At 42.6% G+C, this 576,716-nt stretch overlaps 2 protein-coding genes, 4 long non-coding RNA genes, 1 other non-coding gene and 1 pseudogene across 15 annotated transcripts; 6 read left to right on the top strand and 2 right to left on the bottom strand.

The window, feature by feature from the left end:
- The first annotated feature begins 39,244 nt into the window (after positions 1-39,244).
- Positions 39,245-56,231, top strand: LOC123571799 (uncharacterized). 3 transcript variants are annotated; one of them, XR_012431370.1, is made up of 5 exons: positions 39,245-39,367; positions 51,901-51,965; positions 54,349-54,470; positions 55,094-55,315; positions 55,662-56,231. It is a non-coding gene; the product is annotated as an uncharacterized lncRNA (long non-coding RNA). The 3 variants fall into 3 exon arrangements; XR_006696038.2 differs by lacking the exon at positions 55,094-55,315; XR_012431371.1 differs by lacking the exons at positions 51,901-51,965; positions 55,094-55,315.
- A 26,182-nt stretch (positions 56,232-82,413) lies between these two features.
- BHLHE40 (basic helix-loop-helix family member e40) lies at positions 82,414-86,657 on the bottom strand. Its single transcript, XM_005547661.5, has 5 exons — positions 86,300-86,657; positions 86,067-86,136; positions 85,698-85,805; positions 84,674-84,797; positions 82,414-83,351 (listed from the first exon to the last, which is right to left on the bottom strand). Exons 1-5 carry the CDS (start codon positions 86,377-86,379, stop codon positions 82,495-82,497), a joined length of 1,239 nt encoding a protein of 412 aa, XP_005547718.1. The 5' UTR covers positions 86,380-86,657; the 3' UTR covers positions 82,414-82,494.
- Positions 86,658-160,292: 73,635 nt separating this feature from the next.
- LOC135969371 (uncharacterized) lies at positions 160,293-162,719 on the top strand. Its single transcript, XR_010584573.2, has 2 exons — positions 160,293-160,516; positions 161,540-162,719. It is a non-coding gene; the product is annotated as an uncharacterized lncRNA (long non-coding RNA).
- Positions 162,720-172,762: 10,043 nt separating this feature from the next.
- On the top strand, positions 172,763-314,278 carry LOC102121980 (uncharacterized). 6 transcript variants are annotated; one of them, XR_010584571.1, is made up of 5 exons: positions 172,763-172,843; positions 174,047-174,117; positions 228,883-228,954; positions 238,422-238,576; positions 245,340-245,472. It is a non-coding gene; the product is annotated as an uncharacterized lncRNA (long non-coding RNA). The 6 variants fall into 6 exon arrangements; XR_012431366.1 differs by lacking the exons at positions 172,763-172,843; positions 174,047-174,117; positions 245,340-245,472 and adding exons at positions 190,594-190,741; positions 294,708-294,858; positions 310,161-314,278; XR_012431368.1 differs by lacking the exons at positions 172,763-172,843; positions 174,047-174,117; positions 245,340-245,472 and adding exons at positions 190,594-190,741; positions 294,708-294,858; positions 309,009-309,178.
- On the top strand, positions 181,108-181,211 carry LOC123572105 (small nucleolar RNA U13). The gene has a single exon (XR_006696441.1). It is a non-coding gene; the product is annotated as a small nucleolar RNA U13 (small nucleolar RNA).
- Positions 211,927-567,695, bottom strand: ITPR1 (inositol 1,4,5-trisphosphate receptor type 1). 2 transcript variants are annotated; one of them, XM_065538902.2, is made up of 62 exons: positions 567,432-567,695; positions 566,539-566,613; positions 544,386-544,493; positions 539,858-539,928; positions 433,704-433,819; positions 422,351-422,437; positions 419,250-419,408; positions 417,258-417,356; positions 416,032-416,115; positions 415,774-415,920; positions 409,371-409,466; positions 407,676-407,720; positions 403,257-403,411; positions 400,454-400,553; positions 399,287-399,447; positions 398,322-398,463; positions 396,207-396,365; positions 393,945-394,117; positions 391,477-391,596; positions 390,330-390,527; positions 387,875-388,126; positions 387,255-387,396; positions 386,353-386,533; positions 384,839-385,026; positions 383,326-383,464; positions 382,599-382,657; positions 380,437-380,598; positions 380,190-380,360; positions 379,641-379,706; positions 378,785-378,922; positions 375,365-375,490; positions 372,674-372,874; positions 369,957-370,208; positions 366,442-366,567; positions 363,765-363,893; positions 360,728-360,848; positions 357,370-357,554; positions 353,258-353,406; positions 351,872-351,983; positions 346,357-346,389; positions 338,246-338,281; positions 336,654-336,701; positions 330,625-330,757; positions 328,466-328,656; positions 293,288-293,468; positions 291,216-291,469; positions 284,481-284,681; positions 282,550-282,660; positions 280,286-280,381; positions 276,866-276,988; positions 275,690-275,794; positions 271,458-271,650; positions 264,523-264,645; positions 259,038-259,213; positions 253,388-253,552; positions 248,326-248,521; positions 246,531-246,623; positions 245,209-245,348; positions 244,553-244,718; positions 241,527-241,687; positions 222,966-223,127; positions 211,927-213,282 (listed from the first exon to the last, which is right to left on the bottom strand). In XM_065538902.2, the coding sequence occupies exons 3-62, from the start codon at positions 544,475-544,477 to the stop codon at positions 213,196-213,198; spliced, it is 8,277 nt and encodes a 2,758-aa protein (XP_065394974.1). In that variant the 5' UTR covers positions 544,478-544,493; positions 566,539-566,613; positions 567,432-567,695; the 3' UTR covers positions 211,927-213,195. The 2 variants fall into 2 exon arrangements, with proteins under 2 accessions (XP_065394974.1, XP_073888860.1); XM_074032759.1 differs by lacking the exons at positions 336,654-336,701; positions 338,246-338,281; positions 346,357-346,389; ... (24 more) ...; positions 566,539-566,613; positions 567,432-567,695 and having other exon boundaries at positions 380,437-380,604.
- Positions 496,007-496,052, top strand: LOC123572046 (U7 small nuclear RNA; annotated as a pseudogene).
- A 168-nt stretch (positions 567,696-567,863) lies between the features above and the next one.
- Positions 567,864-571,321, top strand: LOC135969370 (uncharacterized). Its single transcript, XR_010584572.2, has 2 exons — positions 567,864-568,258; positions 570,915-571,321. It is a non-coding gene; the product is annotated as an uncharacterized lncRNA (long non-coding RNA).
- Positions 571,322-576,716: the final 5,395 nt, after the last annotated feature.

Below are 576,716 nucleotides of genomic sequence, written 5' to 3'. Positions count from 1 at the left end.
CGATGTGCATTATTTTTATTGATATTTACCAATCAGAAATTAAAATTATGAAGTTTTAAAAAACTACATATTAAAACTAATAACAAATCCATTATACATTAATAGAAATGCCATTTTATGAAAAATAACTGTGTTTCTAAAACAGTATATTTAGGGAATGGTGTTTTGCTGTTTTACATTTCTTCAATTCTCTTGCAATGTCTGATTTATTTGAAGATAGCTGAATTCTCATATATGTTTCTGCATTAATATATTGCCATATGTTGTTTTGGTTACAGTCTGTGAAGAAAACCCAGCCTCACAGAGATATGTATATTTGGAAAAGAGAGAGGTATTTTAATAGACTTCTCAGCAAGTTGTGTATATTCTTTTTTGATACTACCACAAAACTTAACAAGTGATAGTTACTTAAAGGCTTGTTACAATGTGAAATCAGAAACTATAAACATGAGCTTTTCATGTTTTGTACACTCATGGGAGAGTAAGAAGGATAAAAGGCGAGATATCTTTATATGAATGTGAAAACAGTTTTGGTCTTCTGGATCCCCTGAAAGGGTTTCAAGCACCTCTGAGGGTCTCTGGACCACTCTTTGAGGACCACCGCTCCACCCTAATTCTCATCAACTCCGGTGCTCTCTCTGCACATTTTTCTCACGTATTTATTTATTTGTTAACTCCTCTCACTTTCATGCTCAACAATTTTCATCTATCTATCTATCTATGACAAAGTGTGGCTCTATTGCCCAGGCTGGAGTGCAGTGGCGCAATCCAAGCTCACTGCAACCTCCACCTCCCAGGCTCAAGCCATCCACCTCAGCCTCCCAAGTAGCTGAGACTACAGGTGCACATCACCATGCCTGGCTAATTTTTGTGTTTTTTGTAGATACTAGATTCCTCCCTGTTGCCGAAGCTGGTCTTGAACACCTGAGCTCAAGCGATCCACTCACCTCAGCCTCCCAAAGAACTGGTGTTACAGGCGTGAGCCATCACACCCAGCCTCATTTTTCTAATTTAAAGAAAGATCTGATTTAGCTTATTCAGCCACTCTTCAATAAGAAAATCCCTATTAGTTATTCAACAAATACTATTAGGTGCTCCCTGTGTTCCAGGCATGGTGCTAGGAGTTAGGACTGCAGCAAATCTTCACATAACATCATGTCATTCAATGTCTTTTCATTATTATGTTGGTGAGAAAAAAATGTCAGAGCCACTGTCTGTGTGGAGTTTGCATGTTCCTTCCATGTCATGGGGTTTCTCCAGGTCTTCCAGTCCTCCCACACCCCAAAGCTGTGCACATGGGGTCTACATTGTCCGAGTCTGAGTGAGTGAGTGTGTGTGAGAGTGCACTCTGCGATGGGATGGTATCCTGTCCAGGATCGTTCCTGCCTTGCACCCCAAGCTGCTGCAACAGGCTACAGCCACTCACCACCCTGAATTGGAACAAGCAGACAAATAATAATCTTAATCTTTTTTTTATTAATCTTCCTTGGATGTATGTGTAGCTTATATTTATTTCAATATTTAATCTTCGGAGCATTTGGAGTCTTTATTTAGAAGTTTGATGATTTGTTTGTTTGTTTGTTTTTGTTTGTTTTGAGAAGGGGTCTCACCCTGTTGACAGGCTGGAGTGCAGTGGTGCGATCTTGGCTCACTGCAACCTCCACTTCCCAGGTTCAAGCAATTCTCCTGCCTCAGCCTCCTGAGTAGCTGGGACTACAGGCACGCACCACCATGCCCAGCTAATTTTTGTATTTTTAGTAGAGACGGGGTTTTACCATCTTGGACAGGATGGTCTCCATCTCTTGACCTCGTGATCTGCCCACCTTGGCCTCCCAAAGTGCTGGAATTACAGGCATGAGCCACCATGACCAGCCGTTTTTTGTTTGTTTTTTTTTTTTTTTTTTTTTTTTTGAGACAGAGTCTTGCTCTGTCACCCAGGCTGGAGTGCAGTGGCACGATATCGGCTCACTGCAACATCTGCCTCCCGGGTTCAAGCGATTCTCCTGCCTCAGCCTCCCAAGTAGCTTGGATTATAGGCATGTGCCACCATGCCCAGCTAATTTTTGTAATTTTAGTAGAGATGGGGTTTTGCCACATTGGCCGCACTGATCTCGAACTCCTGACCTCAGGTGATCTGCCCACCTCGGCCTCCCAAAGTGCTGGGAGGACAGGCGTGAGCCACCATGCCCAGCCAATGCTATTTTTGTGACCAGAAATATATCATAGGAACTTAACTCTTGTTTATATCAATTAGCCTACAGTCAAATTGGTTTTACTGTATATAATTTCATTTAAAGTTACAGTTTCCAAGAACTTACTGACTACATTCTATGAGGACTTACTGTATAATGGGGAGCAAAACTGCAGCAGTCTGACTCCCAAGTTGCCTGCAATCTAGTCCAGTGTACAGACACTAATTAAACAGTCACTCATAGAGGTTTACAAATTGGGGCAAGTGCTGTGAAGGAAAGCTACAAAGAGCATCAAGTAAGAGAGTGGCAAGGGATTTGTTCCTTAATGAGCTGACTTTCAGACAGAGATCAAAAGGATACATAGCCGTTTGCTGGGCAAACGGAGAAGAGGCGTGAGGAAGCGGAGAATGTAGATTGTTCCTGGTAGAGACCATAGCCTGTGAAATGTCTTAGGGAAAGGAAAGCTGCAGGAGTCCCTGTGGCTAGAAAGCAAGGGTAGAGTCTGGAGAGGTGAACAGACATTCTCCATTGGACAGAGCGCTTGCAAAAGGCTGCCTTCTGGGCTGCTGGTTGACCTAGAGAACACTGCCTTTGAGATAGGTGCCCATCCCTAGTCTAACCAGCTGGAACCCCAGGTGCAGGGTCCTTTGGCAGCCCATGCAAAAGGCACAGCTCCAAAGGGATTGTGGGTATGGCGAGCATTCCCAGAGGAGTCATAAACTCCTCTAAAAACCCTATTTTGCCAGGCTCAGTGGCTCACGCCTGTAATCCCAGCACTTTGGGAGGCCAAGGCGGGAGGATCATGAGGTCAGGAGTTCGAGACCAGTCTGGCCAACATGGTAAAACCCCGTCTCTACTGAAAATACAAAAATTAGCTCAGTGTGGTGGCACACGCCTGTAATCCCAGCTAGTCGGGAGGCTGAGGCAAGAGAATCACTTGAACTTGGGAGGTGGAGGTTGCAGTGAGCCAGGATCATGCCGCTGCACTCCAGCCTGGATGACAGGACGAGACTTCATCTCAAGAAAAAAGAAAAAAAAATCCTATTCCATCTCTCATTGCCTCACAGTTGCCTGACACATGGCCATTCTCCCACTGGGCCACCTGGAAGATCTCTTGAGTTTGCTGGTTCATCCATGCTCAATTTTCAGTAGGAATATTGTCATAGGTGGGGTTCCTGGGAGGCAGTTTCTGTGAAGACTTGCAGCAGGATGCTTGTTGGGAAGTGATCTTGAGGACAATGCTGTGGAAGAGACAGGATAGGAGGATTAGAGACATGGAGAAGTTGGCCTGTCAGGCAGTCTCAACAGAGGTCTCAGGCAACCCCACAGGCAGCTCTGAAGCTGCGCTGGCCCTTCCAAATTGTTTCAAGTCAGGCCGGGGGCGGTGGCTCATGCCTGTAATCCCAGCACTTTGGGAGGCTGAGGCAGGTGGATCGCTTGAGGTCACAAGTTCAAGACCAGCCTGGACAACGTGGTGAAACCCCATCCCTATTAAAAATAGAAAACTTAACCAGGCATGGTGGTGGGCACCTGTAATCCCAGCTACTCCAGAGGCTGAGGCGGGAGAGTCGCTTGAACCACGGAGGCAGAGGTTGCAGTGAGCCGAGATCATGCCACTGCACTCCAGCCTGGACAATAGAGTGAGGCTCCATCTCAAAACAAAACAAAACAAAAATTGTTTTGAGTCAGAAGTCTTCACAGAAGACTGGCCCAGGGGGAGAATGGCCATGCGCCAGGCAACTGTGAGGCAATGAGAGATGGAATAGGGGGTCAGTCATTAAGCCACCATATCTGCCAGTCATTGGATGTGGGCTGCCCTGGAAAGAAACACAGCCCAGGGCAAGGCAGTTTTTCTTTAGCTAATGCAATCCCCAAAGTGGGCTGGCAGCAGAGGGTTGTCTTCCAGCATCATTCCCAACACCTGGGGAAATTGTCTGTCTTTCCCAAAGGGGGATATCAGCAATGTCTCTCAGAGCCCACAATGTCACTCGATCCACTTAACAAGAATCACAATGGCATTTCTGAGAACATTGGTGGCCAGGAAGTTAGCGGAATTGAGTTCTAGTTATGGCTTTCCAAAAATCAAACAAGCATAAAAAATAATGTGGTTGGTGACTTGGGTCTACTCTGTTGGTCTCCCCAGCCTTATCTCATATTCCCTCTCCCTTACTCAACCTACTCCATCAACACAGGTTTCCACTCTATTCCTTCAACCCTCCAAGCTCACATACACCTAGGGCTTTTGCACTGTCAATTGGAATTATCTTATTTGTGTGTTTGATGAGAACATATACTGCGTGAGCATGGAAGCCATGTATTCACTCATATATCCTCACGACCTGGAACATGACGTAAAAAATACTTGCAGAAAAATGAGTGACTGAGTACCAGGCGGAGTGGATGTGTGAGTTTTCTATGGCTGCCATAACAAAGCGCCATGGACTGGGTGGCTAAACAGAACGTACTTCTCACAGTTTCTGGGTTGGTTTTTTTCTGAGGTCTCTCTCCTTGGCTTGCAGATCACTAACGATCTTTTCCCTGTCTTCACATGGGCTTCCTTCTGTATCTGTGGCTAAATTTCCTCTTATTGTAAGGACACAGCTCATATTGAAATAATGCTGATTAATCATAAGACCTCATTTTAACTTAATTACCTCCATAAAGACCGTACCTCTAAATATATTCTGAGGTACTGGGAGTTAGGACTTTGACATATGAACTGGCAGTGGGTGGGGGGAGCACAATGCAATCTGTAACAGTTGGGTGGGACACAAAAAGTCTATGTCCTGGGCTTTTTCTTTCAAGAGCATAGCTATACTGCACTAAAGAAGGCTGACTCACAGTAGCCACTATTTCTTGTTTTATTTTGTTTTTTTGAGTCTTCATGACATACCAGGCACTGTGCTTAGTTCTTCATAGGCATTTTCTTTTTTTGCTTCATAACAATCTGTTGAGGTGGGTAGCATTATGTCCATTTTACAGAGGCTCAGAGCTGTTAAGTCACTTGCTCTAGGTCACACAGTGGATAGGTGGAGATGTTAGAACTTGAAACCAGCCAGGTGCAGTGGCTCACACCTGTAATCCTAGCACTTTGGGAGGCTGAGGCGGGTGGATCACCTGAGATCAGGAGTTCGAGACCAGCCTGACCAACATGGTGAAATCCCATCTCTGTTAAAAACACAAAAAACAGCCGGGCATGGTGGCATGCACCTGTAATCCCAGCTACTCAGGAGGCTGAGGCAGGAGAATTGCTTGAACCTGGGGGTGGAGGTTGCAGTGAGCTAAGATCATGCCACTGCACTCCAGCCTGGGCAACAGAGTGAGATTCCGTCTTAAAAACAAACAAACAAAAAAGACAGGGAATAAAAAACTTGAAACCAGATCTCCTGACTCAAAATCCACACAGTTAACCATTTCCAGAGAGTGTCTCTTGTCTGTCTTTACAGCTTCCTAATCCCATAATTTGAAATGCTAATATTCTGCATCGACAGAGCCATAATTAGTTTAACTGCATGATATTTTGTGATGTGCTCTCTAAATCACCTGTAGCCCTCTCCAAGGAGAAGGGAACCATCTGGGAAAATAACAGAAGCCCAGATGTTCTCAGCATTCAGGATAGAAAAGTATGAACAAACGTTTTTCTCTGTTCACAATATTGTCAAAGCTAACGCTGTGGTCCCCTCCCTGAAACTTAAGCCAAAATCAGAACTTACTTCATTCTCTGTTTTATTAGCTTGGAATTGGCCCAAGGTAAGTTTAACCAATCAAAGAGTCTGAGAAAACTGCAACCAATTGCCCTGAAAAATATGCTAAGCCTGAACAGATTTATTCAACTTTGCTTAGTGGGTGGCTTCACTGGATGAAGGCCAAGATTTATCATCTGGTTGGCTTTGCCTTTGATTATTCATTGACTGGGATGACTTTCTTCCCATAAGCTGATACAGTCTCCCATCTCAGAGAGAGGGGGAAAATACAAAACACCACATTGTCTGATTCATTCCAAACAGAATGTTTCTAAGACAGCCAGACCTGTGCTACTAATGCATATTCCCTGTTTTTCCTTTTGAGTTCACAGCAGTAGATTAATGAAAAATTTAGTGATGGATGGAGGGGTGCAGGTGGAATGTTCTACTGATTCCATTAGGTGTCTATTCAAACATATATTTCTTTTGCTTTTGCTTTGTTGAGACAGTTTCACCCTGTAACCCAGCCTGGATTGCAGTGGCGTGATTACAGCTCACTGCAGCCTCTTCCTCCTGGTCTCAAGTGATCCTCCCACTTCAGCCTCCCAAGTAGCTAGGACTACATACAGGAGCACACCACCACACCCAGCTATTTTTATTATTATTACTTTTTGTAGAGGAGGGGTCTCAACATGTTGCCCAGGCTGATATAGAACTACTGGGCTCAAGTGATTCCCCCTGCCTCGGCCTCCCAAAGTTCTGGGATTACAGGCATGAGTCACACAGCGCCCCGCCCAGTTCATACTTTTGACAAACTAGAAACTTCTTTCCGCCCTGAAGGGTGTGTTGGAAAATGCTAAGAAATGACCAGCAGGTGGTGTGCATGCCTCATGTCTCATAGACGTGTACTCAAGGCTCTGCTAAGAGCTGCTTGCAAACGCCAAACACTTGTTTTGTTGTAAGACGTAGCCTATGTAGAATATCAGACTTGTGCATTCTTTCTCTCCCTTTCCTCTCTTTAAGTTCTTTTTCTCATCACTCAAAAACCTTTGCAATAAAGGTACTTAAAACCTGGAAAATATAGCCACCATCCAATGTCTGCTCCCATGGCTTTAAATATACCTATATGTTGATTACTTTGAAATATATTAATACATCTCCAGACTAAATTCATTCCTAGAACTACAACTGCCTACTTGACACCCCACTTAAGTGTCAAATATGCTTTTCAGAATGAATTTAACCAAAAAGGAACTCTCAATTCCCTGACCCTTCTGCCTGCCAAACTTGTTCTTTGCCATCTTCCCTATTTCTATAAATAGGATTACTTTCCACATAGTTTCTCAGGCATGAATCCTAGGTGTCATGCTTTAGTGATCCCATTCTAACACAGACACACACACACTCATGCACACACACGCGCACGCATCACTCCATCAGCAAATCCTGTTGGTTCTACCTCCAAAAGACATCTTAAATCCACTATTTCTCCCCATCTCCACAGCACCTCCGTCATCCAAGCTGCCATCCTCTCCTGCCTGGACACTGGAAATGGCTCTGATCTGGTCTCCATGCTTCCACCTGGATTGCCAAGCAGGCTTTGATGGGATCGTCCTGTATTTTTGGTATGTAAATTCTAGCACCAAAAAAAGATATGGCTTCAAGTTCTTGTTTTTTGTTTTTTTTTTTCAGACAAAGTCTCACTCTGTCGCCCAGGCTGGAGTGCAGTGGTGACAGTAGCGCTTGGTGTTTGTGTTTATAATAAAAAAAGAGTTAGGATCTAGGTTCAAAAAATAAGTTTTTTTACCTGCACAAGTGTCTGCAAAAAAGAATAATTTCTTTTTTTTTTTTTTTTTTTTTTTTGAGGCAGAGTCTCGCTCTGTTGCCCAGGCTGGAGTGCAGTGGCTGGATCTCAGCTCACTGCAAGCTCGGTCTCCCGGGTTTATGCCATTCTCCTGCCTCAGCCTCCCGAGTAGCTGGGACTACAGGCGCCGGCCACCTCGCCTGGCTAGTTTTTTTTGTATTTTTTAGTAGAGACGGGGTTTCACCGTGTTAGCCAGGATGGTCTCGATCTCCTGACCTCATGATCCGCCTGTCTCGGCCTCCCAAAGTGCTGGGATTACAGGTTTGAGCCACCGCGCCTGGCCAAGAATAATTTCATTTCCTTAACACTGTGATTCTTAGTCTGGTCACAGCCCCTATACAGAATCTCACTCTGTTGCCCAGGCTGGAGAGCAGTGGTGCAATCTCAGCTCACTGCAACCTCTGCCTCCCGGGTTCCAGCGATTCTCCTGCCTCAGCCTCCTGAGTAGCTGGGACTATAGGTGCGCACCACCATGCCCAGCTAATTTTTATATTTTTGGTAGAGACGGAGTTTTACCATGTGGGCTAGGCTGGTCGCGAACTCCTGACCTTCAGTGATCCATCCGTCTCTGCCTCCCAAAGTGTTGGGATTACAGGCATGAGCCACTGTGCCCAGCCAATTTCTTAAAACAAATGTTTTCGTAGCATTGCCTTTACTACCCTGCATTGAACCTGATAGATACTAAAATCTACTGATACACATAATTTCTAAAAATCAATATAGTCTTGGCTGCCATATGAAGGAGAAATAAATGAAAATAACTTATAGTACAATATGTATTTCAGTACGAAAATCTTCAAGCATGACTATGACTATACAGGAAGATGGTGAAGTAGTCAGATGTTTGCCACCTACTTTAAATAAGTGCATCTGAATTTCAGAGGAGTGAGACAATATTCAACAAAATATTGTTGACCCTTTTACTTTAAATCTGCTATTTCAAAATAATCGTTAATTAGGCATACATAAAGTCTCCATGAATGAAACAGCTATAAGTGACGACTGGTACAATTGCACGGCACTATCAGCTCAGATTCCAAGGGTGGTGCTGCTGTCAATGACATCACTTTCCAAAATGGCAAACAAGTCATGGTAAAGTCCAAGGGCCTTCCTTGTATTTCCACAGTAGCAGCATTCCTGGGAAGCTTGGTATTTGTGTTTATACGGAAAAAAAAAAAAAGTTAGGATCTAGGTTCAGAAAATGAAAAAGAAGTTTTTTATCTACACAATGTCTGGTAGGACATTTCAAATCTTGGAGCATTCAAGTCCGTTTTTGCCCCATAAGCCAGTTTCTCATTGGCCCTCAAAGCAAATAGGACATCAGACTTCCCCATCTCCACCCCCACACCCCTGCAATCCTTGTGACAACCAAAATACCCTCACAAGAAACACCCCCTAAGGACGGTACCACCCTCTTTGAGAAACACTTCCTTGAAGTCATAAGTCATAAGAGAACTTCAGGTCTTTCAATAGCTCCTTGGGTTACCACAATCTCTACCCCATACGATATCGCTCAACTTGGAATCAAAGGGTTAGCAGCAGGCGAGTGGAGAGGACTGCAAAGACTGGTGGATACCTCAGGAAAGAAAAATAAATAAATAACAAAAAACAAAACAAAAAAAACTGCCCCTTTGAGCTATGGGCTGAGCCTCAGGCACTAGGTGAAACTCCAGCTCCAAAGAGCTCACAGTGCTAGGGAAACTAGGCAAAGGGATGAGTGGGACAGAGAGGCCCTGCAGGACACAACAGGGCATGTAAGAACAGGAAGGTGAGCTGTAGCCACAGGAATGCAAGGGGTATAGAGCAGGGTTCTACTCTTAACACAAGGCCCCAGTTATAGAAGAATCACAGTCTCAGGATACTTCCAGAAATTCAGAGAGAGAGAAAGAGATGGGTGGAGGAGACAGAGAGCATTGGCTAAGAACCTGGGCTTTGGGGCCAGGCATGGTGGCTCATGCCCTATAGTCTCAGCACTTTGAAAGGCCAAGGCAGGGGGATTGCTTGAGCCCAGGAGTTTGAGACTAGCTTGAGCAACATGGCGAGACCCTGTCTCTATAAAAAAGTAATAAAACATATTTTAAAATTTTATAAAGAACTTGGGCTACGGGATCAGATGGGATCAGAGAGGTTCAAATTCCAGCTCCACCACTGATGAGAAGTGTGGCCTTGGGCCCACTGTATTTTTTTCGACGTGAAGTCTTTCTCTGTCACCCAGGCTGGAGTGCAGTGGTGCGATCTCGGCTCACTGCCGCCTCCACCTTCCAGGTTCACTAGATTCTCCTGCCTCAGCCTCCTGGGTAGCTGGGATTATAGGCGCCCATCACCAAACCTGGCTAATTTTTTTTCTATTTTTTGTAGAGACAGGGTTTCACCATGTTGGCCAGGCTGGTCTCGAACTCTCGACCTCAAGTGATCTGCCCACCTTGGCCTTCCAAAGTGCTGGGATTATGGGGATGAGCCACAGGGCCCAGCCGGGCCCACTGTTTAACCTCTCTTTGACTCAGCTTCCTCATCTATACAATGGGCACAAATAACAGCCCAGACTGAATACAGTTGTTGCAAAGTTTTAGTGAGATCACAGGGAAGGTGTTCAGCATGGGTGACCGGTAAGCCACTCAGGAGCAGGATCCTCTCTAGTTTTGCTCACCTTTGTACCCCTAAGTGCTTGACACCAAGTCACACAATCAACTTTAGTTGAATGAACTGATGAAGAAGGGACCTATGGAAAGTAGCCGTTCTCATCACTATGAATGAAAAGAAGACGGGGAACCTGTTACTGGAGCTGGGGTAGGAAGTGGGGACTTGGTTTCTTTACTGGGACACAAGATCACAGGCAGTACTAGTTGCAAGAAGAGGAAGCCAGATCACCAGAGTAACTGAACCAAGGCTTCTGAAATCTCTGAGCCAGGAAGCGCTGGGATCAGCACATGGGAGTGCAGCTGAGCCCCTGGGAGAAAGCCACACAGCCCCAGCAATGGTTAGAAGAGACCAAAGGAGCCAGAGAGCTCCTGGGCACCAGAAATCCCTGGGAGGAGGGCTCAGGAGCACTCCCATGGGAGCACTCCATTGACATGAAAACCTGTGGCCCCATGACAGGTAGGGCAGGCCTGCTTCCTCCCCTCTAAGAATTGGACACATAAGAATTAAAGAGAAGCAGGCCGGGTGCCATGGCTCACACCCGTAATCCCAACGTTTTGGGAGGCTGAGGTGGGTGAATCACTTGAAGTCAGGAGTTCGAGACCAGCCTGACCAACATGATGAAACCCCATCTCTACTAAAAATACAAAAATTAGCTGGGCGTCGTGGCACACGCCTGTAATTCCAGCTACTCAGGCAGAATCACTTGAACCAAGGAGGAGGAGGCTGTAGTGAGCTGAGATTGAGCCACTGCACTCCAGCCGGGCAATAGAGTGAGACTTTGTCTCAAAGAAAAAAAAAAAAAAGAATTAAAGAGGAGACACAAAGTGAGAGGAAATTAGGCCAGCCTTGACTCCTGGCCACCTCTGCAGCCCCACAACATATCACTCTCCCCTTTGTGTTCAGAGCTTCAGCCACACTGGCCATTTCCTTATTTCTCAAAAATGCTAAGCTTCCCCAACCACATCCCCACCACCCATTCTTTGCCTGACTAATTTCTGCTCACCCTTCAGGTCCTGGCTCAAATATCACTTCCTCGGAGATGTTGTCCACGAACCCCCAGACTAGGCAGGGTGGCCTTCACTCACTCATCCTTATCTGTTGGAGGTGCCTCCTTCTTGGCATCTCTCACTGTGGTTGTTGGGGTAGTAATTTGTTCAGTGTCCATCTCTTCCCCTAGTCTGTACATGCTTGAGGGCAGGCCCTATGTCGAATCCATGATCCCGTATCCTCGGGGGTGTAGCTCTGTGCCTGGCGCAGGGTTAGCCCTCAGCGGGTGTTAACAGAAAGGAAAATGGATGGGAAGGGAGAAGGAGCCCACAACTTCACAGCAGGGATTACTGGGTTTGTCCTAAAAGATAATCAGATCTATAAACAAGCTCCACTCTTAAGAAAACCAGGCCACCGACATTCCTGACTGAATATTCATTTTGCAGCAATTTCTCACCCTATTTCAGGGCGTAGCTCACAGAAAAGGTTTATGTTGTCCTCCCCTCTAAGATGCGAAAGGCTGTGGTAGCGACTACTTTGATTTATTTTCCCCTCCTCCGTGCCATCCAGCAGGATGTCATGAGCCATGTCGGGCACAGGTCTGACTATTTTGTTCCATCTGTTTGATCTTGCTGGTGAGAAAATACATTTGGTACTAAATCCAAGGCGGAAATGGAAACCATAAAAAACAGATTTCTCCCTACCTCCTGTGTCCTAGACCACCTCACCCTCACCACCACCACCACCCCCACGCAAAACCCTGCCGAGCTAAAATCTACTAAACAAGATAGCTGAGCACCGTTTTCTGGTTCATGGGCAAGAAACCATAGTTTGTTTCTAGAGATTACTTCATTCTTTTTCCTTCCACATCATCATTCATGGGAAGTTCAGATTCTTTTAGGTGTTTACAGACAGAGCGGTTGATCCTAGAAAGCTAACTCTTCTTGAAGGCACAGAAATGGCTGTAGGGCCTATCTGAGTTTGCCAGCATTTGACTTCCAATAACTAATGATCACTTTCAGATGTTTTTTATTCTAACTAGTAGGCCACGTATCAACTTCCAATCATTGAGCCCTCACTCTGAGCCAAGAACTATATCCATGAGTCTATCTAATCCTACTCCCCACAACTCTGTGGAACAGATACTTTTATTGTCTCCATTTTACAGATGAGAAAAACCGAGGCCTAACTTAAGTAACTTCCCAGACTCACCTGATCAGCAAGAGGTAACAGTAAGAGTCAAACTTAGGTCTCTCTGCTTAGAGATCTTTGTCTGATCTCTAAGCACCACATTTTGTTGTAAGAATAATTGCTACTAATAGGGTATTTTGATGGTTGAATTAGTTAATGAATGTAGTGACAATAGCAACAACACTATTGAGAATAATTACAGCAGTGTTTAATGACTGTTAGCTGCTGTTATTATTGTTGTTGTTATTTTATTACCCCTGACTTAGAAATATCATCTAAGAAGGGAGAAAGAGCCATTCCTCTAACAATTCTTTCTCTTTGGCCTCTGCCCAGGGTCTGATCACAGAGGCAGCTGCCTCTGTGACTTGGGCACCTGTCTGCTGAAGTGGCTACAGCCCAATTGCTCAGTTCTCCCTGGGTCAAGGATGTACCATCACATGGGCCCCAAACAAACACCCAAGTGGGATTTGAAATGCAGCCGTGAAGGTGACAAACCCCAGCTTCTATTACTGGTTCTTAGAACAAGGCTGTTTCCCCACATTGAGTCCTGCTATGATTCATACAAAATGAGAGCTGAGTGACAAGTTAAAGTCTTTCTTTTTTTAAATATACCGACCTGAAGAGACCTTGGGAAAATGGATGGGGCATTTTTAATAGCAGAAGACTACTTTAGAAAACTCAAAACTATTTCAGAGAGAGGGAAAAATAATTCATATACATCTATATCTGAAAACCAGCTTATAATATCAAACATAATCTTCCCCTCTCCTGACTTTTTAAATGTGTTAATTCTCTGTTAGAAAGAAGCTGGCTCTCCACGTGGAAGGACACACAGGCACGGGGAACAGTGGGATCAGCAGCATAAACTACGGGAGGCAATTCATGGGGGAAGATATTCATGGACGGAGGCAGCTCTGGGTGTAGGGCTACTCAGATCCAGGTTCAAATCCCAGCTCCACCACTTACCACCTGTGTCACTTGGGGCAAATCTTTTTAATTTCTCTGAATTGTTATGATTGAGTCATATCATATCCACCTGGTAGATGTTTCATGGGGACCTGAAAATATAATTGAGTTCTTTAGGTGAGCAGAGGAAGTAGGGCACAGGAGTTACAAGCTTTATGCTTGCAACCAGACCTGAGATAAAATCCCAACTCTGCCATCTCCTTGTGCCTTTGGACACGTTGCTGCCATGAGTTTTGGTTTACTCATCCATAGGAAAATCACCTAACTCTGAGGGTAGGAGTAAGAATTATGTGTGATGATGTAAGTAATGTGCTTAACCCAGTGCCTGGTACTTAGGAGGGCCTTGAGAAAGGGTAAAGCCACCTAGTAGGTATGGGCGAGACCTGCGACAGGGCTTCTTTACTTTTGGTGTTTTGTCTTCTTTGCTTGTTATGAAATAGAGATGGGGTTTCATTATGCTATCCAGGCTGGTCTCAAACTTCTAGGCTCAAGCGATCCTCCCACCTCAGCCTCCCAAAGTGCTGGAATCATTGGCATGAGCTGTGGCGCCAGCCTGGGCTTCTTTATGACCTGGCCAGAGGTCTGAAATCAAGTGCCCAGCCTGGCATTGGGCAGCAAGCCGCTCCACGCAGACTGAGGGATTCAACTTGGAGGTCAGCTCAGCCGTTGGTGAGCACTTTCTCTTCCACCCCGGAGCCTCCTGAGAGCTGCTTGCCACATTTCCTCACTCCAGCCCACCAACTGCATTCTTAGATGTGGGCTCTGACAACATTTGCCAGTGCATCTATCAGCAAAGGCTGAGGGAGGGATTGAATTTTATTTATGTATTTATGTATTTATTTATTTATTTATTTTATTTGTTTTTGAGACACAGTCTCACTTTGTTGCCGAGGCTGGAGTGCAGTGGCACCATTTTGGCTCACTGCAACCTCAACCTCCCGGGTTCAAGCAATTCTCCTGCCTCAGCCTCTCCAGTAACTGGGATTACAGGTTTGTGCCACCACACCTGGCTAATTTTTTGTATTTTTAGTAGAGACAGGATTTCACATGTTGTCCAGGCTGGTCTTGAACTCCTGATCTCAAGTGATCCACCTGCCTCGGCCTCCCAAAGTGCTGGGATTATAAGCATGAGCCACCGCACTCAGCCAGGAGGGGTTGAATTTTAAATTGATGCAAATTTTTCTTATGGAGATGAGGCTAATAAGAAAATTGGTGGGGAAAGAATCACAGAGGATTTTTGCCTCGACCCTGGAATAATACAGAGTTGCTTCGAAGACAACTTGCCTGCATTCCTTTTAAAGGTACATTTAGTCCTGGATAAAGTTGCAGATTAACACACCTGCTCTTTTTTCCTCCCACAAAGTGAGCACTGTCCCTTGTTATAAAGGGATCTTTGACTGACGTCAGTAAGGGAATTCGGTGATCAGCCAATTTGATCATGGAAATTCTATTTATACCAGGGCTAATCCTTGATTAACTGAAAGTGGGGATTCCCCTCTTCCTTTGCCTTCCCCGGAGGATTTTTAAAAATTGATTCTGACATTCCATTCTGTAATTGTAGTTGCTGCACAGAGAGTCAGGCCAAGAGTAGCAAGTAGGACTTTGGAGTCAGGTAGACCTCTATGTGTCTTATGTCTCGTTTCTTATCTGTGAAACAGGACAAGGACCTACTTCATAAGTTTATGTGATGATTCAGTGAGCTCAGACATGTGTGGCAGAACGGCTTTCCCTCTTGCCTCCCCACACTCCCTGGGGATAGCAGATACTGCTAGTTTCCTACCCAACTGCAATTCCACATGCCTACTGTATTAAAAACAGAATTCCAGTTTGGTTCATTCTCTTTTAAGTGACCATGTCCTTTATTTTGTAGGGCTACCCTCCTAGGCAGTTCTAGGGAATAAATCTTTTCTCATTTAAGCCAGTCCTGCAGGTCTGAATGCTGTTAAGTGGGTAGTTTAAACAAGGGCATGTGATACAATTCTGGCCAAGGAGACAAGAAGAAAATTGGCTGGGAAGCCTCTGGAAAGGTTTTCATTGTTTAAAAAAAAAAGAAAACAAGGGCTGAGCATGGTGGCTCATGCCTGTAATCCCAGCACTTTGGGAGGTCAAGGCGGGTGGATTGCTTGAGCCCAGGAGTTTGAGACCAGCCTCAACAACATAGGGAGACCTGTCTCTACAAAAAAAAAAAAAAAATGCCTGGGTGTGGTGGTGCAAACCTGTAGTCCCAGCTACCCAGGAGACTAAGGCAGGAGGATCACTTGAGCCTGGGAGGTCAAGGCTGCAATGAGCCAAGATTGTACCACTGCACTCTAGCCTGGGCTACAGAACCAGATCCTGTCTCAAAAAAAGAAAAAAAAAGAATGAAAGAAAGAAAAGAAAACAATATAGATGTGTTTCCCTTTCTATCCCTGGATGTTGTCATCTTGTTAGCAGTAGTGAATTCATATGGGTCTGCAGCAACTCGATTCTTGCCTCCTCAGAGGAAGGAATTCAACCAAGGGGCATAAGGCAGAGGAAGAGACTGAGGCAAGTTTTAAAGCAGGAATGAACGTTTATTACAAAGTATTAGACTAGGAACAAAAGAAAGTAAAGTACACTTGGAAGAGGACCAAACAGGCAACTTGAGAGATCCAAGCACCTGCTCATCTGACCCTTGACTTGGAGTTTTATACATTGGCATGGTTCTGGGGTTTGCATTTCTTCTCCCCTGATTTTTCCTTAGGGTGAGCTCTCTGCATGCCCAGTGGCCTGCCAGTACTTGGGAGGGGCTGTATGCATAGTCTGTTTACTGAAGTTATGCACATGCTTATTTGAGGCATTTTTCCCTTACCAGTCAAGTGTTTCTAGAGGAAGGTCATATACCAGCTAAACTCCGCCATTTTGCTTCTTAGTGTGCATGCTTGAGCCGACTTGCCCAATTCCTGAGATCTTATCAGGAAGCTGGTGATCATCTTCAGGTGTTTTCTGTCTGTTGAGAGACTCCTTTTCCCTGGCACCAGCTCTGACCAGTTATTATAATTTTTTAATTTTTTTGAGACGGAGTCTGGCTCTGTCGCCCAGGCTGGAGTGCGGTGGCCGGATCTCAGCTCACTGCAAGCTCCGCCTCCCGGGTTTACGCCATTCTCCTGCCTCAGCCTCCCGAGTAGCTGGGACTACAGGCGCCGCCACCTCGCCCGGCTAGTTTTTTGTATTTTTTAGTAGAGACGGGGTTTCACCGTGTTAGCCAGGATGGCCTCGATCTCCTGACCTCGTGATCCGCCCGCCTCGGCCTCCCAAAGTGCTGGGATTACAGGCTTGAGCCACCGCGCCCGGCCTCTGACCAGTTATTATTTTAGAGATGGTTTAACAACCACCTGACCAACACCTGGTGGTTGCCTTACATTCCTGGGGCAGGGGCCTCTCCTGCCCTGCTCATGTCTGCCTAGCTATCTACTCTAACAATCTCTACATAGACACATGAAAGAAGGCAACCACTTCAGACCATGAAGATGCCATCCTATGAGGTTAGGGCAACAAATTGAGACTGGGAGGACAGAAAACAGAAGGAACCTGGGTGCTTGATGATATCATTAGGCCAGTGAATGAACCAAGCTGGCAAATGTCCAATATAAGATAATAAATATCCTCATTGTTTTAGTCACTTCCAGACAGATGTTTTGTTACTTGCCATCAAAAGCACCCTCAGAGCGGTTATCAGGAAGGTTTGCAAATATTTGCATTCTTTTTTTTTGGGCACACGGGAGGTGTATTAGTCTGTTCCATTCTCACGCTGTTAATAAAGAGACTGGGTAATTTATAAAGGAAAGAGGTTTAATTGACTCCCAGTTTAACATGGCTAGGGAGGCCTCAGGAAACTTACAATTATGGCAGAAGGGAAAGCAAACACACCATTCTTCACATGGCAGCAGCAAGGAGAAGGGCCTAGCAAAGGGGGAAAAACCCCTTATGACACCATTAGATCTTTTAAGAACCCACTATCATGAGGACAGCATGAGGGTATATGCCCCCCATGATTCAATTACCTCCCGCAGGGTCCCTCCCATGACACATAGGGATTATGGAAACTACAATTCATGATGGGATTTGGGTGGGGACACAGCTGAACCATATCAGTAGGATTACACGTCCCTGTCTTCTTTGAAGTAAAGTGCAAGTATTTGGCTTGCTTTGGCCAATAAAATGTGAGTGGAAGTGGTGTGTGTCTTTCCAGGTGAAAGCTTGTATGTGCCAGTATAATTTTCCCAGCCCTCCTTTCCTATCTAAGCCATCAAGGATGTGTAGATGAAAATGCTAGCAACTTGGAGTCCCCAGGGACTACAATAAATAGAGGTCTCTGAAGCCCGCATCACATATATAGTGTGAATAAGAAATGAATTTGGTTGTGTTAAACCAATGAAATTGGAAGTTGTTACTGTAGCAAAACCTAGCTTCTCCTGAATGATACACACCTTAGCAAATATATTTAAATAAGGGGACAGAGACTCGAAAAGAAGGAGATGGGAGGTATAGGAGATTTATCAATAGAAGGCAAATCTTTGGTGTGAAAGTCTGATTGATTCCTTTCTAGATAATTTACTCTATTTTTTAAAAAATAAAAGAGTTTCTTTTTTTTCTTCTTCTTCTTTTTTAACATAGAGATAGGGGTCTCGCTATGTTGCTCAGGTTGGTCTCAAACTCCTGGCCTTAAGTGACCCTCCCACCTTGGCATCCCAAAGTGCTGGAATTACAGGGGTGAGCCACTCCAAATGGCTGATAATTCACTCTAAAACTAGACTACAGTTCAAAATTATTATCCCCTCCCCACATTGCCTTTAAGATTCAAGCCCCAGGCTTGGGTCAGTGACTCACGCCTGTAATCCCACCACTTTAGGAGGCCAAGGCAGGTGGATTGCTCGAGCCCAGGAGTTCGAGACCAGCCTGGACAACATGGCAAAACCCTGTCCTGTCTCTACAAAAAATTCAAAAATTAGCTGGGCAAGGTGGCACACCCTTCAGTCCCAGCTACTTGGGAGGCTTAGGTGGGAGGATCACTTGAGCCTGGGCGGTGGAGGTTACAGTGATCCATAATCACGCCACTGTACTCCAGCCTGGGCGACAGAGTGAGACTCCATCTCAAAAACAGAAAAAAAAAGTAAGTTAAAATTAAAAAAAAAAAAAGATTCAGGCGCCATCTAGTACAATTAGACAGAGAAGCCACTCTAGACATTAAATGAAAGAAAAGGCTAGACCCTACATGAAAGGAGGCGGGTAAAGAAATTGAATAGACTGGCTGGGTGCAGTAGCTCACAGCTGTAATCCCAGCACTTTGGGAGGCTGAGGCAGGCAGATCACCTGAGTTCGAGAGCAGCCTGGCCAACATGGCGAAACCCTGTCTCTACTAAAAATACAAAAATTAGCCAGACACAGTGGTGTGCACCTGTAATCCCAGCTACTTGGGAGGCAGAGACATGAGAATCGCTTGAACCCCGGAAGTGGAGGTTGCAGTGAGCCGAGATCACACCACTGCACTCCAGCCTGGGCAACAGAGCAAGACTCCGTCTCAAAAAAAAGAAATTGAATAGACTGAGGGGAGCATGGGATATGAAGAGAAGAAAAGGAAAGATTCAAACAACAGAGAGAGGTCCCTTTGGGCTCCTAGAGTGCTGAGACCCAAGGCCTTGCACTCACTGAAATGGCAGGAAATGAATTGACTAGAGTAGAGAAGTCACTCCTGAATTCCTCACCCCGATTTAGAATTAGCCACTGAAACCCAAAGTAAACAACTCTTCTAGTTCTGATCTGTGTAGCTTGGCTAACAGTAAGTCCATTTACTTATGGATAGTATATTCATTTCCTAGGGCTGCCATAACTAAATACCACAGACTAGGTGGTTTAAACAACAAACATTTATTTTCTTGGAGTCCGGAGGCTAGAAATCTAAGATCAAAGTATCGGCAGGGTGGGTTTCCTCTGAGGCCTCGGTCCTCGGCTAGGGCTTCCCTCTGTGTGTGTCTGTGTCTTCATCTCCTCTTTTTATAAAGACACTAGTCATCTTGGATTAGACCCACACATATAACCTCATCTTACCTTAATTAATTCTTTAAAGGCCATGTCTCCAAACACAGACACATTCTGGAATACTGGGAGTTAGCACTTCGACATATGAATTTGGGATTGGAGGGACATGATTCAGCCCATAACAGAGGCTTCCTTTTCAAGATAAGGGTAATAGTGCTTAGATTACATATGTGAAGGGCCTGGGCCTCAGTACTTCCAATAAAAGGGAAGTAATACTGTTTCATTGTTAACCCACTACAGGATCATAAATTCCCTGAGGCTGGGGATTATGTTTGTGTGCTTCTTTGTGACCTGCAGGGCCCAATATTGTATCATACACTTGGCACTCAAAAAATACAATACTCACACTCTGGATGTTGTAGGAAAAAAATTACAGTGCTGTGGTTAAGAGCATGGGCTTTAAATTCAAGCACATTCAAGCTCACTTTTTTTTTTTTTTTTCTTTTGAGACGAAGTCACTCACTCTGTCAGCCAGGCTGGAGTGCAGTGGTACGATCTCAGCTCACCGCAACCCCTACCTTCTGGATTCAAGCGATTCTCCTTCCTCAGCCTCCCCAGTAGCTGGAATTACAGGCACCTGCCACCACACCTGGCTAATTTTTGTATTTTTTTAGAGACAGGGTTTCACCATTTTGGCCTGGCTGGTTTTAACTCCTGACCTCAAGTGATCTGCCCTCTTTGGCCTCCCAAAGTGCTGGAATTACAAGCATGAGCCACCACGCCCAGCCCCAAGCTCAAATTCTAGTGTTACCATTTAGTAGCTGTGTAACCTTGGACACATCACTTATATTTTCTATGACTGTGTTCTCCTCAGTAACTTAGTTTTTGTTTGTGTGTGTGTGTGTGTGTGTGTGTGTGTGTGTGTGTGTGTGTTTGTTTTTTGGTTTTTTTTTTTTTTTTTTTGAGACGAAGTTTCACTCTTGTTGCCCAGGCTAGTGTGCAATGGTGCAATCTCGGCTCACCACAACCTCCACCTCCCAGGTTCAAGCAATTCTCCCGCCTCAGCCTCCCAAGTAGCTGGGATTACAGGCATGCACCACCACGCCCTGCTAATTTTGCATTTTTAATAGCGAGGGAGTTTATCCATGTTGGTCAGGCTGGTCTCGAACTCCTGACTTCAGGTGATCCACCTGCCTCGGCTTCTCAAAATGCTGGGATTACAGGCGTGAGCCACCGCACCTGGCCAGTAACTTGAGTTTTTAATATCTACCTCTATTCATTTCCTATTGCCACTACAACAAATTACCATGAACGTAATGGCTTGAAACAAGGCAAATTTATTATTTTACAGTTCTGGAGGTCAGATGACATTAGTCTCACTGGTCCAAAATCTATGTGTCTGCAGGGCTGTGTTCCTTCTGGAGGAGAATCCGTGTTCTTGCTACCAGAGGCCACCAGCATTCCTTGGCCCATGGACTGCTCTCATCTTGAAATTCAGCAACAATTGCATTGCTCCAACCTCTGCTTCTGTCATCACATCTCCTTCTCTGCCTCTGACCCTCCTACCTCCCTCTTTCACTTGTAAGAACCCTTGTGATTACCTTGGGACCATCCAGAATAATCTCCCCTTCTCAAGGCCAGATGCATCACTCATTCCATCTGCAAGCTTAATTCCTCTTTGCCATATAACCTAACATATTCACAAGTGCTGGGAATAAGATGTGGACATCATTCTAGGGGAACATTATTTTACCTACTATACTACCTCTCAGAATTGTTGTGAAGGCCAAATGAAATAAACTATGTAAAGGTAGGGAGTGATTATTCAGCACAGTGCATAATCAATAATTATAGCTACTATTATTGAGTTACATAATGTTCTTTGCTTCCTAAGAATTCATTCTGTGAAATTACTCCTTGAAGGTTAATATCATTTAGAACATTATAGGCCTGTGAAAATGAGAGTTACTTTGAAATTCAGACAGAATTTGTCTTTGTGTACTGATGTCTGGAATCATAGCATCTTCAAGCAAACAGATGTTACACATCATCAAAGCCAGCTCTCTAATTTTACCAGCTCTCTAATTTAAGAGTTAACTGGGGCCTGGAGATGTCTATAAACGGCAGATCAAAGACTAAAAGTTAGATTTTCTGTATGACACAAATATTCAATGGTTAATCATGAGGCATTATTTCAATACTCATCTTCTACCATTTTTCTCCCCATAATCCAGAAAGACTGGAATCTGTATGATGCTCAATTCTGTCAATAAAATCATAATTTCTTGCATTTTATGTAGCTTTGCTTTTCTAATGAAGTCAAAGACCCTTATGAAGAACCTTCTTCTGGAAATGAGGTGCCTGGTTATTCATGCATAGTGACCATTTGTTTTGTGGTCTGATCAACAATATTTTATTTGAGCTCCATCCCTCATCCCATTTCATATTAATATATTCAGTTCATTACCCCCAACTTTCACCCAAAGGTGGCCACATGACCCATTGACCAATCAGAGGCTTCCCTGGGACCTTTACTACAGCTATTCAAAATATCTCTTTTTTCCTCAAATTGTAACACTGGGGCCACCAGCAGCCATCTCATTTATTGTATAGAATTAGAGAAGCATGATTAAATCATCTGTTCCCCTCAAAAGACCAAATATTTAGGGACTCTTATTTATAAGAACCCAAATAAATCTTTCTGTTCTTATTGCTTAAGCCAGTTTCATTTGAATGCCTGTAATTTGTATCTCAGAGTCCCCACGAATGCAACTGATATCAATTAAATTAAAAATGTAATCTTTAATAGAAAACAACTTCTAAACTTGAAGATTCCAGTTTTTTGTAAATGATTCATGAAACAATACTAAAAGAATATAGGAAATCATTTATTTTTAAAACTTTGTTTAAACTTTAAGTGTGGTAATCCTTAGCAAACTAAAGAACCGTTTTTTGTTTGTTTGTTTGTTGAGATGGAGTCTTGCTCTGTTGTACAGGCTGGAGTACAGTGGTGCAATCTCGGCTCACTGCAATCTCCACCTCTTGGGTTCAAGTGATTTTCCTGCCTCAGCCTCCTGAGTAGCTGGATTACAGGTGCCGCCACCGGGCCCAGCTAATTTTTTTCTTTTTTTTTTAGTAGAGATGAGGTTTCACTATGTTGGCCAGGTTAGTCTCAAACTCCTTCCCCTAGGTGATCTGCCTGCCTTGGCCTCCCACAGTGCTGGGATTACAGGCGTGAGCCACCGCACCCAGCCAAGAACTGTATTTTGATGTGAATGAAGCCTCTTAAATTGTATGACCTGGCCATATGAATATCCAATCAATTACTTTAAAAATATTTACTGTGCATGTACTTTAAAACATTTACTGTGCAAAGATATGTATATGGCAGGCACAGCTAGGAGCAGGACAACAATCAAGACTCATTTTCTTTCTTCTTTTTACACAAGTAATTTATGCTCACTGTGGCCATTTAGAGAATACAGCCACACAAAAAGAAAACTACAATAATTTCTAATCCAGTTACTTAGAGAGCTATTATGACTATTCTGAGGTACATTGGCCCGGACTTTTTTCTCTGTACATGTAATGATAAAAGCAATCACTTACTGTGTGCCTCATTCGTGCCAAGAATTAGGTTCAGTGCTTCATGTGGATGATTTAATTTGACATCACAACAGCTCTATGAAGTAATGACTCTTCATCATCCTAGTGTTATGGCTTGAGAAGCTGAGATAAGTCAAAGTTAAGGAACTTGTACAAGATCACACAGCTAGTAATAGTGGTTCTGGGACTGAATAAGGGTAATCCCATTTTTATTATTTTAATGCAAAAATTAGGATTATACTCTTTCACATCTGCTTTTTTTGTTCAAAAATGTATCTTGAGGACTGTTCCATGAAATAAACCTATCACTTTGCTGTTAAGCACTGCAGTGAACACCAAGTCACTCAGCCAAGTGCTCACTTTGGACGTTTAGGTCAATTCTAATTTTCCCACAACTGTGATGCCCACAGTCCAGGATAGGCCTGGTGGGGTTCTACGAGCATCATTTACCACGGAGAAATACACAGCCCTTTATAACCCACTACTCACCTGTCCCTAGACTGTGAGTTCTACCTTCTGGCCACCCTCAGCTGCTGGCCCTTCCCTGATGAGGCATGACCCTTCACAGGGCTACATCTTCTCTCAACATGCAACATTCTTCCTTTGCTAAACGCCCCCTGTTCCATTTCCTGACCCCCAGAGAAGGTGGAAGGCAGGACAAGCTTGCTGCTTGACAGACCAGCCTGTGGAGACTCGCATCGTGAACTTTTACTCCAGAACTACTGCAGGAATATATCGGGAAAGTGAAGAGAATCCACAGACCCTCTGAAGGAAGCAGATTGCTCCTGCAGGACCTGGGAGACAGCCCAGATACTATGCTGGTATCCACAGCTGAGACACTCGAGGACAGCTCACATCACAGGGCTCTATGCAGACAACCTCCAGTACCAGCCCGGAGCCTGGTAGCCCTCCTGGGTAGCCAGATCCAGAAGAGAAATAACAATCACTACAGTTCGGCTCTCGGGAAGCCACATCCCTAGGAAAAGGGGGAGAGTACTACATCAAGGGAACACTCCGTGGGACAAAAGATTCTGAACAGGTCGGGTGCGGTGGCTCATGCCTGTAATCCCAGCACTTTGGGAGGCTGAGGCAGGTGGATCACCTGAGGTCAGGAGTTTGAGACCAGCCTGGCCAACATGGTGAAACCCCACCTCTACTAAAAATAGAAAAATTAGCTGGGCATGGTGGCACGTGCCTGTAATCCCAGCTACTAGCGGGACTGAGGCAGGAGGATTGCTTGAACCTGGGAGGCAGAGGTTGCAGTGAGCCAAGATCATGCCACTACACTCCAAACACTCCAATCTGGGCAACAGAGCAAGACTCAGTCTCAAAAAAAAAAAAAAAAAAAAGAATCTGAACAGCATCCTGAGCCCCAGATCTTCCTCTGACATAGCCTACCCAAATGAAAAGGAACAAGAAAGACAATTCTTTCAAACCAGACAATTCTTTCAAACCAGAAAGACGAAACAAGGTTCTTAAACACTCCCCAAAAAATCACACTAGCTCACCAGCAATGGATCCAAATTAAGAAGACATCCATGAATTGCCAAAAAAAAAGAATTCAGAAGGTCGATTATTTAGCTAATCAAGGAGGCACCAGAGAAAAGTGAAGTCCAATTTAAGGAAATTTTTTAAAATGATACAAGATATGAGGGGAGAAATCTTCAGTGAAATAGATAGCATAAATAAAAACAACCATTTCCGGACCCCTGGCTAGGAGCTTCATCACCTGGGCTAACCACTTGGGGCGCCAGCAGTATAGACAAAGGCCACCCCACCACTCCACCCAGTACATTATACTATCTATATTTGTTCACATCTGTTGTTTTCTAAAGTTCAAGGCATTTCTTATTCATGTTGGAATCCCCAGTGCCGAGCACTACACCTGCCATATAGCTCAATAATTGCTCAATTAAAGGAAACTGAATTATTACTATTAATACCACCATTTGAGAAGTACCAGTCCAGTTGTCTGATACCAGATTAGGCATTGAGAAGCTTTTTCATAACATACTACTAGAAATATTTATATGATGCTTAGTATGAACCTGGAACCATTTTAAGAACTTTACCTAAAGTAGCTCATTTACTTCTCACTACAATACTAAGTAGGTACGATTACCATCCCAGGCCAGGCACGGTGGCTCACATCTGTAATCCTAACAATTTGGGAAGCCGAGGTGAGTGGATCACTTGAGGTCAGGAGTTCGAGACCAGCTTGGCCAACATGGCGAAACTCCATCTTTACTAAAAATACAAAAATTAACCAGGCGTTGCAGCGGGTGCCTGTAATCCCAGCTATTTGGGAGGCTGAGGCAGGAGAATCCTTGAACCTGGGAGGCGGAGGTGAGCTGAGTCTGGGCCACTAGACAGTCTGGGCAACAGAGCAAGACTATGTCTCAAATAAATAAATAAATAAATACCAAAAAAGAAATAGGTACTATAACTATCCTTATTTTACAAGTGGGGAAACTGAGGCCCAAAGAGGTTCAGTTATTTGTTCAAGATTGCATAAGTAGCAAGGGTCAGAGGCAGGATTTGAACCCAGTCTCCAGAGACTACGCTGCAGGCAAGACAAATGCCCACCTATTGTTGAGCTAGTAGGTTCTTTATTCTAGCCAAACCCTCAGAAGACCCTGTCTCTGCAGCACAGCCAGGGCCACTGTCTTCCCCTGAGCCTGCGGTGTCCAGATGTGAACCACTGACACACAGTACAAAGACTCTGGGCCTGAAGGCAATGCCGAATTCTTCCTCTGCTAATTGCTCTCAGAGAAACTGTTTGCAGTTCTCACAGCAGCTCTCCTCGCACGGAGCAAGCTCTGAATATCAACCACGTTTAGGAGCGAGGGATTGAAGCATATGTCAGAGCCAGAGAGAGAAACCAGTGACAGCCTTCTTCAGGGAAGGAGTGTGAGTTTTTTTTGCAGGCAGGGCTGCTTTTTAAGTGAACTTCTCCTCTTCATTTTTGAGTCCACCTGTTACCAGACCAGATGGCCCCAGCTAGCCTTTTCTTTCATAAGCTTCAAATAAAATGCAACACCCTCTGGGATTTAACCAAATTCCACCCACTGATACTAGCTCCCTCTTTACCCAGGTGCTTCACGTTGAAGACTCTTAGAATCATAGAATTTGACACCTACACAATCCTGACATTTACGAATGGGAAAATGGAGGCCCAGAATGGGTTCTCAGACTCTCATTGAGTCTATCAATACATACTTAATGTACAGAAGGAGCAGGATTGAAAATAATAATAATAAAATAAATAAATACTTAATGGGCTCTCACTATGTACTAAGCATTCTGCTACGTTTGTGGATACAGATGAACAAGGCAAATAAGGTACCTGGCCCTTCACAGCGCTTACAGTCTAATGGCCAGCCTAACTGTGATTATTCATTTTCACCGGGAGAAGTGCTTTGGAGAAGTTAGAGTGCATTGAGGGTGCGTACAAAAAAGCTCTGACCTACCTGCAATCAGGGAAAGCTTCACCAAAGAGGTGAAGCTGCAACCAGCAGGAAAGAGTAAGTACTGGCTCAAAAAGGGAGAAGGGAACAGGTACTCCAGAAGAGGGGACAACCTTTGCAAAGAAGCCCGAAACCTGTAAGAAACTGCCAGAGTCACAAGGTGAAGAGAGGTGCAAAGAGCAGCTACAGAGCGAGGCAGACGCATAGAAGCTTGCTGGCCTTGGTGAGAGATGTGAACATTCTCTGGGGATACTGAAATGATCCAAGGAGAGGGGTGACACAGTTGGATCTGCCTTTTGAAAAGACACTTCTGGCTTGCAGCTGATCAGTAGCACAAGCAGATTTGGGGACTCAAATTCAAATCTCTTGTCTTCCTGTTCAGTGTTCTTTTTCACCAGCCCCTAAACTGAGGAACCCTATTCCTTGTTTGTTTGTTTGTTTGTTTGTTTGTTTGTTTGTTTTGAGACAGAGTCTTGCTATATCACCCTGGCTAGAGGGCAGTGGCGCCGTCCTGGCTCACTGTAGCCTCTGCCTCCCAGGTTCAAGCGACCCTCGTGCCACAGCCTCCCGAGTAGCTGGGATTACAGGCGCGTGCCACCACACCTAGCTAATTTTTATGGTTTTTGGTAGAGACAGGGTTTCACCTTGTTAGCTAGGCTGGTCTCAAACTCCTGACCTCAATTGATCCACCCGCCTTGGCCTCCCAAAGTGCTGGGATTACAGGCGTGAGCCACCGCACCCAACCTGTTTGTTTGTTTTTTCGTTTAGAGACAGGGTCTTACTCTGTCACCCAGGCCAGAGTGCAGTGGTATGATCATATCTCACTATAACCTCAAACTCCTAGGCTCAAACAACCCTCCTGCCTCAGCCTCACAAGTGGCTAGGTCTACAGGCATGCACCACCATGCTGGGCTAATTTAAAGTATATATTTTTTTGTAGAGATACAGTCAAGGGAGAGGCATTTTCACTATGTTGCCTAGGCTGACCTCAAACTCCTGGCCTCCATCCATCCTCCGGCCTCGTCCTCCCAAGTAGCTGGGATTATAGGCACATGCCACCACTCTCAGCTCCCCTGTTCCATTTTTGTTGTTGTTGTTGTTGTTTAAACTTGACCCATTTCCCCATCTTCTAAATTGCCAGAGGTGACTGAGAGCTCAAAATGTGGGCCCAGATGGATGACCTGAGCCAAATCCCTTTTCCACAACTGGGGCTGCTGGCTGCCATGTGCCCCAGAGGCCAACACAGAGAGAAGTGAGAAGAGCAGAGCCAAGAGTCAGACAAAGAAAGAGAGTCCGGGCAGCCCTGGGTTGCTGGTTCTAGTCCCGGAGGCCATGGCTGCTGTACCCTGTTTTCCAGTTCTCTGAACTACCACAACAGCCCTGCAGGCTTCTCAAGTCACTTAAATTCACTCTTGCTTTAGCCACATTGAGAGGAGTTTTGACACTTGCAACCAAAAAGAGTTCTGACAAATACACAAGGTCACAGGTAATTCTGAATCATCGACGTGGAGCCCCAAAGTTCAAAGAGGCCTCAAAAGGTCATCCAGGCCAGCAGCTTAAAAAACAATAACAACAAAAACAAACAAACAAAAAATCCCTCTTATTTTAAATAGCTAAATGTTCAAATCTTCAGGAACCCAAATATATAAAGCAGTCAAAAGAGGAAGTGCTGTGGTAACTGTAAGAGTGTGAAGACCCCGAGCCCTGCCCACCACCTCCTCTGTATCCAGCTGAAAGCTACTCATCTCGTCCAACTTCCTACATCAGGAATCACTTTGACCACATTTTTGACACCTAGTCACCTAGCCTCAGCTTGAACACATCCACACGGGCAGCTGAGTAAGCCTTGAGGCAGTCCCCTTCCTTTTCTTGACTTCCCTGATAGCAAGACATGGGTCTTAGTCCTCTGGGGTGAAACAGTGTGAATTAAAAGCACCTTCCCTATGGCAGCCCTTCCTGATGACAATGATCATGTCCCACTTAGCTCCCAGCTTATACATCCTCACTTCCTTCTGACTGTTCCTCATGGGACATCATGTCCAGCTGGTGAGATGCCTAAAATAGGCAGGCTGCTGTTCAAGGTGTGATTTCAGGAGGACCATAAAGACAGAAGCCTTAGAGTTAGAGAACATGCTTATTTTAAACACACACACACACACAACACACGCACGCACACACACACGTTGCACGCACACATGCAACTCTCAGAGGTTGATAGTAACCCCTTTACTTCCTATGTGCAGCATTTCCCCTGTGCCAGTCACTGTGCTCAGGACTGTCCACTCCACTTGTGCTTTAGCCTTAACAACATACCCATGATACAAGGCATCATGTTCATCCCCATTGAAAATATCCGTGGAGGAGTTCAAGTAACTGGTTCAAGTACAAGTACTAACATGCGGTGGGAGTGGGATTTGAACCCAGGACGCACCTGACTCTAAAGCTGAGGTGGCTGGGTATATTTCTATGAGACTACATGGCTCTCTTTGCTACTGACCACCTAGCCCGGGAGGATGAAAAAGTGGAGCCCAGGAAGGATATGATCAATGCAGTTAATTTTTATACGACTGTGGTCAAGACACAAGGCGAGCACCTCCTTTGTATGCGAGCCTTGGAAACACTTCTTTTTAAACATAACACAGTCATTGCGTGTTAGAGATGATTTAATCTGTTAGTTGAGTGAGCAATCAAGGAAGATGTGGGTCTTTGGGGTTCAAACGAGGAGGCATGACAGGCTGGTGACCAAATTGATTGCAGCAAGCTAGCTTCCCTTTTCTCTTGTCTGTAGAGACTCTCTAAACTCTTTTTCCACCCAACCCCCACTTCTGGATGCCATTGTTCCCTAGAAGGAGAATCTGGGGACCAAAAGGGTGAAGGAACCAACCTTCGCCACCCTGGAGCCCATGATGTTATCAGAAGGGAACTTGGCCCCTGGTCTCTCCCTCCTACACTCAGGGGCACATCCATGTTCCACGACTGTGTCTGATGTTTTCTTAAAATGTTCCAGGTGTGAATTGTAATAGTAGTAATAGCAATCATATTCTTGATAACTTTCATTGAGCAATTGCTATACACAGGCATATACATCATTTCATTTGACCCATTTCATCACAACCTGCCTCCCTTGTGACTATTACTCTTAGCCCATTTTACAGACATGGTCATTGAGCTCAAGGGAAACTGGGTAACATATCGAGGTTTCCTGCCCAAAGTCACCCACTTATAAACAGCATGACTGATACTTCAGCTTTGGCAATTTGACCTAGAACCCAGCTATCTTGATATATTAAGGAAGAAAAGAGGTTTCAAAACAGTACAGGATACTACAGCAATGAAAAGGAACAAACCATTGATATGCACAGTGACACGGATGACTCTTGCCATAGTTACGTGAGGGAAAGAACGTACGTTTTAAAAGTGTACAGATTATATGATTTCATATACATGATACAGTCAATTTAAAAAATTCTAGAAAATGCAACAGAAAACAGATGGGTGGTTGCCAGGCGACTGAGAGGGCCAGGAGTGAGGTGTCACAAAAGCATGAATAAACTTTTCTTTTGAGACTGAGTCTCACTCTCACCCAGGTTGGAGTGCAGTGGAGCTATCAAGGTCACTGCAGCCTCGTCCTCTTGGGCTCAGGCAATCCTCCCACCTCAGCCTCTGGAGTAGCTGGGACTACAGGTGTGCACCATAATGCCTGGCTAATTTTTGTATTTTTGTAGAGGCAGAGTCTCGCTATGTTACCCAGGCTGGTCTCAAACTCCTGGGCTAAAGCAATTCTCCCACCTCGGCCTCTCAAAGTGCTGGGATTACAGGCATGAGCCACTGTGCCCAACCCAGCATGAGTAAATTTTGAGGTTGATGGAATTCTTTGCTCTTTGATTGTGGTGATGGTTTCCCAGGTGTATGCAAATGTCAAAACTCATCAAATTGTAGACTTGAAATGCATGTCATTTGTTGTATGCCAATTACATCTCAATAAGGCTTAAGAAACAGTATTATGCATGATTATGGTTTAGGTTTTTTAAAATTATTTTTAATTTTTTTTTAGTGGGACTCAAACTGGTTTGGTTTCTTTTTTTTTTTTTTTTTTTGAGACGGAGTCTCGCTCTGTCGCCCAGGCTGGAGTGTAGTGGCCGGATCTCAGCTCACTGCAAGCTCCGCCTCCCGGGTTTACGCCATTCTCCTGCCTCAGCCTCCCGAGTAGCTGGGACTACAGGCGCCCGCCACCTCGCCCAGCTAGTTTTTTTTGTATTTTTTAGTAGAGATGGGGTTTCACCGTGTTAGCCAGGATGGTCTCGATCTCCTGACCTTGTGATCCGCCCGTCTCGGCCTCCCAAAGTGCCAGGATTACAGGCTTGAGCCACCGCGCCCGGCCCAAACTGGTTTGGTTTCTAAGGAAAAATTATATAGATACACATATGTACATACATTTATACATATTATAGGTAATAGATTCACATGTAAAATTACATATGATAAATATTAATCTATAACTAAAATATATAAATTATATATAAAATATATGTTTTATATTTATGTATGACAACATGACTCACAAAGCCACTGTGTGGTCTAGTCCCAGACTCCCTCCCCAGTGTCATTTCTCACTACTGCCTACCCCACCCTCCAAGCTGGACCACAGGATATCACTTTCATGTCCTCCATCGCCTCATGCATGCTCTGCTTCCTGGCCTTCTCATTGCTATTGATTTCATCTGCCTGGAACACTCTCCCACCCTTCCTTGATTCTTTAGGCCTCAGCTAAGGTGTCCTTTCCTCCTTCAACCCAAAGTACTTCCCCTTTGGCACCCAGTGTTGTAATTGCTTAATACCTTTTTTCTATTGTTACCCTGTATGTTTCATGAGGGCAAGAGACCCTGTGTCTTTTGCTCATGGAGGTATTCCAAATACATAGCACAGAGTAGGTATTTACTAGAGATATGTCAAATGAAAGACCAAATTTTTTTTTTTCCAAGACCGAGTCTTGCTCTGTCACCTGGGCTAGAGTGCAGTGGTGAAATCTCAGCTCACCGAAACCTCCGCCTCCCGGGTTCAAGTGATTCTTCCCACCTCAGCCTCCAGAGTAGCTTGGATTACAGGCACCTGCCAGCATGCCCAGCTAATCTTTTTTTCTTTTGGAGATGGAGTCTCGCTCTGTTGTCCAGGCTAGAGTGCAATGGCGCAGTCTCAGCTCACGGCAACCTCCACCTCCCCGGTTCAAGCAATTCTCCTGCCTCAGTCTCCCAAGTAGCTGGGATTACAGGCGCACACCACCACACTGGCTAATTTTTGTATTTTTAGTAGAGACAGGGTTTCACCGTGTTGTCCAGGCTGGTCTCAAACTCCTGACCTCGTGATCCGCCTGCCTCAGCCTCCCAAAGTGCTGGGATTATAGGCGTGAGCCACTGCACCTGGCATTTTTTTGTATTTTTTAGTAGAGATGGGGTTTCCCCATGTTGGCCAGGCTGGTTTTGAACTCCTGACCTCAGCTGATTCACCCACCTCAGCCTCCCAAAGTATTGGGATTATAGGTGTGAGCCACTATGCCCAGCCCAAAACAATATTTTAAAATCTTAACCACTACCAGTATATACTAACGTATTATAATTTTTTTTTTGAGACGAGGTCCCACTTTGTCATCCAGGCTGATGTTCAGTGGCATGATCCACGGCTCACTGCCACCTTGACCTCCTGGGCTCAAGAAATCCTCCTACCTCAGCCTCCCGAGTGGGACTACAGGTGCATGCCACCATGCCTGGTTAACTTATTTTTATTTTTTTGTAGAGATGAGGATCTCACTATATTGCTCAGGCTGGTCTTGAACTCCTAGGCTCAAGTGATCCTCCTGCCTCAGCCTCCCAAAGTGTTGGGATTATAGTCATGAGCCACCGTACCCGTGTGTGTGTGTGTGTGTCAGGATTTTGCTCTGTCACCCAGGCTGGAGTGCGGTGGTGTGATCACGGCTCACTGCAGCCTTGACCTCGTAGACTCAATTGATCCTTCCACCTCAGCCTCTCCAGTAACTGGGACCACAGGTTCACACCACCACACCCAGCTAATTTTTGCATTTTTTGTAAAGATGGGGTTTTGCTATGTTGCCCAGGCTGGAATTGAACTCCTAGGCTCAAGATCCTCCCACCTCAGCCTCTCAAAGTGTTGGGATTACAGGTGTGAGCCACTGTATCCAGCCATATTATAATTTTTAAAAAGCATATGGGTCAATATTCTTCAAGATGCAGGCTAGCATCATGTTAAGAATGATTATTAAAATAACATGACACAAAGTGGTTAAGAATAAAAAAGAGTCATTCACGGCTGGTTTTACCAGTTGCCAACTAAGTAACCTTGGGCAAGTTACTTTATCTCTCTGAATCTCCGTTTTCTTCCCTGTGTAATCCGGACAGCAATATTCCATCATGGTTGTAAAGTTTCAGTCAGATAACACACAGGAAGTGCTTCATATGGAGTGCACGCTGTAGGTTATTATTGTACTAGTGTCGTCATTCAGATCAATTGAATATGAACTGTTAACCGATCCCTCCCATTGATCTGGAACTCTCCATTTTACAAAGCATTTCTCATTTAATACCTCAATTACGCCTCACAGGAACCCTGTGGGGAAGGTGACACAGATGTCATTATTACCCATTTTAAAAGGAAGCTGGGGCCCAGAGATGCTAAATGACTTCACCCAAATGGTAGAAAAGGTGAACAATGGCATCAGGACCTGACCCTGAGTAATGTAACTGCTCAGGGCTCTTTACCAAGGGTGGGGTCTTGTCTGTTCTTTGAAACATAGAAATGACTGAAGGCCCCTACCTACCTCCTAGGCTAAGTCCAAATGTTTCTGGAAGTTCCTGGATTTGGTGTTCTTTCAGTCACCAGGCCTGTCCTGTTCCTACCATTTTATCTCAATTGCATCTCATCTCAGGCAGCTGATAACTTTTTTCTTTAATTTTTAATTTTAATTTTTATTTATTTATTTATTCATTTATTTTGAGACAGGGTCTCACTCTGTCACGCAGGCTGGAGTGCAGTAGCGTGATCACAGCTCACTGAAGCCTCAACCTCCTGGGCTCAAGTGATCCTCTCACCTCAGCCTCCTGAGGACTTAAAACTATAGGCATGCACCACCACACCCAGATAATTGTTTTTTAATTTTTTTGTAGAGACAGGGTTTCACTATATTTGCCCAGGCTGGTGTCAAACTCCTGGGCTGAGGTGATCCTCCTGCCTCAGCCTCCCAAAGTGTCAGGATTACAGGCGTGAGCCACCTCGCTGAAGCTGATAACTTCTGTCTGCTCAGCTCCAACATGGAAATGGTGCAACACAGTTCCTTTCCTTCAGTCTCCACCCCTACACCCCCAAATCTCTTTCACCTAACAGAGGCCCAATTCCTACCCCTGCCTTCCCCATGCACACACACAATTTTTTTTTTTTTTTTTTTTGAGACAGTTTCACTTTTGTTGCCCAGGCTGGAGTGCAATGGCATGATCTTGGCTCACTGCAACCTCTGCCTCCAGCATTCAAGCGATTCTCCTGCCTCAGCCTCCCATGTGGCTGGGATTACAGGCATGCACCACCACACCCGGCTAATTTTTTGTATTTAGTAGAGACAGGGTTTCACCATGTTGATCAGGCTGTTCTCAAACTCCTGACCTCAGGTGATCTACACACCTGGGCCTCCCAAAGTGCTGGAATTACAGGCGTGAACCATTGCACCTGGCCCCCACACACTATTTTTAACTAGGAGTGATCTACTAGCACCTTTCTTCTTCAGGCCCCAGTCTCCTTCCAAGTTCCTTGACTCTCCTTTCTCTCCCTCACAATTTTTCTGCTCCTCTATTTCCCAAGATTCACCACACTTTGGGCTGCTCCTTTTGCACAAAACTACTCAAATCTCTCTTTTGATTAGACAAAGCATTTGACTTTCCTACACTCTCCTTAGGAATGGTATGCCTTGGAGAACATCAGAGCTCAGTGCTTAGCTAAAGAAAGGCTCACCTAATCTCGTTCTTACCCTTTGATCTCAAAACTTGGGAGACTGGCTTTGTTTGTCCCAGCACAAAGTTTGTGTGTGTGTGTTTCCCCTTCCTTCCTTCCTTCCTTCCTTCCTTCCTTCCTTCCTTCCTTCCTTCCTTCATTCCTTCCTCCCTCCCTCCCTTCCTCCCTCCCTCCCTCCCTCCCTTCCTCCCTCCCTCCCTTCCTTCCTTCCTTTTTTTGATGGAGTCTTGCTCTGTCGCCCAGGCTGGAGTACATTGGCAAGACTTCTGCTCACTGCAACCTCCACCTCCCTGGTTCAAGCAATTATCCTGCGTCAGCCTCCCACGTAGCTGGAACTACAGGCATGCTCCACCATGCCTGGCTACTTTTATTTTTGTATTTTCAGTAGAAACAGGGTTTCACTATGTTTGTCAGGCTGGAATTCTCAGGTGATCCGCCTGCCGCAGTGTCCCAAAGTGCTGGGATTATAGGCATGAGCCACCACACCTGGCCTCTCTTCTCTTTTCTCTTTCCCTTCACTCCCCTTCCCTTCCTTTCCCTTCCCTTCCCTTCCCTTCCTTCCCTCCCTCCCTCTCTCTCTCTTCTTTCTCTCTTTCTTCTTTCTTTCTCTCTCTCTTCTTTCTTTCTCTCTCTCTCTTTCCTTCTTTCTCTTTCTTTCTTTCTTTCTTTCTTTCTTTCTCTCTCCTTCCTTCCTTCCTTTGTCCCTCCCTCCCTCCCTTCTTTCTCTTTTTTATTGAGACCGAGTCTCACTCTGTCACCCAGGCTGGAGTGCAATGGCACAATCTCGGCTCACTGAAACCTCCACCTCCCAGGTTCAAGCATTCCTCCTGCCTCAGCCTCCTGAGTAGCTGGGATTACAGACACCTGCCATCGCACCTGGCTAATGTTTATATTTGTAGCAGAGATGGGGTTTCACCAAGTTGACCAGGCTTGTCTTGAACTCCTGACCTCAGGTGATCCACCCGCCTCAGCCTCTCAAAGTACTGGGATTACAGCCGTCAGCCACCACGCCCGGCCTTCTTTTTTTTCTGGAAAGATGGGAGTCTCCCTATATTGCTGGTTGTCTTGAACGCCTGGGTTCAAGCAATCCACCCACCCATTTTGGCCTCCCAAAGTGCTTGGATTATAGACATGAGCCACTGTGCTCAGCCTGATTTTCTTTTTGACATTTAAAAACAAAACAAAACAAAACAAAAAGGATACATTTCACATATAACCCTGGTTCCATGCTTCTCTCAAAAAATGGGAAGAGTCAACAACTCAGTGTGTTCAATCAAACATGGCGGCAACAAGTTAAAGTTGAGTAACTGAGTAATGGCTGCCCCCTTTGGCCAGGCAAGATAGCTTGGCCCTCTTCTTCCCCAGAATCCACCAGCCTCTCTTGTTTGTGTGACCACTCTAGCTGCTGGAAGCTTTTGAGTTTGTAATCCCTTGTTTGGCAATGTAACCCCAAAATCAGAGGTTTTACAATGTCAGTCTTCTTTCTTCCCTTTCATAAGTGGAAAGACCCAGTATAGAGATTCATTTTTCCACTGACGTAAATTATACTACCACCCCAATTTAGATTGCAGATGCAGTTACAAAGAGTTTGGTTTTAAATATATTTTCCACCTCACTGCAAAAATGTTATATGGCATATTTAGAAATCCTGCCCTCACCCCCAGTAAAGGTTTTTTTATGACAACTGAAATTCCCACCATTCAACTATTTACCATGCTTTGAGATTTGGGGATGATTCTAGCTGATTCCAGAATTATAGCTGAATAAGCATAACACCTGTCTTCTGAGTAACTTTCAGCAATGCAGCCCCTAGCATATCTAATTTAATGCTTATTAAAGGAATTGCTTTTTTGTTTGCTGTTTGAAACTCAATGCATATTTGCAAAGCCAGCTCCAATTTCTCTTAAGGCCTGATACCATTTTTTTCTACCTCTCCCACTTTGCAAATTAACTGACCCTCAATTTCCTTCAGTGGTCCTTAGTCCCAGCAGAGAGGAACTGGACCTAATTGCATAAATTCTCTCCCTCATTGCTGAAATTGAAGAGCCATCTGATTTGTTTTCACCTGAGAGGTCTCAGGCAAGCACCATCTCCAAGGACAGGGGAAAGTCTAGAGCAGGGGTTCTCCAGGTGTGGTTTCCAGACCAGCAGCATCAGCATCATTTGAGAATTTGTTAGAAATACAGCCTCAGCCCTGCCTCAGACCTATGGAATACGAATCTGCACTTTAAAAGGATCCCCAGTTGATTCATAAGCACATTCAAAGTAAAACAAGGTCAACCAGGTATGGTGGCTCACGCCTGTAATGCCAGCACTTTGGGGAGCCTGAGGCAGGAGGAATGCTTGAGCCCAGGAGCTCAAGACCTACCTGGGCAACACAGCAAAACCTGGTCTCAAGAAAAAGAGAAAAAAAAAAGGAAGGAAGGAAGGAAGGAAGGAAGGAAGGAAGGAAGGAAGGAAGGAAGGAAGGAGGAAGGAAGACAAAGTAATGTCTTTAGTAAAAAGAACTGTGAAGTAAATAAAAAAGGTACAGCCATGCGCAGTGGCTCACACCTGTAAACCCAGCACTTTGGGAGGCTGAGGGGGGTAGATCACCTGAGGTCAGGAGTTCGAGACCAGCCTGGCCAACATGGTGAAACCTCGTCTCCACTAAAAATACAAAAATTAGCCGTGTGTGGTGGCTCACGCCTCCCAGCTACTCGGAAGGCTCAGACAGGAGAATTGCTGGAACCTGGGAGGCAGAGGTTGCAGTAAGCCAAGATCATGTGACTGCACTCTAGCCTGGGCAACAGAGTGAGACACCGTTTAAAAAAAATAAAATAAAATTCAAGAGGGTGATATTGCAGTGATTGTGAGGAGGCACTTTACACAGAACAGATGCTCTAAAATTTTGTGGTCTCAGGACCATTTACATTCTTAAAAAAAAAAACTATTTTTAGGCCAGGCACGGTGGCTCACACCTGTAATCCCAGCACTTTGAGGGGGCCAAAGCAAGCAGATCACTTGAGGTCAGGAATTTGAGACCAGCCTGGCCAACATGGTGAAACCCCATCTCTACTAAAAATACAAAGATTAGCCGATGTGGTGCTGCGTGCCTGTAGTCCCAGCTACTTGGGAGGCTGAGGCAGAAGAATTGCTTGAACCCGGGAGGTGAAGGTTGCAGTGAGCCAAGATCATGCCACTGCACTCCAGCCTGGGTGACAGAGCAAGACTCTGTCTCAGAAAACAAACAAACAAAAATTTTAATTATTTGTAATTCAATTATTTAAAAATTATTTTGTAATTATTATTACTATTATTATTTTTTTGAGATGGAGTCTCGCTCTGTTGCCCAGGTTGGAGTGCAGTGGCACGATCTCGGCTCACAACAAGCTCCGCTTCCCGGGTTCACGCCATTCTCCTGCCTCAGCCTCCCGAGTAGCTAGGACTACAGGCGCCCACCACCATGCCTGGCTAATTTTTTTTTTTTTTTTTTTTTTTTTAGTAGAGACGGGGTTTCACCATGTTAGCCAGGATGGTCTTGATCTCCCGACCTCGTGATCTGCCCGCCTCGGTCTCCTAAAGTGCTGGGATTACAGGTGTGAGTCACTGCGTCTGGCCTGTAATTATTTTTAATAATTACTTAAAAATTATTCATAATTCCATTTTTAAATTATTTGTAGTTCATTGAAAAATAATAAACCCTTATATATTTACATATGTTTTATGAAAATAGCTGTATTTTCTAAAATGAACAACAACAAAAAATGAGTGAGAAGAATGGCATAGTTTCAATTTTTGCAAATCTCTTTAGTGTCTTCCTTAATAGAAGACAGCTGGCTTCTCATATCTGCTTCTGCAGTCTGTCTATTGCAGCGTGGCGTGTCATGAGGTCTTTGGAAAACTCCACCGTGCACACAGAAGAGAAAGAGTGAAAAAGGCAAATATCCTCTTAGTATTGTTATGAAACTAGTTTTGACTTCACATACTCCCTGGTAAAGGCTTGGGGCCAGGAACCACACTTGGAACTGCTGCTGGGATGCAGTGATGGAGAAAGGGCTCACAGGAGCACAAGGCCTCAGAGAGAAGGAGTTAACTATGTGAAGCCTCCTGGCTTTAAAAAGCATGGAGATTGTTGCTGGGCGCGGTGTTTCCCACGTGTAATCCCAGCACTTTGGGAGGCCGAGATGGGTGGATCACTTGAGGTCAGGAGTTCAAGGCCAGTCTGGCCAACATGGTGAAACACTGTCTCTAGTAAAAATATAAAAATTAACTGGGCATGGTGGCCCAGGCCTGAAGTCCCAGCTCCTTGGGAGGCTGAGGCAGGAGAATCGCTTGAACCCAGGAGGCAGAGGTTGCAGTGAGCTGAGATTGGGCCACTGCACTCCAGACTGGGCGACAAGAGTGAAACTCCATCTCAAAAACAAAACAAAAGCATGGAAATTGTACGGTGTGCTTCACTGCGAATTCTGGTCCTGACTTGGTCTTAGAATAGCTGCGGGACTATGGACAGGTACCCTGCCCTCTCTGAACCTCAGTTTCCCGGTCTGCTTTATGAACAGGGTGGCCTCTAACATTCCAGGCCGCGCCCCTCCCCCAGCCTTCCCCAAGCCTCTGGGAGGTTCCAGGAGGAATTTCAGAGCAACTCTTCCGTTTGCCAGCAGAAGGCGATGGAGACCAGCCTCGGCTGGACTACTTCCTCCCCAGAGGCCCTTCACCGCCTCCCCATCCAGACCCAAGGTTCCCTAGTGGTCCGGACGGTTTCCTTGGCATCGCTGGCACCAGGTATCTCAGGCCACCCAGGTTGTCCCAGGGAGGGGCTGGAGGCACCGAGAGCCCTTCATATTGACCCAGACACGTGGCCAGGTTGAGATGCTGGGATTCTCCCAAACCCAGTCTGGGAGGAGCTGGGGAGAAAGAAGAACGGATTTGGGCAAAGACACTTCAGCCCCTCCCCCCACACACCCCGCTGGGCCTTTCGGTGGGAAACCACCCAGGAGCTGTTGACTTCTCACAGGGAAAGCCGGGCGGGGGTGGCCGGAAGGGAGCAAGACGGAGAGAGAGCTGCGCCAGCTCCCCGGGGACCGCCTGCCTGCAGGCGCGAGGCGGCGCTTGCATCAGCGCCTGCCAGGGCAGGGGCAGGGACCGCGGCCACCGGCGACGTCAGTCGCTTTCCCAGAAGAATTCCACTTCCTGCGGCCGGGGCCCCGGCTGTGAGGGGGCGGGAGGGTGGTGGGTTGGTGTCGCAGGATGACACCACTGGTTTACTGCATCCTCTCGGTCACACACTGTTGCCTAGGAGACCAACAGCATCCTGGCCGCCTCAGTGAGGCTAACCCGCCCCCGGGAAGTGACCCGGGGCACGGCCCACTCAGGAAACCACTGGCTCTAGGGTGCAGGCCCCAGGAGACTAGGCCACCCACTACGGGACCTGGATTCTGCCCTGGAGGCATCCGGTGGCCCACCTTCCATATTGTACCTGATTGTCAAGTTTTCAAAGCACAGTTGCTGGAGGATGTTAGAAACAAGCCAGAGAAAACTAAAGCCCAGAGAAGGGCCCTAAGATAGCCTGTAACTGGGAGAGCTGACTTTTCAAGCCTCTGTGATTTGGTTTGGTTTGGTTTGGGTTGGATTGGGTTTTTTTCTTACCTTTCTTGCCATAGATCAGTGTCTCACAAACCTCTTAAGAGTCAATGGCCCGTCCGCTATCAGTGAAGCAATGTTTGTTTTATTTTGTTTGTTTGTTTGTTGTTGTTTGAGACACAGTCTTGATTTGTCACTCAGGCTGCAGTGCAGTGTCTTGATCTTGGCTCACTTCAACCTCTGCCTCCTGGTTCAATCCATTCTCTTGCCTCAGCTTCTCCAGTAGCTGGTATTACAGGTGCATACCACCACACTCGCTATTTTTTTTTTTTTTTTTTTTTTTAGAGAGACAAGGTTTCACCATGTTGGCCAGGCTGGTCTTGAACTCCTGACCTCAAGTGATCCACCCACCTTGGCCTCGCAAAGTGCTGGGATTACAGGTGTGACCCACCACACCTGGCTGCAATGTTTGTTTTAATTAATTTTGGCAAGTATTTCCTGAGCACCCCGAGTGTGCCAGGTGAAGAGACAGAGAAGGATAGTAACAGTGCTAGCCAGCATATATTAAGTCTTGCAAAGCTGCACAGGCATGAACTTGTGTCTTAAACACAACCTTATGAGGTAGGTGTTATCCCCATTTTACAGAGTAGAATACCCAGTTAATGTGAGATCAGCTGGGAAGTAAAATCAAATCTGAGTCCTAAACTAGAAGTCTTTACCATTACCAGGCAGCCTTGCAGAACGTCAATTAACATGGCAGACAGGGCCCTTCTTCTTTGGAATTGATGCATTTTTACTGCATTTTAAGACCGTGCATTTAATCTTAAATTATGTGTTAATAATGTGAGATGAGGATAAAAGTAATTCCAAATAAGAAACACGTGATAACATCAATGCAACTAGCGTTGAGGCCTACATTGAGGTATGCCAAACACTGTGCCAAACCCACTACCATTATTACCTCATTTAATACAACTCTATGAGGTCAGTTCTATCACTTTGGTCCCTCCTTCGCAGATGAAGAGACTGAGGCACAGAGGTGAAGTAACTCATCCATGTCCCAAAGCTAGTAAATTAATGCTTAGTAATTAACAGAATAGTGTCCTGGTCCATGTAAACACTTAATACACTTGTACTCTGCTTTGGAAAGAATAGAGAGACTGCAGTGTATACAAACATCCCGGGAAAACCTCATTCATTTGGACCATTTCCATCTAGATTTTACTATAATTTGAAAGGAGCCTAGGGTCGTGTGTGTGTGTGTGTGTGTGTATGTGTGTATGTGTGTGTGTTTTCCTGCTTGTGGGGAAAAGCTAAGCAAATAGTACAAACAAAGTAAAAACATTTTTGTGGGGCATTTTAGAATTTAGAAGAGCTAGGGTGTGTTCAGGGTGGTATGGCGGTAGACACATTTTAGAATGTATAAAGCACTTTGCTACCCAGGAGTTAACTTTATCTTCACAATCCCCCTGAGAAGTCATTAGAACTGGCCATCTTAGTCCCAGTCTGCAGGTGAACTCTGAGAAGCTTTCTAAAGAAGAATTTCTAACTACTAAAGAGAAAAAAATGATCTTTAGGGACTCAAAAGTAAACTACCCACAATAGCTAAGATGTGAAAACAACAAATGAATGGATAAACGAAATGTAGTATGTACGTACAATGAAATATTCAGCCTTAAAAAGGAATGAAATTCTGGTGAGTGCTACAATATGGATGAACATTGAAGGCATGATACTAAGTAAAATAAGTCAGACACAAAAGGACAGTATTGTATGATTCCACTTATATGGGATACCTAGAATAGACAAATTTATAGATACAGAAGTAGAGTAGAGGTGCCGGGGCTGGAGGGAGAGAGAAATGGGGAGTTCTCATTTGATTAGAATTCAATGAACAATTTAATTGATGATGAATTGAAGGGATGATGAACAAGCTCTAGGAATGGGTAGTGATGGTTGCACAACATTGTGAATATACTTAATGCCTCTGAATTGTGCACTTAAAAGTGGTTAAAAGGTGGCTCATCCCTGTAATCCCAGGATTTTGGGAGGCTGAGATGGGTGGATCACTTGAACCCGGGAGTTCGAGACCAGCCTGAGCAGCATAGTGAAATCCCATCTCTCCAAAAAATTAAAAAAAAAAAATAGCTGGGTGTGGTGGCAGATGCCTGTAGTCTCAGCTTCGTGGGAGGCTGAGGTGGGAGAATTGATTGAGCCCTAGAGGGTGAGGCTGCAATAAACAGTGATCATACCACTGCACTCTAGCTTAGGTAACAGAGAGGAAATTCTGTCTCCAAAAAAAAAAAAAAAGTTAAAATGGTAAACTTTGTGTTATGTATATTTTACTACAATGAAAAATTTTAAGAAAAAAAAGTAACCCACATAGCAAGCCCCATTCTCATCCAACTCTTTCTTTAAAAGGAGACTCCTGGGTACTTATTAAAGCAGAAGCAGCCTTAACTCAGGCCTGCACTTGAAAGCAAGAAAACACCATGCCTTTAAAAACTAGCTCACGAGTGTGTGTTTTCACTAAACACAGGAGGCTGGTATTCCCCTCAGGTATTCCAAGTGAACAAGATATGGCTGGTAGAGTGGAGAATTGGGAGGTGAGTCACTGGTTTGGCAGGTGACGTCACCATGAGGTGACCGTCTGCGTGGTGTGCCTCCCACCTCCCACGTCTCCCATTCTCTCCACTCAGGGGCGGCCAGGTCACCAGCTGGCTCAGCTGGAAGTCTATCTGTTCTGGTGTGATGTTTAGTGGGAAACATTCCTCTTTATGACTCAGTGACTCAGTATCCCAACAGATGGGTTCAGGAAGGCTCCAGTAGCTATAAAGCCAACTCCGAGGTGGGAACCTGGATGGCCAAGGAGGAGATGAAAGACATAAACCCTTGGGAAGGGAGAGGAGAGAGCTTGTTTTCTGTTTGTTGGAATGCTAAATATCTAAGAAGTAATGGAATGATTTAGGATAATAATTATTATCCTAAGACAACTCAGGAGACTGGCACACGGAAGGGGACAGTAAATATTTATTGAATGAAATATTCATTGATTATTATTTCAGAGGTATTCAACTGCAAGAACAATCCCAAACTATGAGTGAAAAACATAGATTCTCGACCGGGCACAGTGGCTCGCACCTGTAATCCCAGCACTTTGGGAGGCCAAGGCGGGTGGATCACTTGAGGTCAAGAGTTCGAGACCAGCCTGGCCAACGTGGTGAAACCCTGTCTCTACTAAAAATACAAAATTAGCCAGGCGTGGTGGCACACACCTGTAATCCCAGATACTCAGGAGGGTGAAGCAGGAGAATCGCTTGAACCCAGGAGACAGAGGTTGCAGTGAGCCAAGATTACACCACTATACTCCAGCCTGGGTGATAAGAGCGAAACTCCACCTCAAAAACAAAAAAAAGGAAAGAAAAAGAAAAACATATATTCTTACTTATGTCTCACCAACTCTAGTTTTCTCAAAGGGGCACCAGAAATGGAGCTTGACATACTTTTGTGGAATTGACACAGGTTTGATGTGGACAACTATGATATTGACACAAAGAATCATGATGTTTATGCAGGTAATGAGGTCATTAATAAGTAGTAATGTGACAGGATTGTCTTGGACATGTTTGTACACTCATCTAGCAGTTGTTAGCAGAGGTACCATATCTATATAAGATGAAAGGAAGTGAGAAAGAGAAAGTATTTGCTTTATTTGTTTTTCCTTTTTTCTCTTTAGGCTGTATACTGTTGAGTCAATCTGGGATGGTTTAAGGTACATGAGCCTCAGTATCAGACAAGCCTCAAATGAGTCAGTGAGGACTCTTAGTTGCAAGACAGAAATTGGATTCAAATTAGCTACAGGGGGAAAAAAAATCCAGCAGATGGCTTCAGGCATAGCTGTTTCCAGGTGCCCAAATGCTAGTGTTAGAGATTTGTTGGTTTTTTTTAAATCTTGCAGCTCTGCCTGCCTATAAGATGACAAGGAATCATCCCAGTAGCTCTAGTCTTACCTTTTGTGAGCTTAACAACCTCATTAGAAAGAGATCTTTCTTCTCAACAAAAATATCAGGATTAACTCTGGCCAGCCTCGCTTGAGTCACATATTCCTCCCTAGACCTGGAGATGGTGTTAAAGCCATAAGATGCAGTTTCCAGAATAAAAAGGAATGGTTGCTGGGCAGGCAAAAACAATAGGTGTCACTCCCTGTGTGTAAATGTATGCCTGTGGGAGAGAGGGTTTATAGTTTATGTGGCACTTTGCTGATTTGTCACTACCTAGTGAGTCAGTCTGATGTGGTGGAATGAGTGCGCTCTGGACTCAACAGGCCTGAGTCAAAATGTTGGCTCTTCATTAGCTGTGTGGCCTTGGGCAACTTACTTAAAAGTAACCGTGCTGATAACTACCATGTTTTGAGCACTCGGCATGTGCTAGGTGTTACATATATTATCTCATTACTCCACATAGTCTTCCACAGCTCTGCAAAATGGTTATTATTTTCTCCTTCTTATAGATGAGGAAGCTGAAGATCAGACAGATTAAGTGACCTGCCCAAGGTCACTAAGCTAGTTAGGGACACTCCAACCCAGGGTGCTCTGACTCAAGGCAGCCTCTCTGGCCCTCCCTCTCCATGCCTGAAAAATGGACATGACATGGAGAAGAAGAAAGTGGCAGAAGAGGAGGAAAAGGAAAAATACTGAAACAGTAAAATGCCCATAACATATTAGGTATGCAATAAATCTAGTTCCCTTCATCTGTTCTTCCACTCACTTCTTTCCTCACTTTTCTCCATCTTTTTCTTTCTTTGGGCACTTCAAAAGGTCCTAGCTTTCTCCTTCCTTCCTTCCCTCCCTTCATTCTTTCCTTCCTCTCTTCCTTCCTTTTTTTCCTTCTCTTTCTTCCCCCCACTTGCCTCCTTTTTTTTTTTTTGAGACAGAGTCTCGCTCCATCACCCAGGCTGTAGTGCAGTGGCGTGATCTCAGCTCACGGCAGCCTCCACTTCCCTTGTTCAAGCGAGTCTCCTGCCTCAGTCTCCTGAACAGCTGGGATTACAGGTGCCCGCCACCACGACTGGCTAATTTTTGTATTTTTAGTAGAGACAGAGTTTCACCATGTTGGCCAGGCTGGTCTTGAACTCCTGACCTCAAATGATATGCCCACCTCAGCCTCCCAAAGTGCTGGGATTACAGGCGTGAGCCACTGCACCCGGCCCATTTTTTTTCCCCACTTTTTGAAGTCCTTACCTGGTCCAAGGTGATATTTCTGAATCATAACAGGATAAATACTGGGGCTTTAGTCATTTTTAAAGCACTCACCCTCATAAACATGACTGCCACCCCTAGAGGAACCCCCAGCCGTGACCCCTACATCAGCACTCTGGCTTGACCAAGATCATGTTCTAGCTCACTGGGAAGGGGGAAACCAAGGCACATGGGATTCCTCCCACTCCAATTCACGCCTCTGTATCCACCAGTCTCTGCATGAAGTTTTCCTAATCTGTTTAACTCACATGCCAGCTCTGACTGAGGTGGGGTAGTGGCAGGGGCACCCTTTTCTCTCCACACTGTTTCAGCTTCAGCCCTCGCCTGACCTTTCTTTCACCCTCTCCTGCCTACTTGGGGAGCCTGCCCAAGCCGTGATGAAAGGCAAGGGAAGTGAGCACCATGCTGAGCCGTGGGGTTTGGAGATAAGCACCTTCAATTTTGGACATGTTGGAACTAGAAATCAAGAGGAATTGGCACTCCAAAGGGAGGGTTGGGCTTCTCCCAGATGCTGGGCTGGTGTGGGTGAGGGGGGTCCCCTGGGCAGATGCAAGGGTGAGACTGCACAACATAGTCTTGCCAGGTGAGGAACTTGCCGAGGGTGACCAAACAGTGAACCTCTAACTCCTTAATGATTTTTCTAGAATGTTCTGGCCTTGGGAACAGGAAGTCCTCCTAAGTGACAGAGCCACCACTTCACACACACCTTGCACAACGTGTGAGCCTGTGCAGGTCATTCTCCACATGGCCACATGCCCTGTTTGGTGTGGGAGCCGCACGCCATACCCAGGCCCCTCAGGCCGCTCCACGTGGGTTCTTCCACCCAGGTGGGCACTGCAGTTGGGCTCAGGGTCTTCCCTCTTGGGGTAGCATCCCTGGTAGCAGAAACTGCCTCCTGTTCACCCCATCCTCAACCTAGGGCACAACATTAAGAAAGTCTGATTCCAGGAAGGCTTTTGTGAAATAGAGGGCGGGGGAGCTGTGGCCAGAGAGGAAGGGGGGCATGGCGATGAGTTCACACTTATTAAATATCATCAGCCCTGAGAAAGAGTATGAATAATCCCCATTCTAGAGATAGGAAAACTGAGACTCGAGTTAGTTAACAGGAAGATGCAGTGTCTACCAACAGAACAATTTCATTTTATGGACTTGAGTCACTCCCAAGATGCCTGGCCCCTGAACACTCTGATTTCCTCACCCAGTTCTCAAACTACAATGTGCTCACAAATTCCCTGAGAGCTTGTTTAAAGGCAAATTGTGATTCAGAGGGGCCCGAGATCCCACCATCTGACAAGCTCCGCTGCTGCTAGTCTGAGACAACACTTTGAATAGCAAGCGAGGCTCCAGGTTGAGGCTGTCTTTTTACAACAGCATGAGCTTAAATTCCTCACTCGGGCAGCAGGGGTGGGTGGTCTAGAGTTGCACTATCCTAATTGAGATGTACTGTGAGTGTGAAATACACACCAGATTTTGAAGGTGTTGTAAGAACAAAAGAATATAACATATCTCATTAATAATTCTTTTTATGAATTACATATTGAAATAATATTTGAGGTAAAATCAAATAGATTTTTAACAAATCTTTTTCAACTGTGTCTTTTTACTTTTCTAATGTGGCTACTAGAAAATGTAAAATTATGCATGTGGCTTGTATTATTATTATTTTGAGACAGAGTCTCACTGTCACCCAGGCTGGAGTGCAGTAGCATGATCATAGCTCACTGCAGCCTCAACATTCTGGAGTCAAGGGATCCTGCGTCCCATCTCAGTTTCCTGAGTCGCTAGGACTACAGGCACACACCACCATGCTTGGCTAATTTTTTTATATTTTGTGGAGATGGGGTCTCCCTGTTACCCACACTGGTCTCCGACTCCTGAGCTCAAGTGGTCGTCCTGCCTCAGCTTCCCCAAGTGCTGGGATTACAGGCATGAGCCTCCATGCCTGGCCACGTTATATTTTTAGTGAATAGCTCTGGTTTAGAGCAGTGGTTCTCAACCAGGCAGGGGTAATTCTGGCACCCCAGGGATATTTGGCAACGTCTGAAACGTTTTTGGCTTGGTTGCCATAAGTAGTCGGGTTGCTACTGGCATGTAATGGATAGAGGCCAGGGATAGTGCTAAACATTCCATAGTGCCCAGGACAGCCCCTTATCACCAAGAATTTGTCCAGCCCCAAATGTCAGTAATGCCAAGGTTGAGAAAGTCTCATCTAGAAACATCGCCACCATCTCTCAGATTATTTTATTGACTTTTTAATTTGTCCAATGCCTTCATCCCTCTACTAGAACATAAGCTCCATGAAATCAGAGACTTGCCTGCCTGTGGCTGCTAGAACAGTGCCTGGCACAAGGCAGCATTCTGTAGTACACATTAAATGTCCCTCTATCCACTTGAGCCCACCAAGTGGTTTGAATTTGCCCATGCAAACTAGCACAGGCCCACCAGCCAGGGGCCTCAGAACACAGTGAGACCACTCCACTCTGAAATCAAGCTAAGACAAGACAAAGTCTAAATCCACAGGTCTTGACTAGGTGTCCTCACAACTGCACATTAATCAATCTATCCACGGGCAGGCATTCACCCCAGGGAGCAGAGATAGGAATTGCCTCTGAAGGGCTTGTCAGACCTCTGTGCACAGCTTGGCCCCGCCCAGCCCTGGCAGGCCTTTCATCCTGGGCGGGGTCACCTACCAAGCTGCCACAGACCAAGCTGCTTTCGTTTCCAGTGATTTTATTCACCACCCAGTGGTGGTTTCAAAGGGCTGGCTCCAGCCCATCTGATCTGCTGCCTTTTCTGAGTTGCTGGGCCCTGTGTGGAGCCCAAACCTGGGCTTTCTAAGGGAGAGTTGTCTCCTAGCCTTCTCCTTTCGCAAGCTGGTGGGTGGGGTTAGGGTGAGGCCAAAAGAACAACTTGGGTCCACCCAGGGCGTGCGAGGGAACGGAATCAGGGCAGATTAATTTCTCTTGTTGAGATAACTCTTTAATCTTCAATATAAAGTCGTGAAAGCCACTGTTCTGGGCCTTCTCCCTTTCCCTCTTGTCACTCCCTGGGGTGCGGCCCTATCCTGGTAGGAGTCCAGAGACCTGGACTTGGCCCCAGAACTGGGCTGTGTGACCTAGGGTAAGGGAAGAAAGCCCTTCTGAGCTTTTTAAATTATTATTATTATTATTATTATTGAAACAGTCTCGCTCTGTTGCCAGGCTGGAGTGCCGTGGTGCAATCTCAGCTGACTGCAACCTCCATCTCCTGGGTTCAAGCAATTCTCCTGCTTCAGCCTCCTGAGGAACTGGAACTACAGACGCGTGCCACCACGCCCAGCTAAGTTTTGTATTTTTAGTAGAGATGGAGTTTCACCATCTTGGCCAGGATGGTCTTGGTCTCTTGACCTCGTGATCCACCTGCCTCGGCCTCCCAAAGTGCTGGGATTACAGGCATGAGCCACCGCGCCCGGCCTCTGAGCTTTCTTCTAAATGGAGGAGGGGAGAGAGGAGTAGGAGTTATACTGATCTTTAAATCTTTTAGCCTTTCAATCTTGCCTCTAGTCTTTAAGATAAAGCCCGAGCCCCTCAGCACGACCCAGCTTCACTCCTGTCCACCTTCCTGCCTCTAAGTTGGCAGTCCAGCTCCTTGCCCCATATGGTGAATACATCCCACTTCAGCCACAGTGGCCTATCTTCAGTTTTGTTAATGTGCCTTGCTCTCTTTTACCTTCTAGTCTTTGGACATGTCATTCTGCTCTTCCACGGAGTTTTCCAGGGTAATTCTTAAATCTATGTAGGGTAGATCACATGACATCTGTTCACTGTGTGTTCTTGGGCAAGTTACTTAACCTCTCTGTGCTTCAGTCCCCTCTTGTAGAAAAATGAGAATAACACTGGTCCTTAATTCATGGGGTTATTGTGCAGTTGAATGAGATGATGCTTGCAGAGTTGTTTACAGCAATATCTAACACCCAGAAGGCAACAAGGGAAAACATTCCCTGCCATCATTATGATCATTTCTGGAATGTGTTCATACTCAACTCTCAGGAATCAGCTCAGTTGTTACCCTCTTTCAGGAAGGCTTCCCAGGTTTCCACTCTCCAACTCCGGTGTCTGCCCCTCCTCTGCCTCCTGACTCACCCTGGGTCACTGCTGTCATCACCCTTATCACTAGTGTGGTAACTGCCTGTTTACTTGTCTAGCTCCTCTCAATAGATTGTCACTTCCTCAAGTCTAGAGATTAGAAACAGACCACATGCTGGCCCAAACCACAGGTGTGCTTTAGCTGGACTAGGGGCAGGAAGTCTGGAAAACTTTTAATAAGGTGTATTTTTTTAAAATCGAAAACAAATCGGTTATTTTAAAAATGGGATGATTTCACATAAAAATCTGAGTTTCCTGCTTCTCTTGGAAAATTAGAGACTCTGCAAATACAAGCCCCTATCATCACCTGCACCTGTGGGAGCATTGGCTTCAGGGGGCAGGTGCTCCTGGCTTACTGTAGGCTCCACCCAGCATGATTACTCACATTCTGCCCCCAAAATAAGGTGATGACATAAGCCTGTCCTCTGAATCAGGACACCTTTGAGAGTGAAAGTGATATGTTATTAATAACCACAAATAAACCAGACAGATCAGGGAAAACTGGAAAACAGACTCCCCCTAAACTACAGAGTCAGGGGCTTTGTCATCTCTGGGTCCCACACGACACACTTCCTGCCACATACATGCTCAACAAATGGTCATCACAACAACTAGGGCATCTTGAGCATTTGCTTAACGCAAGCTTGTCCAATCCATGGCCCGCAGGCCTAGGACAGTTCTGAATGTGGCCCAACACAAATTCGTAAACTTTCTTAAAACATTATGAGGCCGGGCGCGGTGACTCACGCCTGTAATCCCAGCACTTTGGGAGGCGGAGGCGGAGTCGGGCAGATCATGAGGTCAAGAGATCGAGACCATCCTGGCTAATATGATGAAATCCCATCTCTACCAAAAATACAAAAATTAGCTGGGTGTGGTGGCGGGTGCCGGTAGTCCCAGCTACTTGAGAGGCTAAGGCAGGAGAATCGCTTGAACCCAGGAGGCGGAGGTTGCAGTGAGCTGAGATCTCACCACTGCACTCCAGTCTGACAACAGAGCAAGACTCCATCTTAAAAAAAAAAAAAAAAAGAAAAAAAAAAAGGAGTTTGGAGTTTTTTGCATTTTTTTTAAAGCTCATCAGCTATCGTTAGTGTTAATGTATTTTATGTGGGGGTCCAAGACAATTCTTCCAATGTGGCCCAGGGAAGCCAAAAGATTGGACTCTCCTGGCTTAATGTATTCACTCGACAGTCCTCCCAGGAGCCTTATGAGGTAGTGACTGTTGTCTGCATCTTGCAGATGAAGAAACTGAGGCACAGATATATTTAATACTGTAACCTGTGTCGACCGCACGGCTAGGCAATGGGAAACAAGACAGTTTGGGTCTAGAGGTTGTGTGTTGGCAAAATCAATCATTCGCTCTTAGAGTCCTTCCCACCTCTACAAACTTCAGGTTCTTTTGATGTTTTTCCTCTTGTTTTCTCCTTTCCCAGGTCTCTCCTTTTGTCCTTTCCTCCTTTCTCTCTCATACTCTGTCCTCTTTGTCTCTCCCTCTCGCTCGCTCTTTCTGTTCCACCCACTCTTGCTCTCTCTCTCTCTCCCATCTTTGTCTCTCTGTGTCTCTAACTGTTGTTCCTGCTCTTGGGAACTCTCTGTTTCTGTCTCTCTGTATTTCCCTTGACATCTTTTTTTTTCTTTTCTTTTTTCTTTTTTTTTTAAGACAGGGTTTCACAGTGTCACTGAGGCTGGAGTGCAATGGTGTGATCTTGGCTCACTGCAGCCTCAACCTCCCAGGCTCAAGTGATCCTCCCACCTCAGCCTTTCAAGTAGCTAGGACGATAGATGTGTACCACACCTGGCTAATTTTTGTATTTTTTTGTACAGATGGGGTTTTGCCAAGTTGCCCAGGCTGGTCTCAAACTCCTGGTCTCCAGCAGTCCTCCCGCCTTAGCCTCCCAAATTGCTGGGATTGCAGGCCTGAGCCACTGGCGCCCGTCCATGACTCCTTTCTTGAAAGACTCTCACTGTCTCTTTTCTTGTCATCTCTCTGCTCTTCCTTTTTCTGTCCTCCCTTTTTCCTCCTCCTCTTTCTCCTTCTCTCTGTGTCTCTCCCTGTCTCTCTGTGTCTCTCTCTTCCGCACATTATGCATTCTCACCAACCATGACTAAACACGTATGCGATAGAAGAATATGCTTTCAGTAACTCACTGTGGGTGCTGGCTTGTAGAAATCCCACAAGCCAGGCCCTGTGCCTTCACTACACTTTTGGTGAGAACTTCTGTGGACAGAGGCACAAAAGCCTCAAGCTGTGAGATTCAAAATCTGGTAGTTAAGCCAGCCCCTCAGCGCTCCCAGCTTGTGCCTCCATCCTTGTTCAAAACAGTGAGTTGTAAAGTGTCTTGATGACTTTCAGCAGACAGACCTGCAAAGAAGAGAAGCTGGTCTGGACTCCGGCCTTCCTTCACAACACATGGACAGGTAAATAAAATTAATGGCATGTGTCTCTTTTTTGCAAGAGAAGGATAACCACAGTATATCCTTTACAACAAATATGTATGTTCAAGGCACATGAAATGTATGTCTCTTGAAGGACAAAATAGCCTTGGAATATCATTTTGAAGCCAAGGAGAAAAGTAACTTTTTCTGGCTGGGTGCAGTGGCTCATGCCTGTAGTCCCAGCACATTGGGAGGATGACTCAGGAGGATCTCTTAAGCCCAAGAGTTTAAGACTAGCCTGGGCAACATGGCGAAGCCCCCATGTCTACAAAAACACAAAAATTAGCCAGGCGTGGTGGCGCACACCTGTAGTCCCAGCTACTCAGGAGGCCGAGGTGGGAGGATGGCTGGAACCCAGGATGTCAAGGCTGCAGTGAGCTGAGATTGTACCACTGCACTCCAGCCCAGGTGACAGAGTGAGACCCTGTCTTGGGAAAAAAAGGTAACTTTTTCTTAACATGTAAACAGGGAGAAAAGTAATAGAAAAGGAGAAAATGGTACTCCTCATCAGTGAAGTGAGTGAAAAATTAAGTGGGGATAGCAGAGAGGGAAAGAGAGGGGAAGGGAAATTAAGCAGAAGTCACAGTAGCCTGAGGAATGAGACAGAGGAGGATGAGGGGGAGGAGAGGCAGAGGCAGAGGAGGAGGAGGCAGAGGCAGAGAAGGAGGAGAAGGAGAGGAGGAGGAGCTGAGATTGGGGGAAGAAGGTGACTGATCTTAACAAATTTGAGATGAGACTTCAGCAGCCCCAGCTTAGGCAACTACCTGGTTGGCTCTGCCCAAATGAATGTCCACTTACGGAGGGAGGGAGAAGGAGGAAACCTGGAGACCAAAAGGGTCCCGGTGAAGTAGATAATCAGTCTCAAATCCCAGACTGGGCTCCACCCTTTTGTTCACCTTGGTTTCCGAATGGGTGTCCCTGTGCTCTGGAGGGGAAGTGTTCAGACAAAGGCTCACTGGTGGCGATGAGTCAGGGCCCCACCCAGCCCCTACCAGCCCCAGGAGGCCTCTCCTTGCCCATAGGCCTGACAGCGGCTGGGTGTTATCAGGAGAAACCAAGAAACAGTAGGGGCATGGGAAGCCATTCAAAGTCACTCCAAAAGACCTGCTGTGGCCATAGGGTCTAGCTGCCAGAGCCCTGCAGCTGGGGTGGTTCCATTCATCCTGGCAATTAATGGTGAGTTGGCTGCCCAGTGTTTGCCATTTCAATGTCAACAGCCCAAGGGAGACAGCCCTGTGGAGCGGGATCAGCCCAGCTATACGATCTGTCACTTGGCCTGGCTGGATGGCTCAAGCCTGTAATCCCAACACTTTGGGAGACCGAGGTGGGTGGATCACTTGAGGCCAGGAGTTTGAGATCAGCCTGACCAACACGGGGAAACCCTGTCTCTACTAAAAATACAAAAATTAGCTTGGCGTGGTGGCGCACATCTGTAATCCCAGCTACTCGGGAGGCTGAGGCAGGAGAACTGCATGAACCCAAGAGGTGGAGGTTACAGTGAGCTGAGATCACACCACTGCACTCCAGCCTGGGTGACAGAGCCAGACTCCATCTCAAAAAAAAAAAAATCTGTTATCACACAATTTCCACCATCAACACCCTTCCTTTAGCTATAAGACCTGAGAGGGCAGGAGACCTGTTGTAGATCCCACAGCATACCCAGCAATTGACCTGCAGACTGGTATGCAGCAGGTGCTCAATAACTGAACAAGTTAGCATGCATTCAACTCTCCCTGCTGCCACAGACCAGCTGTGTGACCCTGCTCAACTTCCTTAACTTGTCTGAGCTGCTACTTCCCTTATCAATACACGAGAGAGTGCCAGTGAAAGCATAGACTATTGCCTTCCCACCTTTGTGAGATAAGAAAGCCGGAGCATCCAGTCCATAGTTGTCATCAAAATATGGTGGGGGTGGAATGGAGGAGCTCCTTTCCCTTTCCAAAAGTCTGCAGCTTCTGTTGCCGCTAGTTCCGAGGGTGTCGTACAGATGTTACTTTTTAGGAAGACGGTGTGGGGATGTGGTTAAGTGCTCATGATCTGGGGGCTGAGTACCCGAGTTCAAATGCTACCTCCTCCACCTGTCACTCCATGGTGGCCACCGGCAAGCCACTTCATCTCGCTGAGCTTGTTTTCCCATGTGTAAAACAGAATTGTCAGGAGGCTTACGTGAGATAAATCCCACATCCCTGGCACATAGTAGATACTCCATACACCTTAGCCATGATCACCAGTTTCCACCTCCCAACCCTGTGATGGAGATGTGACTCTCCCCAGGGTGCAAAAGAGGAAACCAGGGCTGGCCAGGTGGAGAGGCCCTCTCCTGACAGCAGAACCAGAACCAGACACCCTTATCCCACCCACCCAGGCCCACCACAGCTGCCAAACATGAGCTGATGGGACAGCCCTCGTGGTCTCCACCCACTGCCCTGGTGGAGAAGTGAAACATGAACCCATCAGTGCAAGACAGAGGAAGAGGCGCCAGCGAAGGTAAGAAGAGTCGGGTGGCCATGAATTTTATTGAAGGGACAGTCCAGGACAAGGTCAAGTCCAGGGTGGCAAGAGGGTGGAGGCGGTGGGAGGATAGTATGACAAGAGGGGTATGGGGGCTGAGTCGGCTGGCGGCCAGGGGTGAAAAGCTGGTCCCGAGAATGAGGAAGGAAGCCTTTTTATCAGTGTTAACAAGAACAGAGAGGGAAGTTCTTTGCATCTGGCCAGATACCTCAGCTGTGACCTCCTGTCTCTCAGGAGGGGGTCCCTGCAAGTTTTGCTTTCAAAAGTCTCTTGGGAGAAATCACAAGTCCCTGATTCTTAGAAGCTGCCTTCATCTTAACTAAAAAAATCCCTCAGTGGCTTTTTGGTCAGCACAACAGGATTAGCCTTTCTGACTGGTGGGCTTCCAGCCTCTAAGGATAGCTGGATTTCCCTTGCTTTCACCTACCCATTTGCAGGTGAGAAAACTGAAGCTGGAACCTGGCCTCCAGTCCTGTCTCTGCCATTAGCAGCCCTGGGATCTTAACGCCTCCACCAGCTGAGCTTCAGTTTTTCCATCTGTAAAATGGAGGGTTGAGGCCACATCTTCCTTTTAGTCCTTCCTCTTCCCTTCCCTCCAGAGCAAGCGATGTGGAATTCTAAGGCCAAAGTCACCCTGATTGAATGGTGTGGATTAGTCAAGAACCCAGCACTGAGGTCAGCTTCTAGAAGCAATTTAAGATGACCCAAGGATTTGAGATTCCAACCTCCCGCAGGCAAGCAGAAGTGCTCCCTCCTACATAGGGCCGCCCTCCTTCCTGAGCAACTGGGCTGATTTGTGGAAGAAACAGCTGTGCTTTCTGGTGAGCTCCAATGCCAAACATGTGGGCCTTGGATCAGGCAGGATGTTCCATCAGCAGTCATTGTTCACACCTGTGCTCTATGGGCCAGGCATCAAGCCAATAGTAACACCTCCTTTCACCCCACAACAACCCTGTACCAAGCACACACCCATTTTACACCTGAGGAAGCTGAGGCTCGGAGAGGCACCGCGCCCAGGGTCATGTAACCACAGGTGACAAAATGAAGATGCAAATGCAACCTGAGTGATTCCTTTTGACGGAGCCACACCATTTAAATCAATGCTGGGTGATTGGATTAGATGTAATTTCTTTTTAATTAAAAACTTTTTTTTTTTTTTTTTGCCAGACACAGTGGCTCATGCCTGTAATCCCAGCACTTTGGGAGGCCGACGCGAAGTGGATCACTTGAGGTCGAGAGTTCGAGACCAGCCTGGCCAATACAGTGAAACCCTGTCTCTACTGAAAATACAAAAAGTTAGTAGGGTGTGGTGGTGGGCAACTGTAATCCCAGCGACTTGGGAGGCTGAGGCAGGAGAATCGCTTTAACCTAGGAGGCAGAGGTTGCAGTGAGCTGAGATCGTGCCACTGCATTCCAGCCAGGGTGACAGAGTGAGATTCTGTCTCAAAGAAAACCCAAAAAACAAAACAAAAACTTTTTTTTTCCCCATAATGAACAGGATTGCTTGTGTTTTAAAAGGGAGTAACCAATCACAGCACTTGCAAATAACATTATATGTTGCCTGGAATCTGATTTAAACTATTCCATGGGGGTGGTGGTGCAAAAATAAAGCAAAATTCTCTGTGAATTGATAGCCCTTGAGGCTGAGTATTGGGTGTGATGTTCATTATCCTGTTCTCCTGTAGTGAACGTGTTTGAGAAGTTCCATGGTATTAAAAATTTTTTTAATTTAAAATTTAATAAGTCTAAATTCAAGATAAATGAACTGGCCTGGGAATGCCCTGTCATGGGGGTAGCAGTCCTTAGCCCCACCCCACAGCTGAAAGCATTTTAAGGTCGGCTTCAAGAAGGTATTCATTAAGGCCTCCTGGTTCTGCTCTCCCTGAACCACAATGGCTCTCTCTGCGTCCGGGAGAACAATCTTCCCCCAGACTGCTGGCCAAGTCGAGACTGCGCATTAGGGATCCCACAGCCAAGCTGTGGTTTTATGACAGAGTTTGGAACCATATGTGGTTCACGCTCACTCTGTCCAGAGACTTGGGGAATCTCTCATAAATATTCTCAGCAAAGCCACATCCTGGGACACCCAGAAAACTGGCAAAGATGAGACCTCTGGCTTCCACAAGATAGCCAAGCATCTGGGAGTGGCCCCTCTGCACTGGCCCCCCTCAGGCCCAGCACATGCTGCTTCTGCCTGTCCCCAGAGTCCCTGGGGAGTTTGACTTGTCTTCCCAGACCCCTCTGAAACAAGGAGACCTCGCCATGTACAGCCTTCCCTGTCCTCGGACAAGTGGAATCACCTGTCCACTGGCCTGTATTAGATTGAGCTATAGTCATTCATTTAGTCAGTAATTATTTATTCAATTATTATTTATTGAGCACCAGCTATATGTGCAGCCTTCCCTATCCTCAAATAAGTAGAATCACCTGTCTAATGGCCTGTATTATGTCGAGCTATAGTCATTCATTTATTCAATAATAATTTATTGAGCAGCTACTATATGCACTAGGATTCTAGCATATAGCAGATAGATGGCCTATATAGCATATACAGCATATAAAAGACACAGTCCCCATATTCCAGGAGCTTCTAATTTCCTAGAGGAGAAAGGCAATAATCAATAATTAATACTATTAATCATTTCATTATAATTCTGACAAATGCTTTAGAGAAGCACAGGCACTATGAGGGCATCAGGAATGTGATCTGATTGAGTGAGAAGGAAGGGAATGGAGAGGATTCAAAGAAGGCTTCTTGAGCCTTGGCAACACAGTGAGACCCCACCTCTATCAAAAAAAAAAAAAAAAAAAAAAGTCAGGTATGGTGCCCTGTTTCTATCGTCCTAGCTACTTGAGAGGCTGAGATAGGAGGGTCTCCTGGGCAAAAGTCGAGGATGCAGTGACCTGTGACCGCGCCACTGCACTCCAGCCTGGGCAGCAATGCGACACTCTGTCTCAAAACAAAACAAAATCAAAGGCTTCTTGGAGAGAATCAAGTTTAAATTGAGATCTGAACATTTGAGGCATTAGCCAGCCAATCAGAGAAAAAGGGGTTATTCTAGAGAGAGGAAGCAGCGTATGCAAAGATCAGATGGATCATGGCTCCTTCAAGGAAGTGAAACTCTACCGTGTGGACTGTGTGGTATGAGGAGTATGACAGGGAAGGAGATGGTAGAGATGGCAGAGAAGGAGCTGGGGGCAGGTCACGAAGGAGCTTGAAGGCCAAGTTAAGGATGATGGAGTGCTCATGAGGTAATAGGTGTGTGTGGAGGGGTGAGTAAATTGTACCTAAAATGAGTGCTTTCGTAGCTGGGGAGCTGATTGGGTCAGAACAAGGTAATGTGGATGCTGCAGGGACTAGGCCAGCCCACACAGCACATTTGTAAGAATTAGGAGAAGGTGCCCCTCTGGGAAGATGCAGCCCCACAGGCCCATGCTTAGGAAAGGGACCTGACCTGAATTTCAGCCCCTCTATGCCTGAGCCAGCACCCTTGTGCAGTCAGCAACCTACACAACTGTATACAATGGCCACAGATGCCAGGGAATAGTTAGAAGGGTATAACAACATTTGTTGACAAATCTGTCTCCTCCACCTTAAGCACCTTGGGTTCTGAGTTTTTGAACTCCATATCCATATTGTAACCTCAGTACACATAGGAGATGCTCCTATTATTTGTCAAACGGATTGTTCTTTGGCTACTTGTTTTTTCTTCAGACTTTCTGTCTTCTTGTCCTTCTAAATTCATAACGGCTTCCTCTTAATGCACTCCTGCTAGGGTTAGAAAGCACTGTGTTGGCTAGTTTAAGGGTTTTTTTTGTTTTTATTTTAAAGACAGGGTCTCGCTCTGTCACCCAGGCTTGAAGTGCAGTGGCGCGATCTCTGCTCACTGCAGCCTCCGCCTCCCAGGTTCAAGTGATTCTTGTGCATCAGCCTCCTGAGTAGCTGGGACCACAGGCATATACCACCACACCCAGCTAACTTTTATATTTGTAGTAGAGATGGTGTTTTGCCATGTTGCCCAGGCTGGTCTCGAACTCCTGGCCTCAAGCAATCCACCTTGGCTTCACAAAATGCTGGGATTATAGGCGTGAGTTACCAGGTCTGGCTCACTTTGACTTTTTAATCCTGACATCTTACCCTCTGTCCATTCAACAGAAACTTGGCTATGGCCACACAGCTAGTAAGGTGGGCAAGTGGTGCTGGGTAGGAAACTGTCAAGCCCTGGGGGTGTGGTCCAGGCTGGATTCCCTACCTTCTGGTGGGGATTCTTGTGGCTTAATCTCCGTACTTTGGATCCGAGAATGTCAGAGCTGAAAGGAACCCTTTAGGGCCCCGTTTTATAAATGGGGCAACTGAGGCACAGAGAAGGGCTGGGAATTACTAGAAGCCACTGAGTAAGAGCCAGAGCAGAACTGGAAACTAGGTCCCTTGACATGTTTAGAAGAAGCAGCTAGCTAGATATCAGGAGTGGAAATTAGAAGAGAAAGACCAAGGAGGAGAAATGGCTCTCTGAGGAGGGTGTCTGACTGTGATGGCTGTCAGTGGGGCTATGAGGGATTACAGCAGGATTTGGGAGAGTCCTTGATCACTGTTCAAAGGGAAGAGAGGGCCAAGAAAATAGGACTTCACCAAGGAGTGGACAGCCCTCTAAACTGGAATCCATTAGGATCCAGCCTGGCCATAGATCTCCAGACGCTGAACAGAATTTCTTGTTCTGGGCCTGGTCAGTTTGGAAGTCCTTGGTCAGTAGCATTTGGCTGGGAGCAAGCTGCCGGCTGGCCTGCTCTGAGAGCACTTGGTGAAATCAGAGGCAAGGCTTGTTTCCCCTTCCCGGGAGCCTGCACTCCAGGTACCTCTGTGAGGCCCCACTCCAGTTCTCTGTCAGCATCTGCTCGGGGCTTTCCTCCTTCTAGGTCTTCATCACAGCTCCTCCTATGTCACATTGCCTCGGGTCCCACCAGCACTGCCCTGAGCTGGAAAATCCCTCTGAGCCCGAGCAGCCCGTGACCATAGAGGCAGGAAACTATGACACTCGAGGCACACAGGGTGTGAGGTTTATTCTTGGTATGTGGTTGGGAAAGGCGGGGTTGAATGGGGGTGGGGTGGGATGGGATCCTCAAGAGAGATAGAGAAATCCAAAAAGAAGGAACCCCTTTGAGAATATCAGAGTAGTTTTCTTTTTTCTTTTTCTTTTTTTTAAATTTTTTTTTTTTGAGGCAGGGTCTCGCTCTGTTACCCAGGCTGGAGTACAATGACGTGATCTTGGCTCACTGCAATCTCTGCTATCTGGGGTCAAGTGATTCTCCTGCCTCAGCCTCCTGAGTAGCTGGAACTACAGGTGCACACCACTGCACCCGGCTAATTTTTGTATTTTTTGTAGAGTCGGGGTTTCACCATGTCGCCCAGGCTGGTCTCGAACTCCTAGCCTCAAGTGATCTGCCCACCTCAGCTTCCCAAGGTGCTAGGATTACAGGCATGAGCCATTGCACCCTGCCTCAGAGTAGTTTTCTTTCCCAGCATGTTCCCTTTATTTCAAGCCCCTGGGATTGTCTCTCTTCCTTGGGGTAGCCTCTGGGGGTGGGGGAAGCAGGGGGGCATTTTAGGATCAAGGGTTCAGTCCCTCAATCAGGGACCCCAACCTATAGAGTTTAGTAGTAGCAATCGTAGTAACATAGGGAATATTGTAATTAACTGATCACTTTCTAGATGCCGGGTTTTAAGTATCTAGTACAGTGCCTGGAACACAGTAAGTCCTCAATAAATGGTAGCTTGATTGTATGATTGTAATCCACCTTAAGAAGTGGCATGAGGCCAGGCACGCCTGTAATCCAAGCCCTTTGGGAGGCCAAGGCAGGCGGGTCGCTTGAGGTCAGGAGTTCAAGACCAGCCTGGCCAACATGGCGAAACCCCATCTCTACTAAAAATAGAAAAATTAACTGGACATGGTGGTGGGTGCCTGTAATCCCAGCTACTTGGGAGGTTGAGGCAGGAGAATCTCTTGAACCCGGGAAGTGGAGGTTTCAGTGAGCTGAGATCATGCCATTTGCCAGCGTGGGTGACAGAGACAGGAATCCCAATCTCATTTTAGAGATGGGGAAACAGATTCAAAGACCACAAGTCATTTTTCCAACATGGTACAGCTGGCTATTCATTCGCCCACTGATTCCATAAGTATGCATGGACTCCTTGCTGTGTGGCAGCCGCTGCTCTAGATGAGAGGAATGGAGCCCTGAACATGGCCCCCGCCCTCAGGGTTCATCTGTGTGTGTTCTACTGAGGGGAGTCAGGTGGTGAACACATAGCAAGTCAATAAGGAAGGGAATGGGAATCGCAGATAGGAATGGAAAACAGGCATTGCAGGGGGATGTGGAAGAAGTGAGAACATGGCAGTGCTTTAGAAAGGAAGAGAAAGGAAGGCTTTTTAAAAATCTTTATTTTTTGTAGAGACGGGGTCTCTCTCTGTTTCCCAGGCTGGTCTCAAACTCCTGGGCTCAAGTGATCCTCCTACCTTGGCTTCCCAAAGTGCTGAGAGTGTAGTCATGAGCCACTATGCCCAGCCAAGGGAAGGCTTTTTAAGGGAGGTGACACTGGAGCTAGGATTTGGTAAGGGTGAAGGAGCCAGGGAAAGGTTGTTTACAGCAGAGGCAAACTAACAGCAAAGGCCTTGTGTGGGGAGAGAGCTTGGTTGGTTTTCAGGAGGTTCAGGGAGGCCAGTGGGACTGAGGTGAGCAGGGAGGTGCATGGGAGGGAGGGAGATGAGGAAACCGGTGGGACAGGGACACACCGGCCTTTGGGACCACGGGAAGAGCTGGGGCTGTCAGTGGCAGAGGCTGCCACTCTGGATTTTAATCCCTCACTTCGGACCTCCATGGCCAGCCCAGGTTCTGCCCCTTTGGCCCCAGTCCTGACTCTGAGCTGGGCTTCGGCGGGTGTGACTCCCCTACGTCCCCGCTGACCACAGCCCCCTCCACTCGCAGTGTGTCATAGGACAGGCAGGGCCACTCCTGTTTCCCGGCTCAGAGCCTGTCCAGGCCTGCAGATTCCCCACTGAGCAACAGAAACAACCCCCCGCTGATGGGTCAGCCAGCCCTAGAGGAGGGAGCAGCTGTCCAAACCCCAAACACCTCCCTACCAGCTACCTGCGAGGCTTCTGGGCCTTCCCCCTTCCTCCACCCACCCTTCTCTCACACGTCAGCTGACCTGGGTTCAAATCCTGCCTCTACCTCCCGTAAACACTAGGGCAGTGAGCAAGTTGGGTTTTATTTTGTTTGGTTTGATTTGGTAGAGGTGGGGTCTTGCTGTGTTGCCCAGGCTGGTCTCAAACTTCTGGGGTCAAGCAATCCTCCTACCTCTGCCTCCTAAAGTGCTGAGATTATAAGCGTGAGTCACTGGGCCCAGCCTGAGCAAGTCATTTAATCCCTCACCTGTGAGGTGGGATAACACCTATCTGCTCTCACAGGGCTGTCAGTGAACATTAAATATGATAAAAGTAATATCAGTTAGCACTGAGAGTCTACTCTGGGCCAGGTATGTGCCACTTGCCCTATACACTTTAACTCACTTTTCCTTCCTCCTCATAACAACAATATTGGGGAGTATTGTGATCAGAGCCAGCTTCATGGGCATGTGGCCTATGCAGTCACAGAGGGCCACCCCACACTTAGAAGGGCCCCACACTTGGTTTAATTCTCCACCAATGCTGTCTTGAAATTCTTCTTCTTTTTTTTTTTTTTTTTTTTACCACAACCCCCATCTCCTAGGTTCAAGCGATTCTCCTGCCTCAGCCTCCCGAGTAACTGAGATTACAGGCATGTGCCACCACACCTAGCTAATTTTGTATTTTTAGTAGAAATGGGGTTTCTCCATGTTGGTCAGTCTGGTCTCGAACTCCCAACCTCAGATGATCCACCTGCCAAAGTGCTGGGATTACAGGTGTGAGTCACTGAGCCCAGACGAAATTCTTAATAATTTTTTTGTTTTTTTGAGATGGAGTCTCACTCTGTTGCCCAGGCTGGAGTACAGTGGCATATCTTGGCTCACTGCAACCTCTGCCTCCTGGGTTCAAGCAATTCTCCTGCCCCAGCCTCCCAAGTAGCTGGGACTACAGGCGCCCGCCACCACACCCAGCTAATTTTTGTATTTTTAGTAGAAACGGGGTTTTACCATGTTGGCCAGGCTGGTCTCGAACTCCTGACCTTGTGATCCACCTGCCTCGGCCTCCCAAAGTGCTAGGATTACAGGCATGAGCCACCACACCTGACCCAAAATTCTTAATAATTTTTAAAACAAGGGCCCTGCATTTTCATTTGCACTGTGTCTCACAAATTATATAATTGGTCCTGGTTACTGCATTAGCATCTACTATTGGCCATGTGCTGTTTAAGGCACTGTAGAGATAGGAGTGCACAAAACAGAATTCCCTACCCTTGTGGAATTTACTTTGCATCACTTCCCAGATGAGGAAACTGAGGTTCAGAGAAGGTAAGTTACCTGCTCAAAGTCACACAGTAAGTGGGTGTCTAAGTTCCAACTCAGAGCTCTTAACCATGATACAATTCCCCTCTTCTGACTGAGGCTGTAAAGTATTTAATATGACTTCAAGCAAAGAAATAGCGAATAGTGTTCTACACGCTTTAACTGTGTTAACTCATTTAATCACAACTTGCCCCATTTTAGAGATGAGAACATGGAGGCTCAGAGAGGTTAGGTACCTTGCCCAGAGTCACACTGCTATGAAGAAGCAGAGCTAAGACTAGGAACCTCGGTGTCTTGCTCAGAATTACGTTTCTAGCCACGCCAGCATGTTGCCTTCTGAAGGAATCATTCAGAAAATGGTGGCTTTTGCAATTCGTTTTAATCACCGTCATTTTCATTTTTGTCATTTTTGTCTTGTGTCTGGAGCCCCCACGCACAAGGCCTGACCCAAATTAATATGTACGCAATAAAAGGATTAACAAATGAATGAGCAGATCGAGGCATAAACCTGTGTGGTAACGGGTACAGTTGCCCCCACCACCACTACCACAACCACCCAAAATCTGACATGACTTATCACCAGGGCCTGACACCCAGCTTCTCTGTCTTGCCTTAAGCCAGTGATGAAATCTGTCATCGCTCAGGATGTAAAAAACAGGGTCGCGTCTTCCAGTAAACAGGCCAGGGCTGGAAGGTAGGGGGTGGGGAGGGGTGCCGTGTGGAGGAGTCGTTCACAGTGATGGTTATCAATGAGTAACAAGCTTTCCTTTTCCTCCTGAGGTGATGACAGGGCTTGTGACAGGGCTTGTAGATGTCTCCCTCCCCTAAAGGCTGTCACTCTTTAGAGGGTCTCATCCTCCATGCTTGGGCTGCCATGCTTGGGCTGACTTGAGGAATTTATCAGTTAGGCAGGCCTTAAGTGTCAGGTGATTTCTGGGGTTTTGGGAGAGACCCCTGCACAGATTAGCACCTCCCATGATCCTCACTGACGTCTGACACCCCGATTCATTCATTCATTATCCAACGAATCGTTATTACATGCCTACTATGTGCCAGACACTCTTCTAGGAACTGAAGATACAGCAGAGAATGAAACAGATAAAAATCTCTGGCCTCAGGGAGCTCATATTCCAGTCCAAGGCGCTTCCACTGGGAATTCTTTTGATTAGATGGTAGACACTGGGAACTTTATCTTGTCGGACATTGGATATGTTTGTACTCTTCTAAAAGCCATTGAACTTTGTCTAGGACAGAGTTAAGGTACTTTTTAATTGTTTCAGATGGGAGGGTAAATCTGGCACCTGTTACTCTATTTGGCCAGAATCCAAAGTTCTCTTCCACAGGTTTTTTTTTTTTTTTTTTTTTTTTTTTTTCTTATAAGAAAGTCTTTAGGCCTGGGAGAGGCAAGACTTGAAATATCATCAGTCACTTATACCTTTTTATGAATGAGTTTATAAGAGCCGTTTTGAGGCACTGTGGTAATAGGAAATGAAGACCTGGAAGACACTGAAATAATATCTACAGTTCAGGAAATTAGATATTCACATAGCCATTATTTCATTTGAATTCATCTCATTCTTGGAAATATTCAAGCAAGAAAAGTGCTTCAATTTCCATGTTATGGGTGAGGAAAGTGAAGCTTGGAGAGCTTCACTGGCTCAAAGTCACACAGCTAATTAACACCCAGAGACACTGACCTTTTTAGAGATGGTGGTCTCACTTTGTCACCCAAGCTGCATGTGCAGTGGCATGATCATGGCTCACTGCAGCCTTGACGTCCTGGGCTCACTTGATCCTCCCACCTCAGCCTCCCAAAGTACTGGGATTGCAGGTGGGAACCACCACTCCCCACAGAGCCTACTAACATTTACATCAGAGTGCATTCTAACACAGCTTGGGGCAGGGATCACCATATGGGAAGAGCAAAGGGCACCTATGATCCCAAATACTTGTGCTGACTTGGTTGTTTTGCACGCCGCTGGACTTGCCCCTTTGGCTTTGGGCCTGTCTGAGGAACAGCATCAGCTTCCTGGGGACACAAGTCAGTACTGCTTGTTCATGTGCCCTGAGTAGCAGCTATAGGTTAGGAAGACACACAGGACCACTCTGAAGATACCGCTAATTCCACAAGGGCAGGGACCATATCTATTTGGATCCCCACTGGGACCTCAGCACCTAGAACAGCACCTGACCCCTAGTAAGTTATCAAGGAATATTTGCTGAGCAGCAATAACAACAAAACACGTGAATAAATGAATCTGAGGGGTAAGCAGACGAAAAGGAATACCTACCTCAGTTGCTTCAGCTATAAAATGGGAGACAATAATCTTTTGCCCTTTAATGTTATTTTGATTTCACTGAAAGCAGGGGTTTTTGTCTGTTTTATTTATGCCCTATATATCCCCAGCATCTAAAACAGGGCCTGTCACATAAGTAGGTACTTAATACATGTTTGTTGGATAAACAGATGCAAGCAAAACATCTAGGTTTTAGTGAACATGTGTGCCTAAAAAGGACCTAACATAGTACTGTGGTTAAGGGCGAGGAGCTTGAAGTCAGGCCTGGGTTTGACTCCTGACTGACACTTACTAGCTGTGCGACACTGAGAAGGTCTCTGAGCCTCTGTTTCCTTGGGACATAGAGTAAGGACAGTCATCATCTCTATACTAGGGTATCCTGAGGATTAAACAAGGTCATGTATATAAAGTGCTTAGCATAATTCCAGCAGCAAATAAAATGCTCCAAACTTATTAAAGTTCTAATGTGTCTAGGGGTAGGGTGCAGCAGCTCACAGCTGTAATCCCAACACTTTGGAAGGCTGAGGCAGGAGGACTGCTTGAGCCCAGGAATTTGAGACCAGCTTGGCCAATATAGTGAAACCTCATCTCTTTTTGATAAAGAAAGAAATTTTTTTTTTTAATTTTTATTTATTTATTTATTTATTTTTTTGAGACGGAGTCTCGCTCTGCCACCCAGGCTGGAGTGCAGTGGCCGGATCTCAGCTCACTGCAAGCTCCGCCTCCCGGGTTCACGCCATTCTCCTGCCTCAGCCTCCCAAGTAGCTGGGACTACAGGCGCCCGCCACCTCGCCCGGCTAGTTTTTTGTATTTTTTAGTAGAGACGGGGTTTCACCGTGTCAGCCAGGATGGTCTCGATCTCCTGACCTCGTGATCCGCCCGTCTCGGCCTCCCAAAGTGCTGGGAAGGAAAGAAATTTTTATATAAAAAATAATATGTCTAGGAGTGAGGATGCATTTTTATGGGCCATTTTTCTCCCTTAAGGACTTTTATCCCTAGGACTCCCCCAAAAGATCCCAGAATTTGTTCTCCTAAAAGATGAAGATGGATGGAAAATAAATACCAATCTAATCTCCCATTGGCAATTAAGATTCCCCTTGAGCCTGCAGGCAGCGCTCCATCCTACCCTGCACCTGCCTGAGCCTGACGCAGCTAGATTCACTTGGGGGGCATGAAGCTCTGCTCAGCTGCCCTGGTCTTCGGCAGCCCTTTGAAGTTGGGATGTGTCTTTTCTTGTCTTGTGGTTGGCCTGGCCTCAAAGCTAACATGCAGCCCGTCCCTGCCCCAGGGTGAAATGGGTGCTCTCAAGATCTTCAGTGGAGATAGTGAAATCTAGCCCTCCAGCAAAAGCAGGTAAAGAGAATTCCCCCAGCTTTGTCATCTACCCCGAGGCCTGTCCACCTGCATCCTTGGCTCTATTCCAAGCCTGGATCTTGGCCAACTCAGATCCTGGACTTTTGGTCTCTCTGGCCTCAACTCTTTGGGCCTGTGGATGCCATAAGCATGTGTCCATTTTTGCCTTGGAAACTTGGTCATTATCAAGGGAAGATTCTGTGGCTTTGCAAAGAACACCCCACGAGGCTGACCTTCCTGTGGACTGCAGGAGATGAGGGGAGAGTGGTTTAGGAGAGTGATTAGACAGGCCTTTGACACCCTAACACAGAGAGGGCAGGAAGATTCAAAGATAAGTAGGCAGGGTGTGGGGCACAGGGAAAGCTCTCAATTCATTCAGAGAAAGCTCTCAAAGCAATTATTATGTTGATTTGAGTATATGGAGATTCCAGAACTAAATGTGCATATCTCTTTTCATATTCAAAAGTCCCACACAGATTTAAGGCTCATGGCATCCCACTTCCTTGGAGAATTTTCTGGAGCTTAAATTTCTCCAGGCTTCACAACCCTGTAGCTCTCTCCAGTGAAAGCTCTCCTGAAATGTATGTGTATGTGTATTCCTGTAGCTAGCAGATGTGCTTTCATTCATTCATTCAATCATATGAAGATAGGCAATACAGTCTAAGGTCAGGAGTGCACTTGAGGCCAGAAGGCTGGAGGTCCCTCTGACATTTACTAGCTGTGTGAGCTCAGAGAGGTTACTCTGCTGTAGCCCTCTCATCTCTAAAATGGGCATAATAGTCTGGAGGCAGTGGCTCATGCCTATAATCCCAGCACTTCGGGAGGGCGAGGTGAGATGATCACTTGAGCCCAGGAGTTTGAAACCAGTCCTGGTAACATACTGAATCCTGTCTCTACAAAAAATAGAAAATAAAAAATTAGCCAGGCAGTTCCAGCCACTTAGGAGGCTGAGGTGAGAGGATTGCTTGAGCCCAGGAGTTTGAGGCTGCAGTGAGCTATGACCATGCCACTGCACTCCAGCCTGCGTGACAGAGTGAGACCCTGTCTAAATCAATCAATCAATCAATCAGGCATAATAGTACCAACATTACAAGGCTGGGTGAGGGTTACCTAAATGAATACCCATGAATCACTTAAAATAGTGCCTGGCACATAGTAATCACTCAGTAACTAAGACGTTGGTCTTATTCTTTTTCAGCAAACATCTCTTAAGCACCTAACTTATGCCTGACCTTGTGTGTATAGTGATTACTGGGCTTATAGAGATAAAAGGTTTTGCTTACCTTCCTGAATTTGCACTTCAGGCTCTGCACAAACCTTTGGTAATGTCTCTTCTTTTTTTGTAGGGAAACGTTCACTGATGAATTCATGAATGAAAGATGATTACTTTTTCCCTGATCAGGGCTTGGGCTGCTGTTTCATGTGTACCATCTTAAGGACTGTGAGGCCCAAAAAAGGCTCTGCCACTTAGATACAAAGGCATTTCTCCTCCTCTGAGCCTCAGTTTCCTCAACTGTAAGACTGGGGTGGGGGAGATTTAATTCCTGACTTGCAGGGTTTGCAAAGTGAAACAAATGTGGCCAGGCTCACAGAGGCATGGTGAAGACTCAAGCGCCTCCTGTAGTGTAAAGAGTGAAGATGGCCTTTGGCTCCATGAAGGGTTTCCTAAGAGGGCAGGGACAGCTTCTTGGTCCCTGACACAATAGCACACACTAGGGCCAAGAGCAGGGTCTCATCACCTCACTCATAAACAGTGGCTGAGGTTGACACGGGGGATCCCTGTGGGAATCAGAACTCCTAGGACTGTAGGTGACAGAAACTCCTCTCCAGCTAGCCTAGGGGAAACTGATAAATGCAGGGTGAAGAATGCGTGGGTAGGGTATCTCCAGTAAGCCCAAGGGAAAGGCAGAGATGCAGCAGGGCCAGGGAAGCCAAGGGGCTCGCTCGCACTCTCTCTCTCTTTCTCTCTTTCTTTCTCTCTCTCTCCCTCTCTTCTCCCACCTTCCTTCCCTCCCTCCCTCTCTCTCTCTCCTTCCCTCTTGTCTCTCTCTGGGTCAGCCTCTCAGCTCCATTCCCTCACGTCAGCCCTCTCTATGTAGCAGCAAACATAGCCTCCAAGAGAGAAACTGCATTTTCTTCCTTAGCTCCTGACTAAAAAATCCAGGGAAAGATCCTGATTTGGCCCAGCTTGGGTCACGTGTTAACCCCACCCATCCCCAGACCTATTAATTATGGAATGGTGGGGCGGGTGGAGATGCACACCATAGAAATTGTATCTGGGGTCCCACTAGACTTCGAGACCCCCCATGAGGGAAGCCACCACTTTAACCCTTCAGAATGTCTGACATTGTACACTTCACACACTTAGCACTTCCATTGTGCAGTGGCCCTAATGAATGTCATCTCCCCAGTTAGACTATAAGCTCCATAGGATCCACAACTCTGTAATCCCAGCACTTTGGGAGGCCGAGGCGGGCGGATCACGAGGTCAGGAGATTGAGACCATCCTGGCAAACACGGTAAAACCCCGTCTCTACTAAAGATACGAAAAAAGTAGCCGGGCGTGGCGGCGGGCGCCTGTAGTCCCAGCTTCTAGGGAGGCTGAGGCAGGAGAATGGCGTGAACCCGGGAGGCGGGGAGCTTGCAGTGAGCGGAGATCCCGCCACTGCACTCCCGCCTGGGTGACACAGCGAGACTCCGTCTCAAAAAAAAAAAAAAAAAGATCCACAACTGTGTCCAGTGCTATTTTCATTCTTTTCTCTTCCTTCGCACCGGCTCACCACACAGGAGACAGCAACACAGAGCACACTGCTAGTCACATGGTCACAGAATGTCCTAAATAAGGGGAGAGATGGAAGAACTAAGGCACAGAGACAGACAGCCATTTTCCCAAAGTCACACAGCTCAAATGAGGCTCTAGGTCGCCTGTGTACCTGCTAGCTTCTCCTCTCTCTTGAGGTTAAAGGCTCCACTTCTACCCCTACAAGGAAGCCCCTGCACAGCTCTAGGCACTTCCTGCCTCCCCAGGCTTATCTGGTACACTCTACACATCTTCAAGGTGGTTACTTTTATAGCTATTTTAATAGTCGCCTGAGGTGCCCACACTGATCTGCTTCCCTGTCAGTCTGGATAAAGGAATTTTTGACTCTGCATTCCAGCCAGGGTGGCCTCTTTTTTCAAACCCACATCCCCTCCCCTCACTTCCAGGGCTTTTGCATGTGTAGTTCCCTCTGTCTGGAACACTGAGTTTGTCTGCTAGGGCTACCTTGACAAAAGACCACAATTGGGGTGGATTAAACAACAGAAATGTATGATCTCAAGTTCTGGAAGCTAACAATTCAAAATCAAGGTGTCAGCAGATTTGGTTCCTTTGAGGCTGTGAGGGAGCATCAGTTCCAAGCTTCTCTCCTAGCTCCTGGTGTTGGCTCGCTATCTTCGGCATTCCATGGCTTGTAACAGCCAACGTCACCCTGATATCTGCCTTCATCTTCACATGACATTCTTCCTGTGCACATGTCTGTCTCCGTGTTCACATTTCCCCTTCTGATAAGAATACCAGTCAAGATTAGGGCCTACCCTAATGACCTCATGTTAACTTGATTATCTCTGTAAAAACCCTATTTCCAAATAAGGTCACTATCTAGGTACTCGGGGTTAGGACCCCAATGTGTTTTCCCCCATCTCAACGAGACAATGCCCACTTACCCATCTATCTCAAGCAAACCTTCCCTGAACACCCCAGACCACTCCAGGCACTGTTGTCTGCTCCTCTGTGCTCTTCCTGCATATTGATACTGGATTGCGGGTATCTATCTGTGTAATTACCAGGTTGCTATCTGTGTCCCTCTCAGACTATCAGCTTCAGAAAGACAGGAGCATGACTCTTCTGTGCACCATTGTAGCCCCAAAGCCCAGTACCTGGCATGTAAAGGTACCAATAAATAACTGTGTCCTGAATGAATGAATTATTGAGAGGTTAATCTTTGCTAATTGCAAAAATGAATAGGAGGTTCTAAGTAAGGGCCTCAGAAGCAGTGAGGTTAATGTTTCCTCCAGAGAAAATGAATTTACTGTGGGATCCACGAGGGCTAAACCCCTGCCCTCACACACCCTCACCACCCTTTGACTAATGGTCATTGCCTCTTCCTCCCTCCCACCTGGTCACCCTAGGGAGAATCCATATCAGCCTGGCCATGCAGGGGAGGCCTCACAAAGCCCTGGGAAGCCAGAGGTGAGTCAGACGGGATGGTAAGGTGAACAGCTCTGAAACCGGAACCCTGGCATATAGCTGGGGGCAGGAGGGTTCACCGAAGGTAATGGTGCTTGCTTTAAAATTCAAGGGGCCCAAGGGAGCATCATCTTTCAGGAAGGCACCACTAGTTGATAAGAGGCCAAGTGTGCCTCAAGCTCCAGGTACCTGAGGTTGCTGCGCTAGCACGGCCTGTGAAAGATGCCAAGGGTGGACTTGACTTTATAAGTCCTCTCCTCATCCCCCTCCCCATGATTGGGCACAACTGTAAGGGCCATAAGAACTTACCCTCTGTGGTCTTTACTTTTGCTTATATGAGCAGGGGGAGGTGGAGAGAGACCAGGTGGGCACCTTGAGGGACCCTCATTTGGCTGAATTACAGCAACTCAACCTGCCTCAAAGGAATTCCAGCCCCCTTGCTTCCTAGGGACCCTTGGGAATACCTCATAGGCAGCCGAATCCCAAAGGGAAAAATGAAGGTCTCCCCAAACCCAGCCCAGGACAAGGGCCAAGTTGGAAAAAATGACTTGGAGACCAGTCACCACGTTTTTCCCCAGTGAAAGGCTGACTCATTGCAACAGGCCTGGGCTGGCTGGGACTTGAGCCGGTGGCTTGGAACATGCTTGGACAGTGAGCGCCTTGTCTGAAAGGCAGACCGTGAGAAGCCACGGGTCAGGGGAGCCAAGGCCACTGCCCTAAGAAACACCCTTTGCACTGCCACGTGAGCCCCAGGGGAAGAAGGGGCCAGGTGGGTGTCCATGCTGCCTCCCGCTCAGACTCTGGAGACCTAGGCTCACCTTGCTGGATAAGGTCTAGAGAGGCCTTAAGCCCCAGGGCAATTAAGCGCTAAGGTCCTGAGACATGAGTATTCTGATCCTTCCTCCCCATACGAAGTGCAAACTGAAAACACAAAGCTTAAAATAAATTTAGAGAAACCCCAATAAGGCCTCGATTTTAATCATAAGATGATCTCCATGTTTTTCTTTGAAATATCAAAAAGAAATTATTTTCCAATTTTGGGGAAATGGAAGGGAGCTGGGGCTGCTTTCCCAGTGTTTTGAGCACACACCAGGTCTACCTGATGGGTAATTCAGCAGTGTGCACACAGTGGGGAGCTTATCTCTGACCCTCTTCCCTCCTCATGCCTCTGTCCATTTTGACATCCTGGGCTCTTTCAGCCAGGACTTTTGAGTCATATGTTGAGTTAAATCCTGTCTGTGCCATCTGCTTGCTGTGTGACCTTGGGTGAGTCACTTAATCTCACTAAGTCTCAATTTCTGTAAATGTAAAAATGGAGATTGCACCAGATAATGCATGCATAGTGCCTAGTACAGTACTTAGCACACAGTCTGATTGATATATATATCAGAGAGATCTCATGTATACACCACACACATATGTATATATTTACACTTTAGAGTGAGTAAGTTCCTATAAATGTCATTGTTTCCTTTCATTTACTTTTTTATTTTCTTTTATTTTTAAGTTGAATTAAATTTTTATTTTGAGATGGGGTCTCACTCTGTCACCTAGGCTAGAGTGCAGCGGCGTGGTCATGGCTCACTGCAGGCTAAGACCCTCTCACCTTAGCCTCCTGAGTAGCTGGGACTACAGGTCCATACCACCATGACTGGCTAATGTTTTAATTTTTATTTGTAGAGACAGAGTTTTTGCTATGTTGCCCAGGCTCCTTTCATTCATTCAATCAACAAATGCTTGAGCACCTACCACATACCTGATTGTAGCTAGATGCTGTATATTCTACATTAGGATTTCTTTTCATCCTCACAGCAGTCTCTACAAGATCACTAATATCCCCATTTGAAGGATGAGGAAACAGATTCAGGAAGGTGAAAGAACTTTCCCAAGGTCACACAGCAGAGTCTGGATTCACTTGTTCATTCAGGAAACATTGACTGAATTTCAGCTTTGTTTCAGGCTAGGCACTGGGAGCACTGCAGTGAATGAGTTAGGGCCCCCATCCCAGGACCCTCACAGCCTATTGAGTGTTCTTTGCACCTTTTTCGAACCCCTTTTCATCTCTCTAATTGTTAAGGTCCCTGTTAAAAGCTCCTATGTGCATGTGGGCAGGGAGAGCCTTCTCCAGATCTTCCATTCACCCTTTTAAGGGAGTTGCCTTCTTCCCAGGGTGTAGGGTTGGCCCTGCCCAAGGCTGAGCTGGCAAAACCAAAAAAGCATCCTGCCTCTCCTTTGCACATCATCCCCTCGGACTGCTGGGTGCAAATGTCCATGACAACCTTGAACTCCATTCTCGTCCCCCACTCCACTCCTCTTGTGGCACTTCATGATAGATATTACAGAAATACCACATGTTCATTATAAAATTTTTTAAAAAAGGAAAATATAGAAAAGCAAAAATCTTAAAGAAACAATAACCAATAATTCTAAATCCTGCTAAGGTGGTTAAAATTTTATTGTATTGCCTGCCAGACCGTTTTCCTCTGTAACTACAATACAATTATTAAAATAATAATAATAACACTAATTTTAGCTAACTCTGACATGGAGCTTCCTCTGTGCCAGAGACTGTTCTAAGCATCTTAGACATTGAAACTCATTTAATCCTCACAACAACTCACTAGGCTAAATACTATTGTCCTCATTTTACAGTTGTTCAAAGTGAGGCAGAGAGAACATTTAGAAGCATACATATTATTATTTTTTAAAAATGGGACCAGTCTGAACATACTATTTTGCGGCCTACTTTTTCTCCCTTTACAACAAATAAAAAATAATAAATTTACTTTCCTAACATAATTTTTCATGACTATTAGGATTCCAGTATTTGCATATATTGTAAGTTATTCAACCAGTCTCCTTCTCAGCCATTTTTCTGATTTTCTTTTTCTTTCCTTCCCTCTGTCCCTCCCTTTCTTCCTCCTTTTTTGTTTTACCTATGAATGGCAACAAAGATGTCCAATCTTGTAGCTTAGTCTTTGAAAACCTGATTAATAACTTCTTGGCTGGGCGTGGTGGCTCAGGCCTATAATCCCAGCACTTTGGGAGGCCAAGGCAAGAGGATGGCTTGAGGTCAGGAGCTTGAGACCAATCTGGTCAACATAGCAAAACCCTGTCTCTATTTTTTATTTAAAAATTAATTAATTAATTTTAAAAATCATATTTAGGATAACTCCTAGAAGTGGAATCATTTGGTCTCAAGTTATACATGTTCTAAGCTTTCTGACATCTCTTGCAAACTGCCTCCAAGACAGGCAACAACATTGGATTCTAAAGGAGGATGACCTGTGTCCCACGGAGTGATACCCATCAGAATGACAGATGCTCATGACATTGACCCAGCAATTCCATCTGGGAGTTTACCCCATAAATATTGTTAGAGACTTGCAAAATGACATGTGTATAAAATTACTTATTGCAACTCTGCTGGTGATAGCAAAAGATCAAAAATAATCCAGATGTTCATAATAGGGAACTAGTCAAGTAAATTATAGGACATCTATACAATGAGATACTGCGTAGTTGTAAAAAAGAATTAAAAGCCTTTCTATGTATTCATGTGGATAGCTCCTCAAGAAATACTAAGTGCAGAACAGTGTGAACAGCATGCTATTTTTGTGTGGAAAAAGGGGACAAATGACAGCCCACATCCATATTTATATGCACAGGCATAAATAAACTCTATTTTAAAAAACATTATTATTTTTTGAGACAGGATCTCACTCTGTCACCCAGGCTGGAGTGCAGTAGCAACGATCATGGCTCACTCCAACCTGGGCTCAAACTATCCTCCCACCTCAGCCTCCTGAGTAGCTGGGGTTACAGGCATGCACCACCACACCCTGATAAGTTTTTAATTGTTTATAGAGATGGGATCTCACCATGTTGCCCAGACTGGTCTTGAACTCCTGGGCTCAAGTGATCCTCCCACCTTGGCCTTCCAAAGTGCTGAGATTACAGGTATGAACGAACATGGCTGGCCAATAAACTCTAAAGTAGTTAAAACAGTGCCTACTTGCCTACTTGTGGGTGAGTTTGGTGAAGGCATAGAGACCAGGATGATGGATAGGGACAGGGAACAAATTCTTTTTTCTGATCACTTTTTATATTTTTAAAATTTGAAAACAATCTATATTCTTATTTAGAGAACTAGTCTAAAAGGTTGCCTTTTTATACTGTTAAATATTTTTAGGTGTGATAATATTATAGTCATTTTTATAACACTTTTCTTTTAGAGATATATCCTAAATATTTTAGAAATATTTACAAATGAAATTATAGGATATCTGGATTTGCTTCAAAATAATACATGAGCAGGGGACGTGGATGGGTATATATTACAGATGAAACTGACTTGGACATGAATTAATGACTAATGAAGCTGGGAGACTGATAAGTGGAGGGTTCATTATGCTATTCTATCTACTTAAAAAATTATTGAGGTGAAATCTACATATAAGTAACCATTTTAAAGTGAACAAGTCTATGCCATTTATTACATTCACAATGTTGTGCAACCCCCCTGCCCCATGGCTAGTTCCAAAATATTTCTATCACTGCAAAGTAAAATCCCTGTACCCATTTTATTCCCATTTTCTCCCTCCCTCATCCCTTGGCAACCATCAGTCTGTATTGTGTCTCTATGGATTTATTTATTCTGTATATTTCATATGAGTGGAACCATAGAACATGTGACTTTTTTTGCCAGGCTTCTTTCCCTTATCATAATGTTTTTGAGGTTCATCCATGTTGTAGCATATACCAGTACTTTAATAATTTTTTTGCGGCTCTATAATACCTCATTGTATGTATATACCACAATTTGTTTATCCATTTAACTGTTGATTGACATTTAGGTTGTTTCCACCTTTTGACTCTTGTGAACAGTGCTATGAACATACGTGTCCATGTATTTGTTTGCGTTCCTGTTTTCAATTCTTTTGGGTATGTAACTCTTAGAAATGGCATCGGGTAATATGGTAATTCCATATTTAACTTTTTGAGGAACTGCCAAACTTTTTTCTATAGTGGTTTCATCATTTCACATTCCCACTGGCAATATACAAAAGCTTCAGACTTCTTCACATCCTCGACAACATTTGTTATTTTCCATTGTTTTGTTGTTATTATTATTAATATCATACCCATCCTAGTGGGTGTGAAGTGGTATCTCATTGTGGTTTTGATTTGCATTTCCCTGATGACTAATGACATTGAACATATTTTTATGCACTTGTTGGCCATTTGTATATCTTCTTTGGAGAAACGTATATTGTTGTTTCTACTTTTGAATATGTTTTAAATTCTCCACAGTAAAAGAGATACAAAATATTAGATATTTTATTTAAAACTTTAAGAAACAGGTTTTTTTTTTCCATCTGAGAAGAGAGTGGTTTTTCCCTCCTTTCTCCCCCTGGCTTGAATTCCCCTGAGACCCTTGCATAATTCCCACCCCCGCATCCCCATCCGCAATTCGGTTTCAAAAAAACATATTTGCTCTTCAAACAAATAAGCACAAGTTTCTTCCCTTTTGCCTCCTCAAAAGTGGGTGCAGGCGTGGGAGAACAGGGCCGGGACTTAGGGTGAGCAGAGGCTGGCTGCCCTACTTCCTTTGGTCCTAGCCTGAGGCTGGTCCCCCTACCCAGCAGCCTTGTGACACCCTCATGTCCCACCTCCACATTTTTGCTGAGAATCCCCAGGGAAGGGAGGGCCCCATCTATAGTGGAAGAAACCTTCTGGGCCCAAATCCAGCCACATCACAAGACTGGATGGCCCAGCCGCGAGACGAGCATGTCAGTGGCTTCCATGGCCAATGGGAGAGGCTTCACCCGGCTCATGTTCTGCTGTGGTTGTCGGGCCAAACAGATGGCTGGGGATAAACAGGGGGTGGTGCTGGGTGGGGTGTGTGTTGGGGTGGCTTTGAATGGCCTCAGCCTCCCTCTGGATCCTAGGGAAAGAGGCGAGTGAGGTGAAGGCAGTGCCTGAGGAAGGGGCTGTCCTTTGTGGCCTTCAAAACTTGTTTGTGATGTCTTTTCAGCAATAAAACTCTTGTTCAAACAAACTATTACAGCAGTAAGACAGAAAAAGGAAGCTGTTCCTGCCGATGAAGGGTGAGAAACCTGGAGCCTTCCCTCCCTGCACGCCACGTGGCAGATACCTCAGGGAAAGCTGGGTCTCAGGAGAACACGCCGATCCCGTTAACACACAGTCTTCCTATGAAACCATGTGGGAACTCAACACGTGCTGTCTCCTCTCTAACCTGAGATCCTGGCCCGTTCCACAAAGCGAGGCAGTCTCTCGTATACCCCTCACCAGCCAAGTACTGGGATGGTGGCCAAAGGGGAAGAGACAGGCCAGGGTGTGGGTGGGCCAAAGAAATCTGAGAGGGACAGGAGCTGTGGTGGCCCGGTCTCTAAGCCTGCAGAGGCTCCCTTCCAGAGAGAGAGCTTGGAACTCAGTCTCTGCCTCCCTCCTTCTCTCCCTCCCTCCAGCAGAACTGCCCTGCCCCAGGTGGTTCACACCTTGCTAGTCCCCTAGGCTTATACCTTTCCTAACCTTAGGAGAGACATGAGAAAAGGAATCTCTCCCCTTCCCCACAGAATCCTTTTTTTTTTTTTTTTTTTTTTTTGAGACAGGATCTCTCTCTGTCACCCTGGCTAGAGCGCAGTGGCACAATCATGCTCACTGCAACTCTGCCTCCTGGACTCAAGTGATCCTTCCACCTCAGCCACCCAAGTAGCTGGGACTACAGGCATGCACCACCACACCTGGCTAATTTTTGTATTTTTTGTAGAGATGGGATTTTGCCATGTTGCCCAGGCCGGTCTCAAACTCCCAGTCTCAAGTGATCCTCCCACCTAGGCCTCTCAAAGTGCTGGGATTACAGCCATGAGCCACCGTGCCTGGCCCACAATACTTTGATATAGTTTCTTCAAGCCCAGATTCTGGTTCTTAGCACAGTCAACCTATGGAGTGCCTCCCCTGCCCCCCATATTCCGTGATAGTCATGCTGGGTTAGTTTCTCTAACCAGAGGATGGGCCCATTCTTCGCTGTGGGATGGTGTGTGGGGACATTGGTAAGGAACAAATAAAGACTTGGGCAAATAACTTTATTATGAGGTTGGTTATCTCATCCACAGGCTGAGCATGATGCTCAGTACCGACTCCGCAGGGCTATTTGGAGGATTAAATGAGATAATGTGTATCAAAGCCCAACATCACAGGAGCTCCGTGTAGAAGCAGTTCCATACCAGAAAGTGGGATGGCTTTGTCCCTTACATGTTGTGTCACCTCAGATAAGGCATTTCCCCTCTTTGAACTCCAGTTTTCTCATCTGTAAAATGAGCATGTTTAAAAATTTTTTACTTAAAAAAAGAGGCATATTAATATCTACCATTCACAGTTGCTGTAAGTAGAGGCAATTCACATGAAGTGGTTAATACCTGGCACAAAGAAATTACTCAAAACAGGATAGTAATAATTGTAATTATTACTACTTTTACTACTATTAACTTAATTAGAAGGGCAGTGTGGTTTTATAGTTAAGCAAACTTTGCAGCCAAATTACCTAGGTTTAAATTACAATTCATCACTGGAGCTGTGTCACTTTAAGCAAATTACTTACCCTTTCTGTGCCTACAGTTCATTAACTGTATACTAATTTACCTATTTCATGGACTTGCTGTGATAATTAAGTTATTGTATGTAGAGCACTTTGCAGAGTGCCTGGCAAATAGTAAATGCTACAAACACATTTGCTGTAATTTTTATTAGTAATAAATATCCATATTTGTATTATTATAGTCATTAACAACTCGACTCTGTGAAAGCCTTCTCCTTGGATCCAATTAGGAGATCTACAGACCAACAGATCCACCATCCTACAAAACGTTTAGCCCCCTCAGAAGCTGTGTGACCCTGGGCTAGTTACTTCTCCTCTCTGAGCCTGCTTTTATTTATCTATAAAATGTGAATTGTAATAGTACCCATAATGATACTTCTAGGTTGTTTGACGTGCATTAGTGAGCGATGACCCGTGGGAAGTTTCTAGCTTCTAGTTAATTAAGCCCTGGTCCCCGTGCTCTGCCTAAATCCAGCTCCCTACCCCACCCAGCCCTCCCTCCCACCCCTGACGGGGAGCGCTCGAGTTCCCTCCTGCTGGGCGCGAGGGAAGGGGGGGCGTCCTGCGCCCGCTGCCAGGCCCTATTTCTGGGGGCCGAGCGATCCCGAGGCCTTGCCAAGCTTCCCCGGGGATCAGGTTTCTGCTGACGCGGTGCCAGGCACGTCTGCTTCCAGGAACCGGCAGCCGCTTTTAGCCGCGGGCCGCACATGAAAGGGCTGCAGTCGGAAACGTGACGTTGTGTCAACAGGCGAGGCAGGTCAGCGCTGGGTGAGACCATCCCGGCAGGCCCGGCGGATCACGCCCTGTCTGAAGGCGGCCAGATCCCCAGCCTCCGCTCCCCTGCCTCCTGCCACCTCTTCTTGGCCCCGGAGCCAGCGCTTCGCCCCCTGAAACTCACACACCCCGCTTTTTAAACAGAAGTCCTCTTTGTCCGCAGTGGGCATTAGGCTGGGGTGCACGCCCCTCCCCCGCACCTCCCTCTGAGCGCACTTGGATGCAGCTAAAACTGGGCTAGAGGAAAGGTTAAGGGCGAACTGGAAGCAGAAAATGAAGTGGAGGGACAGCTGCAACTTTAGGGGCTATTTGACAGGGGCAGGTTCCCATAGGGGGATTCTGGGTTGACTGCGTGGAACCCTCAAATATTTTTTTTTAGTTCAGGTTGCTCCAACCACTTCCTCCTTTCCCCATAGCTACTCCTCCCGCAGTGGCCTAGGAAAAAGAGAGGGTCATGCAAAAAGAGTTTGGTCTTGATTTCAACCCCCGGCTGTATCACCAGGATAAGTTTGATTTGTTGGGCTTTTTCCAAAAAAGTCTAGCTAGAGAGGTCTGGCAACTCATGGAGCAATTGAGGTGTTTCACAGGCATGAGACCTGGAAGCCCAGGCGCTGAGCTGGGAGAAAGGGTGGCACACAGAATTTGCCATCTGCCTGCTACAGGACTTGCGGGAAGGGCTCGGAATTCTTCTTTTATGGAGTCAAAAGCAGGCGTGGAGAGGGAGGTGATAGACCACCAGCTATCGATGCCAGGTTTCCAACTCCTGGTCCCGGCTCCTTGCACAACAGCCTGTGTGGCCTGGGGACAGTTATGTGCATTCCGTATGCATCTAGCACAAGCAGAAAATGCTCACTTTCACCTGCGGGCCCGTGAGGAGACAGGGAAGGTGACATGTGAAGCAGTCTTCATGGTCAGCTGGAGCCTCTGCCTGACTGAGAAATCCCTAGGGACAGCTTCCCGGCTGTGCTCCACACAACCAGGGGGTTCTGGCAGCTTTGGGAGCTGGAGCCTGTTGAGTCAGGCGCTGGCCATCAGGAAACATCACGATACCCCTGAGAGGGAGTATCCCACAGGAATGTTGCAAATCAAGGCAAAGGAGAGAGGCAAAAATACACGACTGGGTCATTTCCCACCTTTCCCATGGAATTTTTTTTTTTTTTTTTCAATAAGAGCACTTGTCTAAGGAACACCCAATATTCATTCACGCACAAACACACCGGAGAGGAAGTCCAGGAAGGATGTAGAAAATAATTATGGAATGTTGCCTCCAGCAGGAATAAGACAGGATATGGCAAATCCATTAGACCTTCATAGATTTGAAAAAGCTAGACTGCTTTGGCAAAGAGGTGCTATCCCAGCATCAATTAGTATTGCATAATAATCCAGTAAATCTTTTCTCAATGTGCCTCTCCCTCCAGCAGGCTCCCCAGACACTGCAGCCCACGGTATCATACCTTGGTTTTCTGTCAAGTTCCAAGGACCACGATGAAAGCAGGTGGGGGAAAATATGCTTTTTACTTAACTCTGGAGAGGTAGAGGATGATCGTGTACCCCTGGCAAGGGTTAAAAAAAAAATTAAACCAATATTTACCTGCCAAGTTGACTAAGCTTATTCTGATTGAATACAAAGCACATGAAAAGCTGAATGAAATTACACTGAGATTAACTGGTTTGCTTAAGCCAAGAAGGAAGGACATGGGAGTCAGCCATATCACACCAATTGAGTTATTTAAAAAAAATTCAGGAGACCATCTTTCTCTTCCACAGGAAAAGAATTATTTTATTAAGTATTTTAAAACAACTACTTAACATTTACTCATAGATAAAAATATTTACAATTTTACACCTTCAGGAAGGCTCCAAAATATAAACACTGTACCTCTCCCTAGAGAAAAAAAAAATTATTCTTCTCTTCAAAAACAGGAATACATTCATTTTTTTCTCACTGTGTGAATCAAGTAATTATACAAATAAACATCTGAAACATTTTCCTTTTTTAATATATTTATATAATATATATTTATAACAGCTTTACAAATAAAGGCAACGACTTAATACCGAAATAAAAACAGGAAAAGAAAAAGTTAAAACACGATCAGCAATCAGGCATAGTGCATTTTGAAAAGCTGCTGCGGGGCTAGCTGGACACATCGGGAAAACAAGTACTCTGGACCAAAAATAAAACTTCTTTGAAGGAGACAGAATCCTTTTTAGCAATAAGGACACTCCATATGCCGTTGGGCAAGAGGAATTAGCCTACAGAAAGGATCTGGCGGTGCCAAGGCTTGGTTAGGCCTTTGAGAAGCTAAGCTTGGTTAAAAGGAGTTTTAGGATGGAACTGAAAACTGAGTCTAGTTCTGTTTGAAGGCAGCAGTTTGTTACTCAGCTTTGTGCCCTTTGGGGTGCTCGTTCGGGGTGTCTGTGTCTCTCAGACCTTGGTTTGGATCCCTGAACAGTAAGTACTAATGGTTAGACCTAGAAACAGGTGCCAGAAGCCCAGGGAACTCCTGTCTCCCTCCCTCCTGGGCAGCTCAGCTTGTACAAGGGGGCCACTTTCAGTTCCTTAGTAAGCTAATCACTATGAAAGCCTGAGTAGGGAACTACATTCTCTTTATTCCTCCGAGGCAGGGGTGGGGAGCAGACCTGCAGAAACCTCCCCAAACCACTACCGTGTTATGCCAGTGCCTGCTACCTCACCATGTTAGCAGAAAGCTCGGTCTGACTGCTCTCTCCCCATCGTCTGGTGAGTCACGTCGACAATAAAGGGAAAAGGGTGGGGTCCTAACAGCTGGTTGGGAGCTGAGCCCTGGAAAGCCCTCTTTTGAAAGTACCTTCTGCTGAAAGCCACAGACCCAGCTCCCAAACTGAAGAGTGACTCACAGACCAAGACTTTGAAGCTTTTGAAAATCCAGCTGATGTGTATCAAAGGGGGCTATTCTCTGGGTGGGGAAAAGCCCAGAAGTCTGCTACAATCCCCCCAAGTCTCCTGATGTCAAGCAATCCTTCGTGACTTCCCTATGCCAAAAGGAGCTTTAAAGTCCTAGACCAACAGGCAGGCACACATGTGCACGCACACGCACATACACACATACACACACACACACACACACACACACCCTGAATCTTCTCTCCATGCCTCAGATTATCTCAGTATACACAATGCAACAATCTTGCAGCATTCACAAAAACTTTTTTGTTGTTTTTTAGGAAGTAGCGAGGAAGGAAAGCAAAGCAGCAGGATCCCCTAGAGTTTAGTCTTTGGTTTCTAAGTTTAAAGGGGGGATCGGCTTCAGGGCTTGGAGCAAGACAGAAGAGTCGACGGACGGATGAGCTGGCAAGGGAGAAGGGAGTCTCTGGGGCATGAGCAAGGGAGCCGAGATCTTGTCTGGGTTCATGAAGCTAGAGAGGGCTGCGGCAGAGGCGTTGAGGCCTGGGTATAGCACTGGCACCGAGGTGGGATACCAGCACTTCTCCAGCATGGGCAGGTAGGCGGTCGCTGAAGGTGGGATCAGGTAGAAGGGCAGGCAGAAAGGAGGCTGGTGTGGGTGTGGGCCCAGGAACGGGGAACTGATCAGGTCACTGCTAGTGAAATGGCCTTCATCATCCGAAAGCTGCATCCGGTTCTTTTTTGTGGGGGGTTCTTCGGATTCTTGCTTAATTGCGCCGATCCTTTCTCCCATGGTGAACCTGCGTCCGTGGTCGCTTTTGAAGCACGGCTGGTCACTGCGCAAGTCGCCCTTCTCCGATTCTCCTCCGTAGCCACTGTCTGTGTCCGTGTCGCTGCCGCTCTGCTCCCCACTCGAGTGAGCGAAAGTCCGCTGGATGACTGGCACGCAGTTTTTCCCAGGACCTTCCGAGCCTTTGGCCGGAGAGCTGGGTTTTTCCTTGAAGTCCATCACTTTGGGAGCTGGGTCTGATGGCTTCCTGGAGGTACCACCCTGCAGCAGCTCTGAGACCACCCGGTGGAGGTGGGTGACAAGCTGCGAAGACTTCAGGTCCCGAGTGTTCTCGTGCTTTGCCAGGTACTGAAGCACCTCCCGGGCACAAGTCTGGAAACCTGAGCAGAACATCTCTTGACCTGTTTCAACATTTCTCCCTGACAGCTCACCTAGGGAAACAAAAATCCAAAGGAAAATGTTTCAGAAGGCCCTGTGGTGCACCTGGATACCTATACGCCAAAAAACCAGGTGCTTTCGTTTTTGTTAAAAAAAGAAATCGCATTTACTGATTTGTGTTCCTAACTCCAAAAGTAGTATGCTCAGAGAAGAATTACACTGAAAAGTATAAATAATTAAATTAAAATAATCCATATACTAACACTCAAATAAAATACGATTTTTAATGTTTGCATAATATCCTATCATGGAAATGGACCATAATTAATAGAGATGAGCTGCTTCCCCTCTTTTGGAATGTCTAGGTGGTTTGTGAGTTTTCCATGTAAGTGAAGCAGCAAAGAACATTCTGATGTATTCATAAACCTGAGTCAATGCATACAACATTGCACCGTGGCAAAATGGGCAGACGCCAGATAGTTATAAAATGAGGAAAAGATTGAAGCAACAATAATCACCTAAAGTAAACTTATTTTCAATGACTTGTAAAAGTTGCAGTCATGCTGTTATCTTTAATTAGGCTCTCTATTTCTATATCTTTTCCACATATTCTATCCATGATCCTCAAGACATTAGGTATGACCATCTTCCTATTTTTAATGAGGAAACTGGCAGAAGCATTTGCTGGGTTTTTGCAATTTTCATCATACGAGCCTTGGAGAGGAAGGCAGAGAATGAAATGAGGGAGTGGGTAGAATAATTCTCCCCAGTCAGTACAGTATTATTTGGAAGAAGTGAGACTAGAAGGTTAGGTGACTCCGATTATCTGGAAGTCTGTTGAAACGAATGATGAAACTTCAGTGGTTTCGCTAGATTGTGCAATTTACCATGATACCTAGTGGCTATTCAGGGAACCACATGAAATGCAGGAAAAACTCCTGCTGTATCCTGCCAGGATCACACCACACACCAAGTGACAAGGAAGCAAAGAAACAGGAAAACACTGGGGCATACCCACGATTTCTTCTCCAATGAAAGAGGGCTAAGAAGACCAACTGTAAAACACCCACAAGGCAAATTATAGGTGCCTTGGCATTTTAAAAGGGAGTAGGGAAATCTCCCAGAACCCAGAGACTCTCAAGCTAAAATGCCACAGGAATATCTTATCATTTCACTAATACGTATTCATGCCAGGTGGCACACTGCATTTCAAATGAAAAGTCTGACCTTTTAGGAAAGATAAAACTGCATCTCCCCCAATGAAGGTGCATAAGCAGTTTGTTGCAGTAATGTTTATTCCATCAGATGTTGAGCCCACAGGCTCTCTATTTGTGCTCAAACTCTTAAAAAGAGGAGAGCCAGAATCAGCACTCACCAGCTTGTAAACCGCTCTGCAGGGCAATGATTTTCTGCTGCTGCTGATCAATTAGGTTTGTTAGTGCTTTCACATGCTTCAAGGTAAGTTCAAGAACCACTGCTTTTTCCAAGTGACCCAAAGTCTAGAAGGAAAAGAGCCTTAGTCAGCGGTGAGGTCAAAGAAGTCCCACCTTTGGGATATTTCTTAGCAAAGAGAAATGTCTCTAAAAGAAAAAAAAAAAAGTGGATAGTCTTTCTTCGTTGGCTGTTCTAACACACATATATATAAAATATATATGATTAAATAATTTAAAAAAGGGTGCCATCTCTCTTTGGAGGCATTTTGGAAGCTGCAACTACCTCAGGAAAACGCTTTGACAGATAAATTTCTCCAGCAGCCTCTGCTGACCTTAACTCAGGGGAATCCAGAGATAACATTTTTCTGCAGGGGTGTCAACTCAGAGAGGGACCTCTATTATGTCTGGCAGCCAATAGGCTTTCCCTACTTCTTTCCTTACACCCTTTCAGAACTTCCAGCTCATTCAGGCTTTTTTGTTCCTCCCAAAATACTTTTTTTTTTTTTCCATTTCCCCAACCAAAGGCTGCCAAGTAGCTGAGGGCTACTGTCAAGAAAGGACAGGCCGTAAAAATCACACACCAAAGCAAGTCCACTTATTTAACAACAAAAAAAAAGGTGGGGGGAGTGGTGGAGGGAAAGGGGTAAATGTGTGTGTTGCTTGGCGTGTTCCTTTAAGTTAGAAAAACTAGGGAATCCTGAAAATCACCAGAAGTTAAACTCTTGAAAAGGAAGGCCAGTTGGTGTTGTAGCCAACTTGGAGAGGTCCAAGCGGTTCTCGCCTCATTTGCATGAGTCAGCCAGAAAACGCAAGGACTGTGGAGGAGGACCACACCACAGAGCCACCCGCCAGCTCTGATCCGCCCGTCTGGTCTGCAGTTCCCCGCGGAACCTGCAGGCGGCGAGTGACCCCCGCCCGCCCTCTGGGCAAAGGACTGGGTTGGAAAGGGGCCAGCTTCTCACTTACTGTAAGTTTGAGATGTTCTGGTAGGAGATCCTTCAGCTGGGCGATGCACTCGTTAATCCGGTCACGTCTCTTTTTCTCGATGAGCCGGTGCGGCAATTTGTAGGTCTCCTGCAAGACGCACGGGGAGGCGGTGGGCGCTTGGGAAAGGAGATGAGAAGCCTATCCTCCCAGCCCCGCAGCACGAGTCCGGCAGAGGAGCAGAATAGCACCCAGAACCATCATCTGCCCCTTCTTTTCCAAGTCACTCAGAAGAGGCACCGAGCCCACACCCTGCATACCCTCGCCAACCTCAAAGCGAGAAAACTTTTCTTGGAAACTCAGCGCGCGCGAGGGGCTGAGCGCAGGGTCCCCAGGGGTGCACTTGCTTACCTTGCTGTCCTCGCTCCGCTTTATTCCCCGTCTTGACTTGTACACTTGGTACATGTGGGCAAAATCCATCCTGCAGGAAGAGAGACCAGGAAGGGTCGTGACTGCTTGCGCACGGCTGCAGGCGTTCTGCCGGGCAAGAACCCCCCGGTGCGCCCGGAGCTGCTCCAAGTTGAGAGTGGCGCATAACATGGGGCTGGAGTTGAGGCTTGAAGGGCCAAGGAGTGCCAACTTACCCTGGTAGGTCTCCGTGCTCCAGTCCCGGTGCTTTGGGCAGGCAGGCGGGGGGTGGTTGCGCGCTGGGGATCCGCTCCATGGTGCGGCGAGCCGGGGCCACTGCGCGCTCCTGTCTGCTCTAGCGGAGCGTCTGGATGAGGACTGTCCTGGAGCGGGCTTCGGGGGTCTCTCCGCAGATGTTCCTCTGAGTCTGAGCTCTTTGAAATCCCCTGGGCTGCTGGAATCTTCGGCTTTGAGATGCAGCTTCAGTTGGGGGCGTGCATGGCCCGGTGTCCCCGCGGCCTCTGGCTCCAACTCAGCGCACAGACTGGCGGTGTGTGCTCCCTGCGCGGTCTGCGCCGTGCGAGCCAAGTGAATGAGAAGTGGGGCGGGCGGGGAGGCGGGAGGGAGCGGGTGGGGGGGGGCGGTTAGGGCGGAGTAGGGGGGGTGGGGGCACAAGCCGAGGAGTAATGGAGAGGCTGCGGGCTGGGTTAAATGGGAGCGAGTGGGTGGGTTGGAGCTACGTGTTCTACCCTGTGACTCCAGGCACGTCTGGCCACTGCCGGGGAGGGAAGGAGCGACCTGCCCGCCCTCCCCCGGCTTCATCACATGAGTCTCACGTGTTGGACAACGCTCCGGCGGCTGCTAGGGAGCCCCCACCCCCAGCCCCGGCCCCCAGGTGTCTGCGGCTGCGGCCGCCTTTCCCCGAAGAGGGGGTGGCAGCGCAACCTGGGTCCTGCCCAGTTGGGTGGGGGGCGCGGAAGCTGAAAGGGACGGGGCTGCTGGGGGAGGGGGAGAGTTGGTAACGTGGGCGAACCTGCCCCAGGGAAATGAAGTAAGTTCCCGTCTCCTGGGAGGGAACGGGGGAGGACGGATCCGCCCGCGTCTGACTCAAGCCGGGAGAGGAATATCCCCTTGCTAGCTCCAGCCCAGCCCTCTTCCTCCTCCCCCGCCCGGCCCGCTTGGAGGAACCGGCGCTCAGCGGAGGGAGTCGCCCGGCCCCCCAGCCTTCCCCAGAGGCTGGGGTTTCTTTCCGTCCTGGCTTCCCTGCCCCCACTGCTCACCCTCGCGTCCAGGAATTGCCCGCCTTGGGGAGGGACCGAGGGGCGGGGCGGATGTCACCCCATGGGAAGCGGGCAGACAGCCAAGCGCAGGGGCAGCTGAGGCTGCCGCCGAGCACGCCGCGCGCACCTGACCGAGGAGGGTGTGAGCCGAGGGCCCCTCGCTCCCCAGGAGCTCCGCTCCCGGGCACAGCCTGCGGGCGGGCGGGCACCTGGTTGCGCAGCCCCCTGGGTGCCCCAGTGTCACCCCCTTCCTCCCGGCCAGTCAAGCACAGAAAGATACCGGGCACGGTGCCCGGTGTTCCCTCCCTCCTCTGCCCCCTCCAGAGCAGAGGCGCCCGGGTCGCCTCCCCTCCGGCTGCAGCGTTACACAACCGCGGCGGCGGCGCCTGCCCTGCAGCAGCGCAGGGCGTGACGCTTCACGTGGCCGGGGCTCAGGTCGCAGCGCCGCGGACCGCGAGCCCCTCTGCGTTGACCCAGGGACTGAGACCCCGGGGACGTGGTGTGCCAACCCGGATCGGCCCTCTCCCTGCCTGTTGGGAACTTCGGCGGCGCTGTTTGCGGTCTGCACCCAGGGCAGGAGGGATGAGAGAGACAAGAAATAAAACCGCCTGTTACACAGTAAAATCTTAGCAATCATGCAGTCGACACATATTTGTTGAGCCCCCTACTCTGTGCTAGGCGCTGTGTTTGTTGATGAATCCGACACGGATCCTGTCCTTGAACTTACAGAACCTCTAGGAAGAGGATAAATTGAGCAATAAAGGAAAGGCAGCCCTGGGAAAATTGTATCGAGGCCACTGGCTGACAGAGGGGAAAAAAAAATGAGAACTTGTGTTGCTTTGTGTTTTTAATTTAATTCTAACCAAGATGCCTAGGTAGAGAAGCGGGGGAGAAGCTAACCCAAAGTCCCGAGCCAGGGGCGGAAAGACCTCCTCCAACGGCCCCAGATCTCTGCAATCTCACTTAGGCTGCCGGAGGGCCCCACCCACCTCCCCCGGAAAAGTCCGGGCTCTGTGACCTTCTCACTCAGCCTGGAGCAGGGAAAACAGCTGAAACTCCAATCCCGCGTTGTGAGCAGCGCTGATACAGTCAGAGGAGGGAGCCAGTGGAAACTCATGACTAAAATAAGGCCTGGCTGGGGATTTCACTGACCTCTGCGCTCCCCTGCCCTGCAAGTTCGGGGAGTTGAGAGATGACTGTAAGCCTTTCCCACTGCGCTTTGGGTCAGTCACCGCGCTGCTGAGTGACCTGGCAGTGGGAAGGATTGAAAAAAAAAAAAAAAATGGGGTCACTGCTGAGACTGGGTGAAGAGTAGCCTCGGGTGCAGTTAGGGAGTCAGTCTTAACTGGCAGTGTCCTTGACGCCCTAGAGAACTGGCATTCACAAGTTGACCAAACTGGGAGTGTATTTCCTTCAGGTCGCCTTGGAGAGCTCCCACTTCCTGTTTATATTTCACAAGCGTCAAACTCATTAGCAAGTGTGAGAAATGCCTCCTTTTCTAACTGCTAACTGGCATGACCTCACTTCGGGGCTCAGAGATCCCTCCCTGCCAGAATGTACTTTTGCTGGCCAAAGGCAGGAACCGGAGTCCGCCCTGGAAACGTGCTTTTAATCTTGGGCGACCTGCTTCATTGTGTGACTTTAATAAGGATGAAGAGTTGTCATGACTGCGTCAAAACCACGGTTCCACTAGGAAATAAACACTGGGAGAGGAAAGGACACACACCCCCTTCCGCTGACACTCCTCACCCGATGGCAGGAGTGAGCCCAAACCCTGCAGCTTCCATGGCTCATGGCTCATGACAATATCATTCTTAAAATTCTTTGAGTTTATCAACACATTTTGCCCCTACCTGCCCTACAACTGTAAATAACATGTATGCATTTCCTACTTTTTATTTGTTCCAAATGTATTCTCAAGCTTCAAGAACTATTCACATCCTACCAGAGTTCCACCGTATCCGGATTAAAAAAAAAAAAATCTGTTGTTCTCTCCATAGCTTATGGCTTTTAAAAAATAGCAATTTGAACAAACAATTCCTACCTGGCATGTATCTTTCCATCCTGGAGAATGTTACTATTTCAGTCTGTCATCTTTTGTAGATATTAAAAACCTTTCATATGTCAATTTCTTTGCTCTTCACCACCACCTTATAGGCAGGTACTAGTATTAGCTCAATTCATTTAACACATATTTATTGTTATTCAATGCCAGACACTGAAATAGAGCCTAGGGATGTATAACATATTCTGTTTGGAAAACTGAGGTTCAAGGAGGCTAAATAACCTGCCCCAGGTTATATAGTCTGGGATTCAGTCTGAGACAAGCCCCCGGGTTTGTTGGACTCCAAAGCTTGTGCTCTTAATCACTATACTTATGGTTGCCTGGTAGGGTTGTTTGGGTTGTGCACCGCTCAACTCCAGGGGGAGCTACTCACATTGCAGTCTGTGTGAGAGCACCCTCTGGAGTAGTGCAGTGTGGCACTGAGCAGCTGCACTGACTGGGTAATCCTGCCATTTTGTAGCCATCCCTGCTGTTTGTCTCTTCTAAGTGGGGAAAGAACATAATTTTGTACAAGAGAAAGATGGGATCTTTCTTTTCTTTCCTATTGGGACTCAGCTTCTTGGTGGCCTTACACTGTGTGCTGAATGAGTCTATACTCTTACTATCTATAGTAACTCCTGGGCCCTTCCTGTGCAAGAATTTAGAGCTCCAAGCTCCCCTATTCATCCCCACAACTTGCTTGCTCAGATACCACTTTTTACCTGCTTATGAAACCTCAAAAATTTTTATCTCAACTCACAGTAAGAAATGCATTTTACATCATGTCTCAATACACACACGTGTGTCTTTACACACATCTTAAGTATATTTAAGCATAGGGCAGCCAAGGCTTGGTTGGGCTATAGCAATAAGTGACCACTACCCTCTCTCCTATACTCCTGAGTAACCATTGCTCTCTTAAAAAAGAAAAAAAAAAAAAAAATTAAGCCACTTAGAAAGAAGTCAATCAGGCCGAGTGTGGTGGCTCATGCCTGTCATCCCAGAACTTTGGGAGGCCAAGGCGGGCGGATCATCTGAGGTCAGGAGTTCGAGACCAGCCTGGCCAACAGGGTGAAACCCGAGTTTACTAAAAATACCATAAATTAGCCAGACACAGTGGCGGGCGCCTGCAGTCCCAGCTACTCAGGAGGCTGAGACAGGAGAATTGCTTGAACCCAGGAGGCGGAGGTTGTGGTGAGTGAGCGGAGATCACACCATTGCACTCCAGCCTGGGCAACAAGAGCAAAACTCCGTCTCAAAAAAAATCCAATGCATTTCAGACAAAAATTTCACAGAACAATATTTCACTCTTATTACATGCATTCTGATATTTTCTAGTTTAGTCTCATCTGTTTTATTAAAAGAAAAATATTCACGTCTTGACTTACTAAGTTGATCTCACCACCCGCCAATGGATCATGACCTGAAATTTAAAAATTTGCCTCCGGGGCACAGTGGCTCACGCCTGTAATCCTAGCACTTTGGGAGGCCAAGTCAGGTGGATCATGAGGTCAGGAGTTCAAGACCCGCCTAGCAAATATAGTAAAGCCCCATCTCTACTAAAAGAATTAAAAAATTAGCTGGGCATGGTGGTGCACGCCTGTAGTCTCAGCTACTCGGGAGACTAAGGCAGGAGAATCACTTGAACCCAGCAGGCAAAGGTTGCAGTGAGGCGAGATCACGCCACTGTACTCCAGCCTGGGTGACAGGGTGAGACTCCATCTCAAAATAAATAAAAAATAAAAACTTGCCTTACTCTAGAGACAGTGTTGTATTTTTGGCTTGGCCCCACCAGAAACAGATCAGTGGCATCTACACACTTGAAGATCTTCCAAATCACTTATAAAAGTGTTAAATAAAATTGCTGATCCTGTTTGGACTTAATGGTATAGAGGTCTCCATTCAGGAAAATATCTGTTAATTCCTACCTTTGTTCCCTATTTATAATTACCCTTCTCATTTTCTGCTCTTTTAAAAAATAACGGCGTTTAATTCTTTAATTGAGAGGTAAACATAAAATACAGATCTTAAATGTTTGGTGCATGATTTTTGGTAAATGTACAACCTGTGTAGCCACTGCCCCACACAAGATACAGAACATTTTTTATCACCCCAGAAAGTTTCTTTATATCTTTTTCCAATCAACCCCCCAACCCCCACAATTACTTTCTGATTTCTATCACTATAGATTAACTTTGTCCACGATGGAGATTCACATAAATGAATGTACTCTTCAGAGTAAAGTTTCTGTCAATATGGTTTTGAGATCCTGCCATATTGTCACGTGTATTCGAATTTTGTCCTTTTTTTAATTGCTGAGTGGATTTCGTTGTACACAGATAGCACAGTTTATCTAGTTCCGTGTTAATGGATATTCAGGTCGCTTCCAGTATGGGGCTGTTATGAATGAAGCTGCTATCAACATTCATGTACAAGTTTTTTTGTGAACATATGTTCTCATTTATGTTGGATACATATTAGGAGTGGAATTCTTGGGTCACAGATTAAGTATATGTGAACTTTATTATAAATTGCCAAACAGATCTCCAAAGAGGTGTTACCATTTTACAATACCACCAACAGTGTATGAGAATTCCAGGGGCTCCACATCCTCACCAACATTTAGGGTAGACAGATTTTTAAGTTTTAGCCATTCTAATGGGTATGAAATAATATTTTATTGTCATTTTAATTTGCATTTCCCTGATAACTAATGAAGTTGAGCACTTTTTCATATGCTTATTGGCCATTGGTATATCTTATTTTCTGAAATATTTGTCCACATCTTTTACTTAGTTTTTAAATTGAATTACTTGCCTTTATAATTGTATATAGAAATACAATCCAATTTTCTATATTGACCTTGTATCCTGCAACCTTGCCATTATATTGTTGACTTTTAGGAGTTCCTTATATATTCGAATTACAAGAGCTTTGTCAAAACATGATTTTATTAATGATGTCCTTTATGAGTAGAATTTTTAGTTTTGATAGAGTCCAGTTTATCAGTATTTTCTTTTACAGCTTGTGTGTGGGTCTTTATCAAAAAATTTTGCATGACTCAAGTCAGAAAGATATTATATTTTTCTCTGGAAACTTTATAGATAAGATTTTTGTACTGAGGTCTGTGATCTGTCTCGAAATAATTTTTTGTTTATGGAGTGAAAGAAGAGTCAAGATTCAGTTTTATGTTCCAGCAACGCTTAACGAGACTTTCCCTTCCCAATCGGATTGACTTCACCACTATGTTGAAAATCAATCAACCATACACATGTGGTTCTATTTATATACTTTCTGTTTTGTTCCATTGGTCTGTTTGTCTAGGTTTCAACAATACCACACTTTCTTGATACTGGAGCTTTACAGAAATCTTGAAATTGGATGGTGTAAATCTTCCAACTTTGTTCTTTTTAAAGATTGTCTTGGCCGGGCACAGTGGCTCACGCCTGTAATGCCAGCTCTTTGGGAGGCTGAGGTGGGCAGATCACATGAGGTCAGGAGTTTGAGACCAGCCTGGCCAACATAGTAAAACCCAGTCTCTACTAAACATACAAAAATTAGTCAGTCATGGTGGTGGGCACCTGTAATCCCAGCTACTCAGGAGGCTAAGGCAGGAGAATCACTTGAATCCAGGAGGTGGAGGCTGCAGTGAGCCAAGATCGCGCCACTGCACTCCAGCATGAGCAAGACCATATCAAAAAAAAAAAAAAAAAAAAAGATTGTTTTGGCTATTTTAGGTTCTTTGCATTACCATATAACTTTTAGATTGAGTTTTTTCTTTCTTCAAAGAAGCCTGCTAGGATTTCTATGGGAATTGCATCATATCTAGAGATCAACTTAGGAAAAATGAACATTTAAACAATATTATGCCTTCTTATCTATGAATATGGTATAGCTTTCCATTTTTTTATGTCATCATCATTTCTTTCAGCAATATTTGTAGTTTTCTGTGGAGAGGTCTTACACATCTTTTGTTAGATCTGTTCATATTTGATTTTTTTAAATATGTCTGTAAATTTTAAAACATTTCCCAATTGTTTATGGAGTGTATATAGAAATGCAGTCAATTTTTGGATCTATAACCTTGCTAAATTCATTTATTAGTTTGAGTAGTATTTTTAATAGGGTTCTTCACACACGCAAACATGTTGCTTGTGAATAATGACAGCTTTACTTCTTTTCTGATCTTTTAATTTTTTTTTTTTTTTTTTGCCTTAATACTTTATCAGGATAATGCTGGTCTTATAAAACAAGTTGAGAAGTATTACTTCTTTTCTGACGGAGCTTGTGTAGGATTGGTACTATTTCTTCCTTAAATGGAAAAGCCACCTGAGCCTGAAGTTTTCTTTGGGGGAAAGGTTTTTTACTATGAATATAATTTTATTAACAGATATTAGGCTATTTAGTTTTTAATTTCTTCTTTCGTTTGGTCATTTGTGTTTTTTAAGACATTTGTCTATTTCACTTAAATTTGCCAATATATTCGTATAAAGTTTTATCAGTTTCAATGTTTATAGTCAGTAGTGATAAACCTCTTTTCACTCCTTTTAAAACTTTTTGTTAATTTATGTATTTTTCTTGATTATCTTGCTAAGGGGCCTATCAATTTTATTAAACTTTACAAAGATCTAAACTTTGATATTATTGATTTTCTCTATTGTTTGTTCATCTTATATTTCATTTTCTCTTTTATTTTTTTCCTTTTTTTCTACTTATTTTGGATTTAATTTGCTTTACTTTCTCTGGTTTCTTGTGATGCAAGGTAATGTGATTTTAAACCTTTTTCTTGTTACTTTTATTTCTTTATTCTTTATTAGACTTTAAGTTCTAGGGTACATATGCACAATGTGCAGGGTTCTTACATATGTATGCATGTGCCATGTTGGTGTGCTGCACCCATTAACTCGTCATTTACATTAGGTATTTCTCCTAATGCTATCCCTCCCCCCTCCCCCCACCGCACGACAGGCCCTGGTGTGTGATGTTCCCCGCCCTGTGTCCAAGTGTTCTCATTGTTCAATTCCCACCTATGAGTGAGAACATGTGGTGTTTGGTTTTCTGTCCTTGCAACAGTTTTCTCAGAATGATGGTTACCAGCTTCATCCATGTCCCTACAAAGGACATTACCCCATCCTTTTTTATGGCTGCATAGTATTCCATGGTGTATATGTGCCACATTTTCTTAATCCAGTCTATCATTGATGGACATTTGGGTTGGTTCCAAGTCTTTGCTATCGTGAATAGTGCCACAATAAACATATGTGTGCATGTGTCTTTATAGTAGCATGACTTATAAACCTTTGGGTATATACCCAGTAATGGGATGGCTGCGTCAAATGGTATTTCTAGTTCTAGATCCTTGAGTAGTCACTACCCTGTCTTCCACAATGGTTGAACTAGTTTACAGTCCCACCAACAGTGTAAAAGTGTTTCTATTTCTCCACATCCTCTCTAGCACCTGTCATTTCCTGACTTTTTAATGATCACCATTCTGACTGGTGTGAGATAGTATTTCATTGTGGTTTTGATTTGCATTTCTCTGATGGCCAGTGATGTGAGCATTTTCTCATGTGTCTGTTGGCTGAATAAATGTCTCCTTTTGAGAAGTGTCTGTTCATATCCTTTGACCACTTTTTGATAGGGTTGTTTGATTTTTTTTCTTGTAAATTTGTGTAAGTTCTTTGTATATTCTGGATATTAGCCCTTTCTCAGATGGGTAGATTGCAAAAATTTTCTCCCATTCTGTAGGTTGCCTGTTCATTCTGATGGTAGTTTCTTTTGCTGTGCAGAAGCTCTTTAGTTTAATTAGATCCCATTTGTCAATTTTAGCTTTTGTGGCCATTGCTTTTGGTGTTTTAGTCATGAAGTCATTGCCCATGCCTATGTCCTGAATGGTATTGCCTAGGTTTTCTTCTAGGGTTTTTATGGTTTTAGGTCTAACATTTATGTCTTTAATCCATCTTGAATTAATTTTTGTATAAGGTGTAAGGAAGGGATCCAGTTTCAACTTTCCACATATGGCTAACCAGTTTTCCCAGCACCATTTATTAAATAGTGAATCCTTTCCCCATTTCTTGTTTTTGTCAAGTTTGTCAAAGATCAGATGGTTGTAGATGTGTGGTATTATTTCTGAGGGCTCTGTTCTGTTCCACTGGTCTATATCACTGTTTTGGTACCAGTACCATGCTGTTCTGGTTACTGTAGCCTTCTAGTATAGTTTGAAGTCAGGTAGCGTGATGCCTTCAGCTTTGTTCTTTTTGCTTAGGATTGTCTTGGCAATGTGAGCTCTCTTTTGGTTCCATATGAACTTTAAAGTAGTTTTTTCCAATTCTGTGAAGAAAGTCATTGGTAGCTTAATGGGGATGGCATTGAATCTATAAATTACTTTGGACAGTATGGCCATTTTCAGGATATTGATTCCTCGTATCCATAGGCATGGAATGTTCTTCCATTTGTTTGTGTCCTCTTTTATTTCATTGAGCTATGGTTTGTAGTTCTCCTTGAAGAGGTCCTTCACATCCCTTGTAAGTTGGATTCCTAGGTATTTTATTCTCTTTGAAGCAATTGTGAATGGGAATTCACTCATGATTTGGCTCTCCATTTGTCTGTTATTGGTGTATAGGAATGCTTGTGATTTTTGCACATTGGTTTTGTATCTGAGACTTTGCTGAAGTTGCTTATCAGCTTAAGGAGATTTTGGGCTGAGACAATGGGGTTTTCTAAATATACAATCATGTCATCTGCAAACAGGGACAATTTGACTTCCTCTTTTCCTAATTGAATACCCTTTATTTCTTTCTCCTGCCTGTTTGCCCTGGCCAGAGCTTCCAACACTATGTTGAATAGGAGTGGTGAGAGAGGGCATTCCTGTCTTGTGCCAGTTTTCAAAGGGAATTTTTCCAGTTTTTGCCCATTCAGTATGATATAGGCTGTGGGTTTGTCATAAATAGCTCTTATTATTTTGAGATATGTCCCATCAATACCTAGTTTATTGAGAGTTTTTAACCTGAAGGGCTGCTGAATTTTGTTGAAGGCCTTTTCTGCATCTATTGAGATAATCATGTGGTTTTTGTCTTTGGTTCTGTTTATATGATGGATTACATATATTATTATATGATGGATTACATATATTATTATATGATGGATATTGTGTATGTTGAACCAGGCTTGCATCCCGGGGATGAAGCCAACTTGATCATGGTGGATAAGCTTTTTGATATGCTGCTGGATTTGGTTTGCCAGTATTTTATTGAGGATTTTTGCATCAATGTTCATCAGGGATATTGGTCTAAAATTCTCTTTTTTTGTTGTGTCTTTGCCAGGCTTTGGTATCAGGATAATGCTGGCCTCATAAAATTAGTTAGGGAGGATTCCCTCTTTTTCTATTGATTGGAATAGTTTCAGAAGGAACGGTACCAGCTCCTCTTTGTACCTCTGGTAGAATTCAGCTGTGAATCCATCTGGTCCTGGACTTTTTTTTGGTTTGTAGGCTATTAATTATTGCCTCAATTTCAGAGCCTGTTATTGGTCTATTCAGGGATTCAACTTCTTCCTGGTTTAGTCTTGGGAGGGTGTATGTGTCCAAGAATTTATCAATTTCTTCTAGATTTTCTAGTTGATTTGCATAGAGGTATTTATGGTATTCTCTGATGGTAGTTTGTATTTCCGTGGGATCAGTGATGATATCCCCTTTATCCTTTTTTATTGCATCTATTTGATTCTTCTCTCTTTTCTTTTTTATTAGTCTTGCTAGTGGTCTATCTGTTTCATTGATCTTTTCAAAAAACCAGCTCCTGGATTCATTGATTTTTTGAAGGGTTTTTTGAAGGATTTTTAGAATTTTCAGCTTTTCTGCTCTGGTTTCTCCCCATCTTTCTGGTTTTATCTACCTTTGGTCTTTGATGAAGGTGTCCTACAGATGGGGTTTTGGTGTGGATGTCCTTTTTGTTGACGTTAATGCTATTCCTTTCTGTTTGTTAGTTTTCCTTCTAACAGTCAGGTCCCTCAGCTGCAGTTCTGTTGGATTTTGCTAGAGGTCCACTCTCGACCCTGTTTGTCTGGGTATCAGCAATGAAGGCTGCAGAACAGCAAATATTGCAGAATAGAACATGTTGCTGCCTGCTCCTTCCTCTGGATGCTTTGTCTCAGAGCGGCATCCAGCTGTATGAGGTATCAGTCTGCCCCTACTAGGAGGTGTCTCCTAGTTAGGCTACTTGGGGGTCAGGGACCCACTTGAGGAAGCAGGCTGTCTGTTCTCAGATCTCAAACTCTGTGCTGGGAGAACCACTACTCTCTTCAAAGCTGTCAGACACGTATGTTTAAGTCTGCAGAAGTTTCTGCTGCCTTTTGTTCAACTATGCCCTGCCCCTAGAGGTGGAATCTACAGAGGTAGGCAGACCTCCTTGAGCTGCGGTGGGCTCCACCCGCTTTGTTTACCTAGTCAAGCCTCACCAATGGCAGACGCCCCTCCCCCAGCCTCGCTGCCACCTCACAGTTCGATCTCGGACTGCTGTGCTAGCAGTGAGCAAGGCTCTGTGGGCATGGGACCCACCAAGCCAGGTGCGGGAAATAATCGGGTGTGCCATTTGCTATGACTGTTAGAAAAGTGCAGTATTAGGGCAGGAGTGTCCCAATTTTCCAGGTACTGTCTGTCTCGGCTTCCCTTGGCTAGGAAAGGGAATTCCCTGACCCCTTGAACTTCCCGGGTGAGGTGATGACCTGCCCTGCTTCAGCTCACACTCTGTGGGCTGCATACACTGTCCAACAAGTCCCAGTGAGATGAATCCGGTACCTCAGTTGGAAATGCAGGAATCACCCGTCTTCTGCATCACTCAGGCTGGGAGCTATAAACTGGAGCTCTTCCTATTCAGCCATGTTGGAACCAGTCCCCATTACTTACTTTTAATAAGGTGTTTAAAACTAAAATTTTTCATTGAGCACTGCTTTCATAGCATACCACAATGTTTGGAATTTTTTTTTTTTTTTTTTTATCTTTTAGGTCAAAATATATTCTAATGTTTTTTGTAATTTTTCATTGATTTATAGTTTATTTAGAAGAGTGTTGCTTAATTTCCAAATATTTATGAATTTTCCAGGTAACTTTTTTCTTTTTCTTTTAAAATAATTATAGGCCGGGCGCGGTGGCTCAAGCCTGTAATCCCAGCACTTTGGGAGGCCGAGACGGGCGGATCACGAGGTCAGGAGATCGAGACCATCCTGGCTAACACGGAAACCCCGTCTCTACTAAAAAATACAAAAAACTAGCCGGGCGTGGTGGCAGGCGCCTGTAGTCCCAACTACTCGGGAGGCTGAGGCAGGAGAATGACGTGAACCCGGGAGGCGGAGCTTGCAGTGAGCTGAGATCCGGCCACTGCACTCCAGCCTGGGCGGCAGAGCGAGACTCCGTCTCAAAAAAAAAAATAAATAAAAATAAATAAATAAATAAATAAATAAATAAAATAATTATAGACTGGGTGCTGTGGCTCATGCCTGTAATCCCAGCACTTTGGAGGCCAAGGTGGACAGATCGCTTGAGGCCAGGAGTTTGAGACCAGGCAGGGCAATATGGTGAAATATTGTTACTAAAAAAATAAAAATAAATTAGCCAGGTGTGGTGGCACGCCCCTATAGTCCTTGCTACTCAGGACATTGAGATGAGAGGATCACTTGAGCCCAGGAGGCAGAGGTTGCAGTGAGCCGAGATCATGCAACTGCACTCCAGCCTGGGTGACAGAGCTAGACCCTGTCTCAAATAATAATAGTAATAATAAAATCACAAGAAATTACAAACATAATACAGAGAATTTCCACATATCTTCACTCAGTTTCACCCAATGGTAAAAATCTTACATGACTATAATACAATATCAAAATGAGGAAATTGACATTGGTGCAATGCACAGACATATATTCGTATTTCATCAGTTTTACATGCATTCACTTATATGTAGGTGTATATATGGTTCTATGCAATTTTATCACAAGTGCAGACTAGTGTAATCACCACCACAATCAAGATGCAAAACTGTTCTATCACAGTAAAATTCCCTCATACTACCCCTCCATAGTCATACCCATTCCCTTCTTCTCACCTGTCCCACAGCCCTAGCAACCAATCTATTCTCCATCTCTGTAATTTTATCATTTCAAGAGTGTTATATAGACCAGGCATGGTGGCTCATGCCTATAATCTCAGCACTTTGGGAGGTCAAGGTAGGAGGATCACCTGAAGCCAGGAGTTTGACAGCAGGCTGGGCAACATACAGACCCTATCTCTATATTAAAAAATTAAACATAAATATTAAAAAATTTAAGAAGAATGTTATATAAATAGAATCACATCATATATAACCTTTGAGATGGACTTTGTTTCACTCAGTGTAATTATCTTGAGATTTATCCAAGTAGTTTTGTGTATCAGTAGTTTCTCTTTTATCATTGAGTAGTATTCCATGATATGGATGTACCATAATTTGTTTACTTATTCACCCACTGAAGACATTTGAATTGTTCCAGTTTTGGGCTACTACAAACAAACCTGCTATGAAAATTTATGTACACATTTTTGTGTGCATATAAATTTTCCTTTCTCTGAGATGAATGCCCAGGAATGCAATTACTAGATCATTTTGTAATGGAGATTTTTTTAAGACACTGATAAAGTATTTGCCAGCATAGCTGTACCATTTTGTATTTCCAATTGCAATGCATGAGAGATCTAGTTTCTCTGCGTCCCTACTAGCATTTTGTATTGTCATTATTTTTAATTTTAGATGTTTAAATAGGTATGTAGTGCCAGGTATCTTTTAATTATTGATTTCTAATTTATTACTATTTGGTCAGAAGATACACTCTATTAGATTTTAACTTTTTGTTTTTGTTGTTCAGACAGGGTCTCACTCTGTTGCCCAGGCTGAGTGCAGTGGTACAATTATGACCTCAGACTTCCAAGTAGCTGAGACTACAGGCATGTGCCACTGTGCCCAGATAATTTTGGTATTTTTTATAGAGATGGGATCTTGTTATATTCCTCAGGCTGGTCTCGAACTCCTGGACTCAAGCAGTCCTCCTGCTTCAGCCTCCCAAAGTGCTGGGATTACAGATGTGAGCTACCATGCCCAGCCAGATTTTAATTTTTAACAGTTATTAAAACGTCTTTCATTGCCCAGTATATAGTCCATCTTAATGAATGTTTTATGTGGGTTCAAATACAAACAAATGCATATTCTACATTTGTTCGGTATAATATTTTATAAAATCAATTGAGTCAAGTTGGTTGACAGTGTTGCTCAAATATAATGTATCTCTATTGGTTTTTTGTCTATTCATCCTATCAATTACTGAGACAAGAGTGTTAAAAATCATTCCAATTATGATTGTAGATTTGTCCATTTCTTTCTTTTCTTTTCTGTTTTCTTTTTCTTTTTCTTTTTTTTTTTTTTGAGATGGGATCTCACTCTGTCACCCAGCCTGGGGTACAGTGGCGCAGTCATAGCTCACCATAACTTCAAACTCCTAGGCGTAAGCAATCTTCCCACCTCAGCCTCCCAGGTAGTTGGTACTACAGGCATGTACCACTATTCACAGCTAATTGGTTTTTTTTAATGTTTTGTAGAGACAGAGTCTCACTGTTTTGCACAGGCTGGTCTTGAACTCCTAGCCTCAAGTGGGATTCTCCCACCTCAGCCTCCGAAGGTACTGGGATTAGAGTGTGAGCCACCACACCCAGCCAATTTGTCCATTTCTGTCAAATTTTATTTTTGCATTTTGGAACTCTGTTTTTTTTTTTGTTTTTTTGTTTTTTTGAGATGGAGTTTTGCTCTTGTTGCCCAGGCTGGAGTACAATGGCACAATCTTGGTTCATGGCAACCTCCACCTCCTGGGTTCAAGCAATTCTCCTGCCTCAGCCTCTTGAGTAGCTGGAATTACAGGCATGCGCCACCACACCTGGCTAATTTTGTATTTGTAGTAGAGACAGGTTTTCTCCATGTTGGTCAGGCCAGTCTCCAACTCCCGACCTCAGGTGACCCACCCACCTCAGCATCTCAAAGTGCTGGGATTACAGGTGTGAGCCACTGACCCAGCTGGAACTCCATTCTTAACTGCATACACACTTAGTATTGACAGATCCTCTTGATGAATTTTTCTTTTATCATTAATACTTTTCCTCTTTATCTCTAGTAATATAATTATTCTGAAGCCCATCTTAATATTAATATAACTATACTTGCTTTTTTATACTTAATGTCTGTGTGGCATATTTTTTTCTACCCTTGTGCTTTCAAACTATGTCTTTTTATATTGTAGTTATTTTCTTCTGTTTTTTATAGACAGGTTCTTACTCTGTTGCCCAGGCTGGAGTGCAGTGGTGAGATCACAGCTCACAGTAACCTTGAACTCCTGTGCTCAAGTAATCCTCCTGCCTCAGCCTCACAAGTTGCTGGGACTTCAGGCATGTCTCACCACACCTTGCTAAGTTTTAAATTTTTGTAGAAATGGGGTCTTCCTGTGTTGCCCAGGATGGTCCCCAACTCCTGGCCTCAAGCAGTTCTCCTGCCTTGGCCTCAAAGTGCTGGAATTACAGGCATGAGCCACTGTACCTAGCCTTAAACTATGTCCTTATAATTTTGTATTTGTCAAGAGCATATTGTTGGATCTTGCTTTTATATCAGTCTGATAATCTCTGCCATTTAAGTGTTAATATGTTTATATTTGATATAATTATTATCTGAGTTAATTCTCCCATATTGGTATGATTTTCTACTTATCCCTTTTATTCTTTGTTTCTGCTTCTACTTTCTTGCCTCATTTTTTGTATACTGCATTCTTTTTAATTAATTTTTCTTTGAAATGGAGTCATGCTATGTTGCCCAGGCTGGTCTTGAACTTCTGGCCTCAAGTGATACTCCCATGTCAGCCTCCCAAAGTCTGGGATTGCAGGCAAGAGCCACTGTGCCCAGCCCATATTGCATTTTTATTTTTATTTATGTATTTTTTTTGAGGTGGTGTCTCATTCTGTTGCCTAGGCTGGAGTGCAGTGGCACGGTCTCTGCTCAATGCAACCTCTGCCTCCTGGTTTCAAGCAATTCACATGCCTCAGCCTCCCCAGTAGCTGGGATTACAGGTGTGTGCCACCATACCCAGCTAATTTTTCCTATCTGTTGTAGAGATGGAGTTTCACTGTGTTGGCCAGGCTGGTCTCAAACTCCTGGCCACAAGTGATCCACCCACCTCAGCCTCCCAAAGTGCCGGGATTACAGGCATGAGTCACAACACCTGGCCCCATATTGCATTTTTTAATCATTCCATTTTATCTCTTGTTTTTAGCTATATTTCTTGATAGTATATTTTTAGTGGCTGTTCTAAAGCAATGGTTCTTAAACTTTCCGTACATTAGGAACACCTAGTGCTTTTATTAAAACATAGATTTTTGGGTTATACTCCTAGAGCTCCTTATTTAGTAGGTCTGTGATATTGCTCAAAAATATGCAGTTTTCAGATGATGCTGGTGATATATGTCTGGGAACTACATTTTGAGAACCACTGTTCTAGAAATTATTCTCTGCCTTTACCGTCAAATAGTATACCAAAAAAAAATTATTATGCAACTTCACAAATAGTGCAAGAACTTTACAACAGTATAATTCTATTTCTTCCCCTACCAACCTTTTGTGCTCTTATTATCTGACATTTTACTCTTTATTCCCAAATATGTAATAAACCTCACAATATATTGTTTTTTTTGCTTTAAACAATCAGTTATCTTTTCAAATATTATATGCACACACACACATAAATAGAGAGATATATAAATATTTCTTTGTAAAAGATCTTTAACGTCGTTTTTTGTTTTGTTTGTTTGTTTGTTTGTTTGTTTTTTGAGACAGAGTTTAGCTCTTGTTGTCCAGGCTGGAGTGCAATGGCGTGATCTCAGCTCACCACAACCTCTGCCTCCCAGGTTCAAGCAGTTCTCCTGCCTCAACCTCCTGAGTAACTGGGATTACAGGCACGTGCCACCATGCCCGGCTAATTTTTATATTTTTAGTAGAGATGGGGTTTCTTCATGTTGGTCAGGCTGGTCTCGAAATCCCGACCTCAGGTGATCCATCTGCCTCAGCCTCCCAAAGTGCTGAGATTACAGGCACGAGCCACTGCACCTGGCCTTTTTTTTTTTTTTTTTTTTTTTGAGATGGAATCTGTCTGTCACCCAGGCTGGCTGGAGTGCATGATCTCCGCTCACTGCAAACTCCACCTCCTGGGTTTAAGCCATTCTCATGCCTCAGCCTCCTGGGTAGCTGGGATTACAGGTGCACACCACCATGCCCAGCTGATTTTTATATTTTTAGTAGAGATGAGGTTTCACCATGTTGGCCAGGCTGGTCTCTAAGTCCTGACCTCAAGTGATTCACCTGCCTTGGCCTCCCAAAATACTGGGATTACAGGCATGAGCCACCATACCTGGCTCTATCCATTTTTTAAAACCCTTTCTAGGAGTCTTAAATTCTTCCTACAGATCTGGGTTTCCTGCTGCTATCTTTTCTGTTCAGTCTGAAAAACTTATGTCAGCTTTTCTTGTAGCATGGGTCCACTGGAGATGAATCTTCCCAATTCTTACCTGTCTGAAAATGACTTTATTTCACTTTTTTTTTTTCTTTTTTTAAGACAGAGTCTCGCTTTGTTGCCCAGGCTGGAGTGCAGTGACATGGTCTCCCTCACTGCAACCTCCGCCTACCAGGTTCAAGCGATTCTCCTGCCTCAGCCTCCCGAGTAGCTGGGATTACAGGTGCCTGCCACCAGGCCCAGCTAATTTTTTGTACTTTTAGTAGAGATGGGGTTTCACCATATTGGCCAGGCTGGTCTCAAACCCCTGATCTTGTGATCTGCCCGCCTCAGCCTCCCAAAATGCTGGGATTACAGGTGTGAGCCACCAGGCCTGGGCTTCGCCTTCATTTTTAAAGTATGTTTTCACTGTGTATAGAATTCTAGTTTGACAGTGTTTTTCTTTTAGCGCTTTAAAGATATTCTATTGTCTTCTGGCCTCCATTGATTCTAGTGAAAAGTCATCTGTTATTGCTATCATTATTCCCTTATATTTATGTATTTTTCCTCCTTTGATTGCTTTTCAGATTTACCACTTACCACTGCTTTTCAGCAGTTTGGCTATGATTTGTTTAGGTGCTGCTTTTTCCATATTTATTCTCCTTGTGGATGTGTTAAGGTTCTTGGTTCTCCTCCCACCCCCAACCCTCCCCCGACACACAACATGGATGTAGAACTTCTTGATTCTATGAGTTGATATCTTTAATCAATTTTGGTAAGTCTTGACCAATAAAGCTTTAATGATTTCTTCTGCCATGCTGTCCCTGTTCTCTTATTTTTGGGATTCCATTTGCACATATGTTGGGTTGTTTGAAATTAACCCAAATACTGTCAGATGCTCAGTTTCCTCTGCTGTTGAGTCTGCTACTAAGCTGCTACTAATGAATTTATTTTTGATATTGTGTTTTTCATTTTTAGCATTTCCATATGGTTCTTTTTTTCTAGTTTCCACCACTTTTCTGAAATTCCCCATCTCTTCATGAATGTTGTCCTCTTTTCCATGAGGTCCTTTAACATTTTTATATTATAGATGTTTTTTATTTTAATATCTCAGTCTGATAATTTTAACTTTTAAGCTAGCTCTGGATCTGATTCTGTTGATTATTTTCTATCTTAACCATGAGACCTATTTTCTTGCTTTTTCACAGACTTTGAAATTTTTTATTGCACACTGAATACTTTGAAAGAAAAATGGAATGAATACAAAATAAATAATATTTACCTTCAAAAAAAGAAAAGAGCAAGCCCCTTCTGCAAGGAGCTGAGTCTATCTGATCTGTAATTGATCTGGGTCTGGGCATTGTTGTAGCTTTAGTTTAATTCAGTTCACAACGGTTCTCAATGTTTTGAGGGTGGGATTAGGACTTTGTCTTCAGCAGAACTGGGTATTTGAGCACTGGTGAGATTCTTGAGATCGGCCTGTATTTCAAAAGTGAGCTGACAGACTTCAGAACTGTGGGGGATCGCAGCCTGCTTTACAGCCCAGCTGATAGCTTTTTATTTCTCGTTGCCCTTTGCTTCCCTGCATTCTGTACTTCTGGAGAACTCTTTCAGCCCTTTGGCTCCTCACTGGCCCTAGCAACTTCTTAGACTCTATGAAAGCCCAAAATGCCTCAAGGAGTTTCCCCCTAGCCATTGTTTCCTGCCCCCAGCTTTGGTGAACTATTCCCAGCATGATGTGAAGACTCCCGAGAAAGAGGAGGCAGGCAGGTGCAGACTCCCTCTGTGACTGGGGCTCCTCCGCCCACAGGCAGCCATTCCAAGCTTGTTAAAATTGCAGCTGAGTTCTCATCCCTGCTGTTCACAGACTCGTCTTCCTTCTGCCATTCCCCCAGAGGTGACAATGACCATGAGTCTCTCCTCTCATATGTAGAGCTTGTCACTTTCTTGAGTTTGGTTCATTTAGGCTTCTTTGCGCTCTCAGTTCTCTGATGGGTTTTAAAAATCAATGATTGTTTTGAGCTTACCTGTCTTGTTTTGGTTATTAGGGTGGGAATAGTCTCATGTGACCCTGTACATCTGGTAGAAATCCGCTAGATAACTGCCTCTTACTAGCAATGAAAAGTATGTAGGAATCAGAAGAAAGCAATCAATCACATAGGAATTGAAAATTTTAAAGCTGAAGACAGTGCAGAGATTAAAAAAAAAATAGACGATGGTAAAGGTTTGCATCGTAGTCTATCAAACAAGTGCTGAGGTGCTAATCACACACACACACACACACACACACACACACACACACACACACTCGCCCAAAGACTAAGGCAAAGAAGAGATGATCTGTGCACCTTGCAAGTGACATTTATTTTCTGAGATTGGATAGAATATGTAGCGCACTAAAGTGTGTTGTGTTTTATTTTGGGTGATTGCCCACTCTCTATTCTGTCTCTTAGGGTAGTGAGTCTCACATTTTACTCTGCATCTGAATCACCTGGGCATCTTGTTAAAATTCACATTCTTAGTAGGCCTGGGGTTGGGCTCGAGATTCTACATACATTTCTAACAATTAGATACTGCTAATGGTATGTGACCAGCAAGGTCCTAGAGTATGTATACCTTTATTTTTAGGTGGGTCATAGCAATGGAACTTAAAATCATTTGTGCTAAGGTGAGTTTACAGTATAAAGGAAACAAAATATTTAAACTGAATAAATAAAATCAACAATCTAAAACTCCCAAGAAATAGCTAGAATGTGACTTAGAGTCATGCAAGGTGCAGAGAAAAGTGACATTTCAGTGTTGAGGAAATCTAGTGAGAGACAGACCTGTAATTCATCAAACTGGCTTCTCTGGGGGTGGTTTAAGTTTTTCTTGAAGTGGGTAGCTGCCATTCTGGGAGCTGGGGCTGGAACTGGCATTCATTGCCATTCAGAACCAGGCCTTTGACAGCTCTGCTCTCTCACATCTGCCTGAGAGCATCAAGCACCAGTTCAGCAGGGAAAGAAGGATGGGGAAAGGCTGTGGGGAGAGAGGTTGGGTAACATTAGGGAGATGCCAAGAATCTGGCTATTCAAGACAGCATTCACAGCACCAACAATTGCAGAAAACATTCACTGAGTTATAAATTAGCACTTGAATCCCACTATCCTCTTTTTCAACTGCCAGATTTGTTTGTTTTTCACCAGAAGAGACTTAGTGATTGGAATTTTGTAATTGCGATATTAGCTATTGGTCCCACATTCATCACAGGACTAATTAATGTACCCGTAGAAGAGAAAATAAATTCCCCATCATTTTCTGGGTTTAGCAAGGCAGTATGAATTTTAAACCGATGTGACTAGGGCATAGGCCACCTTGTTAGGAAGAAAGCAAGGGAAATGATTATAAATCCACTAAAGGTAAAGACTTAATTTAACAAAACTTTACCACTCAAAGAAACAGAGAGAAGTAGTCTAAAGTTTTGGTGACATTTAATGAAAGAAAATTTAAAAGATTTAATTCATTTATTTAATCAGAAACATTTACTGAGGGGTTTCTGTCTACCAAACACATGCTGTATGAAAAAAAAATTCATGATTGTGCTCTCATGGAGCTCGCAATGTTATTACTTTGAAGCATGTGAGGTACTTGGACTAGGCTAACAGATTATTGTATGCTATTCCCATAGGGCGACTGTTTAATGACTAGACAGGAATTCTTCAAAATTATCATGTTCTCTGCATACAAACAAGGACATTTTAACTGGAAAATAATGTGTTCTTTTAAGTACTTAGACCAAGTTTATTCAGTTATTATTGGCATTGTTAGTTTTCTTTTTTTCTCTCTCTCTTTCTCTTTTCTTTTCTTTTGTTTTTGAGACAGCGTCTCACTCTGTTGCCCAGGCTGGAGTGCAGTGGTGTGATCACAGCTCACTGCAACCTCTGCCTCCTGGGTTTAAGGGATTCTTGTGCCTCAGCCTCCAGGAGTAGCTCAGATTACAGGTGCGTGCCACCACGCCCAGCTAATTTTTGTATTTTTAGTAGAGACAGGGTTTCACCATGTCAGCCATGCTGGTCTCAAACTCCTGACCTCAAGTGATCAGGCCACCTCAGCCTCCCAAAGTGCTGGGGTTACAGGCGTGAACCACTGCACCCAGCCACTATTAGTTTTCTTAAGCAGTGCCCCTTTCCTACTTAAAGCCTTAGTTTGCTCAGCTGTAAAATGGGGCAACAATGGTATCTACCTCCTAGCATCATTGTGATTATCAGATTAAGTTATTTGATTAAAATACTTATCACAGTGCCTAGCATATGGTGATGACTTAATTAAGGTTTGTTGATAATATTTGTTTTTATTGGTAGAATGCCAGTAATTGCTTAGCATACCTGAGTATATAGTCACATAGATATAATTTGGCTATTAGTAGCACAACCAGAATTTTCTCTGTAGAACGTGCTGAAGGTAAACTAAGGTTCTAAGACTGAATGGTTCTTGTTGATTGTTCTTTGGCACCAGCAGCAAAGAAACGATTTAGGAGTCCTGAACTTTTTATCCAGAAAAAGGCAAAATTGACCTTCCCCAACATGAAGTTGCTCAGAATAACCTAATATCATTTTTTTTAAACAAAGAAAATTTAAATTTTAGCTTACCATAAAAAGGAATGAATGGATGGCATTCACAGCAATGTGGATGGGATTGGAGACTATTATTCTAAACGAAGTGACTCAGGGATGGAAAACCAAACATTGTCTGTTCTCACTCATAAGTGGGAGATAAGCTATGAGGATGCGAAGGCATAAGAATGACACAATGGACTTTGAGGACCCTGGGGGAAAAGGTGGGAAGAGGGTGAGGGATAAAAGACTACAGATTGGGTTCAGTGTATACTGCTTGGGAGATGGGTGCACCAAAATCTCACAGATCACCACCAAAGAACTTACTCATATAACCAAATACCATTTGTTCCCCAAAAACCTATGAAAATAAAAAAATTTAAAACAAACAAACAAAAAAGCAAGCTATGCCCTGAACACTTTGGGCACATGTCCTCTGGAGATGTTCAGAACTTTGTAGATTTGTCTACATGGTGTTAAAACTTTTGAACAATTCAAACAATTGGCCAGTATTTTTTTTTTAAAGCTATTTGATAGATAAGCCTGGTTGGTTAAGACTTATGAACTCATGGCCAGCTGTGCACATGAACTTTGCCTGGATGTATCTTTCAGTACAGTTTAGCAATAATAAGGATTTGTGATAAGAGTACCAAAGAAAAATAGATAAGTTGTATTTAATAAAGCTCCATGTCATTTAATAAAGCTCCATGTCATAATGGCTTCACAAATATAGTGTGAACTCCTGGCGAATGGATACTTAAAAAAATTATCCAGAACCACTCAGATTACAAAATGTAACTCTTGATTACTACAGGAGATTGTATATTCATTCATTCATTCATTCAACAAAGACTTAGGTGCTATATTGGTTAGCTCCGGGTGCCATAGCAAAATGCCAGACAGCATGGCTTAAACAAAAGGAATTTATTTTCTCACTGGAGGCTGGAAGTTGAGATCAGGGCACCAGCATGGTCGGGTTCTGGTGTGGGCTGTCTTCCTGGCTTGCAGTCAACTGCCTTCTCCTTGTGTCCTCACTAGCAGAGGAGCACTCTGGTGTCTCTTCTTATAAAGACACTAATGCCATTATGAGGGGCCCTCCCTCACGACTTCCCCTAAACCTAGTTACCTCCCAAACATCCCATCTCCAAACACCATCACATCAGGAGTTAGGCCTTCAACATTAGAATTTGTGGGAGGACACAATTTAATCCACAGCAAATGCCTTCCTGTGCTTGGCATTGTGTACTGGAGAAATAAATCCAGTCACTGTGCTTCTAAAGGGGAGAAACAGACAACACACCAATAAACAAATAAATACAATCAATTAATTTCTGAACATGATGGCTGTCATGAGGGAAATAAACGAGGTAGTGAGATAGAAAATAATGGGGCGGGATGTGTGGAGGCCACAAGATCCTTCTGATGATGGAACATTTAGGCTGAGACCCAAGGAATGATAAGAAGCGAGCCAGAAAAGCCAGGACAGGGGCATTCCGGGAGGAAGGACAGCAAGGACAAAGGTGCTGAGGTGGGAGGGGGCTCGGCATGTTCTCAGACCAGATACAAGACCAGTGTGATTTGAGGGTCATGACTGTAAGGCGAGTGACACAGACAAGATTTTAGTGGTAGCTAAGGGCTGGATTATCTGCAGTTTTGTTAATAGTCAGTAATACCTGGGTGTTTTTTGGTACATTGGCACTTGTTATAAGTTAAACTCAATTGCCTTCAATACTCTACAATGTGTGTTGATCATCTCACTTCCTCAATGCACGGTACCTACAGAAATATCCTCTGAAACCAAGACACCTAACCACTTTTGGTCATTCAGGAAGACTCAGGAGACGGCAGATACCATCCCCAGCATGGAAGAAGTTAAGCCAAGTTGATTCATTACCTGGAGCAGGTTTTCATTATTATATTAATAATGAATTCTTAGGCCATCTGACACCACACTGAAATCAGCTGGGGATGACCAGCCATACACAATAGTGTGACCAATTAAAAACACCCTTTTGGACTGGAGACTTGACCCTCAAGAGAGAGGATGCAGTGTGACTCACTAGAACTGAGGCAGTAAATTAGCCCACTTGGTGCTGAAAACCCATGCTGTTTAAGCCAACCCAAACCCAACAGGCATTTTCCCCCTCCTCATCCAGTACAAAAGAGCTTTTGTCCTGGCAGAAGAACTCGAGGAGGCCTTTGTATACAGACCTGATGTTATGCCAACAACATCTTGGAAAGGTACAAAATATTTGCTTCGTGGAGCTTTTGGTACATTTAATAGTTTCCCCCAATATCACTGAGTGTTTAGGAGTAGAATACAAGGTTCTCCTCACCCAGAAAAGATCTCTAAGTCCTCTCCTCTGCTTTCGTGTGTTACAGTGAAAGGGTTCCAAAAAAGCATGCAAAGATAAACACAGGAACAGCGTGGAAAATTGGCAGCCTTTGATCTTTAGTGTCTGCAGTTTGGAGGGTAAGGTTTACCCTCCAACCTATATTCATCTGTGAGGATGCATGGTTCCTTATAGATTCAACCACTTGATTATAGAAATTATTAAATGTATTACAAGCATCTTATGTGCTGGTTGAAATGTTTTGTCATCAAGGGAAAAATAAGTATTGTTACTTAAAATGGTCTGATCTAATGATATGCAAATACCGAAAAGAGATGGAATACTGAAAACGTTTAAGAGGAAAGATAAATTGATAATCTAATGGGATAGTGCAGGCATAGTCTCCATTTACACCAGCAAGTCAGATGAGGTCCTGAGAAACACACAAAGATGTTTTTTCAGCTTTCTGGATCTAGAGTATTACATTTCTGATGCCAGTTCTCAGGATACCAAATGATTGCCCAGGAAGTTTATAGATATTTGGCAAATACGGTAGCCATTTTAATTCTGGAAATATGCCCTTTACGCTTTTTAATTATTTAACTGGACTACGATATACAAAAATGGTATTTTAATATCAGTTGCTTATAATAATTTAATTAGATTAATGACCAAACAAATGAAGCTTTGTTCATTATCTAATATTTCAGCATGCCATCTGAATGGGCATGGTTGTCATGCCAACGTAGTATTTAAAAACCATATATTCTACTACATTTATTTAGATTGAGTTTACCCTGAAATATTTTCACTAAGAGGAAGTGGAGTGGTTGGGCGCAGTGGCTCACGCCTATAATCCCGCACTTTGGGAGGCTGAGGCAGGCGGATCACCTGAGGTCAGGCGTTCGAGACCATCCTGGCCAACATTAGTAGAGATCATCTACTACAAACACAAAAGTTAGCTGGGTGTGGTGGTGGGCACCTGTAATCCCAGCTACTGGGGAGATTAAGGCAGGACAATCATTTGAACCCGGGAGGCGGAGCTTGTAGTGAGCCAAGATTGTGCCACTGCTCTCCAGCCTGGGCGACAAAGCAAGACTCCATCTCAAAAGAAAAAAAGAAAGGAGTGGAGTCCCTAAGAGTTAAAAAGACACTGAACTCATGAGTATATTAAGTGCCTCTAAGTATCTATCACTAGTATAGGGGTGTCCAAGGAAGAGAATACAGTCATGGGTTCCTGGTTTCTCTTTCTGGTTGGGCCAGTAAAGCCCCTTCCTCATCCCTCTTTTCACTAGAGACAGAAACTAAAAACCAATGGCTTCAGACTGCCAAAACCGAAAACAAACAAAACAGAACAATAACAACAACAAAATAAGGCAGGCTGGGCAAGCTTGCAACCCTTCAAGATGATTGTTTTCATGGATTTAAAGAAACGGGATAGCACTTTGGGAGGCCGAAGCAGGCAGATCACGTGAGGTCAGGGGTTCGAGACCAGCCTGGCAAACACGGTGAAACCCCGTCTCCACTAAAAATACAAAAATTAGCCGGGCGTGGTGGCACACACCTGTAATCTGAGCTACTCAGGAGACTGAGGCAGGAGAATTGCTTGAGCCCAGGAGGTGGAGGTTGCAGTGAGCCGAGATTGTGCCACTGCACTCCAGCCTAGGCAACAGAGTGAGACTCCATCTCAAAAAAAACAAAAACAAAAACAAAAACAAAAAAACAGAAGAAATAAAATGGGTGAGGGAAAGAGAGAGAGTTTGCAGAGTGTACACACTTTCTTGAACAAACAGTTTTTTCTCGGGCTTCTTGCCCCACCCAGCTTTAGTCATTAGCTCTAAGATCAAACAGAACTTTACGTTGGGAGGGACATTAATGAGGAGACTGTACAAATGGAAAAACCCAAAGATCTAAGCAGAACATCCGGCTCAGAGGAGAGACTGCAAGGGAGGTCAGTTATTGCCATAGTGCAAAGGAACACAATTTAAAAAGGGAGAGATTCATATTTGTTTATTCTGTGATGCTTTTCCTGGCTCCTCTTCCATTTATTTATTCATTATTCATTCACTCATTCATTCAACTTACTGAGTGCTGGACATTGTCCTAGTCATTAGGGAATTCTTTATTGACTTTCTCTTAATCTCTATTGTTTTCAAGAATGAAGGGGGCCAGGTTCAGTGGCTCACACCTGTAATCCCAGCACTTTGGGAGGCTAAAGCAGGCAGATCACTTGAGGCCAGGAGTTGAAGACCAGCCTGACCAACATGGTGAAACCCTGTCTCTACTAAAAATACAAAAATTAGCCAAACATGGTGGTACCTGCCTATAATCTCAGCTACTGGGGAGGCTGAAGCACGAGAATTGCTTCAACCCAGGAGGCGGAGGCTGTAGTGAGCCAAGATTGCACCACTGCCCTCCAGCCTGGGTGATGGAGCAAGACTCCATCTCAAAAAAAAAAAAAAAAAGGCCGGGCGCGGTGGCTCAAGCCTGTAATCCCAGCACTTTGGGAGGCCGAGACGGGCGGATCATGAGGTCAGGAGATCGAGACCATCCTGGCTGACACGGTGAAACCCCGTCTCTACTAAAAAAAAATACAAAAAACTAGCCGGGCGAGGTGGCGGGCGCCTGTAGTCCCAGATACTCGGGAGGCTGAGGCAGGAGAATGGCGTGAACCCGGGATGTGGAGCTTGCAGTGAGCCGAGATCTGGCCACTGCACTCCAGCCTGGGCGGCAGAGCGAGACTCCGTCTCAAAAAAAAAAAAAAAAAAAAAAAAGGGAGAAGAAGGAAAGGAAATTGAGCAACTGGCAACTTCTTCTGGTATGTGGAACAGACTCATTCCGTTTGGATTTCCTTTTCCTGAACCAGTCTGAAGGGGCAGCCTGACCCTGCTCCAAGCACCAACTGGGTTCCCGTGCCCTTGGCCAGAACTCCACAGAAGGCTCTGCCTTAGGGCCAGGGCCAGGAAAGGCCTCCACAACTCACAACTCTGAAGTTGAGGCAGAATCATGACAAAATAGGGAAAAAGAAGATTCAGAAATTTTTGTTGACATCTTCAAAATGATTACCCCTTCCTTGTTTGTAGAGTACTGATAACAAGCAAACAAACAGAAACAAAATGATTACCCCTGGTCTGGGCCTGGGATGAGGCAAGGTGATCAGGGTGCAAAATGTAAGGAGACCAGTCTCAGGGTTGCGCTAGTGTTTTCGTGCAAGTAGGTACTTCCTTAAATTTTGCGCCCTAGCTGCCTCCTTTACCTTATTCTAGTCTTGATCCTGCAATTAATTATTTTCTTTACTCCCTCCACTTCTACCCTGAAGTGTCCACTGTCAGATACACTTGGAAAATATTGCTTACCATGTACAGTATATTCTTCAAACTACCTACAGCTTCTGGTTTATACACAGTGCACGCCAGTCTATTAAAGGCTCTGAGATCTCCTGCAGTAAGGAAATCCTATCTAACCCTGCATTTCCCAAATGTACTGGACTCTGGAATTCTTTCTTCTTTTTAAAGAAATACTTATTAACATCTCATGGGACATCCAGGGCTGCTAGTTAAGAAATACTTTGAATGGTTGTGTATGGAATGTACTCATTATTTTGAAAAGTTTTCCTTGCTCAATAATAGCTATTTTCTATTCTGGATGTAGATTTCTTTGCAAGTTTCATTAAGCTCTTCAGCATCTGAGAAAGGATTAGAATGTTTAGTCACACTCTCCAAATTCCAGTTTATCAGTTCATTGATTCATCAACATTGATTAAGCACTTACTATGTGCTGAGAATACAAAGGTGAGTGAAATGGAGTTCCTTACCCCTAAGGGGCTAAGGAGGAGCAGAGACTTGCACAACTTAAGTCCAAACGCAATTTGATAATTGCTGTAAAAGCACAACACAAACAGGGAAAGCAGCTAAAAAAAAAAAATCCTTTGATTTTTTCTTTCTTTTCTTTCTTTTTCTTTTTTTTTTTTTTTTTTTTTTTTTTTTTGAGTCAGTCTGCAGTCTGGCTCTGTAGCCTAGGCTGGAGTGTGGTGTTGCGATCTTGACTCACTATAACCTCTGCCCGTGGGCTCAAGCAATTCTCCCCACCTCAGCCTCCTGAGTAGCTGGGACTACAGGTATGTGCCACCACACCCAGTTATTTTTTTATTTTTTGTAGAAACAGGGTCTCATTGTGTTGCCCAGGCTGGTCTCGAACTCCTGAGCTCAAGCAATCTGCCCACCTTGGCCCCACAGAGAAATGGGATTGTAGGCATGACCCTTCACCCCTAGCCTGTCCTTTGATTGTTGTACCTCCAAACCAAATTAACTGCTTCTTAGGGAAAAGAGCTATTTGTGATATTTTTCAGTCTTTCCTATCACACCTAGTAGGGACTATGCACATAATAGATGCTCAATAACTATTCATCACATAAATATTTGAAGAAGAAAGCTGGCAACTTAACTGATGTACATTTGGTTATAATATCTATTAAGGATCATTCACAAAAACACTTTAAAAAAACATGAACAGAAGGTTGTACTAACCCCTCTAAGTTTCAGTTTCTCCATCTGTAAAACAACAACAACAAAAATAGTCCTAATTTCATGGGGTTCTGAGAGGATTAAATGAGAATGTATGTAAAGCAGCTATTATGTTCCCCGGCATGTTAATGGGTGGCCAATAAACAACAGTAATTATGACTACAATGGACTGTGCTTTTTATCCACAATGGCACACTCTGATTTGATGAAAAGGTCACTTGGAGTTTTATTTGGCTCCATGAAACACTCTCTCGCTTGACAAGAATGTAGTGAACACATGCTGGCCAAGCACCCTAGTTAAGACTACACACCACACACACACACACACACACAGAGCACATCACAGCACACACACACACACACACACACACACACACACTCTCCTCCAACCCTCCCTTTCTTTCCATAAAAGGCATCAGCAGGAGGCCAGGCTCAGTGGCTCATGCCTGTAACCCAGCACTTTGGAAGGCCAAGGCAGGAGAATCACTTGAGCCCAGGAGTTTGAGACCAGGCTGGGCAATACAGGGAGACCTCATCTCTACCAAAACAAAAAACAAAAAACAAAAAAGTAGTGGGCATGGTGGTGCACCCCTGTGGTCCCAACTATTCAGGAGGTTGAGGTGGGAGAATTGCTTGAGCCCAGGATGCGGAAGTTGCAGTGAGCCACGGTGGGCGCCACTGTACTCTAGTCTGGGTGACAGAGTGAGACCCTATCTCAAAAAAAAAGAAAAAAAAAAGGCATCAGTAGGAACTCCCCAAATGGTCTGATTTTCCCAGCTCTCCAGCGCGAACTTGCGGAAACACAAGGTGACTCTTTCCTTGGAAGGCACTGTTTTGAGATCCGAGCAGGCTTGATAATAAAGAGGGAGAACCCATGAGTGCCCATCAGCAAGACCCAGCGTCACCTTAGGACTGGTCAGCTTTCACGCCTCCACGAAGCTGGGAAGGGTTCTCTTGGTGCCCGGCACTGATTCCTGCTTCATAGTGTAATTAGCTCAGTTGCCTTATCCTTTTTCCTAATCTAAATGCTCCCTGAGAGATGGCTTTGAGCCACATTTACCTTGATACCCCTCCCTGCCCCTGCAGTGTTTTCCAAACCCAAACAAGCCTTCAAATTACCTGGGTGGCTTGTTAAACATACAGATTCTCTTGTCAAAACTTCTGGGAATTGGACCCAGAAAGCTGTGTTTAGAAGGCTTCTGGGGGATTTTAGGCAACCAGTGTGACGTTTGGGAAGCACCGGGCCACAGCACTTTGCTCAAGGTTTTGCTCACAGTTGGCCTACCATGTCTATGGAAAGAATGACCAATGAGAGGGTAGGACCTTGAGCAAACAAGGAGACATTTGGTGGAGGGGCACATACACTTGCATATGTGCCATGTGGTTTACACAATAGAATTCGGTCTGTGACATAAGATGTTGCCTGTAATTTAGAAACAGAGGCCCCAGGAGCCAGAAGATCACCTTGAGGAACCCTGAAGCAAAGCCAACTGCTTCTCATTCTGCCTGCAGCTCACCCTGTGGAAGGGCACAGCTGTTAATCATAATAATCTGGATTCTTGGTGGAGCTCCAGATTGACATCACACTATCCAAAGGATCCCAGGGGAAAGTAGCAGCATTCAGAAATAAATGAAAGTCTCCTGGCACCCATAAATAAGATACCAGGATAGGAGCCTGATTGGCCCAGCTAAGGTCCCACACCCTTCCCTGAGCTAATCACTGTGACTGGGGTACATTGTTGGCCAGGCCTGGATTACTTGCCCATCCTTTGGCCCGGGGACAGGGTCACATGATTGGCAACCACAAGAGAAGCACATGACTGAGGAGAGGCAGTTCCCTGAAGGTATGGTTGCTACTGCCAGAGGAAAGTATCTACTCCAAACTATGACCTTGACTTGCCCAAACAACTGAAGACACCAGCTAGCCCCAAAGGGAAATGTCCTATCGCCTAGGCAAAGCTTCTTAAGGCTCCACATTGAAGGAGCCTTCTTGAAGTAACTTCGAAGATAGTGAGTTTTTATTTCCTGAAGGTAAAATCTCAAAGCAGACATATTCAGACCTAACTTTTTTTTTTTTTTGAAGTCTCTTGTTTCTAATTAAAAATAATGCTCTGGCCGGACGCAGCAGCTCAAAGTTCTGTAATCCCAGAACTTTAGGAGGCCAAGGCTGGAGGTCCGCTTGAGTCCGGGAGTTCAAGACCAGCCTAGGCAACATAGGGAGAGCCTGTCTCTATAAATTTTTTTTAAAAAAATTAGCCAAGTATGGTGATGCACACTTGTGGTCCCAAGCTACTCGGGAGGCTGAAGTGGGATGACTGCCTGGGCACCACTGCACTCCAGCCTGGGAAACAAAGACCCTATCTAAAAAAAAAAAAAGAAAAAAAAAATCCCAAATTTTTATCACGAAAAATTTCAAACCTACAGAAAAGTTGAAAACACAGTACCAACACTACTAACATGATCCTTAATTTTCAACAATTGTTAACATTTTACTACATTCACTTTATTTCTTTCTCTCTTCACACACATATATAAAGAGAAAGAGACACAAACAAAAACACATGTATATTTACTTTTTTTTTTCTAAATCAGTTAAGAGTTAGTTGTAGGTATAATGACCCTTCACCCCTCAATACTCCAGCATATATTTTCTAAGAACAAGGACATTCTCCTACATGACTACAATGTAATTATTGAACTCAAGATGTTTAACATTGATGCAATGTTATTATCTAACATATAGGAACATTATGGAACATAATTTATATTCAGATTTGTCCCAAATGTCTCAATAATGCGCTTTTTTTTTTTTTTTTTCTTTTCTTGATAGGGTCTCACTCTGTCACCCAGGCTGGAGTGCAGTGATGTGATCTTGGCTCACTGCAGCCTCGACCTCCCAGGCTCAAGCAATGCTCCTGTCTCAGCCTTCCTAGTAACTGGGACCACAGGCGGGTGCCACCACGCCCAGCTAATTTTTGGTATTTTTTGTAGAGACAAGGTTTCGCAATGTTGCCCATACGCTGGTCTCAAATTCCTGACCTCAAGCGATCCACCCGCCTCAACCTCCCAACATGCTAGGATTACAGGCATGAGCCACCACGCCTAGCCTCAGCAATGTCCTTTAAAGTGTTATGTTTTATTTCCCTCCTACTCTGGTATCCAATCAAGGATGCCTCATTGCATTTAGTTGTCTTATTTCTTCAGTCTCCTTACTTTGTCTTTCCCATCATTGATATATTTGGAGCCCAAGTTCCAGTTGTTTTGCCAAACATCCCTTAATTTGGAACTCGATGCATTTTTCCTTATGGTTAGAATCAACATTTTTGTCTGGAATACTATATACTTCTCAGTGCATCCCCTCAGGGGCACACGATATGACTTACTTGGTAATGTTAACTTTGATCACTTGGTTATAATCATGCCTGCCAAATCCACCATTATAACACTATTTTCCCTGTATAATAAGTAATTCACATGAGATCATGTGAATATCCTGTTTTCCAACAACCTTCCACCCAATGGTGAGTTTTGTCTGAATCAGTTATTAGTATGGCAGTTGTGAAATGGTGGTTTCTATCCTTTCTTCTACATTTATTAGTTAGCAGTATTCTCTTAAAAATATCCCTCCACCTAACATTAGTTTTCACATTTTTAATAACAATTAGTAATAATAATTCAATGAATAAAAATCTATTACTGTCTTTATTCATTTTGATGTTTCGTATTATCTGAAATGTAGCCAAAGTACCTTCAGGCTGGCACTCCTGTCCTTTTAAGATAGCCACATCAGCTTTTGAAAGTGTCTTTACTGTCTGTGGGAACATGTTCCACACTCACACTTGTACTTTCTTCTCCCTAACTCTGGAAACAGTCATTTCTCCAAAGAGCACTGATTCTTTATCATAGAAAATGGTATTTAGAAACCAAGGTATAGGTGGAAGGTGTGCTTATTACTGTTGGAACGACACTACTCCCAAGCTCTATAAGTAAACAGAGCCAGGGAATACTTGTCTGTATATATGCATGCACATACTGAGATATATCCACACATATCTACAACTACTTCTATATGTATCTATACATATTAAAAACAGTGAGTTCATACTGGTAGCTCCAATTCCAATCCAACACTATAGAATTCATTCTATTTTTCTCACTTTCCATATTTGCAACTCAATAATGAGAAACCATTAGTAGAGAAAAAGTAATTCTGTAAACACTATATCCATAGAAGGTCGGTAATAAAAAGAAGGGAAATAATGTTCAACACACAACATGGATGAATTCTGAAAAATTATGTTGAGCAAAAACACTAGACACGTGAAATAATCAGTTACACATTACTGCATATTCCATTTATATTCCATTGATACAAGCAAAAGTAATTGATGAGAATACAAACTAGAAAGTGGTTGCTCTGGAGTGGGTGGGAGGATTGACTGGAAGGGAGTCAGGGGATTTTCTAGGGCAATGGCAGTGTTCTAGAGATTGTGCTCAGTGGTGGCTACACAGATATATTCAACTGTCAACATTCATGGAACTGAACACTTGAGAGCTGTACATCTTGTTGTACGTAAATTATGCCTTAATGAAAAAGAAAGACATGAAAATCTATAAATTGCTCTTAAATGGAACATTATTAAGCTTAATTTGTAATAAGAGAATGCAAATTAAAACACTGAGACACCACTTTCACCTATATCAACAGCAAAAAATCAAAAGGTTGACAATATGCATTGTTGGTGAGACTGGGGGGGAGTCAAGCATTCTCACCTGCTGGTGGGAATGCAAAAGAGAACAGTCCCAGTGAAGGGGAATTTGGCAATACCTAAAAATAGCCATATTGACCCTTTGCCCCATCAATCTCCCTTTTGGGAATTTATCCTAAATATGTATCTAAAGCTAATTTTCCCATATACTCAGATCTATTTCTTCACTTCACTTTTCATTCTTTTCTACTATTTATTCTCCAGTACCACATAATTTTAATTCTAGAGGTCTTATAGTATGTGTTCATGTCTATTAGGGTTACTTCTACCTCTTTGTCTTTTTTTAGTTTTTCTAGCAATTCTTGTGTGCTTTATTTTAAATAAATAAGTATATATATGTACACATGCAGATAGGTATTATATATATATTTGTATATATGTGTGTGTATGTATATACCCATACAAATAGATATAGATATTAAATAGGTACATATTTGTATAGGTGTATATACATACACACACCCCTATACAAATAGGTATATATACACACATACATATATATGCATATTTGTATACATATACACACACAAATATGTGTGTATGTATATGTGTGTGAATATGTTTATATATGTATTTGAAGTTTTAAAACAAAAACATTGGTATTTTTATTGGAAATGCATTACATTTATAATTTAAGGATAAGTAACATTTTTATGATAGTCATGTTTTCCGAAAACAAAGAATGTCTTTCCATCAAGTGTATACTTATATCTTTTAAGAATGTTTTACAGATTTCTTCATATAGCTTTTGCACATTTCTTATTAATACTTAAGTTTTTATCTTTACTCTTGTTGCTATTGTAAATGGGGTTTTTGCTTTCATTATTCCTTCTAACTAGTTGGTCATTGTTTGTGTATATGAAGCTATTGATTTCTGAAGGTTAATTTTATACCCTGTTATATTATTGAATTACTTTATTGTTTGAGTTAGTTTTATTTAACCTCTTGGGTTTTACAGGCATACTACCATATCATCTGCAAATATATATAGTTTTACCTCTGCTCTTTCAATTCTTATGCTTCAAATTGCTTCCTTCTGCCTAATTGCATTGGCTGATACCTTCTATACTGTGTTAAATAGTAGTAGATATAGTTGGCATCCTTGCCATATATCTGACTTTAGTGAGAATGTCACCAATTTTTTTCCAATTAAATAAAAGTTGGCTTTTGACTTAAGTATTTTTATTATGTTAACCATGTATCCATCTTCCTATTTTATTGAGAATTTTTTATTTGAAATGAGTGTTGAAGTTTATCAAAATCCTTTTCAACATTTATAGAAATTATTATATAACTGTTCTTACGTTAATATGATGAATTATTTTAATGAATTTGCTAATATCAAACCATTCTTGCATTCCTGACATAACCTGTAGTTGATCATGATGTATTTCTAAATGAGGTATTAGATTCTGTTTGTGAATGTTTCATTTGTTTTTTAACATCAATATTCGTAAGTCAGAGGCCAGGCACGGTGGCTCACGCCTGTAATCCCAGCACTTTGGGAGGCCAAGGCGGGCGGATCACAAAGTCAGGAGATCGAGACCATCCTGGCTAACACGGTGAAACCCCATCTCTACTAAAAATACAAAAAATTAGCTGGGCATGGTGGCGGCTGCCTGTAGTCCCAGCTACTCGGGAGGCTGAGGCAGGAGAATGGCATGAACCTGGGAGGTGGAGCATGCAGTGAGCTGAGATTGCACCACTGCACTCCAGCCTGGGCAACAGAGCAAGACTCCGTCTCAAAAAAAAAAAAATTCATGGTTAGAATGATTTATATTTGTGTGTTCATGCACTGTATTTATTAGGTTTGAGTATAAACGTTAATCTTGCTTTATAAAAAATTTAGGAGCCTTTTTCTATTTTTTATGCTCCAGAATAATTCATGTAGCATTGGTATTATTTCAGTTTTGAAGGTTTTCTGGAATTCTCTTGTGAAACCATCTGATTGTGATGGCTTTTTATGGGGTAGTTCTTTGAAATGTTCTTTAACAATTCTTTGGAAATTTGTCTGCTTAAGCAATTTCTCTCTCCTGAGGTCAATTTTGTAAAACTGTATTCCTAGGAAGTTATCCATTTCAAAAGCTTTCACATTTATTTATTGTGCAATGTAGTGTCTCACGATTTAAAAAAATTCTTCCATCATAAAAGTTATTTGTCACTTTTCTTCTTTATAGATTTATGTTTTCTTTTCTTTTTTTTTTTTTTTTTTTGAGACGGAGTCTCGCTTTGTCGCCCGGGCTGGAGTGCAGTGGCCGGATCTCAGCTCACTGAAAGCTCCGCCTCCCAGGTTGACGCCATTCTCCTGCCTCAGCCTCCCGGGTAGCTGGGACTACAGGCGCCCGCCACCTCTCCCGGCTAGTTTTTTTGTATTTTTTAGTAGAGACGGGGTTTCACCGTGTTAGCCAGGATGGTCTCGATTTCCTGACCTCGTGATCCACCCGTCTCGGCCTCCCAAAGTGCTGGGATTACAGGCTTGAGCCACCGTGCCCGGCCAGATTTATGTTTTCTTCTTTGTTTTCTTGATTTGGTTAGCTACTGTTTCCCTCTGCCCAAGGAACCACCATTTAAATTTACGTGGTTTTATCATTTTCCTGTTTTTATTTTAAGCCCTTTAATTTCTACTTCAATATGTATTATTTCTTTCCTTATGTTTTCTTTTGGTTGATTTCATTGTGATTTTTCTAGCTTATTTGAGTTGGAGTTTAATTCACTTGTTTTCCTCCTTTTATTTTTATTAATGTAAGCATTTAAGGTTATGAATTTCCCTCTGATCACTACTCTAATGTATCCTGTAAATTCTCATTTACAGTGCTTTCATTATTATTATTATTTATTAGTGTTATTATTTTTCAGACAGGGTCTCACTCTGTCACCCAGGCTGGAGTGCAGTGGACCAGTCATGGCTCACTACAGCCTCGACCTCCCAAGGCTGGTGATTCTCTTGCCTCAGCCCCCTGAGTTGCTAGGACTATAGGTACGTGCCACCACGCCCGGCTGATTTTTGTATTTTCAGTAGAGACGGGGTTTCGCAATGTTGCCCAGGCCAATCTCGAACTCCTGGCTTCAAACAGTCCACCCGCCTCAGCCTCCCAAAGTGCTGGGATTCCAGGCATAAGCCACTGTGCCTGACCTCATTATTATTATTTTTTAGAAATGCCACCACTGCAGTTTTTATTTCCACTTTCACCTAAGTGGTTTTTTTTTTTTTCCTACAGGCTCATATCTGGCCAATCCTCAGTGTTGTTTAATAGACAGGATTTTAATTTTTCACCTGTAAAAGCCTTTAAAATCTTTTGTAGTTTTATTGTATTGTGATAAGAATTATGCCTTATTTTTATTTTAATTTTTAGAGACATGAGTCTTGCTATGTTGCCCAGATTGGCCTCAAACTCCTGGGCTCGAGTAATCCTCCAGCCTCAGCTTCCCAAGAAGCTGGGACTATCAGCATGTGCCACTATGCCCAGCTAGAATTATGTTTTAAAGCACTTAACAGTTAAAATGTTTTCCTCCTAGAACGTTTAAGTGCAATTGACATAGGAAAATGTGCTGTACTCATCTGGTGGCATCTCATATCCTCTGGCCTACAACCACATATCCCTCACAGCATGTTCAGCATTTTTTGGGTCACACTTTTTAAAGAGTAAAATCAGTTCTTCTCATAATGTTCTAGTATTACCTTTTAAAAAATGGTTTTCATTTATTACATATGTATATTTTAAGAGACAGAGTCTTGTTACGTTGCCCAGGCTGGAGGGCAGTGCCTATTCACAGGTACAATCATAGCACACTGCATCTCTGAACTCCTGGACTGAAGCGACCTCCCACCTCAGGCTCCCGAGTAGCCGCGACTGTAGGTGCGCCACCACACCTGGCTAGTATTACCTTCTCTTTTTTTTGAGATGGAGTTTTGCTCTTGTTATCCAGGCTGGAGTGCAATGGCACGATCTCAGCTCACTGCAGCTCCACCTCCCAGGTTCAAGCAATTCTCCTGCCTCAGCCTGCTGAGTAGCTGGGATTACAGGCGCCCACCACCACACCCGACTAATTTTTTTGTATTTTTAGTAGAGATGGGGTTTTGCCATTTTGACCAAGATGGTCTCAAACTCCTGACCTCAGGTAATCCACATGCCTCGGCCTCCCAAAGTGCTGGGATCACAGGCATGAGCCACTGCCCCTGGCCAGCTAGTATTACCTTCTTATCAATATAATGGTAGTGTTTGATTAAAGTGATCTGGATACATCAAACCACATGGTTCACTAAAATACCAACCTAAAAATGTATATATGCCTTCAATTTTCTCGTGGTTCAATAATTTTATGAGAACCTAAATTCTTCTTTTTTTTCCCCCCACTTCACTGAGAAAATTTGATCTTATGCAGTGTTTGTTTTACTGTATACTAAAGGTCAACTAATGGGCTACAGTTCTACATTAAGAGCAAAATGATGGCTGTATTTACCAAAACCTAGCATAAGACCTAACAGTTTATGAATGTTTAATGAATATTTTTAAAATTCATAAGTGAATATTCTAATATAGATTATAATTTACTTACTTTTGTAAAATAACAGCACTTTGATTGATCTTTAAGTAGTTAAGTATGATTGCTTTAATCTTACTACTAAAAACCATTTTCTATCACATTTGTAATCTAAGTTGAATGGGTTGTAGTGCCTTTTAGCTTAAGTGCAGTGCATTGGAAATAGCATTTTTAAGGGTGGGTGTCAGAAGACCTAGAGTTTTCTCAAGCTGATGAGAGGAAGGAACTGTTGTCTTTAAGTAATAAATCACGGATTTTTTTTTTTTTTAAGACGGAGTTGGAGTTTTGCTCTTGTTGCCCAGGCTGGAGTGCAATGGCATGATCTCAGCTCACTGCAACCTCCACCTCCCGGGTTCAAGCAATTCTGCCTCAGCCTCCTGAGTAGCTGGGATTACAGGCACCCACCATCACAACTGGGTAATTTTTTGTATTTTTAGTAGAGATGGGGTTTCGCTATGTTGGCCAGGCTGGTCTCGAACTCCCGACCTCAGGTTATCTGCCCGCCTCGGCCTCCCAAAGTGCTGGGATTATAGGCATGAGCCACCATACCTGGCCAAATCGTGGATTCTTTAAAGTGATATTGAGAAGAGAATTCTTGAAAGGATCAAAGGATGGCTTCACAAGTCACTGAACATTTCCCTTAGGTGAGGGTCTCCAGACAGAATATGGAATGAAACGCAGTTTTAATAAGCAAACCTCTTAGAATTGCGTGATGGTCTGAAACATTTGGTGGCCTCCAGTGAACCATGCCTCCTGCTACTTACACCCTTTCATAACCCTCTCCCTTGAATCTGGTCTGGCCTTGGGGCTCACTTTAACCAATGGACAGTGGTGGAAGTGATGCAAGTTCCAGGCCTAAGCCTGTCAACTTCTGCTTTTCACTCTTGGAACCAGCCACCATGCTCTAAGAAGCCCAAGTCACACGAAGAGGCCACAGAGAGCAGTGCCAAGGCACTCCAAGAGTGAGCCATCTTGAATGTATCACCCCAGACTGAGCCCTTAAATCATGGGTGGTCAAATGATGCCTTTCAGCGAAATCTGGTCTGCCATCTGATTTCTGTAAATCAAGTTTTATTGGAACAAAGCTATGCCCTTTCATTTATATATTATCTATGACTACTTTCTCACAACAATGGTATAGCTGAATCATCATGCCAGTTGACCATATGGTCCACAAGGCCTAATATATCTGTGATTTGGTCCTTTATGGGAAAGTTTGCTGAGGCCTGCCCTAGATGGCTGCAGCACCAGCTGACTTCATGTGACACCGAACTGGCCACCTGAGCCCAATCTACCCACAGACTCATGAGCAGCAATACAATGGATGCTGTCTTAAACCATTAAGTTTTGGAATGCTTTGTTATATAGTCACAATAGCAACAAATTATACGATCCAATATCTGAATTGTATAAGCTTGATGATTTCATAGTTTAAATTTTTATACTCTTTTCTTTTTTCTTAACTTTTTGTAAGCTTTATTTAACATTTTCTAAATTGTGTTATCCATGTGTCATTGAAACTTCTCTCACCAAGACAACCTTATCCTTGTTACATTCAGTGGAGGTTTTTCAGTCTTCACTTCATTTGACTCTTGACTAGCATTTGACACTGTTGACCACTTCTTGGTTCCTGAGATATTTTTCCCTTTTATTCAGTTACAGCATGATCTCCAAACTTTCTCTGGTTTTACAGGAAGTTCCTTATCAATTTTCTTTTGGAAATTCTGCCCAACAATGTTAGAGTTCCTCAGAATTCTATCTTAGATTTCATTCAATATTCAAAATATATATTTTTAAATTCATAAGTGTATATTCTATATATAGATTATAATTTATATAATTTCTATGTAGAAATATAAATTTTAAAAAATTATAATTTATATTTCTACATAGAAATTATATAAACTATGACATAATGTACTTTATACCAGGCATTTTTCTAGGTACATTGGATACCTTAATAAACAAAACAGGCAAACAAAAGTCATTCCAGTCCTTGGAGAAATTTTTAAATGTACACATAATAAACTAAATTTTTGCAAAAGCTAGAAGTTGATAAGTGCTTTAGAAAAGAAAATCAACAGGTAAGGAGAAGAGAAGTAGGGAGTAGCACAAGGGAAGGGTAGGGCAATGTAAAGAAGAGTGCTCAGAATAGACTTTTTTGAGATGATGATGTCTGAGCAAAACCTTAAAAAAGGCAAAAAGACCTGACATGTGACTATCTAGAGGAAGAGCATTTCTGGCGAAGAGAGAAGTATTTCAATGAGAACTGAAAGCAAGGAGCATGTCTGAAAGGTTTGAAGACAAGAAGGTTGTCCCCTGTGGTGGAATGGAGTGAACATCAGGAGATGAGGCTGGAGAAATCTCAGGCTCCTGGGGTCCTATAGGACCTTGTAAATTATAGTCAGGCTTTTGTCTCTTCTGAGTGAGATGAAGGGTCACAGGAGAAATTTGAGAAGAATGAAGTCATCCGATCATCAAAAGAATCACTCTAGCTGCTGAACTGAGAAGAGAACAGAGGTGGCAGGAAGGGCAATAGAGAGACCAGCTAGAAGCTCTGGGAGTGAGCAAGAGGGCAGCAGTGGAAACAAAGAGGAGTGACCATCTCTGGACAGTCGTATAGACTCATGCTTCCGTGGTTCCCATTACCATTCACATGCTGATACTCCCAGGTCTACGTTCTAGCCCAGATCTCTCTCCTGAGTTTCAGACCCCCATATTCCAAATACCTGTTTGTCTTCTCTTTTTTTTCCATGTTCCATAGGCACTTCAGTTTCTACTCTTTCCTCTGAAGTCTTTTTCTCCTCCAATGCTCCCTCCATGTCACTACTAAAGCCATGCAGCCTCACCTTTCTATGAAGGCATTATCTTTAAAAGGCCACTGTTAAAACGTATGTTAGTGGAGACTCTGTGCTGGCCCATAGACATTTTGGTTTCCACTAACACATCATTATGGTTTAGTTTATCAGCTTTTCTGCCTATAATGGTGGCTTGAAGGATTGGACATAGGATCAGTAGGTTTTAATTGGCATAGGAAGATGTAATGCTGCTTTAGAAGACAGTTCAGGGCAGGGTGTACCATGTTGGTTGGATACTGAACACCCTGAGGATGGAAGATGGGAATTACAGACAGAATTCCTTTTGTTTCACAGTTTTACCCAATAGAGGCACTGCCACTGGAACACATAATTCTGCAATTGTCAGTTTTGTTACAAATCGTGCGTTTATCACGTAACCATCATGCAAATAAAATTCTTTATATGTTACAGAATTTTAATATGTGAATTCCATTTTCTTCCATCTCTCTTAGGAATTGTTTTGTCCACTTGCCATAATAATTTTAGAATTTTGCATTCATTCTATTGACTTGTAGCAAAGGCAATACTTTCACTCTGGAAAATATTTAGTCCGAAGGTTGTGCGAGTCCTTTTTCCATGATCTTTGTTTTTTCATAATTTGTGTGTAAAGGAGTTTACACACAAATATCTTAATCTTTGTTTCTAACTCTTACAAGAGTTTTCTTTAAATAATAGATACGAAGGAAATAAGTTTTCCTAGATTATGTTTTACCACATCATACTTGTATGTGGGAACGAGTCTTGTAAAAATCATTAATGTGAAACTAACTAGGCCAAGGAGAGCTATTATTTTTTATTAGAAAATTAACTTCAAAATGAATGTTTAAATGCAAGCTTCACATAGTTAAAAATGCAATTAAGGCTGATTCCTTGACACTTGAAAGCTCTTTTCATATATTTATCATTTATTCAACAAATATTTATCAAAGGATTGCTCTGTGCCAGGATGCTTGCACTGGGGATGGAGCATAAACAAAGACAAGGACCCTGCACTGTGCAGCTTAATTCTAGAGGGAAAAGAAGACAAAAAATAAGTTAAAAAATAAATTACTGCTTGCAAAAAGTGCTAGGAAGGAGATAAACCAAATGAAGAGAGAGAGAGAGAAAGAAGGAGAGGCTACTTGAAAGAAGGTCTTTCTGAGAAGATGAATGTGAGTTGAGACCTGAAACCACAAAGGTGAGGTTGAGTCAGTCACGAGAACATGAGAAATGCCTCCCAGCAGAGGCACCAGCAGGAGCAAAGGCCCAGAGGCAGGAAAGGCTTCATGTTCCAGAAACAGAAAGGAGGCCAAAGTGACTGCAGTGAAGTGACCAAAAATGAGAGGCACAAGACAGGCTAGAGGGAGGGGCAGAAACCAGATCATGCAAGACTCTGTAAGCCTTGGGAAGGAATTTGGTTTCTATTCTGAATGTGATGAGAGGACAATGAAGGGCTTATGAAAAGGAATGATTTGACCTGATGCTTTCCTTTTTGTTTTCTGTTTTGAGATGGAGTCTTTCACTGTCACCTAGGCTGGAGTGCAGTGGTGCGATCTCCGCTCACTGCAACCTCCGCCTCCCAGCTTCAAGAGATTCTCCTGCCTCAGCCTCCCAAGCAGCTGGGATTACAGGCATGCACCACCAGGCCTGGCTAATTTTTATATATTTAGGAGAGACGGAGTTTCACCATGTTGGCCAGGCTGGTCTGAAACTCCTGACCTCAAGCGATCCACCAGCCTCAGCCTCCCAAAGTGCTGAGATTACAGGCATGAGCCACAATGCCCAGCCCTCTGTTTTTTGTGTGTGTTTTTTTTAATTGTGGGAAAATACACGTAACATAAAATTTACCATTTTAACCATTTTTAAGTGTACGATTCAGTGGTATTTTGTACATTCTCATTATTGTGCAACTGTCACCACCGTCCATCTCAAGTACTTGTTTCATATTCCAACAGAAATTCTGTCCCTCTTAAACAGTAACTCCCCATTCTCTGCCTCCCCTCCCACCCCATCTAATCACAATTCTACTTTCTGTCTCTGATTTGCATATTCTGGGTATCTCCAATAAGTGGATATATAATATCTGTCATCTTATCTGGCTTATTTCACTTAGCATCATGTTTTCAATGTTCACTCATGTTGTAGCATGTGTCAGAATTTCATTCTTTTTTAAGGATAAATAATATTTCATTGTATATACACACTACACTTTGTTTATTCATCTGTTGATAGACACTGTCCTCTGCTTTTTAATGAAGGATTAATTATTTCAATGCTTTTTGTGGGAAGAAACAACAATGTGAAAAATAGTTGTTGAATGGGGTTGTGTCTCATAGGATTTATATTCAAATTGTGTAAACAAGGTATCAATTTGTTTTTCTCTCACATAGAGGTAGATGGTCCAGGACCAGTATGATGGCTCCATGGCTGTCAGGGACCCATAATCCCTTCTGGTTTTCTCCTCCATCATCTTTAGCACAAGGGATTCACATTCAAGGTCGTCTCATGGTCACATGATAACTACAACAGCTCCGACAACCATATGTGACCTCCAGGCAGCAGGAAGAAGAAAGAGGGTAATACAAAATGGTGGCCAAAGACAAAATGTGCTCCAACAAACTGAGTGGTATGCTTGTGTAATTTTTTTTTAGAGATGGGGTCTTGCTATACTGCCAGGCTGGACTCAAACTGCTGGTCTCAAGCAATCCTCCTGCCTCAGCCTCCTGAGTCATGTGCCACTGCACCTGGCTCTGAGTTATGTTCTTTAAAGAGCTCTCCTAGAAGCTCACTGGCTGCCCTCACCTGCAGTGGAAGCTGGAAATCTAGTCTTACAGCCGTGCACCTTACCACACCCAGCATTATGGGGAGGTCTCTTCGGAAGGAAGGTGAGAAGGAAGGAAGGAATTCCTGATTGTCTCAGAAATAACAGAAGTGTTCTTGGTATCTTGGCATTTTGGCTGCTTGTAATGGTTGAATTTTAAAACTATAGCAATGGCTCCATGGAAAAGACATCATTTTTTGTTTTTCTTTTTTTTGATATGGAGTCTCACTTTGTTGCCCAGGCTGGAGTGCAGTGGTGCAATCTCAGCTCACTGCAACCTCCGCCTCCTGGGTTCAAACGATTCTCCTGCCTCGGCCTTCCAAGTAGCTGGGACTACAGGCACGCACCACCACGCCCAGCTAATTTTTGTATTTTTAGTACAGACAGGGTTTCACCATGTCAGCCAGGTCAGTCTCGATCTCTTGACCTTGTGATCTGCCTGCCTCGGCCTCCCAAAGTGCTGGGATTACAGGTGTGAGCCACTGCGCCTGGCCGACATCATCTTTTTGAGAGGAGACAGTGTGTGGGAATTAAGTTGCCTTGCTGTTAACTTTTAAATTGGCCCATAGGCGATTTCCCTGTCCTATCTAATTGTATTTGAAATCCACTATTAAATGATAGAACTCAACAATAAGCACATGTTGTGCTTATTGGCTAAAGAAATCTTTTCGGCTGGGCGCGGTGGCTCAAGCCTGTAATCCCAGCACTTTGGGAGGCCGAGACGGGCGGATCACGAGGTCAGGAGATCGAGACCATCCTGGCTAACACGGTGAAACCCCGTCTCTACTAAAAATACAAAAAACTAGCCGGGCGAGGTGGCGGCGCCTGTAGTCCCAGCTACTCGGGAGGCTGAGGCAGGAGAATGGCGGGAACCCGGGAGGCGGAGCTTGCAGTGAGCTGAGATCCGGCCACTGCACTCCAGCCCGGGGCGGCAGAGCGAGACTCCGTCTCAAAAAAAAAAAAAAAAAAAAAAAAAAAAAAAAAAAAAAAAAAAGAAATCTTTTCGTTGTGCAGTTGCTGTTGGTTTTTTTTTCTTTTTTGTTAAAAATTTAAACTTAAAAAGGACTAAAGTCACTTCTGGAATTTCAGGAGTGGGTGGAGGTTTAAACAAACAACAACAGAAGAAATGAGAGTCAGTATGTCCAATCAGATGCACTGTCCTCTAATTAAAAATAAATTAAAATGCCGGGCGCGGTGGCTCAAGCCTGTAATCCCAGCACTTTGGGAGGCCGAGACGGGTGGATCACGAGGTCAGGAGATCAAGACCATCCTGGCTAACACGGTGAAACCCCGTCTCTACTAAAAAATACAAAAAACTAGCCAGGCGCGGGGGCGGGCGCCTGTAGTCCCAGCTACTTGGGAGGCTGAGGCAGGAGAATGGTGTAAACCCGGGAGGCGGAGCTTGCAGTGAGCTGAGATCCGGCCACTGAGCGACAGCGCGAGACTCCGTCTCAAAAAATAAATAAATAAATAAATAAATATACTAGTTTTTTCATGTTTTCTTCACCCACTTAAGAAGCATAAAATACATTTTCTCTTTTATTTTTTCTTTACTTTTGTGTTAACGTATGGTTTACATAAAGTCCAAAAATCTTAAGTGCAAAGTTTCTTTGAATTTTTACATTTTACATTTACGTTATTCACCTGTATAATTGCCAACTGGATCAAAATATAAGAAATTTCCTGCATCTAGAAGTTTCCCTCAAACCCCCAACCAGTTTCCCCCACAAAATGCAACTACTCTTCTGGTTCTTATTATTATAAGTTAATTTTGTCTGTTCAATAAAATACATGTATTTATTTATGTATGTATGTATTTATTTTTTAGAGACAGAGTCTTGCTCTGTCATCTAGACATTACCTCAGCTCACTACAGCCTCGATTTCCAGGCTCAAGTGATCCTCCCGCCTCAGCACCCCCACCACCCCGAGTAGCTGGGACTACAGTCGCACTTCACTATCATCCCTGGCTGATTTTTGTAGTTTTTTGTAGAGACAGGATTTTGCCATGTTGCCCAGGCTAGTCTCGAACTCCTGGGCTCAAGAGATCCCCCTACCTTGGCCTCCCAAAGTGCTGTGATTACAGGCGAGACCCACCATGGCCAGCCTAAAATATGAGTTTTCAAACTTTTTATTTGGAAGCTTGCAGAAAGGTTGCAAAAACAGTACAAAGAACATCCTTATTCCCCTTACCCAGATTTACCTGTTGTTAACATTTCTTTTCTTTCTTTTTCTTTTCTTTTTCCTCACCAAAACCAGGCTCTCAAACCTGTTGTTAACATTTTTCTCTCCTTTATAATTTGCTCCTTTTCTCTCTCTCCCTGTCTCCATCTCCCTTCCCTCTGGCCACACATACTTTTTTTTCTGAAGTATTTGAAGTATTGAGGTGTTTTTGTTTTTATTTGTGGTGGAGATAAGGTCTGACTATGTTCCCTGAGCTGATCTCAAACTCCTGGCCTCAAGAGATCCTCCGACCTCAGCCTCCCAAAGCACTGAGACTACAGGCATGAGTCACCACACCTGGCTGGGATGTTAATATTAATGTAATATTTTCATCTAGTGTACCACCCATGCTCCAGTTTTGTCAATTGACTCAACAATTTCCTTTTTTTTAGCAAGTTTTCCCCTTCAATACAGGATCTAGTCTAGGATCTGGCATTGTATTTAGTTGTTACATCTCTTTAGACTCCTTTAATCTGAAACAATTTTTCAGCTTTCCTTTGTCTTTTATAACTGTGACATTTTTGAAAAATACGGGGCCTTCTCTTTTTAAACAAGAGTATTTCTCATTTTGGTTTAGTCTGATGTTTCCTTGCTATTAGAATCAGGGTCTCCACACCTAGCCATAATAGCACACATCTGCCCCATGCTGGTGATGTTAATTTTGATCACTTCGTCGAAGCTTTGTCTGATTTTTTCCACTGAATGCTTACTATTTTTCCTTTACACCTAACAATCTGTGGGTAGACATTTAAAGATCATGCAATTGTCCAGCTCCTCATCAAACTCACCCTCCTAGATTTAGCATCCATGAACAGTTCTTGTCTGTATCAGTATTTACTTTGTCAATTGCAAAAAATGATGATTTTCCAATGGCCACACTCCATTTTTAACTTCATCTCAGGATGACTTTAGGATTTAGAACATTCCAGAAAGAACAAACCAATGGCCAATTCCTAATTTCTCTTAGCATGGTCTCTTTATTCTGCTTGCTGCTATATATTTGAAGTTACCCTTCTCCCATTTATCTCTCTTTCCTGGTTACTTCAGCTGCAGATTTCATGATGGCAGATTTTACCTATGGAAGAATTTTCCAGGAATCAGGCTTTTGAGTACATCTGGGCATTTGATATCTGCTGTCTTTAGACCTTTGGAAGATGAAGTACTTCATCTTTCATTTAGAAAAATAACCACACACATTCCTATGATTATTATTCTGAAGATAGAAATCCAAATTATTGATTGGTGGTTCTTGGGGGAGGGGGAAGATACGGTTCCAATTAAATATGATGTTTCAGATAAACACCAGCATTAGAAACCACTATAACTGATGGGGAAAATATGATGTTGATGTTTTTAAATGGAAGCTGTTCTCATTAGAGGCATGATATTCAAATTGCCAGTAAAACATCAGAGATAACAAACATTTTACTTGTTTTCTCAGTTATAGAAGGTTGCCTTATTTTTCTATTCCTTAAAAATATAAATACATTATAATTTTTCATAGAAATTCCCCTTAGACGGATATCTTTCTGCCCAGGGACAGCTAAAATGGCAACTCTAGTAGTTTAGTCCTTAAACCTTATCTTCATACCTGTAATCTAGACTGGAGGCCACTGAAGTGCAAGCTAATGTTTCTGGTTGGGGACCAGTAGGAGGTAGTGGTTGGATTTTAAACCAGTTACCAGGAAACGATCTTCCTCATCTCAAAAATCAACCATGCCACTCTGGAAAAGAGTTCTGCAATTTTTCAAAAAGTTAAACATAAAACATATGACCAGCAATGCTATTCCTAGATATCTACCCATGACAAATGAAAACGTGTCCACAAAAAGACTTGCACATGAATGTCCACAGAAGCTTTATTCATAATAGGCCCAAACTGAAAACAACCTAATGTCCATCAACTGAAGAATAGATAGACATAATGTGGCTTATCCATGAATGGAATTATTGTGGCTTATCCATGAATGGAATTCTTTTCAGCACCAAAAAAGAACAAATTACTCACACATGCTACATCGTGGATGAACCTCAAGAATATTATGCTGGCTAGGCAAGGTGGCTTATGCCTGCAATCCTAGTACTTTGGGAAGTTGAGGCAGAAGGATCACTTGAGCCCAGGAATTTGAGACAAGCCTGGGCAACGTGGCAAGATCCCATCTCTTCAAAAAATAAGAAATTAGCCAGGTGTTGTGGCACATGCCTGTAGTCCTAGGAGGCTGAGGCAGCAGGATAGCTTGAGCCTAGGAGGTCAAGGCTGCAGTGAGCTGTGATTGCACAACTGCACTCTAGCCTGAGTGACAGAATGAGATCCTGTCAAAAAAAAAAAAAAAAGAATATTATGACAAGTAAAGAAGTCAGACACAGGCAAGCATGTATTGTATGATCCCATTTATATGAGATATCCAGAAAAAGCAGATTTATAAAGACAGAAAGTAGATTAGTAGTTGTCTGGGATTAGGGCTGGGAACAGAGATCACCTATAAATGGGCATGAGGGATCTTACTGCAGGGACGAAACAGTTTTTAAACTGATTTATGATGATAGTTGTACTGCTCAGTGACATTACTAAAAATAATTGAATTGTGCACTAAAAATGGGTGAATGCTATCCTATGTAAAATATATCTTAATAAAACTGTAGTATGTCACATAGTCAATATCCAGATCATCACCTGGATAAAGTGTAATATTTCCTGTTCTCTGGAAGATAAGACGTGTTTGGCTGGACCAATGTTGAAACATTTTAGCTGGGCAGAATGGGAGGGGAAATTTATTCAAAAATTACTGATAGGCCTGGATTTATCTGTGACAATTGTATTTTGAAAGGCTCTCAATATCTCTATTTTAAGAGGAATTAAACTTTCTAAAACCATTTTGAAAGCATAATTCTTTACGTTTTTTCCATTAATTGTACATTCTTATTTCCGTTGTTTTCGCAACTAAGATATAGGATCTAAAATAATTTCTGTTTCCTGAACTGTAATATCCCTAAGTAAATTGGTTGTCCCAGAGGTTACTACTCAAGATTTCACTTTCTGTGGTAAAAAGGATTTGATGAATTTGTTTTTAGACTTTCAGAGAAGCATTTGTTCCTCAAATGGCTAAAAGGTTCTGATAAATATGACAGGAGAGGGAATTAGCCTTCCGGAGATCCCTTGGTGAGCATGTACTAAAGGCCTATGCTTGACTGTTTCTAAAGCTATCTTCAAATTAATTTTAGTTTACAGGTTATGATTAGGAAAAGAATAACTTATTTTACAAAAGTCCTTTTGCAAAGTGGAGCTTTAGGAAGAACTCAAGAATGAAGGTTAGAAAGACCCGGATCCTGGCCGGGCGTGGTGACTCACGCCTGTAATCCCAGCACTTTGGGAGGCTGAGGTGGGCGAATCATGAGGCCAGGAGATCGAGACCATCCTGGCCAACACAGTGAAACCCCGTCTCTACTAAAACTACAAAAAATTAGCCGGGCGTGGGGGCCTGCACCTGTAGTCTCAGCTACTCGGGAGGCTAAGGCAGGAGAATTGCTTGAACCGGGAAGGCGGACGTTGCGGTGAACCGAGATCGCATCACTGCACTCCAGCCTTGGCGACAGAGTGAGACTCTGTCTCAAAAAAAAAAAAAAAAGACAGACAGACCTGGATCCCAGGCCTGTGCTGCTTTTTACCAGTGGTACATCCTTCAGTCAAATTACCTCCCTGTCTCTGCTTTCTCATCTGTACGCTGGGGGCACTATCTACCACTCAGCAAACTTGTGAGGATTCAAGAAAGAAATACATAAAAGCACCTAGGATAGTGACAGCCAGCTAGAAGTCACTCCGTAATTTTTATTTTTTTAGATACAGGATCGTGCTATGTTGCCCAGGGTGTTCTCACACTCCTGGGTTCAAGCCATCCTCCCGCCTCCACCTTCTGAATAGCTGGGACTACAGATGTGAGCCACTGTGCCCAGCTTATAAGGAAGGGCCAAGAATGGGCTTTTAAAATAAGCCCTGAAGTCTCTGGACCACTCTAGTTCTTCATCCTAGAGCTTTTCTTAGCATGGTGGTCTTGAGACAGTGTTGCAAGAGGCAAATGCAGAAGTGGAAAGGCCTCTCGAGGCTCCTAAATGTGCATACGATCACTTAAGGAACATTCTTTTGACCCATGAGTATCGCCAGACCAGCCCAGACTCAAGGTATGGACAAACAGACTCTACCTATTAACAAGAGTAGATGCAAAATATTTTGCCATATTTTTCAGTCTCCCAGAGAAGGCAACATGAAGACCCTAGACATCTCTCCAGAGTTGGGATGGGGAAGAGAAAGAAGATTGCTAAGAGAAGGTCCAAAGACATGAGGGTCCAAAGACATCCCGTATCTAAAAAAATAAAAATTATGGAGTGACTTCTAGCTGACTGTCACTGTCCTAGTGGAGTGGAAAGAGGCCCAGACATTCCAGTTATCTCAGCAGAGCCCAGGGGAGTCCAGCCCAGCTAACCCACCAGCTGACTGCAGCTGCATGAGTGAGCTTAGATGAGACCAGCACAACCCACAGAATTGTGAGAAACAACAAATCATTGTTTTAAGCCACTAAGTTTTAGGGTGGTTTGTTACACAGAGACTATGTAAGTGAGACTCCTCCAAACTTCCCACGACCTCACCACTACCACCACCCCACAACACACACACCCTTGAGCATCTCTCTGGCTTGCCAGTCGCAATCAGTGACCACTTTGTGTCTTACCCCACATTAAAACTCACCCTCTACTTTGGCCTGGCCTGCGAGAACCTTGCAGTCCATTAATGGGTTTGAAAGCAGACTCATACTTTGGTTCATACTGAGGTGTTAGTAACTGATGTTAGCTTAATGTTTTACATAACTTTCACCCAAAAGTCTAGTTCCCTTAAATGAGGAAATTTAGGCCCCAAGGCAGACAAAGTCCTGGGCAGAATCCTCCTTGTAAATGGCAGTATCTTTGACTTAGAGGTAGACCTTTATGTGTATGGAAATGAAAGAAGGTGCCTCCTAGCTTCAGACTCCTTTTACCTGCTGCTAATACTGCACTTTGTTTAAGAGAACAGTGGTTTCCAATGAGGGTGGAGACTTCAGGGCTTAGTTTAAAAGCCCATTCTTGGCTCTACCCACAGGGATGCTGAGATTCTGATTCAGTAGGCTTGAGTGTGGCCTGGTTCTCTGTATTTTCACCAGGTTTCTTAGTGATTCTGAAAATCTCTCTCTCTTTCTCTTCCTTTCTCTCTTTCTCTCTCTCTCTCTCTCTCTCTCTCTCTCTCTCACACACACACACACACACACACACACACACACACACACACACACACACAGAATCCAGCTCAGCTGAACATAGAGTAGGCAGCAGTAGAAACAGCCCAAAGTTCACCTCCTGTGGTAACATGGTGGGGGTGAATGGGTCTGATTTTATAACATGTGACTATCTTTTGTCACTGATTGAAAGAAGGGAATAATTATACCTTCCCACAAGAGGCAGAATGTGGTGTCTATACCAGAATTGCATCCTAGAAGTACTAATTTTCTAAAATCTAGGATGGAAAGAGAGATTTGAGAGATGATCTGATTATACACAGGGATATTCATATGGACCCACGGGAAAAAATAAGATATACTATTTTTAAAGGTCCTCAAAGTGGGCAGTTTTAAAATTTGGTTTCAATTTCCACATCTGGAATTTGTCACCTTTTGTCATTAAAAATGAAAGTCCAGTAATTTATTTTTTTTAATCTTCCTGGATTTTTGGTTATTTGTTTTGTTTTGTTTTTACAAATTCACACGGTACAAAATTCAAAAGGGACAAGAGTGTATACAGTGGATTATTTCCCTCCTATCCTTGTCCCCTAGCCATCTAGTCCCCTTCTCTGGGGCCCGAGGTTTACCAAAAAAAATGTTTTTTAATTGAGGTAAAATTCACATAACAGAATTCACCATTTTAACTATTTTAAGGTATTATAATTCAGTTGTTTTAGTATAACCACAGTGTTTGGCAACCATGATGCTTATCCATTTCTGAAATATTCCCATTACCCCAAAGTGAAACCCCTTACACCCCAATTCCCCATCCCTTTTTCCTTAGCAACCACTAACCTACTTTCTAGCAGTATGGGTTTGCCCATTTTGCCATTTCATCAAAGTGGAATCATACAACACGTGACCTTTTGTGACTGACTTCTTTCAGTTACCATAATGTTTTCAAGGTTCATCTATGTTGTAGCAAGTATCATTTCCTTTTTATGATTTGATAATATTCCATTGTATGGGTATACCACACTGTGTTTATCCGTTCAACCATTGATGGACATTTGGATTCTTTCCTCTTTTTCGCTATTATGAATAACATTGCTGTGAGCATTTGTGTACAAGTGTTTGTGTAGACATACATTTTCAATACTTTTGAGTGTATTTTCAGTAGAATTTCTGGATCCTTTGATAACTCTAATTTTTTTAGAAACTGCCAAAGTGTTTTCCAAATTGGCTGAACAATTTTATATTCCCATCAGCAATGTTGGAGGGTTGCAATTTCTCCACATCCTCACCAACACTTGTTATTTTGTTTTTGTGTTTTTATAGCCTTCCTAGTGAGCTGAAATGGTATCTTACTGTAATTTTTATTTGCATTTACCTAATGACTAATAATGCTGAGCATATTTTCATGTGCTTATTGGTCATTTGTATATATCTTCTTTGGAGAAAAATCTATTCTTTTCTCATTTTTTGAATTGGATTGTTTATTGTTGAATTATAAGAATTACTTATATATCCTGGACCCTTATCCTAGACCCTTATCAAACATGATTTGTAAATATTTTCTCCCATTCCTTAGGTTGCCTTTTCACTTTTATGATAGTGTCCTTTGATCCACAAAAGCTTTTTAATTTTGGTCAAGTCCAGTTGTAAGTACTTTTTCTTTTGTTGTGTTTTGGGTGCCATATTTAAGAAATCATTACCTAAAGTCACAAAGATTTATGTCTAGCTCTCTTCTAACCATAAACATAGTTTATAACTATAGTAATTTTATAATAGTTATAGCTCTTACATTTGGGTCTTTGATCCACTTTGAGTTGATTTTGATATATGGAGTGAGGTAGGGGTCAATATTCATTCTTTTGTGTGTGCATATCCAGTTATCCCAACACCATTTGTTGAAAAGGCTATTATTTCTCTTATTGAATTTGCTTGGTGCTCTTCCCAAAAATCAATTGACCATCAATGTATGGACTATGTTTCTCCTTATGCCAGTATAATACTGTCTTGACTATCATTGTTTTAAATTAAGTTTTGAAGTCAGTAAGTGTGACTACTCCAACTTTACTTTTCTTTGTTTTTGTTTTTTTGTTTTTGTTTTTTTGGCTATTTGGGATCCCTCTTATTTTTGTATGAATTTTAATATCTGTTTGTCCATTCAGCAAGTTAGAAAAAAGGTAAAAGGTAATTGGAATTTTGATATGGACTGCATTGAATCTGTAGACCAACCTGGAGAATATTGCTGTCTTAACAATACTAGGTCAGGTGCAGTGACTCACACCTGTAATCCCACTTTGGGAGGCCAAGGCAGGAGGTTTGCTTTAGGGCAGGAGTTTGAGAACAGCCTGGGCAACATAGAGAGATCCCATCTCTACAAAAAAAATACAAAATACAAAATACAAAAATAAAACTAAGTCTTTCAGTCTATGAACATGAGATGTCTTTCTATTTATTTAGGTCTTTTAATTTCTTTCAACAATGTGTTTCAGTTTTTGGTGTACAAGTCTTACACATCCTTGGTTAAGTGTATTCCTAAATATTTTATTTCTAAAGGCATTACAAATAAAATTGTTTTCTTAATTTCATTTATTCACTGTTAGTGTACAGAAATATAACTGGTTTTTGTATATGTATCTTTTATTCTGCAACTTTGCTGAACTTATTAGCTCTAATAGTTTTCTGTGTGGATTATTTAGGAATTCTATGTATTATATCGAGTTATTGGCAGATAGAGATAGTTTTACTTCTTCCTTTTCAATCTGATTGTCTCATTTCTTTTTCTTGCCTAATTTCCCTGGCTAGAACTTTCAATACAATGTTGAATAGAAGTAGTGAGGATAGACATCCTCATTTTATTTCTGATCTTAAGAGGAGAGCTATCTGTCTTTCACCGTCAAGTACGATGTTAACTGTGGGTTTTTTCATAGATGCAGCCTGAAGGTTTTCGTGTGTTCTTCCAGATGTAGTTTATTCATATATAAGAAAATATATTTTAACATAAATATCAGCCTATATATACTGGTCTGCACCTTGCATTTTTTACCTAACAATATATCTTGGGATCTTTCTAAGTCAGTAAAGAACTTTTTTATTTTTAGAAAATGTTGCTTAGTTTTTCATTTTATGGCTATACCATTATTTATTGAATGAATTCTCTATTGAAGGATAGTCTAACTATCAGCAGTATTGGTCACATAAATTAAAAGTCAGGGAATATTTATTTAATCTCCACTACTTATTTAACCCCTACTGTTGTATAGAGCACAATAAAACTTGTTAAAGAAAATAAGTTGGCCGGGTGCAGTGGCTCACACCTGTAATCCCAGCACTTTCGGAGGCCGAGGCAGGTGGATCACAAGGTTAGGAGCTTGAGACCATTCTGGTCAACATGGTGAAACCCCATCTCGACTAAAAATACAAAAATTAGCTGGGCAAGGTGGTGCGTGCCTGTAACCCCAGCTACTGGGGAGGCTTAGGCAGCAGAATCGCTTGAACCCAGGAGACAAAGGTTGCAGTGAGCCGAGATTGCGCCACTGCACTCCAGCCTGGGCAACAGAGTGAGAATTCATCTAAAAAAAAAAAAAAAAAAAAAAGAAAAAAAGAAAAAAGAAAGAAAGAAAATAAGGCCTAACTTTTATTCACTCCATTTTTCTACTTTCATTTATGGGAATACTGCAGCCAAAAAAGTTGTTAACACCATTTCTTCTAACTTTGAAAATTTCAACAGAAGAGTTGAAAGAATTGTACAAGAAAAATCAAGTAACAATTACTTAGATTCAAAAGTTTTTAAAATTTTGCCATCTTTATCTATAATGATGCATTATTTGCTTTGTTTGCTGAGCCATGTGAAAGGTTTTCTTCAATTAAAAAAATTTTTTTTCTTAAGATAGGGTTTTGCTATGTTGCCCAGGCTGGTAGAAAACTCCTGAGCTCAAGCTATCTGCCCACCTTGGCCTCCTAAGGTGCTAGGATTACAGGTGTGAGCCACCATGCCTGGCCTAAAAATTTGCATATAATTAGGAGATATAAGTGCAGGTTTCTTACATGCATATATTGTATAGTAGTAAAGTCTGGGCTTTTAGTGATATGAAAGTTTTAAATTTCAGATTTCTTGACATTTCACCCCAAAGAATAAGGATATTCTCTTACTTAACCACAATATCATTATCACACATATATTAAATAATTTCCTAATAAAATATTATCAAACATCTGGTCCATATTCAAATTTTTCTATTTGTCCCCCAAAATGTCTTTTTTAGTTATCTTTTTTTAAAAACTAAAATTCAGTCAAGATCCACACACTGCATTTCTGTTGTTATCTCTCTTATTTCTTTACCTACAACAGTTGCCATATCTTTTTTTAAAAAATAATATTGACATTTTGAAGAGACTAAACTAATTGGCTTTAAGAATGTCCCACATTCTAGATTTGTCTGATTGTTTACTCATGGTGTTGTTAATCCTGCTTTTTTGTTCCCAGGATCTGCAAATTTGGAGTTGAACTCTAATGGTTTGATTAAATCCAGGTTAAATATTTTTAGAAGAATATTTAGTAAGTGAAGCTATATAATTATAGCATCGTATTAGGAGGAGTATGACATCAACTTATTCCCCTACTAAGTTCATCTCTCAGTTTAAGTGGTCTCCACTAGAACTCTTCATTGAAAAGGAATTTTTTTTGTCTTTTAAGCTCTGAAATAGCCACTGCTTTAATGATGAGAGAATGTCAAAGACCTGGAATTGGAGGGGTGGGGTGGAATCCATTTGCTTCTTTTCTTCCTTATATATATATCAACTCCAATTAGTGGTTTAGATAACTTTTAAATACAAATAGAAATTTAGATGCAAGAGTGTTGAGGAGCAGACCTCTATTTTAAAAAATAGATGCAAAAGTGTGATAGATCACATGGCCTTCTAGAACTCAGAGCAGTAGGGCATGATCAGCTTATTACTCAGGGGTCCATGGAAAGGTCATTGCATTAGAAAGCCAAATCTGAGACCAACGTTTCAGTCTCTAATCTGCCACTAACTAGCCATGTGATCTTAACTCATTTAACTTCTCTGGTCTCCAGTTTTTCTCCATGACTCGAGATGGTCATTATCATTCCTACAGCTTTGACAGTTCATAATCTTATGATTTCACTTAGTGAAAGATATTAGAACACATTTCTTAGATGCACAATGTGAGAGCTTTTTTTTTTAATTTAAAAATCACAACACTTGAGAATTTCAATTAATCCCGTAATTAAGAAATGCCTGCTCCATGTAGGTGCTCAATAGATATTCTTGTAAACCAGGACACTGGTTTTCATGATTGCATTTTGCTATGTTCATAATCAATCCCTTTATTCCACAGGACCCTGGGAAATTGTTTGATAGCAAGGTCACTTTTTCTTTTTGTAAAGGGTTGAATTGTGTCCCCCTGCCAGACTGATATGTTCAAGTCCTAACCCCTATTCCTCAGTAATTCAGAACATGGCCTTGTGGCCTTATTTGCAGATTGACAAACTGGTTGTTGCAGATGTAATTAATCAAGTTAAAATGAGGTCATTATGGTGGGCCCTAAACCAATATAAATGGTGTCCTTATGAAAAGGGGAAATTTGGCTGGGTGTGGTGCCTCACACCTGTAATCCTAGTTCCTCAGGAGGCTGAGGTGGGAGAAGTGCTTGAGGCCCGGAGTCAGAAACCAGCCTGGGCAACACAGTGAGACCCTGTCTCTAAAAAAGGTTTTTGAAAACCCAACTGGACACAGTAGTGTGCACCTGTAGTTCCAGCTATTTAGGAAGCTGGGTCGGGAGGATCTGTTGAGCCGAGGAGTTCAAGGCTGCAGTGAGCTATGATTTTGCTACTGCACTCCAGCCTAGGAGCCTGGGTGACAGCGCGAGAGACTTCATCCCTTTAAAAAATAAAATAAAAAGATAAATTTAGACACAGAGACACATAGGAGGAATACCATGTGAAGATGAAGGCAGAAATTGGGATGTTATATTGTCTACAAGCCAAGGAACAGTAAAGATTGCCAGCTAAAGCCCCAGAAGTTTCCAGAGAGGGCTGGAACAGATTCTACCTCACAGCTTTCAGAAGCAACCAACCTTGCCAACATCTTGACCTTGGACTTAGCCTCCAGAACTTTGAGGCAATATGTTTAAGCCACCCAGTCTGCAGTACTTTGTTATAGCAGCTCTAGCAAACTAATACACTTGGTGTTCCTGACCTGGTAATCAATGCCTTGGGCAATTATAATATCCTGTAAAAAAGAGAAAAAAATTATAATATTCTATAGAAAGAAAAGAAAGCACAGGGTTATGCTTGTGTATATGTCAGAACCACAACTGCTATGGTTTGAATGTTTGTGTCCCTCCAAAATTCATGTTAAAACTTAATCCCTAATGGCCAGGCGTGGTGTCTCACACCTGTAATCCCAGGACTTTGGGAGGCCGAGTCCAGCAGATCACTTGAGGTCAAGAGTTCTAGACCAGCCTGGTCAAAATGGTGAACCCTTGTCTGTACTAAAAATACAAAAATTAGCTGGGCATGATGGCACTCGCCTGTAATCCTAGCTACTCGGAAGGCTGAGGCAGGAGAATCCCTTGAATCCAGGAGGTGGAGGTTGCAGTGAGCAGAGATCATGCCACTGCACTCCAGCCTGGATGACAGAGCAAGACTACATCTCAAAAAAAAAAGTGGGGGTGCTTAAGGAAGCCTATTTAGCCCTTTTTTGCCGTTCCATCAAGTGAGGACACAGCAGCAAGTTGCCACCTATGAAGCAGAGAGTGAGCCTTCACTAGACATTGAACCTTCTGGTGATTTGATCTTAGAATTCCTGTCTTCAGACAGTGAGAAACAAATTTCTGTTTCTTTATAAATTATCCAGTTTAAAATATTGGACAAAGGAAGGAATGGACAGCAGGAATGCACAAAGACAATGACCAAGTTGAAAAGGTCTATTTTTTAATTCCTTGCAAATTCTATATCAAGCCAGACACATTTTCTGAACTATTCATGGGATACTTTGCTGCTATTGTGTGTCTGGTAGGTTTTTTGTGCATATGTACATTGGCATGTGTGTGCACTCACAGGCACGTATAAGTGAATTCTAACTCATTCTTTCAATAGATTACAACTCTTGATACCAAAAAGACAGACTAGAACTCATTATTCTCTAACTGAATTTAAATCTCTTAGCTGTTTCAGCATACATATGGTCACATCTACAATACACAAAAATTATATTCAGACTTTTGAGTAAAAATCTCAATAATTGTCACACTTCCTATGTGGATATCAGGAAGATATCAATCATAGAAATCTATAAAGGGACCCAGTTAAGTAGAAAAGGCTTCTGAGGAATATAGACACCTAAGATGAAGACTGATCTGCCAAAAATTTCCATTCATTTCTAGCTTTTGCTATAATCTTAGAATGTGGAACTCTTAATACACGATGCACTTCTATCATTTTTTTAAAAAAACACAGATGCAAAAATACTTTTGTTCGGTTCAGATGCGTGCTTCAGAAAACTATATGAATCTAGTGGTTTTAGAAGAGCTGCTTCATCTATTCTAATAGTACACTCTTGTTCTTTGAAAGAATTTCCTTACCTGTGCCCTGATAATTTCTGTGGTTCCTTCCATTTATAAAATGCTATCAGTCTAGTTTAAGTCATAGCACAACTACTCATTTCTTTAGGGATGCTTCTGGAATCATCGATAGTTATCTCACAATTATCATAGTGCTAGCATGAATTTTTCAAATATGACCCTTTTCAAGGGTGACATTCTGACATAAGCCTTTGGAATGGTTTGGCTCTGTGTCCCCACCCAAATCTCATGTCGAATTTTAATTCCCAATGTTGGAGATAGGGCCTGGTGGGATGTGATTGGTTCATGGGGGTGGTTTCTAATGGTTTAGCACCATTCCCCTAGTGCTGTCTCATGATAGAGTTCTCACAGGATCTGGTTGTTTAAAAGCATGTGGCACTGTCCTCCATTTCTCTCCCTCTCCTCTTGGCCATGTAAAGATATGCCTGCTTCCCCTTTGCCTTCTGCCATCATTGTAAGTTTCCTGGGGCCTCCCCAGAAGCAGAAGCCTGTACAGCCTGCAGAATGGTGAGCCAGTTATACCTCTTTTCTATATATATATATATATATATATATATATATACACACACACACACACACACACACACACACACACACATATATACTTTTTTTTTTTTTTTTTTTTTGAGACTGAGTCTCACTACATAGCCCAGGCTGGAGTGCAGTGGCACAGTCTCAGCTCACTGCAACCTCCACCTCCCAGGTTCAAGTGATTCTCCTGCCGTGGCTTTCCAAGTAGCTGGGACTACAGGCACATGCCACCACACCTGGCTAGTTTTTTGTATTTTTAGTAGACACAGGATTTCACTATGTTGGCCAGGCTGGTCTTGAACTCCTGACCTCAGGTGATCCACCTGCCTCGGCCTCCCAGAGTGCTGGGATTACAGATGTGAGCCACCATGTCCAGCCTTTTCTTTATAAATTACCCAGTCTCAGATCTGTCTTTTTTTTTTTTTTTCCTTTGAGACAGAGTCTCACTCTTTCACCCAGGCTGGAGTGCAGTGGTGCGATCTATGCTCACTACAACTTCTGCCTCCTGAGTCCAAGCTATTCTCCTGCCTCAGCCTCCCAAGTAACTGGGATTACAGGCATGTGCCACCACACCAACTAATTTTTTGTATTTTTAGTAGAGATTGGGTTTCACCATGTTGGCCAGGCTGGTCTCAAACTCTTGACCTCAAGTAATCCACCCACCTCGGCCTTCCAAAGTGCTGGGATTACAGGCATGAGCCACCGCACCTGGCCAGGTATATCTTTATAACAGTGGGAGAATGAACTAACACAGCCTTCATCAATGATTTCTAATAACAAAATCATCTTGCAAACCTATCGAACAAGTCTGGCTTTCATTATCAAAAATTTAACTTTCCATACCTCTGATTATATACGGTGATTAAAAACACAGAAATTAAGATTAGATGAATAGATCTGAATAAAATGGAGACACTAATTAGTTTTTATGCTTATTAACGAGTAGAAATTTATGTATATGTGGATGTCTGCTATGAAAGTATATCTGGATGTCTGCTAAGCATAATGCATGTTTCTGCTTGAAAAGAAGGTCATCTTGATTAAGGGTTTTTGCTTGCTTTGTTTTGTTTTTTTGTTTTTATTTTTGTTTTTGTTTTGAGATGGAGTCATGCTGGAGTGCAGTAGTACGATCTTGGTTCACTGCAACCTCTGGCTCCTAGGTTCAAGCGATTCTCCTGCCTCAGCCTCCTGAGTAGCTGGGATTGCAATGGGCACCATGATGCCCGGCTAATTTTTTTTTTTTTTTTTTAAATAGAGGCGTGGTTTCACCATGTTGTCCAGGCTCGTCTCAAACTCCTGACTTCAAGTGATCCACCCAACTTGGCCTCCCAAAGTGCTGGGATTACAGACATGAGCCACCGTGCCCAGCCCAAGATTAAGGTTTTAAAACAGTTCTTTTTTGCAAAAGGTGAAGTGACTGGCGATAAATGAGGGGCTTGTGTTCATTCTAAAGACAACTGTGGTTCATAATTAGATGCCATAGGGCCAGTGACGAAACTCTTACACTTGTGGTTGCAATTACAGTGGCTTCCTTAGGCACATCATTTAGAGTGAAAAGTCATTATACGTAACATTCAACTTCTATAGTGGTAGAGGAAGAATGGAGACTTCAGATTTTCTTCAGATTCACAGTGTTATAAAGACAAACAAATGAAAATCAAAATGAACTGCTAGGAGTTCAAAGGACATAGCTCTGACAGTATCATCCTGAAATACTGACTTCACCCAGCCCAATGGAAGTTCTAATAAACTCCAGAGGAGGCATTCATCCAGGAGTAAAATTTATCCCATAAAAATAGTGGTTTCTTTAGGGATGCTTCTGGAACTATCAACAGTTATCTCACAAACAGTTCAGAAAATGATTCCATAGTTTATAATTTGTCTTTTCAAGTGTACGTCCTAAGAGCCCAACTCTGGTAATTACATTTTCAAAACCCAGAGAGATGTAAGTAGAATTGTGACTTATGTCACAAAAGTGATAATAACAAGTGATCAAGTTTAATCTGATTCCAGATTTTCTAATAATGTTAATGGCATTACAGTGTTTGGCTTCAAGAAATGATGTAAATAATGCATTTTTAAAAAGCCAACGTTTTTATGATCTCATTTCATATCTGTCAACTCAGGTTACTCAAGACATCCATCACTGTATACTGAACATTGGTCCATTTATTTGATTTTGCTTAGATCCACGTGCTTCTATTAAAACCTGTGCTGAGTTAGATTCTTGAATTATGACAGTGAATTTCTTAACATTCACACGTGTGGCAAACAGAATTATTTTGATATTTACGAATTCATTTCTTTTATAATCTTACAGGTAATTCAGGCTGCTAAACGCAAGCTCAGTGAGACTTTATAAAGGCAGGGAAAGATGAACTATTTAATATCATATTCCTGTTTTGTTCACAGTGATAATCTGTCTTAAGACACCTCAAGACATGCCCTGAGTTTGGACTCTGCTATCTCCTTAAACGCTCCAATATTAGCAGATATGCAAGAACTCAGGAAGACAACTGTTGATAAAGTATCAGCTAGTATTCAAAAAGATCTAAGGCCCGTATGTATCTGAACATAATCACATCCTTCATCTCACCCTGCAGTAAAAGAAGGAGTGCTCCTTTTGCATGCACTCACCTGAGGATGTGCTGTCTATATTCCTCTTTAAGGGTTGTGCCATGCTTATACCGTATATGTGTACTTCCCCTCCCAAGCCTGGTATAGAGTGCCAGATGCTCTCCCCTTCCTTCTTTCAAACCTCAGCTTGGATATCACTTCTTCTGGGAAACCTTCTTTGACCATGCTAAGATGGGGCAGGGGTCAGGGCTGCCACATTGCACAGCTGCAGGGGACATCATTGGCATTGTGTTTTGAGTGAATCCTGACCACTCCTGGAGTTAGGCCATGGAGCAGCCCTCCCACAGGCCCTTTTTCTCTATCTTGGTAGCCCTCTGGGTTTACTTCTTCAAGGGACTTCACTGCTAGATTGTAATTGCCTGTTTCCTTGTCTACCTCTCCTCAAGGGCAGGGTCTATATCATAGAACACTGAACTTGATGCAGATGGTATGCTCAATAAAAGCTCCTAAAGGACTGAACATGTTGTTGAGTTGGGTGGCCCTGGGTCCAGTATTTCCTGAGGGGCAGCCCTGATCAGCCAGTTGCTGTGGTCTTGTTTTGGAAGAGGGGCACTACTAAACCCATATAGATGGCTTCCTGTTTCTTGTTGCTTATGAATATCACCTACTGCCAGGCCCCAGGGCCTCGTGTACTTTCTCAGGGAAGGGGACCACACTGGGAGCTAGAATGGGAGAGAGAGGGGCTGAATAAATCCAGGAGTCCCAGCCCTCCTACAGCCCCTTCTCTTTAATGAGAGAGACCTATAAGTCCTAAGTTCAATTTTTAGTGGCAGACAATTCTCTAATCAGGAAGGTCTGACTTAATATTTATTTATTTAATGAGCATATAAACATATATGGAAGTATCAAAAAATCATTGAAATCAAAAAAGTTGGTTCTGCTTTGTGGAAAACAAATCCTTCTGCTGTAGTACATTTTTCCATTAAAAAAAAAGTTGATTTTCAGAGTCCTGCCAACAACATTCTAAATGTAAGTGCTAGATTTGCAAATAGGCTTATATTCATATTTAGAGAATATGCATATTCAGAGACTTATTATTCAGGAAATATTTGGTTATCTTCAGACTAAGTAAAACTTATGGCTAAAAATAAGAGGGGTAACATATAAATAGTGGGGAAAGTTAGGGAGCATGAACAGCAGCCATGGCAAGAATAGAATTGAGAGGAAGAGGTAGAGAGAACTGCGTGTTATTTTCTGTTTTGGTTTTATGTCTTCACCACTACCTAAAATTCCATTCCATTCCATTCAATGTAACACGCATTAGCTGGGTGCCTGGCATGCAGAAGATCTGAAAATGCAATTTTTGCCCCCATTCTTAGAGCTGGATGGGCAAGATATAATGGAATAAGGTTGCCTCTCCAACATCCTCTCCTCCACCATGATGAAGCCACTGTGTAGTTGTGGGGTTGGACATCAGTTCCATGGGTAGCACTGACTGGTGTAAACTTGTCAAGGTAGCCCTACTCCCTGCTGGTGATTGGTTCAGATACCCAGGCTCAAGCCTGGCATGGCATTCCTTAGGCCACAGTGGCTGGTTCAGGAATGGTGTGGGACTCCGTTTAGGCCAAGGAGATAAAAGGGAGTTTTCTGAGGATTCCAGGGAAAGTTTCTTGGCTACAAAAATAGAGAATAGACAGTAGAGTATTCTTCTTATAGTACCTATTGGGCAGGGATAGGAGGCCCTGAACCATTGCATCCTCTTGCTGTTTGTCTCGGCATAAACATCGTAAACACAAATCAGTAGAGTCAACAAAATCACAGAGAAATAGATCAAGAACTCTGATCCAACTTTGCTTGAACCTGCACTATTCCTTACCTCTTAGTTCTATGAGTCAGGAGATCTTTTTTCTCATTTAGGCGGTTTGAATTGGCTTTTCTCGTTCTAACTGATGCAAGTGGTAAGCACACTGGTACCTGCAATGCTTGTCAGAAGATTATACTTAATAGAAAGATTACCCAGGAAAACAAAGCAAGGTCTAACGGGGATGAGATCCTGAACCTAGGAGTAATAGAATGCAAATAATAAAAATATTATAAATTGAAAGTTAAACTAGGCCCACAAATATGAATTAATATCTAACAAAACAAATAGCAAACATTAAATAAGAGAAACCTAAGTTGGAAATGAATCATAGAATTTGAGAGTGAGACAAGATCTCAGAGCTTAGATAGGAAAACCCCTAGATTTCCTGTACAGAAATAGGTTCTGAGAGGTTAAGTAACTTGCTGAAAATCACACAGCTAAGTCAAGCAAGGCTGAGGACCCGGCTTTCTTGAATTCCAAATGGGGTTCTTTCTGCTGCATAACATAGTTTCCTCTCTGAAGATATAAAATGAAATAGGAAAATGGTATTTCTAAATGTCAGCATAGGAAGAAGAGTGAGGAAAAGACTGCATTTTTATTTAACGGGGATTTGGGAGGCTCATAATAGAAATTTTGGATGTTTTTGTTTTTAAATAAGACCGTGGCCTTTACTAAAAGGTTGAGCATATGCTACAGTGTGGAACCACCTGGGGTAGCACTGTTGCTAAGCGCCCCACCAAAAGCAAGGCAGGGCTGGTTCAACCCATGCTTACCTCAAACTTGTGACCTGTCTCCAGCTGTTAATTAGCTGGCTGTTGCTAAAGTTAGACTCTGTACATTCTTTACAAGATCAAAAGTCAGTCCATAAGGAGTCAAACCAATAGCGTATTCCACCTGGTGTCCACCCCAACACTGGCACTGTTTTTCTCTCTTTCTTCTTCTACATATTAAGTGAGGTAGGAAATTCCAATTGAATCACAATGCTAAAACAGCAATAAAACAGATCTCCAAGAACTGGATTCTGTCTCAGGTGTTCTATTTTAATTGCTCTAAGATCTCAAACACCTTGTTTTATCTCAGAGCCTTCATTTCTTTGTGTATTAAATAACAAATGCCCTGCCTCCCTTCAGGGTTGCTGTGAAGATCAAAAGAGCTAATGATTGTGAAAGTAGTAGGCGAATTCTACAGCCCTACGATCTAACTTCAGGCCCCTCAGTTTAAAGACAAAGGAGCCCCAAGCTACTGATGGATGTCCTTAGGTCGCCCAGTCTCTTCGTGACAGGTAGAACTACCCCTTCCTAAGAATGAGGAGTGACAACCTCCAGAACAGAGATTCATAATTACATTCAAAACAGCCACAAGATTTGCTAGATCTATTCAATAGCTGCCTTACAAAGCTATATGTGAATGTTGGATTCTATTCCCTTTTTTTCAGTGATGCCCCAAATGTAATAACACATTATATACAATGTCAAGAGAGATTGCTGTGAACAATCTAGCCCAATGACGTCCATTTCAAAAACAGTTTCCAGTGCTATTTTGCTTTCTGGCTAATGAAAAAAAAAATTCTCAAAGAACAAACAGGAATTTTAACAAAGGAAATGAAACTATTCCTTGTGAACTTGCATTAATATTATAGCCATTCAATAAATTATCCTGTTCTTTAGAGCTTTTATAAATTCTCTTTTACTCTGAATTTGAGAGCCCTGCAACTTGAACACTTGAGGGATTTGTTTACACTTAGAGTCTCCAGGGTTAACAATTTAAACAAGTGACATCTCTGCTTCACTAAAAAGGACTCTGAGATCTCACGGTCTATCATATTAACATTCTTTCTATACTTTATGTATTTGTCTGTTTGCGGCTTTCCACAGAGGGATTTGAAGCAGCTTATACAAATATAGGCTCTGCTTAAGAATAAAATAAACTGAAATGAGTTTGAGGAAAGAAAAAAAATATGGCTAAGAAAATATAGGCTGGGTACAGTGGATCACGCCTGTAATCCCAGCACTTTGGGAGGCTGAGGCGGGAGAATTATTTGAGGCCAGGAGTTTGAGACCAGCCTGGACAACATAGTGAGACCTTGTCTCTAGAACAAACAACAAATTAAAATTAGTTGGGCATGGTAGCATGTGCATGTAGTCCCAGCTACTCAAGAGACTGAAATGGGAGGATGGCTTGAGCCCATGAGGCCACGGTTGCAGTGAACTATAGTCACACCACTGCATGGCAGCCTGGAAGACAGAGGGAGACCCTGTCTCAGAAAATAAATAAAAAAGAAAATATGATGATTTGCTAGATAGATATATGTATATGCATATTTGAATATGTGTGTGTGTATACATATACATATATACCCAGTAGCCCAATTCACTTGCAAGCAGTGAAGGATTAAAAAAGACTAAGCCTCCTCACAGCCAGTGCAAAGACCAGTCATTGCTACCTGGTGATTGGCGTTTGGCTTATAGTCAGCGGCCTATGCTGGGCTAGAGGGAAGGGGTGGAAAGCAAGCTTGACTTATAGCCAGAGCAGGGTATGCAGCCATATAGTGAATGCCTTCATTTGCACCCTTAACTCTGAATATTCACTTTTAAAACATCCATCCGTCATCCATCCAGTGAGCTCAGGAGAGTGGCTGCTTAACTTCTGGGGTGAGTAATTCATCTACAGATTCACCTACCCCAAGCAAAGTGGTTAATATCTAAATTCAAAGGCTGCATTTGCTCTACAGAAACCACTTGCAGAGTCGGCTTCCTTGGTAATGTATTGCCCTAGACAACTGCTTGTTCTGACTCTGTTCTTTTCCCAGCTGGAGTCATTGTTCTGACTTATTTGTATGAATTAATGCTTCTTGGGTACCCAGAAACCTATTCCCAGAGCTCACTCATTAGTCAAGTTGTTTTTTTCACTAATCGATTATGTTCTCTTTAAACTAGCTAATCTAAAGAAAAGCAAGTTAACTAATTTGGAGAAGGGTGTTTAAATCATTGTAACATAATGTTTTCGTGAAAAGTACTTCTGTGAATGAGAGTAAGGTTGTGTGTGTAGATGATCCAAGAGGTCCTGGAATTTGAAGACTGGGTCCTTAGCTTGTGTTCCCACATAGACATTTTCTTCCTTCCTTTACTTCTTCCTTTCCTTCTTCCTTTCCTTCCTTTCCTTCCTTTTCTCTCTCTCTCTCTCTTTCTTTCTCTCTCTCTTTCTTTCTTTGAAACAAAGTCTTGCTCTGTCACCCAGCCTGGAGTGCTGTGGCGAGATCTCGACTTACTGCAGCATCCACCTCCCACACTCAAGCTATCCTACTACCTCAGTCCCAAGTAGTGGGACCACCAGGCCAGGATAATTTTTTTTTAAATTTTTTATAGAGATGAGGTCCCACTATGTTGCTCAGGCTGGTCTTGAATTCCTGGGCACAAGCAATTCTCCTGCCTCGACCTTCCAAAGTGCCGGGATTACAGGTGTGAGCCACCATACCCAGGCCTCACCTGGACTTTCTTTCCTCTTCACATGTTCTTCTTTGACAGCCGTGTCACATAAACAACTTCTGTCCTTGTTGAAAGAAGAAACTGTGAAATGCCAGGACAGGTGTGCAGGGGATAGTGAGCTTGACATACATGAAATAGTCAAAGAATGGGCAGGACCAGCGGGCAGCTTGATTCGGCAGTGTGTATAATCATTGCTTTGTGATAATTTTTATAGTCACCATCTGCTTACTAATAATGTTTTTAAAACAGGACCTTAATTCAACCTCTACAGATTGCTTGTGTTAAATTATTTGGTCTATCTCACAACTGGTGAGAGCTTTTCAAAGAAATTTTTTTAATTCATTTATACAGAGTTGAATGTTTAAATTAGATGAACATATCATCACTTTTATTTTAGTCACAGTTTTCTTCTCTTGTTTTGATGTGCTGTTTGACTTTTTGCCTTGCCAACCCGGATTCAGCTGTCTTCAAAGTATCTTCAGCTATCATTTAAAAAATCAGCTTTCTTTTCTTTAGATAATTCTGCAACGTGAAGAATTAAAACAATATTGTCTAGTTGTGCTGTTGACTCTTGTGCAATCTTCAGGAAGCTAAATCATTTTCATGTGGCTGCTTAGGTTTCAGAGCAAGGTTCCCATAAGCATATGCTCTTTTTGGGGAATGATGATAATTCTGTCTGTTTTTCTTTCCTATTCCTCGTGATATGGAAAATATAAGCTGTACGGAGGATATAAATTACTAGGAGTCTATATGCCTTTAAAAATGCATCTCCTAGTCAAAAGATTTGTATTATTTTTGTTGAACAGTACAGCTTAGGAAAATAAACTATAAATCTATAAAACTGATATCTATCAAAATATTTTCTATGGGTTCTAATTTTTTCTTGTCCATCTGTTGCCACAAACTTACTAATGAGAAATAGCAATTATTATGAAAACACAAAAACCAAAGAGTGCTTCCTTCCAGTTTTGGAATAGGTTATATTATTTTGTATGTCTTCATCTGAGGATGTAAAATATCAGTGGAAACCTCAGTGACTCTGTGAAGTAGATAATTTTATATTGTTTTGCAGATAAAGATAATGACATATTAAGAGGTTAATTAAGTCCTGGAATCATATTGTCACACCCAAAGGTGGATTTTAAAGTTCAAATTCAAGGATCAGAAGTACAATTTGCCACCAAACCACTTCAATAGGAATTTCCAGATTCTGACACCAAGGCTACATTTGACGTGAGGATCTGAAGGTTGACTGGCCAAAATTTTTCTCCATCTCTCCTGTCTTCCCTCCATTTAATCAAATACATTGTAGAATGAAAAATAGGTTTTGTAGCTGTCTTGCTCTCCCAAAAGTTTCATCTGTAAAACAGAGATTATAATACTAATACTTATCTCAGAGAGTCATTTTGAGGAGGAAATAATAACAGGTAAAGAATTTATTATACACCCAGGAACTTAGTAAGTACTGGAGAGTCAGCTCTCCATATCCCCAAGTCTTCATCCAAGGACTCATCCAACCTCTAGTAGAAAATATTCAAAAAAATACAAATAAAAAACAATGCAATATAACCCTATTTACATTGTAATAGGTATTATAAGATTACTTATAATTTAGAGATGATTTAAAGTATATGGGAAGATGTGCATAGGTTATATGCAAACACTATGCCATTTTATAAAAGGAACTTTAACATCTTGGATTTTGATATCCATGAGGGGGTCCTGGAACCAATCCCCATGGATACTAAGAGATCACTAGAAATGTTAACTATTATTATCATGATGATCAGCAAATGAAAGAATGAAATGAAGGGCGTGTAAACCTCTTACCTGCTGCAGGTTAAAAGAATGCTTGCTGGCTGGTGGGTGTGGGGATGCACCCTTATAGTACCAGCTACTCAGGAGGCTAAGGTAGGAGAATTGCTTGAGCCCAGAAATGTGAGGCCGGACTGGACAACATAGTGAGAAAGTGTCTACTGTTGTTTTCAAAAGACTGGAAGGAAGAGAATACTCTTCCGTGGACATACAAACCTTGGAGCAGAAATTCTATCAATACTATTATTATTATCTGCCTACCTATTACCTAGCTAATATCTGTATATCAATTATCTATTATTATCTATTTTCTATCTGTTATTTATTATTATTGCCTATTACCCTATTATCCAAGAATAAAGTTTTTATCCTGTAATTGTCCCATTTACCCATGGCCAATTGACGAGGACCAAAGACTTTATCACAGGGACACCAGAAAAAACATTGAAGTGGTAGCCAGCAACCACTTAAGAAATTGCCAATATTTGATGTCATTTTAACTAAATAAGCAGCAATTTCATATGATTCAGCCTAGTAGACCTTGAATCCAGATACACCCAGGCAAAGGATTCAAAACCAAAGCAGACAGTCTATTTCTACCGTTTCTTCTCACTTACTTCGAAAACGTGAAACAACCATAGAGTAAAAAACAACAGAATAGGAAATATTAACCAGAGCTGTTGGAAGTTTAGAAAGTATTGATATAATTAATCCAATACAATTTCAGTTTGTTGCTTTTCCATTTTCAAAAACCATTTTAGATGTAGGAAATGACATTTTCTAAATATAAGTAAATATCACATTATTTTTAAAAAAAAAATTATAGCTAGCTATTTCTAGCATGAAAGCCCATTCTCTCTCTCTCTGTTTTTAAGACAGGGTCTCACTCTGTCACCCAGGCTGGAGTGCAGTGGCCCGATCATAGCCTGGGCTCAAGAGATCCTCCCACCTCAGAGTTCCAAGTAGCTGGAACCACAAGCCCGGGCCACCACATCTGGCTATTTTTTCTTTTTAATTTGTTGTAGAGACAGGATCTCACTAGGTTGCTCAGCCTGGTCCATTGTCTCTAAATGGGATACAGATATTTTAACAGTTTATCGTAGATCAGCTTTACTTTTACGGGACAAGGTTATTTTTAAATAAAATTCTCTACTGCTTTAGACTATATATTCTTGTTATGTGTTAAATATCTCTATTTTTGAAGAGAATTTTAACAAGATATTTTTATACCTTCCTTCTTGCTGTTTTCTGCTTCCTTAATTGGTCACCTAGCTAATGGAGCTTTCTATTTGAAACATTGCAGCTTCCCTGTCAAGGGGACGGAGTCAACATGCTGTAATTATAGCTGTCTTCGAGGGTTGGATTATTATTCCGTCGATCTGACGTTCATATAAACGGAGCAGCTACCCATTGTAGTGTATGTGCACTGTTCACCCAAACAGAGTAAACTCAGCCTGCTAACAACATGACATGCCCTCCAACACACAATTATATTTCACAGCAGTTCAGAGGTTTTCCAATGTAACATCTGTAATACAATTTTCCCTGCCAAAGTTTTACAAATCGCACATTCTGGCAAATGATCAACGATACCGAGTCAACACTATTATTCATAGCTGGATCTCCTCAGGAAAATGGTTGGAATATTAACCTGAAGTTTTCTGAAAAGCTCCCATGGTACCTTTGCTGAAGAGATGTTAAACCTAACAGCTCCTGATATGGAACCAGCGGTTTGAACTGTAACTCAGTTAGATAAGTTAATAGGGGAAGGCTATGATGTCATGATGCAGGAAATGACTAAATTTTTTTTTTTTTTTGAGATGGAGTCTCGCTCTGTCACCACGCTGGAGTGCAGTGGCACCATCTTGGCTCACTTCAACCTCCAACTCACTGGTTCAAGCGATTCTCCTGCCTCAACCTCCCAAGTAGCTGGGATTACAGGCATAGTGCCACCATGCCCAGCTAGTTTTCGTATTTACAGTAGAGATGGGGTTTCACCATGTTGGCCAGGATGGTCTTGATCTCCTGACCTTGTGATCTGCCCGCCTCCCAAAGTGCTGGGATTATAGGCGTGAGCCACCGCAAAATGACTGAACATTACTTTGCAGTATTCCTGGAGTTAGGGAGGCAATATGGATGGCATTGTGAGGGCACCGATGGTAACCCAGGTCAGTGAGACTTTAAAGGGACCATTACTTTCTCCTTCTTTCTAGAGCTTCAGGCATTAAAAATGTTAACTTGTGGCTGGGCATGGTGGCTCATGCCTGTAATACCAGAACTTTGGGAGGCCAAGGCAGGAGGATCACTTGAGCCTACAAGTTCAAGACAAAGCCTGGGCATCTTGATGAAACCCTGTCTCTACAAAAAATACAAAAATGATCCAGGAGTGGTGGCATGCACCCCTGTAGTCCCAGCTGAGAGGCGGGAAGATCCCTTGAGCCCAGAAAGTTGAGCTATGGTGAGCCATGGTGCTGCCACTGCACTCCAGCCTGGGTGACAGAGCCAGACCCTGTCTCAAATAATAAAATAAAATAAAATAAAGTATTAACTTGTTCAAGATCCTGTTTCACAGCAGTCATTGATGAGACAAATGAAACATTTTGGGACACCTTAAAAAAAATCCCATCAGTGTGGCAGAACTAGTTTTATTATCCCACTTCCTGAAAAGCCATGAGACCTCATCAGCCATGGAAGAATCTATGTAAAGCTGAAAGAATTTGGCCCTTTAATGATGCACAAAGACGTGTGCATGGATTTTGCAAGTTCCTACTTTCACCTTTATAAATGCTGGGTTCCATCCATGTTTTAATTGATTGGAGTTTTAAACAAAATAAATACAGATATCACAGTATGTAATTTCAGAGACTTTTTTAAGTACAAAAATGTACTTGGGCCCCAAAATGTGTTAGGGCTATGTGCTGCAATTGATCTTTCACAGTATGAGAAATCCAGGCCCCAGCTGACCTGGGAGTTAAGAATGATTTTTTTTACATTTTTAAAGGGTTGTAGAAAAGGAAGAAGAATCGGCAGAGACCATTTGTGGCTAGCAAAGCCTAAAATATTTCCTAATCGATCCTTTGCAAAAAAAGTTTGCCCACTCATGTAGTCAGCAGCTCCCCTACTGTGCACAGTCTGTGTGCCATCTCATCTAGTAAAGGTGAGTAAAACCATCCCTGCCCCTAAGCAATTTACAATCTGCATCTAAGGGGCAAGAGCCTAGTAAGCAAAAGGCGAAAGAAGATGGCGCCAGATAAGGGCTTCAAAGGAAGAGAGACCAGGCTTGGTGGGGAAATAGGGAGTGGCTTCTTAGCAGGTTTTCTTTAGATGAACTTTGAAGATAAAAAGAGATTTTGATGAATAAGAGTGGGTGAGATGGAGAGGGGTCAGCACTATGTCCTGGAACCAGTGAGGGATTCCATTTCAGAAGCACCTGGGGAGGCTAGAGAGTAGATTCCAAGACTGGAAAGCGAGGAGAGGGTCCTAGGCTGGAGGCCATCATGAGGAGTGTATACAGAGGGAGAGGAGAGATTCCCGCACTTAGAGGCCAAAAGGACAACAGTTTGCATTTTACTTTGGTGTTGGAAAGAACCGTAGTCTCATATGGTTACCTGGAAGTGTTTTATGATAATCAGTGAAAAATGAGGAAAACAGTCTCTCTCAGGCTGAGCACCTAGGAAATGAGTGGCTCTTGGCTGTAAGCCAATGAACAACATTAATATATGCAGTTACCAAGTCACCATTAACACATAAAGCACTGCAGGGTTTCCATCTATTCATCAGAATTCTTGAAAGTCCTATTTTAAGGCAGTTCAAACAGAGGCGAGGCAGCTGAACTTGGTGAGGCTGCCAGGAACACTGAGTTCTGCCTCTGAATTTGCCCCTGACTCAGTGCCTGACCTTCGGCAAGAACTCAACGTCTCACTATCTCAGTTTCCTCAGCCATAAAATGGGGATAACAGACCTTAGCCACCTCATAGGAGTGTCATAAATGTCTACAAAAACCTTTCAAGGTAAGTGCTCCTGGAAACGGACAAGATGGGGAGGGTTCTTTTTCAATCATCTAGGGGGGAAAATGAGGTTATCAAAATTAAAATAGGAGACTACTTTGTACAACAGAAATGATTGTGGACGAATGATGCAAAGCCTACAGGTGAGTAAAGGTACCCATAGTCTACTAGTCAAAATCTGTCTGCTCAACCTTCTGGGCTCAAGGGATCTTCCCACCTCTCAGCTGGGACTACAGGGGTGCATGCCACCACTCCTGGATAATTTTTGTACTTTTTGTAGAGACAGGGTTTCACCATGGTGCCCAGGCTTTGCCTTGAACTCCTAAGCTCAAGTGATCCTCCTGCCTTGGCCTCCCAAAAAATCTCTGTCAAAATTCTAAATTAACGTCAGGACATCTTCTTTGTTATTTAAGGATGGAAGAGAATATTCAAAATCAGACAGGACCACCTTAGAGAATGTGGTCTCACATATCTGTTCTATCTGCATTTTCAAAGCTTGGAATATTCTGCTCAATTCTCCTGGGTATTATTCAGTTATAAAGGTGCAGAGGGAAGCATCTCTCCTTCTGTGCTTTCTTTACTCTGTAGATTTTCCTAATCTGTCCTAGAGAGGGACTGTGGCAGGGTCTGCAGACACAAGGGCTGCCTTGTAGCCAGCCATCTTTGTGTCACCTGTGCCATTGGCCATTGGTGGCCGAGGAAGACACTAAAGTCTCTCAAGAAAGCTGAAGACCCAACCCCGAGATGTGGCCACACTGCACCTGGAGAAGACAATTGGGCTAGAAGACAAGTTCTGCTCTGCTCTGGAAAGTGTGAGTGGTAAAATATTTCTTAGGATCCTACTGAGAACACTTGCCATTGTAACCTTCTCTTTCTCTCTCTCCTTTTCTTTCTTAAATAAATTTTTACCTTACAGTTGTCCAGAGAGGAAAGATAGGCCAAAATAGTTCAATATGTTGTCTTACTGGGAGGACAACAACTTAAGCCACAAAGCCCTGAGTTTGACCCCAGAACTCTGTGGCTACTGATGACTCATCTTGAAAATTATCAGATTGAATCTTCTCTACTGGTTTGATAACAACTGATGAGTGGAAAAAGAACATCAATCAGATGCGCATGCTTAATAAGCAGCCTCCTTATCCCCCTCTGCAAATTTGTTCTTTGGATCATCTACACTTCCCTGTATGTTGAAGAAGATATGCTATCCATGCAATCCTTGTGGAGTGCTTGATTAAAAAGTGGATAAACGGTCTTCAGGCCCTTGAAGTCTGGTGACTGTGTGAAGAGGGGAATGAGGCAGAAGTAGCAGTCAGTGGTGGCTGAAGTAGGAGAAAGTACTTGCTAAAGAAATCTTGATTTTTCTGTGGCTTTTCTGTGCAATTGGGTGGCTAAGTAGGAAAGCCATTGGAACTTCACTATATCAATTCTGCTTTTCTTGTTTTTTGGAACTCTAAGTCACCAAGGCTCCCTGCCACCCTATCCATCTATAACTTTTCATCACTTTTTCCTCAAAGTAAGAAGTGTGTCCCAGAAAATGTGCCTTTGTGACTCAGCAACATTTCAAATCCATCTGAGCCTTCCCAGCGTTCCAAAAGAAATACTGATTTGAATTCAGCTGCTTAAAAAACCATTCTCTAAGCAGACAGCTTGAAACTTCCTTACAGCAATAGTTTAGGCTCTGGAGGGGAAATCGGTTTGTTTTCAATTGTTTTAATTTTTCAGTTAATTCATTCACTACCTGATTATATATGATCTTTTGAGCCCAATACTCTGCTAAATTAACCTTGACTTTCTCTCTCTCTCTCTCTTTCTCTCTTTCTCTCTTTCTTTTTAAGAGAACCTTGCTCTGCCGCCCAGGCTGGAATGCAGTGGCACAATCTCGGCTCACTGCAAACTCTGCCTCCAAAGTTCAAGCAATTCTCCTGCCTCAGCCTTCCGAGTAGCTGGAATTACAGGCACCCGCCACCATGCCCGGTTAATTTTTGTATTTTTAGTTAAGATGAAGTTTCACCCTCTTGGTCAAGCTGGTCTCGAACTCCTGACCTCAACCTTGGCCTCTCAAAGTGCTGAGATTACAAGCATGAGCCACCATGCCTGGCCTTACCTCAATTTTTTTTTTTGAGACAGAGTCTCACTCTGTTGCTCAGGCTGGAGTGTAGTGGCTCAATCTTGGCTCACTGCAACCTCCATCTCCCGAGTTCAAGAGATTCTCCTGCCTCAGCCTCCCAAGTGGCTGGGACTACAGGTGTGGGCCACCACGCCTAGCTAATTTTTTGTATTTTTACTAGAGAGGGGTTTCACCATGTTGGGCAGGCTGGTCTTGAACTCCTGACCTCAGGTGATCCACCCACCTCGGCATCCCAAAATGCTGGGATTACAGGCGTGAGCCACCACGCCCGGCCCTACCTTTGATTTTTAAGTCAAGAGGGAACAAGTCCACATTTCTATTCAGTTAAACTATATACCTTTGGACATCGAATCACTTTTAGAACCACAGTAAAAAACATGTATGAATGACCCACAATTTCACTCCAACAGGAAGGTGTGTATATGTGCACAAAAACATTAAATTGTTCACATCAGCGCTATTCATAATAGTCAAAAACTGGAAACAACTCAAACATCCATCAACCGTAGAATAGATAAATAAATCATGATATAGTCATACCATGGAACATGACAGTGAGAATAAATGCTACACACAACAGATATGAATTTCACAAACAGAATGCTGAGCAACAGAAGCCAGACACAGAAGGATATACATTTATGAATCCATTTGTATGAAGTTCATAAACAGACAAAATTAGTCAGTGGAGATCATTCTCATAGAAGTCTGAAGAGTGGTTGTCTTTAGGGAGGGGAATGTAGTGACTGAAGTGGGTATAAGGGGTTTCTGGGGTTTGGTGATATCACACAAGCATATTCACGCCGAAAATTCATTGAGCTGTGCAGTAATGATTTTTCAAACTTTTATATATGTATGATATGCTTCAATAAAGCTTTGCTTAAAAACATGCATAGTCATTGCTATGGTGTGAATGTTTGTGTCCCCCCATTCACCAAATTCATATGTTGAAATCCTAACCCCCAAGGTGATGACATTAGGAGTTGAGGCATTTGGCGATGATTAGGTAATGAAAGTGGAGCGCTCATGAATGGGATTCATGCCCTTATGAAAGAGGCCAGGGGAGCTGGTTCACCCCTTCCGTCATGTGAGGACACAGTGAAAAGATGGCCATTTATGAACCGGTAAATGGGTTCTCACCAGAGACAGAATCTGCCAGCACCTCGATCTTGGACAGCTCAGCCTCCAGCAGAGTAAGAAAATTAAATTCTATGTATAAGCCACACAGTTTATGGCATTTTACTATAGCAGCCCAAATGGACTAAGAGAGTCATTATCATCAGGTATAGTTTAGTGTTACCACTCATCATCAGAATGAAAGTGATCAAATATTGTGTGAATGTTTATAAGGTGCAAATGACAGGAGACCCAACTCAAAATGATCGAAGGGATTGGAAAACTTTTCCTTTAAAGGAATAAATAGTAAACATTGTAGTTTCTGCAGGCCATGTGGCCCCTTGTCTTTACTACTCTGTGTTGTTGCATGAAAGCACCCATAAACAATGTGTAAACAAATGAACATGCCAGGGTTCCAATAAAACTTTACCTTTAAAAACAAGCGGTGAGCAGGATTTGTAGTTTGCTGACCTCTAGTTTAAACAATCACTGAATTTATTACACAAGTAACAAGAAGTTCCAGGCAATGTAAGCTTCAGGGTTAGTTGATTCAGCAGCTTCACATCTCAATCCAGGAGCTCAATTCATTCCATCTGCTTGCTCAACTTTGTGCAGGCTGTGTCCCCAGTCTTGGTCCCTCCCGGTCATAAGATGACCATAGTCCTCCACACATGTCTTCATACAACAGTGTCCAAAGGCCACAAATGTCTCTTTCCTGTGTCCCCTTTCTAGGACCATGGAAAGCTTTCTCTCTCTCTTTCTTTCTTTCTTTCTCTTTCTTTCTTTCTTTCTTTCTTTCTTTCTTTCTTTCTTTCTTTCTTTCTTTCTTTCTTTCTTTCTCTCTTTCTTTCTTTCTTTCTTTCTCTTTCTTTCTCTTTCTTTCTTTCTTTCTTTCTTTCTTTCTCCTTCCTTCCTTCTTTCTCTCTCTCTCTCTTTCTTTCTTCTTTCTTTCTTTCTCCTTCCTTCTTTCTCTCTCTCTTTCTTTCTTCTTTCTTCTTTCTTTCTTTTTCTTTCTTTCTTTCCTTCTTTCTTTCTCTCTCTCTTTCCCTTTCTCTCTCTCTCTCTCTCTCTCCCTCTCTCTCTTTCTTTCTTTCACAGTCTCATTCTGTCACCCAGGCTGGAGTGCAGTGGCGTGATCTTGGCTCACTACAACCTCCACCTTCTGGGTTCAAGCAATTCTCCCACCTCAGCCTCCAAGTAAGTAGCTGGGATTACAGGCACCCGCCACCACACTCAGTTAATTTTTGTATTTTTAGTAGAGACGGGGTTTCACCATGTTGGTCAGGCTGGTCTCAAACTCCTGTCCTCAGGCGATTGGCCCACCTGCAGCCTTCCAAAGTGTTGGGATTACAGGCGTGAGCCACCGCGCCCAGCAGGGAAAGCTTTTTTAGATGCCTCCTAAAAGACTTGATTCACTTTCTAAGACTGAGAAAGCAGGTGAGGTGTGTGTAAGTGGTTGTTTTTAGGCAGGCAACCCACATCATGATCTGCATTAGTTTCCTATTGCTATGTAACAAATTGCCACATAGTTCGCAGCTTAAAACAACATACAAACTACCTCCCGGTTTCTGTGGCTCGTCCAAGCAGGGCTTGAGGTTCTCCACGCAGGGTCTCACAAGGCTACAATCAACATGTCACGAGGCTTTTCTTCTGGGGCGTGGAATCCTCTTTCAAGCCTATGTAGTTGTTGGCAGAATCCAGTTCCTTGCAGCTGTGGGAAGGAGGTCCCTGTTTTCTTGCTGGATGTCAGCTGGAGGTCACTCTTGGCTCCTAGAAGCCACTGACAGTTCCGTGCCCACCACACGCCCCTCACCACGAGACACCTCAGTTATTTAAGCCCAGCTGGAGAATGGCTCTATCCAATTTGCTAAGAGCATCTCACATAATGTAATCTAATTGAAAGAGTGAAATGGATTATATTCACAGGTCCTGACTCCAGTCAAGGGAGGGGGGATTAAACAGCGCACATGAGCACCCCAGGAGACCCAACTCAAAATGGTTTAAGCCAGAGGCTGCAAACTTCCTACAAAGGGATGGATAGTACAGATTGTAAGTCTTTCAGGTCATCCAGCTTTTCCTCTCAACTACTCTGTGTTGTAGCACAAAAGCAGACATAGCTAATACATAAAAGCAAATGAACACGGCTGTGTTCTTTTTTTAAATCATTTTTATTTTTTGAGACAGAGTCTTGCCTAGGCTGGAGCACAGTGGCACAATCTCAGCTCACTGCAACCTCCATCTTCTGAGTTCAAGCTATTTGCCTGCCTCAGCCTCCTGAGTAGCTGGGACTACAGGTGTGGGCCACCACACCTGGCTAATTTTTGTATTTTTACTGGAGACAGGGTTTTGCCATGTTGGCCAGGCTGGTCTTGAACTCCTGACCTCAAGGGATCTTCCCACCTCAGCCTCCCAAAGTGGTGGATTACAGGCGTGAGCCACCGCGCACAGCAACATGACTGTGTTCTAATAAAACTCAAGTGAACTTGGAGGCCATCTCAGAATTCTGCCTACTGATAGCTCTCATCTGAAAAATTAAATCGGATAATCTAACAGTAGAACATTCCACACTTAGAAGATGAAATATGCTGTATTTGGCATGCTTCTTGCTTAGAGGATAGACATTTAAAACACAGTTCCTTAAAACACGAAGTTTTTTTTGTTTTGTTTTGCTTTAACATTTATTTTAGGTTCAGGGGTACATGTGATGGTTTGTTACATAGGTAAACTCATGTCCCTGGGGTTTGTTGTACAGATTATTTCATCACCCAGGAATTAAGCCCAGTACCCAATAGCTATCTTTTCTAATCCTGTCCCTCCTCCCACCCTCCACCATTGAGTAGACCCCAGTGTCTGTTGTTTCCTTCTTTGTGTTCATAGGTTCTCATCATTTAGCTCCCACTTTTAAATGAGTACATGTGGTATTTAGTTTTTTGTTTCTGCATTAGTTTGCTGAGGATAATAGCCTCCACCTCCATCCACATTCCCGCAAAAGACATGGTCTCGTTCTTTTTTATGGCTGTGCAGTATTCCATAGTGTGTATGTACCACATTTCTTTATCCAGTCTGTCATTGATGGGCATTTAGGTTGACTTTGCTATTGGGAACGTAAAAAATGTTTTTGTTAGTGTGAAGAGTGCTGCAATGAACATTCACGTGCATGTGTCTTTATGGTAGAATGATTTATATTTCTCTGAATATATACTCAGCAATGGGATTGCTGGGTTGAATGGCAGTTCTGCTTTTAGCTTTTTGAGGAATTGCCATACTGCTTTCCACAATGGTTGAACTAATTTATACTCCCATGAACAGTGTATAAGCATTCCCTTTTCTCTGCAACTTCACCAGCCTGTTATTTTTTTACTTTTTAATAATTGCCATTCTGACTGGGTGTGAGATGGTATCTCATTGTAGTTTTGATTTGCATTTCTCTAGTGATCAGTGATATTGAGCTTTTTTCATGTGCTGTTTGGCCACATGGATATCTTCTTTTGAAAAATGTCTGTTAATGTTCTTTGCCCACTTTTAATGGGGCTCATAAACACAAAGTTAATGTGAAAGTCCTGAAGAATCCATTTTTTAGTTTCGTTCTTGTTGCCCAGGCTGGAGTGCAATGGCGCAGCCTCAGCTCACTGCCTCCCGGGTTCAAAGGATTCTCCTGCCTCAGTCTCCCAAGTGGCTGGTATTACAGGCATGCGCCCCCATGCCCCGATAATTTTGTATTTTTAGTAGAGACGGGGTTTCACCATGTTGGTTAGGCTGGTCTCGAACCCCTGACCTCAGGCGATACACCCTCCTCGGTCTTCCAAAGTGCTGGGATTACAGGCATGAGCCACTGCGCCCAGCCTGGATTCTGGCTTTTACGCTATGCTTCAAAGCATACTCCAAGATTATATTTAAAGATTATCTGATGGCTTATTCTAGTGCTCTCATGATTTTATTTCCCCTTTGCCCTTCTAAAAATGTTAATTCATCTGGAATTTATCATGGTGAAACATGTAAGGCTTGGATACAACTTTCATTTTTTTCCCCAGAGGGCTACTCAGTTGCTCTGACATCATTTATTGAACAGACCATCTTTTTCCATTGGTAAGTGGTGGCATTTTATCATATACTAAATTTCTTTTTGTATTTGAGTCAATTTCTGGACTTTGCATTTATAATTCATTGAGTTGCCTTGTCTATTCATATACCATACCGTTTTACTTGTTAGAGTTTTATACTATATTTTAATATCTGATACAACTAAGAAACACTTGTTTTTTATTTTCAGGATTTCTGAATATTCTTGCTCCTTTATTTTTCCATATTATAACGAGCTTGTATAGTTTTTACAAGTTCTTTTTTAAAATTGAGTGTTTTGCATTATAGATTGGGAATAATTGACATCTTTATATAGTTAAGTCTTTTTATCTAAAAATACATACATCCTTCCATTTGTTCAAGTTTTCTTCTGTGATCCTCAGTGGCATTTTAAAGTCTTTTCATACAGCTCTTGTTCACTTCTTAAGCCTAGGAATTTAATCTTTTTGTTCTAATATAAATAGGGCCCTTCTATTTTTAACCCAATGTTGTTTCAGCAATTCTTAAAAGCCAAAAAAACACATTTATTCTACCTTCATAAATGAACTCTCATAAATATATAAGTAGCAACAGGACTTGCAAGTTAATTCTGTCCTAAATATTTCATTGGTAGGAAGAAGACAAAAACCTTTCCCAAATTCATACAAGTAAAATGATATTAGGAATACATTAAAATGTCTCTTCTTAAGATTGTTTTTTTGTTTGTTTGTTTGTTTGTAGAGACAGGGAGTCTGGTCATGTTGCTCAGGCTGCTCTCAAACACCTGTCCTCAAGCAATTTCCCCACCTTGTCCTCCCAACGTGCTGGGATTACAGGTGTGAGCCACTGCACCTAGCCTTACGATTGGTTCATGACTGACTTTTGAATCTTAAAATAGGATCCATATAATTTTCTCATTCTTACAAGTCACTCACTGTTCATATTTTGCCTATTTTGCGTACACATATTGTTTCTCAGGGTGCTCTATTAACTGTTTACCTTTCCCTAGGGGAAGGCTGGTAGCTTAGCTGTTCTGATTCTGTTTCACCTATATCTTAGGACACAAATGTTTCTAGGAAGTAGAGCTCCCAAATCAAGCAGAAGAGGCAGCTGATGCCTCCCCTTCTTCCCCACCTGCAGTTCCCATCGTCATAACCTGGCAAAGCAGTCATAGCCTGGGAAAGCAGTACTTACAGAGGAAATTAAAGCTCTACTCAGAACTGAGAACATTTCCAAGGTCAGCTACAAAGAAGAAAAGTGGAAGCCCTTTTAGAAGACTCCCAGATTTGTAACCCGGGAGGATGCAGGATACAGGAGTGAGTTGTTCTGGGAGGGGAGCCTGGAGCTGGGAGAATACTGGTCTGTGTAGCCCTACGATGGAACAGCCTCATGAAATGAGTTTTCCTTCAGTGAGTGGCCATGTTGGAGGCTTGCATCTCATTCTTGGACCCGAGTTACTTGGATCTGACTTTGGAAGAACAATTGATAGGGCGGGGAGGGATTAGAGGCTATAATCTCCTTTTCCTAACACCCCAAAGCCCCCTTGCAGGCAAAAATTCTACTTGTAACACTTTCTTGGCTTAATTGGTAGCATCTATATTTATTGAAAGGCAATCAAGAGGCCTTCTGCATAACAATACAGTATTATTAATAATAATAAGTAGAAAGGCCAATGTATGTGTAGAACCAAGCCCTGTACTCATCCTTTACCTGGATTCCCTTTTTTTTTTTTTTTTAATTTTTAATTTTTTTTTTTTCTTGAGACAAAGTCTCAGGCTGCCCAAGCGAGAGTGCAGTGGTGTGAGCTTGGCCCACTGCAGCCTCCACCTCCCGGGTTCAAGTGATTCTCCTGCCTCAGCTTCCTGACAAGCTGGGATTACAGGCACCCACCACCACACCCAGCTAATTTTTGTATTTTTAGTAGAGACAGAGTTTCACCACCAGGCTGGTCTCAAACTCCTGACCTCAAGTGATCTGCTCGCCTTGGCCTCCCAAAGTGCTGGAATTAACAGGCGTTGGCCACCACACCTGGCCGGATTCCTTTATTTTAATCCTCACAGCAGCCCTATAAATTTAGTAGTACAATCATTTCAAATGGATAGATGAGGACACTCAGGTTTAGGGAAATTTAATAACCCGTTCATGGTCACATAGCAAAAGGCAGAGTCAGGATTTGAAAACAAGCGCCTGACTCTGATGGTCGTGCTTTTTACCACCACTCTTGTGAACATTCATGGTAAACCTAGATATTTTGAAATAAGGGTGAGCAAAGGGCTTAAAGTTGTTTTTATCTATTACATACTCTGTCCTATCATTTTACATATTAATATATTTGGTTTAAAATGTATGTTTTACTTATATTGACAGAGCTCATGTCTATGAGAGATATTGTAAACTCCATTCACAGGTATTTAATGCTTTTGCCTTTAAGTGAGTGATGTACTCATGTAGACACTGAAATATAAACAACCAATCAACTAGAATGTTTACTCTTCAGTGCTCCGAAGATTATTCTACTTGTGACTATAATTCTGTACTCAGTTTATAACATTCTTGCAGAGATGTCAGGATGTGTGTGTGCGTGTGTGTTTATTATGAATAATATTATTTCCTTGTGGGTGTGAATTTCATCCTCTCTGTGATTCCTGTGCCCTAACCATATTGCTAGGCAACACCAAGCAACACGCATCCCACATTTTCCTAATTCCTTTTGATGTTTCACAAATGGACCTTTGCTTTTATCTGCAAGCAGAATAACACCAGTGGGTTTAGGATTTTGGCTTTTTAAGTAATCAGGTGTCCGGTGAGATCAAAGCTAAGTGACCATAACTATCAGAAACTGGCAGAAAAAAGGAAGAGCTGGCATGAAGCAAATGCACATATTTGTTTTAAGACTTTGGCTGATGATTCGTTAGTGAAGTCTAATGTGATTTCTGCCATTCTGACTTTGTAGATGACATCAAGGACAGTGAGTAGGTGGGCTTCCTTCCAAGGACTTAAAGTCCTCCTAGGGCTTGGAGGGTAATTGCATATGAAATACTCTTTCTGACACTAGAAATGTCGCACACATAACATTTTCCAGATGAAAATCAGATGCCCATCTCCTCTGTCAAAACAGAAACCAATATTTTCAGGTCAAGATCCAGAATCTGGAAGGTGTAATGCACAGACATCACATCACAAGCTAAAGTGCATTTATAGTTGTCCTGCCTTCTATGTGTAGGGAAAGGTCAGAGAGAGGCCTCAGTGGGCATGGAGAATGCCAGAACTGGGCCTACAGTGGACAAGGGCTCAGCACTTCATCACCACAAAAAAGATCATTTGGTTTTCCCCCATCCACTCAAGCCAAGCCACAGAGAACCACAGGAAGCAAGACTGACGAGTTTCCACACTGCTGACTGACAGTATTTGAGAAGTTGTGCTGCCCAAGTCAGAAAGCCCCATGATGGCACTCTAACACTCAACCTGTGAAAGTAAATATATTATAATACCTTACTCGCAGGCTTGGGGAAGAGAACATTTTGCCAGATGGGAGATGAAACAGAAATGGGGCCACTGATAAGAAATGCACTTGTGGGAAAATATGATTGTATTAGTTATCGATGGCTGTGTGACAAGTCTCCTGCACCCCACCCCACCCCACAAAAAAAACCCTGTTGTCAGTTTAAAATAATATTAAGCATTTACTACTTCACTCAGTTTCAACAGACCAGAAATGGAGGAGTGATGCAGCTTGGTGGTTCTGTCTCAGGATCTCTTATGAGGTTGCAGTCCAGATGTCAGCCATGGCTGCAGACATCTGAAGACTTGCCTGGGATTGGAGGAGCCATTTTCAACAGGGTTTACTCATGTAACTGGCAAGTCAGTGCTGGTGATTGGCAGGAGGACTCAGCTGCTCACCATGTGGCCCCCAAGCATCCTGGTAACATGGCAGCTGGTTTCCCCAGAGCAGACAAGCCAAGAGAGAGCAAGGGAGAAGCCACAATATCTTTGACAGCCTAGTGTTGGAAGCCACGCTCCATCATTCCCACAATATCCTATGGGTTCTACAGGTGAGCCCTACTCAGTGTGGGAGGAAACTACCTAAAGGCATGAATACCAGGAGGGGAGAATCACCAAGGGCTCTCTTGAAGGCCGGTTACAATAATGATGGAAACATTTCTGTGCATTCATCACTGAGAAGAAATTCATGTATTGGTTGGGTGATGGATGGCACTCTGTCACGGGTCTCAATGCAAGCTGCAAGCCAGTGCCTGCATTGGAATCATCTGGGGCCACTTTTTAAAGCACTGGTTTCCCTGCGCCCTACCCGGGATATTCTGATTAAGTCAAAGATGATGCCCTGGTTTGGGAATGACTGGATTAGATGATCTCTAAGGTCAAGTCCAACCTTAACAGTCTTCCTCAGACTTACATGATCATAGGTATCACCCAGAGAATTTATTAAAAATACAGATTTTTTAGGCCCCACCTCCAGCTTCATGAATCAGAACATCCAGGGATGGGCCTCAAAATCTGTGTATTTATTTATTTGTTTATTTAAGAGACAGAGTCTTGCCAGACTGGAGTGCAGTTACTGCAGCCTTGAATTCCTGGGCCCAGGTGATCCTGCCATCCTACCTTCCTAAATAACTGGGATTACAGGCATGTGTCACCACACCTGGCTCATTTTCAAAATTTTGTGGTTGTTGAGACGGAGTCTTGCTATGTTGCTCAAGCTGGTCTTGAACACTTGGACTCAAGTGATCCTCTCACCTTGGCCTCCCAAAGCACTGGGATTACGGGCATGAGCCACTGTGCCCAGCCTGTGATTTTGTTTAATTTTTAAATTTTTTGACCAGGTCATACATTTAAAATGATGGGAAATTCCAAAAGATATAAAAGAGTGTCATTATAAAGTCTCTTTCCCAACTTTGTTCTCTCAGTATCCCAATTCACGTACCTGGAGGTGCTCAATGTTGTTGGTTTCTTGTGTATTCTTATGAATAAATAAGACATATAAAGAATCACCTAGGGCTCTCTTGAAGGCCGGCTGCAATACTGATGGAAACATTTCTGTGCACACAACACTGAGAAGAAATTCACCTATCGGTTGGGTGATGGATGGCACTCTGTCACGGGTCTCAATTTCTTGTGTATTTTTTTTTTAACTCAAGGCAAATCAAAAGGGTATGCAGTGAAAAACAAGTTTATTCCTGGTTCTGATCACCAGTTTTTTCCTTCAGATTCACTTTTACCAGTTTCCTGTGTGTCTCTTTAAGAGACAGGACGCTGTTAGTCTGTCAAGCAACTCAGGTGATTCTTATAATCTGGGGTTTGGGACACCCCAGTTCTGTAACGTAAGTTATAATAGAAGCTGAAACAGCTGGAAAACCTCACCTGGTTACACATGAGCTGCACGAAATGCATTAGATTCTATCTGGATGTCTTAGTTACATTTGTTCATGTAATCATTATTTACCAAATAATGATTATTTACCAGGCCAAGTCATTATTTGCCAGGCCAAGGCAACCATGAGCAATGAACCCAGCTCACGGGAGCTTGCTGTCTAACACAGAAAACAGCTATCTCCATCTGTAGAGGTGCGTACAGGGCGCTGCGGAAGCTCCTTGGCACCAGAAGTGAGTGGACGCTTCTGGAAGGAAGGGATTTCCACAGAGGTAAAAATGGTGAGGAGGTGGGGCTCATTGGGCAAATGGAGATGACGACATTCCCGGCAGAGAGAAAAGGACAAATACAAAGTTCCCAGGTTTTGATCCGGTACGCTGCTCTCAGGCAACCAAAAAGTAGAGCGTTTTGGTGTTTGTGCACAGAAGAGGCTCAAGATAAAACGAGGTAAACTGAGGTCAAAGTAAGATAAGGAAAAAACACGATGGCTCTGAATATCAGATATTAAGTTTGGGAATGCTATGATCAGCGTGGGGCGGGGGGGGGGGGGGAACTGATGTGGGTGTAAAAAAAAAAGGACTAGAAGGGGGCTGGGCATGGTGGCTCATGCCTGTAGTCCCAGAACTTTGGAAGGCCAAGGTGGGAGGTTCACTTGAGCTCAGGAGTTCAAAACCAGCCTGGACAACATGGCAAGACCTCGTCTCTACTAAAAATACAAAAATTAGCGAGGCATTGTGGCGCACGCATGTAGTTCCAGCTACTCGGGAGGCGGGAGGATCCCTGGAGCCCTGGAGGCTGAGGCTGAAGTGACCAGTGTTTGCTGCACTGCACTCCAGGTTGGGTGACAGAGTGGGACCCTGTCTCAAAAAAAAAAAAAAAAAAAAAAAAAAAAAAGACTAGAAGGAAGTGGTAACAACTTGGAGGTGGGAAGATAATTTAGGAAGTTGTTATCAAAATCCAAGAAAGAGACCAGAATAGCCTGGATTAGGTGGCCATTGTAGGGATGCACAGAACTGGAAACACTTTGAAGTTATTAAAGAGGTAAATTCACCTGGACTTGGTGATTGATTGAAAAGGGCTGCAACTGGGACATTCCCAAATTTCCAGCATGGGCAACCAGCTGCGTTTCAATAGGGAATACCTGCGAGAAAGTGCTCGGGGAGGAGGCACGTGGGAGGGTGAAGGGTAAGTCTAACATTCTGAGTTTGAGGAAGAGAAAATACGTGGGTAAATTAAAGTTTAGAGTCCAATAGAAAAATAAGAGCCTGTTTGTGACGGCCCACGGCAGGACAGGCATCTTCTAATTTCTCTTTAAACCTTAATTAGTTTTCATCTCTGCCCCCCATCCCCACACTCTCTTGCCCACCATAAAGCAGATTGGCACTGACAGTCTCTTTAACCTTCTCCACGGGTTGCAGTGGAAGGGATGAACGAAGGTCCTGCCCTCCAAGCAGCTGCATTCACAAAATTCCGAATCTGGCCAATAGTGTATTTGGTTCTGTAAAAAGATTTTTTTTTTTTCCCCTGAGGCAGGGTCTCACGATAGTGCCCAGGTTGCTCAAAGATAGTATTCCCAAGATGGTTATAAACAGTTTCATGTTTCCCAGAATCAAAAACCGGACTCTAAATTCACTTTCTTTATTGCTTTAGTCTAGGTACTGATGAGACCTCTTTATTATTACACTGGCAACTGACTGCACTGCGGATATGTTTGGAATAAGGTAAGCCTGCAGCCACGGTTTTTATGGCTTTTGGAGTTTTGGCCAGAATGAACAGAGCTTAAGCAAATTAGATATTTGAAAATACCTTTGTTTTGTTCCATGAGCACCCGCCAGAGGCCTTTTAAATTGTGATGGTGACTCACAAAATAAGATCTTTGCTATTGTGCAGAGAAATCTGAAGAATTTTATCCATTCTTTCGTTCTTGCTAAATGGTGCATTGTATGCTATCTGTGTGGTTTGGGTCTAGGACAGATTTCTCTCTGAACTTCACAGCATGGGTGGAAGAGAGTAATTTGGCCTTTCGTTTTCTCTGGCAGCCGGTGCCAGTCCATTTATATGGTATGTTCACAGGAGAGCTGACAAGTGTTGAGAGGTTTTATTTGATATGCATTTTTTTTTAAAGTAGAAAAAAATCCGTAAAAATAGGTACTTGTTAGCTAGTTTTCCTAGTTAGTCTTCAGATCATAACCAAATGTTTCATTAAGGAGTTCCACCTCAAATAGACGAGCTACATTGACTTATCTGGGCTGTGTTTAATATTCACAGTGTAACCATTCATGGCATGGGCAGTTTTTAATGATAGAAATGCAAACCCACATTATTTTTCTGTGTAACTTGTAAAAGCCGTGCCTTCTAAAATGGTGCTGCTTATGCTAATTTGTTATAGTTAGTGAATTGCAGGCAGCTCTGTGAATTTACTTTTCTTGGCAGTTCTAGAATATCCTGCCATAACACATACTGAAAAACTGTTTGACGGGTTATGAAAATCTGGATGTACTAAAGGTACATCTTGTGCAAACCATAAAATAAATACATGATTACATTTTTAAAAATCTGTTATCAGGTTAAGGAAGTTGTCATTATAACAACCCAAGGAGAATTAAACAGTTTTGAATGGATGATATACTTTTTCCATTTGTACATACTGTAAATGCTTTTAGTATCCAACCCTCGCTCTATTTTGCTGGTCTTTATGAAAAGACTGCCTACTGGAGGTAAACTGTATTTCATATAGGTCATATAGAACCTATCTTGGAAGTGGATAACACCTCATTGCAAAGGTTAATTAATATTCTCAGTAAAGCATAAAAATTGTCAGAATTATTTGATACAAAATATATTTTGAAATTTTTATTATTTTTAGTGAAGCCAGCAATGTTCTATTACTTCAAGGATGTTGATTATGGGGTCTGTCAATATTAGTGTTGCCAGTGATGTGTGATTGCTTAATTCATGATAAATGAATTAAGTATGTAATTTGGTTCTATACTGTGTTAGCTATATACCAAACCAACTCCTTTGAAACGGTCTCTAATCTCAAGGAGCTTGTAATTTTAATAGATGTTAAGAAGACAAAGACAATTCATTTGTTCAACAAATATACTGCATAGTGAGAATTTACTATGTACAGGACAATTCATTACATTTCTTGGGGCATGGGGACTATAACTACGGTGAATAGGAGAGATTTGGTTCCTGTCCTTGAATTCTACCAGAAGACAAACATGAAACAACAAATAACACAATTACTTAATAATTATGTGAAGTGTTCCAAAAGACATCTACAGGGTGGACTGAGGATGTATAATGAAGTGAAAGAACAAACTTTTTAAAAGGGAACTCCTGAAGGTTAAATTGTGTTTGCGATGAACTGGAATAAAACGTTAATCATGTCAAAGAAAAAAAGATTTCTTGTTAAATACAAAGTAAATGAAGAGTCGAAAGATCGCTAAAAGAAATGTGGTGTTGTTTGGTGAGAATCTTATTGTTTGGTCAGGAAAATATCCTTGCATGCACTGAAGACAACATCTTACCACTTGAAGGAATGATTTTTCATCCTAGGATAAAAGTAGGATTTTATATTCCACTTTAAGAGGAAAAATAGATAAGAAATGCAGATGGCCAATTAACTTCTTTAGTAGAACTTCATGCACGTGATAAAGAACAAAACTTTAACAAAAAAACTTTAACACGTTTATATGCTCATAAAAACTTCAAATTGATTAAAATTCTTCAGTGACAAGGTTAGGGTCCTTGATCAGTGAATGTTCTCACATATTTCTAAGCAACATAGAAGGGTTATATTTGAGTAGAAGTATAAAGACAGAATTATACAAAGAAAGCCTAAATTGAGTAAGAAGTGTCAAGAATATGATTAATTTTTGTAACCTACTCTTTCAGTAATGAATTTCAACCAAACCTAATTAATCTTACATTTCTAGCACAACATATGATTTTAGAGAATATGTCATTAAAGAGATACATAATCAGAAGTAAAGTAAATATCATCTAGGCTTAGATTAGGGAATAATATTGGTTTTGATTTAATTTTGAACAGGTAATATGCATATTATTGAAAATTTAAAAATTGTTTCACAACCCTGTTCCCCATCTACCTAGTTCCCAACCACCCTAGACACACACAGCTGCACACCTGACGTTCTTTTCTTTTTTCTTTTTCTTTTCTTGAGGTAGGGTCTCACTCTGCTGCCCAGGCTGGAGTGCAGTAGCAGTATCACGGCTCACTGCAGCCTCAACCTCCCAGGCTCAAGTGATCCTTCCACCTCAGCCTACTGAGTAGCTGGAACTACAGGTGTGCACCACCACGTGCAGCTAATTTTTATTTATTTATTTTTAAGGGACGAGGTCTTATTGTGTTGCCTAGGCTGATCTCAAACTCCTGGGCTCAAACCATCCTCCCCCAGGGTTGGCCTCTCTAAGTGCTGGGGTTATAGGTGTGAGCCACCAGGCCCTGATGTTGTTATGTGTACATGTAAGCATAGTTTTTTAGCACATACCAACAAATCTTTTTTTCTCAGGTAGTATTGGGTTGATACAAATCTTAATACAGTGTTTCTTGTCTCTTTTTATGCAAAAGGTAGCATACTGCAGACACTGTTGTGCCGTTGCTTCCTCCCCACCCACTTAATATTATTTATTTCTTGGAGATCTTTCTAAATCAGTACGTGGACCCTTTCCCTTTCTCCTTATTTACAACTATACAGTATTCCACTATATGGAGCTACTATAATTTATTTAACTAGTCTCCAACTGATGAATATTTGTGTTGTTTCCAATAAACATTTCTGTAGTGAATAATCTTATGTAGGGTCATTTCACAAATATATCCGTGGAAGTAGAATTGCTAGCCAAAGGAATAATTAGTAATTTTTGTAGATATTGCCAAAATGCCCTACATAAAGTTGATAGTAATTTAATGCATTTAACAGTAATACATAACAATATTTTCCATTTGATGTCATCAAACTTCTTTTGTGTGTGTGTGAACAAATGAAGAAAAATGGTATCTCATTTTTCCCATTGTTTTTCTCTCATGCGATTTTCTATTGGGTTCTTTGTGTTTTTCTTCTCAACTTAAGCTCTTTTGTATTAGGAAGATAAGACCTTTATTAGTAGTATGAATTACAAATATTTTTATCTCATCTTATTTGTCTTTGACTTGCTTAAGGTGACTTTTGCCACAGAAATTTTGTTTTTATACACCTGAATTTACCAATATTTTCTTTTATGGCTTTTGGATTTGACTCATAATTTAAAAGGTCTACCATATTCAAGGTCATTAAGAAAGTATCCTGTTTTTCCCCTAGATCTTGGGTAGGTTTTGGTGTTTACCTTTACATTTTTTATTCATTTGAAATTTGGCCTGGTATAAGATAGGCTTAACCCTAGAATGCTGCCTAGGTAGCTCAGTATCAAATATTGAACTATCCCTGTTTTCATTCCACACTGATTTATAATGCAATTTTTATCCCACATGTATTTGGATCTATTTCTGAACTTTCTTTTTTTTTTTTAACATACATATTTTTACATGTTCCAACTCTTAGAAATGTTCCATTCTGTTTCTGTTTTTAGGCTCCTTTTAGGTACCTGCCGTGCTTAATTTTTTATTTTAAACATGGTTTTTCCTGTTAACAAAGTTTGCATTAGTTGCTTCCTTGAGCAACACCTTTAGAAATTTAAATGTGTTTGAAATGATGTGAAAATATTATTCATATCAGAGCTAATTCTGCAAAAGCTGAAATCTTGTGGGGAAAAAAAAATCTATTTCAAGCGAAATCCCCTAAATCCCAGGGAACCTCCGTATACTCAGACCAGAAATATTTTTTGATTCTACATAATGTATTTTAAAGGGATAAATGGATCAACTGGGCAGAGAGTTGGAAGAAGGTGTTTTAGCTCTGCTTCTCAATCTCCCAGTGTGATCGCCGGGACACTTCACCGTAGGTTGCATTTATTATAGGGCAGTTTTGTCACTTAAAAAAATATTTTTAATTGGAAACAGCAAGCTGGTTATATAATTGTAATTGCAGGATTATAATGAAAATATCAGGCCTGCAGGTTTTACATAATCACATGCAAAGTCATGTGCGAGAGTGGAAAAAGGGAAGAACAGAGATATGTCTGATTATTTACTCTCTGTGGGGTGTACACAGATTATTTCTGGTGCAATTTAATCTGGAAGATTATATAGCTGAGAATAAGAGATCAAATAGATATCCTTGAGACACCAGAATCTCATGAGTCAGTTGCAAACATCAGGCATGTAGCCTGCACTTGATACTGGATAACTTGCTCATGTTTTATTCCTGAGTTTCCTTAAGCAATGTCTGTTCGAAAAGCTTGAAGTTAGTATTCGTTTAAACAGGGAAGCACTGGAACTAGCTGGCATTCTGTAAATGAAATCAATGTAACGGGAACTTTGAATCGTTTTTTCCTTGATTATTTTGCTAGGTTGTCACTATAAATGGCCAAATCCTAAATCAACTCTTTCACCCTTCCCAAGGAGGTCATCAACACTAGCATTTTACAGTGTTTAATGAATTATTTTCCAAACATACATTAAGTTTGCTGTAAACAAGGGTATTTATAAGAATATCATGACTATTTGACATTTAGGTAAGAGTTATGTAGTACTCTAGAAAAAAGAGAAAGCAATTTTAGTACTATCAGAATCTGGAGCAGAACTTAGTCTTGGGTGGAGCTTACATATGAAATTGAAATTAAAAAAGAAATCCAAGTTACTCTCCAAGTTTTGGACAGGGTATTTTTATTCTTCAGAATATCGATCCTGAAATTAGAGTGAATACATCAAAAGTGCGTGTTTAATTTCTTCAGTGGAAACATAAACTCATCCCTTGGGGAAAAATATTACTAACTGTACATTGAATAGTTTTTGCCCATAAATAGCAACATGTATAAATGCAAATGCATGAAGTCAAAATTAATTTTAAATACTTCCTCAGTAAATGTATAGGTCTTTATTAATAATCTAAAAGAAGGAAAAAAGGCATTACTGAGAAAATCTCCAATTTTTTTTAAAGTTTATTAATTGTGAGCATTGAGTTACTTTCTTGTATGACGTGATTGACCCATATGTGAATTTTTTCTAAGAATAAGGAAATGGGTGAATCAAAATTGGGACTAGAAGGTTGGATGATTTAAATGCTATGCTTATTTAAATGTTCTATTCTCTCAAAATAGTACATCTTTGGGCTTGCTTGCACAATAGTGAAACAACCTACTTGAGGTAACTCACAATAATCCCAATACTTTGGGAGGCCGAGGTGAGAAGATGACTGGATCCCAGGAGTTTGAGACCAGCCTGGGCAATATAGCAAGACCCCATTTCTCCCCCCACCTCCCCCCCCCCCAAAAATCATTGGACTAAGGTGGAAGGAGACAGAGCAGCTGTAAAGTTGCTAGTATGAGGGACAAGAATTAATGTAATGGTGGGCAGCAGGTGATAATTCTGTGGCAAAGCAACAAAAGCAGGGATTACAATTTATTTCCATCAACGCCTAGTTTGGCTTTCATTGTTTGCTGATTTTGTTGCCTGGGCAGCATGAATCTCTCTGATTCCCTTTTAGTGGTTCTTCATGAAGCCTACATGTGAGAAATGAAAACTGAAAATACATTTTTTAAAAGGGAAAATAAAACTGGTATAAAATCAAATTACTCTGGCTCATGTATAATAAAATACAATTACATTAATCCTTTTCTAAGTATTTCATTCTAGGGTTTGTGGATTTTTTTTTGTAATTAATGAATTTACTAAGCACTTTCTATACTTAAGGGAATGACTTTGTCTCTATTTTTTAGGCAAATTATTTTGTGTGGGTGACAAAATGTATGTTCCCTTGCATGTAATATTTAAGTGTGTATTAAATGTCTAATATGACTCAGGTCACAAAATTTCAGACACAACGACAACATGAACTGTCAGCTCAGGAAAGTTTGTTTGTTTGTGTTTGAGATGGAGTCTTACTCTGTCGCCCAGGGTGGAGTGTGATGGCATGATCTCAGTTCACTGCAACCTCCGCCTCCCGGGTTCAAGCAATTCTCCTGCCTCAGCCTCCCAGGTAGCTGGGATTATAGGTGCCCACCACCACTCCTGGCTAATTTTTATATTTTTAGTAGAGACGAGGTTTCACCATGTTGGCCAGGCTGGTCTCGAACTCCTGACCTCAGGTGATGTGCCTGCCTTGACCTCCCAAAGTGCTGGGATTACAGGTGTGAGCCACCGTGCCTGGCCAAGAAAGTTTTTCTGAAAGAGACTAGTCAGTTTTTTTCTCTCCTTCTACATATTGCCTATATTTTTCCAGGAATCAGAGAATTGGATTGTTGATGCTTAGATAGGGATAAAGGACAGGACTTACAGGATTCAGGAATTTTTTACTTAATCTCGGATGACTACTTAACATGTCACTGGGGGCACTTTGAAGGTGTGGGGTGTTTGTGTGTGTGTTTCACACCAATCTTTTTTTTTTTCCCCTAGAACTTTTCTTTCCTGAGTTACTGGCTGAAGATGCCATAGAGGGAAGCCCGGTGGTACAGAGAAAGGCTGGGATTAGGTCTGAACGACAAAGCAGTGGTTTCAGAGGATTCATTGCAGCCTCTGGATCTGGGGATGGGCCTTATAGGTGACAGCCTGTCTAGGGAAGCAATTGGAAAGTGCCATTCCTCTGATTCTTCTGTAGTTCACGAGCATGACGATTGGGTTTTCATGACATGTGTGAGATGTGCCACCCCCTGAACCTTGTGCCCACATTGGCACATTACCCATCTAACCTAAAAAAAAAAAAAAAAAGTTGCTCCTCTCAGGTGTGAATGCAGTTGAAATCAGAAGGGAAATCAATATAGCAGAGAAATGACAAAACACCTTGGTTTTCCGGAGTAATGGGGTGAGGGGCACGTGCTTTGAAGTCATGGTGAGATTCTTTCATCTCTGAATATCTTACCTAACAGGCTCCCTGGATTCTTTTTCTGCTCTTTGGAATCTCATGGTTTATGTCTGAGATTGCTTCTTTCCAACCATTACTAAAAGCACAGAAACAGACATTCTTGACTGCTCATTTCTAGTAATAATCTTTTAAACGAGAGCCTCTCATGTTCAGAGTCCAGTCTCCTGCATACTACTCACATTTCTGCCTCAAATGTCCCTCTAAAGTCCAAGGTGCAACTCTGAATTCTAGGAATTCTCCGACCCTTTGCTGTATTTCCAAAATGAACATTTGCCAGAATAAATTCTCAGGTCAGTCTCAATAAATAAATATATTCTAAAGCACCCTATGAAAACTGTTACACTATGGGAATCTTTCTTCTAGATCTGGATTTTCTAGAAATGAATCTTTAGTAATGTGAGCAAATTTAGAGTCTCGAGGTGTCTGCCAAATCTTACCTATGTCGAGCATTTTGTGGCTAATCTATTCATTTAATTTTTCTTACAATTCTTTTTTTTTTCTAATTATAGCTGACAAGCTATGACAACGTGCTATGGTCAACATGTCACTTGACCCTCCTTTAATAAATATCGCAGTGCGAACAATGTGTGCATGGTGCTAATATATTTTATTCTTCCTCTGAGAAAAGTGTTATAATGACCTTACTTTTTGGGGGAGAAATGTGGGTTACTGCTTATTCAACATGCTTTTGGGTTTGACTTGCTATCACATGTTTTCTTCTTTTAATCTAGACTTTTATGTATTTTCTGCATTTTCTTCACTGACCATATATTTTTGGCATATATTACTATCATAAAAATCATCTGCATAAAAACATCTTGCCCTCACCAAAATCAAAAAAAATGGAAACTTTAAAAGTGATAGATGAACACACACACATATAATTTTTTGTTTGTTTTGTTTTGAGACAGAGTCTTCCTCTGTCACCAGGCTGGAGTGCTGTGGTGCGATCTCGGCTCACTGCAACCTCCGCCTCCTGGGTTCAAGCGATTCTCCCATCTCAGCCTCCTGAGTAGCTGGGACTACAGGTGTGCGCCACCACACCCAGCTAATTTTTGTATTTTTAGTAGAGACCGGGTTTCATCATGTTGGCCAGGATGGTCTCGATTTCTTGACCTCGTGATCTGCCCTCCTCGGCCTCCCAAAGTGCTGGGATTACAGGCATGAGCCACGGTGCCCAGTCACATAATGTAATTTTTAAGTAAAGATTCAGAGAAAAGAAGTTTTAATAATAGTGAGAGCTGATGTTTGCCTAGGACTTTACCATTTGATAGTTGTTTTTATATATGTTATATTAGAGGTATAATAGTTTAGTATCTGAAGTCAGACAGCTCAAATCTTGGCTCTGCCACTTACCAGATATGGTTTGGGCAAGGTATTGACCTTCTCTAAGCCTCAGTTTTATCTCTGTACCTGTTTCCTAAGGTTATTATGAAGATTTGGTGGGACAATGCATAGAATGTGCTTATAGGGGCTAGATTATGCCAAATGTTCACTTCACATTACTTACTGTCTTTTTCTTTTAAACCACAACACTCTTATGAAAAAGTAGGGCATGTGGGATTATTTTTACTTTACCAAAGAAGAAAATAGTGTTCAGAGAGATTAGGTGAATGACAAGTAATTCTTTCATTTTAAATTGAGTTTCCATTGCAGTCTTAATGGCAAGACTGGAAAAGGGAATCCAGTGAGTTCCCTGGGCCCTTTCCTTAGGGTGGAGCTAACACACAGGGAATGTGAAACACCCGCTGAGCCACTCTTGTGGGGTTAGAACCCCCAAAGATCTGGTACCGTCAGATATTCTATATAGTCACATAGCTAATGGCTTCAAGTTCAACTTGAGCTGAATGTTAATAGGGTAGATTCAAATCATTTTTCACTGTTTTGAGGGGCTTGGAGTGGGGAGGTGATGAAGAACAATTGTAATAACTCCAGTAACTTTCTCATTTCTAAATGCAAATTACTTCTCTGAGAATTTCTGTGTGTAGGTAGCCTGTGAAAGCTACTTTCAAGGCTCAGCTTCCTTGGTTAATGTAGCTTTGCTAAAGGGGCATACAGGCCTTCACACCATACAGTGCTGGCTGGCCCTAGTCTTACTTGGCTGGGAGATATGTTGATCCAGTGGCTTTATAGGAGGCTTATCTTTTAGAGCTACTTGAAAAGTAATGCCTCCCATCAGCCTGTAACAAAGATGCACTCTGCCATTTCTTCCTAGCAATTACATTTTCTGTTCTAAATTAATGTCACCTCACAGCATTCTTTTACCATTCTTTGGCATTTAATCCAATTTTCTTCTTCCTAACAAACAATTTTAAAAACAAACTCATTCCTTTTAAAATGAACTGAAATGTTCAAATGTTTCCTAGGAACGCGTTCAGTCCTCATTCTATTGTTGTTTCTTGCAAAAATATTCCTGGATTGCTCAGCTTTGAGAGAACCTATGAAAATGAAAAATTCCCAATAAACAAAGGGAGATAATTCACTTTATAAAAGAATTCTTTTCTTTGCACCGGCATGTGTAATAAAAAGAAAGACATACAAATTCTTTACTCACTGATAGGTTCTGTTAGCAATACATTTAATTTTCAGACACAAAATGTTAGGAGTCAGTTGACTACCAAAATCTCTGACATCACATGGTTGAGGAGATAATTTAAAATGCAAACATTTGATACATACCAAAGTTTTCAGTGATATAGCTATTTGGCAACCTCCAAGTGGAATCTACAGAGATAGTCTGGAAAGTCAATGTTAAAAGACTCGTAAAATCATGTCTTCAGATTTTGATGAAAACATAGTTTAGCGAACTTAATTCTAGAAGACAGTAAGCTGGAAAAGCAAGGTTTAAAAGCCAGACCACAGACAGAGAAATACTTCACATAGGCACAATAATCTTCAAGAAATAGATAAATGTATTGGATATTTATTTTTATTTGTAATAATTCTAAGAAGTTATCCCATAACTACAAAATGCCACACAAGCATAGCAGCTTTTATCCAATTGCTATATGTCTTGGGCATGTTTTTACAATAATAGAAATGTTAGTTTTGCTGTTCACATACAAACCCCAATGTAGCTAATTAAATTTCAGCCTTAATAGGATTCTACTGGAATTAAAGAAAGATACTGCACACATTACTTCCTGCCCTGACCATTTAAGTGTTGCTGACAGCAGTTAAAAAGGCATCACATCCCTTTGGTATGGCATTGCCAGCTTTAAGGAAAACAATGCCAGGCAAACTGGGCAGAGAAGCTGGAAATCCTTCAGGAATGAGATACAACATGAGTGGGTATGTGCGCATACACATGCAGGTAGAAATATATGTTATTAATATTTACCCAAAACTTGTTACAGAGCACATACAACAAATTTTCTTGAAAATAGGTGGCTGTCAGATTAAATTCATAATGTCTCAACCTTGATGAAAATTCTATGTGTGTCAACTGCAGGCTATAAAATCTACTTTTTAAAAAAAAGGTTTACACAAACAAAAATGATAGATTATCCATATTCTACCCTCCCCAGTTCAAATCCAGATCCCTGGGGAGGGTGAGATGAACTGCACCCCCAAATCAAGACATGTATAAGGAAACTGAATTAATGTTAAGTGTTGCAATTGGCATTTTTTTAAAGCAATCAAAGCTGCTGGAATTAGTTTTTATATCAAGTTTTATCCCTAGCATGAAATTCAGATGCAGAGTTTGGAACCTGGGCAAGGCAGGATTGTATTTTCCAAATATGGCAACAGCCACCTGCCCTTTTAACACTGTGATATGGGCGCTCCTACTTCAAGAAGTCGGGCCGATAATCCATTTTATTAAGTATGGGTGGATAAATGGCAAGGCACAAGGGTTGCTATATGACTTCCAGAGCGCAATACATCTTCTTCTGGGATCACTTTCTTGGGAGTGTGTGTCTTGGGAGCTCTGGCCAACATGTAAAATGACTAGCCAGCCTGAAGCCACCATGCTGAAGATACTGTGTGGAAAAACTCCATAGAGATGATAGAGATAGAGATACCTGAGGAACCCCACTGTTCTAGACTCCAGTTATTGAAATCTTTCACCACCAAAAGAGAGAGACAAGAGAGAGCCAGTCTTCAAATCATTTCACTCCCAGCCTTCAAGCCAGCCCTAGCTGATGCTGAGGGCAGCAGACACCAGCCATCCTCATGAAGCCCTGCTCAAATTGCAAAGTGGTGAGCAAAATAAGTAGTGTTGGCTGGGCACCGTCACTCACCTGTAATCCCGGCACTTTGGGAGGCTGGGATTGCTTGAGCCTAGGAGTTCGAGACCAGCCTGGGCAATATAGCACAAACCTGTCTCTACAAAATAAATAAATAAGTAGTGTCATTCTAAGTCACCAAGTTCTCTGCTGGTCTGCTGTATAGCAGTAGATAAGCAGAACATTAGGATTTGGAAAAAAAAAACTTTGTTACAGCCAAATGCTAAGTATAAGTGAATATACCCATAGAGTCATTTGATCCGCAAATTAATAAACTGTAATTTAAATAACAGCTTTATTGTTGGAGTTGAAGCAGAAAATTATGTTGATAAGAGCTGCTGACATACATGGAAGTAAGTGTTGGCTGACTGGGTCTCCTAACAAGACTTCTGAAACTTAACCATAGTCTTATGTCCTGATTTCTTAACTATGACCATCAAGTTAATAAAAAGGCAGAGGGTGTAGCAGCCTTTCCATTGCCTACTTCTCATGATTCGCTGGGTCAGGAATTGGGGTAGAGCTCCACTGGGTAGTTCAAGATGGCTTCGCCAGGCGTGGTGGTTCATGCCTGCAATCCCAGCACTTTGGGAGGTCAAGGTGGGTGGATCACCTGAGGTCAGGAGTTTGAGACCAGCCTGGCCAACATGGTGAAACCCATCTCTACTAAAAATACAAAAATTAGCTGGGAGTGGTGGTGCATGCCTGTAATCCCAGCTACTCAGGAGGCTGAGGCAGAAGAACATCTTGAACCTGGGAGGCAGAGGTTGCAATGAGCCGAGATTGCACCACTGCACTCCAGCCTGAGTGACAGAGAAAGACTCCATCTCAAAAGCAAACAAAAACAACATAAAAAGAAGACTTGAACTCACTTGACTGCTCCTCTACATGGCCTCTCTGAGTCCGCGTGCTAGTCGCTGGTCTTATCACTCACAAGTCTAGCCCAAGCTTGCTTATTTATTTATTTGAGACGGAGTTTCGTTCTTGTTGCCCAGGCTGAAGTGAAATGGTGCGATCTTGGCTCACCGCAACCTCTGTCTCTCGGGTTCAAGCGATTCTCCTGCCTCAGCCTCCCAAGTACCTGGTATTACAGGCATGCACCACCATGCCCGCTAATTTTGTATTTTTAGTAGAGATGGGGTTCTCCATGTTGGTCAGGCTGGTCTCGAACTCCCGACCTCAGGTGATCTGTCCGCCTCGGCCTCCCAAAGTGTTGGGATTACAGGCGTGAACCACTGTGCTAATCCTCCCCAAGCTGCTTTAAACTTTAAAGCATGGAGGCTGGTCCCCCTAGAGGGAGGAAGCGGAAGCTGCCAGACCTCTATGACCTGAGCTTGGAAGTCTCAGAACCTCACTTTCATTGTATCCTTCCACTGCCAAATGAAATCATAAACCAAGTCAAGGGGAGGGAAAAGAGACTCCACCTCTTGACTTGTGTGACATTATGTGTACACAAGATGGGAAGAAATTGATGGTGGCCATTTTGGAGAGAAAAGGAAAGAGCAATTGCATCTGAGCAGGGAGGGAGTGGTTCTAATTCTGGTTCTGCCAATAACTAGCTTTGCGGTGTTGGCCAAGTCACCTGAAAATGCTTAACCGGTTTGCTCAAAGGACAGGTGAGCAAAATGAGCCATAAGCTCCAAGATTCTGTCTAGTTCTAAAAATTTGCTTCTAATCAAGGCAGAACCTACATTAGCCTAAAAGGTGGGAGAGGAAGGGAAGTCAACAGAAACACAATGTATGAATTATTCACTTGTGCTCTTCTGGGCTGCTGTTTAACCTTTCACTGTGGACTGCTGTGACATCTCCCTCATCAACCATTACACAACCTCAGCTTTTGAGGCCTATTCTTCTATCTTTAGGACTCTGTTCCTGTTACAACTTATTCTACTTCAGCCTCACAAGGTGGGAAATCAAAATACTGTTTTTTTTTTCAGCTAAGGTATTATCTTTTATAGGGAGTAGGAAGCTTTAGGTTACAAAACAAGTTGGGAGAAAGATCCTGGAAACGAGGCTTTGAGAAAATAATGTAGAACATCTCTTATAAATGTTGTGTCAAACAACCTGAATCCAATATTGCAAAATGAGACCTCTGAAGTAAACTGAAACAGATTTTGGTGGGGAGACATTTTAAAAACTCTTCAACCATGGGCTTTATTACTTTGAAATATACAATTCTTTCAGCAAGTATTCTCAAAAACTTCATTGTAGGAGGACCACAAGTTGCCATAGGGGCCCCCTGAGCTAAGTCTTTGATCAGTAATTGATGAGATTCAATTTGTAGTATCTATGCTAGGTGCATGGGGTCTCTATCTTGAGCTCATAATTCAGTAAATTAATCTGGTGTTTTTTAATTTGGGCGACTAAGTTAGACATAGCATTTGAGCCCTTATTGGCTGCATCCACTTGAGGAATTTCAGCAACAACCCCCAGGCTCAGGCCTCTGTATACCTGGTGCTAGCTAGTTACTTGCGTGCTACAGAGACACTAAAAGAACTGGAACTGAGATCTACCCCAATCCTAGATTATCTTTCTGTCATTAAGCTCTCAACCCCTCCCTATGCCCTTCCTACTCTATTGTCAAGAATTCTCAGGCCTTGTTTAACTAAAAAGATTCCCCAAATGAGGACATGGTAATGTTTTTGGTAACCATAAATAATATAGAAATCCTTATGCTCAAGAATGTAGCTTACCATTACTATGAAAACACAGAGGCCAGGCATGGTCACTCATGCCTGTAATCCAAGCACTTTGGGAGGCCAAAGTGGGCAGATCACTTGAGGTCAGGAGTTCGAGACCAGCCTGGCCAACATGACGAACCCTCATCTCTAATAAACATACAAAAATTAGGCAGGCGTGGTGGAGTACTCTTGTAATTCCAGTTACTCGGGAGGCTGAGGTAGGAGAATCGCTTGAGCTTGGGAGGCAGAGGTTGCAGTGAGCCGAGGTCATACCACTGCACTCCAGCCTGGGTGACAGAATGAGACTCTGCTTCTAAATAAATAAATAAATAAATCATAGAACATTGTTAGATCCACCACTCACTCATTTAAAAAAATTCTTTCTCTAAACTCTTGTTCTCTCTCCTAGCCAAGATCATCCCCTCCTTTCCCTAATACCTTGAGACTGCCTCCTCCCCAATTTCCAATGCATCCATTCTGCCAAAATTTCAATTTAGGCAATTCAAATCCAAATACAGGAAGAATATTCTTTCAGATGTTATGAGCAAAGATTTGAGTCAATCTGTGAACGGTCACTGAGTTTTGGGTGAGAGGGCGGCAAGGAGGGAGCAGCACTTGAAGATCTCCAATCAGTAAAGTTTTTGTTATCTGTTCAATTCTCATTGTTCCTTAATCCTCCCATTCTCTTTACCTTCTGATGATAATCTTCAGTAAAACTACCCACCATAAGAGGATGGGAAAAACAGGAGTAGCAGTAATTCCATATTAACGAGAAAGTGAAATTTGGGGGTTGAACAGCAGATCTGGAGCTACTTCCTTATGGTATTTGCACCCAGGAATCAACCTAAAAAAATCCACAGGAACTCATAATCAAGCAAAACTAAATGCCGCCAAATGTGATAAATGTGGGACATATGTTCACTTTAGTCCTGTCCCAGGAATGCCCCATCTTACCACACTCCATCAGGACAGCTTCAAAGTAATGTAATGTTAAGAACAACAATCACAAAAAACTTTGTGTTCTCAAGGAACCCATGGTTGTGCATGCTTGTCGAACACACACAACTCACCTAAGGCAGGGATTTTTTATTTTGAATATGGTGACACGGTCTGGATATAGACTTCTCTTAATAAAACTACCCACCAGAAAGCTGCATAAGAATATCAGTAAGTGTCTGGGTGCGGTGGCTCTCAGAGCCTGTAATCCCAGTGCTTTGAGAGGTCGAGGTGGGAGGGCAGCTTGAAGCCAGGAGTTTGAGGCCTATCTGGGCAACGCAACGAGACCTCCTCTCTATAAAAAGATTTTTAAAAATGAGCCGGGCATGGTGCACGCGCCTGTAGTCCCAGTTACTCAGGAGGCTGATTCAGGAGGATCGTTTGAGACCAGGAGTCCCAGACTGCAGTGAGCTATGATCATGCCACTGCACTCCAGCCTGGGCAGCAGAGCAATACCTTGTCTCTAAAAACAAAAAAACAAAAAAACCCACAAGGCCGGGTGCGGTGGCTCACGCCTGTAATCCCAGCAGTTTGGGAGGCCGAGGCAGGTGTATCACCTGAGGCCAGGAGTTCGAGACCAGCCTGGACAACATGGTGAAACCCTGTCTCTACTAAAAATACCAAAATTAGCTGGGTGTGGTGGCACACATCTGTAATCCCAGCTACTCTGGAGGCTAAGGTGAGAGAATTGCTTGAACCCGGGAGGCGGAAGCTGCAGTGAGCAGAGGTTGTGCCACTGCACTCCAGCCTGGGTGACACAGCGAGCCTCGGTCTCAAAAAAAAAAAAAATGCCCCCACAAACCTGTTAACTGGGTTAAGTTGATGTAAGAAATCTAAATATCAAAGTTCTAAGCATTCCTTAGCTTAGCCTCTAGAGCAGGTCACTGACCAGCAGGGTGGCCTTGGACACCGTCTCTCAAAGCCTGCTACTCAGCAGGACGACTGGGGCCCTGGCCACAGCAGTAGCTTCATAGATGATGCCCATGATTACCACAGCGGGTGCAGCACTAGTTGAGCTTTGGTGGAAGGAACTGCTGAAGTTCCTGACATGATGGGGCAGGGGTCCGAGTCATTTGCATTTAACCATAAAATGGGAAAATCTGGAGCAGTATCTTGTGATTTCCCACTCAAGACGCCAAAGGGGCCGTATTGCGGCCCGTGACACCCACTTCCTTCCTTTTCCGGGGGAAACGCCCCCTCCTCCACCTAAGCCGGCCGCGGCACGCCGCCTTCCCACTAGAGCTTGCGGCCTCGGCGGCCATGACCGCATCCCACCCCCAGCCAAAGCCCCACCACGCGCACGCGCACGCGGCGAAGCCAGAGACCCGGGCTGGGCCGGCAAGCGCCCGCGCCTGCCGAGGGTCCCCTGCTCCCTCCAGGGGGCAGGGCACGAGGGGGGCGGGGCGATCGCGAGGCCCCGCCTTGCCCTTGGCAGCGCTGGGCCATGCGGAGGCCCACGTGAGTAGACTGCCCGCTGGCCCACGGGCCGGGGCGCCAGGCGCCCGGTGGAGGGCGGAGGTGGCAAAAGGGTGAACGCGCAGGAGGGAGTGCCTGGGAACAGGCAGCATACGCTTGGCGCGGTGCCTCGCAGCTGTCTGCGGGTGGGGCCGCCGCTTTCCCTTGCAGACGAAAGCTGCTGACGGGAAAACCACGCGGGAGGGGGAGCTTCTAGGCCTTGGCCCTTTCCCCTCAAAGGCCGCGGGAACCTAGGGCTGGGGAATCCTGGCGGAGGCTCTGGGCATTATTACAGATGGTCGTTGAGGGTCGCAAAGACCAAGCCTCGAGGCCCTCCTCGCCCCGCTACTAGCTGTGACCTTTGGAAAGTCACTTGGCTTGCGTCTCAGTTTCCCCTTTTCTTGAGGGCTTGCGGCCTGAGAGTGGCGAAGAAGAAAAGAGTTAATGTCGCAGTCACTACCTGCCTAGTGGGTATTTAGATGCCCAGTCATGCCTTTGCTCTGGGAGCACTGCCGTGGATTTGTACCCTGGCTTGGGGGCCCCAGGGCAATCTCGGCCGCATTGCCTATGCGAGCTTGGCCCCAGTTTCCTTATCGGGGCACAGAATTTCCTTCAAAGGTAATGAAAAGAGGTGAAATCTGTCACCTTTAGTGCCTGGCACATAGTGGGCTCGTAAACCCAGTTACAGGCTTCAGGCCGCGCACAAGGCATGTAACTAAAGCTGATCCTTTCATAGGAGGGGAACGCAGACATCGTGCCAGCCGGTTGTGCATGCCCGCCGAACAGAGGTCGAGTTCCACTCTGTCGGCTGGCCAGGGAGAAGGAATGCAATTATTCATTTATTAAGTACACTCCCATTGATCCCTGCCTTAGAAAAAGCTGCTCAGTCTTACTTTCCAAATCTTTCTAGTTTATTGTTTTAGAAAAGCTAAAGGAAGCATTTCATTGATTTTTCCCCCTATATTTATGCTTACAATTAGTCCTTTCCTAATGATCAAGAAGGAAACGTGATTGATCTGTATTTGTGGAGGTTATTAGTGTATTGGAATAACATGGGATAAAACAGTAATAGGAGAGCTGGCAAAACCAGATACTCTTCAACTGTTAACTGTGTTGAAAGCTTGAAAAGTATTCATGTTCTATGCTGTGTTACACTCTGGGTTTTGGTCTCAAAAATACCCCTACCTCCATTGTCTCTAGGTGGTCCTTAAAAGCTGTTATTTTTTGTAGACGTTTGTTTTGATCTTAATTTCACCTTTTCCTACCAGTAACCACTGTCAGATCCTGTTGCTACAGGAGTTCAGAGAAAATCTATTTGTAATATTATTTAGAGGATAACCACACCCTGACTTCTACAGTGTTGAGTAAATCAAACTACTGTTCTTTCTGGGAAAAACCTGCAGCTGAAACTGGGATTAGGGATAAAGAAACCCAGCTGGAGTTTGCCCCTAAGTGCCAGTGATGGTTTCTGTTTATGGTCTGTTTATCGCACAACATGTTTTACCAGGATGTGACTAGCTTTTTGTGAGCCTTTCATGACCGCATGCAGTGTGCGATGCCATACATCTAAAATATGTACAAATATCTGATTGATCCTGACCCCCTTGATTAACTGTCGGATGTTTGCTAAAGTCAGTGATTTGCCCACACATAGCTCCTTGTTGGGAGAAGCAGCCATTTGATTGATGTTATGTATGAAAATTTAAAAATAAATTACTGAAAGCATATGAGGTCTAGTCAGATGAGATCCACGGGGGGAAAAATACACATATGAGGGAATCCAGGGTTTGACTTTTCCGTTTAACCAGTTTTTCATTTTAATATTTTAAACAGTTGCAGAGTTTAGCTACTAATGGTCCAGATTTTTGAAATTGGCATAAACGAGTTAGTTGTCCTTGGTCTTACTATTTCAGCTCAACATACGTTATTTAACACAGTATAAATAACTACAGCAATCATAATAAACATTTATCGAGATTGTACCATTTATATTTACTATTTAAATTACCATTTTAATGGTATATGTATATAAATATACCATTTATATTCATGATTTTATTTTACAGTTGACCCTTGAACAACATGGATTTGAACTATGTTGGTCCACTTACAGGTGGATTTTTTTCAATAATTTGAAAAAAAATTCAAAAAATAATTTCTAATAATTGAAATAATTTTTTTGATGTGTTAGAAAAATTTTTGGACATTTGTGACAATTTGAAAAAACAAACCAAGTAGCCTAGAAATACTGAAAAAATTAAGAAAAACTTAGGTCTATCATGAATGCAGAACATATATGTAGATACTAGTCTATTTTATCATTTACTACTATAAAATATACACAAATCTATTATAAAAATGTAAAATTTATTAAAACATGTATACAAACATAAACCTCTTGGCACCATTTGTAGTTGATAGAAATATAAACAATAAAGATGCAGTATTAAATTGTAACTGCATAAAACTAACTGTAGTACATACTGTACCGTAATAATTTTGTAGCCACCTCCTGCCGCTATTGCCATGAGCTCAAGTGTTGTGCATATCCACTTAAAATGTCATGTGATGCTAATCATCTCTGCAGGAGCAGTCCGTCTCTCCAGAAAATTGTGTATCACAGTAAAAAGTGATCTTTGAGGTTCTCATGTATTTTTCATTGTGTTTAGTGCAATACCTTGCATAACACCATGGGCCCCATGCAATTCTGGAAGTGCTCCCAAGAAGCAGAGAAAAGTCATGACATTAGAAGAAAAAGTTGAATTGCTTGATATGTGCCATAGATGGAGGTCTGCAGCTGTAGCTGCCCGCCATTTCAGACACAATTCATCTTGTAAACTTATGGGGTTGATATTTACCGATAAATGTATTTTCCTTAATCACATTTTTTTCTCTCGCATACTTTATTGTAAGAATACTGTGTGTAATACATGTAACATACAAACTATATGTTAATCACCTGTTAATGTTCTTGGTAAAGCTTGCAGTCAACAGTAGGCTATTAGTAGTTAAGTTTTGGCAGAGTCAAACGTTAAACTTGGATTTTTGACTGCACAGTGGGCTAGCACCCCTAATCCCTAGATCGTTCAAAGACCAACTGTACTATTTTGGATAATGGGGAATAAAACAATGTTTATTATATGCTCTTCCACCTCTGGAAAATCATAGCATTGTTTTTACCTTTTTTTTTTTTTTTTTTTTTTTTAAGAAAAAAGAATCTTCCTGAAAAGTTATGCCTTTTAATTGTGGTATACATCCTGGCTATTTATAATATTTCATTGAGAAATTTTTGTTTCCTCTAATATTTTTGTTGTTTTTTGTTTGTTTCAAGTGAAATAACTAAATCTGAAAATGCTAATGTGGACTTAAAATAGATCTTTTGTTTAATAAAGGAATCAATAATTTTATTTTGATGCACAGCAACTATTTGAGAATCTTTTAATAAAATTGATATTGGATGATGAGGATTTTAAAACAAGGGTTTTAGACTTAAGAAAAAGAAAGGTAATTTGTATTTATCCTGTCCTTTATTAAAATAAATTTGAAAATGTAGGAAATTAGTAGTAGTGGAAAACACTGATGGATAAAAATAAGCCAATATACTTTGGCCACCATGGATTAGTTAAGGATATATATATGTGTATGTTGAGTATCATTGTTTGATTTACAAAATGCTTTCATTTTATCTTCTATAATCTATTTCTCCTATATCACTTTGGTATAGGTATTGCTTAATCCCTTTAAGAAATGAAGAAAAAACTTCAGAGAGGCTGAAAAGAATTGCCCAAGGTTGTCTGAGTCTAAGTCCTATAATGCCTTACACAATAATAGGAATTTTGACATGGTGGATGATGAATATTTTTGACTGAGACCATGGTCAGTGTGGTGCACTGAGAGTCAATACACCCAAATTACACTATGCCATTGACTGCTTTGTTCTGGTTTGTGCCTGTTTCTAAGTAATAAGGATTACTGAATTTAGCAATAGTGGAAACAGAGTGATGAATGAAATGAACAAGTAAAGCGGCCCCAGCTCTCATGGAGGTTGCAATCTAGATAGAGATACAGAGAGAAAAATAATTTCAGTGTGTTAAGTGCTAAAAGATAAAGAGCACATGACCTAGATTAGGGTGTTATATAAAGCTTCCCAGGAGAAAGGATACCTTAACTAAAACCTGGAGGATAAGTAAAAGTTAGTCAAGTGAACACAGGAGGAGGTGGATGTTCTAAATAAAGGAATAGCAAGTGAAAAGACATGATGCAAAAGACAGCATCTGTTGTTCCAGGACTTGGGAAGCACAGCGTTAATTATTATAGATTTATGTGTGTATGTTGGGGCAGTGGCTTCAGTGAAGGAGGGAGTGGTGAGAGGAGGATAGATAAGAAGGAGCCAGAGGACTTTGTGAGTAGAAGTTTTGGGGAGTAGGGTACAAGAATGCTGGGAGCTTCAAAACTACAAGTAGGAGGAGCAACCATTAAGAGACTTTTACAGAAGTCCAGGTAAGCAATGATGGTTGCTGGAAAAGGCTAGTAACATTGCAGATAAGATGGGGAATGAAAAGGTAAGATATTCAAAAAAATATATAGGAGTAGAATTACTGGGGGTTTAATGATCAGTTGGATGGAGGGAGAAGAGAAGGTGGTTCCTGAATTTCTGACTTGGCAATTGGCAGGATAGTACTACTATACTAAGAGGAGAGACATAAAACGGGTACAAATTTGAAAGGAAGAATGTACAGGGGATGATAAAAAATTGAGTTTTAGACATGTTGAGTAAGAGGTACCTGTGAAACATCAAAGATATTAAGTAGACTTGGCTTAATGGGTCTGACAATGACTTGGGAGATTTTAGTTGCAGACAGATATTTGGGAATCATTGGGTGTGTAATACTTTCTTCTGTCTCATTAGGATTGGGAGAATAGAAATATCAAGTATGTTTTTAAGTTATTTTTGAATAAGGGTATTATGTTTAATTTGCATGACAAATCTATAAGAAACCTCTAGGACAGGGAAACATTGCACATAGAAGTGGCGAGTGGCTTGAAGCATTGCCTAATATATAAAGACATCTGAATTTTTAAAAGGTGGAGTAGGTAGAGGGAAATTTTAACTTATTTTTAAAAATATGACAAGAATTGCCAGATTGGGTTAAAAAATCAAGACCTAACTCTATATGCTACCTGCAAGAAACCCACCTCAAATATAAAGACATAGATATATTAAAAGTAAAAGGACGGAGGAAGATATGCCATGCAAAGCACTAATCAAAAGAAAGATGAAGTGGCTATATTAGACAAAGTAGACTTTAGAATAAAGAATGTTACTAGGAAAAAAGAAGGACATTACATAATGAATAAGGGAGAAATTCATGAAGAATGCACAACAAGCACAGATATTAATGGACCTAACACAAAAAATGGAAAGAACCAAAGGTGAAATAGAAAAACTAACAATTTTAGTTGGAGATGTTGGTGTTCCTGCTTCAGTAATCCATAGAACTAGTAAACAGAAAATCAGTAGGGATATAGAAAACCTGAACAGCCCTATCAACCAATTTGATTCAATTAAGTTTTAGAGAACACACCACCAACAGCAGAATACATATCCTTTCAAATGTATGTGGGAAATTCACCAAGTTAGATGATATTCTGAGGCATAAAACCTTAACAAATGTAAAGAATTGAAGTAATATAAAATATGTTATCTAATCACAATAGAATTAAACTATAAATTGATAATATCTGCATAATTCTCAAGTATTTGCAAATTAGACAACACACTTTTAAATAATTTGTAAGTCAAAGGGAAGGCATAACGAAATTAAAAACTATTTTGAATGGATGGGCAATAAAAATATAACACATCAAAATGTATGAAACTAAGCTAAAGCAGTGCTTAAAAGGTAATATGTAGCATTACATGCTTATATTATAAAACAAAAAAGGCCTCCAATCAATGATGTAAGTCTCCACCTTAAAAAGTTTAGAATAGAAGAGCAAATTAAATCCCAAACAAGTAGAAACTAGGAAATATTAAAGAGCAGAAGCGAAATTTTAAAAAAGATTCTAAAACCAAAAGCTGGTATTTGAAAGACAAAAATTAATAAACCTCTACTCAGACTTATCAGATGGAAAAGGGGAGAAGATATAAGTTTTAATATCAAGAATGAAAAAGGTGCTATCACTGTAGATCCTACAGACATTAAAATTAGAGAATATCATAAACAATTTTATGTCAATAAATTTGATAAATCAAATGGACACATTTCTTGATAGACTATCAAAGCTTACCTAAGAGTTACTAGGCAATGTAAAAACTTTCCCACAGTAAAAATCTGATGGCTTCATTGCAAATCCTACAACATTTAAGGAAGAAGTAATACCATTTTTATACAGAATCTTTCCAGACATAGAAAAAGGGAGGAAAGCTGGGCATGGTGGCTCACACCTGTAATTCCAGCCTTTTGAGAGCCCAAGGCAGGAGAATCACTTGAGCTCTGGAGTTTGAGACCGGCCTGGGCAATATATAGTGAGACTTCATCTCTACTAAAAATAAAAGAAAAAGTAGCTGGGTGTGGTGGTGCATGCTTGTAGTCCCAGCTACTCAGCAGGCTGAGGCAGGAAGATCACTTGAGCCCAGGAGATAGAGGCTGCAGCAAGCTATGATTGTACCACTGCACTCTGCCCTGGGTGGCAGAGTGAGACCCTGTCTTGGAAAAACGAAAGGAAAAGGAGAGAAAACTTTTCAGTTTTATGTGACCCGCATTACCTGATATCAAAACCAGGCAAAGAATTTATAGGAAAACTACAAGCCAGTATCCCTCATGAATATAGACATAAAAATGTTAAACAAAATATTAACAAATAAAATCTAGTATATAAAAAGATTAGAAAATACATCATGACCAAATGAGCCTTACTGCAAGAATGCAAAGTTGGTTCAATATTCATAAATCGATCAATGCAATTTACCATATCAACAGACTAAAGAAGGAAAAAGTCATATGATTATCTCAATAGATACAGAAAAAACATTTTACAAAAATCTGTCATTTGTTCCTGATAAAACTTTCAGAAAACAAGGAATAGAAGGAAATTTCCTCTACCTGATAAAGTGGATTTATGAAAACACCTAACATCATACTTCATAAATATAAAATCCTTTCCCCCTAAGATCAGAACAAAGCAAGAATGTTGGCATTCTTCACTCCTATTCAATATTGTCCAGGAGGTCCTAGATAGTGTAATAAGGCAAGAAAAAGAAGTAGGCATACAGATTGGAAAGGAAAAAACAAAAATGCCTTCATTTGTAGATACCGTGATTGTCTATGAAGAACATCCAAAAAATTTACAAAAAGCTACTGGATCTAGCTGGGCATGGTGGCTCATGCCTGTGATCCCAGCACTTTGGGAGTCTGAGGCAGGCAGATCACGAGGTCAGGAGATGGAGAACATCCTGGCTAACATGGTGAAACCCTGTCTCTAATAAAAATACAAAAAATTAGCTGGGTTTGGTCGCAGGCGCCTGTAGTCCCAGCTACTCGGAAGACTGAGGCAGGAGAATGGCATGAACCCAGGAGGTGGAGCTTGCAGTGAGCTGAGATTGTGCCACTGCACTCCAGCCTGGGAAACAGAGCGAAACTCTGTCTCAAAAAAAAAAAAAAAAAAAAAAAAAAAAAGCTACTGGATCTAGTAGGTGAGTTTAGCAAGCCCACAGGATACAAGGTCGATATATGAAAATGAACCATACTTTTTTATACTAACAGCAAACATTTTGAACTTGAAAACTTTTTAAAGTATATTTACAATAGCATCCAATTTACAAATACCTAGGAATAAATCTAACAGAACATGTATAAGATTTGCATGCCAAAAACTGACATACATTAATGAGAGAAATCAAGACCTAAACTAGTGGTAAGATATATTGAATTTATGGATTAGGATTCTCAATATTGTCAAAATGTCAGTCTTCCTAAATCGATAGATATAATGCAAATACAGTCACAATCTCAGCAGTCATCTTTGTGGAAATTGACAGGCTATTTCTAAAATTTATATAGAGAAGTAAAGAACCTAGAATAGCCAAAACAATTTTGAAAAAGAAAACATTGGATCATCCACACTACCTGATTTCAAGACTAGCTATAAAGTTACAGAAATCAAGACAAAATGATTTTAAAAATTTTATGGTTAAAAAAAGTGAGCTCTACCCTCTTAACAAATTTTTAAGTGTACAGTATTGTTAACTATGAGCACAAAGTTGTACAGCAGATCTCTACAAGTTTTTCATCTTGTGTGACTGAAACTTTATACCCACTGAATAGCAACTCCCGTTTTTCCCCTACCTGCAGCCCTTGGCAACCTCTATTCTACTTTCTGCTTCCATGAGTTTGACTATTTTATGTAATTCATGTAAGAAGAATCATGCAATATTTGTCCTTCTGTGACTAGCTTATTTCACTTAGCATAATGTCCTCAAGGTTCATCCATGTTGTAGCATGTGACAGGACTTTCTTCCTTTTTATGGCTGAATGATATTCCATTATGTACGCACACCACCTTTTCTTTATTCATCCACCAGTGGACATTAAGGTTGTTTCTACCTCTTGGCTGTTGTGAACAGTGCTACAGTTAACATGGGAATGCAGATATCTTGTTTTAATTCTTTTAGATAAATACCCAGAAATGAGATTGCTAGATCATATGGTAGCTCTATTTTTAATTTTTTAGGAACTTCCATGCTATGCTCCATAGCAGCTATATCATTTTACATTTCCACCAACAGTGCACAAGCGCTCTCATTTCTCTGCATCCTCACCAACACTTGTTATTTCCTGGGTTTTGTTGTTATTGTTGGTGTTGCTTTTAAATAATAGCCATCCTAACAGGTGTGAGGTGATATCTCATGTGGTTTTGATTTGTATTTCTATGATGATTAGCAACGTTGAGCATCTTTTCATACACCTGTTGCCTATTTGTATGAATTCTTTGGAAAAATGTATATTCAAGTCTTTTGCCCATTAAATTTTTTTTTAAGTTTTTATTTTTTGAGACAGGGTCTTGTTCTGTCACCCAGCCTGTTGTGCAGTGGCACAGTCACAGCTTACTGCAGCCTTGACCTCCTGGGCTCAAGTGACCCTCCCGTGTCAGCCTCCCAAGTAGCTAGGACTACAGGTGTGTGCTCCTGCGCCTAATTTTTGTATTTTTTTTTGTAGAGACTGAGTTTTGCTGTGTTGCCCAGGCTCGTCTGGAACTCCTGGGCTCAAATAATCTTCCTGCTTTGGCCTCCCAGAGTGCTGGGATTATCAGCATGAACCACTGCACCTGCTTTTGCTCATTTTAAAATTATGTTATTTTCGTTTGGTTGGTTCTTTTGCTGTTGAATTGTAGGAGCTCCTTATATATTTTGAATATTAACCTCTTATCAGATTTTTTGGTTTACAAATATTTTCCCCCATTCTGTAGGTTGCCTTTTCACTGTGTGATTGTTTTCTTTGGTGTACAGAAGCGTTTTGGTTTGATGCAGTACTACTTGTCTATTTTTGCATTTGTTGCCTGTGTTTTTGGCGCCATATTCAAGAAATCATTGCCATGACCAATGCCATGAAGGTTTCCTGTATTCTAGAAGTTTTATAGTTTCAGGTATTACATTTAAGTCTTTAATCCATTTTGAATTTTTTTTTCTTTTCTTTTTTTCTTTATTTTTTTCTTTATTTTTTCTTTTTTTTGAGACAGTGTCTCACTCTGTCATCCAGGCTAGAGTACAGTGGTGCAGTTATAGCCTACGGCAGCCTCAAGCTCCTGTGCTCAATAGTTATTATTATTTTTTTTTGTAGAGATGGAGTCTTGCTATATTGCCCAGGTTGGTGAGTTGATTTTTGTGTGTGGTACAAGAGAGGTGTCCAGTTAATTCTTTTGCATGTGACTATCCAGTTTTCCCAATACCATTTGTTGAAGAGACTACCCTTTCCCCATTGTTTATTCTTGTCACTCTTTTTAAATATCAGTTGACTATATGTTCAGTTGATGAAGGGATAGACATATAGGTCCATAGAACAGCATAGAGTCCAGAAATAGATCCACACCAACATGGTCAATTGATATTTTTGACTAAGGTGCCAAGTAACTCATTGGAGAAAGGATAGTCTTCACACAGAATGGTGCTGGAGGAATTAGGAGTCCATATTTTAAAAAAATAACCTTGACAGATACCTCGTACATCTATAAAAGTTAAGTAAAAATGTATCATAGACCAAAATGTAAAACCTAAAACTATAACACTGCTAGAACTTCCTGGCCCATGATGGTGACCACATGTGGCTATTTACATTTAAACTAATTAAAACAAAATAAAATTTAAAAATTCAACTCCTCAATTGTTGCAGCAACATATCAAGTTCTCAGAAGTCACATCTGGCTAGCTATACCCAGTGTATTGGTTAGCACAGATTATAGAACATTTCTACCATAACAGAAAGTTATATTATACAATGCTGTTCTAGGAAAAAATCTGGAATCTTAGGCAAAGATTTCATAGGAGGAAGTATGAACCATAGAAACAGAATAATTAATAAATTGGGTTTCATCAAAATTAAAACTTTTCGTTCTTCAAAAAGCTCTGCTGACCAGGTGTGGTGGCTCATACGTGTACTCCCAGCACTTTGGGAGGCCAAGGTGGGAGGATTGTTCGAGCCCAAGAGTTTGAGACCAGCCTGGGCAACACAGGGAGACTCATCTCAAAAAAAAAAAAAGACAGCCTTTGCTAAGAAAATGACAAGTCACAGACGAGGGAAAAAAATATTGCAAAACATATATTTAGTACAGAACTGGCAACCAGAATATAAAAAGCACAAGTTTCAAAATTTTAACTTTAATAACATATTCATAGTCTGAGAAGTCCTAAACATTTTAATAACAAAAGAAAGTAAAAAGTGGGCAAAAAATTTGTACAGACACTTCACCAAAGAAATATAGATGGCATATTATTTAATTTTTCTAATCTTTTTTTCTTTTTTCGACTCTATTACGTTAGTAACTTACAACTTTTCTAACCTTATACAGGTATGCATCCATTTTTTAAAAATCAGTAAAGGTTATCTGGTTGAGAAGTTTATGATCTACTTTTATTTTCTTTGTACCTCACTGGATCTTACTTTTAAAGTGCAAATCCTGGCAAATAAAACCTGAGGAAGAAAGTCTCTAATCGGGGGTGCATGTGTGTGTGTGTATGTGTGTGTGTGTCTAAAAAAGCAAACATCTTTTTATAGTTGTTTCTGGTTATCCAAGAATAGCAATAGTGAACGTAAAAGGAAGCAGCAGCTCTTGGGCAATCATTTATAGCTTTATCAGTCTCTACGATCATGTTAATGAACTAACTTGTTTAGCCTGTTTGGACCATGAGAAAATGTGACCTTCCTAATTGTATTCAAATCCGTCAGTTGAAAAGAAATATGCGATTTGTTTTTCTTGTCTTTAACCTGTCTAGATTTTGCCTAAGCAAATGTGGTAGGCAGAATAGCGGCCCCCTTAAAGATGTTCATGTCCTCATCCCCAAACCCTGTGAATATGTTGCCTTACATGGCAAAAAGGAGATTGTGGATGTGATTAAGGATTTTGAGATGGGGAGATTTCCTGGATTATGCAGGTTGGACCAATGGAATCACAAGCATCCTAATAAATGAAAGAGGAAGGCAGAAGAGTCAGAGTCAGAATGATGCAATGTGTGAAAGACTCAACTGGCCATTCCTCTCTTTGAAGATGGGGTCAGGCCACAAGCCAAGGAATGGAGGCAGCCTCTTGAACCTGAAAAAGGCAAGAAAATGGATTATTCCCTAGTACCTTCAGAAGGAACATGGACAAGCAGAACTGTATGTAAAATAATAAATTTGTGTTGTTGTTTTAAGCCTTTAAGTTTTTGGTAATTTGTTACAGCAACCGTGGGAAACTAGTGCAGCATACCTACAGGACTGTTGCATTTGTAAGTTCTAAAACACAGGCAACTGATTATTTTTATTTCAATCAGGAGCACAAATCATTTCAAGTTTCACTGCCAGCATTACCTGGCTCTCTAGTGAGCAGGTTTTTGACTCTTGCCCTCCTGCCTAACTCTGTGAAATACTTAGTTCAAAAAGTGTGCACACTGAATGTGCTAAAAAGGGTAAAGGTACCGTGAGTCAACCCAAACATTAGCAGTCCTGGGTGTGTGGGCTGTGGGCCACCTGCACACACTCGCCATTGTATGTTTGTACCACCATTTGTTTACTCATTTATTAGTTGATGGACATTTGGTGTGTTACCAGTTTGAGGTGGTATTAATAAAGCTGTTTATGAAAATATAGACATATATTTTCATTTCTTTTGGATTAATACTTGGTAGTAGGATTTCTGGATTTTTTAGTAAGTGTGTTTATTTATTTATTTTTTTAACTTCAGTTGTTTTTCAAAGTGATTGTACGGTACTCTACCCATAATTATGAGAGTTTATATTAGTCCATTCTCACATTGCTATAAAGAAATATCTGAGACTGGGTAATTTATAGAAAAAAAGGTTAACTTGGCTCTTGGTTCTGTAGTCTGTACAGGAAGCATGGTTCCATCTGCTCTGCTTCTGGGGAAGCCTCAGGAAACTTACAATCATGGCGGAAGGAAAACAGTGGGGCAGCACTTCACATGGCTGGAGCAGAAGGAAGACAGGGTACGGGAGGTGCTACACACTTATAAACAACCAGATCTCATGGGAACTCACTCACTATACAGTATCAAGGGGGGATGGTGCTAAACCATTCATGAGAACTCCGCCCCCATGATCCAGTCACCTCCCACAAGGCCCCACCTTCAACACTGGGGATTACAGTTCTACTTGAAATTTGGGTGGGGACACAGATCCAAAGTATGTCAGAGTTCCAGTTTAAAATACTATGGAATGGTACAAAAAGAGCTATGAAAGACTTCCACCCATCCCCAAGTCCTTTAGCCTATTATGAAATTTCTAGGATTAGCAGAAATACTAAAATTTGTTAAATCTGGTTGGGAGAATCTAACTCAAGTGATTTACATATGGTTTATGTATAAATGAACTATAATTATTCGTTATCCAAAATGGCCATAATTTCTTTAGGCTACTTAAATATGCTGTCTCTTCAGGTATAATCTGAGAACTGCCATAATACTACCTGGATCGTTGAGGGATTATCTTTTAGCATTGTTACATAAGGGAGTTGGGTGGAGAGAGGAGTATGAAAGTATATGTGAGTCTGAATTTACACATTCATAGAGACCATGCTAAATCACAGCTTTGTTATAAGAATTGAAAGAAGGAGGAAGAGAAAGATTGGGATCCCCTGGTTAGAGGGACCAAAATGGAGAATGTTGTGAAGCAGGGTTACTGGAGCCAGAGGCATTATGATTAATGGTTAGTTTATAGGATTGAATGGTCAGCAGCAAAAAGAGTCGTGACTGCCTGATGTTCAGTTGTCATCAGTGACATGGGTAGAGTACAGTACAACCACTTTGAAAAACAACTGAAGTTAAAAAAAAAAATAAACATACTTACTAAAAAATCCAGAAATCCTGCTACCAAGTATTAATCCAAAAAGAAGGCACCTTCTTTTTGGGCCACTGCCAGATATTCCTTCCTTAATGAAAGACTCCTCTTTGCCCTTGGCTCCAAAACTATCAAGCAGATTAAGTGAGGGTTCAAAAATAATCTTTTTTTTACCTCTCAAAGGCATTGACCCTCTTTGTTTGGGGGGAATTGTGCTAGGTACTAACAATACAGAAATGAACTACTTGCAGCTTTTGCCTTTAAGAACTCTGACTTTTCTTTGCATCTCTTAGAACTCTGATATTTTACATATCTCCCCCAGGCAAGGTGGGGAGGTAGAGGTGCAGACACAGGAACATAGCTGGATGACACCTCCCACTGGGATACTGAAGAATCTACATGAGGTCAGATGATCTGGCATTGAATCCCAAGGTCTAATGTTCTGGTTTGGTCAAATCACTTCAACTTCTTTTTTTTTTTTTTTCTTTTGTTTTCTTTTTTTTTTTTTTCTTTTGTTTTCTTTTTTTTTTTTTCTTTTGTTTTCTTTTTTTTTTTTTGACATGGAATTTCGCTCTTGTTGCCTAGGCTGGAGTGCAATGGCGTGATCTCGGCTTACCGCAACCTCCGCCCCCTGGGTTCAAGCAATTCTCCTGCCTCAGCCTCCCGAGTAGCTGGGATTACAGGCGTGTAATCCTGTAATCCTGGCTGATTTTGTATTTTTAGTAGAGACAGGTTTTCTCCATGTTGGTCAGGCTGGTCTCGAACTCCTAACCTCAGGTGATCCACCCGCCTCGGCCTCCCAGAGTGCTGGGATTATAGGCACAAACCACTGCGCCCGGCCCAAATCACTTCAACTTTCTAAAGAAATTTCTTGTTCTGTAAAATAGGGATGTATCAGGAAAAAAAAAAAAATGCTATTTTAGAAGCCAGTTTGCCCTGCAAGTGGAAGCTAAGGACGACAGAATTATAGCCCTTTTTTGTTTTTAGGCCAAGGTAAAGGCCTAATCTAGAGAGGAACGACTGGGAACTGAGGGCTAAAATTGCTCTGCATAGTAAAGAAACAAGAATTTTTGGTTTTCAGATGAGGCTGGAAGGAAGATTTGTTTTTGCTGTTATTGTTTTGTTTCGCTTTTGTTTGTTTAGGCAAGTGAGAAAGAAAAAGTAGATGCCTGCCTGCCGACAGGCTGACAAGAGAAGTTGCTCCTCCCATAAGTGAGAAGGAAGGGGGAGGGAGCTTTAATGGCTGATTCTCAATTTTAAGTTGTTTCCTATTCCTTATTGTAATCTTCTTCCACTAAAGATCTGTTCTTCACAAAGCCCAGATGATAATGGTGCTTTGGGGACAGGAAGGAGAGAGAGCTGTGTCCACACTAGTGAAATAAAGAGAGGGGAGATGATGAGAAGGAACCGATACTTGGGTTGGAATCAGGATTTAGGATGAAACGTGACAAGGGATCATGAAGAAGGTGTAAGCACCCTCCTTAGAATGGTTACTTACTGAACTTGGGTCTGCTCACACAGAGCAGCAAAGCCAAACACTGACATCGGGATTGCAGGGAGAGAAAGTGAGGCATTTATTGCAGGGCACCAAGCAAGGAGGGTCAGGGAGCTCATGCTTAAGACCTCAACTCCCAGATGGCTTACACAGGTAAGAGTTTTTAAAGGCAGTGTGGCAGAGGTTACAGGCAGTCATAAATCAATACATGAGGCTACATATTGGTTTAACCTAAAAAGGTGGGATATCTCAAAGTGGAGCTGGAGTGGAAGGGTGGAGCCCATAGATCATAGGTGGATTCAGAGATTTTCTAATGTGCAATAGTTTAAGGAGGTGAACCTTTGTCGAAAAATTTGAGGTCAGCAGAAAAGAATGTTAGCTCTGGCCTGTGGGCAATAACTTCCTCCAGGCCCTTCAAGAAGAAAGTTAGAACAAAGAACAGAGGTCAGAGTTCTGTCTTCAGTTCCCCATTACCTGAGGTTTACCTGACAGCTGACAGCATTTTTCCTTTGGTAGTGGTCTGAGCTTTTGAAAAACAACTTCAGGACATATGTTAAGATACTATCTATAGTTTCTTTAGGGGACCAAACATCTCATGACTCTAATTTCCTTGGCGATTGTTTTAAGCTACTATTACTTTATTTTATTTTTGAGACAGTGTCTCACTCTGTTGCCCAGGCTGGAGTGCAGTGGTGTGATCTTGGCTCACTGCAGCCTCGACCTCCCTGGGCTCGGGAGATCCTCCTACTTCAGCCTCCTGACTAGCTGGGACTACAGGTGTGTGCCACCATGCCTGGCTAATTTTTGTATTTTTTGTAGAGATGGCGTTTTGCCATGTTGCCCAGGTTGGTCTTGAACTCCTGGGCTCAAGCAGTCTACCTGTCTCAGCTTCCCAAATCATGAGCCACTGTGCCGAGCCTGCTGTTATATTACTTCATTGGTTAACAAGTTGCTTATTTACTTCTCAGGGCTAGCTAGGTGCCTGGAATTGCCCTTGGAGGAATTCAAGATTTTCCTTTATTTTCATGCTTGGGTTGCGGAGGGGCTCATGGGCCCCCAAGGTGGGGTCTCTGCTCCTTCTCAGGATCCCTCTCAGAAAGAAATTATTAAGGAGGCTCTGGGTCTTCTATAGGTATGTGAGACGTGGTATAGAATTTGTATTTGAACGTTAAATTAAGATAGTACAACTTATGACCATTCAGATGTCAGGGATAATATCTACTTGATAAGGTTGGGAGGTTTAAATAAGAATATAAGTGAAGACACTTCAGAAACTAAGGAAATACATTGTCATTCCTAAGATAAAACATTTTTGCTGTAGAGATTTATTTTATTTATTTAGACATGGAATCTCACTCTGTCACCTAGGCAGGAGTGTAGGGGCACAATCTTGGCTCACTGCAACCTCTGCCTCCTGAGTTCAAGGGATTCTCCTTTCTCAGCCTCCTGAGTAGCTGGGACTAAAGGTGTGCGCCACCACACCTAGCTAATTTTTGTATTTTAGTAGAGACGGAGTTTCGTCATTGTTAGCCAGGCTGGTCTCGAACTCCTGATCTCAGGTGATCCACCCACTTCGGCCTCCCAAAGAGTTGGGATTACAGGCATGAGCCATTGTGCCTGGCCCAAGATTTATTTTTAAAAAAGAAGTCAGATTTGAATCCGGCACTGCTAAAAAATGTAATAGTTATCTGGAAGTCATAAGCTGTATGAGAGGTTTCTTTATGAATTTATTTGGTTCAAACTGAATATTTTGAAAAGAGAAGTCAGATTTGAATCCGGCACTGCTAAAAAATGTAATAGTTATCTGGAAGTCATAAGCTGTATGAGAGGTTTCTTTATGAATTTATTCGGTTCAAACTGATAGTTAAAACATAATTTGGACATAAAGATAAACATTTTTTAAATGACTGGATGTGGCCCAAATATGTCATGTTAAGACATGTAGATTTAGGATCCCACAGTAATAACATCAGACCCATTTAGTGGGAACAGAAAGAAGCTTTTGGTCATGCAATAGTTAGCTGAGATTGTGGATAGGGATGAGAAAAAGGAAATGGTTATGTTGCAAAGGAATGGGAAGTAACGTATGAGGTGTATGCCAAACTTGGTACAGATTATCTTTCTTGATGCCCATTACTGCCCAAAGAAGTATGTGGTAGCATCTCTACTCTTGAGAACGGAGAACTGTACATTAAAATCATTAGTAACTTGCTCAAAGTTATAACATTTCAGTGACAGAAATGGTATTAGAATTCTTATCCACCTCAAGGCCCATGTTCTTTCCATTCCACCATGTTGCCATGTGGACTCTGCCATAGACCTGGTACCTAAGCCTTGTGTGGTTCAGGTCTCCTTGTCCCAGTTTTATACCAAACCTTAGTTGTTTTTCTGCAGAGAACTTTTACAAAAAGCTTCTCATAGGACTTTATGAGATACCATAGGTGGTAAGTATGTGACTTATGCTCGGGAGTAAATAGTTTAAATTCCTGGATTGTCTAAAGTTCCATTTACCTGGGCCTAACCATCTGTGGTGAGGTCATTATAAATGTGCTGGCAAACTCTTTCCATTAGTGGTTCTTGCATACAGTATGCACTTCTTATGTTGTTGGATTCTTTGTGTTGTTGTTCAGAATTTACCTTAGGGGTTTTCTCAAACTCTGCATTCTTACTCTATAGTGGTTTTTGGCTTTCTTTTTTCTCTCCAAGCTGGGTGGATGATGCAGTTTCGCCTCTAGGTGTTAGGATTCTCTTTCACACTGGTTTGTCATGACCTTAAAGTATTTTAAGATGTTCCTTTTGTAATTTTTTTTTTTAATGTCGCGCCCTACTAAGCTAGAGATTTGTTTTACCAAATGTGTTTAAAATACAAGCAGCTGGAGACTCCACAGCATTGTCTGAGTTGACCAAATATAAAAACCCACCAGGTAGACAGCTTTTTATTTTCTTGATTTTGGTAGAGTTTTTTGGTTCCAGACCTGAAGGCTTGTTATGCTTCTGAATTGGCTTCTAGGTTGTAAGAGTTGCTTAATGTGGCATATGATACCAGAGATGGAAAAATGTTTATGATAACTATAATCATCTTATTATAAATTGCCATCATACTCTCTCCTGTCAGATAATTGATGAGGCCTAAACGTTGTTCTGAGCTGCAACCACCCACAAAAACCACACACATGGCGTTTTACTCAAAACTTTACTTCAACCACTACTTTGTGATGCAAAACTAGTGGAATTTTGGGTACTTTCTGTAAAATTGAAATCTTTATGGGGGTTTTCCAACATTCTAGTTGATTGTTAAATTATTAGTGTAAGGAACAAGACCAAGGACATTGACTTCTGTGGTAGGAGAGGACACCAGTGTGCACCTGCATATTCTCCCTAGGAAGAAGCCACCTTGATTGGGCCGAGGATGGATTCTCCCTTTGAAAAATGCAGTTATATAAGAGCTATATACACGAGATTTGTAGTTGTGAAAGATAAAGACTTTAGGAGCTCACTCGCTGCTTATCTTTGCCACAAAGTTTTCGGTCTTGACAAAATATTCAGAGTCAATACTTTCTAATGTGTAGATCCATCATCTCATGAAAGAGATTTGAAAAGAAAAAACAAATCAATCTGTACTGTTCCACACGTAGGACCAAATAAAGTTCTGCATGAGCGCTTTGTGTAAACGCAGAACTGTTATGGGAAACTCGTTACTGATATCCCCATTCTGGAAGGGAGATAGCAAGTGGGAAGAGCTCTCTGTATTTTGCTTAGTCAGGAGATCTTTGTTTATTCTGGAGCTGAGTCCTTGGGCAAGTTACTTTACTTCTTTAGGGCTCAATTTCTTATCTTATTTAAAATAAGTTTCACTTCTGCTATATAGTGTCTCAAGAGCCTTCAATAAGGGTCCTTTGTTACTATATTCTGTCTTATGTAAAGGTGACTTTTACTGTCATATAATTTGTCTTCTAACAAACACGTATGTTACCAAAATCTGTTAAAAAAAAAATTATTTTGGCAAAAACCCAACTCTACTTCTCTAAGTATGTAGTAATGCTCCTAATAGTTTTGAAGGAGCACATTTCCCTCCATGCTGCTCAAAAGTCAGTCTAAGGTTCTCATTGTCAGCCTTAAAATAAGTTTCAGAAACTTTCAGGCCGCTGCCCATTAACGCTTTATCCAAGCCGTCTATAGTAGAAGTATACAGAGATCTACAATTGAGTTTTTAACAGGTTATTTCCTTAATTTACTCTGGATATCTTAATAATTTCCCACTAGTACATGGCATGTCAGTGCAGAACTTTCCAGTGAACTGGCTGGGACTTGGGAGCCAAACAGCTTTGTGTAGTTTGCTGCTGCAAAGATTGAGTTGTTGATTAGCATCCATAGATGAAGTATGCTTGCTTTATAATTTATATTAGGAAGTACTCAGTGAAACACAGTGAAAGAGCACGTTTTGCAGGAGCAAAGTCAAGCAATCCATTTCCAGAAAGTACAACCAAATAAAAAAAAAATTGGCTGAATGAAGAACAATGGATTAGGAATATGAACTTGAAAGCAAACTAAGTGAATAGTTTCAAATTTTTAAAGAATGAGATTAAAGTCATATTTTGTATGTTGGGGGCAGGGTAAATACAGATAAATACAGCTCTAGGAGAAAACTGAACAGGATGGAATATCATTTAGACTTTTAGGACGACAACAGTGGAAGCTTTATTTGTAGAGAGAAACAGGGTAATCACTACACAATTTTAGGGGCATGGAAAGGGTAAGATCCCATAAATGTTAGAAAAGTGGAATGGAATTTCCCAGACCTTTTAACAAATGGATTAGTTAGGGAAATTTGCAAATGCTTGAAACTTGAATTGGTGCTACAGCAAACTTTTAATATTAAATAAAATGGTTTAATTAAATAACATTGGCTTTCTCGCATATTAGTGTACTTTCACCCTGATAACACTAATTCTTCATCTGGGTAGGTAACTTTGAAGGTGACTTGGACCTTGATCTTAAAATAGAGGTGTCGGAAAGTCACAATGTGAAGGAAGCAGGCAGAATTACAATTACACATCAAAGGCCACCGGAGTTTTAACTTCAAATTGCATGTTTCAATTGTACTAGCTTTAGTGTTCACACCCAAACTGCAAGGGTAGGATCTACTACATGGAGGGTGGAGTGGCATTCCAATTTCATTTATTTTCTGCTGAAGCTGGCACACTGAATGAAGATTTATATCTTAAGTGACAGGATTCAAACGGAACATGACAAACCTGTAAAAGCTGCAACTTGGCATGTCAATGCAGAACTTTCCAATGAACTGGATGGGACTTGGGAGACAAACCACACACACTGCCACATTGCGCTGGGCAGTGTGAGAGATCAAAGAGAAAGCCCAGGGGAAAAGCAAGTCCTTGCTAGCTAACGCGTGCGTTGTGGGGGTTAGCATAGATTGCCATTTTGCTTACAGATAAAAGTAGGTATCTCTCTTAGGCTTGCCTTACGATGGAAAAATTTTGTGGAGACAGGTTGCACTGACTGGAAAAAATTAGTTTGTTTTTAAGTTATCAAATTTATAAAGTAGAAGCATTAATTACAAAACTAGCCATTTAACTGGAATTTAATCCTGACCCAGTTCCCAACATTGGGTGGTATTATTTACCAAAGCAGAGAGAAAATGAGTGTCAAAAAAAGCAGCCAGAACAAGCACTGATTTGAGGAGGGAACAGGTTTTACTACGTTTGGACAGGCGAGGTGGCTCTGTAAAAACATTTTACACACTGCTGAAGGACCCTGACCACTGGGCATGAACTAAAACAAATTTCAGCTGTTCCCGATACTTCCACATTGCATACAGCAAATAAAAGATCCCCCAGTGAAAGCAGAAGAGACAAAAGATTTAGTAGGATGCTCCCAACAGCCTGGCTGGCAGTCACTGATCCCGAAGAATGAATGAATGTTGTACTAAATACTCCCCAATGTTTGTTCTAATAATTCTCCTCAGAGTTGTTATAACAACAAGTTTTTTTTTTAATAATCAGGTAAACATTTTCTGAATTAACCTGGTAATCAAACCGATTGTACTTCAAACTGATCCTAAAGGAAGTATATAATTGGAATAGCAGTTAAGTCACAAATTCCAAATGAAAGCCACCAGCCAGTCACTGTATATTCTGCATCATTTATTAAATATTTTTATATATGCATTTACAAACTTTACTCATTTCAGAACTCTGCTTTCAATGCATTTTTAAACTTTTTTTTTTTGCAGAGAGATTCTCTTGTAAAATGAGATCCATGTACAAAACTAGGCAACAGATATAAAAGTTTCCTTTCATACTTTTCATCCATCAAGAAAAGAAATCATGTGACAAATAAAATGTGGCTCTTTCAGAAGAATAATATGTCTGTGTTCAACTATGACTTCTAATGAGATAGTTCGTATTTCATCTTTATATGGATGTATATAGTTTTAATACTTCTTAGCTACTGTAGCATGTTGGTTCAAATGAAGAAAAAAATAAACTATTGTTTGGACTAGATAATCTAGAAACCATCAATTATGCATATCTTTATAACGTGACATCAAAATTTACCCAGGAGATGACACTGATTGGCCAGCAGTATGCATTTATCCTGAACATTGCATAAAAAGTTCCCTTTAAAAAATTCATTATCTTCTTCACAAGCTAAAGTATGAGCCTCTAATTTGGCTCTCTTATTTAAAGAAATAGTTTAAATGATCAATTTAGAAGCTTAAAAGTATCTTTGAAACTAAAGTTGCTTTTCTTAAAATGAATGCTGATTTAACAGTTCATAGACTTGGAGCATTATCACTAGGAGACGGAGGCACTACTGCCACTAACAACGAGAAACAGCATCACCATAGGATAATTACATGGTACAAAATGCCCAGGGGCCTGAAACTCACTATTAATATAATTTTGGCAGCAGCATCATTTGATAATTAACCATTTATTACATAGTATTAACACACCAGCTTCAAAGATGTGCACTCCCTTTAGGACACTCGGGAGCTACAAATTTATTGTGATTGCATAATTCGTATTGCACAGTTTTATAAAAAACATAAATACTGGCTATTCTAGTTTTAAATACAAAATACATGTCATATACTTTTAAATCTATAATCTGGTTCAAGTGCAAATCAGGTGCTTTCTATTAGTCCTTCCAAAAAAGGCATTTTTAATATTTTTGGCACAAATGAAATGTCATCATGCCAACAATTCTAATTACAATACATATATCCAAACCTTTAGAGTAGCAATCATATACATACGGTATAAAACTGAGTATTTACAAATGTATTCAGCATAAATGTAACCTTCGTGGGTGAATCAGAACTCATTAGCCATACCCACACTAATAATAATTATAAAAGGTAGGTAAATACAATTCCTTTTTTTCATTTGCTTAGGCTGGTTGTTGTGGGTTGACATTCATGTGAGGAGGATGTCCTAGAAGACCAATTCTTTGTTTCTGCTTCCTTTGTTCTGTCATCTGGAAAGTTAAAAAGTTTCATCATTAGACCCAGATACTTCCTGTACGTCAAATCGCATACTGAACCATAGATTTACCTCTGTGGTTATGGTTTATACTGAAACCCACTTTCTACAAATAGTGTACCATCGCTATATCAAACACACAGCACTTCAAAAAGAGCATCTTCTTAGGCAGAATGGGAAATTCTGTGACCTAGTCATGCAGTGTAACGTTCAGAAGTATTGCTTGCTACTTGTTTCATAAAGAAACAAAAAACAATAAAAGCACAGGATTCTTTCTTGTTTCCCAAATCCATTTCCAAATGATTTGAAGACTCATCGGAAAATGGTGGCTTTGTACGACAGTAACAACACGCCATACTATCAAGAAAAGCAGTGTTTACAATCCTAGGTTTGAGAGGGAGGGCTTATGTCCACACTCTTTCAGTGGGTCCTGATTTTTCTCTTCAATGATTCTTGAGTAGTTGGTTAGAGAAAAAAAAAATTACCTACCACAACTAGGAAAATGAGAAATGTTCTCAAATCTCTTTGAGGTCCAGAATGATTAAATGCTGTAAATAATGCTGTGGCCATTCATGTTATCTATTTCCTGCCACCCAGTAGACACTGAGGCTTGCTTAAGGTCAGGTGAGATCATTGCCTAAGACTAGTTCAAATGAAAAAGTGCTTTCAAAACCCCAAACAAGAAGCTGATTCTGTTCATTTGGTTGCTGAACTAAATATATTCTCATGTTGATGGGTCTCTAGACCTGTTTTAGGTATTTGATGGCATACATACTTCTGCCTCTGTATTAAGATTTTCCTTAACCCAGTAGTTAGTCTTAGTTTTGGATTTAAGGCTGAGCATTCAAGTCAACTGAGATAAAAAGGCTGTATGAAATATATATTAGAAAAAATTGTTGTCTACAAGTGGGTTAAGGTCCTACTCCTATGTTTTCAGCTTCCTAAAATTGTAGAAGAATTAGGGTAAAAAGAATAAAGACTTTGGAATCAGACCTACTTTCTTATGGTTTTGTCATTTAACTTATCAAAGTCTGTTTTTTCATCCATACAATCAGGATGATAATTCCTAGCTCATTGGTGGAGAATTGCGAGGTTATATGTAAATTTCTCAGCACAGCATCTGTCACATAGTAGATGCCTTAATCTCACTTTTCACTTGAACTAATTTTTGGTACAAAATATCTGGAGAGAACATAAAATAAGACTAATTTACCTAGGTTCAGCTTTTTTTTTTTTTTTTTTTTTTTGAGACAGAGTCTCGCTCTGTCACCCAGGCTGGAGTGCAGTGGCCGGATCTCAGCTCTCAAGCTCTGCCTCCCAGGTTTACGCCATTCTCCTGCCTCAGCCTCCCAAATAGCTGGGACTACAGGCGCCCGCCACCTCGCCCGGCTAGTTTTTTGTATTTTTAGTAGAGACGGGGTTTCACCGTGTTAGCCAGGCTGGTCTCGATCTCCTGACCTCGTGATCCGCCCGTCTCGGCCTCCCAAAGTGCTGGGATTACAGGCTTGAGCCACCGTGCCCGGCCTAGGTTCAGTTTTAACATGGTTATTTTTTCTTCTTCAAAACTAGCATTATCCTCTCAAATCAAAATACTGTTTTTAGGCTCCTGTGGAAATGCTTTCTCTGTTATAATTTAGATGGGAAGATTTACAAGGACTTAGTATTTCCAAAAGGTAGCTTTCAATAAAGCTTTTAATGAAGAAATGGATTAGGAAATTCCAGCTAGCCCCTGAAGTTTCCTTAGGTGAGTGACATCTTTAAAGGAAGTGTTACACACTACACTGTATCCACAGATTCAGCTCAGGAAGGAGAACTAATATGACACATGAAATAAATTCACAATTAGGTTAAAATGCCAGTAATTCATTCATCTTACTGCCTGATAGGTCAGATGTTTAGCTCAGATTTTTCTCCCACAACCCTTCCCTTGGCAGGTAACCTTGAGAGGGAATCCAATACAACTTAGCTAAATTTGGATAATCTCAAGTGTTCAAAGTCATTTAGAAATCTTGGTGTGCTCAGCCGAGTGCAGTGGGCTCACGCCTGTAATGCCACCACTTGAGGAGGCTGAGATGGGCAGACTGCTTGAGCCCAGGAGTTCGAGACCAGCCTGGGCAACATAGCAAACCCTGTCTCTATCAAAGGAAAAAAAAATTAGCTAGGCATGGTGGCATGTGCCTGTAGTCCCAGCTACTTGGGAAGCTAAGTGGGAGGATTGCTTGATCCTGGGAGGCAGAGGTTGCAGTGAGCAGCGATGATGCCACTGCACTCCAGCCTGGGCATCTGAGATCTTGTCTTGGGGAAAGAAAAAAAAAAAAAAGAAATCTTGGTGTGCTCAACCCTTATTGAAGGATACTTTACTCAAAGCTTATATTTAAAGCTGCTGAGATCTTTTAACTCAAAGTTGAATGTCAAAGTTGGCCATTAAGACTCTTTCCCCCTGTAATTTTGCTTTAAATAACTACTTGTATTTGAGATGACCTTTTAGTATGCATATTTTCATCCCTGTTTGTTAAATCAGCTCTCCTTGACTTTTCAATTTGTCGGTTAGTCTTTCTCTTAAACTTTAAAGCAAAGGAGTCTTTATTTGGTGGCCTGGCTTCCTTTTCACTTCCACAGCCGCGGCCTGATATCTCAGGTAGCAGCCCTATTCATTTGTCTTTTTAAGTGATCCCATCACCCACCCTCCCTCCCTAACCTTAAGGCTCCAGGCTCCCCACTGACGTGGGTTAGCAGCCAATTCTTTGCTCAGGTAGTCATATTCCTGATAATTTTAAGTACCAACTATACATCTAATGTTCTTTTCTGTTTCCCTAGAAGAATGGTTCTCAAACTTCAGCATGCACCAGAATCACCCAGAAGGTTTGTTAAAACACAGATCAGAAACAGAGTTTCTGACTCAGTAGGTCTGGGGTAGGTCCCATGAATCTGCATTTCTAACGATTTCCCAGATGATGTAGATGTTGCCGGTCTGGGGACTACACTTTGAGAACCACTGCTCTAGAAGAAGTTTTTCACTGATAATCTCCAAAACTGGATAAAATTGGACAAGATAACTTTGAGTATATACTTGAACACTTTTTTTTTTAAAACAGTAATTTGTGTACATATATTATTTTTCTCAAATGAGGGAAGCTCTTGGAGAAGATTCTCTGCAACCGAGCATATAGTAGGCACACACATTTGACTGATCCTGTTTTGATTAACCATGGCCTTTTAGACAGAATGGCTGTCATTTAAGTCAACATCACTGCCATTTAAATGACTGCTAAATGAGAAGGAACTGGGCAACTGCTAAGATGTTTGGTCTTTTAGTAGCAGTCACCATCCAATTACAATTATAAAGGAACCAAAACAGAAAAAAAAAAAAATCCCTCAAAACCCCGAAGGACTAAATCTGTAAGAAACTGAGGCCAACAATTCTGGCCGCTTAGGTTTCCCTAGCCTCTTAGTGCATATTCTCACATAATTTCTGGTTTTATTAGTTCAATTCTACCTACTTACCTACCCCACCTACACACATTCACACGTACTATCTATATGTCTTGTTATAAGGCATCATTATTGTCTGTAACTGTTACCTATATCAAAACAAATATCATGACCAAACTCTATCCTTAGCATTTTTGTCAGATAATAGTCTCTCTGGACATCTGAAACAAAATTGACTCTTTGATTAAAAAAATCTATGGTAACTATATTCAAAATTCTAATATTGAAACATCTATTTTGAGTAGTGTGAGATGTCTCATTTATAGTACATTTAAAAATCCTCAAAATGGCTGGGCACGGTGGCTCACTCCTGTAATCCCAGCACTTTGGGAGGCAGATCACTTGAGGCCAGGAGTTCGAGACCGGACTGGCCAACATGGTGAAACCCTGTCTCTACTAAAAATACAAAAATTAGCCAGGCATGGTGGTACATGCCTGTAATCCTAGCTACTCGGTGGCCTGAAGCAGGAGAATCACTTAAACCTGGGAGGTGGAGGCTGCAGTGAGCCGAGATCGTGCCACTGCACTCCAGCCTGGGCAACACAGGGAGACTCTGTCTCAAAAAAAAAAAACAAAAAACCCAAACCAAACCTCAAAATTCCCATGTAGCTGAGGATAAACAGTTACAGTAATGCTGTTCTTCACATCTATACAAATGTAGAAACTAGCTTGAATTTCAGCATTCCTCCTTTTGACTCATCTAAATAAGAAGCAAAGAATAATGTACCTTTACAAGTCAGATACAGCCAAACATCTGAAAGATTGTTCATGAAAACATGAGGCATACAGTAGAAATGGGCAAATTTTAATCTACCAGTATGGCCTCTAAATGATTAAAGGCTGGCACAGGAAGGAAAGTTCATTGACAGCACACAAATGCCACATTTCTGGTTTATAACACATATTAATAGTCTTTGAAAAGCTGCTTTCATGTTACAGTAAGGTCTTGGTTACTCAGATTCTAAACAGCTAGCAAACTCTAGTAATCACAATTACTTTCTACAGCCCTATAAAATCAGTCATGTTCAGAATGTTGAGCCTTAAATACTAAGAAATGAAACCAAAGCATCCCTTGAATACAATTATGTTGATTTAATATCAATGTATAGATATCATTCAGATTCTTAGAGTTGATCCCTAATGCTCTGTTCCTCTCTATTTCACCGGGCCTCTTACTCAAGCTTTGAAACCAAGCTCCTGCATTACCACCTCTGAGAGGACTTCTGTGGTAATTAATCTTCTCCCAAAAATCAGATTGAACAAATCGCTCCCTTTTCTTCATTCCCAGAGCAATGTGTTCATAGCTCGGTTACATACTCACCATGTTTAATTATAATTTATCTGTTTACTTGTTTCCCACTCTAGACTTTTAGTTCTTGAAGGCAGAGAATGGGATCTATTCATCTTTGTAGCCCCAGTACCTAATGCTGCACCTGGCAAACAGGTGTTTCATACATGTTGGCTGAAAGAAGGAACGGAATTAACCAGAACATACTGCCATTCCTTGAGCATGCCATGCATTTTCATGCCGTTGCTCATGCTGATTCCTTCCTGGGAAGCCCCCTACTGCATTTCTCTGCCAGCTCAGAAGTCACCTGCTTGTAAGATTATAGAAGCTAAACTCCTTCCTCACTGCAAACCTCACACAGGACCACTTCTTTGTGCTCCATGAAACTATTCATGCCTCAAGTCATTCATACTGTATCAGATTGCTAGAGGTCTACTTCATTGTCTTTCTTGCTAGATCCTGGATCTAGAGGGCAGATGTTGACTTAGTCTTCTTTTGTGGTCCCAGCACAGTATAAGGAACACAGATGCAGTACGGGTCATTTAATATTCCATTTTCCAACTTTGGGCAGTTATTCTAATATTGTGTTACGCCTTCTGTCCTTAAGCAGTAAATTTCAGCAAGGTAACCCTCTTGCATGAAAAATGCCAAATGCTGTAACATGCTAATGTGATCTGAATTTTCAAGCACTTCTTGTATTCCTAGCAACAACAAATGGTCGCTGTCCTATAGGAAGCCAGTCACATTTTCAAGAAAGTTAGCCCTTCTCAGTATTTGCTCTTTCGCATTATGAAGCAAAAATTTGTTTAAGTTCTTACATTAGTTCTCCTTGGAATAAGAATGTAAGAGAATCACATTTAGTATTCAGATCTCTTGGGAGGGGAAACTTCAAGAGGAGAGGCATCGTTAAATAATACTTAGAATAGCAATCCTAACCAACCATTCTTGGCAATAATAGAAAAAGTGACACCACTAACCATAATTTTACTAAAAACCTAACAAGAACTTTTTTCCCTCAGATTGAACTCACTCCTTTGACGAGGCTCAATGGTTTGTAAAGTGTGCACTGAAGCAGATTCAGAGTCACTCTTTGTGAACAATTCAAAATAACACATTCTTAGCTCTGAAAGGACAGGTAGTGTAGGGAGGCGCTGCCTGGCTTACCACCACAGAATGCCCATTAACAGTTTGTTTCAGATACATTTTAAGAAACTCTCTCGTAAATTGGTAACACCCAGTTTCTCAGATCAACTCATAACAAACAACCAAAGAGGTAAATAACAGTGAAGATTAAGACCAAAGTCATCCACATTTAAGCTATCATTGCTCGATTCTGCTGGTTTGAATCAGAAAATCTAAAACAAACAACAACAACAACAACAACAAAAAACCCTCTAAGTAATGGAGCGGTTTTTGTGTTTTCTGGCACTTTGACTCGGAGTGGTATTCTTTCATAGCTGTTTTAAACAATATCACCAGGTTTCTTGTCCATTAATCATTCATGCAGCTTTTATTTTTTAATTCAAAAATTTTTTCCACAGAGAGCAAGAATTCTCACAATTACTATTTAAGAAAGAGAAGCTCTCTAACGTATCTGCATTTTGTGATACGTTTTGCACATAAAGGGTTTTTAAACCTTTATGATTGCTGTAACCAAACTTAGTAAAATTCAAATCTATTCAACAAGTTGATTCTCAAATGCATTAAAGGTTTGTAGGAAGTTACGTAATCAAAAGAAAACACTGACTAGTTTAAAAGATGCAAATCCCCCTGCCCCCTCAAAAAAAAAAAAAAAAAAAAAAAGCAGCTATGCTGAATTTTTCCTGTAATTCTGAGTACATTAAAACTTAAGTAGATCCATCCTGGTAAAAGCACTTGAGAATGTACTACTGGCTTCTCATGCTTCTTTTTAACTTATTATATCTTCCAAGAAAAAAAAAAAAACAGTTCAATTTCAAATTCATTCACAGGGGAAGGGCTTTCTGAAGAGTGGTTCCAACTGCCAACTTCAAAATAAAAAATGCGTAAAAGGCTGGAATCAAGCAGTTTAAACCATACTGGTTTCGATGTCACTTAATGAACCTTAGTCCATATGTAATCAAATTTTACATACTTTGTTTAAACTAAAACTTTGGCTTAACCAAAATAATCTTATCTTGGATTTTAGAAATGCCAAGTCTCTACTATGCTCAGTTGTATAAAATGACAATGAATGTATCCTCCATACCATTTAAGTATATGATGTGACTTGACTTCTGAAACTTTAAGCTTTTTTTTAAAAAAGAGCAAGAATGTAAACAGTCAATCAACCATGAAAGGCAAACAGTACAGAGGCATAACAACACACACACACACACACACACACACACACACACACACACACACACACACCCACACCCCTCTCTGACTGGATGATCAGGAGCTCCCGCCCTGGCAATGCCTAAGAACCTTCTGGGCTCCTTTGGTATCCTCATCAAGAAAATAAGGGAATGAGGTGAGATGACATCTGAAGTCTTGGGTACTCTCTTATACCTGTATTCTTTATTTTTATTATTATTTTTTTTGAGATGGAATTTCACTCTTGTTGCCCAGGCTGGAGTGCAATGGCGTGATTTCGGCTCACCGCAACGTCCGCCTCCTGGGTTCAAGTGATTCTCCTGCCTCAGCCTCCCGAGTAGCTGTGATCACAGGCATAGGCCACCACGTCCAGCTAATTTTGTATTTTTAGTAAAGACAGGGTTTCTCCATGTTGGTCAGGCTGGTCTCAAACTCCTGACCTCAGGTGATCCGCCCTCCTTGTCCACCCAAAATGTTGGGATTACAGGCATGAGCCACTATGCCCGGCACTGTACCTGTATTCTTTAATTCCTCAGCTCAACTCACTCCTTTGACGAGGCTCACTGGTTTGTAAAATGCGCACTGAAGCAGATTCAGAGTCACTCTTTGTGAACAATTCAAAATAACACATTCTTAGCTCTGAAAGGACAGGTAATGTAGGGAGGCGGTGCCTGGTTTACCACCACAGAATGCCCATTAATAGTTTGTTTCAGATACATTTTAAGAAACTCTCTAGTAAATTGGTAACACCTAGTTTCTCAGATCAACTGAAACATACCCCCAGAGAGCCTCCAAGTGTGACAATGAGAAGCAGAAATGAGTGAGCAAGAATGAACGCCACTTGCATTGGCACGTGAGAGCTAGAATGCCTCACTGTTGCAATTCCAGTACCACGGGTGTGAAACAAAGATCCTGTTTCTTTGGAAAATGGCACCAGATTTTATGGAGAAATGAAGTGTTCCTTTATTTAAATATTAGCTCAGTGTCTGTAAGATTTTTTGGCACCTAATTTAAACATCTGATTTAACTGAGATTCTGGTAGCCACAGTTATCTCAAATGGGAGAAGAAGATAACTAAAGCTTGCTGGATAGGGGGTTGGGGGGGGTGCCAGAAGCAGCTGTAGCCACCAGTGTCCTCAAGAGTCAGTTTAGTCCTGCAGAACATTTGCCAAATGTTTCATAGAGGGGTTAAAACGCTAATATTAAGTGAAGTAATCTAGTTAGATCTTCATTAGTTTTACTTATTTAGGTTATTACTCATTTTATGTTGCTACCAAGCTCAGAGCTATAGACAACCTTCATAAATAAGGCCTTCTTTTCCTACTAGTCTTTTTTATTTGCATATTAATACAGACAAAAGAAAAGAACTTGAGGCCAATGGCATCTCAGGGTACAGTTTGGAAAAATGCTCTGTAAACTGTCTCCAGTAAGAGCATTCTAGATGCGGTCTTCATTAGTTATGATATTTGTAAGAGTGATAAATCACCCATGGGTGTACCTTGCAACTTACCTCCAGTGCAGACATGGCCCATGCCTATTGCTGTGCAACACTATAATCTTGTCTATGGAGTTGATTAAAGAGCTTTCAGAAACTCATATAAAATGCTGACCTGGACATGATTATCCCAGTCACTTACAGAAAAGCACTAATAAAACAAATCAGGGTCTGCTTACCACCCAGGGTACAAGTCCTTAACACACAGCTGCATCCTATCACTAGATAACCACCTGGTGACTGTGGCAGGTTCATTTCAATGGAGTCAAAAGGGTGGAAGAAGAGTACGCAGGGTTTGGTATAAACACGTCTCCTACAACTTACTTTAAATTGGAAACACCATGTTTCCAATTTAAATTCTGCCCGCAGTACTGCCCGCGTCCTGCTTCCTATCCGTAGGATAAGAGCAAAGCACTTACCTTATGGATAGGAAGCGGGGTGTGGGCAGTATTTCTGTAGATGGTTAAGCCCTGTGAGATCAGGGAGTATGTCTATATTATTCACTGTTTTATCCCCAGCACCTGGCACAATTCCTGTACTATGATAGCCACTCAGTAAGCTGCTGAGAAAGGAATGAAACCAAAAGGGCTTTTCCATGACTATGGTTTAGCCTAGGATGCTGAATTTAAATATCTGGGGGTGAGGATTTGACAAGTCTGAGGGCTAGGAAGCAAAACAAGAAACAGCTTTTAATCTTCCATCAGTACATAAAGTAAAAAGGGTATAGCTTTATGCATAGTGGTTTTTGGACAGTACTTCACTGAAGTAGTCTGCATTTCCCCGCCTTGTTTTTTTGGTTTTATTTTTCATATTAAAACCATGTCCTGAGCAGCATTGAAAGTAGCACCATGGCTTTATCCTGGAAAAGGGGAGTGAAGGGGGTTAGGGTGAGGAGACTGGAGGAGTGAGTGGGTTTGTCCTCTTGCCCGGCTCCCTTTTCCATCTAGGTGAAGCGCCTCAACATTGTAACATAAGCACTACTGATTTTTCCTCATCAGATTTGGTGTGGTGATAGTGGGGGTGAGGATGGCGATAGGGGGTAGGCACTGGGATTGTCTTTCTTTACCTGATCCTTTAATTCTGACAGCTGGCCAGAAAGGTTCGTGACAAGTTTCATGGTGGACTCCAGCTTCTCCTGCAGGTTCCTCAGCTCATTCTGTTCTCCTTCAGAATCACTGCTGACCAATGACATGGCTCTCATCCTGGGGAACCAGTCAAGGTTTCTTTCCTAAAATCCACATTAAAAAAAAAAAAAAAAAAAGACTGAGTCACTTCTAGAGGTAAAAACAAGAAGGGCCAGCTTACCATGCCATGTTTCCTAGCTCTCATTAGGTTATCTCCTTCTATTGCAGAACTAATGTGCTGTGTATTTTTTTAATTGCTCAGTAGCTATCTTTTTAATTGCATACAATGGAACTCTTAATTCTTAGAGGAAGTCACTTTAAATTTAAATTTAGAGGAAATGTAGGTTCCAAACAAGAGTCCTAATCTCCAAATCTGAATACTGCCACTGCAGCTCTGATCTTTGCAAATTACATGGCTGATGAGTTTGTTTTTTTAAAAAATTGTGGTAAAATATGCATAACATAAAATTTACCATTGTAACCATTTTAAGCATACAGTTTAGTGGCATTAAGTACATTCACACTGCTGGGCAACCATCCCCATCATCTGTTTCCAGAACTATTTTTTTATCTTCCCCAACTGAAATTCCATCCCCATTAAACATTAACCCCATTCCCCCCAGCCCCTGGCAACCACCATTCTATTTTCTGTCTCCTTGAATTTGACGGCTCGAGGGGCCTCATATTATGCTGTGTATTTTAAAATGCATTATACTGGGAAAACCTTTTGCAAACACTCGAAGTGAAGTGAATTTTAAGGTCCCAAGTGTTCTGTCACTTCACAGATACATGTGCATGTATGCGTTTGCGTGGCTGAGGAGATTATTAAGAGGCTGAAAATGGGGAATAGGCTCCTCCGTCAATGTCCCCGTTTGTGAGCTTATAAAAACCACTCCCCGTGTTTCCTTTTCCTTCCAGCCTGAAATGGTTGATGGGTGCTGGCAACTAGCCTAAGACAGGCCCATTCAGTTTCCTCCCCCGTCCATCTCCATCCTTTTGATGTCTATAGCTTATGCCTGTAAACAGTATTTCTCACTACTGGTTAACAGAATGGGACAACTCCTCCTCCCACCTCACTTCCTTCTGCCCACATATGCCTTTCTCCCAAAGAGCATGCCGCATACATAAGTTCCGTATAGAGAGGCAGGAATGAACAGTAAGAAAAGCTTAGCATGAGACAGGGGGAAGAAAACTGACTCATTCCACATGTCTGGTGTCATTCTCACCTGGACCAGTTTCATCTTCTAAGGATACATTTAATGGTCTTTCTAAAACAAGCCCCCTCCCACAAACACACACACACACACTCGGAATGGTGGATAATTGTTGCCGTGTGTACACCATGGGGGTCGGCAACATTTTCTGTGTAAATATTTTCAGCTTTGTGGGCCATCTGGTCTCTGTAACAACTACTCAGTTTCTCTCTTATAACCCCCAAACAACCAGTAAATAAATAAATGGGTATGTCCATGTTCCAGTAAAACTTTATTTACAAATGCGGGCAGCAGGCTGGGTTTGCTCACCTCTGCTGTATACAATAGAAGACATCAATATATTTAAAATAACAGAACTCCATGAGACATGTCTAAATATTACAAATCAAGTGAGATTATTAAACTGTACCTTGACCTAGGGTCATCTAGCAATACAGAAGCCATATAAGAACTAGATGAAAAATATCACAAGAAGTCATACCACATTGACAGCAAGGTGTCATAGAGCGTTTGCTTAAGATATTGGTGGGTGGGTGGGCAGGGTTTGTGAGCTTTATGAAGGCAGGAACCACCTTAGTATACTGACTAGAGCATAGTAGACATTCAGTATTAATACCAGCTTGTGGAAGGACAGAATGATATGCAACTCTCTTTCTGCATGGAACCTGATAACAAATGCTTAGGTAGTAAGCCTGAGCTGCTTATCGTGACTGCTGGAGGAGAACAGTGGCAATCTCTACCTTCGTATACCCTGAATAAACACTTCATTCATGTGTCTTAACGTTAGCTTATATTCATCAATTTCCCATCACAGAGCAATGGGCAAAAGATCATTAAAAAATATTCCATTTCAGAGATGACTAGCTTAGAAACCCAAAGTGCTTTCCCATCTGTAACCAGTTTTCTCCCGTGCAGCTGCAGTGACCTATCACTGACCATACTCATCTCTCTTGTGTCAATCCTTCAGACATAGCCACGTCTTCCCACCAAGGACGTAGCCCATGTTCAAGGACTATGCAACTCTGAGGAGGAAACCTCATTTTTCAGAAGAGGGCACACATAGGCGACGGGTCACTGGTGATCACTCACTCCCCCTAGGGCGAGGGGAGGAGGGATGATGTGGGCTGGGCTGCTGAAGCCACAAACCAAAGCACAGCTGCAGAGAGATCACTTAGCACAAGGCCCTAGATACTCACGGGTGGCTGCTACATGTTTTTGCAGACTGACCTCAATTGAAGAAAACAAATTCAAGAAAAAAGATCCAAAGTCCCACTTTGGATACAACAATATTGAGGATACTACAGTGAGCAACACAGACATGGTCACTGCATCCTAGACCCCCTCAAAGGACAAGCAGTTTTGATGCCTAAGTATGTGATAGAATTCCTGCCATTGAAGTGCTTACAATTTAGTTAAGGAGAATGACCATCTAGATTTTTTTTTTTTAATAGGCCAGGCCAGTTCTGGTGGCTGGTGCCTATAATCCCAGTGCTTTGGGAGGCTGAGGTGGGTGGATAGCTTGAGGCCAGAAGTTTGAGACTGGCCTGGGCAACAGAGTGAGATCCCATCTCTATAAAAAATAAAAATAATTAGCTGGGTGTGGTAGTGGGCACCTGTAATCCTAGCTACTCGGGAAGCTGGGGCAGGAGGATCATTTGAGCCCAGGAGGTCAAAGCTGCAGTGAGTCATAATTGTGCCGCTGCACTTCAGCCTGGGTGACAGCAAGACTCTCTCAAAACAAATAAAAAAACAAGGAATAATATAGGCTATGTTGTATCTAGGAGCGGTAGAGAGAGTAGCGTCCAAGTAAGACCCAACAGCCAGTGACTGATTGGCTAGAATCCTCTTCAAGCAAGGCTTGGCCCTAAAGAAGGTTAGCCCTTGAGCAAGCGTGTGGGCATTTCACAGAGGGCACTGGCACAGTGAGGCTCCAGTGTGGCTGGAGCTGGGGATGAGGGCAGACAGGCAGGAGCAGCTCAGACTGTTGAAGACTAGAGGGAAACAGAAGGAAGCAGGAGCTCTGTGAAAGGTCGCCCTGCCTGACCAGACCAGTGGAAAGGACAGAGGATGGACATTCACAGTCCTCACTGCTAGTAGTCAGAACTCACCTGTAGCTCACTTATTACTGACATGCAAATGAAGGCTGAACTGCCTAAAATGTTAGTGAATCCATCTAAAATCTGGCTTTCAAATCCTTCATATGTTCATTTGCTTAGCAAACCTTCTATAAAAATAGAAAACACAGATTTCCAAACAGAGTCCACATTAATGAGGCCTTCAAAAGACTCCAGAAAACCGATGCAAGAGTCTGCACATAGCTGAAAGTTTAAGGAACAGCTTATCTCCCTTATTCTAATAGCAAGTGACCAAATGACTACAGATTAAAATGAGAATTTTCTTCACCTTCTTTCATGCCGTATGTGACTCCTGGCCCTCTAAGCAATGATTTCAGAAGGGTCTTTGAACAAATAAATGCAAAATACACAGACATTCTCCATTCAACCAGCCTTTTACTGAACTTTTACAATATCTATGCCCTGCATGGTGTTGAGCACTAAGGATCTAAAGACGAGAAAGACAAGGTCTCTGTTCTCAAGCTGTTTTAGTCCAAGAACTGTGGTCACTGGTCAGGTCTCAATGCATAGTTCTTCGGCTCTGTGGAGCTGCACGGAGGCCCTACCTCCACGTGTGAGTGTCTCAAAAAGTGTGTGCTGAAGACACGAATGGGGCCCATCAGCATGCCGAGGGCTGCTCCTGGCATCTGTGCCCCTCACCTCAGTGGTGGTGGAGAGGCACTGATGCCCTGCGTCTTGTGCTGCTACATGGCATACCTGTAATCCTGGGACTTGATGGCCCTACCCAAGGGGTACATAAAGCCATAAAAAGAAATAATGCATCTTTTTAGAATGTAGACTATCCATTTTAACCAATGGTAAATGATTGAACTATTTTTATATTAAACTCAAAAAATTACCTAGACCAGATAGAAAGGTCAATTTATTTTTTTGAGATGGAGTCTTGGTGTGTCACCCAGGCTGGAGTGCAGTGGCACCATCTCAGCTCATTGCAACCTCTGCCTACTGGGTTCAAGCTGTTCTCCTGCCTCAGCCTCCCAAGCAGCTGGGACTGCAGGCATGCACCACAATGCCTGGCTAATTTTTGTATTTTTAGTAGAGATGGGGTTGGCCAGGCTGGTCTTGAACTCCTGACCTCAGGTGATCCAATCACCACCTCCCAAAGTGCTCAAATGTTAAAGATAAAACCCAGCGCTTCAAAGAAGGTCATACATTCTGCAGGCCACATGGCCCATGTGCTCCCATCCTAGGGATAAAGCCTCATTCTCCATTTCATAGGGGGCCTTCAATGCAAAGATAGCAAAAGGATTTTCTGGTCTAGAAAATTATCAATCACCACCACACAGATTCTCCCCCATTGACTCCCTTAATATCTTATAATGAAAAAATGGGCTAGGAGGGATCTTACTGGCAAGCATTCGTATCTTTTCTGCACTGAAGTGGGGAGAGCACCAAATTTGAGATCCTAGGTGTTCCCAGTGTTTTAATTAAATCATCATCCTAGGCTATGAAATTAAATCTCAAATTACCAAGGAGTACCTGGTAGTTAAAATTAATTAGCAATTTTAGCCAAACTGTTCTCTCAATTTCCCATTGGTTTTGCATCCTGTGCAGTAGGACAGGCTCTAGTGTGGTAGAAAGTTCCCCACCAACAGGGTTCCCCTCTGCACAGAGAATCTAAATCTCAAAAGTGCAAATGTTTACACTATACCCCAATTACTGGAATAGGTACAGAGAGAGAACACCTGAATCCAATTTCTCTCTAGCTAAGACTTTCATACAAAACTCTGAGCTTGTTTGAGTGCTGAATTACTCCAGTGAAGCCTGTCACCCACGCCTCTCCAGCCAGCCAGATTCTGAAGGCCTAGAAATGTTTGCAGACTCTTGCCAGTATTATCTATTCAAGATCAAAAACATGTCTCAGTGTCTTGGCTTCTAATGGATTTTTGGAAAAGTCATCTTCAGCTAAGACACTTTGTTGTGAATTATCTCAGGGTGTGTGTGTATATGCAGTCAGGAGGGGAAGGTGGGGAGAGGATTACGGGGTCACTAAGCGTCTGTCGGCCGCATCTGCCACTGGGTCTGACTCTGGCTTCACTCTGCTTTGCTCCACTCACTCCTTGCTGCTGGCATCTCACATACCAATGTCATTAGGCACTGTCTGCCCTGGTCCTCCTACAATCCAGCCAGTGCAGTTCCCGTCACAGCAAGTGCTTCCTCTCTCAGAGCAGACAAACTAACTGAAGCCACAGCCGGAAGCAGGCTGACCACAAGTGCTAAGGTTCTGGTTAGTTCTTTTCTAGGTAAAGTTGGAAAAGTCCCTGCAAAGGCAAACACGAAGTTTTAGACGTGGGGGTGGTACTGACCAACCTCTTGAAATGTCCTTGACTGGAAAGAGGGAGAGAGACAGAGAGAGAGAGAGAGAGAGAGAGAGTGTGTGTGTGTGTGTGTGTGTGTGAGAGAGAGAGAGAGAGAGAGAGACAGAGACAGACAGACGGAGGAGGAAGTTGGATTGTATGATGCAAATGCTAATCATTCTGAGAAGTGGGGTATTTTTTTTTTCTTCCCAGGTTCAAAAGAAGAGGCTGTTCTAAGAAAGACTACCGAGTAATCAATCACCTCCTCAGAGAAAGTCTGCTCAGGTAGAGTATTATGTTTACCACCTAAACAATGGAACATTATTGCTGAATCTTTTATAGCTAAATCAGAAAATGAGGTGTTGAGGGAGAGGGGGGCTTGAGGGCAAAAGAAAGGGTCATGGGACAGAAGACGGGTCCTAGAAAAATGGTCCTGTTGCTTTCTCGGCCCTTGAGAATCCCCTCTGGGAAGATGCGAGGAGGCAAAGATGGTCTTTCCAACTCAAATGGCAGCTTCATTTCTACTGCTCTTACCAGGCAGGAAGACAAACTGGATGTTCCCAGAATGCCTAGGGATGCTCAGGTGATGGAAATGACTAGAAGTGGGTATGGGGTAGGCCTGGAAACCTGAGAGATTTGGCCTCTCCATGTATTTAAACCCTCAGAAAATGTCAGGAGGAGGCGGCTTGAAGATAATATTTATGTCTTCAAAAGCAGGAATATGGGACACTTAACTGACTTTAAATCATTTGTCCCTTTTATGAGCTAGGGTGATTATTTTCATTGAAAAGGAAGAAAAAAATTAATCTTTAGAGCTATTTTTTCTAAGATCACAGCAAAACAAAATGAAACCTAACCCTCCAAAAACAAAAACACAGAATCTGTTGGTTTTGGTGAAAAAATAGTCATCTTTAACTATGTTCAGTGGCTCTGAAACACCACTTAATAATATCTATTATAGGCTGGGCATGGTGGCTCACACCTGTAATCCCAGCTACCCAGGAGGGTGAGGCAGGAGAATCGCTTGAACCCAGGAGGCAGAGCTTGTAGTGAGCCGAGATGGTGCCACTGCACTCCAGTGGGGGCAACAGAGCAAGACTCTGTCTCAAAAAAAAAAAAAAATCTGTTATACATGTTTTACAAAAACCCTAAAAAATGGCTCCTATCTTTGGACACAGTAAGATCAGAGACAGCCTGAGGCTCAGGGGGAGGGAAGGAGGGAGTGATAAATAGGAGGTGTGCAGAGGAATTTTACAGCAGAAACTATTCTGTATGATACTGTAATGGTGGATAGGTGTCATTTGCATTGGTGAAAACCCACAGAATGCACAATATGAAAAGCTGGCCGCAAAGTAAGCAGCAAATGATGGAGGGACATTAATAACAATGTATCCAATATTGGCATATCAAATCTTAACAAACAGGCCACAATAATACAAAACGTTACTGACAGAGGAAACTGGCAGGGAGTCAGGAGGAGAAGGGCATGTATGAGAACTCTGTACTTTCTGCCCCATTTTTCTGTAAACCCCAAACTGCTCTAAAAAATAAAGTCTAGTAATTTATCTTATTAAAAAATTGTCCTTTTTTCCTTTTTTTTTCTTCTTCTATCTTGTGAGTCTATTAATTTTTTTAAACTGGGATTCCACACCCAGAATTTGCTGGCTAGCACCAGATTCAAGGAATTCAGTTCTCTTTGTCCCAAAAGTACAGTGACTTCAGACAACATGCATATTAATATTCCTGTATTTCACAGGTTCTGTACATTTCTGCCACAGTCTTGTGACATTAGTGTGTCAGTAGAAAAAACAATGGCCTGTAATAAGAAGAGTTTCAGTTGTGTGTATACAGGATGGTTAATGAGTGTATGAGTCAGCTAGCTCACCAACCTGGTCTATTTTCTTTCTTTTTTGAAAGAGATCACCTCACCAGCTACCTCACTGGGTTACTGTAAGGATCAGATGGCTGTAAAAATGTCCCATAAACTGGAAAGCATTATGCGAAAGTATTATAAATCACTATGCCATCTGCCTAGAGCGGGGATGGAGTCAGCACTGCCATCCAGGTATTGACTCTCGTTTCAGTACTCAGCTCCCGTGTAAAGTTAGTTCCTTTCTTTCTTTGGGATAAAAATGTTAGGGATACTGATTTCTCTTTTTACCAACTAAGCCACATGAAGGGTATCCAAACTGCACAAATCAAGGTGTCAGTCTGGTTCTGTTTTTGAGCTCTGAATGACATTACCAAAACAGGCCACATTATATAATCTTCAGCTGGCCTGGAATGACCAATCACCCTTCCCAGACTCCATAGTTGTTCTTGGATGATACAGCACAACAAAGATGGGCTCATCCCAGCAGAGAGAACCACACCCGTTTCTGATGAAATCCCTAGGAAGAGCCAGCCGCAGAATAATCCTTCCAAGTCATTCTGGGGCCACAGGTGGAGGACTCCCTGGGCACCCACAGGAACCATGATAAACAGGGTGGACACTTGCTGGGTCCTGGGCACCTAGGCTGCCAGGTTGAGGAAACCAGAGGTCACAGGAGGAGAAAAAGGTGGGGCCAGCCACCCATGCTGGACAAGGGCAGGGCGAGCCCATTTGAGACTCTGAATAAAGAACAATCAGGCTCACTTACCCTTCTCCCCACATCAGCGTCCAAGCTGGCTTATGACATCTTGCTTAGGCAACTTCCCCTGCACTTTCAATTAGCTAAGAAATATGCCAGAACATTCCCAGTGGCCATGTATGAGGATTTTTAGCAATTTTCGTGGTTTTCTTCTATTCTTTTCTGGATTCCATTAGTATTCAACTTTGATCTGTTACTGCTTTTATACAACAATACATTGTGTTTAAGCCTACTGAAACATCTTTCCAAAGTTCTGTGCTGTTGTTTCAGGGAAAGATACATTTATCTTTGAAAACACACACACACACACACACACACACACACACACACACACACACACACACACACACACACACACACACACCCTCACCAATAAGCTGCTTCAACACAACCACATTCCATCTCAGCTTTATCATCTGATGGGCTTTTTATATTGGTAAGCTCTGAGCTGAAATGGTTTTACTCGAGGTCAGTCCTGTCTAGACACACTGAGAAAGAAGTGATGGAAGATATTATCCGTCTCACCATCTACAGGACTTCATGAAGAAGTGAGAAGGGTACCAGCACTGTTACTGACTTAAGAGTGGTTTGGAAGAAAGGTGCCACACTGCTAGATCTCTTCAGGGGGAAAGAGATCATCTGCCATGTGGATGTTCTCCAAATTCCTTAATCCTTTCCAAACCCTCCCCTTTTCTAACCAGCCCCTTGTACTCTGATCCCTGACCCAGACCCTAAGGCTCACACCTTCCTGTTTCATATTTCACGAACTCCTATCCCCACTCTGAATGTTGCTTATGGGAATCTTAGAGCTACAAAGGGCACAAGAGACCCTTTGATTCAACTTCCTCATTTTATAGGTGGTAAAACTGAGGCCCTGAAGAGAGAGGATTTGTAAAAGGTGGAAACTCAGTCTAGTTCACCTTGTAGATCTTTTACATACAAATGACTATCCCTAAATACTGACATCTCTTCCTCATTCTCACATTTCCTAGAGACATGACAGTAGGCTTCATTGTAAAGACGTAGGTTTTAAAGAACTCTGAATATATATACCTGATCTAGATAGTCATATTCAGAACATTTTCCAGGTGAGAGCAGTTTTATAAGTGCATTTTTATGGTGACACACTTCTCAGTATCATATGATACTCTAGTCCAGCGCTACCAGACACAGTCAATATTTAGAATACACAGGAAATAAAGGAGTTGAAGCAGGGGAGTTACAAATGTAGTTAGGATGTCTGGAAGTAAAGGGCAAGTGGGGCAGCACAGTGGCAGTGCAGTCGGGGAAGGAGCAGGAGGGTGGGTCAGGGTATGGGTGGGGGGAGAAAATGCACTTTTGGAGATGATCAGATCTGCCAAGTTTGGGAAAATGTGCATGTATGCAGGTATTTCACGTGTGTAATAAGCACGTACAAACTCATACATCCCCGGACCAACTAGCCAATGGGGATAAGTGGTTTCATGCGCGGTGAAGCCAGTCTTCAGTGGCTGATGGAACAATGTCTATGCATAACCCTCAGGTCCTGCACAGTCTCACGGACTAGACTCTTGGGTATACCTGACTCATGCCCCATGCTCTCCCTTAGCACACAAGCTCCTTCAGGGAGGATCATGGCTCTGCTCAACTCACTGTTACAAACAGCACCTGACACACCCTCCACAAAGGTCAGAACGTAGGAAATACGGAGGAGAGCACTGGGAGGTCAGTGCAGAACCGGGGCCCAAATGCCAACTGCTTCACAATGAAAGGAAAGTGCCTGTGAAGTGCTCCGTGGAACAAGGGGTGATTTCATCCCCTCTAGACTAAAGGGCAGAATGTGTTCTAAGGCTGGGTGGGGAAACTTAAGCTCAGCAACTGCTTTGTGCAGCTGCCACTGACACGAACCCAAATTCGAGTGCACAGGGTGGGGTGAGAGAGGCCTGGCTGGCTGGGCGGCGAGTCCAATGACGCTGACACACTGTTTCCAGCCACCGGGAAGCCAGTGCCAAATCCCTCTTCACTCCTCCCTGCTCTGATATTCTTGACTCTGCCGTGGTGCCAGCTAACTTCAGGGGGCATTCTCGAAATCGTATTTGGCAGGCAGCACAGGCTGGATCTTCACCCATGGTTAACGGCTTTCAGAGTCCAGGTGACAGTTTAACCAGCGCTCGTGGCCTCCCAGGTTAGGCCACAAGGAAAGCTGCTGCTCAGCACTACCAATGCTGAAATATCAATATTCTAGGAACATACCCAGGCACTCCCTTCCTCCCAGCATACTCACTGGAATTCAGAATAAAGGCCCAAACCCATCGGCGTGCATCTGCGCGAAGCAGAGGGCGTCCACTGCGCTTTATCAACAGCCAGGACCTGCCTGCTTCGTGCACAGAGGAGGTGCACACGCAGCTGGAAAGGTCAGGGCAGGGTTAAGTGCACGCCCTGCTGGACTCGCCCTTCCTCTCTCCTGCACCTAAGTGTTGTCTGGCAGGGACTCCAGCTTCTGATTTCCTTCAACTGAGATGACCCATGATGGCTCTGTGAATTTTTATGCTCATTTCTTGGCTCTGGTCACTGCTGCCACCATCTTTTCCCCCCTACTTAGGTCCTTACTCTTATCTAATTATGATCTACAGGTAACTCTACTCCCACCAGCCCCTGCACTTGGTTCTTTGCATTGCCTCTGGCTGGAAGCTGTTGTCCCCAACTTCAGAAAGTGTCTGCAGATTTCACAGGCTCTCTCTTGGGTCAAGAAAGGTGTAAGACTTCAGCCAGTTCCCCTTTTAAACAGAAGGTAGTGACACGCAGGTATTCAGTTTCCATTTTGATCTTTTGCCCTTGTTAACGAGTTACTCTCTGTGTTTGCTTCCTGTGTCATCTTATCAAATATAGATAAACACAAGGGCCAGATGTCCTACTGCTTTTGAATCTTCTCAAAACGTTTCCTCATAATGTTTAGTAGCACTGAATTAGCTAATAGAACTTATTTGCTTGGAAGTGTTACCCAGGAGGTGCTGTCAGGCAAAAAGGCTCTTTTGCCTGTTGCTTTTTTGAAGCAAATTAGCCGCAGCTTTCAGGAAAGCATTTTCCAGGAATGCGGGCTCCTGGACTCTCCCCTCCTATGCAAAAGCACCTCACCACCTTCTGAGAACATCCCACTTGCTGCCACATTGAGACTACTTTTGATCTGGAAAATTGCTCCTTTGCTTCTGGATCCTGTATAGCTAGTTTCTGAAGAGGTCAAGTGAACTAACCCATAATGGAACAAACTGAAAAATCTCCAATGGAATGTTGAGGGTGAGGAAGAGGGAGCAGGAGAGGCAGAGAGAGAAAGTAGAGAGGTGTCTACCCCCACTGTGAGAAAAAGTCAGCACCAGGCTTAAAGGATGATGGACCAGACATTCTCATGTGTAATTATTAGGGAGTTAAACTCATTCAGATGAGTCACCTGGGTGTGGAAGCTCCAGTCTGGCTGTGGTTCTAGTGAATCGTCCTCCTCCTTTTATTTAGACATCTCCTGAATCTGGCCACCAAAGGACATATCATTCCCTGTTTCAAGCTAAGGTGAGGGTAGTGAAGTTTCTCATATTTCAGCAGGTCAAAATTAACATATATTTCAGATACATCCTTTGCAAGGGCGCACTTGATACCCTTTCCTGAACTCCTGCCTTCTCAGCAAGCCCTAGAGTGTTGAGCAGTGGTTGCTGGTGAGAGTCACAGCAGCTCTGAGAGTCACACCCCATCTAACTCCTGTCTTACTGATTTATGCATTAGCCAGTCAGCATCCCCGGGAGATCCTCTTTCCCACTCTTCTCTCCACCCGCAAAGGGGCCTTTACTGCATCTTGCCTCTTTTAAAGGAGGCTAATTCAGTATCACTTGGGGTTGGGGCTGGGGGATAAGCCAGTCCAAGTCTAAGATGCACCAGTCCAAACCAGAGGCCGCCAGCCAACCAGTGGCTGCAGGTTGACAGGAGGGCTGTGTGCACGCACACAGAGGTAACCACATCTGTAACCACATGTGGATATGTGAGTCAGGACAACCTGAGGGTGGGTTCTGGTTCAGCAGCTCTGGATTTCAGTCTTGGCTCTAGCACTTCCCAGCGCCGAGACCCTGCAAAAGTTGCTCAACCTTCCTGAGCTTTAGGTTCCCATCTGTAAAATGTTCATAGTGCCACCTACTATGCTGTGATGAGGATTAAGTGAGATCATGCATGGATAGTGTTTATGTCATGCATACTGATTATACATGACCTATTCGTTACTATCCAATCTGCCCTTCCCAGGGTAAAGCAGAGCCCAGCACAGACTGCTCCTCCAGAAACGGCAGCCCTGCTGCATTCCAGAACTCTCTGGCTATCATGGGGAGGCAGGTTCTCCCCCATTATTTCACTGTCCATATTAGTCAATGAATATGCTATCCTAGAGGAGTAGCCAGAGCAGTCCAAGGTATCAGGACATTCTGAAATGTGGACGAACAATATTCTATCGTATCAGTCTGTCTTTATACGCAATTCACTCAAAAACACACCTCTGAAAATGTAAGAGTTATGTTAACGGGGCAGAATTCCAAGATATAGAAATGAAATCTATAATTAGCAGAAGACATGTCTTATATTTTTTTCATTTGTACAAACGTATGGGGTATATGTGAAATTGTGTTACATGTATATAGTGCCTAGTGATCGAGTCAAGGTATCTAGGGCGTCCATCACCCAAGCACCACACATTCTTGTTAATTATAGTCATTCTACTGTGCTATCAAACATATTCCTTCTACCTAACTAGATGTTCGTACCCTTTAACCCATTTCTCTTCATCCTCTCCCTTTTCCCCCGTCTCACTCTTCCCAGTTTCTGTTATCTAGCTTTCCACTCACCACGTGATCAATTTTGTTTTTTTTTAGCCTCTACATGTAAATGAGAACACTCAGTATTTGTCTTATTGTGCTTGGCTTATTTCACTTCAGATAATGGCCTCCAGATCCATCCATGTTGCTGCAAATGACAGGATTTCATTCCTTTTTTATGGCCAAATAGTATTCCATTGTATCTATACACCACATTTTCTTCATTCATTTGTTGATGGGCACGCATGTTAATTCCGTATTGTTACTATTGTGTCCTTAAGTTACTGTTTGGTCTTCTTTACCAACCTTCCTTCTTAATGCTGCTCAAATTTCTAATTTTCAAGAATAATTTAGTCTTCTGCATTTGACTGTACTAGAAAAATGGGCTGCTGTTTCTTTGCTGGGAATCAAATATTTGGTCTTTTACCTGAAACATGCCCAGGGTGCAGTATCTAAATTCTGTCAGGCAAAGTGCTCATGATGAATTCACCACTTACTTCGATTAAATAGCTCCAATAGCATGGCCTTTCAAATCATCATCTGTAGACTAACACAAATTCTCAGTTTAGTTGGCACTAGAGCAAAGCCAAACAGTGCTAAAATTATTCAAAAAAGGGTGTGCAGCATATAAATTACTGTGAAAACTTAAATGTAGATCAAGGTTAATAAAAATTTGCTTATTAAAAAAGGCTATCACCAAAACGATGATGGCACCAAATTCAAGTTCCTGCAGGGAAAGGAAATTTTTTTCTCTCTTCCCTTGATTTTGCCAAGGGCTATGTCAGGTCACCTCAGTCACATTTTTCTGAAAGCACAGGCTTGTCTGGGGCCCAAGTCAATGAATATGAAATTGCATCTCGGGAACTGAGTGGCACTGTGAGATACAGTGGAGGAGGGTTCACTTCCCCTGGTCATTTGAGTACTCGACAGCATCGCCTTCCATCAGGTGCTTGAGTTGAAGGACAAATCTACCAGCGAACCATGAATGATTTCATGATTAATCTAAGGTTTGCCTTGAATACACAGAACTCGGGGTCCACTCCCCAAATCACTGAAAGCCCTACTTCTGGGCAGTAAAAGCAAGTAGAGGAAACCACTGAAGACATGGATGGAATTCACAAGTATCTGTGCCCTATTCAACAAAGAACGCTAATGTCAACCATGCCCTGCCTCAACTTTTAAGCACGCTTACAGATTTAAAGTTCAAGAGCGAGGAAGACATGGGGATTTTCCAGGGGAGGAGGCTCTTAAGAGTCAAGATGCCCACTCTCACTTTTCTTAGTGACAGCATGCCCACAGCCAAGGAGTCTTGCAGAGTCTTGGAACCATAGGAAACGATGCTTCTGTCAGCTCTGCTGTCAGCCCCGCAGCCCCTGCTTCCTGGCTGGCTGTGCTCTGGGCCTGTTGCTCAGTTGTTCTTTCACCTGCTCCCTCCCTCCATGTGTGCCTCCCATCTGCCAGGTCTCATTTATCTCATGTCTACCACCCAACGGATGTGTGAGGTGGTATGAACCGCGATGTAAGACAGGAAACCCAGGTCAGCAAAGTCCCATGACTTGCCCAAGGTCATGTGGTGCGGGAAGGCACAGAGCAGAAACTCTCACCTTGGATCTGCTGCCTCCACTTCTTGGGTAGTGAGGACTTCATGGTAGGCATCAGCCTGGCCCCAGCTTTGAGGGGGATACTCCCATCTCCAGTGAAAGGAGAGAGGGTAAGACCAAAAGGGGAGAGGGAAATATTCTATCTATTATGTTTAAACAAGATTAACCTGTGGATGAACAGCTGGTTGCAGAGTTCTCAACTTAAGACAGAGCTTCTTTGCATGTTCCCTCTTTCCCTCCCTCCAGAGATGACGAGAAACACACTGTTTCTATCTACAGCGAGAAGAGGTCCTGTCACCTTGTCTGCAGGCCAGTTCCAGCAGGAATTAGGAAAGGTGAAATATCTGATCTAGACAGGCTGTTGTGTTTTCACATGGCTGAGCAGCCACCAATGGAGGGAATGTGCCCTTGGGATACGGGTCTAGGCAGGGAGGGCCAGGGCTCTGCACACAGACACCTCTTTCATTCATGACTCCGCAAATGTCATTCTTTCCAAGTCAGCCTGGGTTTCCAAGAACCCTTCTCAATACAGTGCCCCAGGTGAATTCTATGACCCAGTGTGGGTTGAGATGAAAACCCATTTGCTATCTCTGATGCTGCTGTCTGCAAGGAGCTGCTCTCAGGGCAGCTGGGCTCCTCCCTGCCTGAGTGGCATCTGAGGCCTTTTCCATTGGTTCTCTTGGGTTGCCTTTTGGCAGATGTCACTCCACAAGTCTCCAGGAGTCTCTGGGATCTTCATCCATGGGCTAAAGGAGAGCTGCAGAAGAATCCAACATCCCAGCCTTCTGCAATTAGGCAAGAGGTATTTTTCCTGAGGACCACATACCCTAAAAGAGCCTGTCTCAAAGACAAGGTAAGCAAGAGGGCAGTGAGCCCTCCAACCTGCTTTTCCTTCCCTCTCTGCCACTGCCCATCAGCTGTCCCTTCTCTGTCCTCCATGCTAGAGTAGCTACAGCCTCCTGGGGTTGGCTCATTCAAGAGATCACCTAATTTTCCCTCTCAGCAGCAGTGGGTAGGATGCCCCTGCTCAAGGGGGAGGCTTGTGGGGGCCTCGTCTCAGCTGTGGCTGCCTCCACAGGGTGTGACTAATCGGGGCCCGCAGGTGGTCTTGTAGCCTCTGCACCGCAGCTCTGAGGTCCCACGGGGCCCCGGCCCCCACCCACACCAAATGACTCATCTGAGCACCCCAGCTGCTACCCTGATGGGGCTAATGCTCCCTTAGGAGTCCCCAGCAGGGATTCCTGTGGTTTCAAGACCAAACACCACAGCAGATAGCGCAGGCAAGAAGGCACCACCGTTTAGCTGGTAGATCTGATGCTTCTCTGAGCCACCACTTAGCACACAGAACATCTGGTTCTGCAACAACTTTAACATTCAGAGAATAATTCTTTGATACTGTAGATTTTTAGCTTTTCTGACAAGATGTCTCATATAATCAAAGAATGATGTGGATGGGGAAAGCACACCAAACGCCCGGGTTCTCAGAGTGTTGCCATGCAGCGGGCTCTGACCGGGCTGGGTGGGTGGCGGGCTACAGGTCACTCTGGCTCTTAATCCTCATCAAGTGACTGCTCACAAGACGCCTTTAAGTCTCCACGATTGAGACAGAAACCCAAAAGTGTGCCAGAGTTTTCTGTGACCGGAAAGTAAGGTGATTAACAGAAAACTTCAAAACTGGCCTCTGGAAGATTTAAAGATAGGACCCGCTCAAACACTTTAGAGACAAGAGAACAAAGTGAAGGGTGAGAAGGAACATAAGTCAAGGGTGAACAGTACAGGCCTCCTCTAGACATTAAGACTTCGAATGCAAATGAAGGTCATTATCTGTGCATGTGGACAGATCTGTGTCAGTATATATGCTGATTGAGTAGGGTTTAATTTGCTGGTGTCAACAATTGGAGGAAAAGAAAGGAATTGAGGACTTTTCAGTTAATGTGTCCTGACCCTGGAAACCTCACCTGTGGAAATCCACACTGGCACCCATCAGAAATCCCTAATCTGCTTAAAAATAGGAGTCTGCCCAGAATCACCAGCATCCTCCCAGTTTCCTACCAACAACATGATTATGGAATGCGATTTCTACAGTCAGCCAAGCCTGGTTTGAATTCTGGCTTAGTTCCTTCTGAGCTGTTCCTAGGAAGTCGCTTAACCCCCAGCCTGGCTTTTATCTGTAAAAAGGATAAGCCATCATCCGCATTCTGCAACTTGTGTCTTTTTCTCTCCACTCTGTGCTGATTGTTTTTTCTCCTTTCTTTCTGCTAATCTATGACCCTAGTGTCTTCATCCTCTCTTTCAAAACCTTTTTCAAAAGTTACACCATGAACCTCCATCCATCTCTCCCCACCCCAGAAGTCCCTTCCTCCAGGTTCCCCACGGAGGGTAACTTTAACGACCAAATACAATACTAGAGGTGAGAGGACTTTACAAACCAAAGAGGGCCAACTGTATGTAAAGGATTAGCAATATTTTTCCTCATCATTCACACAACCCCTCTGAGAGTAATCTTAAGTAAGCATCTGTTTTGTCTCCGCTGTGAGGCTCTTACTACTTAAAGGGTGATTCCCGGACCAGCAGCTTCGGCATCTCCTGGAAGGTTGTTGGAAATGCAGAATATCTCAAGTCCTGGAAGTGACTGCTGAGTCAGAATTTGAATTTTAACAAGCTCCACAGATGAGTCACATGTACATTAAAATTTGGGAAGCACAGAATTCAACTCTAAGGACCTCAAAGGTGCAGACGGCACAGTATCTCCAGAAAGCCCTCCAAAGCCTAGGAGAGGCCTCTGTGCCTCTGTAATTGGGGTATTCAGCAAATACAACCACGTAACCGCTGCCCTGCTGGCAATAAAACTGAAAGTCTGGCTGCCTCTAGGCCTGTCAATGATGATACTTATCTGAACAGACCTGACTTCCAGTATCTTTACATAAAAAGCTTGAAAATTACATCTACATAAAAAGCAGGCTCCTTTAGCGTAAGTCATTATCAGGCCGAGCGCTCAAGTCCTTGGTAACTGGAAGGAGAGTTGGCCCCTTCTCCTCAGAGGGAGCCAGCGTGAATCACAAAGACTCCCTCGATTTCACAGTTCATGCTTCTCACTCCACTCTCCACCCCTGAACATTTTAATGATGCTTGAAAAGCACAGGTCTGAAAGGACAGCTGGCCTGGGACACCCACAGTGCACGTTTGGTATCTCGGCAAAACCTGCCTGAGAAGTGCTCTCTAACAGCCTGAAGCAGCTTCTCCCCTTCCTGGGACATAGTATCCACACTTCGCATCAGCGAGAAGATTAATTTGGAACTCAAATTCCTCCATCATATGATCACGTCTTAATGATCAGTAGAGTGTCTCCCAGAAAGGCAAGGCTGAGGGCAAACACAAACCAGGCTAATCACTTTCCGTCTAAGACACCTCTTAGAGAGTAGATGTTATTTAAAAAGCAGGGAGAAAAAAGCATTATCAAGAAAAGAGGCAGATTAACATAGCGACAGGAAATCGGGCTATGGAGTTTGATCCAGGTTAAAATCCCAGCCCCAGCTCCATGGTCACATGCTAATCACACTGAGGCTCAACATTTCCCCCATGAACACAGGCTGATACCACCTGTCTGGTGGTTCTGAGGATCACTTGAGAGAACACACGAAGTTCACGGAGCACAGTGCCCCATCCGTGAGAAGGGCTCAGGCAACATCGGATGTTATTTTTCTGTTGTGCAGCTCCCCCATGGGCTGCCAGGGCCTTGCTCAGAGCTGAGAAGCCAGGCCAGTAGGCCCACCACCTTGCTCCCGGGAGGCCTTTCCACTCACCTTGATCATTTCTGCCACATAACTCTCGGGCCCAGTATATTCGGTGGAGTCCTTTACTTTCACCAGGACGATGAAGCACAGATAGTGCCACATGTTGTGTTCTTCCTTGATGTGTTCTTCAAAGGTAACAGTCTTGTTGTCAAACTTGTCTCTTTCCAAGCCTAAAAATGAGACAAAAAGCCCCCGGCCCCAAATGAGCAGTCTTGGTAAAGGAGAAAATCAGTAACAGAACTGTCAGTAGAAAGCGGGCTGTGGTTTCACTCCTGTCTTTATAAAGAGTCGGATTCTGTTGGCCTTGTAAGTGCATTCATGTTTACATTATGGCAGGAAAACACAGGCTGTGAGTCAGACAGACTTGGGTTTGAATCCCACCTCTGCCACTTAGCAGTTGCTGCTTCATCTCCACATGCCTTAGTGGCCTTGTCAGTGAATGGGATGACCAACGTCTAGGTTCCAGGAGTGTTTAGGGGTAAAATGAGAATGTGTGTGACACACTCACACATTGCAGACAACCAGGGAGTGTGAAGTCCCTTCGCCCAGGTAAATGCCAAAATGCAGGTATGTTAAGGGCTTTTGAGGAAGCAGAATAAGGACAACAAGAACTTTAAACAAATTTTGAACTCTAGCTGGTAGGTTTATAATTTGAAGAGGCCTGGGTGGGCAATTCTAGTCTCTATGTATTCTAGGATTGATCAAATAAATATATTGAGGATAATGGGAGCTGGATTCCTCACTGCCTGAGAAAAGAACGCAAATAGAGAAAGGGAGAAAGGATAAACCCTGTAATGCTGAAATGGAATTAAAGGTATCAGTATGAATTCATCGTTTTTCATACATATAGACACAGATGTGTGCAGATACATGTGCTGTGTACACATACACACATATGCAGATGCATACACCTCTCCTCTAGATCTGTACCCTAATAAGCCCTGAGAGCAGCAGCACACCAACAGGAATGAGCACACTCAGTCCCCAGATCTTGGCTTCTAAATACCTTTCTCCATTAAAAAGAACCAGGGCTCTTTGGAGAAATGGCTGATTCCGGGGATGGGTCAGGAAATGTATGAGGTGAGCCTAAGCCTGGAATATGTAATGATGCCAAAAAAGTCAGAAAGTACATAGAAAATGAAGATAATATGACTAAACCCAGAAGCCAGCTGGAAAGGGCTCTCACTGGCCACATCTGAAGCAATTTGAACATCTAAATAAATAATGACAGTGAAAGATTATAGCCCATTGAATAAAATAAAAATCCATAAGTCCATGTTGTTACAAATATAAACACAGAAATATACATACATGTCAGGAGAAGAAAAAAATCTTTCTTACAATAAAAAGCCAATAAAGAAATGTAGAAGTAATAATAAAAATTATCATTGGGCAACCATCATCATAATAGAGCCAGTCAAACATCATCAATGAATGCTGAAGCTAAGGGGTGAAAGTTTAAGGAATAGCAGGATATTTACAAAGTGTCTCTCCAAAAAAGTAACTTTATGGAGTTACTGGAGAAACCTGGCAATTAGCACATTAACCAAATGATCAAAGTTAGTATCATGGCTGGACGCAGTGGCTCATGCCTGTAATCCTAGCACTTTGGGAGGCCAAAACGGGTGGATTGTCTGAGCTCAGGAGTTCGAGACCAGCCTGAGCAACACAGTGAAATCCCATTGCTACTGAAATACAAAAAATCAGCCAGTTGTGGTGACAGGCACCTGTAATCCTAGCTACTCAGGTGGCTGAGGCATGAGAACTGCTTGAACCCCAGGAGGCAGAGGTTACAATGAGCCAAGATACCAGTTAGGAGATGAACTGGCATTACATGCCTCCTGATATGATGCAATGAGAAGAACACCACAGCATGTCTTTGATATTCCTGTGGAAAACGTATACCCTCAATCTTACCATGAGCAAACATCAGACAAACTCAGATCAAGGGACATTATACAAAATAATTGACCTATATGCTTCAACAGTGTCAGTGGAGGCTAATGAGGCATGGTTACTGCAGCCCCACGGGAGGTGGGATTTGCAAAGGACATTCTTGGAATGAAGGATGAAATGTGAATAAGGTCTGTAGATGAGATAACAGTATTGGATCGGTTTTAATTTCCCAATTTTGATAATTATACTGTAGATACACAAGAGAATGTTCTTGTTTTTAGGAAATGTGTACTAAAATATTTAGGGATAAGAAAGCATCACTGTCAGCCACTCACATTAGACTGTGTGTGTGTGTGTGTGTGTGTGTGTGTGTGTGTGTGTGAATAAAGCAAATGAGATAAAATATTAATATTTAGGGATTCTGGGTCAAGAGCATATAGAAATTCTTTGGATAGTCATGTCTCTTCTGTAACTCTGAAATTATGCCAAGGCAAAAAGCTGAAAAAGGTTTTAAGGGGGCAAAAAGCAAAGAATTTAAGTCTTTAATTGGAAAATGATTTTTTTAAGCATACATACCACTAGGAAATTTATGTATTTAGTAGCCACATGATGAATAATCTTGAAATGATTACTCAGCAACCCAGATTCCTCCATGATTAGTTTACATTTACAAATATTTTCCTGTAGTTATACTGAAAATGATTTCTTTGGTGCCCATGTACCTCTTTTATGTAGCAGTTCACTACTTCTCCCATGCCTACAGTGTGCCAGGTTCTAGCTAGGAATTTTACATATGCTGTCTCTCCTAATTCTCACAATAATGCAGAGAAGGACATGTTATTGTACCCATTTTACAGATGAAGAAAGAAGGATTAAAGATGTTAAATGACTAAATGATGGTTACACAATTAGTAAGTGGTAGCAGCTCAATCAGACCCAGGTCTGTAAATACTTCCCAGCAGAATAAAGGCCAAGTAGAGCCTCACTCACTGCAGAGGGTAGAAGAGTCAAGAGGACGCAGCCGGTGCCCCCTCCTGCATAACCGGGCACGCACCCACCCATCACACCCTCGCAGTCTCCACATGCCTCTGCCACGCTGGGCCTTCACACCCTTGCTGCAGCTGGCCAGCAACACTCACCACAGATAAAGCACGTGGTCTTCAAGATCTCTTCCTTCTTCTGTTTCTCACTCCTCAGGTCAGCAAAAGTGTCAATGATAACCCCAAAAATCAGGTTAAGAACAATGATGATAACCATGAAGAAGAACAAGAGATCATAAATCACTCTAGCAGCAAACAGGGGTTCCTGGAAAAGAGAGGTGTCTGAATCAGTCTGGGTCCCTTGTGACCCTTTGGTCTGCAGAGCCTGGGACACAGCTCAAGCGAGACCTCATCTACTTGGGTAGAAATTAAACTGGGCATTAAACTTTTAAATTCAAAATTGCATCTCTTTTCATATCCCCTGTCTCAATTGTGATTTCTCCAAGTGTGGTGTGACACAGCCAGGAGGGATATTCGACGTGCGTTCAGGTGGATCAGGCCTAACCCTGATGGAAACAGTCCCTAAATCTACTGAACAGAGAGCCAGAGCTAACCCTTTCCACGCAGCTGATTTTGCGGCACCACCTCACATGATAGAGAGGAAAGAAGCCTGATGAGCTAGTTCCGCAGCTACTCAGCCCTACTCCCAGCTTTTCCTCTGTGTCTGCAGTTTACACTCAACACCACTGCATGGTGCTCCCACCAACCACCCCACCCGCCGCCTTTGCCCTTCCTTCCCCTTGGGATTAATTTACCTCTTTGGACGGCTTCCTGAGCACATCTCCTACTCCACCCCCGCTCCGCAGCCCGTGACTCAGTACAGTGACAATGCACATCAGCAGCGTCTCACATGTGTGCTCTTTATCCTGTTCCGTTTCTTCTGCAGGGACCAGCTCTGTGAACATGGCAAGTAATAACAGACAGAAAACGTGAGGGGAAGGGAGAGACCGGGATTTTGAAATTCTGTTTCCTGAATGCCATCTTACCAGGCACACGAAAGAATAAAATTAAGGAATCAAGAGCCAAGTACTTTCTTCCAAAAGCTAAAGTCGTCTGGGGCAACTCTGTTTTCATCGCTAACCCCTGCTAGTTTCTCCAGCTATGGTAGTATTGCTCTCCCTCTATGGGATCTAAAACATGCCCTGTCCTTTTCAGGTTTTAAACCCCAGACCCAGCTGCAAACAGTCTTTTCATGTTAGATGAGTTGCTTCACAACTCTGAGTCACAGGCATCTTGTCTCTCAGATGAGGGTTATGCCACAGGACCCAAGTTCCTCACTGGGGATGATGTGAGGACTAAATCCAGGGATATTTCATGGCAGGGCCTCTGGATAAACTGCTTTGCATTGGAGGCTGTTCATTTTCACTGGTTTATGCAGTAAGAGCCATGCCTTGCTGTCTGCCTCATTCCTTTCTCCAGCTGCAGAAGGGTCTTGCTAAAACACAGATTTCATTACTCATCTTCCAACAACCCCTGACCATCCTCTGGATGAAGTTTAGCCTCCTAAGCCTGACACAGAAGACCCTTCATGATCTAGCCCTTTGTTTATATCTGTGGCTTTATTTCTTGCTACTCTCCTTCCTTATAATCATTATCTCCCCAAACTTGCTGTTTTTTCCTTTTGACCTTTAAAGCCTGTAGATGTACTATTCCCTCTCCTTGGAATATCAAGACTCTTCTGTTATAGTTTGGGTATCACTTCCTTGATGATACGCTGACCGCAGTAGCAGGCTGGGTGCCTAACTTCTGTATTCCACCCTTATTCCCAGCATTGGGCAACTGTCTAGCAATCACCATTTGGCCTGCCTGCACCCTCCACTACATTGCTGTCTCTTAGAGTACACCATGGTCCCTGGCAAATGGCGGGCACTCAGTATCAATCGGCTGAATCACATCAGATCTTTTCTTCATGTGTAACCTTCTTTTCCCTTTATCTCCCTCCTCTCTCTCGGTCTTTCCCTTTGCTATAGCCTTACTCCTCAGCAGTAAATTTAATCTTTTTCCAACATCACCTGCATCAGTTAAGCATCTGAAGGAATCCGATATTAACATGGGGCTTACAGTTAGGAGGTCCTACCTTCTTTGGGTGCAGGAGAGGAGCAGTTCTCCCCACTCTCCACCCTACACACATCGGAGAACAGGAACTCGCTTGCCAAACTCTCGCCGGTTTCTGGGAGAGAGAAGGAAATTTTATGATGAACAATCTGGCAGCATATGGTTAAAATGTTTGAAGTCCCCAATTCACGGCTGATTAAACAATTCTTTACATAAATAACACCCTAGAATCTTGCATATAAATTCAAAGCAGAAATGCAATTTACACTTTCATTTGGTGATCTGGATGGGAAAAAAGCCAAAAATGTCAATTCCTGTAGGCTTACTAGAAATATCGCACTTAAATAGCACCTCTCCAACTTTAAAGACAAACAGCTGAAACTCTTAGACAGATACTACTGAACGTACAGACTCCAGGAAGATTTATACCAAGTCTGCACGAGAAGCATCAGCAGGCATTCATTGAAATCCAAGGTCCAGGCCAGTTTAGTCCACAACTCTAAGATGGCTGGCAGTTTAAGTGTAACTTAGTGTCAACTTGGGAGGCTGGAGATACATGCCAAGAACACAGCCTTTGGGAGGGAGAGCACAAAGGCTGGCTGGCTCAGTCAGCCACAATGATTCTAGTCTGTTCCTTAGACTGAGGGGATGAAAAACCAGTAGTATTTCACTAAGTAGGGCCAACTATTGTAACTGAGAGAAAAGGGCACTTGGGTATCAATAAAGTATTATGGTCAGTTTTTTTCACTCTCAAAATTGGAAATCTCTTCTGTTCTTGCTATGTGTAAAAATAACGAGCTCACTGTAAAACCTGCATATAGTAAAAAAGCCCCAGAGAGCGAGCTACTGCTAGCAGTCTGGAGGTATAGTCATCCATGTTTTCATATATGGATATGAGCTTTTTAATTTTTAAGAAGACCGGGCATGGTGACCCACACCTATAATCCTAGCACTTTGGGAAGCTAAAGCTGGGTGATCGCTTGCGCCCAGAAGTTTGAGACCAGCCTGGGCAACATGGCGAGAACCCATCTCTACAAAAAATACAATTAGCCACATGCAGTGGCAGGCGCCTGCAGTCCCAGCTACTGGAGAGGCTGAGGCGGGAGGATTGCTTGAGCTCGGGAGGTTGGAAGTTGCAGTGAGCTGAAATCATATACCACCACACACCAGCCTGGGAGACAGAGTGAGATCCTGGGTCTCAAAAAAAAAAAAAAAAAAAAAAAGAAAGAAAAAAGACATACATGCGATCCTACTATAGTTATCCTTCTGCCATTTCCAGCTATATCTTGTGGGTATTTTTCCATGGAGGTTTATAAAGATGTACCTATGTGTAAGGCACCCCACCTCATGGATGTACCATGATCTGATGACACACCCCTGAACGTTTAGACTGCTTCCAACTGTACATTGCAGCGAATGTTCTCCCAAATATGTCTGTTTCTACATGCACAGTCAGCAGGCTTGTTTCTCTTTATGTATAGATGCCTAGAAGTAGATTTACTAAGTTAAAGGGATGCATACTCCAATGCTCTCAATATATATGGTCACTGCTTTACAAAAACGTTGCATTAGTTTAAAAGATGATGTTAGTGAATAAATAAATGTCAGATCTGGTCACTCACTCTTAGCATTTGATATGCCACACTGCCTTTTGAGTAAAGTGAGAATGAAGATCTGTATTTGAAATTCACACTCTACGTGTTAGGGAGATACAACGGGGAGATAGCTGCATTACTAAAGTCATTATTTTCTTTAGTTCAGTTATAATCAGGAAGTAATCTTTTAATATTAAAAAGATCAGAAGATCCCAAACCCACCTGGAACAGCTGTTTCATTGGGCAGCCTATCTACTTCCAAGATAAAGTCATCCTTGAAGAAAAGATAGCCCACTATTGAGAACAGGTAAACAAGGATCAGAGCCAGAACTGCTGTCAGGATGATGGACCGTCCATTGCGAGTGACACTTTTAATGACATTAAGCAAAGTCTCTTCTCTGTACACTAAATCAAAAAGCTTTGAAAACAAACAAAAAGAATTTTAAGAAGCCATGATGTTACATGTACATCACTATCCCATAATGAAAACTTGGTTTATAGAGCATTTACCCTCTTAGAAACTCAAAAGCATTACACATGATCTTAACAGTGAACATCTTCCCTGGCTTCACCGTGAAACAGAGATGGTAAAAATGAGGAAAAATAAACACAGAAGAGGGAAGCAGGAAACAATAGCAATTTCAAGTAGTATCCAGAGCCATTTAGAGGGCCTGGAAATAGAGAAAATACATGCTTGTGCCAATAAATTTCAGAGAGAAAGGAAGAGGAAAGTGATGAGGGTCTTGGCATCCATTCATTTAGAAGGTACTGAATTGAGTTTCTATGAAGAGCCAGCCACCCTGGTCCCTGCCTTCCTGCAGCCAAGTGTCTGCTGGGAAGGCAGACATACTACAAGCCAGCATCAGTGGCGAGAACTCTGGACTTAGATATAAGTTCAAATCTTAGCTCAGCTACTGTCCACCATAGGATCTCAGGCTAGGCACTTTCATCTTCCCCTCTGAGTCTCCATTTCCTCATTTGCAAACTGGAGGATGTAGAGTTATTATGAAGAATAAGTAAACCACGTACGCACAGTGCTTAGCACGCTGGCATACATATGTTGAGTAAGTATAATAAATAGTAATTATTAATTTCCTAATCAAGAGACTGGGGCAGGGTCACATAGCTAGTATATCGCAGGGACATTAGTGGTGGTAACACTGTGAGGGTAAGACCCCTGCAGGTCACAGTGCATTCACAATCCAGGCTTGCCCTCTGCTAAGGAACCTGCTGTTTGCAAGAAGTTGGCTTCCTGAGGAATGGAGGATCCCTGTAGGTACATATAGGTATGGGAGGATGATGGCTAGTTTTCCAAGAGCTACAGTCACAGATACTTGGCTAGGAGAATGGTGGGGAGTGTGGGGAGAGAGCTCTCTGAAGTTACTCTTAGACCTGAGGCTAGTTTTTAGCATGGCCTCTGGCTGCTGTCTAATCTTGTACAGAAGGTTTGGTCTCCACTGTGGCTTTGGGGTGTGACTGCACCATGAAGTGAGTCAGGGGACAGGGTCAAATCCTGACTCTGCTTTTAATTTGTTGCAAGATGTCGGTCACGCCATCTAAGCTCTCTGGTTCTGTTTCCTCATCTGTAAAATAAGTGGACTGAGACAGCTGATCTCTGAGTCCCTTCCAATTTAGAATTTTACATCCGAGGTCATTTTCTGGTTGATTGGCTTTTCTGCCTCCTTAACACCAATCTGTGTTCTGAGACTAGTTCTGTGAAAGGCATTGGGTAGAGTAGGATACTTCAAGGGAAGCAAGGAAGAGGCGTTTAGTCAATACAATACAACACGACAGAAGGCAAAGTGTTGCTGTTAATGTTGGTTAAATATTTTCCAGTAGCTCAATATAAAGCGGCAAGTAAGGGCAACTTCAGACAACAAGCAAATGATACTTGTTTTCTGTTGTTAAGGACTGCAGAGATTATACAGGCTCCAAATCATTGAAATGACAAGCAATTTTTTTCTTTTCACCCATCTGTAATTTGTGATTTTAAAACATTCAATAAGTATTATTTGTATAAAAGAAAAGCTTTCTTCTAATTAGAAAATTATACATGTTCAATGGAGAAAACTTGGAAAACAAAGAAAAGCACAAAGAAAAAAGAAGTCACAAAAAATTCACCATCTGGAGACATTTGTTCAATAGCTTAATTCCTTCTGGCCTTAAAAAAATGCAATTTATAGATACATATTGTTTACAAAAATATTAGACCATAATAATGGCACATAACCAGACTTTCACCAAGCCATCAGGAACATTTTCCTGTCAAAAATGATTACCTGGTATTTCACTACATGGGAAAAACATGATTAACATAACCAATATGTTTTTTAAAAACAGTCAAGATGTTTCCAATTATATGTCGTAATAAATAATGCTGTGAGGAACACTTCTATACATGTCTCTATACATGCTCATCTAGTTATTTCTTTTCGACAAATTTTTGGAAATGGAGTATTTGGGTCAAATGGTATAAGATAAACATTTTGCCTACTGCCTTCAGAAAGGCAGGATCACTTTACATTCACCACTAGTAAAGAATCATGCCCGTTTTACCCCACTCTCACTAGCACTGGGCACCATCAGGCTTTTCAACCTTTACTAATGTCACAGGTAAAACACGGGATTGCGCTGTTTTCGTTAGCATGTCTTTGTTTAGCACCGAGGATGAACCTTTTTGCATGTTTACTGACCATCCGGATTTCTGCTTTTGTTAACTGCCTGCTTATGAACTTTGCACACTTTCATCTCCAGGTGTTAATATTTTTCTAAGGACACAGCTTTAATGCAGGCTCAAGACCAGGTCCAGCCAGTCTTCGGGGGGTGAAGGGGGGGCGGCAGTTTAATTAGGCCACCAGATTACCCTCCCTGCCTTCTGGCCTGCTAGCATGGAGGCAGCTCTCCCAACCCTAGAACACATGGGTGTTCCCTGCTGAGGTCTCTCTCCTTTTATAGGCAGCCCAATTTCTTTTGGTTGCAGGCTTTCCTTATTAGTAGAATAATTTGAAGTGTCCGTGTTTTCTGGTTCTTACCAGACACATTCAGGACTGCTTTGATACCAAAAGGAGCATATTACTTGAAGCTACAAACAAGTCAAGGTCCACACGGCTTAGAAAATCCCCCCTGAAGCACAGGAGAGGCATCCAACCACAATCTAGTCTGATCCTATTGCATTTCCTAAAACTGAACTGAGGTAGCATCATCAGAAGCTGAGAGTTACTCTTATCTTTCTGTGATAAGTTAGAGACTTGAAAGCACAGATGCAAACTAGAATGTGAAATACCAGTTTCACTGATGCAAGGACTTTTTCACATGCTTGAATAAAAGGCAGTGTCAACTTGGGCATCAACAGAGTTGTGTGACTCTGAGCAAGTTACCTAACTTCACCAAGCCTCAGTTTCCTCAGGTGTAATTGGAAGATACCATCTACCTCAAAGGTGGTAGTGAGAGCGCGTAGAGAAGAGTACAGGGTGAGCACTCACGCAACAGCTGTCCCTGTGCTGTGCTCCAGACTGTGAGACCTATGAGGGTAGGGACTGTGTTCCTCTCACCATTATGTGCCCTGCATCAGGCACTGGCACTGGCCTACATTGCAAGTCATGAAAAGAAGAGGACTCGAATGAACAGAAAAGAAGCAAAGTCAACTGGAGGCAGATTGGAGGAAAGGGCGAAGCGTCTACTGGGGCGAGGTGGCGTTGGCCAAAGGGGAATCTCCTGTCTCTTGGGAGAGACCCCTTGGCAGAGATGAGAGAGACCACCAACTGAACTCTGCCACCCTGCCAAGGGAGGACAGGAATTTGTTATCCAGGGACATGATGGCATGAGACAGAAAGTTCCAGAAACAGACATAAGTCTCTAAAGATTTCTGATACAAAGTGACCAAAATAGGCCACATAATGGGAATCACAAGTATATCCTGAGACCTCTCTGCCTAAAACCTCAAAATATAGCCAGATCTATTTTAAGATGAGGGAAAAGAATCCATTCCCTTTAGCCTGCCAAAATCCACCCCTAATGGAATGAGCTAATCCTAGTGATCTGAACGGTGAATTCCTTATGGTGTTTTGGACGGGGGAAGGAATATAGAATGACAAAGACAATAATAATAGCTGGCAATCGTTCGGCAGTGCTATTCTAAGACGCTGACCTGAACAGCTGCATGTAATCCCTGTGACGGCCCTGTGAGGGAGATACACTGTTCTCATTTTGCAGATGAGGAAACTGAGGCACAAGGCAGTCAAGTACGTTAAGCGAAGGGAGCATCTCACACAGTTGCATTATGTGCTTTCAAATCTCTAACCTATTGCAGAAAGATAAGGGTAACTCCCAGCTTCTGATGATGCTGCTACCTCAGTTCACTTTTAGAAAACGCAATAGGATCAAACTAGATTGTGGCTGGATGCCTCTCATACATGCTTCGGAGGGATTTTCTAAGCACCTCCCTGAAGAGCTTTCCTTGCTCTGCCTTTTGCAAGTCCCTCCCTCTTTGTAAGTCAACCCTGAGGCCTTGATCATTTTTGTCCTCACAAATATTTTAATATTTCTAGGCTCTTTACGGTGTTGCTTGCAGATAGGTCAATTTTATGCTTCCGGTCATTTTATGTAGGCACAAGAAAATGGTTTCTTATCTACAACGCCACAGGTCTAGATTCCCTCTAACTACAGGAAAGTAAGCAGTTATTTGATTTGTAATTTAAAAACCTGCTCAGGAGGAAGGTGATGGAACCAGCTTGTTTAATAGACTGTCAAGACATTAAGCACTTGGCTCACATCGGAACAAAGTAACTGCTACTGAAAGGGTCTCCTGGACCAATAAATCTACTGAGCTCATGATCATGAATCCTGGGGCTTCAAAACTGGCTCCTACTCTTATGGTCGCTACATGTGTTCACAAGAAATGGATTCCATGAGAACTGTTGGATGACAGCCTCAAAAACACTCCTCTTGTTTTAAGTGCTGGCTGAGTCTAAGAAGTAAAGAAAAACGAAGGTGCATGGAGAGGAAACATCTGAACCTACTGCAGGCATTTTCCATTACTGAGAATTAACAGATTTGGACTGCACAGTACACAGTGCAGTTGTGCGACTCTTGAATTCCTGGGCTGACCCAATTCCTGTGGAGCTTTCCTCTCAGATCCCCCAAAGGTTGCAAACTGTGGAGCTTCAATATTGATGGACAAGGCACACCAATCACCATTAAAAGGAAGGGTCTGTGATGAGAGGGAAGACCTAGGACCCTTTCCTAGTTTCCCCACACATAAAATATTTCCACACCAGGTACTCACCAGCAGACTGTAGAAGAATTCATGGACAAAGAGCCCCATGGCACAGATCACCAGATACAACAAATGATAGAGGAACTCAACATCCAGAACCATGGCTCGGTAGCCTCTTGTGAACGTCCCACAGTTGCCCACAAAGCTCATTAGAAAGATGATTTTATTGCATACCTGAGAACAATGACAGGACCAGTCAGATGGCACGGACTGTGCCCAACTCTTCATGAGAGCAAAGAGAGTGTCTCACACAGACGTATTTCAGTCACCATGCCCAAACAAACGCTTCCTTTTCCACCCAGTGCCCACCAAACCCACCAAGAACCATTTGCAGATCTAAGTCATTTCATTACTTTGCTTTTCAGGCATATTACAAATTACATGGTAGTGAAATAACTTCATGTGCAACAGTAATCAAGTAGCATTTCTCTATGGCAAAAACAAAATTAACACATACTGAGATTATGATTTTCAAAATGAGATATGAATCATTTCTAACATTCTTATATGAGTTAGTCAAACACAGAAGTCACCTCAATCCACGAACCCTGTGATCAGCATGATCAAAAGCATTTTCTGAACTTGCTACATTCTAGGCACTGGAAGGTGGCAATTGAATGAGCAGTGATCAGTTCTTGCCTTTCATTGCTCCTAAGTCCACAGGGAAAACAAGAATTTTCTTGGGGGAAGAAACATAAGGGACTCCAGGATGAGTTCTATTCCCCTGCCCTCTCTTCTGGGAATAACTTCTAATTTCCCCTCTGAGTAGCAGTCTTTGAGGTCTGGGTGGGACTCCAACCTGGCCATCACAATACTGTATTCCCCTGGGTACAATGACTGGTTTAGAGAGAGACACAGGACCAAATGGAGCCAATGATGTCCACTGAGCTCTTTCTTGGGATTGCAGCAAAAGGTAATTTTGTTCTTTCCTACCGACCTTGGACCTGAGCAGCTGTAAACTCTGGAGATACCACATTACCAACACTGAAGGCACCACCAGCACTGGGGACACAGAGCCAAAAGATAGCAAGGAGGAACTGGGCCCTGAGGACACCATCTGAGCCCCGGTATCAGCTGTGCCTGAAGCAAGGCTCTTGGTTTCTTGGTCAAAATGAACCAATACGTGTTCTCCTTTGCTGAGGCTAGCATGGATTAGGTTTTCTGGTATCTGCACCTGAAGGAGTCCTCACTGAACTACTGTGCGATATAGTCCCACCTTTGACAGAAACCCCAATGCCTGGAAGTCCATCTCTAGCAATATGTTGACAGAAAAACTTGGCTCAGGAGGAGGCCAGTGAGGAGCCTCTCTGGATGCACTTGGTAAAACCATCTTCTGCTACTCGAGCTCCCTCGGCCACAGGTGCGGGGGAAATACTGCCAGTTAATCTGGTAGGTCGGTGTAAGTGAGCTTCTCGGCAATCAGATAAGCGAGGAAGCCGACACCCACAGATCGCTGCTGGCTTTCTCAGACAGGCTAAGCATTCAATCTGCCAGTTTTTTCCAAAATTCTAACCTTTGCTAGTGGAGGGGCTTTCATAGGGTGGGAAAGTAGCACTGACTCTGGATGATCCATGATGATGTGGTTTCAGGGAGGGGCAGATGGTGCCCTGGGTGACATCACACATTACAGGACCTCAAACACACCCCAGCTCCTGCCATCTTAACAGGGTGGTGATCCACTTCACCCGAATCCATTCTCCCCTCTAACTTCTGCCCTAGTTTTCTCCATTGCTTCCCCAGGAAATAGCTGCTATTTGTGGTCTCAGCCTGCGGCTGGACTCTGCTTGTTAGTCTGAGATCTGGCTCCCATCCCCACCTCTCAACAGAGGCAGCTCATGTGAAGTCTCCAAGGATTCTGCGCACCCAGCAGTCTTCCTGTCTGCTCTTAGCATCTTTCCCAGCTCCCTGCAGCGTGACCAGGCTCCCACCGCACCCTGCTTACCACTCTCCCAGCTGGGCTTCAGGACCCTGCCTTCTCCTCCAGCTCTCAGAACTCCAATGTTCTTTCTCTGTCTCTGTCCACAGCTACTTTCCCTCTCCCATACATTCCATGTGGGTGCTTCTCTCTTTTAAAATTCACTCTAAGCCCCGTGTGGTAGCTCACGCCTATAATCCCAGCACTTTGGAAGGCCGAGGAGGGTGGATTGCCTGAGCTCAGAAGTTCGCGACCAGCCTAGGCAACACGGTGAAACCTCATCTCTACTAAAATACAAAACATTAGCCGGGCATGGGGGCACGCGCCTGTAGTCCCAGCTACTTAGGAGGCTGAGGGAGGAGAACTGCTTGAACCCAAGAGGTGGAGGTTGCAGTGAGCCCAGATCACGCCACTGTACTCCAGCCTGGGTGAGAGACCGAGACTCCGTCTCAAAAAAATATGTAAAATAAAATTCACTCTAAATAATTATTTATTATAGCTGTTTGCCCCCTACCCCAGCTCATGTTGTTGTAAATGGTAATTAATTCTCAGCTGAGTCTTTCCCCAACCTGATTTGTGTTAAAGAAGTGATAACTGTGGAATGATTATCACAGAAGGCCAAAGAAAAAAAGAACTAGGCAGTCCATAGAAGACAGCCTCTGAAGTACTGAACATTTTTTCTACCTAGTTGTTTATGTAATTCTTTTGTATTTCCTTCTTAAATGGTTTCCTCTCGCTGTAGGCAATCCTTACATTCCCCTCCCCACACCGATATGTAGTTCTGGTCATGTATTTCCAAATGCCCCAGCTAATGTTTAACAGCCTGTCTTTCCACCTGAAGCCCAGTAGTTCAACAATTTAAATGTATTTTCACCCTGAAAACTAGATCTTGGCATGACTTCATTTTAGATGGCTACAGTATTCTTCTTGCAATCATTTGTGACTGACAATTTGGAGCCATATTCGCCTCCTTCGTTACCCAATCAAGACAGTGATACCCTCTTTGTCTGAAAAAGGGACCCAGAGTGGCAATATGGTTTGGTTCTGTGTCCCCACCAAATCTGTTAAATTGTAATCTCCAGTGTTAGAGGTGGGGCCTGGTGGGAGGTGACTGGATCATACATAGTTTAGCGCCACTTGTCCTGGATACACTATAGTGATAGAGAGCTGGTGGTTTAAAAGTGTGTAGCGCCTCCCCATCCGCTTCCCTCCTGTTCCGGCTCCAACTTTGCTGCTTTTACTCTGCCAAGAGTGAAAGTTCCCTGAGGCCTCCCCAGAAGCAGATGCTGCCATGCTTCCTGTACAGCTGCAAAACCTCAAGCCAATTAAACTTCTTTTCTTATAAATTACCCAGTCTCAGGCATTTTATAGCAATGTGAGAATGAACTAATACAAGCACATTGCTTTCTGGGTGGGGTAAGGCTCTGACACTGTGTCCACCATGTATTACTATTTCCTTCCTCTCTCTTTCTTTTTCTTTCTTTTTTTCTTCTTTTCTTTTTTTTTTTTTTTTGTCAGTCTCATTCTATCACCCAGGCTGGAGTGCAGTGGCACCATCTCAGCTCACTGCAACCTCCGCCTCCCAGGATCAAGAGATTCCCATGCCTCAGCCTCCCGAGTAGCTGGGATTACGAGCATGTATTACCATGCCAGGCTAAATTTTTGTATTTTGTTTAGTAGAGAGGGGTTTCACATGCATACTGGCCAGGCTGGTCTTGAACTCCTGGCCTCAGGCAATTTGCCCACCTTGGCCTCCCAAAGTGCTGGGATTTCAAAGGTTTGAGCCACGGTGCCCAGCCTATTTCCTTCCCATTTCTGACGTCCATACCTTCCTTCTTTCTTGTACACTATGTTCAAGACTCAGGCTTGTCAAACCCAATCAAAGCGCCGCTACAGCCCCTAAAAAGCCTCTTTGCCTCTAGTCCCTCCCGATGAATCCACATCACATGCCATACCGAATGCATTTTCTCCAGAACACTTCTTTGTATGGACCATTTCTTGGCTCAAAAACACCACAGGCACTTTCCACTACCCGGAACAGAGTTTCCAACATATATTCTATACAACACTAATCTCAAGGGATACTTACAAAAAACTGCAGGAAAACGAGTTTGGGAAACAGAAATACACTGTTTTCCTTGGAGGTTCCTAATCCGTATTAGTACAGTAAAGTCTGTGAGGAAGCCTGCAGTAACGAAACCCTTCATGATGTGTTTACCCCAGCATTTTTCATGTGGATTCAATCACGGGACCCTTTCTTCACCTCATATTTATCAACGTGGAATATGCTCTGGGAATGCTGACCTGGGGGATGAAGTCCAGTTGCTTTATCCTAAAATTCAGTGCTGCAAGTGACTCATACAGGATCATTTCCTACTGATCACTACCGACCACGAATGAGGTGAAACTCTTTATTGTCTCTTGATAACATCCAGGGCTTTCCCATTGTTCTGCCCTGGCCTATGGTGCCCACAAAACCAAAACACTCTTCTCAATCCCTGCTTCATGGCCAGATCCTCTCCATTCCTTTTTTTTTTTTTTAATTATTATTTATTTATTTGTTCATTTATTTATTTTTGAGATGGAGTCTCCGTTTGTCATCCAGGCTGGAGTACAGTGGCACGATCTCGGCTCACTGCAACCTCCACCTCTTAGGTTCAAGTGATTCTCCTGCCTCAGTCTCCTGAGTAGCTAGGATTATAGGTGCATGCTACCAAACCCAGCTAATTTTTGCATTTTTAGTAGAGATAGGGTTCTGCCATGTCGGCCAGGCTGGTCTCAAATTCCTGACCTCAAGTGATCCGCTCACCTGGCCTCCCAAAGTACGGGGATTACAGATGTGAGCCACTGAGCCTGGCCCTCCATTCCTTAAGCCCTAACTTCCATCCTGCTTCCTCCCTCTTATAAGCTCTTCAGCTTGACATGGCCTCTTCTCCTCTAAAGTCCTTGCTGCCTGTGCCATATGAATACTCCCTTTGGGACATTTGCTGTTGCACTGAATTACTCTATTATTTTGCAATATCACTTCCAGTTTTGCATGGGACCTCAGCTTCCTTATATGCTCAGGGCAGAAACCCCTGGAAGGCATTTTTAGATCCTCCAGTGCCTCACATGTCCAAATTTTCTCCTTCCCTTCACCAGGAAATCTCTCCAATGTATGGTTTTATATCAGTTTGTCCTAAGAATTCTCCCAGAGATGAAATTGGCTTCTATCTTTCAATGGTAGTGAAACAGCATTTCTAAATGTCACCACTGACTTTTAAACAACTGTCTCTGCTTCTCCTCTTCCCTCTCTACCTGCCCCGTATTTGTATTTGGCCAGGCCCTCTTACCTCTCCCCTCTTTTCTATGTGGCCCTTTCCAGAAGTGGGTGCTGTGTTAATATTTGATCATTTTACTTACTGTCTAAAATCTCCTGTCCCAACCAACCTTTAAACAGATTGGCAAAACTAACTTAAATCTCAAAGCGCTACCACTTTTTCTGCCTATCTCCTGACAGGGATAGTCCCTAACAGTGAGAATGCTGATGTCCAAGGGATACGTTACAAGGCTCACTGCACCATGAGGAGCCCAAGGGGGAGACGTCCACCTGCAGCGATCCCTTGCTTCTGCTATTTTAACAGTTGCCCCAAATAATATTTTTCTGGACTGAAAGCACAGGCCAGGATTCTAGGAACCAGAATGCAAGGCATTCCTATTAATCTGCAAACAAAAAACAGTGGCAAGGAAGGTATTCACACTTACATTGAAAGCGCCCAGAAGAAACAAGGTGGGTTGTAACCCGACTGAAAATATCAATCGTAGAATTGTGGAGGCAATTAAGGCCCGGATGCCATGGGGCTTTGGGAGGGCAATGACGATGGCCAGAGAGATGAGCATGGCTGTCCACAGGAGGCCCGACCAGTGGGGCTCCAAGGTTCCTGCAAGGACAAAACAGGGTTCTCTCACAAATCTGTGCATTCACTGAGTACAGGGGACACACCTAAAACATGCACCATTACAGATTCTTCAATAACTTTTTTGGCTTACGAGTCCCAACTCTCACCTCAAATTCTCTGCCCCATCCATCACCAGCCCCATCAGCGTTTTCTGACCTCCAAGCCTTCACACACACTCCTTCTGCTGGGAAGTTCTTCCCTTCTCGTTCATCTCAGGTCTTAGCTTTGACATCACTTCTTCCAGGAAGCCTGCCCAATCCCCTTCCTCCCCACAAAAACATGTCAGGAGTTCCCTCCTCCTCCAGATTCCCTGCTTCCAGTCATCCCTACAGGACACTATTTCCTAATGGTCAGTTTACTTGTCTCTCTCTCACCCGATTGCACATTCCCCAAGGGAAGTACCTGGTGCCTGGCAGGCACTCACGAAAAGCTTGTTCAAGAAATAAAACTCATGCATGTGTCACACTTCACTCAGAGAAGGCGACGTGGAAGCCTAAACTTAATTTCTATTAAAAGTATGCAAAGGAAAAATGCAGGTCCCCTGCCTGAATCAGATTTCTCCAAGGGAAGGAGAAAGGCAACTTCCGTGTCATGAGCATCATCCTACAATTAGATTATCCCTGCAGTCAAAGAGCTTATACCAATTTTTGTCATCTCTTGCTACTGCAAGTTCTATTTAGAGTGTCCCACGAGACGGCTTGGTTATATAACATGAGCCAACACGGCTAAAAATATAGTTCTGTAAAACACTCATTAAAAAAAAAACACCCCTATTTCAAATGCTGTCACATTTTGAGTCTCCTTCAGATGTAAACAAGCAGCACTACATGATTAAGGCCACTTATATAAAGGAGCTTCACTTCTTCAGAGATGCTGGGATTGTGGCACCATTGGGGAGGAGACACCTCTGCAGGGTACAGCTCTTCCAGCAGCTGCTGGCTGCCCTAGTTCATTGAGTCCACGCCTGCCGGGATTCAGCCTCACTTTAACAACTGTTTCCCCCGCCCAGCCACTTACCTCTTCCCTTTTGAAATCCTTCAAAAGGCAAAGCTGATGGGGAATGGGGACAAAGAGGCAGAGGTTTCTCGGAAATTCAAGAAGTGCACATTGAGGCACATGTGCTGCTTTCCAAGCATTTAACAATTGTTAGACAATCTTGTCAAGCCCTTGACGTTGATGACCATTTATTTAGCCTATTGTCCCCAGTCTACTCTAAAGGAAACTGAGTCTCAGGTGACATTTCTTGCCCAAAGTGATGCAGCAAATGGCTGCAGACCATTTGCCTCTGAAGTCGACGGTCCTTAAACAATATTTTAAAAAATCCATGCATTTTAAGGGTAAAATTTGGTGAATCTTGGCAGTTCATATAGTCATGAAACCACTACATGTAACTGTCACCACAATCAAGATACAGAACATGTTTATCACTTTAAAAGTCTCCTTGTGCCTCTTTGCAGGTGATGCCTTGCCCCATCCCTACCCCCAGTTACCACTGATGTGATATCAGTCCCTATAGCTTTGCACTTTCTAGAATTTCATAAAAATGGGAAAATAATCCTATCAGGTAGTCTTTTGTGCTTGACTTCTTTCACCTAGCAAGTTTTTAAGATGCATCCAGGTTACCATGTTTGTATTGATACTTTGTACTTTCTATTGCTGAGTATATTATAGTATGGATATATTACAATTTATTTGTCCAGTTAACAGTCAATGAGTTTCTAGTTTGGAGTGATTACAAATAATGCTACTAGAAACATTCACATACAATTCTTGGAGTGGACATAGTTTCATTTCTCTTGAACAAACATAAAGAAGTAGAATGTTGGATCCTACATATATGTTTAACTTTAAAAGACAATACCAAACTGTTTTCCAAGGTGAATGTATCACATTGCCTTCCCACCAGCAGTATATGACAGTTCCATCTGATCCACAGCATCACCAACACTTGGTAGTGCCCATCTTTTTCATTTGGTCATTCTAGTAGGTTTGCAGTGGAATGGTGTTGTGATTTTAATTTACATTCCCCTGATAACTAGTGATGCTGAGCATCATTTCATGTGCTTACTGGCCATTCATATATCTTCTGTGAAGTGTCTGATCAAATGTTTTGCCCACTGTTTTAACTGAATAGCCTTTTTATTATTGAGTTGTAAGAATTCTTTACATATTCTGGATATAAGCTTTTTATCAGATATATATTTTGCAACTATTTTCTTCCAGTCTGTGGCTTACCTATCATTTTCTGAAGTGCTTAATGCCATTTTAAATGGACTCTTAAGATGATCTCAGTATCATCAATGTGACCAGTACAAGGTATGTCCCAAATCCTGAAGAGGCCAATGTAAAAATGCTGTCTCCTCACTATAACAGCAGTGTTAAAAAACACAGTGCTAGATTCCAAAAAACCAACTCTAGAAAGACATCTTTGAGACAGTTGGAGAAATCTGAATTTGGACAGGCTATTACAGGATTTGCTGTTAGTTTTGTTAGATATGATAATGGCATGGTGATTATACATATTTTAAAATGTCCTTATAAGTTAGAGATATACACTGAAATATTTATGGACAAAAAATCCAAGATGTCTAGACTTCTTTAAAATGTTTCAGAAAATATAGTACAGGGATAGATGAAACAAGACAGGCCAAATTGTTAAAGCTGGCTGATAGGTACATGGTAGCTCATTATACTGTTCTTTCTACTTGTGTGTATATTTGACAATTTCAATAATAAAAACATTTAAAAAGTAGTACTACATTTGCTTTAGCCATCATGGCATGCTCACAAATTCAGTAAGCAATCTGAAGCTGCCTGAGTTGCATGCTTTTGAAAGACTGTAACTTGTCAGTTCTAAAACAAAGGTGTGGGGGCGGTGATAGTTTTGAAAAGGAGCTTTTAAGGCCACTGGTTCTTGGCAGTCACAAACCTTGTAAGCCACAGAACCACACAAAATCAGCATACATGATATGGCTGTTATACACATTCAAGAGGGACATTATGAAATCTTGTCTTTAGGATGCAACAAATTCTAACACATATTAGCTCAAAGAAATACTTTCAGGTCAACAAACCAGATCTTGTTTCTAGGCAGGGTTAATACAACCCTTCTCCTGAGGATGGTTAGCAGTGAGTATAGAAAATGCCCTCAATGCATCTCACAAAAGGAAAAAAGAATCCCTCTGAGAGTGAACTGATGCACTTAAGGCAATATCAGCCACTAGACAATGGCAAAGGCTTCCTTAGGTCAGATCAGCCTCAGGTCAAATCTCCTAGGAACTCTGATTTTTGCTTTTGCTTTTTGTTTAGTCCATCAGCATGAAGTTCTAAAGCCCATGATTCCAAACCAGGCATCCTTGCCTCCTGCAGACCAGCCTGAGTTGATGGCTCATTCAGAATGCCCCATTTTAGAGCTGGAAGGACCCTCAATAGTCATGCCATCCAGGGGATCTCAAGCTTGGATGGGCAAGAAACACATGCTCTGGAGATCTTAACTAGTTTGGCAACTGTTTTTCCCTGGGTTCTGCAGGACTTTCTGAAGCCATATGAAAATTTTCCAACCATGGGCTTAATGTAAGCATCTCTTCACACAGAGGATGACAAGGACTTGCTGAAGTGGCTTGCCCAGAGTGGCTTGGCAAGTGGGCGGCAGGAGTCAGGCAGGGAACTTAAGTCTCTGGACTTCCTAAGTCTAAGAATGCCATGGCAGGAGGCTTGTCACTGAAGGGGGGGAGGAGGGCTGTCAACTCTGTGTCCCCAAAACAGGTCTGAATGCCGCCACAAATGACCGGTGAAGAAAATGGATGTGGTGAATAATAAAATCTGTTTGAAACACTTTTAAGGCAATGGAGAGTAAACGAAAACACAGACAAGGTAAGGGTTGAATAATCTGCTGTGAGGAGCATGACAACTTCCCTGAGGTGAAAGGAGACCTGGGCCTCCTCTGCCACAGCTGGCTGAGCTCCTCACTAGCCCTCTGCCACACATACCTCTGCTGACTGGCAGCTGGGTTAAGGTGGACATCCCCAAGGAGAAAACCTTGCAGCCCTGGGTTCTAGTCAAATGTTTTAGACACAGACATGGGCATTCATGCTTCCTGACATGACATTAAAAAAAAAAATCCCCCCGGACTTGTGTTTAGATTGTACTTTTGGGTGGTGGGGAGGATTCAAATGGTGCCTTCCATGTAACTTAAGGTCAAACAGAAAAGCTAACTCCTCAAAAGGGTAACTTAGGCATATAAGCATTACATAACATGTCATTGCTTTCAGATTGGTCTTTAAACTGACTTATTACCCATACATGTCTGGTCAGTTGATGTCTGTATGATTAAGCTAAAGAGTGGAGCCTAAAACTTACTCCTGTGTGGTTTGTGTGTCTTATGTTTGGGCTCTTTATCCCATTATCTTTCACACAAGGTGGTTCCTGGCAGGTTGTTATATGCGTATGTGAGGTGATCTATCAAAAAGCTCTGATGAAAAATTTAGCTGGGAGGTGAACCTCCCAGGTGGCTGTTGTGGATGTCAGAAAAGGGGCCGTGAATGTATCACAGAAGGGGAGCTTTGAATGCCTGCCACTGGAACCCCACAAGTGAGGATGCTTCTAGGATGCCATTAATGTGTTGAGGGGCCCCAAATAGCAAAATGCCTCCCTCCAAATTGTCTGCCTTTTCTCAGCAAAATGTGTAGCCTGGGAGGAGGTGGGCTGGGGGGAATCCAGAAAGACCATAATCATCATGTTTTGTTATGTGAATAATGGCAGGTAGCTCTTAATAGACTAAACATTGTACAGTCTGCAGTCATTCAAGTCCTGCCTCCCCTGGCAAAAAGAAAAAAAAAAAATTCCAGAGATTTCTTACAAATTCTTTAGTCTGAAATCAATTCCAGAAGTGCGGTGTGGGAATACATATACTGGACTGAGCATCAAGACATCTATGTTTTAGAGTTAGCTCTGCCATTCGTTAGCTACGTGACTTTGGCCTGATCTCTTAACTGCTCTGAGACACAGTTTCCTCATATATAAAACAAGGGGCCTATTAAGAGACTTTCTCACAGGTTTAATGCTTCTCTTCTCTTCTTTCCTGGTTAAAAATAAATGGATAAAAAAGTTAAATTATTTTAATTTAGATTTAAAACTAAATCTGTGGTAATAGCTACAATCTCCTCTTGTCTGAATGTGGATAACTGGGATCCCCCATATTGCACCAATACATCCAGGAACCACAATCGAGATGCAAGTCATAGCCTTCCTGCTGCTTCTAATAGATTTTTTGAAATTAAAGATATGGGTACCTCCTCGGACTCCCTTAAATGGGTAGAAAAACGCCACGAGCAGGTTCATCAGGACGGCCAGGTTAAACGAAATGCTGCTCCAGAAAGACATGTTGCGGGCACACCAGTACAACACGGGCTGGGCTGCAGAGACAAAGGCAAAGCCATGTGAGGTTGGAGACCCCGAGCGGGAACGCCAGGAATGCAATGTGGCCCTTCCACCCGCTCTGCCCCACAAGTCCACTTTTGTTCCCGGTTTTTACCACAACAGTAAAAATGATCGTTTGTTTTGAACTTGGTACATAATGACATCAGATTGGTTTATTTTTGTGTGGAGTACTTACTGGAACAGAAGATGTATTGGGGGTGGAGTAAGGAGAGAGGGAAAAGAGAAAAGTTGGAGCATCTATAAACCCTGTATACCCCAGTCACAGCCATCAGTTATGGAATCTGGGGGTTATCCAGAGTTCACACATTGAGTTCTTGGTTCCCCCTAGGGCTCCGGGACCAGACGAGATGCCTGGAGAGACCCAAGAATTCAATTAGCTTTTTAGAAGTGCAGGGCACTGGGGAAGGGCGAGGGAGATACAGCATTCAGAGTCCGCCCAGCTGGGCCCCAGACTAGGGCTGGTACCATTTCCACATTCCTCTCTGGCTCAACACGCTCCACTAACACGCCAGTGCCTAAGAGCAAGGCAATGATTCCTTTCCTGGCATTGAGTCATCTGCCATTTCCCTGAAGTTGGATGATCATTCTTGAGGACAGGGAAGCGAGGGGTACAAGTTGCTGACCTGGTGGTCAGCAGCAGAGTTCCCATCTCCAGGGCTATGGCAGAGAAAGAACGTGGCAGCAAAGCCATCACAAAAGGGCAAGAGACAGAGCCACTTCGGACATTGCTGCCACCTTAATCCACCGTTGCCCACAGGTTATCCCATGCTGGCCGGGCATTCTCAGTCTTAGAACAACAAAACACTTGGTTACAGGGGTGCCTTTTTCCCTGAACTCTTTTTCAATGGTGCTTTACACTTAGGGTGATGCTCCAAAATAGACATGGTAGGCATAATTTCAGTGTCCATGTCAGAGGCGAAGTTTCCAAAACACAGTCTCATTCCATATCACCCCCCTCCAGAGAAAAGCATGGAGTACGTGAGAATGGATCTCTATCGTATATTTCTTTTTCCCAATGAAGTCATCATGTAACTTTGGGACAGCAGCCAATGACAAATCCAATGGCCCTATAATAATGCTTGTAGCAGCAGCTAAGCCTTTGGGAGCTTCCAACCAAAATAAAATTATGGTGCAATTAAATAGAGCCCTGGGTAATTTATTAATCGCCCATATCATGTTTGCACTTGGTAACAGGCAGTGTTTCCAAACTGTAGAGTTTTAGAGCCATGAGCAATCATCTAGTTTAAAATCCCTCATTGTTTAAACGAGAGAAACTGAGGCTCAGCACAGGGCAGAAGCAGTGGAGATCTTGTTACCCAGGTTAGTGATCCTCTGGGGTCAGCGACAGGGATAAAAATAAATGACCGATGTGACAATTCAATGGGGTACCCAGCCAGGACCCAGTCAACCACTAGGTAGCAATGTAGTTGTTTTGGGAAGTTGATTGCTGAAGTAAATTTAAGCTGAGACATTTCTCTGCTCTAGAAACAACAGCTATTGTGTTTCTTCTGGGACTGAAGCCCATTTCTGATCTGGATATGTAAACTCCAGAAGAGGACAGAAGAGATGAATGGCAAAGAGTTGATAATTGCTGAAGCTGAGTGATGGATACATGGGAATCTGAAATATCCTCTCCACACTAGTGTGTGTATGAAAAGCTCATAAAACGAAGTTGGGGGGAAAAATGGAGCTGGTAAAGCTCAATGATGGTCTGTGTAAGCCAGCATTCGCTTCAGAGGGAGTGCTCAGTATCAAATGTGAGTGCGTGCACTGCAGGATATGCTAATATGATTGTAATAAATGGTCTTCAACTATGGCATATAGCTCATAAAACAAACCTTATTTTTACAAAGCTAACATTCTACTTAAGTTGTAGTGTTGTTTTCAACCTGGACAAACATTCAGTACTTCAAATCAATTAGGTATTTATCCAGGTGCAAGAAGATGCTTAGAGACCAATCTTGACATGCAATGTCTTTTATTTCCTGTGGCACACGGAATTATGTCCCTGTCTACCTTTCCAGACACTTCTCCCACTCCCCTTCCCCATATACTCTGCCTTTGTATCCCAATCTAGTGATGGTTCCCGAACACAGCCCGTCCTCTCCAGCCTCTGCACACTCCCTTTGTGTCAATTAAAAAATATGTTCATGAATTATTTGATCCTCCTCCCTCCAAGTGGTACACCTTAATGTCCTTTCCACTTGAGTATGGGCTGGACTTAACAACTTGCTACTAATAAATAAGAGTAGGCTGAAACTGTTGGTTCACGCCTTCTGAGACTAGGTGATAATAAAAACACTGCGGCTTCCTCCTCCTCTTCCTTTCTCTCTCCCTCTCTCTCATCAATAATTTGCTCTGAGGAAATCATCTGCCACGTCACGAGGATGCTGAAACAGACCTATGGAGAAGTCCATGTGGAGGGGAACTGAGGCCTCCTGCTGACAGCCATGTAAGAGCACCAAGGAGCGGACCCTGTAGGTCCACTTACGCCTTCTAATGGCAGCCTTGGCTGATATCCTGGCAACAACCTAATGAAAGACCTGAGCCAGAACCATCCAGAGGAGCCACTCCCAAGTTCCTGACCCCAAGAAACTGTAAGAAAATAAACATTTATTGTTTTAAGTCACAACATGTTGGGGCAATTTGTTATACAACAATAAAAAGCAACTAATCTACTTTCTGTGGCAGGCAAAATAATATGCCCCCCTCAAACATGTTGACATGTGAATCATTAGAACTTGTGAATGTGCTACCTTACCTGGCAAAATGGGCTTTGCAGGTATGATTAGGTTAAGGATGTGAGGTGGGGAGGTTGTCCTGGATTATCTGGGTAGGTCCAGTGTGGTCACAAGCATCCATATAGGTGAGAAAGTGAGGGAACAGGAGGGTCAGAGCCACAGTGGCACAGCGTGAGAAATGCTCTACTGGACAATGCTGCTTTGAAGGTGGAGGGAGGGGCCGGGAGCCACAGGTAGCCTCTAGCAGCTGGAAAAGGATATGGCCTTCAGAAGGAACACTGCCCTATCAACACCTTGGTGTTGGGCCAGCGAGAATCTTTTCAGACCTCTGACCTCCAGAACTGTAAGATAATCAATGTATGTTGTTGTAAGCTTCAAGCTTTGTGGTAATTTGTTATAGCAGCAAGGGGAAACAAATACATCTCCCCGTCCCCCAGTCTCTCAGGCTGCATCTATCCAAGTCCTACAGACCTTTCTAGATGCTACTTGATCCCACCTTTTCTCTGAAGCCTTCCTTTCTTGTACTTCCATGTATCAATGCTTGATTACAGCTCTGGTCACAAACAGCTTGGTATTGCAGCCACTTAAAAATATACCGTTATTGTCTGTCCACTTCAGACAGTAAGTGCCCACAGGAGGAGTCATAGCTTACACACTGTTGAATTCCTCACTGTACCTTATAGCAGGGGTCCCCAACCCTGGGGCAGCGGACTAGTTCTGGCCCATAGCCTGTTACAAACTGGGCTGCACAGAAGAAGGTGAGCAGCAAGCAAGCACTACCGCCTAAGCTCTGCCTCTGTCACATCAGCAAGGGCATTAGATGCTCACAGGAGTGTGAACCCTATTGTGAACTGCACATGTGAGTGATCTAGTAGGCTGTACACTCCTTAAGAAAATCTAATGCTTGATGATCTGAGGTGGAACAGTTTCATCCCAAAACCATCCCTCATTTCCCATACCACCCCCACAATCTGTGGAAAAATTGTCTTCCACAAAACCAGTCTCTGCTGCCATAAAAGTTGGGGACTGCTGCCTTATAGCATGTTTTCTACTTAGCAGGGGCTAAAAGTTGGTTGGATCAATATACCTGCTACATTATAGCAAAAGGTGGAGTGCTGTGATCCTGGATTGGCAGGGCAATTTAAATAACCACAGCCTAGGGCATCTCCTGGTAACATTCTTTCCTAGTTTTTTGTTTGTTTGTGTTTGTTTTAGAGGAACAGGCCTTTACTGGAAGGCTTGGACTCCACATATACTTATGAGTGGGATAATCACACGGGAAAACCCCATGCAAGAAAGTGTCAGCATATTCAACTCTGCCTCGATTTCCTCTTTCTCTCTCTTCTCATTTTCCTAGCCCAGAGTTTTCACTTCACTGGGGATAGGATTTTCAGGAGAGGATGTCAGAGGGGGATGGTGAGAGAGAGGATGTGAGTGCACAGAAGAGTATGTGTGTGTTCTAGTATAAATAAAGCAGGGAAGAGAGTTTATGAAGCGCAGAGCAATTGCATATTTTAATCTTGCAGAAGAAAATACTAAGCCCCATCAGTCTCAGACAGACCTCACTACATGTCTGAGTCCTAGCTGCAGATTTACTGAAGAAGAGATGATCCTCTGCAATGCATTCAGGAAAAGGTAAAACAGCTAAATGAATGAGCCTGAAAAATGGATTCTGCAGACTTATTAGAAGAGATATAAGCTACTTAGAGGGGAAAATGCATTTCATTTTAATTATATTTCTGATGAGTACATTTCTCCCTCCCCAAGTGTGCAAATCATGGTTAATTCAGTTATTATTTTCAATTTCTCTCTTACCAGCAGATAGTTTTGAAGCCAATTAAAATCTTTCAGCTGACAACTGCAGTTGTGCTTAAGTTTCACTGAAATGAAAACTGTTTTTCAAAAAAAAGAATGACTGAAATAAGGAAGGTATTAGCTACAATGTAATATAAGTCTTGGAATAATGACCATGCTACAATCCATCAATTAGGTCATCTTAATCCCTCACTTCACAGGTGAGGGTCTGGGAGCAGTTAAGCCATTTGTCTCAGGGCCACAGAGCCTGTGGGGTGCAGAAATGGACTAGAACTCAGATTCATCACTCTTTGGGGCTGAGGGTCCTCCTACTATTCCAGGCTGGAGACAATATCTCATAAAAAGGGATAAGGAGATATCTCATCTCACCAGAAAAGGTGAAAACCTTTTTGTCATCTCCAAAATAAGCCTTTTGGAGAACCTATAAAATACATACATTATACATAAACATTTCATAAAATAATTTGTAGAGAATGAATGTATCAGTGTATGTGTCTGACCAATTTCATAGACCAATTTCATAGACACATATGCGGATAAGGCTAAAATTACAGCTTATTAACTATCATGGAGGTTTGGATACAAAAACTCAGGACTGGCCAGGCACAGTGGCTCACGCCTGTTATCCCAGCACTGTGGGAAGCCTAGGGGGGTGGCTCACAAGGTCAGGAGTTTGAGATCCTCCCTGGCCAACATGGTGAAACCCCATCTCTACTAAAAATACAAAAATTAGCCAAGTGTGGTGGCATGCTCCTGTAATCTCAGCTACTCAGGAGGCTGAGGCAGGGGAATTGCTTGAACCTGGGAGGCGGAGGTTGCAGTGAGCTGAGATCGCAACAGATACATTTCCTTCTATGTAACATAATAGCTAGAAAAATGAGGATGAAATGGGTGGGGTCTATGTCTCCCTTTCTGGGGGCAGGGTATCTTTTTCCCTCTTATTGCCCAAGCATGGTGCTCTGTAAAAGTTTCCATGTTCATGAGGATCCTGCAGCTGCAAGACTCTTTGAGGAATCTACAGTAGGCCATGAGGACACTCTGATACCAGACAGAATTGCACCTGTGTCTCCTGAGGTCCACACCATGGAGGGCACAGAGGCTGGTCTGCTAATGGTCCCCTGGCCCCTCGGTCAGACACTAGACATGGAGCTGGCTGAGGGATGGATTTGGCCTGGCCAGACTTTTTGTAATGTTTGAAAGTGCTGCATAGGGAGGTGCCCCTTAGAGATGAGCAAGAGTACAGCGGGGCTGGAAGTGAGGTGGGAATGGGACCTTTGGGCGAACCTTCTTGCACCGCCTTCTTTGCCATTAGCCTAATCTAGGGATGCAGGCAGGTAGGGAGAAAAGGGAAGAAAAACACAGCGCTGGTCCGTGCCTGCTCAGATTGACAGCATCACGGAGAAGACGAAAGCTCTGAGAAACTGACCTCCATTCCACCACGGCTGTTCTCCACCCCAGCTCTACCCCTCAGAAAGAGCTCAACACATCACAACTATAGCTGGAATCCAGCGTTTCAAATAAAAAAATCTGGCTCCTGATGTACAGATAGAAATGAAGCACGATCCTTTTTAAGTTGGTCTCAACAGCAAGCGCCAAGCACAAGGCTGGTACTGAAGGATCACATTAAAACCCCAATGAAAACCAAGAACAAAGAAGCCCCCTGGGGAAGCCCTACTAATGTGTTTCAGACGAGTAATTTCCACCTGACTGGCTGGGATACTCAATGGGACTCGCTGCTGAGCAATGATGCATCTTATGTGGCAAATGATTCCACTGCCTGTAAAACAATTTAGTCTAAAATCCAAGCTACCCCGTAAAAGGGAAAATACCAGAGTCTCTGGAGCAGGTGTGCTAGTAAATGGGCCAGCAAGCAGTGTGAATTTCCTGCTCAAGTGAACCGTCCTGTGAGCTCAAGGGCCTGGGCTTTTCCCTTTTCATTTTCTAGATAGAGATACCAAAAGAGGCATTCAAAAAGTCTTTCATGGAGCTTTCCAATCAAATCAACTCAAATTCTGATGCAGGAAGCCTTTTCAGGGGAGTTATCATACTTTGGCTCGAGCCCACTGATCAGCTGCAAAAGTGGTTATGAGTTCCTGGTGGAACAGAGGTGCAAAGTATCATAAATGATACTAGCTTTGCTCCTGCTTGGAAATAAACGCACCATCAAGCCCAAGTTTGTGAAATCCCAGAACTGTGTCTCTCTGTGTTGTTGCTGATGCGTTGGAACCCACCTCTCAGTTTCTTCTGCCAATTCATTTCATTGAAGAGGTCTTCAGACCGCAGAAAGAAATCGTTGATTTTGCTGCCTTGTTCGTCTCTCTCTGTAGTATAGTAAATTCGCAGTTTCGACTCCTTGGTTAGGAATTCACATATGCTGGGCACAGGAAAGACTATCTGTTCCATTGTCCGGTCTAATCTGACAATCTAGGATGAAAAAGTGGATGAGATTAAATATTCATCTTTGAAATCTTTTACTAACACTATTTGCTCCTGGTGGTAGACTCGGTGGTTAAGATTGAGTATAATATGATCTCTGATTTTATAACCCCAGACTGGGCTGTCTGTCTCAGATTTATATAAAAAATAGCTTGGGTAATCCTGGAAGAATATTTTCCTAACTTCGGACCCATTAATTTTATTTATTTAATTTTAATTTTTTTTTTTTTTTTTTTGAGACAGAGTACAGAGTCGTGCTGTGTCGCCCAGGATGGAGTGCAGTGGCATGATCTTGGCTCACTGCAACCTCCACTTCCTGGGTTTAAGTGATTCTCCTGCCTCAGCCTCCAGAGTAGCTGGGACTACAGGCGTGCACCATCACACCCATCTCTCTCTTTTTTTTTTCCCTCAGTATTGACAGGGTTTTGCTACATTGGCCAGGCTAGTCTCAAACTCCTGAGCCCAGGTGATCTGCCCACCTCGGCCTCCCAAAATGCTGGGATTACAGGCGTGAGCCACTGTGCCCAGCCTAATGTTTATTTTTTTATCTAATCCAAGACAATGATAAACCCATTACTTTTTTTTTTTTGAGATGGAGTCTCATTTTGTTGTCCAGGCTGGAGTGTAGTGGTGCAATCTCAGCTCACTGCAACCTCCACCTCCCGGTGAACCCATTAAATTCTAATGTGACCAACTTTTATCTGGATCAATTTACTCTGTGTTTTGTATGCATATTCACATGAGGCTAGTGCTGTCCCTAGAACTTTCTGTAATGATGGAATGGTTCTGTGTCTGTCCTATCCACAAAGACAGCCACTAGTCACATGTGGCCCCAATCACTAACATGTGTGGCTAGTGCTACTGAGAGGCAGAATATTTAATTTTATTTAATTGCATTTAATAGCCATACATAGCTAGTGACGATCATGTTGGAGAGTACACTGCTAGGCAGTGTTGTAAATCTCACCAAAGGCACTTTCTCAAATAGTAACATTGGTTATTTTTCCTAGATGGGAACTTTAAAAAGAGACCTTTGGTTATATCCAGTTGCAGTGACCTCCTACCTCTTGTCAAAGGATCTAAACCATACAATACATGAATCAACATGCCTATTTACCTCTGGGGCAGCACTCGCTGTTCTTTATGCTGGCTATGTTTGGGCCCCAGGGGTGGACACCGTGCAAGTTTCCTCCATGCCCTTCCTATACTGGCTCAGCCCCCAGAGAGGAGGAACTCTGGTTGGATTGTTCACATTCTAGCACACTTGATTGTGTCATAGTCCTGGGAGGCAGTGATTTCAAAAGGGCTATGGGTTACAGTACAGTAGAGGCACAAGCCTCTCTTCTTCCTCCTCAGAGGTTGGAGAAGTCAGGTGAGGCCCAGGATGCAACGTGCTCTACAAGAAGAGCTGGTTCGAGCTCTCCCAAAACCTTTGTTCCCTGATACAGCAAGAGAGGTGACTCAGGTCAAGTTGTAGTGGGAAACTCTCTTAGAGGTGAGACAGGTTCCCACAGTCCTGCCTCCATAAGTTCTGGGGGGTGTGTTCTTTAGACCAGTGGTTCCCAAATCTATGTGGAGATCAGGCTGGTTACCGTACTGATTCTTGTCCATAACCCAACCCCATTTAATTGGAATTGTGGTGTGGGGTCAGTGACCAGAACCTGCACACAAGCAGCTCCCCTGACGATTTTGGTGATTGCAAGGATCAGGGATCACCTCTGTCATCTCCTGCTATCAAGAGCCTGCCTGCTTCATATAGTCAAGTGGACTATGGACAAGTGCTTCTTTTCACTGAAGGAAGATGATCTGAGGTGTACATCTGGGTCCAGGAGGGAAAGGAGGAGTAGACAAGGAGGCCTCCTGACAAGAACTGAGTTCTAGGCTCCAGGGCTACCCAGCCTAGTTCACCAGAGTGAAGACACTGGGTCTGCATGGAAACCCCCGGTAGTAACAAAATGTTCCTGGCTTTGCGTCGATCACTCCCTAAGGAAACCTGAAGAGCTGGGTGGCTGGCCAAGGGCAGGATTTGAGAGCTAGGGCATGGCTGGTCACTTCTCTTTATCATTTAAGATCTACTCATAACTCGTTTTCAGTAGATTTAGAATCTGGAGTCAGAAGAACATATTCCAGTCCTTCTACAATCCCTCAAAAGCTAGGTGACCTTGTTCACACCTCTTAAACCTGTTCGAGTTTCAGGCTTCTCCCCAGTGAGTCAAGGAGCTCAATGAGATAATCTCCAAGGTCCTTTTCTCCTCTGAAATTCTGTATCACAGACATCTAAAGCTTGCCTTTTAAGGGCTCTAGAGGACAGAGCTGGCCTTTCAGTCAAGCTCCTAGGCATTAATGAAAAATCAAAGATATTTGCTCACATACACTGGCATGGTTGGCTAATCAGTGAAATGATGTGTTTTATTAGGATAGCCCAGAGACCTGAGACATCAGGTCAGAACACATTCTTGAAAAGTCTCCATCATGAACATTTCATATTGCCCAAAGGAGTCTGTCCAGTCTTTAAAATCTTTGTGCCAACACTGATATTGAACTTGTGCATTTCCTCATTAGCAAAACAAAGCACATCATTCCTTACTGCTCAAAGCCTGTAGAGAGAAGTCTGTGTTCTCTTGGACTCTAAAAGACAGTACATGTACAAATGGACCCACAGGCTCAGGGACTAGACAGATTAGGATGAAAATTCCAGCTCTGCCACTGGTGGCTGGAAAAGTGACACAGCCTCTATGAGCCTTATTTCACAGCTCCCCATTTGCAAAATGGAGATATACCAATGACTTTGCAGAGGCTTTGTTTTTTTGTTTCTTTCTTTCTTTCCCCCAGAGAAAATTATAAAGCTTTATTGAAAGAATTTAAGTCACATTTTCAATATAACAGCAACATGTGTGGCTTCAGTTTGTCTTCTTTTTAACTTGCGGCTGCCCAGCACCTGCTTCTGTAATTTTAGCATTCTCTAGATTAGGTGGAGTCTCCCCTTTCACATGATGGCCATCTCCACACTCACAATGCATCATGACACCTTTTTTTTTTTTTTTTTTTTTTTTTTTTTTTTTTTGAGATAGCTTGCTCTGTCGCCCTGGCTGAAGTGCAGTGGCATGATCTCGGCCCACTGCAACCTCTGCCTCCTAGGCTCAAGCCATTCTTGTGCCTCAGCCTCCCAAGTAGCTGGAATTACAGGCATGTGCCACCATGCCTGGCTAATTTTTTTTTTTTTTGTATTTTTAGTAGAGAAGCGGTTTCACCATGTTGGCCAGGCTGGTCTCAAACTCCTGACCTCAAGTCATCTACCTGCCTCGGCCTCCCAAAGTGCTGGGATTATAGGCGTGAGCCACTGTGCCCAGCCACATGACACTTTTTTTTTTTTTTTTTAAACACAGATCTGATTGTAGCGCCCTCCTGGGGAAAACTCTCAAATGGTTCCCCATTGCTCTGGGGATGCAGCCCAGACTTCTCTTAAGGTTGGTTGATAGGACCCTGTGAGACCAGGGCTGCCTGCCTTTCCCTTCGGATCTCCGTCTGCACTGAACTCTAGGCCCTGAGCCTTGAAGCCTTGCTTAGCCCCTCCGGATCACCTAGAATCTTCCCACCTCTGGGCTTTCGCTTGCTGTTATTCCCTACGTCTGAAAAGTTCCTCTTGCTAGTCTCTACCTATTTCATCCCTCTGCTCTTTAGGGTCTGGGTTTAGATGGCATTTCTTCAGACAGGCCTCTGTGAGCACCATGATCTACAGCAGGTCTCTCTGCTGAACTTGCTTATGATGCCTCCCACCTGTCCTCGTTAATTCGTGATGAATGAGAGTTGCTCAGTGTCCTCTTCCCCACCGGACCACAAGCAGCAATAATGACTGTCTTGGCCATGGGATGTCCAGCACCCAGCCCAGGACCTACCCTTGTATCTCACACAGTACACACTCATATGTCTATTGCTCAGATGAATGAATGCACGCCAGCCCCAGAGCAGGGCATTGCACACTAATGCCTCAACACAACCCCGTGCCCAGAGTTTACTCAGCTTTTACCTCTATCTGCGCCGTGTGCTTGGCATAAAACTCCAGAGCTTCATCTCCATCCACCTGGCCACCAGGTTTCAGCATGCTCTGAAGTTCTTTGTTATGCCGAGCCAACTAGAATACAGGGACAGAGATACAGGAGGTTGGTGTCTCTTCACAACAGGAACACAGAAACTCCTTTCTAATGTTGGGTATTAAAAAATGCATAATAACCAGCAGCAAGCCAAAGGGCAAAGGTGCCACGAGGCTTACTCCATCTGGCGTGCTGTGCACAGGCGCTATTTTGGGAGCTTGGTAGAAAAGCATGGAAAGCTTGTGACCACACATGGTTCCACTTTCCCCCGATGTCATTAGCCAGGCAGGAGGGAGATGGGGCTTTCTATGTAGCCTAGGGAGGAGCCTCCATTCGGAATGTTCAGACACCTTCTCGGTGGCAGATGTGGTCATGGAAGGGAAAGGGGGCAGGAGACTGTTTGAAATTCTTTAACCAGTGGGTGGTAACAGGGACCCACCAACCTCGGGCCCAATATCATCACTGTTGTGTATCTGGTTCCCATACCTGAGTTTAAAAGAGGTGGACGGGACAGGAAACACAAGGCCCCAGCAGGGTTACAGCCTGCTCCTACCCACCAAAAGCTCAAGGCACATCAGCATGCAAAAAGAGAAAGGCTCTTCAAAAACCTAGCCACTTGGAAAAAGAATTATGAAATATGGCATTCTGGTGCCAGGGCGTAAAGTATTGCTGTATCCCCAAAAAAGGAAATAAAAGGAAGTCATAAGGACAAGTTCCCACAGATTTCCAAATGCAATATGCAAGGAAGCTGAAGTTTATTTCTTTAGATTGTTAAGACAGGCTCATCAATATTTATAAAAGCCTAAGACTCCTTTCAACTGTCTCCAGACAGAGTCATAAACCATCCAAGTGTCACTGCTTGGGGGTGAATGCTTTTAAGAAACATGGGAATTTCCAACTACATGACCCTATCACTGTGGAAAAATGGAAACGTCCTGGAACTCTGCACACTGGGTCAGGTTGCCACAAGCACCTGTGAGCCGCAGTCTCAGGAGTACAGACAGTCCTAGGTTAAAGTCATAAAGGAAAAGCAAGACCAGGGGCACCCTCCAACTTGGAATTTTGGACCTATAGGGAAGCAGCACCCGGAGGAGGCACAGGAGAGGTGATACCTGATGAGCTAATATGTAGATGTTGTGCCCCACGTTCCTGGGGGACGCCGCTCCATCCTCACCGTTTTCTCCATCCTCAAATTCCACTTCACCTTGCATGTAGGCTTTCTTGATCACTTCCACCTGCAACAAGAGCCAAGAGAACAAAACTCCTGTTTCAAGGAAGACCCACACAGGACTGGATGGACAGCACGCACGCTGGCTGTCTCCCCTCCCAGGGAAAAGGCTGCTCTGCACTCTCTCCTATCAGGCTTGGATACAGCCTCAGAATCCTTCATGACACTGGCACAGGCAGTCAACACCAATCCACCTCTCCTGTCGTGAGAAATGAAACTCATTCACTCTACTTAGACCAAGAGACATGCTGTGGCTGGTTACTGACCTTCTTCTTTACAAGGGAGCAATGGCTTTCAAGTGCCTTGAAACAATAAATATGATATGAATGCAGGCTACAAGCCATACTTTTCCTATCTCAACATTTCCTCCCACCAACTCTCCCTACTCCCAGCCCTTTGCCATTTCAGGAAAACCTAATAAGAAGTCTATTCGCATTGAAGAATAGCTGGTGAAACTAGTTTTTCATTTTCCAAATTTTCCAGGTCCCCCACAGCCTACTCCAAATGAAAATAACAGCATGAACTAGTATTACCTACTGAGTACCTACTATGTGCCAAGGACTGTGTCTCAGTGTTTAACATTCTTTCAAAAAAAATGTAATGATCACAAACATTTATAAGGTATCAGAGATTCCCCTTCTTTCTTTGAGACAGGGTCTTGCTCTGTCACCACTGTCAGGAATGCAGTGGTATAATCATGGCTCACTATAGCCTTGACCTCCCAGGCTCAAGTGATCCTCCTGCCTCATCCTCTCAAGTAGCTGGAAGTACAGGTGTCCATTACCATGCCTGGCTAATGCTTTATTTTTTTGTAAACACAAGGTCTCACTATGTTGCTCAGGCTGGTCTTGAACTCCTGGACTCCAGTGTTCCTCCCACCTCAGCCTCCCAAAGTGCTGCAATTACAGGTGTGAGCCACTGCACCTGTCTCCTTATTTATTTTTTTAGTGGGTGAGGAAAGAGTTAAGGAGATAAAATAACATTCCTAAAGTCACAGGTAGTGAGCTGGGATGTGAACTTGGCTCTATTACCCTTCACAGCTGCATGACTTGGCTCCCAGACGACCACACACTTGGCTCGTCTCATGGTTTGAGCACATTTCTCAGAGCATTTCTGTGCCTGTCTGTTCCCTCAAGTTTCTGTCTCCAGTTTCTTGAGAGCAAGGACTGGGTCTGCTCATATCTGAATCCTTCCCCTAAGACCCTCCGCAATGCCCAGGACAATGTAGGGTGTGGCCGACATTTATCAAATGAACACATCATTCATGATTGAATCATTTTTTTTTTTTTTTTTTTGAGACGGAGTCTCGCTCTGTCGCCCAGGCTGGAGTGCAGTGGCCGGATCTCAGCTCACTGCAAGCTCCGCCTCCCGGGTTCACGCCATTCTCCGGCCTCAGCCTCCCGAGTAGCTGGGACTACAGGCGCCCGCCACCTCGCCCGGCTAGTTTTTTGTATTTCTTAATAGAGACGGGGTTTCACCGTGTTAGCCAGGATGGTTTCGATCTCCTGACCTCGTGATCCACCCGTCTCGGCCTCCCAAAGTGCTGGGATTATAGGCTTGAGCCACCGCGCCCGGCCATGATTGAATCATTTAAAGAAGAAGAAGAAAGAACCTTCAACCTCTAATTTGCACTAAAAATTATAATTTTCTTTGATGATTCAGTGGGCATTTCTGCCTCCCCCATTGCCACAAGGCCATGCCCATGAATTATTTGTCATTATCTAATACCAAAGGCCACATATTTCAGTACTGACACCAAGTCAGGCCCTGGAAGTAACGATGGAGACAAGAGAGCCTCACTCTCTGAGCTCGTTTCCCTGCCAATTCTCTCCAATACCAAATCGAGCAGACAACATGTTGCATGCGATCTGAGGCCAGGAGTATACACACGTATGTATGCACACATGCATGTACACAAACGTTCTATTTGGATTCCTAGAATAGTGTTTGTTCCAGGAAGCCTGACTCTTCCTATGAGCCAGAATGATGTTCTCCAACCACCAGGGGGCTGCCCCAGAGCCGGTGCCAGCCACCGCACTGGGTATTGACATTTTCCCCACCTGAGATAGGTCAGAGAGCTGGGGCATGTTCTTGATTCCTGGGAAGCCGAATGGGGTCCCTGCGTAGTCATTCCATCCCTGCTCAAGAATGACAAGCCTTGCCTCCCCAGTGACCCCAAGTTACGTAAGCTTGTTATGTAAACTCAGAGAGGCCTTCCATCTCGGGCTCAGAACTTACTCCCTGACCTCAGAGATCAAAGAACTGGGCTGCTCTTAACTTTATTTAAAAGTGTACATAAAGGGACTTTTGCCTGGCCCCCAAGTGCACATTCAGGTCACCAGGAGGCAGAAATGTTTTGGTGCCCTCATTTAAGTCTGTCAGTTACAGTTTATTTGCGTGGAAAAAAGTCCAAATAGAGAGCTCTGCCCTCAACTCATGTCACTGTCGCTGAAAGCTGCTCGTCTCACAGCCTGCAACACTCTCTCAACCTGCAAGTCACAGCCAACTGTGACTATCACCCCTCAAAAATAAACCAGATCATGTTTTCTTTAAAAGAAACAAACAAAAAACCCAAACGTCAGCAACCAAAAAACACTTCTGTAGCTCAGACTCTTGGCACCAAGAAGAGACATGAATTCTTCAGCACTGGACAAAGATATGGCTCAAATACCAGCAGCAAACGAGGAAAGAGAGGAAAAGGAGCTTCCGTTCACTAAGGGTGTATCAGGTGCTAGGCACTGTGCTAGGGCTTGACATGAATCTTCTCATCTAGTCTTCAAAGCAACCCTCTGGACTAGGTATTCTTATTATTATCGTCCTTTTATGGATCAGGAAAGTGCAGCTGAGAGAGGTCCAAGCAGGCGCCTAAGGTAACACAGCAAAACAGGCAGAGCTATGAACTTGAACTCAGGTCTGCTGGGTTCCGTAACTACACTGTCCTCCATGAGGGAAAAACAGGGAGGGAGGCTTCTCCATGTGGTTTGCGCCAAAGGGAGAAGGTAAAATAGCACGTATTCAACGTCATATAGGTTGGTACAAAAGTAATCGCGGTTTTTGCCATTACTTTCAATGGCAAAACCATGATTTCTTTTGCCATTGAAAGTAATGGCAAAAACCGCGATTACTTTTGCACCAACCAAAATATTTCACTTCTCTCTTAGTTAGAGGCCTGAATTAAATGTTCCCTTTATACTTCTGACTTTGGGAACCTTCAAGAAAGCGCCAGGAAGCAGATCCTCTGCTCTGTCCCACATATCACTGCAATGCTCCTTGGTGCTACCATCAGATCCATCACCCAACTCACCAGTTCCTTGGGCCTCATGTTATAAAGTATCCTCTCTGCGTTTTCACTGTCGTGCCTGCTTTCCATGATGGCCAGGAGTAACTTCGAGGCATTGTTCTAATTGGAGAAACAAAGGGAGAGGAAATGTAGAGGGGCTGCTTGGGGGCCCGGCCTGAATGCAGGTGCCAACTGACACATGTGAGGCATCCTGGCTAAACAGACGAACATTTCACCCCATGAGGAAGCTCGGGGTCAAGTACATCAAAAGCTCTCTGCGCCAGGCAGAGAATGTCCCCCTTCAGACCCCAGATACATGTGTAGAATCTGACTTGGGACAAAGAGGCACATATTTGTTAGGGCACGTGTGTTATGCCCTAATGTCAGCTGGTACAAGTCCCAGAAGAAATTGGGAATTTACACATGGGTGCTTATGGATACACTGTCACCCTCATGGTGACAGCGGTCAGGAAGAAGCTGCTGCTACATAGATCCATGCTGCCTTCAGGGCAGGGCCTTGCAGGCCAGAGAAGACAGGTAATAAAGGTAATTCGTCCCTGTCCTAAAATATTTCTATTAGCTCTCATAACCCCTAATATAATGAGTACATCTGACACTAGTTAACAAATGTGACCCAAAGGAACAATATATGCAGGCCAAGCCACAATTTCCCATTACACTGAAAAACACCCATGTTCGCACCCCACATTCTGTACTTCCTGGCTTGACTTCGTTTTAGGCCCTGGGTCTATGATAATTTGTATGCTTCTTTATGTACAGGACTTGAAAGTTGTCTTTTTGTTTTGTTTTGGTTTTGGACAGTGTGAGCGGTCTTATTTCTTCCCCTAGCTTAGGTCACAGCAGTTGAGTCAGGATATCATGCTATCACAGGGCACCAATTTCTATAATCATCCACAGATCACTGAATTAGTTGAAAAAGTCACTAAAATGCTGACCAGGAACATATGGACTTCTGTTTATTTTGGACTTTCTGAGGAATGGTAGCCAGGTATGAGCTTGAATGTGTTAAAATTCATTCTAAAACACGATTTGTCAAAAGGATTTAAAAATAACAGAAAAAAGTCCATTTAAACCACACACCCAAATCGACTGTTAGTGTGGACTCTCAGTTCTAAATAGTAAAGAAAAAATAAATGCCATTCCCACAGGTTTCTGTGTTCCCATCTTTCCTAATGACCTTTCCTATGACATCCTTCATGCAATGAATACAGCTCAGCCTTTCAGCCAAAACCCTGTAGTTCTAGGCTCTTTCATGATAATGATGAAGTGCTCGCTGCTGCGGATGGCACACAGAGGACAAATCTCAACATGCCCTGACATGGGAACAGTTAAAAAGGAAATGTGTCCAGAAAGGCTAACATGTTTTGAAATATACTTTAGAAACCTGATGCCTGCAAGTTCAATTGTTAAAACTGAATCATGGGATTCTCTGAGAATCTTTGGAATCCCTACATAGAAGCGAGGATTTTTTCTGGGTATACTTTAGAAGTCAACATCAGGAATGGTATATCAATTTCTCAAATATCCAAAAGGCCAGCTTGGAAATGCTGCAGGTTTAGCACCAAGAAGTCACGATTTTCACTCCGTTAAGCCGTTTGAATAACAGGGAGTCCAAACGTCAGTGGGGCTTCCACATCAGTCACCTGCAGTCCCGCATTTGTACACAATTCAGAGAAACTCAGCAGAGGCCTGCAGGCACATTTTTGGTTTGTGTAATTTTCCTTATTTTAAACCAACATTAATAACCACCCTTCTGCTAAATCAGTGACAGAGAAGAAAAAGGTATTTCCTTGATTAAATAAAAATACATGTTTTGTGTGTGTGTGTGTGTGTGTGTGTGTGTGTGTTTGGTCCTAGATAGGCTTAGTTGTACTATTCTTCAACTGGCCCTTTTCCCTCAAATGGGGAAAAATCAGAAACCATAGAAGGAATGGCGTTTCCATTGTTTCTCTGTTTGTGACTTTCAGAACCGAGGCGTTTAGTACTCGATGCTGTTGGAATTGATTTCTCAGCTTTGAGCAAGGAATCTTCATTCCATGTGACCTAACATTTCAGAAGCTCCTATCCCCTCATGAGACCCTTATGTGGAAGAGAAAGGGTGAAGTTCTGCATCATAGTCAGCACTAGCAACTTGGGTCATTCATTCAGTTTAAAGAACTATCTTTAATATTTAGTCTCATGACTAACTGACCATGTACATGTGCCAAGGCAAAACACAAAAGCGACTATTTACAAATGACTGTCTTTTGCTTTTAGTTCCTACTTGCCTTCAGTTCTAACACAAGGTCCATCCTCTTCTTTCCCAAAGGATTGATATCATTGAGGATCAGGGCTGTGATGATGTCAATGCCATTGGATTCATGAGTGGCTATGCAGTTCTGGGCAAAGACACACACAGACATTTACACAAATGCTGGTCATAAATCAGACGTCAAAGGCCAACAGGCTGAACTGCTATTTCAACACAATGCTTACCACTCCCAGTAATGTCTCTAGGGGAGAGCTGCAAATTTTCCGTGAGAAAGTGGTAAGAATAAAAGACAGATGAAAATCTCTAGTTTCAGAATTAACAGTAAACAGTAGGAAAGTCCCCATGCACTGTAACTGATAAATTGGTCGTGTCTAATCCAAATCATGCAGCACAGTTGGCTTTTGTTCTTAAAGGAAAATATGGTGTATGACTGATTCTGGGTTCTGAACCCTTTTTCCCCTTTCAAGGTGTGTTCCATTCTCTCTAAATCACTCTTTTCGTATTTTGTACTTTAGCTTAAGGCTTAAGCTTGGAAAGCAAGTTTCCTGTTTAAGGCACACAATATCAAAATTAATCATCTGCCCCCAGGTAACATCTCTGTTTGCAGCACAATCCACTCTGATCTGTTCCTTTCAACAGGCCTCTATTTGGCAGAGAAGCAAACTTGAGGTAATAAGGAAATTCACTTAGATGTCAAATAAAGCCTTTCCCCATGCCTGTTGTATTTTTTTGTTCCTTTTCATTTTAACTAGGACTACACCATCTGCTTCATGAGGGAACCGGGAGAGGAAAGTGCATCTCACAAAATGCTATTCTCACATTCACAGACAACTGAGACCAGGTTTTTAATAGACAATGAGTTGTCTCTCATAAACCATTCTCCTCTGAATGAAGGGCCTGGCTCCCCAAGTCACACAAGTAACCTTCCCTGGCTGCTGGGTTTAGCACTGACCATTTGAAAGCTCAGTCATCCCTTTCCAATCAGGATGAAGCTATAATTTGGGATTAAAAATCATACTTGGCCGGGCACGGTGACTCAAGCCTGTAATCCCAGCACTATGGGAAGCCGAGGTGGGTGGATCACAAGGTCAGAAGTTCGAGACCAGCCTGGCCAATATGGTGAAACCCCATCTCTACTGAAAAAATACAAAGATTAGCCAGGCTTGGTGGCATGCACCTGTAGTCCCCGCTACTAGGGAGGCTGAGGCAGAATAATCCCTTGAACCCGGGAGGCAGTAAGCTGAGATCATGCCACTGCACTCCAGCCTGAGCAACAGAGTGAGACTCCGTCTCCAAAAAAAAAAAAAAAAAAAAAAATCATACTCAACCTGGCACAATGCAAAAACTCACAAAATCCTTAAGATGCCATGTATAAGCAATGACTCTACTCAAGACAAGAAGTTACTGGATTGTACTCCCAAAATATACCTCTTTGAGAGACCAAAGTCAAGACTATCTCGTCTTTCTTTTCCCTGAATGTCCATGATGTTTAAATCTCAACTATAAATGTCCTTGTATTACTTTCAAGCTGTCTCACGTGTAGTAATTTTCTTCTCTCTAGCTAGGCTTAAACGTCCTTCGAGTAGTCACTCTTTGAAATCCCCTAGTATTTAAAATAGATCACTGTCTTTTGGTTCTCATTTAACTCTTGCTTTATTGCCTACTCCTAGAAGTCAAGTTGAAAAGTTGGACATTCAAACCAAATCAAAGGAAGCCAAACCTAGGCAAAGAAAGAGACCACAGACTGCCCCTCCAATGCCCTTCATTAGGAAGGTTCTGAAGTATCATGAAACACCATGGCTATTTCTCAACTGCTGGAAGACAGCCTCCTGTCCTACTGACTCCCTAGGCCAACAGGCACAGGCTTCATGATGTCTGAACTAGTTTCTGTCAACATTTCTAAAATAGGACACTTTTTTCCCCATCCCAAAACAGAAATTTAATTACCTGGTTCTCATGGCAAGGTCCTTGACAGTATTCGGTCAGACTTTCCAGGGTCTGGTTGATAAGTGCTACGTTCTTTTCATTTATATACAAGCCCAGAAGACCAAGGCCTCCAGTTGTGCTTCCACAAATACAGTCTAGAAACTGCAGCGTCTCACATACCAAATTGTAGTTGGTCTTGTTATTTTGGCAACGGAGGAAGTTCTGCAATTGAGTAGTCCCCAGGTTAGGGGAGCAAAGGCAGAGAAAAGAGGGAAACGTTACTCATCCTGCCATTTTGATAGCCTCTCATAGGTTGGTAATTATACAGAGAGATGCCACGTGGGAGAGCATGGAAGAGTCACTGTACCCCCCCCACCACGACGATAAGCCCATAGACTTGGTGTACGGCAATGGCCCTCAACAATGCAACCTGCTCTCCAAGGTGTCAGTATGTGGAATGCAGTGCAGTTGACTCCTGTCATCTTTCTGAGTCCTCATTTCTCCATTCACTTCTTACCCCTTCCTCACTCCTGCCCACCCCAGCTTCCATCAGGTGTTAAGTTCAGAGGCATCTGACATTTCCAAGGGCAGTGGTTGTGTTTAAAGATGATGGTGTGGTCTGAGTGTTGAATGCCCGGAGCCCAGCGCTGGGGAGGGTTCACCATAAAATGGGGGTGTGATCAGCTGGCTTACTCCGAGTGCCATGTGGAGGGAGCCTAGATTACTTGTTTGACCATTTCTATGATTAAGGGAAGGAGTGAGTGTGAGTAAACGTGTGTGTGCTTATGTGCACGTGCCTGAGCAGGTATTCTCCAGGTGAGTTCCAAATGTAAACAAGAGGCACAGATAGGAGCAAGACACTTCCTCAACAAAATTTAAAAAGCCACATTCACCCAACTTGAGAAATAGAGTATTTTAACGAGGAGATTTTTTTCAGAGGCTCCAGTAATCTGTTCTTAAAAAGAAGCAAAAATTAATTATGTATGTTCTCTTTCTCAGTTACCAAAGCGACATGGTTACTGTAAAAACTGGGCAATACGAAAAGATAAAATGGACATGATCTTTGACCCAGTAATTTCCACTTCTATGAAGTATTCACTTCTACTCACAAAGTCTGTATTGGATGTTCACTATAGTACTGTTTGTGACAGTGAAGAACTGGAAACAACCTAATTGCACACCAATTGAGGAGTAAATAAATTACAGTATATCTATATCATTTAATATTATAAATTAGGAACACTGAGTAGATCCATATGTGCCAATATGGAAAGATGTCTAGGATACACTGTCAAGCTTTTTCAAAAAGGCATATAGATTAATATCTAACAAATGTTCCCATTTCAATACATAGAAAAGGACTACAGGATACAGTCTAAACCAATAACCAATTCTCTATGGATGAAAGAGAGGCAACTCTTGTAACTAAATACTTATATTCATTTCATCTTTATAAAAAGAATATATCCACATATTCCTTGTGTAATTAAAACATTTGTAAATGTACAGGTTAAGAGCTGGTAACCAAGTTCCATGCTTGACTCATCACCAAACTAACCGCCTCCTTTTTCCCCACTACAACTTAACCCAAATCCCTTTTGCTTCATAACAAGTTCAGGTCCAGGTGGGAGGTGGAGGGAGAATAGATGATTTGGGACTGTGCGGGCTCAACTGTTTTTCTAAGGGAAACCAGAGGAGGATTTCATAGCCATTTCTGCCTTGCTCCAGCTCCTCAGGGAAGACGCTACCTGTGTGAGGGCTTGGCTCAGCCCCGCTCTGTGCAGGGGCGCAGGAGGAGTGTTTGGGACAACTCTGGAGAGGGCCTGGCTGTCCATAGCTGAAATTCACAGCAAGGCTCTCCTAGCCCATCTGCCTCTCAAATTTCTGTTACTGCTCCCAATGAATTTAAAAAGGCATATAGATTAATACGTAACAAATGTTCCCATTAGAATATATAGAAAAAGGACTTAAGGATATAGTCTAAACCAACAACCAAGTCTCTATGGATGAAAGAGAGGCCACTCTTATAACATCTGAGAGGCAAGTCTTATACCTTATAACATCTGTCTCTCAAACTTCTGTTACCACTCCCAGTGAATTCATTTCATTTAATTCAGATTATTTCAACCAGTATTTACAACACACTTCAAGCACTCCTCATTCTCTGCCTGGCCTCTGGGCTCCTACCAGGCAATGCCCTCTGCCTGTTGCCCTCAGGGCCTCCACCCCGAATGACTCCTCTTCCTTCAGGATGTGGTCTAAAGTCACTTCTAGGAAGCTCCTCCAACCCCTGGCCTCTGCTCCAGTGAGATGGGAGCACTGCGCGTTGCCTCTTTCGGCCCTCCTCACTCCGTGATGTGCATACAGAGGGGCCGATCAACTCACCAAGGACCACGCTGACAGCGCTGGGTGCCCAGCAGCTGGCACAGGGACTGGCACCTACCAGGTGCTTTGCAAACACTGGTTGAAATAATCTGAACTAAATGAAATGAATGGAGGGAAGAGGACCAGGAAGTCCTCGAGGCTAGCTGGGCCCACGTGTTTCAAACTCCCCATGAAGACAATGGCTGCCCATTCCTGAAAGCCTCTCTCATCTTTCATGGCTTTCAGAGTGTCTGGACGGAATCTGTCCCAGACTCAGATCCATTTCCTCTGGCCCTCTCCATAAACAGAGGCACGCCACTCACTACGAGGCACAGGGAACTCCTTCTCAGAGAAGAGAACTCCCCGTCAGCATGTACCACCCTGGCTTGTCCAGGCTAGAGAAATCCTGCCCTTTTTGCAGTCTTCCTTGGAGGGCCTGGGACCAAGTTGAGATGGGTGGGTTAAGGAAATGGAAGACTTTAAGTCTGTGCTTAGACAGACTTTGGCGGAAAGAGAGCAGGACCTTCATTGCCCCACAGGGAAGAGCAAAGCCAGCTTCTCAGGGGAGGGCCCCCAAACACATGCCAACTGGCTGAAGAGCGGTTTTTCCCATCACATTTCTGACCACTGTAAACAAGGCTTGCTTAAGGCAGCAACTGCCTGTTTGGCAAAGTGAGACTTGGTGACTTTATCTCTTCTGAACATTTACCAACAGGAAAGTTAAGGTTATAAATATGACAAGTGACTCCGGGCAGGAGCCCAGAGGTTGCTGCTGCAAAAGGCCAGACTCCTTCTCCCTCTGCGCAGACTCTGAGCTGCTGTACACCAGGAAGCCGAACACTCTCTCCTTATGAGAATGCCTTCTCCTTCCGTCCGATCCAAGGGGAATCCCGGACACAGTGACCCACCCCCTGTTCTGGGATATTGCCACAGAATGGCACTCAGAGTGGCTGAGTCCAGCTGAAAACTATTTTTTGGAGAAGTGGATTTCTACACACAATAATTGTATTGCAGCAAGTCACTACCTGAGAGAGTCTGATTTTGCAAGAGTTTTTAAGGATGATTCCAACCTCCATCCTTGTGAACCACTGGTCCAGATCACGGGCTTCTAACTGGGCCCTGCAGAACCCTGGGGGCTCCGTGCAATTCCTCCCTGCCATCCCAGGGGTCTTGTAGGTGAGGGAGCACTCTAGTTTCCACTCTGAACAGAGCAGCTTTGCTCTCCTCTGCAGTATTTAGTGTATTTCTGCATAAGATATTCAAACAAAGGATCCTGTATGCCCCCCGCCCACCAAAAAGTTTAAAAGCACTGAACTGGATAATCTTTATGATACCTTCAAACATTATGTTGCTAGGTCTTTTTTTAAAGTTAAAATATGTTAAAATATACTATACACCCCAACACCCCACAGCACTGTTTCCCACAGAGCTATGCACTGAGAAACGAGTTTTGGAAGGACTTCATTAAAAGGTGCTTCTGTCCATGGGGTTCCCAGGACATTGATTCAAATTCTGCAAAAAGCTAAGCTAAAACTAAAATTCTGAAGACTTCCAAACAAGAAATGATGAACCTGTGCAATTAAAGCCTTACTCTGCTTCCACAGTGGAAGGAAGTGGGTGTATGGGCAAGGGAGGGAAGGTCAGGGAGAGAGGGAAGGCGGAACAAGCCCGTGCCACCAGAGCTAAGCTTGGGAACAAGCACATTAGCACTGCCCCTCTGACACTCATGGAGGGATTCTACTCCAGGCAGTCTTGGGTTTCATCAACTCAGAACTCAGCAGATGCCAGCTCCTCTAAGAGGCCTTAAACAAGGACCTGCATTGGACCTGCATTGGGTTGGTTCCTCTCCTCTAAGGAGTGGCTGGTTCCATTCAGTTCGAGTGGCTGCTACCCTAGACTCAGCTCTGTGAAGGCAGGGGTGAGGTCCTGTCACCATGGATGCTGCGCATAGAGCAGGGATTCACTGATATTGATTACATGACACACACATGCCTGGGCATCATCTCAACCTACTTCCCCTGTGGACCCCAAGGCTGGCAGCGACCAATGACACCTGCACAGGGGAATAGTACAGGGGCACTGATCACCATGCTCTACCCAGAAACAGGCCCCAGCATCAGGGTGCCCCCACTCCCATCCACAGAGGTGCCAAGCTGAGCTGCTCAGGCTTAGTCCTCTGTGGGTCACTCACTCCCCCTTTGCCTGAACCCTGTGACTAGTGGTAGGATTATGGAAGGTGGAGGGTGGACAATGTCGGGGAAACAGTGGCCTACAGATAGAAGTTATCAGCCAGTGAGATGGTTACCAGGCCCTGAGCCTTTGGGGCACATAAGTGCTTTGTTCCACCCAACTGGACTGCACAGTCCTGGCAAGAAAATCTAGGGCTGAGGTGTTCTTAAGCCCAAAAGAGGAAAGTCTGAGCAACTGACAAGAAAACTAAGGAAACTGATGGCTGAGATCCCACACTCAGATGGCAACAGGGATCAAGCAGGGAGCACCACAGGCTGAAATGGGCTAGGCACCAAAGAAAAGAAAGAACCAACCTCATCTGGAGGGGCCCCCACTAGCATGCAAGCCACATGGTACTGTGGGTCCAGCCTGGCTGACAGTGGGGTGTGTGTGAAATTCCTTCACTTTCCAACATGAGTCAGATCTGGCCAGGTGATGACCTCAGATCTCAGATGCTTTTTCAAAGTTGAGGCTCTTCAATCCGATTGAAAATTCAAACAACTATAGAAGGTATTAACGTTGCAGGTTTCTCTCAATTCCATTTCACAGTTCGCCTTACTGATTAACAATATCATTTCTTAGCTAATCCAGGCATAGAATCTGTGGCAAGTTTTAAGTGAGAGCAATTCACTGTGGCAATACCAACTGTGTAGCCACAATCAAGGTGTGACAGGCATCAAGTCACCTGGGGGATAAGGTCAGCCAGGTAAATATTTAAAGGCTGCGCCTTCCCCTGGCCAGATCTGGACTAGCATTATTTCCTTTCCATACCCTCATAACCCAACTACACAGAACTACCATAGCTGACTGAAGTGTCTTAGGAGGAAACATTCCATCATAAAGGAGATGTTCAGATGCCTGGGTTCAAGTCCTAGTTCTGCACTCCCTGTGTCCTCTGCACCTCAGTTTCCTTCTCTATAAAATATAATCATATAAGCAACACTAAGGATCCAGGATATCATAAGTGCCTAACGAACCTTGGCCATGGTTATACAAAAACAACAACAAAATGAACAAACGATTTCTGGAATAATCAGTTCAGCAAAGATTTCTGAGCACCTCTTTCTGTAAAACACTGAAAGGCAGCCATTTCCTTTATTCAGTCAACAAATATTTAATCAGAACTTTCTATGTATCCAATTTTAGAAATCTAATATATTTAATTATCTAACCATCCATCCATCTTTTTTTTTTTTTTTTTTTTTTTTGAGACGGAGTCTCGCTCTGTCGCCCAGGCTGGAGTGCAGTGGCGCTATCTCGGCTCACTGCAAGCTCCGCCTCCCGGGTTTACGCCATTCTCCTGCCTCAGCCTCCCAAGTAGCTGGGACTACAGGCGCCCGCCACCTTGCCCGGCTAATTTTTTTGTATTTTTAGTAGAGACGGGGTTTCATTGTGTTAGTCAGGATGGTCTCGATCTCCTGACCTCGTGATCCGCCCGTCTCGGCCTCCCAAAGTGCTGGGATTACAGGCTTGAGCCACCGCGCCCGGCCCATCCATCCCATTTTTACCTGAGCACCTAGATGTCTAATAGTGACAGGCTACAAGACACACACATAAACAGGCACATACAGACACTTAACAAATACATATGGGGCAGGCACCTATGTTGGTGCACAAGATGTGGTCTCTGGCTCTGTGGAGACAGCAGGAAGACAGACAAGGAGACGCATCACTGACCCAGGCTTTTGCATCAGATAACTTTGCTGATCTGGCCAGACTTGGTGGCTCACGCCTGTAATCCCAGCACTTTGAGAGGCCAAGGTGGGGGGATCACTTGAGATCAGGAGTCCGAGACCAGCCTGGCCAACAGGATGAAACTCCGACTCTACTTAAAATACAAAAATTAGCCAGGCATGGTGGTGCACTCCTGTAATTCCAGCTACTCGGGAAGCTGAGGCAGGAGAATTGCTTGAACCCAAGAGGTGGAGGTTGGAGTAAGCCAAGATCATGCCGCTGTACTCCAGCCCGGGCGACAGAGCGAGACTCCATCTCAAAAAAAAAAAAAAAAAAGAAAAGATAAAAAGAAAAAAGATAAAAAAGAACCTTGCTGAATCCTTGGCTCAAGCAATCTGGCCCAAGTGAGAGGTGCTGAATTACCAGAGGAAGGCAGGCCTTGGCAGCCTTGCCCGAGCTCCCTCCATGCCCCCGCCCCCAGGCCCTCACCTGCAGGTCTCGGTTGTGGTTTTCGCACAGGAGTTGCAGGAAGCGGAGGATGGGCTGCATGATGGTGATGACCGCGCTCATCTCCAGGTCGTCCTTGGTCTTGTCGGCAGTGGCCTGGGTGCCCTCTCCAGGCTGGTAGTGGTCGTCGGGATCAGCCTCCCTCCTGAAAGTGGTGAAGGCTTTCCTGGTGGCAGCAGAGGCCTCCAGGAGCTGATCCCGGACCTCTTCTGTTATCTGTGTTGTGGGCTCTTTAGCTAGAAAGCAAGCATAAGGCATGAAAGGCTGCAGAGTCCTCATGGTCCCTGTTCACCACTCCAAAGGTGACACTCAGAAACCTACATTCCTGTATCTCCTACAGATCTTCAAAGTTGGCAAAACACTCCAAGAAGTCACAATCTGCTTTCAGTCCTCAGACAGGATTAAAACTGAGCCACGCCCTGCCACCTTACTTGTGGTGCTACCATTTCACCTATGCATGCGATGTTTTAGAGGAAAAGCCTTAGTACAGGTTCTGTCAACCTCAAAAATATAAGGGTCTGGGCCTCAGCTTCCTCATCTTTAAAATGGGAGAGCATTCATGAATAATATCTCAAGAAAGTTCTTAAGAAGCTCAACATAATGCTAATCACAATTATTGTCATTACGACAACAATAATTGTGATTAGCATTATGTTGAGCTTGTAACTGTCAAAGCACCATGATTAAGAACTTTGTGTTATTTTATCTCATCCTCAGAATAACCCTGTGAAGTAACCATGGCATTACAGTTAGCAGCATTGACTCCGCAGCCAGACAAGCTCGGTTCAAATGCTGGCTCCACTGCCTTCTAGCTGCATGTCCATAATGACTTAATTACCCTCTCTGTGCCTCAGTCCCCTCACCTGTAAAATGGGGATAACTCAATTTTATCTATCTTGCTGAGGTGACATGAGTTTGAAATGAGTGGAATTGTAAAGAACTTTGAACAGTCAGCACAGTGGCTGGACTATAATCCCAGCTACTCAAGAGGATCACTTGAGGCCAGAAGTTCAAGACCAACTTGGGCAACATAGTGAGACTCGATCTCTACCAAAAAAAAAAAAAAAATTGTTTTAAACATTAGCCAGATGTGGTGGTGCATACTTGCAGTCCCAGCTACTCAGGAGGCTGAGGTGGGAGGATCATTTGAGCCCAGGAGTTTGAGGCTGCAGTGAGCAATGATCGTGCCACTGCACTCTAGCCTGGGCAACAGAGTGAGACAGAGCCAAGATTTTGTTTTTAAAAAAGAACGTTGAACAGTGCCTGATTCCTAGTAAGCATTTAGCAAATGGTAGCCATTCTTCTTTTTCTTCTCTTTAGCTCCATTCTAGACCAGCTGTTCTCAGCCAGGGGTGATTTTGCCCCCAACCCCACCCAGGGGACAACTGGCAATGTCTGGAGACATTCTGGGAGTAGGGGTATGCTGCTGGCATCTAATGGGTAGAGAATGTATATGCTGCTAAATATCTTACAGTGCACAGGACAGCCGGACAGCCCTGTAACAAAGAATTCTCCAAATGTCACTTGTGCTGTGGTTGAGAAACCCAGTTCTAAACTTGAAACATGAGGCTCAGGGTTCTTAACTTTCTCAAGACCACCTGACTCCAACACCTGTGGGTCTACCCACTCCCCAGTATGACTTCTGTTCTGGTGAGATACTGGATAAAAAGCTTTATAAGCTTTCCAATACCTCAGAAAACAAAAGAACATTATCTGACAAAGGACTGACACCCAGTTTTAAAATACGTATTTCCCTCAACTTTCTCTAACATTAAATATAAATCACAGGAAAAGAATATTCATGGATCCCTTGCCAATAAAACCCTAAGCTTGACCAAGAGGAATGTTCTTTATTAAACAGGAAGATCCTTCTGAGCAGCAGGGCTTCAGCTCAGGTCACTGAGGAAGAATTACATCATAACCAGGCTGGCTTTTCTTCTGAAAGCTCCCATCATAATGCATTTTAGAGCACAGAAGTAAGGAAAACAATGAAGGAAAACAAGGACTCCTCTGTTGTTCAAGGTCCAGCTGACTGAAGACTGAAGAACATTTACCTTTTTTCCGTGATGGGGCATCTCTGTCTACCTCGTCGTCTTTCTTTTTATTTCCCAAGTCACTGGTGTTCACTGTCACTGTTGCTTTGATTTCTTGCTGGGCCACCTTCATCCGGTCATAAAACACCTTAAAGAATTTCTCTGACTTCTTATCTTCTGTCAAACGGCAGAAAAAGGAGTGCTGCAAAGGAAAATCCATGGATTGTGAACACTGTAACTGACCAGAAACTGCACCCCACTCATTACACCAAAACCTAATGAAGATTAGAGCCAGTTGCAAAAGCTCACGCATGATCTAAGTTTAGGTCAACGTTAAGGACCACTCCACACACTGTAGTTCTCTGGGTTCTAAGGCCTGAGGTTTTCAACACACAGCCTTTGAAACAAATTGCTGTGACTGGAACAGACACATAGGCTTTGGGAGCATGCTCGAGTGTCGTAGGCAGACTGTTGCCAACTAAGAACAACTCCCTTTCACTGTTGCACACACGCAAAACAACACTGTTAATAATGAAAACTGACTTTTTGTGGGGGGATTACTGCAGGGCCAATCATTTGTTTAAGGGCTTCTATGCACTCTTCCCTTGGGCAGAGCCCTATCAAAATATACACATGAATAAGATATGCTGCCTGTGCTCATTAACATGTTAGGATGACATGTCCATAAATCAGACTAAATTATGTTAAGTAAAAAGTGCTCAGGAAGCTACACAACTATATTATAGATGCTCAGAGCTGGTGAGGATGACACTATGCTATAGTGATTCCAAAATCTTCAAGAAAAAGGTCATCTTCAAATCGGGTCTCAAAGGACAGGTAAGAGTGGTTAAATGAAGAAGCTCAAAATGAACAGGTAGCTCTCCTCTTGGATACACATTTGTTTTTGGACCCACTGCAAGCAGTAGTATACACTGTTGATGGAAAAACACAACATGGTATCTCAACTTCATTTATGAGTATTCGCTTTTCACCCCTTTGCAAACACCACACTGTTGTAAATTATTTACATAAAAATACAATACGGTCATTTAAAAAACAAAGCTCCAAACAATATATTTGCTTCTTCCAGGGGATCTTCTGCCAATTTCAAATCCTTCCATTTGGAAAGATGGCACTTCCCTATAGAAGGCAGTCCTAGGCTTCCAATCCCAGAAAGATCTTAAATCTTATCACCTTCTCGAAGCCCCCTAACTCTTGAAACTCACCCATACACACACCCCAATGCCTGATTCAGCAGAGCCCTAGGGAACCACCACATTTCCATCATCAACATGCAACTTCAGCTGCTTTGACTCTTCCAGCCATCGACTCACCCACTTTGTGGACAAACATCTGTCCCGTCTGCCCACAATGCACTTCTTGGTCGTGCCCTTTCTCTTCCTTCTAACTGTTCTTCTTTACCTCTGGTTGTTTTTTACAGCACAGGATCCATCCTTCCTGCCTGTGCTCCCTGGTTTGTTTTCTCTCCAGCCACTGCCAAATGCCAGGACACAAGTTACCACCTCCCCTGTGCTTGGCCTTGTCACCCTGCGTGTCGCTGAGGCCTTCACGATTCCCACTCTGGAACGAAGGTAAGTCTGTAGTGTCCTCCATTGCCCTTTATTGCCTATTTTCTTTTCTTTTAGGTTTCCTGCTATTTCATCCATCCATCCACTCATCCATCTACCTACTCATCCATCCATCCATCCATCCATCCATCCATCCATCCATCCATCCACCCACCCACCCACTACTTATTTTTGCATTTGTCACGAGGTGGGCACTATGTCAGTTATAAGAGAAGTGAGCAAAAACGAGCCTAGACCTTCCCCCCATGAAATTGACAGTCTCAGGAGGAAAACACACAGTAATTCAATAAACACCATAATAACTATTTACTAAATAGCCTTTTATCCCTACAAAAGTGACCCAGGAGGCTGCTGGTAAACAGTGCTGTGGCAGACACTCAATGCCACTGCCCTATTCTTATATTCCTGCTTCTTCCCCTGGCTAGGGCTCCTCATCTTTTGGGCCCGCCACCAATGCCACCTGCTCAGTGAGGCTGCCCCTACAGCAGCTCCCAAGCCTACTGCTTATTCTCCATGCCCCGTTTTATCTTCTTCACAGCAATCGAGCCCTCTGAATTGCACTGTCGCACTGGCTGTTCACCTGCTTACTGTCTGTCTTATGCAGAGTGCAAGCCCTATGAAGGCAGATGCCTCACCTCAGTGGTTTTCAGCTGCCCCCAGAGCTCCTAGAAGAGACCCAGCACACAGAAGGCACTCCATGATTATTTGACAAAAGAATGAATATAACCCAACACTTTATGGCTCCCCATAACCGGATGCCTCCCTCCCCACAGTTGGATCCTTTTTATATTTGGTGGACATGACAGAAATAAATCTCCAAAATAAATGAATTCTAGAAAATTGCTCAAATAAGAGAAAGCAACTTTCAATTGTTCACTTCTTTGAGAGCTCTTGAACCCTCAGATCAACAAAAGAGACAAAAAAATGGTGGGTACAAAGAATGCAACCTGAAGCCACCTAATTATGGTGACTGAATTTCCCACCAAGACAGGCCATCCAACATCTCACCCATGTGGGCTCACAGGGGACTGCCTGCTAAAGCGGGGGTGCACCAGAAGGTGGCCGTGCAGGACCATTAGCTTCAGTTGTATCCCAACCCTGTTCTTGTGGCATAGAAGCAGCTTTAAAAGCATTTTGGACAATCTGGTCATTCAAGGAAACAAAAGCCCTTCAACTAAGTAAGCAAATGAATAAATAAAGCCCGCCATCTGTCATCTGATAGCAGCGCCACGCGACACACACAGATAGCCTGCCACAGACCGCACTGTCTGACGGCCAGCCGGGTGACCCAACGGCTGTCAACCGCTAGGGTCAGGGTAAGGGAAGCTCTTATGAGATGAGGCAGGGCCAGGCACTGAGAACGCCACACTGCTGTGTGTGTTTGTTTCGCATTACTGATTCCAGTACTCACTTGCTCGAAGCAGCTTTATCGATAGAATGTGCTCAATAAAATAATAAAAGGGATAATAAAGTCTAGAAGACACGAGTAAGCACAGAAGATCAAAAAGAGAATAGGTTGGGAACTGGAGAATGGGGAATGAGGATTCAGAGGAGTCCCAGGCCGGGCTCTGAGGTCAAGCTGAAATGAGAGGTGTGCTCAGTTACACTACTCTTGGTATCAAAAGGAGAAATATAACCAGTGCCTTAACAGAAGGAAGACATTTCTTTTTTAAAATTCTGTTTGAATAAATTTTTAAAATTTAAACAACTTTTTAAGTTCTGGGGTATCTGTGCAGGATGTGCAGGTTTGTTACAAAGGTAAATATATGGTGCTTTGCTGCACCTATCAACCCACCCGTCACCTACATATTAAGCCCAGCATGCATTAGCTCTTTTTCCTAATGCTCCCCCTCAACCCCCGCCTCCCCCAACAGGACCCAGTGTGTGTTGTTCCCCTCCTTGTATCCATGTGTTCTCACTGTTCAGCTCATACTTATAAGTGAGAACATGCGGTGTTTGGTTTTCTATTCCTGCATTAGTTTGCTGAGGATAATGGCTTCTGGCTTCATCCATGTCCCTGCAAAGGACACGATCTCATTCCTTCTTATGGCTGCACAGTATTCCACACTTTATGGCTGCATAGTTTATGTACTACAATTTCTTTATCCAATCTATCAGTGATGGGCATTTGGGTTGATTCCATGTCTTTGCTATTATGAAGAGTACTGCAATAAACATATGCATACATGTAACTTTATAACAGAATGATTTATATTCCTTTGGGTATGTACCCAGCAATGGGATTGCTGGGTCAAATGGTATTTCTGGTTCTAAATCTTTGAGGAATTGCCACACTGGGAAGGCGTTTCTTAACAGAGGAATTAGCAGGGCAGACTTTGCAATCAGATTTCCTGGGTGTGAGTCCCAGGTCCTTGACCCACTGGCTTTGTGGCCTTGGGCACACTGCCCAGCCTCTCTCAATCCACATGGAAGGGCTGCCACGATGCATGCCAAGTGCTCAGTACAGTGCAAACTGATGGTGTTAATTTTGTTTTTCTACTACCATTACATTAGTAGAATGTGAAAACCCCAAGGTGAAGGTAACCCTGCGAGCAGCTAGGACACGATATCAAGGTGACAGCTGTGTTTCCAGAGTCGGAAAGGCCTGGATTTCAGCTCCACCACTTACTAGCGAGGGTCACCTTAGGAAGTGACAATGTCTCCGAAACCCAAATCTTCTCATCTGCAAAATGGGTAACAATTGTACTTCATGGATGGTTATGAAGGCTCAGTGAGATCACCACAGTAACACGATAGCTAACACTCACTGACTGCTTTCGAGCTACCAGGAGCTCAGGCAAACCTTCACATGTTATCTCGCCCAAAAACCCACAGAGCTGGTTACAATGATTATTCCTTTGGAGAGCTCAGGGGGCCCTGAAAGATAGTACACATCAAATATTTTAGCACAGCCCCAAGATACCCAACTACGAAGAACGCAGTCTCCCCAGGATACTCAGGTGAAGACAGCTCTAACAGGGAGGACAAGCAAGGGCTTAAGGTGTAAGTCCCCTGACTGAGAAGCCAAATAAAGACACTCCAAGCCGGGTGCTGGGGCGCACGCCTGCAGTCCCAGCTACTCCGGAGGCTGAGGCAGGAAGATCTTTTGAGCCCAGGAGTTTAAGGCCTACCTGGGCAACATAGTGAGGCTTCTGTCCCAATGAAATAAAAAACTTAAAAAGGTACCCCCGAAGGAAGAAGTGGGGTTTCTAGAAGAGAAGCAGTGGTATCTGTTGCGAGAGTAGAAGTGAAACATGATGGTAGTGTGGGTAAAGAACTAACATACTTCTCCTTAGAAGGGGCATACCCTAGGAGTGACGGGAGGCAGAGGGGTGGCTGTCCCCAGGGAGGGCCTTCTGGAATTGCTGGCTGTGGCTGCTGGAGGCGTTCACCTGCCCCCTCTGGTACCTGGTGTGACCTAGACTTAGAGAGACAAGAGCCCTCCACACAGTCCCAGACCTGTTCATTAAGCCTCTTTCTGTAATGATGCAGGGTGTGGGTGGGGAGTGGAGTGTCCTCCTCGGGACTGCCTCCCTACGGCTGGTGGGAGCTGAGAGCAGAGGAGGTGGGTGCACAGCCTCCCCGCCCCAGGCTCCTGAAGCAGGGCCCCTCTATACACGACAACGCCTCCCTCTCTCCCCCTCCTCCGAACCTCTTTCAATTCATCCCTCTTCACCCTGACCAAGAGCAAATCATCAGAGATTTTACTTTTTCAAACTCTTCACTCCACCCTACCTGGCAGATGTGAGGTAGCCCTTCAACATAAACCTGGCCCAGAACAGAAAACATCAGGTGATGGTGAGAGAAATCAGAATGATGGTTGCTAGGCACCCACAAACAGTGAGCTGGATACATGTGGTACATATAAAACATGGAATACTACACAGCCATAAAAGCGATTGAGATCAGGTCCTCTGCAGCAAAATGGATGCAGCTGGGGGTCATTTTCCTAAGCAAATTGATGAAGGAACAAAAAACCAAATACTACATTTTCTCACTTGTCAGTGAGAGATAAACATTGGGTACTCACGGACATAAAGAGGGGAAAAAGAGACACTGGGGAGTACTTGGGCGGGGGCAAGGGTTGAAAAACTCTTGGGTACGATGTTCATCACCTGGGTGATGGGATCATTTGTACCCCAAACCTCAGCACCACACAATATACCCAGATAACAAACCTGCACATTTACCTCCTGAATCTAAAATAAACGTTCAAAAAAAACACCAAAATGGTGGTTGCCTCTGGGAGGTAGGGGGTTGTGAGTAGAAAAGGACTATAAATGGGAATAAGACAACTTTCTGGAAGGAAAGAAACATCTTGATTAAATCGGCACTTTCACAGGTGTGGTAGACAGAATGGCCCCCTCAAACATGTCCATGTTCTAGTCCCTGGAACCTGTGAAAATGCTGCCTTATGTGGCGAAGGGGAATTAAAGGTGCAGATGGAACAACAGCTGCTAATCTCTGACCTTAAAGTAGAGAGATGAGCTTGGATTACCCAGGTGGGCCCAACATAATTACAAGGAGCCTTCACAGTGGAGGCAGGAGGCAGGAGAGGTGGGTAGCGAGAGGCAATGTGAGAAGGCCTCCACTCACCATTGCTAAACCTGAAGATGGAGGAAGGGACCACAAGCCAAGGGATGTGGGTGGCCTCTGGAAACTGGAAAAGGCAAGGAAGCCTTCTCCCCTAGAGCCTCCAGAAAGGAGCGCTGGCCTGCCAGCACTTGCTTTCGTCTAGCTAGTAAGACTCATGTTGAACTTATAAAACAATACATTTGGTTACTCTAAGCCACTAAGTTTGTAGGAATTTGTTACAGCAGCCACAGAAAACTAGTATAATGGGTATAAAAACATTTGTCAAATCTAATCAAAGTCTACATTTAAAATCTGTGCTGATGATTATATGTCAATTATATCACAATAATAATAATTTAAAAAAGATAACAGAAAGTCTGCTTTGTTCCCAGAAAGCTGGGGAACTCTGTAGAGGGGCCACATTCTGAGGCTGCCTCTCCACCACAGGGAACAGCATCTGCCCGCCCCCAGGCTGACCCCTCCTTACCCTCCAGTCATCTCCAAATCACATTTGATTCCAGAGCCCTTTCCATATAAGCTGTCTCACCAGAGTCTTAGGAGATTGCCAAGGCAGATATCATCATTCATAAATCTGTCACATTATAGATGAGAGAGCTGGGGTTAGGAGAGGTCAGTGACTTGTGGCAGAGCCACAACCAACTCTCCTCCTGTCTGCATGTTGAACCAACACAGACAACCAGCCCCAGCAGTGAGGCCGGAGTCAAAGGCAGGGGAAGCAGAAGACACGAAGCTGGTCTGTGGGCAGATCCGCAGCGCCAGTCCCAGACATCCCTGATGACAGGTCTGACCCAATATGCTTTAAGCAAAAGGCCAGGGCAGGGGCAGGGTAGGCAGTGACCCCGGCAGTGGCCGTTTCCATCCTGAATCCACTGGGAAGGGGGAACAGGAAGTGGGCATGGCTGCTGTCAGCCAACCTTCAACCACAAGCAAAGAGAACACAGATCACAGAACCCTGCAGCTGGAAGCACTGGATTCCAGCAGTTTCCAAATGCCTTTTTTAGCAGGGGAACGTGCTCCCTCTCCAGTCCCCAAACACCATCTTAGATAAAGACCCCCCTAGATAAAAGAGAAAAAGCAAAACAGATCCACATGAAGCAGAGCAAAGAGGGTCTCCTCCCTCTCGCCATTGAAACTCCTTGGAACTCCAGGAGAGCAGCACTTGAAAACCACCCACATCGGCCATCCTTCCACATTCCACAGATGAGGAAACTGAAGCCCAGAAAGGGAAAGGGACTTGCCAGGGTCACACAGAACCTCCCTCTCCTGACTGCCCAAGACAGTTACTTTTGACCACACTGGGGTGTGGCTGGTTGAAACCACAACCCGAGTTTACATTCTCACCTTCTGCTAATTATCAAGTACACAATGTTCCCTCCTTGGGTTGACTGAGCTGCAGAGGGGCCAATGAATCAGGGTCTTAGATTAAAAGAATAACAAAACTACCTTTTCGGATCAGGCTTGAAAATAATAAAAGATTGCTTAATTAGCCTGGCTCCCCATCCTCCCCTGGCCCCGCAAGTCCTTGCAAAGCCATGGATCATGGTTATGATGAGCCTGCCTCGCTTCAAGAACAAGAGCCACCCTGAGGTTAGGGGCTAGCAGACAGTGGTGGCCACCCTGGTGACAGCAGGGAGACAGAGGGCCTGGAATTATCATTGGATGCAATTTGGGCACTAGTCTTTGGCCATTTACATAACACCCAGCTCCTTTCTGGATCCACCTATCTTACCCTTCCCTGGAAAGGGGTATTATTGTTAGACATATAGCACTTTGCATCTGAGTAGTTCTTGGTAGTAATCAAAGTGTTTTTCACAACTGATGTTTCATAACAACCTTGCTGGGCCCCAGCTTCCATGTGATGCTGACATGGCAGGTGGTAGGACCCTCATTTTTCAGCTAAAAACCCCAGGGCACAAATGAGGTTCAGTAAATTGCCCATGATCACATGGCTGGATAGCAAGGAGCCAAGGCCATAATTTAGGTTCCCTGACTTCCACTCCAGGCACTCTCTGCCTAGCCAGGTGTGTTTTATTACCTAGTTCAAAGGGGGACACTCCTTTCTTTAGGTGCAAGAGGTCACAGTCCTAATCAAACTGTGTAAACAAGTGGTCCTGGAGAGAAGAATAGGAGAGACAAGTCTTCTCCACGACCTGGACATATACCCATGAAGCCATCTTTCCGAGAATTCGGGAAGTTCAGAGGAGAAGCCAGGCTTTGCAGTCCAAGGATCATGGCGTTTCCTGGAATGTGAGCCAGCCTACCTGTCCCTTCCTGGGCCACCAGGCCATTCTGGGGGAGGAGCCCCTTTGCAGCGTCTCAGCTGCAGGACAGGGCAGTGGTGGGGAGCATAGATGTATGTGTCCCAGGCTGGAGCCTGGCGGGAGTGGGGATGGCTTGCAGGGGAGCAGTCCAGCACAGAGTGACGACTGTGGGACTCGGATCCTTCCCCAAAGAAAAGCATTTCCATCCGCTCTGAAAGTTGGTCCACTTTTCAGAAGCCCTCGCTCTGGGCCTTGAGAGAATCCAGAGAATGGGATTTTCCATCTCACTGCCTCATAAGACACGGCCCTGACCCATCCAGCCCACGACACCATGGCTGCTCACTTATCTGCTGCAAAATGATTTAAGTTCTCACACTAAGGCCAAGAATTTGAAAAATGTGGCTGCTGAACAGTGAGCCAAAGCTGGAGTTTCCACGGGCTGAGGTAACTTCTCTGTGGGCATCTTTGATTTTTCCCTTTCCACATCAACTCTGGGAGTCTCAGGGATTTCAGGGGACATCTCCAACCAGACTAACCCACTCCTGCCCAGCTTGAACAGATACTCTGTGGGTGACAGAGCAATGCCAGTGGCTACCAAGAGGTGGGGCTTACCTTGGCTGTCTTCCTACACCTGTGATTAACTGAGAACTCGCCACTCCCTAGGGACCCTCTCTCTGCAAGTTTTATTATAGTGAACGGCAACTGAACGTTTCCAGTTTGCTGGGTGCTAAGTGCTTTATGTGCATTATCTCATTTAATCCTCAGAACTACCCCATGGGGTAGGTGCCATTATCATTCCCAGTTTACAGATGAGGAAACTGAGGCCCCAAGAAGTAGCCTGCTGAGTCATCCACCTAATGAGTGCCCTGGCACCCAAGCCCCACCTGTCTGACGCCTCAGCCCTGTTCCCAACCACTAGCTCTGTTAAACGCCTCTCTCCTGAGCAGGAGTCTGTCCTGTTCTGAACACCTTTTGGCATTTTATAATCCACCCCACCCCTACCCCTACCCACCAGGTCTTTCAGAGGCATAAACAGGCTCCTCTCACAGTAAAGAATAGTGGCGGAAGGCACACATGCATTTGAATGCCTCAACTTTCCCATGACGTTTAATACATTTGTTAATATGGGCTCCCAAACAATCCCCTTCTGCAAGCTGAAGGGCTGCCAGGGCTGGGGTAATCAGTTATTAACAAAACCATTGTCACACAATGACTGCTGTGGGTCTGGAGTCCTTCTTTTAGAAACCAGTGATTACAATCAAAACTCAAAGACCAGGAACCGTGAACTAGGTAATAAAACACACCTGAGTAGGCAGAGCGTGCCTAGAGAACTGGAAGTCGGGAAACCTAAAAATTTTGGCCTTGGCTCCTTGCTATCCAGCCATGTGATCATGGGCAATTTACTTAACCTCATTTCTGCCCTGGGTTCTTTAGCTAAAAAATGAGGGTCCTACCACCTGCCATGTCAGCATCACATGGAAGCTGGGGCCCAGTAAGGCTGTTATGAAACATTAGGTGTGAAAAACACTTTGATTACTACCAAGAACTACTCAGACGGAAGGTGCTACAGTTGTCTAACAACAATACCCCTTTCCAGGGAAGGTATAAGATAAGTGGATCCAGAAAGGAGCTGGGTGTTATGTAAATGGACAAAGACTAGTATCCAAATTGCATCCAGTGATAATTCCAGTTGGTTCTGGTAGGTTGAATGGCTTCTAAGTTGACAGCAAAAACACAATGAATAGCAATTCCCATTAACCATCACAATGTAGATTTTTTTTTTTTAAGTTTGGATGGCATAAAAAAAGAACAAGACCGTATCTTTTGTGGGAACATGGATGGAGCTGGAGGCTATTATCGTCAGCAAACTAATGCAGGAACAGAAAACCAAATCCGCACATTCTGCCGTATAAGTGGGAGCCAAATGATGAGAACTCATAAACACAAAGAAGGAAACAATAGACACTGGGATCTACCTGAGGGTGGAGGGTGGGAGGAGGAAGAAGAGGAGAAAAAATAACTATTGGCTACTAGGCATAGTACCTGGGTGATGAAATAATCTGTACAAGCCCCTGTGACATGCGTTTACCTATATAACAAACCTTCACAGGTACCCCCCAAACCTAAAGTTAAAAAAAATTTGGCTGAAATTTCACTAGCTATAGAAGCCAAATTTCTGCATGTGCAGAGATAAACATCGTTGCTTCCACTTGTCAAAGTTTAACACACCCAAAGGCAGAATACAAGCTTGTGTCAGACCCTCCTCTCAAACAATCCCAAGCCTTTCCACATAAAGCATTTTCCAACACTTTAGACCAGTCTGGACTTCAGTAAAATTCTGACCTATGAAAAGGGTCTAATCATTAATACAATGGGCATTCAGAATTGGACACTCTCTTGGCATAAATTATCACTCACCCCAACAAAAACTTTTTTGCAAGGTCTGATGGCTTTCAACCAGCCAACATCTGCAGCTCTCAGTTTACCAACCTCTCTCAGGTTGTTTCCAGCTTTAATGAGTTCAGAAATAACTTCCAAGTAGAAAGGAAGTGATGAAGTGAAGCAAGTCTGTATTGGAGAGGTGTCAACATTTCAATTTCATTTTTCTGAAACAAGGTCCTCCCTCATCCACACTGTACAGTCACCTCTTAACAAGTGAGAGACAAACCAGTTTCAACTACCCTGCCAGGTAAGGGTGGGGCAGACGCCCGTCGCTATGCCGGACACCTGAGAGAAAAGGTGGCAGACAAGGAACCGTTCCTTCACTCTTATTAATCTGGTCACTGGGCTCTAGGGAAGGGCCTAAGCTCCAGGGTCAAGGCTAAGGCAGGGGATCTTCATGATGATTTTCAAGGTGAATTCAGTTTTCTTCAGGCAACAAAGTCTAACCTGTTCTATTAAAAACACGTTTCAGGGTCCAGTGTGGTGACTCACAGCTGTAATCCCAGCAGTTTGGGAGGCCCAGGTGGGAGCACTGCTTGAGCCCAGGATTTCGAGACGAGCCTGGGCAACATAGCAAGATCCCATGTCTAAAAAAAAATGTTTTAAACTGAGGAAAAAAAACACCTTTCTTCTGAGACAGAAAGCTTCACAGCTCTCCTTTCCTGTCTCCCAGTGCCCACGGGAACTGGGACTTACTGGGAAAGCTCTGCCCTGTCTGGTAAGCAACGCGGTCCCCTACACCCTGTGTGGATCAGAACACTAACTGTGTCACACATATTCATCAACAACTCAACCAACAAACAGTAATTCCTAAAAAATAAATTTAAACGTATTATCTTAGGAAGCCTCTGATGGTGTAGGCAGGCTGCTGGCAACCACTGTTTCCAGCAATATTTAACAGGAAAACTGGATTTCAGAGAAATAGGTCAGCCACCACTCTGGAGAACCCTGTGGTTCCGACCCAGGAACAAGAAGTTAAGGACACTCCAAATTTTCTCTGGGTTCAGTGGTCAAACAGATGCCAAAGGCCAGTATCTTCTGTGGGGATACATGGCACCGCCGTCTGTCTCGTCCAGCCAAGTCATGAAGATTGGAAAGCCTCCAGACAAAACAAAGATGACCAGTGGAGTGGCAAATCGACGACACCTTTGAAAACAGACATAAAATAGACGCAACCTCAAAATTTGCCTGAAGTGGAAGGGGACTGTGGTAGGAAGCTCCTTAGTAATCCTCCAGGAGGGCAAGAAGGTATTCTGGTGGCTGTTCAAGCCAACATGAGGCTTATTAAAAAGGTACTCTAAAGCAAAGGAGAGTTTGGTTAGATCTCAGGAAAGACTTTTGCCCAAGGAATCAGAGGGGCTTTAAAATTTCAGTCCATAAAGAAGGAATGAACAATGTGAATTGCATGTCTGGGCTGCAGGAGACACATGCCAGCCTCCGAGGGTGGCTTCCAGGGTTGGTTCTACGATTCAATGACAAGTATCCTCTCGTGGCTCTTGTGAAACTCTCAGGTCCTGTCTTGGCTCACCCACATGATCACTGTGGGAACTGTGACCAGAAGGCACGAAGACCTCCTCATCAGACCTCTACCTTGTCTCATGAACCCTGAAAAGAGAGATACAAGAGGTGCTTGGAAAATTCTATCACTAAGTCATCCTCCCGGGAGGAGGGTCTAGTGCTGAGGACCTGGCAGTGACTTGGGTGCTATTCCTCCACGGGGGTGGCAATCTGCATCGTGAAGAGCGAGGGCTGAAGTAGGAGATGCAGGGTTAGGGGAGCTGATCTCTGGGACCAACTCCCCAGGTCTTATTTCCATTCTGTGTACCCGAGGGGCAATGAATCAACACCAATCAATGTTTCCTGTCCTCAATGCTCCAGAGTTCCCAGGGAATTCAACTTGAAATGTATACTGATGCCAAGAATATTCCTTGCCCAACCCATTTTCTGTGTTTGTGCAGTCACATGGCTCAGTGACAGAGCTCTCTATCCTGCATCTTTAGCAAGGTAGAAACGTATGCAAAGGGGTGACTTAGGAACTAGGTGGGTTTGGACAGCTCATTTATTAACTTCTATCCTCAGTTTCCTCATCTGCAATGGAGAAAGAGGAGGAGAACCACTTGAGGCTCTATTGCAAGGAGTACAGGAGAGAAAACAGGTGAGAGCCCACACAGTACCAGCAGGATGTCTACACCAGCCACGTTCCCTTCTCTGCTCTCCACACACCTGTGACAAGGACACTTGGCCGTAGAAGCCGAAAAAAGCAAATCCACCCTGGCCTGCTGGAGGCAAGGACACTGGCTCACAGATGGCAAAGCATCAAGCAAAGCAAGTGCCTCCTTGATGAAGACTCTGCAGTCACCCTAGTCAACTCCAGTTCTTCCCAACTCAAATGACTCTCGGGTACAGCCAAGTCTGGTCCTGAGCAGAATGTGCTGGGGCTTTTCGTGTCTCCCCACCCACAGACCCATTTTGCTGTGTGCTGGCCCAGCAGGTAACTTCCACATGGTCACAGAGAGCATCCCTGGCAGCTGACAGTAAGATGTACAGATGGCCAAGAGGCTAGAGCAGGGCAGGGTGAAATCACACAGCACTCATCTGGGTAAAGCTGCTTTGTATATTAGGGCTTTGGCAGCAGCAGTGCATATCCAAGCAGGGGACAGGCCCAAGCCAACTTGGTGCCCTTTAGAAGCACTGACTAGGGATTGGCAGGAACCACAGAGATCACCTCATCCAGCCCCCACTTGATGACAAGCCCGTCACCTTGGTGGAGCAAATACTTTCCACAGCTCTGCCCCCGACTGACCGCCATGGGGTAGACCACGTCGGCCTCCTTCACTCAGCTCCTCCAACATCCCAAGCACAAGCCAACCCACTTCTGGAATACTCTTGCCCTCTGCTACTCTTCACACAGCTCCTTCTCTTCCCATCTGCTGGGCCTCAGCTTGAATGGCATCTCCCTAGAGAAGCCCTCCCTGACCACCCTTCGTGGCCCCTGTTTGCTTCCCCTTCACACTTCTCTGAAGCTGTGATTTAGCTGATTATGAGCAGATTTCCTATCTCTGTCTCCCACAAGACTGTAAGCTCCAGGAGGACAGGGGCTATGTTGGTCTCATCCCTGACTGTATTAATGCCAACGTGTACAGCACCTGACACCCAGGGAGTGCTCAGTACATAAACATCTGCTATATTAAGCCGGCTGTGGTGGCACAAGCCAGTAGTTCCAGCTGCTCCGGAGGCTGAGACAGAAAGATCTCTTGAGCCCAGGAGTTCAAGGCCAGCTTGGTCAACATAGCAAGGCCTCTTCTCTCTCTTTTAAAAAATTTTACTATATTAATGAATGAACAATAATCCTGAAGGAGGTGCAATTCCACAACACTCAAGCCAAGCTTTGCATCCATGGCAGCTGAAGTATAACTTTATGGCCAGAAGATCCCTGCATGTGAAAGCTTCAAATTCCTGCTAAGTGGGAAAATGCAGCACACACTGCTGACCAGCCAAAGGCGGCTGATGTGGTGGTGTCACCTCTACAGGCTTATCCGGTTTTTGCACATAACTCTGTGATGGGCTCAGCCTGGCTGGGGATCCTTAATCCATCGAGTTAACTGTTAACTACCCCGGCCCCAGTGACATAGCGGCTTGCATTATTAACTACAGCCCACGAGGGATGATCATTTGTGCACCTTCCGTCTCCAAACCTGGCTTCCTCCCCAGACTTGATAGCTACAAGCTCTGGGCTGAACAGTTTGTGGGTTTGTGTTGCAAGGAGGCTAATAAAAACATATTTCTCAAATACCGTATGGTAAGGGCAACTGAAACACATCCTCCTCGAACAGCAATCAAATACATATATTTTTAAAGTCCTGAATTCCAGGGGAAAAAAGAGGCTTGAAGACTTCAGAGGGTTTACAGGACTATCCCCTTCAGTGTCAGGGCCATCTTGATGAAAAGTCTAAAACCCAGGCATAGGAAATTGGTAGAAACTTTGAGAGAGCCTCTGACAGTTTCAAAGAGGAACTCAGAGGAACTCAGGAAATGTGAGCAATGTGAGCGGGCATAGATTTCTCAGTGAAAAGGAGGGTCAAGGCAGAAGAACCAGAGGTAACTGTGAATATCAAATCAGTTCTCAGGGAAGCGGGGGGTCCAAGTGTGTATGTGAGGTGCCTTCGTCGTCCCTGCATCGGGAATCTAGCTGTTGGCAACTTATAATGAGAAAACAGTCTCAACCACGAAGTTAACTCTGCTGGAAGATTTCCAAAGGGAAAGTCCCTCCAGTTACTCAGAGGGGAAAAAAAAATTACCTACTTGGTCTGGAATCCGGGGATATTTTATGCAGATGTCTCTAACAGAAGTTAATAAAGGGAAGTCAGCTTGCCTCTGATTATTCAAACAGGCTACTGCTGTTAAGGATTGCACAACTTCTGGGCAAGGCAGGGGTGGGTTTGGCTTTTAAAAAATTTTTTCAGCCTGTCCTCATGGAACTATGTATTCTTTTCTAAGAACTTTTTATCCTAACCTCCCTACTCACATCTTCTAAGTGCCTCTGCTCTGGTGGGAATGTAATGGACAACACAGAGCCATCTCAAAACCCTCTGTGGCCACCACCAGGCCGGCCAGAGTGCAGGGGGCCACTCCCTGGGCAGCCATAGGGTTCTCAGCAAGGTGCATTCATCGTCCCTGCTGAGAATCTGATGGGGCAGCATTTTTTTTTTTTTTTTTTTTTTTAAATTAAATGCAAGCTGAGTAATTTCAACCTGCAACCTTCAGGTAACAGGAGTTACCCAAGCTCCAGGAATTATGACTGTGGGGTAAACCCATTCTCTTGTTTTCTTGCGGTTCTATTTTCTAACACACTAGAGGAGATGGAGACGTCATCACTCCACCCAGGGCAAGAGGACAAAGGAGGATGCATGGAAATACAAACGGCCCTTCTCCTCCAGGCCATACCGACTGTCCAACTAGCAATACACTTCATCTGGTTTTGGAGCAATCTGAATTTGGAATCTGCCAGAGAAAACTTCTATCAGGCAAGATGGAAGACTCCTAGGATAGGTCCCTCTGATGGAGGGGTTGGTAATAAAAAAAAAATCACGGGAAAAGAAACAGGGGAGGGTGGAAAAAATATACCTTAGAAAACAACTTCTGATGTCCTGGGGCTACACAATGGGGGAGCTGAGCAGTTAGGAAGAAGAGGGAAAATATTCTGTTTCCGGAGACAGCTCCAAGAATCATGAGTAGGTGTGAGAAACAAGGAAGCTTATAGATTTAAAAAAAAAGAAAGAAAGAAAGAAAGGAAGGGGGCAAAAGGAAGGAGTCAGGGAAGGGGGGAGTGAGATCTTTGAGAGACAGGGGAATTAAAAAACACCATAGCAACAACTCAGTCCACCTACCCTGGCCGCCCACCCACAGCCAGATTCTTTACTGACGCATTTGAGAACAAGCTGGTTCCTACCAGCTCAGGAAGGTGAGCAAACCCAGAGAGCTCATTAAATCCCTTCTCAGCGACTCTTGTCTGCCTGCAGATAGTGAGCAAGGAGGATATAAATAGAAGTTATATAACATCTCTTTGTTGATTCCTGTGCTTACCAAAAAAAATGCAGCATGACCTTGTTTTTCTTTAGAGTTTGCCTCGGCCTGCTGGTTGAGGACTTTAATCCAGATAGGAATCATCTTAAAGTTTAAACAGCAGATATAGATTTCCAAGTTAAGGGTGCTCTGCATGGTCGTCCAAGTTAGGAACCCTCAGGGTCAAGTCCTCCTCGGAGGATTAAAAAAAAAAATCCACTAGCTCTAAAACAACAACAGCAGGTATGGAATCTTGTGGCTTCCTCTTAGAACATTTCCTGAGGTAAATTAAGGAGTAAATTTGATACCCAAGAGCAAAGCATCATTAAAATGGCATCTTGGGTTTTCTAAAGGAGGTTGGAGCACCACAGGTATATTCAAAGGTAACTGATGGTTTCTAAATACCCTCCAGGCATAATCAGTTGTCTTTTTGTTCCTTAACAGGCATGACGGTAAGAGTCCAGTGGATGGAAAAGGCCTTCTCCTTAAAGATGCTTATGGAAATGAGCACTGCACAGGGCAACACAAATCAGGTCCCCTGAAATCCAGCCCAACCTGGCTAGACTCTCCAGTGCCTGTCAGGGCTTACGAACAGGTCGCTTCAGTGTCTTTGTTAGGGGGTGGTTAAAAAGGAGTACATGCTTATAGGGTATGCTGCTGAGCTCCATGGTTTTGACTTCACGTCTAACCTGTTGATGCTACAAAACTCTTTTAAAAACAGTTACCATGGGAACTTTTCCCTAGCAAGCATTCTTCCAGAAACGTTAAAGGTGCTGGTGAATTCAATGCCCTTGGTGTCAATAAGCTTTTGCTGAGTCTTAGAATGTATGGCTTGAAACGAGAGGACTTTCAAACACATAATGCAAAGTTTCCAATGCAAATGTCTTCAGGGTTAAGTGTCAGTGAAACAGGTGGAAAGTAGGGGGGAATAAAATGACCTCAGTGTGTATGGAGGCCCCAGTTAAGCATTTGAAAAATTCTATATACAGTGTTTTCAATGTATCATATATCAGCAAACCAAAATACCCCATAGGGCTATAATCAGCTCAAGGGGTTACTTCAACAAGAGATGCTCTGGCTGTCACTCCTACTATGGGATTTCCTCTCTCATCAGAACTAGTAAGTGGTCAAAACCACAATAATGCATAAATTAAGGCAGGGAATTGGGTATCCAATGTGAGCAATTGAAAAGGTACCCATCTATTAGCTATTTGCCATTACGGTACTGGAAGTGCTCAGATGACTCATAAAATGACCAGAATAAAAGTTTGTTGTTTTGTTTTTACTTCAAGAAGATAAAGAATCATGAATTAGTATTCAAGGTTACCTAATACTAACCCTTGTCTAACATGTGAGGAACCAGATCTAGCGTTAAAGGGAGCTGTTGTTGGGACAGGACAAGAGTCCACATCCCCTGCCCAGCGCCTGGTTCTGGGTCATGTCACTGAAGCGCATCAGCCCATCTGTCAGCCAAACCCCACTAGCCTTGTGCCTTCTTCTAAATCCCTGTGGAGGAAAACAACTTCTGCCTTCTACAGTATGAACAGTGAGGGTCTGCTAGGAACCAATACAACTTCACGTCCCGATGCAGCAATGTTGCCAGGTAACAAATGTAGAAATATACTCCAAAAACTGTATGTGACAATATACAACCTCCGCTCTGCAGCTGATAACCGAGGGAGTGTTAAAACACCGTGTTCTCTTAACACTTGGGCTTTTGGTGTGAAAATAAAATTAAATGGGATACTTCCTCTTGTAAATATAAGACAGGCATACAACTCACACATGTATCCACTAATTGGAAATAGTAGAGGGGTTTGCAATAGCTCTGCAGTGCATCCCAGCCTTCACTCTTAACCTCAAGATGAATTCCAGAAAACCTACAGAAACAATAACTGAGGAACCTTTCTTATATCGGGGACAAGCTCTCCTCTAACTATTGTGAGGAAGGAACCCACCAGAAGGACACCAGCAGAAATTAAGGAAAAGCTCATACATGGTTATAAAACAAAATGTGCTTCTGTTCCACTCCATTTGATAGGTCTACCTTGAGAACTCATTGGCTAACCAAGCAGTGACTACTTGCTTCTCAGATCAAATAATCAGTGCGGCCTGTTGCCACCCTGAACGAAAACAAGATAGACACTGCTCTCTAGTAGGCAGAGCTCCAAAGTGGGTACAGGGCACTGAAGAGCTCCCTCACATTGGACTCATGTAACTTAAAGGCTGGCTGGCATGGTAGAAAGCTGAGAGACTTCTGAGGGCCTTGTGTTCACATCCCAGCTCTGCCGACTGCGTGACTTTGGGTAAGACACATGGCTTTTTTCAGACTCAGTTTCCTCATCTGCAATTGGGACTATTCCATGTAGTCCAGATAGAGTACCTACTGGCTCCATGCACAGTGCTGGGCACTTCACAAAAATGAGAAGACCCTCCTTCCTTTCCCTTCCCCCAAACATGAATATTCTTCAACCAGTACAGACTCAGATGTGGGGAATATCTGGTGCATTTAGCTTCTCTGAGCAAAACGGGCAAAAGTTGAGATCTAATAATCCTCACACGATGCCAAAGAACATATGCTTCTTTAGATGCAAGCGAAAAACAAAAATTGCTATTAATCTAACTTTTCATAAGGGCCCTGATTAGATGAGCTGCTATCAATTTCTTCCACAGTGAGGAAGTTCCGTAGGACAGTCTTATTGTCATTAACTTTCCTAAGACCTGGGAACCTGGAACTTGCTGGAAGTACATGTATGTAGCACATATAATTGTCATTTGGCAAATGAGATGCCCAGTCTGAAAGGAAAAGTCTTTCATGATTTCCTCCTCCAGAATTCATGGGCAGACCTTATAAACAAAGCAAATACACCGACCACTTGAACTGCCTTCTGATTATCAGGAGGGCACAGTGTCTCCCACAAAGACTCCATTATCAAAGACAACAAAATGTGGAGCCACAAATTCCACCCTGCCTGGCAAACAGATGCAAGGTCCTTGAAGCGGCCATGTCTGTGCCTGGAAAATCGGTGGAGTAAGGAGGTGGCACGGCATGGTAGAGAGGCTACAAACTCATGTTCTGGCAGAAAACAAACCCTGGCACAACTACCAGCTGGCTCTGTGACTCTGAGCACATAACCTTACCTCTCGGATCTTCTATTTCCTCATTAGCAGAAAGGGATCAAAGCAGTACCTACTACATAGGAGCCCCAGGAAGAGTGGATGAGACCATGCAGTGAAGACTCCTGGCTAGCCCCGGCACATGAGCACTTGTTACCACTACTGTCCATCATTATTACAAACAAGAAGAAAAGAGGACTGCTGCCATCATAAGGATATTTCTCCAAGCTGACATTATGTATTTCCTGTGGGATCAGATCAACTTAACTCCCTCCCACACCTAAAGAAGGTCTCCTTTAAAATGGTAATAACCATCAACAATACACGTTCACATTTCACATCCTCATGTTTCTATTCAGAAATGGTAAGAAGGCTAAAGTAACATGGTGGCCACATTGGGTCAGAACTTCAATTTCTACATTTACAGTCTGAGTGCTGGGGAGTCAGATGGAGACTTGACCTCAGAAGAAAGTGCACTATTGGGTGAGTTAGTGGGTGAGGGAAGATAAACAACCAAAAAGTATGCAAAGTTGCTTTGGATGGGCTGTTACCATGTGTTAAAAGCTTCATGCTGAGCTGAGTGCCTTCCACATATTATCTCAGTGAATTCCCAGAATAATTTACACAGTAGGAGTATCCACACTGATTCATCACGTACACACTGAAGACCTTTCATCCAGCACATGTGGAGGCTCCTCGAGGGGACTTGGGGTGAAGACAGACTTGGTCTCTGCCCCCTTGGGTCTTACAGTCAAGCTCTAGTTGAAGTGTGGTCATTACTGCAGGAAATGAAGCACAGTCCATTATCTCTGCCTCAGGGGATAAGAGGAAGTTTCTAGAGTAGGAGACATTTCTATCAGGGCCCAGGGAGCCTTCCAGGCAAAGGGAATGAAGGCATGTCCACACGGAGCAAAGGCATCTGAGTTCATGGCCCCGCTGGGGATTGGCAGGCGTGAGTTGCAGCTGCAGGACAATGAGTGTGGGGGAGTGAGTGGAGAAACCCAGGTGGGGCCAGATCACGCAAGGCACTGATGCGTTCCGTCAGGGAGGCCATGGACTCCATACTCCACAGAAGGCTGTTCAGATGGGGAAGCAAGTGGTGAGGGTTCCATTTGGGGGGCATCACTGACAACCGCGTGGAAGAGAGAAATGCCCAGAGGCAGGGAGGCCACTAAAAGGCTAACTCAGTTATCCAGGCGAAAAGGCTGGCAAGTGCAGAGCTCAGCAGCCCCATGCTGGCAGGCGGTCAAGCCTGGTGGTCAAGCATATGAGTCCTGAAGCCACAGTGCCTAGTTTCAAACCGCAGCTCCTGCATTCCCAGCTGGGCCACTCTGACTTCACAGTGCCAACTATCTGGTTCATTGTAAGTCCTAACAATGGTTAAACTCCCAGGAGGTAAAGTGGGCACAGATTAGTTCCTGGAGCAAAAGCAAGAGAAAAAGAAATCTGATGACTGCAAAGCTTCTAGCTTGGGTATCCTTGGCTGTTGGTGAGTCCACTGACAAAGCTATGGAACACAAGAGAGCAAATGGAATGGGGGAAGGGAGATGACGGCATCATGGGGTCCTGCTAACTTACAGCTAACACAAGTGGAGATGCCCATCAGGGATTTGAGCAGAAATCTAGAAATCAGCAGAGAGGTGGGACCGGGAGCTATATCTTTGGGAGGTGTTGGCATAAATGGCTGCGGGAGGCCTTGGGAGTAGATGAGATTACCCAAGGGGATCGGTAGAAAAAGAAGGCAAACAGGCTGGAGACGGGGCTCTAACATTTCAGATGTTTTAAGGTCAATTGTACATGCCCTGAGAAGTCCCTGTGTTCACCACTAGGAAAACGTTTGTAGGAGGCACAGAAATAGCACAGCATTAAGCCATAAGGGAGTGACTAACCTGGAAACGTGATGCTTTGGGGTAGGATGGTCAGAGGGGGCTCACAGATCAAAAGTCTGTAATCGCAGGTGTCCGGATTCTCAGGCTACACAGACAATTCCCTAAGGAATGTCCTGCTTTATCTGCCTCCCAAATCTGTGTTGAAAGGTATTAAACTGGAGTGATGGAGTACATCCTGGCAGAGGCTATGTGGGGAAAGCAGAGATCACTCTAGGAAAGGAAACGTCTTTTAAAAAACAACCCTGTCTGCCCCCACCAAAAGGAAGAAAGAAAAGAAAGAAAGAAAAGAAAGGAAAGGGAAGAAGAGAGGGAAGGAGGGAAGGAAGGAAAGAAAAAAAAGACAGTGAGAAAGAAAGAAAGCAAAAGAAAGAGAAAGAAAAAGAGAAAAAGAAAAACAAGAAAAAAAAGAAAAGGGGAAGGAAGGAAAGAAAAGGAGAGGAGGGAAAGAGGAAGGAAGGAAGGAAAGAAGGAAGGACGGAAGGAAGGGAGGGAGGGAGGAAGGAAGGAAGGAAGGAAGGAAGGAAGGAAGGAAGGAAGGACGGAAGGAAGGGAGGGAGGGAGGGAGGGAGGGAGGGAGGGAGACAGGCAGGGAGACAGGCAGGGAGGCAGACAGGCAGGGAGGGAGGCAGGCAGGAAGGCAGGCAGGGAGGCAGGCAGGGAGGCAGGGAGGGAGGCAGGGATGCAGGCAGGGAGGCAGGGAGGCAGGGAGGGAGGCAGGCAGGGAGGCAGGCAGGAAGGCAGGCAGGGAGGCAGGGAGGGAGGCAGGGAGGCAGGCAGGGAGGCAGGGAGGGAGGCAGGGAGGGAGGCAGGGAGGGAGGCAGGGAGGGAGGCAGGGAGGCAGGGAGGGAGGCAGGGAGGCAGGGAGGGAGGCAGGGAGGGAGGCAGGCAGGGAGGCAGGGAGGGAGGCAGGGAGGGAGGCAGGCAGGGAGGCAGGCAGGAAGGCAGGCAGGGAGGCAGGGAGGGAGGCAGGGAGGGAGGCAGGGAGGCAGGCAGGGAGGGAGGCAGGCAGGGAGGCAGGGAGGCAGGGAGGGAGGCAGGGAGGGAGGCGGGCAGGGAGGCGGGCAGGGAGGCGGGGAGGGAGGCGGGGAGGCAGGCGGGGAGGCAGGCGGGGAGGCAGGCAGGGAGGCAGGCCCGCCCTAGCCTGTTTCCTTGAATTCCCATTTATTAGCTGAGTAAGTGGCCAACATACCTTGGGACTTAGGATATTGCTCATCTGGTGAATATTTACTTAAAAATTGCCATACTAGGGGGTGAGGAGCACAGAACAAAGGGAAAATACTGTGTTTCTTTCCCTTAGGCAGTTTAACATCTACGTAGTAAAGATTAAACAAACTCTGGGGTCAGCAAACATTTTTCCAAAGGGCCAAATGGTAAACATTTCACACGCTGAGGGTCATCACAGTCTGTCACAACTACTCAACTCTGCCCTTGAGGCAGGAAAGCAGTTAGGACAATCCCAAAGGAAAAACTGCAGCTATGCACCAATAAAACTTTATCTACAAACACAGGCGGCTGTCTGGATTTTTCCCGTGGGCTACCATTTACTAATCCCTGAACCTCCAGAGGAGGACTGACCAATCCTCTGCCTGGCAGTTCCCAAGAGGCATTTCATACTCAGAAGTCACTAAAGAAAGTTAGGAAGAACACAGACCTCTTGCTAGACCGGAAGGAAGAGAAAGAAATAATAATATCTGGACCTGTTGAGGATTCAGTGGGATAAAATGAATTGATGGCTTTACAAAAATTTCCAGGTCTTCTCTGTCATTTTTCTCTGCACTTTTAGTAACATTTTAGAGACCGTGGAAAACCTGAGGTTCTCTCTGAAGACATCTCCTCTTAGAAACAAATTCTTAGCCGTGCACGGTGGCTCATGCCTGTAATCCCAGCACTTTGGGAGGCTGAGGCGGGTGGATCACTTCAGGTCTGGAGCTCAAGACCAGCCTGGCCAACATGTAGAAACCCCATCTCTACTAAAAATACAAAAAATTAGCTGGGCATGGGGGCAGGCAACTGTAGTCCTAGCCACTCAGGAGGCTGAGACAGGAGAATTGCTTGAACCCAGGAGGCAGAGGTTGCAGTGAGCTGCGATCGCACCCCTGCACTCCAGCCTGGGCAACACAGTGAGACTTTGTCTCAAACAAACAAACAAGATACAAATTCCTGCTTCTAGCTTTCGCAGGAAGGAAGGAGATTAACATTCTGCTTCCAAAGATCTTCCCCTCCCCCTTCCCCCTCAACAGTTGCAGTCCTGTCATGGAAGGCCAGACAAGCAGATGTATGTCACTGTCCACTTCTGTCCATATTGTTGGTTCTACTACTCAGGAAAGAAGAAAAATCATGCTGGGTCTCCAGCTCCTCTGGAAGCATGAACCAGGATGCACATTCTCCCCTGGGACCACCTCAAAGGGATTGTGCCTCTTACAACCAACCTGGAAGGACTCACGGATGAATGATGCTGACAATTCTTGCCGTAATTTCTTGCCCCGAACTGGGAAACTGAATGCCAGTAGGTGCATGCATTACCTAATATCTGCCATCACTAGGAGAGCTGCGCTAAGGATGACCAGGGCAGAGCTGTGGGAACTGCTATCTTCTTCTGCAGGAGAGCTCACTCAAGTCTGATATGCCTAAGAATGCAATGACTTGTGAATTTTGAGTTTCTTCCTGAAGACCTGGATTTAAACCAAAAATCCCCAAGGATTCTTGTTCAGTAACAGTCCAGTTTCCTGGGAATGGTGAAGAAGGGTGTGAGGTGTTCAGGTTGAAGGCAAAGAAAGCAGGAGGGAAGGAAGGGAAGGAGGGAAAGAAAGGAAAGGAAAAAAGGACAGACAAGACAATGGCCTGGGCCTGGGAGCACTTCAAACCACAAAGAAGTGAGTAGATTGCTGTTTTTCTTTCTGCTTCATCCCAGAATGTCTCTCATTACTTTTAATGGCAAAAACTGCAATTACTTTTGCACCAACCTAAATAACCTGTACCCAAGGCAATGACATTTCCCAATGTCCTGGAGTTCTAAAATCATTTTCAATATACAGTCAGAGGGACTTGGGTCAATTGAGTGTGTAAATAACATAAAACAGAGCGTCCCCCAGGCCCGCTGGATGATAAACCACTACGCAAAAATGGAAAATATCAGAAGTAGGATTTTAGACAGAAAACAACTTTCATAAAATACAGCATGTATTTAAAATAAATAAAAATATTATTAATTAGAGCCAAGCATGGTGGCCAGCACCTATAGTCCGAGCTACTCAGGAGGCTGAGGCAGGAGGATTGCTTGAGCTCAGGAGTTCAAGTCTAGCCTCAGCAACATAGCAAGACCCCATCTCTTAAAAACATATACGAACAAATAAAAATAAGAACATCATCTTGAGATCTTTGTATTGGCCAGACGCTGCGTGAGGTGCTTTCTATAAATAGTCTATGAAACCATCTCAGGAGTTCTCTGAGGTGGGAACTGTCACCATCCTGTTCTCCAAGTCAGGAACCAGTGGGATGAGTGAGGTGGACTTCGCCAGGAGTCCTGATGTGGGCATGTAGGAGGCAGGGCTTGAGCCCAGGCTGTACCCACACCACAAAATCAGCAGCTCCGGCAGCACCTCTACATGTCTACCGGACCACACACTTTACCCCCATGTTGTTTGCAACTCCATAAGGAAGGGACTAGGCTTTTCCAACCCTCATTTTGCAGATGAGGAAACTGAGTTTCAAAGTTGCTCTAACAAACCCCAAGGTCACTCAAGGCTGGCAGGGGCAGAGCTAGAATTCCAGCACAAATATTGTGGTCTGAAGGCCATGCTCCTGTATGTGATAGGCTCTCTCCTTCCAGGGGTCCTCCCCGAGTCCCCAACTTTACTCCACCATTTCTCAAAGGAGCCCAGCTGGTCCTTGAGCCAACCTGGGACAGCTTTGCTGACCCCTCACAGCTTCAGTGGAAGGGCAGGGTCTCTGGGGACGCCTGCTGGCGACAAGTCACTGCCTCCCTCTTTCTTTAATGCCAACAGCTCTCGAACCCCTCACATGCAGGAGGAGAGCTGCCCTGACTCCAATGCTGGCTCCACTCCTTTCCCACATGGATAAAACTGAGGTTAGAAAACACCGCTCAGAAGTGACTCATTCCTGACTTCCCTGCCAAAAACAACACCCATTTACGTAACTTGCTCACACACCAATCTTTTCCTCCTCCTCAGGGTGACTGCCCTGTCAAACCAAGGCTGATCTTCCTCACAAACTGGCCTTCCGTTTCCAGCAGAGGCAAATCAAATTACCCTTTCCACCCTCATCTCTCTGCTAACTGGGGTCAGAGGTAGCCCAACCAACGTGTCCCTCCCACACTGTGTTGCAGTGACTTCTGGAAGGGATGTGAGATTTCCTATCTAACACTGGTTCTTGGGCTGATTTCTTAAGCCAACCTCAAAAAAAAAAAAAAAAGAGTGTGGTGTAGGAAAGGCCTCATGAACCAGGGATCACTCTCTCTGCTGAATTCGCAGGCCAGTTTCCTGACGGAGCACTTCTCACATTTTCCATCTCTAGCTGCTTACGTGCAGAAAAGAAAACCCTTTTCGGGTGTGTCTGTAGACTAGACTTTGGCATAGGAATAGACGTGGGCAGCCATTTGATACATGAAATTCCCGGTGCTTCTGAAACCAGAAGCAATTAGTCCAAAAAAATGTTTAACCATCTATCCCCATACTGTGCTAGGAGGTTCTCTATGGGCACGTCAACATACATATCCCAAAACATCTGTATTGGCTTAAAAAAATAAAAATAAAAAACGAGGTATGTCCAAAGATAGCCTCTCCTACTCTTCATTCCAGGTAAGGACAGCCCCTGTCCTTCTGTAAGGAAGAGGAAGCGAAGGGAACTTCCCCCAGACACTGGTGGGAACATCTTAGGAGGAAGGAACACAGAAATTGGCAAGGACTCGAAGGACGGATATGAAAGTGCCGTGAGCCCTGCTGAGCCCCGTGTGTGCCAAAAATTAATTCATAAGCAAATGCTTATTTTATAGTTTTCCACTTGCTACAAAACATCAAGCCACAAGGAAATATTGCTTCTGGGGGCTGGCAGGAAGCGGGTGGCACCAGAGTGGGGAGAAAGAAAGCAGGAAGTTCTCTTCAAGACAAGCGTGATCCCATCACCTGACAACGTGTCACTCGTTTCTGGAAAATCCATGGGCTGTGGTACTGTCTCCTTGTTCCCACAAGCAGAGGATTCAATGTGAACCCTGCTCTGATGGCAGCCAGGTAGAAGTCTGGGAGTCACGATCTATCCTCAGATGTTATCACCATTGCAGGAGCCGGGACAGGGAGAGTTGATGCTGGGAGACCTGGGGACACCACCCCTGGGAGCCCATTATGCCAGACTGGGAAGTAACTTGTATTTGGCTTCCAGGCATTTCAGGGCTTTAGGTGATGATGTGATGGATGACAGGGTTTCATAATAAGGGAGCAAACTCCATGAGAGTGCCTAGCAAGCACTGTATGTCATTATTTGTGGATTCCCATAAATTGAATCTTCTAGGGTCTGGACAATGAAATCTAGAATTTCTGGAGTGCTGTGATTCCCAGTGAGCTTATCCTAAGGCAGGACTGAATTTTCATACAACATCCAAAAGGAGAAAGACAGAGTCGACACTTTCGCAAAGAAGGGATTTAGTATGCAGGGAGATCCAAACTCCTCAACTGCAGAGACAATGGTGTCTCCCTTTCCTGTAGCTGTGGCATCCAGCTTGGGGGCCTGGCTGACCCATGGTAGGTGCTCAATCGATTATAATGGGGGTGGTGATGAGGGACCCAGTCCCCAAATGTGGTCTCCAACAATTCTCTCTTTTTATACACATACCCTCCTCACAATAAGAGATGGAGCTTTTCTCCCCACCTTTGAAGTGGGGCCGGCCTCATGTCTGGCTTTGACCAATAGAATGTGGTAGAAGTGACATTCTAGGAATTCTAAACTCAGGCTTTGAAAGGGCTAGTAGCTTCCACTTCCTGCTTCTTGAAACACTGCTTCTCAGAACCCAGTCACCACGTTCTAAGAAGCCCAAACCACACAGAGAACCAAGGCACTCCAGTCAGTCAGTATCCCCAGCTGAGCTCCCAGCAAAGGACCAGCACCAACGGCCACAGTCATACAAGTGACCACATAAGCTGTTCTAAGACCAGTCAACCCCCTGATGGTTGCAGACCCAGCCAAGATCACACAGAGCAAAAGAACCACCCAGCTGAGCCCAAGCTCACAGAATCATGCTAGTCACCAAAATGGCCATTGCTTTAGGCTATGCAATTTTTAGATCGTTACTCAGTGACAGATAACTACAGGTGGAGGTGGGAGGGACAAGAGGTACAGGATATTTTATCATGGGTTTTGTCCAGCTCTGGAGCTCTGAGTAAGTCATAACCTCCTTGAGTTTCTGTTTCCTTATCTCTATAATGGGGATAATGCAGGTTCGGCATACCCACAGAGCAACTGGGAGACTCAAATGAGACATTTTGAATGAAAGGACTACATAGGCAGTAAATCGCTAAGCAAGATGAAACTGTATACTAGTCATATTTGTCTTTGCTACTGAGCTCTGAGCTCTGCAGCCACGAACCCATCCCCAAACCTCTTATGCCTCTGCCTTTGGAGATGACAATTATTTACTTTGTAAGAAGAAGCCAAGTCAGCCTCCTTCCTAAAGCACCTGACCTCCTACCTCAGATCATCGTGAAGAATGAAGCCATTAAGAGCAGTGAGGAATTTGGGGTGCCAGGTTGCCCCAGTTCAAATGTTGGCTCTGCTAGTTTGTTTGTTTGTTTATTTATTTATTTATTTATTTATTTATTTTTTGAGATGGAGTCTCGCTTTGTCACCCAGGCTGGAGTGCAGTGATGCTATCTTGGCTCACTGCAAGCTCCACCTCCCGGGTTCACACCATTCTCCTGTCTCAGCCTCCTGAGTAGCTGGGACTACAGGCGCCTGCCACCACGCCCAGTTAATTTTTTGTTTTCAGTAGAGATGGGGTTTCACCGTGTTAGCCAGGATGGTCTCGATCTCCTGACCTCGTGATCCACCTGCCTCGGCCTCCCAAAGCGCTGGGATTACAGGCATGAGCCACCACGCCCGGCCAGCTCTGCTACTTAATGCTTGTATGATTTGGGGTAAGTTCCTTAACTCTTTTGAGTTTTGGTTTCCTCATCTATAAAAAGGGATAATCTTCATAGGGAGGCTGTGAAGATTAAATGAGATGATACATAGAAAGTCCTTATGCGTAATTCTTGGCACATAATAAGCACTTAATAAATGTTGGTTCTCATCATCATCATCATTATATGTTTTTTACTTTTTTAATTTATAAAATTATCATATAGCTAAATTGACTTTCTTCGGTGTACTGCTATATGAATGTTCACACACATGTGGATTCGTGTGACTACTACTAAAAACAGAACACACAATGGTTCCATCACCCAAAATATGCCTCTGTGCTCTTCCTTTATAGTAAAATTCTCCCCTCCTGCCTAGCCCTGGCAAATGCTAATGTGTTCTCCATCTTAAGAGTTCTGCCCGTAAAAAGTCAGGAAACAACAGGTGCTGGAGAGGATGTGGAGAAATAGGAACACTTTTACACTGTTGGTGGGATTGTAAACTAGTTCAACCATTATGGAAAACAGTATGGCGATTCCTCAAGGATCTAGAACTAGATGTACCATATGACCCAGCCATCCCCTTACTGGGTATATACCCAAAGGATTATAAATTATGCTGCTATAAAGACACATGCACACATATGTTTATTGCAGCACTATTCACAATAGCAAAGACTTGGAATCAACCCAAATGTCCATCAGTGACAGATTGGATTAAGAAAATGTGGCACATATACACCATGGAATACTATGCAGCCATCAAAAAGGATGAGTTTGCGTCCTTTGTAGGGACATGGATGCAGCTGGAAACCATCATTCTTAGCAAACTATCACAAGAACAGAAAACCAAACACCGCATGTTCTCACTCATAGGTGGGAACTGAACAATGAGATCACTTGGACTCAGGAAGGGGAACATCACACACAGGGGCCTATCATGGGGAGGGGGGAGGGAGGAGGGATTGCATTGGGAGTTATACCTGATGTAAATGATGAGTTGATGGGTGCAGCACACCAACATGGCACAAGTATACATATGTAACAAACCTGCACGTTATGCACATGTACACTACAACTTAAAGTATAATAATAATAAATAAATTAAAAAAAAAAAAGAGTTCTGCCCCTTCAAAATGTCATAGAAATGGAACCACATAGTATGTCACCTTTCGAGACTGATGTTTTTCACTCAGCATAATGCTTCTGAGAGACATCCAATGTCTTGCACTCATCAATATATTCCTTTTCATTGCTGACTACTATTCCATTGTATAGATGTATGGCGGTTTGTTTAATCACTATCGTTTTTAATAATTATTTTCACAAGCCAGGAAAGACTTAAGAAATAAGACCAGCTGACCATTGCCACTGGGTTCTAAGACTCCTTGGGGAAAATATCTAATGATTGTTGAAATGTCCTGACTCAAAGCTGCAGGGAAGCCGGGAGTCTGTTTATGCCTCACACATGCTAGACATGGAAACAGAAGCCCAGGGATAACTTCCCTCATCTCACACAAAACTGGACTTGAAAGCAGGTCTCACTCTTCTTCTCCATGTGAAACATGTTCGGAATCCTGAGAGGAGGTGCTGCTAAACATAAGAGCTCTTTTGCAGGCCTGTCCTCAGACAGGCAATACAGTTGTCCCTCGATATCCGTGAAAGACTGGTTCCAGGACCTCTGCAGATGCCAAAATCCAGGGATGCTCTCTTATGTAAAATGGTGTAGTATTTACATATAACCTAGGCACATCCTCGTGTATACTTTGAATCACCTCTAGATTACTTACAATGCCCAACACAATGTAATGCACCATCGTTTGTCTAATCACCATTATTTTTAATAGTTATTTTCACAAGCCAGGGAAGACTTCAGAAATGGAATCAGCTGACCATCACCACTGGGGTTCTAAGACTCCCTGGGGGAAAATATCTAATGATCACTGAAATGTCCTGCTTCACAGCTGCAGGGAATCTGGGAGTCCATTTATGCCTTATACTTGACAGACATGAGAACGGAAAGCCCAGGGATGGGAAATACTTGTTAATGCTTCATTTTAAAATATATGTATTATCTTTTTACAGCTGAATTATTATTTTTAATGTTTTTTTCCCTAAATATTTTATTTTATTATTTATTTTTTTTGAGACAGAATCTTGCTCTGTCGCCCAGGCTCGAGTGCAGTGGCACAATCTTGGCTCACTGCAACCTTCCCCACCTCCTGAGTTCAAGCAATTCTGGTGCCTCAGCCTCCTGAGTAGCTGCAATTACAGTCTTGCACCATCACACCCAGCTAATTTTTGTATTTTTAGTAGAATCGGGGTTTTGCCATGTTGGCCAGGCTGGTCTTGAACTCCTGGCCTCAAGTGATCCACCTGCCTCGGCTTCCCCAAGCTCTGGAATTACAGGTGTGAGCCACTGTGCCCAGTCTCCCCTGAATATTTTAAATCTGCAGATGGTTGAATCCAGATGCAGAACTGACAAATACAGAGGGCAGACTGTATACATTTCTGGAACCATGTAGGCCTGCCTGCTTCCCTGCAATTCCCCTTTCTACCACCTGTCATCAGGAAACATGGATCTCAAGAAGACCAGCTGACCACAGACCCATTTCCCTTCCTGAGACCCTCCACGGTACACTGAACAGGAAGTGACCATGCTCCGCCAGCTCTGGCCAGAACCCACCGTGTCTTCAGTGGAGCACAGCATCTCAGCAATCATTAATTAATTGACCGCATTGCGGTCTTAGCCCAAGTCAGGCTCACTTCCCAGCTGGCCACTTACTACTCTGAACCAACTCTCAACAGCAAGATGAAACTCTGAATCACTCCTCCTGGGGCTTCAAGGTTCCTGTCCTTAACTGGCCCCAGACACAACCCTAGTTCCACATCATTTTCTCCAGAGAAAGAGAAGCTTGAGGCCAAGGGGTTCTGACAAGTCAAGTCTAGGCTAGAAGACATTTTCCTGGAACCATCGGCCTCCTATGAGACACGGGGTTAGACTGGGCCCCCCAGGGGTCACAGAAGCAGGGAGGAGAAAACAGCATGTGCGTGCGGCCCCTCGGGGCCACACCCTTCCATCCTGGCATGCGCCCACAGGCCCCCCGCACCACCACTGAGTACCCCCAAGAGAAAACAGCCCCACTCCATACATGGCTAAACTGCTGTAACTCCATCATGGCATTTCATCTGCAGTCTGGGTGTATGAGTAATAAGTGTATGAAAACATGAAACTAATATTCATAATTACCTTACAAGATAAAGAACTTGAAGGAAAAACAGCTTGTGTGTGCCTGGCCGTCACCATCAGGATGCTCCATGAGAAACATGGCATCTCACCAGAGCCACAGACATCGTCTGCCCAGGAGTCTCAGTGCGGCAGCCCTCAGCCCCCACCAGCCACTGTACTTCATTGTTAGTACTTAATTAATGGTGCCTTTGTGCTCCTGGTCATCCCGATGCCAAGCCCAGAGCCGACTGGGACCTCTGACTTCTCTCCCATGTCTAATCAGGTGCCATTTCAGCCAACATTTGCCAAGTATCAGCAGGTCCAGGCCTGGGCCTGGTGCAGGGAGTGACAGGGTTTCTATTCATGATATCCTGTCCCTCACCCACACCCCTTTAGTCCCAGCAAGGTTCAGACTCCCATTCCCTGCCCTCCTTTATTTGTTGATTGACAAATAACATATCTACAGTAAAGCACACCAATTTTAAGCATCTGGCTCAACTGAATTGTTGTTTTTTCTTTTTTAAACTTTTATTTTAAATTCAGGGATGCAATTGCAGGTTACATAGGTAAGCTTGTGTCACTGGGGTTTATCATATAGATTGCTTCACCACTCTGGTATTAAACCTAGTGCCCATTAGTTATTTTTTCCATCCTCTCCCTCCTCACCACCTCCACCTTCCGAAAGGCCCCAGTGGGTGTTGTTCCCCCTCTAAGTGTCCATGTGTTCCCATCCTTTAGCTCCCACTTATAACTGAGAACGTGCGGTATTTGATTTTGTTTCTGTGTGATTTTACTAAGGATAATGGCCTCCAGCTCCATCCGTGTCCCATCAAAGGACATGATCACTGAGTTTTAAACATGTGCATACTCATGTAACCACCACCTAAACAAATGGTCGAATATGTTTCCAGCACCCAGAGAGCTCTCTTGTGCCATTATGAGAAAATATCCTGTCCCAAGTTATGACCTCTTTTATCAGAGATTTAAGTTCAGGTTCTCATCAGCTCTTCCATAAATTACTGCCCATTAACTTTTTAATTCTTAGACTGCCTCCTTGGGACCCTGCTTTCCTCAGTTAACCTGTCCTATACTGCCAGGTGTATAGTCCTCCATTACAGCTCCAAAGCCCCTTGGAGGGCTGCACTGCTGCTGCATACAAACCCCAACTCCAAATACAAAATCCAAGGCCCTTCACTTCTACATAGCACTCCTCGGTCTGAAAGACCTAACCCCTGTTCTGGAAACCCAACTGCTGCTCTCACACCTCTGGGCCTTCTCTTTCACGGAATATGACAAAGATTCCTCACGCCCCAGGTCCATGCCCAATTTCCCCCTTTCAGTCCTATGCCCATCCTTGAAAGCCTATTTCATCCACAGACCTTCTGCAAACTCCCCAGAGAAATGCTGGTCCTTCTTCCTTGATGGTTCCCCAGCATCACTTCTACTTCTTGGAGGGCACTAAATGTCATCCTTGAGACATAGCTTCCTATGTGCACATCTATGTATCCTTGTTAGAGGTTCAATTTCTTGAAGACTGGGATTCTGGGATTTCTCAAACTAGTAAAGCTTTAAAATTTGGGGAAGGGAAGGGATAACAACCTAGAGTTTCCAACTTCTAATCTGGCCAACAGAAAAAAAAAAATCTATGATCCATAATCAACACCATTTCATTAAAGAAGACACTGTGGCTAAGAATAAAGGTTGGAGAGATATAATCTCAGAATAAAATGGCCAGGTCTTCAAACTGAATACATTGGTTTATGAAAAATTCACCACATTGTCCTCATTTTCCACACTTGACTATGCCTGGAGAAAATTCTCATAGACGAATTGGCTCCCATGTCTGGAAACCATTGCCCCATCACCCCTGGTATAGCTGCACATACACAGAAAGGGCTCAGTGAGTATGCAGTTCAACTGCTCTAATCACAGGAAATCATGTGGTTCAAAGACAAGGAGCATTTCAGCTCTGCTTCCATCCCAACACAGGAGCCCAGAAAACAGCAGTGGCTGGGCAACATTCCAATGATGAGAAGGACTGCAGGACCCACCCACACACACATGACAAAATGAAAAGCAATCCCAATATGTATGACTTGTGCCCATGTAACAACTTAGACAAGCAGTGGGCCTTGCCATTGGCCCAGGTGCCTAACTCATTGTCACAAACCCCAACCTGGTGCAATGCATGATAATGAACTTTCAAAAGTGTACACTGGGGCAAGCGGGGATTGGAAGGCGAAATAAAAGGGCCACCACAGTTGGCTGCATAGGTTGTGCCAAGGCACAAGGGTGCTGGCTGGGGGAGCAAGCAGGGACTGAAATCTCACTGTGCTGCACCTGCCAAGCCAGGCACCCTGGCCCAGGGCACAGTGACTCACAGGAAGAAACGCCCTTTTCAAAGTTGCACAAAGAACCAAGACTTCATTAACCGAGACTCTGAATTTCAATTCAAGGCCAAGAATATGTCAGGTCAAATATATATGTCAGGATGAATTTTATGGTATGTGGACTGTATCTCTATAAAGCTTTTATCAAAATACATATGTGTGTGTATGTGTACACAAGTCTGCACACAGATACACATCCAAAAAAAACCTCTTATTCAGAGAGCTAACAAAGAAGGAAGAGTACATAAAGGAGGTATTAAAAATATTTAAAGGAATCATATATAGAAGTTATATTATTTATGTATTATTAAAATTCATGTTCTAAGATGACTGTTGTGGGAAAAAAATCATGAAAATTTTTTTTTTAGGACATCTATAAAAAGTGAACTAGAAATAGATTTGAGTTTTTATTATTAGTTTTAAATATAAATCATATCTACCTTTCAAAAAGTCATCTATTCATTTCTGACTAACATAGCCTGGTGTCTCTATTATTTCAAATTGGTTTGGCTTTATTAAACTTTCAGTCAAAAGGTAGAGAAACTTCTAGTAAGCAACAGCTGCAGTATCTACAGATACATAAAAATTAAATCTTCTAAATAGCACACACAGTTCAAACTCTTTTGGTTATCCTGTGATGAGATCCCCTGCAATCTTGGATAAAAACTATAAATAAACTTCATGCAATCATTTACTCATTCAACAAACATTTATGGAGTGTCCACTATGTCCTAGAACTTACGCCAATTTCCTTTGCATATTCTCAGTGTTTTATCAATTTTCAAATGTAACTCACGTTTTGGAACCAAGTCTGATTTATGACCAAATGATCACAACAGGATACCAGTAGAATTCATTTTTCAAAACAGAATTTTGTGCCCTCAGAATGAGCTATCTCCCAAACAAGCCTTGGTACCACCCAGGCATCTGGCTCCCAGAACAGACTCTCCTCCTGCTCAGCAGGGATGCCACACCCGCAGCCAAGCTGCCTTCCTACCTGGATGGTGGTGTTGCCTCCTTCCAGAAGGGCAATGGCCAGGAGAATGCTTTCATGGAACACTCGGTCACTGGATGCGTTCATGATGAGGTCGATAACTAGATTGGAAGCCCCCTCCTTGTCAAGGTGACACTGAACCTCGGCCAGACTCATCTCACCCCTGCTCATAGAGCTGGATCCGGAACCTCCCCCTAGGAAGATGGAATATTGTTTTTACTAAGCATAATCAGAACAGCTAATGTTTGCTGCATACTTACTACGCACCAACACTTTACGCACTAAATGTTTTACCCATGTTCATCTCTTTAACCCTTTTAACCCCACAAGGAAAGAACTGAGTATTAACACAGAGATGAAGATGCTTGTCCAAGGACACCAGCTTGTCAGCAGCAGAGATGGTGTCTGAATTCAGACAGGTAAGATGCAAAAAGAATGATATATTTCCAGCAAGGGACCTAAAGCCAGCCAGCAAAGACTCTCCCTTACATTAAACACAATGACTGGTGGCAGAGTTCAGAACTGGTTTCAGAAACAAACCAAAGTCAAACACTTCTTAGAACACTCTCAAGGAAGCTTAGCCTATAATGATCACTTTAGCCCTCTTTTTAACAAGCCCACTCTAACCCCCAACTTACTCTTTTCCATAATTCATCGGTTCATTCATTCAACAAATGTTTGCTCACTGCTTGGCATGGAGCCAAGAGCTGGGGATGGGGGAGTGAACAAAACAAGGTTCCTGTTCTCACTGCACTTCAGAGGAGATGAGTATACTTAAGAAGAGAGGGCCATTCATTTAGAATGGATTTTGACTGTGTTTGGAAGGTATGTATTTAAGGACTTGCCTTGTATTACTGTTGGCAATAACTAAAACATGAACGCACATGGAGAAATGGGCTGATCAGCTTCAAAAAGCAGAAAATTGTCTATCTGTCCTTTCTGGCAGAACTCAATTCCAGTGTCACCTCCTTTATACTGCTTGTCCTTGACTTGTCCTTATATCTATAGCACAAGGTAGAAATTGGGTTGCACATTCTCTCTGCTACAGCTTCTCAGAGCGGAGTCTGTCTTGCATTTCCAAATCCCTGTCATGATGCCTCCCCAAGGGCTTCACATAATTGTTAAATGACCTCACTACAGAAAGTAAAGAGAATGGTTTTGAGAGATTATGTGAAGAACCTCTGCATCGATTTTTGGACTTGAAAGGCCAAGTTCCCACCTCTCGGATGCCTTGAGAACTGCATCTTCATTGAGGCTGGCATAACTCCATGAACTGGGCAGCTATGCTTCCAGTTTTCATTTAGGGAGCAATCCAAGCTTCCTCCTTAGCATGTGCTAGGACAAATTAAGTGTACACTGAGTATTTCTGTGCTATGCATGGAACCCACCAAGGATCTGAAGCTACCCCACAGTCATCACCATAAGACAGGAAATCAGGCAACTCACATCTGTGCTGAGCACTGCCTAAAAACACAAACTCGGTAAGACCCACCTTTGAGTTCCATGTTTTTGTATCTTTTACTTGTAAGGGTGCTTAAACCGATTTAAAGTAAGCACTTCTGTACAGGGATGTTTTTTGTATACTTCCATAGGAGTTTGTGGATGTACACGGCATTAGAATTAGATGCACCAGGCTGAAATTACAGACCAGCCACTGACAAGCTTCCATTTCCTCTGTGGAACTGGGATAGACTGTACCTATCACATGATGAGCAGCTGGGAGGAGAAATGGAGGTAAAGAATGCAATGCACTTAGGAAAGCCCCTGGCACTCAGTCAATGTATAATAAACGGCAGCTTTCACTATCCTGGGTGCCAATATCCTCATCATTTTACAGAAAGACAAGAGTCCTAACAACCACAGGACAAAGTGCAATAAAATCAAATCCCTCAAATCATTCAAATATCACCAAGATGGTCACTGCATGGGAAGGAGGAGCAAAAGGCTTAGCCACTATCTAGCTGCAGGGAAATGCTAGTTTGCAGGAAAATATGTTTAGACATCAATTTGGTGGTAGACCAAAGACAAAACAAGTTGCTAAAAAATACACTTGCAACACAAATTCATCTGTTGTTAGCGTTTCAACCTGTTAGGAGGAAACATGCAGCTATCATAGAACACACTGGATTCACACATGAAGCTAATTACACCACAAAGCCTACCTCCTCCCCCAGGCTTGCTGGGGCCTCCTGGTGACAGTGGGCCATTGCCAAAGCTGGTAAGGCTCTCTCTTCTTCCCGAAGGTCTGATGTTTCCATAGTAACGGTTGACCAGAATTTGCCTGAGCGCCTCACCCTTAATTCAAACAGGATAATAAAATCAGGTTCTGCATTTAATGCATAACTGAGTGACGAATATTCAAAACACACAGGGGTACTCAGTTATAATTGGCCCAGTTTCACTTGGTGAAAAAATAAATTATTAATAGAAGCATTTAGAAACTCTGAAGTTAACTTCAATATTTTCTCAGAAAACCAGATGTTTTTTTAAAAAATGGTAGCAATCTAAAATATTGACTGAAGTACCCTCTCACACAATGATAAGACAGAACAGTAATTTTGAAGGACAACTAACAATAACAAACAAAAATCCCTTTGGGGTAAGTTGATAAAATTAAGACAAATTGAAAATGCTTACAGGTCAGCTTCCACACAGCAATATAAAAATGTTATTTCAAGCACAAGGTTTATTCCCAAGGTCCAAAAAAATATTAAGATTTCAGAGTAATAGGGTAAGATGATACAATAAGCCAAAAATAAGCCTTTCTTACAAAAATAGTCAATGGGTCAAATGTTTTAAAAAACAAAAGACAAAAACAACAAAAACCTCATAATGCTATAGGAAATAAATTAGTGGCATGAGTGGCAGATATCAAATATATAAAAAAACCCATCATAGGTAAAATGGCATTTTGTCTGGAATCTTCTTTAAAACAATACAGGAGAGAAGGGGAAGCAGCAAGGGATATAAGTGAGACAAGAGTAGGCATGAGTTGACAGTTGCTGTTGAAGCGGAGTTATGAATGAGGGGTTTTGAAACCTTTCTGACTCCTTTTATACAGATTTCAACTTTTCTATAATAAAATTTGTTAAAAATATAAGTATCAAAGAGTCCTGAACAGGGATACAGTAACTCTTTGTAATTACTCTAACCTAAAAAACCTCCATTGTTCAGTAATAATGGGGGATGCTGGCAAGCACGTAACCAGAGGCAGCTGCATTCTGCATTCTCAGCTCTACACCTTCAGCCGCGCTTCTAAGGGGCCCTAAGATCACCTCCCAATCTGAAGGCTCTAAAAGTCAAAGGCTGTAAAAATCTTCCCTGGACTCTTTTCCAGAATGAAAGTAGCAAGGCATGGAGTTCCTCTGGTGCATCATCAAGAGAGGTGAGGGAAAAGAAGTCTGGCCGAGACGAAAGGTGTTGAAATGGAGCAGGTCCCTAAAACAGAGACTCAAGAGTTCTTTTGAAAAGACCTGCAACTGAACCATGAGTCAGTAGAATTTAAAATGATTTGTTAATAAGCTCTGAGAATAGGTCTGGAGATTTCAAGTGAGGCGTTTGCAAAACAAGACGGGAGGGAGCAGACTGAAGCGGGGACCCTGGGAAATGGGAGGTACCCTGGGAGAAGTGGGGGACCAAGGAAGAAAGGAGATAGGCAGGAAACTCCTGGCTCCTGTCAATCATCAAAACCGCTGAAAGTCCCAGAAAAGGTTTATCTACTCTTTAATTCATGCTGCTAATTAAAGATTCCAGGGACAGATTGGGATGGGATAAACAGGGGAGACGGGAGGGGACTGATTTTTAAATGAATGTGCAGAAAACAAAAAAATCCCAAATTTCCTCTTTCCATTCCACCCACAAATATGTCTCTCTTCATAGTTCGGCAAAGGAGGGTAACTTCTATCAGCTCATGAAACTCATTTCTCACTGGACCGACGGTAAATTCAGAATTCCAAGAGTGCTTCAAATGGGCAAGTTACTTGTGATATTTTAAGTACTTTTTAAATAAACTGCTCACAGGTGGGGAAGAAAGTTTCAGTGCAAGATTCTTTAATGACTTAGAAGACCCCATTCCGGAACAAAGATACAACTTTACTGGTATTCCAGTCTCAGGCACCAGTGTAAACACATGAGCACTCTCTGGAGAAGTCACTGGGAAGACAGTGATTTAAAAGGCTGACTTCATAAGAGAAGCACAAGTTTTAAAGCCACATTCAAGAATGCCTATGAAGAAAGAATTGAGGGCAAGAAAAGGTTGTCTCCATGTTGAATATGATAGATTAAATATGTTGAATATGATAGATTAAATATGATTTCCCTTTTTAAATATCATAATGAATCTATTTGATTCTCTTTCAATACGACACAGACTTTGAGTTCCAGCAACAGGAGTGATTGGCAGTTGACCATCCCAAGTCTCTAACTGAATCCCCTCTGGCACTGTGAGAACATTGTTTGAGTGCTAGACGGCTGGGCTGAGACCCATAAGCTGCAGTCAGGGAAGACAGCCAACGTAGCCATCGCAACAGGAATCTGAAAGTGCATAGGGTTGAGTGGTCAAGTCAAAGGCAGTATGGCTGTGACCAGTCAACAAACACACATCTCTTAAGGAGGTCTCATCTGGAGCCTGCACACCACAATTCCACTTGGAGCTAGAATGACTTGCTTAGATTTTCAATTTCCGGTGGCGGCTTTTTTTTTCTCCCCCTCCTCATGGTTTTGAGGGTGAACAGCAAGACCCTGGTCAGTCTGCAATCAAGCAAGCAGGAGGTAATGAAAGGAGCACGTGGACGCCAGGAACAGGAACTCCACATTTATGCAGTCTGGATGCCAAACTCAAGTTACAAAGGGATCTCACATTACCATTTTGTCTCTCCTTCAACAGAAAAACCCTAGCAGTTACCATAGCAACTGATGCATCAAATGGTACATTTTCCCCCATAAGAGAATATCATGAAATGTGCTCATTCTGGGGAAAAGAAAAAAAAAAAAAAAACCACATTCCACCCCACAAACTTTTTTTTTTGCTTTTAATTATAAGGTTTTTGGCACATATTCATCTCACCTTCTCTACACACACACACACAAAATTAAACTGCAAGGAAGAAAAAACAGAGAGCAAGGGTTTAAAAAGACGAGATGCATTCCTTTTTTGAAAGAATAAAGACTGAGAATTATAGGTAAGAGGAGATAGAAAGGAAAAATGGATAAGAATCATTAAAAGTTATGCAAATCCCTAGTGTGAAAACTCGGGTTCAAGGAAAATTCTGTTTTTCTGAGACAGTGGTTTAATTTAAGAAAAATTAAAATCTGCAGAGAAAAGCCTTCCTAATCATCTTGATATAAATTACTCAACAGCACTAAGCTGTTCACAGTGTACCAGGCTGAGAAATCTGATTGCAGAGAAGGAAAAAAAAAAATGACTTCTCAAATAACGTCACTTCTTCAGCTTTAACATTTGGCTGTGCAACCCTTTTTAAAAATAATACCAGTTTTTTTCCAGCAGTTTACACCTACAGTATGCAAACAAATATCAGATGTTTGTCTCAGTCAGAAATTCCCACACATTGTTACCTAAGATTGAGAAAAGAAAAAGTCATTTGTAATAAGTGTCACATTAAAACAATGAAAATTGGTAGATTAGTGATGTGGAGTAATGAAACCAAGCTCCTACTGGTCACTCTACCAACATGTGTTCCACTGATACCAACTGAACTAAATAAGTGAAGGAACTGCATGGGAAGAGAGCCAGTGTTGAACAAGGCACTAAGGAGTTAACATTGCCACACACAAAGGAGAGAGAGAACTGACCTTTTCGGTTTCCCAGGTTCCAGCCACTTAAAGATCATGTGCTTCAGGCAAGATCGCCCTCTCATGTGAGCTGTGAGCCTCTCACACCTTAGTCAGCATGAGGGTAGCGCCTGGATTTTAAAATACCTTCTTTCTCCTCTTGTTGTCTACAAAATCACCTCAATGTTTCAATCCACAAGGTATCTACAAGTTAATATCCCTTATCATATTCCAGTCACTGTGCTAAGAGCTTCATGTGCACAGCTCAGTGTCCTAAGGTATGGGGACTGTTGTCACTCCCATTTTACAGCAGAAGAAACTGAGGCATAGGGAGGTTAACTTGCTCAAAATCACACAGCTAGTACCTGGCAAAAGAAAACCCCAAAACTTGAACCTGTTTCTAATTATAAAGTTCACGGGCATAGGCAGGATTCAATACCAAGTCCTCTGAGAGCTTAGGACATGAGGGACAGCTGTGTGCGTTTACCAGCTACTCCTAGGACCTGGGACAATTCTAAAGGGTAGGCAAGGATGGAAAATAGAAGAATGCAAGGTGCCTTGGGCCATGAAATGCAGGAGATACAGGAAGCTGGAGAAGAAGGACTATAGCATCACGTCCTGAATTCTGCTGAAATGCCAACTTCCTGGAGCTATTCTCCGGTCCTAGTCTGAGAAATCACAAAGTTGATGTCTCTATCAGAGCAAGAAAACAAAAGGGATTTAGGATGCAGTGGGACTGGGCAGGGGCCTGGGTGTGTGAGCAGAGTAAAGGTGCATCTGGCTCCCCATTTATCTCAGGCATCAATTCTCCAAGACAGGCGGCAGGTGGGGAAGGTTAATGGGTACCAAAAAAAAAATGTTAAAAAAATGAGTAAGACCTGCTATTTCATAGCATAACAGGGTGACTACAGTGAACGATAACTTAATTGTACATTTTAAAGTAACTTAAAGAGTGTAATTGAATTGTTTGCAACTCAAAGGATAAATGCTGGAGGGAATAGATACCCCATTCTCCATGGTGAGTATTTCACATTGTGTGCCTCTGTCAAAATATCTCATGTACCCCATAAATACATACACCTACTATGTACCCACAAACATAATAGAAAAATTCTCCTAGACACCAATGATCATAGTTCCAAGACAGTCTTCAGAGTGACAGGTCATTTTTGAACTCCATGACCTTAGACAAGATGTTGAACATCCCAGAATCTCAACGTCCTACTTGTGAAATGAGGATGAAGCCTGTGTCACCAGGACATCTGGTTATCTTCCCAAAAATGGGCAACATGAAAATCAGTGCTGTTGGCATGCTCATGGATATATACAATCTTCTAGAAATGGTTTGGCAAGGCACAATCAGCACCTTAAGAACACATCTACCCCTTGGCCAAGGAATTCCTCTTCTAGGAATTTATTCAAAGATGCACACATTCATTCATTTCTTCATCAAAGGAAAAAATGATGAACCACCTGTCAATTTGGGGAATTTCAGGCAGCTGTTAACTTTCAAAGATTTTCAAAACAAATGCTCAGATACGGTATTTAATAACAAAACAGGGTACAAAAGTTGTATACTTAGAATAATCCCAATGACAATGCAAATGTGCCTGTGTCTGTTAGCACATGTGCTCATGTGTATAAAAAAATGGGTAGAAGGAAATATTAAAACATTAGTGGGGCTGGGCATGGTGGCACACACCTGTAATCCCAGCACTTTGGGAGGCCGAGGCAAGGGGATTGCTTGAGCCCAGGAGTTTGAGACCTGCCTGAGAAACATAGCAAGACTCTGTCTCTACAAAAATAAAAAATAAAAGAAAACTAGCTGGGCATGGTGCCTACGGTCCCAGCTACTCGGGAGTCTGAAGCAGGAGGATCTCGAGCCCAGGAGGTTGAGGCTGCAGTGAGCTGAGATCGCACCACTACATTCCAGCCTGAGCAACAGAGTGATATCTGTCTCTAAAAAACCACCCAAATAACAAAAACATTAGTGGCTCTTGTGGCTAGGTAATATAATTATGAACTTTTTTCCATTATTGTTATTATAAATTATCTATAATGGTCGTCAGCCATTACAGTTTTTCTTTCTTTTTTTTTTTTTTTTTTTTTTTTTTAACATTTCACCTAAATAGAAAGCCACCACAGAAAAGAAAAAAGGACATGAAAAGCTTAGTTGGTCATTATTTGGAGGCCAGCTGGTTACAGTGCTCTGATCAGGTAGACAACAGGCAGAACCACTATTTAGTTTCATTTATATACATGGCTGTGATTGCTCTTGAGTCAATTAGTGCTTTAACAATATCAACAACAAAAGCTGCCTCTCAATCACAGTGTGTGGTTGATGGATGTGTGATGGTCATTGATCATTAGCTCCCAATACCCAAGACTCAAGACTACGTACCCTTTTATGGTCTTCCAGCTGCCGCAGGGGTGGACTTGGTTCAAGCTCCTGCTAGGCATGCAGAAATTCCATTTTAAGTACAACACTAAGGAGACACTACCATCTGCAGCATCAGTCACACATAAAATACGTTGAGAGTTCATATATAGACAAGAGTTACACAAAAGGAGAATAGGTCTAGATTTTTGTTTTTCCCCCGAATATCCATGCTCGATTACTTTAGATGCTGCTTAATGACTGTCCCATACCCCCGACCCTAATGCACTGTTTAAAATGGGCAGACATAGGACTTTTTGGCCAACATAATTTATTGCAAAGACCATGAAGAAGAAGTTCTATATTATATGCTGTGACATTAACCCAAAAAGGGTTGTAATTCAAGGTTCAATCGGGCAGGTTCTTATGATTCATACATGCATCATTGCACAGCACATGCATAAGGACATCAAGACACACGCCTCTGAGCAGACACAGACATGGGACCACGGCTCTCCCCGCCCCACGAGTACACAAGTCTTGTAACAAAACTGTTAACAGAATGAGGAGCTCCGATTAGGATATTAAACACTGATCATTAGAAAACACAGACATACAACTTCGCTATTCAATCATTTGTTCATGTTTCATTTTTAAGGCTTCTTTCAAATGAAGTACACTTCATTCTAGCTTGAACTACGGTGATTTTGGAACAGTTTCTGAAATTAAATTTTGATACTTGGAAATATGTCTCCCCAAAAAGCTTCTCTATGATCTTACACACCTTAGGAAATGTTAGTCCCTCATTTAGTGAGTTTAGTTAGTAGCAAGAAGGATTTTTTTTTTTTAACTGCATTGTAGGCTGGGCGCAGAGGCTCATGCCTGTAATTCCAGCACTTTCAGAGGCTGAGGCGGGCGGATCACCTGAGGTCAGGAGTTTTGAGACCAGGCTGGCCAACATGGGGAAACCCCATCTCTACTAAGAATATGAAAATTAGCCGAGCGTTGTTGCACATGCCTGTAATCCCAGCTACTCAGGAGGCTGAGGCAGGAGATTCGCTTGAACCCAGGAGGCAGAGGTTGCAGTGAGCCAAGGTTGTGCCACTGCACTCCAGCCTGGGCGACAGCAGGACTTTGTCTCAAAAAATAAAAAGATTTTAAAAAGTGCATTCTAAAATTACAAGTTTATTAGCAGCTTTTTCTACAATTATAAATATTCTTTATTATTAATTTAGAATAACTTCAAAACTGCATCATCTCTGCACAGGACCCAAAGTCAATTTTGTATAACAGCAGAAATTGTTATACAAACATCCTCACATGTCTCAACTAAACGTCTCATGATTAAGATGGTTCTGAGTGAGAACTTTCAAAGAACCACGTCCTGGCACCTGGAGGATGCTCAGTTTGGATCCAGCTCCTCAGGACTTTCTTTCTACACTGAGAGCCACATCCACGACAGCAATGATCTGTTTGCAGCCAGCCTAGAGACCTCCCTCCTACATCTACCACTGGGACAGACTCTTTGTCACAACAATTCAGACACCCAACCAGGACAACCGAGAGGCACCCATATTTGCTGGCACTGGCACTACAAATATAGGCAGGCAACACACCTCGGTGGCGTTCTCAGAATCCGGAGCGGGAGGAAGCTAGTTGGGAGTAAAACGAAGTACGTTAGTCATGGCACTTGCATCTTGTGGGCCACAGAGAAGTCCAGAGACCAACACGCAAGGACAAAACATGGAAGGAAGGATCAGAGATGAGGCAACCCTGCTGGATCACCGGCTGAAGTGGGCTTCAGCAATCAAGGTGACCAGATACCTTCAAATCAAACTGAATGTGGTTGTGCTGGAGGAGACAATTGACCTGCAATGGGGGAACACATCAAAAATAAGAACGAAACAAAAACGTCTACCACTAACCAAGAAGGAATGATGCTTTAAAACAAAGCAAGTAAAAGGAAGAACCACAGCACATCCGTGTCTCGGTCCACAGAGACAGGGAAAGCAATAGTATGCGTGTCCATGGAGGCTCTCAGGGGAGCAGGGGTAGTGATGAAAGCAGGGGCCCAAGGCTAGGGAAAGTTCCACATGCCACATGTCTCCTGTGGGTTTAGGCTTTCTCCCATGTCTCTCCGTTCTCCACATCCTGTCCTACAGCAGGAAAGAAGACCTAGGCTCCAGCTTGGGCTTCGGGGGTGCAGCCTCCCTGCTCCAGTGTCTCTGGGAGAAACAACGTCTCCTGCACTCACAGTGACTATGGAGATGAGTTTCCCACCCCATGCATTTCCCTTGGGGGCTTCATGGTCTGGGTTTCCTGGCCCCATCCCAGCCATGCCACACAGATACCACCCTCCCCCTTGATTTCACAATTTCCAACCCATGGATGAGCAACAAAAGGATGCCTCGAAAGGACATGCAGGTGAGGGGGAAGGGATGAGAGGGCAAAGAGGGGCTACACAAAGATACGCCTGGAGAAAAGTCTACCACTCCGTCTGCAGACAGTGCCGTGAATCTGCCCTCCAAAAGGACATGTGCCTGGAGCAGACAAGAGATGTCAGATGGAACTGCCAGACCCCACCTGGACATCTCGGGACCAAAGTCACACACCAGCGGTGTGACTGGTGTGAGGTGTAGTCTGAGGCCACGGGACAAACCCAAGGCTCATGCTGCAACTGTGTGACCTTGGCCTCTAACAGAGCTCCAGCACATTCATCTCAGGGCCAGAAGGTGGCTGTCGGGTGGCGGGCCAGGGCTGGTGTTGAAAGCATGAGAGCAGTGACACTGTGAAATCTGGTGGTGTCTTCATTCAGCTCCACGCTACCCCTTTGGTAGTTTGGTCACCAAGAGAGAAGAAAGCCTCTTAATATAGGGCTGCTATATTATGTAATCTAATGATTTCTGTCTTCTATTTCCCAATAGAGAAAACGAAAGAAAGATCCAGGGGATTAAACTACTTCGGCAAAGACAACAAGGGTTGCTCACTCAATTCCGGACAGATGACCTTTCATGCGTGAGCCCAACTCCACTAATCATAGGGAGAAAACTTGCCTCTGAAGCATGCAGTCTCCTGTTCGGGGTGGGGAGGGACAGTGCTGGTGGTAGGAAGGACTTGAGTGGGGGAGAAAAGTAAAAGCAGAGCACAGGTAAAGGTATTTTCAAAATGATAGAAAGATCACAATCCAAGAATGCATTTTTAACTCTACCCTTACATTCTGTACGCTAAAGAATTAAAACTGTGTAAACATTTTTGCTATCTTCCCTTAGTGCAAAACGAACATACGAGAAAAAGCAGAATTAAAGCAATTTCCCATGCATTTTAGAGCAGACAGAGATATAGACAGAAGTATTATATTCTACTATTTGCATGGACAACCCTCCCACTACAGCATCCTTTATACTGATCCAATATGATCCGAACAAAAGGATTATAGGCATGGATTCACCATAGGAATGCACACAGCTACCCTCTTACCCCTTTGCCAATCAAAACAAAAGCTAAAGAAAATAAAGATGGAACTCATGTGTCGTTTGTTTGAACTCTCTTGCCTGTGCTCTCTTTGTCCAGAGAAGCATCTCGAATTCTTTCAGAATAGAAATAGGTAGTATATATCTATTTCTTAATCACTCGGCAGGGATTATGTTTTATGATTGTACGTACTGACACTCTATTTCCTCTGTTAAACTGCTGTCATGCTTGTTCTAAAATTAGTTTAATTAATTCTTAAAACAAAAATTAAATGTAAATTAATAACTGTCTTTTTTCCCTTGAAAATTTTATGAAGCCGTTTGAGAAACAGAGGATACTGTGCAGCTTCAAGAATTACGTCTAACCAGAAAAACACTTTTAAATGTGATCTCTTTATGGAATAGGTTGGAAAACCCCAGAGCGCTGCATGAGCATCTTGTGACTATGGCTCATCCAGGGTTTAGCTCTGGCGCTCTGTGTGGCCCTGAGCCAGTCACTGAACGTCTCTGGGCATTCAGCTCCTGACCTATTCAAGGAGGACAAAGCAAATATTCTTTTTCTGTGTGTTTGTTTCTGAGACGGAGTCTTGCTCTGTCGCCCAGGCTGAAGTGCTGTGGCATGATCTTGGCGCACTGCAACCTCCACCTCCAGGGTTCAAGCAATTCTCCTGCCTCAGCCTCCTGAGTAGCGGGGATTACAGGCATGCGCCACCACACCCAGCTAATTTTGTATTTTTAGTAGAGACGCAGTTTCACCGTGTTGGCCAGGCTGATCTGGAACTCCTGACCTCAAGTGATCCGCCCACCTCAGGCTCCCAAAGTGCTGGGATTACAGGTGTGAGTCACCGCGCATGGCTGCAAATATTCTTTAGGATTCCTTCTAGCTAAAATACTAATTAATCCTTGGTTTATTTTCAGTAAACTTCATTTCACAATATCTAGCCGGCAAGTTCCCTGAATAATCCAACCCGCTGGGACATAAAATGTTTCCAGGCATGGAAGGGGCCAGGCCACACGTGGTATCTAAGTTGGTAAAACCACCAATAGCCTATACTAGCACTTCCTCCTATAAGAATGTTGGCTATGTTTCCTTGAGGATAAGGTTATTTTACAGCAATAAGCTGTAATTTCAATAAATATAAGCACATTAATAGGATATGTATGTTCAAATAAGATCTTTATAAATACAATGTATAATACCCCAAGCAAAAGATAATGTTTAATAAGTGAATAAATGGAATTATATTTTTATTGTCACTATTTTTTTTTTTTTTTTTTACATGAAAGGTGAAGCCCTCATTGAACATGTATTCACGAGGAATGTTTTGAGGGCATGGGCTGTCTGAAATTCCCATGTTCTGTATTCCTGCTTAGTCCCAGGACCAGTCACTACATTCAGGTGCTGGCACCTCCAGTCAAAGCCAGTCAACAGGTGATTCATAGCGATCTGATGTGGTCTGGTTTTGAGCTTAGAAACCAACTAGTGCCCCCTACTGCCTCTTCATATTTACTCTGCAATCTTAAGTCTTCCCAGTGTTTTTAGGCAAGGTGAGCAAAACCTAACAATAGAAAAATAACTCCCAATGACTGGCTTTGAAATAGAAATTCAAACTGCGTCTCAAGTCTCTGAATCTTAAGTGTCCTTCCCGCATGAGGCCGTGAATCAGGCCCTCATTATGGTACCTTGGGTAGTAACTGAATATATGCATATACGACACGGATCTACTCACTTGCAACACATAATGTACCTAGCATTTTATCAAGGAACGAGTTTCTACTATAAATGAAGAAAATTATACTTTATCATTCTTAAATGAAAAGGAGCACACAGACTTCCTAAGGTGACTATTTCTGGTGTTTGCACAATTGCAAGCACCCACATCCATCCATCCGCTTCATGTGTGCCTATCACAGACCAGCACAGATCGCGGCCTGCAAACACCCTTTGTTTTCTACTGCCCTCAGCAGGAATCCCCCTCCTACCCTGGGGTTTCTAGAATTTTCCTTTGAAATGGGATGTCTCTTTCTATGACTACCCTGATAGAAACTGAATGCAATTCAAAAAATGTAACTGTATCACAGATCTAGTTATCAGCAAATCAAAGACAATTTGTATCTCCAGCTCCTTGAATCAGTCTTCAGAGTTCCTTTCCACTCACTCACAACCTCAGAGGAGACCAACAAACAAATAGCGAACAGGCTTGCAAATATGTTTGCTGGGTCCGGTCCTGCATGAGCCTCTGAAAACCCACACCAAGAAAACAGAAAGCTTTAAAGAAAATTGAGCTAAAATAGAAGTTATCTAGCATTTCAGTAGAGCAACTTTAAGTCTTCCTATCTGCTGAGACAACTATCTTTACTAACTGTATTTGTTTTTAGAAACAGAACTAAGCAAAAATTATTTAGCTCCAACAATGTGGTTTCACCTACATTTTATAGAACGAGCTCATCGGAAGTCAATAGCAAAGTTCATTTTTTAAAAACACATTCTGACATGACCAAATTATACAACTTCAGTCATTATGGAATAATCTCAGTGATATACATATATATATATATATCTCCACTGATTCTGCAATAGCTTCTGTATGTTCTGAGTTGAGTTTGCTCTGTGGTTGCCAGTGTCTAACAGTAAACAGCCCTACTGCATTTATTGGCAATTACTGCTGAAGGTCACACATCAGCAGTGAGCCTAAATTCCAGGAAAAAAAGCAGCTCTTATGTAACTGCTGCCTGAACACTGGCAGGTACCCAACCCAGCAGTTCACAGCAATGTAAAAAAGTAGGACACCTCCACCCTGGGTTGGGCGTCATGAGAACGCCCCCTGAAGGTGAAATTTAATCATTCTGTGTTTCTCCCTTTCCCCCCTCTCTGAATTTTACAATGGCATCTTTTGCCTGCAGAAGCAGCTCAAGGTAGAAGTTGAGGAGTTAACATATGCAGGCTGCAGCTGCCCTGAGTAGCTGGAATGTGAATTTAGCTTTTTTGTTGCAATGCAGGAGGGCAAAGTTGCTAGCTAGCACCAATGGCTCCAGAGATTCCACAGTTCCAAGGAGGCAGTGATTCAATGGGAATCACATCTCAAAAATGTAGAAACAGACACATCCATTGAACTACAGTACACGCTTTCTAAACACACCAATCCTTTCTACAGACACGTCTATGAAAACTAGGCGGATTACTGTTCTGCTCACCACCTCGGGAGTACTTCGCCAGAACTCTCTGTTTGATTAGCGCAGCGCTTTAAAGCTTAGGAAAGTAATTCACATGATTACCTGTTGGGGCCACTCACCTGTCATCACCTGATCTCCTAAGCTGCTACCTGGCCTCCCTGCTTAGGTAGAAGTCCCCGGATTCCATGAGCTTCTCCTTTCTAATGTGTCTCATGGTTGAGAGCTGTCATCTTGCACGAACCTATATTATTATCCGTTTGCCCCCACAAAACTGTAATCTCCAGAATGGCAGACACTGTGCCCATTTGGGGCACCACTGAATCCAAATCCCCTGGACGTAACAGGCACTCAAATATTAGTCATATAAACCAATGTCTTTAGCACCAGCTGGTAACTGTTTCAAGCCAAGAATGGCTAGAGGAGAGAACTTTCTGGGGTGATGGAAACATTCTGTATCTTGATTTAGGTGGTGGCCACACTGGTGTACACATGCATAACAATTCGTCCAGCTCTGAGCGGAAGGTACACCAACACAAGGAGTTTCCCTCTCTCCTCCACCCCATCTGTCCCCCGACCCCAGCCCCAAGGGATTAAGAAAAATCAGGCGGTAAGGATGGAGACTCTGCTTCTTTGTTTGCCAAAAAGCAAACAACCCTTCCTTTTCCTGGTTTCAAACAAAATTTTATTCTAGAAGGCAGCGGGGAAGACCCCATACCATGCACTTTTCTTGCAGGAAATCTACACCTCTGTCCTCATTTCACCCTGTTTTCTCAGAGCACGGACAGGGCCTCAGTAGGCATTGTGCTTTTTTTCAAGTCATTAATTGCACATCAAGTGGCCTTTATGATCAAAGCGTGGTGGCCCTTCCTCAATGGGCCGCTGGGCAGGCCCTACACAGCCTTGGGGCTATTCCCCACCACATTTAGACTTTGGAGCATGGGTGTGCAGTTCAGATGTGAGGCCCTGCCCTCATCCTGGGCCAGCATGAACTCTCATTAAGCTTCTGCAGACCTCCAGCTGTGGGCTGCAGGTTTCCAGGAGTACACACCGGCAAACGGCTTGGTGGGGGAGAAACCACGGGAGCTGCGGTAGCTTCCAGAACAGCATCAACGACAAAGGCCAAGGAGGCATCTCTGCTGAGAGGGCCAGATCCACCAGCCTGAGGGGCTGGGGACAGGGCATCAGTGTCCCGGCACTGACGGTTGCCAGGGGAACAACGCAGAGGGGGATCCACAGTTGCTTCTTCAGGGAATTTTCAAAGAATCTGAGTGGCTGCCAGAACATTCCTCTTTTATAAACAGACAGTATTCTATTTCCTAGAGTATAATTATAAACACACCTGCTCCAACTGTGGAATCTTTCCATAAGCGAGCAATAAACTCCCAGCCAGGAGACCCAAGTTCTATCTTGAGCAAGCAAACACATCAACTGATTACTATGGTGCAAAACAGTGTATTAATAACACCACAGACTCTGATTGGGGAAGGTTTTCCTTTCCCGACTTAATTTGTACTTAAGCAAATAGAAACTCTACCTCAATATTTCAGGGGGAAAATTTACATCAGTGAGGCCTTTACAACACTATGTAGAAACAAGAGTCTTAAAGGGTGCCAACACCAAATTCAGCATAGAAGAGATTTTTCTGGCATACAAATAACCCGGAAGAAGGAATGCTAAACAGGAAATGGCAAAATTCCCTGCAGTTATAGCAGTTAATTAAGTTGGTGCATTCCCTTTTGTTTTTCTCACCTTCCAGTCTTCCCAGAAGGCATGGCCCTCTCAACTGCTCCTGTCTAATTAAGGAAAAGTCTGTGTTTATGGAATTTACTGTGGCAGAACAGTAAGCACATCGGGAAAGCCAGTCATGTGTTTGTCCTGATTTAGTCACTGTCTAGCTGTGTGAGCTAGGACCAGCCACTGAGCCTCTCTGAGCCCCGTTCCTGAAGTAACTCTGCAAATTCAATATAACTACTCATGCTGCTTTCTGTTTCAAACCTGTAATTCAAACTCTCCTTAGGGATATCTGAACCATTTCTTAGTATTCCTGAAATTACAGTGTATTAATTACAGTAGATACTACAGTAGACAGCATGTTCTATTTGGTAGCTCCATCTCATCTAAAGGCATTTGTTGCTCTGGCAAAAGAAGAAACAGAGATCTGAAGTAGGTCAGAGAAGTGACTTTTAAAAGACAAATTAAGTTTTAGTCCAGTTTGTTTGATTTGCCAACCAATTAAACCCTCTCAATTATGTACATGAATTCCTCAAATTAAATTTTTCCGGTAGCATTTACCTAGCATGTATCACAACCTAAAAATATAGCAAAGAATATTGAAAAAATGGACAAAACAGAAAACATTCAAGAGGCCCCCAAATCCCAAACAAAATGACCACTAATCAGTCTCCAGGGTAATTCTGGGTAAGGGAAACTAGCTTGATACATAAGTGCAGAAGCCACTGGATGATATTCAATTTCTGGATCTATACATAGTTTTCCTAGAAGAGAAGCCATGGATACAGTACATTTCTAACCTCGCCGGTGAGCCTGCGGATGGAAAGTCTCAACTAGCACGTAGGAATTCACATTGCACTTAAAAAAAGTTGTATATGAACTCTCACACTCAATACTGTTCAATACATAGACCAAGAGAGTAATGAGTTTTCCTTTTTCACTACTTTCAGATTATACCAATGCTGTTGTATCTTTTGGCATCAGATGCTTTACTTACAGATAGAGAAAAGTTCTTTAGGTCAATTTCAAAACTGACTTTCAGAGATAGGTTAATGGCCAGCGTCAACCACCAATTCAGTTGAGATTTTAGACAGCGAACAATTAAAATCTTATCACAGTTTAGAAAGTCTTTATCTAGACTTAGATGAGATCTCCAAGGACTAATGGCAAACAAACTCATGGGAAATGCTAACACAGACACAACAGACTCCACTCACTCCCAGAGGGCACACCACACAAAGCCAGATACTCTGACGCTATGAGACTAGAGGAAGGATCACAGGGCTAACTGGGAGGGTGTCACAGAAACACCACCATGAGACATGAAAAACAAAAAACAACAAAATTAGGACCTCAGCATTATCCAATTCATCAATGGAAATTAGCTGGAAAAGAAAAAAGGGGAGAGAGAAAGAAGAAAATGTTAGGAAAGGAAATACAAGCCAGCCAAGTTTACAGACTTTACTCTTATTGCTGCTTTCTCCTTAAAGCCTTGCCAGACGGGTAACCATCCTAAGAGGCTTGGGCACTGAGGACATGGCCAGAGCTCACAGTGACATCTGCTCGGGACCAAAACGGACACGATGCTGCCATACTTTATTCACATGTCAGGCATCAGACCTCACAGGTCACTTAACCACGTGTGCAGACAGCCCTGCGCTTGCTTGTGGACATGAAAACTTGAACCGAGCTGGGAGCAAGGGCAAATTCCCCAATGTTTTTTCCACAGAGGGTGGGAAAGAGTAGAGTGAAAGACTAGAGTAGAATTAGCCCAGTTTAAAAGAAAATTCTTTCCTTAGCCTCATTTTATGACTCAGTGGGGGGACAGAAGCTCAAACAGTACCAGCTGTAACTTCAGCAGCTAATAAGACCAGCATATCCCCAGCCTGGTCCTGTGGATGATTAAAGGAAACTACATTCCCTCTAGGATGATTAGTGCCAACTCAAGTGGTAATAGTGACATGGGATTTAACAGCATCGTGTCCAAGAAAAACAAAAGCACAAGAGAAGTATCACAGTTATGCTTGTTTAAGGATAGATGGATGATACTCAACTGATTTTTTATTAGGCTTTGTTAACATTGAGTATATTTTGCAAATTTAAGTTGCTGTCAAAAACACTAGTAGCTGGAAATGTTAATACTTTACTCACCTGCAGCAAAGACGCTTTGGTAATTAATAGGAGACTGACAATGTAGGAAATGAAAGCCCAGGCATTACCTGAGGTCATATACTTTCTAGTACTAAAACATCTCCTACTATTCAGAAGGGAAACAGATTTTAAATACATTCTGAGATATCCTTTTACATTAATTCCTGGCCTCCGAATTTCTTTCCAAAGCTCTTTGAGTAATAACTTAAGTCAACAGCAGTTTAATAATGAAAACCTACAGTAAACAAAATCAGTTATTAATAATACATAAAATAACTATGTTTCCTTCTCAAGCCAGGTCTAGGGGCTTGAAGATTTTCTGAGTTAGAGAGTGATTCAGATTAAATTTTAGAGATATTTAGCTGTAGGAGATTATTTTCTTTTCAACACAGACATGGTTTAAATTGTAGATTAAAAGCAGAGATTAGTAGGCATTGCACACAGAGTATTTGTAAAGTCCTGATATAATTTTAAAGTTTATTAACTTTGAATACCCAGGATAGAAAGACACTATAAGCATCATGCAAAAATATATTGCATCATTATCTTGGTGATAGTTTTAATATTTATTTTATATTTAACACTCTCTGAGAAGTATATGCATTGGTGGTCCTCTGAATTGTAGGGACATAAGAATTAAAGATGATTTTTTTTATTCCTAAGTGGTCATGATTAAAATCTCTGGCCATCTTCTTCAGTCAGCCCCTACCTTTCATCATACGTGATAATTTGTTGTTGTTGTTGTTGTTTTGAGATGGAGTCTTGCTCTGTCACCCAGGCTGGAGCACAATGGCGCAGTCTTGGCTCACTACAACCTCCACCTCCTGGGTTCAAGTGATTCTCCTGCCTCAGCCTCCCAAGAAGCTGGGATTATAGGAGTGTGGCACCACGTCAGACTAATTTTTGTATTTTTAGTAGAGATGGGGTTTCTCCATGTTGGCCAGGCTGGTCTCAAACTCCTCAGGTGATCCACCCGCCTCGGCCTCCCAAAGTGCTGGGATTACAGGCATGAGGCACTGTGCCCGGCCATGAAAGTTCTTGAACAGGTACTTCTTGGGGGCACTGGACCCAGACAAGTGAACCAACCACTTGCTACTCACTAGCCTGATTCCTTTGTGTGGGAACTGATCAAAACTACAGATTTTGGAAGATCTTGGGACAATCACACTTTGTAAACTCACTTGTCATCTACTGGAGAGTGTTTTCAACAGTGTGAAAAATCAGCAAGAGCTGAAGACTAGATGTTTAAGTTTTGACACATTTAATGCTCTCAGGGCTAATGCCCACTATTGTTTACCTAATCGTGTAACATAATGGAAACTTAGAGGTTCAAACTGTAGGTAGACCTCAAAACACTCAAATGGTGTCCATCTGTTCACTGATAATGCAATGGTGAAGAGCTAGGACTCTAGGATCAGACTGTTTGGGTTTGAACGCCAGGTTTCCTTGTTATTAACTATGTAACCCCGGGCAAATTCTGGAGCTCTCTGAGCCTACGTTTTCTCTTCCTTGCGTATAAAATAGTTAATGACAATAGTGGTATCTATCTCTGAGGCTGAACTGAGATAAGGTAGATGTGTTTAGTATAGTGGCTAGCACATGACAAGGGGTCGATCCATGTTATCATTGTTACTTATGATATAATCTAGGAAACGAGTGAATATCCATGACTTTTAAAAAGTGTAGGTCAGTCTTACAGTGATTCTATCATGTTTTAGTCTATTTGGTAATATGGGTGACAGTTCTTCATGGCTTTTTTCCCCAAGGCAGGGAGATCCATACAGGCACGCCAATGTTTTTGAACAGGATAATAAAGAATGATGTCAACTGTCTTTGTCATCTGTGACCTTGACTAAGTACTCAAGTTGAATGAAATAGTAAAGATGGGAAAAGGTACCTACGTCTCATCATCTTTAAGGATTATTGCTTAGAAAAAAGGCAAGAAAACCCGGCCCACACATGGTGCACACCACCTCAGGGGAGGCTGGAGAGGACACTGCACAGGGATTCGGGAAACCCAGACTCTAGTCTTGCTCTCATATAGACTTCACACGTGACCTCAGGCAGTCTCTCAGCTCTGAGCCCCAGCCTCCTCGTATGCACAGGGAGAGTTGGAAGAGGCCATGCCAGGGCCCCTCCAGATCCGATTCTCTGGCTGTGAAGGCTCAGGAGGGGGCAGAGAAGCAGAACAATTCTGGACATCACCAAGGAGGTGTCAGTCATGGGACAAGCTCCATAAGAGGCCACTCATCAGCAAACGGGGATGGGAGGAGGGATACGGCCTCTACACTCACCGTGGTGTCGTCCTCAGCACTCAGGCCAAAGAACACCTCATTTATTATACTGACTCAAGCGAACTGGTTTGCTTGAGAAAGGTTAGTTCTTTGGCTCCGGGTTATTTCTGCCCTTGAAAAAGTTGGCCTGCCCTGTGCGTCATGCTTCTTTAGTCAAACGGGGCAGCCAGTAAACCATCAAAAAGCATCTTCAAAAAGCCTTAGTGAGACAGACAAAGTGAATACCAGCTACCAGGTCAGAAGACAGAAATACTTTAGTGTCCCTTGTTCTCCTTCTCTCTCTTTTGAAGTTCAATTAATAGGAATGTTTAAGTAGCATTTCCCGGTAGTCAAGCATTGGGCCAGCAGCACTGCAAGTCTTGCAGGTTTAGAGTGGCTAACGTGGGTTTCTAGAGCATCTTCCTTGGTTTCATGGCATTTTCCATGCTGGCCTATAGTTTGCTCATGTTCATGGAGGGGAATGACAGCCCTAACCAGACTGGAAAGAAATGCCATCTCTCTCCAAGCCTCTCTGCTTAGGTGTGACTAATTTCTTCAGCAGCTGAAAAGGATTTAACTAGACCCCAGGAATCTCTATGAAACTGTGATATAATTTACTCTTTCCAAGTGATCTCCTTTGAGCGTCCTCTCAACCCTATGCCCTTTCTTTCTCCATGAGCTTTATAACGTGCATTACGATATTTCTCATGTGGCATCCCCTGGGGCCTGGGATGCTCTCCCCGTTGGCACTAATGGGTAGGGGCAGGGAGCAGGGCAGCACACTTTCCATATGGCCTCAAAGACCCGGACATACTTGTCCGCCATGCAATCGAGACTCAGGAAACTCCAGGACAATGCTTCTACTTTCCAGGTTATAAAAAGACAACTGCAGGGAACTGCATGTATAATCACAACTTGTAACAGTCACTAGAATAGAGGCACCAAAGTTTACTTTAAATACCTCGGTTATAGAAAGAAATAGATATTCCAAATAAGAGAAATTTGTGGTCTCCAGATTTGAAAAATCAGGTTTTAGGCCCATGGATGCAAAAATACTCACTCAGCTTTGGTGGATTTAACCTTTTTTATGGAGAGCAAGTTTCTGTAACTAGATTCATATTTTATGTTTCTGAAAACTAACTTTAAGAGAAATGATGATCTTGTGAAATAAACAGTTATTATTTATCTGTCCGGTAAGTGTATTCTCTGCCATCAGCCTTCCCCCGACCCCCCGCCTTTTTTTTCTTTTCTTGTTTTTAAGAGCAAGACCTACTAGGTGCCTATACAGGTATGAACAGGCCATCCCAGCACTTCTCACCTTACCAGGGGTCTTCACTTCTATCATTTATATTTATAAACTCTTGTCTGGCAGGTTTTCTCTGCAAAATTCCTACTGAGTTACAGAAACCTATGTTCTAATTAGGTTCTAAAAATGTAATGGAGATTTCTAGTCACGCAATTGCTTGTTGCTTATAGATTATGCCCCATGGTATAAACTAAGAAACCACAAAATCTGTTTTCTGTTTTCTTATCCAAGGAGTCTCACTAGTAACATTGCTCTAATATTAATGAGAGAGAGGTTAGAAAGCAACATTCCTGCAGACATTTATACTTGCGACAATCTGGTTGTTACCATCCATTTTGACAAGGCAGGCTGATTTAACTATCAAGGCTTCTTCCTAGAGCTGAAAAAATGACTTACTGGGTATTTTGATAAGTCGGTGATATCAGCATATTCACCTACTCAGAAATTGTTGCTAAGCATAGCTGGCTGACCATTAGTGAACGTTATTACCTTCAAATGAAAATGGGTGAGACTTAAATTCATGCCCATGATTTGTTGCTGGGGGCTGAAAGGAAAGGGAATGGGATTGTTTCTGTCCTGCTCTGCCCAACATTAGAGGTGTAAGGAATGGAGCTGGTATATCCTTGCTCACTGAATATACTAAGAACAATCAGGTCACGGGACTGTCCATTTCCCAATCTCCCTCAGCAGTGGTGACGTGTATGCCTGCCTTAATTGCAGTTAGAAGTGGAGGGCGTTTCTTGGTGCACTGAAAGGATTGTGCAACATCTCATCTGAACGAGGCAAGTAAACCTACAGGTATGCTTAGCTGAAACCTAAAAATCAGAAACGCATACTTTGATACACAAGAGGCATTTGCTTCTCACTGGGAATTTAAATAGATGGAAAATCTTGTTATTATCACTTCTCTGACATTAGATTATGTGGCAAGCAGCCTATGAGAGACGACTAAGTATTTTTGACTTTTAAAAGAGAGAGTCATATGATTTAGCTCCCTTTAAGGGCTGGATAACCAGCTTTTTTTTTTTTTTTTTTTTTTTTAAGTCAGTAATGCCCGAGCTAAGGTGGGCTTTTAAAGGTCCCTCCCTTCAATTTCATAGCAAAACCTGGTTTGACCATGAAAACAAAATGCAATACCTTTTCTCCATAGCCTCTATCTTTGGTCATCATTTCCCTCAGGGTCTGGAGGACCTTAATGCAGAGCTTCTCCTCATTTTCTTCTAGCAGCTGTTTTGTATGCTTTATTAACCTGAATGGGGGGAAAGCCATGGATTACGTCCTTGAAGCTAACTTTAAATTAAAAACACTTCACAAGCAATTTATTTTAACTAGTCCGTTAATGAACAAATATTTATTAAGAGCTCTCAGGTTAAACATACTTCAGGGCATTCCCTGAACTGAGAACAGCCAGTTAGCGACTGTGTCTCAATAGCGACACCTGCTGGTAAGTCACAGCAAACAGGCTCACTGAGCAGGAGTCAGCCACATACAATGGAGAGATTATATGGACAGAAGAACCGAGACAGAGGTCCACTCAGACCTGCTCGTATATAAAGCGTGGCTATTTATCCACTGAGAATTGCCGGTAAAATGGGTCAAATATGCCAACACTGTAAAAAAAGAAACAACTCATGAGGACGATGGTTGAGGCCAATACACACAGTTCCCTTATGCACAAGCTTGTCCTTAGAGGGGTCCAGAAAAGTAAGAAACTCATAGGCAGAGTCCAGCCCCAAGCTAAACAAACAACTAATCTCAGGGTAAAAAAATTTTTTTTTTTTTTTTTGAGACAGGTTCTTATTCTGTTGCCTAGGCTGGAGTGCAGCAGCATGATCTTGGCTCATTGTAGCCTCTGCCTCCTGGGTTCAAGTGATTCCCCTGCCTCAGCCACAGAGTAGCTGGGATTACAGGAGCCCACCACCATGCTTGGCTAATTTTTGTATTTTTAGTCAAGATGGGGTTTCACCATGTTGACCAGGCTGGTCTTGAACTCCTGACCTCAGGTGATCCACCAGCCTCCGCCTCCTAAAGTGCTGGGATTACAGGCACGAGCCACTGTGCCTGGCCTTAAGGCAAAAATCTAATGGAGATTTCTAACCATGGGTCTGCTTGTTGCTTACAGATTACGCATAAGGCATAAACTAAGAAATTAAAAAACTGTTAGGAAAAGATGGTGAGGTCACGATAGGTCTGAGATTTCTGAGGGCTGAGGGGTCATGGCTTTTTTATGTCTGTACCACAGCACACAGTGGGTGCACCGTAATGAACGAATGAATGGGCATGCAGTTAAAATAAGAACTTCTCACCAAAAAACAAAGCAAAACAAAACAAAACAAAAAAGTGTCAGTAAGCAGGATTTAATAGACAAACTTACTTTGGGGAGGTCAGAACAGGACTTTAGCACATGACCTTGCATTCATCAAAGTTAAAAAACAGGACAACGTCTCCTTCTTCGGGAACAAAAGCTTTGTGAGGTCATCAAGGTTCTGGCAAATGAACACCCCAGAGAGAGAGGCCGCTTACTTGCAAATGAAACCGCCACTTTCACATTTCCTTCTGGCATCTGTGTTCTCTGGGAAAAGCAGCTCGGGTCTGTGGAGAACATCCACGAGCACAGATAACTCTGCCTGCACCAGGGGCCTGAGACGGTCCTCCAGCGCGGAGACGATGTCCTAAAACGGAAACACAGCCTCAGTCAATGGCTCAGGCAGACACTGACCACAGGAGGGTGAGGACACTGATTTCTCTAAAACACTGATGCACGGGTAGGCTAGGTTAGAGTAACTTTAGTATCGTCTGGCATCTCAAATTATTAGATAGTGCCCAATGGTTACCTGAAACATTAGCCCCTGATGCGGAAAACAAAGTAAAAACAAGTCAACTTTCCCACCACCCCTTCTTTCAAGATGGCCTTATGCTACTCAACGTACCATTGCATATAGCTTAAAATATGATGCAAAAAATCAATTTAACAACATGGAAAGATGTCTATGACATGGGCGTAACAAAGGTCAAACAATAATCTATTTTTATAAACATCATCAATAGCTAAAGGATAAACATCAAATATTATTAAAACATTACTACTGGTTTTCTCTGGGTGGTGGGATTACAGGTGATTCTAATTTTCTTCTATACAGAAATACTTGTCAGTGTTGTCTATTTTCAATGAGCATGAATTATTCACATAATAAAAAGTCATACAAACATAAGGACACCAATGAATGAACATGCTGTATCAACATGCTAAATACATGTACCCTGATAGCATGATGGTCTTCAAATGCAAAACACATAGCTGTAGAAAAGGAAAACAGAGAGAAGTTGAAAGAGCAGCAAAACCAACACAACAAACACCATTTGAAGGCAAATGATAGAAAACAGATGAGAAATTATCTTCAAAAGATGCTAAAGTCTGCTCTATGGTTTGGTGACTCGGAACCTGCCTAGAGGTATGTTGGCTAAGACAGGGGCCAAACACAGCACGTCGGATAATACAGGAAGGCCTGGTTAACCAAGGACATTTGCATGGGAAAAGCTGCTTAAATTGGGACCCAGTTGGGATTGAGAAAGAATTAACAAATCTTTTATCCAGAAACTAAAACTAACGATATGGAGATAATTTAATCTTAGATTTAACACAATTTGGGTGATGAATGTAATCACTCAATAAGGTTTAAGATGCATAAAGATACATGAATCAATCAAATAATTTTGAGTGGGGCAATTTTCCCAACAAGACTGTAAGACAGTACTTTGCAACATCCCTTAGTTCATATTGACTTTCACAGCACAGTCAAAAAAGGGTCATTTTTGGAAAATTCTGAGGATCTTATCAGTTCCCCACCATAGCATCCCTTTTGGAAGCACCCAGTCAATATTCTCTTCAATAGTTAACTGATCTTGACTCTGGCAAATCTTTGTCTACAGTATTTCCATGGGATTAAAGTTGTTCTTATCATGTTCATGTATTTCATAAAATCCTGCATCTTTTGCACAGTTTGAACTTTACATTGCAATTGATTTGCATTGTATTGTCAAATGTATAGCATTCAGCAATCAAGGAGACACCAACAAAGATGGCAAAGCAATGGGAGGGGAAAGATGCTAGCTTTAAGTGAGAGGGATGTCTAGATGGGGATTAATTATAGAAGTGGTCAGTTTGCAAGTGAATTTCTTCTATTACAACTTTTGCTGTACTAGGCAATCTCATAAACCACAAGAACTCAGACAGTAAATAATTGGATAACGCAATCCTTTAAGCCACTGGCCAAGTCCTTAGAACAGTATTGCCCACCTATGTGTTTCATTTAATTTCCCAAGAATATGCATAATAAATCTAAGAAGAGCACAAGAAACCAGCATGTTTGATTGCAGATAGTTTATTTCATTTGAGCAGGTGAGAAAATACTGTGTGCCTTTGGAGTTAGGAGTCTACAACATCCCTCCCCCTTTCTAAAAGCATAGTGGGATCAGGAAGCACTCAATCAGGAATCAAGAACTGGTTCTCTTTGTTATTTAAGAACTGGCTGTGTTATGATAAAGGCTGAAATTCTTAACTTGACCCGAGAAGTCCCGCCAGCCTCCCCAGCTTCCTGGCTCCAGCCACACTAACCTTCCTTTGCTCATAAGAGCAGGGCTTCATAGGTCAAGTTAAGATGCATGTTTAAGTGTTTAACACCCATCTAATACTCACTACTCTCCCTTTTAACAAAGGGAGAGCAGATCTCTTGGTAGATGCTAAGAAAAAAAGGGATAATCTAGCTGGAATTGAGTAATATTTTTATTTTCATCTTCTTTTCTGTATAATGGTCTTTATACATGCTGTTTCCCTCCCTTTTATTCTTTAGGTCCTACTGTTCCTTCTCATCTTGGTTCAAACGTTACTTTCCTCAGCAAGGTCTTCCTTGACCCTCATTCCTAACCTCAAACAAAATTAGTTTCCTCATCAGAATCTTTCAAGCGCTCCTCACTTCTCTGCACTTCCCACTTGTCCCTCTCACCATTTTATATTTAAAATTAATGTCTCTTTTTCCTTTCCAATACTTGAAATACTATGAGACAAATAACATCATTTCTGGTTTTGGTGACCATTGTATTCCCAGAGCCTAGCATGGAGCTGATGAATGATTTAATGAATTCATCTGTCTTCAAGTAGGTTGTGTAACCATACAGAGACTCAGTAACTGTTACAGTCAGTAGTAAACAACAGTAATAAGAGTAATAATAATAACAGCAGCCCTCAACTGAGTGCTCACTACATGCCAGGCACTGCTCTATGTATTTTATGTGCACTGTATTTTCCTAAGATGGCTATACCACAATATATCCTGTCTTGCACATTCTTCTTACAATATGACACTGACATCCCTCTCACTGAATGATGGCCTAGATTCCCTCCCCCTGAACTTGAGTGAACCTCTGAGACCACCTTGACCAACAGGGTACAGTAAAACTGACGCTATGTGACTTCTGAAGCTAGGTCATAACAACAATAAAGTTTTCACTTGTCTCTCTCCATACACACTCATCTTGGGACCTAGCTGCCATGGTGTGAGGAAGCCCAAGCTACATGGAGATGTTTCAGTCAACAACTCCAGCTGATGTCCCACCTGACAACCAGCAACTGCCAAACATGCGAGTGAGCAAGGTGTCAAGATGAGTCCAACCACAGTCACCATCTGACTACAACCCCATGAAAAACTCTAAGCAAGAAATAGCTCACTGAGCCCTTCTGAGTCAACCTCCAGAAGAGCAAAAGAGAATAAAGTAAGTGTTGTGATTTGCTGCACAAAATACAGGTAACTGGGACATACTATCAACTCTCTTTAATTCTCACACCAACCCCATGAGGCAGGTGTCACTGTTTTACAGACTAGGAATCTGAAGGACCGAGAAGTCAAGTAACTTGCCCAAGAATACACCATTTCTAGGGGGCAGAGCCAGGATTTAAATTTAACCCAGGCACTAGCCTGAGACTACACTTTTAAACACTGCTTGCGGGCTCATTCAAAGGATCTGTGATTCTCAAACTGTGGTCTATGTACTACCTGTGAGAGCATCATCTGAGGTGCTTGTATAAAAAAGATGTTAACGTTAAGTGTTTAACATCTAATACTCTCTACTCTCCCCTTTAATAAAAGAAGAGCAGATGTCTTGGTAGATACTAAGAAAAAAGGTCTATAATCTAGCTGCAAGTAATACTTTTGTTTTCATCTGCCTCATTCTGATGTAAAATTCTTCTCTCAGGCATCACCACCCTTGTTCACCTGCTGATTCAAGAGGCTAAATAATCCCAGAGTGATGGAAAAAATGGAGCATTTATGCTCTTATTCTAAACATCCTCTGTAATACTTCAATATTTCCTTCTAATAAGAGCAGAGTCCCAATTTTTCACCAAGAAATCTGCAAATCTAGGAGTAACCTTTAAAAACCATCACTTTTTCAGGAACTTTTCTATTTCTAAGTGACTTCCCACTCCTGGCCCTACATACACAACATTTGACTATTGGTTCACCACGCTGACATCTTCCTACGGCCCAGTTTAGATGCTCTCTGGCTCAAGAACACACTGCTGTGTGTGGCAGTCACCTGAGGCCAGGCTAAGCATCATTTCTCTCAACACCAGGCATTACCTGCAATCTCTCAATGATATTCCGGTAGTCTCTGGAAGCTGCCAGAACAGAGTCCCTGCGTGCGGCATTGCGGGCCGAGAGCCGCCAGTTCATGGCTGTTTTCTGCACAATGTTGTGGGACTTGAGAAAGAGGTTGTTGACTTGGCTGTCCAGGTCCACGGGAATGGCAATAGCCCGGCTCTTGGCTGTACAGGAGAAAGATGAGTCGTGAGCCTACAATTTTTATGGGGGACACCCTACAGATGGACGTAATGCCCTATTCACCATTGGGCAGGTTTTTCACACCCAGAATGGGCCGGCTTGCCTAGTATTGAGCTTAAAGACTGAGGAGCTCAAGTCAACTTTACCATCTTTTAGGTCAGGGTTTCCCAGTGTGAATTCTGGGGGTCAGCAGTTCTGAGGAATGTTAAAACACCCTCAGGTCATAAGGCTAGGGCAGGTCAGCGTTAAAGCTCAATGGGTTTCCTCAATGAATGGCTTCTTAGGGTCACTGAGGTGTTTGTGTATTTTAAGAATAATCAAGGCAGGGAACTCGTTTGGCCAATGAATCATTTGCTATTTTTCAGGTTTGTTCAACAATCTACAAAAATGCTGGGTTATCCCAAACATAATCCTAAAGGTAGCATTCACAATGGCATAAACTCCTTTTTCTGGATAGGTGCTTCTCTCTTCCTCTTAAAAAAGGAGAACTCCAGTCTAAGCATGAGACAAACATCAGTCAAACCCATGATGGGAGATACTCTATAGGACTCCTGACCAGTACTTGTCAAGACTGTCAAAGTCATAAGAAATAAGGAAAGGCTGAGAAATGGTCACAGACCCGAAGAGACTGGGGAAACATGACAACCAAATGCAAGGTAGTGCCTGGACCAAATCCTGGAACAGAAAAAGGGTGTGACAAGGGACAGCAGTGGGAAAAGTGGTGAAATTTGAATCGAGTGTGGAGTTGAGGTAATAGCACCGTATCAGAGTCAGTTTCCTAGCCTTGACAAAGGTGCCCTGCTAACATAAGATGCTGACAATGGGTGACAAAGAGTGAGGGGTCTGTGGGAATTCTCTGTATTACCCTTGCTACAGTCCCATAAACCTAAAATTATTTCAAAATAAAAGATTTTGAAAAGGAAGATAATTAAGAGTAATAATCATTTTTTTTCCATACGGGAAAATGTCCAAAAAAGAACTATTTCCTGTCTTCAATGCTTCAAAACACTAGAAGCAAAGAAAGTACTCTAGTATCTAATTGTAAAAACAACGCCAACATCCTGAAAGAGGAATCTGAGAAGCAATTACTTAAATCCCATTTAAAACACACACACACACATAATTTAGGGGAAAAAAAAACTATAAGCCAGCCAACAACTTTCTAACAGTCTAATACAGAAAGTGGGAAATTTGGAAAAATACAAATAATAAAAAATTAAAAAGCAGGATGTACAGGGTACACTCATCACAGCTAGAAACTCTGCGCCTTGGATACTCATAAGCTAAACAACTAACACAGTGGACTCTGGGTGTGGTATCAGTCATGAGGAAGCAATCCCCAAAAGACAGAGTGGGGACTCTGGGTAGTGCTGTTTTCATGTCTTACCATTTCATAGACATCAACCCTCCTTGTCTTTTTTCTTATCACTGCCAAGACAAATGGAAAGATTTCCCCTCTCTAATGAGCACTGAGCTGCTAGTCAAGTCAGCCACTTGCTAAAATATTAAACAAAAACTAACCTCTGACAAGGACTGTCTCTCACATTTCCTTTGGCCTCAACAAGCAGATCTTTTTTTTTTTTTTCCCCAACTTTTATCTTAGAATCAGGGGGTACACATGCAGGTTTGTTGCAAAGGTGTATTGCTTAATGCTGATCGAACCCATCACCCAGATAGAACACAGAGTACCCAACAGGTAGGTTTGTTTTTTTGAGACAGAGCCGTGCTCTTGTTGCCCAGGCTGGAGTGCCACCGGTGGTGTGATCTCAGCTCACCACAACCTCTGCCTCCCAGGTTCAAGCAATTCTCCTGCCTCAGCCTCCTGAGTAACTGGGATTACAGGCATGCGCCACCATGCCAGGCTAATTTTGTATTTTTAGTAGAGACGGGGTTTCTCCATGTTGGTCAGGCTGGTCTTGAACTCCCAACCTCAGGTGATCCGCCCGTCTCAGTCTCCCAAAGTGCTGGGATTACAGGTGTAAGCCACCGCGCCCAGCACCCAACAGGTAGTTTTTCAGCCCTTTTCCCCTTTCCCCCTCTAGTATTCCCCCATCTTTACATCCATGTGGACCCAATATTTAGCTCCCACTTTTAAGTGAGAATGTGTGGTATCTGGCTTTCTACTTCCACATTAGTTCACCAAGTACATTCTTTATGATAGATAATCGTGTATGGAAAAAGTATAGGATTATCTGGGAATTCCCTTGCAGGGCCCTGTTTCTAAGATATAACCCAATGAACCTGTCATGTATATATTTTCCAAAACCTAATTTATGACTGCAAAATACTGCCACACCAATAATAAAAAGACATCAACACCCACCATATGAGAGTAAAAGAACTGGGCCAGAGACTACTGAAATTAGGCAACAGGTCCTAATACAGATTATACATATCTCCTAAGGTATATCCAAACTGACTTGATATCTTACCTACACAATTGACACTTGCTGGACAGCCACTAAATAGTACTAAGAACTACACCTGTTTTGCTCTTCTTGTTACCTGCCTGGAGGACTCTCTTCTTAACTTCAGGCAAGAAGCTTACCTCTTTGCACAGCATTAATAGGGGGTGGGGAATGGGTCAAGTCATGGAATCCGATAAAGTCAGGATGAAGGAAAAAGAAATTTTCCCAACTTCCTTTCAAAGGCTGCCTATGAGAGGTGGTACAGGAGGGGAGTCACAGAGGAAATGGAGAATCATTTCTCCTCAAGGGGAAGAAGGGAGCAGTGCACCATTTCTGAGAAAGGGTGTTCCTTAGGATGTGACAGGTGCTTTCCAGGAAAAAGTTTCCATATGGTCAAGTACATTTGCTGGATTAAACAAATTAGTTTCTTGAATGAGGGACTTCCCAGGGCCTTGAATAAGCTGTGTGTATTGTGACTTGCCAAGAATTGCCTAACAACCACGGAAGCTTGTTCTTCGAGGCCTATCTGACTTAGGACTCACTGGCTCTTCCTTTGGGAAAAGCTGGCTTGGTAGATAAAAAAAAAAGAAGCCCAGCAATCAAGAAGACCTTGGTTCCAGGTCTGACTCTGAAACTTCCTGTCTGTGTAACTTTAGAAGAGTTGTAATGAGTGCTCAATAAATGGCAGCCTTACCACTGTCAGACAATTCATTTTCATCACATATATCCAAACTGACTTGGTATCTTACCTACATCAGACAGCACCCGAATACAGCTCTCCACGGAGGCTTTTTGGCTTGGCATTAACCAGTTGCAGTGGTAAACTCTGAACACTCCTTGCAGCAGTTGCACAAAGACAGGCTGGCGAGTCTGCAAGAAGCCGAAAGAGGCAATGTGAATAACAGACTTTTATTTATAGACTACTGATGATCCGATCAGAGATAGACATTGTCTTGAACCACGAGACCCCAGACCCGAGATAGACATTGTTGTTAATGGACCCTGAGGCAAGTGTGAGAGGAGATGCCTGGATAAGAGCTAAATTCCAGAAGTTACCTAGCCAAGGGAGAGCAATTCAGAAGCATTTTAGGGCAATGCATTAACTTGATGCTATTTTAACTAAGTTTGAGCACAAGAAGGAGCAATGGATCCACAATTCAAAGACTGGTATTCTTATCCAGTTACCAAGCAGCTGCATGACTTTAAGCAAAATTACTTCACCTCTCTGAGCTCCAGTTTCATCCAATGTATAAAATAAGTGGATTGAGGCAGATGGACCCCAAAGTTCCTTCCAGACATTATATCTATTGAGTAGAACCCATATTTTAAATCGGCAAAAACAAACTGATAAGTGAATCTCACCTAGAATGCTACTTCTTTATTTCTGGCAAGGTCTTCAACGACATAAAGAGAATTCAGATGGTTACTCTTTATAAATATTCATTTATTATGATGAGTATTCAGAAGTTACATGAGAAGATTTATTCCTTTCCACAAAGGTATAAATTTGTACTCATTTTAAAGTAAGAGTACTCAAACATCCACTGAATCAATTTGACACTGACTTTCTGAGTACATGAAAAAATTATAGTTTTGGTCTCCATTCAAAGGGTAGCTTTGGACCAGCAAGGCAAAGATAGATAGCCGCGTATGCTGCACTATTCAACTGGTCTTTCATTTGAGAGGAGACAACTTGCATAGCCCCTCTAAAAACAGTGGAAGTTAATATAGTAAAGAAAAAAGTATTGAAAACCCCAAAAGAGATCTCTGAGATGAAAGAAAACAAAGTGTCAGGGGAAAAAGGAAGTCTATTATAAGAAAATAAAACAGATTAATTAAAAATTCAGAACCTCCCTGATAAACATGGTTCAGATAACTTTCATTTATTAAGGGCAAACTATGTGTCAGACATTTCACGTATGATCTTGTTCAGGCCTCAGTGAACAATTCGGTGACTTGGAATTACCTTCCCGTCACACATGAAAAACAAAGACCCAGCAAAAATAAAAGAAATTATCCAAAAGAAAAGAGAAGTGATGGCAAAGCAGGAAGTGAACTGCAAGGGTCTCTCTGATGGCAAACCTCCATGTTCTTTCCATGAAGTTTACCTGGGAGCCAGAATCTCATGGCCTTCTTTCTGTCCTACTCCCTGCAGCCACCTGAGATAGTAAGCTGTGTTCCTAATAGAGGACAGGAGCAGAGGGAGCCTGGCAAACTGGCCGGGGGAACCTGGGAACCTAGAATTTAGTCCGAGTTTTGTGGCTGCTCGTTAGCTCTGAAGCTAACTCAAAGGGCCCAATGAGAATGGTCGTTTACCCCAAGCACTTCCTACATGCCAAGCTCTGTGCTAAGCACTTTATACATATCTCATTTAGCCTTCACCATCACCCTGTGAAGTAAGCAGTGGCATTATTACCTGCCCTATTAGCCAGTAAGTGCTGGATTTGGGATGGGAACCCAGTAACCCAGCTCAAAGAAAGAAGTATCCCTAGACTAAAATAACTCCACTGAACCCTATTCCTGGAACACCTGCTCTGCTCCTATTTGACACCTCGGTGTACAAAAGATGATTAAATGGGTAAGAGTAGCTGCCTACTAACTATCCAAATGCAACGGGCAATCAGGTGGGATATGGTTTGACTGTGTCCCTACCCAAATTTCATCTTGAATTGTAGCTCCTACAATTTCCACATGTTGTGGGAGGGACCTGGTGGGAGGTAACTGAATCATGGGGTGGGTCTTTCCCATGCTGTTCTCGTGATAGTGAATGAGTCTTGCAAGATCTGATGGTTTTATAAAGCGGAGTTTCCCTGCACAAGTTCTCTTCTCTAGTCTGCTGCCATGTGGGACATACCCTTCACCGTCTACCACGACTGTGAGGCCTCCCCAGCCACATGGAACTGTGAGTCCACTAAACCTCTTTCTTTTGTAAATTGCCTAGTCTTGGGTATGTCTTTATCAGCAGTGTGAAAATAGACTAATACAGGTGACATCAGCTCACTCAACCTCTTGGAAGAACAAAAGGACATGATGGCTCATCATCTGCTTTTTTCCTAAAATCCTCCCCTTTCTTCATTCCTGAGGTTCCACAGACTCCCAAATCGCACCCTGCCTGCATGAAAACTCCTGACCTTCCTCTGCCTCTTTCACATCCCATCATCCATTATTTGTGTCCTCTCCAGGTCCTTTTTCGTTTACCACTTCATTTTCCTGGCTAAGGCTTCAACCAGTACATGTTTATCTCTGATCTCTACCACTCTCCTGAGTCTCATTTATTCATTTGTTCAATAAATTAGCAACTTGTTGCCAGTCACAATGCCAGGTACAAGGGATAGACTAGTATATGAGATGATCATGCACATAAGGCATAACTTTGTCCTCATGTAGCTTATAGTCTAACAGAAATAGCACAGGCTACCATTTATTAAGCACCTACTCTGTGTCAGGCACTGTGCTAGATGTTTTATAAACGTTATCTCTAGAATTGGAGGGCAGGGAAGGAGAAGACTGAAGGACCAAAATAAAAAAAAAAAGCGCAGAAAAGATTTTAAGGAGATTGTTGATTTTAAAATCAACAATTAACAGAACCATCCAGTATACGAAAATATCCCCAGGTACTTCTTTAGCCAAGAAATCCCATCAAAGCTACCTTCCACCAAGAGAAATGTATCTTTTATTAATGCTTTGCAGACCAGTTCATTTACAGTTGCTCACCCCCAAATTCACATCTTGCCCAACTGCCAAAGGTGTATCATGAGCATTCTGCTTGACGTTGGTATTTATTACCTGCAAAGTAGTACTCTGGTCTGAGAAGGGAGAGCTGAAGAAAGTAGTAACAATACTCATGACGATTTCGGTGACGTACTTCTCCAAAATGGAGTCTGCATGTTTCCTGTCACTAGTGTTGTTACAGGCCTGGAAGACAAGTGGGTATGTTAAGCATGACACCAAAACCTACATCAAACATTAAGAAATCTGCGACTCCCTCCTGTGGGTTACTTTTAACAAATGAAAGGTAAAGGCCTGCTGGCCAATATTTCTCCCCTTAAGGAATCACAATAATAAAATATAAATCATGAAAAAAAGAAAAGCAGATCAGCTCAGACAACATGAAGCAAAATCACAAACATTAAAATGGGTATGAGACCAACAAGGCCACCACTTGCAACTTCCTACGTGTGTCTGGAAAATCCAAAACCCTGAAGGGCAGTAAGAAGCACAGTCACTACAGGTGTCTTAAATTTCCCGTAAAAGAAAACTGCTCTCCCGAGTAATCCATTCCTCTGGTCTAGACCATGGTTTCCTTATCCAAATAATCAAGACAGTCAAACACGTTACTGAGGTCCTATGGACCTGACCGTCTCCAATCCTTTTTTTTTTTATTTTATTTTTTTTGAGACAGAGTCTCACTCTGTCACCCAGGATGGAGTACAGTGGCATGATCTTGGCTCACTGCAGCCTTCATTTCCCAGGTTCAAGCGATTCTTGTGCCTCAGCCTCCCAAGTAGCTGGGATTAGAGGTGCCCGCCACCATGCCCAGCTAATTTTTGTGGTTTTTTTTAGTAGACATAGGGTTTCACCACGTTGGCCAGGCTAGTCTCGAACTCCTGGACTCAAGGGATCTGCCCACCTAGGCCTCCCATAGTACTGGGATTACAGGTGTGAGCCACCACGCCTGGCCTAACCATGCTCCAATCCTACAACAATCTTCCATTCAATTAAAATCTTACCAATACACATTGTTCAAAATAGCAAGCCATATTTCAGAATAGCTGACTATACATGTTTTGGGGTGAGGAGACACCTTCAGTTTCACCCATACTCTACTTAAGTCTGCCGCCTAGAATAAGATTTGCCATGGAGACGGTTAGCACATTTTTTAAAAAATCAAGTTTTATAATTTAAGATATAAAATTGCTTATACTGAAAAGAATGAAGGACATAAAAATCAAGTGTTCTTAAGAGACTCTCACGTTCTGACCTTAAAACTAGACAGTCTGAGAACATATTCAAAGAATGAAATTAAGAACTGATTTTACAGCATTTCTAAGTAATTTAATGAAAGGATCAGCAAAATAAGGGCCAGTAATTATCTTTATAAAGTTTTATTGGAACACAGCCAAACCTGCTTGCCATGACTACTTTCACGCTAGAAGGGCAGAACTGAGTAGTCATGAAAGAGATGAATGGCCCACAAAGCTGAACATATTTACTATCTGGTCCTTTACAGAAAATTTCAGAGCACTGGTTTAAAGAAATAAAGCAGGCCTGCCATTCCAAGCCAAAATCCCTAGGCTAATGGGATTAAAAAACTAGGAGGAGTTTGAGATTTTTTAAAAAACATGTCTGTGAAACCAACACCTGACCAAATATTACTAAATAGGGTTCTCATCCAGAAGGAAAATAAGTTCTTACAGGCTCCTTGTCTCATACTAGCAATCATACAGTCAAGCAGAAAATACCACATTCTAGGATTCTATAATGCACCTTAACATCACAATGTTTCTGAAATTGGGATGTATCTGACAATTATCTTCTAAATAATCTTTTAATCTACCCCACTCCCCCAAATTCACCATTACAAAACTCATATTCAATCTGTGGTATGCTTTGCTATGTGGCAGTCTTGTGGCTTTAGCATGAATATTAAGCTCAATGCAAAACCAAATCAAGTATCTTGAAGGCCACTCTTGAGGCTGAGCCAGGAAAGCAATAAATGGAAGGTGAAGAGTTTTGCAGAATCCTCAAGACCAGATTGCAGGAGACAAATGCTGAAGCTCAGGGAAGTGCCCTTCAAGCACAGACATATTACCAAGGAAGATAAATCCTTAGAAATTGAATTTTAATATGCCCAGGTTATCATTCACCAACCAATCCACAGGGGTGACATGAAAACCAGAAATAACCTCTCTTTCCTGAAGCTTGATAAATAATATCCATTCGTGGCTAAGAGCAAAAGGTAGGAAGAATGGCCAGGTGTGGTGGCTCACGCTTGTAATCCCAGCACTTTGGGAGGCTGAGGTGGGCAGATCATTTGAGGTCACGAGTTTGAAACCAGCCTGGCCAACATGGTAAAACCCTGTTTCTACTAAAAACACAAAAATTAGCCAGGCATGGTGGCAGGTGCTTGTAATCCCAGCTACTTGGGAGGCTGAGGCAGGAGAATTGCTTGAGCCCAGGAGGCAGATGTTGCAGTGAACTGAGATTGTGCCACTGCACTCCATCCTAGGTGACCGAGCAAGACTCCATCTCAAAGAGGAAAAAAAAAGGAAGAAATGAGACACGAGAAAAGAGTCACAAGTGCCTCTTCATGCCATGAATTAGAGTAGAAATGATGCAGCTGTTTTCTTCATGTGGGCATGAAGATGTTACACACACATACACATACACACACACACACACACACACACACACACACACCTCTCACTCTCCAACTCTGCCTCCTTAGTTCCAAAAGCCTTACCCTGCAGATGTCTACAAGGAAATTCTCAAACAATTTCCACATGTGATTGCTGGTGTAAATCTCCTTCATTTCCACCTCTGTGTCCACATAGCAGTGATTCAGGAAGTTAATGTATGCAATTTTAACCTGCAAGATAGAAAGAAGCTTTTCTGAAAAACCATCTTGGTGTGTATGGAACGTGATTAGCTGCTTCAACTTCACAGCAAGAAGGACAGATCAAAATGGGCATCCCATTCCCCACTGCCAAGTCTTACTTCTATGATTTTCTGACATTTGAAATTCACAATTATAAAATCCAAAACCATAAAGCTTTTGGAAGAGAATATGTTCATGACCTCAAGGGAAAGAATGAGGTAAAACCTCTGACCATAGAAGAGGGACAAGTTTGATTACCTGAAATTAAGAATTTCCATTTATAAAAAGGCACCACTGGAGAGTTAAATGGGCACAAGTTGGGAGAAGATACATGCAAGGCATGTTCCAATGAAGAATGCCCCTAGATCTGTGCTCATAAGACAGACATCCCCAGAGAAAAGGGAAGCAAAACAACTGGATCAGATATTTCTTAAAGGAATATCAAACATCAAACACACACACACATACACACACACACGGCAAGAGGCTCAACTTCAATTAGGAATCAAGGACATAGACATTAAAATCACTATGGTTAATGAAAACATGTGTCTATACAAAATCCTGTACACAAGTGTGCATAGCAGCATTATTCATAATAGTCAAAAAGTGGAAACAATCCAAATCCCCATCAACTGACTGATGGAGACACAAAATGTGATGTACGTACAGAATAGAAAATTACTCTGCAACATAAAGGAATGAAGTGCTGATACATGCTATGACTTGCGTGAGCCTTGAGAAAAATCATGTAGGTGAAAAAATCCAGTCCTAAAAGACCACATGTTGCAGGATTCCATGAAATGTCTCAAATAGGCAAATCCATATATTCAAAAAGATGAGCAGTTGCCTAGGATTGGGGGGTTGGCAGGAAATGGGAAGTGACTGCTAATGGGCATGGGGTTTCTTTTTGGGATGATGAAAATATTCTGTAACTATATTGTGACGGTGATTGCACAACTCTGTGAATATATTAAAAACCACTCAGTTGCACACTTTAAACAAGTGAATCATATCTGCAAATATCTCCATGAAGCTTCTAAAAATTAAGCTAGTATGCAATACTATTATACAACCACCAAATTGAAAAAAAAATAATAAAGGATCTGATGATAGCAAATGTTAGCAGGGTTGGGAGGAGGAATGGTAACTGGAGCAACTATGCTGAAAATAACTGGACTGTGTTACATCAAATTGAAGAAATGCACCGCCTATGATCCAGCACTTCCACTTCTGACTATCCACACACCCTGGACAGAAGAGTACACGTGTGGGCCAGGATGTATGCATGATCCTAACAGCCAAAAGCTGGAAACAACTAAAACGAGCATCGGTAGAAGAATGGAAAATCCTATCATGGTGCCATGATAGAAAGGAATGCTTCAAAGCAAAGGAAATGGACACAGCTACACGTCAGGGTGGATCAACCTTAACAACGCAGAGTTGAACTTAAAAAGGCATGGAATGATACACAGAAGAAGTCCAAAACCTCACAAAACTAAACTATATTGTTGAGGGATGTATACAGAAAAGCAACTGCAGGATTACATAAAAGTCAGCTTGTGGTTATCCTCAGGAGACAGCCCTTGGGGGAGGTGAGGACAGGAAAGGGGAATGGGGGAGGTTTTTGCATATTTCTTGACCTGGCTGGCAATTACAAAGCTGTTCTCTTTATAATCGTTCTATTGTTCTTTAGTATACAATTGAGATTTATGTACTTTTTTTGCATTTCTGTTGTATTTCAAACAAAAAAGGGTAAAAAACAAACTAATGCTTGTTATAACACTATGCTTCTCTCATCCCTAATGCTAGTTATAACTCTACCTTCTTTATCCGTAACAAGAGAAATGTAAATTAAAACTATGTTGAAATGACCATTTTCACCTGCCAGATATATGAGAATCCAAAAGTTTGATAATATACTGTGGCCAAGACTGTGAAAAAAATGCAATCTCATTGCTTTCTTATTACAGCGATTATTCATTACTATCTCATTATATCATAAATTAAACACTTACAAAGGGCCATGACGGTACATCCATACAATGGAATTTTATGCAACTGTAAAAACAATCTGGCATCTCTTTATGAACTGATATGAAAAGAAGTTACGGTGTTAAGGTACAGAATAGTGTACCTAAAGTATCATCTTTTGAATTTAAAAAAACGGCGGGGGGGAGTAAAGTATATATAATGTATGTGTTTATGTGCAAAATTCTAGAAAAATACACAAGAACATAATAAATTATTTTCTGTACGGTGGGTGGGAAAACAGATTATAAGACTTCATGGTTTACCCCTTTACAGTCTTTGATTTTTGAACTTTTCAAAGAGTATGGTCAGGTACTGAATAATGACATTTTGGTCAATGATGGGTCTCATACACAACAGGGACCCATAAGATTATAATACCCAATTTTTACTGGAACTTTTCAATGTTTAGATACACAAATACAATTGTGTTATAATTGCCTTCAGTACTGAGACAGTCACATGTTGTGCATGTTTGTAGCCTGGCAGCAAGAGGCCAGACCATAGAGCCGGGGTGTGTAGCAGGCTGTGCCATCTAGGTTTGCGTAAGTGCGCTGTTCGATGTTTGCACAATGAGGAAATCAACTAAGAATGCATTTCTCAAAACATATCCCCACCACTAAGCAACACATGACTGTTACTAGCTTTTCAAAAAAACCTAAAAGCAATATATATATGTCATATATATTTAATGTAATATAAATGTGTACTACAAACTAACATTACACATTGCAAAACATACAATATATACTTTACAATATACTTTATATATCATAAAATATACACTTCATAAATCATAAAATATATACAATCCATTTCATTATTAATCAATATAATCTATGAGTAGGAAAAAAGGAAGCCTGGAAGGATTAACTTCAAAACTTAGGGATTCATTATTATTATTTTTTAATTGATTGTCTGTAGTTCCTAAATTTTTTATAACGGCCATTATTTCTGTAGTAAGGGTTTTTGTTTTAAAGAATTAACTTACTACGTCTTACAATCATACGATCTGGATCTCAACCTACTTTTCGTCACATTTTTGAGAAGTTCATTCAGGTCACATCCCCTTTGCTCAACAGGCTAAATTAGATCCACAGAGCTGAAGCTTTTTTCTTCACTCTTCTTAAAGATACAGAAGGAATGACTAACTTCTCCCGTGTTCCTTTCATGTAAAATCAATGCTCGAGAACATGTTTTAGGGAACCGAAATCCCACTACAAAATGAGCTGCAGCTTTCAGAACCGTCAGGGCTCCCCCAGGCCAGCCACCACTATGTCTCCCAGTGAGCCACGACAGCAGGCACCACATAGGGACGAGAAGGGCACAGCCAGGCTGGGCTCGCTCACCTCAGGGATGCAGTCCTCATGGGTCACCACGCGAACGATGTCATCCAGCGGGAGCAGGGAGTTGCACTTGATCTCTGTGTAGACGTTCTTACCCTCCGTGCACACAGCCAGAAGCTCGACCAAGTGGATGTGGTACATGAGAGGGCTGTTCTCATCCATCCGATCCCGCTCTGACCGCATCATCTGGATCAGAGTCTGGAAAGAGGCTCTGTCGTTGTAGAACACGAGGACATCCTCTCCTGAATTGACCAGCTACATAAAGAACAGGGTGGGTTTAGATTACAAACTTGCAGGGGTGGGGCAGCATGAAAAAATTCTATCCACAGAGAAAGAGAGAGGTTCTGTTAGCATTTATCTTCCCAAATCAGTCTTACCTATTTTGACTTCATTCATTTATATAAATGAACAACTAGAAATCTTCGGCATCATAATTTTAGTCCACAGATACAGAAATACCACACAGGCCCTAAAAAGCTATTAGGGGGAGAGAAAGTCTGCATACCAGCATTAATGTATCAAGTGGAAATAGAGATTGCAAGCTTGCACTTGTATTTCCAAAACTACCAATTAGGCTATGATATTTGTTTTTAAATGTTTCCATCTTATTATTATTTTTTTTTTCGAGATGGAGTTTCACTCTTGTTGCCCAGGCTAGAGTGCAATGGCGTGATCTCAGCTCACTGCAACCTCTGCCTCTTGGGTTGGTTCAAGCAATTCTCCTGCTTCAGCCTCCTGAGTAGCTGGGATTACAGGGATGCACCACCACGTCTGGCTAATTTTGTATTTTCAGTAGAGACGGGGTTTCTCCATGTTGGCTAGGCTGGTCTCGAACTCTCAACCTCACGTGATTCACCCGCCTCGGCCTCCCAAAGTGCTGGGATTATAGGTATGAGCCAGTGTGCCCTGCCTCCATCTTATTTTTATGCTTTACAATGTATCCCCTTTAAAATTCTTTAATCTGCCATCTTATCTCTTCAATCACAAATTACTTTTAATTAAGATATGCCTTCTTCTCCACACTTACTCTTCAAAAAGTTGAGGCATTCCTGTTTATAACTTGTCCCCTAAGATGTGGCTTCTTGCAAATCTATTTAAGAATAAATCAGGCCGGGGCGGTGGCTCAAGCCTGTAATCCCAGCACTTTGGGAGGCCGAGGCGGGCGGATCACAAGGTCAGGAGATCGAGACCATCCTGGCTAACACGGTGAAACCCCATCTCTACTAAAAACACAAAAAACTAGCTGGGCGAGGTGGCGGGCGCCTGTAGTCCCAGCTACTCGGAGGCTGAGGCAGGAGAATGGCGTAAACCCAGGAGGCGGAGCTTGCAGTGAGCCGAGATCGCGCCACTGCACTCCAGCCTGGGCGACAGAGCAAGACTCCGTCTCAAAAAAAAAAAAAAAAAAAAAAAGAATAAATCAATTTCATCAGCAGTACATGAAGTACAAAAAAACTGAGAGGGCTGGCACAGAAGTCAAAATAAACACGGTCAATACTTACTAATGACTAACCTTTATGAGCTCTAATTATTAGATGCCAGATACCAAGATAAACTCTTTAGATGAACTTCCTAACCTCACTGTATCTCAGTTTCTTCATCTGTGAAACCGGGACAAATACAATAGCTAACTCACAGTACTATGTATATTAAATAAATTATTATAGACAAATTGCTTAGGATGGTGCCTAGACTATGGCAGGCTTCCAAAAAGTGTTAGGCATTAATATCATCGTTATCTCATTTACTCCGCATATCAACTCTTTAAAGTGAAATCTGCTGTATCTTCATTTTATAGAAAAGTTCACTGAGGAGTTGAGAGGTCAAGTAACATATCTCATGGCACCCTTCGGTGAAAGGGTTCAGGTGACATTTGTATCCCAGGTTGAGCCGACTCTCTCTTTTTTTTTTTTTTTCTAAGAGACAATGTCTCATTCTTTTGCCCAGGCTGGAGTATAGTGGGTGCCATCATAGCTCACTGCAACCTCAAACTCCTGGGCTCAAGGGATCTTCCTCTGTAACTGGGACTATAGGCACATGCCACTACACTCAGCTAATTTTTAAAATGTTTTGTAGAAACAAAGGTCTTACTATGTTGCCCAGGCTGGTCTCGTACTCCTGGTCTCAAGTGATCCTCCTGCCTCAGCCTCCCAAAGAGCTGGGATTACAGGCATGAGCCACCATGCTGGCCCCAACCCTTAATCACACTACCCTCCCTGCCAATGGAACCATATACATAGACAAGATTGTAAATTAAAGTGAATCCATAATAAACCAAGTAAGACTTTTCCTTGATTGCATAGACCAACTGCTCCTCAAGAGGCATCAGGCAAAATTTTTTCAATCTAATTAATTATGTGAAAAATTTTAAAAAATTCATAATCCACAAGAATGGAAGTTGTTCTGGCTCATTGGGTCCTCACTACATTTTATCTCCATTCTCTATAATTCAGTTCCTTATTCCTCTTTCTGTCCCCTGTCAGAAAAATCCAAGCCATCCTTCCTTAGAGCAAACTGGTTGCTATGAAATATCAGATCAGATTCTTGCCTATATCTACAACTTAAGCTCACACAAGGGATGACACACACATATGCACACACAATTACTTTCTGTCCTTCTGTATGGCTCCTGAAGAGGGTGCAAGTTCATACAGATAAGATTAAATAATTGTAAAATTTCTACAGAACACCAGATGGAGGTATATAGAATATATAACAATCACCTCAGCCATAACCATGTCTTGGCATTTTTTAATAAATTTCCCTTCTGCCTTGACAATTGTCTGTAAGAACTTTATATACTGGACGTTCCGACCGTGAGTCTCTATGCAGTGAACGAAGTGCTGAACGACTCTCTCGTTGATCTCACTGCAAAGCTGGAAATTGTTCATGAAGATGTGCTGCATGGTTACTGCCTCCAGGATCTGACACAAGAGTGAGGAAAAGAGCACAGGGACAGGTCAAAAAGCTGATAGAACAGATTAAAAAGTGAGAAAAAGAAGAGTCCACTGAAAACACACACAAGGGAAGCATTTAAACCCATGAAGATAGATTTCTTTCATTCTTGCTTCTGCACTACCTTTTTAGTAAGCTTTTTTCACTGACATACAAATAAACATACAGAAAAATACACAACTCATTAGCATTCAGTTGAACAGATTACAAAGGGACCTTGAGCACCCAGATCAAGAAACAAAACAGGTCTCCTTTATGCCTTATCTCACAATTTAACTATTTTGACTTGTATAACTAGATTAGTTTTGCCTGTTCTTAAACCTCTTGCACTCTTTTTCACTGATATATAAGTTCCATTGCATGAATATATGACAATATCTTTATTCTATGGTTGAAGGATATTTGGAGTAGGATCCAGTTTTAATAGAAACATTACTAGTATTATAAATACTAGAGTTGCTGTGGACATTCTTACAGATGCCTTCTGGTGTACTTAAATTCATACTTCTGTTGGGTCCAAGAACAGAATTGCTGGGTCACAAAGTATGAGTATGTTTGGCTTTAGAAGATACTGACAGCTTTCAAAAGATGTTAACAACTTGCATTCTACATTCCAGCTGTTCCTATCCTTGTCAACACTTAGTATTGTCAGTCTTTTAAATTTTAGTCACAGCTTACTGTGGCTAAACATAATTTGCATTTCTCTAATGTCTAATCATGTTGAACACTTTGTCACATTTATTGGCCATTTGGATATCCTCTCCAACAGGGTGTCTGTTCCAGTTTTTTGCCTTTACATTCTTATTTATTTATTTATTTGAGATAGAGTCTTGCTCTGTCACCCAGGCTGGAGTGCAGTGGTGCAATCTTGGCTCACTGCAACCTCCACCTCCTGAGTTCAAGCTATTTTCCTGCCTCAGCCTCCAAGTAGCTGGAATTACAGGTGCTCACCATCATACCCAGCTAATTTTTGTATTTTTAATAGAGACAAGGTTTCACCATGTTGGCCAGGCTGGTCTCAAACTCCTGACCTCAAGTGATCTGCCTGCCTTGGCCTCCCAAAGTGCTAGGATTATAGGCATGAGCCACTACACCTGGCCTATTTTTAAAAGGTCAACCTTTTCCTTAGTGACTTTTTTGAGTGTGTTATGTATATTCTGGATATGAATTCTTTGTTGAGAATGTGCATTGCAAATGTCTCTTACTCTCTGCCTTGCCTTTGGACGCTCTTAATGGTGTCAGTGGACAAACAGAAGTTCTTAAAAGAAGTCCAATTTATCAATTTTCAAAAATAATTAGTGTTCTTTGCATACCTTGTAAGAAAATTTTGCTTACCACACAGCCATGCATATTACCTTCTAGAAGGTTTATTTTTCACTTTTTACCCACAGTTATTGAGTTTTACGTTTGGGGTGAGGTGGAGGATTTAATCCTTTTATCTTTTGACTTTTCTTTCTTTTAACATGACACCAAGGGAACACAGGTTGAGTATCTCTTATCCAAAATGCTTGGGAGCACAAGGGTTTCACATTTTGGATTTGGGAATATTTGCATTATAGTCTCCTGGTTGAGCATCCCAAATCCAAACATCTAAAATCTGAAATGCTCCAATGAGTATTTCCTTTGCGCATCACACTGGCACTCAAAAGCTTTGAATTTTGGAGCATTTCAGATTTCAGATTTTCAGATCTGGGATACTCAACCTATATTATCCTACAATTCAGCACTCCTTTTCCTGGAAAGTGTTAGCAGTACTACTGAGTGAGTGTGCGCATGCACAAAGATGTCCTTTGCAGTACTGTTTACAAAGCTAAAAATCAGACATTGCCTAGCTGTCCATTAATATAAGAATGGTTTTTTAAAAGTTACAGCCATTCTATGGAATGTCATTTAGCCATCAAAAGAATGAGAAAAATTTCTCTCTCTCTGATTTGCAAAGGCAGCCATAATGTGTTAAGTGAGAAAAGCAGAACACAAGACAATGTGTAGAGCGCATCATTTTTCTTTACAAAGCCTATAATACATTTAATATACTTTCAGAAATATATTTAACAAACTAAGATGTATTATAGATACGTTTGTATGGAGATACTATATACGTATATATAGCCACAGAAAACTTTATGCATGACCTCAGGAAGATGTGGCAGGAGAGAGATTCAGCCCCTCTGTATTGCTGAAGTTTGATACGATGAAGGACTTGACTAGGAAAATAAAGATATGTATCTTACTTTATCCATCTCACCTTCCTCCTTTTCCCCTCCCCAACTCCTGCCATTCCATCCCCAAAAGATGAGTATTTATGTCCTCCTGATAAATTATGAAAATGTTCCCCTTTGGAATGAATGTTGCATTATAACAAGCCCCAGAAGCCACAATAGCCAAAGAACAAGCTGTTCCTCCTCCCTCTTCCCTGCCCTCCTCCCTCTACAGATTTGCAGACTGGCCTCAAGTCTTACCCCTGGGTTGAGAAACAGGTTTATGTGTTTATGTAGCAAAGCTTGATTCTGCTGGTTGCCTGCACAGAAATTCTGCAAAAATTCATGAGCCAGCCTCATTATCTCTTGCATCTTGGTATCTTCGGCCTGTGTGGGAGGAGAGAGATGAAAGCACTGATTGCTGGGCCAGGAGACCAGCTTCTCCTATACCCAACACCTCCTGCTAACGTGGGAGTCAGAAGGTGTTTGCTGGGGGCCTGTTGTGGGTAAATATTGAGGGGCTGCACTGCTGACCCTGAAAAGAAGCCAAAAACTTGTCTATGCTCAATGATGAAAGTGAAGATCTTATTTGGGTGGGAGGGAGCACTGCAGAGTGAAGGCTAATAGAAGGCATCCACAAGTCCATCATCCAGCAAGGACTGAAACTTCTGAACCCCCTACTTCTAAAGACAGGGAGTGGCTGGGCACAGTGGCTCATACCTGTAATCCTACCCCTTTGGATGGATCACTAGAGGGCAGGAGTTTGAGAACAGCCTGGCCAACATAGTGAGACCCCCATCTCTAATAAAAAATAAAAATAATAAAAATTTTAAAAATAAACAAAAACAGGGACTGACAACAGAACAGGGGCTGACTTCCTCACTGATGCTGAGTAGTCATTTTCCCTCTTGGGTTCACCTTTTGAAGTTGTCCAACCTATTAGACATTAACTTTTGCTATCAGCTTACATGGCGAACTGGAAATCTCCTTAGATTATACATTAGAACAACTGTGCCTGCCATAACTCCTTTATCATCTCAAGTACAATTTTTAACCTCAGACTTAGTTTCCCCATCTGCAAAATGGGGATAATACCCTCCCTGGCATTTCACAGGTTGGATTATCTGATTCATACATTAATAGCATAAACTCAGTATTTGTAGAGTTAAATAATCTATAAAAAGCCAATTCTATAAAACCCATGACCATTGTGTCCAATTCTAAACAAGCAAACATTTAAGAAAGTAAAAACAGAACAAGAATTTCTAAAATGGAAATCATCCTTCATATTTTTACAGCCCACAATAGTCTTCCTAAGTCTTCAGAGCCATCACCTCATTTCAGAGGCAAGAGAGGATAGCAGGTAGGAATGCAGGTCCCCAAACCTGACTACGTTCCTCTTATCCCAGATCTCCAACTTCCTGGCTGTATGACCTGGAGCACATTTCTTAGCCTCTCAGTGTCGCTGTTTACTCATCCATGAAAAGGAGATAACAAAAGTGCACACTTCATAGGATTGCTATGAAGATTAAATGAGAAAAGTCACATGAAGTGCTTAGACAGTGATTACTCTGTAAATGTTAGCTACTGGTTCCGGGCTAGACTGAGGTCAGCAAACTTCTTCTTAAAGGGCAAGGCAGCACATACTTTGGGCTTTGTGGGTACAGAGGGAATATCAAGGACATTATATAGGTACCTATGTGACTATTTTAAAATGTAATAACCATTCTTAGCTGACATGCTGTTCAAAACAGGTGGTGGATTAGATTTGGCCCATGCCTATAGTTTGCTAACCCCTGGTCTAGAAAAATAATTCTGTGATAAAACAGAGCTAAGGGAGAAAGGTGAGCTCCCAGCTTTGATAATCAAACCAAAACAGAGGAAAATTTAAAAGGACATTAATAGCAAGTCCCAGGACAACATAATGGGGATTACATTTTTCCCTTATTAACAGGAGGAGTGGTGAACCTTCTAGCTCTAAGAAATCAGAGGGCTTGGGATAGACAGCCACTGCTGGTTGACAGCAGTAACCTTAAACAGTTCCACATGCCTCCAGTCCTCCTGTATAAAAGGAATCTGCTGTGCACAAGCTAAGTGAAGAACCTTTGTGGTGTGAAGTGGATTTTTCCAAGGTAAGCAAGCCCCAAAGACATCAAGTCACAAGAGGTTACCTGTGGAGGATTCCTCCACCATTCTTTGGAAGTCCGTGCCCATCCAAAAGTAAATAAAAGCGTGCATGTGCACACACACATATACACACACACACACACACACGATATTCTGCCTTTGAGTCACCAATTCCAACCACATCTGGTTACCTGTAGATTAATCCCGCTCTATGAAGGCATGACTCTCATTAGGGAAACTGATGATATTATGAGACAACACTACGGTCAGTAAATGATCCCCTCGCATTCCTTACACAAGAGGAGGTAGATCAGCTTGTTGGTTCTGGTCTAAATGATAGGCAAAGTTTGGATGATATGCACACCTGTATCAACTGCAAATTAGCTATGTTATTATACCTATGACAGGGATTACGCTTGGACTGTATTCGTAGCTATTGAAAGGCCTGACCTGCCCCATTCATATGGTCCCCATGACTGAGGAGGAAGTTCCTTTTGCAAGAAATTTCCTAGGGTGGAAAGCGACAGGCACAGGGAAGGCAGCAGGTCCCAGCTCCACAGTGAAGTGGAGTCAGCTTCACTGTACATAGCTGTGCCATCCATGCAAGTTACTGAACCTCTCCAGCTGCAGCTTTCTCATCGAAAATGGGGCTGAAGATAGCACCACTCATCTCATCCATGTGTCTTGAGGATGGCAAGAGCTAATAACGTGTATAAAGGCCTCCGCATAGCGCCTGGCACCCTGCAAGCACCTAGAAATGAGCCTTCATCAGGTGACTCTTCTCTAGCAAATCAGTCTCTCTAGCAGTTAATAGTCAACTCAAGAGACCTGAGTCTGAGCCCTTTACCTCTAAACACCCCCCAAAGCCTCAGTCTCTTCATCTGTCAAGTGGGCACCACACAAATACCCCAGTGGGTCTTGTAGGCTTCAACAAATGACTTCATAAGCGTCTTGTCAGCCTACATTCACTCAAAGCACTGTCAGCCTGCTCCTGCCTCTGTAAATCAAATACATATCAATGACAAATACTTATGTGAAAAATTAGAGGCAAAGTACAACTTCCAACAACAGAAAAGACCTACATCAAAGCATCACCTGATAAATCCAAATACTTAAGCAGATGTCAGCATCTTAGTGAGGACCTCAAAAGTGGGCACATCCCCTGTTCCCACATGCACTTAATAGCTGGTGTTACTTAAATTGCTTGAGTCACATTGCAAATGAAATTGAAACACACCAACCCGTGGGTAGACAGAGGTCTAAGCTCTGACACAGACCAAGATGTCTGTATCCAATGCGGCTTGGGAGTATGGAGAATAAATGGACTCTCTTTCTTTACAGAATCTTAAAACTGGGGATGAGGATTATTCACGGGTGACTGTACTTTATTTTTCAGATGCTCTGTTTCATATCAATATCTGAAATTGCTTTGTAGTCACAATAGTCACACTGGATGCATTTCTTCACCAACAATATCCAGATGTGAAGGGTTTGGGGACACCCAGGAATCCGCCCCATCCTGGGAGCAGCTGCTGAGCGTGAGGCCCCACTCACCTTCTCATAGGGAATCTGCAGCAGCTCCAGCACCACGGCGTGTGCACCCATGTTCCGGAGCAGACGCTGCTGCTGCTTCCTGCTCTTTCTCACCGAGGCACTCTCCTGAACACAGAGTTTGCTGAGCCGAATCAAAATCTAGTAGAAAGAAAGAAATCAGTTTCAGAAAACTAGGAACTACAGCTGGAAAACAGATTGCAGGGGGTGGTGGTGGGCAGGTAGGCAAAGGGAATAATGCATTAAAAACCTACAACGAAATTCCTTCAGTATGTGGCATTTCTGTTAATTCCATCAAGCCAAATCCATAAGGCTAAGGGCACGTCTTCCAGAATAAGCAGGGGATAATGGCTTCAACAACAAGTGGGACAGTTTCAGAGATATCACTTAAAATGGAATGACCTGGCATCATTGCTGAGACCCTGGGAAGAGTTTGCTCTGGGGTAAAACACACAAAGCTCCCAGCCTCCCAACTTTGAACCAGCTTAAGCAAAGGTTTCTAAAGAACTACAGCTCTCAGTGGGGATGCTGTGTGCCAGGCACTTAGATGACCCCTGACAGTTTTCTCAATTAGTCCTTCCTTCAATTGTAAAGCTTCAGAAATATGTGGTGCCTATAAAAGGTAGCACCTATAAACAGTGAGGAAGCTGAGGACACAAATAAGAAGAACACAGCTGGGTGTGGAGCCCAGATCTGATGCCGAAATCCATGAGCTTAACCTCTGAGCTCTACTTTCTCCCTGTTAAACCACACGAAGAAAAAAGCTCAAATGTGTGTACCTTCAACTTGACTATCACAAATGAAAGCCCCTTAGAGAATTCATAAAGAAGGGAAATACGGTGGTGGGGGAGGAGCTTACCTCTTTGACCACTCTGTAGTTGTAGCTGCTGGTGCTTTCATGCTTTTGTGACTTGTTATTTCCCTCCTAGGAACCAAAGTGAACACAAGTGTGATCTGTACGACTCATGGGCTACTGTCAGTTTGTTACAGCTAGCATCAATCTTTATGAAAGAAAGGGAGTTCTGCACTGTTTTCCAATAGTCATGCTGGGTTTATGCCCCACTCATCTACCTACTTGCTATGGGTTTCCTTGGGAGGGGATAGTGGGCTGGGCCACGGCTAGAGAACAGGTCAATTCCCAAGTGGGTCTGTAAGGGAAACCTGGTGCTAATTCACTCAACGTCAAAGTCTCTTCTACACAGTCTGAGGCTGCACAGGAGACATAGCTAAACTCTGATTCATAGCTTATTTCCTAGGCCAACAGCTGTGATCTTAGCGACTTAACAAGCAGATCTCTTGAAAATAAATCCCATTCTATCACATTTATACCTAAAACCAGAGGAGGATGCTTGCTAGTTTTGAGAAGCCCATCCACCTACTTTGGCAGCCTAACCTGTGTTTCACTCACCTCCGTTTTCTTATGTCCATTTTCGCCAGATGCACCATCCATGGTTTCATCGGGGCCCTGCCCTTTGTACACCCAAAGCTCTGACTTTTCCACGATGGACCTCAGTTGATCCAAGTCTTGTTTGATCTGTTTGTAGTTGTCCACATCTTGGCTGGTAACCAGCAGTTGAACCTTAATGAATGCAATCCATTAGGTGCACACAACAGCTTCTTGGACAGACAACACACACGTGGGTGACCTGAGCTACCTGTTTGAAGGCCTGGAGCACCTCCTGCCTCTGGCTGAAGTGTCGGAAGAGGAGCTGCAGGGCCCCTGACACCAGGGGTGGATAGTCATGCATCGTCAGGTGGAGCAAGACACGGAGAAAGGTTCTGCCGCCGTGATCGTCCAAGTCCAGTGGGGTGTTCTCCTCGCTAAAGGAGCACAGGGAGGGGGAAAGACCAGATGAATCACAAATGCCTCCTCTCACGTACCTTGGACCCAGATGCACCTAACCTGGTTAGATTTCTAGCACTATGATCTCCAGACAAGCAATTTCACTTTTCATTAGCTCCTTTAACAATACCGCCTTGCTTCATCTTCAACTATATTGTGAGGTGAGGAGACAAGTAAGATGTCATCATAAAAGATAAGTCAAATTTTAAGCCAAAGTCCCTCCCCTCCCAAAGTGACAAGACTAGCATCAGAACCAGATTCTCAACATCTACATAGGGTGTTCTGCTGGGCTTCATCTGTGGTGTGAGAACTGCAAGAGGATGTGTTTCTCTTATTAGTTTATGTAATTTTATTTTTAGAGATGAGGTCTCGCTATGTTGCCCAGGCGAAATTCAAACTCCTATGCTCAAACCATCCTCCTGCCTTAGCATGCTGAGCAGTTGGGTCTGTAGGTATGCACCACCATGCTTGACTATATTAAATATTAATAAGCATATCCTAGATCCAATGGCAGAGTACTCCATAACTGAGCACTGCCAGTCAATTACTGGGTCTGCATCTACATTGGGTTTAGAGGCAAATGAATGACAAATGGTGGAACCTTCATGGTTGCTGGCTAATAAGAAAAGCACAGAGAGGACTTTATAAATACTGTATTCATGCTGTGTATTCCAAAAAGGTGTGAAGGTTTCAGTGCTGTTTAATACGAGGAAAATGGCGGGAGAGCTGAGTGATCACATAGCACATGGAACCTGTATTAAGATAAACTCACAACACCTTGTTTAAATTTCAGATAAACATCTTCCATCACAGTATACAACGTTGCTAATTCAAATTTCACAGGTTTTACATTAAGCTTGAAGGTAGACTATTAACACTGGTGGGCCCCAACAAAGTATTCAAACCCTTATGTAGTCCCCTCCCACACTGACACTGAACTTGGCCACGGGATTTGCTTGAACAATAAGATACTAGGAAATGCAATGCAAGCAGAGGCCCAATTAGCACTTGCATACTGTTGGCTTATCCTCTTAGAACATTTGCTCTTTGAGTCAGCCACCATGCTGTAAAGAAGCCCAAGTTATCCACATGGACAGAGAGAGAAAGAAGTCCTGGCCTTGCAGGCATTTCTGCTATAGTGTCAGAAATGTGAGTGCAACTTGGATGTGCCAGCCCCAGTTACCACCTCACTACAGTGTGACAGACCCAACAGTGACTACCAGCAGAACCATCCAGTTTAATCAAGCCACAGGGCCGTGAGAGGTATTAATAAAATGGTGGTTGTTTGAATCCTTAAGTTTTTTGGAGTAATATGTTATAAAGCAATAATCAAACCAAGTGTGCTAATTATAAGAACTACATGCACAGGGTGTTTATACCAAATTTTATACCTGTAGGTATAAGGGTTCCATAATTATAATAATGTCTTAAGTCAAAATTGACCAGTGTGGTATTTTTTAAAGGGATTCATAGATTAATATTAGAAATCATGAAAGAACAACAGATTTTGCTTTTTTTGTTGCATAGCCTGTAAGGAGCTCAGGGATAAAATTACAGCCCAACAGCAGGACATGATCTTACTAACTTCACTCTGTTTTGAGCCCCTCTCTCTTTCTATTCTTTCTTTTGATTGCATTTCCTCACTATGTAAAAATAATCTTGTAATGTAGGTATTCTGGGAAATCTCCTTAAATCCTTTCTGTCCTAGGTGGGACACACACACACACACACACACACACACACACACACACACACACACTCTCACACACTCTCTATCTCTCTCTCCCTCCTCTCAATCAAGCCAACTGAGATAACTCTGACTTCAGTACTAACAGTTCCAAAGATAGCACCAAAACAACCTAAGCCCAGAGACTAAACATTTACTAACATAATAAAGGGAAGGCCTCTGAGAGCTCTGGAAGAGCAGACTTCCCAACTGTAGAACCACCTACAAAACAGTAACTGAAAATATACTTTCCTTCCTCCAAAGATGCCTTCTGCTTGTTCTTCAATGTGTTCAAAGTCAAGAGCACCTGAAAAGTTAGAACATATCACTTCAGATGCAGAAGGCCTGCAAACATGCTGCCGGTGAACTCATACATAAGTTTTGCAGGGTAAATCTGTTGCGTTAACCCCAAATCTTCCAGGACATTATATTGCAAAGCTATGTAGAGTGACTAACCCAGATGATGTTACCCCCATATTCCACATTCCTGCCCCTTCCTCCCTCACTGCATGGTGGCCTGGTAAAGGAGAGTGATGATCTCACTCATGGAAGCTTGGGTTTGATAGATGGGATTATTTCTACTACTACCCTCTCCCTTCACCACTAGTTCCTGGACAGGGAACAACTTCCAACATGAGTAAAAGCTGCTAGCGAACAAGAGGTCTCCTGGAGAGTTTTTTGTTATTGTTTTTATTTTGGTATTTTTTTGGGGGGGTGGGTAACCACAACGCTGGAAACCTCAACTGTCGCATGATTAAGACACTCCAAGATGGAAGGAAACAAGATCCAACTCAGAAGGAATCTGGGCTCTATCAATTATTCCCCTGCTCAAAAAGAGTAAGTGCCAGGAGGATGCCCTGGCACAATAATCAAAACCATTTTTACCCTTTTTCTAGAAGATACTGTTTGCTCTCCCCCATTTTCCTTAAAGCCAGGTCCCATTCTATGGCTGAAATTCCATTCTGAATCACTAACCTGGTACATTACTTGGCCCTTCTTGGCTGATGTTTCCGGAGGATGTTTCTGAAGTCTGGGAATTGCTTTCATCAAACTCTCGCTTAAATATACACAGGAGGCAGGAGATCCTATAATCCAACCTCACATTCAAAATAAACTAAAGATTCAAGTGGAAATGGAAACAGATTGGTTACATTAACATACCACCTTGATTCTGCCAAGCCACCACACACTGGCAGGGCCTGGTATCAGCTCCATCAATTACCTTAAGCACTAAGTGAGCCAAATATTTGGCTTAGATTTCAACACTCATTTTAACAACAGCAGACTTCCATGGGGCATATGAAGTCTGCCCATAGCACCTTAGCCTCTAGTGTAAACTTCAGCATCCTGGCAATTAATTTAACAATTAGAACACTAAATCACTCACTCCTGGCTCCATAAATGGAGTCTATAATAAACAAGACTCCATTTCGGTAAGTGCTGAATGCCAACTCTGGGCCTAACACTGAGAAGAGTAAAGTTGCCTGCTTTGGATTTAATATAATTAACAAAAAAAAATTTGCTTTTACTATGGAAAATTAGCTTGGTTCCTATTTCCTATTTCTGGTTGTTTCCCCTGGTTTGGGTACAAACCCTTGGACACCCTCTTCTTTTGCCTCCTGTATTCCCTTACCCTCTATTCCAACACAGGGTCACTTTTCCCAGGATTGCTGCTAGAACTGAAAAGAAAGATCGAGCAGCTGACATCATGTAGGGATCTCACTCACATTCTTCCTTCTATTCTCCCCTTGTCTCTGCTTAGCCCTCCCAGCAACTTTTCCCAGTCCAACGGCCGTCACCTCTTCCAGAGGGAGACAGATCTGTTGCCTGCCTCCATGCTCTCAGTGAATGTGTCCTACTGTCTGGTGGACATCCTATTTTCTATCTTCCCAGGGCCTCAAACTCAGTGTTGTACAAAAGTAACCATGATGGTTAATTTTAGATGCCAACTTGACCGGGTCCTAGATAGCTGGTACAACCTTATTTCTGGGTACATCGATGAAGGGGTTTCCAGAACAGAGTGACATTTCAATCAGTGAACTGAGTAAAGAAGTCTGCTCTCACCCAGTGTGAGTGGACACCATCCAATCCACGGAGGGCCTGGATAGAGCAAACAGGTGGAGGAAGACCGAATCCACCTGTTTTGGAGCTGGGACACTCATCTTTTCCTGCCTATCAGAGCTCCAGGTTCTCGGGCCTTTGGCCTCAGACTGAGACTTACACCTTCAGCTCCTCTGGTTCTCAGCCTTGGGACTCAGGCTGAATCACACCACTGGCTTTCCTGGGACACAGCTTGCTGTGGCAGACCGCGGGACTTCTCGGCCTCCGAAGAGGAGGAGCCAGCTCATAAACAACATGGAGGGATGAGCTAAGAATTTGCTCCCATTTTCTCCCCAGAAAGCCTTGGGCTCCATCAGAACAGAGGGACTGGATCTGAACAGTGCCCCTGTGACACACCCTCCCTGCCCCAGCTCCAGCTGGTGGATACCTGGAGTATCTCAATGATCTTCAGCTTGGTGTCCATGACCATGATGTCCTCCTTCTCAGGCTCTGCCTGCTTCACATTGCCTTCAGGGGCAGCAGCCATGGGAGTCATAGGCAAAAAGCCTCCTCCCCGGAGCACCACCTGGGTCATCAGCTCTCCCACGCCATGAATAGACCTCATCACGTTACTGCCTAGGAAAGGCCAGGACAGACCACGGTCACCATGTCTCCAGAGAATGCTCGGAGGCATCTGTCAAGGGGCAGGGGCTCTTTGAGATAAATTATTTAACATATCCCTATTCCAGCATAATCTCAGGACCCTGGAAACCTGGAAAGGTAAATGCACATCAAAAATCTGGGCTTCTGAGAGCAACAGAAAGATCATGGACTTCGAAATCCCCAGAGGGGCATTTATGTATATTAACTCGCCCATCAAATTTCATTTTTGCAAATTTTCTTTAGAGACAGGATCTTGTTCTATCGCCCAGGCAGGAGTGCAGTGACACAATGATGGTTCCCTGCAGCCTCAAACTTCTGGGCTCAAGCAATCTTCCTGCCTCAACGTCTCAAGTAGCTAGGACTACAGGCACACATCACCACACTCAGCTAATTTGTTTGTTTGTTTTGGTAGAGATAGGTTCTCTCTATATTGCCCAAGCTGGTCTAGAACTCCTGGCCTCAAGCAATCCTCCTGCTTCAGCCTCCCAAAGTGCTAGTATTACAGGTATGAATCACTGTGCCCTGCCCAAATTTTATTGATCATCAACTATGTGCTTGTTATGAGCACAGAACTAGGTATATAAAGTTAACAAGGCACAGATCCTGATGCTGCTTGACCTTAGGTGCATCATATTTCCTCTGAGGCTCAGTCTCCTCATCTATAAAATGGAAATAAAGGAGCTCAACAAAAGAACTAAATGGTATAATGCAACATGACTTAGCATGAGACCTAGCAAATAGAGATAAGTGAATGTACTTTTTTCTGTTCTAGCTGCAGAAGACCAGTTAACAATAATTGATACATGATACCAATATCTGCCGACTCTGACCCTAAAACAGAGGAAGAAATAAACATGCAAAGGCAGATTGTCCTACTCACAAAGTGGAAATAGCTACCAAGATACAAGCCTGAATTTTCTTACATCCTAAACAAGTATTATTACCAAGGGCCTCACGAATGTCAAGGACAACAACAGGACATGTATTTGTTATATAAACATTCAAAGTGTTAGGTAACTTTCAAATTGTTCAACAAAATATACACATGACTCACACATAAATACAAAGGAAAGACAGTAAAATGTGAATAACTGTTGACTCAAAGTCATGGGTGCATGGGACTCCATCATACTGTTCTTCCAGCTTTTCTTTACACAGTATTTGAAAATGTTCATGATGAAAAGTTGGGAAGGAATGAGCAAAGAAAGGATGTGGCATCACACATAGGGTATGACATGAGCGTAACAGGAAAGGCTGGGAGGGCATCTCTCAGATGTATGGGCACCCTCAGATACTCACTCTTCAGCTTCTCCACATCATTGTTACCTTTATTCTCTTCTCCTTTCGCCATCTTGCTAATGGGGAAGATTGTCGTCACATGCACACAGTCCAATATGGCCAGAAGGATCTTAGTTAATCGTAGAAGGTCAGAGAAGTTGTAGAAACCAAAGTATATGAGATTCCTAGCTAAATTTACAACCTATTGTATAAAATAAAAGAAGAAGATGGTATTACATAAACTGCACCCCCTTCAAATCCATTTGATGTTGACCAGTTTAGAAATGACAGATTTGGACCTTCCTTATGGTAAGAGAAGGCATGTATTTTCCTTGCACTTTCTGATAAAATTTCATTTTGTTTCATAAGGAGGAAAAATAAGAAATGGAGAGCTACTGATCTGCTCTGATGACTAATTAAAAAAAAAAGACCTCATCATTTGCTCTGCACAGCTTCCCAAGGATAATATTAACACAAGGCAAGCAGAGTTATTCCCAACAAGGACACAGGTAATAACATTCTGCAATCCTCAGAAATACAGCTCTTAAAAGGCAAAAGTAGTCTCAGAAACATTGTTAACTCAGAAGTAACGAGGATTTACATTCTGCAAATGATTAATCTATAGCAGATCGCAAACACAGTGTTTCTCCCTTGTCAGTTTTAATACAAAGTGATGTTCTATCATTTTATGTGGTTCAAGTCACCTTGTATATTTCTTTTAAGAACATAACTACTATTAAGCCATGTGACTGGTATCTGTTTTATCTTATTCTGGAACAAAACCAAGCTGAATTCCTTTCCATTACAAAACCAGAGCATCATGACCAAAATCACTACCTACTCAAATATTTTCTATTTGCCCCATAGAAAAATGACCACTGAGAGGCAGATAATACACACAGATCATTTCATTTGTGAGTTACCTCAAACGTAAGCTTATTTTTCTCCTTATCAGAGAAAGGGAACCTCTGACAAACCACATCTCTTAAATATTCCTCCACAAACTCCATGGTCTGAGCAAATCTCTCCTTAATTTCATCTTTGGAAGCTCCACTACTATCATAGCTGAAAAGAAAGGAGAAAGAAAGGAAACAAAATTTCAAGTTATTCCCAGAGAGGTCTTCCTGGGTCACTCAGCTTCAAAAGTCAACATCCGCTAACCCTTGGTGTCCCTTGACCCTACTTTATTTTTTCCCTCCTTAGCACATATCACCAACTATATGTTTGAGTCGTTTATCTTGCCTATTGTGTCTTCCACCAACTAGCATAGAGACTGCTTTCTAGCTTGTTCACTGATATATTTCTTGAGTGTGGCACAGAGTACACACTTAAATATTTGTAGAAGAGGAGATAAATGATGTAAAAAACATGATCATGCCATCTTTTACATTCTTGAGGAAAAAAATATTTGCCATCCATTTAATTTTATTTTAAGCTAAAAAAACAACACTTCATCTTTCTTCTAAGATTTAATGAGACTATATGGGGCTATCTACTGCCGCACAGAACAACGTAAAGTGAGGTTTTCAGGGGCCAGGCTCACTCGTCAATGGCAATCTCCGAGGGAATCTCTGACCAGAGGCGGGCATATTTCACGGGGGTGACTTGTTCCTGGGGATCTCGGTCCACATGCATGTGAAGCATGAGGCGGCAGAAGGATGCCCTGAGGTCATAGGGCAGGTTCTCGTCAGACATGCAGCGGAGAATGAGATCGACATCCAGCTGGCCTGAGATTTCATTGATGGCCAGGTATTGGCGGTCCAGACACATCCTGGCAAAGAGGTTCAGCTGATATCTAGAGGAAAGAACAAGGGCACACAGCTCACGCTCCAGAAATCATTCAGGATGAATGCAGGGTTGCCTGGGCAGCCCTGACTTTCATGGGAGTGACATTTGGCCAACTAAACTCATACATCAACACCCCTAAATTGCTCTTGTACACCAGGATTTTGGCTTTGGTACCAAGCAGATCAAAGAACTGTTCAAGCTGTGCAATAGAGTGTGGGTTGACAGCCAACAGGAACACGTGTCTATCCAGCTGTGTTGGAGCAATTCTGTGATGACCTTATTCCATTAGGTCCTTGTTTACTTTGTAAAATAAATGGGGAATGCTAAGGCCTAAGATGGTTGTCTATTTCTATCCCTTCAGCTGTGTTTCATACAGTAAAGACCATGTAGGAAATGTTAAAGATATCACACATATTAAGCCTACTTAGAAATTTTATAACATTTTAAAGATCTTACATCATGTAAGTCACTCTAATTCCTACACATGTAAAAAAACCTTTCATGTACAAAAGCAGGAGACTCCTCACTTTTCATCTTCATCCAATTGCAAGTGAATGTTGTTAACTGGAACTTGATCAATTAAGGACTCTTTCTCATTCACTTGGGAGAAGATTCATCAAACATTGAAAGAGTAAACATGCTTGAAATGTGAAATAACAAGAAAGCCATAGGCTTTCAAACTAACAAATACTGCCTTCTAACTTAAAAACCTATGTATTTCTAATAATCATGATTTGAAGACATCCTCAGCCTCATTAGATATCAGGGAAATGCAAGTATAGACATGACTCTATTTCACACTTATAAAATTACCAAAAATTAAAAAGCATCATGATATTCAAGGTTAACAAAGATATGAAGAAACAAAGGTTGTCATCTACAACTGGTGGGCGTGTACATTGAAACATCCAATTTAGAATTGCTTAGTAAAGCTTAAAATATGAATATCCTCCAAGCCCACCTCCCAGTGTGGAAAGGAAACTCATACATATGCTCAGAAAAATTTGAATGAAGATGTTTTCTGACATGAAGAACTGTGGCATGTGACCAAATATCAAACAGCGATGAAAATGTGATAAATCAATAAAACAGAATATCATCCAGCAGTCCAAATTAAAGAAATAGATCAACCTCTATTAACACAGATATGCTTCAGTACCCATACTGAATAAAAAAGGCAAGTTGTAGAATGATATTTGGAGTACAGTACCATTTATATAAAATTTTAAGTAGAGATAAAATACTACATATGATTTATAGATGCATACAAATGTAGCACACAGAGAATGTGGATAGGATGCACACATCACACATGAATGAAAGAGAACAGAATACAGGAGGCAAGAATAGCCATTTTATCTGCAAAGTTTTATTTATTTTATTAAAAACTAATAAAAGCCTTGCTTTATCTTCCCTTTCCCTTTCTTTTAAAAGTATTTATTGGTTCACTTCCCTTCTTTCTTCCCCTTCCCTTCCCTTCAGGTGGCAGGGCTGGCAGGTCTTCGAGCTGGAGCCAAGCAGACACTGGGGACTGAGGAGGTGGCCAGCAGAGGTGAGACAGGTACACACAGGGGAACGGGCAGACAGGGAAACATACAGGGAATCACGGCAGCTGGAACGAGTCATGAAATGGAAAAAATGAAGGCTAGAATAAACCCCATGGTGTTGGAATGGAATTGGAAGTATTAGTGTAAGCACATGATTTTTATTATATATTTGTGTAGTTATAGAAATAGATATGTGGATGAGTATGTAGATATATGTATATACATACATACATCTTCTGGCTCTGTCTATAAACATTTGGTGAGATTGGCACTATCACCTTTATTTTGCAGATAAAGAAATTAGAGCATAAAATCAAACTTGGCCAGTGTCAAAAAGCTGGTAAGTGGAGAGGTCAGGATTTCACCCCACAGCCTACCCCTTACGTACCTACCACCATATCTACAGGCCATGCTGCTTAAGGATAAATTGTCACCAGGGACTGATGTGAGCACTCATCCTTCTTGGGACCCAGCCACATCCAGATGTCAATTGACTGAAATCTTATACTCTAAACTCCTAAAATACACATCTGGCTTTTTTCAAGACAATCTCACAAGATGACACCTTGCGATTCCTTGAAGTAATCAACAAACGAGCAACAAATTCCTAAGTGCCACTGTTTTGGGGCAACCCAATCTGAGCCCCACATGTGTCCCACGCACCTGTAGTAGCTGAGAACGTCTCGGTCCTCCTTCTGCCCTTCTTTAGCGTCCTGCGCCAACTCCCTCACACTCTTGCTACGAATCTCTTTGTTGCTGTCCCTCCAAAACAGCCACACCTCTTCCTCGTCTTCTCCTGCCTCCAGAGCATTCTCTCCAGTGGAAGAAACGCCTTCAAACTCAAAACGAGAAAGAACCAACCTGGAAAACAAGAAGAAGGAAAAACTCTATTTTTTAAAATACTTTGATATCTAGCTTCACTTTCAGCATAAAGACACACGGAAAGCCACTTTTTGTTTTGTATTTCACCCAAGGGCAGAGCCGCAGAGAGCCTGACATTAACATCTTCTTATACCGTAACCCAGTGGTTCTTGACTGTGGTGCTGCTGCTCCCAGTGGACATTAGGCAATGTCTCTGGACAGGTTTTTGGTTGTCACAACTGAAATGGAGAGGTGCTACTGGCATCTAAGTGGGTAGGGGCCAGGGATGCTGCTAAACATTTTACAGTGCCTAGAACAGAGCCACAACAAAGGATTACCCAGCCCGAAATATGAAAATACCTAAACTGAAAAACCCTGCAGTAGCCCAAGCCCAAAACTGAGTTATACATGAGAATCAATGCAGTATCACTAGCTCAGGACATAATTTAGTAATTTTTTTTAAATGTTGCCCATATTACTGGCACTATAGTTCTCAGGAAAACTGTTCCTTTGCCAAAAATGAATTACTACTGTTAAGAAAAATTCTTCAGACCAATAAACACATTCTGAAGAGTAATAACTTAAAACTCCTCCCAACATTGACTTAATCTTAACACTGAATATTAATTATGTCATTTGAAATTTTAGATTGACGGTCACACAGAGAGTTTTAAACTCTTAAAATGTAACTGTGTAAATTGCTCCCCAGTGAGTTTACATGACTTTTAAACTTGTATGCAAAGTAAGTGACACCACTATGCAGAGGAGGCCACACCAAAATCAAATTCAGTAATTCTCCTAATCAAGACTTTTCCAATAGGAAGATCAAATGCCAGCCATGCTGACTTTAGATCAACTCAAAAAACGATAGGGCTAGGTTTTATTCCTCATGAGCGCCAACACGGAATGAACCACATGTTTTCCATCTAAACCCCAGCTCCCCACTCACTTGGTCTCAATCAGGATGTCAGCATTGGTGGGATTCAGTACAGCTTTACATATTAGCTCCTGGGTCACTGGAATCGATTTGTTCATGGAGACACAGAGGTCGGAGAGGTAATCTAAGAATCTAAACGGAAACAGAAACAAAACATTTTCCATAGTTAGAGCAGAGGTTAGGCTCCTGGAGCCCAACCCTTCCTTAAGTGCACAGGTCCAATGTATCTTTACCAAGACATGTCAGCAGCATTCTAGGTCTCGATGCCAGTGTTTATGGCACCACCAGAAACCCACATGCTAGAAAGAAGGAAGAGGAAGCAAGAAGGAGAGACAGTAGTGGCTGTGGTCAAGGAAGAGGTGATGAGGCAAAGGTGAGAAGAAGGAACAAGACAAGAAAGAAGCTCACATAAGGAAGGTGTGGTGGAGATACAGGGGAACCACAGTGGTGAGAGGCAATGCCCCGATGTTTGGCTACCCGTGTTGGAAGCCCGGTTAGGATCTTATTAGTGGAGTTCTGCTATGGAGCGTTAATTTGGGGAAATTACTAATTTCACTGTGCTTTAGTTGAGGCTCATCTATAGAAAAGGATAATGTGTCACTTCTGAGGGCTGTCCTGAGGACTAAATGAGATGATTAACGGGAGTGCTTCCATTGCTCACTAGCTGGCCCGTGAGCAGGCTCCAGAAAACGCGGGTTATTTTCATGGGTGTAGTAGGTGTTTTTACAGCAACTGTGTCTGCGCTCCATTGTAATCATTTGTGACACCCACACTGTAAATTGCTTCCTGCTTCAACTGAAAATGTGGGTCTTAATTAGAAGGACAAGAGAAGGGGAAAGAAATGGGGACAGGGTGTACGAAAGAGGAGTAGATCTGTGTGAATGAGATACAATCAATAGAATTCACTAATCTATAATAAAAATGCTCAACCAACAACTGAACTTGCAAGACTTACTGATTATATTGAGGGAGGGGAGTGTTTAACTGATAAGCAAGGGGTGCTAAAAAGTGAATGAGGCCAAGTGCGGTGGCTCCCGCCTGTAATCCCAGCACTTTGGGAGGCCAAGGTGGGCGGATCACAAGGTCAGGAGTTTGAGACCAGCCTGGCCAATATGGTAAAACCCCGTCTCTACTAAAAACACAAAAATTTAGGCGGGGCGCAGTGGCTCAAGCCTGTAATCCCAGCACTTTGGGAGGCCAAGATGGACGGATCACAAGGTCAGGAGATGGAGACCATCCTGGCTAACACGCACAGTGAAACTCCGTCTCTACTAAAAAATACAAAATAACTAGCCGGGCGAGGTGGCAGGCGCCTGTAGTCCCAGCTACTCGGGAGGCTGAGGCACGAGAACGGCGTAAACTCGGGAGGCGGAGCTTGCAGTGAGCCGAGATCCGGCCACTGCACTCCAGCCTGGGAGACAGAGCGAGACTCCGTCTCAAAAAAAAAAAAAAACACAAAAATTTGCTGGGCGTGGTGGCAAGTGCCTATAGTCCCAGCTACTCGGGAGCGTGAGGCAGAAGAATTGCCTGGACCCAGGAGGTGGAGGTTGCAGTGAGCTGAGATCTCGCCACTGCACTCCAGCCTGGGCGACAGAGTGAGACTCCATTTCAAAAAAAAAAAAAGTGAATGAAAAGAGTGAGATCCAGTCATTTGCAACAACGTGGATGGAACTGGAGGTCATTATGTTAAGTGAAATAAGCCAAGCACAGAAAGACAAACATTGCATCTTCTCCCTGATTTGTGGGATCTAAAAATCAAAACAATTGAACTCATGGACAGAGAGAGTAGAAGGATGGTTACCAAAGGCTGGGAAGGATAGTGGGAGGGCAGCGGGGAGGTGGGGATGGTTAGAGGGTACAAAAAAAAATAGAAAGAACGAATAAGACCTACTGTTTGACAGTAAATGGGGTAATTACGGTCAATAATTTAATTGTACATTTTAAAATAACTAAAAGAATAGAATTGGATTCTTTGTAACACAAAAAATAAGTGTTGGAGTGGATGGATCCCCCATTCTCTAGGATGTGATTATTTCACATTGCACGCCTCCATGAAAACATCTCATGTACCCCATGAATATATACACCCACTAGGCACCCATTAAAATTAACAATTAAGAACATTTTTTAAAAAGTGAATGAGTGGCCAATAACTGTCATTTACTCTGCATCTACTAAGTGCCATGCATGTCACATGCATTTAGTCTAATTTTCATAACTACCCATTTAGCAGATGAGGAAATTAAAGCTCAGGAAAAACCCAAGCTCATCCAGGTGGTACATATTGGAGCTAGGAATGCACCCCCCGGGTCTCATTTTAACACCATGTTCTTGCCACTACTCATGAAAGAGCCTCACCGGACTTAACTAATCAAAACTTGTCACTAGCAGCACAAGAAAACGTAGTAAAAAGCACCAGCTAAGTCCCTGCATCTCAAAGGCGCAGACACCATCCTGCATTGGCCCCACTCCCGCCTCACCTGGGCTCCCTGTTCTTTCGCACCAGGCTGACAAATGTGTCAATCTCTGCCGCGGTAATGTGTTTTTCCAGGAGTTTCCGATTATTGTGGAGCAGGGCAGTGATAGTGTCTTCGGCCAACACATCATAGCCAATCTGCTTCTGCATGAAGCCAAACTGCTTGGCTATATACTCCTTTATAGGGAGAGAAAAGAGACGTCAGCAGGAAGGATAAATGACAATATGGTTAAGTGTAGAATAAAGAAAGCAGCAACGTTTCCTGATGAGAACTACTGCTCCTAAGAGAAATTACAGAAGTGAGGGTCTTTCTACAACTTTCTGTCCTAGGGCAACAGCTGCAAACTCCTTCACATCCTTTATTTTACTAAGCCTGCCACACGAATGTAATTAAGCAAAATAGCCTGTATTTACATGGGGATATTTTATTAAGTGCACAGTATAAAGTTTAATCTAGTGATTTATGTTTCAAAAAGGTCCAAAGCTGGTTTTCACCTCTAAATGTATTCCTAATTCAAGAGGACTTAACTGTGCCCCCATTGACCTGCACTGCTAAATAAACACAGATAAAGCCTACCTGGATATCTGAAACAATGTTACCCTGTTTCATTTCGTTTATTTGTGGTAAAAATACTTTTTTAAAGTCAATGAGTGCATAAGAAGTTCAGGAATACCTAAGAAAATCCATCGTATGCATGGAACTCATGAATACATCTCTGGTTTCTCTCTTTTGGGATCAGATATCACGTTCCATAGAAATATTTGTGAACTGAAGGAAATCTCTTACAAATACGTGTTTGTTTCTATTCAAAGATGCTTCCCTGGCCAAGAGAGACTGCTTGCTCAAAAATTCAAGTGGCCCTTGAAACTTGCTTTAATTTTTTTCCCATTAATTCCTAAATCCCGGAAACTATTTAGGATTAACATAATGAAAACAGGCCATGTTTTTCAGCCTGTACTCTATAAGGAGGCATTGTTTAGGAACTCATCATCTGCCAGCCAGCAAAGGATCCATAAACAACTAAGCAAAGATGTCTAATCCAGCAGTTCCAAGAGGGACTAGTTTGTTTCCTCATGTACAAGCAAAGTATCTTGACACACCCCACAGACCCAGATGTATCCTCATCTGAAGATGGGAGAGAGGAACAGAATAAAATCTCTCTGGCTATTGGATTATAGTATCAACGCACTGAAGGTGAATTTAAAGCAATCACAGCTTGCCACACTTCAAAAAAAGCACTATTCAAGATCAACACTATCTTTATGATGACACGACAAAAACCCTTAACTACAAAGAAAAAAGTCTAAAAGTCCAGGTAGAGTGGCAGTCAAAACCTTAAAAACAAAAGCCTTTTGCACCAAAAGGCAGGGATAGTTCACATAAAGTGGTAAGAGTCAAGGTTATAATAAGCATCATTTTGTATGCCTATGGTACTGCATGTGGCACAAATTTTCTAAACCTCAGCACTACTGACATTTTAGGCAGGATAATTCTTTGTTGTGGGGGGATGTCCTTGGCACTGCTGGGTATTTGAGAGCATCCCTGGCCTCCCCTCACCAGATGCCAGTAGCACCAAGAAGTTGTAAAACTCAAAAGGGTCTCCAGACGTTGCCAAATATTCTTTGGGGGACAAAACTGCTACCCCCAATTAAGAACCAATGATGTAGCAATACAGTTCTCAGCTTTCCTTAGAATCTGAAGGTTGTTTGGAGCCCACAAAGAGGTTAGAACATTTATTTCATAGGAGACTATACATTGTGTGTGTGTATATAAATACACACATATTATGTATAATATGTAAAATATAACTATGTATAAGATATATCTATAAACAATGAATTATAATGTCATAAAACATGAACCAGAAACAAAATAAAGATCATGTTTCTAGAAAGAGATGGAGGATTTTAAAGGTGGCAGGAAGAAAAGACTCCACTATATCTTTAATATAAACATAATGGCATCATCTCACCCCTAAGCCCTAAGGGAATATGCCATTAAAAATTCTATAAATGTAAAACCAACTCCAAAACCAGAAATCTCATAGAAAGCTGTCTGCAGAAGAGAATTCTCCAGTATGTTTCTTAACGATTCGGTAATAATATTATTCCTGGGCTTGTGTTTCCTTCCCAAGAGCAAGCTTAACACTGAACTATTCTCTATCCATTCTATAAATAGATATGTGACACTAAAAACTCATGAGGAAAGTACATAAACTTCAGGGAGGAAACTGACGACCACATCCCATCAATGTTTAATCCAAACCTGGTTCTTCCTGTAGTCTTGCTGCGAGTGTCTCAGCACCCTGTAGCAGAGCCGGCAGATGTGTCTGAAAGGAGCGTGCCGCTGGTCCCCGAGCTCTTCCAGCCGAAGCATTGGGCCATCACCGCAGTCTGTGAATGGGGCTTGTAACAACTTGAAGATCTGTTTGTGAAAATGAAGAGCAAAAATGGCAATCACTTAGGGCTTCAAAGCTAACTCTCTGTTTGGAAGTAACGCAAGCTCAAGGGTGGCTGGATTGCATCGGAAAGTTTCTCTATCCAAAGACATCGTAACCTGAACACTGCATTCGGCCCATCAGCTGAGATGGGGAACTCAATGAATTAAGTCTACCTGGACTTCACTGGTCCTCATATACCTAACAGCACAGTGTTTAGAGCGAAGTGTTTAAGAACACAGACAATGGAATCAGCAGATTCTAGGTGGAAACACATACCTTTATTACTTCCTAGCAGTACACATCACAAAGTAAACCCCCATTTCCTTACCAGCAAAATGGAAATAATAATGCCTGCATCACAAAGGTGTGGTAAGGATGAAAGTGGATGATAATTTTAAGTTGCACTAGTGCCCAGAACAAGTAATCAATGAAGGCTCCTGCCATGAGTCAGTTATTTTTTGCCTCTCAGGAATTACTACTATACAAATGAGCATGGGCATCAAGCCAGAGGTCTAATTTGAGAATCATCACATGAAACAACAGCTGGACATTTACTCTTGAACTGGAAATTCTTGTTGAAACATGATGGATTGTTAATAAATTCTGTCTATCGTAGACCAACATGAAAAAAATAATCTCAAATCCCATGTTCCATGGGGAACAGTGGGACTTGTAATGGTTTCTCTTTTAGCTTTGGTGGCCAGGAATTCCCATGGCAAGCTTGTGGGCTAACCTCTAGTTGGGTTATAGAACGACATGGTATGCATCTCTGTGCATTTAATCTACTCTGGATTTGTCACTTTACTGCCTGTAATTTGTCTTTATACCAGTTTATTTACATTTACATCCAACAATATCATCTATGTATTTCCTGTTAACCACTACTCATTCTTTATGGAAAGATTTTGTGGTGACTTATAGGGCCCTCTGTAAGAGCCTATATAGGCCTTCTGAGTGTATAGAATATGCCATATCTCCGAAATGTATGAAATAACCTTAAGGTCACATTGCACTTTATATTATTTTTGAGGAAAATAAAGTTGTCAACTGAATGTTTCTTGAGGTTCCTAACAGGTAAACTCTCACATGATTGACATCCCACAAGTATGGTAAAAATCAATTGAACTGAACTGTCAAGCCATGAACAGACACTGAAGAACCTTAGATGCATATCACCAAGTGAAATTTGCCCATCTGAAAAGGGTACATACTGTATGATTCCAACCATGTCACATTCTGTAAAGGGAAAACAAAGGAGGCAGTAAAAACACTCATGGCTGTGAAGGGTTAGCAGGAAGGACAGATGAATAGGAGGAGCACAGATGATTTCGGGGCAGTGAAGCTATTCTGTATGATATTATAATGGTGCCTAAATGGCATCATACATTTATCAAAACCCATAGAAAATAAAATGCCAAGAGTGAACCCTAATATAAACTATGGACTTCAGGTGATAATGATGCATCAATGTTGATTCATCAAATTGTCACAAATGTCTCACTGTGATGTAGGATGTCGATAGTGGGGGACGCCAAGTATGTTGGGGAAAAGGAGATATGGGAATTCTCTGGACTTTGTGCACAATCTTGCTGAGAACCTAAAAGTGCTCTAGAAAATAGTCTATTGAAAAATCAATTCATCAAGCCTTTGAGGTATCACCAATATCCCTTTGAGGGAATCACCAATATCCCTCAATGATCCCATTGATTTCTCTTTTTCTTTTCTTTTTTTTTTTTTTTGAGACAGATTCTCTCTCTGTCACCCAGGCTGGAGTGCAGTGGTGTGATCTCGGCTCACTGTAACCTCCATCTCCTGGGCTCAAGTGGATCCTCCTGCCTCAGCTTCCCAAAGTGCTGGGATTACAGGCATGAGCTACCGCTCCTGGCCATCCCATTGATTTCTCATAAAGCCAAATCCCCAGTATGCCACATCTCACCAACCTGCTTGAGAATATTCTGTTCTCTCATCAGTTTCTGCCGTTCTCTGTTGGGCTTGGAGAAGACAACTTCAAGAACATCTTGACCAGAATTAGTTCCACCAGTGACAAAGTAAACCAAGTCTTCCAGCAGCTTGGTTACAGACCTTAGGAGGAAAGAAGCTATTAGAGACAGATGTGCTCAGTGTTCAGCAGGCTGGAAGCTTTGCCTTGGAAGCCTTCTGGGCTAATGAGCCAGTTAAACAGGGGCAGACCCACTCTTACCAATTTCTTTGAAACTGATAACCAAGGCCAAGTACCACAGAGAGTGAAAGACACAAAAAGAATCATTATCCACAAAAGGATGATCATCTTTATGAAATACCAGACACAAAATTTTATCTCAGAGTAAACTCATTCCCTGACATTTAGTAATGTGGTTCTAGAGACCAACTTAGAGACAGAAAGACAGAGACAGGTCTTCATCACTTTATTATTATTATTATTATTTTTGAGATAGAGTCTCACTTTGTCACCCAGGCTGAAGTGTAGTGGTATGATCTTGGCTCGCTATAACCTCCACTTCCTGGGTTCAAGCAATTCTTCTGCCTCAGCTTCCGAGGAGCTGGGATTACAGGCACCCACCACCATGCCTGGCTAACTTTTGTATTTTTAGTAGAGACAGGGTTTCACCATGTTAGCCAGGCTGGTCTTGAACTCCTGACCTCAAGTAATCCACCCACCTCAGCCTCCCAAAGTGCTGGGATTACAGGTGTGAGCCACTGCGCCTGATCTTCATAACTTTAGAGAGTCAAAAAATGAATGTAAAAGTACTATTTCTTAAAAGTTACAAATTGAAGCCACCCATAAATGCCAAGGCCTGCTACCCCGTGTTCAGCTGACCAGAGTCACCATTCTCTCCCTCCACCGTGGATGTCAGAAATTCTCAGTGGGGGAGGACGGCTGTGCTGAGCACATGGGAGTGCTCACCTCCTTTCATTCTGGGTGATGGTGCCCTTCTCCAGCTTCCCAGCAATGGAGCCCAGCACCTTGCTGGCATCATTGGCAAAGTCCAGGTCCCGAACTTCAGCAGGAGAAACGGGAACTATGGCAAATGCTTCCTTATCCTCCTTCACAGGAGAGGTGCCAATCTGAAATTCAAGGTGGTCCTTGTGAGATAATCTCTTAGATGGGAAGGGTAAGACTTTAATCAAACACTACATTTACAAGACATTGGCTGATCCCAAGATACTGGAGCTATCTTGCAGTTAAAATGACACAGGAAAAAAATCTGGAAGGATGTACTCCAAATGGTTAACAGATGTTATCTCCAGAAATTGGTATTATGGGGACCAGTGAGGCAGAAAAGGGGCACTACTATCATTTTTAACTTCATTTGTTACAGGGAGCATGTCAGATTCTCATATTTAAAGAAGATGTTTGTAAATACATAGAGAAAAAGCAAATATGGAAAATGGTAATTAATGACTCTAAGTGAGGAGCATTATAAGGATAGACACTGCACCATTATTTCAACTTTTCTATAAATCTAAAAATGTTCAGTAAAGAAGTAAAAAATTCCAATAACCTTCCCCAATGCCACAACAAAATAAAAGTTATATGAGAGCGTCCTTCCATTTTTTAAAAGAAAAGCCCCATGTATATGTATTTATACTCTATGAGCCGGGAGACAGGGGAAAGGAGAAGTAGGAAGAGAAAGTAAAGGGGCTGAGAGAACATTCATGAAATAAAAGTGTATACTGAAATACAGAGAGGAATAAATAATAGAGATTGGGGAATCAGAATCAACTAGAGAATCAACTAGATACTTGATGTACCTCATGATACAAGAAAACATTCCCCAGCCCAAATTATCCTTTAGTCATGAAATGTGGTTGAAATCCAGATAATTGCTCAACCATTAGGGCAGAAGCCACGGAATAAAATTAAAAAGTTCTAGTTATTTCAAAAGCCCTAGGTTTGCTCCACTCAGGTCTCTTGGAGAGTATTCTTTCGTCACATTCAAGTTCGGCCATGACCACACTCTCGCCAAAGCAACAAAACTCCACAGCTCCATACTCCCTAATGTGTCCTCAAAGAAGCCCTTTCATTCGGAAACACAAGACCAAAAAGAGACAGGCAAGTCCCAGGACTTACTTTTAGCATCACGGGCTTTTCTTCTTCCTTGTCAATAGGAATATTTGTGCTGTGAACCCAGGTATTAGTACATAGGTGTCTGAGCCGAACATAAGAGTTCCTAACAGCAAAAAAAGGAGGGTTTTAGGAAAATAAATATTGAGGTTTACTCTATAGCCCCTAGTCTAGAATATAATCTATCAAAATATAAATAGGAAAGTGGTTTCCCACTGCATACACTGGGCAATACACACAAAGGGACAAATGGTTCCGGTCCAAGCCACATTCTGATGCATTTACAATAGAAAAGCATTCATAATGACTCCAAAATTACTGTTATGTGCTATACTTCTAAATATAAGATCATACTCCACAAATGAGTGTCTCAGCATAAACAGAGCGTGAGACAGCAACAGGAAGTACTTACGGGGTATATATTAGTGCTTATAACAAGAAATAATAATACAGCAATGATTGAAATTTTCATATGGATCAGTGAAACAATAAACTATATCATAAAATTTCTGGAAAAAAATGAGTATTTACTAATCTTGCGGTAGGGAAAGCCCTTTGAATCATGTGACAAAATGTAAGATTCCTAAATTTTAAAAGTAAAAGATGAATAACTCTCATGACATAGTTTAAATTTTATATCATCTATATAGAAAAAAAAAAAGAACCATCATAAATCAAGTTGAAAAAATATCACCAGAGCCTGGGAAAATAAAAGAGTAGCGCATTGCATTAAAAGGTTATTACTCTACACACAAAGGGCTGTTACAAATCGATAAGAAAAATATGAATATTGGAAGTGACAATGGGAGAAGGACACAAAGTGGTAATTTAATAATGAAATACAAACGACCAAGAAGCATGGAAGCATAGATTCAACCTCCTTAGTATATGAGTTACACAGGGTAAAACAGTATCATTTTATTGTATCATATTCCAAAGATCTTAAAGACTGATAAAACCCAGCATCAATAAGACCTTAGGGAAGTAAGTCCTATGTATTGTTGGTGAGAGTGTAATCAAGTAAAACTCTGAAAAGAAGTCTAGAACCTTGTAGAACACATAAAATATATCTATCCTTTCATCTACCAGTCCTATTTTCAGGTATTTTTCCTTCAGTGGTGATAGTACAGGTACAAATGAGGCAAACAGATGTTCAACAAAGCATCATGTATAATAATAAAAACTGTAAACAATCTGATATTTCAATAAGGGACTTGTTAATAGAATACAATTCTATTATATTCTATTGTTACAATGTAATATTAACATATTACATATTAATAATTATATTAATATATTGTATTAATACAGTATAACAGAACAGTCCAAATATGAACCAGTTAATACAATATTAACTAGTTGATACTATAGTTATTTAAAGATGATTACAATTGACTACATCAGTTCTGTTTTTTTTTTTTTTCTTTGGAGACAGGGTCTTACTCTGTTGCCCAAGCTGGAGTGCAGTGGCACAATTTGGGCTCACTGCAACCTCTGCCTCCAGGTTTAGGTGATACTCCCACCTCAGCCTTCCAAGTAGCTGGGACTACAGGTGTGTGCCATCATGCCTGGCTAATGTTTTGCATTTTTTGTAGAGTCGGGGTTTCATCATATTATCTAGCTGGTCTCAAACACCTGGACTCAATCAAGTGATCTACCTGCTTCGGTCTCCCAAAGTGCTGGGATTACAGGTGTGAGCCACTGTGCCAGGCCTGATTACAACAATTATTTTAAATGACAATTGATATTCATTTGTTTGGAGATATGTATAAAACATAGTATTCAGTTAAAAAATGTTTAAAATAGCTTATGATCCCATCTATAATAAATGATACAGTCATCTCTGTCTGACCAGAGACTTGTCTAAAACTACATAAACCAAAATGTTACCAGTAGCTACCTCTGAATGGTTGAAACACAACTAATACTTCACAAGGGGCCATACGTGTAATCCATAAACAACACTGACATTTCCATTAACCAACATCGTATTGAAGAGTCAGAATTGCCCAGACAACCCTATCTGTCTTAAACATTTAAGATTTTGGGTTCTGCTATGGGACCACTGACTTATGATATGTTGCTTAAACTCTCTGAGCCTCAGTTTCTTCATCTACAAGAAAGAGTGACAGCATTACCTATCTCTCACTGGATTTTTTGAGAAAGATTAAATTATTTAACACAAGTGGAGTACTTAGTTTGTGCCTAGCATGCAGTCAGCGCTCAATAAGTATCATCCATTATTATTAATATTGTTGATTCTGTTAAGAGTAAGCTTTTCCCCCCATTTATAGTCTAGTTATTTCCCCTCAAAAAATGCATTCTTAAGCAACAAAACTAAAAGTTAAATTTTAAAAAATAACAAGATTTCTGATCTAACGTCTCAATACTTGTTAATAAAATTACTATGCACACAGTGAACTTTAGGTATTTTATCTTCTAGAATCTTTCTTTTCAATGGTTTATTCTATTTCCATTCAATTTCCTAGTTTCCTCTACTCCTTTCCTTTTTCCCCAAACCAAAGGCTCTCCCAAGGTTTGGGGAAGGAGGAAGGGAGTAGAGGGAACTAGGAAAATTGAGCTACTTGGGCTTAAGGTTTGGCTTGTTTACCTAAATATAGCACTTCTCATTCAACTACTGAGAACTTACCAGTGGTGAGTCATTAAAAAAATTAGTTGCCATACCTTTCATCAAATCCTTTATAAAAATCTAAAAGAAAAGGCAGTAACGATTTGGATCCCAAGAAACCTGGTCAGGCCACCCATACAAGACCTGATTCTTTGGGGATAAGCAATTTTAAAATCATACCTTGGGACAAGGCTGTCGCCTCCACGGAGAGTGGTGGGGTCTAACTCAAAAATGGAGGAGATGTCATTGCCTTCGGGCACAGAGACCAGGGAGTACACCATCTTTTCTTGGGCATTCCGCAACCTACTTCGAGAGGCATCCTGATCAGGGTCTACCTGAGGAGGTAAAGTCATCAAATCAAGAACTGTGCATGCCAAACCCTTCACTCTCTACAATTATTCCACAATCCACAGGAACGGAGAAGAAAGGATCGTGAACGTCAGCAGTTGGCAGCAAAAGGACCACAGTTACAGAGCAGTCCTAAAAGATGACAACTGGCCATGCAGCCAAGGATATTTACACTCTACCTCTTTGTGTTGCAATAAAAATGTTCTGGCTGGGCGTAGTGGCTCACGCCTGTAATGTCAGCACTTGGGGAGGCCAAGGCAGGTGGATCATGAGGTCAGGAGTTCAAGACCAGCCTGGCCAAGATAATGAAACCCCATCTCTACTAAAGATACAAAAAATTAGCCCAGGCTGGGTGCAGTGGCTCAAGCCTATAATCCCAGCACTTTGGGAGGCCAAGGCAGAAGGATCACCTCAGTTCAGGAGTTCAAGACCAGCCTGACCAACATGGTGAAACCCCATCTATACTAAAAATGCAAAAATTAGTTGGGCGTGGTGGCAGGCACCTATAATCCCAGCTACTTGGGAAGTTGAAACAGAAGAACCGCTTGAACTCGGGCAGCAGAGGTTGCAGTGAGCTGAGATCGCACCACTGCACTCCAGCCTAGACGACAGACTGAGACTGTCTTTTAAAAAAAAAAAAAAAAAAGTTTCAACAATGTGGAGTTACACTAATAGATGACCATGGAAGGAGTGCTCTAGCTGATTTAAAAAAAGAAAAAAACTCGACACAGGTACACCCATCCGCAGGAGCTCAGGGAGAGGGCATTTTCAGGAAACTCATCCTGCAGATTTGATTATCGGTAGCTGTATTTATCTACAGTGACAATTGTCTACTGACAATATGATACAGTGACTTCCCAGGAGAAAAACTAAAACAAAATAAACCTGAATCCAAGTGTTCGTAAGCAGCAACCCCAATGCAGCCAAAAGAAATATTTGAGAAGTCAGCGTAGCCCTGAAAAAGATGTCCATCATTAATTGAGAGGGCTGCTGATGACAGGTCTGGGAAGACGGGCCTCTGCTGCGACATCAGGGATTTGCCTGGGAGCGAAGAAAATCTCTGACAGCGAAGGCTGAGGAACGATGATGAAAACTTTCCCGAGAAACTAGAAAGGCACATTCTAGGCTCGAAAGCCCATCTGCCTACAGAGATTCAAGGAGGGGGCTTAGACATGGAGCCTGCTCAGAAGGGCTTGGCCAGCTCGCTCTCAGCCTGGCAACTGTACATTGGGTGATTTTCCATGTCTAACATCCTTGCAGGATGACATCATCCACCTGCATCTACTGAGGAAGCACATTTTCTTTGTCACTACAGCCTGCTTTTCTTAGGCTGAAGCTCTGCCTCCTTTCCAGACAGGGAGGAAGAAGACTTCACCAGAAAGACAAAGGAATCAAAAAACGGAAATCAAATCAAAGGCAAAGGAGAGAGAATCTAACTTCACGGGGCCTGAAATGCAGGAGCGCAGGGCGATAGCCTGTCAGTTCAGCCGCGACTCCCAACCTCTATGTGTGTTTTTTTAAAAAAGGTTCTTTTAATACCCAAAACCTGTATCTCTTCTGTCTCACGCTTTCTCCTCTAATCACTCGTCCCTTTACTTGAACAAATCCCAGACCCTTTATTCTATCTACGCTAAAGGAAGAATCACCTGGAGAGCGACAGAACACTTCTAAAACCTCAGTTTAGGAGCAAGAACTTTGAGTAACATTTGTTCTCTCCTAACCACCTGGCAAAGCACTCCACATGCCACTTTCAAAATAAACTCTGACCCGGTTATGGTTTGAGACACAGAGCTCAGCTACAGGCTGGCAGTTAAGTTTCAGAGACCTGTGGGAGTCAAGAGGAAAATCACAATTGCATTACGTCCACTGTGTCTGGAAACACGACTGAGAGGCAGCGTCCTGACATCCTTTCAGTGTGCAGTCGGCGCCTGCCACCTAGTGGGAAGAAAGGCACATGTGCAAAAGCCTGGCAGAGGAGCAGGAGCCTCTGGTGGTCCTTTTTCTCCCTCTGGCGCCAGGCAGCAAATGTCTTCAGGGTCCTGAATTTAGAAGGACGAGCACCACAAAGCCAAGTGAGGTCCCAGGCAAAAACCACAGGCACTGAAGCTGTTCTTAGGGAAACCAACCAACGACCAGCATATAGAATGAGGCGCCTCCTCTCCCAAACTCAAACAACTCAAGGTTCTCCACCAAAGTTTCCAAACCAAGAAGAGTATGAGGGGGGTGGGGCCCTCCTAGTACTAACACCTTGCCACAGAGGCAGATCTGTGCTGTTGGCCGTGTGGGTGTAGGGTAAGATCCCCTCTCCACACACCCCTCCTCCACACGCAGCCCATCCCCAATCAACATCGAAGTAGCCAGAGTGATGCAGTCTAGATCTGCACCCAAGGCTGCTGGCACATCCGCCTCTCTGATACCAAGAAGCACAAAAACGTCAAAAGACCACTGAACTCTGAGGGAGCCTCAGATGCAGGATGAGTCAGGACCACTCTCAATGGCTGCTTCCTCCTCCGTACCAGCAAGATCCTGAAACCCGCCCTAACTCCTTTTATACGCTGCTGTGCAGCCCAGACAACCTGGTGGATGCAAAGGCACTAAAAATGCTAACGATCTTGGAGAAGTTGAAAAATGCCACTTGTACAGATGAAGGAATTGAGGCTCAGAGAGGGAAAGTAACTTGTCCAAGGTCACACAGCTCATAAATGGTACATCTGGTATTTAAACTGTGCTCTTCCTCCTGCACAGTAAATGCCAGTCTTCCCTCCCATACCAGGAGGCCAGGAGAGCAGCCCTCTACCCGTCAGAGCACAAAGTTCACTTGGACATCAGCGCTCACTGAAAGGAGCTGCAGCTTGCCTAATCTCAGAGGTAAGACTTCCTCTGTGTCACCACAGACGGCAGCATGGAGACCACCGGATGTCGGCCACACAGAGGCAGCTCCTTCTCTGGAAATAAAGAAGGTGCAAGGACAAGAACCGTCCTCTGAAACACGATGTCCCTGCCAGTCTAAGTGTTCAAACAGTAACTACATGAACATGGTGCAGAGAAGTTTTGCCACAGAGTTCCTCATGCACTGACAGAGAGTTAAACTAGGTCAGGGTTTTCCAAGCCGTATTAACTGTGGAAGCAAAGCTTTCAAAATGGACTCTAGAAATAGGGGTGACCAGGATGAAAAGAAGGAAGGTGAGCCTCGGGTACCCCAGTAGGGAGCAAAAAGGGGAGGAGAGGCTCCCCAGCAAGGCCACAAACCCACAGCAGGAAGGTCTCAGCTAGAGTGTCTTTCAAAGCCAACATTTCACCGACACATAACTAGAAGGATAACCATGACAGCAGAATTCACAACTCTTTCCAAGGACAATTACAATTTGAATTCCCTTCACCCAGTTCCCTTCATTAATGTGCCTTAAGAAAATCCCTCTATTTTTTTTTTCAAAATCTTGCCAAAGAAAGAAAGAAATACCCTCAATATCACCTTCCAGACCCACTGAGATCATCATGAGACACACGTCAAATCCAGGAGCAACTGTTTTTCCTTAATCCTAGACCAGAATCAAGCACTCCACAAGAAAACTGTCTTACTTACACCCATCATTTCCATGTAACACAACCACTGCCTTCTTCAACCCATAAATGTGGACACCTGAAGTCCAAAGTGTCTACATATCAGCATTACTTGGCAATAAGGTCTCCAGAGAAAGATACATTTTGCACTTAAAATTCTAAACCATATTATACATTAAAGCCTATTTCTGACCTTGCAGAAATCAAGGACTGATTAGCTGAGTATCTAATCACACGCCAGGTGCACCACGCCTCATGTGTTACCGCCATAGCCTCAGTAACACTATCCACCTCACATACTTATTCCCTGAAAAAGCTGTGTGAGTCATAGATTAAGGTCAATACCAGTAAGACAGTTGGTTTTAAAAGTCCATCTTCTATATGGGGCATCACTGTCTCCAACCCTAGGAGTCTTCCAAGTGATACCATGAACTTCTCCAACTTAGAAATGGAGACTCTGTTACTACACACAGAAATACCATCATGAACAACAGTTCCTGGACTAATCAAGACACAAAGGACTACGGTCCCTCTCAAGGGAAGCACAGAACATGATCGTGTTTTAAGGGCGCCTAAGGTTTCTCCTTCCCCAGCACTCAGTGACCGCAGTGACAGTTTCTTAAATGGAGCTCCAGATCATTTGGCCGCACCCTACCAGATGAAGACAAGAAAGCTCTTGTCCATACTTACTGAGGGCTGAAACTCCAGGCATTCTTCCTCAAAGTCAGGGTCTACCTGATGAAAAAGAATCATTAGGAAATTAAAACATCCATTGCTTTCTTAAGGACTGGGCCCCACTTGCAGGAGACTTCAAAGCCTGCAAACATCCTTGAGCAGCTAAGAACTTGTCCATTCCCTCTGTTCACAAAACCAGCATGCCACAACAATGACACAGGTCACACGGGTACAGCACACATGGAACATCTACCAGTCACCAAGAGATGGCTCTCAAGTATAGACAGAGGAAGACAATGAATTCACTGGCAAAGCAATAGTTAAAAGCCTGAGATGGATAAAAGATCAATACACAGTCACTGATAATCCTGCTTATTTTTAGTTAAAAATAAAAAATTTAGGCCTCCAGCAAGAGCTACATTAGCCTCAAAACATAGCAGATAATGCCACCACCACTAGTCTTCAGGAAACCACATAGATCATCTCTCACAGCTGATTAGCTGGGCCTGTAATTCCCTATGGCTTTATCTTAAGTTTGAACTTAGACTTTTTGATCTTCAGTTCTTACATATATCAAAATCACCACTTCATGTATTAGGCACCGTAGGGGGCTGAGCACACTTAGAGCCAGCCTTCCTCGGGTTAGGCACAGGAGCAGTGCTGACACCCACCATCACCTTGGAAATCTCTCAGCGGTCCCATGGGTGGTCCCAGATAACAGTAGGGGTCTTTTGATGCATGACTAGAATCTGATAGAAATATGCATCGTACATCTCCCAGCAGATTGGAGTAAAACTCAACATCTGTCACACAGTAGGATGGCTCCTTCATGTGATACAAAAATTAAAAGGTAAATTCCTCCTGTCCTTCAGCACTGAGTCTTTCGTCTCCTCAAAAACTCTTCACAGACTTTTTTTTTTTTTTTTTTTTGAGACACAGTCTTGTTCTGTTACCCAAGCTGGAGTGCAGTGGTGCGATCTCAGGTCACTGCAACCTCCACCTCCGAAGTTCAAGCGATTCTCCCACTTCAGCCTCCCAAGTAGCTGGGACTACAGGTGTGCACCACCACACCTGGCTAATTTTTGTAGAGACGGGGTTTCACCATTTTGGCCACGCTGATATTGAACTCCTCAGCCTCCCAAAGTGTTGGGATTATAGGTGTGAGCCACTGTGCCTGGCCCCTTCACAGACACTTAAGGTAAAGTTAATTTCTGTGATGTTTTGACATTCCTACAAGTAAAAGACAAGCCACTGTCTATTCCACTAATGCTGTTTTTCTTTATAAGATTATTGTAAGTAATTATAAGATTATCCACTTCTTTATATGTCTTAGTGCTTCTGGTTCTACATACCATGTTTCCGCTGCAGCCTCAGTCGCTCATGCTAGGTGTGGGGCTGGTAGACAAGACGTGGGAAGGGTAGCATATAAGAGCAAAACGGAAGATAATACTGAAAACCTAGATTGGCATTATCTTCTAACTTACTTTCTCCCCACATCTTGATCAGCACCCCTGTCACCTACTAAAATGTGGTAATCATTTTTGACTCTTCTAGGGAAATGAGGCAGAAAGAAACAGAAAAACAGAAGGAAAAGCAAAGTGACTGAGTGCATTTCCTTAAGCCTTTTACTACACGATGGCTACAGCGGAATGAGAAAAGGTGATGAGATGCGTCAGCCTTGAAAGAGAAAACCACAGGGCTGCTGCTTACCTCTGCTGCCAAGTAATGCCCCGTGGCCAGGTGCTTGAAGCGGAAAAGGCTGTTCCAATACCCTGCTCCGCCCCGACACGGGTCATGCTGGACCACCTGCAAGAATGATCAACAGGAGTCAATGAAAAGTCTACCTACACTAGGAAGACATTAAATTGCAGGCATCACAAGTCATAGTTCAGGAGTGGTATTTATAAGCTAGAAAAAAAAAAATCAGCATTTTCAACAAACCCATTGCCAGCGTCACACGTAACATCCAAACTCGAAAGTAAGCAATGTCTCTCCAAAGAAGGCATCGAGTCTCCTAGTTAACATACAATGGTTGGAATAAAAACTTCAATGGTTTTCGGGTTATTTGCCTTAGCCATAATGAAGTAGCAGATTCTGAAATGTTTCTACAAAAAGCACAGCCAATAAAAAGGGCTTTCATGGAGAACTGTTAAAGCCATCCGCACATGTACTTATGCACGCAGGCCTCTGCTCTGAAATGTGAAACTCAGTGCCTGGGCCAATGCATCAGAAAAATAAATGTCACATCAGCTTCTGGCCATGACAGAGTTAACCAGCACTGGTAGTTGGTGCCATAAACAATCAGACACTGCAGAGAATAGATGAAATTGCCATAGACAACTAGAAAACTGGATAAAATATCCCAAACAACTGTGTTCACACATTGGACAACTGGTGGTGCACAATGGTGATCTCTGAGAATAGGGAAACAAACGAGGCCAGCTCGGCTATTGCTCTGATTTTCTACCCAGGGGTCCTCTCTGGATGGCAGCATGAGGAGGAAGAATCCAAGCTGAGGGCACTAAGCTCATGGAGTTAAGGAGACAGATCAAAGTTGAGGGAGACTGAGGCAGCTAGAATTTGTGGGGATGGAGTACTAATGCATACAGAACTACACACAGAAAAAGCTCTGGAACTCTGCATAGGAGCCTCCCTTGAGTTTCTGGCTGAACATCAGACTGCATATGCATAAGGCAAGGCCCTACGAAGCCAAATGAAGAAAAACAAGGAGTCTGAACGCTGAACTTTCCCAGAGCTCACCCAGGGCTGGGAGGAGTCCTGATTCTGAAAAGCCAAAGCAGAGAGATCACGTGGAACACCCTGCGCATTAGTACACACATCAAAGGGGTCTCATCTTGGAAGGGGAGCTAAACTAGCCCCAAAATTAACTCTACACAACACCTGGCTGAATAAAGCTTGAAAATAAGCCTTCAAAGGAGCAAAGGGATCCTACAGGTCACTTTAGTGTATAACAGAAGAAAATTCAGTACTCTTTAAAGGAACAACAGACTCCACATACTCAACAAACTTGTATTACAATGCTCAGTAAATAAAGGACTAGACAAAGAATCAGAAAAATGTGAACCATGAACTCAGGACCTGTCAGACAGTATCAAATGACCCAGCACGTCTGTGGGGGTTGGTCAGGCAGCAGGGTAAACACACAGACACAGACAGACACAAACATACACACACACACACACACACACACACACACACACACACACAAAGGCATATCATAATCAGATTAACATAAACCAGAAATAAAAAAGAAAAATCTTTGCAGCAGCCGAGGTAGGGGGAGGATGCAAGGCAGAGACATTATATACAAGGAACACATTTTTTTACCCATCAAATAATCACAAACAATGCAAGCCAAAAGACAATGGATCAAAATCTTTAAAGAAAGTAAAAAACTGTCTACCTAGAATTCTATACACAAAAAAAGTCCTCCAAAATGAAGACCACATGGAGAAAATGGGACTCTGACACACTGCTGGTGAGAATATAAAATGGTGCAGCCATTCACTGTGGAAGGCAGTCTGGCAGTTCCTCAAAAGGTCAAAAATAGAATTACTACGTGACCCAGAATTCCACTCCCAAGAGCCTTGAGAACATACATCCACATAAAAAGTTGTATATCAATGTTCATAGCAGCGTTATGGAGGAGCCAAAATGTGAAAACAATCCAAATGCTATTAAATGATAAATGGGTAAATAAAATATGGCACATCTATACAATGGAATATTATTTGGCAATAAAAAGAAATGAAGTACTGATACATGTGGCACTATGAATACACTTTGAACATGTTATCTGGTGTGGTCTCAATGTGTGTGTCCTCTCATCATTCATAGGTTGAAACCTACCCCCTAAGGTTATAGTATTAGAAGATCGTTTACATTATACTTCACCTTTGGGAGGTGATCAGGTCATGAGGCTGAGCCTTTATGAATAAAAACAGTGCCCTTATACAACAGACCCCAGAAAGTCCCCTCTCTTTCTGCCGTGTGAGGACACAGCAGATGAACCAGGAAGAGTGCCCTCACCGGACACTGAATCTGCCAGTGCCTTGATCTTAGATTCCCAGCCTCCAGAACTATAAGAAATACATTTCTGATATTTATAAGCAACCCAGTTTATGATATTTTATAATAGCAGCCCGAATTGGACTAAGACATCATCCTAGGTGAAAGAAGTCAGATATGAAGGACCACATATGGTAGGATTCTGTTTATATGAAACATTCAGCACTGGCAAATCTATAGAGATAGGAAGTAGATTAGCTACCAAGGGCAGGAGAATGGGGGATATTTAAGGGGAAATAGGGAGTGACTGCTAATGAGCATAATATTTATTTGGGGATGATGAATAAGCTACAGACATATAATGTAAACCCTGGCTCATTACTACAAATATACAATACACGATGTTGTCTTCTCTCTTTTATTTTGAGGGGCACTTGACTTGCCAGAAGTCATTTTAAAAAATGAGAGAAAAAAATATTCAATGTCTCCCTAAGCAATTCAGGAGAACAAGGTGAAAAATTGCTTATAAAATGGTATCAACCATGCAAAAATATCCTGTTCATAGAAAAACAGCTCAATAGAAGTAGGCACATTAAATTAGTGAAACAACACTTCACTTCTGCCCTTGTTTTCTTGATTTTCTATATTTCCTTAGTTTGCATTATTACTTTAAATTAACTCTGAAAGATGAGAAAGTCTCCATTTTTTTTTTGTACCAATATCCAAATCACACATGAGAAGTGGTTTTGAGAGACTGTTCTGAATGTAAAAAACTCTGTGGTTGGGACCATGGGGGCATCAATCTTCAATGATAAAGTTCAAGACCAAATTCTGGCTCTCAAGCAGTTTTGTTTTTTGCAGGTTTTTCTTTGGCAAACAAAAAGTTTTATTTCAGAAACTGAGTTCACCATTTATAAATACACCAAAACATAGTCAATGCAAATTTAGATTAAGCATATGTACAATATTTTAACAAAACAACTTTTCTTTTCTGAGACAGGGTCTCGCTCTGTCACCCAGGCTGGAGAGCAGTGGTGCAATCTTGGCTCACTGCAACCTCCGCCTCCCAGGTTCAAGTGATTCTTGTGCTTCTGCCTCCCAAGTAGCTGCGATTATAGACGTGTCTCATCACGCCTGGCTAATTTTCATATTTTTAGTAGAGACAGGGTTTCGTCATGTTGACCAGGCTGGCCTTGAATTCCTGACCGTCAGTGAACCTCCCACTTTGGCCTCCCAAAGTGCTGGTATTACAGGCATGCGCCACCACACCTGGCCAAAACAACTTTTCTAAAAGGTCATAGGCAAATGAGTGATCTATCTCACCTAGAGTATTTAAATAGTTTAAAATGAGAAAATGAGCCTTTTTTTAGATGTTAAAGCAAAAACTCTGAAGACATAATTGTTAAAAGAATCTGACAACTGATATTTCATTCTGATGTCTCTTAAGGAGTTTATAATCTAGTAGGATTGACAGGTCCCTGTGTAGACACATACAGTAACTAAAGGGCAAATGCAGGTAGAGAAGAGGAAGAAAGGGGAAAATGGATAGAGGGTGGGAATTAACAAAAACTTTATATAGATTCCTTTTTATCATAACTGTGGAAACTTTTCTATACAATGCCCAAGATGAAGCTGATTTTTTTTTCTTTTTTTTTGAGATGGAGTTTCGCTCTTGTTGACCAGGCTGGAGTGCAATGATGCAATCTTAGCTCACTGCAACCTCTGCCTCCCAGATTCAAGTGATTCTCCTGCCTCAGCCTCATAAGTAGCTGGGATTACAGGCATGCACCATCATGCTCGTCTAATTTGGTATTTTTTAGTAGAGACAGGGTTTCTCTATGTTGGTCAGGCTAGTCTCAAACTCCCGACCTCAGGTGATCAACCTGCCTCAGCCTCCCAAAGTGCTGGGATTACAGGCCTGAGCCACCATGTCCGGCTGAACTTGATTCTTACAATATCCATGTTAAAAGAGTGGTAAGACAATTTTTTAAATGGGCAAAATATCTGAACAAACATTTCACCAGAGAAGCTACACAGAGGGCAAATAAGCACATGAGAAAAATGCTCAACATCGTTAACCAAACCCACAATGAAATTTCACTACACACCTACTAAATCAAACGGGGGATGCAAATTCAACCCACATTGCAATTTCACTATGTACCTCCTAGAATGACTAACACTGAAAAGACTGACCATATCAGGCGTTGGTAAGGATGTGGAAGAACTAGAACTCGCACACATGACTTGTGGGAATGTAAAATGGTCCAACCACTTTGGAGAACAGTTTAGCAATTTCTTATGAAGTTGAATATATACCATACCATACCATACCATACCATACCATACCATACCATACCACGGCTATCATATGATCCAGCCAATCCACTGCTAGGTATTTAATCAAGAGAAATGAAGGAAAGTTACATCCATACAGAAACTTGTACACAAATATCCCTAGAAGCTTTATTTGAAATAGCCAGAAATTGGGAACAACTCAAATGTTCATCAACAGGTGAACAGATTAACAAATTGTGGTGTATCCATATGATGGACTATTATGCAGCAATATAAAGGAACAAATTAATCTGATACATACAACAATATATATGAATCTCAAAATAATTATACTGAGTAAAAAAAAAAAAACAGAACATAAAGACTGTATACCATATGACTTCATTTATACGAAGTTCAAGAAGAGGCAATACTAATTTATGGAGATAGAAGTCTCCAGGAGGAAAAAGGAAACACTGCCGGGAAAGAGAGGCTCAAGGGACCTTTTGGGTGCGGCTATCGTTCTATTTCTTGTTCTAGGTGCTGGTTACGTGGCTGAATGTATACGTAAAAATTCACTGAGTTGTATACTCTTGACTTGCGCACTTTACTGTACATAGGCTAGTCCTCAATAGCAACATGAAACAATTGAAGCTAGGGAGGAGGAAAAGAGAAGGCAAGCAGAGACAGAAAAATGTATCTATTCAAATTCAAAATTTAAACTAGAATTCTAATTCATGCTGCAGTTACACAGAAAGGAAGGCTTGAGGTGACGAAAGAGCTCCATGTTAGTTGAAGCTCTCATTGCCTCTTTCACCAAGCATTCAGATAATTTCCTTCTTTATCCTGCAATTCTAGACTCTCCTCACAATAAACTACATGCTGTGGGCAGAATCTTCTAGCTTCTTTAAGTTGCACACTGATTACGTTACTCCCTTCCTCAAACAACTTTCCACATTTCTCTCCTGTCCATAAATGAAATCCCAACTCCCTATAGCCTGGATATATGGCCCTTCAGGCTCTGGTCTCCAAAAACAGTTTCTGTTTAATTTTCCACGCCCATCCCATGACCTTCACCAAACCAGTTACTGAGTTTTATCCTACGCTGCTTCGTGTTTCCACATTCTGCATCATTCTTTTACATGAAGTAACCTACTCCATTCATCTCTTCCTTCTGAAATATAAATCATCCTGCAGGTACCAGATCAGATGCTATCTCCTTCAGGAAGTCTTCCTTAATTCTTCACCCAACCAGACATTCACCCTCTCTCACTGAAACCTCCAAAGCATGTGGAATATGCCTCTTATCACCTTCACCATCCCCCTGTGTGTTCTAGTTATCTGGGTGCATATCTTCTCATTTCTGCCCCATCGCCAATGTGGGCATCACCTATGTATCATGTCAGGTAGACACTTGGTTAAATATTGTTGTGATAGATAAATGAGCAAAGGAAAGAAAACAATAGAAGAGATTAGATGGCTCAGAGAAAGATATTTCTAATTTCATTTTTGAATTTGTTTCCAAAGTACTTATTCTTTCCCTCTGCACAAACATCCAGCACCATGATATGTCATGATGCGCTTACTTCACTAAGCCATCCACAACCCATTTTTGGAACAGGGTAGGTATAAGTACCTGTTTGTGACATATATATATAAAAATACACACACACACACACACACACGTATTCTGTGTGTATGTGTGTAGGTGTTGGATATATAGGTGTATAGACATATACAGGTGTATATATGTATATATATTTGTAGAATATATATAGAAAGAGCCCTTTCTCCACCCTATCCTTACCTCTACCTCCCACAGGGCTTTTGAACTAGTGGCAGATGTGGCCGACTGCCGGCCCGTGGTTCTCAGAAAGACATGCTGCTTCTTCCTGTGTTCGTCACAGGTGAGAAACTTCTCCTGCTCAGCATGGAACAGCCTCACCACGTCACCCTAAAAGTCAACACGAGAAAGAATTAAGGAAAAAAGAATTTAAACAGAGAATTAGACTGCTGCCCTCAAGAAGAGTCAAGTAACGCTCAGCCCATAAAGCATCAAACTCACCCCCTTTAATATGTCATCTTTGTTATCACTCCATTTCATGAAAAGGACTATTTTCCAGCTTGTATTGCAGTTGACAGAGTTGACCTGAAAAACAGATTAGAGTTATTTTTTCATGTACCCCTCACAACAACTGTGTCATCCAGCCCCCAAATTTCTCACTGCAGCCTAGGAAGCAGGGCTGTACTTCAGACTAAAAACTCTAAAGATTGATGCCACTAAAATCACAGCACCTGCAAATGCAATTGGCAGAGTTTGGCAATAAATGGTTCATTTGCACCAATCACTATGCACAGTCCAACCATGACTAATGGAACCAACCCTCCTGCCTTTCTGGAATGATATTTTCCGTTTCCTCCAAGTCTCTTGCTCTGTAGCCAGAAAGTAAAGGCCTGATGAAAATAAGTACTTACAAAATGGAATGAGCTATAAAGGGAAAAAAATGAGTCCAGTGTATACACTCGAAAATGTTAATGAGCATTGTTAACAACAGCAGCCATTGTTTGTGCACTAAATCTATGCCAGGCACTAGGTTTAGGCGCTAACATGCACCATCTCCTTTAATTCTTTGCAACACCCTAAAAAATAGGTCTGACCACCACCCCCATTTCAGAGATAAGGAAACTGATATGCAGGGAGACCGGGTAACCAACCTACCATCACAGAGCTAGGAATGGCAGGCAGGATGTGAATCCACATCTATCCCACTGAAGAGTTTGTGTCCTTACCCATCAGACAAATATTATGTCACAAGGAAGTAACCTCCTTGTATCCTACAATTGCCAATTTAGAGGATAAGGAGATGTATTGCCAAAAGCAAGCTATCACCCTTGCAGAGCTGCTGATAATCTGCAGTGTTCCTTTTTGAACAAATTAGAAAGAGGCATCCTGTATAGGGAGACAAATTAGAAAAAGGTGCTCCTATGGCCAGAAAGTAATGAGTAAAAGGGGTCATCTCTGGCTTCACAAATTAAAAAACAATCCCTCAGTGATGTGAGGCTTAGCAAACTGAGCACTAGAGTGAATATCAGCCCGCATCTACTACTCAATACACAGAGTTGCACAACCTTACATGGCAGCCTTGACCCTGGGCCTGTTTCTTCACCTGCAGAATGGGCACCTGCCCCAAGTCACTGCGGAAGTCACTCTCAGCACACGCATGCACTGGCGCCAGCCAGACCTGCTCCTGCAGGATACCCATGCCCACAGGCATAACTCAACGTCCTTACCTCATTGCAGCCTGGGTTATCTACCAGTTGATGGCTGCTAGCATGTAGGGGCTGACCAGCATTGACGGGGTTCAGAACAACCTTGTCACCTATGACCACCTGGAAAGGAAAGGAGCAATACAGCTTTGCACAAAACTGATAAGGACTGCAGATTGACCACTGGGCAGTTCTAGGAGACGTATGTGTCTGTGTTGAAGGAGACAAGGCCTATCCCCAGCAAGTATAAAGATACAGCACACACCATACCTCCCTCAACAGCTGACCCTGTGTAGAAGGGGTCATGTTTACAAGGTTAAACCTGAATTTTGTTCCCCGAGTGTCACTGATTATACAGAGATATTTCAAAGCCAGTCCAGAGCAGGAAAAAACAAACAAAAAAACACTTCAGTTTAGGGTACCTATATAAATAAGTTTTAAGTAAATTTAAGAAAAAAAAAAAAAAGAGTCTGAGTAAGTCTTTATCTTTGACAGACAAAGCCACAACTTTATGTTTCTAAAGCAATTACTTTCATATTTTTACTATAACATTTGGAAATATATTTTCTATGATCAGGTCATATATATAGCCATTTAGACTTATATGCATGTTTGTATATTTATTATATATACAATATACTATACATATAACTAAAACAAAAGTTGCCCCCCCCCCAAAAAAAACAATACTTATCATTACGTGGTATAACACAGTCTGATCTTCCTGTTCTATTCCATTTTCAAACAGGATAGTCACAAGCCACTAAATTGATGTCATGGCCCACAAATGGATCTACACTTATTTTTTGTAAAATACTATTTTAAATTCAAGTCCATCTCATCTTCTCAACTAAGTCATGGCCACACACAGATTCATTTAAAGGATAGGAAAGCAAAGGATGTGCTGAAAATGAAATTCAGAATAAGGCACACTTGTTTTTTATTTTTGGTTAGAGAAGATGGTTTCCTAACTTGAAAAACCATCTATTTTCAAGCTTATCACATTTGAGAAGCATATAGAATTGAATTTTCTCTAACTCCAAATGAATATAAGTTCATTTGATAAATCCAACACTTTTGGTGAAACCTAAGTTTTACTGGGCTTTTCTTCCTGTTCACAGTTAAGGATCAATTATTTACCAACTATGAGGGAATGGTCTGGTACCACATGTTTCTGGTACATTCCTTATCATATACACACAAATATATAAACATATTTGAACTTCGCAAAGCTTGTAAATTTAAACGGCACTATTAAAAAGTGTCAAAACCAGTTTTAAAGTTAAGGCTGGTTGAGCATTTTGAGACTATTTCATGCTGTTTGAGGCATATTTTTCAATAAAAAGCAGCTATTTTAGAATCATTAACAAGGTCAAAAACATAGCTGATAGCATTTAACCACAATCACTGTTAAGTATATGCCCACATAATGGCTGACTAATTCAGCCAACAAATATCAGAACTGCTCTAAGGTTTCCTGTGGCTTTATATACTAGAGAACCCTCGGGAGTGGGCCCTGCTCCAGACCCACTGCATTGCTGAACACGATGGGGAGACTGAATGCTTCTCAACATAGGAACAAATGAAGCTGATCCCAATTTCTACTCTCCTCCCCTACTATGGGTAGGTTATTTCTCTTCCATCCTCCATCCTTTATTAACTTTATTTCCAAAATAGAAAAGACATTTCTATTCCACTAATGGGTCTGGAATGACAGGGACCCTCTCCAGGACATTAATACGGGAGAGCTGTTTTTGTGGTAAAGTTCCTAAGGCAATGGGTTGTTCATACAATGTTTTCAGATGTCCAGGAGGAAAAACACAGTGACAGTATTTAGGCCACACTTCTCTCCACAGCTCCCTGTTTCCCAAACACTAGTTTCCATAGCAATTCCCTTCTCTTTATGCAGGACGAGGGTCTGGTTCCAACTTCCAAAGTCTCCTCCTTGACTCTAATATACAGTCACACTTGGAAGCACGGCACGGAACACTTTCTAGGCGGAGAATCCGCACTTACGCTGTCTCCAATGGATCGCAGCTTGTAGAATGGCTGAATGTAAAACCAGGACCCTTCATTTCCAGCCTCATCCAATGTGACTCTCATGGCGTTCTTCTCTAACAGAGCGGGAAGCCTCTTATTCACTGTTAGGTATTTATTACTTTTCAAATGCAGGAGCTAAAAACCCACCAAGAGAAAAAAGTGAGTGTCAGCAAATCTGAATTTTCTACCATTCCTTCTTTCAATCATATCAACTACGTAGCAAACATTCCTCCCACCACTGAGCTGCTGGTGAAGCTAAAGAATCACAAAGTGCCTAAGGCTGCAGATGATTAGAAAAGGAAGAAGACAAAAGGGAGCAGAAAGAGAGGGCAGAATACAAGAAAAACTGTCATGTTTTATTTTTCAGCATAGCCTTGGACAAGATGGATGTTGCTCAGGTCAACTGTTCCATCATCAGCTGCCATCTGTCAGTGGGATAGACCTAACCCTGTGTGAACGGGCTAAGGAACTGCAGCGTGGCATGCCCTGACACATAGGTGGAGCTGAGGAAGGCCACTCTGAGCACAGGCAAGAGTTTAAAAAACAAAGCAGGGCCAGGTGAAGTGGCTCACGTTTGTAATCCCAGCACTTTCAGAGGCAGAGGCAGAAGATTGCTTGAGCCCAGGAGTTTGAGACAAGCCAGAGCAACACCGGGAGACCTTGTCTCTACAAAATATTTAAAATCAACCAAGTGTGGGAGTACACACCTGGAGTCCCTGCTACTCAGGAGGCTAAGGTGGGAGGATCACCTGAGCCCAGGAGTTGCAGGCTACAGCGAGCCGAAATCACACCACTGTACTCCAGCTTGGGTGACAGAGCAAGACGTTGTCTCTAAAAAAATTAAATAAAATAAAATGCAACCCCTCTGGAGGATTGTCATTTAATTTGGAAGAAAATGGTTTGAATTTCCAAGTACTTTATTCTTGGTTTTCGGGTAACAATTACATGAGCAGTATGGAACGACTGAAGACCTAGACGGGATATAACGTGTCTGATAGTCAGTCTAGACCAGAAACAGTTGGCCAAGGCTTCCCAACTCAACAGGTTATAAGAGAAAGTGGAAAGGAATATGAAAGACTGCCCAATCCCTTGAGAAATGGTACAACTGGCCGGGCGTGGTGGCTCACGCTTGTAATCCCAGCACTTTGGGAGGCTGAGGTGGGCAGATCACGAGGTCAGGAGATCGAGACCATCCTGGCTAACACGGTGAAACCCTGTCTCTACTAAAAAAACACAAAAAATTAGCCAGGTGTGGTGGCGAGTGCCTGTAGTCCCAGCTACTCGGGAGGCTGAGGCAGGAGAATGGCGTGAACCTGGGAGGTGGAGCTTGCAGTGAGCCAAGATGCCACCACTGCACTTCAGCCTGGGTGACAGAGCAAGACTCCATCTCAAAAAAAAAAAAAAAAAGGAAAAAGAAATGGTATAACCAGAATGAGATTCCATTGCTAATTGCGAATATCCTCCTTTTCACATGGTAACAGATACAGCTGCTAGAAGTGTTCAGAGGTCCTCCAAATCCCCAAACAGTGCTGTTGGAGGTAGAAGAATAACCTATCTGATCCATAAGCCCCGATGACCCCTATCTAAAATAAACAAGGAGAAGGCAACGTCTTCCCAACCTCTCAACTGATCCCTTGGTGAGTGGCCTCTGGTCCTGCACACATCTGTCTAGGTGCCAGACTCAGTTTGTTTATAAACTAAAGTTACCTACAGGTAGGCCCCAAGATCCAGGGTTGGGGGAAGTAATAATAACTAAGATTAATTACAGTGTATCCACAGCTTATTCTGGGACAGGCACCTCTCAACCATGCTAAAGAGCAGATGCCATTACCATTTCCATTTTGCTGGTAAGTAAAGTAACACATGGCAAGATTTCTTGCCCCAAATCTCACAGTGAATTACAAAACCTGAATCGGAATGCATTTAGAAGTTTATGTCCTTAGCCTCTGCACCTTTCATCTTCAGGTCAAGCCATATTCTCCAATCTAACCAAATTAGGAAGTCTTGTACTCTGAATTTCAGGGCACTGGCCTGGCTTAGTAATAAAGCTGACACTGAACTTGGAACCCACCTGGACACTTGTGTCCATCCTGAAGAGGATGGAACTTAAGGAGGAGGAAGTGGATGAGTGGGACTGGCAGGATCTAATCTTCAACCAGATTCTCAAGTTACTTTCACTATTTCAAAAGGCCTAATGTAAAGAGCCCATTTAACCCCAAAACGTTGCTTTTACCAATCTTTTACTAGTGTTCCCATCTTCCTGATTAGCCCTGCTCTATACCTAATAGCGAGAGAAAGGGGAAGGATTCCTATGTAATTAGTAATGTTTACACAGTGGGCAAAATCTTTCAAAAAGGAAAATAATGAAGGAAGATCATCAAACGGGTCTAGGTGCTCAACAGTTGGTAACCACTACTCTTTGTGCCTGGACAAATCAAGAAAGCCACATGTTGCACTGGGCTTCCACGAAGACTGGCATGGACCCAGAGAGATCTTCTGAGTAAAACCTGTATTAGCTGTTTCCTGGTTTGTGTTTTATCTCCATGACAAATGTAAAGGCACAAAAGATAAGCAACCCATGAGACCAGACATGAAAACAATAAATATTTTTGATAAGTATAAAATGTATCAAAACGAGAAGTATTTTTTATTTGAAAAGTCCCAAAGGTACAGAATTGCTCTTATTACCTCTGGGGAGCAGCTCTTCTTGGCCAGTAGATAAAAGTTACAGGGAAGCTAATCTTCACCAAATAGGAAGAATTTTCAAGCATTATAAGTTAAACAGAACTGCAACAGCCAGGTTCCTTTTAAAGTAGGAAGCTTCCCATTTGAAGTGTCTGGAGTGAAACGATCAGCCACAGACAGAGAGAAGTAGATGCTCACACTGAGAGAAGACCAACCAAACAGCCCAAGAGTCCATCACATCTAACAAGAAACACTAGACTTTTTGCAATAAACTGGCTGCCTCCATGGAGTCCTACCATAAAGGTGTCCAAACCCTGTCTTATGTGTTTGTTTTCCCAGCTGTGTTCTTTGTAACGCTTCAGTTTCAGAAGGGAAGAGACGCCTTGACCTACCTGGATCACATTGCCATACTGGATTACGGTCCCCAGCAATTTCCTGTTTTCTGTCTCATTCTGCTTCTTTTCCAAGTCTGCAGCGTGCTGTGCATTGAGAAGAAAGATTGGTCACAAAGAGGGAACAATGTGTTCTAGCCCACTGCAGTTATGCAGAACAAATGTCGCCAGTTAATACAAGAATCACAGAAATAAGCAAATCCCTGCGTACACACACTGAGGCTTCATGAAATGAGCCAAAGGGTTCAAACAGCCCATCCACTCTGCCTTTGCTTTGTTGACCTTTTTGGCCTCTTTAAAATGTTTTTGTTTTTGTTTTTGTTTTCTTTCTTTAAGGAATTCATGGGTATTTTCTTAGGGTGAGAATAAGTCAAGAGCTGAAATATCTTCAAAGAAAATAGGGTCAGGGAGGGAGGCTGGAGGGAATTTGCGTAGCCCCTTTACAATTTGTGAAAGTCCTCTTTAAGGCTTTGGACTAAAAGAAGATTGAATTTAAATGCTGGATTTGGGTGGTTTGTGGTTTTGTGAACTTGAATGTGTTATTTAGTATCAGTGAACCTCCATCTCCTCCTTTGTAAAATAAGGATAAAATGGTACCTGCACCTCACAGGAACTTCACTGCACAGTACCCGATACACTGTAGCACACGTGGAGTTATTAGTTATTCTTGTTAGACATTAATTATAATGTAATCAATTTTTATAATCATTCCCTGAAGGGAACATTATGACCCCAATTTTAAAGAAGAAATTGACTCAAAGTGATTAAAAAAGTTGGTCATCCTTGCATAGCTAGTTGGATGATGGGTAGGAAAGGGATTTGTTATACCATTTCTCTTCTTCTGGGTACATTTGAAACTTTGCTTAATGTTTTTTAAACCACACATTTATTAAGTGGCAGAGATAGTGTTCAAGTCCACATATGGATAAACTGTATAGCTGCAAATGAGGCTGGGAGAGGTTATCATTCCAAATGTGACATGCTAGAGGGGACATGGTAAAGCTGAATAGAAGGTTCTAGAATAGTCTGGCAGGGCCACCTTCCCGAATTCATTCACCTGTGCAACTCTGAAAGCACTGTTACCACACTACAATAATGGTGAAGGGCAATGGGCTTTATCCTAGGCAGTCAGCAAACTGTTATCCCAACCCATCTCCCAAACAGAGACTGGTGGAGGGGAAGTAAAATAACTGAGAAGAAATTCAGTATTGAATCTGATGAATGGTAAAACCCTGATGATAAGAGTGTACTTCAGAAGGGTTTCGAAAGCACTCTTCCTCGAGTGTCTCCTTTCCTTAGGTCAAGATGCTACCAGGTGCCAGTGGGTCCTATTTCCCAGGTAATGTCTTCATTTTCACAGAGTCTTCTGGACACGGTCTTGGGTCCCCTACCTACCTGCCTCATCATCTTGTCCTCTCTACTGAATCCCACCAAGCCTCACTCAGTATTCTCATCACAAAATGGGGACAACGGAAGCCTTTTAGGGCCATTGTAGAGATCAGAGAAAATGTATGCCAGACACATAATTGCCATTTGATCATAAATTTTAATCATTATTATTATACATTAGTTTCTAAAACTAAGAAATGTTCTGACGATTAACATTTCAAAAGGTGACCTAAGTTGGCTGGGTCAAGAACCTTTCTGTTTCCCTCAAATTCAGCATCTGTTCCATTTCTACCTAGAACATAGGTATTTTTAGGAAAGCACATCTTTTGAGAAAAATGAACTGCAGGAAGCAATTCTAAGCCAAAATGAAACCATATTACAGGAGGGGAATGATCCGCACACATTAGCGTGGATCACTGCAAGTTAACCACATCTGGCATCAGCTCTTTAAAACAATGGCCCATTCAAAACTTCCCTCTCTCTCTTTCAGAATTAGTTACCAGTCTGCTATTCTCAGTGACATAAGGATAAAATCCATGGGTGCAAGACACATTCAGAAATAATACCAGTGCTTGCAACATGGCAATCTCTGGCATGCAAGTTGCCCTCAGCACAGTTCTCCTGAATCTTTTCTTTCCTCTGCATAAATACTCTCCTTAGCAGCCTCCCACCTCTTGTTCTCCCTAATTTCATGCCTGAGCTTACACTCCCTTTGGAGATTTCTACAGTACCCACAGGTTCTGCAGGTAGTTTTCCAAACAAAACATTGGACTGCATCCATTTGGAATGAAGGCTTACTCTTTGTGGAGAGCCGTTTGTTCTTTCTGCTTAAGACTTCTCAGCTAACACTGACTGCAAACTCAAGAGGGGGAAAATATCAAAGGGAGAAAACCCAATGGATTCAGTAAAATAAAATACAACATTTTCCAACATGCAAATATGGTTTTTCCTTGTTCAAAGCCCACGCAGAAAGGACTCACCCTTAGAGAGTTCTTAAGTAGCATTTCTTGGACTCAAATGATCAAAGAACTCATCTTTAAGTGGAAAAATGCTCATGAACATTCCCCTTACTCTCAAGAACGTCCAATGGCTTCAGTTTAAGAAATACTAATATTATGTTTCTACCTATGCTTAGAATAAGTACAGTACAAAAACAGCAATCCAATGGTTACTGGTTTATCTAGAAAGAAATGTCAAATTAGCCATCAAGAAGGCATATATTCCACATTAAAGACTAATTAAACACCAGCAGCTCTAAAGAGCATGGGCATTTGTCAAGAGACATATAAAAGGCAGGGGAAGAACAGAAAATTAAAACAAAATTGGAGAATAAATATCTAAAGACTTCTTTTAAAATAAAGATATTCTTGGCCAGGAGTGGTGGCTCACGCCTGTAATCCCAGCACTCTGGAGGCCGAGGCAGGCAGATCACCTGAGGTCAGGAGTTTGAGACCAGTCTGGCAAACATGGTGAAACACTGTCTCTACTAAAAATACAAAAAATTAGCCAGGCTTGGTGGCAAGCGCATGTAGTCCCAGCTACTCGGGAGGCTGAGGCAGGAGAATCACTGGAACCCAGGAGGCAGAGGTTGCAGTGAGCTGAGATCGCGTCACTGCACTCTAGCCTGGGTGACAGAGAGAGACTCCATCTCAAAAACAGATAAATAAATAAGACATTCTTAAATATCACATCTAAAACTGTCACAACTCTGTTAAACTAAGAGTTAATACTATTTTAATTGTTATAAAGTTTAATGATAACTGAGCCTTCACATCACCACTGAATAAGTATTACATGTATTAAGCTTATGGACCATTTTGAGAATTCACTTTTCCTATAAGTTCTCTTTAAGAAGAAAACTCCCCATTTCATTTTTTACTAAATGTACAAATATCAAATTTAATTCATTTCAGTTCACATTAGTCGTTACATAAATCCCCTCACAAAACCAAGTCTGGGCTGGGCGCGGGGGCTCATGCCTGTAATCCCAGCACTTTGGGAGGCTGAGGTGGGTGGATCACGTGAGGTTGGGAGTTCAAGACCAGCCTGACCAACATGGAGAAACCCCATCTCTACTAAAAATACAAAATTAGCCGGGCATGGTGGCGCATGCCTGTAATCCCAGCTACTCGGGAGGCTGAAGCAGGAGAATCACTTGAACCCCAGAGGCAGAGGTTGCAGTGAGCCAAGATCATGCCATTGCACTCCAGCCTGGGCAACAAGAGTGAAACTCCGTCTCAAAAAAGACAAAAAAAACCCAAGTCTGGTATTTAGACAAAACCATTCATGATTCTTTTAGGTTCAACAAGAGGCAAGGCAATAAGGTAGATGAAAAGGTAACAAGGTACAAACACTACAGGCCACTGATCAAGGCTGTTTCTACCCTTGAAAAGAATGAGATCTGGTTGGTTAAATCCCTCAAGTACATTCCAAGAATGGGCCCTCACTGTAACATACTAAGTGCCTTTCTAAAGGATATTCACACAATATTGACCAAAAAACTTTTCACTCGATATAACATTAATAATTTCACTTCTAGGAGTTTCTCCTAAGAGGACAACCTGGCATATGCACAAGGCCATAAAACTTTTTTCAGAATGGCAAAGGTTGTCAGGATCCTGAATATCACTCCCTACCTAACCTCTGCCCATAGAGGCTGGTTATCTAAAATTACAGTACTGCCATACAAGGAAGTGACCATATAGCCATTAAAAATGAGGATAGAGGCCAGGTATGGTGGCTTACGCCTATAATCCTAGCACTTTGGAAGGCTGAGGCGGGCAGATCACCTGAGGTCAGGGGTTCAAGACCAGCCTGGCCAACATGGCGAAACCCCATCTCTACTAAAAATATTCCCAAAAATTAGCCAGACGTGGTGGTGCATGCCTGTAATCCCAGCTACTCAGGAGGCTGAGGCAGGTGAATCACTCGAACTCAGGAGGTGGAGGTTACAGTGAGCCAAGATCGTACCACTATACTCCAGCCTGGGCAACAAGAGTGAGACTCCGTCTCAAAAAAAAAAAAGAATGACAGAGATTCCAATTTATTCACAACATATTAACTAGGAAAAAAGCAAGTTAAAGAAAGGGAAGTGAATAGCATACTCCTGTTGATAGTTTAAAATGTGGAGACACAGGAACAGAATAGCGGGTAGGAGAGTAGGGAAAACATCAAAATAAAACCCAAGGTTAGCTTTGAGGAACACAATTTAGGAATCCCATCAATTAATATTTTTTTGCTTTTCCTACTCATATATTTTGGAATTCTCCTCCTAAAACACATGTGTGTAATTTCTTCAAAAACATCTTCATCATGTCTCTGTGTCAAGTACTCTGAATTTTTTAAAGTCACGCCGTGGCTCATGTCTGTAATCCTGGTATTTTGGGAGGCCAAGGCGGGTGGACTGCTTCAGCTCAGCTCAGGAGTTCAAGACCAGCCTGAGCAATGTGGCAAAACCCTGACTCTTCAAAAAATACAAAACTTAGCCATGCACGGTGGTCTGTGCCTGTAGTCCCAGCTACCAGGCAGACAGGTAGGAGGATCACTTAAGCCCAGGAGGTTGAGGCTGCAGTGAGCCATGAACATGTCACTGCACACCAGCCTGGGTGACTGGGTGATAGAGTGGTGAGACTGTCTCAAAAAAAAAAAAAAAAAAAGGAAAGGCATCTTAAACATGTTACCTTTTCATTATTTCAAAATCCTGATAATTTAAATATCTGTTACTCTTTTCCTTTGAATAATGGGCTGCGGACTGTTTTAATTTCTAAGGGGAAAAAAAAAACCACTCTATGATATGGTTTCTACCACTATTATTCACCATGTTCCCTAAGCAACATCAAGGTCTGCCCCTTCATAGCCACCTGTTATTTTATTTCAGAGATAGAGAAACTATTATCAAATGACAATAGAAAAGTTACTGAAACAGTGAGGAAAGGTTATTTTGTTAAAGTCAACAAGCTCTGAATCATGTAATGTGATATTGAAGCAAGGCTTCTAAAAACAAGCATTGTAGCACCCAGACAGTAAGGACCTGGCACTCCTCTGGCTCTTCCTAGCTCGTCAAAGCTGTGACTTAAGTAATCATTTCTCAGAACAAAACAATGTAGGTGCTTGTTTCAAGGTAATAGCTACGCTGCTGTCAGAAAACAGTAGTAATGGCCTTTAGAAGAAATTATGTGATTTGCAGATGGGAAGAAGCTCATTTTGTCAAGAGACCCTTAGGACATCATGACCAAGAGAGTCAAAATCCAGTTATTCCCAGAGAAGGAAAAAGCATAGGCAGTAAACAGCCACTAGATGTCACTCTCCTTCAAAGTGCTGTTTATGTTGCTTATCCTAGTCAAAAGGAAGTCAAGTGGTCTAGACAACTAATTCCTTAAATGGCATTAATTTAAAATAATCTGACCTCTGATTGGGGTGCTGCATAGTAGTTGACAAAAATAAAAATGAAAACCCACTGGAGACTGGCCATCAGTCCCAACGGCAAAGTGGCTGCCCAAAATACAACATCTTATTGGCTGGTGGGAACGTAAATTGAATGAAACATGTAGATGACTTTAAGACACCAGGGGGAAAAGTTCCAGCTAAGCAGGAAAGTAGGAACTGCAGAAAGTGAAGCACAAAGTCAACATTCAAGACCTGAGGCCGGGTGCAGTGGCTCACGCCTGTAGTCCCAGAACTTTGGGACACCAAGGCAGGCGGATCGAGTTCAGGAGATCGAGACCATCCTGGCCAAAATGGTGAAACCTCATCTCTACTAAAATACAAAAAATTAGCCAGGCGAGGTGGCGCGCTACTCAGGAGGATGAGGTAGGAGAATCACTTGAACCCAGGAGGTGAAGGTTGCAGTGAGCTAAGATCGTGCCACTACACTCCAGCCTGACAACAGAGCAAGACTCCATCTCAAAAAAAAAAAAAAAAAAAAAAAAAAAAGACCTGAAAGTTACATCAGTAATCTTAAATCAGGGAAAATAACTGGCTTCCTTTTTTATTTTTTTAAAGCATAAACAGCATGAGAGAGATCACTGTTTTTCTCTTTTTAATAAGGAGTTGACCATTTTTAATCACCTTATGATTGAACTTTTTTCAACCATGCTGTTTTCTTCACAGTTCATTCATAGGAAGGAATGTCAAAAGGACTTGCTGATGAAACATAACATATAGAGCATAGGTTGCAAACAGGGCTGAAGAACCACATCCGGCCTGAGCCATTTCTCTTGGTGTTGAGTGTATATTTCAAGCCTTAATTGAGTTAGTTTCCAACATCTTTTCCAAAATTGAGATATTACACATAAAAGCATGGATTTTTATCTTCTCTTAAAAAGCAGAAGACGTGGCAGCAGCTCTCAGCCCACGTTCCCAAGCAGTGACAGTAGGGAAGTAGAGCTGCCCCTCCAGACTCACCCACAGGACCCTCCACTTGGCAACACTACCCACCAAGCCCACTTTATTCCTGTTGGTTTCCTGCATGGCCAAGAGGAATCTGAATTTACAACCCCTGTGGTAAAAAGTGTAGGAGAGGAAAGAGTTGGAGATGTATTAATAAGATCTCACTGAACAGAATGATCTTTATACCAGAAAAGCAAAGTCAGGACAACTAAAGACACACAGACCTTCCACAAAGATAGCCCACTATGGGCATATGCACTAAATATACATACATGCAGGATTGACCAACCTTCCCCACCTATTCAACTAGATTCCCATGTTCCCAGCACAGACTCTGGGTAGATTATGGATTGGTGCAATGACTGGAAGAGAGTGCTACTGATGTTCAGTGGACAGGAGCTAGGGGTGCTGGGTATAGTGAATGCATATTACAGTCCTATGCAAGGATGAACCATCCTTTATCCCATACAATTCTATGTCTAGCTGGACATTCACGTAAGTTAAAAAGCTATCTGTCGGCTGGGCGCAGTAGTCCACGCCTATAATTCTAGCACTCTGGGAGGCCGAGGCAGGAGGATCACTTGAGCTCAGGTGGTCAAGGCTGCACTGAGCCATGATGGCATCACTGCACTCCAGCCTGGGAGTATCTGTAATTACCTGAACCTAGCACCTCACTCCATTTTACATACCAACAGAAATCACAGCTTCCCATGGTTTTATTAATACTATTAATAAATTTTCCAAAAGTACAAGTACTACTTAAGAAAGAAAAGAGTGTAGTTTGCATTATTTATAACATGATCGAGAGCTGCTGATTATTTTGGAAAAAGATATAATCATAATCCCAAAAGGCACAACAATCCAGAATACCATAATCCCAAATGTTAAAATCCCCAATGGTCAAAAAAGACCAAAATCCCCAAAATACAAAAATGTTAAAATTAAAAATTTTTAAATTAAAATAATTTTAAAATTCTTTAAAAGAGACTGATATTTTTAAAAGGGGATTTGAGAAACATGTGAAAATACAACAGAACACTTCACAGGCCATTTTATATAATAAAATGGGGAATAGTAACATACATATTTTTGCAAGCATAAACACTCAAGTACACTAACAATGGTCACAGGGAGTATAAGCAGATTAACCATAAATAAATAGATAAAAAGGGAAATGTAAAATCGCATATCACTATGGTTGGTGATTGTATGCACCAAGCTCATACTGCAGTCATCTGAAATACCATGACCAGCAACCTGAGTCTTTTGACGAGATCGATCAAAATCATGGAGGGTCACCACTGGATATGCAGTTGCCCAAATCACTGAGAGCTCAAGTAGTTTTATCTTTCACAAACACAAACATCTCTTCATTCATCGAGGAAGTACATCCCTTCATTTACAGGGGAAGTTCCCATGTTTTTACATACTCACAATGTCAACGTTGTGACAATGCGCTTTCATTAAGTTAAACTTGCAGAAGAATGCATAAAATCAATCAGAACTCTCTAATATTAGTCTCCACATGATTTAAATCTCCAATATTGAAAATGATGCGAAGATGAAATACATAGCATAGTGAATTGTAAAAAAATAATTGCTGACAGGGCTGAGTGCAGCTGCTCACACCTATAATCCCACCACTTTGGGAGGCTGAGGCAGTGGATCACTTGAAGTCGGGAGTTCGAGACCAGCCTGGCCAATATGGTGAAACGCTGTCTCTACTAAAACTACAAAAAAATTAGCCAGGCGTGGTGGTGCATGCCTGTAATTCTATCTACTCGGGAGGGTAAGGCAGGAAAATCGCTGGAGCCTGGGAGGTGGAGGTTGCAGTGAGCCGAGATTGCACCACTGCACTCCACCCTGGGCAACAGAGTGAGACTCTGCCTTAAAAATAATAATAATAATAATAAATAATAATAATGCTGACAATTTAAAATACTGAAAAAAAACTTTTAAAATCTGACATAAGAAAAAGTGTACTGCAGTAATAGATTATGGGCATTTAAACAGAGATAGTCCATAAGAGCTGGCCTAACATGCAGCTATCCTATGACTGAGATTTTTAGGATTTTACACTTTAGGGATTTAGGCTTTTAGAATTCAATTTTTAGGGATTTCAACATTTGGGATGACGGCACTTGAGATTATGTCTTCTGTGATTATGATTGAAGCCCTTTTGGAAAACCACATCCTAGATAACATGCTTTTCACATTGCCAATACCATATACCTGCACCGGTCACAGTCTACAGCTTCCCCACTCATGAGATTTATACAAAGAGGTGCAAGCACTTACTTCCTTATGTCTTCTAGAGTAGTCATTCCTTAGCAATGACTTAAGAAGAGTATTCAATTTATTATATAATTTATTACTTTCCTTTTATTTCTCCTTTATAATTTTTTAATTGGTATCTATTATTTATGAATTTTATTCCATGTTCATAAAGCCATATAATATTTGCTCTAAAGAAAGTACAGTGGTTTTGTTGGAATTGAGGATGTCTGATATAATCATCATTATTAAAATAATGATGCATTTCCACAAGTCTTCAAAGCAATCACTAGTCTCCAAGTCTATGAGTTCATTGTTTCTTCTTCTACTCTCTAAATCCCATGGGTGCCTCCAACTGAGGCTCACTCAGCACTTCCTTCTTCCATTAGGAAGCCCTCCCTGACCACTGTATCACACCCTCTTATCCAGCAAAGACAGATTTGGCACCCTTCCTATGTGCTCCCGCAGCTTTGTGTGGTTTGTCCTGTAATATACTGCTTATCACTGCCTCTTTATTCTTTGATATCCAGCTCCCACAGGGTGAAGACTGTCATAGTTCTATCTCTAGGGCCTAGCACACTGCTCATTTATTATTTGATAAATATTTCTGAGCACCTACTATGTGCCAGACACTATTACAGAAGCTGGGATACAGCAGTGAGCAAGAGAGAGAATGCCATGGTAGAGCTGTCATTCTAATAAGCAACAGGTGATAATTAATGAAGCTACGAAATGTAATTGCAGACCCTGATCAGTACTGAGAAAGATATAAACAGGGTGCTATGATGGAGAAAAACAAGCAAGACATCTCTTAGATAAGAGGGGAAGACTTTGCTAAGATGACACTTCAGCTGAGACACAAAGGCTCAAAGGTCCTAGCTCAAGAAGAGCCAGGAAAAGAATGTTCTCAACAGGATAAACTGAGGGTGCAAAGCTCGTGTGACAGTGGAGAGTCTGAGGTGCTCAAAAAACAAAATAAAATAAAGCTCATATGGCCAGAATGTAGTTAAGAAGCCCCTGTGGGGACAGCAGGGTCCAGGCATGTACCATCTTGTAGATGACGACAGCCTGGATTTTACTTTAGGTTCAATGAGAATGACCTCACGTGTCTCATGCTTACGTGTCCTCATGCTGGACTGTAAGCTCCCTGAGGTGAGGAGCCTGGGTTTTTCATCACATCCCGTCTGAAACAACACACACTGAACGTAGGAATCCCTTCACGTGACCCTCACCTTACCAAATGCAGCTAGCTGTGACTTTGCCATATGCTAGTCAAAAAATGGAGTAAGGTGAGAGGCAGAACCTCTTGAGCTGCTCAGGGCTCACAGATGCTCTAGGTCTTCAACTGTCATCACTGTGCCCCAGGAAAGATCACTGTGTATTCTGTGAAATATTTGATTGAGTGCCTGGTAAGTGCCCAACCTTGTTGTAGACACAAAGGCTATTGCAACAAGTAACAGTGACACAGACCTGGGCCCTCACGAAGCTTACATGCCAGGGGAGGGAAATAGCCAGTAACCAAAATACATTAGAAAGATGATGTTACATGATGGGGAGAAAATGAAGTAGGTCAGGGAACAGGAAATGGGGTACAATTTCGATATTAGTACACTGGCTTATATGTCATGTCTCCTTCTAAACATCTCAGAGAACTTCCTGATTAGCCTCAGAATGCAGGGCACTAAAAGAACCAAGTCATTATTTTACTTAAGATGAAACAGGATCAGAGAGGCTCAAAAACTTCCTATGGTCACACAGCACATCAGCAATGGAATGAGCACATCTTTAAAATGCCTAATAACAGGATAGATGCAATGCTAACGGCCAAAACTTATTAAGTATTTATTATGTGCCAGGCACTGTTCATGTGCCTTTTATGTCTCATTTTCTGTAATCCTCACAATGACCTCCTGAGGTGGGTACTACCATCTTCATTTTACAGATAACATAACAGAATTGGAAAATAGCACATAACGTGCCCTAGAGCACCGGTTACTGAGTGGTGGAGCCAGGATTCCATTCCAGGCAGTTTGCTTCCAGTGCCTGTGCTCAAAACCACTTCTCCATCCAAAGCTACCCGTGCAAAGAGAGTGGCTGAGAAAAGACCTCTCCAGATATCTCAAGATGACTAGGATCTATCCCTCCCTAGGGTCAGCTCCCTTCTACCCCTTCATGAAAAAACATAAGAAAGCCGGCAGCTAGAGTTGGAGGGTTGCATAAGCAGTCTCCCACCATTACACCCAGACACCACCAAGGCAGCCACTCACTACTGCCCCATTGACAGCCCCATTGCAATACGTACGTGTAGTTTGTTGAGCAGCACTGCATCTGTTGTGCTGTTGGCCCCAGGCTTAGCAGCTTTCCAGAACTGCTTCTGGGCAGAGTAGCGGTTCATGGGACATAGCTTAAAGAGGCAGTCTAGAAGTAAAGCAAACAAACAGAAATTGCTATTGAGGGTGTATAGACACTCAGCCTAAGAAAAAAAGGCTTTCCACTTTAAAAAATTACATAAAATTACATCATACATAGATATAAAATGAGGGTACAAAGCTCTCTGACAAATCTCTTTTTAAATTTAATTGCCACCACCACTGTGTGAGGGTACAGATGAGGAAACCGAGGCTTACAGAAAGTGAGTCACTTGTCTGTTCTACAGAACTAGTTGGTGGCAGAGCTGTCCAAATTCAGTGTTTTGGTTTGTTTGTTTTGCTTTTTTGTTTTTGTTTTTAAGACAGAGTCTCCCTTTGTCACCCAGACTGGGTGCAGTGGCACGACCTCGGCTCACTTCAACCTCCGCCTCCTAGGTTCCAGTGATTCTCCTGCTTCATTCAGCCTACTGAGTAGCTGGGACTACAGGCACGTGCCACCAAGCCTGGCTAAGTTTTTATATTTTAGTAGAGATGGGGTTTTGCCATGTTGTTAATGCTACCCCACAGTTATCTCCTTTCCTTTACAATGAACAAATAAATACAAGGACAAATAGTCCTTGCTGTATACAACAATGCATACAAGCATTTTTTTATACAAATCCAACTCTCTTCAGTACTATTCAGTTTAGAAAAAAATATTACAGGCCCGGCGTGGTGGCTCATGCCTGTAATCCTAGCACTTTGGGAGGCTGAGGCAGATGGATCACTTGAGGACAGGAGTTCAAGACCAGCCTGGTCAACATGGTGAAACCCCGTCTCTACTAAAAAATACAAAAAAATTAGCCAGGTGTGGTGGTACATGCCTGTAATCCAGCTACTCTGGTGGCTGAGGCACAAGAATCGCTTGAAACTGGGAAGCAGAGGTTGCAGTGAGCCAAGATCACACCACTGCACTCCAGCCTGGGCGGCAGAACAAGATTCTGTCTCAAAAATAAATAAATAAATAAGATGCTTATTTGGAGGGCTCTCCTAGGGCAGTGGTCTCTTGAGTATTGTGTGCAAGATGACCCTCTATGGTACAGAAAGAAAATCTATAAACTGGCATTTAGATAGTCTGTGCCCTTGTCCCCTCACTCTCAGTGCACTGTCATGTGCTTCCATTTAGCATGTCTCGGCTTATACAACTTTATACATTGTCTTATGTGGTATAACCAACATTCACAGAATGGACAAGTGGCTTCAAAAGATTTCTGCAGAAAAATCAAAACGTCAAAGGCAATAGTAATGCAACCCAGCAAACCAAAAAAGGCGGAACCAAGCCTTCCCTTAGAGCTCTTGTAAAGTAAAAAGAATGATGATCTAATCAGATCTGGAAAAAGCCAGACATTAAAAATCATAAATAGAAACACTTAAAATATTGTTTTTAATGATGAAAATTACCCTAAAGCATCTGTGTTTTAAGGCGTTAATGATAATATGAAACCATCATAAATAACAGAATATATTATTGTTTAATCTTAATCTGAGTTATTTCCTTCTACTTTCCACTTGTTTTATAATGCCTACAATATATTACTACAATAATACGTGTTTGTAACTTTTAAAAACACACACATACACACACACACACACACACACACACACAAAGTGTAGGGTATAGCCACCAATTTTTTTTAAGAGATGGGGACTTGCTATGTTGCCCAGGCTGGAGTGCAATGGCTATTCACAGACAATCATAGCACACTGTAGCCTGGAACTCCTGGGCTCAAGCCATCCTCCTGCCTCAGCTTCTCAAGTAGCTAGGATTTGGGCTTCACCAGATTTTTCTGACAGGGATATGTCATCAACAAACTGTAACTACGCTAGGAAACCAATATTTAAAATTGACACTCCCCATGAAAAGTTTACATTTTGACACACTGAGTTTTCAAACAGTAAGTATCTGTAGAGTAAAATTAACGAACTTGGAGTGGATACTGATATTCAGAAAAATGACACCCTGAGACTAGGTCTGGACAAGCATTTAAGGAAATTATTAACCGTACACTTATTCTTACCTATTCATTAAAACCAATTCCCTTAAAGTACCTTGAACAGGTAAATATCTAGTTATTGTCCTAGTCTAGTAAGTATCTCAAAGTAAGAACAATGGATTTGCTGTCAAGCATATAAACACTAGGTCTTTCCTCTACTTCAGATCACTCTTTCTTCTAGTCAGGATCAATAATTAACTATTACTATGTACTGCACACACAAATACCTGAGATTGTTCAGAAAAAAAAATAAGAATACTTAATTGTAGAAGTAATAGGTACTTATCCTGTTTCTGTAATCTCCTTCATCACTAAATATTTCTACCTAGTCACAGGCAGTTATAAGGCAAATATGGGACCATGATAGCTATCTTTATCAAGAATCTAATCCATCTACTGAAAGTAATTTTTACTGCATATGAAAGATACTCTCTAGGACTTTGCAGAACAAAAGATACAGCAGGAGACCAGTTTAAAAGACCAGCCTGCTCTCCCCACCTCTTAGGAAAGGTACAGGTCATGGTCATTCGCTATATTAGTGGCAATTTAATGACATTATTTCCAGAGATGCAGTTTTCCTACCAGCTTAATATTAGTATATATGAATTATCTGTTCATTCCATGGATAACCATATGCAACCAGGAGACAATAGTTTACATTAAATATCCCATCTTTGACACAGGACTGAACATTACTCCAAAGCATCTATGTGTTTCAAGGTGTTAATGATAATATAAAACTATAATAAATAACAGAATACTGCATTATAGCTTAATCTTTTTTTTTTTTTTCTTGAGATGGAGTCTCGCTCTGTCACCCAGACTGGAGTGCAGTGGTACGATCTCTGCTCACTGTAACCTCCGCCTCCCAGGTTCAAGTAATTCTTCTGCCTTAGCCTCCCAAGGTGGCCAGAATTACAGGTGCCTGCCATCATGCCCAGCTAATTTCTGTATTTTTAGTAGAGACAGGGTTTCACCATGTTGGCCAGGGTGGTCTCGAACTCCTGACCTCAAGTGATCCACTGACCTTGACCTCCCAAAGTGCTGGGATTACATTTTGAGCCACTTCACCCAGTCTTATTGTTTAATCTTAATCTTATTCATTAACTTCTACTTTCCTCTAATTCAGGAATCTGGGTTGGGCAAGAATGGTGTCCTTAATGACCACATGACTTTTTTAAATATTCAAAATATTTAAGTCACTGGCATTAACATTTGACACATGACTTACTTTATGGACCAAACGGGGTTAACAATGTCAGTTTTCACCAATAGTAAGTTACAGAGAGTAAAATGACCTATCCTTTTCTCTCCAACATGCTTCATATGATGACACTAAATGGTATGCATTCCCAAAAAAACTGATTTAGGAAGATGTGGGGGACAATCAGGGTGGATTCATGATGCCAAAGGATAACAGACAGTGGAAAGTATTTTACAACTCTTCACGGTACCACCAAGTCAAGCACCTCGCCTAACAAAGGAGCTACATCACAAGCTCTAAACTTCGGATAACTTTACATTCCCCTAAGGTGAGAGTGTGTATTTAAATAACATCCATCCAACCAAAGCCTTGCTCTAACTTCCACACCAACTATTTTCCTTGGGTAAAACAGAGCATTGCATTGCATTAAGTGTATTTACAACCAACTGTCTGTGTAAATATAAGAGATGCTAACATACTAGTAACAGAATCAAATTAGCCTTGCTGATTTTGCCCTGCCTTCCCAGTTGCTTAGCAACTGATTCAAAGTGAAAATTAAATTAAGCAATTCAAATGTAATGTTAGAATAACCTTCCAAAATTTTGCAATTTGTAGGTTCCATATTGCCCTTTGCTATTTGGATGGCAAAGCAGAGCAAAATTAAACTTCCACTGGGTCCTAATACTCTGCTAAGTATTGAAATGTACAAATACAGGAAAACCAGAAGAATATATGTAACATTTATTTGGGGGAAAGAGAGCACATGTGTGTACATATGTGTGTGTATGCATGCATGCGCGCACACACACACACTATGGTTTGAACTCACCCCAAAGAAATGCCACAAAGAATGTCTTATGTGACAAGTGTTATTTTAGGCCGTTGAGGAATAAACTAAACTAGCTTTCAAAAAATTACGGTGGAATATTCTGAAGTTTGAGCATATGCCACATTGAGTTAGCAAAGGAGAATGCAGTTGAATAAAGGGGCTGGAGTAGGCGTTAAGGGGCTGGGAGGGCTAGAAGCCAGACAGAACAGGCAACAGGTGAGCATCCATTGTATCAAAGGCATGCTGGAGCCTGGATGGAGGGAGAATGCTCAACTGCTTTATAGATGAGTTTGACTATCAAATCAGGACTTGTGGTGCACACTTAAGAGAAGATGGGAGCAAGGGGAGCCACATGTGTGCTTCTAGCACTCCGGGATGGGACAGAAGCAAAGCGAGAAAGCAAAAAAGTCAGCCAACCTTCAGAGGTATCCACGCCAGTGACCAAATAAAAGAATAAAGGTTGCCAGAACAGCAGAAACCCCACTGTGTCCACGCCCTCCTCCCCACTGCTAGAACTTTCAACTCAAGAGTGTAAGGTCTCTGAAGGCAGAGACTTCTGTTTTGTATGCTATGGTAGCCCAGGGTCTAAAGACTGAGTAGGAGCACAACAATGGTGTTGAATTAATGATTTAAATGTGCTACAATCCCTAGTGCTCCAGAAACAACTGTAGATATGTCCACTGAAGTCACTTTCAGCTCTAAGCTTCCCAGTGTTCATTCTTGGATTCAATTACTACTTATTAAAATGTTAGGCCGGGCGTGGTGGCTCATGCCTGTAATCCCAGCACTTTGGGAGGCCGAGGCGGGCAGATCACAAGGTCAAGAGATTGAGACCTTCCTGGCCAACACGGTGAAACCCCATCTCTACTAAAAATACAAAAATTAGCTGGGCATGGTGGCATGCGCCTGTAGTCCCAGCTACTCGGGAGGCTGAGGCAGGAGAATTGCTTGAACCCAGGAGACGGAGGTTGCAGTGAGCCGAGATCGCACCACTGCACTCCAGCCTGGGTGACAGAGCGAGACTCCATCTCAAAATTTAAAAAAATAAAAAAGTCTACTGTGTGCTGGTGCAAGACTGGATGCTGAAAATGCAGCAGGGATCCAGTTGCACAAGCCTGTTAATACAATACCAGTGACAGGGACAAACTGGTCAAATATTCATGTTGAATTATAGCAAGCTAGAAGTATTATGGAGGCAAGATTTATCTATGGATGCACTAGGGCTGAGGTAAGGAGGCAACACTTCCTACAGGATCATCAGGAAAGGCATTTCTAGGACTATGGCATCTGAACTTGGAGTTGCAGGATGAGAAGGGAGGAGCCAGCCTTCATAAAACTCAGGCAAAGCCTCTCAGGCAGAAGGAATAGCAAGCGCAAAAGCCCTGAGCTGGAAGAAAACTGACAGACTAAGTGGAAAAGCAGGGCTGGTAGCAAGCAGTAGGCAAAGGCTGGAGCTGTGGAAGATGAGGCTGGAGAGGCAAGCAGACGCTGCACCGTGCAGGGCAGTGCAGGCCATGGGAAGGCATCGAGTCATCCTAAACACAGTGTGAAACCACACAAAGGCTTTAGGAAAGCAAGAACCTGGTGTGGCTGATGCTTCTAAGGGAGCTTTCATCCTGGTGATTGATATGGTTTGGATCTGTGTCCCCACCAAATCTCATGTTGAATTGTAATCCCCAGTTTGGAGGTGGGGCCTGGTGGGAAGTGACTGGATCATGGGGGTGGATTTCTCATGAATGGTTTAGCACCACCTCTTTGGTGCTGTGCTCATGATACTGAGTGAGCACTCCACGATCTGGTTATTTAAAAGTGTGTGGCACCTCCCACCTCGATCTCTTGCTCTTGCTTTTGCCATGTGATGTGCCTGCTCCCCCTTCGCCTTCTGCCATAATTGTAAGTTTCCTGAGGTCTGCCTAGCAGCCAAGCAAATGCCAGCATCATGCTTCCTGTACAGCTTGTGAAACTGTAAGCCAATTAAACCTCTTGTATATCTTGTATTTCTCTGTAGCAGTGCGACAACATTACACTAATATAGTGATGCCTACCAAGAAAGGGAAGAATGAGGGGTGGGGTAGCGGGGAGAGGAATGGACACCGAGAATTGTAATTTTGGCTCTGCTTAGTTTGAGATGCCTACAAAACATCCAAGCTGAAATGCTGAGGAGTGAGTAGGCTGCCCATCAACTAGTAAGTTGAAAATAAAGAACAGTCAGTTATTTAAAGGTGTCAGAGGGTAGGAGGTGGCAGAAAAAGAGAAGGATGGGGAGCTGGAGAGGAGGAAAGTTGAGGAAGTCAGTTGCACAAATCCACTGTAGCTATACATCTGGAGTGAGGGAGATCCCAATCTCCCTATTCAAATCCAAAAAATAATTTAATTCTGGCTGACAAAAGCTTGAACTTGATTCAAAGTTTTGTAGAGCACAATAAGGCCCTTTCTACTCTCTTTACTGTTTACCACCACCAAAAAAAAAAAAAAAAAGAAAAAGAAAAACAAAACCCACAAAGAAAATTAAAAGCAAAAAACCCAACTCCATCTTCTATAAAACCCAAATCAATCTTCTCAAGTTGCAATAAATGAAGATGGAAAGAGGATGGAGGGATGGAGCTTGACAGATGAAGTAAAGTGAGGCCCCTGTTCCCGCACAGAGGTACCATGAAAAAGCAAGCAATTAGCACTGCAGAACCCTGGAAAGGCTTAGGAACTGGGGGCTCCAGGCATCAAGGGTGACAGGAGTGAGATGAGAACCAGTAGTGGAGGATTGGATGAAAACACAGAGGAAGAGCAGTCAGACCCCTGTGTCCACCCACCCCATACAGTCCAGAAATCTGTTCCTTCTCAAACCCCGCAGGAGACTAAATCTTGGGAGAAAATGGACCATTGAGGCTCTGCAGCTGCATGTGCCATGTACAATGAAGGCATATAAAACTGAGGAACAGAAATAGAAATAAAGTGACTAAGTAAAAATCCACACCTGGCATGGCGAGATGCACAGGCTCCACTCCAGCCAGGCTCCTCTCCGGCAGGTGTCTGGACCATCGTCTTCTAACTATAGCTCAAGGCCCAAATCTGGTCCACTGCAGACCATTTTTGTATGACTCACAAACTCAGAATGGTTTTTACCTTTTCAAATAGTTAGGAAAAAAGTCAACCATAATATCCTCAAAGACTGGAGATAATAACCATAAAGTGAAAAAGCACATAATTTTAAAATGCAACCAAATAAAAACTCTGAGAAACTTAAAATGCAATGATAAAAAATGTTTTAATGTACTGCAGAAAGTAGGAACAAAAAACAAAGAGAAATGGAAGGGGCAGAGGAAAAAGAGAGAAGAGAGAAGGAGAGGGGAGAGGGGAGAGGAGGAGAGGGGAGAGGAGGGGAGGGGAGGGGAGGGCAGAGAAGGGGAGGGGAGGGCAGAGAAGAGCAGGGGAGGGCAGAGGAGAGGAGGGGAGGGCAGAGGAGAGCATGGGAGGGCAGAGGACAGCAGGGGAGGGCAGAGGAGAACAGCGGAGGGCAGGGGAGGGGGAAGGGGAGAGAAAGGGTGGAAGAGAGAAAGGGCAGAGGAAGGGGATGGAAGTGGGGAAGGGGCAGAAGGGGAGGGAAGGAGAGAGGGAGGAGTGAGGAGAGAGTTGGGTAAGGAAAGAAGAAAGGAGGAAAGGAAGGAAGGGGGGAAAAAGAGGTGAGGAGGAATGGGGAAAAGGGGAAGGGGTAGGAAAGGGAGGGAAAGTTGGGGAAGGGGAAGGAAGGGGAAAGGGAGGAGTGAGGAGAGAGGTAGGTAAGGAAAGAAGAAAGGAGGAAAGGAAAGGAAGGAAAGCGGGGGAAAAGAAAGAATAAGAAGGGAAAGTGATTAACAGAGCAATCCATAGGTCCAATACAAGAGAAAATTCAGAAAAAGAAACTGAAGGTATGGAAACAATCAAAGAAAAATACAAGATAATATACCAGAACTAGAGATGACTCCCCAGGTTGAAAGAATCCAGTAATTCCCCAGCATAAGAAAACACACACTCATACATGTCATCGCAAAATTTCAGACTAACGAGACAAGGAGAAGATCCTTAAGGCTTCTAGCAAGAAACAAAAGGCTCAAACAAAAGAAGAGTAAGAATAACATCAGACATCTCACAGCAACCCTGGAAGCTCAAATATAACAGAACAGTATCTTCAAAATACTGACTGAAAAGAATTCTCAATCTAGAATTCTGAACTGTATTGAAATAACAACGTATGAAAGTACAATAAAGTCTAAAATCAAGAAGCTGCTGGAGGTTGTACTCCACCAAAAAATGGAGAGAACAGTTTTTAAAGAGTCCTTTGGTTATTTATCAAAGAGGTTGCCCTGGCCCAGCTCAAATGCCTACCCTTGTTCTATAGTCAAGATAGTATGCTTAATATGCTTAATACTAGTCATCCATCCCACAGACAGAGGTGAGAAAGAAAGTCCCACAATGACACCATGTAGGTCATGTCACTGCCACAACCTGGAGCAGAGGCAAAATGCTCCAGGGACAGAGGACGGTGGTGAGGAACAGGAGGGTCAGATCATCTGATGGATCTAGCACATGGAAAACATGCTGAGCAATTGGAGAGAGGGAAGACTCAGTAAATGCTACAAAAGAGCTATGCAAATAAAGAAAAATAAGACAATCACTAACTCCAGGGGAAGGTTGCATATGAAAATTCCAATGTATCTTTGGCTCACTAGCGAACAATATTTACATAGTCATAAAAATATTAAGACTGAATATTAGTCTAGCCAGAAAACTGGGACATAACTCTAGTGGGAGGACGGAGGAGGAACAGAGAAGTGTCACAAAGCTAATCTCATCTGTAACAACAGTAAGTTGAAAAATGTTATTTAAAATACATTACACATATCAAGAGACACACAGCATCTAGAAACACAGTGGTAAATATCAGAAACAAATGTTAAAATATTTGGAATTGTTGCCTCTGGAAAGTGAGAAGGCGTGAGGTGTCAGACTGTTATGTTTATCAGTATTTGACTTTTTTGTGGTGAAATTCACATAATATAAAATTAACCACTTTAAAGTGACCAATTCAGTGGCATTTAGTACAGTTGCAATGCTGTAAAACCATCATCTTTATCTAGTTCCAAAACATTTCATCATCCCCAAAAGGAAACTCTGTACCTATTAAGCAGTTAATTACCCCCCAACCTCCTCAACACCCTACATTTGACTTTTTAAAGGATATGCATATATCAAAGAAATTTTTTTTTTTTTTTGAGACAAGGTCTCACTTTGTTGCCCAGGCTGTGGCTCAGTGGCACCATCCTTGCTCACTCAGCCTCAACCTCCAGGGCTCAGGTGATCCTCACACCTCAGCCTCCCAGGTAGTTGGGACTACAGGTGTAAGCCTTTTTTTTTTTCTTTTTCTTTTTTTTTTTTTTTTGTATTGTTTAATAGAAATAGGGTTTTGCCATGTTGCCCAGGCTGATCTTGAATGCCTGTGCTCAAGCAATTCATCCACCTCGGCCTCCCAAAGTGCTGGGATTATAGGCGTGCACCACCAAACCCAGCCAATATTTTAATTTTTTCAACTACCTTTTGGTACTCAATTGGCATTCAGTTTTTCACAACTACAGACTGACAAAAAGCAACAAAATCTGAATCTTATGGTTTGAATGTTTGTCTCCTCCAAAACTCATGCTGACATTTAATGGTCAATGTAATGGTATTGGGACGTGGGGCCTTGAAGAGGTGATTAGAGGGCTTCACTATCATGAGTGGGCTTAATGCCTCAACACGAGAGCTTCTGGGGTTCGGCGGGTCTCTCTCTTGGCTCTTTTGCCCTTCTGCCCTATGAAGAACAGCCATCCTCCCCCTCCACAGGATGCAATGTTTGAAATGCCATCTTGAGAGCAGAGACCAGGCCCTCACCAGACACCAAAACCTGCTGGCACCTTGACATTGGACTTTCCAGCCTCCAAAACTGTGAGCCAACAAATTTCTGCTCATTATAAATTACCCAGTCTGTGGTATTCTGTTATAGCAGCACAAATAGACTAAGACACTGGAAAATGCCAAGTATCAATGGAGATAGAGAAATCTTCCTGCACTGTTGATGAATGCACACACTGGGGCCACTACTGTGAGTGGCAATTGGTATAAGTCAAAGCAAGTACGTATGTATAACCTATAACATGTAATCCAGCCATTCTGCTATGGGGCACACATTCCAAAGAAATTCTCACATAGGTTCTCCAATCTCACTACGTCCACAAGCAGAAGGACGTTCTAGGGAAGAGAGTGATGAGAAGGCGCACCAACTCTTCACTGCTTTGGCCTAGAGGCAACGCAACACTTGCATTCACATGTCTTCAGTGACAATGAAATCACAAGACACCGCCAGGATACAGACAAGCTAAGAAGTGAAGTTTAGCTGTGTGCCCAGGAAGAAGATAGGAGTTTCCTGTGCACCTAGCCCATCTCTGCTACAGCCTGTCCTTGAGGTCAACAAATAATCTACTTCATTCCTTCTTATTACCCCACACCTCAGGCAACACTCTGGTTTGAGTTGCAGCAATTAAACACAGTCCCTTCTCTTTCAGAATGTGAACTCTTCAAAACCATCTCATTGACCAAAAAGACAATCAACAAGCTACCACTATTTTAAAAATTCTTCATTCAGCCAGCATATATAAATGCAATTTTATATAGGATGAAATCAATGGGTGATATACAAAAGCAGTGAACATGAAAAATGGAAGTGTTCATCATTCATATCTTGTCCTGTTTTTGAAAAGGCTAAGAGGAAACAGAATAAAAATTTCAGAAGGAAAAGACAATATGATTAACATAGGGAAGAGGGAATATTAATTCCCTACCAAGGGGGTTAAGATTTAAAAGTAGTAATGAGAGGGAAATATAAAATCATCCATATTTTAAGAACTAACCCAATTCAAACTTGTTAGACTCTAAGTCTCATGAGGGCAGGGCTTATTTGCTTTATTTATCATTCTATTCCTGATATATTCAGCAAACACAGGATTAATTAATAAATGAATGGATACTCAAGGTAGAAGAATAATCTAAAATTGCAGTTAATACAAGGAAAATCTCCAACAAGCCTTCCATGAACAAGCAATTAACTCCAGTTCAGTATAAGAGGAAACCAGTAAAACACTGTTGTGTCTGCTGCATGCTAATCACATTTCTCAAGCCATGACAGTAGCCTTTTGAAGTTAAGTGACATTTTCCAATTGGAAATGCCAAAAACCTTCCCATTACCCATCTGCAAAAAACATAGACAATGTTATTAGAAGACAAAAGATGAGCTAATTTTTTCCCCACTTCAGACAACCAGATGCTTTCTCTAAATAGAAAACTCAGGCTGACAACACCCCAGGCTGCTGCCCTCTGCCTTTAACCACCTCTCCTACTTGCAGGACCACCACTCACCAACACATTAATCAACTGGAAACACAAGGAGAAACTTCCTTTTTGACCTGATCCAGTTCAAGCAATTTACTTTTTATTTAGCTATTTACAATGATTACTGTATGTGGATCAGCTTAAACACAGAGAAAGGTATAAGAAGTCAGCTGGGGTCAAGCTCAGTGGCCCACGCCTGTAATCCCAGCACTTTGGGGAGGCCAAGGCAAGTGGATCACCTGAAGTCAGGAGTTCGAGACCAGCCTAACCAACATGGTGAAACCCTGTCTCTACTAAAAATACAAAATTAGCCAGGTGTGGTGGTGCATGCCTGTAATCCCAGTTACTCAGGAGGTTGAGGCAGGAGAATCGCTTGAACCCGGGAGGCAGGGGTTGCAGTGAGACAGGATCGCGCCATTGCACTCCAGCCTGGGCAACAAGAGCAAAACTCCGTCTCAAAAAAAAAAAAAGAAAGAAAGAAAAATCAGTTGGAAAGGCAAGGTCTCTCCCCATTGTGGAGACAAAAAGACAAAAGGAGCCAGAGGTTCCTTCCAACCAGTAGCCCGAACACAGGTACCTGCCCACACGTGGTCGTTCAGATGCTCTGCCCTGACCTCTGCACCTGGAGAGAAGGCTGCCAAAGACTCAGGGCCTATTAAAGACTGTGGTAGCTGGGTCAGAGGTCCAGGGGCAATGTGGAGAAGTGTCAGTAAGGGATGGGGGTCACTGCGACAGAGGCAGCACCCTTCCAAAAGGTTCCCACACACGGACCTGGCTCTACAGCCATGCCTCCCACAGTGCCTGACCCCAGTTCCCAGTCTCCCTATTGATTCTGTGAGCTATACAATATTCTTGAATAGTTTCCTTTTGGGCTTATGTTAGTCAGTTTCTGTTGTTTGCAAACAAGAGTCCTAGCTGAACCATAGAGTGATAAGACAATGTGCTCTGCTGCGAATGAAAATACACAAAGGCTTTCACCATCACCCAAGAAAACGCTGAAAAACATAAGAGAAAGGGAATCCAGAAACCCGGGTTTCCAGGTTTCCAGCAGCCCTGTCTCCTCCACTTATTGGCTGAGCAGCCTTGTCTATGTGATGAAAGCTCTCTGTGTCTGCATGTCCTCCTCTAGAAGAGATCATCACCCAGAAACTGCACGCCTGTTATAAAACCTCAAGTCGCATGTCATGCGTCTAACAGAAAATCTAGACCTGGAAGCGCTAAAGTGTTCACCAATCTAGAATCTGACTGACTGAGTTGAAACTCCAGCTCTATCACATGTCAGCTGTATGATTTGGGGGAAAATTATCTAGTCTCCGTAAGTCTTAGTTTCCTGCCTATAAAGAGGTAATAACCATATGGCTAACTCAGAAATTAACTTTAAAAACTAAACTACTTTGTTTAAAGTCCTTCAAACAGATCCTGGCACAGAGTAAACATTCAATAAATACTAGCTGCTATGATATGATAGAAGGGATAAACAGGTGACAAAGCCACGTTATGCTGAAATGCTGGAAGACCACACTGCACCGAAAAACAAACTACTGTTACAACATGGATGAATTTCACAATCGTTATTTGTTTTTGATTTTTAGGATAAGGTCTTGCTCTGTCACCCAGGCTGGAGCACAGAGGTGTGATATCAAGGCTCACTTCAGCCTCCATCTCCCAGGCTCAAGAGATCCTTCCACCTCAGCTTCCCAGGTATGCACCACCACGCCTGGCTAATTTTTTTTGTATTGCTGTCATTATTTGGAGTGAAAGATGCCAAATCAAACAGTCCATTTATACTGAATGAATCCACTTATATGAAGTTCAAAAATAGGCAAAACTAGAGTCACAGCATTAAAATAGTGGTTATCTCTGTCGAGGGTGGAGGTGGAGGTGGTATTTTCCAGAAAGAAGCACCTTCTGGGGCACTGGAAATGTTTTCTATCTCAATCTGAGTGTAGGCCATGTGGAAATGTACATATGCAAAATTCCATCCAGCGATACATTTAAGGCATGTGCATATATGCCTATATATCTGTCTACACACGCATATATGAAATACCTCAATAAAAGATAAAAATAAAATGCTTTTCATGTTCTCATGAAAAGGAGGATGATCCTGCTGATAATGGAAAAACAAATTTTCCCTTCATATAAAAAGATAACAATGTCCGATTTGCACCGCTGGAAAAACATGCTTTGTTTTGTCAGGATTTGGAGGTTGGAGGTTGCTGGTCTATAAGGAAGAGGAGGAAAGGCAGAAGGGAGAGAGATGACATCACCGACTCCCCTTATGGCCTTGGTATTTGCGTCACCCACAGGAAACTCAGGCAATGAGCACTCCCTGGCCCAAGGACAAGTGCCCAGAGGAGCTGCAACACAGGGTAGTTCCCCCTAAGTTCCCTCTTCTGTGAAAGAAAAATAAATATTGGGACCCCCAAATCACTAAGCTAAAGGGAAAAGTCAGGCTTGGAACTGCTTAGGGCAATCCAGCCTCCCATTCTATTCAAAGTCATCCCTCTGAGGGTCGCCTGAGACAAATGTCTATCTGATTGCTTCCTCTCCCCTATTGTTTATGTAAAAATACAGATTCACTGAGCCAGACTAAACTGTATATTTAGTGGAAGACTGACAAAGGACTCAAAAGAATGCAACCTTTTGTCTCTTATCTACTCCTAACCTGGAAGTCCCCACTTTGAATAGTCCCGACTTACTGGACCCAACCAATGTACATCTTACACATATTGATTGACGTCTCATGTCTCTCTAAAATGTATAAAAGCTAACTGTACCCCCAACCACCTTGGGCACATGTCTCAGGACTTCCAGAGGCTGTGTCACAGGCACGTCCTTAACCTTGGCAAAACAAACTTTCTAGTTTGGCTGAGACCTCTCTCTGATATTTGGGATCCACATATCCAGACAGCTTTAAAACATTAATAAGCAGTAGTTTTGTTGTTTTTTGTTTGTTTGTTTGTTTGCTTTGAGACGCAGTCTTACTCTCTTCACCCAGGCTGGAGTGCAGGAGCAAGATCTTGGTTCACTGTAACCTCCGCCTCCTGAGTTCAAGCGATTCTCCTGTCTCAGCCTCCCCAGTAGCTGGGATTACAGGCCCCCATCACCACACTTGGCTAATTTTTGTATTTTTAGTAGCGATGGGGGTTCACCATGTTGGCCAGGCTAGTCTCAAACTCCTGACCTCAGGTAATCTGCCTGCCTCGGCCTCCAAAAGAGCTGGGATTATAGGCATGAGCCACTGTGCCCGGCCAATAAGCAGCAGTTTTAAAAGTGTAATCTCTAATGATATGATGTCTGATATGTACCTCAAAATGATCAGGGGGACAGAAGTGGGGGGATACAGAAAAAAAACAAGATTAGCCATGAGTTGGTCATTGTTAAAGGTGGGTGTTGAGGTACTGTCATTGTCCTTTGGTATCCATGGGGGATTGGGCCCAGGACAACCCCTTGGATTCCACAATCCACAGATGCTCAAAAGTGCCTGGATATAATGGCACTCTGTCACTCAGCATGGGTGACAGAGTGAGACTCCGACTCAAAAAAAAAAAAAAGTGTCTGATATACTTGTTATGCTATAATTTTATTTTTATTATTTTTAATTGTTGTATTGCTATTTAGGGGAGGTGGTTTCTGAATATTTTTGACGTGAGGTTGGTTGAATCTGTGGATGTGGAACCTTCAGACATGGAAAGCCACTGTGCATGCAAAGTCGCTGTATTTTTATTCTCTCAATTTATAAATAGGCTTAAATTTTTTTTTACAATAGGAAGTTTTAAAAAATCATCTATGAAATTTATTTTCAAGTATAAAATTTTCATAAAAACCAAACAAGTATTCATTGAATTCAAAGCAAGGATTTTTTAATTTTATTTATTTATTTTTTGAGAGAGGGTCTCACTGTCCACCTAAGTTGGAGTGCACTGGCATGATCTCAGCTTACTGAAGCCTTGGCCTCCCTGTGAACAGGTGACCCTCTCACCTCAGCCTCCCTACAGGCACATGCCACCACACCTGGCTTATTTATTTATTTATTTATTTATTTATTTATTTATTTATTTTTGAGATGGCGTCTCACTCTGTCACCCAGGATGGCATACAGTGGCATGATCTCGGCTCACTGCAACCTCAGCCTCCTGGGTTCAAGCCATTCTCCTGCCTCAGCCTCCTAAGTAGCTGGGATTACAGGTGCATGCCACCATGCCCAGCTAAATTTTGTAATTTTAGTAAAGATGCCACTTCACCAGGTTGGCCAGGCTGGTCTCAAACTCCTGACCTCAAGTAATCTACCCACCTTGGCCTCCCAAAGTGCTGGGATTACAGGTGTGAGCCACCACACTCAGGCTAATTTTTGTACATATATAAAGTGGGTTTTTTTGGGGTTTTTTTGTTTTTTTGTCTTTGTAGAGACGAGGTTTTGCCATGTTGCTCAGACTGTTCTCAAACTCCTGTGCTTGAGCAATTCACTCTCCTCAGCCTCCCAAAGTGCTGAGATAACAGGCATGAGCCACTATGCCTGGCAGTTATTTTTCTTTAAGTCAAGACAGACAGACAGACAGAAAGGGAAGGAAGGAAGGAAGGAAGGAAGGAAGGAAGGAAGGAAGGAAGGAAGGAAGGAAGGAAGGAAGGAAGGAAGGAAGGAAGGAAGAAAGGGAGGGAGGGAGGGAGGGAGGGGGGAGGAGGGAGGGAGGGAGGGGGGAGGAGGGAGGAGGGAGGAGAGAGGAGGGAGGAGGAGAGAGGGAGGAGAGAGGAGAGAGGAGAGAGAGGAGAAAGACAATTTGCCATTCCATCTGAAAACCAGTATGTTCTGGAAAGGAGGCCATAGCTGGATGGACCTGTGGAATAAGTAGTGCACAAAAAAAAAAAATGAGAATGCCCTGCTCTAACTTAGATTTGTGAACAACAAACAATAACTATGGACTTTGGGTTGAAAACCTTTGCTGACGAGCACTCTACATCTTCAGTACCTCTCAGTACCTCATTAAAGGCAAATGAAATTTCCCTGTGCATTCCCCTGGGTATTAAAAAAAAAATGACAGTACTTAAGAACCTATGAGGATATGCCACATCTACAAAAGGGCATTCAGAAAGCCTGGGAGCAGCTGGCATGAAAGTAGTTACATAAGCTATTGGCCTGGTCATCGAGATCCTCCAGGAAAAATCCTTTTCCTATCAGAAACTCCCACTACACAAAGGAAGAGCAGACTTGAAGCAATTTTATTTCTCTCTCATTCAAACGGTTATTAAGTGCTTGTGTGCTGGAGATACAAAGTCAATAAAACCTGATCCCCAGGTGTCATCAGGGAGAGGGAGGAACCAACAGGAAACTCCAGGGTGTCTGGCACACAGAGGAGCACTAACCCAGCCCAGGTAGAGATGGGAGAGGCAGTAAGAAGAAGATTCCTCATTTGAGCTTTGTAGGATCCACTGGATAAGTCAATGGCTGGGCCAGGAAGAGGGATAGATGATAAGCAAAGAAAGAGATGCTACAGAATCTGTTGCATTCCAGCCAGCACAGTGGCCCCAGAATGAATTTTCTGTGTGGTGGGCCAGACTTCTTGATACAGCCCACCATGTAGAGCGGAAACACCAAGTACAGCTGACCTGGCCCCCCTTCCTCGCTCATCTGGGTTGGGTATCCCTTAGACCGCAACAGTGCCTTTTCCTCATGTGTCCTGCTCTTGGAGTTCAAGGCAACATGGCAGGCTAGGCAGGGCTGTCACTGCTGGTCTGGCCCTGTTTCTCCATAGAGAGACAAGAAGGACCAAAGGAAGCTCTGTCCTGTTCTATTCCTCCATGTTGTCCACTGAATACATGGTGACCCAGCCCTGAGGACCCCAGGGTCCTTCCCCCTCTATCCCAGCATTTCTAACCAGCTGCAACCACATGTGAGGTGGCCAAGCTACCACCCCATCTGTCCCATTCTATTCCTCCATGCTTTCCATTGAATACGTCGTGACTCAGCCCTGAGCACCAGAGTGCTTCCCCGTCCATCCCAGCATTCCCCGACCACACGTGAGGTGCGCCATGCCCTCACATAGTTTTTACACCTGTACAATTCAACATACCCCTAATGAACACATTCCTTCCAAAGAGACCCTTTCACCCACCCTAAGCCCAACAAGAAAGAACTAATTAGACAAATCAGGACTTACTCAAAAACATTGTGTATATACCCTAAAGAGAAAAGTTGCTCTCTTATTTCATGACCTATGTTTCCTTTGCTTACCTTTTATTTTTATCCTAGCAAACACAGCTACCACTAAACAGGTTTTTTCAGTCCAAATATCTGCCAAGAACAATGACTGCCAAGCATTTTCTTTTCCCCAGAACACCCACCTGAAAGATATGACACCTTCCCACCCCCAGTAGAGGCTTATAGTAGAGATTCTCAAGGATGGCACCTCAAGAATGACCCCACCCCTCCAAAATGGTGATTAGATTAAAAGAGGATTTCTCAACACCACTGCTAACATTTTTTTCTTTTCTTTTCTTTTCTTTTCTTTTCTTTTTTAAAGACAAAGTCTCACTCTATTATCCAGGCTGGAGTGCAGTGCATGATCTCGGCTCACGGCAACCTCTGCCTCCAGGGTTCAAGCAATTCTCCTGCCTCAGACTCCCAAGTAGCTGGATTACCAGCATGTGCCACCACACCTGGCTAATTTTTGTATCTTTAGTAGAGATGAAGTTTCACCATTCTGGCCAGACTGGTCTCAAACTTCTGACTTCAAGAGATCCACCTGCCTTGGCCTCCCAAAGTGCTGGGATTACAGGCGTGAGCCACCGTGCCCAGCCACCATTGATATTTTGGGTGTTACCTGTAATTCCTCATTGTGGAGGTGTCCTGTACCTTGTAGGATGCTGAGCAGCATCCCTGGCCTCTACACATTAGCTATCAGTAGCATCCCACTCCCTAGTTCTAACAATCAAAACTGTCTCCAGATTACCAAATGTCTTCTGGGAGCTAAAATCACCCCCAAATGAGATCCATAGGAGGAAACCTTCCTCCCCATCCTTCTTGAGAACCAATGCCCTGAAGTTAACAAAAGTGGGAAGATGGACTGATGAATACAACAGAGTGCAGCAAAAAGCATTCTAGACCCTTCTGAATCGTGTCTCAAAAGAAGCTTCTTTGCTGTACTTTTTGGAATACTACTTGATGGTTGGAATTCTACACTTGACTCCTCTGCCTCAAGTCCTATTGGGCTGTGATTCTCAACCCCAGCTGCTCCTGACAGTCACATAGAGAAGGTTTTAAAATGATACAATGCTCCAGAGGACTCTCTATGGCAGCAGGGATTCCTGCGGCTTTTAAAATGATACAATGCTCTGGAGGATTCTGTATGTGCTCAAACTTAGGAGTAAATCATAATTGCCAGGGTAAAACTGCTTTTGCAAAAATTATAACATTGAGAAAATTATGGCAGTGGGGAAGATCTGATCCGGCTAACCCCCATCTTCCCGTTAACCTTCAAGCTGCCCTTTATTGTTTCTGGGCTTAGGCAAAGCTAACTTTGGGAGACATTTAGTTTATAGTTTAAATGATAACAGCCCTTCCCCAAAACTCAACCCTTTGTAAAGCTAACGAGAGGCCACCAGGCTAGGCAGATAGAGGAGCCTGAATTCTGCTAAGGTGTAGACATAATCGATTGCCAGCCATTATTCTGGAAGTCACAAGATATGCAACTTACTCATTACTACTGCAGGTAACATCACTGTTGTAGATCCTAAGACTGGCCTTTTGAGATATATTTTCAGGTTTTGTTGCAAATCTGACTCCTGATGACCTCCACCTGGACCTGCCAACTGCTCCTGAGTGGCCCAACCCAGAAGCAACTCAGTGCACCAGAGGACCTTTACCCACCCCCATATGACTGCACCCCCCAACAAATCAGCAGCAAGCACCCATTGCCCGCCACCCCCACCCTTCCCCAACCAACCTTTGGAAAAAACCTAGCCCCCAAATTCTCTGGGAGGCTGATTTGAGCAATAATAAACCTCCAGGCTTCCATTTAGTAAGCACTATGTGTATAAAACCCTTTCTCTCTCGCAATTCCCCTGCCTTGATCAATTGGCCCCATTTCGGCAGCGGGCAAGAAGAACCCATTGGGTGGTTTATAAGGGGACTTTATTAAAACACACGGGCCTGGGTGGAAGTGTGGCCTAGGAATCCTCGTTTTAAGCTAGTACTCCAGGTGATTCTAAGGCAAGTGGCCCCCCAACCACACTCTGAGAAACACTGACCTGCAGGATAACTGAATTCTAAAAACAGCACATCTCAAACTTCAGTGTGCAATCAAATCATCTGGAGATCCTGTTAAAATGCAGACTCTGATGCAGCAAGTCTGGGTGGGGTCTGAGACTGCATTTCTTAACAAGCTGCTGGTCTGAGACCACGCTGAGCGACAAGGTCCTAGGACTTACGTCACTGCCAGCAATCAGGGTGATTCCCAAGTGCTGACGGGACACATCTGTAACAGCTCACTCGTGAAAATATCCAGAGGACTTCAATATTACTGTTGTTTGGTGTGGTAGAAAGATTATTAGCCAGGAATGTCAGACCTTTCATGTGGCCCCTCCACTTCTCCAGTTTCATTTCTTTAAAACATCTCCCCCACGAATACTTCACTCCAGCCATTCCAAACTCATGACAAGTCTCATAAATGTAAACCATGTATCACTCTTCTCTGTCTTTCCCAAGTTTTTCCTTCCCTCTGCCAGAAACTTGTGAAAGGCAAATAAAAACTCAGGACCCCAATTTATTATGCCAAAAATGAAAAAAAATCCAGCTGAAAGCTGAGTCATGCAAGTGCCTTTCCTTCTGTTCCTAAGAAGATAGCTACAGATAAAAGGTTAAATATCTCTACAGGTAGCTACTCTATGTTCACTTTATCTTATATAAAGTGCATGAGGCTGAGCATGAGACGAATACATAATTAACATGCCCCTACCTGCTCCTTTTCCCTTGCAACATGTGTTTTACCATACCCTCTCTGTCTCCCCTCCAGCCCACTCTTCCCCTTTATGTACCAAAGTCCTCAAAATCATCTCTGGAGAAAGGCAAGGATCACAGACTGTTTCTGTGATTCTGTGTTTGTTTCATTTTTCCTTCCGGGCATCACCTTAACCTTGGTAAAATAAACTTTCACACTGATTGAGACCTGCCTCAGATACCTTTTCGTTTACAAACTGTATTCCCATGTTACCAGCAGCATCAGTGCCATTTTCTATCTGGGACACCCTTCATCTATCCTGCTGTAAGCTCACCCTCAAAGTTCCACTCCTAAAGGAAGACTTTCGTGTCCTCCATCCTACTCCACCCTACCACACAGGGTTCATCACGGCCTCCTCCAGAATCCCAAACACTACCTTCATTCTAGTACTGCCCTAGAATTTGTCTGTGCAACAGGTACGGTGACCATTAAGAACCTGTATTACATAATCAGAAAACATCTTTATCTTCCACTGTTGTTTTAAAATTTATTCAGTGGGGAAGGCTCTTTCCCCTGCTCCTGGATTTTGGAAAAGAAAAAGTTGATCAAGCCTCTGGAAATGGTTGCAAACAATAATGATCCAATTAAAATAATCTAGACCCACCTGACAAGCAAAGCTAAGATTTTTCCTCCCCACGATCCCTTGTCTCTTTCCTGTCTGACATCAGCCCCACTCCCTGTTGCCTACTTTACTTTCTGATCTCACCTTGGAGGAGGCAGAGGATGTGGAGAGAGGAGAGCAACCAGAAGACCACGAAAGGCCAGTGGAATCACACCAGCTTCACACTCTAGGCCTCAGCGATAGATGCTGAAAGCTAGGCATTCATGGTCATTTTTTCTTAGATATTTATTTGGAGACAACTGCAAATTTACAGAAGTTGCAAGAGTAATGGTACATGGACCACTCTATACCGAGTCACCTATTGCTAACCTTTTACACAATTGCTTGATCATTCATATTCTTTCTGTATGTATAATACGTACATACAAAATAACTTCCTGAACCATTTTCTCGTCAGTCACATATACCATGCCCTTATTTCAGTGTCCATTTGCTAAGAACAGGGCAATTCTCTGATATGACCCCAGCACTACTATCGGCTTCTGCAAACCTAATACCGATCCCATGCTTTTATCTTACCTATGGTTCACATTCCCATTTTGTCATTTGACCAGACAGTGTCCTTTCTGGCACTTTCTACCCTCCAATCAGAATCTGACTTAGGATCAGGTACTGCATTCAGTTGCCATGTTTTTTATAGCTGTTCTCTGTCTTTTATGTCCAGGACATTTAAAAATAATATGTGGTCCCCCATTTAAAAAACTATAGGGCTGGGCAGGGTGGCTCAGGCCTGTAATCCCAGAACTTTAGGAGGCCGAGTCGGAGTTCTAGACAGTATGATCAACATGGTGAAATCCCATCTTTACTAAAAATACAAAAAATTAGCCAGGCGTGGTGGCATGTGCCTCTAATCCTAGCTACTGGGGAGGCTGAGACAGGAGAATTGCTTGAGCCCAGGAGGCGGAGGTTGCAGTGAGACAAGATCGTGCCACCGCACTTCAGCCTGGGCGACAGAGCAAAACTCCATCTCAAAAAAAAAAAAAAAAAAAAAAAAAAAATAGCATGCTCCTCATTTGGGGCTTGTCTGATGTTTTCTCATGGTTAGATTCCAGCTGGAACACTCCATGCAGGGCTTGTGTCCTACCCCGGGCATCAAATCTGAGGACTCATGATGTCCATCTGTTCTTGCTGGCATTTCCACAGACATCTTGGAGATAAGCCTGCCATCGCTAGAGGCCCCTCTCTACATTCCGTTTTCAGGGGGAAAGATCTCTATTCTAGTAGTCACAGGTCCTCCCCGGCTACTGCAGATCCTAAGCTCCACCCCTAAGTTCTGTTGTGTGCAGGGCCCCTTCCCAGCTAAGATGACCCCACACCAGTTCATTCACACATGGCCCATGCCTGGCCATGAAAGAATCATGAATTCCTTGCTCAGGCAAACTGATGCCAAATTAGCTGAAATGCTTCTTTACACTGCTTGTCAATGCAGCTAGATAGCTCATCTCCTTGCTGATCCCACGTCAGAATTGGACACCCCATCCCTCCCTAAGCAGAGGAGACACACAGACAGCTCTCCAAGTAATACAGTTGTAACTTTTTCAGCTAACACCTTTATAAATACCTTGACTCATCCTCGGGAATGGAACATCCTTTATGTCTTGGTGCCTCAGCAGGGACTCCTGACTTCCATCCTGCCTATCTGACCTCCCTCCCACCTCCATGAAAGCCCACAAGCATAGGTCCAGTGTCTTACTCATCACTGTGTTCCAAAGAGTCTTGCCAACACATACGTCTTCCATAACCTCTGTTAATGAATGTGCCTCTCACCTAAAACATATCCTTAAACACATCTGAAAACTCACCCAATGTACAGACACTTCTCAAAGGAAGACATACAATCAACAAACATAGGAAAAAATGCTCAACATCACTAATCGCTGAAGAAATGCAAATCAAAACTACAACGAGACACCATCTCACACCAGTCAGAATAGCTATTAAAAAATAAAAGTTTTTTTAAAAAAAGATGTTAGAGAGGTTGCAGAGAGAAGGAGACACACACTATTGGTGGAAATGTAAATTAGTTCAGCAGTTTGGAGAGTTCTCAAAGAACTTAAAAGAACTGTCACTCAAGCCAGCAATGCCATTAATGCGTATTAGCCAAAGGAAAACAAATCATTCTACCAAAAAGACACATGCACTCGTATGTTTATCACGGTGTTATTCACAATAGCAAAGACATGGAATTGACCCAGGTGCCCCATCAAAGTGGACTGGTTAAAGAAAATGTGGTACATCACACTTGTAATTCCAGCACTTTGGGAAGCCGAGGTAGGTGGATCATGAGGTCAGGAGATCAAGACCATCCTGGCCAACATGGTAAAACCCTGTCTCTACTGAAAATACAAAAAATTAGCTGGGTGTGGTGGCATACACCTGTAGTCCCAGCTACTCAGGAGGCTGAGGCAGGAGAATTGCTTGACCCAGGAAGTGGAGGTTGCAGTGAGCCGAGATTCTGCCACTGCACTCCAGCCCGGGTGACAGAAGGAGACTCTGTCTCAAAAAAAACAAAAAAAGAAAATGTGGTACATATGCACCAGGGAGGGAGGGTTGAAAAACTACCTATTGGGTGCTATGCTCACAACCTGGGTGATCATTCACACCCCAAACCTCAGCATCATGCAATATACTCATGTAGCAAACCTGCACGTGTGCCTCATGAATCTAAAATAAAAGTTGAAATTTTAAAAATAAATAATTTTTAAAATTATAGTTGACTATAAAGAAAAAATAAAAAAGTCTGTCATCCAAAAAGCAAGTCTTGCCTTATTTCCTTCCCCTTTATCTCTTTTTTCACTTGTTTTGTAGTCAAAAGTTGATGCTTTATTATTTTATTTGATGTCTGTTGTTTCATTTGCATCTATTTTGTTACCAGTAAGCTTGAACATTTTTTACATGTAGTCATTTTTATTGAGATATTGTTCACATCCAACAAAATTCAGAGTACAACACAGCAGTTGTTAGAAAATTCACAGATTGGTACTACCACCCCTATCTAATTCCAGAACATTTACATTATCCCCCACAAAAACATCCTATATCCATTAATAGTCACTCCCCATTCTCCCCTTCTCTCAAGAGTCTAGTTATCTAGTGTCTGTTTCTATGAATTCTAGGCATTTTACATAAATAGAATCACAAAATAGGTAGCCTTTTTGTGACAGGCTTCTTTCACTTAGCATGAGGTTTGTAAGGTTCATGCATATTGTAGCACGTACCGGCACTTCATTCCTCTTTATGACTGAATAATATTCCATTCTGTGTCTACAACCCTTCTTAAGATCCATTTATTAGCTGATGGACATTTGAGTTGTTTCTACTTTCTAGCTATAATGAATAATGTTGCTATAATTGTTTATGTACAGCTTTTTTGGTTGTTGTTGTTTTTGTTTTTTGAGACAGGGTCTCACTCCCATTACCCAGGCTAGAGAGCAATGGTGCAACGTTGGCTCACTGCAGTCTTGACTTCCTGGGCCCAGGTGATTCTCCCACCTCAGCCTCCTGAATAGCTGGGACTACCCGTGCACACCACCACGCCTAATTTTTTTTTTTTTTTTTTAAAGCAGAGACAGGGTTTTGCCACGTTGCCCAGGCTAGTCTCAAACTCTGGGCCTAAGCAATCCACCCACCTTGGTGTCTCAAAGTGCTGAAACTGTAGGCGTAAATAGTTGCACCTGGCCCATGTACAAGTTTTTATGTAGACGTATGTTTTCAATTCATTTGGGTATATCCCTAAGAAGTGAAACTGCTGAATCATATAGTAACTCTATGTCTAACCTTTTGAGGAATTGCCTAACTTTTACAAAGTGGTTGTGTCATTTTCAATCCTGCCAGCAATGTGTAAGAGTTGCCATTTCTCCACAGTCTCACCATTGCTTATAATTGCACATCTTTTTTACTCTAGCCATCCTAGGGATTTCTCACTGCGATTTTGATTTGCATTTCCCTAATGACGAATGCTACTGAACATTTCTGCATGTGCTTATTAGCCATTTATATGTTTTCTTTGGAGAAATGTCTATTCAAATCTTTTTCCTATTTTTCAATTAGGCTATTTATCTTTTACTATTGAGCTCTGAGAAGTCTTTATATACTCTATATACTAGTCCCATATCATAAAAAAATTTGCAAGTATTGTCTCCTTTTCTATACATTGTCTCTTCACTAGATAGTATCCTTTGAAGCATGAAAGTTTTTAATTTTGACGAAGTGCGATTTATCTAATTTTCTTTTATTGCTTATGCTGTTGGTGTCATATTAAGAACCTGTCACCTAATTCAGGACCATGAAGAGTTACACCTATGTTTTCTTCTAGGAGGTGTATAGTTTTAGCTCTTATATTTAGAGCTTTGAATCATTTTGAGTTAACTTTTGCATACAGTATGAGAGAGGTGTTCAACTTTTTTTGTTTTTTTTTTTGATACAGGGTCTCACTCCATTACCCAGGCTACAGTGCAGTGCAGCCTCAACCTCCCTGGCTCAGGTGATCCTCCCACCTCAGCCTCCTGAGTGGCTGGGACTACAGGTGTATGCAACCATGCCTGGCTAATTTTTGTATTTTTTGTACACATAGGTTTTCACCATGTTGCCCAGACTGGGTTTGAACTCCTGGGCTCAAGTGATTCTCCCACCTTGGCCTCCCAAAGTACTGGGATTACAGGCAGGAGCCAATGTGCCTGGCTCAACTTTATTTTTTTGCATGTGGAAATCCAGTTGCCCCAGTGCCACTTGTTGAAAGGAATATTTTTCCCCATTTAACTGTTCTGATATCTATGTTGAAAAATTAATTGACCACAAATTATGGGTTTCCTTCCCCTTTACATTTAAAAGGTGATTCATGTCTACCAAACCCTCTCCACAGCCCACCACCACTAACAAAAGAAGAACAGAATTCCTCAATTATTTACTCAGAAAATATTCTAGAAACTAAGAATTTATTTACTCCAGGAATAAATGCAACTTCACAATGAATGAATTTCACTGAAGAACAAAAAAATCATGGTGTACTTTCATGAGCTGTCCCCACACAATCAACAAATTAAGTAGGGCTCATATTTTTATTTCTCCATTCCTGCATTGTCTGATGGCTCCTGACATTCTGCGGCAGTCACCCTTGTTGGGGGTGGGAGTGAATCAATCTTAGAGGTACAGGAAATGAGCTCATGTGACACAATCCTGACCTCCCAAGGAATATGTCTACCATCAACTTCACTTTCCCAAAATGCCACCTTCACACCATCATCTCCACATCACAGTTCCTAAACAGTCCACAGACTATCATTTTACGTAGAAGACACATAAACATTCACATATATTTGACAAATGCCAGGAAAATGTTCTCATTTAGAAGATAAAAATTAAAGCTAAATTCTTCTCAAAACAGACACAGACACACACACACACACACACAAAACAGGAAGGTCCACAGAGATGGTGCCCTTTCTGAGCGCCAGCCTGTGGGTCCTCAAAGAGCCCATCCACAGTTTCCCCAGCAAGACCACCCACAACAAAACCCGGGGCTCAGAATCTCCTTAGAATCACAGAATCAATACACAACCACAGAAATCCTCAATGCCAGTTCTAACTCACAAGGGAACTTGAGGGATATGTAGAATGAATGGCTGTGGGTACCAGAAACTGGGGGCCAGCATGTCCAAAAATCTGCGTTGAGTGGAAACTATGGTATGCAATGAAACAATGCCACAGAAGTAAAATTTTTTAAAAAGACAAAAAGACTAAACTATTGATGCATACAACACAAATGAATTGTAACATACTTATGCTATATGAAAGAGCTCAGGCAAAAGAGAAGACTTGCTGTATGATTCCATTTATACACAAAATTCTAGGAAATGCAAATAATAGTGATAAAGCAGATCAGGTTTCCTGGGGGCAGGTACCAGGGTGGGAAGGAGCGAGTAGGGACCATCAAGGGGCAGGAGGAGACTTCTGGGACAGACTAAGATCTTCATTACCCTGTGGTGCGTTTCACGGTTTCATACATATGTCAAAACTGACAACTATATCCAACACCCTACATATTGACACTCCAACCTGACACTGTCCACTCCAAGACTGATCTAGTGAAGAGTATATCATACATATGCCTCCTGCTGGTGTCAGGAAAGTCAAGTCCAACACCCTGCGGGACCTAGCTGCAAAAACAGCAGCCACTGTCGGAGTAGGGGAAGGCTTGCTGCAGCCCAGGTCCTTCATTCAACCATTTTCACATTTAGAGTTCGTTGCTTCTCTTGTCCCCAGTTTTCATCACTCAAGTACAGCATCACAAACCCAACTTCCTACAGCCATCACTCAAGAACTATAAGGTCAGGGCCACAGGAAGTAGAAGGATGCTGGCAAGACTGCAGAGTCCTTCTCCCCTCAAAAAAAGAAAGCTCTACTCAGTTTCTGACATTTGTTGTCACCTGGCAATGCTAATCCACTGTGGCTAGATTTTCTGCATTTTCTCCCAGAAGTCAGAAATGTGTTTTTTATGTAAAATCCCCAAACTGTAAAGGTAAACCAATTAACTCAGATTTTAAAACACTGTGCAAGTTAAACAAAAAACAAGTGTGAGCAGGAGTCAACCTATGAGCTGCTGATTTGCAGCTACAGAGAGTGAAGGCCACGAACACAGGCTCTGTGGTTACTAGCTCTGTGACCGCAGGCAACATATGCAACCCTCTGAGATCCCATATCCATATCAGCAAACCAGGACTAACAATAAAGGATCCCCATCTGAGGATTGTAGTAAAAATGAAATATTTTACCCATAGGAAATCCTCAATAAGTATTCTCAATAATAGTCTCCAAGTGAGAGCATTTCAATAGGTTTTTTCCAAAATTAGGTGATGCCCAGAAAAGATGAAAAAAAAAAAAAAAAAAAAAAAGCTCATTAGTAACGATCCTGTGCACTACAGACCACACCTAGAATATGACCTTTAGTTCTGGAAGCCACACTGTACAAAAGAGGAAAAATAGTGGATATGGCCACTGTGAGAGGTACCCACCCAGTGGGTTTGACAATGTTCTCAGAGTAAAGTGAGATTCAGGGAAGTTCAGGAAGTGACATAAAATTGCACCTGAATTGAAACATTCTGATTTAGAGCCCAGAGTTTTAGGTATCATTTTGGAAAACTACACTGGGACGTTGGGAAAATTTCTTTATTGAAAGACTTCACAAAGCCTTTAATATAACTCAGCTGCTTTATGAACATCTTAAATGCAGAAGTGATAACCATATTTCCTAAAACTTTTCTGCATTGTTTTAAGACAGGGTCTAGCTCCATCTCCCAGGCTGGAGTGCAGTGATGTGATCATGGCTCACTGCAACCTCAACCTGCTGAGCTCAAGCAATTCTCCTGTCTCAGCCCCACCGAGTAGCTGGGATCACAGCCATGCACCACCACACCCAGCTAATTGTTGTATTTTTTGTAGAGATGGGGTCTCACTGCATTGCCCAGGCTGGTCTCAAACTTCTGGGCTCAAGTGATTCACCCACTTAGTTCTCCCAAAGTGCTGGAATTACAGGCGTGAGCCCCTGCCCCCAGTCTGCCTTTATTTTTTAATTCTCTGTTCCAACAAGGGTTTCCTCCAAGTGAGGAGAGGACCTCCTTGCTACACTCAAGAATCACACATCCTGGTTAAAAAGATTACTGCCATATGACATGCACAGAAGCTACTGACAGGCCACGGAGGAGGGTCTGCTTCCTTTCAACCAGGATAGAGGGGAAGGATGGTACAAATTTTAACTGAGAGGAAGCACTAAAGCTCTAGCCATGCAAGGCCCTGTAGACCCTGCATAGGTGCTAACAGCCCATGCCATGTGCCAACCAATAAGACACAGGAAATAGAAGACTCAGCAGGCGCTCAGTCACAGAATCACACCGCAGGAAAGCTGAAGGACGGTTTATCAACCTAGCTCTCTGAATCTGAGTCTTCTAATACTATCTGCCTCCTAGTGCTTGGGATGGGTCTCCACAGATGTTTGCAAAACCAAGTTCAGGCATGAACACTAGTGAGAAGACCACTGTGACTCTGTATACTTTAAACTCTGGCCAGACAGCCAGGAATGGTCTGCCAAGCTAGGAGGCTACCTGCAATGAACAATGGCTAAATAGGATCACACATCGCACCAGGTTGGAGTTTCCGGATCAAAGTTAACCTGGACTTTACCTCCAGCCAAACCAGGTCACTGACGCTTCCAAAACACAGCTTGCTTTCTCTCTCATTTCTGCAATTTGATGCACACTCCCTGGTGCCTTGCCTCATCTCTTTCACAGTGGAACCCAAACGCCCCTTTTCCTTGGTGATGCCAGCCAGAAGTCACCTCTCCAACTTGGGAAATTCCACCACCCTTTCGTCTTCCCTCTCTTTGGACACTTCTATACAGCCTTGGATTACTGTCTCATTTCTTTACCACACCGCAGGCTCCGTGGGGGCTCAAATGACGTCTTCATCATCTACACACACCCAAATCCCCATAAAACCTTGCTCGCTGTTCTGCACATCTGGATACATTTACTGGACTAATAGTAGCTTCATTTAAAAAACATTACCTTAAGCAAAATTTGCCAGCTGGTTGACTTCAAGCCAAATCCAGCTCACAGACAACATTCTATCTGCCCTACACAATGTTTTAAACAGACTGGTATTAATTGTCACTATTTTTAAAAGAGGGCAATTTCACATTCAAATCCACCTCCACATCTTTTCCTTAAAAAACAAACAAAACAAATGAAACAGGATTTGGCACCACTGGGTTCACACTTCTGCATGGCAGCAAGAAGCTGGAGGCGAGTAAGAAGATCCCTTCAGACAGGCCACATCGTTCCTTTTCTCACCCAGTCCTCTCTGAGGAAATGTACTCACTCAGTGCTCTACAATACTAATTCATTCTTGCTGAATATACAGCAAGCCGCAAACCCCTGGTAACATATCAACACACTAAAAATATCAGCCTTTAAAAGGTGACGTACTTTTACTGACCCAGAGAAATAATATAAAGTCAACTTGTTTCCACGTGAATTACAACCACATTCCTTTTCCCCCAGAGAGTGACATCTGGCTTGTCGTGTATAATGAGCATGGAGGAGTCGCTGGGTTCAAACACTGCCAGGGTATACAAATGAAAGGTGGCTGTGGGAAGACCAGCAGCTAATGAGCAGCTCTGATCACAAGAGGCTAAGATTTCAGGGAGGAAAGATAGTTCCATCTACCAGAGTTAAAAGGATTCTAGCAGAGGCAGTCATATAACCCATATGACCCCAAACCAAAAAGGTGACACTTTATACCTTTATTACAATAACAACCTGGCTCAGATAACTAAAAACCCATCTGTGACCACCAGTTGCTAAGCCTTTTGAAACACAAATAAACTCCACGTTCCAACCGTGCTACCTATAAATAAGGGATTAGTAAAGCAACAAACACTATATAGTGAACAGACTATTACTTCGTTCAGCTAGTAAGACTGAGATTTGGAACCAAAGATGATAAATACAGAATAGACATAAACATTTTTTAAAACTAATACTTTAAAAGCAGGAAAGAAAAACTCATGGAAAGAGCCAAGGCTTTTAACCATAAAGTCAGACCCTTTACAACAAACTCTAAGGAACTTTTGCTTAATTCTTGGCTCATCAGGAAATTTTGCTGTAGAAACTTACCTGAAATATAGATATATAGATAGCAACTTAAGCTCGGTGAAATGCAGAGCTTTCCGAAATGCAGAGAACTTTTGAGAACAGCATTTGTCTGTAATTTGGACGTATCACAATTCTGTAACTGCTGCTGGTATTCACAGTAACCAACCACCTCCCCCAACCCCGCCATAAATCAGGGGATCTGCTTTCATTTCTGGTGTCACTTTCATCAGTTTGGTAGTGGTGGGAGTGGCAGGGCAGGGTGCCCTTAGGCCAGTTTCAAAGAAAAACATACAGTTACCATAGTTCTTCATCTAAGAAATGATTTCTTGAGAACATTCTGCCACTGCCATGCTACCACAATGCTCTCAAAGGTCATCAGTGACCTAAATGCTAAAGTCAACTGACTTCTCACACCTCATCCTCCCCAGTCTTGGTGCCATGTGACCTTCTTCATCACCTCCCCTCAAAGCATCCACCTCCCTGCAACCCCCAAGCCCCTACTCTTGGTCTTGCTGTCCTTGTAGGCCTGTTTACTCTCTGCTCTTAAAAACATCTCTAAGCCGACACCCCAGCTCCTCATATATATAAAAAAATGGCCAAAATTAACTATAATATATACCAGAGCTTATGCTAAGACTAAGAGTTTTGATATAGTTTGGATCTGCGTCTCTACCCAAATCTCATGTGGAATTGTAATTCCCAGTTTTGGAGGTGAGACCTGGTGCAAGGTGATTGGATCACAGGGGTGGATCCTTCATGCACAGCTAAGCACCATCACCTTAGTGCTGTTATCCTGATAGTAGTTCTCAAGAGATCTGGTTGTTTAAAAGTGTGTGGCACCTCCCCACTCTCTCTCTTGCTTCCACTCTGGCCACGTAAGATGAGCTTGCTCTCCCTTCACCTTCCACCATGACTGAAACTTTCCTGAGGCCTCCCCAGAAGCCAAGCAGACGCCAGCATCATGCTTCCTGTATGTCTGCAGAACATGAGCCAATTACACCTCTCTTCTTATAAACTACCCAGTCTCAGGTATTTCTTTATAGCAATGCAAAAATAGACTAATACTCGTTTCATTACATTTGCCTCAGCAAATTCCCATGCCAACCTTTTGAGTTATTTTCACCAACCTTATTTTTCAGATGGGAAAAGTGCGGCTTAGTAATTGGCCCACATCATACATCAGGCAAATGTGAGCACAAAGGAAGGGTTTGAAAACCACGGCTAAGTCCAGAACCTATATCTTTAACCACTTTGCTATATTTCTCCCTCCTCATCCAGGGTGATACCGTCTACACTCTCAATTTCAGTTTTAACTTTTGTGGCAGAGACTGCTTCTTTTCAGTACTCATCCCACCTTTCTTCCTTACTAATCGACCACTTTATCATAGGAGATGACAACAGGCCCAGATTAAACACACTCCGGCCACACATTTCCCAGTCTCACTTGCAGATATCTGTGAGTGAGATGGCCATGGTTGGGGTGGGAGGTGGAGGGTGGGTTGGCCAACGGTTTGAAAGGAGGCTCCCTCAATGGGTAGGTGCATCCTTTTGCCCTTTACCTCTTTCCTGCTTCCTGGAACGCGAACATGATGGCTGAAGCTAGTGTAGCCATCTTATGATAAAGAGCCAACCTAAGAATAGGCACACACTAAGAATGGGAGAGTAGAGACAAGGGACTTGGCTCTCATGGATCATGCAGCTGCCACACCAGACCTGGATTTGATTTATCTAAGATAAAAACGAATCTTTATCTTGGGTTGGTTCCCCAGAAGGGGACCCTGGAACAAGTGATTCACATACAAGTGATTTATTAAAGAAGTGCTCCCAGGATAAACCTGTAAGGAGGTAGAGGAAGCAAGACAGGGAAGGGGGGAAAGCCCATCAGGATGGAATTTCGGGCAAAGTTCTAAGGAGGATGACTTCAGCCCGATCTCAAGAGGAACTCTGGAATACAAATCATGCCTCCTGTTCTCCTGACCTAAAACTGGGTTACTGAAGCTTTTGTTCTTCTGTACCAGCGAGTCCCTGGTGAAGGTGGGAAAGGATGGAGACGTCCTGGCACTTTGGGCTGAGTCTTAGGGCAAATTGGCTGTACAGCCTGAGGGCAGTCCTCTCGTGATGAGTGAGAGGCCTGAGCTATAGGAGACAGGAGCCCACAAAACCAGAGAGAAACACAAAGTAACCCCAGGGCATCCAGGCAGAGCAGATCATATCCATTAAAACATCCATCTTCTTTAAGTCCCTGTGATTTGTATTTCTGTTATAGATAGCCAGACCTAAATCTTAGTAATACAACTTCTTGGCAGAAGATGTCCACATTAGCATCTCCAGCTCTGACCTCTCTTCTGAACTGCAGACCAGAACTTAAGTGCCTGCTATATATTTCCACATTTGTTCACACCTCAGCTGGTTCCTTCCAGGATCTGGGCAGCTGATATCTGCCTCATGACTGTGGCAACATGAACCAAATCATTCTCCGTACCTGTCTTCATCCCAAATCTATGCCTCCTAACCATCTGTCTTGATTAATGGCCCCTCTAGTCTCCCATAAATCAGGAAAGAATGCTTAAATTACTTTCAACTTCTCTCTCGCACTTGTATCTCCGCAAGTCAATGAACAAGCCCGAAAGAGTCGACCTTCTACCTATGGCCACCTCCACCATTCTTGCTGCCTCTGCCACAGGTTCAAGTCCCGCATTTCCCATATCGTATCTCCCACACAGATTCTCCTGGTAGTCTCCCTGGCTCCAATGATCTCGGCTCTCCAGTAGGAATGGCTTTCAGAAACACTGTTGATCATACCCTTTCCCAACCGGAAATCATCAAAGGCTCTCATTGCCAAGAATAAAGGCCTGACTTCCTTAAACCAGCAGTCAGAGGCCTCAATTCACATTTCCAGCTTCTTCTCCCACCTTATCCTGTGTGTCTTTGATAACATGTCTCATGTTTCTTTTGTACTGGTCTCTCCTGGTATATTATATAAGTCTGTTTAGTATTTATCTGATCACGTCTTATAAGTGAACTATAACAAACACAGTTGCCTTTTACCTTTTATAGCATTCTATATGCCCAAAGAACAGCATGGCCCCTCTTATTTTTGTATTCTCCCAAGGCATTAGCATCTGAACTTCACACATAATTATCAATTTATGCTTCTGAATCAAATTCAAGGCTTCAAAAAAATCTGTCACCAGCTTTCTTGTTGCGTTCACTCCTTTGTAATTTTAGCCCTTAGACAAACTATAAAACGCAACCCAGATTCTGCTCTTAGAGAAACTATAAAATGCAACCAACTTTCATCTCTCGCCTTCTTGGAGTCTCATATTTCCTCTTGAAAATGGAAGGAGTAGCCTAAATGACAGCATAAAGTTTTAGAGCTAAATGTGACCTTGTCTAAGCCTCCATTTTACAAATATAACAGTTACTAAGCAAAGGGAAATGGCACGTCTAAGTTCATGAAACTTCAGAATAAATAGCACACATGAAACCAACAGGTAAAGTACCAACAATAGGTATTGTTAGACAGCTCCAAGTGCCATAGCAATGATCAAAAGACCTAAAATCTCCTTCAACCCCACATCGCATCGTGTTGTTCAATGAGTTAGTGAAAATGTATTTAGATTTCTAAATCACACACGCAAAAAGAAGAGCTGAAATCTCCTGACTTCGAGCAAGTTCTCCTCTAGCATACAGCTGGTCCTCAGTTATCAGACAATGGGCCACTTTCAGTTATTACACCAGAGAAGCCAGTTGGTCTTGGTGTGCCCAGCTAAGACCAGTTCCCCACAGTTCCAATAACACTTCTCATATTTCCTAAGGGAACCAGTCTCCCACCAGTCAGAGTCCCCATATTTGGATAGAATTCACTCAATCTCCTTGCTCCAAACATGGGCCTGTGACCTAGCCCTGGTCAAAGAGGCATCTAAGTGCTAAGAGCTCATTGCCTCAGAGTCAGTGGGATTTAACCAACTGAGAAACAGGGCAAAGACATTCACCTTCCCCTAACACAGCTGAAAAGAGCTTGCAAATCGAGAGTTGCAGACGATGGTGTGGACATCAAGAGGGAGGACCTGCCTGACAATGGAGCCCACCTAGAGGGAAGCAAAGATGAAACATGGAGAGGGTGGCAGAGTCCAGCCCCTGGAGACATGACAGCATCACTTCAACCACTGAGCTCCAGTCAGTTATGGGAGCCAACTAATTCCTGTATGAGCTAAGCTTTCAGGTGTCTGTGCCCTAGAGGACCGTAAAAGGCCACAAAGGGAAAACAAGAGGAATCGTTCTGCTTAAAGAGAATAAATGGTATCACAAGAGATGAAAGACCGTATATTTTATACATAACGAGCAAAATTTGATGCAAACGTTTTACGTACAATGAATATCATCAATGTGTTAGAACTAAAAGACAAGGTGCATAACAGAGACCAAAAGCTATTAAACACAAAACTTAAAACAGGACAGTCAGTTTGTATGCAGGACTGAATCTCACACCTGAATCACTACTGCTCAAGCAACTTACTAGCATTTCCAGGTATGGCAGGTAGGCATTAGTGATACTTCTCAAATGGGACTGATGTAGTTCCCTGCCCTCACCCAATTTTGTTATTACAAAGACATTATCATGTGTTCTCTTTTAAGTTGAAGAATTCCTCAGAATGCCAGCTCAGAATTAACCTACTGAAGAAACATGGATCAAGGGCAAAAGATCAAAAGCAGGAAGACTGATCTCAAAGCATACAAAATAAAAGAAGTTCTAAGACCTAACCGAAAAGCCCTTTCAATTTGTATCCTTGAAAAGTCTGATTATGTAATACAGTTATGTCATATATGACTGTTAAACTGACACTGCTCCAAATGAAGACTTAAAAAAAAAAAAATCAACCAAGTTGAAGTGAGCCATTATGTTCAATACATCATCTCCAAATCCAAGCCAGAATAACCTCTGATATTTAACATTCCGATATCAATCTTAGCTACTACAAATGATCATAAACTTCTCTTTAAAAATGTTTTTGATCAGGGTAAATGAAAAGTCTTCCAAACCCTATCAAAAAAGTCAAACCAATTCAAGGCAAAGATCTGATCATTTGAAGACAGTCATGTTGCTTCAGGAAAATAGTCAGGCTTTCCTGTCATTTTTTATTTTTCCTCTTTACACTCTTCCCTTGGGAGAAACAAGGAAATGCTTTCCTGAATCAAAGTTGAACTGGGCAACAAGCATATGAAGAAAAGCTCAATATCATTGATCATTAGAGAAATGCAAATCAAAACCTCAATGAGATACCATCTCATACCAGTCAGAACAGCTATTATTAAAAAGTCAAAAAACAACAGATGCTGGCAACGTTGTGGAGAAAAGGGAACCCTTACACACTGTTGGTGGGAAAGTAAACCATTGTGGAAAGCAGTAGGGCGATTCCTCAAAGAGCTAAAAGCAGAACTACCATTCCACCCAGCAATCCCATGACTGAGTACATACCCAGAGGAATATAAAGTATTCTACCATAAATACACATACACAATTATGTTCACTGAAGTACTATTCACAATAGCAAAGACATGGAATTAACCTAATGCCCATCAATGACAGATTGGATAAAGAAAATATGGTAAATATACACCACGGAATACTATGCAGCCATAAAAAAATAATGAGATCATGTCTTTTGCAGGAACACGAATGGAGCTGGAGGCTATCATCCTTAGCAAACTAATGCGGAACAGAAAACCAAATACTGCATGTTCTCACTTATACGTGGGAGCTAAATGATGAGAACTTATGAACACAAGGAAACAACAAACACCAGGGTCTACTTGTGGAGGGGGAAGGTAGAAGGAGAGAGAGGGGTGGAAAAGATAACTATTGGGTACTGAGTTTAATACCTGGGTAATGTAATAACATGTACAACACACCCCTGTGACACATGTTTATCTATGTAACAAATCTTCACACACTTCACATGTACCCCCAAACCTAAAATTTAAAAAAAAGACACAAAAAACAAAGTTGAGCTTGTCATGCTGGCGCTTGCCTGCAGTCCCAGCTACTCAACAGGATCGCTCGAGCTCAGGAGTTCAAGGTCAGCCTGGGCAACACAGTGAGTCCCAGTGTGTAATAATAATAATTAGTAATTATTACTATAATTAATAAAAATAGTAATTATAATAAAAAATAATTATTATTAATAAGAACAAAATACATGGAGAAGACCAGACTGATAGTTTACCAGGGATGAAGCATTCTTGCTTCTTTCCAACCAGGGCCCACTCAGCTATAAAAAGCCAGAAACACCATAATACAGTGAATCACTGACTACTGTCATTCATCATAAATACTATTCATCATCTGCTTATGGTTAGACACAGTTCCAGGTACTAGGAATACAGTATTCAACAAGACCGACAAGGTCTCTGTCCTCATGCAAATTAAATTCTACAGAGAAAGATAAAGAGTAAGGAAGGAAGGAAGTAACATGACATACTGTGTTGAGAGTAGTACCTGCTATGAAGACAAAAAAAAAAAAGCAAGGTGAAGATACACAAAGGGAGGAAGCAGCTAGAGGGATAAGTTGGTAAGACAGGAAGATCGCAGAGGTCTCTCAGGAGTGCTGGCATCTGTGCAGAAGCATGAAACAAGTGAGGGCATGAGTCCTGCAAGAGAGAACTCTAGGCAGGAGGAACATTAAGGACAAAGGCCCTGGGGCAGAAACAAGTTTGCTGTGTGCAGGGAAGAGGAAAGCAGCCAGTATGGTTAGAGCTGAATGAGCCAGGAGAGCCCTAGATAGGCCCATTTCCAGAGGCAGGCAGGGGCCTGGTCTTCTCATACAGCTGTTCTCAATCCTGGCTGCATACCCAGAGATTCTGATCCAATTTGTCTGTGATGTATCCCAGGCATGAGGTTTTGTTTTGTTCGTTTTCATTTGTTTTTTAATTCTTCTGGGTAATCTTAATGAGCAGTTATCCAGGGTTGAGAACCTGGCATGATTCTGTTCCACATGAGGTGGGAGGCTGGTTAAAGCAGGCGCAGGATGACCCAAATGGCTTTATAAGGACCACTCCAGCTCCACCCATGGTAGAAAGACTGTGAGCCATCAGGGCTGGAAACAAGGAGATCCACTACTAGAAGGCCACAGCAGTCATTCCAGACTAGTGACACTCACACTGCAATTGCCTGCAAACTACCTGGGCATCTCCTTCAACGCACATTATGATTCAGCGGGCCAGAAGAGGGGCTGAGATTTGCATTTCTAAAAAGCTCCCAGTTAATGCCAATGCTGCTGGCTCTACAGATCACCTTAAATAGCAAGGATCCAAACCAGCATTTTTCAAGCTGCAGATCATGACTGAAACTGGGTCATGAAATGAATAAAGTGGGCCTCAACCACTATCTGTTTTCTCACAAAATAAGAGAATGAAGTATCACAGTATACTGCAAACAGTAAAGGTAAGTACTGCTTTGTGAACCTTTGGCTTACATATATGAATATGTCTCCTAGGTTGCAGTTTTATATACGCACGAATGTGTGTATGTTTTTTTGAGACACAATGAAACTGCATTTCACTATGTCGCCCAGGCTGATCTCAAACTCCTGAGCTCAAGCAACCCTCCTGCCTCAGCCTCCCAAGTAGCTGGGACCACAGGCACGTGCCACCATGCCCAGCTGAAATAAATTTCTTGCCATGAGGTCCAGTCAAAGAAGTCTGGGAAACAATGGCCTGGGTGACATAATGACGGTTGAGAGCAGAATGAGGGCTGTAGACTAGGTAGTGAGAAGTAGGTAAATTGGGAATATAACTGAAGGACTAGGAAACTGGCCTCAGATGGCTAAGATGTGACGTGTGAGGGAGGGAGAGGAATCAAGACACTACAAGCCAAAACAGTCACCATACATCAAGATGGGGAAGACCAGGGATGGAACAGGTTTGAGGCAGGGAGACACTGCCAGTTGGAGACAGATTATGTCTAGTATGCCTTTGAAGTCCATTCAAGTGGAAGTGTCACTTAGAAAGTTGGAGATGCACATTTAGCTCTTGGGAGACAGATGGGCACTGGAGAAACAAATCTGTTAGTCATCAGCACATTTAACCTCAAGGAGTGGATGAGATCATCTAGACAGTGAACACAGATAAAGATAAGAGCCAAGGCTGAAGCCCAGGACCAGCCCAGCATTTAGAGGTGAGAAAGAGGAAAAGAGAGTCAGGGAGATCCAGAAGGAACAACAGAGGAAGTTCTAGAGAACCAGCAGAGAACTGTGTCTGCAAAGCCAAGTGAGATAATGACTTCACAGCTACTTTGAGTACAGGTTTAAAAATCCACTATAATATTAAAATACACCGCACTAACAGACTTTAAAAAAAAAAGAAATAGGTATACACATATGTAAGTACACGCAAAGGGAAAAGTCTGCAAAGTTACAGAGCATTCTGGTAATAGCTAGCTCTAGGGTCAGGAAGAGAACAAGGAGACTTAAGCCTTTGCAGCAAGCCCTATGAGAAGACTGTATGCATCTATTTCTTATATAATAGAAAATCATTTTTTAAACCTCTTAATGATTCTGATATGCAGCAAGGTCTAGGGATCCCTCGGTGGGGGTGCTTAAGGGGACAGCCAAGCATTAAGTGCCAGATTGAACCAAATGTCTTTGTGATTTTATATGACTAATTTCATACCAAGAGAGGGGAGAAATCAATACAGCCTTAACAGAGCAGGCTTGGCAGCTAAAATATGCTTAGGGAGAATCTCCCTACACAGCTTCTATTTTGGATTCCAGCAGGCTATTTAACAAAAGTCAGATGAGAGGTGTTAAAACCTCTGCAGAAGCTGTCTTTAAGAAGACTCCAGGAAGCATGATTTGCAGCCTTCAGTGACAAAGATTAGATACTAAGCTACTAATTAACAATGCCTGTCTTTTTAACAAGTCCTTCCCAAATTGAGACAGTTTGTCTTTCAATATCTTCCCATTGTGCTCCTTTTTCTCACTTTATCCTGTGGGCAGTTACCTCCAGTAGGCTGTTGGAAGCCACAAATTCCAGCCAGTGTGACACACAATCCAAAGACTGAAAGGGTAAGAGAGAGTACAGTCAAGATGCACAGTCCAGGCCTCAGCTACTCAAAATGAGAAGTGTGGGCCGGGCAGGGTGGCTCATGCCTGTAATTCCAGTACTTTGGGAGGCCAAGGCAGGCAGATCACCTGCGGTCAGGAGTTTGAAACCATCCTGGCCAACATGGTGAAACCCTATCTCTACTAAAAATATAAAAATTAATGGGGCATGGTGGCATGCACCTGTTGTTCCAGCTACTCGGGAGGCTGAGGCAGGAGAATCACTTGAACTCGGGAGGTGGAGGTTGCAGTGAGCCAAGACTGCCCCACTGCACTCCAGCCTGGGCAACAGACTGAGATTCTGTCTCAAAAACCAGCAGCATCAGCAGCACTGGGTGCTTGTTAGAAATGCAGGCCCCTTGGGCCTCAGTGCAGATCAGATAGCAGACTGTTTCCGAATCTGCATTTTAACAAGATCATGCAGTACACCCGCAAGGTTTGAGAAACTCTGCCTTAATGCAAAGCAAGCTGGTCATCGAAATCTCCAGGGAAATGTAAAAAATATTTATTCCTGAGTCTTATACCAACTGCAAGGATGGAGCCAGGGAATATAGGTTTTTGTAATCTCCCCAGTGATTCTAAAGTACAATCAAGCTTGAGAATCAATGCCTTAGAGGACCCACAGATCTGAGACCTACCTAAGAGGTATGTGAACAAGGGTCAGAGAAAACCACAATAAGAAAACAAGTGAAAGTAAGTTTAAAAGAGAGCATAGCAACAAAGCAGGGCAAAGATTTGGCCTCATGTAAGAAACAGCGATTACCAAACAAACCAATATGCATTTAATCTAGTTAATCCTTGTACCATGAGCTCCAGAGACTAGTTGTATTAAAAAAAAAAAAAAAAATCCAGCCTGGGCAACACAGGGAGACCTCCTCTCTCCAGAAAATTAAAAAATTAGCTGGGCATGGGGACAGTGCCTGCTGTCCCAGCTGAGGTGGGAGGATGACTTGAGCCAGGGAGGTCAAGGCTGCAGGGAGCCATGATTGTGCCAATACACTCCAGCCTGGGTGACAGAGCAAGACCTTGTCTAAAAAAAAAACATAACACTCAAGGCTACTTGCCACCAGATAGTGACTTAAATAGCAGTTAAGAGGCAACATAGCAAAGCAGTTAGTCCGTTTCTAGAGTCAGACTGCCAGGGTTAACATTGCTAGCTAACTGTGTCGCTTTGGGCATGTTAATCCTCTAAGCCTCAGTTTCCTCAATAGTAAACCAAGGATATGACTAGCACCAACCTCGTGGTGTTGCTGGATGGTAGAAATGGGTAAACCTTTCAGAACAGACCAGGTGCAACATAAGTATTAAAAGTGCATGTTAGCACGTATGTTTACTGCGGCGCTATTCACAATAGCAAAGACTTGGAATCAGCTCAAATGTCCATCAATGATAGACTGGATTAAGAAAATGTGGCACATTACACCATGGAATACTATGCAGCCAGAAAAAAGATGAGTTCATGTCCTTTGCAGGGACATGGATGAAGCTGGAAACCATCATTCTCAGCAAACTATCATGAGAACAGAAAACCAAAAACTACATGTTCTCACTCATAAGTGGGAATTGAACAATGATAACATATGGACACAAGGAGGGGATCATCACACATTGGGGTCTGTGGTGGGTGAGGGGCTAGGGGAGGGATAACATTAGGAGAAATACCTAATGTAGGTGACGGGTTGATGGGTACAGCAAACCATCATTGCACATGTATACCTCTGTAACAAAACTGCATGTTCTGCACATGTAACCCAGAACTTAAAGTATAATATATTTAAAAAACAGAAAAAAATATTACACTTTAAAAAAAAAAAAAAAGGGTGCAGGTTAGGCTGGGTGCAGTGGCTCATGCCTGTAATCCCAGCACTTTGGGAGGCTGAGGCAGTAGATCACTTGAGGTCAGGAGTTTGAGACCAGCCTGGCCAACATGCTGAAATGCCGTCTCTACTAAAAATACAAAAATTAGCTGGGCGTGGTGGTGCACACCTGTAATCTCAGCTACTTGGGAGGCTGAGGCAGGAGAATTGCTTGAACCTGGGAGGTGGAGGTTGCAGTGAGCTGGGATCGTGCCACTGCACTCCAGCCTGGGCGATAGAGTGAGACTGTCTCAAAATAAATAAATAAACAAAATAAAAAATAAAAGCGCATGTTAGTAGTAGTAGTAATCATTATTAGTATGACAAAGAATTATGTGTACCAAGACTGATAACGACAGGTAACTAAATCCAGCTGAGAGACAGAACTCTCTAGTGCAGAATGACTTAAGGCAGTTAAATCAAAACATTCCTGTATATCCTATAGAGAGAGATAATTGGTTGGGTTTCTATGCTTGGCCCAGCGTTAGGTAAATTGGTTCATAATATGCCTAGCATATTGCTTTGAATCGTCACAAATTTGCTAGTTATTTTCTAAAAGGAAACAGAAATATCCGAAAGAGTATAGGACTGAACTGAGTATCCAGATGACAACACAACTGCCCAGGCAGAGAACAGCAGCACACAGTTAGGACCCTCGGAGGGTGGGTCTCACCAGCTCTCACTGATGTGGGTTGACCAGTAATATACTCTGACAGTGGGCAAGTCAGTTTTCATTCTGGTGTTTCACATTCAAAGGCTCCCCTTCTGTTTTTCTCCTTTTCTCCTTCCACCCAGTCAATTTCTAGATGTCTTTTATTTGCCTCTTCATTTGCTTCATTTTGCCTCTTCATTTGCTTCATCTCCTATGATGGGGATAGTCCCTTAACTTCACATGCACACTCCAGAAATGAACTACAGGGCAAGGGAGATGAACGGGGGTCCTTCTGTGACAGGCAGGGTTGGAAGGGAGAAGAAAGCCAAAGACAAAAAAAGCCTCCACCAACAGGTTCTTGAAAATGAAAGTGAGTTCCGGAGCTTCACTAATTCTCCCACTGAGTGGCAGCCTCCGCATTCTGGGAGGGAAAAACATTTCCTTTGGCCCCCTCCCTCCAAACTCTTAATAAATTCAACTTCCTTTTACAAAAAAAAAAAAAAAAAAACACCTCTCTGGGCAAAGAGCGAAGGATTCGCTTACATCAGCCTTACTTCTTCTCTTCTCCTCTCCACTTCCCTGTTCCCATCTTTTATCAGAAAGAATATAACTATCTTTCTGAGGATTGGGGGACCTATAAACTTCCTTTTTAGGCTAAGACACAAAACAAATATAAGCCCCAAGGAATAAGCCACATCTTCTCATCTCTTTAAAACTGAGGCTAATTATTTTTAAAACAATGCTACTTAGGAACCACAGAAGGGTAAGTTGTCAGGATTCTGGATTCCAGTTGGTTTGGGGGACAAGAAGGGGGTGAGGTGGGTGCTAAGAAAATGACTTCATATATAAAGAATATGAGAAGAGTAAGTTTCCCTATAAACAAGATCAGAAGAGGTACTTCAGATAATAATAAACTGTGAGCTCAATTAAAACTTAGCGACTTCAACGTGAGCAAAACTATCTGTTCCTTACAAGGGATAGGAAAAAGCCCCCAAAAAAGGTACAAAGAGTGCAGAAATGAAAAGGATAATTGGGGAAAAGGCAATCTAAATACCAAGATCCCAGGAAAAGCGAGAAAGGCATGCCCATTCCAGGTCCTTGGACAAAGCAAAAAAGCCAGCATATTTTATGAGTAGTTTCAAAGGGAAGTTTACATTGAACTATGTATCTGATGTGTAAACATCTCATTAGTGAGGGGTACATCACCACCAGCCATGGATGGTGAGAATTCTTCAGGGTACCCCAATCCTGCAACAGCCCCAGTTCAAATCAGATACCCCAGAGCTGCAAGCAAGCTCAAGTTCCCAGCGCAGAACTGGATGGAAGTGGGAAATAGTCCTTGAAACTGGTGAAACAGCCCTTTCCAGGAATAACGAACCCCGCAGCTTTACCAAATAAGGCAAGTGAAAGCTAAAAGCCAAGGAGGAACAGGCTCAAGCTGTATCTTTCCTAAAACTAGCCAGCTGGATGATAGAAATGTGAGTATCTCAATTCCACTAGCCTGGATTGTGCAGGGGAAGAGAAAATGCTGAGAAACTACAAATGGAAAAACATTTTGCCAAGGAGAGGCCTGTAATGCACTCATCCGAGCCCCTGCAACAACCTTCAGGAAGTTTCAAACCCACTAAACTGCTAAACATTCCCTTGTGAAACACGTAACACAAACTGGAACGGGTGTCCATGCTATGATTCGTGAGAATAAAAAAAGTGAATAAACGTTAACTTTTTTTTTTCCAAGTCTACATTTGTAGAGTTTTAGAGCATGAAGTTCAGATATAACATGGATATTATCATAAAGTGACACAATGAATTTCCATTTTTGAAAGTGAAAATATTTACAAGACTACTTCCATTTAAACGTTTATTTAGCAGTATTTTTCTGCTTCCAAAGAGGGTCCAAATCCAATTTCCTGTTGTAGCAAATCTCCCTTCTAGGAGAAATGGCTTGATTTTTTAGAAATCTTCTTCTCCCCCTATATGCCAAGAGTTTATATATGCTGAGAAATTTTTAAATAAATATTGGAGAGGAAGATTGCTAAAGTAAAGGCTGGTGAGTGAAAAGAAAGAAAGAAGGAAAATCTGCCTAGGGTTCTGATTTAGATTTCACCAGTGTCTTCTTCAGGTCTCAGACAACATGCCACCAGCCCAAAAAGCACAGACATATTACAGCAGAGGCAGCAGATTCCCTGAAGCACGCACAGAGCTGGAAGAAGGAGAACACATACCATAAATTTTTCTAGAAAGTCTAGTATTGCTTTCACTTCCCTTGAGTCATTTAGGTTTCTGAAAACTAATCATCTCCCAGAAAAAATCTAACAGATGGTAAGACACTTTCACAGCCATAAAGAGATGTAAACAAAGGGTTAAGAGGCTTAGAAAAAGTACGTTGTCCAGTAAATTGCTAGTCCGTTCCAGAATGAGTCCTCTCTATCCACTTCCTTTTCATACGACATGGTCAACCACTCATCATCTTGGATCTTTTCTTGTCCTTGAAGTGTGGAGATGATGACACAAATCTCAGCAGAATAGAGAAGCACACAAGACTATGCCCATCTTCACACCCACACCGGAGAACAAGCTGAATGCATACACACGGATGCGCGGGAAGAAGAGGAGGTGACCATCCGTCCCTTCACAGCACGCTAACAATTTTGTCAACTGGCTCCTAAACATACTCAGACTGAGGTGGTGGGGGTGGGGGAGGACATTTTCCTATAGACACAGCAGGAACATGGCCTCTAGGCATTAAATTAACCAGCGGTTTCTTTGGCATGTTCTGAGTCAAGAACCCAAAGCTCATATGCTAAGGGGAGAGGAAAATTGCCTACTTGATAAAAATAAGAGGTATCTAACCTCTGAACTCAGAGCTTGATTTTTGATGCCAGTTTGATAAGACTGGCCAATGCACTTCTTGGTAACAACATTGAGGCCAGTACGGGAGCACTGAGCACATAGCATGACTTAAGAAATGACAGCAGCATTAGGAAATGTGCTGCAATTTTAAAAGGCGTTAACAACCCTGTCTTCTGGTTACCCTAACCTGTGATCTGTGTATTTCCATTTCCCTTTAAAAAAAAAAAAAAAAAAAGCAAATCCTAAAAAAAATAAAATAAAACTCACAAAATCTTCAAGACCCAAACAGACTATTTCTTTTAAGCAATAAAAAAGAAAAAAGCCTGTCTAAATTATTCTAAGTTTACCAGTTTGTGTGGGCAAGATGACATTCTGAGTCCACAGGGACAACTTTAGGTCCCTCCAACACCAGAGAAGCCTCAGAATGACCTTGCAAAACTGGTTCTTGGGCACAATTCCTGCCGTATACTATTTAGTTATAACCAGGGCAGAAAACAACACGGTTCCCCCTACAGTCATTTTTGCATCACAAATGGTTTCTGAGCCTTTGGTTATTTTTAGCACTTTATACAGTGGAGTCTGCACAAAGCAAAAATAGATGTTTGCTTCATATAAAACTTGTAATGGGGTGGGTGTTGCTTGTTGTCCCAGACTCATTTAATACTGAGTTGAGATGGCTCCCAATATAGATTACCACTACCATCCCAAATATTCCTAAAAGAGGCTCATGGAGAATATGGCAAGCCACCTAAAACTGATGTAGAAGCAAGCACCATACACCATAGTGGTCTGGGAAGATCAAAGAAGCCTTTCCTGGGAGTTTTTAACCCTACACCAGGGAGTGAAGCTCAGGACAGAGACTAGCACAGCACCACAGCATCACCGTAGACGTGTTTCATCACGCGGGCTGCCTTCTGAAGAGGACAAGACTCGCATGGGCCTCTCTGTAGCACACAAGGTGCTGACCTTGCCCAGTCCTCCTCCACCCTGCTGACGCTGCCTCGGCAAAAGCACTCTCCAAGGTGGCTGGGCTGTCAGGGTAGATTTGGGTCCCTTCTAAGTGATCCTTGGAGGAATTACTTGGAGTTTTTTATCAGTATGTGAAACAAGTGGTATTTTAAGTTTCTGAAATGTTTGAGTTTGGTATGTGGAGGAGTCAGGATAGGTTTATATCCCAGGTCAACACAATTAAGTCTTATGAGTTATGGAGTTCAGAAGTAGAGAGGCTAGTTAACTGCTCTGGCACCTAACGTGATTGGTATTTATAGAAGAAATATTGGCTGCTCCGAGATGGAAACGTTCACTCCTCCTGCCTGATATTACTCTTACTGGAGAAATCTGCTCAAGGGCACCACTCACCCTGTGCCCTGACTGTATCCCTCTTCCCCAAGAGGCGGCCCCATTCAGCGACTGGCAGGTTTGGGAGAAGGACTAGGCATGCTCAGTACAGTCCCCGCGGTTTGCCCACTGAGGATCTGTTGTATTGGGCTTAGCAGCAGAAACTCTGGCCCTGCAAGAGGTTGGGGACAAAGACCGTAGTGGAGGACTATGAACAACACATGGGACAGCAAGGCAAAGGCCACATCCTTGACACGCTTTACCAGTGAGCTGCAGAACACAGGCACAGCAAGCTCTCTGCTGTTCATCTGTCACCTCCCCGTAACACTTGTTCTCCTGTCAGGGACATTAGGAGATTAGATGACTAGGCTAATTTGAACAATTGGCTTGGCAGTTCTTACAAAACAAAATGTGGGGGATTTGTGGAGTTCTCCTGCCCGCCCTCACTTTGAGAGGGTGATGTGGGTCATAAGGAATGGCTGGACGAGTTAAAAACCACTTGTCTGAACCAAAAGCCAGATAATTCCTTATTGAACCTAAAACTTAACCTTCCTCCTCACTCCTGAATACTTAATGTTTATATCCTCCATCAAGAGCACTTGAACCATACATGCTTTAAAAAATAATAATAAAGGTTTTCTTAAGGCTGAATTTAACATTCAAAATACAGTTAGATCTAATTGTGCAATACAGATATAATATGCCTGGAATCTTTGAGGGATGGGACTATAAAGAAAATGTAATGAAGGAGAACAGTCCCACAAAGTCTCTGCCTAACCCTGATTCAAACAGCAGCAGAAAGAAGCCATCATGCCATCTGATAATGCCAATTTTCAATTCTCTATCATTAAAACAAACAAAAACCCTGGCTCAATACACTGTCTAAAATGAGCTTTCCTACCGAAAGGAACCAAGATCAGTAACAGGCTTTCTATTTAAAGGGAAGCCACCAAAGATGGATCCACTCAACTGGTGATTGATTGACCAATATTTTCTTTCTCTAAGCAAAGCCAGAAACCAACGATTTCAGAGTCATTTAACCTGCAGGTAGAAAATTAATTTCCATGAAGATAGCTCTTGATCAGGTTACAGAATCTATATCATATTTCCTCTAATCTATTATTTTCAATGTTTAAGCTGTATAATACATGTTATACATATATACATATTCAGTGTTTAATACTTAACAAGTATTTAGGAATATTTATTGATATGAATAAGAAATTATGATCACAATTACATAACTAATATTTACAGGGGCCAGCAAATGCTCAATCCTATTGCTACAATGTAGTAGTAACAATGTTCTATGTACTATTATATACTTTATAATATTGTTTCATTTCATCATCAGAACACATCTTTTACAAGAAGAACTTGCAGCTGGAAGAGGTTAAGTAATCTTCTCAATATCACACAGCTGATGAGCTATGGGGCTGGAACTCAGACCCAGGCAAAGTGACCCTGAGCCTACTACCTTAAGTCAACACCCAAGTGTTCAGGTCAGGACAGCCTCGCCTCAGAGCAAAATCAGCAATATCACATGGGTCAATGGAATTTTTGTTCTACTCAGTATTTTGGAAGCCTCAGAATGACAAGATAAAAAAACAAAAGATGCCTTGACCCCGTGGGTCCCCCTCTCTCAATGACAATGTGAAGTTCACTGTTTACTTCGTTTGCTATATGTCTACATGAACCAGCGTAAGGGCTGCGTGTTCACACAAGATAAAACCTAAAATAACTTAAAAATCAACAATAAGAACAACTTTCAGAGGTGCAGTCATCTACCACTCCTTCATTGTTCCTTGGAAACTCAGTATGGCAACCACGAGCGCACCTACCATGTTTACATCTTATACACAAACGCTGGTTAGAGGAGCACTTAGCACGTGGCTCTATGAACGATGATAACTCAAACACTGAAGAAGCCCATCACAGAACACAGGACCACTTGGTCAGGCTAAGCACCAAAGCCCCTTCTGGCTGTGGAATATTATGAGTTCCACAATTCTCACTGGCAAAAAAAAAAAAAAAAAATTATACATATATAAAAAACAATAAAAATTCTCACTGGCAAAGCAACTTGGAATAGCAACTTTGTTGTCAGACACACAACTCCACATTTGAATGTAGCGGCCAATACACAATGGAAGGAAATTAATCCATCAGGTCAAACTGAACCGCTCCCTCCTAAGATTTTTGCATTCTCTGATGCTGTCACTCACAAGAAAAGACAGGAAAAAAGATACTCTAGAAACCAAAAAATAAAAAAGTGGCAGAAAAAAAACTATTTTCTGTAGAATCTTACATAATTTAGTTTTTAACCTCATATCAAACCATTTTTAAAAAGAAACATGCCTACACAAGAGCTCAATTTATTCACTCACAACCTTTAAAAAGCCCAATGGTGTCAAGCGTTACAGCAATCTGAAAGTAATCCTTTTTCTCTTTTTGCTTGCTATAAACAAACTATGAGCTGGAAGGGCTAATATTTCAAGATGAGTATAGAATGTACAGTTTCACTGGCATTGGTTGCTGGATGAGCTTCAGGTAAAAATGCAACTATCCTTCAAGATTTTCTGTGCCAGCCTATGCTACCTTATGCAGTAATGTAAGATTGAGGTAGGGAAGAGCAGAACAAGAAACCAATATGGCCTCTATCCAAATAACTACGGTTAGAGGACCCCAATCTAGACACCCCTACCCTCATTTCCTTTATCACGTTTGTCACACTTGTAATTACAGTCTGTTCTGCTATTTTGTGATAGTTGGCAAAGTCAAGAAATTTTGTTTTATCCAAAATGTTACCCTTTTTTCAGTGACGTAAAAAAGAATCAGAGGTTACAGAGGACAGGACTTTCCATCATAAAGTTGTTTTTCTGGACAAATTTCAACAGCAAAGGTATTTTTGTAGTCATAATGCACCTTGCTATTATAAGCTACTATATATAGTAGGCCTTGTGACTATAAGCTGAAAAAATACAAATCAGTTGATCAACACTAACAAAAACCAACCTGATCTCAATTTAGGAGGTCTTCAGTGACCCAAAAGACGTCAGTATGGTTCACCTGCTAGCAACATCAGCTTCCCTGGAAGTTTGGTGAAAATGCAGGGCACCTCAGTTTTTATTCTAGACCCACAGAATCTCCATTTTTAACAAAAGCCCTGGGTGATGGCCTTGCAAATTAAAGTTTAAAAAGCACTGCTGTACAAGATCCAAATAAATCACAGCAGATAGCATTCAATGAAAGAACTCAGGGCCAACTAGCAAGCTGCCACTCAAACACTGCAGCTGTACAGAGAGCCGTGTGGCTTGTCATGTGCCGTCGTGTGTCATCATGTGCCCAGGGCCCTCATTTCAATAAAAGTATATTCAGCGGGGGGGCTGTGGAATGCAACTCTACCACATATAACTGGCAGTGTGGGGAACACAATTCATTGTAGGAAAAATTCCCATACTTATTCTACAACTGATACCTTCATTAGATTGTCAACTCCCAAAGGCAAGGCAGTATTGATTTTTTTCTTCTTTTCAGCAGGATCCCGGGGTCTAGCCCAGGACTAGGTGTGTAGAGGAGGTGCTTAATAAGTTTTGATGAATAAACAAATAAGTGTTTATGACTCATCAGGAAATCTCTGAATTTCAGCCAAATCTCCGCTTATCCCTCATGAGTTACTTCCTCCCATTCCTCTCTCTTAAATGACAGGGTTGAATAGGAAGATAACCTTTAAGGTATGTTCCAGTCTCCACATGTTAAGGTGCAAATTATTCAAGAGTGATATTTTCATTTAAATATTGACTTCATTCTGAAGGCACCTGCAAATAAAAACATTAGCTATGGATTGCAGCATTCCATGGATAACGGGCTCCATTGCCATGACTCGTTTTGCCATCAGTCCCTCCAAGGCTAGGAGCTGCCTGGCACATTTATTGCTTCTAGATAAATTTTCTTCTTCTGTCTTGGGAATGAGTCTGCCTCTTCACTGAGTGCTATCATTTTTTACTTCTGAGCATTTGCTTCCCACCAATCCTGCCCTCTCTCCCTACCAAGACTCCTAGTCATCACTTCTCATGGTATTGTCTGAACCATCTACACCTAAATCTCTTTGTGAAGATCCATAACCCCAGGCCTCACCTCAGACCTACAGAATCTGGGGGTGGGACCCAGAAATCTACATTTTTAACTTGTTACCAAGATATTCTTATGCACGTTCAGGTCTGGTTCCAACCTATTTGTCCAAAGACCAATTTGGGTACTATCTACTCTAACAACTCCAATCGCCCATCAGTTCCATTCCCTACCCATCAGTTTCTTCTATGAGCTCAATCTACTTAACAGTAGGGAAATTCATTTTATACCACCTTGCAATGCTTGCTATATTAATTACTGCCTATTATGATTTTGTTCATTCATTATAAAGAAAAGAAATAATAAAATGACTTTATGTTTCATTAGACTATAAATTTCATCACCAGCCACGATTTTTTTTTTCTTTGAGACAGCATTTCAGTCTGCCACCCAGGCTGGAGCGTGGTGGTATGACCATGGCTCACTGCAGCCTCAACCTCCCAGGCCCAAGCGATCCTCCTGCCTCAACTACCAAAGTTGCTGGGACTACAGGCATTCATCACCATGCCTAGATAATTTTTTATTTTTTGTAGAGATGAGGTCTCACTATATTGCCCAGACTAGTCTTGAACTCCTGGCCTCAAGGGATCCTTCTGCCTCGGCCTCCCAAAGTGCTGGGATTACAGGCATGAGACACTGCATCCAGCTACTGGCAACATTTTTTCTTTTTTTAATGAAGACATCAACTTTTTTTGGCCATTACTTTCTCACTGCTCTTACACAAACACACCCTCCTCCAACACAGGGTCACTGCCAGATCTTAATAATATTAAATATTTCACAATAACAAAACACATTGATGAGAAATGCACAGTCTTGTGTTTCAGCTCTTACTCATTCATCAATCTAGTTATCCATGCCAACAGTGAGACAGGTCTGGAGAGACAACCATCAACAAACTCCCTGAGGGTGATGATATTTAATATATGTTCTGCTTTTTAAGGCAACAATTTATCTTTCAAGCATATTTTAGCTTCCAAGCATGCTACCACAGAATCAGGATTGAACCCATTTACTCTGGTTTCCTCATATAAATCCTTATTCTATATGGAGGAAGCCAGGAAAAGATGATAGATAAATTCCATTTAAACCTTCTCTCTGGTTTTCCTCTATCCTCCCCAAAAGAGGAGTGTGATCTCTTTAATTTGTGCTCCCATAATACGCTTTGCTTAATCTTGGCACTAAGTTGACTGTGTGATCTTCTATGTGACTATCTCCACCAGGTGATCTTCTTGCAGGTAGAAACTATGGTTGGTTTGTTTTCCTAAGAAAGTCTTTTTCACTAAAATATAACATATATGCAAGAGACCTACAGAAGTCGTAAGTAGAGAACCTGAATTTTCATAAAGGTACATGCATGTGTAAGCACCATCCAGTACAAAAAGCCATCACTTGTACTCTAGGAGTGCCTCAGGGAGTGTCCCTCACACTGCATTTGCAATCATCTTTGAATCTCTTGCAATTGATAGACCTCTGGCTACCTACCCAAAGACGCCAGAAGCCTGCAGATCCATTTTAATTATTGTTGCTTCTAACAGACTACTAAGACTGAAATAGACTTCTCCAGGCCATGAGGCGGTATGAACAGGCAAAGTTGATGTTCCAATCCTATGACATTATCACTGTGACTGACGCATCAGAAGCTCTCTCCCACAGCATGGAAGACCATTTAAGGTAGAAGTACTCTGCTCAGCAAGCGTGTGCAGATCCTGTAGAATTAACTGACTGTTTCCATCAGAATAACTTCATCACAAACCCAGCTGGGGGAAAACAAAGCTGTTATACATGATTTTAATCCCAGAGCCCCAAAGTACAGGAGGATGCCAGTATGATCCCAAACAAACTGGGAAGAAAAGTCCATTGTTTTTTGATATTTTGGTATATTTTACAAGGAGAGTAAGAGGAGATTCTATTATATAATTCACAGATTTGTCAACCGACCATCTCCCCTGCAGGAGGAATTTCTGGCTTTGCTTTAGAATGCTTTAAAATCAATTTCCAGCATTCATTGTGCAAATGAAGCACTGTCCTCACATTACAACAGGAAATGTGACTGCAGGTAATAAGGAGCAGCCAAGACTCAGGAAGGATGATCTGGAGCCAAAAGGGCAGAGGCAAATAATTCCCATCAATCCCTGAATTGTTTTCTTCAATAAGAGGCTGAAACAAAAAAAAAAAAAAAAGAAGAAGAAGAAGATGATGAGGCATCTATACTTTCGCACTTAGACCTCATGAACAATAATAGCCCATAAATTATTTCTAGCTGGAGAAATTGGCTAGAAATGGTGGACAGATTACAGCATTTTCCTGGGCAACCACCCCAGCTTGAGGCACCATGTGTACATGGGGTACCTCTGTCACCATGGCCAAAGCTGCTTAGACACAAGGCCACAAAATATTATTTTACACACTCATTCCACAAATATTTATTGAGCATCTTTTAAGTATCAGACATTCTTCCAGATGCTGAGATAGAATCCCTGTATTCATGGTGTTTACATTCTCTTGGGGGAAACAGCCATAAGAAAGTCACAAATAAATACAATATGATGTCAGACAGTGTCAAGTGCGCAGAGAAAAAAGAAAACACTGTAAGAGAATAGAAAAAGTTGACAGTGAGTGCCTTTTTAGAGAAGGCTGTTTGCAGAGGCCCCTGTGAAGGGCAAATGTCTGTGAATACAGCTACCAAGTTGAGGAAACAGTGAGTGCAAAGGCCCTGAGGCAGGGACGATACAGCCACTCAGGCTGAGGAAACATCAAGTGCAAAGGCCCTGAGGCAGGGACAATCTTAGTGTGTTGACAGCAACTACAAACAGCAGTGTCTGAAGCCAAGCAAGCAAAGGAATGAGAATTTTTAAGACACTGTAAACCAAGGAAACAACTTTGAATTTTATCCTCAGTGTGTGATGGGAGTCATGAGAAAGTTTTAAGCTGAGAAATGACAATATGTAGCTTATATTCTTAAATTACTACTCTGCTTGTTCTATGGAGATCAGACTGTAGCGCGGGCAAGGATTGAGACCAGGAGACCAGTTAGAAGACTAGTATCATGGTCCAGACAAGAACCAATGGTGACTCAGAAAAAGGTGACAGTGATAGATGAGAAGCAGTCAGATGTAGGATGTATTTCAAATGTAAATCAAGAAGATTTACTGAGGGACTAGATTAGGGCATGAAAGAGAGAAGCCAAAAAAAGACTCCAAGGTTTGGATAGATGTGGAGAAATTAGAACCCTTGTACACTGTCGGTGAGATTATAAAATGAAACAACTGTAACGGAAAACAGTATGGAGTTTCCTCAAAAAATTAAAAGTAGAGCTACTATATAATCCAGTAATTCCAGTTCTGGTATATAGCCAAAGAAATTAAAAGCAGGGTCTCAAAGAGATTTGCACACCCACGGTCACAGCAGCAGTAATCACAATCGTCAAAAAGGTAGAGGCAACCCAGATGCCCACTGATAAAAGAATGGATAAACCAAACATGGTGTACACATACAGTGGAGTATTATTTCACCTTAAAAAGGAAGGAAATCATATTACATGCTACGACACTGATGAACTATTAAGACATTCTGCTATGTGAAATAAGCCAGTCACAAAAACACAAATACAATATGACTCCACTTATATGAGGTATCTAAAGTAGTCAAATTCATAGAAACAAGAATGTAGAGTGGTAGTTACTAGGGGCTGGGAAGAGCAGGAAAAGGGGACTTATTGTTTAATGCGAACAGAACTTCAGATTTGCAAGATGAAAAAGTTCTGGGGATCTGTCTCACAACAATGTGAATATGCCTAACACTACTGAACTTTACACTTAAAAATGGTTAAGATGGTAAATTTTGTATTATGTGTTTTTACCACAATTTTTTAAAAAATGAAACTCACATTATCTATTATGCTCGTGATATCAGTAAATAAAAATATGAAGCATCCTGATTAGCAAGACATTAAAGATCTATTTTACTTCATCAATGTCACATGAAGCTTTCAAATTTGCTTTCATTAATAATATATATACCATATTAGAACTATAATATATGCATATAATTTTAAAGTATTAATATTTAACCAAGAATTTGACTCCAAGGTTTAAATAACTGGATAACTGAAATTGCCATTTACTGAGAAAAGACTGGGAGAGGCAGGTTTATGAGGAGGAAATCAAGTGGTCTACATTGGGTATAAGTTTGAGATGCCTATGAGACATATCCCAATGGAGATGTGGAATAGGATGTAGTGTATGTGAGTCTGGAGTTCAAGGGAGAAGTCTAGGCTGAAGACAGAAACTTACGAGTCTTCAGCATCAAGACAGCATTTAAAGTCATAGGACTGGACCAGCTCAATAAGAAAAGTAAAGAAAGAGATGAAGACTGAGCACTCAGCCCTAGGAGACTCACAAGTAGACTTAGGAATAACCAACTCACGAGCTAGGATTTAGGGATATGAATTAGACTCAGTGAAGTCTAATTCATATCCCTAAATTCACAGTAGGTGCTTGAGCCACAAAACTGCATAAAATTAAAGTTGATGTGGCCACAAAGGGTCATAAGAGCGGGGAGGGGGGCAGAGGGGAAGAAAGAGAGAGGAGCAGAGATGAGAGAAGGGACTTAAAGTCTAACATCTAGCAGTCCCAGTTCTGGTGAGACCTGCCCATTCTAGGTTTCCTATTTTTACAGGCCTGTGAGCTTGCCTGTTCTGTTTATGGTAATTCTCAAGCAACTTGAGTGGGTTTCTGTTCTTGACCCCCAAATATTCCCTGATGAAGGCCTAAAGAAGGGAGACAACACATGTGGTAGTAAGAAGTGAAATCAGGTCGGGTATGGTGGCTCACACCTATAATCCCAGCACTTTAGGAGGCCCAGGCAGGAGGATTGCTTGAGCGCAGGAGTTCAAGACCAGTCTGGGCAACACAGCAACTCTACATAAAATTTTAAAAACTTAACCAGGTGTGGTAATATGTGCCCGTAGTCCCAGCTACTCGGGAGACTGAGGTGGGAGGATCGCTTGAGCCCCAGAGGTCAAGGCTACAGTTAGCTGTGATCATGTCACTGCACTCCAGCCTGGGTGATGGAGCAAGACTCTTTCCAAAGAAAGAAAAGAAAAAGAAGAGGAGAGGAGAGGGAAGGGGAGGGGAGGGGAGGGGAGGGGAGAGGAGAGGAGAGGAAAAAAAGAAAAAGAAGTGAAATTACTTGTTATCAATAAAAATTCTAAATCTTATGTGGTGAACTGCATCATTTAGCCCCAGCTCTTCACTCTTCCTTGTATCCATGCCCTCTGACATGAAACTCTGTAATGCCAATTGACCATAGGTGAGCTAGCCGGCTCTGCCCCTTGACTTCGGACTCAGCCCAAAGAGACATGCTTTGGTCAGCAGACATATCACAAACAAAGCCTTTATGGACTTGTGCACTGGGCTTGCTCTCTAGAGCCACTGTCATTGCCACAACGCTGGAGAATGAGAGACAGACGGAGCAGAGCCAAGTCATTCAGTCACCTCACTCTGTCCAACAGCAAGCCAACCCTCAGGCACATGGGCAAGCTCACCCAAGATCAGCAGAGCCTCTGTGACCCAGACGCACACGCAGAAAAAACACTTCTTGTTGTGTCTGCCTGAGGTTTTGGAACTGCTATGTGGCAGAGATAACTGATGCATCATATATAAAAACACACTTGGATTTGATCAACTTTTTTCTTATCCAGTTATCACCACTGATACGTGGGGACAACTTGGCTTCCCAAAATGGCCAAATATGGACAGAAAGTAATTGATAGACCAAGAAAACGGAGCTTTAAAAAAATCTAGATTATACAGAATGTGGCTGATCTATCCACAGCTACTGTAGAATTAAATATCATTTTAAGGTTTATTGTAAAATAAATATAAATAAGCAAAATAATACAGAAGGCTATCAGGCATTCGGATTCTCCTATTCATGATTTGCTGTACAGGTGGTTAAAAAGTAAAAAAGCAGTCTCTTGTTTCCTTTTAAGAAACAGTCTTTAATTCTTGTAGCATAAAAACATTATTCATCTTCAATGAGTGGTTACATGGTCTACTTGTACATGTTAGGACAGATTGTACGCTGGCTTCCAAAAGCATTACTTAGAGGATGATTTTTAAATACACTCACATTAGCATTGCTTTCTTAAATGCTATTTACAGATTATAAGAAATTTTTAACATAGAAATAGCTATTTCATGAGAAGTGCAAATGTTCATGATGAAATGAAATTAACATTTCAGTAGTGTACCCTTTTAATTTGATAATATCATGAGGCTCAGGAACTTAAGAAGTTTGAAAGAAGTCTAATGACCTCACGTTTGCCTCAGATAAAGTTTGAAATCTAGTCACATTTTCTTTCAGCAACTATATTTGTTTTCCATAGTGAAATAGTAAGCCTCAAAGTATGAGTGTAAAAATACACAATTCTCCAAAGTGAAGGGTAGCACAATTGTGGCTATTATACTTGTATACTTGGGACTCATTAACTCAAGAATATCAGTAAATACCAGCCCTCCACCAACCACCAGTTTAAAAATGTTAAACTCCCACAAGAAGTTCTTTCCTTGAACCTGAATATAATTGTCTTAGGTCTTTAATAGCCATTCAAAAAAATTAAATATGCATAAATGCATTCAACAGTTGGTCTTCAAAAACCACAGCTATTCTAGAGTTCAATGTGAACAAAGTTTAAGGTTAAGAACTGACTTCTAAAACTATGCAACTCCCATGACAAGCTAGAAGATCTGTTCTCAAATACCAGAACACTCATGCACCCTTTTAAAGACGTCTCTAAAATAGCTGTGTTACCTATGCTTGCAAACACATGGCATCATTGCTTCCCAGTTTTTAGATCATAGGTTCCAGGATCCCTCTTACTACACAAGAAGAAAGTAAAAGGCATTTCTAAAAGGCATCAGAGATTTGAGTTTAAGAGCCTTTAGTTTATAGATGAGGCCAACACAGAGGATCAGCAATGCACAAGCTTGTCACACACCGTTTCGTATGTTGATGCTCAATGTTCATTTTTCCACAGAAAAGGAAGTCATAAAAAGGATTTGACTTATAAAAACATAAAACGTCATTTGTTTATAAATCTATAAACATACTGTTATACTGTTAGAATACTAGAAACTGTTTTAAAATGTTTTAAAAATCAAATTTTATATGGCTAAATATAAGGAAACACATCTTCCACACTGTCACCAAAATTAACTTTCTTTAAAATAAAAACAAGGCAAATTTAATGATGCCACTTTCCAGCTTAAAAACTTTCATGGGATCCCCCTGGATTCTATGAGATAAAAGTCCATGTACCTTGAAGAGAGCAAAAAAGAACCTGCCCCATTCGGAGAGTTTAGATACTTGTCTCCACCCAAATCTCATGCTGAAATGTGATCCTCAGTGTGAGGGGTGGGGCCTGGTGGGAGGTGATGAATGGAGTGAGTTCTCCAGAGATGTGGTCATTTAAGAGCGTGTGACCCCCTCCCCATCCTTCTCTTGCTCCTGCTTTTGCCATGTGACATACCTTCCACCATGGCTAAAAGTTCCCTGAGGTCTCCCCAAAAGCTGAGCACATGCCAGCACCATGCTTATACAGACTGCAGAACTGTGAGCCAATTAAACCTCTTTTCTTTATAAATTGCCCAGTCTCAGAGGTATTTCTTTATAGCAACGCAAGAAAAGCCTAATACGCTCATAGAGCCCTCATCAACATTTTCAGCCTCATCTGGAACCATACCTGCCTGACACCTGGCTCCCTCTATTCCAGCCACACAACATGGCTCATTCCTTACTCAAACTATGGCCTTCCATATCTCCTTGATTTTGCAGGCTGCGTTACCTTTGCTGGAGTGCCTCTGTCCACCTAGTCACTATCTATCCATGTGGCAAGATCTTCAAGATCTTGAAGGCATCCCTGCCTTCTTAACCCAGACACACCTCCTCTTCCCACACAGCTCCCTATATTACCAGCTACACTTCACATTGTCAATTAGTTCTTCACACAACTATCTGCCCCTTTTGGGTGAGGTTAGCTCCAGGGCACAAATAATGCCTTAATCCAACTTGGGATCCCCTGGCACCTGGCACATAATAGGTGTTCAGCAAAGCTCTGTGGAGTAACCAGAAGCAAAGGGGAGAAGAATAAAAGAGAAGTTAAAATAGAAAAAGATGAAAGCATGCAGTCCTAAAAGACAGTAAGGATCTCAGCAGTAGAGTATGCCTAGTTTTTACTTTGTCTCAGTTCACCCCAAAGTTTTTGATTTTGTCTTCTGAGGTTCTCCGAAACAACATCACTAGCTACCACAAAGTTTTAACACAAACTCTATGTAATGACCCTGGCCTCCAGGGCCCAACTATGTAAAAATCACAGACTCTTAATCTCCTTTTTTTCTCAGGTCTGTGCCTTCAGGCTCCCCCACCTTCACCCTACTGCACGAACTTTGGCATAGATTTCCAATGACCACATACCTGATAAATCTAATGAGCAGCAGTCTCACCTCTATTGTTTGACTTATTGGGAGTGATGATAGTGTCTATCATTGAACCTCTCATACCTTTAAGAACTAGCTCAAGGAGGGGCTCACACCTGTAACCCCAACACTGTGGGAGGCCAGGGCAGGTGGATCATTTGAGCTCAGGAATTCAAGACTAGCCTGGACAACATGGTGAAACCCCATCTCTACTAAAAGTACAAAAAAATTAGCTGGGTATGGTGGCGCATGCCTGTAGTCCCAGCTACTTGTGAGGCTGAGGTGGGAGGATCATTTGAGCCCAGGAGGAGGAGGTTGCAGTGAGCTGAGATGGCACCACTGCACTCCAGCCTGGGTGGCAGAGTAAGACCCTGTCTCAAATAACAAAAAAAAACTAGCTCAAGTGTCACCTCCTCTGTAAAGCCCTCCATGACCCACCCTAGCCCCCAAGTCCACTGCACATGGTTGACTATTGTCTTCATTTGCCTATCTCTAACCTCAGTTTGGACTTGGAGTCTAGCATGTTCTATGTTATACTGCAAACCATTATCAACATGTCTCCTTTCCCACAACAATTTAAGTTGCAAGAAATAAGGAGTTGATCTTCTTAGGCTTTATCTTCCCCCCTCCAACCTGGAGCATTACACAAATTCAACAAGGAATTACTCCATTAGCAATCACATCTTTTCTCCTGATCACTAGTGCTTCAGGAACGGATAACAGTAAGAGCGAAAGAAAAATAGTGACAACAAAGTATGAAATTGTCCAGTGTTACCCAGGTAAGGATTGAAGGGGAGACTCCACTTCTCTTCAATTAATGCTCATTGAACACATTACAGACCACACCCTACGAGCTTTCCACATATCAACTTAATCCTCACAACATTCCAATGAAATAGACATTATTATCCCCATTTTACAGATGGGAAACTGAGGCAAAGAGATTAAATGTCTTTCTTGAGGTCATACAAGTCATAAGTGGCACTGCCAGGATTCAACTCAGGCAGTCTTAACCTACATTGCATTTCCTCTCAAGATATACACCTAGGAGAAAGACTGTGGAACAGAAGATTGCCTAAGCTGAACAGAGAAAGAGAGAGGAAAAGAAGAGAACATGATAAACACTCAACTCTCCTGAGGAGGAAATTAAGAGAAGGAAAACTGGTCCTGTCTGCTCTTGGTGCCAACAGTATATCTAGTAGTGACCAAGGCCCAGGCCCAGGTTGGCTGATTATAGGTCAGAGTTGCACGGGAACAATGAAGGGAAGGTGGAGGAAAGAATCTGCATTGCATTCAGGAGGTTATGAACCTGGGAAACACCTCTATTTTTGCAGTGTGTTTAAGCGTGTGTGCGTGTGTGTGTGTGTGTGTATGTATGTATGTATGTTTCCCTGTTCACATATCCTGGGCCAAAGAGTCCTGGCTATTTCTTCCCACTCTCAACTCTGACCTGGCTCTGAACTCTAATTCTATCTGGCCTCACTTGGCTGAACTGACCCACCTATTCCTTACCTTTAAGCTCTTTATTTATTCAGAGCTGAGGTTCTAGGAGCTGATTCAACAGATAGAGGTTTGCTCATAGTAGAGACTGGAATAAAGGTCAATAAATTCTGGGAAAACAACTCCTGTGCAATAAACTACCACTCGTACATAAAGTCAGAGTTCATTAAGGTAACTGTCCATCTGAAAAGCAATTATTAGACTCACGAGTTGAGGGTGGCTCTTAGAAGATCTATCCAACAGGAGAAGGAATGAAGACAGCCTTGGAAAAATCTGAGGTTCAGTTTTCCAATTTGGCTCTGAATTTGGCTTATGAATTCTTACAAGTCACTGACATTTTATTTGTCCTCTGAATTTATAGATCTCCTCTCCATCTCCAACATACTTTTATGCAGTTCATTTGAGGATATGTTACAGCTCATTGTACAGGGATTTGGCTACCAGGAAAAGCAATGGGCAAGACGGGGCCAGCATTACACCACTCAGATTCATTAGGAGTGAAGCTGAACTTCCTGGCACAAACCTTAGGTCAAAATGGCAATAAATGAAATGGACAAGGAAACAACTGCAGCCTAATGTTCTCAAACATCAATATCGCTTTTGATGTTAATATACTTAGTGGAACATGAAAATCACTTTTCAAACCACTTGGACATTCATCTCCAAATTTCTGAAGTTGCGCTCACTTTAATTCCCTAGAAGTTGACATTTTAATTCTGTTTCAATATCAATCACATTTCTGCTTAGCAGAGAGTCAGTGGTTCAATTGTTTGTAGAAACCAATCTAGTTCAAAAGAGAATTGGTAGCCATTCCGATCTTCGTCTTGGGGAGATAATCAATACAGCCCGCTCTCTGTGGGAACACGCTCTCCTGCAGGCCAAGGGGAGATGCTGACCCCAAGCAGGAAGGAGAAAGACTGTTTATTTCTTGGCACCAGGAGGCAAAATTTAATTTAACTTTAAGTGTCCATGAGCTTTTCATCCTCAAAGTGCTTCACAAATATTAACTAATTAATCTTCTCAGTACTGCTGCATATTACATAAGCTCTTTCAGGGATAAAGAACAAGGGAGGCACTGAATGGACCAGGTGGTAGAATTACGAAGATAAGAAACTAACCTCACAATGAAAAACCTTTTACCTGGAGGTGCTATTAGTGGTTAGGGCAGACTGCAGTGCTAGTGGTTGTGACTATTCTATCAATTCTAGCAGTTTAAAATCAGTAAGAAAAATAATGCTGAAACTAGGGCTGCAGCGATAATGAGCTGAAAGTTCTTTCTGGAACTAAGCCTCAGTTCCCTCAACTGTCAAGTGAAGCTGCTTACAGAACAAACTCCAGAGGGTGCTTATGAGGAATCAACAAGGTGACACATTCAAGATCTTATCACAGAGGAGCCTACCAGTGCTCAGTACACACCAGCTGTTATTAAATAAAAGGTGCCGTGGCTTCCAGGTGTCTCAGCAAAAAATGGGTTAAACAGCTTCAAAATGTTTGCAGGTATTGTCCGTATTTTCATTTGTGAGAGACAATGAATTTAGCCAAATTGTATGCACCTCTTTCATGAGTTGAACTGTGTCCCCCCTATAAAATTCCTATGCTGAGTGTTACAGCTCTTTTAGAATTTGTCTAGTGCTGGAAAACCCCTTTTTTAAACTCCTATGTTGAAGTCCTAACCTTCAGTAGTTCAGAAAGTGTCTCAGTCAGTTCAGGCAGCTGTAACAAAATATCACAAACTAGGTGGCCCATAAACAACAGAAATGCGTGTCTCAGAGTTCTGAAGGCCTGGAATTCCAATATCAAGATGCCAGCAGATTTGGAGTCAGGTGAGGGCCCACTTCCTGGTTCGCAGATGGCACCTTCTTGCTGTGTCCTCCCATGGTGGGAGGAACAAGGGGGCACTAATCCCCACCACCTCTCAAAGTCCCCAGCTCCTAACACTACCTTGGTTATCAGGTTTCAACATAGGAATTTCAGGACAAAAACATGCAGAATGTGATTCATTTGGTAATTCATTCGTTACAGATGTCAATAAGATGAGTTCATACTGGAGTGGGGTGGGACCTATTCCAACATGACTTAGATTCTTATAAAAAGGGTACATTTGGAGAAGGCCACACCTGCACAAAGAACACATGCAAACATGAAGGCAGAAGAAATAGAGCAGAAGCCAAGGAATGCGAAAGCCCTCCTATCAACCACCAGGAGCTAGGCAAGAGGCATGACGGATTTCTTCCCATGTCTTCAGAAGGAACCAATCCTGGCCGAGCACGGTGGCTCATGCCTGTAATCCCAGCACTTTAGGAGGCCGAGGAGGGTGGATCAGCCGATGTCAGGAGTTCAAGACCAGCCTGACAAACATGGTAAAACCCCGTCTCTACAAAAATACGAAAATTAGCTGGGCGTGGTGGTGCGAGCCTGTAATCCCAGCTACTCAGGAGGCTGAGGCAGGAGAATCGCTTGAACCCAGGAGGTGGAGGTTGCAGTGAGCCAAGATTGCGCCATTACACTCCAGTGTGGGTGACACAGTGAGACTCCATCTCAAAAAAAAAAAAAAAGAAAAAAGAAACCAATCCAGCTGACACTTTAATTTAGGTGACACAATAAATTTCTGTCATTCAAGCCATTCAGCTTGTGGTACTTTGTTGCAGCAACCCTAGCAAATGAATAAAACCTCTATATACGATCAGTTTTGTTTAATAAACAACCATGAACCCACCAAATCCTACACACAAGCATACTGGTCTGTGAAGTCACAGGTACTCAAAAGTATCCTGAATGAAAAAATCTAGCACCATTCAATCTTGATGCCAAAGACAGTAAAGGGAGCACTGGACATCAACACAACTCAGGGTACCAGAATCAAGCACCCTGCAATTTGGTAGGAAATCAAATTTTTATCACCCAAACTTTACGTGGCTTATAAAAACCCAACTTATGTAATAATTCTCAATATGCATAAAGAGAGGACAAATTTTTTTTTTTTTTTTTTGAGACAGGGTCTCGTTCTGTCACCTAGGCTGGAGTGCAGTGGTGTGATCACAGTTCACTGCAGCCTCGACCTCACAGGCTCAAGAAATTCTCCTACCTCAGCCTCCCAAGTAGCTGGGACCACAGGTATGCATCACCGTGCCCAGCTAATTTTTTTCATTCTTTGTAGACGTAGGGTCTCCCTATGTTGCCCAGGTTGGTCTTGAACTCCTGGGATCAAGCAATCCTCCTGCCTTGGTTTTTCGAAGTGCTGGGATTACAGGTGTGATACCCAGCCAACAAATTAATTTTTACATGGTCTTCACTACTCCTGAGGTATGCATGGGCCAAGACACACCAATTGGCTCCCTGCTGTTCAGCTTTCTTACTGTTTCTCCAACACTGCATGTACCTACACCATGGCTTTTACCCTTGGTGTTCCTGATGCTAGCATACCATGTCCCCATGGATACATGTGGCCAGCTCTTCCTAAACTTGTAAGTGTCAACCTCTATGTTACCTCCTCCAGAAGATCTCCCCAACTGCCCTATCTAGTGCTGGCCCACCCATCCCACCCCCAGTCATGCTGCATCACATCATCTTTATTTTATATTCTTTCCAGTGTTTATCACTCTGATGTAATCTTGTTCATTATGTATTGTTTGCTTCTCGGTGTCTCACTCCACTAGAATGTAAGTTCTATGAGGGCAGAGACTACATCTGTCTCACTCAGCACTATCTCCAGTGCTTAGCGTGGTGCACAATGCACTGCATGAACTTGATATTTTTTGAATGAATGCATACCACCTTCAAAGGTGAGTCATTTTTAGCTAAGTGCAAAGTCTTGCAGTTTATTCAAGGGAGAACCACTAGCCAGTGCAATTATAAGATCCTGGAAAATCTCAACATACAGGGTTGGCAAATCTAAAACCTGAGATATTGGTAATGCATATTTAAATGATCCCTACTATAAACAATTTGTTCAATGTAATATAAACAGGCCAGATAGTCCCTTCCTAAGTAATCTTAGTGTAAACAATTAGTCCAACTGCTTCACTCACTATCTTTTTGCACATACTATCGGTAAAATAGTATGTGCAAACAAAACAAATAAAATAAAAATTAAGAAATCACAAGTCAACCTTTTAATAAAACTGGGACTATTACAATCCAAAATGCAAACCTACTTGTTGCAACTTAACATTATTGTCTAATAATTTTTCTTATAAAAAATAGAAATTGAGAATTATTTTTAGAATAGCAGGTATTTTGATGAGCTGTATCTAAATTCCAATCTTTTACAGTAGGCTTGTCCAACCCACGGCCCAGGACGGCTTAGAATGCAGCCCAATGCAAATCTGTAAACTTTCTGAAAACATTATGAGTTTTTTTTGCATTTATTTATTTAAGCTCATAAGCTGTTGTTAGTGTATTTTCCGTGTGACAATTCTTCTTCTAACATGGCCCAGGGAAGCCAAAAGATTGGACACCCCTGTTTTACAGGTTCAAAATGTAAACAAATGTTAAAGACAAAATTGAATAAATGTCAATGGCCTAGGAGCTCAATTCAACTTGTCTAAATCATTCCTCTAAGAAAAATAGCCATCCTGAGTCATGAGCTCTGAATCCTCAATGTGACCTTTAGAGCAAAACAAACAGTTATCTGTTTATATTTTAAAATAGTTATTGGCAGGTCTATTGCTCATGTTCTTTTAACCCACGTTAAATTAAAAAATAAATCCTTTAAGTCATTCAGGTTAAACCATGAATATTACAAACCAATGCTATGATTAAAAATAATAATAATAAAGAAGTCCCCAGACCAATTTAACACCACCCCAAATCCACTCAGATCCAAAAATCAGAGTTAAATTAACTAATATCCATTCTTTCTTATTTTCTCCTTTCCTCTTCTTTTTGGCCTATATTGAGCATTGGACCCAAAAAAGTAAGTTTGAACCTAGAAATGTAGTGAGTTTCAGTTCTTAGGACACATATTACATAAAATTATGTATTTGCAAAAGTCAAAAGGTTTAAAACCCCACCCACTACCTGCCAAAAAAAAAAAAAAAGCTGGAAAGCTGGTCAAATCAAGCTGGGATTTCTTGAGCCATTATTAACCACTCGGTCACATTATCATTATCAGTCGCTGGAATTGGTCGTATATTTTTAGGACAGTACAGGTAGACAATGGGAAATTCCATGTCGTCCTTCTCCATTAGGGCAGCTGCTGCATTTGTTAAGATGGAATTTCACTCTCATCATTATCAATTACAGGAAGAATCAGCTACTAGGCCAAGCAGATCATCTCATTTCATATGAGACTACTTATTCAAAACGACTCAGCACTTACAAACATATATTACATACATACAATCAGCAAATCACAGCTAACCAGGTCAGCTGCTGAAAATAAATCAGGAGACATTAAACCCAAGATTCTCCTCCTCGTTCTATGGACATCTCCAGCAGAATCAATGAACACAGGACCTAAGGCATCAGCCTGCATCCTCAAAGCAGCAAGGGGCCATCTTGAAATCAATTCATTGGCCTCCAAGTTGTCTAGGATCCTGGATTCAAAGCACCTATGTTTCAGCAAAATTCTAAAGGTTAAAAGAACACCAACAAAAAGCCAATCAAATGAAGATAGAGTTCTAAAGCATTCACTAACCACTCAGTCACGTTATAATAAGCCACTGTCGCCTCTATTTCTTCCCTCCATGAGACCTTGGGGATAGATTAAGTGGCAGAGGCTAAATTACTGTATCTACTACCCACATGCTAAAGTTAATCTGTTCCTCCAGAACTATTCAAGAAGATTCTTTCAAGGCTGTAATGTGACTAACATTTTTTTCTTTCTCCTTAAAAGAAAAAAATCCAAATCCAGTTCTCTCTTCTTCCAGAGAAAGCTTAATATGAAAGTCGCCTCTTATGCTTCTGGATTATTCCATAAACACATGATTTAAAGAAAGAAGGAAAAAACAAATACTATTCAATTTGGTTTTTCCTTCTTTCTTTAAAAATAGTAGTCAGGGGCCGGGCACGGTGCACGCCTGTAATCCCAGCACTTTGGGAGGCCGAGGCGGGCGGATCACAAGGTCAGGAGATCGAGACCATCCTAGCTAACATGGTGAAACCCCGTCGCTACTAAAAATACAAAAAATTAGCCGGGCGTGGTGACGGGCGCCTGTTGTCCCAGCTACTCGGGAGGCTGAGGCAGGAGAATGGCGTGAACCCAGGAGGTGGAGCTTGCAGTGAGCCAAGATTACACCACTGCATTCCAGCCTGGGCGACAGAGCGAGACTCCATCTCAAAAAAAAAAAAAAAAAAAAATAGTAGTCAGGAAGTTGATATAAACATTCAGCATTAAGAACTCTACAAAATAATAAATAATGTATGTGTATACCATCAATAAAATTTTATTACCTTTTTTTAAAAAAATCTACATAATATTCTGAGACCTGAGAAAGAACCTTATTACATTAACTGGGGGAGGTGCCTTTACCTTTTATTGGTGAAATATAAGAAAAAGTAGCCTACAATTTGCTCCCCACGTTTTGTTTGTCCATCTGTGCATCCACCAATCCATATATATGCCAAATGCAGTATTTCTGTGCTGCAGTTACTTAAGCATTTCTTAATTTATGCATAAGCCAAGTACTATTCTAAGGTTGTTTCAAATAGTATACTATTTAATCTGATGAGCCAGGACTATTTTCTCCATTTTACAGATGAGGAAATTGAGACAGAGAGAGGTTAAGTAAGTCACCCAAAATCACAGAGCTATTTAGTAAGACAGCCAGAGTCAAAACCAAGCAGTATGGCTCTAGAATTCATGCTCTGAACCGGTACATAACACTGCCTCTTAGGAGCGGAGACTAGCATGTCAAATTGGGAGGCCCTATATAGTTTAGTGATTAAGGGTATTAGAAAGACCTTGTTCCTATACAGGCTGTCATTTACTAGCTGGGTGACCCTACACAAAGTTACCTAATCTCCCTGGGCTTCAGGTTCCTTTTGTGGATTATACGGATTCTCCCACAGTGTGTGGTATGGATAAAAATAATTTAAAACACTTAGTAAAACAGATAGCTCCTAGTAAGGAATCCATTAACTATTAGCTTTAAAAATAATTACTTCCATGTGGCAAAATGCTTCGGCAGGCATGTCCACAAACTGCCCTCTCTGATTAGACTCAAAAATACCAGAGAACAATTATTTTTACTCATCTTGGCATGCAAAGAATTGTGCCCAAAATAACTGATATGTAAAGGTTCCTGCATTTGAGATGCTTAAATTTAGTCATTAAAAGCAAGTTTTTATAAAAATATACTTACAGAGAACATAAGACTTTTAAAATATATAAAGTTGTCTATACTTTTTAACCTTTAAAGTTTTTAAAGCAAATTAAAACTTTTTGAAAATTTTTAATCAAATTAATGCATGCACACATTTTTAACATCAAATATTACTCAGTAACTCAACGGAATGATAAAAAGGAAAAGGGGACTATTCAAGGTTAAAAGACTCAGAAGAGACTAGAGAGACATAACACCCATACACAAGAGGGGGCTTTGTTTGGAACCTGATTTGAATGTATTAACTATTTTAAAAAACAGCTTTTTCAGGTGGGCACAGTGGCACAAGCTGTAGTTAACTACTCAGGAGGCTAAGGCAGGAGGATCATTTGCACCTAGGAGTTTGAGACCAGCCTAGGCAACATAGCAAGACCCCATCTCTAAATAATACTACTAATAATAAAATTAAAGAGTATTTTTTTCAATCAAACAAAATTCAATATGGTAATAAGGAACTGTTAGTTTTATTAGGTATGATAATAGTATTGTGATAATGGTATTGTGATTATGATAATGGTATTATCTAAGTAGATGTCCTTTTTCTTGAGATGCATTTGGAAGTATCTGGGGTCAAATGGCATGATATTTGAATTTTTTAAGATACCAGCAAAAAAAAGAAATAAGACAGATGAAACAAAAATGGCAAAAGTGTGGAAAACTGTTAAGTCTGGTGGGTTCTTGGGGGCTAACTGTATCACTCTATTTTTCTGGATTTGAACCTGCACCAGGAGCTCCTTTTCCCAAATGCCTCTCCAGAGAAGGCATATTCATAGTTCTTGTACTTCCTAGTCATTATTTTCCTTTTAAAAAGATTGCTATTTACTTGCCTATGTATGTTTTCATTTTTTAAAAAAGTAGTCCCTTTAATTCCTGTTGCATCACCTACAATAGCTCTTAATGGCCCAACTTTGATATTATTAGAGCCCTCTTCACTTTTCCACGTCTTTCCATTCCTTACCATCTACTGTTTATATTTTTACTTTTATATCATCGAGGTTGATTAGCATTACTGTTTTATAACCACAAGCTTTGTACTTTGTCTATAAATTGATTCTGTGTTTATATTATAACCATGTAAACATTTTCTATGCATCTCAAATAATATCATATGAATACATTTCAATTTTAGCTCAGTTTCACTTTTTCCTGGAGTTTCTAATTGCTTTTATTTTTCCTTGCACCATTTGCCATTAGTATGTCCTTAACTTTCTTCAAACTCTTCATCATATCAGGCCTTCTATTGGGTAGCTGTATGTCCAATTAAGATTTTCCCCCTACATCTTAGATATGTTAAACCTGCCAAATGATGGAAGAAATTCTAACTCAGAATATCTATTCTTAAGCATATGTTCCAATTTTTTAAACTGAATTGAGAAGCTGGCCAGTTTGAGAATGGTCCAAACACTTTTATAAGCTTATTCTGAGGGGACAAATGATGTTCTTGTAGGAAAGAGAAAATAAAGTGAAGGAGGTGGTTTTAAAAAGAAGCTTATGTGGATGTAATAAAATTCACTTTATAACTAGAGGGTTTCACCATAAATTTATGAGTACCAGTGAATTTATAGTGAGTGCTAAAATAACCATATTTTTTTAGAAGGGAGGTATGCATCCTCATGAAACTCTAATTACATTTACATTTAGAATAATTGGGAACACCCCTACCCCCATCGGGCTTCTGAGTCATATCCCTACACTATAACTTTGATAGAGGAAAAAAAGTATAAAATCTTCAAAAATAATGCAAAGGAAAAAGAAACCTCAAACAATTAGTTTACAAACAATGCCAAGTGCTGAAGAAATATATAATCCTTGAAGCTTGAAAGCCACAGATCACTATTCAGAGGTCTGTCAAAAGCTTTAGCCAAAATATTTCATCAAAAGCAGGCCCAACTGAACACAGGCAAAAAGGAATTATCATGGCCAGCCTGGGCAACATAGCAAAAACAAAAAAGAGTGGGGGGTGGCGAATGACACAGTGGTATGGTTTGGCTGTGTCCCCACCCAAATCTCATCTTGAATTTGTAGCTACCATAATTCCCACTTGTCATGGGAGGGACCTGGCAGGAGGTAATTGAATCATGGGGGCAGGTCTTTCCCATGCTGTTCTTGTGATAGTTAATAAGTCTCACAAGATCTGATGGTTTTATAGAGGAGAGTTCCTCTGCACATGCTGTCTCTTGCCTGCCACCATGTAAGATGTGTCTTGCTTCCTCTTCACCTTCAGCCATGATTATGAGGCCTCCCCAGTCATGTGGAACTGTGATTCAATTAAACCTCTTTCCTTTATAAATAACCCAGTCTCGGGTATGTCTTTATTAGCAGTGTGAGAACAGACTAATACACACGGTGATTAAGAGTTGAGACTCTGGGCTCAAGTCATCAAGTGTCAATCACTAAATTGGTGATATCCGGCTGTAAAAATCTTAGTACATTGTCCTTTCTGTAAATACTTGCTATCTGATTAGGTGTTGTGAGGACTAAATGAGAGACTGCATACAAAACATTCAGCACAATGTTAAGTAAAGTCTAGTCACTGATAATAGTATCCACACTCAAAAGCTATCTTGTGCCTGAAAGCTTGACCATTTCTCCTCAAAAGAGCTTCTCTGATGATCCTTGGTATTTACTCAAAGAAGCCGAAAAAGTATGTCCACACAAAAACCTGCACAGGGATGTTTATAGCAGCATTATTCATAACTGCCAAAACTTGGAAGCAATCAACATATCTTACAGTAAGTGAATGAATACGTAAACCATGGTATATCCAGGCAATGGAATATTACTCAGTGCTAAAAAGAAATGGGCTATAAAGCCATGAAAAGACATGGAGGAAATTTAAATGCACATTACTAAGTGAAAGAAGCCAATCTGAAAAGGTTACCTAGTGGAAGATTCTAACATTATCACATTCCGGAAAAGATAAAACTAGGGAGACCAAAAAAAAAAAACAAAATCAGTAGTTGCCAGGGGTTGGAGGGAGGGAAGAATAAATAGGAGGAGCACAGAGATTCTTAGGGCAGTGAAACTATTCTGTATGATACTTCAGTGATCTACAGATACATCCCATTATACATTTGTCCAAATCTGTAGAATGTATGACTTCGAGAATGAACCCTAATGTAAACAATGGACTCTGGGTGATAATGATGGGTATAGGTAGGGTCATCAATTGTAACAAATGTACCACCCTGATAGGGGTGTTACTAGAGAGAGAGGCTGTGCACCCTGATGGGGGGGTGTTACTAGAGAGAGGGGCTGTGCACCCTGATGGGGGATGTTACTAGTGAGAGAGGCTGTGGAGTAGGGGAAGGGACATATGAGAAATCTCTGTACCTTCCTATTAATGTTGTTGCAAACCTAATAAATAATAATGTTTTAACTAAATTAGAAAAAAAAGTTCCTTTGATAATTCTATTTCTATGCTACCCATCACATAGTTAATATTTGCACATGTGAACGAAGAGCTAGGTGAAGGATCTCACAGGTAAATGCAGCATGACGCAGTGTCTAGGAGCACAGACCCTGGAGCTGAACTGCCTGCATGCAAATCCTGACTTCAAGCCATGTGATGTTAAGCAGATGGTTTAATTTCTCCCTGCCTCAGTTTCCTCATCTGTAAGACAGACAAGCCTCATTATGCAGTTGCAAGGATTAAATTGGCTAATATTTGTACAGCATTTAGAATAGCATGGGGCACAAAAGTAAGAGCTGTATAAATTTTTTGTTAAGTAAATTGCAGTGTTGCTCATGATGGTAAAACATAAACAGCTTGAAAGTTTATCATTCAGAGAATGGCTAATTACACTCTGGCACATCCTTACTATGGAATAATCCTCAAACGCTGAAAAAAATTAGATGGTAGATTAGTAAGTTTCCTCCATGTCTTTTCACAGCTTGATAACCCATTTATTTTTAACACTAATATTCCATTGCCTGGATATGGTTTATTTATTATTTTGCTATTGACGTTAACAAAAAATGGGTTAAGAAAGGAGTCAGGTGAAAAAACCAAATTGCAGAAGAATAATTACATGTTTAGAAAATTCATAAAAATGTATGTTTTAATATACACCTATATGCCTCAAATGAATAGGAAACATCCTGGAAAGATACACACCAAACTGCCAAAAGTAATTGCTTGCCTCTGAAGACCGAGTTTCTAGTCCTGTCTCTATAATAACTACCTGTACAATCTTGGCTAAATCACCTAACTCAGGAAACACCTAAGGTAGTTTCCTCACTTAAAGCAGGAGAGGCAGGGATGACTGGATTCAGTAATGCCTCTCATTGATTCCAATCCCCCAAATACCCTGACTTTGATTATGGGATTCTGGTGCTTTCTATAAATAAAAGCAATGAATTCTCCAACACTTCATCCTTTATTAGAAGCCCTGTGGAACATGGTGTGTTGTTTCAAAAGCACAGCCTATGACAGATGGAAACACATTCCGTGGGTACAGTTCCATCCCCAGATCATGCTCTCAGTAACGAAATCATTCTTCACCCCCGGCCCCCACACATGAATGCCGTGTGCTCCTAGAGAAGATAATTGCCTTATCCATTGATATAAGAGCAACAGTTCCTTTATTGCCATTTTGCTTTTTGCCCTGGATTATCATCAGAAATGTATTTACACTATCATTCATAAACATATGTAACCCAATTAATCCACCCACAAGCAGGAAGACAAGAAACTGCCGTTTTAAAATCAGGGTCAGGTTGTCATCCTCCATCCAATCACCAGTGAGACAGATACTTTGAGTCACTGGCCCCCATCATGATTCTAGGTCACCACTGGGTGAACCGAAACCTCAGTCCTCAGTCTCTGCCCATCTGCTCTCTCTCATTGATGTAACCTGTAGCCACACTCTCACTCCTTCCCATCCAGCCTTCCTGCCACCCTACGACCCCTTTCTCTCCAGCCCAACCCACCAGTGAGCTCACCACCATAGGTCCCCAGCACCTACACCATTGCCTGGCACATAGCCAGCATCAAAGACCACAATTCAATTGATTTGCGCCCACAAAAAACATTTACTAACTAGGCCAATACATGTAATTACCAGACTAATCTTCCTAAAGCAAAGTACTGATTCCTTCTGCAACCCGGCAAAAATGTATTCTCTAAAACCTGGAGCACCTATGATGTGCCAAACACTGTACTCATTTCTGACAAAATAAAAAATGATACACTGCTAACCTCACAGGTATCAGTGGGCCTCTGTTCCTACCAAAGCGAACAGAATTCATCACTAACTATGCCACTCAGTGACTATGATCTTGGGCAAGATACTTAAACTCTCTGAACCTGTTTCCTCATCAATAAGATGGGATTGCCCTCACTGCTAAATGAAGTAATGCACACAACACATTTAGCGTGGTAAGATACCAATAAAAGTTCTTTTTAAAATTAATAGTAGTAGTAAGGCTGGGTGCTGTGGTTCACACCTATAATCCAAGCACTTTGGGACACCAAGGAGGGTGGACTGCTTGAGCCCAGGAGTTCAAGACCAGCCTGGGCAACATGGCAAAATCCCATCTCTATAAAAAATTAAAAAAATGTTAGCCAGGCTGGGCATGGTGGCTCACGCCCATAATCCCAGCACTTTGGGAGGCCAAGGTGGGTGGATCATCTGAGGTCAGGAGTTCCAGACCAGCCTGGCCAACATGGTGAAACCCCATCTCTACTAAAAATACAAAAATTAGCCAGGCGTGGTGGCAGGCACCTGTAATCTCAGCTACTCCGGAGACTGAAGCAGGAGAATCACTTGAACCTAGGTTGCAGTGAGCCAAGATCATGCCATTGCAATCCAGCCTGGGCAACAAGGAGACTCTGTCTCAAAAAAAAAAAAAAAAAAAATTAGCCAGGCGTGGCGTGGTGGTATGCACCTGTAGTCCCAGCTACTCGGGAGGCTGAGGTGGGAAGACTGCTTAAGCCCAGGAGGTAAAGGTTACATTAAGCTGAAATCACACCACTGCAATCCAGCCTGGGCGACAAGGCAAGACCCTCCATCAAAACAAAATAATAATAATAATAATAGCAAGAACAAACTTCAAATGTCTTAGTCAATCAAAGACTTCAAAATCTGGTACCAATAAACCACTTAAGCCTCAACATCACACACCCTGTCTACCTGTCAAAAAAATAATAGCTGGAGTCTGCCCATCTGTGTCTTTGGTCCTGTAATTCACTGTAGAAAAATGTCCCACTCCTCTATCCCAACCCTCACTCCATTCATCTTTAACTCCCACACATCCTTTGTTGCCTGGCTTAATATGCCTTCTCTACTCATGATAGCACCTCCCACCACAATAAACTTCATCTATGGTCCCACAGTGCCATGGCACTTTAAAACAGCACCTCATCTATTCTTTATAGTGCACTCATACAACATGCTTTTGTGATGAAAGACACATCTGTTTTGTGACAGATGTTGCATTTTGTGTCGGGGATGCTGGGGTCAACGAGAAAGTCCCTGCCCACAGTCCAGCTGTGGAGTTAGGCGTAAAATAAATCATTACCATCACATTGTGAAATACACATTTGGCCTTTGACCCCATTTCCTGGCATACAACTCCTAAAATCCTTAGAAATGCCAAAGTGATGTCTTATGCATGCTAATGAGTTGACTGGTAGCTGGCAGCTTCTAGGTAGCTTCCAGATGGAGCCGGTCACCAGAAAAAACAAGGCAGGATCAGAGGGTCCAGCTTTCAGCCCAGAAAGAGGGGAGGGAAGAGAGGCTGAAGGTTAAGTTACTCACCAATGGCCAATGATTTAATCAATCATGCTTACATAATGAAGCTTCCATAAAAACCCAAAAGGACCACCTTCAGATAAGTGAACATGTGGAGGCAGACAGGATGGTGAACAAGAACTCATCTATCCACTGGGGAGGATAGTGAGCCCCAACTCCATAGAAACAGAAGCTCCTACACTCAAGACCCTTCCAGACCTCGCCCTATATATCTCCTCCTCTGGTTACCTGTATCCTTTGTAATATCCTTTATAATAAGTGGGTAAACATGTTTCCCTGAGTTGTGTGAGCCACTCTAGCAAATTAATCCAACCCAAAGAAGGGGTAATAGGTATCCAAACTTAAAGCCAGTCAGTCAGACATTCCAGAGGCCCAGACTGGTGTGTCAGGTGGGAGGTGGGGCACTCTGGGTGGCTGAGCCTCCAACCTGTGGGATCTAATACTATCTCTAGTTAAACAGTAAATTATAAGATACCCAGCTGTTGTCCACTGCAGAATTGATTGCTTGCTTGGTGATGCGGAGAACTTGCCCCCACCCCATTTGGTCACAGAAGTCTTCTGTGTTGATTGTTGTTGAGTGAGAGACTAGAAAAAGCACTTTGAGTTTGTTTTTTCCACGATCAGAATTATCCAAATAATTTCTGCATTAGAATTGTGATAGGCATCCTAAACAAAACAGATAAAAATACAAATGGGATTACTTCTGCAGTCTTGAGACCTAGATTAAAGGCAAGCCCGTTTCAACATGAACCTCCAGAGCATATTTAATAAATGTCCGTTACAATCAAATTATCTTTTCTATTAAAAGTTAACTCATTTGAGAGTAGGGACCTTGTCTCAGACAGCAGAGATGTAGTCAAAAGAATAAGATATGACTGGTTGCAGCTATTGCTTGTTGACTTACCAGCTATATAACTTAAGCTGACTTCTCTGATTTTAGATTCTTCATGTGAGTAAGAGAATAAGCCTTTAGAGACTGTTAAAAGTACTATATACATGGAGTATTATCTGTATCTAGCCCATTACAATTAACACATGCTGTAAATATAGCGAGGGTTTGGCAGATGTTTGTTGAATGAACATTAAGTCCCTGGCCAAGGCCAGGGGTGAGCTCTGTTGTGACCTTGATTCATGAGCAAGAACCAACGTCAGCCCTGAAACAGCTACTCAACCCTTTATAATTAAAACATGGAATAATCTCTCTAGATAAGAAGCATGGACACTTCTTGGCAACGCTGAGAGATTAGAAAGATCTGTTCTCATAAAAAACCCTGTATGCTAAAGCTATCAGAAGACAGTGTTTTCATAAGGACACATTTCTGAATTGCTTCATGATTTCACATCTCAATCTCAGCACCAAAAGTGAAGGCCAGTACAAGAGCTCATCCTACAAATTCAGTGACGCTAGTGTGATTCTAACACCATCTCTCCATTCCCATTATTTTTCCCTTCTAGACTCCAGATGGTCTTTTTTGTTGTTGTTACGAGCAGACCAAGACAATAATAAGAGCAACAAAACACATGTTGTAAAAAAGGTACTTCCCTGAAGCCCTGCCTTGGCCTCCAAACCTCCACTATGAGATGCCGCAGCTGGTATCTTCTCTTCCAAGTTGCTGTCCCCTCACATATGTACACATGAGCACTTCAGCTACATCTACTCTGTGCAGAGGGGAAGATAGCTCTATGTAAGATGTAAACACAAAGCCAGGCAGCACTATTCTATTCTCAGTCCTCTTCCTGTTCTCCAACCATTTTTGTTCCTAGTGGAGTCATCTCAATCTTTAACAAGTCAGTTTTTTTTTTTTTTTTTTTTTTTTTGAGACAGGGTCTGCCTGTGTCACCCAGGCTGGAGTACAGTAGCATGATCATAACTTACTGCAGCCTCTACTTCCTGGGCTTGAATGAACCTCCTGCCTCAGCCTCCCTAGTAGCTGGGACTACATGTATGTGCCACTATGCCTCGCTAACTTTTAAAGTTTTTGTAGAGACAAGGTCTCACTGTGTTGCCCAGGCTGGTTTCAAACTCCTAGTTTCAAGCAATCCTCCCACCTCTCAGTGTTTCTTCTTTTTTTTTTTTTTTTTTACTTCTTTTAGCCTATGCTGGAAAAGCCTGCCATTTGTATCATGAATGAAATCTAACTTGAAGATAACTGGTCTAATTACACTCTCAGGCAATTTCTATTTTTCATGTAACAGTTTAGGGACATTTATTATGTTCCAGGCATGAGGATAACAATAGTCTGCAATCATTTATTATGGACCAAGCACTACCTGATTTTCATGAAGCACCCAATAAAATCACTGTCACAACCCTGTTAGGTAGACAGCAGAGCGTCTGTGGGTTGGATGGTCACCAAGCATTCTGGCAGCAGACTTGTCAATGTCCATTTGCTGTCACCTGTGCCTACAGTGTTTCTGCTGTGAGGATGGGGAAGCTTGCTGTGGCCCTTGAATCTAAATAGCACATGTGCTGGAAATCCCCAATATGGCCCTTCTCTGAGAGATCTGGGGTCTCAGAGAACTTTTAATAGCCAGAAATTAACCCCACCAAGAACAGCTTTCTGGCATGTGACAAGCTGTTAGCAGACAACTTGCTAATAATGACAGGTGAATGTTAAAACTATAGAGAAAGAGATTGAAAGCACAGGAAATCCTGCAGACACTGATTTCATCAGCCAAAACAGTCCTCTAAAGAAAACAGGGGCATTGAAGGGTTCTCTCAAGAAGAAAATCTTCTCTTGTTTTTGGGGGCAGGGAAGAACCAACCACCCTTGGCTTTTCACTTGGTAGATGTATCCACGTCCTTTTCTTTTCTCCCATTTCTGCCCTCGAAAGGCTCAGGCAATGTGGGGGCATTTCCTGAGTCAGAATCACCTCCATGGGAGAATATACAGACAAATGGCCAAGAGAAAGAAAGTGACAGTTAATTCTGACAATTTCTTACTTCTCAGCATTCCAAGTTATAGGTCTAGGAGGAAAATAAGAGCTGGAGGCTACTGAAGAGAACCCAAGATGAAGACTCCAAGACTTCGGTTCCATTCCCCAGAAGAGGACAGCACCCCCACTTTTCAGATGGAAGACAGCACCTAAGCCACTTGGGAAAAATTCATCTGGTTAGAGACACCAAAACGTTCCAGGTTTCAAAAAAAAGAAAAGAAAGAAAAGGGGAAGGGAGGAAGGGAAGAAGGGAAGAAGGGAAGAAGGAAGGAAGGGAAGAAGGGAAGAAGGAAGGAAGGGAAGAAGGGAAGAAGGGAGGAAGGGAAGAAGGGACAGAGGGACGGAGAGAGGGAGGCTGGGGCCCTCCAAATTCAAGGGCTGACGTTTGTGAGAAATGAACATAGCACTTTAATGCTTCATTTACAATGAAGCTGTCAGGATTTTAGAAGCTTAGAAGTTCTTTCCTATTTTTTACTTTTTGCCACAGAAAAATAACTTCAGGCCCCTCTGCTTACACAGCCCTGGTAATAATCCCAGCACTTTGGGAGGCCGAGACGGGTGGATCACGAGGTCAGGAGATCGAGAGCATCCTAGCTAACACGGTGAAACCCCGTCTCTACTAAAAAATACAAAAAACTAGCCAGGCGAGGTGGTGGGCACCTGTAGTCCCAGCTACTCGGGAGGCTGAGGCAGGAGAATGGCGTGAACCCGGGAGGCGGAGCTTGCAGTGAGCTGAGATCCAGCCACTGCACTCCAGCCTGGGAGACTGAGCGAGACTCCGTCTCAAAAAAAAAAACAAAAAACAAAAAGAAAAGCATCATATTTATTTAAACTATGTTCTATAGGGCAAATTAATATTTAGAAGTTTCTTTGTAAACATTTACATACTACAATTTTCATGTTAACTAGTAATTCCTAAAAATTAACAAATTGAGAGGGCTTAAGTTCTTTTCTGCTAACTTGACAACCAAGAGTGCCCTGGTGTTGTTTCCACTCTGTGACCAAGAAGAAAAGCAAGTCCTCCCCTCCCGAAAAGTGACTCCTTGGTAACATGGGAACACACATCGGCCTTGCATTTCAAGAAGTCAGTTTTTACTGAGAAGGGAGAATTAACAACCCAGATTTTCTTAATAGAGTTAACAGTCTAGGTGAGAATTGGAACAAGTGTCTAATGCAAACACTTACTGGAAACTTGTTTCTCTGACTTACAGAGAATGTGGGGTTCTAAGAAGTTACTTTAGATTAAAAGGTCATTAGTTATTTCAGATTAAATTTGAGGGCTAGTGGCTTTTTGATTTAGCTACTAGCCCTCAAATTTAGCCCCCAAATGGAACTCCTGACTTGACTGAGGCATCCCTCCAAATAAAATGCCTTTCATGTCACCTTGAACGAGCTGAGGTGACCAATGGAAAGGGTCACTGGCACAACTCCAATAAACAGGACAAAGAGTTCATTCATCACTACCTGTACATTTCATAAGGAGGCATACGGGCTTCGGGAAAAGGTGCTGAAATTTGTTTTCTGCATGAGAGAAATTAAACAGTTGCTAAATAGACCAAATTAAAGTTATATGCCATTAGAGAAATGAGAAATAAAGGAATGAGTATTTACTAAAAAGACAAGAATATCCTAGTTTCACACATATGCACACCCCTTTTCACTTTACAAGTTCTTGGATGATGTTGCTAGAAAATATTGTGGAAAAGGAAATCCAAATGTGTAACCAACCCAAACTTGGCATTTTACTGCAGCCCAAAGGTGAAAAACTGAAGACGAATGCTGACTGAGACATAGTACACAATCAATTAACCAAATCCAATTCCACCGGTTTTAACTCAATTGCAATTTAATCTTGGCCATGTCTTTCCACTTACAGTCAGATAAAGTCTTATTAACTTTATCCAGTACTAAAAACAAACCTGGGCTGAGCTGGGGAAAGACTCCCTCATCCTACATAGCTCTGACAAAGTGCTGACAAATAAGAGAGGGTCTGATTATTAAATTCAACGTGAGAAATAAGTAGAATGGTTTACTCACAGGCCAGTACTTATGCTGAGCCAATCCTGTAGCTACGCTTCATAAGTGGATACAGAAATAACTTGAATTTAACAGAGTGAAATAAAATAATCTGAATGATACTCTAAGGCCTCCTTGCAAAGAAACAGGCTGGTGTCCTGTTTGAGATTCCACCTATCACCTACTAAGTCCTAAGGAGGGAAGGGCAAGGGTGTTTTGGTGTTTTTGGTGTTTTAGGTTGAACTCCTTGGACTGGGTAAATACTGAAACTCCCAGTGTAACTGGATAGGAAAGGGGTTGGCAATTAACCATTTATGTGCCTACAAGACTTCTAATAGATCATCTTTCTTGATGTGGATATTATTTTACAGGTTAAGTAACTGAGTTCCAAAGGCATTAACGTGTAATAAATGGTAAAGCTAGTATTTGAACCAGAGTTACATTACAAAGTCTTTGATATCGTCACCATGCCACTCTAGCGCCCTATATGCTAAAGTCCTTTGAAGCCATAGAGGCCTGGAAAACAATTAAGAGAGACAAATCCATGTCATCTAGAGGGAAATGGAAGTAGGAGGCCCAGGAGCAGTAATACAAGACACACGTGAAGAACGGTCTTTTCGTTGCTTATATTACAGCTTTCCATTAATGGTGAGTTTAGAAAAAAGTCATAATTTCTTTGCTAAGTGGCTTTCATAAATGCATATGTTATTTACTCATATGAGTAAATGTGAGTGAGAAATCTATGTGCTTCTTAAAACTAAGATGCGGCCAGGCGCGGTGGCTCAGGCTTGTAATCCCAGCACTTTGGGAGGCCAAGGCGGGTGAATCACGAGGTCAAGAGATCAAGACCATCCTGGCCAACACGATGAAACCCCGTCTCTACTAAAAAAAATAAAAAAATTAGCCGGGCATGGTGGCGGGTACCTGTAGTCCCAGGTACTCGGGGGGCTAAGGCAGGAGAATGGCGTGAACCCAGGAAGCAGAGCTTGCAGTGAGCTAATGTCATGCCACTGCACTCCAGCCTGGGTGACAGAGAGAGACTCTGTCTCAAAAAAAAAAAAAAAAAAACTAAGATGCAAGAATAAAAATAAAATGTCAGGTCTAATCTTTTCTAAAAGAGAAATTAAAATTTATCAGGGACACGAGGGGATCTGAGTGAGTAAAGAGACTGTAACTACAACTGTACTATAAATCATGCCTAGCCTTGAATGGAGTAGATACTCAATAAAAGTTTTGCTGTGTTTCACTTTCTAGTCCAACAGTTCATACCACAGATGAAGAAGCAAAGGCCCAGACAGGTCAAGAGCGTTGCTGGAGGTCACACTGCTAGTCAGGGACAAACCAAAGACTGGGACTGAAGTCCTCTAGCTCCTACACCAGGGTTGTTTTCCGAACACTCAAAGTCAGCCTTCAGTGGCCCCTCTCTTCCCTGGTCCTATCTTATGAGCCCACACTTCTTCACACAGCACTTTCTCCAGGGTGGTCTGTCAAGATTTCATCAGAATGCAGCACAAGATCATTCAAAAGGATTAAAAAAAAAAAAAAAAAAAAGGCCAGAGTTGGCCCAGTGCTTGGTTTATATCACTGAATTTGAATCACCACCCTACACCTCTGCTATTAAATTATTTGTCTACCCTTAAGACAGATTCACAACCTTTTTAAGTAGATGACGTTTTAAGAAGAAACAACACAAAGGACACTACTGCTTGCAGACTTCTGTGGCTGAAGGCGGAGCACGCATTTGCTACTGACTGGTCAGAGGAACGCCAGATAGAGCGAACGGTGCAGGAGCTCTGTCTGAGGCAAGAGCTCCTGGAGAGGAGGAAAGATTCAGGAACTCTTAGCTCCAAGTCTTGGCTCTACCTCTGGCTAGAATTTTTAGTTTGGGCAAGTTTCATAACCTAGGAGGTCATCCTCTTTTGGCTGGAAAATGGGTATAATTCACCAACTTCACAAAATTGTATGGTTCCTCAGCTGGAACCAAAGGCATGCGCCACCAAGCCCAGCTAATTATTTTATTTTCTGTAGAGATACGGTCTCACCATGTTGCCCAGACTAGTCTCAAACTCCTGGGCTCAAGTGATCCTCACATCTTGGCCTCCCAAAGTGCTGGAATTACAGGCATGAGTCACCGTACCCAGTCCAAATTCTTTAATATACCATAAGCAGCCTCCATATACAAGTATAGAAATAAGAACAGGAAGGTTTGCACACTGTTTTCTGGGAAAAACTACTTCCTCCTTTAGGATGAAAAGGAAACAAAATATTAAAGTGGAAATAGATCAACTAACTCATTTTGGACTTTTCTCTCATCTATTCGAGGGTAAAAATTATTAACCAAACTGTTCTTGATTTTACCAGGGAGCTTTTGATTCATAAGAAGTTCCAGGCTGAGTATAGTGGCTCACACCTGTAATCCCAGCACTTTGGGAGGCTGAGGTGGAAGGATTGCTAGAGACCAGGAGTTCGAGACCAGCTTGGGCAACACAGGGAGACTCCATCTATATCAAAAATAAACAAAATTAGCCAGGCATGGTGTCACACGCCTATAGTCCCAGCTACTTGGGGGCTGAAGTGGTCAAGGCTTGAGCCTGAGAGGTCAAGGCTGCAGGCTGTGATTGCACCACCACATGCACTCCAGTCTGGGCAAAAGAGTGAGACCCTGTCTAAAAAACAAAAAGTTGTTGTTGCAATGAAAGCAAACCTATGGGCAAGCTAAGAGAATGACTCTTTGCCAACGCCATCACTTAAAAGGGATGACAGATAAAGAGAAAATCTCAGACTACGTATTTCCCTCTGTGAAGTTGGCAATGCCAGTCCAAAATGATTGAGAGGATCCCTCCCAAACTTGGTCTTGTGTATAAAATGCTTTTTTCTTTACCTAGCCCCACTTATCTAGCCAAACTAAGGCATCACTAACAAAAAGCAGAAACTATTAGCTTGGGTACTTCTCAGATGCAAGCCAATAAAACAAATGAAGTGGCTATTACTCCTTAAAGCCTCTGCTGTCACTAATACTCGTACTATTAATGGTGAATACTGGCATCAGGTGAATACATATGGTTGCTTGCATCCATTTGAGATGGTTTTTTCATGGGTAACTTCAACTATAATAAGAGCTACTTGCTCCTATGGATAGTTACATTACCTGTACTGTCGACAAAAGCTTATATTCTTCAATCGCCAAGACACTAAAAACTAGATAGAAGGAGAATCGCTTGGATCCCTCAATGTGCAATCAATAAACCACCGTATAGAAACCTTGTTGTCACCCAAACAATTTCCAACATACAGTGCCCTGGCTGCTTCCTAATATAAAACCTGAAAAGACAAAACCTCACTTCCCCTCAACTCTCTGCAGCTAGGAATAAGCATTAAACCCAATTTTGACTAATGAAATAAAAGTAGACTGCTAGAAGCATGAAGATAAGTTTTGTTGCATTAAAAAAAGGGACAGGAAAGAAAGGAGAGCTCACTGTGTTGTCCCCACCCCTTACTCCTTACCATGAAAGGAAACAGGATGCCTGGAGCCACTGCAGCTATTTTGTAACCATAAGGTGACAAGAACACGGTGGGGGCGGCGGGGCAGTGGGGCGGGGTGGGTGGGAAGCCCATACACTAAGGATGTGGAGCAAAAAGACAGGATTGTGAGACTTTCACTACACAAGATATTGCCTATCTCTAGATTTCTAAGGAAACAACAAATGCCTTTATGTTTTAAGCCACTATTAGGTGGATTTTCTCTCTTACTTGCAGTCAAAAATCATTCCTAACAGACTTACATATGGCCATGTGTGGTGGCTTAAGCCTGTAATCCCAGCACTCTGGGAGGCCGAGGTGGGCAGATCACTTGCAGTCAGGAGCTCAAGAGCAACCTGGCCAACATGGTGAAACCCCATCTCTACTAAAAATACAAAAATTAGCCAGGCATGGTGGCACGTGCCTATAGCCTCATCTACCCAGGAGGCTGAGACAAGAGAATCACTTGAACAAGTATCATTCTTTATCCTTTGATTACCATCACAGTGGATACCTGGACTGTACATTTATTACCTGTTTTGTTTTGTTTTTGTTGTTGCTGTTGTTGTTTTTGGAAACTGAGTCTAGCCCAAACGGTTTTCTTGGAGCTTCCACGTTAACACAGGTAATCCAAGTCCCCAGCCTAAGCAGATTGACCCAGAGGAGCAAATCTGACCCAAACTCAACCACAAAGTTCCTTACCTAGAATTGCTGTTTTCTTTTTTTCTTTTTCTTTTTCTTTTCTTTTTTTTCTTTTTTTTTTTTTGAGACAGGCTCTTGCTCTGTCGCCCAGGCTGCAGTGCAGTGATGTAATCACACCTCACTGCAGCCTTGACCTCCTGGGGTCAAGCAATCCTCCCACCTAAACCTCCCAAGTAGGTGAAACTATAGGTGTGAGCCACCACACCCAGCCACTTGTTTAAATGTTCAAACAGAGATCAGTCTCTCTCCAATGATTATAACTGCAAAATTACACATTTTAAGAGCTATGGGTAGCCATGTTTTCAATCACACAGAAAATGACAGTGAGACAAACAAGAAGCAGGAAGCAAGGATGCATTTCTTACAGTACGACAGCCAAAATACCCAGAACAAACTTCTCAATTAAAACACAGAAAAAGCTGGACGAAATATTAAAAAACATTTGAAATCACGTACTGAAGTAGTTAGCTAGAAGGGAATCCAGAGAAGCTAGTAATGAAGTGGAAACAAGACCCCTGGAAGGTATGTCATTTCTAAAGCCAGAACTCTGAGAATATCTGTAGAACCTAGTAACCTTAACCTTCCATTATGATACTAGTGCCACGTAGAGGGGATAAAGCTCTGCACCTACTCAAGATCAAAAGTTTTCTAAGAGACCACTGCATAAAGCTCAGACCACCACTACCCCCCTAAGAGACCACTGCATAAAGCTCAGACCACCACCACCCCCTGCCCTCCGGCAACACACAAGAAGCTACAGCTTCAATGCAATGGTGAACAACAAACCAACCAACTCTTAAAATAGGAAGGTAAGGTAACTTGTTTGTGAACTACTGGGAGAGTTATACCTAGAGCCAAAGTCAAGATAAACAAATTACCCTCATACCCGTTTGTCACCCTAATTGACAGGTATAGGAAATCCACAAAATTTAAGCAGAAAATACCTAAAACAAAATTTTAAAATTTTCAGGCAAAGAATTTGATTTAAATAGTCTTGAGTTGGCAGCATCTCTGGCAACTGGCAAAAGGAAACAATTTTCTGGGGAGAAACATAACTTTAACCCAGGCCTCAAACAATTCCCACAGATGAAATGCCAAAAAAACACAAGCTGATAGTCAAAATCACAAAACACACAGGGAAATAAGATACCATTTTTAGAAACAGCCAATGTAGAAAATAGAATAAGATCTGTAGAGATAGCACCTACTGTAATTTTTAGAGATAGAATATATTTAAAGTATGCTTTTTTGGTAACAGGAAGTAAAATAGAAGCTTGAAAATATAGAGCAATGAGAATGACCAAACGTTTTCAGAAGTCCCAAATAGAACGTTTAGAAATGGAAAAATATAATTAAAATTAAACTCTCAAAGAATAAAGAGCAGATTATAATAGAACAGAAATAGTAAACAAAGATAGATGAGAAGAAATTACCTAGAGTCCCGCCTATGGAGCAAAGATGAAAAAGATGACAAGATAAAAAGTAGCCTAAAGCGCCAGGCGCAGTGGCTCACGCCTGTAATCCCAGCACTTTGGGAGGTCCAGGCACGGGTATCATGAGGTCAAGAGATTGAGACCATCCTGGCCAACATGGTGAAACCCCATCTCTACTAAAAATACAAAACTTAGCTGGGCGTGGTGGCGCGTGCAGGCAGTCCCAGCTACTTGGGAGGCTGAGGCAGGAGAACCGCTTGAACCTGGGAGGCGGAGGCTGCAGTGAGCCAAGATCACCCCACTGCACTCCAGCCTGGCAACAGAGGGAGACTCCATCCCCCCCAAAAAAAGAGGGGTATTTGAATGGATAACAGCTCAGAATTCTCTGTAACTGCTCAAAAACAACCTCAAATCTAGGAACCTAATAAATATCATGCAGGATAAACAAAAAGAAACTGACACCTATATTCATACTAGTAAAACTACAGAAAATCAAAGGCAGAGATTACCCTAAAGTAACCAGAGGGGAAAAAAAGTACTGAGCAAAGGCTCTGCCACTTGCTTTCAACAACAATGAAAGGCAAAAAAACAATGATGCTGACAGAAAGTACCCATCAGTCTACAATTTTAAACCAAGCAAAACTGTCACCTGAAAATAAAAGTAAAACTTTCAGAGAATTAAAACTGAATATTTTCTTTTCTTTTTTTTTTTTTTTGAGACGGAGTCTCGCTCTGTCCCCCATGCTGGAGCATAGTGGCCGGATCTCAGCTCACTGCAAGCTCCGCCTCCCGGGTTTACGCCATTCTCCTGCCTCAGCCTCCCGAGTAGCTGGGACTACAGGCGCCCGCCACCTCGCCCGGCTAGTTTTTTGTATTTTTTTTTTTTTAGTAGAGACGGGGTTTCACCGTGTTAGCCAGGATGGTCTCGATCTCCTGACCTCGTGATCCACCCGTCTCGGCCTCCCAAAGTGCTGGGATTACAGGCTTGAGCCACCGCGCCCGGCCAAAACTGAATATTTTCAAACAAAATAGAATTTACCACTAACAGACTCTCCAAATTCTAAGAATGTGCTTGAGGCAGAAAAAAAATTATCCAAGATAGGTGTAGTAAATACTAATACATAAGTCAATTTTTCTTATGACAGTATAAAACAAAATCATATCTAATATGCAAGTTTTAACATAAAACAAAGCACTAACATCATGAACAAGAGCATAGACTGAGAGAGTATGACAGGAGTTTAAATATTCTATAATGTCCTAGTATTGTAGGAGAGACTAATGATAGTTATTAACTTTAGGGTTAAATATGCACGTTAAAATATCTGAAGTAACTTCTATTAAAAAAAATACATATAAAGTATAACCTCCAAATCAGTAAAGGGGAAATAATAGAATGGAGAACAACAATGAAAAAAACCTTCAATGAAACACAGCCAGGTGTGGTGGCTCACGTCTGTAATCCCAGTAATTTGGGAGCCTGAGGCAGGTGGATAGCTTGAGCCCAGGAGTTCAAGACCAGAGTGGGCAATATGTTGAAACCCTGTCTCTACTAAAAATATAAAAATTAGCTAGGTGTGGTGGCATGCCTGTAATCCCAGCTTCTCAGGGGGAGAACCACTTGAACTAAGGAGGTGGAGGTTACAGTGAGCCAAGATCACGCCACTGTACTCCAGCCTGTGTGATACAGTGAGACCCTGTCTCAGACACACACACACACACACACACACACACACACACACACACACACACACACGCCTTCAATGAAACTTAAAGAAGGGGGAAAAAAGATTTTAAAAACCCCACAAATTAAAATCATAAATATACATTACAACAAATGTAAATGGACTAAACATTCCAATTAATAGGTAACAGACAAAGATGGTCAGAGAGAGTAGTTCTCTAGTTATGTACAGTTTATGAGATACATCTCTAAAATAAAATGACAGAATTTAAAAGTAAATAAAACGTATACTAAACAAACACTAACTAAAACAATTCTGGTGTGGGTATATTAATATCAGACAAAACAGACTACAAGACGTAAAACACTATTAGAGAGAAAAATGTTTCCTACATAATGATAAACATTTACTTCACCAGAAAGTGATAATAACTGTATAAGTCTAAGCATTTACTAATATAACCTCATTATACATAAAGAAAAAACTGAGGGTGAGGTAAACGAAAAAATGTTTTTTAAAAACTTAAAAACGACAAGGCAAAATTGCACACCTGTCATAGTGAGAAATTTTGTAACCCTTTTAACTGATTTACTTACAGTAAAATTCACTGTAAGTAATTTTCCTTACCCCCCCCCTTTTTTTTTTTTTTTTGGCATCTTAGTCACTTTCCATTGCTTATAATGGAATACCTAAAACTGGGTAATTTGTAAGGAAAAGAAATTTATTTCTTAAGTTATAGAAGGTAAGAAGATCCAAGTCCAGAGGCCACATCTGGTGACAGCCTTCTTGCTGGCAAGAACTCTCTAAAGAGTCCCTAGGCAGCACAGGGTATCCCATGACTATGGAGCTGAGCATGCTAATGTCCCTCTTCCTCTTCTTATAAAGCCATCAGTCCTCTTTCCATGGTAACTCATTAATCCATTAACCCATTAAATCCATTAGTCCATGAATGAATCACCTCTTAAAGGCCCCACCTCTCAGCACTGTCACATTGGAGACCAAGTTCCAACCTCAGTTTTGGGAGAGGACATTCAAACCATAGCACCGTATACAGTTCTATGAGTTTTAACATATACATAAATTCATGCAACCACCACCATAATCAGGAATAGTTCCATAAGCCCCCCACAAAAAAAAGAAAGAAAATTTTAACAAATGTCTTTCAACACTGGATAGATCAAGGAGATAAAAAACCTAACAAACTCATATATAGCACACTGTACCTAAGATTACAAATATACATATATTCTTTCAAGCACAGTAGAAGATGCATAAAATTTGATTACATGCTAGGCCACAAAGCAAGCCTCTCAAGTTGTAAAGGACTGATAAAACAAAGATATTATCTGACCAACACACAACTAAGTTGTAAAACATTTTTTTCAAAAAAGAGAACTAGAAACATCTCTTAAAATCAGAACTATAAAAATACTTCTAAATAACTCATAGGTATAAAAAATAACAGACGTAAGAAAATAATTACAACTCAATAAGAAAAATACTGCATGTCAAAATGTGTAGGATGAAACTAAGGCAATTTTTTTTAAAGTCGATGTTTATAATTATTTCATATGCATACATACACATTTTTTAAAATTTGAAGTTCTGGGATACATGTGCAGGATGTACAGGTTTGTTACATAGGTAAATATGTGCCATGGTGGTTTGCTGCTCCTATCAACCTATTAGCTAGGTATTAAGCCCCACATGTATTAGCTATTTATTCTCATGCTCTTCCTTCCCCTACCAAAAGGCCCCAGTGTGTGTTGTTCCCCTCCCTGTGTCCATGTGTTCTCATTGTTCAGCTCCCACTTATAAGTGAGAACATGCAATATTTGGTTTTCTGTTCCTGCATTAGTTTGCTCCATCCATGTCTCTGCAAAGGACATGATCTTTTTCCTTTTTATAGCTGCATAGGATTCCATGGTATATATGTACCAAATTTTCTTTATCCAGTCTATCACTGATAGGCATCTGGGTTGATTCTATGTCTTTGCTATTGTGAATAGTGCTGCAATGAACATACATGTGCATGCATCTTTAGAACAGAATGATTTATATTCCCTTGGGTTTAAACCCAGGAATGGGATTGCTGGGTCGAATGGTATTTCTGATTCTAGGTCTTTGAGGAATCATCACACTGTCTTCCATGATGATTGAACTAATTTACATTCCCATCAACAGTGTAAAAACATTCCTATTTCTCTACAACCTCACCAGCATCTGTTGTTCCTGACTTTTTAATAATTACCATTCTGACTGGTGTGAGATGGTATCTCATTGTGGTTTTGATTTGCATGTCTCTAATGATCAATGATGTTGAGCTTTTTTTCATGCTTCTTGGCCACATAAAGGTCTTCTTTTGAGAAGTGTCTGTTCATGTCCTTTGCCCACTTTTTAATGGGGTTGTTTTTTTCCTTGTAAATTTGTTTAACTTTAAGGCAATACTTTAAGGGAATTTGTAGGTTAAGATGCTTAACATTACAATGTGAGAAGTCATATTTGTAAATTGATTATCTAATTTAAAAGAATAAAAGAAGAACAAAATAACTCTAAAGAAAGAGAAAGAAGAAAATAATAAAAACAAAGGCAAACATTAATGAACTTCAAAACTAACCTACCGTAGAAAGAATAAAGCCAAAATTTGTTTCTTTGAAGAGTAATAAGACAGAAAAAACATGGATCAGTGCTCATTCAAGAAAAAAAAGAATGCACAAATAAACAATATTAGGACAATTATTACTGTATTATTACCGATGCTATAACAAATAACCAAAAACGTAGTGGCTCAAAGCAACACAAATCTACTCTCTCAAAGTCATGGAGGTAAGAAGTCTAAAATCAAGGTATCGGCAGGGCCGCATTCCTCTGGAGACTTCAGGAGATAATCCATTTTCTTGACTTTTCCAGTTTCCTGCATTCCTTGGCTCATGGCTGCATCACTCCAATCTATTGTTTCTATCCTCGCATCTCCTATTAACTCAAATCCTCCTGCTTCTCTCCTATAAGGACCCTTGTGATCAGGCACACCTGGAAATCCAGGACACTCTCCCCATCTCAAAAGCCTTAATCACATCTGTGAAGTCCCCATACCATATGAGGTAACATATTCACAGGTAACATATACTAGAATGAAGACATTCAGGGGCCATTCTTCAGCCTACCACAAGGACAAAACCAGTCGATCCAGGAACAAAATAATAAAAGGAGACTCCAGATTTGAAAACTTAGATGACATGGGTAAATTTCTAGAAGAACAGACCTTACACTATTTACCCAGGAAGAAATAGCCCTTAAAAGACATAAGGAATGTGAATCAGTAGTTAATTTTGACATAAAGAAAACAGATGGCTGGGATGACTTTACTCACGTGTTCTACCAAACTGTCAAGGAACAGATAATTCCAATATTACACAAACTCCCCTAGAGAATAAAAAAAGGAAACACTCTACAACTCGTTTTCAGTGTGGTATAACCTTGATACCAAAACCAGAAGAGGAAGGACAAGAAACCAAAGTAAAAGACGCACAGAAAGAAGACACGAGATATGGATGTAGGCTGCTGACAGCACTCAAATGCCTGAATCTGTGTTTTCCTGAGCTCCTGCTGCACTCCTGTCCTTCATGCAGTTCAGCTGTTCAACTGGGATTGTTTGACCTCCCAAAAAATCCCCTTTCTGTTTAGGTTTAAGCTATCATCCAAAATCAAGAGTCCTGACTAGTTCACCATTCCAACAACCAACCTGACACATCTAACCTCTTTAATGGTATTTGCTAAATATCAACTCAATTATCCATATTCATGGAAGGGCCCGTGGATATTTGGGTAATGAAAGCCAGGTCAACTAGAAGTAATTTAAAATGCATGCTGTCCCTTTTCCAGCAAGCTCTCGTACTGCATTTTTCGTAAGCTATTATTAACATGAATTCAAATTATTTGGCCACAGTGATCTGATGGCATAGATAAAAACAATGAACACCAGGGGACTAGAAGCTTGTCTGGGATTCAACATTCTCCAAGAATAATCCACAAAGTAGTTCTCACTCATCTCTCCTCATAAAATTGCAAATTCCTTAAGGGCAGGGAGCATTTCTATTCGTTCAGGTAGGTGACCTTGTAAATAGTCAAGAAGCTTGCACAATCCAATGACCTTTGGGGCTGTGTTTCTAAAAGTCTTGCCAAGGACATATTTTCCATTGCAACAGTTGAGATGCCACTACAGAAACATGCAAAATTGTAAAAACGTCAAACAAAAACATTTATACTCCCTTAAATATACCTCACCCTTCCAATTCTATTAGTTATCTTAAAGTCCAATTAAAAAGCTGAAATCATAAAACTGAAATTAAGAAACTGTATCAATATGTAATTGACAAGGAGATACAACAATAGAAGTTCAAGAAAACCCAGAGCAATGTTTCCAACTGGTGATAAGCCTGGCAAACAATTCAACTCAATTGCACCTCTACACCCTCCAGGGCAGGTGATAATAAAATCAGAGAAGAGTGTCATCGAAGGACCAGAAACCTCTTGGTCCTGAAATTACAAAATCTGGAAGCCACTTCATTCCACAAGTGGTACCACAGCTTTCTAAGTTCACACAATATTGATGACATTTCCGGCCACTGTCAGAAAGAGGAGTTGCTGCTGGGGCTCTTAATAAGCAGATGAAAAGAGATGTCAGATTTTACATAATCTTCACATAGATTATTGCTTACAGCCTGTGGAGTTGGGGGAGGCAGATATAGCTGTACTCAGAACAAGGAGATGCTGGCCCTGCTTAATCACACATTAGGCATTCAAAGGAACAAGAGTCTAGAAATTAGTTGCTTTAAAATGCCCAAATTTTGGAGAGAAAATAACTTTCCTGGCTGGGCGCGGTGGCTCACACCTGTAATCCCAGCACTTTGGGAGGCTGAGGTGGGCGGATCACAAGGTCAGGAGATCGAGACCATCCTGGCTAACACAGTGAAACCCCATCTCTACTAAAAATCCAAAAAAATAATTAGCCGGGCTTGGTGGTGGGCGCCTGTAGTCCCAGCTACTTGGGAGGCTGAGGCAGGAGAATGGCATGAACCTGGGAGGCGGAGTTTGCAGTGAGCCGAGATAGCGCCACTGCACTCCAGTCTGGGCAACAGAGCGAGACTCCATCTCAAAATAAATAAATGAATGAATGAACGAATAAATAAATAAATAAATAAAATAACTTTCCTTCACATCAAGCCATCTAGAAGATCACCAACAAGTGTCCTTATCAGAATCCTGGCCCAACATCATTTTCGCATCTTGCCTTGTTAGTTTGTACCCTGCAGGGGACAACTAGAAATAATGCTGAATGTTTTATTTTGCTCTCTCAGCAAGCTGTATAAATTCATTCCTGACAGATCTGAAAATAAAATGAATACTAACATTTTTAAAAGAAGTAAAGTTCTTGTAGCTTGCAAGAGATCAGTAAAGGAGCACTGTGGGTTTCCTCCCTCCCCCCGGCCCAGATCAAGGGACCGCATTCCCTTGGGCTTTTATATCCTTGTATAATATTTAATTAAATACTCTGTTCCTACTGGTTTATGTACTAGAGAACACTAATTTTAGAAAACCGATTAGCTGGTTCTTTCTAACTGTATGTTATTGTAGCTAAGGTCAAATTTTTCACTGAAACTATGGCAACAAAACCCCAGTATTCTTTGTCGACAAGAGCGAAGCAAAGTTCTCAAGTGATAGTCCTCCACTTGATTGCTAAACCTAAGTTGGGTTATTCTATTTCCTACCTTTACCTCAAATGCCACGTTTCTGGGAATGGTTATGGGGGGAGGAGAGGACCTTAGTCACAGAAATTTGCTAGCATAAGTCCAAGCGAGCTTATATATAAGTGTCATCACTGATAACATTTTTAGACACATATAATTTTAGCAGCACAAAACATCCAGACATTTCAGAAGCACCCAAATTGGAACTCAAATGTACCCGGAAAAATACCAGACGAAGAAAGGAACTTTTAAATCTTAGTTAGAGGAATAATTGCCCAACTTATTTTCTCAATTACTGCAACTGCTCAAGTTGGAGTTTTTCTACACCGACCTCCAGTTATTGTTTTGGAAAGGAAAACAGGTGGGTTCTTTGAAGAGATGTATTCTTTCCTTCACATCTACTGCCCCTCTCCACTTATCTCTCCCAAGCCAGTGCCAATGAGAATAAGCACAATTTTTGCCTTCTATAAGAGCCAGGCTGACCTCTCACCTTGGGGAGAGAGGCCTCCACCTTGGTCAATAATATAGAAGTAGCTGCTGCTGGGGGAGCTAAACAATGGGTACACATGGACATATAGAGGGGAATAATAGACACTGGCGATTCCAAAAGGTGTAGGGGTGGTACGGGTTGAAAAATTACCCACTGGGTACAATGTTCACTACCAGGGCCATGGGTACACTAAAAGACCAAAGTTCACCACTACACAATACATCCAAGTAACAAAACTGCACTTGTATCCCCTAAATCTGTTAAAAGAGAAAAAGAAGTAGCCTCTGGACATCCCTTCTGCAAATGCAACTGCCCTCAAAGCCCAGGAGAGAATGCCACTTGGCAGGCTGGCTGGCAGAAACCTCTCTAAACATGCAAGGAGCATGTGGGGGGCAGGGAAGGGCAGCTTTTGGGAAAGAGCAGATTGGCAATATCTTCCTCCTGTCCGTCAAGAGTCACTGGAATGCCTGCTGTTTGGGGTAAGATAAACACAACTTCCTCTCTGGCTAGGCTTGTAATTCTATACAGAAGGCAGGATTACCATCTCGAGCAAATGACCCGTCAGTAACTGAGGCTCTGATCAAGCCTTGTGTCAGGAGAGAAAAGACCTGATGGCTTCTTTTCTAATAGCCCCAAGCTCTGTCATAGCTGGTTACCAGGTCCACTCAATAAAATATAAAAAATTCAGGAAGGCTAAAGTCTGCCTGGCTATGGATTCCTTTGTATATACTCCACGGACTGAGTTTTTAAAACAGACTTAACGATGTTTTACAAGATGGCAAAGGCCGTGTCTGATCTTCCTAAGAGATGTCCCGAAAGCTGCTTCCTAAGAGATGTCCCGAAAGCTGCTAATTGCAAATTCAGTCACAACAGCCACCCTTCACTGAGTGCTGAGGCTGTATTGCAGGTATTTGCTGTGTTACACACGCACCGACTCATCCTCACACAAGCCTATCAGCTCCACAGTGTTATTCATCATGGCAGCCAGGTGGGGAAACTCAGGCATAGACAGGTTCAATGGCTTGCCCATGGTCACATAACTAGGGGAAGAGCAGGGCAGGGACTTGAACCCATGTCTGACTCCAGAGCCTGTGCTCCTAACCACCATGCTCTAGTGTCTTCCCAGGACATCCTACCCACTCATTACCAGATTCGGCAGGACCTTGACTTAGAAAGCTATTGTTTTTTTCTGTTTGTTCATGTTTTCAAATATTCAATAATGCCATCTTTCCACTAATGTTCTCTACCAATTAGATTCAACCCATTCAGTTTCCAGAGAGCTTCTTGTCTCCAGTGTATCTGTGCTCTCCCCAGCTGTTTACTGACCCAATGCTCCCAACCATAGGGCTTCCACAGGAAGCAAAAACAGAAAGAACAGCTGGGTCCTTCGGTGGGAAAACACACACAGTCAAATGGAATCATTCATCTAACCTCTGTCCCAGAGCAGAAATTCCCTCTGCAAAATCCCTGACAGATGGTCAGCCCCGTCTGACTCGGGGGAAACTCAGTAATTTGAAGCAGGCCTCTTCTTGGAGTAACTGCTCAGCACTAACAGTCAGAATTAAGTTCCTTAAGCCTCAAATTCTACCTCTGGGCACTTTGATCCACTAGCCCTCATTCTCTATTGCTCTGGGCTCGGAACATCTGTCTTCTATACGACAGCCCTAAAATAAAAGAAGACAACAGTCAGTGGCTCGTGAGAGCCTTGCAGGAGCATGACAACTTGTTAGAAATGTAGAATCTCGGCAGGGTGCCGTGGCTCACGCCTGTAATCCTGACACTTTTGGAGGACAAAGCAGGAGGATCAGTTGAGCCCAGGAGTTTGAGACAAGCCTTGGTAACATGGCGAAACCCCGTCTCTACAAAAAAATACAAAAATTAGCTGGACGTGGCGACACACGCCTGTAATCCCAGCTACTCAGGATTAGGAGGCTGAGGGGAGAAGATCACTTAAGCCTGGGAAGTCAAGTCTGCAGTGGGCCTTGATTACACCACTGCTCTCTAGCCTGAGCTACAGAGCAAGACCCTATCTCAAAAAATAAAAATAAACATAAATAAAAAAGAAATGCAGAATCTCAGGTCTCACTCCAGACCTACCTAATTAGAATCTACATTTTAACAAGATTCCAGGTGGTTCCTGTACGCAGTCAGGCCTCAGAAGCAATGCCTTAGAGGTCTCTTTTCATTCATTCCACAAACATTTTAGTGTCTAATATAGTCCAGAACCTGTGCAAAGCCTTGAGGAGACAGGCATGGTTTCTGTCCTCACAGTTAATGCAGTAGGGGGGAAGAGCTAAGTCAAAACCAGCAAGTTAAAAGTCAAAACCAAAAATTAGCAGTGTTATGGTATTTAATATGGGCCAGGTAGTCCATTAAGTCCATTAAGTGCTTTACACAGATTAACTCATTTAATCCTCATAAAAACCCCATGAGGCACATATAATAATTTCTCCATTTTTCCAGATGAGGAAATGGAGGCACTGCGAGGTTAAGTAATACATCTGAGATGACATGACCAGTAAAAAGCAGGGCTGAGAGTCAAACCCACAGGGTCTGGCGTCAGAGTCTGTGCAAAAGGAGCAGCTGCTTGTCTGCACACGAAGGTTCAGTAAAAGTGCCCCAGAGGAGATGCCTGAGATATGAAGGGTGAGTGGGCATTAGAAAGATTGGGGGGTCCAGGAAGGAACAACAGAGATAGGGAGATATTTCAGACGGAAGAAAAAGGACAGAGTATAGAGCAAGTATGCTGACTGCCAGAAGGAAGTCAATCCGTCTGGCTGGAGCACAGAACCTGGAGGGGTTACTGCAGATGAGGCTGAGAGGTAAGCAGTGGTGACTCATGCAGACTGCTGGGAACCCTGAAAATGTGTCTTTATCCTGAGCACAACTGGGGAACCCCTAAGAGGTTCCAAGCAGCTGAGTGACATCTTCAGATCTGTGCTGATTCCCCTACCCGCAGTCAATGGTGGACTGGTGGACTGGAGGAGGTGCCCACACTCAGACACAAAGGAAGCAAAGGTGGAATTACAGAAACAGGTGAGGAGTCTGTGCAGCAACTTTGGTGAGAAATATTGTTGCTGAAGCTAATCTAAAATGTCATCATTCAATATCGAATGGAGCCCTGGCCGCCAAGTTACCCCTGCATTAGCTTTATTCCCACCAAGCAATATGCCTTTTAAAAGTGGAACCTAGGACATCAGAAGCCTCAAGTGTTTTCTGAGCAGCACGACTCTATGATTTCATTTAAGTGGCAGACACTCTGCGATCCTCCAGACATGGGTTCAAATCCCAGGTCTACCTTGATTCCAAACCCTCTGTGGGTTCAGGGTGCCCAACCGTAAAATGGGGACAATAACAGTACCCATGTCACAGTGTGCTCCAATGGTCAAGAACAAAAGCATGCATGACCCTGTCAGAAAGCCAAGCACAAAGGAGGAAGGTACTTAACAATTATTTGTTTTTCATGCTCATGTACTGAATGCAGCCAAGGAATCTCAAAACTATAGGCATGAAAGAGAGAAAAAGATCAAACATTAAGAGTCAAGGAGTCTCAGAGAATGAGACCAATAAGATCCACTTTCCAGGGAGAAGACAAGTCAACTACGAGAAAGTTTTAGGGGTTGTTGTTGTTGTTGTTGTTGTTGTTTGAAACAGGGTCTTACTCTGTTGCCCAGGCTGGAGTACAGTGGTGCAAACATGGCTCACTGCAGCCTCAACCTACTGGGCTCAAGCAACCCTCCTGCCTCAGCCTCCTGTGTAGCAGGGACCACACATGACCACCACCACGCTTGGCTAATTTCATTTTTTGTAGAGACAGAATCTCACTTTGTTGCCCAGGCAGGTCTCGAACTCCTAGGTTCAAGCCATCCTTCCGCCTTGGCCTCTCAAAGTGTTGGCATTGCAGGCATGAGCCACCATGCCCAGCCTACAGGAAAGCTTTTCAAGAGTAACAGGCTCAGGTAGTTTGGAGCAAGATGACAGGGCAGCGTTAAGGAATCAGTGTAAAAAGATCAGCGGCCATTCAACTTAAAATGTCAGCGAAAACACTGTTAGAACTGGGAGCAGTCAAAATCATATCAGAAAAAAACACCAATTCCTTGTCAATCAGTATTTAAAGAAGGACCAACATTATGCCAGATGCTGGGCCAGGAGTGCAGGGCAAGATTTGGTCCCTTTGAGTGCTCCAAAATCTGGCAAGGAGAAAACAGTAGCTGTGTATTTATCAGACTGTGATAAACATTATACTCAAGATTGTTAAGTAGGCAGTTAGCATGCCCCTCTTGTCTATAGACATTTGCTCCTGTGCTAATGCAGCTCACAATGACATATTTTGGGGTTGCAGAGGAGGAAGTTAAGAAATCGGGTAATTTTTGTCAAAGAATATTTCAAGGCCAGTCCACTTCTAAAGGCAGTTTAGGGTAGATGTTAAGAGGAGAATTTCTGGTTATTAGATTGACTGGGTTCAAATCGCAGCTCTGCTACTTCTAGCTACGTGATCTTGGACCTGACACTAAACATCTTATATGTCAGTTTCCTCATCTGTAGAAAAGTACCTGCCTTACTTATGGGGTTGTTATGAGGATTAAATAAATGAGTATATGTAAAGTATATTAAATAGATTATATTCACTAATATCTGTTAGCACTAGACAAAGGTATTCACTATTATTTGCATTTATAAAAATTAGGTTATCATTAATTACACAGGGTGATGGAGTCAAAAAATTTTTTTAATTCATGGCTCAAACACAGTAGCCTAAAAGACAGTGTGAGGAGAAACTGGGGTTGTATCCCAATCTCAGTTTTGGCACAGGATTGCTCTTTGACCCCAGGAGACTTTCTAAATCTCTCTAATGTTCTCACTTGTCAAACAAGAAAGGAAAAGAGTTATCATAAGCTCAAGTGATTCACCACACATCTTCATCAATGCTCTGAAGACAGGATTATAAAACCCTTTGCCAAAAGAAAAAGTCCTTAATCAACCACAGTATACTGCTTTCAGGAGAACCATATAACAATATGACAATATGACCCCATTACGCTTGCTGAGATTTCCAAATCAATTTCACCCTCAATGGAGGAAGTCCCAAAAGCAATACTCTGATTCAATTAGAGGACAAGGTAAACTTATTTATTGCACTAGAAGCATTTTATGCACATAGAGCTGAAAATGGTTCTCCATTAGCAACTAAACTATAAGGGTAAATGACTATAAAAGAGGGGTCTGAGGTCTACTTTCCAGGGTGACTCAGGTATGCAAAAAAGAACAGATCCAGGGCATCAAAGTAAACATAAATTCCCTTATGCTCATTTTCAGGGTACCAAGAGCCTTCAGACATGCATCTCACAGCCTGAAGCAAGTAGGCAGAAATCCAGTGAGGGATACGCTGCAGTGTGTGGGACTCCAGCATAATCAGGCAGCAGGCACCATCCCCAGTGATTGTGTAACACACAGTGAGCATTCTATGTTGCCCAGGGAATTGACTTAAATTACAGTTTTGTTCCCTTTAAATGGAGTCTGTTGGTCCAAGACTGAGATAAACTAGTAAATCTGAAATGAAGATTATAAAAAACTATTAATCTTTTTATTAAATTTGAATTGATTTTGTGAATAGAGAACAAGTTGCAGGAGACTCTTCTACAAGGCAGCTGCACATACTCTTGAAACCTTCAATATGCCTTGAGGCATATACTTGACAAGCACCTTAAATAGACTGATTTTTCTGACTTATTTAACAAGACAGGCAGAAAGTAAGTCCTGAACCCCTACTGCGAAAGGCCTGTCATGGATTAGAATCAAAAGCACAAACAAAATTTAAGTTAGGCCCTCCCCTTTGCAGGAGGGTATTTAAAACTAAGATATGGATTCATTCCTTCGATGCCTTGCCAAAAGAAAAAAATGAAAGAATACCGTTGCTTAGCAACAACTAAAACAATGTGCAGCAAAGGAGAGTGGTCTGAAAGAAAGCTAAGCCGGTGAGTTTGTTACAGCCACCCCAGATGAACTTTGTGACCCAAGACCCTGCCTGTGTCCTCATCTGGCCTAAGGGTAAGGTTAAGGCCTGGCTATTACTGGCACTCAACTATCTTGACAAAGAGACCTGTAATCCCAAAGAAATAAGAACCTACTACTGGACAGCACAAGGCTTCTAACATTAACCTGCCTGTTTCCGCCACTAATAGCAAAGTTTCAAGCTGCATGAAATCTTGGAAAAACCCCATTTAACAGGTAGGGAAACTGAAGTTGAGAGAGATGAAATGACTTCTCTAAGATATTGTTCATGGCAGATTCTGGGCTGTATGCTAGCTCTGGCATCCAGAGGTTGCTCTTTCCCCTACATTTAACCTAAATTGCAGGCAAGACCAAGATCAGAGAAGCAGACTACTGACACTCAAGTGTTTCTTATCGCTCAACCATGAAAAATGCCATTCTTATTTGAGGACCCTTCCTAAGCCGCTGGGAGGTTTCAAAGTCAATTACAAAGAGCTTGAATCATATGTGAAACCCTTCTCTCTCTCAATAAAATAATCCTACTAAATCCACCAGCCCCCTACTAGAAGGGGCTAACATAGTGCCAGCACTCTGGGACTGGGGAAAGAAGGCTCCAATAAAAATAAAAAGGCCACGAGTCTGATCCTCAAGTTCATGGCCATGCTTTAAGTCCAAGAGTGGCTCATTATAGCCAAGCAACATACTCTTCTCCATGCCAGTATCATGGTGACCACACAATACTCACCTGTCATTATTTCTAGCCGGGCATATGTTGAGGAACCTGGGGTCTTCCACCAACATTTTACTCTGGAAATGCCCAGAAACTGGATTATACTGCCCCAGGCCAGACCCTCATTTGTACTACAAACAGGACTCATTCTACTGTAAGTAACATACTGCGCATCCCACAGCTGGTCGGGGCAATGGCTAAAAGTGTATTAAGTGTGGCAGGATACAGTGGCTCACACCAGTACACAACTACTTAGTACACAACTACTGTGTGCTAAGCACTCTATTCGGCTCTTTATGCATATTATTTTTATAAGGATGGAATTGTTTGACCCTATTTCACAGGTGAGGAAACAAGCTGAGAAATATTATGTAATCCCAGCAATTTGAGAGGCCAAGGTGGTGGATGGCTTGGGGCCATGAGTTCAAGACCAGCCTGAGCATCATAGCAAGACCCCCATCTCTACAAAAATTTGAAAAGAACTCAGGCATGAAGGGTGTATCTGTAATCCCAGCTACTCGGGAGACTGAGGAAGGAGGATTGTTTGAACCCAGGAGGTCAAAGTCAGTGAGCCATGACCACACAATTGCACTCCAGCCTGGACAACAGAGTGAGACCTTGTCTCTATAAAACTACAAAGGAAGAAAAGCACTGGGCCCAGCCTTTGAAAGAGGGCTCTGGCTACGACACTCATAAGTCACATGGCACTGGGCCAGCTCGTAACTCTTGTCATCTCAAATGGCATCAGGTACCAAATAGATGTGCTCTGGTCTCAGGGGGTGCTGCACAGCAAAAGATTAGGACATGAGAAGCATCCTCATCTACTTTTCCCCAGTAGGCCAGGTTTTATACTAGGTAGGAAGAAATTTCACCTGCTTTGCTTCTACTTATATATAAACAGTTGCAGTGAAGACAACAAATTATACTAAACAAGTTCCTTAAAGATTTTCACTACATATTGATGTAATTTGTTGTCTTCACTGCAACTGTTTATATATATTATATATCATTTTTTCCTGCCCCAACTTCTCCTCATTTTGAACTGTAAGTTCCCCTTCCAACAGCTTTTATTCTGAAACTAAGGGGCTCCCTGTAAGGTTAAAAGCCGCACACTTTGATATTATTGATATGGTAACATCTGTCCAACGTCAAGAATGTGGAGCCATGACTGGCCTCTTGATATGAACAGAGAAGATCAGGTTTTGAAAGCAAGAGCCTGACTACTGCCCCAATCTTATGCAATAATGGCATGAGCAACACTAAAGCCTATCTAATTGCCCAAAGGTCCAGTTGCCAACAACCCTGGAGGTGATTTACATTTAAAAAGAGCAGAGATTCTGGGAGCAAAATGAAGACTGGTTGTTAGTTTCCACCTTTTCTTTGTAGAAGATGCCTTTACATTTAGCATGAGGGAGCAGGGGGAGGGACTGGTAAAAGTGGGAAGAGGAAAAGATAATACAGAGAAAGGAATTCACTAACCACCAAGTTCCTATTCCCTGTTTCAATCTGATGTTTGCCTTCTCTGTTCTTTCAAGATTATGGGCAAAGACAACACAAATCAGGGAGTAGAAGAGGTTCTGCCTTACCTTCCATGGACAATGGGGCTTTAAAATGGTACCACATTAATCAAAGAACTAAAATTGCTGCATTATTCTAAGTCTCAGCTCTTCTCATCACTTACGAGGACAATGATATTGTCCAAAATTCATTCAGATGAAAAAGATGTGGCTTATGTGAAACACATGTGCAGCCAACCTTTTCTTTCTACAGAGAAAGTGAGAGGCAAGAGATATATTCAAGAAAATCACACACAAACAAAAAAGCAATACACTTTGGAAATGTACTTTCAGCCATCAGAGAAAAAAAAGCAAGTGTGTTCAATGTTGAACTCTTTTACATCTACTGCAAAAATTAACAGCAACCACTCACTGAACAACTACTGTGTACTAAGCACTCTATTCGGCTCTTTATGCATATTATTTTTATAAGGATGGAATTATTTGACCCTATTTCACAGGTGAGGAAACAAGCTGAGAAATATTATGTAATCTATCAAGGTTACTTAGCTTGTACACAGGGGCAATGGGGTTCAAATCCAAGCCCAGGGGTTCATGTGCATGTCCCCACCCACAAACAATTTGAAGACAAAAAGAATAGCAATATATAATTATTCTCATATAATTAAATATGAGATTTACAAGTACTAGGCTCTGTACTAAGTACTGGGAACACAAAGAAAAGAGTAAGTCTTACCAAACTCTTAACTAAGGGTCAGGCTCCCCCAGTACTAAATTCTTAACACACAATTAATCTTCCCAATGACCTTATGAGATAGAGCCTATTATCCTCTCCCATTTTACAGGTAAGAAAATCAAGGTTTGCAAAGGTGAAGTAATCTGTTCAGGGTCACACAGCAAAGAATTCATGGAACTTGGATACGAACCAGGAAGCCTGATCCAACAGCCTCTTTTATTAACCATCAGGGCTGCAGATCTCAGGTGCTCACAAAATTAAAGACGCAAAGTCAGAAGCCATGGGGAATACTGCATAAACAGGCCTTGGATTTCCATTTACTTAAGAACAGGTTATGATGGTTCTCAATATAGGAAATAACTTGGCAAGGAAACAATGGAAGCAAGAACAAACCCAAATGACTACATGCAGCTCTGCTGATTGCTCAGATAAAGACTCCATCATCCCATTCGGCTGCTTGCCAGCATCTCGCTTTTCCATATGTGTTTGTTAAACTCTAGAGTGCAACGGGTCCGTGAGGAAATGGACTAGAAATGCCTCCAAATTGCCCAACTGCCCTATGCACAATTTCTAAACATCAAAATGACTTCAGCTCCAAAATACACTTATATTTGGAAAGGCAGCAATTGCTTCCAAAAGAGAGATCTTTTTCTTCATTTTAGAAAAAAAAAAGTCAAAGAATGCTGCACCGCAGTTGAAGGAATGCATTGGAAAATTTTTTTAAACCTCACTGCCCAACTTCCATGGTGAAGGAGCAGATCGTTCCAGCACTGAGGCAGCCTGCAAAGGCAGAGCTGCCTGGGCCCCTCACCTGGGTGCAGGGGGCCTCTGGTTTAGCACGTGGAATTAAGGAAGTCCTGACCTACATTCCCAAAGCCTGCAGCAGAGCTTGTTTTGAACCAGATTTTCCCACAAGGACAAAGCAGCTCACAACCCAGAAACCTTTATTTTTAATTTAGGGAGAAAGGCAGTCAACAAATCAAGTCACTGTCATGTGACCACCTGTAGAACCAGGCCAGGCTGTAAAAGGAATTTGCTTCCTTCCAAATAGCTTCTGTCAGACTATTACTGTTATCTCAAAACAGTCGCTTCAAATCAGCCACCACATACACACCCAAGCACCAGGCACCTTTACAGTCATGCCAGAAAAACATATCTCCTCCGACTTCCACTGCTATAGTCCTATTTATTTTTAACATTCTAACCCTGTATTCAAACAGCCCCTGGTTCATTTGTGACAACATGGATGAACCTGGAGGACATTACGCTAAGTGAAATAAGCCAGGCACAGAAAGACAAGTACCACATGATCTTGCTTATATGTGGAATCTACAAAGATTGAACTCCTAGAAACAAAGAGTAGAATGCTGGTCACCAGGGACTGGGGTGGAGGATTGAGATGTTGGCCAAGGGATACAAATTTCAGTTAGGAGGAATAAGTTCCAGAGATCTATTGTACAACATAGCGACTACAGCAAATAACAATATACAGTATACTTGAAACTCACTAAGAGTAGTTTTTAAATGTTCTCACCAAAAATAATAATAAGCATGTGAGGTAACGTATATGTGAATTAACTCAATTTCACCATTCCACTATATATACATATTTTAAAACATCATGTGTTTTAAATATATGTTGATTTAAAAAATTAAATTTCAAATTACGTGCATATATTTGTAAAAGACAAATAGCCATTAGTTAACTTCATACAGTACATTAGAATCTCTCCCAGGTTCATCTCCCAGCTCCCCAGGCCTGTTTATAGAACAAGATAAGAGGTCACACTGGACCAAGCAATGCCTTCCTGATGCATATCCCTCCCCTTGGTTCCAGCTGCAAAAGCCAAATCTAGACCAGCTCTTCCTTGAATAACAAAGTCCAGGTTTTATTAGCCTACATTTCATTAGCCATGGTTCTTCATCTTGGTGGCACAAGAGAAATACCTGAGAAGCTTTCAAAAATCCCAATGTCCAGTTAACTCAAAATCCCTGATCTGGATTCAGATATCAGTGTTTCTGAGAGTTCTCCAGGTGATTTCCCTGTGCAGCTAAAGTTGAGAACCATGGCTCCCACTCCATCTGTCACCAGCCATGTGACCTCAGACAAGGTTCTTAAGTTCCGAGTGTATCAATCTCTTCCTAGGGAGGAGGGATGGCTCCCTGAGCTAATGCAGGCAGAGTGCTTAGCACAGGGCCTGGCACAGTCAATTGATCTTGTCCCTTTCAATATTCATGGTGGGGAAGTAATTCTATGAGTGACTGAATTATGATCATTGGACGAAATCTTTCATTTCTGCAGCACTCAAGATTTTGTCGTCTTGCAAGAAAACATGAAAGAAGCATTGAGAAGAAAAAGGCGGTGGAGGCAATAGCCGCCTTGGGTTCCTCTTACAGCTTATATCAACAACTCTTTTTCTTTCTGTTTTTTTAACAGTCTCCCCCAACCCCCACCCATCCTCAGGTGAAAACATTCTCCTGATAGCCTCACGCCAACTGGATGCAACTCAACACCAAATGTCTTCCAAATGGCTTTTCTCCATCTGAACGTCTGCGTTCTATTTTATTCTAACGTATTTAGCTTTTATCCAAAAAAGTCAAACAGTTTCTAAACCACTAAACAATAAGAACTTAGAACTCGAATTATATAATCTGCAAATGGCAAGATTTGAGCCCTTTGGGACTGAGGCCATCAGTCAAATACCTAACCCAGTGGTTTTCCACCCTGGCTGTAAAGAATCAGCCCTAATTCCAGAGTTGAGCTTAACTGATAAATAATTTAATTATTAAATAGATGCTTAGGGCTCTCCAGTGGATCCCTTAGTCCTAAGCTCTACAGTGGAGCCCCAAGCATCTATTTAATTTAAAAGCTCCCTCAGATAATCCTAATACGTGGCTAGAGCTGAGGACCACCAACCACAAGAACAGAAAAGAAAAACCACTGTTTATCATATAAGACACCAAGTGTACTTCAAAGACCTCCTACAGTAAACTCAGTTACCTTTGGAGAAAGATAACAAATTCAGGAGGCCTAAAGAAAAAACTAATTTGGGTAGAAAAGCTGCCCTGCCTATGCCTTTTCTTTGTTTTTGTGTTTGAGACAGGGTATCACTCTGTCGTCCAGGCTGGAGTACAGTGGTGAGATCTCGGTTCACCGCAGCCTGGAACTCCCAGGCTCAGGTGATCCTCCCAACCTCAGCCTCCTGAGTAGCTGGAACTACGGGTGCATGCTACCACACCCAGCTAATTTCTGTATTTTTAGTAGAGACAGGGTTTCACCATGTTGCCCAGGCTGGTCTCGAATTCCCAGTCTCAAGCAATCTGCCCACCCCAGCCTCCTAAAGTGCTGGGATTACAGGCATGAGCCACTGCGCCCAGCCTGCCTACGTCTTTTAACTCAAAAAACAAGCGCAATAATTAAGAACATTTCATTCCAGTGAGACGTTCAGTGAGGTATCATTACACACCTCCTTAAAGAAGGTATCTAAGAATATCAGCATCCCCAAAGGGACAGTGAGATCCGCTAAAATAATGAATATTCCCTGTGACTGGATCCATAAATCCTATTTGTTTGAAAAAATATCCATACAAATGTAAGACTTTAAACCGAATTAGCACTTGTCAATACATATTCAATAGACAAATTAAGGACCCAGTGAAAGACATCACAATCTTGATACTAAATTTATGTATGTATTTTTCAAGAAGTTGTAAAGCTGAGAACTGAAATCATACTCCGAAAAAAACATAATAAGCCTATCTTGCTTATAAACACACACGACACACACACACACACACACGCACACACCAACAACACACTTCATGAATTTTCAAGTGAGTCAAGGTGACCACTCCAGGAAAGCTTACCTCTGAATTTCTTAGGTGGATTGTTAAGGTCCCCGGTTTCTGGCTGTACAACACAACGATCATCAACCAGGCTGTAAAGAAGACAGATAAATGCTCTGTCAAGTTAAGTGTATGAAAATGAAACTCTTAGCACCATGCAAAAATCAGATATCCCAGGGCTTTTCCTGTGCAACATTTAGACTACCATATTCTCCTGCCAGGAACTCTTTACACTAGAGACTTCCTATGCATGGATCTAAACCTAATCCAAAAGCCCAGGGTTCTGTTCTGTGAAGGACACATTAAGCTACTGTTTTCTGTGGCTCCTCTCCCATAACCACGTCCATGGGAGATTTGAGTATAGCATGCAAGGTGGCTGAAGTCGTGAGACACAGCAAGGGGCAGTTGCATTCAACTAAGGGTAGCTGAGGAGCTGACTTTGTGCCCAGTGAAGATGAGTCAGGTCCTTGCCCTTTGGGAGCTCAAGACTAGTGCAGGAGCCTTAAGAACAAACTGATAAGGAGAATATAATCTAAGGGCTGTAAGAGAAGGAATAAAAAAAATAACAGCCAGAAGCGAACTGTGCCTGAGGTCATCTGAGAAGCTGCAGACAGAGGAAGTTCTAATGGAACTACTGGAAGAGTGGAAATAGATGTGAGAGGCTAGAGGGGAGCATTTCCAGGTGGAGAGAACCATGAGTGCACACTCATGAAGATATGAAAGGACTCTGGAGCATCAAAAGCAACTAGTGGGGAAAGCACAAAAAAATTACAAATAAATAAGCCGACATTACATAAAGACTCAGTATTTGAAATCCTGACTGCTAAGTCTAACTTGCACAATTCTTTTAGAAGAACCACTTAAAAATATATTTTTGAACAGATGAGGGAACTGAGACTCAGAAGTTACACAACTTGTCCAAGCTCCTAAAACTGGTACTGATAGAACTGGCTAATCTTCCAAGTGACCACAGAACTTGCACTTGTTCCCAGCTAACATGCTATGGTTTTCCAGGGTTCCTCCATTCATCTGTGCTGCCTCCTCTTATCCCAAATGCAAGGTACCATTAAATATTCAGCCTTTACCCTTACTGTTCTATTCTCCAAGATTCCCTTTTGCCTCCTAAAGTCCTGCCTGTCTTTCAGGACTCAGATTAAGAGCCCCACCTTCTCCACAAAGCCCCCCAGGCCTTTCCTGCTTCAGACACTCTCTGCCTCTCCTTCTCCGTCCTCCCAACCTCACTGACTGAGACTCCAAAGGTGCATCAGGCTACCAGCTCCATGAAGGCCAGAAGATGCCCAAGGCTGGCAGCTCAGTATCTACTTGGTAGGTAAATCGAAGTATCCATGGTACCCCACCAGCAGTTTGCCTCCTTCAGCTTCACAACACAAGACCTCACTGTATCAACAAGAGGGACAGTGTAGCCAATGGCCTGAGTTCTCATGTAAAAATCAAGAGCAGAATATACATATATAAAACCCCCACCCTGAGCTCCTGTGAGTGTAAGTACAGTAATGCCCCCAGAGCTAACATAATGCTTGACAGGGTGAGCTCAGGATCCAAGGTAGGGCTAGGTTAATAAATAATCAAGTTCTCATGGCCAGGCGTGGTGGCTCACACCTGTAATCCCAGCACTTTGGGAGGCTGAAACGGGCAGATCACGAGGTCAACAGATCGAGACCATTCTGGCCAACGTGGCAAAACCCTGTCTCTACTAGAAATTCAAAAATTAGCTGGGCGTGGTGGTGAGCGCTTATAGTCCCAGCTACACGGGAGGCTGAGGCAGGAGAATCGCTTGAACCCAGGAGGCAGGAGGCGGAGGGTGCAGCGAGCCGAGATCACGCCACTGCACTCCAGCCTGGCGACACAGCGAGACTCCGTCTCAAGAAAAAAAATAAATAAATAAATCATCAAGTTCTCAAATGGGGAGGAAGTGGTAAGAGGAGCCCCAGTCAAGCTCAGAAGACAAATGAATTGTAGATGGCACTCTGCCACCTACTAGTGGCATGATCATGACTATGGCATTTTACCCCTACTGGTCTCAGTTTTTTCATCTGTAAAATGAAAGTTGGTCTCAGGGATTCTTAACGAGGGGGATGTTCATCAGACTCATTGTTTCCAAACATACTGACACCAGGACTCTGTCAACCCAGCTTACTAAAGCTGTGCTACAGGATGAGGCCCAAGAATCCCCCCGCCTTGTTTTTTTAAAGAGGCAGGGTTCTTGCTATGATGCCCAGGCTGGTCTTAAAAGCTGGTCTTGAACTCCTGGCCTCAAAGGATCCTCCCATCTCAGCCTCCCAAGTAGCTGGGATTATAGGTGTTAGCTACTGCACCAAACTGAACCTTTATTTTTAACAAGCTAAAAAGGCAATTCAGAAGCATGCCACTGAGTAACGTGCACACATACACACTTGCCCTCCAAGATCCTATTGGAGTTCTAAAGTTTAATCAGTAGATGAAGCCATTTGGAGGTAATCACCATCTATATAAAAGGGATGGGGCTGGAGTGCTACACAGTGAGTCCCATTAACAACTGGCAGTCACTCATTGTAGTCCACAACAGGTCCTCCATAAATGCTAAAAATATTAAAGACAGAAAGGTTGTCAAACTTTCTTTCTAACCCCATTTTTACACTGCTATCCTCAAACATGTGCAAGCAACTGAGAAAATAAAGTATTCATCTCAATAAAGTATTAGCAGCCCAAAGTTCAAAAAGCAGCCCTCCTCACTTTAAAAGGGCAGGAGGGACTCACCATTAATTTGTTTGCAATGTTTGAGGAAAACACTTAAAAAGCAATTCATATGATTTTCAAGAAGGGATGCCCTGGAAGAGAAAGAAGGTACTAAGATCTCAGGGGCTCAGGAGGTACCTGGGTGACTGGGAAATCAAGACCCCCAGGGGAAACATGGGCATAGAGTGGGTTGAGGTTTAACCCGGCATCCAGATAGAGGCTGTGCACAGCCAAGGAGGAGGGAGAGCTGTGGGCAGACAAGGAAGCCGGAAAGAGAGAAGCTGGCCTGCAGAGAGCAACTGTTGGCAGCCCTAGCCTTGCAGTCTGGAATTTTCTGAGCTGTGAAATCTTGGGCAAGTGACTTTGCCTCTCTGAAGCTCAAAACTTTTGCCTCCACAAATGGTAATGATGAGAGTGTTCACCATAGACAGTTGTGTAAGAATTAAGGAAGATGTAGGCACAGTATTTAGCATAATGCCTAGCACACAGCAAATACCCACTGGGCTCATGTAGTGCTTTCCATTTATTACTGTTGCTGTCATTGCTGAAAATAAGAAGAGGGTAAAAGAGTCAACCACAGACGATGAAAAGAGGAAGGAGCCAACCATGAAGAAAGGAGGGACAGTCAGAGGCAGGGCAGAAGGAGGCCTCTTTGCCAAAAGCCACAGAAGATAAATTGTTAAGGGTAGGTCCATAACGGAGAGAGGTCAAATGTAGAAAGTCACTGGATCCGGTGATCAGGCAGTCATGGATGACTTCTTTTCACTAGATGGCATTTGAAACAAAATCTCTCTACAGTGGGAGCACAAGTCTAATTGAGCTATAATTCTGTATCTATAATAATTTGCTCCCTGAGTGTGGAGTAACCTGCATGACAGCCTAGAAATACTCGTTCTGCACAAATACCAGAAAACAAGCATGCTTTAAATAATAGCTGTAATTAAAAGGAAGGTCTGGCTGCTGTAAAAATGAGGTTCTTGGAGAAGCTGCTGGTCTTCCTTCCCCCAATTTATTTGAGACCAGCTCTTGCCAGATTCAACAGTGCCACCCGGGGGGCCTCACTACTCCTTTCTACACAAAGACAATGTAGACCATTCGTAACTATTTTGGAGTTAACCATCTTGATTCTCCATTCTGCTTCTGTCTGCCTTTGGGACTATTTCACCTTTCATTTCCTCTTCTAGACAATAGGCGTAGGAGGAGAAGGGAGAAGATAATCAAATGAGTACATTATGAAATATATTTATACCCTTAAAAGTTGTATAAAGATTGGGAAAAAAGCACAAGAGCAAAAATCTGATTTACAGAACTTTATGCAATTTATAATTTTCAAACGTATACAGCAATGTAAAGTAGGAAATGTCTGCTTCAAAGAAAAAAGATAGGCAGCCCAGGAGGTTTGGTCTTTGTTTATATTATAAAGGAGTCACTATTTGAAAAGAAGAGCCGTTACAAAACTAAAAAGCACTTCTTTGGGCTCTGTAAATATTCATCCTTACACTTTATTCCATTTAAACTGTACTCCATAGTGGAATAAAGGCACTCCCTTTTATATAGAAAGGAAGAGCAAATTTTAATAAACTCAGAATAGTGTCCTAAATAATGAGGTTTTACTCTTTCAGAAATATACAGAAAATTGTGTTTTTGTATGAGAGGTTAAACTTGGCTAATATGGGATTTGGCGTTTGTGATTTCAACCGCACTTAGAAAGCCAAGTAAAATGGTAATGTTCGTATGTTAGAAAAATCAGTTTTAAGCTGATGTTATGATGTCTTAAACAAATCCTGCCACACAAGAAACTGCATGCTCTTACCCCAAGGTGCTAATAAATCCATTTGTCGATCCCTCCGCGTACAGAGAACAAATGTCTCCAATATGCAGGAAGCTAGACATTTTGTCAGACATGTCTTTCTTGAAAATCCTAGACAAAGTAAAATATGCAACATTGTTAGAAGAAAAGAAATGCTCAGAGGGGGAAAAAGTCACTAAGAGTTGGCTTAGCTCAATTTTCCAAAGCGCCTTACTTAAAAGCCAAATTTAAATAAGAGTTTGACAGGCAGGCAATTCAATGAGCCAAGTAAAGACATATGCAACAACATTTTTTCCCCGTATATTATTTAATTTCAGGATATTCCAACCACAGTAACATTTGTTTCTAACAAAACCATGCCTGAATCAGATTCTACAAGTTGAGGACCCTTGATAATAAAAACTGCAGTGAGTAGAAAGCCTGCAGGGAACTCAGCCAAGAACGCTGCAGTGATTAGGGAGTTACTTGGAAAGTCTGACTTATGAAACATTAACATATTCAATTTGCCTCAGGGAATGTTAAGTCAGAAGGAAACACCTGGTATAAAAACTTGCTTCTGGCAAGGCCACAGTGCCTGGGCTAAGGTACCAAACCAACAAAATGACATTAATAAAAGGAAACCTGGTAATAAATACCACAAATTTCCAGCAGCCTTTTAGGACTTTTAAGAATTCCACAACTGTATGCACTTCACCCAAATGCTACTTAAATGTCTTTCCTTCTCATCCTTCACCAAGAAACACTTCCAGAGGATGAAAACCCTTTAGACAGAACCTGGCCCAGATCCTTCAGTATTTGGGTAAAAATAATAAGGTTCCCTGCCCAGGAACACATAGCTATTGAGAGGCAGTCTTACAAAAAGCTCTTAAGTCTCAGGAAATCTGTACATAGCCCAGAAACCATTAAACACACAAACACATATAAATATCAACAAAAATATTGATGTGACTCCTGGAAACAGCTTTCAACAGGGCCATAAATATTGAGGAGTGGGAACCAATTGTAAAAAGCTAAATTGACATTTAAAAAATAAATGTCAGTTATGTGGGAAGATTGGGTGCTGGTGTGGACTGCAGCTAATCACCCCGTGTTTCCTCAGGCACCTGGTGTGGAGATGCCCAGGGCAACCCAGGTTTTCCCAAAACCCCTCCTCCAACCCCAGACACCTTTATCCATCAATTTACTCAACTTCCCCTTCCAGAAGCCATTTACCCCACACAGTCACAAGAGTTGTAATGGTGTGGAACAGTATTGTGTCTCCTTCAATTGCTTTCTGGGTGCCAAGTTTTCTTTCGGGAAGAATTATGCAGCAATGATCAGCATGACACTTCAGGAAGCAACCTCCTACCTTAGCAGCAATGTCAGCTATTGAAAGCAAACTCATGTTAAAGAACCTCAGTTCACTGCTTGTGAGAAGCTGCAGGGAAAAGCTAATTTGTCATCCCCTTCCCTCCCCTCCAACAACCCAGATATTGCAGTGGAGATAAAGAGCATTTCATTAAACATGAACTTATTTACAGAGGGAGACAGCAACTGAGAACACAGAATAAACTCTCAAACGAAAGAGCCAGTAGACCTTGAGGGAAGACACACAAATAATGTGCAGAAGGACAGTTTGCCAAGTACCACTCTCTGGAATCATGTCCGTCATTGTTTAATTCTTCATAACTACATATTTTATACCTAAAGGCAAACCAATGTTTTAAATAGCATCCAGAAAAGTGGCACAAATGGAACACATCAAGGGAGATTAATATTTCCCTCTGTGCTTATATTGTAAAACTTTATCTTAAAGGGTCAGGAAGTCAGCATACTTATAAGATCAATTATTAGAAGACCATTTGTTTGAATTTTGAGCCAGACCAAATTTGTGTCTGTACACCCTGGCCTCCCGAAAGGACACCAGGGAATTTCCAAATGCAGGAGAACAGGTATGTGCTCCGGCAAGAGGACTAGGGCCTTGTCTAGTGCGACTAAGGCTCTCCTTTCAGGATCACCCTTCAGATAAGCATTCAGCCCCAGTAGAGACTAGGCCAGAAAATGCCTGCTGTCTTGTGAACTATCACCACCACCTGGATACCTTGCTGAAAGATTCCAGGCTCTTAATGGGAAGAAGCAGACGATTCAGTGTCCTCAAGTGACAAAGCATGATGTACCCCATGTTGCTTGCAGCTGATCATTGCAATAGATGTCTGGACATTGCATTCCTACAGCACAGTTCTGCATTATTTTCTTTTCTGATAATAATAGCTGGCATTTATCAAGGATTTCTCATCCCCACCATTGTGCTGAGTGCTTTACAAACGTTCTCTTAGTGAATCCTCATGACCACAGCAGGAAGTAGGCACCTACCATTATTGCCATTTTGTTGTTGAAGACACTGAGGTGTAATACAGAGAGGTAAGATGCCCACGTCACATATAATTAGCAAGCAGGAGGACCAGGGTTGTTATAACCCAGGTCTATCTGACGTTTTTTTTTGAGATGGAGTCTTGCTGTGTTGCCCAGGCTGGAGTGCAGTGATGCGATCTCAGCTCACTGCAACCTCTACCTCCCAGGTTCAAGCGATTCTCCTGCCTCAGCCTCCTGAGTAGCTGGGATTACAGGCACCCACCCCAAAGCCTGGCTAAATTTTTGTTTTTTTTGTAGTGATGGGGTTTTGCCATGTTGGCCAGGTTGGTCTTGAACTCCTGGCTTCAAGTGATCTGCCCACCTCAGCCTCCCAAAGTGCTGGGATGACAGCCATGAGCCACCGCACGGGACCTAGGTCTATCTGACTCTTCAGTGGAGGTGTTTATCAACAGCGATCCTGGGAACATAGGTTAAAAAGTTAAATGTTCTTATACTCCAGATGATTACAGAGAACTGATGCACAATTCTTATGCACAATTCTGTTTTCTAATTTTTCTACCATGGCTCTGTAATACTTTCAGAAGTCAGAAAAAAAATAAGCATCTTCTAACCAAGATACTTATTAAGTGGCCGAGATAACTGAACAAGTAACCTTTAGCTACATTTTACATCTCCCCCTGAAATCACAGGCCAGTCCACCCACCACAGCTAATGATCCTCTGGGCAATCTGCCAGGGGTACTAATTAAAAACAACCAAAAAGTGGAGGAGGACAGATCCTTCCCCAGGGGTCTCATGTGATAATTCCCCTCACAAAAGACCGGGCAGAAAGCTTGCTGGTCTAGTTAGAAACCTCTGGAGATCTCCTCTGGCCTCCCCTTAGTGAAGTGGAGGAAGAAGATGGGGGTAGGAGGATAGGTTTTAGTGCAATTATCAGTGATGTCCTGGAAGGAAAAACAAAGGTCGGGAAAGTCAACAGAACAGGCCTCTGTGGCCTGGAGGGGTGGAGGTGGAAAGTCAGCCCAGAAGTGATGGGCCTAGGAGCAATCTTCTGGAAGACTTCCTGTTGTTCAGAGCTGGGTGGGAGAGCCCGCCTTTTTATCTGATCATGGACCATTTGTGCTTGTGAACTTCTAGCAGCTGCACTCAGGGCTCCTGTGTCACTCACACCATGACAAGGACCACCTCAGAGAAAACAGAGCTGGCGCCAACCTGCCATGGAGCTGCAGAACTTCAAACGCTTATGGACACCCGGGGCTCTGCTGACAAGCCATGCCTGACATACACAAGGGCAGGCTTAGGCACTCAGCTCCCGCGCTCCACCCTGGCTCTCTGTCCCTAAGTTCTTCTTCTTATTATTATTATTATTTAGCTTATTATTAGGAGCCCATAGCCACCTCTCTGCTTTCATTTCCTCTTCTGTTAAATGGGGATAATACTCACTTCAAGAGGCTGTGGTGAGGAATGGATGAAATAATGCTTGAAAAGCACCTGGTACAGTGACTGACATACTTGAAATTGCTCTATGCTCGTTATTTTTATTTTTCTTCCATGAAAGACAAAGTGGAATTCTGAAAGATTCCAGGGCGTCAAAATTTAAACTCAGTAAAGGATCCCCTGTTTAAAAAGCCATATGTGTATCATAACAAATGAACTCCTATATGAACCACGATGACAGATTTTACTTCAGGGAAGATAATTTATCCTTCCTAATTCCCCTGATGAAAAAAGGTGAACAATAGTGAATTACACTCAACTCCCAGCCACAGAGCATTCTAGCCTTTCAAAAAACACAGAATCACGGAATAAAAGTTGGAAGGAACCCTGTAAAGCATGTAATTCCACCTCCTGCCCAATAATGGAATCTCCCCATCATGCTGCCTATGGATGGTCTCGCTGGGCAATAGAGACTACTCTATGTTCAAACAGCCTTGTTCAAACAATTACTCCTAAACCAGGCACAGTGGCTCATGCCTGTCATCACATTTTAAACAGCCAAGACAGGAGGATGGCTTGCAGCAAGGAGTTTGAGACCAGCCAGACCCATATCTACAAAAAATAAAAATAAAAACAAAAACACATTAGCAGGGCATGGTGGCACACATCTGTAATCCCAACTACTTGGGAGGATCACTTGGGCCCAGGAGCTCCAGGCTGCAGTGAGCTGTGATCGTACCACTGCAGCCCAGCCTGGGCAACAGAACAAGACCCTGCCTATGAAAACAATAAAACAATTACTCCTGTCCCCTCCCTTAGCCCCACAAAGGACAGCTGCCTGCCAGAACTTTTGCTATTTATCTGTCCTCTGACGCATCTAAGACCTCTGCATATGTGAATGCTATCTAGATTATTTCTCCTTAAGGCTTTGCTTCTTTTCACAAAGCATCACCATCCTCCCCACAATTCCTGATGCAGCATGACGTGAAGAGCACCTCTCAGCCCACAGCAGGCAGGAACTGAGGCTCCAGAGTCAAAGTGCCCAGGTTCAAACCTCAGCTCTGCCACTTACTCACTGAAGAACTTCAGGCAAGTTCCAGAACTTCCCTAAGCCTCGCTTTTCCCAGCTGTAAAATGGGGAAAATAAGAGCACCTACCTCAGCAAGCTGGCATGAGGTTCAGCAAGATGGTGTTTACAAAACACTCAGCAAAGCATCAGGCATGAAGTAGGCGTGCCATCAATATATGTTATTACTATTAAACCGCCACTGCCACCCGCCACCATTCTGATGGGTGGAATCACCTGTTAAAACAGGGTTCTTCCAGGGTGGCTTTGGCCAAGGCAAAGAAAAGTAGGTCACTGCCTCTGGGTGATACTCTTGCAGAGGGGCTGTGGCAGCTTTGTTGAGCCTCACACCACCCTCTGGCTGAGTTTCCCTTTGCCCTGTATTGAAACTGCTCCCAGAGCTGTGCATTAAAAAAGGGGGGGCAGGGAGGATTTGATTCTATTCCCAAGAAAGGTGCAAATAAAGAAAAAAACAAATGCAGAGAGATCTCTTTGGGGAAGAGAAGCCAGAGCTGCCCTTCAGAATCTGTATTGCTCTCTACCTTCTCTATACCTTTCCTGGTCTTCTCGTCCACTCTGCTGGCTCCAGTCACTGTTACATGACGAGGATTCCCAAATCTGTCTCTCATGACCCACAGCGACTAGAGTTTTGCTCCTGGCGGCTCACGGCATCTCAATGTACCAAAAACAATTTACCTGCCTGCCCAATCTGTTCCTCCTTCATAGCCATTTCTCAGTGACCACCAGCAAAGCCTGGTGGCTCCTCCAGTCTTCCCTCTCTCATGTTCCCTGCCACAGGGCCTTTGCCTGTGTTGTTTTCTCAAGCCCACAACCTCTCATCCCTACCCCACCCCTTGCTCTAATTATAGCCAAGTCACCCTCCAGCTCTAAATTCAACTACCATTTCCACCAGAAAATCTTCCCCATCCCCTCAGATGAAGTTAAATTCTACTCTTACAAACTCTGCACCATGGATCTCTCCTTCCCAGCCTTCATCTCAGTTACAAGTTCACATTTATTTGTGCAATTCCTGTCTGACACCCTACAAGGCACAAGCTGTATTCTAGAGATCTGTGTGTGATGTGTTTTATATACAACTGTATTCCAAACACCAATGCCTAGCACATAGTAGATATTCAGTAAATATCTGTTGAATAAATGAATGAAAAAGTCTAATCCAGCATCAATTTTTGCTGACTTTAAGCTTTACTATCTCTCTTGAATCTTCTAGCTCCCCCTGCCCCTGCTAACCAGTCTCAGCCAGTATCATTTCCCAACTGGACTCCCTAAGGCCTTCCTACTCATTTCTCTGAATCTGTCTTTCCTCCTCAATCTATTCTGCATACAACATCCCACATGATATTTTAGAAACATAAATCAGACCATATCATTTCCCCGCCTAAAAGCTTCCAACATCTCTTTGGAGCTCTTCATGATCTAGCCCTGCCTACCTTTCCCCCTGCTCTCCATACTCCAGACATAAAGATTTTTTTCCAGGCCCCTCACCATGCTCTGTTCCCCGGGCCTTTGCACATGCTGTCTCTGCAGCCTGAGGTATTTCCCTCCCTCCCCCACCACCACTTGTGGCTAACTGCCACTCACCTTCACAGTCCCAGTTTGATGTCTCCACCTCTGGGAAGCCCTCTCTGACCTCCCAAATCTGGGTTATATGTTTCCAACATACTCTTCTATATAGCAACCTGGGTCTACTACCACTGTCCTAACATTGCTTATTCACTTGTTTGTCTTCTCCACTAGGCTGCAAACTCATGAGGGCAAGAACTTTAGTTGTCTTCTTCCCTGTTGCATCCTAGTACCTGGTAGTACCTGGGATACAGCAAGCAGTCAAATATGGGTTCAACGTCACTTTAGTGCCATCTTTGCTGCTGCCTAGAAGAGTTTATACTGGTTTTGTTTTAGAGTCATGGTCTCACCCTGTCACCCAGGCTGGAATGTAGTGGTGCAATCATAGCTCACTGTAGCCTTGACCTGCCAGGCTCAGGTGATCCTCCCACCTCAGCCTCCTGAGTAGCTAGGGCTACCGGTGCATACCACCACGTCTGGCTAAATTTTTCATTCTTATTTTTGTAGAGACAAGGTCTCACCGTGGTGGTGCCCAGGTTGGTCTTGAACTCTGGCCTCAAGTAATCCTCCTGCTTCAGTGTCTCAAAGTGCTGAAATTACAGGCATGAGCCACCACACCCGGTTTGTTTTTTAGGTGACTGTTTTCCAAAACAAATTAAAGCCAAATTTACAGTGTTGGATCAAGAAGAACAGAAGCCTACCTGGCCCTTTTCAATAGATTTCTATGAGAAATTTGGAAGCAAGAAACAAAATATCTAACTTTTATCCCTGGAAAGATACTGTAACTTTTATCCCCATTGACCATCCCCTCCACATGTCCAAAATGGCTTGGAGTACTGACAAGAGTGTATACTTGGAAACAGACTCAGAACATGTGAGTCTGAATTCTAACCTCATAAATTACCAACTGTGTGTCCTTAAGCAACTTCCATAACTTCTCTGAACCTCAGCTCTCTTATCTGTAAAAAAGGGGGCAACCTTTCATATTTCTCAGGGTCATTGTAAGGAGTAAACCAAATAATTCACATAAAATGGTCAACACAATACTTGGCCCTTTATGCTCATTTTCTGTATGTCTGAATGAGTCTGAAATGAAAACATTCGTTTTTGTTCCTTCATAGTCTTCATTCACCTCTGTCGTATGATTCCTCTACTTGATGAATGTTGCTTACCTGGTCAATACTGTAGGAAATGCATCTGGAGAAACAAGGATCCCAGAAATGTTTTAATCCTCTGTAAGCCCACGAGGTGGCTGATACTTGGACAGCATCTCCAAAGTACTGTTGTTTTTCAGTACCCAAACTCACAATACCCAAGCTGGCCAGACCTCAACTCAACTCCCCCGCCTTCTAACATCAATCTAGGTCCCCTGCTGGCAGTGGGGGTGGTAGAAACCTCTTCAAAGGGATAGTAATTCAATATTTAGAACCTCTTCCACTTTGGTGTTAAAACAGGCCAAAGCACAGCCTCACTAAAAAAGAAATATGTTCATTTAATTTTAAGCAGCAGCTCAAGATAGGTTTGGAATTTTTTTTTTTTTCTAAAAGCTTTTAGTATGATAGAAAACTCACTCATTTGACTGTGGCAGAAAACTCATTTATTGAAATTTTTCCATCTATTATTTCTCCTGCACACACTTAACTAATTGCATTACATTCATTAAAAAAAAAAAAAACAAAACTCGATTTTCACCTACACAGAATTCCGAATTTAAAAGTTAACAACTCCCGAAACTGAGGCTAAAGTAGAATACTTCATTAACCAAGAAGTTACCTAAGGGATCACTTAATCCTCAAGGGTGGACAGGCTTGGGAGGAAATGAGAAACTGACTCTATTCTAGTTAAGGGACGCCAAAACCACAGACCTGCCGGTTTTCACCAAGACACAAAGGCAAGCCTCCTATATTTAATTAAGATGAAGTCGCCTGGCTACTGGGGCGGAACAGTCTGACTTTCAGTAATAGGGAGGCAGGGCAGTCCCACTGACAGTCTGACCTTAAATGAGACCCTTCTAAGCATGAGAATCAGGTACTTTGGATCCCCTGCCATGCCTGCACCCCCTCACCTCCTCCCCACAGTGCACCTTTAATTTCCTGATGACCAAGCTCCTCTGTATTTTACCACACAATTACCTTAACAGTGAAAATCTTATATATCACTGACCCAAGACACATGCAAAATACTCCCCAGAGACCTGAATTTGTAATCATTTAACCTCCTTAAACAGCGAAGCTGGCTAGCACAGAATATAGCTCATCTATTATTAAAAGCTTCTACCCTGGTTCCTTAAACACCAGTTATGACAGAACCTAAGAGCAATAGGCATCAATCTAATTTCTATTGTAGGACACAACTGCATCTGAGGCCAAAAGCTACAAAAAGAATCAAGTAAGGGTTGGAGACTAACAGTTACAAAGGAAGTTACACTTGAAGCTGCTATTCTCAGACACAGAGAGGAACCTATGCTTTATAATTTTTTAATGACCCATCCCACTGCAGAGCTTCTGGACTGCTTGGTATAATCTTGCTCCTAAGAAAAAGATGAACGTAAGACAAGTACCACTAGCTTCCACATTCGCAGCTTTCCTTTGCATTTCAGAAGGAGCTTTAACTAGGAAGCAAAACAACTATTTTGCTTTGTTACAAAAACAACTGAAAAGTATCCCCGTGTATTTATTTCTGAACAGGAAGATCTGATACAATACCCAGACTTAGAGATGGTCAGTTGCACTCTGTCTCTTAAGCCTTCAATTTCTCCCTCTCTCTAATGTTCCATGCCACAACCCCACATTTCAAATTACCTATGTACTCTAGGAGCTGGTGGCCCTCAATGGTGGCCCAAGAGTCAGGGAAACTTCAAGGTCAAAACTATTTTCACAATAACATCGAGGCATTATTTTCATTTTCACTCAGTCTCTCACACATGTACAGTGAAGTTTTCCAGAGGCTGCAAGGCACATGATGTAACAACAGACTGAAGACAGAAACAGATATAAGATCTGTGAATCCAACTATGTTCTATGAAGCCAGATCTCAAAGTGATTCGCAAAAAAAAAAAAAAAAAAAAAAAAAAAAGCTACTCTTCTCACAAAATTTTTGTTTGGGAAAATATTCTTATTGTTCATTAAAAATATGTCAATAGGTTAATGTGTAATGGGTTTTTAAAAATATTTTTTCAGTGTTCATTTTCTCAGTGTTAATTTCTAACATGGTAAATATAGACAGATGTAACTCACATCAATAGAAGTTCTTTAGGGTCCTGAATTGTTTTTAGGCATGTAAAGAGCTCCTGAGAGCCAGAAGTTTGAAAACTGTTGCCATAAACTTTTCTTTAAGAGTGGCCCTGGCATCAACTGTATGCTTAGGACTCTCACTGTATAAGTTTGGAAACTTTATATATTAACAGGAAGAAAATGTAAAATATACAACTGAACAGCCAGGGCTCTAGAAAGTGAACTGCTTGATTTGAAACTTAAATCTTTCTTCTTATAGAACATATGTATTGATACCTACCATACGCCACCACTACACTAGGTACTGGGGATACAGATCAAAGCAAGACGTATAAGGTCCCTGCTCCCATGATACCTATATTCTAGTGAGGGCAGACAGACAGGAAACAGATGAAATAAGCAAGACAAATCAGATAGTGATGAGTACATGCAAACAATTAAAACTGGGTGATATGATTAAGTGACAATGCAATTTTGGCTGGTCAGAAGAAACGAGATGAGACGTTTAAGCGAAGACCTGAAAGTCAAGATAGAGGCAGTCATGCAAAAAAAAAAAAAAAAAAAAAAATCAGGCGGAAGAGCATTTTAGGTAGAGCAAACAGCTAGTACAAAGGCTGTAAAGCAGAAAAGAGCTTAGCAAATTCCAGAAACAGAAAGCCAGCCCAATGTCTGCAGCATTAATGGGGAAAGGAAGAAAGTAGAGGTTAAAGGCAGGGTAGAGAAGACAGAGCCAGTAGGACTTCACAAGCCAGGGTAAAAAGTTAGCCTTCTATTCTAAATGTAATGGGAAGTTTGTAACCTCAATCAAGTTACTTCCCTTATCTGGCCCTCAATTTATTCATCTGCAGAATGGGGATAATGAGCGCTTATCTCATAGTTATGTTGACAATTAATTGTGAAAAAGAAAATAGAAAGGGGGACACAGGAAGCATTCCTATTCGCTGTCGTAATTCTACTTTCAAATCTGTTCTATTTTCTATTCTCATAAACTACTCTTTCTAAACTTCTTAGGCTTATAATCAGCAGAGGATCAGCTCTGCCAAAACAGCAAAGTTCAAATGACAAGTGAATATACAAAAGGGACACATGAGATGCACTGACCTGGACATGTCAATGCCAACTCCAACAGAATGTTTTCCCCACTACTCCTAATAAAACCAGAACCAGCAAAGCACAGCCAGGTGAGGAGTGAATGCCAGCATCTCACTCACACAGCACCCTTTGCGTCTATCTCCAGTCACCAAGCTTTGCCACCTGGCCCCAAAGCACCTGCATTTGGACATTCTTCTGCTAAAAAATGTAGCCAACAACAAATCCATCAGCCTTCCCCGTTCTTTCTTGGCATATCCACACTACCTCCACCTCCTAAAAGACAAAAGCCCCTTGCCAAAGTCCTTTGGTGCTGGTTTTCTTGCTGCTTGCTTTAAAAAATAATAAAAATCAAAGAGCTTCCTCAAGGCCAGGCACAGTGACTCACACCTGTCACCCCAACACTTTGGGAGGCTGAGGTGGGTGGATCACTTGAGGTCAGGAGTTCGAAACCAGCCTGGCCAACATAGCGAAACCCCATCTTTACTAAATATACAAAAATTAGCCAGGCATGGTGGCTTGTGCCTGTAGTCCCAGCTACTTAGGAGGCCAAGGTAGGAGAATTGCTTGAACCTGGGAGGTGGAGGTTGCAGTGGGCTGAGATCATGCCACTACACTCCAGCCTGGGTGACAGAGGAAAACTCCTTCCCAAAAAAAAAAGAAAAAAAAAAGCTTCCTTTAAAGTTAGGTGCAAAGAGAGGGGCTTACACACAGGGCTTTTGCTCAAAGCACCTGGCGAGCCAAAAGGCCTTAAGGCGGTTGGCCCCTCAGAACCGTAGATAAGGATGAAGACAAAAAAGCACCGTTTCACTTTTTAGGTCAAGCAGTACCCAGCAGGGCAGGTTAACGATGGGCCGAGCCCAGCAAACCATGAGGTCTTTCACAGGAAAAAAAGGAGTATGCCCAGGAAAAGGAAGAGCTGCTGGCATTTGATCAATCTCCTGGCAAGAGGCCAAGGAAACTCCCTCCAGAGTAAGCACAAGTCTCCCTGCGATGTCCTCACCCAGGTACATATATGGTAATATGGCTGTAAATACGGGGTAGAGAAAACCTAACACGTTTACGGTTGACTTGTTCAAGGGGGAGAAAAAGGCTCCCTTTACAACAGTCTCTGCTTCTGTTCCTGGGCACTCTCAGGGTTAATTTTGGACTTCCTTTGAGCAAAGATGCTTGGCGATATCATCTTTATTGTGAAATGAGGATGAACAGCACATTTTTGACTTGGACACAATGCCACCCTCCTCCCCACACATTTTCACACAGCTCCCCCTCCTTGCCTTCTTGTCCCACTAGCTGCTAATCAGATCGTCCTCAGAAATGCAGCATGTCCCCATCATCAGATAATTTATTCTCTTGCAAAAAGCACTTCTCTGGGAGCATAGAAAATCGTATTCTGCTTTCGTTTTCAGGCAGTCCCAAAGGAAGTCACCAACTCAGAAGTTTCAACTTTAAGCAAGGCCCTTCATGACATCCCAGAAATAGCAGCTGTAAATCTGAAGTTCGAGGAATGATTCTGTAGTATAATACAATGTTGCCCATTCTCCATTCCCCCTGCCACACACACATACACATACAAAAATTAACCTACTCACTTTTTCAGACATGTCTGCTAAGTAACCTTTTCCCCAACCAGGTACAGTATCTACAGTTATTTCTCAAAAAAGATGCCCACTCTGACATTCGGTCTCATGGCTTCTACTCTTCAAGGCCAAAGTAAGAGAAGCCAACCCAAAGCTCAACATTTCCAAGGCAGAGAGCTGCAGATTTGGTGAGTGGAGAGCATTTAGCTAAAACTCCTTATTTTACGGGTAGAAAAAACAAACCTGAGGCCCAGTGATTTCTTGGAGGTCACACACCCGACGAGTGGCCAAAGCTAGACCACAGGGCTCCAGATACCAAGGCCAGTGTTTTTTTGGTTTTTGGGTTTTTGGGAGGGGTGAGAGGGGGAGGGTTCTTATTTTGTTAAAAAGTTGAAGTCAGTCCCAGCCTGAAAAGACACCCCTCTGCCCACACAGCCCAAACCTCAAAAAAACAGCAAATCTAGTTAGGTCAATATCCTCAGAGAGGGATAAAAGTCTCAGCAAGCCGGAAAAATTCACTCAAGGACAGGGTTTCTCAACCTGTTCACTACTGACATTCTGGGGCAGAGAGCTCTCCGTTATATGTGTGTGTGTGTGTGTGTGTGTGTGTGTGTGTGTGTGTGTGTGTGTGTGTGTGTGTGTGTATTGGGGTCGGGGGGCTGTCCAGTGCACTGTTGAGCAGCATCCCTGGCCTCTGTTCACAAAATGCCAGTAGCACCCCACCCCTGCCTGCCAGACAGAACCACCAAAATGTCTCCAGATGATACCAAATGTCCCCTGGAGGACAAAATCACCCTCCCTCTCCCCATTGAGAACCACTGCTCTAGGACATAGATAGGTTGTGCTTTGTTTTTTATCTGTAAGGCCTTCTGCAAACATTTGTTTTTAGACAACTCGGCAGCAATGACCCGAAGCAGGTATTTTTATTTTTACACCTATTCTACAGAAGAGGAAACAGATGCACAGATGTTCCATGTTTTGCCCCTTACCCAAGAAGCAGTCAACACTCGGTGCTGCGGAGTCCCTATCCTGTGGCTCACCAGGGCAACACCATTATGACCTGAGAGCAGCTTGGTTTCACTACCTGATTTTTCCACTCCCTTTTATGAATACTCAACAGTTTCCCAAGACGAATGTCCTCTAGAGTTGTACTGAACAACACCTCAAAAACTATCAAAAGGAAATGCTTAATATATCTCTTCACAGTCCTCACATCACCCTCTGCAATAAAGGGCTTTTCTTTTTTTTTTTTTTTATTGAGATGGAGTCTCACTCTGCCACCCAGGCTGAAGTGCAGTGGTGCCATCTCAGCTCACTGCAACCTCCACCTCCTGAGTTCAAGTAATTCTCCTGCCTCAGCCTCCCAAGTAGCTGGGACAACAGGTGTCCGTCATCATGCCCAGCTAATTTTTTTTGTATTTTTAGTAGAGATGGAGTTTCATCATGTTGGCCAGGCTGGTCTCAAACTCCTGATCTGAGGTCATCCACCCATCTTGGCCTCCCAAAGTGCTAGGATTACAGGCATGAGCCACAATGCCTGACTGTAAGGCTTTTCAAAGAAAGATGCCAGTTTAAGAAATATTTAATCAGGAGAGGGGTACAGGGGCCAGGTGCAGTGGATCACGCCTGTAATCCCAGCACTTTGGGAGGCCAAGGTGGGCAGGTCACGAGGTCAAGAGATCAAGACCATCCTGGTCAACATGGTGAAATCCCATCTCTACTAAAAATACAAAAAATTAGCTGGGCATGGTGGCACGTGCCTGTAGTCCCAGCTACTCAGGAGGCTGAGGCAGGAGAATCGCTTGAACCCGGCAGGCAGAGGTTGCAGTGAGCCGAGATCACGCCACTGCACTCTAGCCTGGTGACAGAGCGAGACTCCTTCTCAAAGAAAAAAAAAGAAGAGGGATATAGAAAATCAGTTTTTCCAAGCAGCCTTCAAAGGGAGAAAAAAACATATACAAATTACTTAATTGTGTAAGCACTTCCTGTGTGCCAGGTATTCTTATGAGTTAAAAAAACAAAAGGCCCATAAGGAAAACAGGTTTCAGGGCCCTGGAGTTTCGAATGACAGATTTTCAAGTATCAGAAACAGCTTCTCAGAGGAGGAAGCATTTGGGCTGGGCCCTAAGGAATAGAAGGATTTGGCGAGGTGGACAGAGGAGGGTGGGGAGGGACACATGAGGCAGAATATACACACACACAACAAGGCAAACAAATGAACGTCCATTGTCTGGGTGTCGTATCAGCTTTTTCTGTTCAGAAATATGTGCCTGGGATGCTTTTAAGCTGTTCTTGCAAAAGAAAATCATTTCCCAGATAAAGCTCCTTCTGAAATGAAAATGAACAGCAAGAAACTTGGAGGCTAGTGATATTCTTCTTATGTTCACCTTCTTCTGATGAGCTGCATTATATCAAGCAGTCCGGAAGTTATGCTGATGGGACAGGTCAGAAAGTATGATGAAACATAAATTCCTCAGTGTCCCATGACAGCAGGTGAACAGCAGTGACTGCACAACTCTAAGTAGGGGTACCTGTACCTTCTGGTCTCTTTCTGTCTTCATCTGAAGAGCCAATAAAAGCATCCCCAAACATAAGCATGAAAGTTCCCATGTTTGTCGGAGAGGGAACCATGCGAGAGCTACTTACTCTCACCTCAGGTTGGTGATTAGCCTACCTTTCCAATTCACTAAAAATAAGACTGCAGGGGAAAAGTACAAAGGTCAGCTTCAGCTTCAACAAGTGAGAGCTAGCCATGAAAAAGCAAAGGAACCACTAAATGACAAGGACTGAAAAAGCACAGGAATAGGCATCCTCCATTGCAGATCTTCTCATATTTTCACGTGTGTGTAAATCACTTGAGGATCTTGCAAAAATGTAGGTTCTCATTCATTGAATGTGGGGTAGGGTCTGAGAGCCTGCAATTGCTAGCAAGTTCCCAGTTAATGTCAGTAACGCTGGTCTGGGGACCACACTTGGAGTGGCAAAGATGTAGTATAGTGTTTCTCAAACTTTTGACAGCAGCTCAGAGTAAGGAAAATATTGAGCTTACAAACCAATGTTCATTGTGCATGTGAGACAAAGAATTTTGTTGTGACGTACATAGTTCTTCTTAAGTATCCATGCAATACACTTCCATGTTTTCTATTCTAGGTTATGTCATTAAAAAAAAAGTTTGGCCGGGCCTGGTGACTCACACCTCCAGTCCCAGCACTTTGGGAGGCCAAGGCAAGAGGATCGTTTGAGCCCAGAAGTTCAAGGCCAACCTGGGCAATATAGGGAGACCCAATCTCTACAAAAAAAAAAAAAAATTATTTAGCCAGGAGTGGTGGGGCACACTGGTGGTCCCAACTACTCAGGAGGCCAAGGTGAGAGGATCGCTTGTGCCTGGGAGGTTGAGGCTGCAGTGAGCCAAGATCATGCCACTGTACTCTAGCCTTGGCAACAGAGCAAGACCCTGTCTCAAAAACTAAAAATAAAAAGTTCATCAAGGCCCACTAAATTAATTTAACAACCTCTTCGTGGGTTGTCACAGAGTTTGAAAAACATGTATACAGAACAAGAGTAACATTCCTGCCCATTTGGGGAGAACAACGATGTCTCAGCCTCAGGACACAAAGGCTAAACCCAAAACCAATTTTTTTAAAAAGCTTAGATTATGTTCAGAATTCTTTGCAAAAAGGCAAGGATAGGTCAATAGCATTTTGGAAATGCTTTCACCTAGGAAATTCAAATTTTAAGTTTTCTTCATTTTAATTTGTTTTCTCGTCTGTAAGATGAGGATGATCTTGGCCCTAAGTGGAGATCTCCAAATACCATTTTGGCCAGGCGTGATGTCTCGTGCCTGTAATCCCAACACTTTGGGAGGTTGAAGTGGGAAGACTGCCTGAGTCTAGGTGTTTGAGACCAGCCTGGACAACATGGCAAGACCCCATCTCTGCAAAAAACACAAAAGATTAGCCAGATGTGGTGGTGAATGCCTGTAGTCCCAGCTACTCAGGAGGCTGAGGTGGGAGGATAGCTTGAGCCCAAGAGGCAGAAGTTTCAGCGAGCTGAAATCGTGCCACTGCACTCCAGCCTGGGCAGCAGAGTAAGACCCTGTCTCGAAAAAACAAAATTAAAAAAATTCCCCTCTTAAAAGAGCAAAGGCTCCTTGAAGAAAAGGCTGATTCTTGGTCTGGGACAAGAAATAGAGAAGATGAGCCTAGAACATCTTGTTATATAGAAATAAAAAAAGCTAGCACAGACTACAAGGGCTGTGTCAAAATCTCAAGAACTTTACCAGCCCATTTCTCACAGACTAAAGAACTAATGGATTCGGGTAGTGAGCATCAAGGAGTGCTAATATAACAAGAGTAGACATCCAACATCTTACACCCAACTAAGCAAAGTTTACAGAGTAGACTTACTGGAGTCCCAGCTACTGGGAAGGCTAGGGCAGGAAGACTGCTTGAGACCAGGAGTCCAAGGCCAGCCTAGGCAACGTAGTGAGACCCCTTCTCAATTTAAAAAAGAAAAGAACCTAACTTTGACCAAGCCTCTACATCTAACTACCAAATTATAGTAGACCAAGGGGATAGAGAAACATGTTAAACCACGTTGCACTGATGCAGTCAGCAAAGTCTAAACTGTGGAGATGTGTATCACCCAGTTTCTTCAATAACAACAACAACAAAATGCACGGAAAAAAGATTTGTAGAAGAAATACAGAGATTAGTGGATATCAACCATTTGTAACGTATTTACCCTATTTGGATCCTAATTCAAACTGTTAAATATGTTTATGTGTAAAATTATTATATGTATTTTTTACAAATATCTATGTACATATGTATATATATCTAGGAAGTATAAACATAGACTCAGTAAAAATGAAAGGCCATCAAAGGGGTAGACACATTTAGAAAAGATGTTCGAGATGTATAAAAGGTGATTTACCAAACGAGTGGTACTAGATAAGCCCCTTTTTATGAAATTTAAATATATACATACATTTTACATATACATGCTTAGAGGAAAAGCCTGAAACCCTAATCTCGAATAGTTGGAATTGCTTTGTTTTGTTTCATTGCTCATCTTTATTTCCTAATGTTGCACTACAATGAATATGCTATCTTTTTCTCCTTAAAAAATTTTTTTACATAGAGATGGGGTCTTGCTATGTTGCCCAGGCTGGAGTACAGTAGCTATCACAGATGCAATCATAGTGCACTACAGCCTCAAACCCCTGGGCTCAAGAAATTCTCCTGCCTCAGTCTCCCGAGTAGCGGAGTCCAGGGTGTGTGCTACATGAATATGACTATCTTATGTATTAAGTAATAAAATTTGAGGTTTGCTTCAAGTTTGCACATACACAGGGGTCCACTTCACTTATTAGGGAGAATCACTGATGTGAAGCTTCTAATTCCCCAAGGATGCTGGAGAGCAGAATATTAGTCCTCCTTGTAAATATCTCTTAAAATGACACGGGATACACCGCAGGGTGGCGGTAGGACATAGAAGGTTTGTGCTGAAACTCCATGATTATCATTGAGTTCTTAGAATTTGCTCTTCAAGTCAACTGTATGTTCACCTATTTGTCAAACTTTCCTTTTCTACTGAAGTGAGTTACAATTCCAGGTAAGTCCTGTCATTAACCAGACAGTCCAGAAATCTGGGTTTTACCCCCTATCGAGTTCCCATCTGGTGTGTGATCCTGCCAACCTTACCAGAGCCTCTTCGGAAAGGACAATGTAGTTTTGTGATGTTGAAAACCACACTGAGAATTCTGTGAGAGTTTACAAGTCCTCAGATAAACCACTGTTGACCTGCAAAATTTGGTCCCTACAGGTCTGGACCTTGACTCCCTCTCCCTCCTGAACTCGGAGCACTCTCCCCTGGCCTTCTTCTCCTACCTCCAACATGTCACACCCACTGCTATCTCAGGGCCTCTGTACTTGCTGCTCTGACATTTGAAATACACTTTTTCCCTGATATCTATAGGGCTAACTCGTTTGCCTCCTTCAGATCTGTGCTGAGATGTCATGTAGTAAAGATCTAATCCCCACCTGAGTACTCCCTTAATACCCCTCATCATGTTTTGTTGTTTTAAATTACCGTAAAATATACATAACATAATATACCACTTTGAAATGTTATAACTCAGTGGCACTAAGTACGTTCACACTGTTGTGCGACATCACCACCATCCATTTCCAGAACTTTTTCATCTTTAAAAAACTGAAATTCTATCCTCAATAAACACTAACTCCCCGTTCCTGTCTTCTCTCTCCCCCAGCAATCACCATTCTACTTCTGTCTGCAGGGATCTGACTACTCTAGATGCCTCTGTAAGAAAAATCATAAAATTATGCATCCTTTTGTTTCTGGCTTGTTTCGTTTAGCATGTTTTCAAGGTTCATTCACATTGTAGCATGTGTCAGAATTCCCTTTTTAAGGCTGAATAATATTCCATTGTACGTATATTTCACATTTTGTTTATCTACTCATTCATCAATAGACTTGGGTTGTTTCTACCTTTCGGCTACTGTGATAATGCTTCTACTGACACAGGTGTACAAATATCTGCTCACATCCCTATTTTCAATTTTTTAAAGTATATACCTTCAAGTGGAATTGTTGGGACATAAAGTAGTTTTATGTTTAATTTTTTTTAGTAACTGCCATGCTGTTTTCCACAGCAGCTTCACCATTTTACATTCCCACTAGCAATGCACAAGGGATCTAATTTCTCCACTTGTTATTTTCAGTTCCCCGCTTAACCAGTTTTCTTTTTCTCCGTAGCCTTTACTACCTCTAATACTGTAATACTTACTTATTTATTTATATTGGCTACCTCCCACTAACTAGGATGTAAGCCTCTTGGGAACAGGATGATTTGTTCATTGCTATATCCTGAGCACCTGGAATACACCTTAGTACATAGCAGGTGCTTAAGAAATTTGTTGAATAAAGAATAAAACACTTGAATCATACACAACAACTTGAACAGGCCTTAGAGTCTGTTAAATAGATTTACCACACCATGTGCCTTAAACTACATCCAATTCAGAAATCTCAAAGTTGAATGGGTGACGGTTTCAGTGGTGTATTTGGCTTATCCTCATTAGCAATCATCTCAGAACCACAGACACCAAGACAATTGTAAGGAAGCACAGGAGTTACGTCATTCACATCACTGACTTCAAGCCTTAATTGCATTCATCAATTGAGCTATGTACAAACTTAAAACAGCAAAAATGAAAAAAAAAAAAAAAAAAAACAACTGCATGCACTTCTGGTTGACAGCCTGCAAATGCAATGTGTTTTGTTTTAAAAAATCAAACCAATAGTAAACAAGATAGACACTGGCCTTGCAGAGACTCCTTAATGAAATGTAGCCAAAGACAGCTTGACCTAGAAACCTAACTTCAGGCCTACTTTTATTTTGGCTGTTTTTTCTGTTGTTCATCTTTGGTGCTTGTTTCATTTTGGTTTGTTTTCTAAGAGCTGCTTGTGAAGAAATCAGACAGAGTTTCCATGATATCTTTATAAATGAGTTGAAAAGCCATGTGATGTTCCCCCGCCTCTGGAAGTCAGTTGGTTGCACACCATTGGATTAAAGGTTTCTTTTTTATCTTTCTCTCTGCCCACTCTCCTTCCTCCCTATAATACCAACACTCTGATCTTCCTCACTTGAAAATATTTTGAAGAAAAAGACTGCTGATCTTTCTGTGGAGTTCATCTATCTCTTTTTTTTCTAAGCAGCCATTCCACTTCTCATTCCTAAAGAAAAGACCCCAATTCCCTCCAAAAGACAATCACTTTGTTTAAAGCGATACCATTGTCAACCCCAAATGACTTTCACGGGTCTCAATGCAAGAGCCAGAGTAATTCATTTAGAACATGAAGAACTTTCCCTGCCTGATAAGAACGGTATCTTGAAAGGATTTTCTGTTCTGATTTGAATTATTCAAAGAGCAGATTGTACTTTCAACGTACATGTGCATATACACACACACACGAACTTGAAAGAAAAAATGGAGAACAAAAACATCTGCACAACTGGCTGCAAAGCAAACTGGAAGGTATATGAAAAGGTATCAACGTTTCACATTGCAGACTAACTGCAGTTTAAACTTTCGAATTATTCAGATGGGGAAATGCCTGATCCTTTTAACCTACTCAGATGCTTTGATGTAAATAATCAAGAGGTATTTCAGCCAGGAGGTGAGCCTAATGCTTAACTTACATAATGTTCCTTGTGGTTTGGTTTTGTTTCTTTTTACTCTTCCCATTCAGATTTTCCAAAATGAACTCATTACAACATCTAATACCTCCTCAAATATCTGCACTCTTTTATCCCTATGTTTGTGGCTACATCCTTTCCTTCTTATATCAATGTTAAGTACTATTTCGTCATTGGTGGGCTGTAAGCAAGTTATTTCATCAATAGCAGTAAGTTTACCACTTTTCCTTGCTTCCCTCTCACCACCACCATCCCCAATTCAACTTAGGTCCATTTGTGGGATGCAGTGCAGCCTCACCGCCTGAGGTTATACCTTGCTCCTACTTTGTACTAGATACTGGGCAAGTGATTTCACTCTCTGCACCTCAGTTTCTTCACCTGCATCTGTTGCACAGAGTTTGTGAGATACATTGCTGTGGACCCGGCTTACAAGTACTTAATGTGTCCATCTTATTATTTTTAGCAACCAGTTAGAAAACAGTCTGTGGACCAGTTTCTCCTTGTTGTACAGCTAATTCTGAAGAGGGGAACTGGACCTAATCTTTGGCTTTAAGAGCACCCACACAGCCATGTGAGTCAATAAAAGAACTTCAAGAAGAAACTAGAGTTCTCACATCCAAATGCTTCTCACTCTGCCAGTACTCCTAAGGATCTTATCAACAGGAAACAAAAGCACTATACCACTATAATGAAGTGTCTGACTTTTATTTTCTCATTAGAAAAGCCCAAAGATTGTAGCCCAGGGAACAGCTAAATATTTAGAATGTTATAAAAGTTACAAAGACCCAGCCACCCACCCCTACCCACCTCTGTTACCCTGTTATTTACCATGTTCCTGAGCATTTTAGGAGAAAAAACTTTTGATGGCCAAATCTGCAGCAATAGTGATGTACGTGCACCCGCTGAAACCTCCCACTCTTCAAATGCAGTCTGACCATTTTGGGGAAAAAATAGGAACTGTTGTGTTTACAGATAAATGCTGCTCTCAGCTCATATTCCACCACAGGCCCCAAAACAACAGGGCCCTGCCAGATTCCTTGACTTTCAGGTGGCTCGAGTCAAGGGCTGGATGCTACTGTCTTAAGCTCCAGTAACTCACTTCCCTTTTTAAAGTTCTAATTCTTTCAACTTGCAGCAACCACTTTCATTTCTTGCAATCCAACCTACTCTGATTAAGCACACGTTCAAAATTAGAAAAGAGTGACTATTTTTTGAAGGAGAGAAGCAGTTAATATTGCTTACACATCTTGGCATATGAAATGCACTGCGTCCTTTAGAATTTAGATAATCAGCACGCTTTTCAGACCGGCAATGGGCCGCCGTTTTATTGCTCCATTTAATGGCCTTTCCCCCCGCCTCTTTCATAAACCTTCAGGCTCCTTCAGTTCTGAGCTACGTCCAAGAAACGGACAGTCCACTGGACCTCTGCTCCCAAAAGCCCTCACCAAAGGCAGAGGCAAATTTTGAAGGCTGAGCCACAGAGTTTCTTTTTCTTTCTTACCCCCCACCTCACTGGCGATTTAGATAGAACTTAAAATAGGCTTAGGACAAAAACTCATTATTGACTATAGCACTCAGGCTTCCACACTCACCTGACCCGGGTCAGGCACTCTGTTGCCAAAACAAGCCCAGCGAGGTGTGCAAATCCTGCTCCTCTGTAGTCGCTCCTAAATATTTAGAAAGAAAGAAGACTGAGTACCAGACCGCGGAAGATGAGTCTCTAACAGAAGTGCTCCAAATTACAAGTTTCCAACTTCTTTAGCCTCCTTCCCTGGGGAGACCCCTCCCCACCCCACCCTCCAAATTTGGCAGGCAGGTTGGTGGGATCGCTTGGGCGACGATTACAGGTAACTACTCTTATTTCCAGGATGTAACTGACAAGTGAGACTAGGCACGCACAAACTTCGAACGTGAGGGAGGCTGGAACTAAGGGAAGTGTTTGGCAGATCCCAAAGCACTTGTTTCCCGGTGAGGAGGCCAAGTATCCGAAGCCCGCATCCTCACTGGACATGAGCTTCGTCCACACTTCATCCCTCACCGCTTCCCCGGTTTTCTTCCGTTTTTAAAAACCCTCCCCACGGGGGCCCCCCACACATGCATTATTCTCCCAACCATGGAGCGCAAGAGAGGGCTACATTTTTAGAAAGATTATTTCCTTGAGCAGGCTCACATATGACACCCCCACAACCTCTCTCCGAAAAAAAAAAACTATTTCCTGCAGCTGCAGCAACAGTTTCCAACTTGGGGGAATGCCACACCAGTCCAGAATAGGGAGCCCCCAAAGCCACGCACTAGAGTCGAGGATATTTGTTTTTTAAGCCTCAAATGAGCTCCTCCAAAAACACTGCCCGCAGTAAAGGAACCCCCAAATGCATGCCAAGTGCATGCACATCCATCGATATCTCCCCGAGACCGGGGCAAAAACTTCTGCGCCGGGGGAGCCAGTGCCAACTCCCCGCGCCCTCTGCCCGGCCCCAGCCGCTACCTTGGTGCCCGGGGAGCCACGCCGGTTTGGGGGAGCAGGGCGAGGAGAGGGGTTAGCAGCCGCTGGGTAATCCCATGTCCGCGAAGAGGGAGCTCGTTCCGTTAGGATGGAAGCGGAACACCCACACCTCCTCTCGGCGTGCGCTTTCTCTCTCTCCACCCCCTGCCTACTCCTCCACCACCACCTCCTCCTCCTCCTCCTCCTCTCCTCCCACCCCAGCGAGCTTGAGGAAACGCTTCAGCAGCACATCCACATGGTTACTGCACTTTGAAGCGGCTCCGGGCGTCTTATATAGGCCGGGAAGCTCCCTGGGCAATGTAGTCCGAGTACCGGGTGGTGGCGGCGCCTGAGGCAGCGGGGAGGGACTACAAGTCCCAGAACCCCCTGGGCGCCCGGGCTGGGCCCTAAATAGACGCGCGCGGGGACAGGGGAGGGGCGTCCTGCGAGGCTTTCAGGCTGCTTGTCCCGTACCTTGGCTGGGTGGGTAGGTCTTGGAGCCTGCCATCCAAAACCACCCCTGGGAAGCGCCCGCAACCCTTGGGGACGCCTCTCCTCCGGCTGCCCCCCTTCCCTGGAATCCAGGTGTCACTGGGGCCGGGGAGGGGCTAGGAGCTCGGATTTCTGCTTTGGGAAGTTTTTACAAGCCCACCCTCCCCCTGCCTTGGGTCCCGAGCCAAGAATTTCAGAAATCCGGGGCACAAAAACGCCAGTGTTTGCGGTCAAGGATTAAAGGCGCGAGGTTGTCTTTATTTAATCTGCTCCGCCCTGCTCGGGTTTGCACGAAAAACCAAGCCTGAGAGCGACGGTCCACGCAAGCGGAGACACAGGCAAGTCGCGTGAGAGCACTTTTCTGAGCCCGAGTTGCGTGTCTTTTGTCGCCCCTCAGGAGGTAAAGAAACGCAGACCTCTCCGGTGCACAAATAAAGGAGCCGTGTTGTGACTTGCGGGCTCTGAGATTGGGAGGCAGAAAATACATACCGCGACCTCAGTCCTGACCCTACCTCTAGCAGTCCCTCTGCTCCTGGGAGCTGTAAATGCTTAAGTAAATAAACCGCAAACCAGAAAAATAAGGGCTTGGGAGAGAGCCGCTCACACAGAGATGCGCGTCCAGGCGGGGCGCTCTCCAACAGCTCCGACTGGGGCGAGGTGGGTTTCACCCGCTGCCAAGTAGTGCCTGGGCTCCCGGATTACGGGCTGCTTCGGGCTCCGGCTTTTGCGAGGAGGGGAGAGCTAAGCCCGGAGGCAGTCAGCCGACTGCCCTCTCTTGCCTCAAATGACGTATATTCATTCCTCAAACGTTTCCTGAGTGTTTACTGGGTGCCAGGAGCTGGGGCATAGTGGTGAGCCAAACGCATTATAGCATCCCAGACAGGCACTTCCTGACGCCGCCTAAAGATCTGTTATAACAATAGTAATAATAATGATAATAATCAATGGAGAGGCTGATTTTATTGGGCCCAGACCACACGCAGTTTTCATACTTCATGCTATTGAGTTTCACCAACTGTAGGTATATTTATTATACCTATTTGGCAGGTGCACAATCCAGGGGTCAGAGAAATCAGGTAACTTCCCAAATGACGCCTCGAGTTAAGTGGTACAGCCTGGATTCCGGTTCCATACTCTACGTGTATCAAACCCTTGTCTTTGGGGAAATCCATCACCATTGCCTTAAATAGCCTCTCTCCCCATTTTAGGAGCAGCCTCTGAGCCCTTGGGCAAGTCATTTTCATCTCTTTGCCCCAGTTTTGCCATCTTAAGGAGATTCTCATTAGAATATGTCTACTTTTTAGCAGGATTCCTTAATATAGAGTCGAGTCTTATGCAATTTTAGGAACAAATTAGAGGAGCATCATATCTAATAGTTATTACTGACATAATGCCAAAACGAATCACAATTATTGACATTTATTGGATGAATGCCATATGTCAGGCATTGGTCTAAACTCTTTCTGTATAGCACCTAATTAAATCCTATTAAGACTTTTTTTTACTTATTAGAAAACTGGGGGTGGTGGGGTACAAAGCGGTTAAATTACTTCCTCCAAAGTCACACAAATAGCTGACTCTTGAACCCTAGACCTAAACTACTACTCTCCGCTACCTCCCCAATGTAAACACGTGCACTGCATTTACCTGCTCAGATATGCATTTAATACCAGTCCAGGAAGGGGCAAAGCTCTTGAAATAGACAAAGTTTGTGTTCACGATATTCGCTCCTGCCCTCCCTTCTCTTTCAGCATTATCCCCTGGTCACTGGGCGCTGGAGTCTAGTGCCTAATACCTTAAGCTGCCTCTCCCCATCATCAAGAAACTCCCACATCTGCCATATAAAGGAAATGTTTCTCATTCACCCCCTCTCATCTCTTCCCCCATGATAACTTCTTCCATTTTCAAAGGATCTTCGGCTCTACTTTTCAAGCAAATTCAACAAATCAGTGTATGCCTATGTAACTGGTAAATAGTGAAGGGTAATTATTTCATGTGCTTCTAACTCAGAAACAATGGAATATTAACAGGGGTTTTCTGAAGATCCAGTTGGACAATTTTCATCTTCATCATATAATGGACATTTATCTCCTACCTGTCTTATCCACTGTCTTCCCTTGGAGACCTTCACTGAAGGCAGCATCTATGTCTTATATATGCTTGTGCTCTCTACCTCCCCTGACTCAGAAGGACTTACTCTTCTTTCTGCACATTTTAGTAGATGTGTAAAAAAAAAAAAAAATTTGTTAAAAAGATGTTTTAATGGAAGGTTTGTCAGGCATATAGCAGGATACATGACCATATTTTTGGAGCATGCACACCTTGTAGCCCATCTCTATCATAGCCTGTTTTCTCTGCCTGTGTGTATGGATCATCCTATTCAACATTTTGTAAGGTCTAGAAGCTCTCCCCATCATCAAGAAACTCCCGCATCTGCCATATAAAGGAAATGTTTCTCATTCACCCCCTCTCATCTCTTCCCCCATGAGAACCTCTTCCATTTTCACTAGGTCACTGGAAAGTAATTTTGTTAATTTTGCTGTGATGTGAAGAGGTTCTCTATGATGATGTATGACTGATAAATTATGATGATTAATGTCAGAATAAAAGAATCACTGCCTAACTCATTCTCCATTATCAGTAGAGGGAAAGGAGCTGCTTTCTCTTCACTGTATTTTTTTCTAGAAGAATTTTCTATCCCTGTGTTTTCCAGTACAGTGACTGCTAGCCATTTAGCCACGTAAGATGTGGCTAGTTCTGCGATGTGAAATAGATGTTAAACACACATTGAATTTCAAAGACTTAGTACAAAAAAAGCAAAATATCTTAATTTGTATAGTGATTACATGTTGAAGTGGTAATATTTTGGATATTTGTGTTAAATAAAATAGATTATTAGAACTGATTTTACCTGCTTTTTCCTTTTTTAATATAGCTACTAGGAAATTAAAAATTACTTATGTAGCTTCTATCATATCGTATCATATTATGCAGGACTGATGTAGAAAACCAGGAATCTGATTCCTAGGATCACAATTTGAGATGATGACCAGCCCATTAAGATGGCCATTTATGACTTTGCCCTTGAAATGTTCATGCAGGGAACTAGAAGGGCTTTGCAAGGTCAGTACAGTATCATAGACTGAGCAAAAGTCTGAAGAAAGTCCAAAACTAGCACTCAAGCCTACCTCCACGGAAGACCTAAAATAGAAGCATGTTTTGTCAGCATTACACAGCTGAAAACTATAACTGAATTCATCTGCCTAGAAGCCCACCTCAAATGCTGCCCTGGTTAAGAGAGCAAGATAAGCTGGAGAAAGAAGGGATTGGAGAAAATCGTTTTGACACCTAGCTGTACCATTTATATCCTGTTTTGTTTTGTTTAATAAAGTAATACTAACAATCCTTGCCTTGTCAATCTCACTGGGTCAGTGGGTCATAGGACATGAAAGGGCTTTGCAAACTCACCCTAGCTATACTAAAGAAAGAGAACATTATCAACAAGAATGAAGATAATGTTAATGTGTCCTGATACAGTACTCAGTTCCAAACCAAACTTCAGATTAGTGGGGCAGCCCTATTCCCAATTTTCTCTCAGGCATAAGATTTCAATTGCCTATGGAGTGTAATTGGATTGTAACTCAAAAAATAAATGCTTGAGGGGGATAGATACCCCATTCTTCATGATATGCTTATTTCACATTGCATGCCTGTAACAAAATATGTACCCCAAAATATATACACCTACTATGTACCCGTAAAAAATTAAAAAGAACAGAATCACCTATGAATGTCACGATGAGCCTTGAGTGCTTTAATTAATAACGCTAAGTCACGTTTAAATGGCAAGAAAGAATGTCCAAAACCCAATCATAGAATTCAATCTATATTTTGGCGCTGACACTGTATTTTCTAGCGTGATGGACTACCATTGACCATGGGAAACATCAGCAAAGAGAAATAGCTACTGTATAGCTAGTCCAACTTGTCTCTCTTGGTCATTGTTAATGTTTTATGGTGGAGGGATAGGGTCACAACCCTCATTGAAACTCATAAAATCCATGGACACTTGCCCCAGCACAACACAGATACTGCAAATTTCTGCACCAGTTCTTTAAGTTTCTTGTACCAATCCTCTAAAAACCATTCATAGATACCCCCACAAGCTTAGATTATCTTTCAGCTCCATTTTTCGGTGATTTTTATCTCACCATTCAGATAACCTCTTTGAAGATAGGGACTAAGTCCTTTAAATATAGGACCCTTTGTAGCATCTAGTTCTGTTCTGGATACAGAGTAAGCATTCAGCACTTACTGGCTAATTGGAACTTACAAAGATGACCAGAAGAAATGACCTGCAGACACTTAATCAACGCTACTTGACATGGAAAAAGTGGAGTTGCTGTTCGAACAAGGGCAGGAGAGAGGAGAGAGGACAATTTGGTATGGAGCTATAGAAAGTAAGATGTTTTCTGAATCCAGGCTCTAGATGTCCTGTGAGAATGACAGAAGACACAGCAAGAGGGCCTATTTTTGTTATCCTATCTCTGAAGTGTGGAAGAAACTGCTGGTCAGTCACCTTGTGAGTGGAGGGAACATGGACAAAATGTCAATAATTTAAAATCTGTAAGGCAGCATGATAACTACAAAATAATGCAAAAATTAAGGAGTTCCTAGTACTCTATGCTTTATGGAAGTAGCTGCTATACCATCTCTGATGATTGCTGCCAGTATTGTCTAGAATCATGTAAGCATGTAAAGAGAACTATTACTTTCTTATTCATTATTTTCCTGTAAAACATGCAGAGCCAGGGGTCTATTATTAACTACCCCATCTCCTGCCTCCCACCTGCAAGACTGTCATCCTAAATTGCTCTAGTAGACAAGCTAGATCTGGAGACTTGAAGAAATCTTGGGAAAGGCTTTTTTGTCTTATCTTAGTGTTTAAACTGAAATGAAATCTGCGTATCAAAGGAAAAACATAAAGCTCTTCCTTACAGAATAATTCAGCTAATACATGTAGGAGAAATAATAACATTAGAAAATCACCATTTTGCAGCTTCCAGTATAATGATTTATTTAGATAGGCCAGGCACAGTGCCTCAAGCTTATAATCCTAGCACTTTGAGAGGCCGAGGCGGGCAGATGACTTGAGCCCAGGAATTCAAGACCAGCCTGCGTAACACGGCAAAACTACGTCTCTACAAAAAATACAAAAATTAGGTGGTCATGGTGGCATGCACTTGTAGTCCCAGCTACTTGGGTGGCAGATGTGGGAGGATCACCTGAACCCAGGGATATAGAGGCTGCAGCGAGCTGTGATTGTGCCACTGCACTCCAGCCTGGGCAACAGAGCAAGACCCTGTCTCAAAAAATAAATAAGTAAATAAATTAGGCAGCTTATCAATAGATGCCAAATGTGGGGAAAATGTTGATGAGTATGTGGTCCTAAAAATCACTCTATACATCACACATGAATTCTGAAGTGAAAAATGGACCTTTACAGTAAAGAGATAATGGCAATCACCCACATGATTCACCCACGTAGCCATGTGATCAAATTTATTACCAGCAATACTGGGACAACTAGACACTATTTACATACGTATATGATTCTATAAGAAGTACACAACATCACATATGAAATGTTCTTGCCGAAAATGTTTGTGAGGAAGCACTCAAACAAACTCAGAATGCAGGACATTCCACAAGACCATTGGCCTGTATTCTTCAGATAAATCAGTGTCATTTAAAAAAATATGGCAGGAGGATTATCTAGATGCAAATGTTTAAAGTGATGCATTTGGTAATTACGCTGATTGGATCATTATACTATGTATACATCCATTGAAACATCACATTTTACCCCATAAATATGGATGATTATGTGTCAATTACAAATTAAAAACTAAATTTAAAATAGAGACTGAAACAAACTTTACAACTAAATGCAACATGTGACCTTTGAATTTTGGATTAAAAGAAACATTAAAATGAATCTATAGAAGACTTTTTGAGCAACTGTAACAATTTGAATATTATAAAAATTGTAAATAATTTTATTAGGTGTGATGATAGCATTGTGGTTATGTATGAAAATGTCCTTGTCCTCAAGAGATGTATACTAAAGCATTTTGAAGTAAAATCTCATGGTATCTGAAACTCACTCTCCAAAAATGTGTGGTGGCATGCACCTGTAGTCCCAGCTACTCTGGAGGCTGAGGCACAAGAATCCCTTGAACCCGGGAGGCAGAGGTTGCAGTGAGCCAAGATCGTGCCATTGCACTCCAGCCTGGGTGACAGAGCAAGACTCTCTCTCACAATAAATAAATAAATAAATAAATAAATAAATAAATAAATAAATAAAATGCCCATTTAATCTAAAAAGTATATATTTTTATGTTTACACTTACCTATCTTATTCAAAAAATTATCTAAAATCTCACCACATTCATAGAAATGTTGGTGCCCATTTTTGTGATAGTTTTACAGTTATGCTGGAGAAATAATTATTTTTTACTTTTGAAGGTGATAGCCATGTTTCAACAAATGATTGAAAAATCTACTCTTGGCTTTTTGGGTAAAATGCAGAACAAGCTACTTACTATAACTAAGCAACTTTTGTGTCAGTCTCCAAGTTAGGAGTAATTGTATTTGTTGCAGTATTTCCTTCTTAGTGTCTTTTCAAATCAACCAGAAAAGCAAAAAGAATTATGCATAAGAAAACGGAAATGGAAGGCCAGGCACGGTGGCTCATGCCTGTAATGCCAGGACTTTGGGAGGCCAAGGCAGGAGGATCATTTGAAGTTGGGAGTTCGAGACCAGCCTGGGCAACATGCCAAAACCCCATCTCTACTAAAAATATAAAAATTAGCTAGGTGAGGTGGCACATGCCTGTAGTCTCAGCTACTTAGGAGACTGAGGTAGGAGAATCTTGGAACCCGGGAGGCAAAGGCTGCAGTGAGCCGAGACCGCACCACTGCACTCCAGCCTGGGCAATAAGAGCTAGACTCCATCTCCAAAAAGGAAGTGGAAAACTTGAGTATTGCAGGCTTCATCTTTCCCTTCTCCTGTGAAAGTTTTTTAATGATCAACAGACTTAGTTACTAAACTGGGCAGTGAATTCCACTATGTAATTCAGTTACCAGTGAAGTGAACTTACAGCTTTTTTCACTTGCCATGCTCTATCAGTGTAGACTCTTGCAAATTAACTGCTTTCTTTTGCTTCCACTTAATTTTATTTTGAGATTTTTAAGTAATATTTCCCCCTCTAACTTTAGCTTTAGGATATAGGTAACCTGTGTGATGAGTTCAACTCAGAGAGAGAATTTGAGTCAATCCTTTATGAAACAGATCATTTAGGTAGGGTCAGCCCAGGGAAGTGGGATTGGAGTGGTGAGGAATAGGGTAGAGGGAGCTATTAAGAACATTTTGTTGGTTGCATGTCTGTCATTATTAAACTGATATTGAATGGGTACCTACCTACCCTACCGGGTGCTACACTAGGCACTAAAAAGACTGAACAGAATGCAAAGTACTTTTGCTCTCTGCCTTTTTCTTGATCACTACCTTTCCTACAGATGAATTTCATACATGGTGCTTAGAGGATGACAAAGAAGACTGGCTGCTTTTTTATCAGAGGTTATTGTCATCAGCTGGTCTTTCATGCCATTTCCCTCCTTGTTTCTTCTTTCAAGTAATAGTTTGCAGACCTAGTAGATGTGACCTAGGAAACAGCTAGGTGCTGTGGTCCTCTGATCTTCCTTGGTTTCTTCACCACCATCCAGGCACCTGTCTATTCACACTGGAATATTTCTCCATTATAGGTCATATTATCAAGATGATTCTTTGTCACTAAAACATTTATGTTGAATATAATATAGCGAGTGAATGAGGGAAATAGCTTCTTCTAAGTAGTTTCTTTGCTCAACTCCCCTCCAAACAAGCCCTTTTATTTCAATTTTTAACTGTGTTACTGCTTAGAAGGAAGAAGGGGAGGAGGAGGAGGAGGAAACAGAAAGTGCATCGATTTAATTTAAAAGTAGTCTAAGTCTTACTCAATACCTGAAATACCTTAAGAAACAGAAGGCGGCCATGGCTCATGCCTGTAATCCCACTTTGGGAGGTCGAGGTGGGCAGATCACTTGAGGTCAGGAATTCGAGACCAACCTGGCCAACATGGCGAAACCCCATCTCTACTAAAAATACATTAAAAAAAATTTAGCTGGGTGTGGTGACACACACCCAGGAGGCTGAAGCAGGAGAATCACTTGAACTTAGGAGGCAGAGGTTGCAGTGAGCCGAGATCATGCCACTGCACTCCAGCCTGGGCAACACAGTGAGTCTACCCAAATAAAAGGAAAGGGGACAGGAAGGGAGGGGAAGGGAGGGATTGGCTATCTTAAAGCAAATTAATCATTCTGTAAAGATCAGTGTTTATTAGAAAAAATAAATAAACAGCAAATAGTACTCTTATAATCAAAAATAAATAAGGGTGGTGACTCAGGCCTGTAATTCCTGCACTTTGGGAGGCCGCGGTGGGCAGATCACCTGAAGTCAGAAGTGCAAGACCAGCCTGGCCAACATGCCAAAATCCCTTCTCTACTAAAAATACAAAGAATTAGCCGGGCGTGGTAGCAGGCACCTGTAATCACAGCTACTCAGGAAGCTGAGACAGGAGAATCGCTTAGACCCAGGAGGCGGAGGTTGCAGTGAGCCAAGATCACGCCATTGCATTCCAGCCTGGGCAATAGAGCAAGACTCCATCTCAATAAATAAATAAATATATTTAAAAGA

The sequence above is a fragment of the Macaca fascicularis genome, chromosome 2, assembly GCF_037993035.2.
Source record: "Macaca fascicularis isolate 582-1 chromosome 2, T2T-MFA8v1.1".
Lineage (NCBI taxonomy): Eukaryota > Metazoa > Chordata > Mammalia > Primates > Cercopithecidae > Macaca > Macaca fascicularis.
This window is presented reverse-complemented; position numbering and strand designations above follow the sequence as displayed.

Coding starts and splice junctions, on each gene's coding strand:
- BHLHE40 (XM_005547661.5), bottom strand. CDS start 86,379: ATGGAGCGGATCCCCAGCGCGCAACCACCCCCCGCCTGCCTGCCCAAA. Junction 85,806..86,066: donor AGCGGAGCGAGGACAGCAAG/GTAAGCAAGTGC, acceptor TGCGTCTTGCAG/GAGACCTACAAATTGCCGCA. Junction 83,352..84,673: donor GCAGAGCGGTTTACAAGCTG/GTGAGTGCTGAT, acceptor TTGTTTCCCTAG/GTGAGCTGTCAGGGAGAAAT.
- ITPR1 (XM_065538902.2), bottom strand. CDS start 544,477: ATGTCTGACAAAATGTCTAGCTTCCTGCATATTGGAGACATTTGTTCT. Junction 382,658..383,325: donor AGGGCCAAGTAATGTACCAG/GTTAGTGATTCA, acceptor CTAACTTTTCAG/GTGCTCTTGACTTTGAACAC. Junction 259,214..264,522: donor ATTTAAGGGAGTCCGAGGAG/GTACCCATATCT, acceptor TTGTCCTTGCAG/GAACCTTGGAGCCCCACTGG.